Consider the following 433,351-nt stretch of genomic DNA (forward strand, 5'->3'; position numbering starts at 1 on the left):
GTTGAGGGTGAGATCAGGCAAGCAAAGGCAGTTAGGGGCAATCAGGCCAGCAGGGGAGAGCAGTTAGCGGCGAGGTCAGGCTGGCAGGAGAGGGCAGTTGGGGGTGAGATCAGACCGGCAGGGGAGGGCAGTTAGAGGCGATCAGGCAGGCAGGCAGGTGAGTGGTTAGGAGCCAGCGGACCCAGATTGTGAGAGGGGTGTTTGACCACTGGTCGAACATCCCCCAAAGGGTCCTTGATTGGAGTGGGTGCAGGCTGGGCTGAGAGAACCCCCTCCCCTCCGTGCACGAATTTTGTGCACTGGGCCTCTAGTATGTTAATGAAATGCTAAGGTCGCTCAACCGCTCTCTATGATGTGCACTGACTACCAGGGGGCAGACTCTTCAACCGGTAGGTTAGCTTGCTGCTGGGGTCCAGCTGATCAGGCCTGAGCGAGATGTGCCGGACATGCCCTGGAGCTCTCCTGTGGTCCCTCCCTGGCTGGTCAACCACCCGCATCCCTCCCCAGTCCCAGTCATGCACCAGTGGGGTCCTTCGACCTGGCCTGTGCCCTCTCCCAATCCAGGACCCCTCAGGAGATGTTGGAGAACCGCTTTCAGCCTGATCCCGAAGGCCAGGCCAAGGGATCCCACTGGTGCACAAATTCGTGCACCTGGCCTCTCATTGGTATATAAAAGAGCCGTAGATGTCCGGGTGTTAATTTTATATCCTGCTACATTGCCGAATTCATTTATTAAATCTAGTAGTTTTTTTGTTGTTGTTTTTTAAATATATTTTTATTGATTTCAGAAAGGAAGGGATAGAGAGATAGAAACATCAATGCTGAGATAGAATCCTTGACTGGCTGCCTCCTGCAAGCCCCCACTGGGGGATCGAGCCCGCAACCCTGGCATGTGCCTTTGGCCATAATTGAACCTGGGACCCTTTAGTCTGCGGGCTGATGCTCCATCCAGTAAGCCAAACCAGGGAGGGCATCTAGTAGTTTTTTTATGGAGTCTTTAGGGTTTTCTATGTACAATATCATGTCATCTGCCAATAGTGACAGTTTTACTTCTTTTCCAATTTAGATGCCTTTTATTTCTTTTTGTCTGATGGCTATGGAAACTAAGGAGATAATAAATGGGACTACATCAAAATAAAAAGCTCTGCACAGCAAAAGAAACCATCAACAAAACAACAAGAAAGCCCACTGCATGCTAGAACATATTTGCCAATGTTATATCCAATAAGGGCCTAATCTCCAAAACTTACATGGAACTCATACAATTTAACAAAAGGAAGATAATCTAATAAAAAAATGGGTAAAGGACTTAAATAGACACTTTTCAAAAGTGGGCATACAATAAGATAAGAAAATAAAAATAAAACAAAACAAAAAAAAGTGGGCATACAGAAGGCCAAGAGACATATGAAAACATGCACAATGGAAACAAATCTACACAATGGAATACTGTGCTGCTATAAAAAAGAAGGAACTCTTACCATTAGCAACAGCATGGATGGGCCTGGAGAGCATTATGCTAAGCTAAATAAGCCAGTCGGAGAAAGATAAATATCACATGATCTTACTCATTTGTGGAATTTAATGAACAACATAAACTGATGAACAATAATAGAGCCAGAGTCATAGATGCACTCAACAGACCATGAAACTTCAGAGGGAAGGCAGGGGAGGGTGGGGTAGGAGGTAAGAGATCAACTAAAGGACTTATATGCAAGTACATAAGCACAACCAGTGGACATAGACACTAGGGGGGTGAGGGCATGTGCTGGGGTGTGAGGGTGACCGGGGAGATGTCGGGTGACGGAGGGGGGAGGAAACATATGTAATACTTTGAACAATAAAGAATTTAAAAAAGAAAAGTCAATGGAAAAAAATATCCTTGGGTGGGGATTAAACCCTCTACCCCCAAAAAAAGGAAATTTGGAAATTCTGATACATGCTGCAATATGGATGACTCTTGAAGACAGATTATGTGAAATAAGCCAAGGTGAAAGGAAATAGGTAGTTATTGTCAACTAATTACAGATTTTCTATTTTAGATGATGAAAAGGTTCTGGAAATAGATAATGGTAATTATTGTACAACATTGTGAACTATTAAAAGATACATTTTTTGTGTTTTTACCAATTTTTTTAAAAAAAGCTAAAAATGGGGAAAGGCAAATAAAGGATACTGCAAGACTGGATTATAAAATGAATATTCATGCTGTCAATATGGAGTGGACATTATTGAAACTTTCTTATTTATTCAGTATGGTTGCTAGGTAATCTAAAAATTCATCTTGTCTCAAATATATCAGTTCCTTAAAATTTTCCTTCCTTAGTTTAGATTTCAGATGTGCTCTTAAAAAGGGAATTTAGCCCTCACTGGTTTGGCTCAGTGGATAGAGTGTCGGCCTGCGGACTCAAGTGTCCCAGGTTTGATTCTGGTCAAGGGCATGTACCTTGGTTGTGGGCACATCCCCAGTAGGGGGTGTGCAGGAGGCAGCTGATTGATGTTTCTAACTCTCTACCCCTCTCCCTTTCTCTCTGTTAAAAATCAATAAAATAAAAAAAATTTTTTTTAAAGGGAATTTATACAATACTAGAAATCTTACCTAAGGAAAGAAATTTCTCAGGAACTATTTTTAGGGGAAATAAAGAACAGTAAGTTAGTGGGCATACTATTAGGTTGAATTGTGGGTGTGACGTGATCAGTCTAGAGAACCTCTATTTCTCTCCAGGAAGAATAATCACACCTAAAATCCCTGCAAAAGATGAATAGAAAATTAGATTTCGAAAGCACATGAGGAAACACCACTGTGAACAATAGTTGGTACACGTGATAGACAAAAAAGAAATATATTTAGCATTATCAAATATAAGAAGGGATTGTAAAGTTAAGGGGGAAATAATCTTGATGAAAATATAGGCAGATTCAAAGGAAACAAATAGAACTCTTACAAATGTAAAATATGATTATTGGAATAATAACTCAATAACTAGGTTAAACAGTTTAGGTACACATCAATATGAATCAGCAGACTGGGGGATGGGAACAGCTGAGGAGAGGTCAGTGAGGAGAAAGGAGATATGTAATACTTTAAACAATAAAGAATTTAAATTATTTTTAAAAAGAAGAAGAAGAAGAAGGAGAATCAGCAAGCTGGAATATGTCATTAGATGAACTCCAGCACTTAGTGTTCAGTCATGAAAACTATATATGAATCTTTGTTTAAATAGAATCTATACTAATAATAGGAATATGCAAATTGGTTGGGATGCCATCACGCAATGACCAAACAGCAGGCTGTGTGAGGCAACCAATCTGGCACGGGGGGGGGGGGGGGGGGGGGACTGGACCGGCAGTGGGGGGTCAGTTGGGGACAATCAGGCAGGCAGGGGGGGCAGTTACAGCTGATCAGCCTGGCAGGCAGAGGCAGTTAGGGGTGATCAGGCAGGCAGGCTGGCAGGCGAGCGGTTAGGAGCCAGCGGTCCCGCATTGGAGAGGGTGCAGGCTCTGCTGAGGGGACCCCATACCCACCCCCGTGCACTTATTTCATGTACCAGGCCTCTAGTTATAGAATAAAAATGTTAAAAGAGAGTTCTGAGTTGGCACCCCTAAAGCAATGAAAATAAAGGGAAGATCCTGAGAAAGAACAAAGTAGGTGGGATCTCAATACCAGATATCAAGCTGTATTACAAAGCCACTGTTCTCAGAACTGCCTGGTACTGGCACAAGAACAGACATATAGATCAATGGAATAGAATAGAGAGCCCAGAACTCAGCCCCAACCAATATGCTCAATTAATATTTGACAAAGGAGGCAAGAACATACAATGGAGTCAAGATAGTCTCTTCAATAAATGGTGTTGGGAAAATTGGACAGATACATGCAAGAAAATGAAACTAGACCACCAACTTACACCATACACAAAAATAAACTCAAAATGGATAAAGGACTTAAATATACGACGGGAAACCATACAAATACTAGAAGAATCCAAAGGCAACAAAATCTCAGACATATGCCGAAGCAATTTCTTCACCGATACAGCTCCTAGGGCATTGCAAACTAAAGAGAAAATAAACAAATGGGACTACATCAAAATAAAAAGCTTCTGCACAGCAAAAGAAACCATCAACAAAACAACAAGAAAACCCGCTGCGTGGGAAAACATATTTGCCAATGTCATATCTGATAAGGGCCTAATCTCCAAAATTTATAGGGAACTCATACAACTTAACAAAAGGAAGATAAACAATCCAATCAAAAAATGGGCAAAGGACCTAAATAGACACTTTCAAAAGAGGACATTCAGAAAGCCAAGAGACATATGAAAACATGCTCAAAGTCACTAATCATCCAAGAGATGCAAATCAAAACAACAATGAGGTTCCATCTCACACCTGTCAGACTGGCTATCATCAACGAATCAACAAACGACAAGTGCTGGAGAGGATGTGGAGAAAAGGGAACACTTGTGCACTGCTGGTGGGAATGCAGACTGGTGCAGCCACTATGGAAGACAATATGGAGTTTCCTCAAAAAACTGAAAATGGAACTCCCATTTGACCCTGTGATCCCACTTCTAGGAATATATCCCAGGAAACCAGAAACACCAATCAGAAAGGATATGTGCACCCCTATGTTCATAGCAGCACAATTCTCCATAGCTAAGATCTGGAAACAGCCTAAGTGCCCATCAGTAGATGAATGGATTAGAAAACTGTGGTACATCTACATGATGGAATACTATGCTGCTGTAAAAAAAAAAAAAAAGGAACTCTTAACCATTTGCAACAGCATGGTTGGAACTGGAGAGCATTATGCTAAGTGAAATAAGCCAGTCATTGAAGGAAAAATACCACATGATGTCACTCATTTCTGGATAATAAAGACCATTATAAACTTAGGAACAAAAATAGATACAGAGGCAGAGCTGCCTCGAACAGACTGTCAAACTACAGCAGGAAGGCCGGGGAGGGTGGGAGGGCAGGAGGGGGGCGGGTAAGAGATCAACCAAAGGACTTGTATGCATGCATATAAGCATAACCAATGGACATAAGACACTGGGGGTTAGGGGAGGCCAGGGGATTGTCAAGGGCGGGGGAAAACAAAGGAGACATATGTAATACTCTTTGTAATACTTTAAGCAATAAAAAAAAAAAAGAATGCTTGTAGAAAGATACTGCTGCTTCGATATTCAGCTTACTCTTGTCCAAATTATGAATCATTCCTTTATTAATATAATTTTAATAGCTATTTAGAATGTACAATGACACTGAATATTTTGTCATTACCTACCCAATTTTTCTTCCTATTTAAAGTTTCAGCTTGGGGCTGGGTATCTATACATATAGCTAGACAGAAAAATATTGTTTTTTCTCTTCAAATATGCTGAGGTTCTGCCTTTGATTATGTATTAAAATGGACTGTGGTTTTTTGTTTAAAAAAAAGGGGGGGGGGGAAGAGGTTGAGATTATGAGAACCTAGAAGTTGAGGAGGGTTCTGCAAAGTTGGCCCTCAGACATCAGAAGATGGGTGCTGCTGGTACCTCTGAAAGCAGGCAGCAAGCTGATTAACCAAAGAGCCTGGTTATCAGAGCCAATTGTATCTCCCTAAATAAAGATACTGCTATTGGCCCTGGCTGGTGTCGCTCAGTTGAGTGTCATCCCACTGAGAGGTTGCCAGTTCGATTTCGGGTCAGGGCACATGTCCAGGTTACGGGCTCAATCCCCAGTAAGGAGCCTGCAGGAGGCAGCTGATCAATGTTTCTCCATCTTCCTTCCTCTCTAGAATCAATAAAAAGGTATTGTTTTAAAAAAGATAATGCTGCCCTAGCTGGTTTGGCTCAGTGAATAGAGCGTCGGCCTGTGGACTGAAAGGTCCCGGGTTTGATTCCAGTCAAGGGCACATGCCCGGGTTGCGGGCTCTATCCCCAATGTGGAGCGTGAAGGAGGCAGCCAATCAATGATTCTCTCTCATCACTGATGTTTCTATCTCTCTCCCTCTTCCTCTCTGAAATCAATAAAAATACGTTTAAAAAAAAAAAGATAATGCTTTTGCAGGCATGGTGTTGAACAGCAAGAGCAAGCAAACAAGAAGACATAAATCCCTTCTCCCTCATCCTGTCTCCCACTCTTCCTCTAATACCCCCCTCCTCACAAAATATATAAAGCCAGCAGAGAATGGAGAAATGATGGATTCGGGGCTGACAGAAATAACAGATTCAGGTGGTATATAGCATGAAAGATCCAATATGTGTCTCATGTAAGTTCTAAAATGAAAGAATCAAGGAAATGAGGCAGAGAAATTAATCAGATATAATGGTTGAGGTTTTTCTTGATTACATGAAAAACAAATCCTCAGCCGAAACCGGTTTGGCTCAGTGGATAGAGCGTCGGCCTGTGGACTGAAGGGTCCCAGGTTTGATTCCGGTCAAGGGCATGTACCTGGGTTGCAGGCACATCCCCAGTGGGGAGTGTGCAGGAGGCAGCTGATCGATGTTTCTCTCTCATCGATGTTTCTAACTCTCTATCTCTCTCCCTTCCTCTCTGTAAAAAATCAATAAAATGTATTTAAAAAAAAAAAAAAAAAACAAATCCTCAGATTTAGAAAGCAAGTAAACTGGATATAAATAACTGAATTATAGGACATATGGCCACAGAGAGATTTAGGAAAGACATTCCTAGAGTATGTACTATAACAGTGATCGCAGACTTTACAGAAGCAACAATAGGATTCGGAAGAAAATGGAATTGGGTGCTGTATTAAGTTTCCTAGGGCTAGAATAACAAATGATCATAACTAGGTGATTTTTAACAGCAGAAATTTATGTACTCTGAGTTCTGGAGATTAGAAACCTAAAATCTAGGTGTTGTTATAAAGTCAGGAAAAAAGCAAAGATTTCCTCTATCATTGCTTCTCTTTCACATTGTATTGTTTTATAAGGGTTAGAGGAACACAATGACGCCACAACAAGGATGCCACCAGCTAAATCCATAATGTGGGAAATTCTACAAGGACAAAATGACCAAGTTTCTCCAACAAATAAATTGGAGTGGACACTTAGAAATGCAGCTAGATTTAAGAGACATATCAACCACATGCAGTATAAGGACCTTTGGGATTTGATTCAAACAAACCAACTTCTTAAAAAATTATTGAACATGTGGGAAATTTTGACCCTTGCTCAATATTTGGTAATAAATAAATCATATTATAGTCTTAAAATTCATACAGAAGAGCAGAGGGCTAAGGATAGCTGAGAAAATTTCCAAAAACAATATGGTAGGAACACTCATTCTACCAAATAGCAACAGTGACAGTGAGTGATATCATGGTATTGTATAGAGATGGATGATAAGAGCAGTGAAATAGAATGCCCAAGATAGGCCTGGAGGGAACATGTGAAATCTTTGATAAATGGCACCAGTACAGTTGCTTATTGGTAGGGGACAGGTGGGGAGATGATATATCTCACTTATATAAGAATAAGTTCAAGATAGACTAAAGGCTAAAACATTTTTGAAGAAAACGTAGGCAAATATTTTCAAGATGTTGAGATTAAAAAGACTTTTTAAGTACAAAGAGTTCAACTATAGGGGGATAGAGATTGATATATTAATTGTATAAAACTTACATATGGCAGAAATACCATAAGCAAAGTGAAAAGACAAACCATGGAGTAGAAAAAGATAACTTTCATACATAATCAAAAAGATTATTTAAAGCACTTACACAAATCAGTACGAATTCCAAAGTCCACCCTAGCCAGTTTGGCTCAGTGGATAGAACATCAGCATGTGAACTGAAGGATCCAGAGTTTAATTCTGGTCAAGGGCATGTGCCCGGGTTGTGGGCTCGATCCCCAGTGAGGGGTTTGTAAGAGGCAGCCGATCAGTGATTCTCTCTCATCATTGATGTTTCTATCTCTCTCCCTCTCCCTTCCTCTCTGAAATCAATAAAAATATGTTTTTAAAAAATTCCAAAATCCACAGGGAAAAAAGGTCAAAGTATGCAAGCAGGAAATTCACAGGAGAGGGTTGCTTAGTGGCCAATAAACTGAAAATTTGTTCATTATCATTTGAATCAGAAAAATGAAAATGAGCCCTAGCCAGTTTAGAAAAAAGCAAAGATTTGGTGTGAACATCAGTAGATAGAATGATAGCCTACAGACTGTAGGGTCCCAGGTTCGATTCTGGTCAAGGGCATGGATCTCAGTTACAGGCTCAATCCCAGTGCAAGAGGTGGCCAATCGACATCTCTCTCACTTCGCTATTTTTCTGTCTCTCCCCATCTCTTCCACTTTCTAAAAATCAATGGAAAAATATCCTCAGTGAGGATTCACCAAAAAAAAAATGAAACCATCAAAATTCCATGTCATACTCGTTAGTTTGGCAAAATGCTAACTTTTATCATATCAACTGAGGGTGAGGTAACTAAAATCACTATTGAAAAAATAGCTATAACCCTTAATAGCTATAGCACTTTGACAATGCCTAATAAAGTTAACCTCTATACAGTGGGGCCTTGACTTAGGAGATTAATTCGTTCCATGATGGAGCTCGTAACTCAAATTACTCGTATGTCAAATCTTAAAGTGAACGAGTGAGACACGTGATGCTGGGCTGATGTTGTGGCGTTCACTGTGATGTTCGCTGTGCCAACTAGCAGTGGGGTATCTGAAGCTGGCTCGTAACCCGAATTTTAGCTCGCAACTCAAAGCAAAAAATTGGCTGAGAGACGGCTCGTATCTCAAAAAACTCATTAGTTGGGACACTTGTAAGTCAAGGCCCCACTTTACTTCTCTATCTGGCAATTGCACTTCTGGATTTATATCATAGAGGGCTTTCATGCATATGCATAAGAGGGCTTTTTAAAAGAATGGTCATCATTATAACCTATAATAATAATAGCGTAATATGCTAATTAGACCGAATGTCTTTCTGGACAAAGCTAAGGGGGCCGAGGCAGAAGCAGCTGCCGCAGCGGCAGAAGCCATGGCAGTGGGGGCCAAGCCCCTTGCACGAATTTCAAGCATTGGGCCTCTAGTCCTATATAATAAAAGCCTAATATGCTAAGTGTCCAGTTATCCATTCAACCAATCAAAGCATAGTATGCTAATGATATGCTAAGGCTGCTCAACCGCTCACTAGGACGTGCACTGACCAATAGGGGGAAGACACTCAGACCAGTAGGTTAGCTTGCTGCTGGGGTCAGGCCTATTGGGACTGAGCAAGACAGGCCAGACACGGTCCCTCCCCGGCTGGCCAACCTCCCGTGTCCCTCCCCTGCCCTGATCATGCACCTACAGGGTCCTTCGGGCTGGCCTGCACCCTCTTGCAGTCCGGGCTGAGGGACACACACACACACATACACACACACACACACACATACACACACCCGAGTGCACAAATTTCATGCACTGGGCCTCTACTATTGTTATAAATTGCAAAAAAAAAAAAATTGCAGTCAACTAGAAAAGGATTATTAAGTTGAGAAATACTTTATTAAAGTTAAGGTGGAAATGTTAAGCTTTGACAGCTTGGTAGATGCATGGGTAATTCATTAGTGTAGTTATATTTTTCTTTAAGCTTGAAGCCATTCTCTTTTTAAAAACAAACCAAAACAATTTTTAAAGTTGACAACAAAATGCCATTGATTAATTAAAGCAAATACTCTTAAGTTTATAAATAAAAGTAATGTAGGAACAGAAACACAAGTCAAACGGAACTTAATAAGGAAAACACTGTTTGCAGAATCATGTCACACTGGTAGCAATGGAAGACATGGGGCCTATCCCTTAGGGAAGAAAACAAGATCTATCCTGGCTTCTCCCTTCCGTTTTTGTGTCTGAAATTTTTCTTCATCCCTTTGCTTTTCTCTTTCTCGTGACCTTCCGATTCCCTACTGGCATCGAGTGCCCCATGGACACGGCTATGAGCCAAAAAAAAAATCATACCTGCCTTCCAGTTCTATGCCATTTCTAGCTGGCATTTTTTCCATGTTCCCAGCCAGACTTGGTAGAGGTCAGCTGCCAGTGTGGGGATTGGTTGAAGAGCAAAGACAATGGATGTGCATGGATGCCTTTGTAAACCTTGAGAACTTGTAGATGCATATAAAATCCTGTATGTGTTTGATTTGAGGGTCTGGCCCTGAAAATATATGTTATTTTTTGTTTCTTAATATGTTTTTATAGATTTTTAAAAAGAGAAAGGGACAGGGGAGAGAAACATCAATGAGAGAGAACCATCAATTGGCTGCCTCATATACACCTCCTACTGGGCATATGCCCTGACTGGGAATTGAACTGGCAACCTCTCAGTGCATGGGACAGCGCTCAACCAACTGAGCCACACCAAGCCAGCACTGTATGTTGCTTTTTAGAAAGAAAAAGAAAAGACCTCTGGTAGTGACAAGGATAATCCCTCATTTGGTCTTCTATTTTTTTTCTTTTTCTTCTGATTTCATTATTCTTCAGCCTTGCTCTTTTCCCTTTCCACATTCAAGTGCTTGCCTTATCACCCTCATCACTCAACTTGAACTCAGTATGACTAAGATGAAACAGTCTCACTTGTTTTTATTATTCATAAAGTATTCCATGTATAGAATCATCCTAATTACCAAAAAGAAACTGGCAAAGGAAGCACAGGTGACTTCATGATACTACTTTGTGATCTTTATTTCTTCCTTCTCTCACAATGATAAGGATAGTTAGTCAACATCTTAAGTAGAGAGTACTTACTTAACTCACTTGTACCATGATGCTTTGTGTCCATTGTAGACCGAGCTAAGAGGAGAAAGCTCAGGGAAGAAAGGGCATGGCTGCTGGCTCAAGGCAAGGAGCTCCCCCCAGAGCTTTCCCACCTGGACCCTAATTCCCCCATGAGGGAAGAAAAAAAGACTAAAGACCTGTGAGTATTTAATGGTACTAACAGTAGCAACCTGTAACATTTATTAAGCACTTGGGCATTGTGCTAAGTACTCTCTTATTTAATCCTTAAAACAAGACTCTGTGTTAGGTAATAATCCATCTTCATGAGCTTCTCATTCTATTTTATGCTTTTTGGGTTATTCTTTATATCATAAATATTCATTAGAGTAAAATAAGACCTGGGAAATAATGTGCTATTAAATAACTAACATAATGATAATAAAGTTTTGTGTCATCTATGCTAACCCTCATCTTCATAATTATTTTCTGGAGTGTTACCACTGTTACAAACATCATTAATAAAAATTATTGGGTCTATTCCAAAACTTGGTGCAACCAACTATGTCTGTGTTTGAATTAAGAGAGTTAAAGAGAGATCAAAGTTACTATTAATTTTTTATTTATGATTTACAGCTTTGAGTTGGATGATGATTTCACTGCTATGTATAAAGGTCAGTTCCATTCTTAACTATTGTGTTTTTTATAAAAGTACTCCTATGTGAGTGTATTAAGCTCTCTTCTTTGGCTCTCAGTTCTAGATGTGGTAAAGGCTCACAAGGATTCCTGGCCCTTTTTAGAACCTGTGGATGAATCTTATGCCCCAAACTATTATCAGATTATTAAGGTAGCTAAACCTACTATACAGTTACACCTATCGTGATGTTTGTTTTGCTCTTGCTCTTTGTTGTTGTGTTTTGCTTGAGTTTATTTATTGTTCCTTGAGGGTCCGGGTTGCTGATTGTATACCAGGCTGTTGAGCAACTCAGAACAGCATGATTCCTTTGCCTCATATGGGTTATGAGATGTTTTCTCCAGCATATTGTAATTAAATGTGTCCTGTTTTAGGTACCAATGGATATTTCAAGCATGGAGAAGAAACTAAATGGAGGTTTATACTGTACCAAGGAGGAATTTGTAAATGACATGAAGACAATGTTCAGGAATTGTCGAAAATATAATGGGGAAAGTAGTGGTAAGTGGGGCAGGGGTTTGCTCTGGATGCACATTAGCTGAACTATTGTAACCAAGAATAAAATGCCTTTTAGAAATATACATCTGGCCCTACCTGGTTTGGCTCAGTGGATAGAGCGTCAGCCTGCGGACTGAAGGGTCCCAGGTTTAATTCCAGTCAAGGGCACATTCCTGGGTTGCAGGCTCAATCCCCAGCAGGGGGTGTGCGGGAGTCAACCGATCAATGATTTTCTCTCATCATTGATATTTCTATCTCCTTTCCTCTCTGAAATCAATAAAAATATATTTTAGAAAAAGAGAGAGAGAGAATAAACCTCATCTACACACACACACACATACTGGTGATTTAGACCTTTCCTTAGGACTATTAAAAGAATGTGTATTAAAAGCCTTGGGATTGGCCATTCTAACCACTTAAACAATATGTGTCAAGGAATTCTCTCCTATCTCACACAATAGGAGAGTGTAGCTGGTGGCAACTAGGCTCAGGTTACTTCTCATTCTTCTACAGGCCAGTTTAGGTCCAGTTTGTACTGTGCCTCCTTAACACAGTGTACCACTGATGATAACTCTACCTAGATAGAGCTGATTCTTTATTTAAAAAAAAATTTTTTTTTAATATATTTTATTGATTTTCTACAAAGAAGGGAGAGGGATAGTTAGAAACATCGATGAGAGAGAAACATCGATCAGCCGCCTCCTGCACACCCCCCACTGGGGATGTGCCCGCAACCAAGGTACATGCCCTCAACCGGAATCGAACCCGGGACCCTCTAGTCCGCAGGCCGACGCTCTGTCCACTGAGCCAAACCGGTCAGGGCAAGAGCTGATTCTTAAATCATCTTGAGAAGCATACTTGATTAGCTGTCTATGGGTATATATGAGTTAGGTATGGGAACTTGGAGTAATTTGTGCAGTGGCTTGGAGAGCCTTAGTTTAAAACCTAAACAGATTCAGTGATTACATTTAATATTTTTACTGGCTTAGTGTAATGGTTCTAGAGTCACTGTCAGCCATGCAGCCTAGAGCCTCGTAGGACAGAAACTCAGTTTGCCCCAATAGCATCTTTTGTTTATCGTAGGACAGTTGTCTTTGATGCCTATAAAAACTGTAGCTGGAGGGCAATTCTTGTGTCTTCCTGTAGAGTATACCAAGATGTCGGATAATTTAGAGAGGTGTTTCCATCGGGCAATGATGAAGCATTTTCCCGGCGAAGATGGAGACACAGATGAAGAATTTTGGATCAGAGAGGATGAAAAGCGGGAGAAGAGACGGAGTCGGGCTGGGCGAAGTGGTGGAAGCCACATTTGCACCCGCTCCAGGGACTCCGAAGGGCCCAGCAGGAAACAGCAGCCTGTGGAGAATGGAGGAAAATCATTGCCACCTGCACACAGAGCTCCCTCCTCTGAGGCTGGTCAGAGCGGCAGCTCTACACGGCTCCCTCAGGAGGTGGGCACACCAAGTAACCAAGGCCTTCCTCGTCCCCTGCATTATGGTGGGATGCCCAACCAGGCACCCCTTTTAAACCAGCTGGTAAGAAATAGAAATTCTGCTGAGGTTTCTCCTAGTTGGTGAATTCAGAGGAAAGTAAAGCCTTTTCAGTTGGCTCCTCTTCCGTGATAATTTTGCTGTATATGGATGCTTTTTTCTCCCCTCATCTGTCCTTCCTTTATTCTTCCTTTGTTTTAAATCCTGTCTCTTAATCATTTGAACCACACATTATATCAACATGGGGGGAAAATTGAATAAAAATATCTCAAGTCTTATTATGTATAAAGCACAGAGGTACAGCCCCAGCCCTGTACACCAAATAAAGGTCTTGGGTTCAATCCCCAGTCAGGGCACATACCTGGTAGGTTGTGAGTTTGATCCTTAGGGTATATACAGGAGGCAACCAATCAATGTTTCTCCCCGTCCCTCTCCTTCTCTGAAATCAACAAATATATCTTCAGGTGAGGATTTACTAAAAAAAAAAAGCACAGCACAAAATACAATACATAAGGTATACAGCCTATCTTTGACATTAAAATTTCATTATGGGGGACAATTTGGGGGGGATATTAGCTTAAAAGGCTGTTGGCAGTGAGGGGGCAATAATGAAAAAGATAAACACAAGTTTGTCTCTCCTAGAGAGGGAAAGTGCTATGAGCTCTGGAGCTAGTCCTGCTCTGGGTGAGCCCATGTGCCACAATTCTTCCCTTCCTTCGTACTCTGTGCTGGGTCTATTATGTTCATCTTCAGGAAAGTCCTTATTTTCTTTCTAATGTTTATGCTTTCTTTCCCCACCCCCACTCCTTGCCTTACTCAATACCCTCCAGAGGCCAGCAGTACCTGGAACATTTGGCCATCTTCGAGGGTCAGATCCTGCTAATGTATATGTCTCCTCGAGAGTCCCAGAACCACACCCTGGGGAGCCTGTGCAGCAGCATCCACCTTTTGCCTTGCAGGTAAGCAACCTGCTCATGACCTGGAGGTATAGAGTCTCCAAGGTAACTTTTAGAAATGCAGTGTCTAACCAGGTTAAATTTATTATCATCTCCTATTCTATAGAGTCTATAGATGAAGCACATTACAAGGGATACCTGATTCTATGGGTCTGGTGAATGCCGCTATCTTCTCTTTTCTTGTTGCCAGCCTCCAGTTGGAATTAACAAGCATCGAGGACCCAGGCTGGGCATGCCCGAAGAGAAGCAAATGTGTGGGGGGTTGAGGCACCTTTCTAACATGGGATCACATCCTGGTTCCTTGCCTCTTGGGCAGATGAGTGGCCCCAGTCAGGATAGAAATATGTATACCCCAACTCAATTCCAGCCAGGATTTATTCCTCCCAGGCCTGGAGGGATTCCAGCCCGACCCCCAGACTTTCCTGAAAGCTCAGAAATTCCTCCCAGCCACATGTACCGATCATACAAATACCTGAATCGAGTACACCCTGCTGTCTGGAATGGGAACCACAGTACTGCAAACCCAAGACCCTTAGGGCCAGATGAAAAGCCCCTCATGGGGCCAGGACCGTCCCACCTGCCTCACACTCTTGGTCACATGATGGATTCCCGAGTGATGAGACCACCTCTTCCTCCAAACCAGTGGACTGAACAATCAAGCTTTCTACCTCATGGCATTCCTTCTTCAGGGTACATGCGACCGCACTGTAAATCCGGTGGGCATCGGTTACAGCCACCTCTAGCACCCAGTCCCCTGTTTGGAGCACCCTCCCAGGTTCTGAGAGGGGTGCAAGGAGGTGACTCCATGATGGACAGCCCAGAGATGATCGCCATGCAGCAGCTTTCCTCACGTGTTTGCCTGCCCGGTGTGCCTTACCACCCCCGACAGCCTGCTCCCCCACATTTACCTGGCCCTTTTCCACAGGGAGCTCACTCAGCATCAGTTAGTGTGTCAGCCCCCAAGCCTGCCTTGGGGAACCCTGGGAGGACACAGGATAACAGTGAAATAGAAGAGCCTGAAAATGACCGAGGTAATTTAGTCACTTTTATCTGACTTCTGGCCCTATAAGCGGTTCATTCATGAATAATCCTTTTACACAATATCAAGCCAAATATAAACTGATTTTCATCCTCTTTTTCTTGAACTACTCATGGTTGGGCCAATCGTGGTATTGTTTTTGATCCAAAGATCCAAAAAGATTACTGGCAATAGTGATCACTACACAGATGAGTGCCAGGCACTCTTTTTGAGGCTTTTAGATATATTAACTCATTTCATTCTCAGAACAAGCCTTCCAGATAGCTAGTATTATTAGTCTTGTTTTTACAGATGGAAAATCCAAGACACAAAGATAGTAGATGATTTGCTCTGATCTACTTAGTAAGTGGTGGAACTGAGACTCGAACCCAGACAGACTGGATCCAGCATCCACAGTTTTTTGTTGTTGTTGTTGTTTAATGTATTTTCATTGATTTCAGAGAGGAAGGGAGAGGAAGAGATAGAAACATCAGTGATGAAAGAAAATCATTGATTGGCTGCCCCTACTGGGGATCAAGCCCACAACCCGGGCATGTGCCCTGATCAGAATCGAACCCTGGACCCTTCGGTCCACAGGCTGACTCTCTATCCACTGAGCCAAACAAGCTAGGGCTGCATCCGCATTTTTAATCATGACATCAAACTGCCTTTAAAATTTCTTGTCCGGAAAGTTTATCATTATGAAATAAGTTTTCAATATTTTACTTAAAGTCTAATTATTTCTATCCTTTTATTCCCTGAACACATACCAATATCTACTGAGAATGAAGACTAGTGAGATTTCCCCTGGCCAGAGTGGCTTAGCTGGTTGAGTATGTCTCGTTCACCGAAAGGCCTTGTGGGGTTTGATACCCAGTCGGGGTATGTGGAGGAGGCAAACGATCAATGTTTCTCTCTCACATTGATGTTTCTCTCTCTGCCTCTCCCTTCCTCTCTCTTTAAAATAATTTTTTAAAGTGTTTTTTTAATAAGGTATTTTCATTCATTCAATAACTATTGATTCCCGTTTTGTGCAAATACTGAGGGGTATGGTGGGGAACAAAATAAAGTCACTATGGAGCTTATGCTCTAATAGGCCCAAGTTGGGGACTGGCCTCCTGTGAGCCATCATTCCCTGGTCTTTTCATTGTGTCAAGTTTTAGAGCTTCCCAGCCTGGTCTACAATTCTAGTAACAACCATACCCTCCTGCCGTATTCCGCATGCATCTAGTTGGAATCCATGAGCCATGAATCATCTCACACCGGTCCACTAATCTGTCGGTGACAACACAGGAAGAGGAAGGCAAGAACATCTCCATTATTTGGCAAACCTTTTGAGTAGCTGTAGAGTTGCTAGATCTTGCCTCCTGGTCTACGAAAGGGTCTTGCCTCCTGTGCAAGGGTCTCAACATTGTGACTCCTTTCAGGGATTCTCAAATTTTCTAGCTGAGGCTAAAATGACCACACATCCACCTCAACCCTGACTCCCCTTATCTGGCTGCTTATCATGTTCTTTTCATTATTACCTCCATTGGTATTGTCATTTCAGCTATTGAATTGTTCTTTTGTTCTCCATTTTCTTACAGCAGATCCCTTACCTGAGCTTGAGAAGCCACCAAGCGTTGGTGCCTCAGAGGGGGTATACCTCAAACAACTACCTCACACTACACCGCCCTTACCGACCAACTGTACCAGGCAGAGTTCGCCACAAGAAAGGGAAGCAGAGGGCCCAGAGCTCAAAAATGACTCCTCAGCATCTGAAAACAACTGTCAGGCAACAAAGGGCAAAAATACCTGGCCCTCGGAGAGTGGCTACATCAGCCCAGCAGCCCAGGGATGTATGAGGGACCTCTCCACTCTGGCAAATAGAGGAGCTCTGCCTGAAAATGGAGTGGTGATTGAAGTACCCACTTGTGGATCAGAAGGGAAGGGCCTTGGTGGTAGTGGTACAGAAAAGCCACTCTGCCCCAGAGGTAAAACATTGCAGGAAACCACTTCGTGTTCAGGACAGAACCCAGCTACACCTCCCAATGCAGACCCCGATTTGATGGAAAGCACTGTTAGTCAGTTTTCTCCCTTGTACATGCCTGGCCTGGAATACCCAAATTCAGCTACACATTATCACATCAGTTCAGGCCTACAAGGTCTTGGCCCTGTGATGGAAGGTAAACCTTCAGTATCACATCTTCAGCATTTTTCCCCGAGGGGCTTTCATTCTAACAGCCCTCATTCTGGAGTCTTTCCCCGTTATCGCCCCCACCAAGGAATGAGATATTCCTACCAGCCACCACCTCAGCCTTCCTACCATCACTATCAGCGAACTCCTTATTACACATGTCCACAGGGCTTTTCTGATTGGCAGAGACACCTTCATCCCCCGGGAAGCCCAAGTGGGCTCCCACCTAGCCAGCCTCCCCCTCCAAGACCCCTCTTCTCAGATAAGAATGCCATGGTTAATCTACAAGGCTGTGAGACACTAAATGCTGCCTTAACTTCCCCAACCTGCATGGATGCAGTGGCTGCTAAGGTCGGTGCAACTGATGGGCAGAATCCTGGTCCAGAGGAAGAGAAGCCAGATGAATCTATAGAGAGGCCAGAGAGTCCCAAAGAATTTTTAGACCTGGACAACCATAATGCAGCTACCAAGCAACAGAGTTCGTTGTCAGCCAGCGAGTATCTTTATGGGACTCCTCCTTCACCTCTGAGTTCAGGGATGGGGTTTGGTTCATCTGCTTTCCCACCTCAGGGTGTGATGCTACAAACAAGGCCTTCCTATACACCTCACCAGCCGGCCAGTCATCTCCAGCCCAGGGCATATTCTTCCCCTGTGGCTGCTCACCCACCTCACCATCCAGTGGCTGCCCAGCCCAACGGCCTCTCTCAGGAGGGCCCCATCTACCACTGTCAGGAAGAGGGCCTGGGCCACTTTCAGACTATAATGATGGAACAAATAGACACTGGAAGTGGAATAAGGGGACCTTTTCAAGAAACATACAGACCATCAGGGTAAGACTGCATTTGATTTATTTTTTCCCTGAAAAAAAGGAGTAGATGATAGTTTTTAAAAGAAAAATGGCCTTAGGAATAAAGATAAACTTTAGTGGTCTTCTGGGACCAAGAGGAGCATGTGAATCGTTGATATGGACACTTAATGGAAATGTATTAGCCATGAAGTTTGATTTTTATCTTTGACATTTTTTCCCCCTCATGAAAATGAATTGGCATTTAAGTGACTGTTTAGTTACATTTTGATACTGGAAACATGATGGCCACATTTGTGAGCTGTAGGCAAGGGCTTTAGCGTTGTTTCTGAGTTCATATACTCTGACCAAGGCAAAATAGGTCCCTCAAACCCAGCAGGGCAACAGGACATCATATTCAGGTTTTAATCCTCCTATCAGTTAAAGTTATGAGGCCTAATCATAAAACAAATGTTATCCAACTTAAAAGCCTACAGTCTCCTCCCCAACGCCAACCTAAGGAAGCCTTACCTCCAAACCCTCTCCTGCACTTACGTTTTGTCATATTTGTTTTCTACCTCTCTAAATATGTTCATTTTATTTTTTATTTTTTGCCTTTTTTCCTAAACCATCCTAAAGTAAATTTTAGACATCATGACCCTTTATCCCTAAATACTTCCACATGTGTATCCTAAAAATAAGGATCATTGTCCTGGACCACAATATCAAACTATTAATCACACCCAAGGAAAAGGATATTAATAGTATCTAACATAGAGTCCTAATTGCTCCAGTTGTTCCCAAAATGTCTTTTATAGCTATGTTTCTTTGTTTTGATTTTTTTACATTCAAGATCTAATCAATGTTTATGTATTTACACTTGATTATAATGTCTGTTTAGTCTCTTACAGCATTCACCCTATCATTGTGTTGTTTTCTTTTGTGTTCAAAGAGCCGTGGCCAGTTCTCATGTAGTGTCCCAAATTCTGAATTCTTACTGTTTGATTGTGTTTACAGTCCAGTTAAACACTAAATAAGTGGTCATGTACTTACTACATCATACCCTAGACTAGAGGCACATAATGCTAGTTTTGTCCCAGTATTGGTGATTTCCAGTTTAATTACCTGGATAATTAAGGCAGTAGCTGCCCAAGATTTTCATGATTAAAGAATCTTTTTTCCTTCAATTCTTAACTGTTCCTCTCTCATGGCTATAGAATGCAAATGCATCCAGTCCAGGCACAGTCCTCTTTCCCAAAGACCCCAGCACCAGCAACATTGCAGGAAGAGCTGCCACCACATAAGCCCCCAACACTCTCTCTTGATCAGGTAAGAGGCACCAAAAATTAGAGCTTTCTTTATTCCTGCAGGTGGTAGGAGAGAAGTACATAGTCCCAATCCACATTGGGAATCCACTGATGTGGAGAGCTGACTTAAGTTATACGTGGATTGGGTCGGCACCTCTAACCCCACATTTTTCATGACTTTCATTGCTGTTCTGAAAAAATATATATTTTAATGTGTCCTATTGATACAGGCACTTTTCCCAGAAAGTGCTGCAGGCTCTGTGCTCGAGGTTGACTCAGCAGTGGAAAGATCAAGAGAAGGCCTCTGGAAGTAGCTTCTCTACTTTTGCCACATGTTCCTTTTTCCTTTACTTAGGTAACCAGCTATTTGGAGATTATTTAAACTTTATTTTTCCAAACTGGCCACCGGCATGTATTTTGATATATCCCTTGCCTATTTTATCCTTTCTACCTATTTGATTTTTGAGGGTCTAGGCCAGCCGTGGGCAAACTACGGCCCGCGGGCCGAATCCGGCCCATTTGAAATGAATAAAACTATAAAAAAAAAAAAAAAGACCGTACCCTTTTATGTAATGATGTTTACTTTGAATTTATATTAGTTCACACAAACACTCCATCCATGCTTTTGTTCCGGCCCTCCGGTCCAGTTTAAGAACCCATTGTGGCCCTTGAGTCAAAAAGTTTGCCCACCCCTGGTCTAGACAATCAGGTTTTAAAATAATAGTAGCTACTTTTGAGTGCTGCTTCGGTACCTGGCACTGTGCTAAGAGCTTCTGCATGCAGTCTTCTCTCAATAAGTCTCTCCCTCGGCCTCCACAAAGTAGGTGTCAGTCACAGCAGCATTGTCATTCCTGCTGTACACGACGTCTATAGATACTGGTAGGGTTTGAGTGGGAGGTCCAGCACTTCCGAGCCGCCTCTGGAAGTAAAATGGATGGGGAAACAAAATCCAGCCATTTTCCCAGATTAGAGGAACAGGTCTTTGGCTTATTTAATTTTTTTTTTTTAACAATTAACACAAATGTGAATTTTGTTTAAAACATCCTTGTTTTGCTTTTCCCAGAGCTAGTCCAAGGAGGAAATAACCCCTAAGAAAACAGAAAGCTGCACATGAATACTGGAACATGGAGAATTTCGGGGAACAATCCTCGCCCATCTTTATTCCTGTCACCCTGCCGTGTCCCCTCACAGTGTACCACCTCATGCCATCCAGGAGCTGGAGCCATGCCCACAGCCCTAGAATCACTCTGCTCAAATAACTTAACACAGCTTGCAAGAGTCCTGGTCAGATATCTCTTGCATGGCTGGTAGTCAAGAACAAATGAATTGTAGTTAGTGATGGCTTCCAGGTCCTGAGACTTGTTCAGGGAAAATCATCTAAAAGTTGGTAGGGGCATACATAAGCATGGAATGGAATGGTGCTTGTAAACTTTCATGAGCAGCTAAACTCAGGTATATATTTGGGGAAGGAGCTACTCATGGTATTGTCTTTGGAGCTGGGTCCAGTTTACAGAATTTTCACGTTGCCTTTTAAAATAATTTTTGTTGGTGATGGTGAATGTATGTACATAAACTGGGAAGGTGGGTAGGAATCTGGAAAAAATGGAAGTCCTAACTGTAGTGGGCACACCACAGTGGAGTGATCCTTATCTGTTTACAATCACATCACACTGAATATTTGGGGAACTAGAGAAGAAGGTAGAAAAGAAACTCTTATAAGTCACTGTGTATTCGTCAGTGGCCAGCTGTCCTTTAAGAGTAAAGAGGCTTTCTTTCCAATCAGCCCAAGAGAGTTTTAGTCCACTGCCCCCTAACTGTTCAGTTTCTCAGTTCAGAGGCAGTCTCTCACGGCCTTCTAGAAGTTTCCGCCCAGAAGACAGCCTGCCCTCTTGTCTGGTGGCTCAGGTCTTAGACTGGGAGATCAGTGCCCTTCCTGGTTTGCCACCAGCTCTACCAGAGCTGTAAACCAATTTCTGGAATTGGGATCACTGGAGTATTTTCTTAGAAGAGAAAATGATTTATCCCCTTCACAGGCCTGCTGGGACTGTGATCTGGAAGGCATCACACAAAGCTTTCTGGCACAAATCACATTTTGTGGAAGTGACTACTCAGGTTTGTATATGTTAGTATCAGTAAAGAAATTGCACAGTTTTGAATAGGGAAAATGTATTCTATAGGTTTACAGTTGGAATTTAGGAATATTTCACTATATATAGTCCTTATTTTAAATGTAAAATAAGTCATGGTGGTTTAAAATAGCTATCAAGAACAAGTTTCGGGGAATCGTTTGTCGTATATGTGATAGGAAACAATTCTACAGTATTAAATTACTTTATTACAGTTTTAGAAGTGAATTACACTGGATTCTCCCTGTTTAGCATTCTGTATTTGATTTTAGTTGAGATGCCACCAAAGTTAGGGCTTATATAAATATCCCACAAAGAAAGAACTAAGGAAAATGCCCTGAAATTAATAGATTTTTTTAAAGAATAGCATATTTTTAAGCATGCCTTTGGAATAGTGGAAAAGCTACCAAGGTATATTAATCTGTCCTGTTTACTTATAAATTCATCTGTGTGAAGTGCCAATAGAACCTTTCACTCCAATATCCTGATGAAATGTGAAACTGTCATTTAAAGTTTTCTAAACATATGCTATCCTTAGGAAAAGAAACAGATTGGAACCATTTATGTTATACAAATGGGCCCCAAGACACAGCTCCAGTATAAGGGAAATTCATACACATAAAGGCATTCTTGTTGACCTGGCAGTGTGGCTCATGGCTCAGGCATGATTGAATTGAGTAGAGAACACAGGTGTCTGCCTCTAAGATACAATGGACAACAATATGAATTTTTCTCTAACAGGCTTTAATTTTAAATTTGGTATGCTTTTAAGTGGAATGAGTTTGGAGGCTATGTTCTCATTCTATCTTAATTTTTGTTAGAAACATATTGTGGGCATAATCTGGTTTAGAGAAATGCAGAGGTCATCATTCTCTGCAAGAAGAGCAGATTAGAAGGTTTGTGGGCAGGTCTCCGCCAGCCCTTAAGCTAGTTAGTGTGGAAGGTAGCATGGTGGAAGTATTATTACTTCTGTTTCTGTGTATGTGCAAAAGCAGGAAGGAGAGGGAAAGACCAATTGGTCTTTAGAGCTAGCATAGGTCTGGCTAGACCTGGTCTTAGCCCAGAGCATTCTGTCACTGACAGCCTTTCTCTTTTTACATGAAAGCAGATTTGAGTGAGAGGCCTTTTCTCCTTCCTGAACTAGGAACACACTAACCGTAGGTACTCTTCCTTGATGCTAATGCTGTAGGGATTGTTTTGTGCTGAAATCCCTGGAGCATGGATAAGAGAAGAGTGGAAGCAATAGTTGGCTGATATGTACCCTTTCCTTCCGCCCTGGTTGCATTTGAGCAGCTGTGTACACACTGCTTAAGGTAATTGTAATCCTTTCTTCTCACTCCCAGCCCTTTATCTATCCCCTATTGTTAGAAGCTGTGAAGAGTATAGGGGAAAAAATCAGTAAATTCTTTTATCCTTAATCTTCCTTCTTGCTAATGTAGAGAGGTGAGGAAATAATTAAGGCAAATGATAGGAAATTGAACTACTGTATTATCACACTGTGAAAAGGGGCAACAGAAACATGTCAGCCTTGCTGCATCCTGTGTGGAAATTTGGTTGTGCGTTACAGGTACTTCATCCCTGTCTGGTATATCCTGAGCTTTAACTGGCCTTTGAAGTGCAGATATTCTAGAAGCCATCAAGAGCTGTAGGATTATAGGAGTACCTATGATAAACTACTATAGGCTGCTCATCCACACATTCCTCTAGCAGGCTCTTTTTTTCTGACCTTTTCTTTCTCCTCTGCCACTCTTTCCAAGTGTCTTAAGCAGATGCATTTGCCATCTTCTCCATTAGGGAATGAATGGTGATCATGTAACATGCTATACTAGACAGTGGAGTGTAAGGAGATCCTAAGAAGTTCTGCTCTTGGGCTAGAAGGACTTACACACTGGATCACTGCAGCCTTATCGCGGTGCTGGCGCTCAGTAGTCCCTAAGGAGGTCAGCTGCACTCTAAAGGATGAGTCTCTCACCTATTTGATTTCATATTAATGGCTAACCTTTATTGGAGTTGGTAATATTTCCCCAAGACCCAAGAGAAATAAAACATCCAGAACGAAAAGGAGAGCCTTTTGAAAGATTTCTGGTTTGGATGTTTTTTTCCCCCCTCAGAGCCTGTTCATTTAAAAAATTAGCTATTGGCTAAAATTTATTATGGTATGCATTTGGAGAATAAGGAAGGACAAAATATGCAGATTCTTGTTCATAGAATTTTTCCATCCCAATTTTTAAAAATAAAATGTGAAGTCATCCATCTCTCCTTAGGTTGGTTAGTTCTTCTGATCGTTTATATGAGCTTATTAACAGTGAGCCCAACAGCTGCTCTCAAAAGGCAAACTTTTCCATGCTCATCTTCATTTTTTGTGGTAGTTTGTACCCTTTAGTCCAGTCAAACCTCAGCATGTGAGTGTCAACTTGCCCTAGCCTAGTCCTCAGACCTTGGAAGTGCTTGTCCTGACTAACCATTTGGTGTCTGTGGCACTTATCTGCTGTATCGTTATTTATACTAACTGTTACTGTCCAAAACACAAAATTTGTTGGTTGAACTTTTTTTTTTGCTTTTTTTTTTTTTATAGACTTTCAAATCTAGAAATAATATACTGCTCTTAAGACCTGCTTTGAAACTTCACAGGAAGTCTTAATCCAGCAGTCCCAAAGCAAGGACAGTTACATAGCGTCAGAATCCTGACATTCTTTCAGAGAAACTATTGTTAAGGAAATGAAAGGCTTAAAGTTTTCTAGCATTATTGCCCCCCTTTGTGTCTGTCAGTCCATTTGCTCTCCCCTCCCCCCCCACCGGATTCTGCATGGAGTCCAGTTTGTAAGAATGAGTGAAGGACTGTTCAACCCTGGGGCTTTCTGGGGTGCAGTATTCCTGCAGACAGCACTGTTCAACACTACAGTGAGAAGATAGTTGGAATTTTGGTTGAGCATGCAGGGGCTCACATCACTGTCTAGGAAGCAAGACTGTGTCTTAGGAGGCTTTCTGTGTGAGAAGAACAGACCCCCTTTTTCTTTTTGGGTGGGTTGGAATCTACCATGCATCCTTAGGACACTGAGCCATGTCATCTCTCCTATGAATCTGTGCACAAGCTTTGTCTGCAGGCTGAGTGTTTATCCCTCTCTGCTTTGTAGGACCTTTGCTAAACAGACTTTTGGAGAAGCTGTCTCCTGGCTAGTCTCTTTAATTCTGCACCAGGGATTTACTGAACCTTTATGTAGAGATGCCTGATAACCAACTAATTTTCCTGTGCATTGGGGTTGGAAACGGGTATGGATATTTAATAAGTTACTGAAAATGCTGAGCCCTGTTCAGACACTGTGGGACCCCCTTTCCATAGCTGGGATCAGGCACCTCACCCTCCTGCCTTGCACACAGCTCCTGGGAGCCCAGGCCAGTGTCCACTAGCCTGTGGCATACAGGGTCAGGGATTCTTTGTGCCTGCTGCAAAGGCTCTGAACTTTGCTGGCCAATACTGGAAAGGGGAATGGTATTTATTTTTATATTGTGTATATTTTGTCGTGCTCTGCTGATTCCCTGTTTAAGAGCGACACTTACCTCAATAGTTAGTTCAATATTGTGTGTTGGATAATTTTTGGAAAGAACTTTTTAAAAAGCTTTTTGATCTTTGGAGGTCTGTAGATTTATTTCCATATGAACTGGTTATTTTGTATAAAGTACATTCTTAAAATAGCAAGTCTCTGATGTGTGTGAGTTGTGTGTGTCTATGTGTCACTTTTATTATCAGGGCAAACTCCCATCAAAACAGGTTTATTCTAGGTCCCAAATGCCATTACCTCAAAAATGCCATCCCAGCCCTGCCCGGTGTGGTTCAGTGGTTAGAGTGTCAGCCCTCGCACCAAGGGATCACGGGTTCAATTTCCAGTCAAGGACACATACCTGGGTTGCAGGTTTGATCCACAGCCTGCAGTCAGGGCATGTGTGGGAGGCAACCAATCAATGTCTATATCTCCATCTCCCCCCTTCCTGTCTCCCACTCTTTCTAAAAAATCAGTGGAAAAAATATCCTCCAGTGAAGATTAATAAAAAAGAAAATGTCATCCCAGCCCTGGCTGGTGTAGCTCATTTGGTTGGAGCATAATCCTGTGCAGCAAAGGGTCGCAGATTCGTTTCCTGGTCAGGGCACATACCCTGGTTGTGGATTTGATTCTCAGAGTGTGTATGGAAGGCAATTGGTTGATGTTTCTCACATCAGTCTTTCTCCCTCTCCCTTTCTCTCTCTGAAATCATTAAGAAATATCCTCAGGCCCAGCCAGCGTGGCTCAGTGGTTAAGAGTCAACCTATGAACCAGGAGGTCCCGGTTCAAGTCCTGGTCAGGGTACATGCCCAGGCTGTGGGTTCGATCCCCAGTGTAGGGCATGCAGGAAGCAGCTGATCAATGATTCTCTCTCATCATTGATCTCTCTCTCTCTCTCTCTCCTTCCCTTCTGCTCTGAAATCAATAAAAATAGTTTTTTAAAAAAGAAGAAGAAGAACATATCCTCAGGTAAGAATTTTTTTAAAAAGTCAGGCCAAGATGGCGGCGTAGGTAAATGCCAGTACTCCATCACCTCCCACAACCACGTCAGAATTACAACTGAAATACAGAAGAACCATCTTTCAGAACCACCTGAAATCTGATTGAATGGAAGTCCCACAGCTAGAGTAGTAAAGGAGAAAGCATATTGAAACTGATAGGAGAGATGGGATGGGCTGGTCCAACACCCACATGTGGTTTCTCCCTTCCCCCTCATCAGGAGGGATATCTCGGCTGCAGAGGCCTCCCATGAGGAGTAAAGGGTTCCAGTCCCACATCAGACCCCCAGCCCAAGTTTCCAGAGCTCGGAAGAGAAGTCTTTGTAAATTGGGGCTGTAAAAACCAATAGGAATTGTGGCTGTGTAACAAGGAGACTGCTGGAGACCCAGACAGTTCCTTTTAAAGGGCCAACATACAAACTTAGATGGACCCACTGCAGCAACTTGGGGAAATACAGGGAAGAATTGGATTGTCTGGCATCAGGGCATGAATTTAGGGACAGCTTTCTCCCAGACAGGTGCTTTCAGGAGTCATTGTTCCTGTGCTGGCCACTTCCCCTCACAGAGCTGTCTGGCAACCATATCTGAGTTTCCATCAGCCTAGCTCACACATTCGCTTGCCCTGGGGATTCCATGAGATCATCTCCCCATCTAACTTGAGTCCAAACTGCAGCTGCTTTTCCATATGAATGGCCTGTCCTGGATTGGACTTAAGACTTTCCTAAAATCTCTCAAGCAGTAGCTAGTGTCAGTAAGATCTGACACTAGCAGCAGCCTGACTTCATAGCTTGTCCTCGCCTGGGAACTTCCAAGCCCAACACAGGTAGCAGCAATTTGCAGATCATTGTAGCTCTGGCCCGGTGGCCCCAGGCAGTGACTGACTGCACATCCCAGGATGCCCCAAAGCCAGTGCACCTGGTGGACAGCTTCACACCATACCAGCTTACAACTCTACACATCCACAAGCAACACACCAAAGGGGCAGACTCTGAGCACCAATGCCCCACTGAAGCAAGTCCTGCTCCATAGGGGTATTCCCTGCACAGCAACTCTTCCATTGTGGTTGCAGCAGGTCCTCACAGCCAAATGGCCTGGAGGTCAAATTCTCCCAGTGATGCCAACAGAAATCAAGGCTCAACTACAAGACTGTGCTACATAACCCACATAGAGGTGCATCTAGAATGCCATCTGAGGTGATTGGGGAGATCCACTGGGCCCTAAAGGACACCTACTAAACAAGGCCATTCTACCAATTCCAGGAGACATAGCAGGTCTACCTAATACATAGAAACAAACACAGGGAAGCAATCAAAGTGCAGAGACAAACATTTCACAAATGAAAGAACAGCCTGGCCAGCCCAGTTGAGCATCCACCTGTGAACCTGGAGGTCATGGTTTGATTCCTGGTCAGGGCACATGCCCAGGTTGCGGGCTCAATCCCCAGTGGGGGACATGCAGGAGGCAGCCAACCAATGATTTTCATTATTCATGTTTCTGCTTCTCCCTCTCTCAAATCAAAATGTGTGTGTGTGTGTGTGTGTGTGTGTGTGTGTGTGTATGTGCATGTGCATGTGCATATACATATACACACACACACTAGAGGCCTGGTGCACAAAATTTGTGCATGAGACGGGGTCTCTCAGCCCAGCATGCACCCTCTCCAATCTGGGACCCCTTGGGGGATGTCCGACTGCCAGTTTAGGCCCGATCCTGCTGGCAGTCGAGCATCCCTCTCACAACCTGGGACTACTGGCTCCTAACTGCTCACCTGCCTACCGAATGATTACCCCTAACTGCTCTCCTGCCTGCCTGATGACCCCTAACCACCTCTGCCTTCCTGCCTGAGCGCCCCTAACCGCCTCTGCCTTCCTGCCTGGTCACCCCTAATTGCCCTCCCCTGCCAGCCTGGTCACCCCTAACCACCTCTGCCTCAGCCCCTGCCACCGTGGCTTTATCCAGAAAATGTCTGGTCTAATTAGCATATTACTCTTGTGTGTGTGTGTGTGTGTATGTGTGTGAATTTTAAGAAGAGAAGAAATCTCCAGTGGGAAAACTAAAAGAAATGGAAGAAAACTACTAGACACAAGAGTTCAAAACAATTATTATAAGGATGCTCAAGGATCTTACTGAGAGAGAACTTTAAGGGACTTAGTGAGACTTTCAAGGATCTTAGAATTTCAAATACATGAAAAAGGACCTGTCAGAAAATAAGCATACATTAACTGCAATAATAATTTACAGGGATTCAACAATAGAGGAGAGGATTCTGAGAAATCAATGATTTGGAATAAGAAGCAAAAAAACATGCAAGCAAAAAAGCAAAAAGAATCCAAAAATATTAAGATAGTGGGACAACTTCAAGCCTACCAACATTCACATTATGGGGGTGCCAGAAGGAGAAGAGAGAACAAGATATTGAAAACCTATTTGAAGAAATAATGATGGAAAGCTTCCCCTAACTCATAAAGAAGTACATTTACCAGTCCAGGAACCACAGAGAGTCCCAAACAAGAGCAACCCAAAGTGGCCCACACCAAGACACATCATAATTAAAATGCCAAAGCTTAAAGACAGAACTGAAAAGCAGCAAGAGAAAGGCAATTAGTTACCTACAAGGGAGCACCCATATGAATGTCAGCTGATTTCTCAACAAAAATGTAGGCAAGAAATACTCAAAAGTAATGAAGGACATACAACCAAGATTATTCTACCCAGCAAAGTTCTCATTTAGAATTGAAGGCCAGCGTGGCTCAGTAGTTCAGCATTGACCTATGAACCAGGAGGTCAACAGTTCAGGACATATACCTGGGTTTCTGGCTCGGTCCCCATTGGGGAGTGTGCAGGAGGCAGCCAATCAATGATTCTGTCTCATCATTGATGTTTCTACCTACCCTTTCCCTTCCTTTGAAATCAATAAAAAAATTTTTTTAATTGAAGGTCAGATAACGATCTTCACATACAAGAAAAAGCTAAAGGAGTTCACCACCAAACCAGTATTACTTGAAATGTTGAAAGGTATTCTTTAAGAAAAAGGGGGTGGAGGGAGGGGAGGAAGAAGAAAGATAACAAATATGAACAATAAAATGTTGAATACATATCAACAACTCAATCAAAAAATCAAAATAAATGAACAAGGAATCTAATGAACAAAATAAATGAATAAAATAGAACCAGAGATAAGGGAACATGGAATAGACCTGAATCTCAGAGGGAAGGGGAGAGGGAGAAGAGATCAACCAAAAAACTTATATGCATATGTGCATCAACTATGGTCACATTAGGGTGATGAAGGCCTGGGATGGGCAGGAACCAGGGGGAGGTGGGGGAAGAGGGGACATTTATAATACTCTCAGCCATAAAGATTTTCTTTTTAAGTCATCCCATCCTAGCCTCATTCAAGGTAGATGGTATCAGTTGGCATGGGAGCTGTGGACCCTGTGCAGTTAATAGTTCTGTGTGCTCCAGAGAACTTAAGAACAATAGTAAAACACTGGCAGTTCTACACAATATCATACATTAACCACCACCCCTCGCCCCCATACCACCCACACATTCCCAGCCCTTGATACATCATTTTAAACACACCTTAATGCACTAATTTTGATCTCCTTCCAAAATCCAGGGCCTGGTAAGTAAAGTTGATAATGGGGTATCAGTGGGCAGCTCTAGCCTGGAGCCATCTGAATTACACATGGCCAGAGTGGGAGCTACAAGTTAAGTAAGCAGGCACTTTTCTACCTACCCATTTTATTTATTTATTTTTATTTCCATGGGAGGGGTTTTAATTGGGGGAGGAAGAGAATAGCTATAGCCTTGAGACACCAAAATTCCTGGCCTTGTTTAGCCTTAAATAATTCACCTTGCACAATAGTTGCATTCAGTAAAAAGTCTATCATAGGCAATACCAATTTCTTAATCTATTGTTCGCTCCTAGGGCAATGGTAGATCTTTCCATCTTGACTGCCAGTTGTTTGGTATCAAATTATTTCACATTATTTTTCAGATTTTCCTCCTGTTGTTATCTTTAAAACCGTGTTCCCATTTCATTCTCCCCTGAAAAACAGCCTATCTAATAAAAGACAGAGATGCAAATTGACCGTACCTTCACTACACCCACCAGCCAATTGGCAATATGCAAATTAACTGCCAACAAAGATGGCAGCTAATTTGCATACTGCAGGCTGGGCGGGACAGCAGGAGCCGCCATCCAGGCCCCCATGTGTGTGGCCCTGGGTGGCAGGGCTCAGGCAGGCGCGGTGATTGCGGGGGCCCTGCCCCGTGTGCAGCCCCGGCCGGCAGGGCGACACGATCAGCGAAGCAGGACTGGGGCTTGGTGAATGGGTGCGAGCCAGACCTCCTGGCCCTTCCCCCCAGCCAGCAGGCTCCTATCAATCTTCAGTTTCTACTGAAAGGAATGTGGCGCCTCCACTGCGCAGCCTCCCAGGACTCGGACTCCCAGGCTCTGGAGTGGAGACTTCAACAAGGACTTCAGCGCCTGCTCGGGAAAAACCGCCACCTCCCTACTCCACAGCTGCTTCTGTGTCTGCAAGAAACTGCACATGCTCCTCTCTGTGAGATGGGCGGGGCCAGAGCCTGAGTTGAGCAGTTCCATGATAGTGATAGCTGGACCAGTGCAGGGATGGAGGGTAGGAGGGCGGGGAAGGAGCAAGGGGGAAGCTCTGGTTCCCTGCTCCTCCTCCCACAGGCATGGCCCTTGCTGCTGTTATGATAAAAGGAGTTGTGCTTTTCTAACTGTCTGGGTAAAGGAAACAAGTGTCTGTTAACTTCTGATCTTACTCTCCGAGCTGCCAGTTAATCCCTCTGGATGCATCATATCCAACCTCCAAAGGATCCGAGGGGCAGGATCAACCTTCGTTCCATAGTTGAGGAAACTGACCAATAAACACATGTGTCTCATGCCTCAGTGTCAACTCCCTCAGAAATCTCCAGGTAATGACTCAGATTCTATATCTAAGGGTATATTTTCTTCTGTTTTCATGTTTAATTCAGCCCCAGGAATCAAATAATACAATAAAGAATAAAATGAGTTCAGAGGGCTCAGCATTGTATTCCCAGGGCCGTTGGTCCCACACAAACTGCAGAGCTCAGTTATCCTGAGATGAAAGGAAAGGAAAGAGAAACGTGAAAGGTTTCCCAGCTCAGTCACAGAGACATCTCATAACCACATATTAAGGACATGACATTAACTTAGGGGTGGAAAGGACACAAATGGAATAGAAGATGGAGCCATTTGGAGTGAGCAGGCCAGCAGGGCGGCAGGGGCGAGCAGGCCAGCAGGGGGGGCAGTTAGGGCCGAACAGGCCGGCACGGGGGGTAGTTGGGGTGAGCACACTGGTACGGAGGACAGTTGGGGGTGATCAGGCTGGCAGGGGGCATTTGGGGGCAAGTAGGCTGGCGCTGGGGGGTAGTTGGGGGCAAGCAGGCTGACAGGCAGGTGAGTGGTTAGGAGCCAGCAGTCCCAGATTGTGAGAGGGATGTCCGACTGCCAGTTTAGGCCCAATCCCTGTAAACCGGCAGTAGGACATCCTTCCAGGGGTCCCAGATTGGAAAGGGTGCAGGCCGGGTTGAGGGACACCCCCCCCCCCGAGTGCACAAATTTTTGTGCACCGGGCCACTAGTCCTATATAATAGCACTAATATGCAAATTGACCATCACTCCAACACACAAGATGGCCACCCCCATGTGGACACAAGATGGCCAGCAGGGGAGGGCAGTGTGGGTGATCAGGGCAGTTGGGAAGAACCAGGCCTGCAGGGGAGGACAGTTTGCGGGGACAAGGCAGTTAGGGGTGACCAGGCTGACAGGGGAGGGCGGTTAGGGGTGACCAGACCAGCAGAGGAGGGCAGTTAGGGGCAACCAGGCTGGCAAGGGAGGGCAGTTAGGGGTGACTGGTCCAGTAGGGGAGGATAGTTGGAGGTGACCAGCCTGGCAGGGGAGGGCAGTTAGGGGCAATCGGGCTGGCAGGGGAGTGATTAGGTGGTGATCAGGCTGGCAGGCAGAAGCAATTAGGGGCAATCAGGTAGGCAGGCAGATGAGTGGTTGGGAGCCAGCAGTCCTGGATTGTGAGAGGGATGTCTGACTGCACGTTTAGGCCCAATCCCACTGGGCCTAAACGGGAAGTCGGACATCCCTCGAGGGGTCCCAGATTGGAGAGGGTGCAGGCTGGGCTGAGGGACACACACACACACTCCACCCTGTGCACGAATTTCATGCACCGGGCCTCTAGTGTTTCCTATAAAATATTATGTCTATCTCATTTCCTAGTTTTATAGTTGTACTGCCATATAATTTTCAAAGCAAGAGAAAATTTAAAGTAAAAAATCATTAGTAAACCCCAGATTTGAAATGGTAATGGTCAGATTGTTTATCTCACTTGACTCTGTCCCTCTTTTCTCCCAATGGGGCAAGGTAGGTGGGGCACTGCTTTAGCCTGGCTTTCTTTGTTATGTTGACACTGGCATGATCAGCATCAATTCCTCTCTCTGCATAATAGTATCACACCCTTAAAATTTATGTAAAGTTGATTTCTAACTTGGGTTCCCAACTGAAACCTCTTCTGCAACATGAATTCCTTATCAAAAGCTAAATTTTGACAGTTTTAGCTAATAGTAGGGTTTGACTTTACTTTTAATAGGAATTTAGCTCTTAGCAGAGTGCCTGGGTATTGCCAGAAATATCTGCTCAGGACCAAAACAAAGTATTTTCCACTAGTCAACTGTTTCAAAACTTGGTACCACTTGGAAGCCAACCTTCATCCTGAAATCTTCCTAGATGGTGAATGACCTATCTCATTAAACTGTTAGGCAAGAGTTGCCTTGGGAAGGAATGCCATTGGACCTTTCCTCCTGAGTGTCCAGTCTATTAATTGCCTTCACTGTCCCCTCCCTCACTGAGTTCTCTATAAATGGGTCATCAGATGTTTTCCTGGCATCATGATTTTCCCGTGGGTGTTTTCAAAGGAGAACATCTGTGCATATATTGTAGTCCCCTCTCTGTTACCAAGGCTCAGTCTAAATTTAGCTAAAACCTTTAGTGTATAATGGACTCTGAAATGCTAGCCAAGAAGGCAGTTGGAAAATCCCCAGATTGAGTGGAATCATAAAATATTTATCCTTCTGTGACTGGCTTATTTCACTTAGCATAATGTTGTCAAGGTTTCTCCATGTTGTAGTGTGTATCAGAATATCCTTTTTTTAAAATATATTTTTTATTGATTTCAGAAAGGAAGGGAGAGAGAGATAGAAACATCAATTATGAGAATCATTGAGTGGCTGCCTCCCACCCCCACAACCCCCACTAGCGATCAAGCCCACAACCCAGGCATGTGTCCTGACCGGGAATCAAGCTGTGACTTCCTGGTTTATGGGTCGATGAATATCCTTAATCCTTGAGGCTGAATATACCTTTTTTTAATCTTTTGATCAATCAATGAACATGTGGGTTGTTTCCCTCTTTGGGCTATCTTCAATAATGTTAATAAATATGGTGTACAAATGTCTGTGTAAGACCCTGATTTCAGTTCTGGGTATATGCCCTAAAGTGGAGTTGCTGGATTGTAATGTAATCCTATTTTTAATTTTTTTTTTTTTTTTTTTTTTAGGAACTGCCATGCCACTGTACCATTCATTCCAAAGTAGTACGTTCCCATCAACAATGCACAGAGTTCCAGTTTTTCCAAATCCTCAGCAGCATGTTTTCTGGTTTTTTTTAATTATGCCTCCCTCGCTGGTGTGAGGTGATAGCATTCTAGTGCCCTTTCTTGTACACATTGCTATTCCCTCTTTCGCAGCTGCCGCTTTAAAATCATGTCAACAGCCAAACTTGTCTTCCCTCCCCTCTCCTCATCCAATACCAATATCAGTGCTCCTGCTGATCCATGTCTCATCCCTGGTAATTGTCCTTGCATGTTCAACCAGCTGCCAGGCCCTATTGATTCTTCACAGAAATCATATCTCTTCCCTCCTGCACGCAGGTTCTCAGTTTTATGTCTTGCTTAGATTATTGTAATAACCCTGGCCTGTCCAAACCACTTTGCTGCCATAAACCTGAACTGTGCCCTCTAAGTCCCTTCTCGCCATCCCAGAGTAGCTTCCCATTGCCCACAGGAAAGGGAGGGGGGAAATTAGTGAACACCATTTATGTGCCAGGTACTGTACTAAGTGCTCTGCATCTAAGTGTAAGTCTCATTTCACATATAAGGAAGCAGGCACAGAGAAGTAACTTGTTTAACATTACAGATTGTAAGTGGTAAACGAATTCAAATCAGCTCAAAAGCAGTCTTACCCCAAAGCCTATGAGCCACTCTGCTCTCCAGCCTTGTCAATCTTCTTGTGATGTAGAAAAACACTAAATTAAGTAGCTTGCCTAAAGTAAGATCATTATTATTAACTTGGGAGCTGGAATTTGAACCTGGGTCTCTGACACCAAAGTTTCTCTCCCAAATCCTTGGCCAGGCAACAAGGTCCTGTACTATACAACATGGCTTGCCAGTTTTATTCTCCCTGTACTGCCTTATCCTTTGCCCTAAATTAGACAATTTGCCTCTAAAGAGAAGCTGGGTTTCAATTTCACCTCTCTAGCTTAGAGCTGAAATGCAGAGCTGTGCTCACAGCTCAGATGTAACATTCTACTTGCAGCACTCCCACTGCTGAGCACAGGGCCTGAGAAATCCATGCCAAACAAACAAAAATTGTGTTCCTGAAGAGAGGGCGCCTTGAAGCTACTGGAACTAGATGCCTCTATTGCGGGAGTCAGACAAAAGTGCGTGAGTCTGAGAAGCAGAGATTAGCCTCTGGCACTAAATATCTGGCAGAGTGTTTGCATTGCATTGATTTTCCCATGTTTGTTCTCCTCCCTGACCTCCAGGTCTCTGAGTGGGTGGTGAGTCTCCCATCACCACCACCACCCCCTCAGGCTACACACACACACTGCCTTGAGCAATTCTCAGCCAGAATTTCTGTCCCAGTCATACCAGCAACCAAGTCAGCAGCCACCTGGGAAGGTAGGGCTGGCTAGACCTCTTTGGGGTTTCATTCAAACCCAACCTATTTGAAGGTGAAGGGCTGCTGTGGGTGTGAAGAGGCAGGGCCACAAATAAAACAAGGATTGTAAAGCAACCCTTCCCAGAACTCAGCAGTAACCTGGCCTATATCTTGGCATCCAGAAAAGTCAGAAGGTTCTTACTGAAAACAGGTAAGTTTTTGTGTTGTCTGACTGTATCAAGCTTAGCATTGGTAGGAAATTATCTTTTAGCAAATAAACAGTTGAGGAATAAGTCAGAGCAATCAGTGGGAAAGGGTCTTATCTCTCCTCTGCTGCTTTGAGTAGGAAGGTGGTAGGCAAGAGGAAGTGGCTCTCTAACTCGGGCATCTCAGCCAACATCTAAGTCGGGAAGAAGGTATTTCCTGGCACTGCTCCTGTAAGGGACTCATCCCTGGAGAGCTCTCCTTGTTCTGCTTATTAGAGGAAGGGAGAGATGATGGTCATTGGCCTTGCGTGCCTCCTCACAATGTGGAGAAATTATGACCGCTGAAGAGCAAGTCTGCCTCAGGATAAGACTGACTGCAAAGTTGGATGCAGTGTCACCCTCCAGTTCGCTGATTCAAGCATTTGTATTGAATGCCTCTGTACTGGACTCCAGGATACAGTCCTGAGACTCTCCTCTCACGTGACTTATCATTTTGATGGGGTACAGCCAGTTAGACAACGTGGGAAGAGCTAAATCTAAGTACTAAATGAGGGTCACAGGAAAGGGCTCCTAGACAACATCTGAGGGACTTGAGAGGAAGCTAAAGTCCAAATAACAATTTGTAATTCATCAGGTAGAGATGGGGAAAGAGTCAAGAGCACAGTATGTGCAAAGCTCAGATTCAAGAGACTGCCCTGTTCCCGGGAGTGAAAGTTCAGAGTGCCTGGCAGGGAGAGGAGGTGGAGGAGTGATTTGGGAGATGCAGCCAGCAGGAATGTAGGGGCCAGGCCAGGGTGAGGATTTGGGAAACTATCCTAACTAAGGTTGGGGGGCGAGGGGGAGGGACGGGGGGGTGGGGGGTGTGGAGAAGGGGGCGGGCGGCGGGAGGTAGGGAAGGGATTGCAAACACTTTAGACAGGGAAGTGCTTAAGTAGCAGGCTGAAAATGGAGCCCAGAGGTGCCCTTTTGCTCACTTGGCCTTGCTATAGAGAACAGATTTGAGGGGAGCCAGGCTGAAGGCAGAGAGCACACCATGAGGCAGTGGGTGATACCCATGGGACCTAGCATGGCTAGTGGCTATGAGAGGCTTAGGACAGTGTTTTTCTACTCATGATAAAGGACCTGCTTTTCCATAATGGACTGGGAGATTTTGTTTTCAGTTTTTTAAAATATATTTTTATGGATTTCAAGAGAGGAAGGGAGAGGAAGAGAGAGCGATAGAATCATTGATTAGCTGCCTCCTGCACACTCCCTACTGGGGATTAAGCCCACAACCCAGGCATGACACTCAACCATTGAGCCATGCTAGACAGACTGGACCAATATTGTTTTGTAAAAGAAAATAAAAATAGATTACAAATAAATAGAATTTAAGAACCAAATAAAAACCTACATTTTTATTAATAGGTTCTAAAATATTATAATACTCATGTTGCCATAAAATTTCCTAAACATTTACCTCAGTTCGGTTTCTGTACTTTTTACAGTCCAGCAATGAACCATATGCCCTTGAGAAGTACTGAGTTTAGGAAGGATGAACTAGATGACTGACTAGTGGGGCAGCGGGGAGTAGAAAGGAGAAAGGGTAAGTCAATGATGATATACAGATTTGACCTGGATAACTGAATGGCTACTGTGCTGTTCTCAGAGCCAAGGAACCAGGAGGAGGAGCAGCAGGTCTGAAAGGGCAGATGTGAGTTGGAAGAGGGGAGGGTTGGATGTACTGTGCATGGCTGAACCAGTGGGTGGGAATGACCAGAGGCAGTTAAAATGAAGGTGTGGGGCTAGCAGGCAAACTGAACTGAACAGCCTTGGTAATCATGAGCAAGTAGATAATAACCAAAGCCCAGAAGAAGACAGGCTTGCTCTGCATGGGTGTGTGGAGGGGAAGGAATCGGGAACCTTGGCCAGGATTCTGTGGGCACCAGTGACCAAGTGACATCAGTCACAGGAGGCTGAGGAGCCACAGGACTCAAGGGGATAGAGTGCTTTATGGGGAGGGTGAAAAGTGGTGCTATCTGAGGAGCTCACAAACCTTGGCCTGCTCTGGTCCCTGTAGCTCACCACCTAGAACCATTTCTCTAAATAAATTTGTCTCTGAACAGCCTTGTTCAAAATATGGGCCTGGGAAGCAATGTGTTAAAAATTGCTTAACAGTTTTCTCTGCTTTCCGAATTTTCTAATTTTTTTCTATTACTCTAAATACTTTAAGAAATAAAACAATGTTAATTATTAAGAAAAAAGAATGGACCATCACCTAAGCGTCTGTTAACTAGCTATCTCCTAAGGAAGTGGACAGGGTGGGTCACAGAATAGTTTTGGTGTTGGTGGTATGGGCCCCTGGAAATCTGCTGTCTGTGAGGAGTTTGAGGGTAAGATGGCTGCGTAGTCACCATGTACAGGCTCTTTTTTCCTTTAAAAAGTTGTCATCCCTTCCACCCCCCTGGGGAAAAAAAACAAACAAACAAAAAAAACACCCTTCTGTCCCACCCAATCGGTGTGGCTCAATTGGTTGATCATCAACCCATGCACCAAGAGGTCATTGGATCCATTCCCGATCAGGGCACATGCTTGGCTTGCAGTCTCAATCCCCACTAGGGGATGTGCAGGAGGTAGCCAATCAATGTTTCTCTCTCATTGATGTTTCTATCTCTCCCTCTCTCATCCTCTCTCTCTAAAATCAATAAAAACATTTTTTTAAAGTTATGTTCCAGCTAACCCTTGACTTTGCACCCACTCTACCACCCTAGTCCTTCTCTCTTCACTTCATTGGCCTTTCACCCAAAATTTACTTTTCTTAACCCATTCTTTCAGAATTATTGTCCTTATACTACATTCAACATGGCAGTATTCCTCTTAAAAGCATTCAGTGTGTTTTCTTTTTTTTCATATTAGAATGTTTATAAAACAAGGTCAACCTTTGAAGTTACCCTTTTTTTTTTTCCAAATCTTCTCTGGAAAAGAATGTGTTCTTCAGCTTAGACTTAGAACTTTATTTTTTTTTTAATCTTTATTATTGAAAGTATTACATATGACCCCTTCTAACCCACCCGTATCCCCCACTCCAGGCTTTCACCACCCTATTGTCTGTGTCCATGGGTTATGCATATATGCATACAAGTTCTTTAGTTGATCTCTTCCCAACTATACATGCTCCTCCCCTTTCCCTCTGCAATTCTACAGTCTGTTCCATGCTTCTATGTCTCTGGATCTATTTTGCTCATCAGTTTATTTTGATCATTAGATTCCACATATGAGTGAGATCATGTGATACTTATCTTTCTCTGACCAGCTTATTTTGCTTAGCATAATACTCTTCAGACCCATCTGTGCTGGTGCAAATGTAAGAGTTCTTTCTTTTTTAGAGCTGTGTAGTATTCCATTGTGTAAATGTACTACACCTTTTTTATCCACTCATCTGCTGATGGGCCCTTGGGCTGTTTCTAAATCTTAGCTATGATAAATTGCACTGCTATGAACACAGGGGTGCATATATTCTTTCTGATTGGTGTTTCAGGATTCTTAGGACATATTCTTAGAAGTGGGGTCACAGGGTCAAATGGAAGTTCCAGTTTTTATTTTTTGAGGAAACTCCATACTGTTTTCCACAATGGCTGCACCAGTTTGCATTCCCACCAGCAGTGTACTAGGGTTCCCTTCTCTTCACATCCTCACCAACACCTGGCTATTTGTTAATTTGTGGAGGATAGCCATTCTGACAGGTATGTATGAAGTGATATCTCATACTTGTTTTAATTTGCATCTCTTGACTTTGAGCATTTTTTCATATGTCTCTTAGCTTTCTGTAATACTTCAAAGTGGACATACACAATCAATTTAGTACCTTTGCCCATTTTTTAATTGGATTGTTTATCTTCCTATGTTAAGTTGCATGAGTTCCATATATATTTTGGAAATTAACCCCATATAGAATGGATCATTGGCAAATATGTTCTCCCATGCAGTAGGCTGTCTTTTCATTTTTTTTTATGGTTTCTTTTGCTGTGCAGAAGCTCTTTATTTTGATGTAGTCCCACTTTCATATTTTCTTCTTAGTTTCCTTTGCCCTAGAGATGTATTGAAAACATATCACTATGAGAGATGTCTGAGATTTTGGTGTCTATGGTTTCTTGTAGGATTTTTATTGTTAAACAACTTACATCTAAGTATTTTATACATTTTGAGGTTTTGTGTGTGTGTGTTGTAAGTTGGTGGTCTAGTTTCATTTTTTTGCACGTATCAGTCCAATTTTCCCAACACCATTTATTGAAGTCTTTCTTTATTCCATTGAATGCTCTTGCCTCCTTTGTCAAATATTAATTGAGTATAATGGCTTGGGTCAATTTCTGGGTTCTCTATTCTGTTCCATTGATTTAGATGCCTGTTCTTGTGCCAGTACTGGGCTTTTAAAAATATATATATTTATTGATTTCATAGAGGAAGAGAGAGGGAGAGAGAGATTCAATGATGAGAGAGATGATTGACTGCCTCCTGCAAGCGCCACACTGGGGATTGAGCTCACAACCCAGGTGTGTGCCCTGACCGGGAATCGAATCGTGACCTGGTTCAACAACTGAGCAACACTGGCCAGGCAGTACTAGGCTGTTTTGAGTACATTGCTTTGTAGTATAACTTGATATCTCGTATTGTGATTCGTACAACTTTGTTCTTCTTTCTCAAGATTGCTGTGGCTATTTGGGGTCTTTTGGTTTCATATAAATTTTTGGAGTGTTTGTTCTAAATCTGTGAAATATGCTGTTGGTATTTTAATAGGGATTGCATTGAATCTATGGATTGTTTTGGGTAGTATATACATTTTAATGATGTTGATTCTTTTTAAAAAAATATATATTTTATTGATTTTTTACAGAGAGGAAGGGAGAGGGATAGAGAGCCAGAAACATCGATGAGAGAGAAACATCGATCAGCTGCCTCCTGCACATTCCCCACTGGGTATGTGCCCCGCAACCAAGGTACATGCCCCTGACCGAATCGAACCTGGGATCCCTGAGTCCGCAGGCCGACGCTTCATCCACTGAGCCAAACCAGCTAGGGCAATGTTGATTCTAACACACTATTTCCTTCCACTTGTTTATATCTTCCTCTATCTCTTTTTTCAACATCCTGTAGTTTTCCAAGTACAGATCTTTTACTTCCTTGGATAGGTTTATTCCTAAGTATCTTTTTTGTTGTTGTTGCAATGATAAAAAGGATTGTTTTTTATTTTCTCTGAGAGTTCATTATTGGTGTATAAAAATGCCATAGATTTCTGGGTGTTAATTTTGTATCCTGCTACATTGCCAAATTCATTTATTAAATCAAGTAGGTTTTTGGTGGAGTCTTTAGGATTTTCTATGTACAATATCATGTCACCTGTGAATAATAAGAATTTTACTTTCTCCTTTCCAATCTTGATGCCTTGTATTTTTTCTCCTTGTCTGATCACTATGGCTAGGACTCCCAGTACTATGTTCAACAAGAGTGGTGATAGTGGGCATCTCTGTCTTGTTCCTGCTCTTAGGGGAAATGGTTTTAGTTTTTGCCCATTTAGTATGATGTTGGCTGTAGGTTTGTCATGTATGGCTTTTATTATGTTGAGGTATAATCTCTCTATTCCCACTTTGCTGAGAGTTTTTATAAAAATTGGGTGTTGGGCCCTAACCAGTTTGGCTCAGTGGATAGAGTGTCGGCCTGCAGAATCAAGGGTCCCAGGTTCAATTCCGGTCAAAGGCATATACCTTGGTTGCGGGCACATACCCAGTAGGGACTGTGCAGGAGGCAGCTGATCTGTTTCTCTCTCATCGATGTTTCTAACTCTCTATCCCTCTCCCTTCCCATCTGTAAAAAATTCAATAAAAAATGTATTTATAAAAAAGGGAGTTGGATTTTTGTTATGGGTTGGCCCAACGAGATAGACCACCGACTCAGAATTTAAATTTAAGAGCCTTTATTAAGCTGGCCAGCTGACCACAGCCCACACCTTCCCCCTCTGGGAAGGTTTGCAGCATGTGGCAGAGACCAAGGGTGCAGTATGATCTTTTATAGCAAAACAGTGTTAAAAAAATCAACTACAAAGCATTCCATTAAAAGTTCATAAAGAGTTCACAAGCACAAAAGGGGGGTAAACAGAGTCACACCTGGCTGGAGCATATCAGAACACATTGTTTTTCTAAGACAATCTAACAATTTTTCTTCTATGGTTCCTAACCCTGACACAATCTTCCATACGTCAGTCCCCCCACCCAGCACATTCAATTTCTCATGTCCCATTTCCTCCCCTTAGCACATTCTGTAACATTCTGTAACCCTTCCATGCTGCAGTCCCTCACCCTAGCACATTCCCTACTGGTCTTATGCCCGAATCAAATCTTTGCTTCAGTGCCCTCCTCTATGATATGAAATTGAGGAGGCATTTGGCAATGTAGGGTTGAGCCACCGGGGAAGAGTCCGGCATTTGATGGTGAAGAATTGGCTCGGCCGCTGACATAGAGTCTTAGTTCCCATGTCTTTCTCCTTCCCATTGGTCAGTTCACTAGGAGAGAGGCATGAGGAGGACGGGGTTACAATTTCCAGTGCCTCTTTCCTGTGACTTTGATGGCGGTTGGAGTGTTCAGCACCACCTGGTAGGGTCCATCCCATCTAGGTTCCAGGCTGCTAGGGTCGTGGCGCTGCACCCAGACAAGATCACCCAGAGAGAAGGCAGGCTGTGTTGGACTGGATCTCAGCACGTCCTCCTCCCGTATGGCTTTCATCACCCGTTGTGCTGACGTGGCGCTGCTCTGCAAAGCCTGTAAGGACTTAAGCAAATTTCGGGTAGACAGCCAGGCAATTTTTTTCCTCCCTTAGGCAGGGAAGAAGAGGTGGCGGCCTGCCAAACATAATTTCAAAAGGGGTGAGTCCTTTTATATACGGAGTACATCTAGCTCTGAGGAGGGCAAAAGGAAGGAGACTTACCCAGTTTTTGCCAGTTTTTAATTTTAACTTAGTTAATGTTTCCTTTAAGGTCCGATTCATCCTCTCTACCTGTCCAGAACTCTGTGGTCTATAAACACAATGTAATTTCTAAGTTACTCTCAGGGCCTTAACTATGGATTGTAACTTTGGCGATAAACGCCAGGCCATCGTCGGACCCCATATATAGTGGTAGGCTAAACCGGGGGACAATTTTAGTGAGGAGTTTTCTAACTACTACCTGTGCTGTCTCTGCCTTGGTTGGTTATGCCTCAGGCCAGCCAGAGAAGGTATTAATGAAAACCAGCAAGTATTTATACCCTCCTTGTCCTCCTGGTATCTCGGTGAAGTCCACTTCCCAGTGTTCTCCGGGGTTCTGACCTCGGAATCGCTGTCCCGGTGCGGTGACAACAGGGAGCCCTTGATTCACCCAGGCACACACTTGGCACCTACTAGCCAACTCTTGAGATAGTTCTGGGATGTAAAATTTTCTTCCCAGTAGTTCTGACAGCTTCGTTCTCCCCAGGTGGGTCCTCTGGTGGGTCTGGGAAGCGATGGTCCGCCCCAGGGCTTCTGGCACTATAGGCCTTCCATCTGGCAGAATTAGCCATCCAGCCTCTCCTTCCCGGGCCCTTAGTTTCTCAGCTAGCCACTGCTCCTCTGGCAGATGAGTAGGCTTCTCTGGGAGACTTCGTGCTGGCAGGGCTATGAGAACTTCTAGGGGCCCTACTGGTCTTTTAGCCACTTCCTCGGCCTCCTGTAAGGGCAGTGTGAGGAGATATATCCTTGCAGTCCCTGGGTAGGTCTGGCAGGACGAGTGCCAGGGCGCACACCAGGGCTTCTTAGATCTCCCCTGGCTCCTCCTCATGTCACTACTGCCGCCCCCGCATACCGGGTACCTTCCTCTACGAAGCTGCTCCCGTCGGTGTAGAGGGTCTCATCCGGATTCTGCAGGGGCTGGTCCACAAGGTTCTCGCGGAGGGAAGTGGAAGTGAGGGTAGTCAGTGTCTCCTCGCAGTCATGCAAAGGGGCCTCTGCCTTCTTGTCAGGGAGGAGTGTGGCTGGGTTCAAGGCAGCCGTTTTCAGGAAGCTGACTTGCGGTGGGTCTAGCAGCAGCACCTGGTACTGGGTAATGCGGGCGTTGGACATCCATCTCTCTGGGGGGCTCCTTAATAAGGTCTCAACTGCATGCGGGGCAACTACTTGGAGATTTTGGCCAAAAGTTAGCTTTAAGGCTTCCTTTACCAGGAGGGCGGTGGCTGCAATGGCTCTCAAGCAGTTGGGCCATCCCGATGCCACTGGGTCAAGTCTCTTAGAGAGATAAGCTACGGGGCATTTCCATGGTCCCAAGGGTTGCGTGAGGACCCCTTTTGCCACCCCTTTGTTCTCAGCTACATATAGCTGAAAGGGTTTGGTTAAGTCTGGCAGGGCGAGTGCTGGGGCGCTTACCAGGGCTTCTTTCAGCTTCTTATAAGCCTCTTCTTCCTTTTCTGCCCAGACTAGGGCGGTCTCCTTTCCCCCCGTTGCAGAGTATAATGGCCGTGCAATTTATGCAAAACCTAGTATCCATAGCCTGCAATAACCCACTGCCCCGAGGAACTCCCGGACTTGCCTTTTGGTGGTAGGCCTTGGGATTGACAAGATGGCCTTTATTCTGCTACAAGATAAAGTTCGCCTACCCGCTTCTATGTTGTAACCCAAATATGTCACTCGGGTAGTGCATAGCTGAGCTTTCTTAGCTAAGACCCAATACCCCAAATAATCTAGGGTGGTCAGCAATTCTCGAGTGGCCTGCCTACAGTCCTGTTCCTCCTCTGTGGCCAGTAGGAGGTCGTCTACATATTGGAGCAGAGTTACCCGTGGATGGTCCTGACGGAACTCCCAGAGGTCTTGGTTTAGGGCCTCATCGAACAGTGAGTTCTTAAATCCTTGCAGCAACCTAGTCCAAGTTAACTGTCCAGATCTCCCTCTGTCGGGTCCACCCCCTCAAAGGCGAAGATAGGTTGACTCTGCTTTGCCAGGGGTAGGGAGAAAAAGGCATCCTTTAAGTCTAAAACAGTATAGAACCGGTGTTCTGGCTTGGGGAGGCTGAGAAGAGTGTAAGGGTTCGAAACTGTGGGATGGATAGTCTCAACTCTCTTGTTTACTTCCCTTAAGTCCTGCACCGGCCTGAAATCCTCAGTCCCTGGTTTTTGTACTGGCAACAGGGGAGTGTTCCAAGCAGATTGGCAAGGAATCAAGATTCCAGCCTCTTTCAGCCTCCTAATGTGCTTGGCGATTCCTACTCTCGCCTTCTGGCTCATTGGATATTGCCGGACTCTGACTAGGGTGGCACTGCTGGTCAGCTGGACTACAATTGGAGGCCGGTGTTTAGCTAGCCCTGGCGGATTGTCCTCCGCCCAAACTCCTGGGATAGCCTGTCTTAATTGTTGGAGATAGGCATTTGCTGAGACTTCCTCAGGCTCCTCCTCATGTGGTAAATATTCCTCCTGTAAGGGCAATGTCAGGAGATACATCCCCGCAGTCCCTGGGTTTTGCAACTTGACCTCTGGCCCTGGCCCTTCAAAAGAGATTGTGGCCCATAATTTATTCAGCAAGTCCTGGCCTAGCAAAGGGTAAGGGCACTCTGGCATTACTAAAAATGAGTGAGTCACTGAGCCATTTCCTAGGTCACTGATCCGACCTTTAGTCCATGGGTAGGTTTTTACTTTTCCAGTTGCCCCTTTTATGGGGATTTTGGTCTTAGAGACTGGACCCACTGGCTGTTGTAGGACAGAGTAGGTGGCTCCCGTGTCCACAAAGAAGTCCACCTTTTGGCCCCCCACTGTCAGAGTTATCCTGGGCTCTTGGGGGCCAGCTGAGCCCTGACAACCCTAATCCACCTCCTCTACCAGCACGGGATTCGGCTCCCCCGCACGTTCAGGGCACTCCCTTTTCCAGTGTCCTTCCTTTTTGCAAAGTGCACACTGGTTTTTCCCAAGCCGGGGTCAGAATTCTTTTTTCCCCGGGAGGCTTTCCTTTGCCCTTATTGTCTTTCCGGCCCCTTGGGCCTTTTTCCTCGTTTAGGGCCTGGAGGACCTTGGCCATCCGGGTGTTTAAACCTGCCTTCGGGTCCTCCCGATTGTTGAAAACCTTCTGGGCCACCTCAGCCAACTCAGAGATTGATTTCCCCTCAAAGCCTTCTAACTTCTGTAATTTTTTCCTAATATCTGGGGCCGACTGGGAAACAAATGCAACAATGACAGCCCTCCGACTTTCCGGGGCATCAGGGTCAATGGGGGTATACACCCGATAGGCCTCGCACAGCCTCTCAAGGAAAGCTGCCGGGCTCTCATTAGGCCCCTGGACTGTCTCTGTCACCTTAGAGAGGTTTGTGCGTCTCCGAGCAGCAGCTCGGATGGCCCCCAATAGAGTCTGGCGATACCGATCGAGAGCCTCCTTTCCCCTCTCAGTATTGGGATTCCAGGTAGGTTGCCTGGAGGGAAACACAGCCTCTAATCTGTCTTGTTCAGAGGTAGGCTGCCCATCCAGAACCAGCACAAATCTCCTCCCCTCCGCCTTGACTCTCTCTCTCTCCTCTGAAGTGAAAAGAGTTTGCATCAACTGTTTGACAATCATCCCAGGTAGGTTGATGGGTAAAAAACACAGACTCTAAAAGAGAGATCAACCCCTGTGGGTTCTGGGAGAAAGAAGGATTCTGGTTCTTCCAATTGTACAGGTCACTGGTAGAAAAGGGGACATAAACCATGAAAGGCTGCCCGTCTGGACCTAAATCTAAAGGGCCTGCTTGCCTTAATGGCAATATGGGAGCTGCAGGACTGGTGGATGCTGCAGGGTCCCGCAGCTTCTTCCCCCCTCCTTCTCTCTCTCCATACGCTGTCCCCTGCCTTGTGAGAGAAGGGGAGAACGGAGCCGGGCCCTGGACTGGGGTTTCCGGAGGAACGGAAACCGGCTGTGGAGGAGGCCGGGGCTCCTGACCGGGGTCATTTGCCACCATGGGACCGGTGGAGGGAGGAGCATACAGGGGAGGCCTGACCTTGGAGAGTGCCTCCTCACCTGTATCTTGCAGAACAGGGGGAGTTTTGCCCTTCTTGGCTGAGGCCAAGAGGACTGTCTGTCTCTGTCCCAATTTCTTTTCTTTATTCTGACAACTCTGTATCCACCTTGGTTTTTCAGTCAAAATATCGACCCATACTTGAATATAGGGAATTTGGTCGGGGTGACCCGGCCGGCCGTAGACAACATGGTGAACCCGATAAGCAGTGGTTAAGTCATAAGTCCCTACGTCCGGCCATCCCACCTGGAAAGTGGGCCACTCCCTTTCACAGAATTTCTGCAAATCAAAAGGATTAACATCATGACCATATCCTTCAGCTCGCTTCTTGAAGTCCTGAAAATTGTTCAAAAAACATTGCAGCGGGGTGCACACAGAAGCAGATGACGACGACCCTTGACCCATTTTGACAAACACCAAGACAACAAATATCAGACAGACAAACCCAGTGCAGCCTACAGCCGCACAAACCAGGGACCCTGTCCACCGTTGTGGCCGCGGGTCAGGACCAGGAGTACCGCTGTGTCCAGCCCTCCGTATAGGTCCTTCTGTGGGACATCCCAATTCCAGTTTAACAACTGATTCTTACCTCTCTCGAGAGTCCAGGTGGCTCAGTTTCCAAACTGAAAGTTTTGGGTGGACTGGAGGCCTCCTTGGTAGTCGTTCTCCACAGGTGTGGGGTATCTCGCTGAGTGCCCGGCAACAAGTGGGGGAGAGCCTCCTGCCTTGAATAGGGGGTCCCTCTCACCCCTGCCGGGGGAGAGCCTCCTGCCCTAAACAAGGGGTCCCACTCACCCCTGCCGGGGGAGAGCCTCCAGCTCTAAACAAGGGGTCCCTCTCCTCCCTGCCGGGTATCTCGCTGCGGGCCTCCAAATGTTATGGGTTGGCTCAACGAGATAGACCACCGACTCAGAATTTAAATTTAAGAGCCTTTATTAAGCTGGCCAGCTGACCACAGCCCGCACCTTCCCCCTCTGGGAAGGTTTGCAGCATGTGGCAGAGACCAAGGGTGCAGTATGATCTTTTATAGCAAAACAGTGTTAAAAAAATCAACTACAAAGCATTCCATTAAAAGTTCATAAAGAGTTCACAAGCACAAAAGGGGGGTAAACAGAGTCACACCTGGCTGGAGCATATCAGAACACATTGTTTTTCTAAGACAATCTAACAATTTTTCTTCTATGGTTCCTAACCCTGACACAATCTTCCATACGTCAGTCCCCCCTCCCAGCACATTCAATTTCTCATGTCCCATTTCCTCCCCTTAGCACATTCTGTAACATTCTGTAACCCTTCCATGCTGCAGTCCCTCACCCTAGCACATTTTGTGGAATTATTTTTCTGCATCAATTGATATGATCATGTGATTTTTGTCTCTCAATTTGTTTATGTGATGTATCACATTTATTGATTTGCAAAAATTGTACCAGCCTTGCATCCCTGGAATAAATCCCACCTGGTCATGGTATATGATCTTTTTAATTTATTGCTTGATCTAATTTGCTAATATTTTGTTGAGGATTTTAGCATCTATGTTCATCAGGGATATTGGCCTGTAATTCTCTTTCTTTGTAGCATCATTATCTGGTTTGGGGATTAGGATAATGCTGGCCTCATAAAAAGAGCTTGGAAGTGTTCCATCCTCTTGAATTTTTTGGAATAGTTTGAGGAGGTCAAGTGTTAATTTTTCTTTGAATGCTTTGTAAAACTCCCCTATGAAGCCTTCTGGACCAGGGCTTTTGTTTGCTGGAAGTTTTTTTTTTAAATTACTGCTTCAATTTCATCAGTAGTTATTGGCCTATTCAGGTTTTTGAGTCTTCCTGATTGAGTTTGGGAAGATTGTATATTTCTAGGAATATGTCCATTTCATCCAGGTTGTCCAGTTTGTTGGAATAAAGTCATTGCTAATATTTTTTTTACGATCCTTTGTATTTCTATGGGGTCAGTTGTTACTTCACCTCTTTCATTTCTGATTTTATTGATTTGGGTCCTCTCTCTTTATTTCTTGATGAGTTTGCCCACTATCACCACTCTTGTTCAACATAGTACTAGGAGTCCTAGCCATAGTGATCAGACAAGAAGAAAAAATAAAAGACTTCCAAATTGAAAAGAAGGAAGTAAAACTCTCATTATTTGCAGATGACATGATATTGTACATAAAAAAAAACCTAAAGACTCCATCAAAAAACTACTTGATTTAATAAATGAATTTGGCAATGTAGCAGGATACAAAATTAACACCCAGAAATCTATGGCATTTTTATACACCAATAATGAACTCTCAGAGAAAATAAAAAACAATCCTTTTTATCATTGCAACAACAACAAAAAAGATACTTAGGAATAAACTTAACCAAGGAAGTAAATCAATCTTGTTTATCTTTTCAAAGAACCAGCTCTTGGTTTTATTGATATATATATATATATATATATATATATATATATATATATATATATATATATATATTCTCTATGTTATTTATTTCTGCTCTGATCTATATTATTTCTTTCCTTCTACTTACTCTGGGATTTTCTTATTGCTCCCTTTCTAGTTCTTTAAGTTGTAGGATTAGATAACTTATTAAAAGTTTTTCTTGGTTTTTCTTTTTTGAGGTAAGCCTGTAATGCAGTGAACTTCCCTCTCAGGACTGCTTTTCCTGTGCCCCATAGATTTTGGGTTGTTCAGTTTTGTTTTCATTTGCTTCTAGGGTGTTGTTTTTTTTTAATATATTTTATTGATTTTTTACAGAGAGGAAGGGAGAGAGATAGAGAGTTAGAAACATCGATGGGAGAGAAACATCGATCAGCCGCCTCCTGCACATCTCCTACTGGGGATGTGCCCGCAACCCAGGTACATGCCCTTGACCGGAATCGAACCTGGGACCTTTCAGTCCACAGGCAGATGCTCTATCCACTGAGCCAAACCGGTTTCGGCTCTAGGGTGTTTTTTATTTCTTCTTTGATCTCATTGGTAACCCATTCATTGTTTAATAACATGCTATTTAGCCTACATGTGTTTGAATGTTTTTGAGTGTTTTTATTATAGTTGATTTCTAATTTTATGCCATTACAATCTGAGAAGATGCTTGATATGATTTCAGTCTTCTTGAACTTGTAGAGACTTAGTTTGTGTCCTATCATGTGGTCTATCTTTGAAAATGTCCCATGTGGACTTGAGAAGAATGTATATTCTGAACTTTGAGGTGAAATGCTCTGAAAATATCAATTAATTCCATCTGATGTAGTGTGTCATTTAGGATGGCTGTTTCCTTGTTGAATTTATGTCCAGAAGATTTATCCAGTGATGTCAGTGGGGTATTAAACTCCCCTACTATGATTGTATTTCTGTTGATCTCTTCATTAAAATCCTCCAGAAGTTTTTTAAAAATATATATTTATATGCTCCTATATTGGATGCATATATGTTTACCAGAGTTATATCCTCTTGTTTTATCGATTCCTTTAGTATTGTGACATGGCCTTCACTATCTCTTGTTATAGACTTCTCTTGAAAGTCTATTTTGTCAGATATGAGTATTGCTACACTAGCTTTTTTTTTTTTTTCATTTCCATTTGCCTGGAAAATTTTTTCCATCTCTTAACTTTCATTCTGTGTGAGTTCTTTGTGCTAAGGTGATTCCCTTGTAAGCAGCATATATATATATGGGTCATGTTTTTAAATCCATTCATTTACCCTGTGTCTTTTGATTGGAGCATTTAAGCCATTTACTTTTTTCAAGACTTTTAAAATATATTTTTGTTGATTGCAGAGAGGAGGAGAGAGGGAGAGAGAGATAGAAACATCAATGATGAGAGAGAACCATTGATAGGCTCCCTCCTGCACACCCCCTAATGGGAATTGAGCCCCAACCCAGGCATGTGCCATTTATATTTACATTTACACTTATGGTTATTATTGATGGGTACTTTTTTATTGCCATTTTTATTCTTGATGCCTGTGTTCTCTTTCTCCCTATTTCTTCTTCTCATTACAGCAGTCCCTTTAGTATTTCTTGCAGTGATTGTTTGTAGTAATAAATTCTTTTAGCCTTTTTATGTCTGCAAAACTCCTAATTTCATCTTCTATTTTGAATGATAGCCTTGCTGGATAGAGTAGTCTTGGGTTCAGTTTCTTGGTTTTCATTACCTTGTATACTTCATGCTATTCCTTTCTGGCCTATTGAGAAGTCAGGTGACAGTGTAATGGCAACTCCCTTGCAAGGTAACTGTCTGACTTTCTCTTGCAGCCTGTAAGATTCTTTCTTTGTCTTTAATGTTTGCCATTTTAATTATGATGTGCCTAGGTTTGGGTCTTTTGGGGTTCATATTTATTGGGACTCTCTGTGTTTCCTGAACTTGAGTGACTTTTTCCTTCAGGTTAGGAAAATTTCTATAATTTCTGCCATTATTTTTTCAAACAGATTCTCTATTCCTTTCTCAGATTCTGCTCCGTCTAGTATTCCTAAAATGTGAATGTTGTTATGTTTCACGTTGTCCCAAAGCTCCCTTAGACTCTCCTCCAGCTTTTTAACTTTTTTTTCCCATTTGCTGCTCTGAATGGGTGTTGGTTTTTTTTTCTATCTTGTCTTCTAATTCACTGATTCAATCCTCAGCTTCTTCTAGTTTACCTTTGACTCCTTCAGGGGTGTTCTTTATTTTAGCTGTCATTCCTCATTTCCAATGGATTCATATTTATTGTTTCAATGTCTTTTTTATTTTCCTAAGTGGTTACATTTGCTTCTTTTTGTTTCTTTCTTTATTGATTAAGGTATTACATATGTGTCCTTATCCCACTATTGCCCCCAACTCCCCCCTCACTCATGCCCTTGCCCCCTGGTGTCTGTGTCCATTGGTTATACTTATATGCATGCATACAAGTCCTTTGGTTGATCTCTCCCCCTTACCCCACCCTCCCCTACCTTCCCTCTGAAGTTTGAGCATCTGATTGATGCTTCTCTGTCTCTTGATCTGTTTTCATTCATCAATTTATGTTGTTCATTATATTCCACAAATGAGTGAGATCATGTGATATTTATTTTTCTCTAACTGGCTTATTTTGCTTAGCATAATGCTCTCCAGGTCCATCCATGCTGTTGCAAATGGTAGGAGTTCCTTCCTTTTTACAGCAGCACATAGTATTTCATTGTGTAGATGTACCACAGTTTTTTAATCCACTCATCTGCTGATGGGCACTTATGCTGTTTCCAAATCTTAGCTATGGTGAAATGTGCTGCTATGAATATAGGAATGCATATATCCTTTCTGATTGGTGTTTCTAGTTTCTTGGGATATATTCCTAGAAGTGGGATCACTGGGTCAAATGGGAGTTCCATTTTTAGTTTTTTGAGGAAACTCCAAACTGTTCTCCACAGTGGCTGCACTACTCTGCATTCCCACCAGCAGTGCACGAGGGTTCCTTTTTCTCCACATCCTTGCCAGCACTTGTAATTTGTTGATGATAGCCATTCTGACAGGGTGAGATGGTACCTCGTTGTTTTGATTTGCATCTCTTGGATGATTAGTGACTTTGAGCATGTTTTCATATGTCTCTTGGCCTTTCTTATGTCTTCTTTCAAAAAGTATCTATTTAGGTCCATTGCCCATTTTTTGATTGGGTTGTTTATCTTCCTTTTGTTAATATGTATGTCAAGCTGATTTTTTCATGTTGGTGTAGCTATCCTTAAAACCCGTATAATTCTCATTGTTTGTAGTTGTCACTGAAGTGCTTGAGCACCCTTATTACCATTACTCTGAATTCTTTATCTGACAAAGTGTTTACCTCCATTTCACTTAGTTCATTTTTGGTGATTCCTCCTTTTCTTTCATTTGGTTTTTTTCCCTCATCTCCCCATTTTTGCTGTCCCTTTGTTTTTGTTTCCATGTATTAGATCAAACTCCTTTGCCTCCCAGATTTTGTGGGGTGGTTTTATGTAGTAGGTGTTTTGAGAGACCCAGTCATGCAGTCTCTTAGATTTCCTGAGCTTGGTGTTCTAGAAAAGTCTCTTAATTGAGTTATTTGGGTTCTCTTGTTGTAGTTGGGTCTTTTTTTTTTCTTTTTACATTTTTATTGATTTCAGAGAGGAAGGAAGAAGGAGAGAGAGATAGAAACATCCATGATGAGAGAGAATCATGGATCAGCTGCCTCCTGCAAATCCCCCACTGAGGATCAAGCCCACAACCCGGGCATGTGCCCTTGACCAGAATCGAATCTGGGACCTTTCAGTTCACAGGCCAACGCTCTATCCACTGAGCCAAACCGGCTAGGGCTGTAGTTGGATCTTGAATGTTATTGTCCCGTTCATGGATAGAGTCTCCTCTCAGGCTGGCTGCCTATGTGGCTCACTCACAACCACATCATGCAAGCTGTTGTGAAAGTGCTGACTGAACAGAACAAAATACAATACAACAAAACACAAAACAGATGAAACAAAACCAAACCTATACAAGACCACTACAGCACCAACAAAAGCAACCACCAGAGAAGAGAAAATCAGGAAAGAGGAAAGAGAATAAGAATAGTAGAAAAAGAGAAAGAAAGAAAAATATGAAGAGAAAACAAAGCAAACAACAAACAAAAAAAGGAGGAGACAGAATATATAAATGCAGAGCTAAAAGAAAGAAAATAAGAATAGCTGAATGGCGTGGCTCAGTGGTTGAGCGTCAACCTGTGAACCAGATGTCAACTGTTTGATTTCTTGTCAAGGCACATGCCTGGGTTGCGGGCTCGATCCCCATTGGGGGGCATGCAGGAGGCAGCTGATCAATGATTCTCTCTCACTGATATTTCTATCTATCTCTCCCTCTCTCTTCCTCTCTGAAATTTATATATATATATATATATATATATATATATATATATATATATATAGCGTTTAGATCTTTAAAAAAAAAGAAAATAAGAATAAAGAATTAAAGGAATAGGGGAAGGAAAATGGTTTAAAATGAAAGAGGGAAAAAAGAAATGAAAAGACAAGAAAAGAAAAACTTGAAAGGCAAAATAGAGGAGAAGTAGACCTAAAATAAGAAAAAGAAAAAAATGAGAAAGCAGGAGAAAAAGAAAAAAGAAAGAGAGGGAAAAAATGAGTAGTGAAAAAAATGAGTAGGAAAAAGGAAGAGGAAAATTAGGTATATGAACGAAACAACAAAGACTAGAATAATAACAAATCATAAAGCAGATAGATAAAGATGATAAATTTTAAAAGGGAAAAAATAAAGGAAAGAGAAATTTTTTTTAAAAAAAGAAAGGGAAAGGTAATAAAAAAAAGTGAAGTGGCATTTGTTTCAGCCAAGTTTAGTGCCCTCTGAGTGCTTGCTTTGGATCTCACTCTTCTGTTCTGTCTACCAATTCTGGGCTTCCTGTTAGGTACTTAGGAGCTAACCACATCAGGCACTGTCTTTTGGCTTTCAGCAACCTGCTTGAAGCTCTAAGCGATCCACCCGTCCATGGCTTGTGTCTGTCTCCACAGGCCTTGGCTGCAAACAGGAGGGGCCAGTCTGACCTCTAACATAGGTTTATTAGCAGCTAAGGACCAGGGCTGGGTCATAAAACTTTGCCTGGCTCCCCGGGCTCTGCCTTTATCCTAGCCAGGTGTCAATCTTAATCACTCAAAGGTCTGTTCTGAAAGGTCTTTAGGCAGGGCAGGTGCTGTTTGGCTTTCAGGGAATATGGTGGATGTGTTTCCCTGTCCCAGAGCTACTTCTCCACAAGTGGCCTAAGATATTACTCTGCCCTTGGCTGGACAGAGATCGTTGTGTGGAGACCAACGGAGTTGGCTGGCAACCTGGAGTTTTTATCAGTTTGCCCATGAGGGAAAATTACTGACCTGGTTTCCAGGATAGTGGGGTGGACAGCCCCTCCCCGAAACCAGTCACCGAAGCTCCTGAGACTGTTCAAACCCGTAGGATTGGCCTCTGTTTTTGTTTCTTCTGAAAAGCTCAAAATGCAGGGTGTGGCATGCATGGCACCTGAGAGTAGAGTGGACTGTATCATATAAGGCGGGGTTTTTCCCTTTCCCTGCCCTGGGGCTGCAGTAGCGGCTAGCTCCTCTCAGGAAAAATGGTCCTTTCTGTTTGGGGGCCCACGACCAAATGCTCCTGTTGTTTTTCCAAGTCTCCCCGCCCCCCCAACTCCCCCCCCTCTTCCACGTGCGCGCGCACACACAATGCTTCCCACCCCAGCCTCTCCTTAGGCGCCTCCTCCACATCTCCCTCCCTGCACCAAAACCTGGGGTGAGTAGCTGCAAATGAAAAGTCACTGTGCTCTGGGTAAAACAAACAAATAAAACACACTGCGCCTTTCCCTCCTATGGGCTCCGGCTCCTCCGGCCTACCAGCTCCAGACCCTGCTGTGGCCAGCAGCCCTGCCACCTTTCACCACTGGATGTTATTGGCCTTGGGTCTTGGCTCTGGTGCTTGGGGCTGTGGAGCCCAGCCTGGGTTCCGGGCCTCTATCTTCTAAGGGAACAGACCCTCCTGCAGCCCAGTGCTCCCTCCTCACCCTTGGCCTGCAGCCCCTGGGAGCTGGGTCAGCTCCTCTCATGACCTCGCCCTTCCTACCTATCTCTGGGTGTTTTCTGTGCTTCCTTGATATAAGTCTCCTCCTCAGCTGGACATCAGTTGATAATTCCAGGTGAATGTTCTCCAATTTAGTTGTATTTCCAGTATCGCTCTGGGACAAGGTGCACAACAGGTCTGCCTATTGGGCCGCCCTTTTTTTCCCATCGCATTTAGTGTTTTCTTACTGCCTTCAGGATCAAATTTGCCAAAAATTACCTCTTGCTGGGGGGTGAGGGTTGCACAGACTGTATGCGAGAATCCCTGGACTAACCTACCTGTGCTGCTCTGCTGAGCCAAGAAGGTAGTGTACTGTGCCCTCAGCCCTTTCTTAACACAGGACTCACATTGCTCTTCTACTTGTAAATTTCCCTTTATTCTTTAAGGCCACTGTAGCTCCTCCAAGCCAACCCATAATGACCTCACATCTGTGAAACCTTACAGCACTCATTGTCTAAGCAGCTCAATTACTATTAACTGGAAGATGAGGGGCTTTTAAAATTTTTTGTTTATTACTTAAAGACTCTGGTTACCATGTTACAAAACTAACTTGCTTAAGACAATATGTCAATTCATTGTAAAGAGAGTGGAATATCCCTTTGATACCTAAGATCAGGAATGAAGGGGGTAACTTTCATCAGGTTTCAAATATCACCAGTATACTTTCTTACCTCTCCTTATCTCTGTGGCACTGCTTTATTTACCTCTCTTTTTCCCAAACCATATGACAGTAAACACAACTGCTTACTAGGTACCAAGTTTTTCTACAGAAAAAAAGGCTCCTTGAAAGAGGCTACACCAGTGGTCAGCAAATTGCGGCTCGTGAGCCACATGCGGCTCTTTGGCCCCTTGAGTGTGGCTCTTCCTAAGCCTTAGGAGTACCCTAATTAAGTTAATAACAATGTACCTACCTATATAGTTTAAGTTTAAAAAACTTGGCTCTCAAAAGAAATTTCAATCGTTGTGCTGTTGATATTTGGCTCTGTTGACTAATGAGTTTGCCAACGACTGGGCTACACAATCTCTCTATTAAAATTCCTATGGAAGAGACTGAGTAACCTAGCTTAAGTTATGCACCCATACTCAGACAGTCAACATTATTACCCAGGGGATCGCATCAGGTTTTAGGAATATGGCAGTTCCCACTGCAGCCAGGTGGAATGTTGAGAGGGAAAAAGGGGATTCCTGGAAATGGGGTAATGAAGAGATATGTTATCCTCTACATGCTACCCTTTCGTACCTTGGGACATGCAAACCCATACTATTTCCCATACATCCAAATTTATTCCTTCTAATATGGTTCAATTATCACCTGTAAAATTGTAAGTACAGTTGTCTTTCCAATGTGAGATACCTCAGTGTCATGATCAGAGACTGCATCCAGAATCAATGATATGGAGCCTCTGATATCCAGTCCTTGTCTCCTTTGGTCCCAAAGAGTTTTAGATGTAGCTCCTTATCATTCTGCATTCCAGAGCTTAAATAATTAGTTTTACTACCCCAGTACTACCAAAATACTGTTTTTCCTAAATTCCATTAGGTAAGAAAGTAGGGTAAATATTAAATACTAGGGGCCCGGTGCACAAAATTCGTGTACTGGGGAGGGGGGGGGTCCCTCAGCCCAGCCTGCCCCCTCTCACATACTGGGAGCCGGATGTCCTAGTGACGGCTTAGGCCTGCTCCCTGCTCCCCTTGGGGAGCGGGCCTAAGCCACAGTCCAGCCTCCCTTTGTGGGAGGTGACCGGGCTGATCAGGGGAAGGCATCAGCCCCATCACCTCGCTGCTGCAGCCACTGCCAGTCACTGCAGCCAGCAAGGTTTTTTCATCAACACGGACTCCAGTCCCATCACCATGAAAAAATGACAACTTTCTCTAGGCATTTTCAAGATGTGTCTTTCATATAATAATAATTTCTTTATTATTTTTTTTATCCTCACCTGAGTATATGTTTCCATTGATTTTTAGAGACTGTGGAAGAGAAAGGGAAAGCCAGAGAGAAACATCAAAGTGAGAGGAACACTTTGATTGGTTGCCTCCTGCATGAGCCCTGACCTGGGCCCTGGCCAGGGAGGAGCCTGCAACCTAGGTACATGCACTTGGTCAGAATTGAACCCAGACCCTGCCATAGGCAGGCCAAGGCATTATCCACTGAGCCAAACTGGCTAGGGCAGGATATGACATTTCTTAGCCCTCCAGCAGCGGACCTTCGTTTTTTTCGCCAGGAGTGTGGTGAAAAACCCTAGATCACCTTTTTGGATTCTTATTACCCAAGTTACTAAGAATATTACCAATAGCATACAGGGAGCTTAGCCAATGAGTGGTCAGAAAAGGTGTTTCCTCTGTAGTTCACACCAATCACCAGCTTGGACCCCCCGCCCAGGCCTGATGCCTCTGGCCCAGGCATCAGACCTGGGCAGGGGGCCCCCATCTCCCCCCCGATCACCAGCTCCACCCTCGCCCAGGCCTGTTGTCTCGGCCAGAGGCATGACCCCCATCACCCTCCCATCGCTGGATTGGCCCCTTGACCAGGCCTGACGCCTCCGTCAGAGGTATCAGGCCTGGGGAGGGGACCCCCATCTCCCCTGATTACTGGCTTCTGGGTGGCTTCTGGGGTCTCACATGGGGGCCTGGATGGCAGCTCTGCGCTGGCGGCTGTGCTGTCCCGCCCTGCCTGCAGTATGAAAATTAGCCACCATCTTTGTTGCCGGTTAATTTGCATATCTTGCTGATTAGCCAATGGGAGGCGTAGCGAAGGTCCGGTAAATTACCATGTTTGTCTATTATTAGATAGGATTGTCCCTAAAACATGGATCACACCTTTGTAAAACAGTACCAAGTTTTGCTCTGCTGACATGGCTCAGCTGATTGTAGGCTCAATCCCTAGTGGGGGATGTGCAGGACGCAGCCAATCAATGATTCTCTCTCATCATTGATGTTTCTAGCTCTCTCTCCCTTCCTCTCTGAAATCAATACAAATATGTATTTTTTTTTTAAATGCCAAGACTTGCCCTGGCTGATGTTGCTCAGTAGTTGGAACGCTGGCCCGCACACCAAGGAGTCACAGGTTCAATTCCTGGTCGAGGACATGTACCTGGGTTGCAGGTTTGATCCCTGGCCCCAGTTAAGGTGTGTGCACAAGGCAACCATTGATGTGTCCCTCTCACATTAATGTTTCTCTCTCTTCCCTCTCTCCCACTCTCTCTAAAGAGGGAAAAATATCCTCAGATGAGGATTTTTTAAAAAGTGCTGGCTAGATAATTTAATGAGTGTCCATTTGTTTACTAAATTTTTGGCAATGAGCTTGGTCAGGCAATATGGCTGCCTCAGGGCCTACTTGCTGGAAGAATTTTCCTTGCCCTGGATCTTTCAGAATATATATATATAGAAAAATCAATGATGAGAGAGAATCATTAATTGGCTGCCTCCTGCACATCCCCTACTGGGGACTGAGCCCGCAACCCAGGCATGCGCCCTTGACAGGAATCAAACTTGGGACCCTTCAGTCTGCAGGCTGACACTCTAACCACTGAGCCAAACCGGCTAGGGCTCAGAACTTATAATGAGAGAACAGTAGAGGAGTGCCTGGTGGGAGGATGGGCTGTGTACTTTAGAAGTCAATTCCTATTAGTGATGGAACCAGTAGAATTTAAACTCTGTGAAGGCAAAGACCTTGTTCTCAGCTATATCGCTGTTGCCTAGAATGGCTGGCAACAATAGGCATTCAAAAAATATTTGTAGAATGACTAACACTAGGGCCTGTAGATTGCCTCAGGGATTGAGCAATTACAGGCCCTGTTGTTAAGTTTGGGATTTTTATGGTTGATATGATTCCTTTAAAATCTTGGCTGGCTGCCCTGGCCAGGTAGCTCAGTTGGTTGGAGCATCATCCCAATACACCATGTTTGCAGGTTCAATCTCCAGTCAGGACACATACAACAAGCAACCAATGAATGCATAAATAAGTAGAATAACAAATCTATCTATCATCTATCTATCTATCTACCTACCTATCTATCATCTATCTATTATGTATGTATGTATGTATGTATGTATGTATGTATGTATCTATCTATCTATCTATCTATCATCTATCTCCCTCTCTCTAAAATCAATCAATCAATCAATCAATCAATCAATCAACGTCTTGGCTGGCTGGCAGTTTCCTCTTTGTTGACTGTATTTCCTTATTACCAGTTCAAGAAATCTTGTCAAGTCATAATCTTTGAGTACTAAATCTGCTAAAGGGAACTGCAAGGCCTGGGCCTAAGCACAGTCTCAGGATGGCAAGGCTGGTGCCCTGGGATGCATACCCGCCACCAGCCATTGCTCACCTACCTCGTGGAGGACCTAGGGAGTGACCCAGGGGTTGAGGTGTCCCTAATTTTTCTGGTTTCTCTTAAATACCCCTATTCCAACAGCCAGCGAACCACAATTTAGAAAACAGTAATTTAGTTGTAGAAATAGGAAATATGGCTGCAAGATTTTCAATTATTTGAATCTTTGACTTCAGACAGAAAGGGTTTCTTACATGTTGTGTTGTTTCCTATCAATTTTTGAGGCAACTACCTTGAATTACAGTGTGTCTAACATAACAATTTATTAAATGTCTCAAAGAACAGCCAACACACTTTAATTTCCTGACATTTTGCCACTAAGTCCCCTAAATCTCCAGCTTTTGTAGGCAATTGCTTGGAGCCTGAAGAGGTGACAGATGATACGGTACAAGACCTGCCAGCTTAATTAACACAACATGGGGGTTCTTCAAGCCTATGCCCCACTTTCTCTCAGCCCATTCCATCCGTTTTGGTCTATAGTGTGCAAATTCTCACTTCCTTTGCTAATTTAATTAAGGATAATTAAGACTTCTTTGATTGGGAAACCAAATTCTAGCAAGTTAAGCAATAATGACCTAATTTATTGACAGGACTGAATTCAAGGACAGGAATACAACTGGCATTCAGGAACGAGCTGGAAGCAGGGATTTAAACATTAGGAATATCTCCATCTTTTGTTTCTCCTGCATATGTGCTTGCTTCACTTTTTGCTTCTTTCTCCAACAGATCCAAGCTTTACATGTTCTAGTGCCAGACACCATGTTATAAGCCCATTCTTCAAGTTCTCACTCAAAACTTTGGTGGCCCCTTAACTACTCATTTTCTCTCACAGCTGAACCATCAACCTTCAACATATATCCATAATTAAACCACTTCTCATCACCACCCCCTACCACACCCCCAACAGACAACCAAGCACCTCTTGCCTAGATTACTACAATAATTTAATTGTTTTTTCTGCCTTTATCTTTGATCCTCTGTTGTCTATTCTCAGCATAGCAGCCAAATGGTCCTGTCTAGAGCTTGTTACTTCTATACTGACAATTCTCCCACTGTTTCTCTTTTTATTCAAAATAAAAGCTAAAGATCTTATGAGGCCTTGCCTTCACTCCATTATCTCTATGACTATCTCCATATTCATCCATGTTTACTCTTCACTGGCCACTGTTGTTCCTCCAGTTCACTTGTCTCACTGCTCTCTGGGCCTTTGCTTTGCCTTGAATGCTCTTCTCCCAGACTCTCACTCCCTTACTCCCTTTGGATTCTCAAGTTACCTCAGTGAATCCTTTCTTGGTTAATCCACCATCATCCCCACTCCACTGACATTTTCTATCTTCCTTTCCTTGTGAATTTTTTTTTCTTGAGTATTTATCACTATCTGGCATCCTTAGGATTTATTTCATTTATTGTCTATCTTCTCTTTTAAAATTTAAGTGCCTGCCCTGGTCGGTGTTACTCAGTGGTTAGAATGTCTGCCCGCACACTAAAGGGTCATGGGTTCAATTCCCTGGCAAGGACATGCATATACCTGGGTTGTGGGTTCACACCCCACACCCTGGTTGGGGCACATTTGGGAGGCAACCAATTGATGTGTTTCTCACATCAATGTTTCTCTCTTTCTCTCCCTTCCTTCCAGTCTCTGAAAAGCAATGAAAAAAATATCCTGTGGTGAGGATTAACAACAAAAATTTAAGCCCCTAAAAACAACGAATTTAGTCTTTTGTTCACTTCTGGAAGGCAGCTATGCTCACCACTATACCACCAATGCCAACATGTTCACTTCTGTATACCCAGACCTGGAATAGCCAGTGCCTGGCACTCAAATTTTTTTCTGAGTAGATCAATATACAATAGGGGAAGACTGATCTGTCTTTTCTCCCTCAAAACAAAATACCTGGAGAGGGCAGATAATTTCTGATAGCCTAGGGAACAATGAGGAGCATGAAAGAGGAAGGAGTGCTTACACAGTTTGAAGGGAGCCTGGAGAGGAGAGATTGTGCGGAACACAAGCCAGCCTCCGCCAGAGCATCAGGACCCAGGGATCCCCTGTCTCTCTGGTTTGAACCAGGACCTCTCCTCAGGAGCTATAACAACTATTATAACTGCAGTTTTGACTTCCTGGCACAGTCCCTGGTGCTTTCCATGTATGTCAAGTACAAATCCATAGTCTTAATGCAGCTCAGTCTTTCAATAGGATCACAGGAAGTTCAGAAAACACATTTTAAGAGCCAAAGTGTAACGTCACACTATCTCAAGTGTTTTTGGTGTTTGTTTTTTCATCTCAAGTGTTTTATTGTAGTCTTGGACACTATGAGAGGGATTCCAAAACCACAGCAAATCTCCTTAAAATGCCTGTTTCAGATCCCATCAACTTCCCTCACCATTGCTCCATGCCTCTCTCCTAAATGCCCTCAGAACTCCACTCCCCAGCCTTGATTTGGGCCCATTATTCTTCTATCTCATCCTCTTCTTGCCTCAATCCCCAAAGTTCAAAGGATGTAGGAAGGGATTAACTTGGCAGTATTAACACATGAATAATGTTCCTCCTACCACAGATGTGGCTCTCAAACATGAGGTGAGTGTCAGTCTGATCACTTTATAGAGGAGGCAGCTGCAGTCCGAGGAGCTTGTGACTTGCTGGAAAGGTGGCTCCAGCTCTCTCCACCAACACCCTCTCTGCCAACGCGAGTTAGAGTCAAGGATACGGACACCACTTCTTCCACATCAGCCAACCATCTGCCCTGAGGAGTGAATAAGCAGCCTCTGTTCCAGGACCACCAGAGTCCTCAGCACCCTGAAGAATGTCCAAGCAGGATTTGAGGTAAACTCTGGCTAATATAGCCATCATCTCTGGGCTGGGACTAGGGAAAGAGCTGCTGTGGGGATAACACATCACTAAGCTTCCCTTCCATATTCCTAAAGTATTAGCTGAGTCCTGGGGAACAGCAAAAGGGACCCATTTCCTATATACAAAATTTTTTTTATAGATACGTATATTTAAATATAATTTGTAATTCTTTGAACTGCATCTCTTCAGCCTGCAAAAATTTTTTTTTAAATATATTTTATTGATTTTTTTACAGAGAGGAAGGGAGAGAGATAGAGAGTTAGAAACATCGATGAGAGAGAAACATCGATCAGCTGCCTCCTGCACATCCCCCACTGGGGATGTGCCTGCAACCCAGGTACACGCCCTTGACCGGAATCGAACCTGGGACCTTTCAGTCCGCAGGCCGACGCTCTATCCACTGAGCCAAACCAGTTTTGGCAAAATTTAAACCTATTATCTGCTCTTACCACTTCCAGGTAATCTACCGCTAAATATTTTGCTCACATCTGCCTCTGGCCAGAAAGATAAGAAAATGTTACTAGGCTCCATTTTCTATTTTCAGACTTAAAAAATGATGAGAGGGACTTTTCTTTTTTTTTTTTTTTAATGTATTTTATTGATTTTTTACAGAGAGGAAGGGAGAGGGATAGAGGGTTAGAAACATCGATGAGAGAGAAACATCGATCAGCTGTCTCCCGCACACCTCCCACTGGGGATGTGCCCGCAACCATGGTACATGCCCTTGACCGGAATCGAACCCGGGACCTTTCAGTCCACAGGCCAACGCTCTATCCACTGAGCCAAACCGGTTTGGCGAGAGGGACTTTTCTTTACTTTTGACTAGATAATATCAATTAACCTGGGTTATTTCATGCTGACTAGAAATAACATGTCAGAAAAGTGTGTTCTCTTATTAATAGTAGCTATCAGTTACCAAATGCATGAGCCAGTTGTACAGAGGGGAAAACAAAGGATCAGAGAAGTGAGATAATTTGCTAAACTAACAGAATAGCCAGGATTCAAAATCAGTTCTGATGACCTTAAGTCTGAAATAAAAGTTCAGTGTGTTTGAAAATGTGTCCACACGTGGCCCTGCAGATGGGGATAAGCCAGAGAACAGGCCTTGGGTGGAGGCTCTGCAGGGGATACTCTGAGGCCCAGCTAAGAACCTCCTGCACACTAGTGGAGCCCCAGGGGCAGAGTTGGCACTCTGGCATCCTTCCCAGAAGCCCTGGCAGTCTCCTAGCTTTATGAACATCTCCCTGTGGGGTTAGGGCAAGAGGCTTCAGCCCTGGTGAGGGTAGTACCCCTGAAGGAAGTGGGTGCTAGGCCCTCTGGGTCCTGGCCCCTAACCTATCTCTGGAACTGGACCAAGTGAGGGAGGCATGACAAGTCAAGCAGAAGGGTTGCTGGGGTAGGGGCAAGAAGCTGAGGAGAGGGGTCTCTGGATGCCTGTGGGGCTGAAGTCAATGGAGCTGCCATTCCTATGCTTGCTCTGCTCTGTTCCTGCTTTCCTGCTGGCCTCCCTCCATTTCCCCATCCAGTCCTGGCTATGGGTAGCTCTCTGCAGCCAGCCTCCTTCCATGCTCCTATGCCTGTGCCTCCCTCACTCACTCTGTGCCTCCCTCCTTCCCATGGCCTAGTGTCACAGCAAAACTCATCAATGGAGGCGTGGCCGGGCTCCTGGGGGTGACCTGTGTGTTCCCCATTGACTTGGCCAAGACTCGACTTCAGAACCAACATGGAAAAGATATCTACAAAGGAATGTAGGTATTGGTGAAGAAGGGGGTAAGAAGAGGGGGCTCCCAGAAGAGGGATGTGGGGCCTCACTCTCCATAGTCTTTATAGGGAGTAAGATTAGGGTGTGGGGGAGGGAGGTGGAGGTGGTCAACTGGGGTGAGCCCAACAGGATTAGAGCATTGGATGAAGGCAAGGGGGTTGTGGTACAGCCTCCTGTTCACTACTAATTTCCCGTTCTGGCTTCTGCTTCTAGGATAGATTGCCTGATGAAGACAGCAAGGGTAGAGGGCTTTCTGGGCATGTACCGAGGTATGCTCACTAGGCATCCTGGGGGAGGCCTGGCTTGTGAGGCCAAGTGAGGACAGAGGGTATGGCACAGGGGAGTCAGATTTTTGTGAATTTATAGGACATTGGAAAGCAGCATTCTTTCTGCCCAGGGCACTCCTAGGATGGGCCTGGGCTACCAAGTGCTTTTGGACCACATTGCTTTTCATAAGCCCTCTTTGTGCCTTGGTAGACACAGTAGTTATGGTGAGGTTTGGGGGATGCCAGTGAATACACTGAGGAGCCCAGGAGCCCTAGGTTCCATCCTGGCACAACCACTGCCTCACTGTGTGATGTTGGAGGCAAGTGAACCCCTAAACCCTCTTCTCCGCCCCACCCCTCTCTCAGGCTGTCAAGGCATCCAACCACCAATAGCAGAAGAGGTAGAGGCTGACAAGGAAGGAATGGAAAGGGTTTTGAGTTCCTGGAAAGGAGTTACTGAGTGGCTCTTTCTTGAAATGGCCAGTGCTGTCCCTGTTTCCTGCAGTGTCCCTATCCAAGGTGGCACAACCATGATTATGCCTTGGAAAATGGATACAAAGCTGGGGTTGAGAAGGAACTGATATGATAGTTCCCCTTAGGAACAAAGTAAAAAAGCCTCTATGACCCACAGAGCTGTCAGTGGGCCTGGCAAACACAGCACAGAAATTGAAACCAATCCCTGTCCCCCAGGGCCTTTTTTTGGGGGATTAATTTGGGGAACTGCTTATTTAGCATCAGAGACAGGCAGCATTAGCAAGGACAGATTTCCTAATAACTACACCAATGAGTCCATTTAAAAAGGAAAATGTGGTGGGAGGATAGTGGAAGTAGGGAGATGAAAAGAAATTTATTTCAATAAGATAAGCAGATGAACCCTCCTTGACCCCAGAGACCCTGTTTACTCCAGAAACAACTTCTGAGAGAATGAGCTGGTGTAATTTGGAAGTTCCAGATAGACCATCTGCATGGCATGTTCCGGGCACTGTACATCGGAGATGGCCTTACCTCCTCATCTTCGTTGTTCACTTCTAGGAGCTGCAGTGAACCTCACCTTGGTCACGCCGGAGAAGGCCATTAAGCTGGCAGCCAATGACTTTTTCCGACAGTTGCTCATGGAAGATGGGTACGGCCAGGTGGGGGCTGGAGATGGAAATCCTTCACTGCATGTCTACTTTGTTTGGAAGATAGCAGGCAGAGGATTGCAACTCTGCCTCAGTTTACTTGTGTGCATTTTTATAAATATGTATATACAAATGGCTAAGGGTTAGTGTGTTTTAGCATATGGTAAGTAAAGGGAGAGAATGAGCTGGTGTAATTTGAAAGTTCCAGGTAGATAGATAAGAGATAGACCATATAGAATATATATACATCAACTAGCTGATGAATATTTTTTCAGTTTTGAGATATAATTGGCATCCAACACTGTATAAGTTTAAAGTGTACAGCATAATGACTTGACACACATATATTATGAAATGATTACTATAATGTTAACATCTATCCCCTCATAAAGTTACAAATTTTTTTCCCCCTTGTGATGAGAACTTGTAGGATTTCCTTTCTTTTTTTTTTTAAGGGTGAGAATTTTTATTATTATTATTAATTAAAACTTTATTGTTCAGATTATTACATTTGTTCCTCTTTTTTCCCCCATAACTCCCCTCCACCCAGTTCCCACCCCACCCTCCTCCTTCACTCCCCATCCACTGTCCTCATCCATAGGTGCACGATTTTTGTCCAGTCTCTTCCTGCATCCCCTCACCCCTTTTCCCCCCAAGAATACCCAGTCCACTCCCTTTCTATGCCCCTGATTCTATTATAATCACCAGTTCATTCTGTTCATCAGATTATTCACTTGATTTTCAGGTTCACTTGTTGATAGATGTGTATTTGTTGTTCATAATTTGTATCTTTACCTTTTTCTTCTTCTTCCTCTTCTTAAAGGATACCTTTCAGCATTTCATATAATCCTGCTTTGGTGGTGATGAACTCCTTTAGCTTTTTCTTATCTGTGAAGCTCTTTATCTGACCTTCAATTCTGAATGATAGCTTTGCTGGATAAAGTAATCTTGGTTGTAGGTTCTTGGTATTCATCACTTTGAATATTTCTTGCCACTCCCTTCTGGCCTGCAAAGTTTCTGTTGAGAAATCAGCTGACAGTCATATGGGTACTCCCTTGTAGGTAATTGACTTTCTTTCTCTTGCTGCTTTTAAGATTCTCTCTTTGTCTTTTGCTCTTGGCATTTTAATTATGATGTGTCTTGGTGTGGTCCTCTTTGGATTCCTTTTGTTTGGGGTTCTCTGCGCTTCCTGGACTTGTAAGTCTATTTCTTTCACCAGGTGGGGGAAGTTTTCTGTCATTATTTCTTCAAATAGGTTTTCAATATCTTGCTCTCTCTCTTCTTCTGGCACCCCTATAATTCAGATGTTGGTACGCTTGAAGCTGTCCCAGAGGCTCCTTACACTATCTTCGTATTTTCAGATTCTTTTTTCATTTTGCTTTTCTGGCTGGGTGTTTTTTGCTTCTTCGTATTTCAAATCGTTGACTTGATTCTTGCAATCCGCTAGTCTGCTGTTGAGAGTCTGTATAATATACTTTATTTCAGTCAGTGTATGCTTAATTTCTAGTTGGTCCTTTATCACAACATCGAGGGTCTCATTAGATTTCTTGTAGATCTCATTAAGTTTATCAGCAGTTTCTAGAAAATTCTTGAAAAACCTTAAAAGTGTGGTTTTGAACTCTGTATCCAGTAGTTTGCTTTCCTCCATTTCTGTCATTTCTGTCCTTTTTCTTTGTGTCCGCATTTTTTATGCTTCCCTGTGTTGATAAAGTGGTTTTCTGTGCTAAGTGTCCTCTAGGGCCCAGTGGTTCAGCCTCCCCAATTACCTGAGAAGGACACTCTTGGTGCACCCCCTTGTGGTCTTTGTGCACAGTCTTGTTGTAGTGAAGCCTTGATTGTTGTAGATATCACTGAGAGGAATTGACCTCCAGTCCAATTGGCTGTGAGAATCAGCTGTGTCTGCAGTGGGAGTACTTCTGTGTTGGAGACACCCCTCTGGGGCAAGACTTGCTTCAATGGGGCTTTGGTGCTCACTGAGTCTGCTCCCTGAGTGTGTCCTTTATGGTTCCACGGAGCTGCAAACTGGATGGTCCCACTCTGACCTCTGGGTTTCCTGGCTCCTGGATCTCCAGGGAGGTGCTAATCTAGCCTTTGCCTGAGGCTATCCAGCAAAAGCCTCCCTGCAGGGCTTGGGCGGGGCGGGTCTCACGGGATCATAAGGGCGGGGCTAGCAGTTATGGCATCTCCGCTTCTCAGTATCCTGGAAATCCCTGCCAGCCCCTCCGAGAGAAAGCTGCCCTCGAGTTCCGACTGATGCCAGACAGTCCCGCTTCTCCCGTATGAGTCTGGGTCCCTAGAGACTCGCCCGGAACTGGAGCTCAGAGCCTGAGACTCCCTCCCGATTGAAAATGACAACCATGCCCTCAGCCTCCAGCCCTCTCCGCATGCACCTCTGCACTTTAGTATTTTACTTCCGTACTGCGCCTCCTCTGACTCTCGGTATGCTTTTCTCTTTCCTTCTAGTTGTAGAATTTTTACTCAGTCAGCCTTCCTGTGGTTCTGGATGATGTCCGTTCCATCTTTTGGTTGTACTTTTGAAGTGGTTGTTTGAGGCAGCAAACTCCGGTGTTTACCTATGCTGCCATCTTGGTTTCTCCAAGAGAGAATCTCCGGATTTGCTTTTTTAGCAACCATACAGCAGTGTTTAACTATAGTCATCATGTTGTACATTACATCCCCAATACTTATTATAAATGAAAGTTTGTGCCTTTTGATCACCTTCATCTAATTCCTTTCCCCTCACTGTCATAACCAAAAATTTGATCTCTTTTGCTATGAGTTTGTTTATTATATATATTCTATATAATAAATAGCTAATATGCAAATGGTTGTCATGCCCTCACACTGTCATGCCATAACGGCTCAGACACTCAACACTGAGGAGAGAGGAATGGGGACTAGCCACGCACAAATGAGCTCACGAGAGAGGAATGGGGACCAGCTAGGCACAAATGAGCTCGCGAGAGAGGAATGGGGACCAGCCAGGCTGTGGGCTGAGAGAGGGACAAGCCGCCTGTCCTGTGGTCCCAGGCGCCAGCAGCCAAGGCTGTGGCATGGGAGGACAAGCTGCCTGCACTGCGGTCCTGAGTGCCAGCACCTGCACCTGCCGTCCAGGAGAGGGACAAGCTGCCCACCCTATGGTCCTGGGCACCAGCGCCTGTGTCTGTGGCCTGTGTGAAACTGCCTGTACATGGTCTTCTGTGGCTGCGGCTGGCCCGGGAAAAGCCAGCCCAGGTCCTGGGTGACTGTGGCTGGCCAGAGGGAGGGAAGCCCGGGTCCCAGGTGCCTGCGACTGGCCAGAGGAGGGAATCCTGGGTCTCGGGTGCAGGGTGAGGCAGAGGCAGTTAGGGGCGATCTGGCCAGCAGAGGAGCAGTTAGGGGAGATCAGGCTGGTAGGGCAGCAGTTAGGGGTGATCAGGCAGGCAGACAGAGGTGGTTAGGGGCAATCAGGCAGGCAGGCAGGTGAACGGTTAGGAGCCAGCGGTTCCAGATTGCGAGAGGTAGTCGGACATCCCCGAGGGGTTCTGGATTGGAGAGGGTACAGGCTGGGATGAGGGAACATCCCCATCCCCCCACGCCGTGCATGAATTTCATGCACCGGGCCTCTAGTTGTAAATAATGCTGCAATGAACATGGGGGAACAGAGGTCTCAACAGTGATATTTTCCCCTTTGGATATATACCTAGAAGTGGGATTGCTGGGTCATATGGTAGTTCTATTTTTAATTTTTTGAGGAAACTCCATATTGTTTTCCATAGTGGCTTCACCAGGCAATCCCACCAACAGTGAGTGCACAAGGGTTCCCTTTTCTCCACATCTCACCAACATTTATCATCTCATCTTTGTTATGACATTCTAATAGGTGTGAAGTGATCTCATTATGGCTTTAATTTACATTTTTCTGATGATTAGTGATGTTGAACATCTTTTCATGTACCTGCTGGCCACTTAAATATATTCTTTTTTTTTTAATTAAATCTTTATTGTTCAGATTATTACATTTGTTCCTCTTTTTTTCCCCCCATAACTCCCCTCCTCCCAGTTCCCGCCCCACCCTCCGCCCTCACTCCCCACCCACTGTCCTCATCCATAGGTGCACGATTTTTTGTCCAGTCTCTTCCCGCATCTCCCACACCCCTTCCCCCACCCCCCAAGAATAGTCAGTCCATTCCCTTTCTATGTCCCTGATTCTATTATGATAACCAGATTATTTATTCACTTGATTCTTAGATTTACTTGTTGATAGATGCATGTTTGTTGTTCATAATTTGTATCTTTACCTTTTTCTTCTTCTTCCTCTTTTTAAAGGATACCTTTCAGCATTTCATATAATACTGGTTTGGTGGTGATGAACTCCTTTAGCTTTTCCTTGTCTGTGAAGCTCTTTATCTGACCTTCAGTTCTGAATGATAGCTTTGCTGGATAAAGTAATCTTGGTTGTAGGTTCTTGGTATTCATCACTTTGAATATTTCTTGCCACTCCCTTCTGGCCTGCAAAGTTTCTGTTGAGAAATCAGCTGACAGTCATATGGGTATTCCCTTGTAGGTAACTGAGTTTCTTTCTCTTGCTGCTTTTATTTATTTATTTTTTTATATTTTATTGATTTTTTTTTACAGAGAGGAAGGGAGAGAGATAGAGAGTTAGAAACATCGATGAGAGAGAAACATCGATCAGCTGCCTCCTGCACACTCCCCACTGGGGATGTGCCCGCAACCCAGGTACATGCCCTTGACCGGAATCGAACCTGGGACCTTTCAGTCCGCAGGCCGACGCTCTATCCACTGAGCCAAACCGGTTTCGGCTCTTGCTGCTTTTAAGATTCTCTTTGTCTTTTGCTCTTGGCATTTTAATTATGATGTGTCTTGGTGTGGTCCTCTTTGGATTCTTTTTGTTTGGGGTTCTCTGCGCTTCCTGGACCTGTAAGTCTATTTCTTTCACCAGGTGGGGGAAGTTTTCTGTCATTATTTCTTCAAATAGGTTTTCAATATCTTGCTCTCTCTCATCTTCTGGCACCCCTATAATTCTGATGTTGGTACGCTTGAAGCTGTCCCAGAGGCTCCTTACACTATCTTCGTATTTTCAGATTCTTTTTTCATTTTGCTTTTCTGGCTGGGTGTTTTTTGCTTCTTCGCATTTCAAATCTTTGCCTTGATTCTTGCGCTCCTCTGGTCTGCTGTTGGGAGTCTGTATAGTATTCGTTATTTCAGTCCGTGTATGCTTAATTTCTAGTTGGTTCTTTATCATAACATCGAGGGTCTCATTAGTTTTCTTGAGGATCTCACTACATTTATCGGTGGCTTCTAGACAGTTCTTAAGAGACCTTAAAAGTGTGGTTCTGAACTCAATATCCTCCATTGACAGTTTTGTCCTGTTTCTTTGTCTCTGCTTTTTTTTATGCTTTTTTGGTACACCCCCTAGTGGTCTTTGTGCGAAGTCTTGTTGTAGTTAAGCCTTGATTGTTGACTGCAATACCGGGGGTGATTTGACCTCCAGGCTAACTGGCTATGAGAGTCCGCTGTGTCTGCAGTGGGAGAGCTTCTGTGCTGGCGGTGCTAATCTAGCGTTTGCCTGAGGCTATCTGACAAATCACTCTGTGCAGGGCTTGGGTGGGGCGAATCCCAGGGGATCTACAGGGCGGGCCGGAGCGAGCAGTTATGGCTGCTCTCAGTTCTGTCCCTAGGGGCTCTGCCTCACAGAGTCCCAGCAACCGCTGCAAACCTCGGAGAGAAAGCTGCCTTTGAGTTCCAACCAAAGCCAGACAGTCCTGCTTCTTCCGTTTGAGTCTGGGTCCCTAGAGACTCTCCCGGATCTGGAGCTCAGAGTCTGAAACTCCCTCCCGATGGAAAACAACAACCGCGCACTCCGCACCTGATATCTCACTTCAGCACTGCGCCTCCTCTGAGTCTGGGTATGATATTCTCTTTCCTCCTAGTTGTAGAATTTCCACTCAGCCAGCCTTCCTGTGGTTCTGGATGATGTCCGTTCTGTCTTTAGTTGTTTTTTGAAGTGGTTGTTCGAGGCAGCAATCTCCGGCGTTAACCTATGCCGCCATCTTGGTTTCTCTCCTTAAATATATTCTTTGGAAAAATGTCTATCCAGGTCCTTTGCTCATTTCTAATTGGATTTGTGTGTGTTTTTGTTATTGAGTTTTTTTTGTTATTGAGTTTGTCAATTTATTAGATGTTTAACTCATTGTATTATGAGCTCTGAATTATTCAACCACCCTCTTTAAATATTTTGAATATTAACCCCTTATCAGATATATGATTAGCAAATATTGCCTGCCATTCCATAGATTGGTTTTTCATGTTGTTGCTATTTCCTTTGCTATGCAGCTTTTTAGTTTGATATAATCCCATTTATTAATTTTTGCTTTTGTTTCTTGTGCATTACGTTGACCTATGTCAAGGAGCTTTTTCCCTCTTTCCTTCAGGTCTTACATTTAAGTCTTTAATCCATTTCAAATTAAATTTTGTGTTTTGTAAGATAGGGCTCTTGTTTCATTCTTTTACATGTGAATATCCAGCTCTCCCAGCACCATTCATTGAAGAGACTGTCTTTTCTCCATTGAATGTTCTTGGCTCCCTTGCCAGATATTAGTTGAGTGTATATGCAGGGGCTCTTGATTCTGGGCTCTCTATTCTGTCTTTCTTATGCTTATGAATTTCTTTAAAAAATTACTTTTAGAGATGGGGGAGAGGAAGAGAAAAAAAAAACAACATTGATTTGTTGTTCCACTTATTTATGCATTCATTGGTTGCTTCTTATATGTGCCCTGACTGGGGTTCAAACCCACAACCTGGTGTATGGGGAAAACACTCTAACCATCTGAGCTATCTGGCCAGGGCTATGCTAATGATTTTTAAGTTCTCCTTGTGCCTCCCATCACCTTAGTAATATTGCTTAAGGGATCAGGAACAATCAAGTTCCTGCAATAGGCATTTCCACTGTACTAGTTTCAACTTCTTATGCAGGTGCTACCTCCCTGGCAGTCTGTTTTAAAATTAGTGTCATATCTTTAAGGAGACTGAGCCTGAGTGCCAGGTAATTATTTACTCAGCTGGGTGAGTGGCAGTCAGTGGGAACAAGGCTAAATATCATGCATGGAGAGTCCCAACCACCAAGGGATAGTAGATGGCCAGGGTGGGATATGAGGGCTGGCCTGTGACTGAAGGATGCCAACTCCTGGTCCCATAGGATGCAGCGGAATCTGAAGATGGAGATGCTAGCTGGATGTGGAGCTGGAATGTGCCAGGTGGTGGTTACCTGTCCCATGGAAATGCTCAAGATTCAGTTGCAGGATGCTGGGCGCTTTGGTGAGGCCTATCCCAACTTCACATGGAATCAATAAAGGCTATAATCAGAATAGATTTTTACACATCTGCACTCATTTGCTAGTCTGTGTGACCCAATCAGATTTCTAGGTTAGTAGAAGTTTTTTTTTTTTTTTAATTTTTTTAATATGTATTTTATTGAGTTTTTACAGAGAGGAAGGGAGATAGAGAGTTAGAAACATCGATGAGAGAGAAACATCGATCAGCTGCCTCCTGCACATCTCCCACTGGGGATATGCCCGCAACCCAGGTACATGCCCTTGACCGGAATCGAACCTGGGACCTTCCAGTCCGCAGGCCGACGCTCTATCCACTGAGCCAAACCGGTTTCGGCAAAGTTTTTATTTTATGGTTACCATTCTAGATTTTAACACTTCCAGCTCTAGAACAAAGAGCAGAAATGAGAATATTGATTTGGGAAGGACAGAGGTCTCACCCTAATACCTCTATCTTATTGCCTTAACGTTTAGTCTTGTTTTCCTAAGTATCTTAAGAAATTTGTCAATGGCTTGCTCATGAACACTTCAGTAAATAGAAGTTCTATTATATTATGCTATAGAAGTGGGGCTTTAGTGGGAATGCATAAAAAGAACCATCTCTATCCTTTTGGTTTTCTCTGGAAGAGAAGTTTGGTCTTTTGCTAAATCCTGGTCCTCTCAAAAAGTTAGAGTGGAATAGGTACCAAAGCATATATTAAAAGCAATGATTGGCCGTCTAATAGGAGGCTAACCCTGGTGGGGTGGGACAGAGGGTTTCTCCTCAGAGCTAAACCACAATGTCTGAATTTAATAAGCCAACATGTCATGTGCCAGGTCTTCAATAAATGTGTATTCCCTTTCCCTTCTCAATCCAACTGTGTACACGTGCTGTGCTTTTCAGGTGGATCAGTCCAGTCTAAAGCAAATAAAACTGCAGAAAGAATACAGTTCAGGCACTGGAAAGCCCTCACTGTTTTGCTTTGCAGAGTAAAAAGCTTTGTAATGGTTTGTTTTTCAACTTGGATAAGAAGTTTTAGTATTCCTAAAACATTTTAAAAGAAGAGAAAGCTAGGATATGGGTGAAATAATTATGTGCACCTAAAGGAGACATGGGGAAAATAATGTTCATTGATTAGAACTGTCTGAGGCCTGCAGCCCTAGATTATTAGCATAAGACAATATGCTGTCATTAGCTTCTTAGTATGAAATGCTGCCCTGATGGATATCAAACAAAACTGGGACATTAAATTGTTTTCTTTCAGCAAGAACTTATAATCTATGCAAAGCGTCTCACACACTGAGAATCAATATTCACACAATTTCAGTGCATTGAATCTTGTGGTCATTAATGGGACTCAACCACATTTGAAATGCCTGTATTTAATATGCTCAGGAAAAAAAGAATTCCATTCTATTATTAGACGTTTAACTCATTGTATTATGAGCTCTGAATTATTCAACGAAAATGGGTTGACATCTCAAAAATAAAATTCTACAAAATGATGCAGGGAATAAAAAGGACATGATCACCTAATCTTAGAATGGTAGAGAGAGGAGGCTCTGTTGAAGTCTGATTTTTTTTTTCCTGTTGTATTTTTGAGAGGGAGCGGAAGAGAGAAACATCAATGGGTTGCCTCCTGCATGCACCCCAACTGGGGATTGAACCCACAACCTGAGTGTTTTCTGACCAGGAAAATAATCTGTGATGCGATCTTTCGGTGCATGGGATCACACTCCAACCAACTGAAGGAGATAGTGTTTCTTTAAATCCTCATCCAAGGAGTGAGGATATTTTTTACCATTGATTTTTAGAGAGTGGGGGGCGGGAGGGATGGGAGAGAAAAAGAGAGAAATATCACATTGATTGGTTGCCTCCTACATGCTCCCTCACTGTGGGCAGGTACATGGCCTTGACCAGTAATCAAATCCTCGACCCTCTGGTGTGCAGGCCGAGGCTCTAACCACAGAGCACATGGGCTGGGATTGAAGGAGAACTTTTAAACAAACAAAAAGAATTTGCCGCTTTACATCAGGCAGAAGACATATGGGATTCCTACATCCCAAAGACCCAACAGGATGAAACTATGTAAATAGGTTCAGAGATGATTTAGAAATGAAAGACAAATTAAAAACACAGGAGAATGAAGAACTGCAGAATTGGGAGCCATACTCTTGCAAGTGTTTTGCAGCGCCTGTTGGGGCCTAGTTTGTGATGGGAAGTCTGTCCTTTCCCTTTCGGCAGTCCATCACCATGGTTCGGCCTCAGCACCTGCCTCTAGGTCCTACACCATTGGATCAGCTTCCACACACAAGTGTCCATCTGCCACTGTCATTGCCTGGGAGCTGCTTCGAACCCAGGGCCTGGCTGGTCTCTATAAGGGTTTGGGTGCCACTCTTCTCAGGTAAGACTTTCTTCCCAAACTTGGGACAGAGGGCCCCAAGTGAATAGGGAGAGGGAAGAGGACCAGAGGGATTGCTATCCCAACCTGCCTGTTTTCAAATATCTCTATGCTTCATATTTTGTCCACAATTGGGCAGGATTACAGACTGGGTATCTGAAAGACTACTTTTAGGACCTTTCTTCAGTGGCCAGGCCCACATGACTATAGGGTGTTCTGTGGCCCAAAGGCACCTAGAATGTATGTATACACAGGAGTGTGGGTCATCTATAAGTAAATGAGTGTATATATCCCATTTTACTGTGCTATTGGGGGCAGGGGGCAACATTTTTTTTTAAAGAGGGAGTTCAATTTTAAAAAAATTTTTTTTATTGATTTTAGAGAGGCAGGGAGAAACATCAATTTGTTATTTTTGCATTCATTGGTTGCTTCTTATATGTGCCCTGCAGCCTTGCCTGGCCAATGTGGCTCAATAGTTGAGCATTAACCGATGAACCAGGTGACGGTTTCGATTCCTAGTCAGGACCCATGCCTGGGTTGCAGGCTCAATCCCCAGTACGGGATGTGCAGGAGGCAATCAATGATTCTCTCTCTCATTATTGATGTTTCCCTTTCCCTCTCTGAAATCAATAAAAACATTTTAAAAAAACAACACCCGCAGTCTTGGCATATTGGGATGATGGTCTATCCAACTGAGCTACCTGGTCAGTGTAGGGGTTAATTTTCTAGTCTCTGGGCAACAAATGAACTTCACCTTCCTGCCCATCCCCTCAACACTTACCTTATAGCTCTTCACCAGCCACTTGCTCAGCTTAGTAACTCTTCCCTTAGCCTGCCTACCCACTTTTATGGTACACACCACCAGTCTTTGAATCTGCATCTGGCTCCTCATTAAGCTGCAGGTGCTGGGAGGGCAGAGGAAAGAACTGGGATGGTTGGGAAAGGCAAATCAAGCTGATCTCTTATGCTATCACCCCACATTATCATGGGTGCCAAAGCAGGAATACGGAATTGTAGGCTTGTCTCTGACCTATCTTGAGGTCACAGGCTCACTGTATGATAGGAGCCCCAGGAGGGCAAGAAGCTCAGTGTTTTTCTTCCTCTCCTGCAGAGATATTCCCTTCTCCATCATCTACTTCCCTCTGTTTGCCAACCTCAACAACCTTGGTTTCAACGAACTTACTGGGAAGGCTTCCTTTGTTCATTCCTTTATGTCAGGCTGTGTTGCAGGTTCCATAGCGGCTGTCATAGTAACACCTCTGGATGGTAAGTGCCTCTAGTGTTGACTTGCTTTACAAATTAGTTACCTGTAGAGTCATTTATAGGATAAGTAGTAATACTGCACTTTTAGGATAGAGACAAAACAGCTCCAACCTAAAAACTCTTGGGTCATAACCTGTGGCCACTGTCAGGTCCACCCACAGAACGTGGGGTCTAGTTCTTATCACTGACAAATCCCCTTACTTTCTAGGTACTGATTTCACTAGCTTTTTGTCCCCCAATAGAGTTGTGAGCATCAGCTATAAATGTTGCTGATACTTTAAAATTGAAGGCTAAAGGCAGAAGCTACACACTATGAGACAATGCTTCCTCTATCTTTAGACAACAGTCAGCTCCTCTAACACAGGTGGATCTTCCCATAGCATGAGTGAACTAAGGGATCGTGTAGTTTCTAATTCCTTCAATCACATATCCCACAATGGGAGAGATAGCCTCAGGATTCAGTTTTATGTATGCTGGCTATAAAAGGAAATCTGACCATTTAATGTTAAGAAGAGAACACCAAAAGCAAAATGTTCTCTCCTAATTTTAACGTTTGTTTTAGTTTTGAAAACTCGAATCCAAACGCTCAAGAAAGGTCTGGTTGAGGACAACTACAGTGGGATCACTGACTGTGCCAGGTGAGGGCCCTGTATCCCTTTACAGATGTGGCTGGGACAGTTCCCTCTATGTTGGTGTGCACCTAGACTCAAACTACAGAACAATTTTATCACTATACTACACTGAGGTCTGTATTTCTTTGAATTCTGTTGCTTTCCCTTACTTCTCAACGAAAGCAGGTTGTACTTGGAGCTTTCTTCTTTGCATCCCTACAGCATCTTTCTCCCAAAGTCTAGCAAATTGAGCCAATTTTCCATGGCCTGGACCCAACTGCTTAGTAACCAAACTGCATACACATAATGGGGGAGGCATGGCTCCCACATTCCTGTAGAAAGTGACACGTGCTTTCAAAGAAAAGATGTACAAACGTTGGAGAGGATGTCACTGAGCGCTGCTTGGTGTGCTTCTGCTCATTCAGCTCACAGGACTCTTCTTTCTCCCTAGGAAACTCTGGATTCAGGAGGGACCATCTGCCTTCATGAAAGGAGCAGGCTGCCGGGCCCTTGTCATAGCCCCTCTCTTTGGGATTGCCCAAGGTGTCTACTTCATTGGTATTGGAGAACATATCTTAAAGTGTTTTGAATAAATATAGCTGGAATTCAGGTCCCTTCACTGGCTTCCATCTCTCTACCCACCATGTATTTTGTCCTGTAACTTGTAGTACTACCTAAGTCTCAGAAGAAACAACCTTATTCTAATAAGCAAGGTGGCTACAGCTCTAGTCTGCCTCAGAAGCCCCTAACCAACTACCTTTCAACAGAAGTAGTACATGCTTTGGTTGTATTAACTGTAGGACCTTAACAGACAGTAAAGATAGGGTTGTTTCTACATTTTACATTTCTATTTCACACCTCAAGCTCAGTATACTTGAGTCATTTGGAGGATTTAGTTTTGTTATTCTGAGCTAAATAACTTACGGTTAATCCTAGCATTCATTTTGGGCAAAAAGAGAATCAAAAGTTCAAGGGGACCATATTAAGACCTCAAAGTCAGCACCTAATTTAAGACCAACCAAGTCCTTTCAAATTATGGATGGCTGAGGAATAAGGCCAACTAAAACCAAGCAGCCAGGCCAAAGTCAGGGCAGCCATCCTGCCCCATTTCCTCCTTCTGAAAAACAGGCTCTTAAAGACCAACTAGAGGCTCGGGGCATAAATTCGTGCACCAGTAGGGGTCCCTCCGTCTGGCCTGCGGGATCAGGCTGAAACCAGCTCTCCGACATCCCTCAAGAGGTCCCGGATTGTGAGAGGGCACAGGCCAGGCCAAGGGACCCCACCGGTGGATGATCTGGGCCGGAGAGGGACGCGGGATGTTGACCAGCCTGGGAGGGACTGCGAGAGGGCTCCAGGGTGTGTCTGGTCCATCTCACTCAGTCCCGATCAGCCAGACCCCAGCAGCAAGCTAACCTACTGGTCTGAGTGTCTGCCCCTGGTGGTCAGTGCACGTCATAGTGAGCGACTGAGCAGCCTTAGCATATCATTAGCATATTATGCTTGATTGGTTGAATGGATGACCGGACAACTGGACACTTAGCACATTAGGCTTTTATTATATAGGATGTCCATGGAACACTGTCTGAAATACAGTTGAACTAGTTATAATCTCGTCTTATAACTAGCAAAGGAAGCAGACAGGCTGTGATGAATAGTCTGTCTTCTACCTTTCTGTGTCCATTTCAAAACTGGCATGAAAATGAGTGGGAGGAAGAAAAGTGTTTAGGCTTAACACACAGTTAAACACCCCTCTTCCCCTTGCAAAAAAACCCCCACACACCTTAGTTTCTTTTCTGACACTGCCAAAGCTAGTAAAACTATTTCCTCAATAAAGCTGTCAAGCCCTCTAGAGGACAGATAATACTGAACACCTTATGTGTAAGTGTGGAAGACTATAAGGGGCTGAAAGGAACATAAAAGGAACATTTCTGAGTGAGGATCTGGTAAAAATGAGCAGAAAGTGCCATAGGACCCAGGGAGGCTTAATGGTTTCAAGTACCAACAGATATCAACCAGCAAATGCTACCGAAATTTGGATAATGGTGTCTTTTTTAGATAACCACACTAAGAATTTTACTCTCTCAAACCACACACTTAGAGTGTCTTGCATAATAAACTACAATTAAATTCACTTAAACGTTTTGTTTTAATAAATAAAGCATCATGGCTTAGATTTTAAATCACATGTATAGATAAGGAACATTTCTAAGCCCAAACAGGTGACAGTGAAGCTACTACTGCTGGAAGGAATGCATGCCCCACATGTATGTTAAACCTAAAGAGCAGAGACTTACCAGCAGAGCATACCATACTCATAACCTCTAGACTAGATAACTAGAAGCAGAGGAAGATCACAAGTTTGGATAAAGTCCATGCAACAACTACCTGATTTCTTCACCTTCATGCTGCAGAACCAACTGAAAGTTGTGTTACTTTTAGATAAGCTAGAAGTAGGTTTCCTGATCATATTAAAGGAAACTTTCTCCCATTGTTAACAATTAGGCTAAGAGCATTAGTATAGAAAGATATCCACGAGTAAATACAGAGTATTAGAACAGCAAAGAGGAAGCTACATAGATCATCTTGTTTCTTCAAATATCAGAAACTTCTACATCATAGCAGTGCATGAATTCCACCTCCCAAAGGCTTAGTCCAAAAACTTCCTGTTGGCATTTGCACCAAACAAGGCTCCTCGTACTTCTGGCATCATCTGTAAAGAAATGAGATCTTTAATCAATAAGTGTTTTGTCAACTGGAGAACTTGGGAAGAACTGCACATCTTTTTAAATTTTTAATGAACTTACTGAGGTGCCATTGGTTAATAAAATTATATAGGTTTTAGGTACACAATTCTATGATATATTATCTGTATATTGTACTGTGTGTTCACCACCCAAAGTCAAGTCTCCTACCATCATCATTTATGAAGAACTGTAGATCTTAACAGAGATGTCAAGTCATGAACCCCTAAATGGCTGGGAAGGAAATCACAAAGCTAAAAGCATCAAATCTGTCCTTTACTTATCCAAAGCACTATCACAGAATCCTCGATGAGAAACGTAACCAATAAAAAATTTTGGGTTAAGACTAACTGCTTTAAAGGAGACAAAGAAGAAAAAAACTAAGAAACTAAATGTGGCCTGGCTAGTGTCACTAGATTGGTTGAGCATCATCCTGTGCACCAAAGGTAGCAAGTTCATTCCCGGTCACAGCACATACCCAGGTTGTAGGTTCAATCCTTGGTTAGGGTGAGTGCAGGAGGCGGCTACTGATCTCTCCCCCCCCCCCCCCCCCACTTTCTTTCTCTCTAAAATCAATAAAAACATTAAAAACAAAACAAAAAACTCAAGGCATTACTGTCTAAGGCTTCTGTTATGTTGTGATGGAAGAAGAGCCTGTTAACAGTTGTATCTCATCATAATATTCTGTATCATCTACATTCTTTATTTCAAAAAATATTTATTGAATGTCTATGTATCAAGCAGAAAACATACAATGCAAGCTGTGCTGAGGTACTTGTTATTGCAAGTGAAAAATCCTTAGGATTTAACCTCAAACTTCTAAGGCTGTGTGTTCAACAGAGTAGCCACTAGCCACATGTGGTTGCTGTGCATTTGAAATGTGGCTAGTGCATATAAGGAACTGAATTTTTAATTTTACTTAATTTAAATATCCATTTGTAGTGAGTGGCTACTCTATTGGGTAACAAAGCTGTATGGTTTAAGTTACAAGAAGATGATACACTCAACATCAAAGTGCTTAGCTATAAGACAAGTTAGCAGTAGACCACCACTACCGGGAGATGCCCAGCACGTTGAAATAATTGAAATTTCCTGCCTTGTTTCCAAATAATTTATTTGTGCAAACATGGGAATATTTGAAGAGCCAACAGCCCACGGTAATTTTTTTAAACAAGTATTTACTTTAGTTGCCGAAACCGGTTTGGCTCAGTGGATAGAGCGTCGGCCTGCGGACTCAAGGGTCCCGGGTTCGATTCCGGTCAAGGGCATGTACCTGGGTTGCGGGCACATCCCCAGTGGGAGATGTGCAGGAGGCAGCTGATCGATGTTTCTCTCTCATCTATGTTTCTATCTCTCTATCTCTCTCCCTTCCTCTCTGTAAAAAATCAATAAAATATATTTAAAAAAAAAAGTATTTACTTTAGTTGCCATAATTTTTGCTGGAGAAAGAACTTTGGTCAGCATTTCCACTTGCAGTAAATGTATACATTATTACTGTAAATGTAAACAAAACCCCTTTTTCTGACTTCAAATCCCCCTCATATAAATGGTACTGACTCAGTCAATGCCACTAAGTGCTTAATCCCATACCTTTTAAGAAAATGTCAAAAAATATGGATACCGCAACAAATCCCAAACACCAGTGAATGGATGTGTTCTCTGTATCACTTCAAAGTAACAGACCAACTAACAAAAGTATTCCCACACTCACCTGCTGAGCTATGAGATCCAGTCGGCTTTCTAGGGTATTGGAAACTTTTATTTTACGATCCCCATTATAGATCTCAACTCCACCAGCTCTACAAAGAACAGGGGAAATAATTTTTATAGATTTCAGGAAGATAGGAAAGTTTTGGGGTATGGGATGTCTAAATACTACAAGGGGCCAGGCCGGTATGGCTCAGTGGTTGACAATTATGAACCAGTAGGTCAGGGTTTGATTTCTGGTTGGAGCACATGCTCAGGTTGTGGGCTTGATCTCCAGTGTGGGGCATGCAGGAGGCAGCCGATCATGATTTTTTCTTATCACTGAAGTTTCTATCTCTTTCCCTCTCTGAAATCAATAAAAATCTATACTGATAAAAGGGTAACATGCTAATTAGACCAGGAGACCTTCTGGGAGACTTTCCAGACAAAGCCATGGTGGCGGGGTCGAGGCAGAGGAGGTTATGGGCGATCAGATCAGGAGGGGAGGGCAGTTGGGGGTAATCAGGCCAGCAGCGGGGGAGGGGTGTGAGCAGGCTGGCTGGGGAGGGGGGAGCAGTTGGGGGTGATCAGGCTGGCGGCGGGGACAGTTGGGGGAGAGCAGGCTGGCAGGGAGGGCAGTTGAGGGAGAGCAGGCCGGCAGGCAGAGTGGTTAGGGGTGATCAGGCAGGCAGGCAGGTGAGCGGTTAGGAGTCAGCGTTCCTGGATTGTGAGAAGGATGTCCACAGGGATCGGGCCTAAACCAGCAGTCGGACATCCCCTGAGGGGTCCAAGATTGGAGAGGGTGCAGGCCAGGCTGAGGGACATCCCCCTCATAGACAAATTTAATGCACCAGGCCACTAGTATGTATTTATGTATGTATGTATGTATGTATCTATTTATCTATCTATCTATAAAAGCCCAAGCAACTGAATGACCGGTTGACCAGTCGCTATGACAAGCACTGACCACCAGGGGACAGACGCTCAATGCACGGGATAGGGCTCCCCCCTGGCTGGATCGGGCCTGCAGGGACTGGGCTCCCTCCTATCTGGATCGGGCCTGTGGGGATCGGGCCAAAACCGGCTATCTGACATCCCCCAAGGGGTCCCAGATACTGAGAGGGTGCAGGCCAGGCCGATGGACCCCACTGGTGCACGAATCCATGCACCTGGCCTCTAGTCTTTTAAATAAATAAATACTGCAAGGGGCCAATAAACATAAGCAGTAAGCTTGAATAAATTTAAAAAGCTTCTTAGGATTTAAGGTATGGGTGTTAATAAATGTCATTTACCAAGTGACTGCTACATGCCAATTTGATTTTCTGAAATAGCACCAACTTTAATTCTAACAATCAGCAAATCAGAAGGGGGAGGATTTAGTCCTAGTTTACAAATTAACAGATAAAGAATCCTCATCTGAATGTTTCCTCGAGGCCCTATTCTGCTAATTACCAGGGGTACTGATAAGGCAAAGCTGTGTGTCAGATAAAAGATACCATTGTTAACCTTGTACCAAACTCCCTCTTAGAAAGTCCTGCCTCTAGCCTTTTATCATTCCATTCCTGTTTCTCAGCACTTAATAGGCATAAGGCAAAAGGTGTGGTTCTATTACATGGAGCCTCAGGGAATGAAATTCTTTTGCTATACCAAAATTTTACTTTTATCAAATATTTCTTAAATAAGCAGGCTATGACACAAAGTCTGGGTAAGGTTTTGCAAAATTTCTTTGGGAAATTTTAATGGACTGTGACCTTATTATTATTTTCTTACTTCATCCTCCCTCCCAGTCATTGTCTACCTGGCTAATAAGGAAGAACCACAACAGAGTACTAATAGAAAAAAAAAGCCACGCTTCTATCCTTAAGGCAAAGAATGCCTTGGAGAAAACTCCCTTTACAACAGGCCTAGTATAAAGGCCATTCTCCCAGTGAAAGAAAGCCAGATGTTAAAAGCAGAAATACTCCTTACATCTCCTCAGGTAGGTAGACCTCCTGATCAATTTGGACATCAACATCTTTATTGGTGGCGATTTTGTACATAGGGATTGCTTTTTGCACTGCAGCCTGGAAAAGCAGAAAATGACAGGTTTTAGCAGAAACTTTTCCCCCCCCCAAAAAATAAAAATAAAAATCCACAAACAATACAAGCAGCTATATATTTCAGGTAAGAGAATAGATGATTTACTAATGGAATGTAAAATAGTACAGCTGCTATAGAAAACAGTGTGGTAATTCCTTAAAAAATTTAACATAGAGTTACTATATGATCCAATAATTTTACATCTGGGTACATCAAATAAGTAAAAGCAGAGATTCAAACAGATATTTGTACACCAATGTGCATAGCAGCACTATTCACAATAGCCAACAGCGAGAAACAACCCAAGTGCCTATTGACAGATGACCAGATAAACAAAATGTGGTGTGCACATACAATTCAGCCTTAAAAAGGAAGGGAATTCTGACTCATGCTACAATATCAGATGAACCTTGTCAAAGGGAACTAAGACACAGCAGGAAAAATACTATGATTCTACTTATATGAGGTACATACAATAGTTAAATTCACAGAGACAGAAAGCAGAATGGTGGTTGCTAGGGGCTGAGGATGAGGGGAATGGAGAGGTAGTGTTTAATAAGGACAGAGTTTCAGTTCGGGAAGATGAAAATGTTGTAAAGATGGATGGTGGTTACTATATGATCCAACAATTCTACATCTGGGTACATCCAAATAAGTAAAAGATGGTTGCACAACAATTCATGTACTTACTGTAATTAAAACAACTGTACATTTAAAATGGTTAGCTTTTTGTTATGTACTTTTTACCAATTTTATAAAGAAAGCTCACTGGGGAAAAAAACAGATGAAAATGAATTTTTAACTACTATACTGCAATTAGTGTGATAACACATAACTAGTGGAAAGTCCTTTGAGCAATACTGTACACACTCTACAAATGTAAATGACATTTCTTTGAAGTAACTTTAATATTTTAATATTTTTCTCTGACAATATTACCAGTTGAGCAAATTTATGCATATATTCTACTCTTCCCTGCTTCTCAAATCTAATGTAGCACCACTTTGGAGAAATACTCATGACACTGGATGTTAACACTTTATTTAGTTTCAAGAAGAAATTTGCTTAACACCTAGCATTATCATTGTGTCATCCAGAAATGGCCAGTTGGCAGTTGGACCTGCTTCCATAGCAAGATTATCACCCTGGTGAATTCTGATGAGTTTTCCTCTCTGTTGTAGAAGTTCATAAACAAGGCTGTTAGCACAAAATGGATCCAAGTTACTGACATGGTTTATAAACTAGAACCACAATTTATTAATTTATCATGGAGACTAAGGGGAATGAACAGTACGTAATCTGGCTGGTACATTTTCTTCCCTAGGAGAAAAGTTATTTGGAGAGAAAAATTATAGTAAGAATGAAAATATGTCATGTATTATTAATATGATCGCTAAGGGACTAAGTGAAATCAAGCTATATTGAAAAATTTTAATCTGAAGAGCAATTTGATAGCACAAGGTCATAGCTAGGGGAGTACATTCTATGACTTGTGGTTTACCAGCCACAGGCTCCTTCAGCACAGAGTGTCAACCTACTACTACAACCTAGGTACATGTCATGGGGCCAGCAGGTCATACCCTTCAGACCAGGGAACCTTCTCACTTGGAAAGGGCATGGAAGAGCACCTTAATATCTGCCCCTGGGACTACAGCTATGTTTACACTGCTGATCAACCTCTTTTCTGGTAGCCACCTTCTTTCTCTAGGTACAGGATTGTATTAGGTTAGAGCCAAACCTTGCTGGTCTGAGAGCAGTTTGCCACTTTAAGATAGTGTTAACTATGTTTGCTCAGTTCTACTAGGTGCTGCCTCTATTGTTGCATTTTCAGAAGATTATGGTATTCTGAAGTCTCCAGAAAGGGGGGAGGGTACTAATTCAAATGGCAACGTGACCTCTTTAAGAAATGAGAAACTGAGGTCACTTAAATGAATATTTACAATGTGTTAAAACTCTAATCTCCATGGTTGAGCTGTCATCTAAAGGTCAGGCACACAGAAACTTAGGGGTGCATTTCATCCCTAAGTTTCTTATCTTTAAAAAAAAAGAGGTCTCTTTCTCTAATCTTTACCTTTACCAGAGGGAAATCCTGTTTCCGGCAACAAACAATCATCCGGGGCTCCAACAACTGGTACAAACCCTATGACACAATCAGATGCAATTATTAAGGAATAAATAGAATGTTTTTATGATTCTTCCATCTAGTTTTGAAAAAAAGTTCCCTTGTAAATTTCCTAAAAAGACAGCGCATACTACAAGAACAAGGAAACACGATCTTGATATCACAAACCAAATAAATATACCCACTGCTCAGGTGGTAGAAACAAAATTTATATGGGAGTCTTATCTTACATCAGCTAAGTTGAGGACAAATATTATTGTAATTAGCATAAGTAAAATAAGGATTCACAGCCAAGGAGTATAGAGTTAAAATGTATACAGCCTTTGGTCTGAACCTCAATATCAAAAGCAAGTATTAGTGGCAAAATCAAATTAGGAAAACTAATTTAAGTTTTAAAAGATAAAGCTGAAACCCAGCCAGCGGGGCTCAATGGCTGAGCGTCGAACTATGAACCAAGAGGTCACAGTTTGATTCCTGCTCAGGTACATGCCCCCATTGCGGGCTGGATCCCAATGTAGGGCATGCAGGAGGCAACCAATCAATAATACTCTCTCATTATTGATGTTTCTCTCCCTCTCCCTTCCTCTCTGAAATCAACAAAAATATGTTTTCAAAAAAAGAAGTTAAAGCTGAAGATTGCAAGCAAATCTGACCCTTGAGTTATGTAAAAAATTAATAATATAAAAGAATGGTAAACCCGGAAGTCTTACTCAACCTGACAGACATTACTGTCTTCTCATGCAGTATACATTTCTCTATTAGAAAAGGAAAAGAGCAAAAGGAAAGAAGCTAAGATGAGAAAAAAAGAAAAAGAGAGCTGGCCTATAATATATTTTGTCAATTTTTTAAGAACTATGGCTATCAACTGTAATAGACCTGGTCTATAAGGGTACCTGGAGGACCAGTCCATCCAGCAGCACTTGGTATCTAGTTGTATCTTTCACCACCTTGCCGAGTCTCTGTTTTGCTTCATGTAGTAGGTCCTACAATGAGTGGAAAAGAAAAAAAAAGTTATCTACATATCGTGAGGCTGATACTAGCTCATGTGCGTGCTTCAGTTTATTGCTGTGCTTCCGTTCAACACATTCTCTGAGATATACGATAAACCAGATGCTGTCCTAAGTACACTGATACAAAGAAGCACGAAGCAACATCATGGCTCCCTGGGAGGTCACACTCTAGCTAACCTAGAATAGCTCAGATTATTCCTCAGTTCAGAAACCAACACAACTGACTAACATGGAAAGAGTTATATGATACAGATTTGAAAAGGAAGCTATTAAGAGTTATACAAGATGATTCTATTTTTTATTTAAAGAAAAAAACAGGTAACATCTGGATGGAGATGTTACCAATAATGAGTTATCTGCAATAATTCCCTGCTTACCTCTAAGAGGCTAGATTATCAACGATTTTAATATTCTTTATGCTAGTTTGAAAGGTAAGTTACGATCAATAATCTTACAAACCACTAATATCCTAGTGACACTCTTTGATTCTAAATTTAAACAACTTCCTTATTAGACTCTGGTTCTCCATGCAGCTTTTCCAAAGAGATATATGTAAATTATTACAGTTGGCGAGTTGGCATGTCAGCTTACACATCAGTATTTTATGAATGTGCCAGGGCAAACTGTCCACTTGAACCTAGCTGCCATTATGGAGTCTGAAAATAACAGAATTCTGGACTTGGAAAGCAGGAAACCAAAAGTTATGATGTCAACCTCATAGTCATGTCTACTTGGGTGTGCCTAGTTTGAAGAGTTAGCAGACATCCCTCAAAGACATTTCTATCTCATCACTCTTTAAACCACACCACTAGAAATTTCTACTTCAAGATCAATGGAACAGAATTTAAATGTGTTTTTCTTCTTCCTAAACACACACACACACACACACACACACACACACACACACACATTGTGAAATCTAGGGACGTGATAAAGAGCCATCATTCATCCAATACATATTTTGTGTTAGGCATTATTCTTGTCATTTTAACTTAGGTTACCTAATTTAATTCTAAATAAGCTTCAGGTATGTTTTTTCCATTGTACAGAAAACTAGAGGCCCGGGGGTGTCCCTCAGCCCAGCCTGCGCCCTCTGGCAGTCCAGGAGCCCTTAGGGGATGTCCAACTGACCCATGGGGAGTGGGCCTAAGTCAGCAGACATCCTTAGCACTGCCGGGGAGGCGGGAGAGGCTCCTGCCACCACCGCTGCACTCGACAGCTGTAAGTCTGGCTCAGGGCTTCTGGCTGAGCGGTGCTCCCCCTGGGGGAGCTCACTGACCACCAGGGGGCAGTTCCTGCATTGAGTGTCTGCCCCCTGGTGGTCAGTGTGCATCACAGCAACCAGCAGTTCCACCATTCAGTTGATTTGCATATTAGCCTTTCATTATATGGGATGGAGTGAAACAGACATTCAAACCTCAAAGGGATTCCAAAGCTCTTAAACCTTGAAAGCATCTGGGCAGGGAAGGAAAACCGATAAACAGCAGAGAAAAATAACTAAAAGACTGCAACAGAGACCAAACTTGGTAGCAAAACACCTCGTTTCCTTTTCATTTTCACCCTGGTTCTCTATTTTTCACTTTCCTTTTATCTTTTGTCAATATCTTTGTTCTAACGAACTGCTTGACAACTTCCTTTCATAATTTCTTATTCTATGGATAAAGCTAGAAATAAAATGTTTTAAAATAGCAAAATCATACCCTAGTCGGTTTGGTTCAATGAATAGAGCATCATTCTGTGGAATGAAGGGCCCTGGGTTTGATTTGGGGTCAAGGGCACATGCCCGGGTTGTGGGTTCACTCCCCAGCAGGGGGCGTGCAGGAGGCAGCCGATCAATGTTTCTCTCTCATCATTGATGTTTCTATCTTTCTCCCTCTCCCTTCTTCTCTGAAATCATAAAAACATATATATAAAAAAATAAAATAGCAAAATCCATTTAAAGCATGTGTGTGCTTTTATGTACGTGTGACCTTATTTGTTCTATCATTACAGAGAGTGTTTCTACACCCTGCCATGTCTTTTGTTTACTGTAGTTTGCTAAACTGTAAATAACTAGATGGCAACAAGTTAGACTGCAAAGGGTTACAAAATGTCTTTAGAACTAAAATTATATAAATGTTTATTTTCACAAACTCCTCAATATAAATTAGAAAAATTAAAGCTCCAACTGTATACTGAATTCAAGTTCATGCTACAGAATACTTGGACTATACATCTGTTCTAACGGGACCAAAACACTGACAGTTCACATATATCAACCTCTTCAGTTCCTCAACTGCACACTCCTCAAGCCAATACAATTTAGCTTTCTACCCTCATCCAAATGAAACCACTCTGGTAAAAGTCAGAAATGACATCCTGAATTACCAAATCAAAAGATCACTGTGCTTTTTCCTACTTTGATTCCTTGAAGCATAAGATACTATATTAAATTACCATTGTGTTCAAGTTTTTTTTGTTATTTTTAAATCCTCACCTGAGGATATGTTTATCCTATATATAATAAAAGGGTAAAATGCAAATTGTCCCCTCAACCAGGAGTTCGACCAGGGGGCGGGGCTGGCCCGCCAACGGCCCAGGGCCCCTACCCCCGGCTGTGCATGAATTCGTGCACCGGGCCTCTAATGTACACACACACACACACACACACACACACACACACACACACACACACACACATTCAGAGAGGAAGGTAAATGGAGAGGAGAGACAGAAACATTAATGATGAGAAAGAATCACTGATTGGCTGCCTCCTGCACACCCACTACTGGGGATTGAGCCGGTAACTGGGGCATGTGCCTTGACCGGGAACTGAACCATGACCTCCTGGGTCATAGGTCAATGTTCAACCACTGAGCCATGCAGGCTGAGCCTGTTTTTTCATTTTTTGTGGAACTTCCATGTTTTCTATAGTGGCTGTACCAATCTGCATTTCCACCAACAATGCATGAGAGTTCCCTTTTCTCCATATCCTCAACACTTGTTTGTTGATTTATTAATGATAGCTGTGAAGTGTAATTATGGTTTTAATTTGCATTTCTCTGCTATTAGTGACATCGGGCATCTTGTCCTATCTGTCTTCTTCTTTTTTTTTTAAAATATATTTTATTGATTTTTTACAGAGAGGAAGGGAGAGAGATATCTAGAAACATCGATGAGAGAGAAACATCGATCAGCGGCCTCCTGCACATCCCCCACTGGGGAAGTGCCTGCAACTCAGGTACATACCCTTGACCAGAATCGAACCTGGGACCTTGCAGTCCGCGGGCCGACGCTCTATCCGCTGAGCCAAACCGGCTTTGGCCTATCTGTCTTCTTTGGAGAACTGTCTATTCAGGTCCTTGCGCCTCCTGCCACACCCCCCCCCCCCGCCCCCGCTTTTGGCGGGTAAATATAAAATATTTGTTTTCTTTACAACTGTCTGACTAATGTCTATGAGTCCGTCTCTATTTTGCATGGTAGTTGAGTGTGTTCATTAAATTCCACATGAGTGAAATCTTATGGTACTTGTCTTTCTTTGACTGCTCTATTCATTTTTCAATTGGACACTTTCCTTCTGTATTTCTAACCTTCATCCATCTATTCAGTTGCCTAACTCAGTAACCCTTAAGTCATTCTTTTTTTTTTTTTAACTAAATCTTTATTGTTCAGATTATTACATTTGTTCCTCTTTTCCCCCCCATAACTCCCCTCCTCCCAGTTCCCGCCCCACCCTATGTCCTCACTCCCCACCCACTGTCCTCTTCCATAGGTGCACGATTTTTGTCGTCTCTTTCCACATCTCCCACACCCCTTTCCCCCCCAAGAATAGTCAGTCCATTCCCTTTCTATGTCCCTGATTCTACTATGATCACCAGATTATTTATTCACTTGATTCTTAGATTCACTTGTTGATAGATGCATATTTGTTGTTCATAATTTGTATCTTTACCTTTTTCTTCCTCTTCCTCTTCTTAAAGGATACCTTTCAGCATTTCATATAATACTGGTTTGGTGGTGATGAACTCCTTTAGCTTTTCCTTATCTGTGAAGCTCTTTATCTGACCTTCAATTCTGAATGATAGCTTTGCTGGATAAAGTAATCTTGGTTGTAGGTTCTTGGTATTCATCACTTTGAATATTTCTTGCCATTCCTTTCTGGCCTGCAAAGTTTCTGTTGAGAAATCAGCTGACAGTTGTATGGGTATTCCCTTGTAGGTAACTCGGTTTCTTTCTCTTGCTGCTTTTAAGATTCTCTCTTTGTCTTTTGCTCTTGGCATTTTAATTATGATGTGTCTTGGTGTGGTCTCTTTGGATTCCTTTTGTTTGGGGTTCTCTGCGCTTCCTGGACCTGCAAGTCTATTTCTTTCACCAGGTGGGGGAAGTTTTCTGTCATTATTTCTTCAAATAGGTTTTCAATATCTTGCTCTCTCTCATCTTCTGGCACCCCTATAATTCTGATGTTGGTACGCTTGAAGCTGTCCCAGAGGCTCCTTACACTATCTTCGTATTTTCGGATTCATTTTTCATTTTGCTTTTCCAGTTGGGTATTTTTTACTTCTTCGCATTTCGAATCTTTGACTTGATTCTTGCGCTCCTCTGGTCTGCTGTTGGGTGTCTGTATAATATTCTTTATTTCAGTCAGTGTATGCTTAATTTCTAGTTGGTTCTTTATCACAACATCAAGGGTCTCATTAGATTTCTTGAGGCTCTCACTACATTTATCGGCGGTCTCACCAGTCTTTTCGAGGGCCTTACTAAGTTTATCGGCAGCTTCTAGACAGTTCTTGAGAGACCTTAAAAGTGTGGTTTTGAGCTCTATAGCTTCCATTTCTGACATTTGCGTCCTGTTTATTTGTCTCCGCATTTTTTTATCTTTTCTTGGTGCACCCCCTAGTGGTCTTTGTGTGCAGTCTTGTAGTTAAGCCTTGATTGTTGTCGGTAATACCAGGGGTGATTTGACCTCCAGGCTAACTGGCTATGAGAGTCAGCTGTGTCTGCAGTGGGAGAGCTTCTGTGCTGGATCTCTAGGGCGGTGCTAATCTAGCCTTTGCCTGAGGCTATCCGGCAAATGGTTCTGCGCCGGGCTTGGGCGGAGCGGGTCCCCGGGGATCTACAGGACGGGCGGAGCGAGCAGTTATGGCTGCTCTCAGTTCCGTCCCTAGGGGCTCTGCCTCTCAGAGTCCCAGCAACTGCTGCAAACCTCGGAGAGAAAGCTGCCTTCAAGTTCTGACCGAAGCCAGACAGTCCCGTTTCTCCCGTTTGAGTCAGGGTCCCCAGAGACTCTCCTGGATCTGGAGCTCAGAGTCTGAAACTCCCTCCCGATTGAAAACAACAACCGCCCCTCCGCCGCCAGCCCGCTCTGCGCATGCACTCCACACCTGAGTATTTTGCTTCAGCACTGTGCCTCCTCTGAGTCTGGGTATGATATTCTCTTTCCTCCTAGTTGTAGAATTTCCACTCAGCCAGCCTTCCTGTGGTTCTGGATGATGTCTGTTCTGTCCTTTAGTTATATCTCTGAAGTGGTTGTTCGACGCAGCAATCTTTGGCGTTAACCTATGCCGCCATCTTGGTTTCTCCCCTTAAGTCATTCTTAATTCCTTTCCAATCACACATCACAACCTGTAAGTCACCAAATCCTGTGTATGCTATCTTTTTAGTATCTCTGCAATGAGGTTCTTGTCTTTTTTGTTGTGGCCTTTCTACTTCTGACTTGAAAGTTAAGCCATAACCTTCTGGCTTCCACTCCGCAGTGTTGCCAGGTCTCTCTAACACAAATCTCAGACTACAACAGTAGTTTTTAACGAGGTTCCCAGACCAACATCAAAATTACTCTGAGCTGCTTATTTAAATACTGATTCCTGACAATAATATAAAAATCTCTGAGATATAAATATTAAGATCCTCCAAGGGATTTTTATGCCTATTAAAGTTTGAGAACTAGCCAAAGGATAAAGTCCATAATCTTCAACAGGCATTCGAGGCTCTGTTAATTGAACCCAAATGTCTGTCTTACCTCATCTCATACCACTACCCACTCTACTACACTATATCTATTTCCTGCATGTGTTGTCAAATTAAGGGCTGTGTTTTTTGTTCAACTTGCTCCATCCCATCTCCTAGCCACTGACTAATTTTTTAACGTTATGTTCAAAAGGCTGTATAGGCACATCTTGTTTTCTTGTGCTTTACTTTATTGTATTTCATGTTGTAGTTTTTGTAAATTGAAGACGAAACCTTCCACCAGCAAAAAGATTATGATTCACTTTATTGCGATCTCGCATTAAGGCAGTCTGGAATCAAACGCAAAATACCAGAGATTTGCCTGCATGTAAATATTTTCTCCTGTCTAGATCCAGATAGGCAGCAGACACTTATAGGGCCTAGCAAATACAAGACAAGCCTAAGTATATTCTGAAATTCAAATAGCTTACTGTCTCAAGGGAACCCAGGACAATTATGAAATGAAAATATAGGAGAGAAACTAAAAGATCAAGTTAGTACTGAAAAGAGAGAGAATTTTATTTGTGATGATTTCAGTGGTAAGCAGACAAATTCTCTGGTTACTTAGGGAAGATATGTGGTATGAACTAGAATTGCTGATCTGTGTTTCAAAATTATGAAATGTAATCCTCTTCCTCTAGCCCATCTCTTGAAGAAAATGATGGTTAACAATATTTTGAAAAACTATCGGAAGTTGAATCTTTTCCATTTATAAAAAAATGTTCATTCCACAAAACTCCCCTCCCTCAAAATTTGAAAATCACTGTGTATGATGGGAGATGTTAGTAAAATGTACTAATATAACAATTGTGTAAATATTCTGGAGAGAAGAAAAAAAGTTGAGAAGCACTGGTATTGAAAAAGTAAAAAATTTATAAAAAAAGAAGAAAAACCCAGATTTTTCTTATATGTATTTTTATTTATTTTAAAAAATATATTTTATTGATTTTTCACAGAGAGGAAAGGAGAGGGATAGAAAGTAAGAAACAATGATGAGAGAGAAACATTGATCAGCTGCCTCCTGCACACCCCCTAATGGGGATGTGCCTGAAACCAAGGTACATGTCCTTGACGGGAATCGAATCTGGGATCCTTCAGTTTGCAGGCCTACGCTAAAATACAGTTAGGGCTATATGTATTTTTAAAAACACGACTTATATTCAACCTACTAGGATGTTAAATTCCACAAAAGCAAGGACTTACTTTTATTATATCTCTAATACTTAGAGATTATCACTTATTATCACTTAGTAAGCATTCACACATCCTATAACAGTGGTTCTCAACTTTCCTAATGCCGTGACCCTTTAATACAGTTCCTCATGTTGTGGTGACCTCCAACCATAAAATTATTTTCGTTGCTACTTCATAACTACTTTTGCTACTGTTATGAATTATAATGTAAATATCTGATATGCAGGATGTATTTTCTTTTCCTTTTTTTTATTGTATTTTTGCTTAAAGTATTACAAAGAGTATTACATATGTCTCCTATTTTTCCCGCCGTTGACAATCTCCTGTCCTCCCTACCCCCCAGTGTCTTATGTCCATTGAGTATGCTTATATGCATGCATACAAGTCCTTCGGTTGATCTCTTACCCTCCCCTCCTGCCCCCCAACATTCCCGCTGTAGTTTGACAGTCTGTTCGAGGCTGCTCTGCCTCTGTATCTATTTTTGTTCACAAGTTTATAATGGTCTTTATTATCCATAAATGAATGAGATCATGTGGTATTTTTCCTTCATTGACTGGCTTATTTCACTTAGCATAATGCTCTCCAGTTCCATCCATGCTGTTGCAAAAGGTAAGAATTCCTTCTTTTTTACAGCAGCATAGTATTCCATCCTGTAGATGTACCACAGTTTTCTAATCCATTCATCTACTGATGGGCACTTAGGCTGTTTCCAGATCTTAGCTATGGTGAATTGTGCTGTTATGAACATAGGGGTGCATATATCCTTTCTCATTGGTGTTTCTGGTTTCTTGGGATATATTCCTAGAAGTGGGATCACGGGATCAAATGGGAGTTCCATTTTTAGTTTTTTGGGGAAACTCCATACTGTCTTCCACAGTGTCTACACCAGTCTGCATACCCACCAGCAGTGCATGAGTGTTCCTTTTTCTCCACATCCTCTCCAGCAATTGTTGTTTGTTGATTTGTTGATGATAGCCAGTCTGACAGGTGTGAGATGGAACCTCATTGTTGTTTTGATTTGCATTTCTAAGATGATTAGTGATTTTGAGCTAGTTTTCATAAGTCTTTTGGCTTTCTGAATGTCCTCTTTTGAAAAGTGGCTAATTAGGTCCTTTGCCCATTTTTTGATTGGATTGTTTATCTTCCTTTTGTCAAGTTGTATGAGTTCCCTATAGATTTTGGAGATTAGGCCCTTATCAGATATGACATTGGCAAATATGTTTTCCCACACAGTGGGTTTTCTCATTGTTTTGTTGATGGTTTCTTTTGTTGTGCAGAAGCTTTTTATTTTGATGTAGTCCCATTTGTTCATTTTCTCTTTAGTTTCAAGTGCCCTAGGAGCTGTATCAGTGAAGAAATTGCTTTGGCATATGTCTGAGATTTTGTTGCCTTTGGATTCTTCTAGAATTTTTACGGTTTCCTGTCGTACATTTAAGTCCTTTATCCATTTTGAGTTTATTTTTGTGTATGGTGTAAGTTGGTGGTCTAGTTTCATTTTCTTGCATATATCTGTCCAATTTTCCCAACACCATTTATTGAAGAGACTATCTTGGCTCCATTGTATGTTCTTGCCTCCTTTGTCAAATATTAATTGAGCATATTGGTTTGGGCCGATTTCTGGGCTCTCTATTCTATTCCATTGATCTATATGCCTGTTCTCGTGCCAGTACCAGGCAGTTTTGAGAACAGTGGCTTTGTAATACAACTTGATATCTGGTATTGAGATCCCACCTACTTTGTTCTTTTTCAGGATTGCTGCAGCTATTCGGGGTCTTTTTTTATTCCAGATGAATTTTTGGAGAGTTCGTTCTAGATCTACGAAGTATGCCATTGGTATTTTAATGGGAAGTGCATTGAATTTATAGATTGCTTTGGGTAGTATGGACATTATGATGATGTTGATTCTACGAATCCATGAACACGGTATGTTCTTCCATCTGTTTATGTCTTCCTCTATATCTTTTTTCAACGTCCTGTAGTTTTCTGAGTAGAGGTCTTTTACCTCTTTAGTTAAGTTTATTCCTAGGTAGCTTAATTGTTTTGGTGCGATGGTAAACGGGATTGTTTTTATAATCTCTCTTTCTGTAAGTTCACTATTGGTGTATAGAAATGCTATAGATTTCTTGGCGTTAATTTTGTATCCTGCTACATTGCCAAATTCATTTATTAAGTCTAGTAGTTTTTTGATGGAGTCTTTAGGGTTTTTTATGTGTAATATCATGCCACCTGCAAATAAGGACAGTTTTACTTCTTCTTTTCCAATTTGGCTGCCTTTTATTTCTACTTCTTGTCTAATTGCAATGGCTAATACTTCCAGTACTGTGTAGAACAGGAGTGGTGAGAGGGGGCATCCCTGTCTTGTTCCTGTTCTTAGGGGAAATGGTGTTAGTTTTTGTCCATTGAGTATGATCTTGTCTGTGGGCTTGTCATATATGGCTTTTATTATGTTGAGGTATGATCCTTCTATTCCCACCTTGCTGAGAGATTTTTTTTTTTTTTTTTATCAAAAATGGGTGTTGGATTTTGTCAAATGCTTTTTCTGCATCAATTGATATGACTATGTGGTTTTTTTCTTTCAATTTGTTCATGTGATGTATTACGTTTATTGATTTGCGGATATTGTATCATCCTTGCATCCCTGGGATAAATCCTACTTGGTTGTGGTCTATGATCTTTCTGATGTACTGCTGGATCCGATTTGCTAAGATTTTGTTGAGGATTTTGGCATCTATGTTCATGAGGGATATTGGCCTGTAATTCTCTTTGATTGTGTTGTCTTTACCTGTTTTTGGTGCTAGGGTGATGCTGGCTTCATAGAATGAGCTTGGAAGTGTTCCTTCCTCTTGAATTTTTTGTAGTAGTCTGAGGAGGATAGGTTTTAGTTCTTCCTTGAATGTTTGGTAAAACTTCCCTGTGAAGTCATCTGGCCCTGGGCATTTGTTTGCTGGGAGCTTTTTGATGACTACTTCAATTTCCTCCATAGTTATTGGCCTATTGAGATTTTTAGATTCTTCCTGATTGAGTTTGGGAAGGTTGTATTTTTCTAGGAATATGTCCATTTCCTCCAGGTTGTCTAGTTTGTTGGAGTAGAGTTGTTCATAGTATTTTTTAACAATCATTTGTATTTCTGTGGGGTCTGTTGTTATTTCGCCTCTATCATTCCTGATTTTGTTTATTTGGGTTCTCTCTCACTTTGTTTCTTGGTGAGCCTGGCTAGAGGTTTGCCAATCTTGCTTATCCTTTCAAAGAACCAGCTCTTGGTTTCATTGATTTTATGTATTATTTTTTTGGTCTCTATGTCATTTATGTCTGCTCTAATCTTCATTATCTCCTTCCTTCTGCTCACTCTGGGCTTTTCTTGTTGCTCTCTTTCTAGTTCTTTGAGATGTAGAGTTAGATGATTTACTACCATTTTTTCTTGTTTTTTGAGATAGGCCTGTAGAAATATAAACTTCCCTCTCAGGACTGCATTCATTGTGTCCCATAGATTTTGGATTGTTGTGTTTTCATTGTCATTAGGTTCCAAGATGTTTTTAATTTCTTCTTTGATGTCATTGGTAACCCAATCAATCTACACTAATAAAAGAGAAAAATGGTAATTGGCGTACGACGATACCCTTTTCATTGGCTAATCAGGGCTATATGCAAATTAACTGCCAACTATGATTGGCAGTTAACTGCCAACTATGATTGGCAGTTAACTGCCAACTATGATTGGCAGTTAACAGCCAACTATGATTGGCAGTTAACTGCCAACAAGATGGCGGTTAATTTGCATATGTAGGCACAATGCAGGGAGGCGAAAGGGAAAGCAGGAAGAAGCCCCCTGCCACTGACAGTGATTGGAAACCCAGGGGGGAGCTAAGAGCTGGGGGGCAGGGCAAAGGCGGCCCTGGGGCCACCTTTGCCCTGCCCCCCAGCCATGATCGGAGAATCAGGCGCCTTTGCCGCCCTGGCCAGTGATAGCAGGAAGTAGGGGTGGAGCCAGCGATGGGAGCTGGGCACGGTCGAAGCTGGCAGTCCCGGGAGCTAGGGGTCCCTTGCCTGGGCCTAAAGCGGAGCCCACGATCACAGGGCCGCTGCCGCTGCAGGTCCCCGCTGCCTGAGCCGGAAGCCTCAGCCAGTGGCGTTAGGCGTGGGCAGGGGCGGAGCCTGCAACCGCGGGGAGCTGGGGGTCCCCTGCCCAGGCCTGACACCTCTGCCGGAGGCCTCAGGCCTGGTCAAGGGGCCGATCCGGTGATTGGTGATCGGAGGGTAATGAGGGTCAACTCCTCTGGCCGAGGCATCAGGCCTGGGTGGGGGGCTGAGCCGGGGATTGGGGGGATATGATGGTCCCCTTGCCCAGGCCTGAAGCCTGGGTCAGGGGCGTCAGGCTTGGGCGGGGGGTGGAGCAAGCGATCAGAGGGAGATGGGGGTCCCCTGCAGAGGCATGATTCCTGGGCCAGAGGCCTCAGGCCTGGGCGGGGGCCAGAGCCAGTGATCGGGGGGAGATGGGGGTCCCCTGTCCAAGCCTGACACCTCTGGCGGAGGCGTCAGGCCTGGGCAAGGGGCCGATCAGGCAATCGGAGTGTGATGTGGGTCGACGCCTCTGGCCGAGGCGTCAGGCCTGGGCAAGGGGCAGAGCCAGCAATCGGAGGGGTCTGGGGGTCAATGCCTGAGGGCTCCCAGTATGTGAGAGGGGGCAGGCTGGGCTGAGGGACATTCCCCCCCCCTCCCCCCACACCTAGTGCACGAATTTCGTGCACCGGGCCCCTAGTATTTAATAACATGCTATTCAGCTTCCAAGTGTTTGAGTATTTTGTGTTGTTTTTATTGTAGTTTATTTCTAATATTATGCCATTGTGGTCTGAGAAGATGCTTGGTATGATTTCAATCTTCTTGAATTTGGGAAGACTTTGTTTGTGACCCAATATGTAGTCTATTTTTGAAAATGTCCCATGAGCACTTGAGAAGAACGTATATTCCGTGGCTTTGGGGTGAAATGTTCTGAAGATGTCAATTAAGTCCATCTGATCTAGTGAGTCATTTAGGATTGCTGTTTCTTTGCTGATTTTTTGTCTAGAGGATGTATCCAGTGATGTCAGTGGTGTTTTAAAGTCCCCTACTATGATTGTATTGTTGTTGATCTCTCCCTTGATACCTTCCAGGAGTTTTTTTTATGTATTGGGTGCTCCTGCACTGGGTGCATATATGTTTATCAGGGTTATATCTTCTTGTTGTATTGATCCCTTTAGTATTATGAAGTGGCCTTCCTTATCTCTTGTATGGCCTTCACTTTGAGGTCTATTTTGTCTGATATAAGTATTGCTACCCCACTTTTTTTTCATTTCCATTTGCCTGAAAGATATTTTTCCATCCCTTCACTTTCAGTCTGTGCGAGTCCCTTATTCTGAGGTGGGTCCCTTGTAGACAGCAAATATATGGGTCATGGTTTTTTATCCATTCAGCCACTCGATGTCTTTTGATTGGAGCATTTAGTCCATTTACGTTCAAAGTTATTATTGAAAGGTACCTGTTTGTAGCCATTTCTGTTTTTTGTGCCTGTTTTCTTTCTTAGCTTTCTATTTCTTCTTTTTACACCAGTCCCTTTAGCATTTCTTGCATTGCTGGGTTGGCAGTGATAAACTCCCTTAGCCTTTTTTTGTCTGTGAAGCTTCTCATTTCCCCTTCAAGTTTGAATGAAAGCCTTGCTGGATAGAGTATTCTTGGATTCAGTCCTTTGCTTTGCATCACTTTGTAAATTTCCATCCATTCTTTTCTGGCCTGATGTGTTTCTGTTGAGAAATCATTTGATAATCTAATGGGAGATCCCTTGTATGTAACTTTCCGTCTCTCTCTTGCAGCCTGTAAGATTCTCTCTTTGTCCTGAATATTTGCCATGGTAATTATGATGTGTCTTGGTGTGGGTCTTTTCGGGTTCACCTTGTTTGGGACTCTCTGTGCTTGTGTGACTTTTTTCTTCCCCACCTCAGGGAAGTTTTCTGATATTATTTCTTCAAAAGGTTTTCTAACCCTTGTTCCTCTTTCTGTTGTTCTGGCACCCCTATTATTCGTATGTTTCGTTTCATGTTGTCTCATAGCTCCCTTAGGCTCTCCTCCTGTCTTTTAATTTTTTTCTCCAATTGAAGTTGAGTTTGGGTGTGTTTTGCTTCCTTGTCTTCTAATTTGCTAATTCGGTCCTCCGCTTCTCCTACTCTACTGTTAAAACTTTGAATGGTGTTTTTTATTGCAGCTATATCACTCTTCATTTCTTCTTGGTTCTTACATAATTTTTTGATTTTTTCATCCGTTTCTTTTTGATTCTTACATAAGTTGTTGATTTTTTCATCTGTTTCTTCTTGCTTCTTGCATAAGTTGTTGATTTTTTCCTCCATCCGGTTTATGCATTCTAGGACCCTTAATCTGAATTCTTTTTCTGTCATGCTGAATGCCTCTGTTTCACTTAGCCACTTTTCTGACGAGTCCTCCTTTTCTTTCCTTTGGGGGTTTCTTTGTCTACCCATGTTTGATCTCACCGACATATCTAGATATTGAGTCGTTCAGGGGCTGATCCTTGGGTGGCAGCGGCTTCTCGGGCTGTGGTTGCTCCTCGGGCGGTTGTGGTAGCAGCTGCTCCTCAGTTGTCAGCAGCTCCTCTTGTGGGTGCTGTTCACAGCTATCGTGGCTCCTCTGGCTGCTGTTCCTTGGATGGGGGTAGGCTACACATGCAGCTGCTACTCCTTGAACTGGGGCAGACTGCTCACGTGGCTGCTGATCCTTGAATGGGGGCTGGCTGCACGCTGCTGTTGTTCCTCTGGTGGTGGGCTGCTTGTGGGGCTACTGCTTGTGGACTTGGACAGGTTGACTGCAAGTCTGTTGCTCCTCGGACAGGGGTGGGCTGCTTGCAAGGCTGCTGCTCTTTGGATGAGAGTGAGCTGCAGGCATGGCTGCTCCTCCTCGGACGAGGGCGTGACACTCACCTGGCTGCTGCTCGTTGGACAGGTGCAGGCTGTTGTGGCTCTGCTCCTCGGACCGGTGCGTGCTGCGCAGGGCTGCCACTCCTTGGACGTGGGCAGTCTGCTCGTGTGGCTGCTGCTCCTCGGACTGAGGTGGGCTGCTGCTGCTCCTCGAATGGGGCCGGGCCGCAAGCAGAACTGTTGCTCCTCAGATTGGGCAGGCTCCTCGTGCGGCTGCTGCTGCTTGGACGAGGGCAAGATGCTTGTGCAGCTGCTGCTCCTCGGACTAGTGCAGGGTGCGTGCAGCTGCTTCTCCTCGGATGGGGGCAGGCTGCACATGGCTGCCGCTCCTCAGACGTAGGAAGACTGCTTGTGCGGCTGCTGCTCCTCGGACAGGTTGGACTGCTCGCATGGTTGCTCCTCCTTGGATGGGGAATCGGGTTGCTCACACAGCTGCTGCTCCTTGGACAGGGGCAGGCCACGTGAGGCTGTTGCTCTTAGGCTCAAGGCAGGCTGCTCACGGGGCTGATGCTCCCTGGACAAGAGTGTGCCTCTCACGTGTCTGCTTCTCATGTGGTTAACGACATAATGTGAAAAGAAGTAGGAAATAAAGGAACAAACAAAAATAAGGAGAACAAACCAAAAAGCAAAAAAAAAAAAAAAAGCTAACAAAATAATAATAAAAAAATAAAAATGAAAAATTGAAATGTCATTCCTTTGGCTGGCTTAAGATCCCAGTTCTCTGGAGTGTCTGTGATTTTTTGTTGTTGTTGTTTGCAGGATGTATTTTCATTGTTACAAATTGAACATAATTAAAGCATAGTGATTAATCACAAAAACAATATGTAATTATGTTTTCCAATGGTCTTAGGTGGCCCCTGTGAAAGGGTCGTTCGACCCCCAAAGGGGTCGCAACCCACAGGTTGAGAACTGCTGTCCTATAAAATAAAAGCCTAATATGCTAAGTGTCCGGTTGTCCAGTCGTCTGTTCAACCAATCAAAGCATAATAAGCTAATGATATGCTAAGACCGCTCAACTGCTTGCTATGACATGCACTGACCACGAGAGGGCAGATGCTCCAACTGGCAGGTTACCTTGCTGCTGGGGTCTGGCCCATCGGGACTGAGCGAGACGGGCTGGACATGCCCTGGAGCCCTCCTGTGGTCCTGCCCTGGCTGGCCAACCTCCCACGTCCCTCCCCAGCCCTGATTGTGCACCGGTGGGGTCCCTTACCTTGGCCTGCACTCTCACAATCCGGGACCCCTCAGGGGATGTCAGAGAGCTGGTTTCCACCCAATCCCACAGGCCAGGCGAAGGGACCCCACTGGTGCACGATTTGTGCACTGGACCTCTAGTTTGATAAATAAATGACTGATCTGAACTTTAGGTATCATGCTATATCCATGACAACTAAAATTTCCTTATAAAGCCAAACTAGTAGTTATTTATGTATTTTAAAGGATTTAAAGGAGTTTCCAATAAAAACTTAAATTAGTATTTTAAAATTAGAAAAAAAACAAACAAAATATTATTAAAATATAATTGTATTGATTTTAGAGGAAGGGAGAGGGAGAGGGAATTAGAAACATCAATGTGAGGGAACATTATCAATCAGCTGCCTTCTGCACACCCCCTTCTGGGGATCAAGTTCAAAATCAGGCATGTCCCCTGACTGGGAATGGAACCACAATCTCTTGGTTCCTGAGTTGACATCAACCACTGAACCAAACTAGCCAGGTGAGCTGATTATTTTTCTTAAAACAGCTTGTCCTTCTAACTTCCCATTTTTGTTAGTGAAACGATTATTCTCCTAGTTAGTGAGGCCTGAAATTCAGTATTTGGTGTTGAACGTGGAAGAGGAGGAATCAATCAGTAATCAACATCTGGAATGTCTTCCAATAAAACGTGTCAACACTGACACCGTGCCAGATTAATCTAATATAAACCACATCTTATGAAATCAGTTTGTTTCTTTAATTATTCAAAAAAATGGTATGTTTTCCATTTACTCAAGTTTTATAGCTTTTTCATATAGGTCTTATTCACTTAAATTTATTCCCAAAAATTAAATAATTTTTGTAGCTATTACTCGCTAATTGGTTATTGTTTGCATAGAGAAAAACTCAATTCCTGTAAGTCATCTTTTGAAAGAATTACCAGTTCTTACTGTTTTTTTTCTGTATAGATTATATGTGCAAAAATAATTTTCTTCCTTTCCAATATTTATATAACTTATTTCTCCACTTTATAAGGAATCTAGGTCCTCTAAAATAACAATGAATAACAGTGGAATATCAGCAGGCATCCTTGTTTAGTTCCTGAATACAATTCTAATACCTCTAGGCTTTCCCAACTAAATTGCATGTATCTGGAGGTTTTCTGTCCTCTTCCCAGGACAACAATACTTCCCAAATGGTTTTCTTTTTCTTTTTTAAATATATTTTATTGATTTTTTACAGAGAAGGGAGAGGGATAATGAGTAAGAAACATCGATGAGAGAAACATCGATCAGCTGCCTCCTGCACACCCCCTACTGGGGATGTGCCTGCAACCAAGGTACATGCCCTTGACCAGAATCTAACCTGGCACCCTTCAGTCCGCAGGCCGATGCTCTATCCACTGAGCCAAACAGGTTAGGGCCCCAATAGTTTTCTTGTGTTTAACCTTTTCCCTGTTAAACTTAGCCTATACACTCATACATGGACCTTATTTATGATAGTCCCCATAAAATAAAATAAAAACTTCAATGAAGCTTTCAATTGAAAGTAGGTGAACCTCTTTAACCTGTACTTATGCCTTATATTAACTCTAGCCTACATTTCTAAACTCCATAGTGCCTATCACCCTCATATATGTTGTCAATCCATGACATGCTGTATGATCCAGAAGGGTCTATGAGTTCTGTTAGATCAGAGGGTCCTTTAAGACAGGAATATATCTTATTCATTTTTATACTTATGTTCTCTCACTCTCAAAATCATCCTATATAATAAAAGCCTAATATGCAAATTGTCCCCTCTGGTGGTCATTTGACCAGGAGTTGGACCGCTCGCTATGACGTGCGCTGACTACAGGGAGCGATGTGGAACATGGCAGGCGTCAGCGACGCAGCACTGGTAGGGGGCGGCAGTGGAGGCACTGCCTTCCCCAATGGGCCCCAACAAGAGTGGGACCACAGCGGGATGGTGGAGCAGATGGGCGGGCAGTGCCAGGCAAAGGTGGGTGTGAGCGGGGGCCCTGATAGCCCCGCAGATGGCAACCAGTGATGGAGGCAAGGGGTGGGGCCACTGCCTGGCTCCCAGGCACTGAGGGAGCCAGGTGGGAGCCCTACCGCCCCACCAATTGCCCCGCAGACAGCGACCAGTGGCAGTGGCGGGTGACGGGGCCGCCACCTGGCTCCAAGGGGCTGATAGAGAAAGGGCAAATAGCAGTATTAAAATATTTTTTCTAATTATTTTCCTTTCAATGTACACAAATCTGTGCATGGGGCCACTAGTTCAACTCTTTATTTAGCTAATGTTAACTAGTGAGTTCTCTATTAATAGGCAAATAAATACTATAATTTCACTAGAGGCCCGGTGCACAAAAATTTGTGCACTCGGGGGTGGGGGGGGCGGTGCCTCAGACTGGCCTGTGCCCTCTTGCAGTCTTGCCGGGAGCCGGTCCATCCTTGCTGTTTCAAAGGACCTGGCATATATGGCATACTGTTCTTAAGATGTTTGCTCACCTTCTTGGCACTATGTGTTTTAACCAAGGTCTCCTCTCTGAGAAAGGTTGCTTCCCCAGGTAGGGATTTTCCCCTGAAGTTAGGGAGGGAATAAAACCCTTCAACTAAGTGCCAGGCGGGTAATTAATCACTTTAACTATGAACAATCATGCTTAAGCTACATAATCTTTACTCCCTGGAATGGAGATAAGAAACGCCCTAACCTTTGGAATAGAGATTGATAGGACTGAATCAACTGGTATAAATACAGATGTAACAAGACAGAAAGAGACAGAACTTAGAACAGAACTGAGAAGGCAGAACCTACACAGAAGAACTTCACTGGAGAGAACATGGCAAAAGATCCTGGACAGAAACTGGCAACAGAACCTAGAGACAGAACCTAGCGAGAGAACATGGCAAAAGATCCTGGACTGAACCTGACTACAGAAATTGGCAAGAGAACCTGACTAGAACCTGGTGACTGAACCTGGCTGGAGAACCTGGATAGAACCTGGCTGGAGATCCTAAGCAGAACCTCTCTGGATATCAAGACCAGAACTTGGCTGGAGATCCTGGCTAGGTTGCTGATCAACTGAACGCTGTCTCCGTGTCATTCCTTCTTCGCCGACTCCGTCTTCGCCTTTGGAGACCCCTGGACCTGCTGGGGCTGGACCCCGGCACAGTCTGGGACCCCTCGGGAGATAACGACCTGCTGGCTTAGGCCTGCTCCCGGGTGGCAGAGGGCAGGCCCAATCCCTAGGTGCAGCCCCTGATTGGGCTCAGAGCAGGGCCAATTGGGGAGTTGGGGCGCCTTCCCCTGTCATGCACAGAGCAGGGCAGATTGGGAGGTTGCGATGCCACCCTCAGTCACGCTCAGGGTAGGGCCGATTGGGGGGTTGGGGCGCCGCCCTCTATCACCCACAGAGCAGGGCCGATCAGGGGGTTGGGGCGCCGCCACTGTCACACTCAGGGCAGGGCCAATGGGGAGGTTATGGCTCTACCCAGTCACACACAGAGCAGGGCCCGTGGGGGGCGGGGGGTTGGTGCCCCTCCCCCTGTCACACACAGAGCTGCAGGGCGATCAGGGGGTTTGGGCGCTGCCCCCTGTCATGCTGATCCCGGTGCCGGGAGGCCTCGCGGCTCCACTGATCCTGGTGCTGGGAGGCATATTACCCTTTTACTATATAGAATAGAGGCCAGGTGCATGGGTGGGGCTGGCTGGTTTGCCCTGAAGGGTGTCCTGGATCAGGGTGGGGGTCCCCACTGGGGTGCCTGGCCAGTCTAACTGAGGGGCTGAGGGCTGTTTTCAGGCTGGGACTGAAGCTCCCAACTGCTCCGTTTTTTCTTTTTCTTTTTTAATTCTGGGCCAGCTTTAGCTCTGAGGCCTCAGCTGCTGAAAACAGGTTTCTGGCCTTTGTTTATCGTCTGTATTTGATACAATGTTGCGGTCCGGCTGGCTGAAGCTCCGCTGAGTAAAGCAGGTTTCTGGGGTTTTTTTAGCTTCTTTATTCGCAACATAGTTGCTGAGAGTTGCAGCTGAGAGGCCGGCAAGTCAGGCGGGGAACGTTGGAGTTCTCTGTCACTGAAGCAAGCAAGCCTCCCTTTTCGCATCAGCTGCCTGGCTGCCGGCCGCCATCTTGGCTGCCAGTTAATTTGCATATCTCGGCCCTACTCTGTGAGTGACAGGGGGATTAGCCAATGGGAAGGGTAGCAGAGTGACACTAATTACCATGTTTCTCTTTTATTAGTGTGGATAACTAATAGAGGCTAATTACTCACTGTAACAAGATCATCTCTCGCTCTGAGGACTTTGAGTCTTGCTTGATTCATCATATTGGACATCTGACTGCAAAAGATAGAAAAAAATAGTATCAGTACAGTATAAAAAACAAAAACCATTGAGAAGTCCACTAAAATTCACTTAATTATTTCTACCAACTTATTTTTTTCTTTTAAATCTTCATTGTTGAGAATATTACAGAGGTCACCCTTTTTACTCCCATTCGTCCCCTCCACCCAGTTCCTGGTCCACCCCAGGCCTAAACCACCCTACTGTCTGTGTCGATAGGTAATACATTTGGTTAATCTCTTCTCCCCGCTCCCACCCACTTCCATCTGAGATTTGTCAATTTATTCCATGTTTCTATGCCGACTCAATTTTATTCACCAGTTTATTTTGTTCATTAGGTTTATGGTTGGTTATTTTGATTGTTATATTCAATTGTTGATAGATATGTGTCTGTTGCCTTTTACTGTTGATATATTTTATCTCTTTCTCCTTCTTCTTCTTCCTATTCTTACAGAATACCCTTCCACATTTCATGTAATAATGGTTTGGTGGTGGTGAACTACTTTACTTTTTTTCTGGTTTGTGAAGTTCTTTATCTGACCCTCAATTCTAAATGAGAGTTTGCTGAGTAATCTTGGTTGTAGGTACTTACTATTCATCACTTTCAGTATTTCTTGCCACTCCCTTCTGGCCTGCAAAGTTTCTGTTGAGAAGTCAGCTAACAGTACTATGGGTGCTCCCTTGCAGGTAACTAACTGCTTATCTTGTGCTGCTTTTAAGATTCTATCTGTCCTTAAGACTTGGCATTTTAATTACGATGTATTTTGGTGTGGGCCTCGTTGGGTTCCTCTTGTTTGGGACTCTCTGAGGTTCCTAAACTTGTAAGTCTATTTCTTTTACCAGGTAGGGGAAGTGTTCTGTATCTTGCTCTCTCTCATCTCCTTCTGGCACCCCCATAACGCAAATGTTGGTAGGCTTGAAGTTGTTTCAGAAGCTCCTTACACTATATTCATGTTTTTGGACTTTTTTCTTTTTGCTCTTCTAATTGGATGTTTTTTGCTTCCTCATATTCCAAATCCTTGATTTGATTCTCAGAATCCTCTACTCTACTGTTGAAACCTTGTAAATTATTCTTTATTTCAGTTAGTGTATGCTTAACTTCTGACTGGTCCTTTTTCATGTCTTTGACATTCTCACTAAGATGCTTGAAAGTTTCATGAAGATCCTTGAATAAGCTTATAACATGGTTTTGATTTCTGTATTCAGCAGTTTTCTCACTTCCATTTCTTTCAATTGTGACATGCTTCTTTGTCTCCCCATTTTGGCTGCTTCCCTGTGTTTCTTTTTATGTATTAGGTAGAGCTGCTGTGTCTCCTAGAATTGGTAAAGTGGCCTTGTATAGTAGGTGTCCTGTAGGACCCAATGGCTCAGTCTCCCCAGTCACCTGATATGGCACTCTAGGGACCCTGTGTGGGCTGTGTGCAGTCTTATTGGAGTTGAGCTCTGATTGCAGTTGGTGTCACTGGGAGGAGTTGACCTCCAGGCCAATTGGCTATAAGGACCAGCTTTACTACAGTGGGAGAGCTGCTATGCAGGAGACACCCCTATGGAGCAGGACTTACTTAAGGGAGGTTTTGGTGCTCACTGAGTCTGCTTCTTGAGTGTGTTACTTGTGGATGTGTAGAATTGTAATATGGTATGGTCTGAGGCTGTCAAATGGGTGCATTGGCTCTGGGGCTTCCAGGGAGGTGCAAAGTCAGCCACTGGAGTCACCCAGCAGGAACTACAGAGAGGTCTGCAGATGACTGCTACTTGTATTGGGCCTGTGAAGAAAGGCAGGCTGAAGCTAGTGCCGGGTCTTGGGCCTTTTACTGATAGGTTTGGGGGCATGCTGTTACCACCTTCAGCTTGTTTGAGAGATTTTTAACAAGATTTGAAGCCTGAGCCAGGACAGGCCATTCATATGGAAAAGCAACTGCAAACAGCTTGGGTGGGGCTACAAACTTGATGGGGCAGAGTCTCAGGGAATCTTCAGGGTGGAACAAAGTTTACTCCAGGCTGAGGGGAGACTCAGATATGGCTGCTAGTCAGCCCTGAGATAGGGGAGGTCCCAGCACTGGAACAATGTCCCTTGTAAGTATCTCAACTGGGAGAAAACCGACCCCAAGTTCCTGCCCCCATGCCAGACAATCCAGTTCCTCCCCATATGTGCCTGGGTTCCCCAGGACTGGAGCTTGGAGGAAGTGGCACTGTGTAAGATTGTGCCTGGGCAATTTTTTCTATCTTTAATTTCTTTATTGGTTAAGGTATTACAAATGTGTCCTTACCCCCCCATTAACCCCCAACCACCCCGCCCCCTCATGTTCTCATCCCCCTGTTGTCCATGTCCATTGGTTTGGCTTATATGCATGCATACAAGTCCTTTGGTTGATCTCTTCCCCTTACCCCCACCCTCCCCTACTTTCCCTCTGGGGATTGATAGTCTGCTGTTTCTCTGTCTTTGGATCTGTCCCTGTTCATCGGTCTATGTTGTTCTCTATATTCCACAAATGAGTGAGATCATGTGGTGTCTATCTTTCTCTGACTGGCTAATTTCACTTAGCATAATGCTCTCGAGTTCTATCCATGCTGTTGCAAATGGCAAGAGTTTCTTCTTTTTTACCTAAGCGTAGTATTCCATTGTGTAGATGTACCACAGTTTTTTAATCCACTCATCTGCTGATGGGCACTTAGGCTGTTTCCAAATCTTAGCTATGGTGAATTGTGCTGCTATGAACATAGGGGTGCATATATCCTTTCTGATTGGCGTTTCTGGTTTCTTGGGATATTGGAGTTCCATTTTTAGTTTTTTGAGGAAACTCCATACTGTTCTTCACAGTGGCTGCATGAGTCTGCATTCCCACCAGCAGTGAAGAAGGGTTCCTTTTTCTCCACATCCTCTCCAACACTTGTTTGTTGATTTGTTGATGACAGCCATTCTGGCAGGTGTGATATGATACTGCATTGTTGTTTTGATTTGCATCTCTCGTATAATTAGTGACTTTGAGCATGTTTTCATATGTCTTTCGGCCTTCTGTATGTCCTCTTTCGAAAAGTGTCTATCTAGGTCCATGGCCCATTTTTTGATTGGATTGTTTATCTTCCTATTGTTAAGTTGCATGAGTTCCCTGTAGATGTTGGAGATTAAACCCTTATTGGTGATATCATTGGCAAATATGTTCTCCCATGCAGTGGGCCTTCTTGTTGTTTTGTTGATGGTTTCCTTTGCTGTACAAAAGCTTTTATTTTGATGTAGTCCCATTTGTTTATTTTTTTAAATAAATCTTTATTGTTCAGACTATTACAGTTGTTCCCCCTTTTCCCCCCGGAGCTCCCTTCCACCCAGTTCCCACCCCACCCTCTGCCCTTACCCCCCACTGCCCTCATCCATAGGTGTATGTTTTTCTTGCTGGGTCATACACATGGAAAATGTAGCTATTTCCATCCATGACGTGTCCCTGTGTTCAGTCTCACAGGGACTGTCTCAGCCTCCCAGGGGTCGTCTCGGCCTCCCAGGGGTCGTCTCGGCCTCCCAGGGGTCGTCTCGGCCTCCCAGAGACGGTCTCGGCCTACCAGGGGCCGTCTCGGCCTCCCAGGGGCCGTCTCAGCCTCACAGGGACCATCTCAGCCTCACAGGGGTGGTCCCCATTTGTTTAGTTTCTCTTTAGTTTCCATTGCCTTAGGAGCAGTATCAGAGAAGGAATTTCTTCGGCATATGTTTGCGATTTCGCTACCTGTGGATTCCTCTAGTATTTTTATGGTTTTCCATCTTACGTTTAAGTCTTTTATCCATTTTGAATTTATTTATGTGTATGGTGTGAATTGGTGGTCTGGTTTCATCTTTTTGCATGTATCTGTCCAATTTTCCCAACACCATTTATTGAACAGACTGTCTTGACTCCATTGTATGCTCTTGCCTCCTTTGTCAAATATTAATTGGGCATAGTGGTTTGGGTCGATTTCTGGGTTCTCTATTCTATTCCATTGATCTATATGTTTGTTCTTGTGCCAGTACCACGCTGTTTGAAGAACAGCAGCTTTGTAATACAGCTTGATATCTGGTATTGAGATCCCATCTACTTTGTTCTTCTCTCTCAGGATTGCTGCAGCTATTCGAGATCTTTTTTTTATTCCAGATGAATTTTTGGACCGTTTGTTCTAGATCTGTGAAATATGTGGTTTTTATCTCTCAATTTGTTTATGTGATGTATTATGTTTATTGATTTGCGGATATTGTACCATCCTTGCATCCCTGGGATAAATCCTACTTGGTCTATGGTCTATGATCATGGTCTATGATCTTTCTGATGTACTGCTGGATCCGATTTGCTAGAATTTTGTTGAGGATTTTGGCATCTATGTTCATGAGGGATATTGGCCTGTAATTCTCTTTCATTGTGTTGTCTTTATCTGGTTTTGGTATTAGGGTGATTCTGGCTTCATAGAATGAGCTTGGAAGTGTTCCTTCCTCTTGAATTTTTTTGGAATAGTCTGAGGAGGATAGGTTTTAGTTCTTTCTTGAATGTTTGGTAAAACTCCTCCGTGAAACTGTCTGGCCCTGGGCTTTTGTTTGCTGGAAGCTTTTAGATGACTGCTTCAATTTCTTCCATAGTTATTGGCCTACTGAGATTTTTAGATTCTTCCTGATTGAGTTTTGGAAGGTTGTATTTTTCTAGGAATATGTCCGTTTCCTCCAGGTTGTCTAGTTTGTTGGAGTAGAGTTGTTCATAGTATTTTTTAACAATCCTTTGTATTTCTGTGGGGTCTGTTATTTCTCCTCTTTCATTTCTGATTTTATTTGGGTCCTCTCTCTTTGTTTCTTGGTGAGCCTGGTTAGAGGTCCATCAACCTTGTTTATCCTTTCAAAGAACCAGCTCTTGGTTTTGTTGAGTGCCTGGGCAATTTAAAAGGAAAATTTGGGTCTCCAGCAGCCTCCTTCTTATTCAGCCACAACCCCCACTGGTTTTTACAGCCCGCAGTTGTGGGGGCTTCTCTTCCCACCTCTGGAAACCTGGGCTAGGGGACTCTGTGGGGCTGGAACCCCTTGCTCCTGACAGGCGGTCTCCACAGAGACAATCTGCCTCCTGATTAAAATTATGGCACACGTGGGTGTCGGATCAGCCTGTTCTGGACCTCTGCCCCTCCTACCAGTCTCAATGTGCTTTCTTTTTTACTTTTCTAGTTATAGGACTTGCGATCAGCCCGATTTTAGGCAGTTCTGAATGATGGTTGCTCTGTAATTGTAATACTTTTTTAAATTGATTTCAGAATGGAAGGGAGAGGGAGAGAGAGATAGAAACGTCAATGATGAGAGAGAATCATTGATCAGCTGCCTCCTACACAGCCCTTACTGGGATTGAGCCCGCAATGCAGGCATGTGCCTTTGACTGGACTTGAACCCGGGAACCTTCAGTCCGCAGGGTGATGCTCTTTCCACTCAGCCAAAGCAGGTACAGCTTAGTTGTAATTTTGATGTGGTTATGGGAGGCTGCAAGCACAGGTGTTTACCTACGCTGCCATCTTGTTTCTCCTCTATAAACATATTTTCAAAGATAAATAAATATTTATTAAGTACTTACCAAGTGGCAAGCAATTTCGTATCTGTTATTCCAGTTTAATCTTTCAGTAATTCTAGGAGAATTCCCATTATCACAAATGAGCAAAGAAAAGTTAAGCAACTTGCCCAAGGTCAGATATGTAGTAAGTAATCCATTTAAGGCATGAACCCATACTTGCCTGACTTTGAAGCATCTGCTCTGTCCTCTTGTCCCACTACCTTTGAAAAACTTCTTTAGTTTTATACTGAGACCAGGATGTACTTACATTTTTTTCTGCTGCTCTATCTGCTTTTCTTTCTTCTCATAGTATTCCATGATCTTCAGTCTTTGGGTTTGCACAAGACGACCTTTCTCAATGTTGAACTCTTCTTCTGCCTACAAGGGAATTAGTTCGTGAGCAAAACCAGCTAGGGCATAACACTGACAGTTTTGAGGCTATCCCTTTGTTTATATATTAACTAGCGGCCCGTTGCATGAAATTCATGCACGGGGGTTGGGGGGGGGGGGTTCCCTCAGCCCAGCCGGCACCTTCTCCAATCCAGAACCCCTCAGGGGATGTCCGGCTGCCGGTTTAGGCCTGAACCGGCAGTCGGACATCCCTCTCACAATCCGGGACCACTGGCTCCTAACTGCTCACATGCCCGCTTGCCTGATCACCCCTACTGGTCCCCCTGCCAGCCTGATCACCCCTAACAGCCTCTGCCTGCCAGCCTGGTTGCCCCCAACTGCATCCCCCACCAGCCTGGTAGCCCCTAACTGCCCCCCCCCCCCGCCAGCATGGTCGCCCCTTACTGCCCCACCTGCTGGCCTGGTTGCCTCCAACAGCCCCCATCTGCTGACCTAGTCACCCCCAACTGTCCCTCCCCCACCGGCCTGGTCACCCCCAACTACCCCCTTGCCAGCCTGGTTGCTCCTCACTAACCCCCCTGCTGGCCTGGTCGCCCCATGCAGCCTGCTGCTCAGTCATTTGGTCGTCCCTCACTTAACTCCCATGCCAGCCTGGTCGCCCCAATCAGCCTGTTCAGTCGTCCATTTGGTTGCGATGGCCTTTGGCTTTTTATATATATACTATAGGCCCGGTGCACAAAAATTTGTGCACTCGGGGAAAGGGGAGGTCCCTCAGACCGGCCGGTGCCCTCTTGCAGTCTGGGACCCCTCGGGAGATAACGACCTGCTGGCTTAGGCCTGCTCCCGGATGGCAGAGGGCAGGCCCAATCCCTAGGTGCAGCCCCTGGTCGGGCTCAGAGCAGGGCCGATTGGGGAGTTGGGGCGCCTTCCCCTGTCATGCACAGAGCAGGGCAGATTGGGAGGTTGCGATGCCACCCTCAGTCATGCTCAGGGTAGGGCTGATTAGGGGGTTGGGGCACCGCCCCGTCACACTCAAGGCAGGGTCGATGGGGAGGTTGCGGCGCCACCTCCTGTCACGCACAGAGCAGGGCCCATCAGGGGGGGTTGGGGCTCCATACCCTGTCATGCACAGAGCAGGGTCAATCAGGGGGTTGGGGAGCTCCCCCCTGTCATGCACAGAGCAGGGCCGATCAGGGGGTTGACGAGCTCCCCCCTATCACTCACAGAGTAGGGCCGATAGGGGAGTTGGGGCACCGCCCCCTGTCACACTCAGGGCAGGGCAGATCAGGGGGTTGGGGCGCCGCCCTCTATCACCTACAGAGCAGGGCCGATCAGGGGGTTGGGGCACCGCCACTGTCACACTCAGGGCAGGGCAGATGGGGAGGTTATGACTGTACCCCATCACACACAGAGCAGGGCACGTGGGGGGGGGGGATTGGGGGGGTGGGGCGCCGCCCTCTATCACCCACAGAGCAGGGCCTATCAGGGGGTTGGGGTGCCGCCACTCTCATACTCAGGGCAGGGCCAATGGGGAGGTTATGGCTCTACCCCGTCACACACAGAGCAGGGCCCGTGGGGGGCGGGGGGGTTGGGGCCCCGCCCCCTGTCACACACAGAGCTGCAGGGCGATCAGGGGTTTTGGGTGCTGCCCCCTGTCACGCTGATCCTGGTGATGGGAGGCATATTACACTTTTACTATATAGAATAGAGGCCTGGTGCATGGGTGGGGCTGGCTGGTTTGCCCTGAAGGGTGTCCTGGATCAGGGTGGCAGTCCCCTCTGGGGTGCCTGGCCAGTCTGGCTGAGGGGATGATGGCTGTTTGCAGCTGGTCACACACCCTTCAGGGTGGGGGTCCCCACTGGGGTGCCTGGCCAGTCTGGCTGAGGGGCTGAGGGCTGTTTTCAGGCTGGGACTGAAGCTCCCAACCGCTCCGTTTTTTCTTTTTTTCTTTTTTTATTCTGGGCCAGCTTTAGCTCTGAGGCCTCAGCTACTGAAAACAGCCATCATCTGTATTTGATACAATGTTGTGGTCCGGCTGGCTGAAGCTCCGCTGAGTAAAGCAGGTTTCTGGGGTTTTTTTTAGCTCCTTTATTCGCAACATAGTTGCTGAGAGTTGCAGCTGAGAGGCCAGCAAGTCAGGCGGGGAACGTTGGAGTTCTCCGTCACTGAAGCAAGCAAGCCTCCCTTTTCGCATCAGCTGCCTGGCTGCCGGACGCCATCTTGGCTGCCAGTTAATTTGCATATCTCGGCCTTACTCTGTGAGTAACAGGGGGATTAGCCAATGGGAAGGGTAGCGGAGTGACACTAATTACCATGTTTCTCTTTTATTAGTGTAGATAGATTAGGCTGGTGTTAAAGGTTCTAGGGAAAATACCACATAGATGAAGTATTCTCTTCCTATCATATAAACTGGTAACCTGATGAATTCTTCACATCCCTTATGATGTTAACTGTGAGAAAATTGGTTAAGTCATATTTCTCCACCATAAAATTAATATTTTTGCCTTTTCCATATTCTATTCTTTGGAAGTTGGTTCCTAAGTTCAGCCCACACTCTGATGAGGATGGTAGTTGGGGAAAAGATTTAATCTCCAATTTCCTGCAGAGGGAAGTTAGCTATATAAATCAGTTGGAATTCTCCTCTAAGGTATATGTGTTTTTTATCTCCCACCATTACTTTTCAAATCCCTATCGTAAAATTTCAGGATACTTACTGGCAATCAGAATGTTTTGAAAGGAATATTTATTTATTTAATCCTCACCTGAGGATATTTTTGCATTGATTTTTAGAGATCGAGAGTGGGAGGAGAGAGGGATAGAGAGAGAGAGAGAGAAAGAGAAAAAAAACAACACATCAATGTGCCCTTCTCACATTGATGGGTTGCCTCCTGCACACATCCAGACCGGGGCTGAGGACTGAACCTGGAACTCAGGTACTGCAACCCAAGAACTTGTCCCTGACCAGGAATCAAACCTGCAACCCTTCTGTATGTGGGCCGACACTGTAAGTACTGACACACCGGCCAGGGCAGGAAATTTACTTTTAATGTTAAATATAAGAGATATTCTTTTTTTTTTTTTTTTTTTAAAGCAAACAAGATTTCTTGACCGCAGCACAAACATATTTCTGACAGTTAAACAAGGAAGGGCATAGAAAAAGCAACAGGAGAGCCTAGGCTGAGCTGCTTTGACTCACTGGGAAGTCAGAGAAAAGGGAGTCTTGGAGACAGGTTCAAGTGGTTAGCCCAGGACGAGCTGTAGCTGCCCATTGCTCACCTTGTTGCAAGTCTGATTGGGTCCCTTAGAGATTAGGATATATGTGCGGGGTGTGTGTATGTGTGTGCGCATGCATGCACAATGGCATGGGTGAGCTCCCTGGAGGGAGAGTGCGCCTATAAGAGATATTCTTATTAGTCCCATGCAATGCAGTTAAACAATTTCACTACTTACTATTTAACAAAACAAAACAACATAAAACTTCATAACTTCTTAAACCTAGAAACATGAATTCTTACTTTTGCATCTATTTCTTCTGCTTTTTCATTGGCTTCTTGTTCAATAAAAGCCATCATATGCTTAATCTATAAGAAAAAAAGAAAGATTATTTTACTTTTTAATATAAAGAGAGAAGAAAATATATCTTTTTGATTCATTCAACTATTTATTTATGACATATTATGTGTCAGGTTCTGTGTATAAGAAAAATTAGATAGTTTCTGTCCTCAGATAACTTACAATCTGGAATTTGCTCTAGCAAATGGACAAGCTGAAATATGAAATAACACAGTTAATAGGACATTATCCTACTCTCAAAGTACTTAGAGTCCATGGAAGAAGTGTACTTCATACCCTCCTTAGCACCTCTGTCTTCACCATCTCTAATAAACTATATCAAAGAGCTATCTCTTTTTACAATTTCAACTTTCTTACCTCCTACTCTGTACACACTTCATTTTGATTTCTGCCCTTTCCAATTCATTGAAATAACACTCATGAAATTACAACTCCTTGCTCTTAAATCTTGGCCTTATCTTACTTGATATGTCAATATCTCTTGATATGCTGGCCTCCCTCCCTCACAGTTACCAGCATGAGAGGAGATCCAACCCACAAGAGGGACAACAATCAAGACCCAGTTACAATGGAAGAGCCCAAATAACCCACAAAACAGACACTCTTGAAGTGGTTCTCAACCTTCCTAATGCCGCGACCCTTTAATACAGTTCCTCATGTTGTGGTGACCCCCAACCGTAAAATTATTTTCGGCCAAAACCAGTTTGGCTCAGTGGATAGAGCGTCGGTTTGTGGACTGAAATGTCCCAGGTTCGATTCTGGTCAAGGGCATGTGCCTTGGTTGCAGGCACTTCCCCAGTGGGGAGTGTGCAGGAGGCGGCTGATCGATGCTTCTCTCTCATCGATGTTTCTAACTCTCTATCCCTCTCCCTTCCTCTCTGTAAAAAATCAATAAAATATATTTTTTTAAAAATTATTTTCGTTGCTACTTCATAACTGTTTTTAAAAAAATATATTTTATTGATTTTTTTACAGAGAGGAAGGGAGAGGGATAGAGTCAGAAACATCGATGAGAAAGAAACATCGATCAGCCGCCTCCTGCACACCTCCTACTGGGGATGTGGCCGCAACCAAGGTACATGCCCTTGACCGGAATCGAACCTGGGACCTTTCAGTCCGCAGGCCGACGCTCCATCCACTGAGCCAAGCCGGTCAGGGCCATAACTGTAATTTTGCTACTGTTATGAATTGTAATGTAAATATCTGATATGCTATATGTGTTTTCCGATGGTCGCAACCCACAGGTTGAGAACTGCTGCTAGAGCATCCAGCTCTGGAGTTCAAGGAGAATGCACCACTAGGCCAAGCAGGACATTTACAACAAAAGACCACCCACAAGACCAGGAGTCATAGCACTTCTATTAAACAAAAACAAAGAAACAACCCCCAAACGAAAGGAAGAATCTCCGCAAAAAGAACTAAATGAGATGGAGTTAAGCAATTTACCAGAAATAGAGTTTAGAGTAATGGCTATACAGATGCTCAAGGAACTTAGGAAGAACTATAAGGAACTTAGTGGGAACAACATCAGCATGGAAAAGGACATAGAAACCATGAATAAGAACAAGTCAGAAATGAAAAATACTATTTCTGACATCAAGAATACATTGGAAAGGATTATAAGAAGGTTGATGAAGCAGAGGATCGAAATCAGCTATTAGGATGACAACATAGAAAAAAAACCACTCAATTAGAGCAGCAAAAAGAAAAACACTAAGCCCTAGCGGGTTTGGTTCAATGGATATAGAGCGTCAACCTATGGACTGAAGGGTCCTGGGTTCGATTCTGGTCAAGGACACATACCTCAGTTGCAGGATCCTCCCCAGCCAGGGTTCTGCTCAGGGCTTGTGCAGGAGGCAACCAATTGATGTGTTTTTCTCACAATGATATTTCTCTCTGTCTTTCCCTCTCTTCTACTCTGTCTAAAATTCAACGGAAAAAATATGCTCAGGGAGGATAAAAAAACACACACAAAACACTTAAAAAGCATAGGACAGTTTAAAGGGCACTTTGGGAAAACATGAAATGGCTCAACATCCACATAATAGGGGTAGAAAATTAGTAGTGGACAGAGAACTTCTTTGAAGAAATGACAGAACTAACCGGGCAAAGGAAAAAGTCACACGAGTTCAGGAAGCATAGAGTCCCAATCAAGATGAATATCCAAAAAGACCCACACCAAGACACATCATAATTAAAATAGGAAATGCTAAAGACAAAGAGAGAATCTTAAAAGTAGAAAGGGAGAAAGTTAGTTACCTACAAGGGAGCTCCCATAAGGCTGTCAGCTGATTTCTCAAAAACAAACAAAACAAAGAAACAACCCTGCACTACAGGTCAAAAGGAAGTGGCATGAAATACTTAAAGTAGTAAAAACCAAGTAGACCCACCTCAGAATAAAAGACTCACACCAGATGAAAATGAAGGGATGGAATAAAATTTTACAAGCAAAGTGGAACAAAAAAGAAGTGGGCAAATTAAAGTTACAATGACATACAGCCCCATACGAGGCACAATGGCTACCATTAATAAATCAACAAACAATTGCTGGTGAGGATGTGGTAAAAAGGGAAACCTTGTACACTGTTGGTGGAAATGTAGACTGATGCAGCCACTGTGGAAAAAGTATGGTTCCTTCAAAAGTTTAAAAGAGAAACTGCTTTTTGACCCAGCGATCCCATTTATGGAAATGTATCCGAAGAATCCTGAAGTACCAATCAGAAAGAAGGTATGTACCTCTATGTTATAGTAGCATTACTTACAAAAGCTAAGATGTGGAAATAGCCAATCTGCCCATCAGTAGTTGAGTGGATAAAAAAGCTGTGGTATATTTACACAATGGAATACAATGCAGCCGTAAAAAATGAGGAAATTTTGCCCTTTAAGACAGCATAGATGTACCTGGAGAATATTATACAAATAAGCCAGTCAGAGAAAGACAAAGATTGCATGATCTCATTTATATGTGGAATCCAATAAACAAAATAAACTGACGATCAAAATTGGTCCAGAGACATGTAAGCATGGAACAAACTGACAGATCTCAGAGGGAAGGAGGTAGGGAAGTGGGAACAGATTAACTAAAGAACTTATAGTGCAGCAAAGGACTCTGGTGGGTTGGGAGCCAGGTGAAGGGGGCACGAGGGAAAATGGGGACACCTGTAATACTTTCAACAATAAAAATAAATTTAAAAAAAATAATGAGCCCTAGCTGGTTTGGTTCAGTGGACAGAGTGTTAGCCTGTGGACTGAAGGGTCCTGGGTTCAATTCCAATCAAGGGCAAATGCCCGGATTGTGGGCTCGATCCCCAGTGGGGCAGTGGGGGGTGGGGGGCATGCAGGAGGCAGCCAATCAATAATGATTCTCTCTCATCATTAATATTTCTAGCCCTCCCTTCCTCACCCTTCTCTGAAATCAATAAAAATATACTTCAATTAACAAAAAATTAAATGTTGCTTGGCCAGCATTGCTCAGTGGTTGAGCATCGACCTATAAAACAGGAAGTCGTAGGTCGATTCCAAGTCAGGGCACAAGCCCAGGTTGCAGGCTCGATCCCCAGTAGAGGGCATGCAGGAGGCAACTAATCAATGACTCTCATCATTGATGTTTCTATCTCACCTTCCTTCCTCTCTGAAATCAATAAAAATATTTTTTTAAAATAATAATGAACCCAGATTCTCCTTTTCTCTCCACCCCCCGCCTCACTGAAAAAAAATAATAATGAGCCTGGCCAGCATGATTGAGTGTCAGTTGACCAATGAACTAAGAGGTCACGGTTCAACTCCCAGTGGGGGGCATGCATGAGGCAGCCAATCAACGAATCTCTCTTATCATTGATGTTTGTATCTCCCTCTCCCTTCCTCTCTGAAATCAATCCTATCTAATAAAAGAGAAAAATGGTAATTGGCGTACGACAATACCCTTTTCATTGGCTAATCAGGCCTATATGCAAATTAACTGCCAACTAAGATTGGCAGTTAACTGCCAACTAAGATTAGCAGTTAACTGCCAACAAGATGGCGGTTAATTTGCATATGTAGGCACAATGCAGCGAGGCGAAAGGGAAAGCAGGAAGAAGCCCCCTGCCACTGACAGTGATCAGAAACCCAGGGGGGAGCTAAGAGCTGGGGGGCAGGGCAAAGGCGGCCCTGTGGCCGCCTTTGCCCTGCCCCCCAGCCATGATCAGAGAATCAGGTGCCTTTGCCGCCCTGGCCAGTGATAGCAGGAAGTAGGGGTGGAGCCAGCGATGGGAGCTGGGCACCGTCGAAGCTGGCAGTCCCGGGAGCTAGGGGTCCCTTGCCTGGGCCTAAAGAGAAGCCCACGATCGCGGGGCCGCTGCAGCTGCGGGTCCCCGCTGCCCGGGCCGGATGCCTAGGCCAGAGGCATTAAGCCTGGGCAGGGGCGGAGCCTGCAACCACGGGGAGCTGGGGGTCCCCTGCCCAGGCCTGACACCTCTGCCAGAGGCCTCAGGCCTGGTCAAGGGGCCGATCCGGTGATTGGTGATCGGAGGGTGATGAGGGTCAACTCCTCTGGCTGAGGCATCAGGCCTGGGTGGGGGGCGGAGCCGGGGATTGGGGGGATATGATGGTCCCCTTGCCCAGGCCTGAAGCCTGGGTCAGAGGCGTCAGGCTTGGGCGGGGGGTGGAGCAAGCCATCAGAGGGAGATGGGGGTCCCCTGCCCAGGCATGATTCCTGGGCCAGAGGCCTCAGGCCTGGGCGGGGGCCAGAGCCAGTGATCAGGGGGAGATGGGGGTCCCCTGTCCAATCCTGACACCTCTGACAGAGGCGTCAGGCCTGGGCAAGGGGCCGATCAGGCGATCGGAGGGTGATGGGGGTCTACGCCTCTGGCCGAGGCATCAGGCCTGGGCTGGGGGCAGAACCAGTAATGGGGGGAAATGAGGGTCCCCTGCCCAGGCCTGATGCCTCTGTCAGAGGCGTCAGGCCTGGGCAAGGGGCCGATCCTGCGATTTGAGGGTGATGGGGGTCAACGCCTGAGGGCTCCCAGTATGTGAGAGGGGGCAGGCTGGGCTGAGGGTGACTCCCCCCCCCACACACACCCAGTGCACGAATTTCGTGCACCGGGCCCCTAGTGATAATAATAATGAAATATTCATCATTCTACCCACATCCCATTTTGATCTCTGTCTTAGTGGTTAGCAACCAACACCCAATTTTATTAATTCTTTAATTTGTGTATTTTTCAATCACAGCCTTGCTGTCTACTACTCTAAACCTTGCTATCACCTTCTCTCAGCTGAATCAATAAAAATTGTGGGTTTTTCTTTATTTTTAAAGTACGAATAACAGAAAACTTCCCTAACTTGGTAAGGGAAATTGACATGCAAGACCAGGAAGTGCATAGAGTCCCCAAAAAGATGAATCCAAAGAATCCCACAGCAAGACTCGTAATAATTAAAATGCTAAAGGTTAAAGAGAAATAGAGAATTTTAAAACCAGTAAGAGGAAAGCAGTTAGTTACAAGGGAGCTCCCATAAGACTGTTAATTGATTTCTCAGCAGAAACTTTGCAGGCCAGAAGAGAGTGGCAAGAAATATTCAAGAGGAGAACCAAGATGGCGGCATAGGTTAACGCCGGAGTTTGCTGTGTGAACAACTACTTCAAAAGTAAAACTAAAAGACGGAAGGGACATCACCCAGAACCACAGGAACACTGGCTGAGTGGAAGTCCTACAACTAGGAGGAAAGAGAAACGCATACGGACACTCAGAGGAGGCGCAGTGCTGAAGTCAAATTCTGAGGTGCGGAGTGCGCGGAGCGGGCTGGTGGCGGAGGGCGCGGTTGGCGTTTTCAATCGGGAGGGAGTCGCAGACTCTGAGCTCCAGATACAGGCGAGTCTTTAGGGACCCAGACTCAAACGGGAGAAGCGGGACAGTCTGGGTTCGGTCAGAGCAAGTGCAGCTTTCTCTCTGAGCTTTGCAGCGGGTGCTGGGACTCAGAGAGGCAGAGCCCCTGGGGACAGGACTGAGAGCCGCCATAACTGCTCTCTCCGGCCCACCCAGTTGATCCTGTGCGACCCGCCCTACCCAAGCCCTGCACAGAGGCATTTGCCGGATAGCCTCAGGCAAAGGCTAGATTAGCACCTCCCTAGAGGACAGAAGTTCTCTCACTGCTGACACAGCTGATTCTCATAGCCACTTGGCCTGGAGGTCAAGCCCTCCCTGGGATTAGCTACAACAATCAAGGTTTAACTATAAGACTGCGAACAAAGACCACTAGGGGGTGCACCAAGGAAGCATAACAAAATGCGGAGACAAAGAAACAGGACAAAATTGTCAAAGGAAGATATAGAGTTCAGAACCACACTTTTAAGGTCTCTCAAGAACTGTTTAGAAGCCGCCGATAAACTTAATGAGATCTACAAGAAAACTAATGAGACCCTCGATGTTATATTGGGGAACCAACTAGAAATTAAGCATACACGGACTGAAATAACGAATATTATACAGACTCCCGACAGCAGACCAGAGGAGCGCAAGAATCAAGTCAATGATTTGAAATGCGAAGAAGCAAAAAACACCCAACCAGAAAAGCAAAATGAAAAAAGAATCCAAAAATGCGAGGATAGTGTAAGGAGCCTCTGGGACAGCTTCAAGCGTACCAACATCAGAATTATAGGGGTGCCAGATGATGAGAGAGACCAAGATATTGAAAACCTATTTGAAGAAATCATGACAGAAAACTTCCCCTACCTGATGGAAGAAATAGACTTACAAGTCCAGGAAGCTCAGAGAACCCCAAACAAAAGGAATCCAAAGAGGACCACACCAAGACACATCATAATTAAAATGCCAAGAGCAAAAGACAAAGAGAGAATCTTAAAAGCAGCAAGAGAAAGAAACCCAGTTACCTACAAGGGAATACCCATACGACTGTCAGCTGATTTCTCAACAGAAACTTTGCAGGCCAGAAGGGAGTGGCAAGAAATATTCAAAGTGATGAATACCAAGAACCTACAACCAAGATTACTTTATCCAGCAAAACTATCATTCAGAATTGAAGGTCAGATAAAGAGCTTCATAGATAAGGAAAAGCTAAAGGAGTTCATCACCACCAAACCAGTATTATATGAAATGCTGAAAGGTATCCTTTAAGAAGAGGAAGAGGAAGAAAAAGGTAAAGATACAAATTATGAACAACAAATATGCATCTATCAACAAGTGAATCTAAGAATCAAGTGAATAAATAATCTGGTTATGCCGAACCAGTTTGGCTCAGTGGATAGAGCGTCGGCCTGCGGACTCAAGGGTCCCGGGTTCGATTCCGGTCAAGGGCATGTACCCTGGTTGCGGGCACATCCCTAGTGGGGGGGCGTGCAGGAGGCAGCTGATCGATCTCTCTCATCGATGTTTCTAACTCTCTATCCCGCTCCCTTCTTCTCTGTGGAAAATCAATAAAATATATTAAAAAAAATAATAACCTGGTTATCATAATAGAATCAGGGACATAGAAAGGGAATAGACTGACTATTCTTGGGGGGGAAAGGGGTGTGGGAGATGCAGGAAGAGACTGGACAAAAATCGTCCACCTATGGATGAGGACAGTGGGTGGGGAGTGAGGGCGGAGGGTGGGGCAGGAACTGGGAGGAGGGGAGTTATGGGGGGGAAAAAGAGGAACAAATGTAATAATCTGAACAATAAAGATTTAATTAAAAAAAATAAAAATAAATAAAATTCAATATTCTTCAACACCCAAAAAAATAAAATAAAAAAATAAATTTGATTTTATTTGTTTAACCTGGTTCAACATTCAAAATGATATTAAAAATGTATATTTAGAAAAAAAAAAACAAAAAAAAACTTCCTGGAAACAAACTAAAATAAACACACAACACAAAATCCATGGGACAAAGGGAAAGCAGTCCTGAGTGGGAAGTTCATAGCACTAGAGACCTACCAGAAAAAACATGAAAAATTAAAAATAAACTATTTAACCCTACAACTTAAAGAATTAGAAAGAGAACAACAAGAAAATCCCAGAGTCATTAGAATGAAGGACACAATAAAGATTAAAGCAGAAATAAGTGATAGACTAAAAAACAAACAAACAAACAAACAGTCAATGAAACCAAGAGCTGGGTCTTTGAAAAGATAAACAAGATTGATGCACCTCTAGCCAGACTCATCAAGAAACAGAGAGAGGACCCAAATAAACAAAATCAGAAATGAAAGCAGTGAAGTAAAACTAACTCCACAGAAATACAAAGGATCACAAAACAAAAAAACAAACAAAATACTATGAACGACTATATTCCAACAAACTGGACAACCTGGACGAAATGAAATTTTCCTAAAAAAATACACTCTTCCAAAACTCAATCAGGAAGAATCAGAAAACCAGAATAGGATAACTACTGATGAAATTGAAGCAGTAGTAAAAAAAACTTCCAGCACGCAAAAGCCCTGGTCTGGATAGCTTCACAAGGGAGTTTTACCAAACATTCAAAGAAGAACCAACCCCTATCCTCCTCAAACTATTCTAAAAAATTCAAGAGGAAGGAACATTTCCAAGCTCTTTATGTGAGGTCATCAGTATCATAATTCCAAAACCAGATAAACACACTACAAAGAGAATTATAGGCCAATATCACTGATGAACGTAGATGCTAAAATCCTCAACAAAATATTAGGAAACTAGAGGCTAGGTACATGGATTTGTGCACATTGAAAGGAAATTAATTAAAAGTTGGCCAGTGGAATAGGACTGGGTGAAACGGGCCAAACACACTCAGGAGTCAACCTCCCGCAGTTCCTCCCTGGTTGTCCACACCTGGGGTGGCACTGGGGCTCAAAGGGCATCTGTGGAGTGAGCAGAGTCCCTCCGGCAAGTGGGATTCCTTGACCTGGCCTGCGGGGATTGGGCCAAAACCGGCAGTCCAACATCCCCCAAGGGGTCCCAGAGTGTGAGAGGGCACTCTGCAAAGTTGCTGTCGCTTCTCAGCTCCTGCGCTGAGCGTCTTCCCCCTAGTGGTCAGTGCACATCATACCTACCCACTGGTTAGCTGGTCACTTAGTCATATACACACACACACACACACACACACACACACACACACACACTAGTGGCCCGGTGCATGAAATTCATGCACATTAAAAGCGAATTAACTAGAGGAAATATTTTAATACTAGAGGCCCAGTGCACGAAATTCATGCACGGGGGGGGGTCCCCTCAGCCCAGCCTGCACCCTCTCCAATCGGGGACCCCTCATGGATGTCCGACTGCCAGTTTAGGCCCGATCCTGGATCCCAGTGATCGGACCTAAACTGGCAGTCGGACATCCCTCTCACAATCCTGGAATGCTGGCTCCTAATCACTCAACTGTCTGCCTGCCTGGTCGCCTCTAACTGCCCCTCCTGCCAGCCTGGTTGCTCCTAACTGCCCCCCGCCCCGCCCCGCTGGCCTGGTCACCCCTTACTGCCCCCCATGTTGGCCTGGTCGCCCCACGCAGCCTGCTTCTTCTTTTTTTAAAATTCTTTATTAGTTAAGGTATTACAAATGTGTCCTCACCCCCCCCCCATTAAACCCCCATCCTCCCCCCCCCCCCCGACTCATGCTCTCAACCCCCTGTTGTCCATGTCCATTGGTTTGGCTTATATGCATGCACACAAGTCCTTTGGTTGATCTCTTCCCCTTGCCCCCTCCCTCCCTTACATTCCCTCTGGGGATTAATAGTCTGATCGTTTTTTCTCTGTCTTTGGATCTGTCCCTGTTCATCAGTCTATGTTGTTCTCTATATTCCACAAATGAGTGAGATCATGAGGTATTTATCTTTCTCTGACTGGCTTATTTCACTTAGCATAATGCTCTCCAGTTCCATCCATGCTGTTGCAAAAGGCAAGAGTTCCTTCTTTTTTACCGCAGCGTAGTATTCCATTGTGTAGATGTACCACAGTTTTCTAATCCACTCATCTGCTGATGGGCACTTAGGCTGTTTCCAAATCTTAGCTATGGTAAATTGTGCTGCTATGAACATAGGAGTGCATATATCCTTTCTGATTGGTGTTTCTGGCTTCTTGGGATATATTCCTAGAAGTGGGATCATTGGGTCAAATGGGAGTTCCATGTTTAGTTTTTTGAGGAAGCTCCATACTGTTCTCCACAGTCAGCCTGCTTCTTTAGTCATTTGGTCGTCCCTCACTAACCCTCCTGCCGGCCTGGTTGTAGGAAGCCACCTTGTGAGGGTGTGATGGCCAATTTGCCTATTACCTCTTTATTATATAGGATTTCTATTTGCCCTTTCTCTATAATAAAAGTGTCAGAGATGAAAGAAAATTACTAAAATGTATATGAAAATCTGCCGTCAGTCTGGAGCACACCTAGGGACCCAGAGTCAAGTCCCCGCCCACCCGCTTGTGCTTCGAAATCGCACAAGACCCAGACCCGGCCAGCCCCACCTCCATCAAGCCCCACCAGGTAGGGGGCATGGCCTGAGGTCCCCTGTCAAGCCCCACCAGGTGGGGGGTCGTGGCCTGAGGTCCCCTGCCCCGACCAGGCACCATGCAGCCTCGGGCCCTGTTGATCGGTCGTTACACATCACAGCATGACAACCATTTGCATATTAGCATTTTATTATTATGATAGCTCAAATCCAGCAATACATTAAAAAGACCGCATATAATGACCAAGTGGTTTTCTGCCATCATTTCTCCAAATACCTTCTCTATGCCTGTCTCCCTTTCTGCCTCTTCTGGCACACCTATTCTAATACTGTTACATTTCACAATATCTCACAGCTCCCTTAAGCTGTCCTCCTGTTTTTTCTTTTTATTTTCTTTTTGGTTCTCTGATTGACATTTTCAACTCTGTCTTCTAATTCACTGATTCGATCCTCAGCTTCCCCTAATCTGCTGTAATTCCTTCCAATGTGTTCTTTGTGTTATGTCATTCTTTCTCTCAGATTTTTCTTTTTTCATAGTTACTATATCCTTTTTCATGCTATGGAGCATTTTTACCATCATTACTCTGAACTCTGATTCAGATAAATTTCTTATCTCTGCTTCATTTATCTCTTCTGGAGAATTCTCAAGTTCTTTCATTTGGAGATTGTTTCTTTGTCTCCTCATTTTGGCTGTTTAGGTTTTTGACTATATATTAGGGCAATGGTCGCCAACTGGTGGTCCGCGGACCAATGGTGGTCCGTGAAGTCTGAAAGGTTGGCAGCCGCTGGTTTAAGAAAATCTTTGGAGCAGCAGTCACCAACTGGTGGTCCATGGACCACTGGTGATCCGTGAGGTTTGAAAGGTTGGCTACCGCTTTATTAGGTAGCTCCTCTACATCTCTCAATCTCTAGTTTAGGACAGTATTAAAGGCTGTTTCTGACTAATTAGATCAGGCAAAGATTCAAAGCCTCCAGAGACCACCTTTACCTACAGACTGACAGGATTCCAGCTTGAATTGCCTCTCAGGTAATCATCCTCAGGTGTGGTGAGAGTTTTTTTTTTTGACAGGGTGGGGCAGTTGCTTCTTCCTAGAGCAGTGATGATGAACCTTTTGAGCTCGGCATGTCAGCATTTTGAAAAACCCTAACTTAACTCTGGTGCCATGTCACATATAGAAACATTTTTGATACTTGCAACCATAGTAAAACAAAGATTTATATTTTTGATATTTATTTTATATATTTAAATGCCATTTAACAAAGAAAAATCAACCAAAAAACTGAGTTCGCGTGTCACCTCTGACATGCGTGTCATAGGTTCGCCATCACTGTCCTAGAGGCTAATTGTTATTTTTAATCTCTTAAGTGGCCTTAGGGCAAGGTGTTTTCCAATAGGGTGTATCAACTATCTTCCCCCTAGGCAAGGCAAATGTCTATGTGGGAAAGATATCCTCCTGAATGAGAGAATGACTCAGCCTAGCAAACTTGGGTTGTCTGCCTTCTGAGCTCTATCCCCCAAGTCCCCGGTCCTGGCTTCTGCTCTCACAGCTCCAGTCCACTTCACCCTCCCTCTGCTGGAGCACAAGTTGGGTTGCTCCACAGAGAATTTAGTGCACTGGCCCTTTAAGAGGGTGCCTGAGTTTTCAGCTGTTACTCCCTGGCAGACAGCACCCTGTTGCTTTTCAAGGCCAGATGTTATATGGGTACCCTCAGTTTTGGTGCTCTCTGCTGGGGGGCCCAGACTGGGGACTGGATCCCAGAATTCTCAGTGGCAACCCCCCACAGCTGAGATATTTCTGGGACTTCAGTTGTTGTCTGTGGGTGCCCAGCCAGCACTTTCGTGCCTCCGCCCCTCCTACCAGTCTCCACGCAGTCGCAGCACTTTCAGTCCTCGGGTATCAGGGTTCTCTCCTGCAAGTTTTCCGTTGATTATTCAGGAAGTTTTTCTGTATTTTAGTTGTAATACCAGTCTGTTCCTGGGAGCATGTCTGTGCAGCATCCACTTACTCTGCAACATTTTTAATCTCCCCTCCCAAATGGGATTTATTCCAGGGATGCAAGGCTGGTACAGTAGGTCCTTGGGTTATGTCGGAGATCTGTTCCTATGGTGTGAGGTAACGCGATTTTCGCTGTAAGACAACTACATAACCCACCTACATAAGCACTTACGTCACTCACATGGAGCACATACACAGCAGTAATAAAGTGAAACAGTAAAAAAGAAAATTTAAAAGAAAGGTAATTCCTGACCTGTGGTAAATAAATAATAAACATAAAGCACATATGTACATACATCGAAATGACGGAACTTTTTTTATAAATAAATGGGAGATGGCGATGTAACCACATAACGATGTACGTCAAGTCCAACGTAACCCGAGGGCTGCCTACAATACTCACAAATCAAGAAATATGATACATCACATAATCAGATTTCAAGACAAAAATCACATGATCATTATCAATTGATGCAGAAAAATAATTCCACAAAATCCAACAGTACTTTTTGACAAAAACTCTCTGCAAAGTGGGAATACAGAGATCATCATCATACCTCAATACAATAAAAGCCATACATGACAAACCTACAGCGAGCATCATACTCAATGGACAAAAACTAAAACCATTTCCCCTAAGAACAGGAACAAGACAGGGATACCCACTTTCAACACTCTTGTCCAACATAATACCGGAAGTCCTAGCCACAGGGATCAGACAAGAAGAGATAAAAGGCATCCAAATTGGAAAGGATGAAGTAAAGCTGTCATTATTTGCATATGACATGATCGTGTACATAGAAAATCCTAAAGATTCCATCAAAAATCTACTAAATTCAGCAATGTAACAGTATACAAAATTAACACCCAGAGTTCTACAGCATTTTTAAACAGCAATAATGAACTTTCAGAAAGAGGAAATAAACAAAAATCCCATTTACCAGGGCAACAACAAAAATAAGATACTTAGAAATAAACTTAACCAAGGAGGTAAAAGAGCTGTATTCGGAAAACCACAGGACATTGAAAAAAGATTGAGGAAGATGTAAAGAAATGGAAGAAAGTACTGTGTCATGGACTAGTAGAATCAATATCATTAAAATGTCCATACTACCCAAAGCAATCCACAGACTCAATGCAATTCCTTTTAAAATACCAAAACAAATGGGACCACATCAAAATAAAAAGCTTCTGCTCTGCAAAAGAAACCAGCAACAAAGTAACAATGGAGCACTTGTAATGGGAGAATATATTTGTCAATGATACATCTGATAAGGGGTTAATCTCCAAAATATGTAAGGAACTCATACAACTTAACAAAAGGAAGACAAACAATCCTACCTAATAAAAGAGAAACATGGTAATTTGTCGTACCTCCTCTACCCTTCCCATTGGCTAATCAGGGCGATATGCAAATTAACTGCAGGCCAAGATGGCGGCCGGCAGCCAGGCAGCTTGAAGCGAACATGAGGCTTGCTTGCTTCAGTGTCGGAGGACTCCAACGTTCCCTGCCTGCCGCTGCAAGCCTCTGATCTTGCAGATTGAAACATTGTTACAAATATAGAAGCTAAACAAAACCCCAGAAACCTGCTTTCAGCCAGCCGGGATCTCAGAGCTGGAGTTGAACCAGTGTTTCGATTATAGAACCCAAACAAACCAGATACCTGCTTTCAGCAACTGAGGCCTAAGAGCTGGAGCCAAGCCTCAGAGCTAAAGCTGGCCCAGTATAAAAAAAAGAAAAAGAAAAAAAGGAGCGGTTGGGAGCTTCAGTCACCCGCCAGCCTGAAAACAGCCCTCAGCCCCTCACCCAGACTGGCCAGGAACCCCGGTGGGGACCCCCACCATGAAAGGTGTGTGACCACCTGCAAACAGCAAGCAAGGCACCCCAGTGGGGACCCCCACCCTGAAGGGTGTGTGACCAGCTGCAAAAAGTCATCATCCCCTTACCCAGGCTGGCCAGGCACCAAAGCGGGACCCCCACCCTGATCCAGGACACCCTTCAGGGCAAACCAGCCAGCCCCATCCATGCACCAGGACTCTATCCTATATAGTAAAAGGGTAATATACCTCCCAGCACCAGGATCAGCGGAGCTGTGAGGCCTACCGGCACTGGGATCAGCGTGACAGGGGGCAGTGTCCAAACCCCCTGATCGCCCTGCAGCTCTGTGTGTGACAGGGGGCGGAGCCACAACCTCCCTATCGGCCCTGCTCTGTTCCTGCCAGGGGAAGGCACCCAACCCCCTGATCAGCCCTGCTCTGTGCCTGATACGGGGGAGCTCCCCAAACCCCTGATCGCCCTGCAGCTCTGTGTGTGACAGGGTGCAGCGCCCCAACCCCCTGATCGGCCCTGCTCTGTGTGTGACAGGGTGCGGCGCCCCAAACCCCCCCCCCCCCACCCCTCACCGGCCCTGCTCTGTGTGTGACGGGGTAGAGCCATAACCTCACCATCGGCCCTGTCCTGAGTGTGACAGTGGTGGTGCCCCAACCCCCTGATCGGCCCTGCTCTGTGGGTGATAGAGGGCGGCATCCCAACCGCCCCTCACGGGCCCTGCTCTGTGTGTGACGGGGTAGAGCCATAACCTCCCCATCGGCCCTGCCCTGAGTGTGACAGGGTGTGGCGCCCCAACCCCCTGATCCGCCCCGCTTTGTGTGTGACAGGGGGCGGTGCCCCAACTCCCCTATCAACCCTACTCTGTGAGTGACAGGGGGGAGATCCTCAACCCCCTGATCGGCCCTGCTCTGTGAGTGACAGGGGGGAGCTCCCCAACCCCCTGATGGGCCCTGCTCTGTGAGTGACAGGGGGGAGCTCCCCAACCCCCTGATGGGCCCTGCTCTGTGCGTGACAGGGTACGGAGCTCCAACCCCTCTGATGGGCCCTGCTCTGTGAGTGACAGGGGGCAGCGCCCCAACCCCCTGATTGGCCCTGCTCTTTGCATGACAGGGGGTGGTGCCGCAACCTCCCCATCGACCCTGCCTTGAGTGTGACAGGGGGCGGTGCCCTAACCCCCTAATCGGCCCTACCCTGAGCGTAACTGAGGGTGGCATTGCAACCTCCCGATCGGCCCTGCTCTGTGCGTGACAGGGGAAGGCGCCCCAACTCTCCAATCAGCCCTGCTCTGAGCCCGACCAGGAGCTGCACCTATGGATTGGGCCTGCCCTCTGCCACCTGGGAGCAGGCCTAAGCCAGCAGGTCGTTATCTCCCGAGGGGTCCCAGACTGCGAGAGGGCACAGGCCGGGCTGAGGGACCCCTCCCGCCCCCCCTCCAAGTGCACAAATTTTTGTGCACCGGGCCTCTAGTTCTATATAATGAAGAGCTAATATGCAAATGATCATCATGCCCTCAAGCCATCACGGCTCAGACACTCAACACAGGGGAGAGAGGAACGGGGAACAACCAGGCACAAATGAGCTCGTGAGAGAGGAATGGGGACCAGCCAGGCTGCGGCCCAGGAGAGGGACAAGCCGCCTGCCCCACAGTCCTGGGTGCCTGCAGCCGGCCAGAGTGAGGGAAGGCCGGGTCCTGGGTGCCAGGCGAGGCAGAGGCGGTTAGGGGCGATCAGGCTGACAGGGGAGCAATTGGGGCGATCAGGCAGGCAGGCACAGGGGTTGGGGCAATCAGGCAGGTGAGCAGTTAGGAGCCAGTGGTACCAAATTGCGAGGCCATCGGACATCTCCCAAGGGACCCCCCCCCCCTCAAATTTCATGCACAGGGTCTTTAGTCCAATTTAAAAACAGCAAAGGACTTTCTCCAAAGTGGATATACAGAAGGCCTAGAGGCATATGAAAAAAATGCTCAAAGTCACTAATCATCAAAGTCATTAAAACAACTATGAAGGCCGAAACCGGTTTGGCTCAGTGGATAGAGCGTCGGCCTGCGGACTGAGGGGTCCCGGGTTCGATTCCGGTCAAGGGCATGTACCTGGGTTGCGGGCACTTCCCCAGTGGGGGATGTGCAGGAGGCAGCTGATCGATGTTTCTAACTCTCTATCTCTCTCCCTTCCTCTCTGTAAAAAATCAATAAAATATATTTAAAAAAACAACAAAAACAACTATGAAGTATCACCTCACACCTGTCAGAATGGCTAATGTAACAAATCAACAAACGACCAACTGTTGGCGATGATGTGGAGAGAACTCCAGTACACTGCTGGTGAAAATGCAGACTGGTGCAGACACTATCAAAAACAGTATGAAATTACCTCAAAAAATTAAACATGGAATTGCCATTTGACCCAATGATCCCACTTCTAGGAATATCCTAAGAAACCCAAAACACCAATCAGAAGGAATATATGTTCATAGCAGGGCAATTTACAATAGCTAAGATTTGGAAACAGCCCAAGTACCCATCAGGAGATGAGTGGATATAAAATGTCTGGTACATTTACACAATGGAATACTATGCAGCTGTAAAAAAAGAAAGAACTCTTACCATTTACAACAGCATGGATGGACCTGAAGAATATTATGCTAACTGAAATAAGCCAGTCAGAGAAAGACAAGTATCACATGATCTAACTCATATGTGGAATCTAATGAACAAAATAGATCCAGAGACATAGAAGCATGAACAGACTGTTGAACCTCAGAGAGAAGGCAGGGAAAAGTGGGTGGGAAGAGATCAACCAATGAAATTGTATGCATATTTGCATAACCCATGGTCACAGACAATAGTGTGGTGAAAGCCTGGGGTAGTGGGCAGGAATGTGCTAGAAGAGGCCAATGGGGAAAAAGGGAACATATGTAATACTTTCAACAATAAAGACTTTTTTTAATATTTAAAAAGATGTACAAATTGGTTGTTACAGAATAACCATGAGGATGTAAAGTACAGCATAAGGAACAGAGTCAACAATATTGTAATATCTATGTATGGTGTCAGAAGGGTGGGAGATTTATCAGGATGATCACTTAGTAAGTAATGTAATGCTTAATCACTGGGGTGTACACCTGAAACTAATATAATAATGTATGTCAACTGTAATTGAAAAATAAAAGATTTTAACATGAAAAAAAATTTAAGAATAAAATGAGGGGAATTAAAGAATATACAAGCAACACAGCTAATCAAATTCACTGGTGGTTTCATTTCATAGGGGTCCACCTGAAAAAACAAAGAAAAGGGAATTTTTTTAAAAAGCAGTTGCCCTGGTCACTAATTGCTTGGTGGTTAGAGTGTCAGAATGCACAGCAAAAGATGAAGGGTTTGAGTAACCATTAAGGGCATGTAACATTTTCCAGCTTCTCCACGTAACACAAAGATACCATAAATCTAAGGTACACATAGGTGTACAAAAGTGAGTTAAGATTTGTTTCACAAGAATGTAAACATTCTTAACACTAGAGTTGTACATTTAAAAATGGTAAAGAGGGCCCTAGCTGGTTTGGCTCAGTGGATAGAGCGTTGGCCTGCAGACTGAGGAGTCCCGGGTTTGATTCTGGTCAAGGGCATGTATCTTGGTTGAGGGCTCGATCCCCAGTGGGGGGCATGCAGGAGGCAACTGATCGATGATTCTCTCTCATCATTGATGTTCCTATCTCTCTCCCTCTCCTTTCCTCTCTAAAATCAATAAAAGTATTTAAAAAAAATGGTTAAGCCCTAACCAGTTTGGCTCAGTGGATAGAGCGTCGGCCTACGGACTCAAGGGTCCCAGGTTCGATTCTGGTCAAGGGCATGTACCTTGGTTGCGAGCACATACACAGTAGGGACTGTGCAGGAGACAGTTGATTGATGTTTCTCTCTCATCGATGTTTCTAACTCTCTATCCCTCTCCATTCCTCTCTGTAAAAAATCAATAAAGTATATTAAAAAATAAAATAAAATAAAATAAAAAAATAAAAAAATGGTTAAGAGGGCCCTAGCCAGTTTGATTCAGTGGTTAGAGCATCAGCCCACAGACTAAAGGGTCTCGGGTTTTATTCTGGTCAAGGGCACGTACCTAGGTTGGAGGCTTGATCCCCAGCCCTGGTGGGAACCCTGTGGGAGGCAAACAATCAATGTGTCTCTCTCACACTGAAGTTTTTTGTCTCGACCCCTCCCACTCTCTCTAAAAATCAATGGGAAAAAATTGTCCTTGGGTGAGGATTAACAATAACAAAAAAAAGGTTAAGATGGTAAATTTCATGTGATGTGTTGTATAAAACTTTTAAACAGTGACTTAAGAAAACAACCCTGTGGAATAAATGTCTTAAAGAAAATATACAGATGGAAAAAACCAAGATGGTGGCATAGGTTAAAGCTGGAGATTGCTGCCTCGAACAACCACTTCAGAGATATGACTAAAGGACAGAACGGACATCATCCAGAACCACAGGAAGACTGGCTGAGTGGAAATTCTACAACTAGGAGGAAAGAGAATATCATACCCAGACTCAGAGGAGGCGCAGTGCTGAAGTGAAATACTCAGGTGCGGAGTGCACGCGCGGAGCAGGCTGGCGGCAAGGGCGCGGTTGTTGTTTTCAATCGGGAGGGAGTTTCAGACTCTGAGCTCCAGATCCGGGCGAGTCTCTAGGGACCCAGACTCAAACGGGAGAAGCGGGACTGTCTGGCTTCAGTCGGAACGAAGGCAGCTTTCTCTCCGAGGTTTGCAGTGGTTGCTGGGACTCTGAGAGGCAGAGCCCCTAGGGATGGAACTGAGAGTAGCCATAACTGCTTGCTCCGCCCGCCCTGTAGATCCCCAGGGACCCGCCCCACCCAAGCCCTGCGCAGAGCCATTTGCCAGATAGCCTCAGGCAAACGCTAGATTAGCACTGCCCTAGAGATCCAGCACAGAAGCTCTCCCACTACAGACACAGCTGACTCTCATAGCCAGTTAGCCTGGAGGTCAAATCACCCCTGCTATTGCCGACAATCAAGGCTTAACTACAACAAGACTGCGCACAAAGACCACTAGGGGGTGCACCAAGAAAAGATAAAAAAAATGTGGAGACAAAGAAACAGGACGCAAATGTCAGAAATGGAAGCTATAGAGCTCAAAACCACACTTTTAAGGTCTCTCAAGAACTGTCTAGAAGCTGCCGATAAACTTAGTAAGGCCCTCGAAAAGACTGGTGAGACCGCCGATAAATGTAGTGAGAGCCTCAAGAAATCTAATGAGACCCTCGACGTTGTGATAAAGAACCAACTAGAAATTAAGCATACACTGACTGAAATAAAGAATATTATACAGACACCCAACAGCAGACCAGAGGAGCGCAAGAATCAAGTCAAAGATTTGAAATGCGAAGAAGCAAAAAACACCCAACCGGAAAAGCAAAATGAAAAAAGAATCAGAAAATACGAAGATAGTGTAAGGAGCCTCTGGGACAGCTTCAAGCATACCAACATCAGAATTATAGGGGTGCCAGAAGATGAGAGAGACCAAGATATTGAAAACCTATTTGAAGAAATAATGACAGAAAACTTCCCCCACCTGGTGAAAGAAATAGACTTACAGGTCCAGGAAGCGCAGAGAACCCCAAACAAAAGGAATCCAAAGAGGACCACACCAAGACACATCATAATTAAAATGCCAAGAGCAAAAGACAAAGAGAGAATCTTAAAAGCAGCAAGAGAAAGAAACCCAGTTACCTACAAGGGAATACCCATACGACTGTCAGCTGATTTCTCAACAGAAACTTTGCAGGCCAGAAGGGAGTGACAAGAAATATTCAAAGTGATGAATGCCAAGATCCTACAACCAAAATTACTTTATCCAGCAAAGCTATCATTCAGAATTGAAGGTCAGATAAAGAGCTTCACAGATAAGAAAAAGCTAAAGGAGTTCATCACCACCAAACCAGTATTATATGAAATGCTGAAAGGTATCCTTTAAGAAGACGAAGAAGAAAAAGGTAAAGATACAAATTATGAACAACAAATATGCATCTATCAACAAGTGAATCTAAGAATCAAGTGAATAAATAATCTGATGAACAGAATGAACTATTGATTGTAATAGAATCAGGGACATAGAAAGGGAATGGACTCACTATTCTTGGGGGGGAAAGGGGTGTGGGAGATGCGGGAAGAGACTGGACAAAAATAGTGCACCTATGGATGAGGACAGTGGGAGGGTAAGGGCAGAGGGTGGGGTGGGAACTGGGTGGAGGGTAGCAATGGGGGGAAAAAAGAGGAACAAATGTAATAATCTGAACAAGAAAGATTTAATAAAAGAAAAAAAAAGAATTCAAAAGTAATAAAAATGTGCCCTACACTGTTTGGCTCAGTGGACAGACCATCGGCCTGTGGACTGAAGGTTCCCAGGTTCAATTCTGGTTAAGGGCACATGCCCGGGTTGCGGGATTGATCCCCGGTTGGGGGCATGCAGGAGGCAGCCAATCAATAATGATTCTCTCTCATCACTGATGTTTCTATCTCTCTCCTTCCCTCTTTCCTCTCTGAAATTAATAAAGATATATTAAAAATAATAATAATAAAAATGAAGCTTCTCCTAAGAAAATAAAAGAGCTAATAAATGACAGGTTCCAGTGTGGAGTTGTTATTCAGAACATCCATTATACAAGGTATTCACACAAATCACAGTACTCTGAAATTGGTCCCTAGGAAATACCTTTTATAGAAAATGTGCCATTGAATTTTTAAGGATAAAATCAAGTTTTTGTAATTTTTTATTTAAAAATACATAACTGCAACAAAATCCTGGAAATGCAGATATTTCCCCTGAACTGGCATGTTGAAAATGAGTGAATTATAGTTTTATAATTAAACCAGAGGCCCGGTGCACAAAAATTTGTGCACTCGGGGGGGAGGGGGGGTTCCCTCAGCCTGGCCTGTGCCCTCTTGCAATCTGGGACCCCTCGGGAGATAACGACCTGCTGGCTTAGGCCTGCTCCCGGATGGCAGAGGGCAGGCCCAATCCCTAGGTGCAGCCCCTGGTCGGGCTCAGAGCAGGGCCGATTGGGGAGTTGGGGCACCGCCCCCTGTCATGCACAGAGCAGGGCGGATCGGGAGGTTGCGATGCCACCCTCAGTCACGCTCAGGGTAGGGCCGATTGGGGGGTTGGGGCACCGCCCCCTGTCACACTCAAGGCAGGGTCGATGGGGAGGTTGCGGCACCACCCCGTCACGCACAGAGCAGGGCCCATTAGGGGGTTGGGGCGCCGCCACTGTCACACTCAGGGCAGGGCCGATGGGGAGGTTATGGCTCTACCCCATCACACACAGACCAGGGCCCGTGGGGGGGGGGGTGTTGGGGCGCCGCCCTCTATCACCCACAGAGCAGGGCCTATCAGGGGGTTGGGGCGCCGCCACTCTCACACTCAGGGCAGGGCCAATGGGGAGGTTATGGCCTACCCTGTCACACACAGAGCAGGGCCGGTGGGGGGAGGGGTGGTTGGGGCGCCGCACCCTGTCACACACAGAGCCGCAGGGCGATCAGGGGGTTGGGGCGCCTTCCCCTGTCAGGAACAGATCAAGGCCGATAGGGAGGTAGTGGCCCCGCCCCCTGTCACACACAGAGCCACAGGGCGATCAGGGAGTTTGGGCGCTGCCCCCTGTCACGCTGATCCCGGTGATGGGAGGCATATTACCCTTTTACTATATAGAATAGAGGCCTGGTGCATGGGTGGGGGCTGGCTGGTTTGCCCAGAAGGGTGTCCTGGATCAGGGTGGCAGTCCCTACTGGGGTGCCTGGCCAGCCTGGGTGAGGGGATGATGGCTGTTTGCAGCTGGTCACACACCCTTCAGGGTGGGGGTCCCCACTGGGGTGCCTTGCCAGCCTGGATGAGGGGATGATGGCTGTTTGTAGCTGGTCACACACCCTTCAGGGTGGGGGTCCCCACTGGGGTGCCTGGCCAGTCTGGGTGAGGGGCTGAGGGCTGTTTTCAGGCTGGGACTGAAGCTCCCAACTGCTCCTTTTTTTCTTTTTCTTTTTTCTTTTGGGCCAGCTTTAGCTCTGGCTCCAGCTCTGAGGCCTCTGCTGCTGAAAGAAGGTATCTGGTTTGTTTAGGTTCTATAATCGAAGTAATGTATAACTCCAGCTCTGAGATCCCAGCTCCCTGAAAGCTGGTTTCTGGGGTTTTGTTTAGCTTCTATATTCGTTACAATGTTTCTTAAACTGCCCGCTCAGAGGCCTGCAGCCGCAGGCGGGGAACGTTGGTTTCCTCTGTCACTAAAGCAAGCAAGCCTCATGTTAGTTTCAAGCTGCCTGGCTGCCGGCCGCCATCTTGGCTGGCAGTGAATTTTCATATCTTGCTGATTATCCAATGGGAAGGGTAGTGGTCGTACGCCAATTACCATGTTTCTCTTTTATTAGATAGGATGTAACATTAAAAGGACACTGCTGAAAACTATAGGCCATAGCTAAGTATTTCGAAAGAGAACATTAGATATTTCATTGAAAATCAAAGTGATATAAATGCTTACGAAGTGATATAAATGCTTAGGGAAATATATTATACTAGGGGCCCGGTGCACGAAATTCGTGCAATGGGTGTGTGTGTGGGGCGGGGGGGGAGTGTCCCTCAGCCCAGCCTGCCCCCTCTCACATACTGGGAGCCCTCAGGCGTTGACCCCCATCACCCTCCAATCGCAGGATCGGCCGCTTGCCCAGGCCTGACGCCTCTGACAGAGGTGTAGACCCCCATCACCCTCCGATCGCCTGATCGGCCCCTTGCCTAGGCCTGATGCCTCCGCCAGAGGTGTCAGGCTTGGACAGGGGACCCCCATCTCCCCCTGATCACTGGCTCTGACCCCCGCCCAGGCCTGAGGCCTCTGGCCCAGGAATCATGCCTGGGCAGGGGACCCCCATCTCCCTCTGATCGCTTGCTCCACCCCCCGCCCAAGCCTGACGCCTCTGACCCAGGCTTCAGGCCTGGGCAAGGGGACCATCATATCCCCCCAATCCCCGGCTCAGGCCCCCGCCCAGGCCTGATGCCTCGGCCAGAGGAGTTGACCCTCATCACCCTCCGATCACCAATCACCGGATCGGCCCCTTGACCAGGCCTGAGGCCTCCGGCAGAGGTGTCAGGCCTGGGCAGGGGACCCCCAGCTCCCCGCGGTTGCAGGCTCCACCCCTGCCCAGGCCTAACGCCTCTGGTTAGGCGTCCGGCCCGGGCAGCGGGGACCCCTAGCTCCTGGGACTGCCAGCTTCGACCGTGCCCAGCTCCCATGGCTGGCTCCACCCCTACTTCCTGCTATCACTGGCCAGGGCGGAAAAGGCACCTGATTCTCCGATCATGGCTGGGGGGCAGGGTAAAGGCGGCCCCAGGGCCGCCTTTGCCCTGCCCCCCAGCTCTTAGCTCCCCCCTGGGTTTCTGATCACTGTCAGTGGCAGGGGGCTTCTTCCTGCTTTCCCTTTCGCTTCCCTGCATTGTGCCTACATATGCAAATTAGCCGCCATCTTTGTTGGCAGTTAACTGCCAATCTTAGTTGGCAGTTAATTTGCATATAGCCCTGATTAGCCAATGAAAAGGGTAGCGCTGTATGCCAATTACCATTTTTCTCTTTTATTAGTGTAGACTAGAGGCCTGATGCACGAAATTAGTGCGGGGGGTGGGGGGGGGGGGAGGTTGTCCCTCAGCCTGGCCTGCACCCTCTCTCAATCCGGGACCTCTCAGGGGATGTCTTTCTGCCGCAGTCGCACATCTCTTGCAATCAGGGACCGGTGGCTCCTAACCACTCGCCTGCCTGATCGCCCCTAACCGCTCACCTGCCTGCCTGATCTCCCCTAAGTGCTCGCCTGTCTGCCTGGTCACCCCTTACCACTCGCCTGCCTGCCTGATTGCCCCTAAACGCCTCTGCCTGCCTGCCTGATCACCCCTAACTGCCTCTGCCTTCCTGCCTCATCACCCCTTACTGCTCGCCTGCCTGCCTGATCGCCCCCAACTTCTCTCCTGCCTGCCTGAGCACCCCTAACCACCTCTGTGTCAGCCCCTGCCATGGCGGCTTTGTCCAGAAGGTTGTTCGGCTGTCCGGTCTAATTAGCATATTACACTTTATTATTATTGATTTTACTTCTCTTTGACCTTGATGAACATTTTGGTCGTACCATAACTATTTGAGAATGCCATATTTTGACAAGTTGATGGGTTTTCCTCCTATGTGAAATGAAACTATTAAATTAGAATTATTCGCCCTAACCGGTTTGGCTCAGTGGAATTCGATTAAATTGATGTTTAGTCCCCAAAACATATAAATTGGTCAAAAGATTACAGTGTGTGGCCCTGGCCAGGTAGCTCAGTTGGTTAGAGCATCTTCCAGATATGCCAAAGTCGGAGGTTCAATCCCTGTTCAGGCCACATACAAGAATCAACCAATGAATGCATATATAACAACAAATTGATGTCTCTCTCCCCCCACCCCCTCCTTTTCTCTCTCTAAAATCAATGAAAAAAAATTTTTTTAAGTAACACAATACTTGTAAAATCTTGAGGTTTGAAATATTCAGGGCACCTAATCCAGAGTTAAATGTACAGAAAATCTCTGTGACTTTGCAAAAAGGATTAGCCCCCTATAAATCTGTGTGTGTGGTTGTGGTGAGAATGGTAGTTCCCCTAGTTCAGTTTGAAGCCTCAAGTGAACTCAGTCTGTAATTTTAAAAATAGTTTAACTAAATATGGTAATCAAATCAGATGTTTATAAATACTACAAGGCATATTTGGCCTCTGTGGGTGAAAACCCTGATTCAAACCTGCATTATCTGCCTATACCACTCAAGCTGAACTATTTGCTACCAGATCTGACAGCCTAGAGCAAAACACTATTTTAACCCAGGTCAGAGAAGCCTGTTTACAGTCAACATGATCATATTTTCTCCTTAAGAGTTCCAACAAGAGAAACAGTCAATCCCTTAAGGACATTTAACTCCACCCCAAAGCCAGAAAAACCTGACCTTTAAAAAATACTTTCTTCTTCCAGCCAACCCAGTAATTTAATTTTTTGGAGTCAAATAGATTCCTTTGAAAATCTGATGAAATAAAGGCCCATACTCCCCAGACAAGAAAGCAAATATGTACAAGTACTTTTTAAAGATTTTTAATTGATTCTGAGAGAGAGGAAGGGAAAGGGAGAGAAATACCACCGGAGATCAAGCATGCAACCTGGGCATGTGCCCAGATCAGGAATGGAACTGGCAACCTTTCAGTACATGGGGTGACGCCCAACCAATGAGCCATACTGGCCAGGGCAATATACAAGTATTTTATACAATGGGAGAGTAGTAAGGGAATCTAGAGTTTATTAAGCACTACTATGCGCTTAGTGTTTGGCCTATTCACAGCTGGAAAAACAGGAAACAAAACACACTGCCCTTCAGGAGGTTATATGTGCCAGGGATACAGGCAGATTTCTTCATTCTTTCAATTTTACAGAAAGAAAAAATGGTTTTGACCTAGATGCCAAGAAAATAAACTGCTTTACCTTTATATTTTTCCTGTGAAAGCCTTAGTCTTCAGTATAACAAGGTGGGGGGAGGAAAATAAAGGAACCAGGGTAAGAAGAGAATCAGTACTAATGACTGGACTTACTAGAGTATCTGGAGGGCATTGTACTTTTCCACTATATCAAGTTTTCCTACAGTAAAAATTAAAGCAGCAGTGATAAATGTTCAAAAAGCTCACTGTTCTGTAAGAATATTGAAAGATTTCTTGAAATTCTCCACAGATGCTATTTTTGTCCCCCCTTTTATTTTGTGATTAGCACAAGAACCACTGAAATGAAAAAACAATCCACTCTTCTTAGTGCATATTAGGTTAAGAATAAAATGCAAAGGTATTTTCAAGGAAATGGAAAAATCAAAGGAAAAAAAGCATCATATTGCTCATCTAAGACTATTCATAAGCCAGTGAGCTTTAGTCAGGGAATTTTCCTACTATGTACTTCAAAAAGAAGTAGACTTAGTTCTCTAAATTATGCAGAGATTAAATTGCAGCCTCAAGCTTCCTTTTCTGAAAAACCTATTGGCAATATGATTCTTAAATGCAAGGACCCTAATTTCAGAGTATCTATTTATTGGCAGGACAATCGGAAACCATTTTTTTCTCTCATGTTATAAGCCTTTAGATGCCACAATATTCTCCTGAGAGACTTTTGCACTCCTTACTGCCTACAAACTTGAAGGTATGGCTCGACAAACATTAATGTGCAGACTGATGGGAGATCAACCACACAATTCATTGTGACAGGAGACTCCTCCAAAATGAAAATTAACAGTTCATGAAAACGAACGACCTCAAAAAAGTGGAAGCAGCTCACTCCACTCAGCACCCTTTTCTTTCGCGTATTGTAAACCCTTCCATCAGAGTTAAAAACCAAGTGAAAAAGGTATTTTCAACCCTTGCATTCAATTTGCATTTCAATCCTTGTTTTCAACTCTCTGCTCTACCAAGAACAGCAAATACCATGGTTAAATAGGGAGAGACAAAGCAAGACGCAAAGAACGTTCGAGGAGGCGCCCGCAAAACTCAAGCAGAAGTCACGAGTTCCGAGGTTATTCCCGGATTAGCCAGACTCCCTCCCGCAGACAAACCACCAGGACATCGGACCTTGGGGCAAAGGACGCTCCTTCGGCATCTGGGCTGACAAGGCCGCGCCTTCCCTGAGCCGAGCTCCAGACCATCACCCCGGGACCGGTTCCGCAACTTCGCGAGGCCCAACCCCAGCCCCTCACCTGCTTTTGCACGTCAGCATCGCTGAGGGCCATAGTGAAAGCGATGCTAGGCCGGTGGGCAACTAGCTCGAGCTTAGGCCTGAAGAGGATGGTGGAGAAGAGGGAAGGAAACCCTGCGCAGGTTCCTCTTCCCTTTGCTTTGTAATCCCAGGTTCCGGTTCCTGTCAAGTGACCGCGCAGCTGAGACACGTGAGCCTTCTCAGCCAGTAGGAAAAGAGCAGGCCTCCGAAAGTCCCGCCCCTGCCCCCTCCATAGCTAAGCACTTGACAAGGGCGCGGCCTGTGCTCTTAACATTTGCGGGTAATTTCTCCGTGCTGTTTTCCTCAACAGGTGTCATATCAATGAAAGAGAGGGAAGATCAGGATCTGGCATCTGAAGTTAGTGAAGCTGTGTGAATTTCCCCAGCCTTACCTCCCTTGCAGTTTTTTATAAACATTTTAAATATTTTGCCCGTTTGGCTCAGTTCATAGAGCATCCTCCTGCGGACTGAAGGGTCCCCTGGTTGATTCTGGTCAAGGGCCCATGCCTGGGTTGCCGGCTCCATCCCCAGTGGGGGGCATGCAGGAGGCAGCCGATCAAGGATTCTCTCTCTTCATTGATGTTTCTATCTCTCTATCCCTCTCCCTTCCTCTCTGAAATCAATAAAAAAATACTTTTAAAAAGTTTAAATATTTTATTTATACAAAAACATAATTTAGTATTTTACTTTCTTGGTCTTAATGAAAGGAAACTCGATAATACTTATTAATAATTTTTTTTTGTTAATCCTCACCCAAGGATATTTTTCCATTGATTTTTAGAGAGAGTGGAAGGGAGGGGGAGAGACACAGGAGAGAAGCCTCAATTGGTTGCCTTTGCATGCTCCCCACCAGGGCCAGGGATCATGACTGCAACTGAGCTACAGGTCCCAGGGCCAACTGCTCCATCCATTGAGCCAAACAGGCTAGGCTATTAATAGATTTTATTTAAAGTTATAGAAAAATTAAGCAGAGCAGAGAGTTATCAGGTAGATACCTTTGTCACCCTCAAACAGTTTCCCCTATTGTTTTTTGGCCACAAATATGAGAGTTTGTTTTCCAGTTTCCCCAGTTATTAACATCTTACATTAGTGTAATGTATTTGGCATAGTTAATTAACCAATATTGGTGTATTAACTAATGTCAATAATTTATTTGGATTTTCTTACTTTTAATCCAATGCCCTTTTCTGTTCCAAGATACTACATTTTGTTTAGTTATGTCTCCTAAGTTTACTCTTGACTGGGACAATTTCTCAACCTTTCCTTGTATTTGAAGACCTCAGAAGTTTTGAGGGTACTAATTAGGTATATTGTGGGATGCACCTCTATTGGAAATTTTCTCACGATTGATTGTGAGTTATGGGTTTTTGGTAGGAAGATCACAGATATAAAAGTGCCATTTTTATCATGTCATATCAAGTATTCATGCTGTCAACATTTTCTATGACTTCCTTTTCTTTTTTGTTAATCCTCGCCCAAGGATATTTTTTTCCATTGATTTTCTAGAGAGTGGAAGGGATGGAGAGAGAGAGAGAGAAAAAAAAAGAGAGACACATAGATTGGTTGCCTCCCACATGGCTGGGACCCTTGGCAGTGGCCGGGGATTGAATTGCAACCCAGGTAATTGCCCTTGACTGGGAATCAAACCCAAGACCCAAGATGAAACTTAAGATAATTGCCCAACTATAGGCTAATGTAAATGTTCGTGGGCCGATGACACCAACCACTGAACTACACCAGCCAGGGCTCAACATCATTTTTTACTATTGATGTTGACTGTGATGGCCTGGTTGATGTAGTTTTTGTCAGGTTTCTCCACTGTAAAGTTACACACACACCCTTTACTGTACTCTTTAGAAGGAAGTACTAAGGAGTGAGGAGTCATGCTCCTCATCCTTTAGGGTGGAGTATCAACATAGGTTATTTAGAATTCTTCTGAATGGCTCTATGCATTTTTTAACATCATTCCCAAAACCCACTTAGAGGGACTTATTCAGAAAATTAGGGCAGAAATTCCTCCAGTCTTGTTTGCTTCAAACTCCCATTTTTTTCCCCCAGCTACAGAAGCAAAGACTTGAAAAAGTTATTTTTAGGATAGACTCCTAGTAGTAGACTTAAAGGATTCAAACATTCTTTTTTTTCAAAATCCTCATTGCTGACATGTCTTTTTATTGATTTTAGAGAGAGGAAGAGAGAGAGAGAGAGAGAGAGAGAGAGAGAGAGAGAGAGAGAGAAACATTGATCTGTTTTCTCCTGCACCCATGCTCCAACTGGCAAGCAAACCTGCAACCTGGGTATGTGTATGTGCCCTGTCTGGGAGTAGAATCCAACACCTTTTGGTGTACAGACAACACTCCAACCAACTGAGTCACACCTGCCAGGGCATACACACATTTTTTAAAATATGTTATTGATTTTTTTTTAGAGAGAGAGAAAGGGAGAGGGAGACGGAGATAGAAACATTGATGATAGAGAAACATTAACATCAATTGTCTGCCTCCTGCTGGGGATCTAGCCCAAAACCCCAGCATGTGTACTGACTGGGAATCAAACCAGTGACCTCTTAGTGCATGGGCTAATGCTCAACCACTGAGCCAAACAGACCAGGTGCTCACACATAATACTAGCTTTTTATTTTGAAGAAATTTCAAATACAGTAAGTTGTAAGAATAGTACAATTTTCTTCACCTAGATCCACCAATTGTAAACATTTTGCTATATTTGCTTCATCACCTTTCATACACTGACAGTTCTCAACTTATAATAGCTAGACTTAAGTTTTTTTTTTTTTTTTACTTTATGATAATGGGAAAGCAATATGCTTTCAGTAGAAACTGTTCTTCAGATTTTAAATTTTAATCTTTTCCCAGGCTAGTGATATGCAATACGAGGTGTGATACTCTCTCATGATACTGGGCACTGGCAGTGAGCCACAGCTCCCAGTCAGTGCTAAGATCAGCAGGATAAACAATGCAGGGGTGGAGAGTGTCCAGTATGAGACCTGAGAAATCATTTGGTCTGGCCCTGCCGAGTCATTAGGGGTGAGTTAATTAAATGTTTGACCAAATGTAACAGGCTAATTTTTAAGTTGATAATTTTATATGGCCCATGAATCCTATATAGTAAAACCCCAGTGACTGAATGGCAGAATGACCAGAACTACTGGTCCACCAGTCACTATGATGCGCACTGACCACCAAGGGGCAGATGCTCAACACAGGAGCTTCCCCCTGGTGGTTAGTGCACTCCCACAGTGGGAACACTACTTAGCTGAGTAGGATGAGCGGCGCTTCCACAGCGGGCGATCCCTGCTGGCCATGCCCCCCACCAGTGCACAGAACTCATGCACTGGTCCTCTAGGGATGTTATAAATATTCAAATGGCCCTTGGAAAAAAATTTCCCACCCCTGGATAGGGACAACCCTTTAACCAACCAAACTATCTAGCCAAGTCCTGATAATGACATTTTTGAAGAGTACAAAACATTTGAAGAGGCCAGTTCTAGAAAATCCCTCAAGCCCTGGCTGGTTTGGCTCAGAGGATAGAGCCTCTGCCGGAGGACTGAAGGGTCCGGGTTCGATTCTTGGTCAGGGCACAAGACCAGGTTGTGGGCTCGATCCCCAGCAGGGGGCAGCCATAATTCTCTCTCATCATTGATGTTTCTAACTCTTCCTCTCTGAAATCCTATATAATAAAGAGGTGATAGGTTTCATCACTCCAACACACAAGATAGCTGCTCCCATGTGGTCAAAGATGGCCGCCTCAAGATGGCCAGCAGGGGAGGGCAGTTGGAGGCAACCAGGCCAGCAGGGGAGGGCAGTTGGGAGGGACAAGGACTGCAGGGGAGGGCAGTTGGGGTGACAGGGCTGGCAGGGGAGGGAAGTTAGGGGCAATTGGGCCAGCAGGGGAGCAGTTAGGTGTCAATCAGGCTGGCAGGGAGTGGTTAGGGGGTGATCAGCTGGCAGGCAGAAGTGGTTAGGGCAATCAGGCGGGCAGGCAGGCAAGCAGTTGGGAGTCAGCAGTCCTGGATTGTGAGAGGGATCCAAGATTGAAGAGGGTGCAGGCTGGGCTGAGGGACCTCCCCCCCCCCCCCAGTTCACAAATTTCATGCACTGGGCCTCTAGTCAATAAAAATATTTTTTAAAAGAAGAAAATCCCTCAAGTTGTTTTTTTTTTCTGACCATTTCCTCATAAGTTGATTCAAATTATGCATTACAGAAAAACTACATGTGTATTGTGTCCTCAGTGAACCACCTGTTGGTTTGTGCTTTTGATAGCAATGGTACACATTTTAAAAAATATTTTTATTGTTTTCAGAGAGGAAGTAAGAGGGGGAGAGATAGAAACATCAATGATGAGAGAGAATCATTGATTGGCTGCCTCCTGCATGCCCCCCACTAAAGATTGAGGCTGCAACCAGGGCATGTTGGAATTGAACCATGACCTCCTGGTTCATGCCGGAAGCCGGTCCATCCTTGCTGTTTCAAGGGACCTGGCATATATAGCATACGGTTCTTAATATGTTCGCTCCCCTTAGCGCTGTGTGTTTTAACCAAGGTCACCTCTCCGAGAAAGGTTGTTTCCCCAGGTAGGAACTTTTCCCTGAAGTCAGGGAGGGGATGCCTCTCCTAGAAAGGTTGTTTCCCCAGGTAGGAATTTTTCCCTGAAGTCAGGGAGGGGATGAAACTCCTTAACTAAGTGCCAGGCGGGTAGTTAATCACTACAAACAATCATGCTTAAGCTACATAATCTTTACTCCCTGGAATGGAGATAAGAAACGCCCTAACCTTTGTAATAGAGATTGATAGGATTGAATCAACTGGTATAAATACAGATGTAACAAGACAGACAGAGACAGAACTTACAAGAGAGCCAAGAAGACAGAACCTACACAGAACCTACAGACAGAAGAACTTCACTGGAGAGAACATGGGAAAAGATCCTGGACTGAACCTGACTGCGGAGATTGGCAGGAGAGCCTGACTAGAACCTGGTGACTGAACCTGACTGGAGAACCTGAGCAGAACCTCTCTGGAGATCCAGACCAGAACTTGGCTGGAGATCCTGGCTGAAGATCCTGGCTAGGCTGCTGATCAACTGAACACTGTCTCTGTGTCGTTCCTTCTTCGACGACTCCGTCCACACCTTTGGGGACCCCTGGACCTGCTGGGGTTGGACCCCAGCATATGGTGCCCGAACATTCCTTCTTCGCCGACTCCGTCTACGCCTTTGGGAACCCCTGGACCTGCTGGGGTTGGACCCCGGCATCTGGCGCCCGAACAGGGACCCCTAGGTAAGCGCCCCTCACTCGGGACGGATCGGACTCCACCGTAGGAAGAAGGTGGATAGTCTTCGCCGACTCCGTCCACACCTTTGGGAACCCCTGGAAAAGGATTCCCCTAGGTAAGCCCCCCCCATTGAGAACCCCCACACTCGGGACGGATAGGACTCCACCAGGGTGCTACAGACCCCCCTATAGAGGATAAGTAGGGTAAGAAGGTGGATAGTACAGAACTTAGATTGAGAAGATGTGCCATACTGAGTCCAAAGAAAGAAGACTTTGTATTGATTCTTAGATTGAGAAGATGTGCCATACTGAGTCCAAAGAAAGAAGACTCTGTATTGATCTTTAGATTAAGAAGATGTGCCATACTGAGTCTAAAGAAATAAGACTCTGTATTGATCTTTTAACACATATGCTTGCTAGCAGAGGAATTAAGGTTACTCCCAGTCAGACAGAACATTTTATACAAGAAGTATGTCCATGCTTTTCTGAGGAAGGAAAGGTAAATGTAATGGCATGGGAGAAGGTAGGCCCAAGGAGCCTTATCCTTAACCCCACTGCAGCCTTTCCACCCCGGGAAAGTGCAGGATTGGCAAGCTCTCCCTGGGGTGATAGATCAGGACTCAGGTAATAGCGGAAAGCGCCAATCCTACTCTTAAAATGGATACAAGAGAGCATTTCAGGTTTTTCTTTTTAATGCCTGCTTTTAAAAAATAAAAAAGGGGGAATTTGCCGGGAGCCGGTCCATGCTTGCTGTTTCAAGGGACCTGGCATATATGGCATACTTTTCTTAATATGTTTGCTCACCTTCTTGGCACTATGTGAGAAAGGTTGTTTCCCCAGGTAGGGATTTTCCCCTGAAGTTAGGGAGGGAATAAAACCCCTTAACTAAGTGCCAGGTGGGTAATTAATCACTTTAACTACGAACAATCATGCTTAAGCTACATAATCTTTACTCCCTGGAATGGAGATAAGAAATGCCCTAACCTTTGGAATAGAGATTGATGGGATTGAATCAACTGGTATAAATACAGATGTAACAAGACAGAAAGAGACAGAGCTTAGAAGAGAATTCAGAAGACAGAACCTACACGGAGCCTGGAGACAGAAGAACTTCGCTGGAGAGAACATGGCAAAAGATCCTGGACTGAACCTGACTATAGAACATGGCAAGAGAACCTGATTAGAACCTGGTGACTGAGCCTGGCTGGAGAGCCTAGCGAGGGAACATGGCCACAGAACTTCCCTGGAGATCCAAAGCAGAACCTCTCTGGAGATCCAGACCAGAACTTGGCTGGAGATCCTGGCTGGAGATCCTGGCTAGGCTGCTGATCAACTGAACGTTGTCTCCATGTCATTCCTTCTTTGCCGATTCCGTCCACACCTTTGGGGACCCCTGGACCTGCTGGGGTTGGACCCCGGCATCTGGCGCCCGAACAGGGACCCCTAGGTAAGCGCCCCGCACTCGGGACGGATAGGACTCCACCATAGGAAAAGGGTGGATAGTCTTCGCCAACTCCGTCTACGCCTTTGGGAACCCCTGGACCTGCTGGGGTTGGACCCCGGCAGGTTCATAGGTCGATGCTCAACCATTGAGCAACACTGGCTGGGCAATGGTCCACATTTTTAAGGCTAACACATTGTTTTCCAGCTCTATTAAAATGTAATGTTCTTTTTTCTTTTAATATATTTTTTATTGATTTCAGAGAGGAAGGGAAAGATAGAAACATCAATGATGAGAGAGAATCATTGATTGGCTGCCTCCTGTACATCCCCTACTGGGGATCGAGCCCACAACCTGGGCATGTGCCCTTGACCAGAATCGAACCTTGGATCCTTCAGTCCACAGGTTGATGCTCTATGCAGTGAGCCAAACCAGCTAAGGCTGTAATGTTCTTTGTAGTGTATGACAGATTGGAACACATATTTGATAAAACTGTTAGTATTTCATGAGAGAATGATTAGGACACAGGATGGTAAAACTGTAGGGCAACAGAAATCCATGAAATTGACCTTCTTTTGTTCAGTATTCTAATGAGCTGAGCTAAACCAGATGATAGGTTTCTCTCATCTTGCTAGTTTTTGTATTAATGACTTCATTCTTCACAATCCCAGAGACAGATTTCCTTCTTCTATCATTTCTAGGTCAGGATGAGGTGATACATATTCACTCTTTTGGATTACAATCCCTCTTCCCATTGAATTTTACAATGTCCTACAAATGACGGGTAGAGGAGTGAAAGCAGAAATCTAATGACATGTGTATAATAACTAATGAAATTCATGTTTGAAACAGATAAAGCATTGTTCAGATCAATGTGCTCTTTTTTTAATACCATGTGCTGATATCTATCATAATTTTGAGACATTAAAAATACAGAAAAATGCTCAACTGGTGCTGCTCAATGGTTGAACACCCATCCATGAACCAGGTCACTGGTTCCATTCCTGGTCAGGGCACATGCCCAAATTGCAGGCTCAATCCCCAGTGTGGGTGTGCAGTAGGCAGCCAATCGATGATTCTCTCTCATCATTGATGTTTCTGTTTCTCTCTCCCTCTCCCTTTCTCTCAGAAATCAATAAAAATATATTTAAAAAGACACAGAAAAGTACTGTGGTTGGAAAAAAAGGGGCTATACGTAAAGTAACCTCAGGAGGTGATCTGATCATAAATTCCTAACTGGGTAGAAAACAATGTGTAGTCACATCCCAGGCATATACCTTCTTTTTTTAAAATATATTTTTATTGTTGACAGTATTACAAATATCTCCCATTCTCCCCCTCCGCCCAGCCCCAACCCTTCCCTGAAGGGGTGTATACCTTCTTGCTCATTATTTCTGTGCATCCAGGTTAACACACCTTTAAAATAAATTCTACCTTCAGAGAACAAATAATGTTGTTGACCATCATGTAATCCAACCCTTACCTTTCTTTCTTCCATTATCATGTAATCTTCCTTTTATTCCCTCCTTAATTACAGATACATAAAAGAAGCTGCAAAACTTTTACTCTCTGGAGCATGCGATTTTGCTCCCTGGCATATGTCATCAGTTTGGCTCAAATAAACTCATAAAAATTCTCTACAGGTTTGTATGTTTCTTACATCAACCGTACAAAGAATAATTCAAATACATATAATCATGTACCAACACCCAGAATTGACAATTAGTATTTGTCACATTTGTCCTAAGTCTTCATTTTTAAAAAATATATTTTATTGATTTTTTTACAGAGAGGAGGGGAGAGGGACAGAGAGCTAGAAACATCGATGAGAGAGAAACATCGATCAGCTGCCTACTGCACACTCCCCACTGGGGATGTGCTTGCAACTAAGGTACATGCCCTTGACTGGAATCGAACCTGGGACCCTTGAGTCCGCAGGCCAAGGCTCCATCCACTGAGCCAAACTGGCTAGGGCATAAGACTTCATTTTTAAAATAAAAGTGTTACAGATATAGTTAACATCCCCTCCCCCATGTTAATGCTCTTTATAACTAGTGTCTGCAGTGTTTTGCTGTTTACAACTAGTTTCAGCCGTATTTTGCTGTCTGATAAGAATGTGGTAAGCTTCACAGAGACAGTCTCTGGAGTGAAAAAGTTATTATTAGTAGGTGCAAAAATTAACTATTGGTAGTTTCCTAAATCCAGTTTTCTCCTGCACTAGCTTAGGTCTTGTGGAGAAACTTTATTACAACAGCTTTAAATTCAAAAATCCCACTCCTAGATAAGCCTATTTACCTATGGGTTCTCTAAAATCACTGATGTAAATTCCTGTCAGGTTCATCACAGAGATGGTTTGCTAGCTCATTGTCTTACCCAAAATGAGGCTTCAGTCTGTGGTTTAATTAGAAATTGAGTTAGCAGAATAAACTTTTTTTTTCATTGTTTACTAGTATGTGCCTTTATTATTTTTTTTCTGATGACATATTCTTTCTTTTATTTTGATAAACTCTCTTCTCTCTCTCTCTCTCTCTCTCTCTCTCTCTCTCTCTCTCTCTCTCTCCCGGGGCTGACAGAGTGTGTTAACCACAGATCAGTTTGAGAAGTGACAGTTCCGTAACAATTACTTTCCTTTGGATTTCTAAAAATCAAGGTCGCGAGGGCCCAGGGCCATGGCAGTCCCCACAAGGCAAGGGTTTCCAGGGTAAGAAGGGTCCTGCTCTGGGATCAGGATGGCTCAGGGGACAAGTGACCTCACACATTCAGAGGGTGTGGGCGGAGGGTCAGGTCCATGTGATCCGGGCCACCGCTGAGCCAGCAGGGATGACAAGACCTAAGAGGGGCTAAGAGGGTGGGGGAGTGCTGAGGGGTCAGAATGAAGGTTCCAGGCCAGAAGTGGGGGGGGGGCACAGGCCCAGGGACTCCCTGGGGTTCAACACCCCACGGGGGTGGGCTCCTGAAAGGACCTGCTGGCCACCACCTGGTCCGGCCAAGGACTGGCTGAAGAGCTGGTCCTGTGTGTTGTGGGTCCAGCATCTCCCGCCAACCCCTCCGCACTCCCAGGCAGGCAGGCAGAAGCTTATGAGACTGGGAGGGGGAGGGGCCGGAGACCCAAGGGCTAGGAGTGGCCTTGGACCTGAGCTTGCCAGTGGCAGCAGCAGGAGGTGGCCCACCCACCGCCCTTCACCTGCCCAGCAGCAGGTGGGGATTCTGGATTCGAATGCCCTGGGAAGCAGAGGCCTGCTGAGGGGACAGGGCTGAGGCTGCCTGTGTATCCACGAGGGGGTTCCAGCAGCGGGTGCACGTTCCCTGCCAGAAGGGGCGGAGCCAGTGATTAGTGGGTGGTGCCAAGCCCACCTGGGTGGGGCTAGAGGGGAGGGGCTTACCGGGGCGCTAGAGGCTGAGGCGCCCCAAGTTGTCCCGGAGTGCGGGATCTCTGCTGCCATCTAGAGCTGCGTGTCCTGGCAGCTCGGGGCACGCTTTCCTGTGCACCTGCTGCCCACTGTGTCCCCAGCCCACTGTCCACTGAGAACATAGCATCAAGCTCTAAAAATATATTTTTATTGATTTCATAGACGAAGCAAGAGGGAGAGAGAGATAGAAACATCAATGATGAGACAGAATCATTGATTGGCTGCCTCCTGCACGCTCAGTTTTGGGGATTTGAGCATGTGCCCTGACCTGGAATCGAACCATGACCTCCTGGTTCATACCTTGACCCTCACCCACTGACCACACTTGACAAACCAACTCTTGAGTTTGTTTGCTGGGGAGGAAACAGAGAGAGACTCAAGGTAAATGCAAATCATCTCTATCTTTGAATGGTGAGGAATGAATTTTACAAAGAAAGAACAAATGGTAGCAAAAAGTAGTGAAACTCTAACTTAGGCACTTGCACTTTTTGCTCCTTTCCAACCAATTTTCCTCACAGCAGAAAGAGAGGTTGAAAACCTAAATGGCATCTAGCCCCAATTTATAATCTTCTAGTGGCTTCCATTTGCTCGTGTGGATTGTGTAAGTGCTGCCTGACCTGGTCCTACTTGTCTGATCTCATTACTCCTCTTCCCTTGTTCTCCACCTCAAAGTTTTACTGGTTTCTTTTCAGTTCCTGGAAAACACCAACATTTAACTTGAGAAGTTCTTTTTCTCTACTTACCCTTAGCTTTCTTTAGGTCTCAACTTAAAATATCCCATCCTGAGAGAGATCTTCCTCTCTCTCTCTCTCTCTCTCTCTCTCTCTCTCTCTCTCTCTCTCTCTTTCTTTTTATAAACACCCTTTCATCTTATTTTCTATTCCAGTCCCTTTTTTGTTAACTTCAGGACATGCCACAAATAAACAATTTTTTCTCTTATTGTTTTTTGGTTTTCATCTTTTTTTTTCAATAAAAATATCAGTTTTACAACAAGAATGATATCTGCCCTACTCATTGTTTTTGTCAGCATCCAGCACATTGCTTGGTACATAGTGGGAGTTTAATAAATAATTGATGAAATGAGAATGAATAAAATGCATCTCATGTTTAGAATTTATAATCACATTTGTCTGAGGCTAGCACTCTGCATCACTCATAAGATCTGTAAAAAGAAAAGAAAACAACCCCACACACTGATAAAATAATTTCTGTAAAAGACTATATTATTTCACACCATCTGCTGAAAAATCTGTCCCTTTCCCCACTGAATTTCCTTGACACCTCTGTCCTGACCAGTGTTGCTCAGCTGTTAGAGACTCAGCCTGCACACTGAAGGGTCTCAGGTTCAATTCCCCATCAATGGCACGTAACTGGGTTTCAGGTTTGATCTCCAGCCCCAGTCTCAGGCCTGTGTAGGAGGCAACCAATCAATATCATTCTCTCACATCAATGTTTTTCTCTCTCTCCCTCTCCCCTCCTCTCCCTCCTCCCTTCCACTCTCTCCAAAAATCAATGGAAAAAAATACCCTCATGTGAGGATTAAAACAACAACAACAACAACAACAACAAAACACAAATCAATTGACCATTCTGGACTTTCTATTTTGTTCCATTGACCTATATGCTATCCTTATGGTATTCAAAAAGCAAAAGAAAAAAAAAAAAGAGGGAGGTAAGCAAACTCTAAAACTGAAAGCAACCTGAAAGAAATGAATCTAATCTTTTAACATAACTACCCAGAATTATTTCATGTTACTTTTGGGGGAGAAATTTACATACAATAAACTGCATAGACCTAAAAAGTACAAGTAGATGAGTTTTGATATCTGTGTGATCACCACCCCAAACAAGATACTGAATATTTCCATCACCCAGAAAGAAAGTTCCTTTCCTGTCAATCCCACACCTCCAACCCCCAGGCAACAGTGTGCTGATTTCTATAACTTGCCGGAAGCCAGTCCACCCTTGCTGCTTGACACAGTCACTGCAGGGAAGAAACATCTGCACAGCTTATGTTTCAAGGGACCTGGCATATATGGCATATGTTTGCTCCCCCTCTTAGCACTATGTGTTTTAACCAGAACCACCTCCCTGAGAAAGGTTGTTTCCCCAGGTGGGGATTTTCCCCTGGAGTTAGGGATTAACAGGACTAAGGAAGGGAATAAATCAGTAAAACCCCTTAACTAAGTACCAGGCGGGTAGTTAATCACCTTAACTATGAACAATCACACTTACGTTACATAATCTTTACTTAGGATAATCTCCTTCAGTTACTTCCTTGTAGCTTAACAGAACAGTAGTGACCTTGGAATGGAGATAACAAACACCCTAACCTTTGGAATAGAATGGATAGGATTAAAATCAAATGGTATAAATACAGATGTAACAGGAGAATAAAGAGAGAACCTGGCTGGAGAACCTGGCTATGCTGATCAACTGAATGCTCTCTCCGTGTCCTTCCTTCTTTGCTGACTCCGTCCACACCTTTGGGAACCCCTAGACCTGCTGGGGCTGGACCCTAACAATAACTATTGATTAATTTAGCTTGTTCCTGAAATTTATATAAACAGGATCACACAGCATGTACATTTTTGAGTCTGACTTCTTTCATTCAATACAATGTGTTTCTTTTCAATATATTTCTTTTTTTTATATTTTTATTGATTTCAGAGAGGAATAGAGAGGGATAGAGAGATAGAAACATCAATGATGAGAGAGAATCATTGATTGGCTGCCTCCTGTATGCCCCCTACTAGGGATCAAGCCCACAACCCAGGCATGTGCCCTTGGCCAGAATCGAACCTGGGACCCTTCAGTCCACAGGCCAAAGCTCTATCTACTGAGCTAAACCGTCTAGGGCTTCAATATATTTCTTTATTGATTTCAGAGAGGAAGGGAGGAGAAAGAGATAGAAACATCAATGATGAGTGAGAATCATTGATCAGCTGCCTCCTGCACACCTACTGGGGATCAAGCCCTAAACCCAGGCATGTGCCCTTGGCCGGAATCGAACCTGGGAACCTTCAGTTTGCAGGCTGACACTCTATCCACTGAGCCAAGCAGGCTAGGGCAGTGGTCAGCAAACCGTGGCTCGTGAGCCACATGCGGCTCTTTGGCCCCTTGAGTGTGGCTCTTCCACAAAATACCACTTGCGGGCGCGCATGTACAGTGCAATTGAAACTTCGTGGCCCATGCGCATAAGTAGGTTTTCGGCCTGGGCGAGTCTATTTTGAAGAAGTGGCATTAGAAGAAGTGGGGGGTGTCGGTAGGTCGGGCCAGTGACCTCTTTGTGCATGGGTCAATGCCACATGGGCTGGACCACTACAGTGTTTTTGAGTTTAATTTGTATTTCCTCATATAACTGATTTATTTTGTCTATGCTGTGTAATTTCCATTGTATGAATAGACTTCAAAAAGTTAATGTTATGAAAAGACTAGGAGACAGCCTGCTTGTTTCACTCAGTGGTTGAGTATCGACCTATGAACCAGGAGGTCAGGGTTTGATTTCCAGTCAGGGCACATGCCGGGGTTGCAGGGTCGATCCCCAGTAGAGGGTGTATTGGAGGCGGATCAATGATTTTCTGTCATCATTGATGTTTCTATCTCTCTCTATCTCCCTGCCTCTCTGAAATCAGTAAAAAAATATTGTAGCACTTGCTGGTTTGGCTCAGTGGATAGAGCATTGGCCTGCAGATGGAAGAGTCCTGGGTTCGATTCTGGTCAAGGGCACATGCCCAGGTTTCAGGCTTGATCACCGCTAGCTCAATGATTCTCTCTTATCATTGCTGTTTCTGTCTCTCTCTCCCTCTCCCTTCCTCTCTGAAATCAATAAAAATATATTAAAAATATTTTAAAAATGAGACTAGGACAAATAAAAGATGTAATAACCAAAGGCAATTCATGATCTTGGTATTAAAAAACACACACAAAAACCATAAATCCATTACTTTGACAATTGTGAAAATTTAAACATGTACTGGTTAGTAGGTACTATTAGGGAATTTTGATAGTTTTCTTAGCTCACTAAAACTTTTCTGTCCAATTTCTCTATTAATGGCACCACTGTTTTTGATAGATCCTGACTTCCCCCAACTGGTGGGTGGAGTATGACATAACCTGCAGCCCAGAAATACTTGAGTGCCTAACCATGTCCACTATATGGACTATATATTGAACCACCCATCAGCACCTGCCAAATACCCTAAGCCCTTGTCCCTAAGTACCTGAGTGCCTAACTATGTACCTTATATGGGCCATACATTAAGCCACCAATCAGTGTGCGCCGAGTACCCTAAGCCCCCATTCCTTCCCATTCCTCCCCTGAAAAGGAGTGTTCACCTCTGCACGGGTTGCTCTTCTCCCCTTGCGAGACAGCCCAGCAGGTCTTTCTCCCAATAAAGTCTGTAATCCTGGTTTTTGGCTCCCGACTTGTCTTTCATTCTTCTCAGTCACTCATGCTTAATTCTTTAAAAAAAAAAATTTTTTTATTGATTTGAGAGAGAGAGAGAACTTTGATTTGTTGTTCCACTTATTTATGCATTCATTGGTTGCTTCTTGTAGTACCCTGACTGGAGATTGAACTCACAAACTTGGCATATGCAGACAAAACTCTAACCGAGTTACCTGGCGCAGGGCCTCAGGTTTAATTCTTTTTTTTTTAAATTCCCATGCATTCTCATGATGTTAACGGAGAATGAAGAGTTAGACCTTGGTCCTTGAGTTTGGCTAAGAAAGAATTCTGAGTCAAGGACTCTAATGCAAGAAGTTTATTTAGAAAGTCACAGAGGTAGAAGAAGTGAGCCACTTGGCCTACATGTACTCAGGAAACATGTTACAGATGTTTCTATCTCTCCCTTCTTCGCTCTCTAAAATCAATAAAGACATTTTTAAAAAAAGTTACAGCACTGGCCGTTTGGCTCAGTGGTTGGTTAGAGTGTCAGCTGGCGGACTGAAGGGTCTTAGGTTTGATTCCTGACCCAGGATACCTACCTCAGTTCCAGGTTCAATCCCTGGCCCCTGGTCAGAGTGTGAGTGGGAGGCAACCAAATCGATGTATTTCTCTCACATCAATGTCTCTCTCTCTACCCCTCCTCTCCCTCTCTTCCACTCTCTAAAAAAAAAATCAATGGAAAAATAACCTTGGGTGAGTAAAAAAAAAAAAGTTTCAGAGGCAAAATAGGGCCCTTGTGGCTTAGGAGAAAGGAAAAAATACATGCCTAAGGAAAGGAAGGGGAGCGGGGAGGAGAGGGAGGCACAGGAGAGAGAGAGAGAGAGAGAGAGAGAGAGAGAGAGAGAGAGAGAGAGAGAGAGAGAGGCACTGGGTCCTTTGTCTTAGGGTTTTTATCAGTTCTCTAAAGGTGGGGATTTTAGAGGAGGTTTCAACGGAGGATCTCAACAGAAATATTCATCAGCTTTCCAGGTGTCTCTACTTTCAGGGTCTCTACTGATTGGTCAGCTGCACTAGAGGAGGGGGTCATTAGTCTTTGTATCTGGTCCTGATGTGGGCCATGGCATTGCTTCATCTGGTTTTGTTGCTTTTCTGGGCCTGGAGCTGAAACAAAACTGAGGCCTAGATGTTATCTCTAGTTGGACCAAAACTCTGTTGTCATCACAAGACCGACAGACCCTTCTTGTCCTGAGGGCTTAATGCTTAAGGGAGTGGTAGAGCAAAGCCTTGTTCCTCCTCTAAGGGGGTAAAAAACCAGATGATTAGCGATATGAAAGGTCAGGGGGTCTAAACCACATGACTAGGGAGGAAATATCACGTAGTGGTTCTCAACCTGTGGGTTGCGACCATCAGAAAACACATATAGCATATCAGATATTTACATTACGATTCATAACAGTAGCAAAATTACAGTTATGAAGTAGCAACGAAAATAATTTTATGGTTGGGGGTCACTACAACATGAGGAACTGTATTAAAGGGTCGCGGCATTAGGAAGGTTGATAGTTGTTTTCTCTAGTTTTGCCTGTTGCTAGGCACCTGGGACTTTCAGCTCTGGTGACATTCTGTACCTGGCCTTTGGTTCCTGCACTGCTCATGCATGTTTAACTGCCTACTCTATCAATATCAATTCAGGTTCTTACCACTTTTTCCCCCATAGCTTAATTGAGCTATGTATGCCACACAATTCACCTATTTTAAATATTTTCAAGTATATTCACAGAATTGTGAAACCATCACCCCAAAAAGAAATTGGTACCCATTAGCAATTAGGCTTTTATTGGTACCCATTAGCATTATTGGTACCCATTAGCAATTAGCAATCATTCATCAGGCTTTTATTGCTCCTGATCTGGCTCCTGGCAACAGCCTTCTAACTCATTTTTAACACTTTCCTTCTTCCAATTTATCTCATGTACACCACAAGCCATTTGATTTCCCTAAAGCAGCGATGGCGAACCTATGACACGCGTGTCAGAGGTGACACGTGAACTCATTTTTTTGGTTGATTTTTCTTTGTTAAATGGCATTTAAATATATAAAATAAATATCAAAAATATAAGTCTTTGTTTTACTATGGTTGCAAATATCAAAAAATTTCTATATGTGACATGGCACCAGAGTTAAGTTAGGGTTTTTCAAAATGCTGACACGCCGAGCTCAACAAAAGGTTCGCCACCACTGCCCTAAAGCATGGTTTACATATTCTGTCCTCTCCACTAGATACCTTCAGTGACTCCCGCAAAACATGCTGAGTTCAAGTACACATCCATTAACACACATTCTATTCCAGGTCCAGTGCTACGTGCTGTGAACAAAATGGATTATCACTGAAGATTCCCTTTATCTCCACAGTGCCTCTACTCATGCCTCTTTACCTCCACCCGCCCCCCAGAAATCTTTCCCAACTTTCAAAGTCCATCTTCCCCCAAACTGGCTGCGAACTTCGCAGCTCTCCTGGAAGTTCTCTATCACGCCTGCGTGCACATACTAAAAGCTCAATATTGGCTTGTGGATACAGAACATGTTCTGTGGAGGCGGCAATGCTCCTTGACCCAGGGAATCGCCAGCCTCTCTCACAGTACATCGTAGACCACCGCCCTGCCTCCAGTTATCAACGTGTCCACCAAGCCCGGGAATCACAGATTGGAGCCGCTCCTGGGGAGAGAGGGCTAGGGAAGGTCGGCTCTTTCGGGTGACATCTGCGCGGAGAGACCTCCAGGCTTCTATGGCTCGTCCTTGCGCTGGAGCAGAGAGCCGCCCCTTTCGGCGTCCCTGGGCGCCCCCAGCCGCCGCGCCGCCGGCGGTGACGGAAGCACGCCGCGGTGACCCAACCTCCCAACATGGCGGTGCGGTAGGCTAGGGCAGCGGGTCGAAGCCACCATCCCCCCTGGAGGACCCTGTTGGAAACAACTGCCGCCGCCGCCTCTTCTTTCTTTTCTTCTGGGTCAGGCACCGTGTCAGGTGAGGGCCTGGGGTTCCGGGCAGGCGGAGCTAGTCCTCACCCAGTTTCTCACGGTTTCACTGTGTAGGAAGGTGTCCGGAGACGGTGCCGAACCACCGGCTCCTCAGTAGTTCCGACGCCGCCGGAGTGTCAGTGATGGTGTGACCGTGACTGTGCAAGTGCGCGTCCCGGCCCCTTCTCCCGGGCGTCCTCGGAGCGGAAAGGGCCCGTTTCCTGGTAACTGCACCTACCTGTCCGCCGCGAGCGCTCGTGGAGCGGGCTGAGTGCTGCGGGAGGCGAAGGAGGTCGGCTCCTGCCCTGCACCTTCACACAGAAATCCGGCTCCATTTTTAGAACAAGGCTGGGGAATGTGGACATCTTTTGGGTGAGGAAGAGGTATTTTTCTTGTGATTTGTTTAGAATGATTATAGATTAGCTCTGCCAATCCTGGTAATTTCTGGTGTTAGAATTTTTTAAATCCTTTCTATATTGATGTCCTGACACCATTATTATTATTATTATTATCATTATATTTTTTCAGAAAACCTTCCTTATCCTTGGAGTCAATGCATCTCACAGTGTGTCGTTTCTACCTATGATTTGTATCCTTTCACCATTTCCAGGAGACCCCAAGTTTTTTTCCTTCGTAACCAACTATGAAGGAAAGCTGCTAGACTTTTTGAATTGAGGCTTTACCCTAATTGGACGGATTTGGACAGTTGTTCACAGGCTCATTTATCCAAAATAGATCTCACTGTGTTTATTTAGAAGTTTTAGCTGAACTGATAACATCCCCTTTTATATTATATAAAGTAAAACAGACAGAAAGTCTTTTTGCCAAATTGTCAGTAAGATTTCCCCTGGAGGTTTGTGGTAAACCAGAATGTTGATCTCTGCCCTGACTTGTGTGACCTTGGATGAGTTGCCATACCCTTATAATACCTTCTTTTTTTTTTCTTTTTTAGCTCCCAGAAAATTAAGCAAATGTTTGTATAGGTAGTGAACTGTTTCTACTTCATATACAGTTGGATACATATACATTGCACATTGATACCTGCAAATTGAAAATATTCATACCATTATGAAAAATGTTTTGTTTTGTCTTGTTAATCCTCATCTGAGGATATTTTTTACATTGATTTTTAGAGAGAGTGGAAGGGAGGAAAGGAGAGAGAGAGAGAGAGAGAGAGAGAGAGATTGGTTGCCTCCGGCACAGGCTCTAACTGGGGCCAGGAATCGGACCTGCAACCCAGGTACGTGCCCTTGACAGGGAATCAAACCTGAGACCCTTCAGTGCTTGGGCCAATGCTCTAACCATTGGGCAACATCAGCCCAGGCATGACATTTTTTTTTTTGTTTTTTGCTACTAAGGATTTTGAAAATGCTTTAACTCTTGATTAGTCAGGTACTATTCTCAGTCGCCCCTCCCCCCAAAGACTTCTTTTCTTTTTTAATATATATATTTTATTGATTTTTTACAGAGAGGAAGGGAGAGGGATAGAGAGTTAGAAACATCGATGAGAGAGAAACATCGATCAGCTGCCTCCTGCACACTCCCCACTGGGGATGTGCCCGCAACCAAGGTAATGCCCTTGACCGGAATCGAACCTGGGACCCTTGAGTCCGAAGGCTGATGCTCTATCCTCTGAGCCAAACCAGTTAGGGCAAGACTTACTTTCTTATGGATGATTGTACCCCAATAGTTGAGTTCAGTGGAAGCATATGTAAGGTTGAGTCCCACCAGATTAGTAAAGAAAAGATGTACTCACAAGCACATTAGTTAATCAAGATTTACTCAATATCGTATACTAAGCTTTGAGGAGAAGTGATTTACAATAATAATAATCACTGTTTTATTTATTTATTTAAATTTTAAATATTTATTGTTGAGAGTATTACAGATGTCCCCCTTTCCCACCCATTGCCCTCCTCCACTTGGTTTCCAACCTATTCCAGTTCTTCAACACCCTACTGTCTGGATCCATAGGTAAAATCTTTGGTTACTCTCTTCCTGCTTCCCACTCACCTTTCCTCTGAGATTTTTCAGTCTGTTCTATGCTTCCATGCCACTGATTCTACTTTATTCACCAGTTTATTTTCATTAGATTTCTTGTTCGTTTATTTTGATTCACTTGTTGATAGATATGTATATGTTGCCATTTTATTCATATTTTTTATTTCTTCTTCCTCCTCCTCTTAAAGAACTAGAAGCCCGGTGCATGAAATTTGTGCACAGGGGAGGGGGGTTGTCCCTCAGCCTGGCCTGCACCCTCTCCAATCTGGGACCCCTTGGGGGATGTCTGACTGCCGGTTTAGGCCTGATCCAGGGATCGGGCCTAAACCGGCGGTTGGACATCCCTCTCACAATTGGGACTGCTGGCTCCTAACTGCTTGCCTGCCTGCCTGCCTGCCATATTGCAGGGGTGGGCAAACTAAACTGGACCGGAGGGCCGGAACAAAAGCATGGATGGAGTGTTTGTGTGAACTAATATAAATTCAAAGTAAACATCATTACATAAAAGGGTACGGTCTTTTTTTTTTTTTTAGTTTTATTCATTTCAAACGGGCCGGATCTGGCCCGCGGGCCGTAGTTTGCCCACAGCTGCTCTAACTACTTCTGCCTGCCAGCCTGATCACCCCCTAACCACTGCTCTGCCAGCACGATCGCCCCTAAATGCCCTCCCCTGCTGGCCTGATAACTCCCAACTGCCCTCCCCTGCTGGCCATCTTGTGACGGCCATCTTGTGACAATGTCACACGAGGGTGTCGCGCAAGGGCATTACACCACCTAGGCCAGGGGTGGGCAAACTTTTTGACTCGAGGGCCACAATGGGTTCTTAAACTGGACTGGAGGGCCGGAACAAAAGCATGGATGGAGTGTTTGTGTGAACTAATATAAATTCAAAGTAAACATCATTACATAAAAGGGTACGGTCTTTTTTTTATTTAGTTTTATTCATTTCAAATGGGCTGGATCCGGCCTGCGGGCTGTAGTTTGCCCACGGCTGACCTAGGCTTTTATTATATAGGATACCCTTTAACTTTTCATGTAATATTGGATTGGTTGTGATGAACTCCTTTACCTTTTTCTTGTTTGAGAAGCTCTTTATCTGACCCTCAATTCTAAATGAGAGCTTTGCTGGGTAGAGTAATCTTGGTTGTAGGTCCTTACTGTTCATCACTTTCCTTTCCTTTCCTTTCCTTTCCTTTCCTTTCCTTTCCTTTCCTTTCCTTTCCTTTCCTTTCCTTTCCTTTTCTTTTCTTTTCTTTCTTTCAAATATATTTATCACTTTGAATATTTCTTGCCACCCAATTCTGAATTGCAAAGTGTTTATTGAGAAATCAGCTGACATTCCCACGGGAGCTTCCTTGTAGGTAACTAATTGCTTTTCTCTTGCTGCTTTTAAGATTCTCTCTGTCTTTAGCCCTTGGCATTTTAATTATGATGTGTCTTGGTGTGGGCCTCTTGTTTGGGACTCTCTGTGCTTCCTGGACTTGTAGTTTTTTCAGCCCAGGAACATGACTTGCTTTATAGCCAGGTGCAAACATTTTACACTGTAACCAAATGTCTGTGAACCATTTTCCTGTGCCTCATCTCATTTGATCCTCACAGAAGTCTTGGAGTAGGTAGAAAGGCGCCTCAGTAGAATCCTATTTTCATTAGTTAGAAAATGGAGATTTAGAAAGCTTAAAAACTTGACCCAACTGAAAAAAAGAAAGAAATGGTGGACTTTGAAAATGACTTCAGGTTTTCTCACTGTGCAGAATATAGTCAAACACTGCTGCAGTTAAATATTTTACCCTTTTTTCTCCCTGTGTGATCTACAATAATAACTTCGTGTTAATATTTACTGCTGTGTTGCTGACAATTACCTGAAAGAGAAGTTACCTGCAGATGCTCAATGCAGGAGCTGCTGTGACAAGCACGGAGAAACGACATTGTGGACCTGGCGTCTACAAAGCAATACTTGGCTTCCCCCAAGTGGGACACAGGCCCTGCCACCACCCCGGATTGGCAGCCCACCAAATCACAGCTGATGCTGCTGAGACCCCATGGCACAAAATGCAGCCCACAGCTCAGCCCCTCCCAGAAACAGCAACTGTGGGTGCCAGGTAATGACTTCATGTAGCAACGCTGTGCTTCCTCTCCCTAGTGAGGTGAGGCACAGGAAAATGGTTCACAGATATTTGGTTACAGTGTAAAATGTTTGCACCTGGCTATAAAGCAAGTCATGTTCCTGGGCTGAAGAAACTGCAAGCAGGGCTGAAGGACCGCCCCCCTCCCCCCCATGCACGAATTTTGTGTACTGGGCCTCTAGTTTCATATAAATGGAATTATATAATACTAGAGGCCCGATGCATGAAATTCATGCAAGAGTAGGCCTTCCTTCCCCCGGCTGCCAGAACCGGCTTCCCTCCAGCTGCTGGGACTTGGGCTTCCCTCCGGCTGCTGGCAGGCACCCGGGACCCGGGCTTCCCTTGCAGCCCTGGCTTCATCTGGAAGGTTGTCTGGAAGGATGACTGGTCTAATTAGCATATTATGCTTTTATTATTATAGACTAGAGGCTCGGTGCATGAAATTCGTGCACTGGGGGTGGGGGGAACCTCAGCCCGGCCTGTGTCCTCTCGCAGTCCAGGACCCCTCGCTCCTTACCGCCTGCCTGCTTGCTGCTCCCTACCACTTAGCTCACTGCTCCTTAGTGCTGCCACGAAGGCTCCCGCCACCGCTGCTGCACTCACCAGCCGTGAACCCGGTTTCTGGCTGAGTGGTGCTCCCCCTGTGGGAGTGCACTGACCACCAGGGGCAGCTCCTATGTTGAGCGTCTGCCCCCTGGTGGTCAGTTCATGGCGACCAGTCATTCCACCATTTGGTCGATTTGCATATTAGGGTTTTATTATATTGGAATAGGATATTGAATATGAACTGTAAATGAAAAATAAAATTTAAAAAAGAACCAAATAAAATTTGAGCTAAAAAATTTTAATACATATATATATATTTTAAATTTTATTTTATTGCTTAAATAATTTTGTTTTATTATAAAGAGTATTACATATGTCTCCTTCCCCCCCCGCCCCTTGACATTCCCCCAGCCTCCCCTACCCCCGAGTGTCTTGTGTCCATTGGTTATTCTTATATGCATGCATACAAGTCCTTTGGTTGATCTCTTACGTGCCCCCCGCCCCCCCCCCCCCCCCCCCCGCCAACCCTTCCGGCCTTCCCTCTGTAGTTTGACAGTCTGTTTGATGCTGCTCTGCCTCTGTATCTATTTTTGTTCATCAGTTTATAATGGTCTTTATAGTCCAGAAATGAGTGAGATCATGTGGTATTTTTCTTTCACTGACTGGCTTATTTCACTTAGCATAATGCTCTCCAGTTCCATCCATGCCGTTGCAAATGGTAAGAATTCCTTCTTTTTTACAGCAGCATAGTATTCCATTGTGTAGATGTACCACAGTTTTCTAATCCATTCATCTACTGATGGGCACTTAGGCTGTTTCCAAATCTTAGCTATGGTAAATTGTGCTGCTATGAACATCGGGATGCATATATCCTTTCTGATTGGTGTTTCTTGGGATATATTCCTAGAAGTGGGATCACTGGGTCAAATGGAAGCTCCATTTTTAATCCCTAGAGTGCTGGGGAGCGCAATCGCGCTCCTCCTGTCTTTCACCAAAAGTGCCAGGAGTGCTATCAAAGCTTTGAAATGACATCCAGTTCTAAGTCTGCTTTTATTAATGATGATGATATTGCTAAATATGTCAATGTAGTAAAGGTTTCCTTAAGTTTTTGAATATGTAACTTCATTTACTTGCGATTCATAATTTTTTTCCTAAACTGCTGTAAAATCAGCAAAAATTCCTTGGCAATTTTAGCATAGTTCCTAGGATATTGGTTGGCACTCAAAGGGTTAACTTTTTGAGGAAACTCCATACTGTCTTCCATAGTGGCTGCACCAGTCTGCATTCCCACCAGCAGTGCATGAATGTTCCCTTTTCACCGCATCCTCTTCAGCACTTGTCGTTTGTTGATTTGTTGATGATAGCCATTCTGACAGGTGTGAGATGATACCTCATTGTTGTTTTAATTTGCATCTCTCAGATGATTAGTGACTTTGTGCATGTTTTCATATGTCTCTTGGCTTTCTGAATGTCCTCTTTTGAAAAGTGTCTATTTAGGTAATACACACACACATTAACACACACACACATACACACACACACACACACACACACACTAGAGGCCCAATGCATGAAATTCATGTGGGAGGGGGGCGGTGGTCCCCCTGACTGCTCCCCGGCTGGCCTGATCACCCCTAACTGCCCCCCTGCCGACCTGGCCACCCCCTAACTGCTCCCCTGCTGGCCTGCCTGATTGCCCCTAACCACTCTACCTGCCTGCCTGATCGCCCCTAATTGCCTCTGCTTGCCATCCTGGTCACCCTCTAACTGCCCCCCCTGCCGGTCTGGTCACCCCCTAACTGCCCCCCTGCTGGCCTGGTTCCCCCCTAACTGTCCGGAAGGAAGTCGGACATACAGAAGATGTTGGTTGACCCGGTCTAATTAGCATATTACCCTTTTATTAGTATAGATATATAGATATATATTTTTAATTCTCACCTGAGGATGTTTTAAAATTGATTTTTAGAGAGAGAAACATCCATATGACAGAGAAATACCAGTAGGCTGCCTCTGCACCTGCTGACCCACCTGGATCTAACCTAAACCTAAGTATGTGCCCTAATCTAGAATCCAACAGGAAACCCTTTGGTGTACAGGTTGAGACTCCAACCAATTGAGCCACCTGGCTATGGCAGATCTGAAAAAAATTTTTGAATGTACCTCCGGACCCTGGTCAGTGTGGATCAGTAGTTAGTGTGTCCTCCCACGCACCAGAGGATCATGGGTTCGATTCCTGGTGAGGGCACATACACAGGTTGTGGGTTCCATCCCTGTCGGATTGCTTGGGCAACTGATTGATATTTCTCTTTCTCTTTCCCTCTCCCTTCCTGTCCCTCTAGAATAGGTAAAAAGAATATATCCTTACAGGAGGACTTAAAAAGAAAAAAAATGCTGGTTTGGTTCAGTGGATAGTGCTTCTGCAGGTGGACTGAAGGGTACCGGGTTGGATTCCAATCAAGGGCACATACTGGGTTGCAGGCTTAATCTCGGGCCCTGGTCAGGGATTCAGCAAGAGGCAACCAATTGATGTCTCTCACATTAGTTTCTGTCTTTCTCCCTTTCTTCCACACTCTGTAAAAAAAAAAAAAAAAAAAAAAAATCAATGCAAAAATGTCCTCAGGTGAGGATTAACCAAAACAAACAAACAAACACCCATTCTCAGTGTGATTTTTGAAGGAGCATATGAAGAATTTGTTGAATGAATGAGAAGAAATGGGACTTTGCTTTCTAAATGTTTTAGCAACTCTGCAAGCCAGAGGGTTTATTTATTTATTTATTTTTTAAATATATTTTATTTATTTTTTACAGAGAGGAAGGGAGAGAGATAGAGAGTTAGAAACATCGATGAGAGAGAAACATCGATCAGCTGCCTCCTGCACACCTCCTACTGGAGATGTGCCCACACAAGATACATGCCCTTGATCGGAATCGAACCTGGGATCTTTCAGTCCGCAGGCCGACGCTCTATCCACTGAGCCAAACTGGTTAGGGCTATTTTTTATTTTAATTTTTATTGATTGATTATTTTAGAGAGAGGAAGGGAGTGAGAGAAACACCAGTGTGTTGTTCCACTTATTATGCTCTCTTTGGTTGCTTCTTGTCTGTGCCCTGACCAGGGATCCAACCCGCAACCTTGCTGTATCAGGAGGAGGTTCTAACCCACTGCGCTGTGGGCTGCCTGTCAGGGCCCCTCAACAAAACCCCTCTGGTGTGCCCTGGCCCCTGCTGTGGGTCGGAGCTCCTCTGCCACAGCAACGGTTTGGGTTCCATTCTGTCAGGGCACTCACAGATAATATACCTATACAGGAATGCCTTAGTCGCACTCTCTCCCCAGACATACAATTAGGCTGTGTGTGTGTGTGTGTGTCTGTCTGCTGCTCGTAAGTAACTGAGGACTGTTGAGGTCCCTGTGCTCTAGTCATTAGGCGGGGAGCTGGGGTTTCATTGCCAACATGGCCAACCCTGATCCCCACTACCCCCGCTCCTCCATGGAGCACGACTTCAACTATGGCAGCTGCGTGGCCTCCACCAGCGTACACATCCGCATGGGTAGGTCGCCCTCCTGCGGCTCGCCAGACCCTGCTGCTGCGCACTGGGTTCCCAGGGAGAGCGCCTTCTGCGACGGACTCCCAGGGAGTGCGGGGTTCCCGAGGGAAAGCACTTCGCTCCGTCTCCCTTCAGGGCTCCCGGGCCTGTCCTGTGCAGGGCTCGGAGGGGAGAGCCACCCCAGGGAAGCCTCGTAGCTGGGTGCTGAGAAAACGAAACTGGAACCCTTCCTCCTTGAACTCTGTCGTCTTCGGTGTAGAAAGGGACAGATGAAAGCCTCAGCAGCCTTACTGGAGCATCTTTAAGTGAAGATGTTATTTTTTTTCGGTGAAAATAAGTTTATTGTGTAATCATTGTGATTACACAATAACCTGCATTGAGTTATCTGCTGGGATGTTTGTGCTTTAGGGCATGTGAATGCATTTTACTTTATTTGATGCAGCCTCATGTCCCCGGCCTGGCCTCGTGGGGCTTGCAGGCACACCCACCTGCTCCAGCTGGTCGTTATGCTCCAGCCTTTACCAGGAGGGCAAATTTGCATATTCCTTCATTATATATATAGATGTGGACTTTGTTACTGGCTTCTTTGATTTAGCATAATGTTTTCTGGTTGTTGTAGCCTGTGTTAGTACTTCATTCCTTTTTATGGCCACATAATATTCCATTGTATGAATATACTTTTTTAAATCAGCTGATGGGCAATTATTTGGCTTTTCTATGTAATGCTGCTATTATCATTCATGTGCAGGATTTTGTGTAGAAATGTGTTTTCATTTCTCTCTGACGAATGTAACAGAGTAACTGAATTTTGCCTCCTTTTTATACAAGTTTTATACACGCACACACACACAGCCTAATTAATTGTATGTCTGGGGAGAGAGTGCAACTAAGGCAGGGGTCCTCAAACTACGGCCCGCAGGCCACATGCAAATACAAATATTGTATTTGTTCCCATTTTGTTTTTTTACTTCAAAATAAGATATGTGCAGTGTGCATAGGAATTTGTTCATAGTTTTTTTTTAAACTATAGTCTGGCCCTCTAATGGTCTGAGGGACAGTGAACTGGCCCCCTGTTTAAAAAGTTTGAGTACCCCTGTACTAAGGCATTCCTGTATAGGTATATTATCTGTGAGTGCCAATTGATGAGTGAGAACATTGTGGGGCACTTTTTTTTTTTTATGACTTTACTTGAGTCAAACTGACAATAATTGCTAGGAAGGAAAATCTCAGTTTATTGAGAAAATGCTCTCGGGCAATTCTTAACACAAGATTGAACTAGAGAACTTCAGTTAGGCGTGTTTCAGTTGGAAAGGGATAGCCTACATTAGAATACTTAGAGTCTGCTGATTTTTTAAATGACACCTTGCTTAGTTGTATTTCTCAACTGGATGGGGTAAATTATTGCAATTTCATAATTTTTATTAGGATTATGTAAAGGTTTGATTATTTTTATTGATTTTTAAAATAAATTTTTATTGATTTCAGAGAAGAAGGGAGAGGAAGAGAGAGATAGAAACATCAATGATGAGAGGGAATCATTGATCGGCTGTGTCCTGCACCTTGGACCGAGCCTGCAACCCAGGCATGTGCCCTTGACTGGAATCGAACCTGGGACCCTTCGGTCAGCAGGCCAACGCTCTATCCACTGAGCCAAACCGGCTAGGGCTTTTATTGATTTTTTTTTTTAAGAGAGGGAGGGAGGGAGGAATATTGATGTGTGTGTGGAAGAGAGAGAGAGAGAGAGAGAGAGAGAGAGAGAGAGAGAGAGAGAGAGATGTGAGCAACATTGATTGGTTGCCTCCTGCATGCACTCTGATTCAGACTGAAACCTGGATATGTGTCCTGACTGGGAATTGAACCTGCAACCACTTTGGTATATGGAAAAACACTCCAACCAACTGAGCCACATCAGCCAGGGCTTAGGATTATTTAATTTTCCTCTTTCTTTTTTTTTGGAGAAAGTCTTAGAATGCCATAGGAGCTAATAAAGCATGGATTAAAAAAAATAGAGTTATTGGATTCATGTTAATTTGTGGAACTTCAAAAAAAATTTTTTCCTACTCAGACCACTAGTGAGTCTTGGGACTAGATAGAGATGTGGTAATCAAAAACCTTTGTTAACATGTTAAGCTCCCAGCCTGTTTTGTCTTCTGGAAGGAAAGTATAGTGTCAGTCACTAGTGACTGACATGGAGCTTAACATGTTAATGCTTACAATTTTAAGTTTTGACCTAGTTGGTGTGGCTCAGTTGGTTGAGCATCATGCCATGCACCAGGAGGTCGCCTGTATGATTTCAGGTTGCGGCACATGCATAGGTTCGGGCTCCATCCCCGGTAGGGGGTGTGCAGGAGGTAGCCAATCCATGTTGCTCTCTCATCAATGTTTCTATCTCTCTCTGCCTTTCCCTTCCTCTTTCTGATATCAATAAACATTAAAAACATAAAATTATAAGTTTTGATTTGTGACATAGTTATCTGTGGATATTTATTTTTCTGTTTACAAACTGGTATTATAGATCTGTTCAACTCCATATTACTTGAGTATTTAACAATCTTGTTACATTATAATTTTATTTTAGTAGAAAGAAATGTTCTAGAGAAACCAAGATGGCGGCATAGGTAAACACCGGAGTTTGCTGCCTCAAACAACCACTTCAAAAATACAACTAAAAGACGGAACGGACATCATCCAGAACCACAGGAAGGCTGGCTGAGTGTAAATTCTACAACTAGAAGGAAAGAGAAAAGCATACCGAGACTCAGAGGAGGTGCAGTACGGAAGTAAAATACTAAGGTGCAGAGGGGCATGCGGAGTGGGCTGGCGGCCATTGTCCTTTTCAATCGGGGGGGAGTCTCAGGCTCTGAGCTCCAGTTCCGGGCAAGTCTCTAGGGACCCAGACTCATATGGGAGAAGTGGGACCGTCTGGCATCGGTCAGATCTCGAGGGCAGCTTTCTCTCCGAGGGACTTGCAGTGATTACCGGGACACTGAGAAGCAGAGCCTCTGAGGGCTGGCCTGAGAGCAGCCATAACTGCTAGCCCTGCCCTGTTGATCCCGTGGGACCTGCCCAGCCCAAGCCCTGCAGGGAGGCTTTTGCTGGATAGCCTCAGGCAAAGGCTAGTTTAGCACCTTCCTAGAGATCCAGGAGCCAGGAAACCCAGAGGTCAGAGTGGGACCATCCAGTTTGCAGCTCCGTGGAACCATAAAGGCCACACTCAGGGGGCAGACTCAGTGAGCACCAAAGCTCCAATGAAGCAAGTCTTGCCCAAGAGGGGTGTCTCCAGCACAGAAGTTCTCCCACTGCAGACACAGCTGATTCTCACAGCCAATTGGCCTGGAGGTCAATTCCTCCCAGTGATAACTACAACAATCAAGGCTTAACTACAACAAGACTGTGCACAAAGACCACAAGGGGGTGCACCAAGAGTGTCCTTCTCAGGTAACTGGGGAGGCTGAGCCACTGGGCCCTAGAGGACACTCAGCACAGAAAACCACTTTATCAACACAGGGAAGCATAAAAAATGCGGAGACAAAGAAAAAGGACAGAAATGACAGAAATGGAGGAAAGCAAACTACTGGATATAGAGTTCAAAACCACACTTTTCAGGTTTTTCAAGAATTTTCTAGAAACTACCGATAAACTTAATGAGATCTACAAGAAATCTAATAAGACCCTTGATGTTGTGATAAAGGACCAACTAGCAATTAGGCATACACTGACTGAAATAAAGAATATTATACAGACTCCCAATAGCAGACTAGAGGATTGTAAGAATCAAGTCAACTATTTGAAATATGAAGATGCAAAAAACACCCAACTGGAAAAGCAAAATGAAAAAAGAATCCAAAAATATGAAGATAGTGTAAGGAGCCTCTGGGACAGCTTCAAGCGTACCAACATCAGAATTATAGGGGTGCCAGAAGAAGAGAGAGAGCAAGATATTGAAAACCTATTTGAAGAAATCATGACAGAAAACTTCCCCTACCTGATGGAAGAAATAGACTTACAAGTCCAGGAAGCTCAGAGAACCCCAAACAAAAGGAATCCAAAGAGGACCACACCAAGACACATCATAATTAAAATGCCAAGAGCAAAAGACAAAGAGAGAATCTTAAAAGCAGCAAGAGAAAGAAACTCAGTTACCGACGAGGAGTACTCATACTAATGTCAGCTGATTTTTCAACAGAAACTTTGCAGGCCAGAAGGGAGTGGCAAGAAATATTCAAAGTGATGAATGACAAGAACCTACAACCAAGATTACTTTATCCAGCAAAACTATCATTCAGAATTGAAGGCCAGATAAAGAGCTTCACAGATAAGAAAAAGCTAAAGGAGTTCATCACCACTAAACCAGGATTATATGAAATGCTGAAAGGTATCCTTTAAGAAGAGGAAGAAGAAGAAAAAGGTAAAGATACAAATTATGAACAGCAAATACACATCTATCAACAAGTGAATCTGAAAATCAAGTGAATAACCTGATGAACAGAATGAACTGGTGATTATAATAGAATCAGGGGCATAGAAAGGGAGTGGACTGGCTATTCTTGCAGGGTAAAGGGGTGAGGGGAATGCGGGAAGAGACTGGACAAAAATCGTGCACCTATGGATGAGGAGGAGGGTGGGGTGGGAACTGGGTGGAGGGGAGTTATGGGGGGAAAAAAGAGGAACAAATGTAATAATCTGAACAATAAAGACTTAATTAATAAAAAAATGGTCTAAAAACAAAGAGCTTCCTGAAATAATTTAATTAAAACATGTTAAATTGTCCTGGCTGATATGGCTCAGTTGGTTGAGCATTGCACTAAGAGGTTGCTGGTTGGATTCCCAGTCCGGGAACATCCCCAGGTTGCTGGCTTGATACTCAGCAGGTGGCATGCAGGAGGTGGCCAATCAACATTTCTCTTTCATTGGTGTTTCTCTCCCTTTCTCCCTCTTTAAAAATAAACTAGAGGCCCAGTGCACGAAATTGTGTGGGTAGGGTCCCTAGGCCTAGCCTGCGATCAGGGCCATCTTCTGCCTGTTTGCCAGTTCCCAGGCCGAACGTCGCCTCTGCCACTGGGGTGGGTAGGTTGCAGGCATGCCCCACAGCTTCTGTCAGCACCACAAGCTCCAGCAGCGGCCGTGGCAGCGGCACCCGTTTGAGTGGCGTCCATGTGAGTGGCCCCGAGTGGGCATCACGTTCCATCAGCGGCCAGCTCGGCGCACGTGCATGGAGGTGAAGTCGCTGGCGCCTGCTTACCCACCGGCCTGAGCCCCCGAGCAGCTGGAGATGAGCTAGGGATTTCAATAGCCTGACAGCAAGCCCAGTCCTCCTGCACCCAACCTGGTGCCCCTGTTCACTATCGCTGATCCATCGGAACCTGCAGGTTGGGGGGAGGGACCAAGAGGTCAGCCGTTCCATCCGCTTGCCAGTCCCCAGGCCTGCCCTGCCACCACCCACCCACTTCCCCGTGGTTCCCTGTTTGCCTGCGGGTGGGGTTTGGAGTGTGGGGGAGTTGGAGGAGGGGAGGGACCGAGAGGTGGTCAATGCACCTCATGACGACTGGTCGAGCGGTCGTTCCGGTCGTTACGCTTATGGTCCCTGGCCTTTTATTATATAGGATAAGCCCTGGCCAGTTTGGCTCAGTGGACAGAGCATTGGCCTGCAGATTGAAGGATCCTGGGTTTGATTCCAGTCAGGGCACATGCCCAGGTTGCGGGTTTGATCCCCAGTAGGGGCATGCAGAAAGCAGCCGATCAATGACTCTCTCTCATCATTGATACTTCTATCTCTTGCTCCCTCTCCCTTCCTCTCTGAAATCAATAAATATATATTAAAATAAATAAATAAATATTTTAGAAAAACATGGTAAATTATGAGTTTCTGTTACAGTTCTAAGGGGTTAAGGACTACAATATAGGTAAGATATTCTAAATTAGTATGTTTGAGGTAGGTGCTATAAATTTTTATTTCTTTTTTTAAAATATATTTTATTGATTTTTTTACAGAGAGGAAGGGAGAGGGATAGAGAGTTAGAAACATTGATGAGAGAGAAACATCAATTCAGCTGCCTCCTGCACACCCCCTACTGGGGATGTGCCCGCAACCAAAGTACATGCCCTTGACCAGAATCGAACCTGGGACCCTTGAGTCCACAGGCCGACACTCTATCCACTGAGCCCAACCGGTTACGTCAATTTTTATTTCTTAAAATATTTTTATGTATTGATTGATTTTATAGAGAAAGGGATTAAGAGATAGAAAATAACAATTTTGTTGTTCCACTTATTTGTGCATTCATTGGTTGATTTTTAAAAAATAGATATTTTATTGATTTTTTACAGAGAGGAAGGGAGAGGGATAGAAAGTTAGAAACATCGATGAGAGAGAAACATCAATCAGCTGCCTCCTGCACACCCCTTATTGGGGATGTGCCCGCAACCAAGGTACATGCCCTTGACCGGAATCGAACCTTGGGACTCTTGAGTCCGCAGGCTGACGCTCTATCCACTGAGCCAAACCAGTTAGGGCTATTGGTTGATTTTTTTAAAAAATATATTTTTATTTCAGAGAGGAAGGGAAGGAGAGGAAGAGAGAGATAGAAACATCAATGATAAGAGAGAATCATTGATAGGCTGCCTCCTGCATGCCCCACACTGGGGATCGCACGCCCCACTCTAGGGATCGAACCTGCATGTACCCTGACCAGGAATCAAACGTGACCTCCTGGTTCATAGGTTGATGCTCAACCACTGAGACACACTGCCTGGGAATTCTTTTTTTTTCTTTTAATTATTGATTTTTTTTTTAGAGAAGAAGGGAGAGGGAGATAGAGAAACATGGATGTGAGAGAGAAACATTGATGGCTTGCTTCCTGTACACACCCCAACTGGGAATGAACTCCCAATTTGGATATGTACCCTGACTAGGAATCAACCTGAAACCCTTTGGTGCATAGGACTACACCAGTGATGGCGAACCTATGACACGCATGTCAGAGGTGACACGCGAAGTCATTTTTTGTTGATTTTTTTTTGTGTTAAATGGCATTTAAATATATAAAATAAATATCAAAAATATGTCTTTGTTTTACTATGGTTGCAAATATCAAAAAATTTATGCATGTGACATAGCACCAGAGTTAAGTTAGGGTTTTTCAAAATGCTGACACGCCGAGCTCAAAAGGTTCGTCATCACTGGACTATACAGACAGTCCTCGGGTTACATCGGACTCGACATACGTCGTTTTGTGGTTATGTCACCATCTTCCATTTATTTATAAAAAAAAGAGTTCCGTCATTTTGACATATGTACATAGGTGCTTTGTGTTTTTTATTATTTATTTACCACAAGTAAAGGTCAGGAATTGTTACCTTTCTTTAAAATTTTTTTTACTGTTTCACTTCATTACTGCTGTGTACGTGCTCAATGTGAGTGACGTAGGTGCTTATGTAGGTGGGTTCCAACTTACGGCGAAAATCACGTTATGTCGCGCCGTAGGTACGGATCTCTGATGTAACCCAAGGACCTACTGTACTCCAACCAACTGAGCCACACCAGCGGGGCCATTGGTTGATTCTTGTATGTGCCCTGACCAGGGATCAAACCTTCAACCTTGGCTGTGTATGGGGACAACACTCTAACCAACTGTGTTACTTGGCTAGGGCTTATAAATTTCTTCCTTTCTTTTATTTATTTTTTTATTTTTTATTGATTTCAGAGAGGAAGGGAGAGGGAGAGAGAGCTAGAAACATCAGTGATGAGAGAGAATCATTGATCAGCTGCCTCCTGCATGCCCCCTACTGGGGATCGAACCCACAACCTGGGCATGTGCCCTTGACTGGAATTGACGCCGGGACCCTTCAGACTGGAGGCCGATGCTCTACCCACTGAGCCAAAAACGGCTAGGGCTATAATTTCTATTTTTAACAAGTATCCAACTTAATTATGAACAGAAAAGTTTGGGAAACAGGTGCAAAACACTCACGGTGAAGATTTGCTTTTCAAGCTTCTGCACAGCAAAAGAAACCATCAACAAAACAACGAGAAAACCCACTGTGTGGGAAAACATATTTGCCAATGTCATATCTGATAAGGGCCTAATCTCCAAAATTTATAGGGAACTCATACAACTTAACAAAAGGAAGATAAACAATCCAATCAAAAAATGGGCAAAGGACCTAAATAGACGCCTTTCAAAAGAGGACATTCAGAAAGCCAAGAGACATATGAAAACATGCTCAAAGTCACTAATCATCCGAGAGATGCAAATCAAAACAACAATGAGGTACGATCTCACACCTGTCAGACTGGCTATCATCAACAAATCAACAAACGACAAGTGCTGGAGAGGATGTGGAGAAAAAGGAACACTTGTGCACTGCTGGTGGGAATGCAGACTGGTGCAGCCACTATGGAAGACAGTATGGAGTTTCCTCAAAAAACTGAAAATGGAACTCCCATTTGACCCTGTGATCCCACTTCTAGGAATATATCCCAAGAAACCAGAAACACCAATCAGAAAGGATATATGCACCCCTATGTTCATAGCAGCACAATTCACCATAGCTAAGATCTGGACACAGCGTAAGTGCCCATCAGTAGATGAATGGATTAGAAAACTGTGGTACATCTACACGATGGAATACTATGCTGCTCTAAAAAGGAAGGAACTCTTACCATTTGCAATGTCATGGATGGAACTGGAGAGCATTATGCTAAGTGAAATAAGCCAGTCAATGAAGGAAAAATACCACATGATCTCACTCATTCATGGATAATAGAGACCATTATAAACTTTTGAACAATAATAGATACAGAGGCAAAGCTGCCTCAAACAGATTGTCAAACTGCAGCGGGAAGGCCGGGGAGGGTGGGGGTGCAGGAGGTAGGGGGGTAAGAGATCAACCAAAGTACTTGTATGCATGCATATAAGCGTAACCAATGGACATAAGACACTGGGGGATAGGGGAGGCTAGGGGACTGACTGTCTAGGGCGGGGGGGAAAAAATGGACACATATGTAATACCCTTTGTAATACTTTAAGCACAAAAAGAAAAAAAAAGATTTGCTTTTCATAAGAATTTAAAGTAGAATTTAATAGTTGTTGCATACCTTCTGGTTAGAGTTTATAAAATATGCTTAATTCACCCTGGCCAGTGTGGTTCAGTTGGAGCATGGTCTATGCAATGGAAGGTAGCAGGTTAAATTCCAGGTCAGGGAATATACTGAGGTTGCAGGTTTTTAAAAAATATATTTTTATTGATTTCAGAGAGGAAGGGAGAGGGAGAGATAGAAATATCAATGAGAGAGAATCATTGGTCAACTGCCTTCTGCAGCTCCCTACTGGGGATCGAGCCCACAACCTGGGCAAGTGCCCTTGACTGGAATCAAACCCGGGACCCTTCAGTCCGCAGGCTGACGCTCTACCCACTGAGCCAAACCAGCTAGGGTTAGGTTGCAGGATTGATTCCTGGTCGGGGCACGCTGATCCATGTGTGTCTCTCTTACATTGATGTTTCTCTCTCCCTACCCCTTCTTCTCTCTCTGAAATGAAATGAAATAAATAAATAAAATAAAATAAATAAAATACTATCATCAACAAATCAACAAATGACAAGTGCTGGAGAGGATGTGGAGAAAAGGGAACACTTGTGCACTGCTGGTGGGAATGCAGACTGGTGCAGCCACTATGGAAGACAATATGGAGTTTCCTCAAAAAACTGAAAATGGAACTCCCATTTGACCCTGTGATCCCACTTCTAGGAATATATCCCAAGAAACCAGAACACCAATCAGAAAGGATATATGCACCCCTATGTTCATAGCAGCACAATTCACCATAGCTAAGATCTGGAAACAGCCTAAGTGCCCATCAGGAGATGAATGGATTAGAAAACTGTGGTACATCTACACGATGGAATACTATGCTGCTCTAAAAAGGAAGGAACTCTTACCATTTGCAACGGCATGGATGGAACTGGAGAGCATTATGCTAAGTGAAATAAGCCAGTCAATGAAGGAAAAATACCACATGATCTCACTCATTCATGGATAATAGAGACCATTATAAACTTTTGAATAATAATAGATACAGAGGCAGAGCAGTCTCAAACAGATTGTCAAACTGCAGCGGGAAGGCCGGGGAGGGTTGGGGGGCAGGAGGGAGAGGGGGTAAGAGATCAACCAAAGGACTTGTATGCATGCATATAAACATAACCAATGGACATAAGACACTGGGGGATAGTGGAGGCTAGGGGACTGTCAAGGGCAGGAGGAAAAAAGGGACACATATGTAATACCCTTTGTAATACTTTAAGCAATAAAAATAAATAAATAAATAAATAAATAAATTAAAATCAATAAAATAAAACAAAATAAATAAAATAAATAAGTAAAGTAAAATAAAATAATAAAATAAATAAATAAAATAAAATAAAATATAAAGTTAAATAAAGCTTAATTCCTGCAGTCTTATCCATCGTAGTATCCTGGGATTTGCAGATACTCATAATAGAAATCTGGTTAAAAAAGCAAACCATTTATTGTCTGATTGGGATATTATGTTTGTTACTGAAGGATCATGGGTATTTTATATGTCACTGGTTTTAAAGATGCCACCAAGTCCTCCTATATAATAAAGAGTTAATATGCAAATTGACCCTCACTCCATCACACCATCACAAGATGACTGCGCCCACAGCAGAGGTGGGGTTCCCATAACAAGCCATAATGAGCGATCATCAGGGATCTGAGGCTGCATGCGGCACCGGGCTAGGGCAGGGGACCTGAGGCTGTGGCCCCTGCCTGGTCAGGGCTTGATGGGGCACCTCAGGCCTCATTCCCTGCCCGACAGGGCTTGATGGGGGACCTCAGGCCATGCCCCCTACCTGGCGGGGCTTGATGGAGGACCTCAAGGCGGGCCCCCCGCTCTGGCCTGGACCAGGGGACCTCAGTCCATGACCCCTGCCCTGGTGCTGGGCAGGGGGACCTCAGGTCGTGTCCCCCGCCTGGTGGGGCTTGACAGGGGACCTCACAGCATGTCCCCCACCCCGGCCCAGGCCAGGGTACCTCAGGCTGTGACCCCCGCTCCGGCACCAGGCCAGGGGACCTCAGGTTATGCCCCCCACCCTGGCCCGGACCAGGGGACTTCAGGTCACACCCCCTGCTCTGGCGCTGGGCTGGGGGACCTGAGGGTGCGCCGGGGGACCAGAGGCTGTGCACCCTGCCCAGCATGTGCCGGGGGACCTGAGGCTACGCTCCCTGCCCAGCGGGGCTTGATGGGGACCCTGAGGCTGCACCCCCCACCTGTCGGTGCTTGACAAGGGACCTGATGCTGCACCCCCCGCCTGGTGGGGCTTGACGGGGGTGGGGCCGGTTGGGTCTGGGTCTCGCCCAATGGGGGTGGGGCTTGCCAGGTCTGTGTCTTTTGCGATTTCGAGGAGCGGGCGGGGTCTTGGCTCTGGGCCCCGCGGCGTGCCCCAGACTCTGACAGGAGGATTTTTATATACATGTTACTAATTTTCTTTGATCTCTGACACTTCTATTATAGAGAAAGGGCTAATAGCAATATTAAAATATTTCCTCTAATTAACTCCCTTTTAATGTGCATTAATTTCATGCACTGGGCCACTAGTGATTGAGATAAGTCAAATTCCTTAATTTTTGTATTATTCCATGCTGTTTCAAAGTGCTTCTGTGCCCTTTTCTGACCTACTTTACATCTAAAATTCACCCCTTTCCCATTGCCCAGCTGATTCAATTAGTGAATACCTATTCATGTTCCAAGCCTGGCTCAGTTTTTAGTTTATAAAGACATAATTAATTTCCTCTTCCTTTCCCCCTTACCCAGAGAGACTTGTCTGTTTCTTCTTTTGGGTTGTTCTCTCCCACTCTATGGATACTGTCTTGTATTATAGAACTTTATTGTTCTTGTTTATATATTTTTGTTTACTTCTACTTGGTTGAAAACTTCTGAGGGCAGTAATTTATCTTAGTTGTCTTTGTGTCTAATGCGTATAGAGTACCTTGTATATTTTTTTCTTTAATATATTTTATTGATTTCAGAGAGGAAGGAAGAGGGGGAAAGAGAAACATCAATGATGAGAGAGAATCATTGTTTGGCCGCCTCCTGCATGCCCCGTAGTGGGGATCAAGCTCGCATCTCAGGCATGTGCCCTGACCGGGAATCGAACCGTGACCTTCTGGTTCCTAGGTCGATGCTCAGCTACTGAGCCACAGTGGTCGGGCGAGTACCTTGTATCTTAAGATGGTGTGGAATGAATACAAAAAATTGTCAGAAGGCACAGTTGTCTATTTTAATAGATGTAATTATTAGTCTGTATGTGGACTTTGTAGAATTAGAAGATTTTCTAAACTATAAATAGTCTAGTAATCTTTTAGAATGTAGTGTGTTATATTCATTGGGAAACTGCCTTAGAAATTTTAAGAAAAGTAGATTCCAGTTAAGTCTTGGTTACAAACAACACAAAGTAATTTAGCTTATTTGAGCAGAAAGGAACTTACTGCAAGGGTATTGGATATCTTACAGAATGGACAGGAAAGGTGGAAAATTAGGTTTGGGAAATAGGCAAGAACTAAGGGAGACTGCTGCACACTCAGCCAAGGTCTGGCCACGGGAATAGAATAGTATACTGTTACTGGATTTGCACCACTGCCTCTGCTGAACCCACACCACCACTATTCCATAAATTACCTTTTAATGTCTTTTTAGATTCCAAATCTAGAACCTCTGACTTGGCTGAACCTAGATTACATATCTGTAGCCTGAGATCCACGGACCAGAACAGGAGAGAAAATATCTAGTCAGTTTTAGCTTTTTAGGATTTGTTTTCTACTGTGATTGCCTCTGTGGGATGCTCCTTAGATAGGAAATTGAGGTCAGATGGCTGGTAGGCAAAAAAGTAAAAAAACAAACAAACGGTGAAATTAGCTCTGGTTGGGTGCCTAAGTTAGTTGAAGCCCCAACTCATAGACCAAAAAGTTGTGCTTCATTTCCTGGTCAGGGCACATACTTAGGTTGTGGATTGATCTTTGGTCGGGGAGTGTGTGGGAGGCATTTGATTGATGTTTTTCACATCGATGTTTCTCCCTTTCTCTCTAAAATCAATAAAAGCAAGTCCTAGGGCAGTGGTCGGCAAACCGCGGCTCGCGAGCCACATGTGGCTCTTTGGCCCCTTGAGTGTGGCTCTTCCACAAAATACCACGTGCGGGCGCGCACGTACAGTGTGATTGAAACTTTGTGGCCCATGCACAGAAGTCGGTTTTTGGCCTGGGCGAGTCTATTTTGAAGAAGTGGCGTTAGAAGAAGTGGGGGGTGTCGAAGAAGTGGGGGGTGTTAGTCCGGTGACTCGCAGGCATACCGTGGGATACGCAGTGTGGGGGAGGTACATTGTTTTGAGGTACTTTCGCTGAGGTCGACCCCTTCCAACTCTCGCATCCACACTGGTGTATCTGAAACAAGTATACAAGACGAGTGTGGATGGGAGAGTTGGAAGGGGTCAACCTCAGCGAACATACCTCAATCAGATTGAGGACGTTTTTAGCAAAGGCCAGTTTAGGAGTACCTAATTAAGTTAATAACAATGTACCTACCTATATAGTTTAAAAAATTTGGCTCTCAAAAGAAATTTAAATCATTGTGCTGTTGATATTTGGCTCTGTTGACTAATGAGTTTGCTGACCACTGTCCTAGGGTGAGGATTTAAAAAAAAAGGTGAAAATGCATTATAGCACTACTGCTAGTTAATATCTGATTCATAGATCTCAGAAAATTTATTTCACTTTTATGGGTCTCTTTTTTATTATTTGTAAATTTGAAACACTGTCTTTTCATTATTAAATGGTAATAACAATGTAAAAGTGTAATCAAATATATTTTTTTCTTTCTCTTTGTCTTCTTTTGTCATCAAATATTTTGAATATCCTGTAAGAACACAAGGGATGTTGCTTTTATTCCTGTGATGTAAGCTACAATACCTTTTCCCTTTCTTTGGCGTATGTATTAATAATTTTTAAATATACCTTTCTGAAGTTTATGGGAACTTAAAGTTGAGCAGGGCAGTCCAAGGCATATTGTTGATTTATTGGGTATTTTGATATAATTTTTGTAGCATTGCCCTCAGAAGATAGAAACAATAATTATTCTAGGACATTTCTCTTAGTTTGCTTTTAACAGATCTTACATTTTGCCAACCTTGCCTGTCTCTTTTTCCTATTGTTAGCTATCTGAACCTTTTTCTTTTTTTAAAATATGTTTTTATTGATTTTTTTTTTTAAGATAGAGGGAGAGAAACATTGATTGGCTGCCTCTTGCATGCCCCCTACTGGGGATCAAGTCCACACCTGGGCATGTGCCCTGACCTGGTAGTGAACCAGCAACCTCTTGGTGTACTGGACAATGCTCAAACAACTGAGTCACACTGGCCAGGGCTACTGGATATTTCTTGAGATCTTAAAGAAGTCTGTAGTGTTGTTTTAAGTAGAAAACAGTTATTTGGAAACCTCTTGATGAGATATTATGGTTGGAAACAGCTAGTAAGGTACATAGTAGGGGTCAACAGGTATAGATTTTCAGTTATAAAAGAAATCATTCTTTTTTTAAAAAAAATATATTTTATTGATTCTTTACAGAGAGGAAGGGAGAGGGATAGAGAGTTAGAAACATCGATGAGAGGGAAACATAGACCAGCTGCCTCCTGCACGCCCCCTACTGGGGATGTGCCCGTAACCGAGGTACATGCTCTTGACCAGAATCGAACCTAGGACCCTTGAGTCCGCAGACCGACACTCTATCCACTGAGCCAAACCAGTTAGGGCAAGAAATCATTCTTGAGGATATAATGTACATCATGGTGACTATAGTTAATAATACTGTATTGCATATTTGAAAGTTGCTAAGAGCATAAATATTTTTTAATTAAAATTTTTTTCAGACTGTCTAGGGCGGGGGATAAAATGGACACATATGTAATACCCTTTGTAATACTTTAAGCAATAAAAAAAATACAAAAAAAATAAAAATTTTTTCAATTTCATTCAATATTTGTATTACTTTCAGCTGTACAGCATGTGAGAATAAATTTATTTATTTATTTATTTCAAGTTATAAGAGAAAGTGTATTTAGAAAGTCACAGAGGTAGAAGAAGTGAGCTGTAGAAGAAATGCACTCAGGAAACAAGTTACAGAAGCAAAAGAAGGGCCTCTGGAGCTTAGGAGAAAGAGAGAGAGAGAGAGAGAGAGAGATAAGTGCCTTGAGGGACAAAAGAGGGAAGAAGGGCATGGGTGGGCTCCAGAAAAGAGAGAACATGCTGAGAATAAATCTTAAAAAGGTAGACTGGCCAGTGTGGTTCAGTAATTGAGCATCGACCCATGAACCAGGAGGTCACAGTTTGATTCTGGGTTAGGGTACATGCCTGGGTTGCGGTCTCGATTCCCAGTGTGGAGTATGCAGGAGGCAGCCAATTAATTATGTTTCTCTCTCAAAGATGTTTCTATCTCTCTAAAGATGAATAAAAACATTTAAAAATATTTTTTTATTGATATCAGAGAGGAACGAAGAGGTAGAGAGAGAGAGAAACATCAGTGATGAGAGAGAACCATTGATAGGCTGCTTCTTGCATGCTCCACACCGGGATTGAGCCCACAACCCGGGCATGTTGAACCATGATCTCCTAGTTCATAGGTGGACGCTCAACCACTTAGTCAGCTGGGCAATATAAACATATTTTTAAAAATATAAATAAAAAGGTACATGGTAGGTAAAACTGCTACTAAGTCCAGGTGAAAAAGGGAGAGTTGTAGTTGTGTTGACTAGGGGACAAGTTAGGAAGCCTAATGAAGAGATTTAGAATGTAGGCGCTTAAATAACAGTCCAGAAGCTAGTGGTCAGGTTGGCAAGGTCACTCTGTTCTACATGGTCATTCTGGGACACAGGTTCCTTCTGTCTTGTTGCTTCACCATCCCCTAAAATGGTGTTCTTGTTTGCATGTTTGCTGTATTCGCATTTCAAACCATAGAAAGGAGGGAAGAGGAATTCCTTGAGGAAAGACCCACAAATTGCAGATATAACTTCCACTCATATTCCTGTGGCTAAGACTGATCATATGGTACATTCAGTTGCAAAGGAGACTAGGAAATATAATTGGCAACTGTGTGGCCACAATTTAGGAGGCTTTATTAGTAAAGGAAATAAGAGAACATACTGGATGGAGGCGCAGTGGGGGCATGACTAGTGTTTTTGCCATATAGGTGAAAATAGAGAAACTAGGGAGAGAGGGAAGTGTGAAATTTGAATAAATTACCACTTGTAAGTAAATATATTTTTAAAACATTACTCAGAAGAAAAGTCTTAGAAATACTTATTTTGGTATTTAGTTGACTAATTGAAGTCAAGAAGAAAATCTACTAGCATGTACAGACAGTCCTCGGGTTACATCGGACTTGACATACATCGTTTTGTGGTTATGTTGCCATCCCCCATTTATTTATAAAAAAAAAAGATCTGTCGTTTTGACATATGTACATACGTGCTTTATGGTTTTTATTATTTACCACAAGTAAAGGTCAAGAATTGTTATCTTTCTTTTAAATTTTTTTTTACTGTTTCACTTCATTACTGCTGTTTATGTGCTCCATGTGAGTGACGTAGGTGCTTATGTAGGTGGGTTCTGACTTAAGGCAAAAATTGCTTTACGTTGCGCTATAGGAATGGATCTCAGACATAACCTGCGCACCTACTGTAATAAACTTTATTTTTTAATATATATTTTTATCAATGATGAGAGAGAATCACTGATTGGCTGCCTCCCGCACCTCTCCCCACCACCAGGGGTTGAGCCCACCATCTGGGCATGTGCCTTGACCTGGAATCAAACCATGACACCTGGGTCATAGGTCTACGCTCAACCACTGGCAACAACAGCTGGGCAGCATGTAATAAACTTTAAACTGAAAAAATACTTTCATGTTTTTAGGTTTTACGCATCTGTTAATAGACCTTTTTGGAGCTCTGCCACCCAACTCAATGGCGTCTTCTACTTCTGTGCCTCTGGGATTTCACTATGAAACAAAGTATGTTGTTCTCAGCTATTTGAGACACATCTCTCAGGAGAAGCTGCAAGAGCATCATCTTTCCTCACTACAAGGTATTATCTTTGGCTTATGGTGGTTATATTTAGTAGCAATAATAACATCATATGTAAAAGCATATATACCTAAATAATTTATATTTATGGTTTTATGATCAAATAATACCAATAAGCTTTTAAAAAGCTTTATTGTTGAGAGTATTACAGATGTCCCTCCATTTTCCCCCTATTACCCTCCCTCCTGTCGGTTCCTACCCTGCTATAAGCCTTCAACACCTTATTGTCTGCCTCCATAGGTAATGCATATAAGTTCTCCAGTTAATCTCTCCCCCTTCCTGCCTTTCCCTTTAAGATTCGTCAGTCTGTTGCATGTTTCCTTGCCTTTGGTTCTATTTTATTCATCAGTTTATTTTGTTCATTAGACGCCTTGTTCATTTATTTTAATTTTTAGATTAGTTGTTGATAGATATGCATTTATTGCCATTTTATTGTTCATATTTTTTATTTTTACTTTTTAAAGAATACCTATACATTTCATGTAATACTGGTTTGGTGGTGATGGACTCCTTTAGCATTTTCTTGTCTATGAAGCTCTTTATCTGTCCTTCAATTCTAAATGATAGCTTTGCTGGGTAGAGTGATCTTGGTTGCAAGTCCTTTTCATCACTGAATATTTCTTGCCAGTCTCTTCTGGCCTGCAAAGTTTCTGTTGAGAAACCAGCTGACAGTCTTATGGGAGCTCCCTTGTAGATAACTAACTGCTTTCCTCTTGTTGGTTTTAAGATTCTGTTTCTCTTTAACCTTTGGCATTTTAATTATGATGTGTCTTGGTGTGGGACTCTGGATTCATCTTGTTGGGGACTCTCTGTACTTCCTGGACTTGTATATCTATTTCCTTCACCAAGTTAGGGAAGTTTTCTGTCATTATTTTAAAAATTAAAAACACACACGTTTTTATTGATTTCAGAGAGGAAGGGAGAGGGAGAGATAGAAACATCAATGTTGAGAGAGAATCACCAATTGGCCTCCCCCTGTAAACCCCCCCTCCCCCCCACACACATTGGAGATTGAGCCCGCAACCTTGCATTAACAGGGAATCCAACCGTGACCTCCTGGTTCAGAAGTCCAGTGCTCAAGCACTGAGCTACACTGGCTGGGCTCTGTCATTTTTTCAAATAGGTTTTCAACTTCTTGATCTCTCTCTTCTCCTTCTGGCACCCCAATGATGCAATTGTTGATATGCTTCAAGTTGTCCCAGAGGCTCCTTGCACTTTCCTCATTCTTTTAGACTCATTTTTCTTTTTTCTGTTCTCATTGGGTGTTTTTTGCTTCCTTATATTCCAACTTGCTGATTTGATTCTCAGGTTCATCTACTCTACTGTTGATTCTCTATACAATAGTCTTCACTGAAGTTAGTGTATCATTCATTTCTGACCGGTTCTTTTTTTATGCTTTTGTAGTTTGCACTAAGTTCATTGAGCATCCTTATAATCAGTGTTTTGAACTCTGCATTTAGTAGATTGCTTCTCTCCATTTTCTTTAGTTCCTTTTCTGGAGTTTTGTCCTGTTCTTTCATTTGGGATGTGTGTTTTTTTGAGTCCTCATTTTAGCAGCCTCCCTGTGTTTGTTTCTGTGTTTTAGGTAGAGTTGTTCCATTTCCTAGGCTTGGTTGAGTTGCCTTATGTAGTAGGTGTTTTGTAGAGTCCAGGGGCACAGCCTTCTTGATCATGAAGCTGAGCACTCAAGGTGTGTGTGCTTCCTCCCCGCCCCCACCGCCCCCCCACAAACACACACTTGGATGGGCTGTGTACATCCTCTGTTGTAGTTCAGTTTGATTGCTGTTGGCATGTCAATAGGAAGGGATTTATTCCCAGGCCAGTCAGCTGGAAGGACTGGCTGTGACCAACGAGGATCAGATGTGCAGGGGCCCACCCCACAGAGTAGGACTTACTTCAGCAGGTCTCTGATACCTGCTGAGTCTGCCCCTTGTCTGTTGTTTGTGGGGGTGGTGATGCTACAGGGTGATCTGATACAGTCTACCAGGTGTGCTGGCTCTGTGGCTTTCCAGGAGGTGCAGGCCAAGATCACCACTGCCAGTATTCTGCCCAAGGCCACTGGCATGAACTACAGATCAATGTTTAGATGACTGCTACTTGTGTTGGGCTTGGAGATGCCAAGAAGAGGCCAAACTGTGAACCAAGGTAGCATGCTGCTAGTGCTGGGCCTAGGACCACTTAGCAAGAGGTATGGGATATACTGAGGCCAGCTGTTGGAGAGATTTTAGGAATGTCTGAAGCGTGAGTTAGGACACGCTATTCATATAGAAAAGCCACTGCAAACAGCTTTGGTGGGGTCCCAGGGAATCACCAGGGCTGGGCAAACAGTGTGGGCCAGGTTGATGGAGATTCAGATATGGCATCTGCCAGTGGCCCTGTGGCTGGGAGGTCTCAGCAAAGGAACAATGACCTCTGCCAGCACTTTTCTCTGGGAGGCCCCCCAGTTCTTGCCCTAAAGCCATACACTTTATTTCCTCTGTATGTCCCTGGATCCTTTCAAGCTGCTGCCCGAGTGCTGGAGATCAGCGGGAGCGTATCTGAGTAAGTCCATGCATGGGGCCTTTAAGTGGAACTGCCTGGGACTCTAGCAGCCTCTGTGTCACCCAGCAATAATCCTCATTGGTTTGTTTTTTTTAAAAAATATATTTTATTTATTTATTTTTTTTTATTGCTTACAGTATTACAAAGGGTATTACATATGTGTCCCTCTTTTTTCCCCCATCCTTGACAATCCCCTGGCCTCCCCTACCCTCCAGTGTCTTATGTCCATTGGCTATGCTTATATGCATGCATACAAGTCCTTTGGTTGATCTCTTACCCCCCTACCTCCAGCCCCCCACCCCTCCACGGCCTTCCCGCTGCAGTTTGACAATCTGTTTGAGGCAGCTCTGCCTCTGTATCTATTATTGTTCAAAAGTTTATAATGGTCTCTATTATCCATGAATGAGTGAGATCATGTGGCATTTTTCCTTCATTGACTGGCTTATTTCACTTAGCATAATGCTCTCCAGTTCCATCCATGCCGTTGCAAATGGTAAGAGCTCCTTTTTTACAGCAGCATAGTATTCCATCGTGTAGATGTACCACAGTTTTCTAATCCATTCATCTCCTGATGGGCACTTAGGCTGTTTCCAGATTCTAGCTATGGTGAATTCTGCTGCTATGAACATATGGGTGCATATATCCTTTCTTTCTTTTTTTTTTTTAATTAAATCTTTATTGTTCAGATTATTACATTTGTTCCTCTTTTTTCCCCCATAACTCCCCTCCTCCCAGTTCCCGCCCCACCCTCCGCCCTCACTCCCCACCCACTGTCCTCATCCATAGGTGCACGATTTTTGTCCAGTCTCTTCCCGAATCTCCCACACCCCTTTCCCCCCCAAGAATAGTCAGTCCATTCCCTTTCTATGTCCCTGATTCTATTATGATAACCAGATTATTTATTCACTTGATTCTTAGATTCACTTGTTGATAGATGCATGTTTGTTGTGCATAATTTGTATCTTTACCCTTTTCTTCTTCTTCCTCTTCTTAAAGGATACCTTTCAGCATTTCATATAATACTGGTTTGGTGGTGATGAACTCCTTTAGCTTTTCCTTGTCTGTGAAGCTCTTTATCTGACCTTCAGTTCTGAATGATAGCTTTGCTGGATAAAGTAATCTTGGTTGTAGGTTCTTGTCATTCATCACTTTGAATATTTCTTGCCATTCCCTTCTGGCCTGCAAAGTTTCTGTTGAGAAATCAGCTGACAGTCATATGGGTATTCCCTTGTAGGTAACTGGGTTTCTTTCTCTTGCTGCTTTTAAGATTCTCTCTTTGTCTTTTGCTCTTGGCATTTTAATTATGATGTGTCTTGGTGTGGTCCTCTTTGGATTCCGTTTGTTTGGGGTTCTCTGCGCTTCCTGGACCTGTAAGTCTATTTCTTTCACCAGGTAGGGGAAGTTTTCTGTCATTATTTCTTCAAATAGGTTTTCAATATCTTGGTCTCTCTCATCTTCTGGCACCCCTATAATTCTGATGTTGGTACGCTTGAAGCTGTCCCAGAGGCTCCTTACACTATCTTCGTATTTTCTGATTCTTTTTTCATTTTGCTTTTCCGGTTGGGTGTTTTTTGCTTCTTCGCATTTCAAATCTTTGCCTTGATCCTTGCAATCCTCTGGTCTGCTGTTGGGAGTCTGTATAATATTCGTTATTTCAGTCCGTGTATGCTTAATTTCTAGTTTCTTCTTCATCATAACATTGAGGGTCTCATTAGATTTCTTGTAGATCTCAATAACTTTATCGGCGGCTTCTAGGCAGTTCTTGAGAGACCTTAAAAGTGTGGTTCTGAACTCAATATCCTCCATTGACAGTTTTGTCCTGTTTCTTTGTCTCCGCATTTTTTATGCTTTCTTGGTGTACCCCTAGTGGTCTTTGTGCGCAGTCTTGTTGTAGTTAAGCCTTGACTGTTGTCGGCAATACCGGGGGTGATTTTACCTCCATGCTAAATGGCTACGAGACTCCGCTGTGTCTGCAGTGGGAGAGCTTCTGTGCTGGATCTCTAGGGCGGTGCTAATCTAGCGTTTGCCTGAGGCTATCCGGCAAATGGCTCTGTGCAGGGCTTGGGCAGGGCGGGTCCCTGGGGATCTACAGGGCGGGCTGGAGCGAGCAGTTATGGCTGCTCTCAGTCCCATCCCTAGGGGCTCTGCCTCACAGAGTCCCAGCAACCGCTGCAAACCTTGGAGAGAAAGCTGCCTTCGAGTTCCGACCGAAGCCAGACAGTCCCGCTTCTCCCGTTTGAGTCTGGGTCCCTAGAGACTCGCTGGATCTGGAGCTCAGAGTCTGAAACTCCCTCCCGATTGAAAACAACAACTGCGCCCTCCGCCACCAGCCGTCTCCACGTGCACTCCGCACCTTAGTATTTCACTTCAGCACTGCGTCTCCTCTGATTCTGGGTATGATATTCTCTTTCCTCCTAGTTGTAGAATTTCCGCTCAGCCAGCCTTCCTGTGGTTCTGGATGATGTCCGTTCTGTCTTTTAGTTGTTTTTTGAAGTGGTTGTTCGAGACAGCAATCTCCGGCGTTAACCTATGCCACCATCTTGGTTTCCTGCATATATCCTTTCTGATTGGTGTTTCTGGTTGTTGGGATATATTCCTAGAAGTGGGATCACAGGGTCAAATGGGAGTTCCATTTTTAGTTTTTTGAGGAAACTCCATACTGTCTTCCATAGTGGCTGCACCAGTGTGCATTCCCACCAGCAGTGCACGAGTGTTCCTTTTTCTCCACATCCTCTCCAGCACTTGTCGTTTGTTGATTTGTTGATGATAGCCAGTCTGACAGGTGTGAGATGGTACCTCATTGTTGTTTTGATTTGCATCTCTCGGATGATTAGTGACTTTGAGCATGTTTTCATATGTCTCTTGGCTTTCTGAATGTCCTCTTTTGAAAGGTGTCTATTTAGGTTCTTTGCCCATTTTTTGATTGGATTGTTTATCTTCCTTTTGTTAAGTTGTATGAGTTCCCTATAAATTTTGGAGATTAGGCCCTTTTCAGATATGACATTGGCAAATATGTTTTCCCACGCAGTGGGTTTTCTCATCGTTTTGTTGATGGTTTCTTTTGCTGTGCAGAAGCTTTTTATTTTGATGTAGTCCCATTTGTTCATTTTCTCTTTAGTTTCAAGTGCCCTAGGAGCTGTATCAGTGAAGAAATTGCTTCGGCATATGTCTGAGATTTTGTTGCCTTTGGATTCTTCTAGAATTTTTATGGTTTCCTGTCGTACATTTAAGTCCTTTATCCATTTTGAGTTTATTTTTGTGTATGGTGTAAGTTGGTGGTCTAGTTTCATTTTCTTGCATATATCTGTCCAATTTTCCCAACACCATTTATAAAAGAGACTATCTTGGCTCCATTGTATGTTCTTGCCTCCTTTGTCAAATATTAATTGAGCATATTGGTTCGGGCCGATTTCTGGGCTCTCTATTCTATTCCATTGATCTATATGCCTGTTCTCGTGCCAGTACCAGGCAGTTTTGAGAACAGTGGCTTTGTAATACATCTTGATATCTGGTATTGAGATCCTACCTACTTTGTTCTTTCTCAGTATTACTGCAGGTATTCGAGGTCTTTTTTTTTTTTTTTTTTATTGCTTAAAGTATTACAAAGGGTATTACATATGTATCCATTTTATCCCCCCACCCTAGACAGTCCCCTAGCCTCCCCTATCACCCAGTGTCTTATGTCCCTTGGTTATGCTTATATGCATGCATACAAGTCCTTTAGTTGATCTCTTACCCCACTACCTCCTGCCCCCCAACCCTCCCCGGCCTTCCCGCTGCAGTTTGACAATCTGTTTGAGGCAGCTCTGCCTCTGTATCTATTATTGTTCAAAAGTTTATAATGGTCTCTATTGTCCATGAATGAGTGAGATCATGTGGTATTTTTCCTTTATTGACTGGCTTATTTCACTTAGCATAATGCTCTCCAGTTCCATCCATGAAGTTGCAAATGGTAAGAGTTCCTTCCTTTTTACAGCAGCATAGTATTCCATCGTGTAGATGTACCACAGTTTTCTAATCCATTCATCTACTGATGGGCACTTAGGCTGTTTCCAGATCTTAGCTATGGTGAATTGTGCTGCTATGAACATAGGGGTGCATATATCCTTTCTGATTGGTGTTTCTGGTTTCTTGGGATATATTCCTAGAAGTGGGATCACAGGGTCAAATGGGAGTTCCATTTTCAGTTTTTTAAGGAAACTCCATACTGTCTTCCATAGTGGCTGCACCAGTCTGCATTCCCACCAGCAGTGCACAAGTGTTCCTTTTTCTCCACAACCTCTCCAGCACTTGTCGTTTGTTGATTTGTTGATGATAGCCAGTCTGACAGGTGTGAGATGGTACCTCATTGCTGTTTTGATTTGCATCTCTCGGATGATTAGTGACTTTGAGCATGTTTTCATATGTCTCTTGGCTTTCTGAATGTCCTCTTTTGAAAGGTGTCTATTTAGGTCCTTTGCCCATTTTTTGATTGGATTGTTTATCTTTCTTTTGTTAAGTTGTATGAGTTCCCTATAAATTTTGGAGATTAGGCCCTTATCAGATATGTCATTGGCAAATATGTTTTCCCACACAGTGGGTTTTCTCGTTGTTTTGTTGATGGTTTCTTTTGCTGTGCAGAAGCTTTTTATTTTGATGTAGTCCCATTTGTTCATTTTTTCTTTAGTTTCAAGTGCCCTAGGAGCTGTATCAGTGAAGAAATTGCTTCGGCATATGTCTGAAATTTTCTTGCCTTTGGATTCTTCTAGAATTTTTATGGTATCCTGTCGTACATTTAAGTCCTTTATCCATTTTGAGTTTATTTTTGTATATGGTGTAAGTTGGTGGTCTAGTTTCATTTTCTTGCATATATCTGTCCAATTTTCCCAACAGCATTTATTGAAGAGACTATCTTGGCTCCATTGTATGTTCTTGCCTCCTTTGTCAAATATTAATTGAGCATATTGGTTCGGGCCGATTTCTGGGCTCTCTATTCTATTCCATTGATCTATATGCCTATTCTTGTGCCAGTACCAGGCAGTTTTGAGAACAGTGGCTTTGTAATACAACTTGATATCTGGTATTGAGATCCCACCTACTTTGTTCTTTTTCAGGATTGCTGCAGCTATTCGGGGTCTTCTTTTATTCCAGATGAATTTTTGGAAAGTTCGTTCTAGATCTCTGAAGTATGCTGTTGGTATTTTAATGGGAAGTGCGTTGAATTTATAGATTGCTTTGGGTAGTATGGACATTTTAATGATGTTGATTCTACCAATCCATGAACACGGTATGTTCTTCCATCTGTTTATGTCTTCCTCTATGTCTTTTTTCAACGTCCTGTAGTTTTCTGAGTAGAGGTCTTTTACCTCTTTAGTTAAGTTTATTCCTAGGTAGCTTAATTTTTTTGGTGCAATGGTAAACGGGATTGTTTTTATAATCTCTCTTTCTGAAAGTTCACTATTGGTGTATAGAAATGCCTCAGATTTCTTGGGGTTAATTTTGTATCCTGCTACATTGCCAAATTCATGTATTAAGTCTAGTAGCTTTTTGATGGAATCTCTAGGGTTTTGTATGTATAATATCATGTCATCTGCAAATAAGGACAGTTTTACTTCCTCTTTTCCAATTTGGATGCCTTTTATTTCTTCTTCTTGCCGAATTGCAATGGCTAACACTTCCAGTACTATGTTGAACAGGAGTGGTGAGAGGGGGCATCCCTGTCTTGTTCCTGTTCTTAGGGGAAATGGTGTTAGTTTTTGTCCGTTGAGTATGATGTTGGCTGTGGGCCTGTCATATATGGCTTTTATTATGTTGAGGTATGATCCTTCTACTCCCACCTTGCTGAGAGTTTTTATCAAAAATGGGTGTTGAATTTTGTCAAATGCTTTTTCTGCATCAATTGATATGACCATGTGGTTTTTTTCTTTCAATTTGTTTATGTGATGTATCACGTTTATTGATTTGCGGATATTGTACCATCCTTGCATCCCTGGGATAAATCCTACTTGGTCATGGTGTATGATCTTTCTGATGTACTGCTGGATCCGATTTGCTAAGATTTTGTTGAGGATTTTGGCATCTATGTTCATGAGGGATATTGGCCTGTAATTCTCTTTCATTGTGTTGTCTTTACCTGGTTTTGGTATTAGGGTGATGCTGGCTTCATAGAATGAGCTTGGAAGTGTTCCTTCCTCTTGAATTTTTTGTAGTAGTCTGAGGAGGATAGGTTTTAGTTCTTCCTTGAATGTTTGGTAAAACTCCCCTGTGAAGCCGTCTGGTCCTGGGCTTTTGTTTGATGGAAGCTTTTTGATGACTGCTTCAATTTCTTCCATAGTTATTGGCCTGTTGAGGTTTTTAGATTCTTCCTGATTGAGTTTTGGAATGCTGTATTTTTCTAGGAATTTGTCCATTTCCTCCAGGTTGTCTAGTTTGTTGGAGTAGAGCTGTCCATAGTATTTTTTAACAATCATTTGTATTTCTGTGGGGTCTGTTGTTATTTCGCCTCTATCGTTTCTGATTTTATTTATTTGGGTCCTCTCTCTCTGCTTCTTGGTGAGTCTGCCTAGAGGTTTATCAATCTTGTTTATCGAGGTCTTTTTTTTATTCCAGATGAATTTTTGGAGTGTTCGTTCTAGATCTGTGAAGTATGCCGTTGGTATTTTTAAATATATTTCTTTATTGATTTCAGAGAGAAAGGGAGGAGAGAGAGATAGAAACATCAATGATGAGAGAGAATCATTGATCGGCTGCCTTCTGCTTGTCCCCCACTGGGAATTGAGCCCGCAACCCAGGCATGTATGTGCCCTTGGCCGGAATCGAACCCGGGACCCTTCCGTCCACAGGCTGACGCTTTATCCACTGAGCCAAGCCGGCTAGGGCTCCTCATTGGTTTTTACAGCCTGAAGTTATAGGGACTTCTCTTCCCAGCACTAGAACCCTAGACTGAGGGGTCTGCTGTTGGGCTGGGACCCCTTGCTCCTCACAGGGGAATTCTGCAGCCAAGATATCCCTCCCTGTTAAAAATCAGCATACTTTCAACTGGTGTGGCTTAGTGGTTGATTATCGATTTACGAACCTGGAGGTCATGGTTCAATTCCCTATCTGGGACATGCCTGGGTTTTGGACTCTGTCCTCAGTAGGGGGCATGAAGGAAGTTGATCAATAATTCTCTCTCATCATTGATTTTTTTTCTAATTTAAATTCTTTATTATTGAAAGTATTACATATGTATCCTTTCCCCCCCATTAACCTCTCCCTGGCTGCTCCCACCCTCCAGCACATGCACTTGCCCCCCTACTGTCTGTGTCCATTTTTTATGCTTATATGCATGCATACAAGTCCTTTGGTTGATCTCTAATCCTCTTCCCCCCCATGATGTTGCAAATGGTAGGAGTTCTTTCATTTTTACAGCAGCGTAGTATTCTACTGTGTAGATATACCAAAGTTTTTTAATCCACTCATCTGCTGGTGGGCACTTAAGCTGTTTACAAATCTTAGCTATTGTAAATTGTGCTGCTCTGAGCATAGGGATGCATATATCCTTTCTGATTGGTGTTTCTGGTTTCTTGGGAGATAGTCCTAGAAGTGGGATTACTGGGTCTAATGGGAGTTCCATTTTTAATTTTTTGAGGACACTCCATACTGTTTTCTCATCATTGATGTGTTTTGTTTTTTTTTATCATCGATGTTTTTAATCTCTCCCTTCCTCTCTCAAATAAATAAAAAATATATTTAAAAAAAAGCAAACAGAGTTCATTTCAAATTACACGGATTCAGGGAGAACCAAGATGGCGGCATAGGTTAACGCCGGAGTTTGCTGCTTTGAACAACTACTTCAAAAGTGAAACTAAAAGACGGAACGGACATCACCCAGAACCACAGGAACGCTGGCTGAGTGGAAGTCCTACAACTAGGAGGAAAGAGAAACGCATGTGGACACTCAGAGGAGGCGCAGTGCTGAAGTCAAATTCTGAGGTGCGGAGTGCGCGGAGCGGGCTGGCGGCGGAGGGCGCGGCTGGCGTTTTCAATCGGGAGGGAGTCCCAGACTCTGAGCTCCAGATACAGGCGAGTCTTTAGGGACCCAGACTCAAACGGGACTGTCTGGCTTCGGTCAGAGCGAGTGCAGCTTTCTCTCCGAGCTTTGCAGTGGGTGCTGGGACTCAGAGAAGCAGAGCCCCTGGGGACAGGACTGAGAGCCGCCATAACTGCTCTCTCCGGCCCACCCAGTTGATCCGGTGCGACCCGCCCTACCCAAGCCCTGCACAGAGGCATTTGCCGGATAGCCTCAGGCAAAGGCTAGATTAGCACCTCCCTAGAGGACAGAAGTTCTCTCACTGCTGACACAGCTGATTCTCATAGCCACTTGGCCTGGAGGTCAAACCCTCCCTGGGATTAGCTACATCAATCAAGGTTTAACTATAAGACTGCGCACAAAGACCACTAGGGGGTGCACCAAGGAAGCATAACAAAATGCAGAGACAAAGAAACAGGACAAAATTGTCAAAGGAAGATATAGAGTTCAGAACCACACTTTTAAGGTCTCTCAAGAACTGTTTAGAAGCCGCCGATAAACTTAATGAGATCTACAAGAAAACTAATGAGACCCTCGATGTTATATTGGGGTACAAACTAGAAATTAAGCATACACGGACTGAAATAACGAATATTATACAGACTCCCGACAGCAGACTAGAGGAGCACAAGAATCAAGTCAATGATTTGAAATGCGAGGAAGCAAAAAACACCCAACCAGAAAAGCAAAATGAAAAAAGAATCCAAAAATGCGAGGATAGTGTAAGGAGCCTCTGGGACAGCTTCAAGCGTACCAACATCTGAATTATAGGGGTGCCAGAAGATGAGAGAGAGCAAGACATTGAAAACCTATTTGAAGAAATAATGACAGAAAACTTCCCCTACCTGGTGAAAGAAATGGACTTACAGGTCCAAGAAGCGCGGAGAACCCCAAACAAAAGGAATCCAAAGAGGACCACACCAAGACACATCATAATTAAAATGCCAAGAGCAAAAGATAAAGAGAGAATCTTAAAAGCAGCAAGAGAAAGAAACCCAGTTACCTACAAGGGAATACCCATACGACTGTCAGCTGATTTTTCAACAGAAACTTTGCAGGCCAGAAGGGAATGGCAAGAAATACTCAAAGTGATGAATACCAAGAACCTACAACCAAGATTACTTTATCCAGAAAAGCTATCATTCAGAATTGAAGGTCAGATAAAGAGCTTCACAGATAAGGAAAAGCTAAAGGAGTTCATCACCACCAAATCAGGATTATATGAAATGCTGAAAGGTATCCTTTAAGAAGAGGAAGAGGAAGAAAAAGGTAAAGATACAAATTATGAACAACAAATATGCATCTATCAACAAGTGAATCTAAGAATCAAGTGAATAAATAATCTGATGAACAGAATGAACTGGTGATTATAATAGAATCAGGGACATAGAAAGGGAATGGACTGACTATTCTTGGGAGGGAAAGGGATGTGGGAGATGCGGGAAGAGACTGGACAAAAATCGTGCACCTATGGATGAGGACAGTGGGTGGGGAGTGAGGGCGGAGGGTGGGGCGGGAACTGGGAGGAGGGGAGTTATGGGGGGGGGAAAAAGAGGAACAAATGTAATAATCTGAACAATAAAGATTTAATTAAAAAATAAATAAATAAAAACAAGCAAACAAACAAAATGCCACACATTCTGCATCTCCAGCCCTCCTATCAATTTCAATGTGGTTTCTTCTTTAATTCTCTAGTTGTAGGATTTCCAGTCTGCCAGATATCAGGTGGTTCTGAATGATCGTCATTCTGTATTTTAGTTGTAATTTTGATGTGATTATGGGAAGAGGTGGGTCCTGGAGTTTACCTATGCCACCATCTTGACCCTCTCCTCATTTTTTAAATACCAATAAGCTTTTAAGGAATAACCTCTCCTCTCTTTCCATTCCCTGATCCATTCCCAGAAGCAACTACTTTGAATGCTTTTTAAAAGCTTGATATTTTTCCCAGCCAGCATGGCACAGTGGTTGAACATCCACCTATGAACCAGGAGGTCACAGTTCGATTCCCAGTCAGGGCACATGCCTAAGTTGCGGACTCCATCCCCAGTGAGGCAGCCAATCAATGATTCTCTCTCATCATTGATGTTTCTATCTCTCTCCCCTTCTCCCTTCCTCCCTTAAATCAATAAAAAAATATTTTTTAAAAAAAGTTTGATATTTTATTTTTAAAAGTTTTTTACTTTTGTTGTTAATCCTCACCCCAGGATATTTTCCATTGGTTTTTGAGAGAGAGTGGAAAGGAGGGGGAGAGACAGAGAGAAAGAAAACATCAATGGGAGAGAGACACATTGATTGTTTGCCTCCTGCACTCGCCCTGATCAGGGCTGGGGATCGAGCTTGTAACCAAGGTACATGCCCTTGACCAAAATCCAATCTAGGACCCTTCAGTCCACAGGCTTACGCTCTATCCACTGAGCCAAACTGGCTAGGGCAAGAGCTTGGTATTTTAAATGATTGCCTTTGGTACAGGTACAGATCTGCTAAGTACATGTAAATAAAAAGAAATACATGTGTCTTTAGATATTTTATATTTAATAAGACATAGATTAGAATTATATTATTATTATTAATTTTTTAAGTATACTTTTATTGATTTCAGAGAGGAAGGGAGTGGGAGAGAGAGATAGAAACATCAATGATGAGAGAGAATCATTGATTGGTTGCCTCAACCCGGGCATGTGCCCTTGACTGGAATTGAACCCGGGACCCTGCAGTCCACGGGCCTATGCTGTATCCACTGAGCCAAATTGGCTAGGGCTACATAATTATTTTTAAATTTATAATACAGTTTAGTTGCTTGGATTGCCTTTTTTCAATGCTATTAGATTTAAACATTGAATTCTTATATTTGATAGTTTTTAGTACAATTCTTTGTATTGGAAAGTTGTATATATACTTCTTTATTTTTAAGTCTTTATTGTTGAGACTATTACAGGTATCTCCCTTATTTCCCCCATTGCCCGCCTCCACCTAGTTCCCACCCTGCCCCAGGCCTTCACCACCCTACTGTCTGTGACCATAGATAAGATCCTTGGTTAATATCTTCCCTCCCCCACCCCCTCCTTCCCGCATCCCTCTGAGATTTGTCACTCTGTTCCATGCTTCCATGCCACTGATTCTATTTTATTCACCAGTTTATTTTGTTCATTAGATTTCTTTTAAATATATATTTTTTGATTATAGAGAGGAAGGGAGAAGGAGTGAGAGATAGAAACATCAATGATGAGAGAGAATCATTGAATAGCTGCCTCCTGCAAGCATCACACTGGGGATAAGAGCCCGCAACCTGGGCATGTGCCCTTGACTAGAATTGAACCCGGGACCCTTTAGTCCACAGGCCGAAGCCCTGAGCCAAAACGGCTAGGGCTCACTAAGTTTTAAAATGTTTCTATGTTCACGTTCTTTATTGTATGTCTAAATGTCTTCAGGTTTTTTTTTAAATTGAATAAGGTATTACATATGTGTCCTTATCCCCGCATTGTGTCTTCAGGTTTTTAAAAAATATGTCTGTATTGATTTTGAGAGAGAGAGAGAAGGAGGGAGAGGGAGAGAAACATTGATGTGAGAGTGAATCTTCGATCAGCTGCCTTTTGCATGCCCCCTCCTGGGAATCAAGACGGCAACTTGGGCATATGTCCTGAAAGGGAATCGAACCAGCAACCCTTTAAGTGCATAGGTTGATGTCCAACCAACTGAGACACACATGCCAGGGCCCTTTTTTTTTTTTTTTTTTTAAAGTCATTAGTACTCATAAAATTTTTGGTATAACATAAAAGCTTAGTTCACTTTTACTGGTAGTGGAGCTTAAATTGAAATGGTCAATTAAAGAGGGAATCAGACACAAGGAGGATATTATAAGAAATTTTATTTAAAGTGTTAATAGACCTAACTGGTTTGGCTCAGTGGATAGAGCGTTGGCCTGCAGACTGAAAGGTCCCAGGTTCGATTCCGGTCAAAGGCATGTACCTTGGTTGCGGGCACATCCCCAGTGGGGAGTGTGCAGGAGGCAGCTCAATCGATGTTTCTCTCTCATCGATGTTTCTAACTCTCTATCCCTCTCCCTTCCTCTCTGTGAAAAATCAATAAAATATATTAAAAAAAATAAAGTGTTAATAAATATACGTTTATTTAGCAATTTTGATGTAGGGCCAAGGCTTTTTTAAAATATGGGTCTGTTGTTTATAGTTTCCAATTTATGTTTATTTAAAGTACACTAAGCACATAAACACACTTATAAAATCATCTGATTAAAGAGTCATTATAGATTTTCATGATCCCCCCCCCCCCATTTTTCTACAGTTGTTTCTCTCATATCCAATTTGAAATGTTTTTTGTGTGTGTGTGTGAGTTTTTTTTTGTTAATTCTCACTTGAGGGTGTTTTTTTAATTTATTTATTTTAAGTATATTTTTATTGATTTCAGAGAGGAAGGGAGAGGGATAGAATGATAGAAACATCAATGATGAGAGAGAATCATCTATTGGCTGCCTCCTGCATGCCCCCTACTGGAGATTGAGCCCACAACTCGGGCATATGCCCTCAACTGGAATTGAACCTGGGACCCTTCAGAACACAAGCCGACACTCTGTCTACTGAGAAAACCAGCTAGGGCTTAATTAATTTTTAATTTTTAGAGAAGATGGAAGGGAGGGAGGGGAGGAGAGAGAGACAGAGACAGAGACAGAAACAGAGACATTGATGTGAGAGAGACACATTGGTTAGTTGCCTCCTGCATGCACCCCTATCCAGGTACATGCCCTTGACCAGGATTTGAACCTACAATCCTTCAGTGTGTGGGCCAATGCCCTGACCACTGAGCAACACCAGCCAGAGCTGAAAGGGTTGATTTTGATTTTTGATTCTTGTAATCCTCACCAGAGGATACTTTCTTCATTGGTTTCTAGAGAGAGTAGAAGGGAGGGAGGAGGGGTTGGGGAGAAAGAGGGAGAGTAACATTGATACCAGAGAGACACATCAACTGGCTCTCTCCCGCATGTGCTCTCACCGGTTAGGGAAACTGCAACCAAAGTTTGTGCTCTTGACTGGGAATGAACCTGTGACCCCTTGGTCCACAGGCCGACGCTCTAACCATTGAGAAAATGAGCCAGGATGAAATGGTATTTGAAGAAGTAACTTCCCAAAATGTTGAATTTAGTTTTCATAGAAATATCAACTTTTTTTGTACAATCATGTTTCAATGATACCTATGATTTTATTTTATTTAATTAAAATTTTTTTTACTTATTGATTTTAGAGAGAGAGAAATATCGATTTATTGTTTCACTTATTTGTGTATTCATTGGTGTATTCTTGTATGTGCCCTATTTGAGATTGACCCTATAACCTTGGTATATTGGGATGATGCTCTGACTACTGGACTACCCAACCATGGCTGATGTCTGTCTGTCTGACCGTTAGCTATGTTGCACACTGACCACCAGGGGGCAGATGCTCAATGTAGGAGCTGCCATGACGTGCACTGGCCATTTAAAAAGAAACGGCATCGTGGATCTACTGCCAACAAACCAACACTTGGCTTCCCCCAAGTGGGACACAGGCCCCGCCACCACCTCGGAGCAATAGCCCACCAAATTGCAGCCAATGCTGCCAAGACCCCATGGCACAAAATGTGGCCCATAGCTCAACCCAGCCCAGAAAAGGTCACTGTGGGCGCTGGGTAATGACATCACGTAGCAACGGCCGGCTTCCTCTCCCTAGCGACTAGTCTCCTTGGAGTTTCTTCAGCCCAGGAACATGACTTGCTTTATAGCCAGGTGCAAACATTTTACACTTTAACCAAATGTCTGCAAAGCATTTTCCCATGCCTCATCTCATTTGATCCTCACAGAAGTCCTGGAGTAGGTAGATAGGAGACTCGGTAGAATCCTATTTTCTTTTCATTAGCTGGAAAACGGAGATTTAGAAAGTTTAGAAACTTGACCTGACTGAAAAGAAGTAAAAAATGGTGGACCTTGAAAATGACTTCAGGTTTTCTCACTCTGCAGAATATAGTCAAACACTGCTGCAGCTAAATATTTTACCCTTTGTTCTCCTTGCATGATCTACAATAATAACCTGCTTCGTGTTGATATTTACTACTGTGTTGCTGACAGTTATCTGAAAGAGAAGTTGAGGTACTTCACTGGGCTGGGAAAAGTTTAGCTAAATCAGAAAACAGGTCTGTAAGTTTATATTTATATATATAAGGAGCCAGGGTCTGTAACAACTGAAGACTCGACCTAGCACTGAAAGTCAGTGCTGGGTTGCTATGGCAACTCAGAGTGGCAATCAACGAACCAGAGTGCTTGGGCAGCGACCCAGCACTGACTACCAACGGGGCTGCAGATTAGGCCCGGAGAGAGGCCTGCAGAGAGAGAGGCAGGGTCTGATCTGCAGCCTCAGTGGCAGCTGTTTATCAGCCATTGCCTCTCCCTTTCTCTCTGTGCTTCACCAGCAGCTGTGCCTATTTCTGGGCCTCCACCGGGCTGCTGATCAGTCCTGCCTCTTTGATCAGGCCCAGAGATAGGCCTGGAGATGCTGACTGGCATAGAAACCGACCAATCAGAACCAAATCTGGGTGAAGTGCCAGGAGCCAATGGCTGCCTAGGAGGCGGAGATTTGGATACTGACTGGCATACTGGCATAGAAACCGACCAATCAGAACCTAATCTGGATGAACTATGAAGGCAGAACCTAAGGTGGGGGCTGATGAGGGATTTTAAGGGCAACAGCTGTTTGGTGTAAGGTGTAAGAAAGCGGTTCAGTATTTTAATAACCACTTTGGCTGTATAGTGCATATGGCTGACTATCAATCCAGATATGGGGATTATGTGTTTTTGTCTGCCAAGAGCATCTCCTCCTGCTGAAAAAGGCTCCCCCCATTTAAGCAATCCTATCCTATATAATCTATCTATACTAATAAAAGGGTAATATGCTAATTAGACCGGGTCAACCGGCCATTTTCCGGGCGTCTGACTTCCTCCCGGACAAAACCATGGTGGTGGGGGCTGAGACAGAGGCAGGTAGGGATGATCAGGCCTGCAGGGGAGGGCAGTTGGGGCAAGATCAGGCCGGTAAGGTGTTAGGGGCAATCAGGCTGGCAGGGGAGGGCCATTGGGGGCAACCAGTCTGGTAGGGGAGGGCAGTTAGGGGCGATCAGGCAGGCAGAGGCAGTTAGGGGCAAGATCAGGCTGGCAGGGGAGGGCTGTTGGGGGCAAGACCAGGCCGGCAGGTGAGGGCAGTTGGGGGTGAGATCAGGCCGGCAGGGGAGGGCTGTTGGGGGCAACCAGGCCTGCAAGGGAGGGCAGTTGGGAGCGAGATCAGGCCGGCAGGGGAGGGCAGTTAGGGGCAATCAGGCAGGCAGAGGCAGTTAGGGGCAATCAGGCAGGCAGGCAGAGAGGTTAGGGGCGATCAGGTAGGCAGGCAGAGAGTTTGGGGGTGATCAGGCAGGCAGGCAGAGGTAGTTAGGGGTGATCAGGCAGGCAGGCAGGCAGGTGTGCTGTTAGGAGCCAGTGGTCCCAGATTGTGAGAATGATGTCCAACTGCCGGTTTAGGCCTGATCCCAGTCGGACATTTCCCAAGAGGTCCCCGATTAGAGAGGGTGCAGGCTGGGCTGAGGAATCCCTCCCCCCCGTGCACGAATGTTGTGCACCAGGCCATTAGTGTGTGTGTGTGTGTGTGTGTGTGTGTGTGTGTGTGTGTGTGTGTGTATGTATGTATATATATATATATATATATACTAGAGGCCCGGTGCACAAAAATTTGTGCACTCGGGGTTGGGAGAGGAGGTCCCTCAGCCTGGCCTGTGCCCTCTCACAGTCTGGGACCCATCAGGAGATAAGGACCTGCTGGTTTAGGCCTGCTCCCTGGTGGCAGAGGGCAGGCCTAATCCTAGGTGTAACCCCTGGTCGGGCTCAGAGCAGGGCCCATTGGGGAGTTGGGGCCCCGCCTCCTGTCATGCACAGAGCAGGGCGGATTGGGAGGTTGCCATGCCACCCTCAGTCATGCTCAGGGTAGGGCCGATTGGGGGGTTGGGGCACCACCCCCTGTCACACTCAAGGCAGGGTCCATAGGGAGGTTGCAGCGCCACTCCTGTCATGCACAGAGCAGGGCCGATCAGAGGGTTGGGGCTCCGCACCCTGTCACACTGATCCCGGTGCTGGGAAGCCTCGCTGCTCCGCTGATCCCAGGGCCAGGACGCCTCTCGGCTCCCCTGATCCCTGGCCCGGAGGCCTCTCGGCTCCGCTGATCACCGGGGCGGGAGGCCTCTCTGCTCCGCTGATCGCGGGGCCTCCGACTCTGCTGATCACGGGGCCGGGAGGCCTCTGGACTCCGCTGATCACCGGGGCTGGGAGGCCTATGGACTCCGCTGATCACCGGGCCGGGAGGCCTATGGACTCCGCTGATCACCGGGCCGGGAGGCCTCTGGACTCCGCTGATCACAGGGGCCGGGAGGCCTCTCGGCTCCGCTGATCACCGGGGCCGGGAGGCCTCTCGGCTCCGCTGATCACCGGGGCCGGGAGGCCTCTCGGCTCCGCTGATCACCGGGGCCGGGAGGCCTCTCGGCTCCGCTGATCACCGGGCCCGGGAGGCCTCTCGGCTGATCACCGGGCCCGGGAGGCCTCTCGGCTCCGCTGATCGCGGGGCCTCCGACTCCGCTGATCACTGGGGCCGGGAGGCCTCTCGGCTGATCACCGGGCCGGGAGTCCTCTCGGATCCGCTGATCACCGGGGCTGGGAGGCCTCTCGGCTGATCACCGGGCCGGGAGTCCTCTCGGATCCGCTGATCACCGGGGCTGGGAGGCCTCTCGGATCCGCTGATCACCGGGGCCGGGAGGCCTCTCGACTCCACTGAGCACCGGGGCTGGGAGGCCTCTCGACTCCGCTGATCACCGGGGCTGGGAGGCCTCTCGGCTCCGCTGATCACTGGGGCCGGGAGGCCTCTCGGCTCCGCTGATCCCAGGCCCTGAGGCCTCTCTGCCCTGCTGCTTCAGGGCTGTTTGGCTTCGCTCTGCTTGGAGCCTGAGTATGCAAATTAACCGCCATCTTTTAGCTTCTATAATTAAAACATTGTATCTTTTGGAGTTGTTGCTTCAGGAGCTCAGAGCCCTGCAGCTGCGGGGATCCTTGACTTTCTCCATCGCTGGGGCAACCAAGCCTCCTATTCTCAGCTGCCTGGCTGCCAGCTGCCATCTTGGCTGACAGTTAATTTGCATATCTCGCTGATTAGCCAATGAAAAAGGTATCGGTTGTACGCCAATTACCATTTTTCTCTTTTATTAGTATAGGATAAAGCTCTCGCTGGCGCCAATCGCACGCGCGTGTTTCTGTCATTGTGGATTGTGAATTTGGTTGACACTTCTATTATAGAGAAAGGGTGAATAGTGATATTAAAACATTCTAATTAATTTGTTTTCAATGTGCAAAAATCCATGCACTGGTCCTCTAGTTGCATAATAAATGTAATACTTTGCCATCTAATTTGATAACAAAATAATCTATACTCCATTGTGCCTTAAAAACAGCATATTTTAGACATAGCTGGTTTGCCTCAGTGGATAGGGAATCGTCCTGCAGACTAAAGAGTCCCAGGTTTGATTCCTGGTCAGGGCACATACCCAGGTTGTGGGCTTGATCCCCAGTAGGGGGTGTGCTGGAGGCAGCCAATCAATGATTCTCTCTCATCATTGATGTTTCTATCTCCCTCTCCCTCTCCCTCTCCTTTCCTCTATGAAATCAATAACAATATATTTAAAAAACAAACAAGCAAAAACAGGATATTTTAAAGTTCACTTTTCTCTTTTAAAAAAGAAAGGGAGAGAGAGAGATAGAAACATAAGTGATCAAAGAGAATCATTGATTGGCTGCCTCCTATATGCCCCACACTGGGTGTTGAACTCACAACTTGGGCATATTCCGTGACCAGGAATCAAACTGTGACCTCCTGGATTATATGTTGATGCTCAACCATTGGGTCATGCTGGCCGGACCACTTTTCTCTTTTATTTGACACATGGGCATGCACAGATAAGATAAAAGTTGTGGTATGGCAGCACACATGGCAGTTGAAAAGCTGTGTAGTTATAATTGTGTCACTACTATATATAGTGTTGATCAGCCATGAGATCATCTGGTTATCCCTGCCAATGTATCACAAAACAAGCATAAATAATACATGAATCAATGAGTATGACTATACTCCAATTAAATTTTATTTATGGGTACTAAATTTCCTAAAAGTTTAATATGTCATGAAATACTAATCTTTTTATTTTTTTCAACCACTTAAAAATGTAAAAATCATTCTTAGCTTGTAGGCTGTATAAGAAGATGCAAAGTTTGCTGAGACCTGACATATTAGGTGCAAGAAACACTATTTTTCTTATTATCATTAAGAAGGTCATTACATTTATGAATAAAACTAAATGCTTTTTTACAACATAAAACCAAATCTGTCACTTACATTCTTTAATCAAATTCCTTTTTTCCCTTAAATATGTTTTTACTGATTTTAGAGAGATAAAGGCAGAGGGAAAGAGAGAAACATTGATTAGAAATGTTGCTTGGTTGCCTCCTACACGCCCCCTACTGGGGATTGAGCCTGCAACCCAGGCATGTGCCCTGACCAGGAATTGAACTAGACATCCTGGTGCAGGAGATGATGCTCAATTAACTGAGCCACATTGGCCAGGCTCATATTTCTTTCTTTCTTTTTTTTTAATTAAATCTTTATGGTTCAGATTATTACATTTGTTCCTCTTTTCCCCCCCCCATAACTCCCCTCTTCCCAGTTCCCACCCCACCCTCCACCCTCACTCCCCACCCACTGTCCTCATCCATAGGTGCATGAGTTTTGTCCAGTCTCTTCCCGCATCTCCCACACCCCTTTCCCCCCCAAGAATAGTCAGTCCATTCCCTATCTATGTCCCTGATTCTATTATAATCACCAGTTCATTCTGTTCATCAGATTATTTATTCACTTGATTCTTAGATTCACTTGTTGTTAGATGCATATTTGTTGTTCATAATTTGTATCTTTACCTTTCTCTTCTTCTTCCTCTTCTTAAAGGATACCTTTCAGCATTTCATATAATACTGGTTTGGTGGTGATGAACTCCTTTAGCTTTTCCTTATCTGTGAAGCTCTTTATCTGACCTTCAGTTCTGAATGATAGCTTTGCTGGATAAAGTAATCTTGGTTGTAGGTTCTTGGTATTCATCACTTTGAATATTTCTTGCCACTCCCTTCTGGCCTGCAAAGCTTCTGTTGAGAAATCAGCTGACAGTCGTATGGGTATTCCCTTGTAGGTAACTGGGTTTCTTTCTCTTGCTGCTTTTAAGATTCTCTCTTTGTCTTTTGCTCTTGGCATTTTAATTATGATGTGTCTTGGTGTGGTCCTCTTTGGATTCCGTTTGTTTGGGGTTCTCTGCGCTTTCTGGATTTGTAAGTCTATTTCTTTCACCAGGTAGGGGAAGTTTTCTGTCATTATTTCTTCAAATAGGTTTTCAATGTCTTGCTCTCTCTCATCTTCTGGCACCCCTATAATTCTGATGTTGGTATGCTTGAAGCTGTCCCAGAGGCTCCTTACACTATCTTTGTATTTTCTGATTCTTTTTTCATTTTGCTTTTCCGGTTGGGTGTTTTTTGCTTCTTCGCATTTCACATCTTTGACTTGATTCTTGTGCTCCTCTGGTCTGCTGTTGGGAGTCTGTATAATATTCTTTATTTCAGTCAGTGTATGCTTAATTTCTAGTTGGTTCTTTATCACAACATCGAGGGTCTCATTAGATTTCTTGAGGATCTCACTACATTTATCGGCAGTTTTTAGAAAATTATTGAAAGACCTTAAAAGTGTGGTTTTGAGCTCTATATCTTCCATTTCTGACATTTTTGTCCTGTTTCTTTGTCTCCGCATTTTTTTATATTTTCTTGGTGCACCCCCTAGTGGTCTTTGTGCGCAGTCTTGTAGTAGTTAAGCCTTGATTGTTGTAGGTAATACTAGAGGGGATTTGACCTCCAGGCCAAGTGGTTATGAGAATCAGCTGTGTCTGCAGTGAGAGAACTTCTGTCCTCTAGGGAGGTGCTAATCTAGCCTTTGCCTAAGGCTATCCGGCAAATGGCTCTGTGCAGGGCTTGGGCAGGGCGTGTCCCAGGGGATCAACAGGGCAGGCTGAGTGAGCAGTTATGGCTGCTCTCAGTCCCGTCCCCATGGGCTCTGCCTCTCAGAGTCCCAGCAACCACTGCAAACCTTGGAGAGAAAGCTGCCTTCGAGTTCCGACCGAAGCCAGACAGTCCCGCTTCTCCCGTTTGAGTCTGGGTCCCTAGAGACTCGCCCAGATCTGGAGCTCAGAGTCTGAAACTCCCTCCCGATTGAAACAGACAACCGCGCCCTTAGCTGCCAGCCCGCTCAGCATGCACTCCGCACCTTAGTATTTTACTTCTGCACTGCGCCTCCTCTGAGTCTTGGTATGGTATTCTCTTTCCTCCTAGTTGTAGAACTTCCACTCAGCCAGCCTTCCTATGGTTCTGGATGATGTCCGTTCCGTCTTTCAGTTGTATTTTTGAAGTGGTTGTTCGAGGCAGCAAACTCCGGCGTTAACCTATGCCGCCATCTAGTTTTTTTTCGACTTTTCTTTCCATATTTCTTTTTTATTAAAATATTTATTTGTTATCTTCCACCTTTTAATGAATTAACTAATTAAAATAATCTCTTATTTTTCAATTACAGTTGGCATACAATATTATATTAGTTTCAGGTATACACCCCAGTGATTAGACATATAACTTACTAAGTGATCATCCCATTAAAACTCATACTCAGCTGACACCATACATAGTTATTAGAATGTTATTGACTAGATTCCCTATGCTGTACTTTACATCTGGGTAACTGTTTTGTTACTGCTGATTTGTACTTCTTAATCCCTTTATCTTTTTCACCCAACCCCCTAACTCCCCTCCTACCTGGTAACCATCAAAATGTTCTCTGTATCTATGAGTCTGTTTCTGTTCTGTTTATTTTGTTTTTTAAATTCAATTGTTGATAGATATGTATTTATTGCCATGCTATTGTCCATATTTTTTTTACCATTTTTTTCTTCTTAAAGAAGACCCTTTACCATTTCACGTAAATTTTCTGTTTTGGGAAATTTTTTTATTTCTCTTTCAGTTTTAAATGATAGCTTTGTTGGGTAAAGTAGTCTTGGTTGTAGGTCTTTGCTTTACATCACTGAATATTTCATGCCAATCCCTTCTGACCTGAAATCAGCTGACAGTTTTATGAGAAGGAGAAGATAGAGAGCATGGTATTGAAAACCTATTTGAAGAAATAATGACTGAAAACTTTGCTAACTTGGTGAAGGAAAAAGACACATAAGTCCAGGAGGCGGAGATTCCCAAACAAGATGGAGCCAAAGAAGCCCACACCAAGGCACATCATAATTAAAATGGCAAAGATTAAAGGCAAAGAAACAATTTTAAAAGGTGGAAGAGAAAGGCAGGTTAATTACCTACAAGGGAGTGCCCATACGACTGCCCGCTGATTTAACAGAAACTGTAGACAAGAAGGATATGACATAAAATATTCAAAGTGATGAAAAGCAAGGACCAACAACCAAGACTACTTAACCCAGCAAGGTTTTTCATTTAAAATTGAAGGAGAAATAAAGAGGTTCCCAGCACAAATTAAAGGAGTTTGTTACCACCAAGCCAGTATTACAAGAAACGTTGAAGGGCCTCCTTTAAGAAGAAGGAGGAGCCCTAGCTGGTTTGGCTCAGTGGATAGAACGTCGGCCTGGAGATCGAAGGGTCCCAGGTTCGATTCCGGTCAAGGGCACACACCTCTGTTGCAGGCTCCTCCTCTGTCCAGGCCCTGGTTGGGCCACATGCAGTAGGCAACCAATCGATGTGTTGTTCTCACATTGATATTTATCTCTGTCTTTCCCTCTCCTACTCTTTCTAAAAATCAATGGAATATCTTCGAGTGAGGATTAAGAAAAGAAAAAAGAAGAAGGAGGTGAGCCCTGCTTGGTATGGCTCTGTACACTGGTTCAATTCCTTGTCAGGGCATATGCCTGGGTTTCGGGTTCATCCCCACACAGGGTGTGGAGGGAGACAAGCGATTGATGATGTTACTTTCTCACATTGATGTTTCTCTCTCTCCCTCGCCTTTCCTCTCTAAAGTCAATAAAAATATAACGCAAAATAAGTGGAAGTGGGCAGAGGGGAAGAAGGGTTACAACACAGGAACATAGTGAAAGGAATAAAATGGCAGTGAATATGTATGTGCCTATCAGTAATCATGTTAACTGTAAATGACTTATATGCTGCTATCAAAAGACAACAAAAGCTAAAGGAGTTTGTTACCAACAAATCAACATAACTAGAAATGTTGAAGGGCCTGCTTGAAGAAGGAGGAAGAGGTGTAAGGGGAGGGAGCAGGGAGGAGGAGGGGGAGTGGAAGGAAGAGGAGAGAGGAGGGGAGGAGGACAACTGCAACACAGAGGCATTGTGAAAAGAATAAAATGGCAATAATTACCTATCAATAATCATTTTAAATGTAAATGCCTCAAATGCTGTAATCAAGAGACATAGGATAGCTGAATAAATAGGAAGACAAGATCCATGTATATGCTGTCTATTAGAGACCCATCTCAGAATGAAAGATACACGCAGACTTAAAGTAAAGGGATGGAAAAATATATTTCATGCAAATGAAAAGGAAAAAAAAAAGCTGCTCTGGCTGTTTTGGCTAAGTGTTTGATTCTGGTCAAGGGCATGTGCCTTGGTGGCATTGTGAGAGGCAACCAGTTGATATGTCTCTCTCACATTGATGTTTCTTTCTCTCTGTCTCTCCCCCTCCACTCTCTAAAAATCAATGGTAGAATATCCTCAGGTGAGGATTAACAACAACAAAAATGCTGGTGTAGCAACACTTACAGCTAATAAAATATATTTTAAAGCCAATGTTATAGTAAGAAATGAAGGACACTAATGATCAAGGGAACAATCCAACAAGAGTTTATAGTACAACAGATGAGCAACTATATATGTAAAGCAAATCTTGATGGACATAAAGGGAGAGATTGACAATGATGAAGTTATAGTAGGGGATTTTAACACCCCATTGACATCATTTGATAGATCTTTCAGACAGAAAATCAACAAGGAGATGCAGCCTTAAATGATACACTAGATCCAACCCAAAGCAGCAAAACATACTTGGAACATTTTCTAGGGTAGATCACAATACAAGTTAAAGTAAATTTAAAAAGATTGAAATCTCAAGCATCTTATCTGACCATAATGGTATGAAACCAGAAATCAATCAGAAGAAGTAAACTAAACACACAGTGACATAAAGGCTGCAGAACATGTCACTAAACAATGAATGAGTTAACAATGATGTTAATGAAGAGATCAAAGGATATTTTGTTTTTTTTTGTTTGTTTGTTTGTTTTTTGTTTTTTTTTTTCACATTTTTTTTATTTTTTTTTTTTATTGCTTAAAGTATTACAAAGGGTATTACATATGTATCCATTTTATCCCCCCGCCCTAGACAGTCCCCTAGCCTCCCCTATCACCCAGTGTCTTATGTCCATTGGTTATGCTTATATGCATGCATACAAGTCCTTTAGTTGATCTCTTACCCCCCTACCTCCTGCCCCCCAACCCTCCCCGACCTTCCCGCTGCAGTTTGACAATCTGTTTGAGGCAGCTCTGCCTCTGTATCTATTATTGTTCAAAAGTTTATAATGGTCTCTATTGTCCATGAATGAGTGAGATCATGTGGTATTTTTCCTTTATTGACTGGCTTATTTCACTTAGCATAATGCTCTCCAATTCCATCCATGACGTTGCAAATGGTAAGAGTTCCTTCCTTTTTACAGCAGCATAGTATTCCATCGTGTAGATGTACCACAGTTTTCTAATCCATTCATCTACTGATGGGCACTTAGGCTGTTTCCAGATCTTAGCTATGGTGAATTGTGCTGCTATGAACATAGGGGTGCATATATCCTTTCTGATTGGTGTTTCTGGTTTCTTGGGATATATTCCTAGAAGTGGGATCACAGGGTCAAATGGGAGTTCCATTTTCAGTTTTTTAAGGAAACTCCATACTGTCTTCCATAGTGGCTGCACCAGTCTGCATTCCCACCAGCAGTGCACAAGTGTTCCTTTTTCTCCACAACCTCTCCAGCACTTGTCGTTTGTTGATTTGTTGATGATAGCCAGTCTGACAGGTGTGAGATGGTACCTCATTGCTGTTTTGATTTGCATCTCTCGGATGATTAGTGACTTTGAGCATGTTTTCATATGTCTCTTGGCTTTCTGAATGTCCTCTTTTGAAAGGTGTCTATTTAGGTCCTTTGCCCATTTTTTGATTGGATTGTTTATCTTCCTTTTGTTAAGTTGTATGAGTTCCCTATAAATTTTGGAGATTAGGCCCTTATCAGATATGTCATTGGCAAATATGTTTTCCCACACAGTGGGTTTTCTCGTTGTTTTGTTGATGGTTTCTTTTGCTGTGCAGAAGCTTTTTATTTTGATGTAGTCCCATTTGTTCATTTTTTCTTTAGTTTCAAGTGCCCTAGGAGCTGTATCAGTGAAGAAATTGCTTGGCATATGTCTGAAATTTTCTTGCCTTTGGATTCTTCTAGAATTTTTATGGTATCCTCTCGTACATTTAAGTCCTTTATCCATTTTGAGTTTATTTTTGTATATGGTGTAAGTTGGTGGTCTAGTTTCATTTTCTTGCATATATCTGTCCAATTTTCCCAACACCATTTATTGAAGAGACTATCTTGGCTCCATTGTATGTTCTTGCCTCCTTTGTCAAATATTAATTGAGCATATTGGTTCGGGCCGATTTCTGGGCTCTCTATTCTATTCCATTGATCTATATGCCTATTCTTGTGCCAGTACCAGGCAGTTTTGAGAACAGTGGCTTTGTAATACAACTTGATATCTGGTATTGAGATCCCACCTACTTTGTTCTTTTTCAGGATTGCTGCAGCTATTCGGGGTCTTCTTTTATTCCAGATGAATTTTTGGAAAGTTCGTTCTAGATCTCTGAAGTATGCTGTTGGTATTTTAATGGGAAGTGCGTTGAATTTATAGATTGCTTTGGGTAGTATGGACATTTTAATGATGTTGATTCTACCAATCCATGAACACGGTATATTCTTCCATCTGTTTATGTCTTCCTCTATGTCTTTTTTCAACGTCCTGTAGTTTTCTGAGTAGAGGTCTTTTACCTCTTTAGTTAAGTTTATTTCTAGGTAGCTTAATTTTTTTGGTGTAATGGTAAACGGGATTGTTTTTATAATCTCTCTTTCTGAAAGTTCACTATTGGTGTATAGAAATGCCTCAGATTTCTTGGGGTTAATTTTGTATCCTGCTACATTGCCAAATTCATGTATTAAGTCTAGTAGCTTTTTGATGGAATCTCTAGGGTTTTGTATGTATAATATCATGTCGTCTGCAAATAAGGACAGTTTTACTTCCTCTTTTCCAATTTGGATGCCTTTTATTTCTTCTTCTTGCCGAATTGCAGTGGCTAACACTTCCAGTACTATGTTGAACAGGAGTGGTGAGAGGGGGCATCCCTGTCTTGTTCCTGTTCTTAGGGGAAATGGTGTTAGTTTTTGTCCGTTGAGTATGATGTTGGCTGTGGGCCTGTCATATATGGCTTTTATTATGTTGAGGTATGATCCTTCTACTCCCACCTTGCTGAGAGTTTTTATCAAAAATGGGTGTTGAATTTTGTCAAATGCTTTTTCTGCATCAATTGATATGACCATGTGGTTTTTTTCTTTCAATTTGTTTATGTGATGTATCACGTTTATTGATTTGCGGATATTGTACCATCCTTGCATCCCTGGGATAAATCCTACTTGGTCATGGTGTATGGTCTTTCTGATGTACTGCTGGATCCGATTTGCTAAGATTTTGTTGAGGATTTTGGCATCTATGTTCATGAGGGATATTGGCCTGTAATTCTCTTTCATTGTGTTGTCTTTACCTGGTTTTGGTATTAGGGTGATGCTGGCTTCATAGAATGAGCTTGGAAGTGTTCCTTCCTCTTGAATTTTTTGTAGTAGTCTGAGGAGGATAGGTTTTAGTTCTTCCTTGAATGTTTGGTAAAACTCCCCTGTGAAGCCATCTGGTCCTGGGCTTTTGTTTGATGGAAGCTTTTTGATGACTGCTTCAATTTCTTCCATAGTTATTGGCCTGTTGAGATTTTTAGATTCTTCCTGATTGAGTTTTGGAATGTTGTATTTTTCTAGGAATTTGTCCATTTCCTCCAGGTTGTCTAGTTTGTTGGAGTAAAGCTGTCCATAGTATTTTTTAACAATCATTTGTATTTCTGTGGGGTCTGTTGTTATTTCGCCTCTATCGTTTCTGATTTTATTTATTTGGGTCCTCTCTCTCTGCTTCTTGGTGAGTCTGGCTAGAGGTTTATCAATCTTGTTTATCCTTTCAAAGAACCAGCTCTTGGTTTCATTGATTTTCTGTATTGTTTTTTTGGTCTCTATGTCATTTATTTCTGCTCTAATCTTTATTATCTCCTTCCTTCTGCTCACTCTGGGGTTTTCTTGTTGCTCTCTTTCTAATTCTTTGAGTTGTAGAGTTAAATGATTTACTACCATTTTTTCTTGTTTTTTGAGATAGGCCTGTAGAGCTATAAACTTCCCTCTCAGGACTGCTTTCAATGTGTCCCATAGGTTTTGGATTGTTGTGTTTTCATTGTCATTAGTTTCCAGGATGTTTTTAATTTCTTCTTTGATCTCATTGGTAACCCAATCAATATTTAATAGCATGCTATTCAGCTTCCAGGTGTTTGAGTATTTTGGGTTGTTTTTATTGTAGTTTATTTCTAATATTATGCCATCGTGGTCTGCGAAGACGCTTTTTATGATTTCAATCTTCTTGAATTTGGGGATACTTTGCTTGTGACCCAGTATGTGGTCTATTTTTGAATATGTCCCATGAGCACCTGAGAAGAACGTATATTCTCTGGCTTTGGGGTGAAGTGTTCTGAAGATGTCTATTAAGTCCATCTGATCTAGTGAATCATTTAGGATTGCTATATCTTTGCTGGTTGTTTGTCTATAGGACTTAACCAGTGCTGTCAATGGTGTATTAAAGTCCCCTACTATGATTGTATTGTTGTCGATCTCTCCTTTGATATTTTCCAGGAATTTTTTTTATGAATTTGGGTGCTCCTACATTGGGTGCATATATGTTTACCAGGGTTATATCTTCTTGTTGTATTGATCCCTTTAGTATTATGAAGTGGCCTTCCTTATCTCTTGTTAAGGCCTTCACTTTGAGGTCTATTTTGTCCGATATAAGTATTGCTACCCCAGCTTTCTTTTCCTTTCCATTTGCCTGAAAGATATTTTTCCATCCTTTCACTTTCAGTCTGTGTGAGTCCCTTCTAATGAGGTGGGTTTCTTGTAGACAGCAGATGTATGGGTCATGTTTTTTTATCCATTCAGCCACTCGATGTCTTTTGGTTGGAGCATTTAGTCCGTTTACGTTTAAAGTTATTATTGAAAGGTACTTGTTTGTAGCCATTTTTCTTTTTTTGTGTGGCTGTTTTCTTTCTGAGCTTTTTATTTCTTATTTTTATATCAGTCCCTTTAGCATTCCTTGCAATGCTGGCTTGGTGGTGACAAACTCCCTTAGCCTTTTTTTGTCTGTGAAGCTTCTTATTTCCCCTTCAAGTTTGAATGATAGCCTTGCTGGATAGAGTATTCTTGGATTCAGTCCTTTGCTTTGCATCACTTTGTAAATTTCAGTCCATTCTTTTCTTGCCTGATGTGTTTCTGTTGAGAAGTCATTTGACAATCTAATGGGAGATCCCTTGTATGTAACTTTCCGTCTCTCTCTTGCAGCCTGTAAGATTCTCTCTTTGTCCTGAACATTTGCCATGGTGATTATGATGTGTCTTGGTGTGGGTCTTTTCGGGTTCACCTTGTTTGGGACTCTCTGGGCTTGTGTGACTTTTTTCTTCCCCACCTCAGGAAAGTTTTCTGATATTATTTCTTCGAGTAGGTTTTCTAATCCTTGTTCATCCTTCTGTTGTTCTGGTACTCCTATTATTCGTATGTTGTTTCGTTTCATGTTGTCCCAAAGCTCCCTTAGGCTCTCCTCCTGTCTTTTAATTTTTTTCTCCAATTGCAGTACATTTTGGGTGTGTTTTGCTTCCTTGTCTTCTAATTCACTTATTCGGTCCTCCGCTTCTCCTAGCCTACTGTTGATACTTTCAATGGAGTTTTTCATTGCAGCTATATCACTCTTCATTTCCTCTTGGGTCTTACTTAGGTTGTTGATTTTTTCATCTGTTTCTTCTAGCTTCTTCCATATGTTATCGATTTTTTCATCTGTTTCTTCTAGCTTCTTCCATATGTTATCGATTTTTTCATCTGTTTCTTCTTGCTTCTTGAAGAGGTTGTCGATTTTTTCCTCCATCCGGTTTATGCACTCTAGGATCCTTATTCTGAATTCTTTATCTGTCATGTTGCATGCCTCTGTATTACTTAGCTGCTTTTCTGGAGAGTCCTCCTTCTCTTTCCTTTGGGGGTTTCTTTGTCTACCCATGTTTGATCTCAATGACATATCTAGACGTTGAGTTGTTCAGTGGTTGCTCCCTTGGTGGCAGTGACTCCTTGGTCTGTGGTTGCTCTTCGGGCGGTTGCGGTAGCAGCTGCTCTTCAGTTGTCAGCAGCTCCTCTGGTGGGTGCTGTTCACAGCTGTGGTGGCTCTTCTGGCTGGTGGGGCGAGGTTTCACGTACAGCTGCTGTTCCTCAGCAGAGGATGTGGTGCTCAGGAGGTTGCTGTTGCTTGGATCTGCTGCGTTGATTTAAAGGCACAAAATACAACACAACAAGGCACCACGTACCAGGCACTATACACAAATATATTTACGATATTAATAACCCCAAGTAAAGGTGACCACCTGAATTAAGAGAATTAGGGGATAAGGAAGAAGGAAGAGAAAAAGATAAAAGAGAGAAAGGAAAAGAAAAGTAGGGACCAAAAAAAGGGAGTGCAAAAATGAAATTGGGAAAAAGGAAGGGGGAAAATAAAAGCGAGAAAAGAAAAGAAAAAAAAAGAGCGAAAAGAGAGAATGAAGTGGAAGAGGGGAAGAGACTTTTTATATGAGGAGAATACTCCTATAGAACAGCCATTAATCCCAACAAATTCCAGCAACAGCTCCCTGGATATGAATGCAAACTAGAAACAACCAATAATATAACGATGAAAATAGAATGGTGAACACTAATCCCAAAATAAAATAAAGAAAAAATAAAATGGCACTTTAAAAAATGGTAAAATGGTAGCAGTAATAATACTGGTTAAAAATAAGAAGGTAGTAATTAAAAGGGTAAAATCAGGTGATGGAAAAAAAAAAAAGAAAGAACAGAAAAAAAAAATAAAAAAAAATTGGTTTCTTAGTTAAAAAGTGAAAAAAGAAAAAAAAATTGCAGTAGTGAATGTCCTTCGTTTCTTCTATTCTTCAGTGTGGCTCGCCTTAGACCTTCCAGGTATTCAGGAGAGTGTTGTGATTCCCTGCGATATACTGTTCCTCTGTGTTGTAAACCACAGTCCTTATTTTAAAGCATGCCGCTTTTATTTCCCAGACTGCCTTATTTTGTGTTTAGCAAAGAGTCAGTTTGTGGGTCAGCCTCTGGGTGGCAGTGTTCTGGGGTTGGCCTCTGAGGCTATAGGGCCTCTCTGTCCAGTGGAAGTTCACTGCCCAGAGCTGACTGCGTAGTAGTTAGTTACCGGCGCTATGTTGTTGCTGGGATTGAAAATCCCCCTATAGGCCAGACCCTGTTAACTCCCAGGGACTGATCAGGTTATCTTAATCCTTGATCTCGTTCAGGGTGGAATCTGGGTGTGGCTGTGCTCCTTGCCTGGGGGCTGGGGGGAGGAGACTCACTCTCAGGAGCCGGTGGCTGCCCCAGTCCTGGCCTCAGGGGTGTCTCAGCACTCAATTCACTACCACCTCTCCCGGCTCCCCCTCTTTCCCCAGTCTCTCCCCAGATTCCACTCCTCAGCACACTCTCCCTCTCTTCAGCACAGGTGAGTGTCTGTATCCGAAATGTCCCATGAACAGGATTCAGTGAAAACAAACAAACAAATGCCGGCCGCGGAAACGGGGAAGGCTTGGTTTCTGTAAGCTTCTTCTCTTACCGGGACTGCATGGTCAGGTCAGCTCTTCAGGCTGCCCCCTTTAGGCTCAGTCCTCCGTGATCACAGAACCCGGCTCTCAATTTCCCTGGCGGCGCCAGGAATCCCGCAGTTCTCCTTTCCCCCGTCAGGGGCTGTGCCTGTCCCAAAGGACGCGGCTGTCTGCCACAGCGGTCTCCCTCCGACTCTCTGGGCTCAGAGGTCAGGCAAACTTTCCTGCCCAAATCCCTGGTTTTTTTTTACCTTTCCAGGGGAGTTCTGCTCTTCCCGGCTGCAAACCCTCTCACCAGCTGAGCAATTTCGCCAATTCGGTGTGAGTGTTACTAGCTTCAGCTTCCATTTGCTCCGGGACACGACATGGGACACGTCTGCCTATATCGCCGCCATCTCCAAAGGATATTTTGAAAGAAATGAAAGCGAACACAAAAACCCAAAATCTATGGGACAAGGGAAAGCAATCCTAAAATGGAAATTATTTCTAGGATCACAGTGGCATGAAACTAGAAATCAACTACAATAAAAAAAAAAAAAAAGTCGCCAGAACCAGTTTGGCTCAGTGAATAGAGCATCGGCCTGCGGACTCAAGGGTCCTGGGTTCGATTCTGGTCAAGGGCATGTACCTTGGTTGCGGGCACATCCCCAGTGGGGGGCGTGCAGGAGGCAGCTGATTGATGTTTCTCTCTCATCAATGTTTCTGGCTCTCTATCCCTCTCCTTTCCTCTCTGTAAAAAATCAATAAAATATATTAAAAAAAAAAAAAAGTCAAGCCCTAACTGGTTTGGCTCAGTGGGTAGAGCGTTGGACTGTGGACTGAAGGGTCCCAGGTTCGATTCCAGTCAAGGGCATGTACTTTGGTTGTGGGCACATCCCCAGTGGGTGGTGTGCAGGAGGCAGCTGATTGATGTTTCTAACTCTCTATCCCTTTCCCTTCCTCTCTGTAAAAAATCTATAAAATATATTTTTTAAAAAAGTCAAAAACAGTCAAACACATGGAGGCTTAATAGCATGATATCTATATTTATATCTATATCTACATAACCTATATAAATATAGATATAGATATATAGATATATAGATATAGATAGATATCCTATATAATAAAAGCCTAATATGCAAATAGACTGAACGGGTAAACGACTGGTTGCTATGATACGCACTGACAACCAGAGGGCAGAGGCTCAATGCAGGAGCTGGCCCCTGGTGGTCAGTGCTCCAAAAGTCAGGCTCACAGCTGGCGAGTGCAGTGGTGGTGGCGGGAGCCTCTCCCACCTCCGAGGCAGCGCTAAAGATGTCCGACTGCCGGCTTAGGCTAAAGCCATCAGTTGACATCCCCTGAGGGCTCCCGAACTGCAAGAGGGAGCAAGCCAGGCTGAGGGATCCCGAGTTCATGAATTTCGAGCACCAGCCTCTAGTGTGTGTGTGTGTGTGTGTGTGTGTGTGTGTGTGTGTGTGTATCCTATCTAATAAAAGAGAAACATGGTAATTAGCTGTACATCCACTACCCCTTCACATTGGCTAATCAGGGTGATATGCAAATTAACTGCCAGCCAAGATGGCGGCCAGCAGCCAGGCTACTGACACAAACAGGAGGCTTGCTTGCTCCAGTGACAGAGGTCTCCAATGTTCCCCGCCTGCCGCTGCTGGGCTCTGAGCTGCTAAGAAACATTGTTACAAATATAGAAGCTAAACAAAACTGCAGAAACCTGTTTTCAGTCAGCTAGGATCTCAGAGCTGGAGTTGCAACAAAGTTCCAAATACAGAAAGTAAACAAAGCCAGAAACCTGCTTTCAGCAGCGAGGTCTCAGAGCTAAAGCTGGCTCTCAGCTCCAGTGACAGCCATAAATCCAAGAATAAAAAAAAGGAAAAAAGGAGCGGTTGGGAGCTTCAGTCACCCACCAGCCTGAAAACGGCCCTCAGCCCCTCACCCAGAGTTGCCAGGCACCCCAGTGGGGACCCCCACCCTGGGTGTGACCAGATGCAAACAGCCATCATCGCCTCATCCAGGCTGGCCAGGCACCCAAGCAGGATGCCCACCCTGATCCAGGACACCCTTCAGGGCAAACCAGCTGGCCCCACCCATGCACCAGGCATCTATCCTATATAGTAAAAGGGTAATATGCCTCCCAGCACCGGGATCAGTGGAGCCGTGAGGCCTCCTGGCCCCTGGAGCAGCGTGACAGGGGGCAGTGTCCAAACCCCCTGATCGCCCTGCGACTCTGTGTGTGACAGGGGGTGGGGCCACAACCTCCCTATCCTCCCTGCTCTGTTCGTGACAGGGGAAGGCCCCCCAACCCCCTGATCAGCCCTGCTCTGTGCCTGATAGCAAGGAGCTCCCCAACCCCCTGATCGGCCCTGCTCTGTGTGTGACAGTGTACGGCCCCCCAACCCCACCATGGGCCCTGCTCTGTGTGTGACAGGGTGGAGCTGCAACCTCCCCATCAGCCCTGCCCTGAGTGTGACGGGGGGAGTGCCCCAACCCCCCAATTGGCCGTACCCTGAGTGTGACTGAGGGTGGCATCACAACCCCCTGATCGGCCCTGCTCTGTTTGTGACAGGGGGGAGCTCCCCAACCCCTTGATCGGCCCTGCTGTGTGTGACAGGGTGCGGAGCCCCAACCCCCCTGATGGGCCCTGCTCTGCGCGTGACAGGGGGCAGCGCCCCAACCCCCTGATCAGCCGGCTCTGTATGTGACAAAGGTGGCACCACAACCCTCTGATTCGCCCTGCTCTGTGCGTAACGGGTTGGCTCCGCAACCTCCCCATCGACCCTGCCTTGAGTGTGACAGGGGGCGGCGCCCCAACCCCCCAATCAGGCCGATCCTGAGCATGACTGAGGGTGGCTTCGCAACCTCCTGATCCGCCCCAACCCCCCAGTCGTCCCTACCCTGAGCATGACTGAGGGTGGCATTGCAACCTCCTGATCCGCCCTGCTCTGTGCATGACAGGGGGCGGCACCCCAACTCCCCAATCGGCCCTGCTTTGAGCCCGACCAGGGGCTGCGGGGCAGTCAACTAGGGATTGGGCTTGCCCTCTGACACCTGGGAGTGGGCCTAAGCCAGCAGGTCATTATCCCCCCTGGGGTCCCAGACTGTGAGAGGGCACAAATGGGGCTGAGAGACACCCCCCCCCCCCGCCAGTGCACAAATTTTTGTGTACCGGGCCTCTAATATATATATATTAGAGGCCCAGTGCATGAAATTCATGCACGGGTCTAGGCCTAGCTGGCGATCGAAGCATGAGCGTCTGGCGTGGAAGGGCAGGTCCCAGCTGTCCTCTGGGCCCTGGGCCGCACCTGGGCCCCTGGGCCTCCACACGCCCCCCTCTACCTGAGTCATGGCACCCAAGTTCCCACACAGAGATGCAGTGAGTGTGGCTGGATGCTGCAGGCTGGGGTGCAGTGTGGGTCTCTGGGCCGCCCAACGGTGCTGCAAGGAAGCCAGGTGGGCAGCTCACTCTCTCCCGGATGGCCTCGCAGAATGGCTCCTGCGTGAACCCACGGGGAGTCCGACTGGCACCTGCAGTCCTGGCAGCTGTGGCCCGGGTCACTTGGAAGAGTCTTCAGAGGGAGTGAGAGTGAGCTTGGAAGATACCCCACATCCTTACCACACTTCCATCCCCGTCAACCCCGCCCCCAGGTAGCCGATGAGAGGTTGCAGTCCACCTGCCCGGCACTGCAGGAGGTTGGTCACTGCCACCCACCCCCAGTTCTCCATCCTAGCCCTGGTCCTGGCCCTGATCAGGCGATCAGGGCCTGTTGGCTGCTGGTCACCGTCTGTGGGGCAATTGGTTGGGGAGGCCCCTGCCCAGCTCCCTTAGTGCCTGGGAGCCAGGTGGCGGCCCTGCCCCTGCTGTCGCCTCTGGTCACCATCTGCCGGGCAGTTGGCAGGGAGATCAGGCCTCTGCTCTCACCCACCTTGGCCTGGTGCTGCCTGCTTACCTGCTCCACCATCCTGCCATGGTCCCGCTTTTGTTGCGGCCCATTGGGGCTGGCAGTGCCTCCACTGCTGCCAGAACCACATGGTTGATGCCCGCCATGTTCTGCACCACCCCCTGGTGGTCAGCGCACGTCATAGCGAGCGGTCGAACTTCCGGTTGAGGGGGAAATTTGCATATTAGGCTTTTATTATATAGGAGGATTTTTTTTTCTTTTAGTAAGGAAAGGTTTATTGATTGAGAAGGTGCCAATAAAGAGAATGGGAGACCTAATGGTGTCTCAAATCCCTCTTGCTCACTGGACCAGGCCAAGTATTTATAAGGATTTATAAGAATTTAGGGGAAGCACTGGCAGGCAAGTTCTAAGTGGAGGACATTGGAACTTGCCCACTTATGGTAAAGGGGCATCAGCAATGGATCTTTCTGGACAACGGGCCATGACTTCTGCAAGGGTTCTGGCATTCAGGTTCCTGTCATATCTTGGTCCTTTGGTTCATTGGGGGTTAGGGGGAGGTTGAGATTTTGGTTCTGGGTACAGCTGGAGGTCAAAGTTCTCTCCAGTGCACATTTTTCTGCTGCATGACTTGTGGTTTGGTCTGTTGTCTCTTTAAGTCTTCTACAGCATAATGATTCATAGCTCTGCAGTATTCCACTTTGTGAATATAGCACTGCTATGGGATTGCCTGAGCTCAGACAGCGTTCACATAATAAAATGAATGGGTTGCCAATGAGATCATAGTAAATTACCTGGCAGTAGTAAATTACCTGGAAACAAATGAAAATAAACACAAAACAACCCAAAACCTATGGGACACAGTGGAAGAGTCCCGAGAAGAAAGTCCATAGTATTACATGAAGAAAAAAAAGAAAAGTTCTGATAAACTGTTTAACACTACAACATAAAAGAATCAGAAAGAGAATAGTAAGAAAAGACCAAAGGCACTAGAAAGAAGGACATCATAAAGATCAGTGCAGAAATAGATGTAATAGATGTAATATTAGAGACTAAATAAATAATAAAAATGATCAATGAAACCACAAGGCAGTTCTTTGAAAAGATAAACAAGATTGGTAAACCTTTAACCTGACTAATTACGAAACAGAGGGATAATCCAGATAAAATCAGAAATGAAAGAGAAGTAACAGTTGACATCACAGAAATACAAAGACTTGTAATAAAATACTATGAACAATTATATGCCAACAAAGTGGGCAAAATGGACAAATTCCTAGAAACATGTTTTTCCAAAACAGGAGGAATCAGAAAACCTGAAAAGAGCAATAACAGTTAATGAAATTGAAGCAGTAAACAAAAAACTCCCAGCAAACAAAATCCTGGACCAGGTGGCTTCACAGTCGAATTTTACCAAATATTCAAAGAAGAACTAAAACCTATCCTCAGATTATTCCAAAATTTCATGAGGAGGGAAGCCTTCCAAACACTTTTTACAAGGCCAGCATTATTTCAGTTCTTAAACCAGATAAACATAATACAAAGAAAGAAAATTATCTTTGATGAACATAGATGCTAAAATCCTCAACAAAATATTAGCAAATAGGATCCAGCAATACATTAAAAAGATCACACAACATATTCAAGTGACGTTCTACAGTATTCGCAAATCTGTATGTGTAATACATCACATAAATAAAATGAAAGATGTAAATGACATGATCACACTCTCCAGTGTGGTGCAGTTGTTTGCAGCATTGTACTATACAAGAAAGGGTCAACGAAGTTTCAATTATAGAAGGTAAATAAATCCCAGAATAAAAAAAAGGAGAGGCTGGGGGCTTACGTCGCCAGGGTGCTTGGCCAGCCTGAAAACGGCCCTCAGCCCCTCACCCAGACTGGCCAGGCACCCCAGTGGGGACCCCCCACCCTAAAGGGGGTGTGGCCAGCCTGAAAACAGCCATCAGCCCCTCGCCCAGGCTGGCCAAACCTCCATGGGGTGAGGGTCCCCACTGGGGTGGACATCCTATGAGGGATCCCACACTGCAAGAGGCATAGGCCGGGCTGAGGGACCCCCCGAGTGCACACATTTTTGTGCACCGGGCCTCTAGTGAGCTATAAGAAAGAAATTAAGAGAATAATTCCATGTACCTTTGCAGCAACAAAAAAATAAGGTACCTAAGAATAAATGTAACCTAGGAGGTAAAAGACATGCTTGGAAAACTATAGGACATTGAAGAAAGAAATGGCGGAAGATACAAATAATTGGAAGCATATATACTGTGTTTATGGATTAAAATGTCCATACTGCCCTAGGTGGTTTGGCTCAGTGGATAAAGTGTTGGCCTGTGGACTGAAAGGTCCCGTGTTCGATTTCTGTCAAGGGCACATGCCTGGGTTGCAGGCTCTATCCCCAGTAGGGGGTATGCAGGAGGCAGCGGATTAATGATTCTCTCTCATCATTGATCTTTTTTTAAATTTCTTTTTTAAAAAAATACTTTATTGTTGAAAGTATTACTGTATTTTTCCATGTATAAGATGCTATTTTTTTCTAAAATTGTTAGACTGAAAATTGAGGGGTGTCTTATACATGAAAGTCAGCCTAAGAGGGAGCCGTGTGGGTTAGTAGCTGCTCATACCTTGTCAAACAGGGTTCCTCCAATCACGAGCCTTATTGTTACTGACGTCACTGATGCCACAATTGGAGGTGGAGGTGGAGAGTGTGCAGATGCAACAGGTACCTGAGCGTTCTGAGCCCATAAAGATGCCAAAAAATAAAAAGATAAATACCAGTAAGCGATTGTCTTACTCTGCAAAATTCAAACTGAATGTAATCAGCTATGCAAAAGAGCATGGAAATAGAGCTGTAGAGAGACAGTTTGGACCCCCTCCCACTGAGTGTATGATTAGAGAGTAGAAAAAAAAGGAAGAACAACTCCTTAAGATGCCAAAAAAGAAGAAGGCCTTAAGAGGAAAACCAGCACAATGTTTAAAATATTGTTTTATTAATTTTGGGTTGGAAAAGTGGGAGGCGTCTTATACATGGGGGCATCTTATAAACGGAAAAATACAGTATTGTCTCCTTTTCTCCCCATTGACCTCTCCTAACCCCCGCTCCCCAACATCATTGATGTTTTTATCTTTCTCTCCCTCTCCCTTCCTCTCTGAAATCAATAAAAAAACAAAACAACCCCAAAACATTCTGTACAGTGAAAGAAACCATTACAATAAGGGAACCCATTTCATTTGCCAATGACACACCTGATAATGGGTTAATTTCCAAAATAGAGACACTTCTCCAAGAGTACATACACATAGCCAATAGATTGGACACTCAGCATCACTAATCATGTGAGAAATGCAAATTAAAACCACAATGAAATATCAGTCCACAACTGCTGGACTGGCCACCATTGATAAACAACATTGTTGTTGGCAAGGATGTGGTAAAAAGGGAATCTTCATGCACTGTTGGTGGGAATGCAGTGTTGCAGTCACTGGAAAGCAGTGTGGAGTTACCTCAAAAACTTAAAAATGGCACTGACTTATGACCTAGTGATTCCACTTCTGGGAATTTGTCTGAAGAAATTAGAAACACTAGTTCAGAAGAATGTATGCACCCCTATGTTCATTGCAGGGTTATTTACAATAGCCCAAGATTTGGAAGCAGCTCAAGTGTTCATCAGTAGATGAGTGGATAAAACAGCTGTGGCACATTTACACTGCTCAGTTGTAAAAAAGAAGGAAATTTTACCCTTTGCAACAGCATGGATGGACCAGGAGAGCATTATGCTAAGAGGAATAAGCCTGTCAGAGAAAGAGTACTATATGATGGTACTTATGGAATCTAATGAACTAACATGAAAATAGAGACAGACTCATAGGGAGCATTTTGAGAGCTGTTGGAAGGGGAGACGGGGATATGTGGTGATATTGAGCAAAAAAGAAAAAACGAAAGCATTAATGGACACAGATAACAGTGTGGTTATTACCAGGGGAAAGCAGGGTGGGGAGAAATGAAGGAGGGCATAAGGGGGATAAGTGGTGATGGACATAGACTTGACTTGGGGTGGTGAACAATACAGTGTACAGGTGATATGTTATAGAATTGTGTACTTGAAACCTATATAATTTTATTAGCTAATGTTACCCCAATATCCTATATAATAAAAGGACAATCTAGGTTGTCTAGGTCGTCCAGGTTGTCCAGTTTGTTGGAGTAGAGTTGTTCAAAGTATTTTTTTCATAATGCAAATTGACCCTAATGGTGGAATGGCCAGAATGACCATTCAACCAGTCACTATGAGGTGCACTGACCACTTCTTGGTCCCTTTCGCAGCTGGCAGGCTCCAATCGCCTGATGGAGAATGGGGAACCAAGGGTGGGTGGCAGGGGATGCGGACTGCGCTAGGCCAAGGCACCTGACCCGCCAGTTGCCCCAGACACAGAGGACTACCATCGGCAGGGGAGGGGCAGGCAAGCAGGTGGGATGGCCGGCCTCTCGGTCCCTCCCCCTGGCCAGTGAATGGGGAAACAGGGGTGGGTGGTGGGGGACATGGGCAGTGCCAGGCCAAGGCCCCTGACCCGTGGCAGGGGCAGGGCTGGTGAGCGGGTGGGAACGGCCCACCTCTTGGTTCCTCCCCTCAGCTGGCAGGCTCCAATTGCCCGATGGAGTACGGCGAAATGGGGATGTGTGGGGGGACACGGGCGGTGCCAGACCAAGGCCCCTGACCTGCTGGTCGCCCCCCACACACAGGGCGACCAGCAGCAGGTACGGGGCTGGCCAGCAGGCAGGAACGGCTGACCTCTCAGACCCTTCTTCTGGCCAGCAGGCTCTTACCACCTGATGGCAAACTGGGAACCGGGTGGGTGGTGATGGGGGACGGGACCAGCTGTGGGGAAGATGGAGGGGAAGATGGCCCTGATCGCAGACCAGGCCTAGGGACCGTACCTGTGCACAAGTTTCATGTACTGGGCCTCTAGTATTTAATAAAAATAAAGAAGGAAATATAATGGAGGCTTATCCCAGACTTAATGAGAACATGTCCATTTCGTCTAGGTTGTCCAGTTTGTTGGAATAGAGTTGTTCAAAGTATTGGGATTGGTTGTTACTTCACCTCTCTCATTTCTGATTTTGTTTATTTGGGTCCTCTCTCTTTGCTTCTTGGTAAGACTGGCTAGAGTAGCGGTTCTCAACCTGTGGGTTGCAACCCCTTTGGTGGTCGAATGACCCATTCACAGGGGTCGCCTAAGACCATTGGAAAACACACATATAATTACATATTGTTTTTGTGATTAATCACTATGCTTTAATTATGTTCAATTTGTAACAATGAAAGTACATTCTGCATATCAGATATTTACATTATGATGCATAACAGTAGCAAAATTACAGTTCTGAAGTAGTAACGAAAATAATTTTATGGTTGCGGGTCACCACAACATGAGTAACTGTATTAAAGGGTTGTGGGATTAGGAAGGTTGAGAACCATTGGGCTAGAGGTTCATCAGTCTTGTTTATCCTTTCAGAGAACCAGCTCTTGGTTTTGTTGATCTTTTGTATTGTATTTTTTTTTTTTGTCTCTATATAGTTCATTACCACTCTTATCTTTATTATTTCCTTCCTTCTGCTTATGCTGGGCTTTTCTTATTGCTCTCTTTCTAACTCTTTGAGTTGTTGGGTTAGATAATTTATTACCATTTTTTCTTGTGTTTTTTCTTTCTTTGACGTAGGCCTGTAGAGCTATGAATTTCTCTCTCAACACTGCTTTCACTGTGTCCCATAGATTTTGGATTGTTGTGTTTTCATTATTGTTTGTTGCCAGGATGTTTTTTATTTCTTCTTAGATCTCTTTGGTAACCCAATCATTGTTTAATACCATGCTGTTTAGCCTCCAAGTGTTTGTCTTTATTGTAGTTGATTTCTAATTTTATGCCGTGATCTGAGAATATGCTTGATATAATTTTCTATCTCTTTGAATTTGAGTAGACTTTGCCTGTGTCCTAATATGTGGTCTATCTTTGAAAATGACCCGTGTGCACTTGAGGAGAATGTATATTCTGTGGCTTTGGGTGAAATGTTCTGAAGATGTCAATTCCATCTGATCATTTAGGATAGATGTTTCTTTGCAGATTTTTTGTTTAGAGGATTTATCCAGTGGTTTGGGTAGGGTATTAAAGTACCCTACTATGATGTATTGCTGTCAATCTCTCCCTTGATATCTTCCAGAAGTTTTTTTATGTATTTGGGTGCTCCTGTATTGGGTGCATATATGTTTATCAGAGTTATATCTTCTTGTTGAGTTGCTCCCTTATCTCTTGTTATTAGGCCTTCACTTTGAGGTCTAATTTTCAGATGTAAGTATTGCTATCCCAGCTTTTTTTTTTTTCATTTCCATTCACCTGAAAGATTTTTTTCCATCCATTCACTATCAGTCTGTGTGAGTCCTTTGTTCTGAGGTGGGTCTCTTGTAGACAGCAGATACATGGGTCATGTATTCTTATCCATTCAGAAACCCTATGTCTTTTGATTAGAGCATTTACTCCACTTATATTTAAAGTTATTGATAGGTACTTGTTTGTCTCCATTTTTATTCTTTATGCCTGTGTTCCTTCTTTCTTTCCTATTTCTTCTTTTTATAACAGACCCTTTAGCATTTCTTGCATTGCTGGTTTGGTGGTAATAAACTCCCTTTGTCCTTTTTTGTCTGTGTAGCTCCTGATTTCCCCTTTAATTTTGAATGATAGCCTTGCTGGGCATAGTACTCTTGGATTCAGACCCTTCCTTTGCATGACTTTGTATATTTCATTCCATTCCATTCTGCCCTGACGTATTTCTGTTGAGAAATCAGTTGATAGCCTGATGGGAGAACCCTTGTAGGTAACTTTCTGTCTCTCCCTCGCAGCCTTTAAGATCCTTACTTGTCGTTGGTGTTTGCCAATCTACACTAATAAAAGAGAAACATGGTAATTGGTGTACGACCGCTACCCTTTTCATTGGCTAATCAGCAAGATATGCAAATTAACTGTCAGCCAAGATGGCGGCTGGCAGCCAGGCAGCTTGAAACTAACATGAGGCTTGCTTGCTTCAGTGACGGAGGAAACCAACGTTCCCCGCCTGCCGCTGCAGGCCTCTGAGCCTGCAGTTTAAGAAACTCTGTAACAAATACCACCGGACTTCAGCCAGCAGGATTGCAACATTGTAAGCAAAGGCCAGAAACCTACTTTCAGCTGTGGAGGCCTAAGAGCTGGAGCCAAGCCTCAAAGCTAAAGCTGAACCAGAATAAAAAAAAGAAAAAAAAAAGAAAAAAAGGAGCAGTTGGGAGCTTCAGTCACCCCCAGCCTGAAAACAGCCTTCAGCCCCTCACCCAGACTGGCCAGGCACCCCAGTGGGGACCCCTACCCTGAAGGGTGTGTGACCAGCTGCAAACAGCCATCATCCCCTCACCCAGGCTGGCCAGGCACCCCAGTGGGGACCCCCACCCTGATCCAGGACATCCTTCAGGGCAAACCAGCCGGCCCCACCCGTGCACCAGGCCTCTACCCTATATAGTAAAAGGGTAATATGCCTCCCAGCATCAGGATCAGTGGAGCCATGAGGCCTCCCGGCACCAGGATCAGCGTGACAGGGGCAGCGCCCAAACCCCCTGATCGCCCTGTGGCTGTGTGTGACAGGGGGCGGGGCCACAACCTCCATATCGGCCCTGCTCTGTTCATGACAGGGGAAGGTGCCCCAACCCCCTGATCAGCCCTGCTCTGTGCCTGATAAGGGGGAGCTCCCCAACCCCCCCACCCATGGGCCCTGCTCTGTGTGTGACAGGGTAGAGCCATAACCTCCCCATCGGCCCTGCCCTGAGTGTGAGAGTGGCAGCGCCCCAACCCCCTGATTGGCCCTGCTCTGTGCATGACAGGGGGTGGCGTCGCAACCTCCCCAACGACCCTGCCTTGAGTTGTGACAGGGGGCAGTGCCCTAACCCCCCAATCGGCCCTACCCTGATCGTGACTGAGGGTGGCATCACAAACTCCCAATCTTCCTGCTCTGTGCATGACAGGGGGTGGCGCCCCAACTCCCCAATCGGCCCTGCTCTGAGCCCAACCAGGGGCTGCACCTAGGGATTGGGCCTGCCCTCTGCCACCCGGGAGCAGGCCTAAGCCAGCAGGTCGTTATCTCCCAAGGGGTCCCAGACTGCGAGAGGGCACAGGCCGTTTTGAGGGACCCCCCTCCCCCCCCCCGAGTGCACAAATTTTTGTGCACCGGGCCTCTAGTTTAATTATAATGTGCCTTGGTATTGGTCTTTTTGGGTTCATCTTGGTTGGGACTCTGTGTTTCTTGGACTTGTGAGTTTTTTCTTCCCAATATCAGGGAAGTTTTCTGTCATTATTTCTTCAAACGGGTTTTCTATTCCTTGCTTAGTTTCCTCTCCTCCTGGCACCCCTATTATCTGGATGTTGTTTCGTTTCCTGTTGTCCCAAAGTTCTTTGAGGCTTTCCCCCTCTGTTTTAATGTTTTTTTCCAGTTGCTGCTCTGCTTGGGTTTTTTCCCTACCTTGTCTTCTAGCTCACTGATGCGGTCTTCCGCTTCTTCTAGTCTACTGTTGATGCTTTCTGTTGTGTTCTTTATTGCAGTTATGTCGTCTTGGTTCTTCTTCATTTCCTCTTGGTTCTTTCACATGTTGTTGAATTTGTCTTTGATCCTTTTCAGCGTCCTTATGACCATTTCTCTGAATTCTTTCTCTGACAAATTGCTTTCCTCCATTTCATTTACTTTATTTTCCAGTGATTCTTCTTTTTCATTTGTATGGGGCTGTTTCTTTGTCTCCCCATTTTGGCTCCTCTTAGTGTATCTGGTATGTGACTCATTCTCTACTGCATTAACCAAAAGGCACAAAATACAACTTAACAAGACATGACATAGAGAGAACAATACATGAATGTATTTACAATACCAATAACCCCAAATAAAAGTTACCACCAGATAAAAGAGAATTAGGGGAGAGAAAATAGCACAAAATTGATATTGATAAAAGGAAAAAAGGTAAGAGAGAAAAGAATAAAAGGAAAGCAGAACGGGAAAGAAATATGCATATATGGGGAGAAAACTCCACAAAACCAACCACTTATCCAAAAAACGCAAATAACAAACACCCAGAAAAAAAGGAGGGGAGCTGAATCTGAAGAGGCAGAGCTTATTTCCAGATGGTAAGGTAAAGGAATTGAATGAATGGGGGAATGGCCACGATTCAGTATAGAAGAGGTAGAAAGAGAATGAGTGTATCGGAAGAAAAGTAAAAATCAATATGCTAAAACCAAAACAAAACACACACACACACACACAGAGAAAATAATAATTAAAAAAATAATTGAAAATATATATATTAAAATAAATATGTAAAAGAAAATTTATATATATAAAATTTCCCTTTAATATATCTATGTATTTTTGGAAAAGGAGAATAGAGAGCAGATAGGCCTGAGTTGGTGATTGAAACTAATTAAGCTATAGTAGAAGAAGAGAACAAGTGAGGAGAGGAAAACGAGAAGCATAAAATAAAACCAACAAAACAGATAAAAACTAACAAACAATCGAACAAACAACAAGAAAAAAGACAGAAAAGAAGAAAATGAATCAAAATTTGGCTAGTGAAGGAAGAGAAAAGAGAAGTGTGTATGGATTTGGATCAGGGGAGAGGAAATTAGATATATGAGTAAGATCAATTTTTAACTGAGAGTAAAAAGAAGAGATAGAGAAAAACTAAAGCAGGAACAGTGGAAGAGGAAGAGGATAAAACAGAAAAGGGAGAAAGAAAGTTGGAATAAAGAAAAAGTTGAGATAGAGTAAAATAATGATAAAAAAATAAAAATAGACTGTTGAATAGGTAAACACCGGAAATTGCTGCCTCCCACAACAAATTCAAAAATACAACTAAAAGACAAAACGGACATCATCCAGAACCTCAGGAAGGCTGGCTGAGTGGAAATTCTACAACTTGAGGGAAAGAGAAAAGCACACTGAGACTCAGAGGAGGTGCGGAAGTGCAGAGGTACGGAGGCGCACGCGGCAAGGGCTAGCAACTGAGGATGCAGCTGTCCCTTTGAATCTGGAGGGAGTCACAAGCCCCCGACTGCTCTGAATTCCAGTTCTGGGTGAATCTCTGGGGACCCAGACTCATACAGTGAGAAACTGGACTGTCTGGCAGCGGGCAGAACTCGGAACTCGTGGGCAGCTTTCTCTGAAAGGTGCTTGCAGCAATTACCGGGACACTGAGACGCGAGGCCCCTCAGGGCAGGGCTGAGGATCAGTCATAGCTGCTAGCACCACCCTGTTGATTCCCTGAGACCCCGCCCCACCCAAGCTGCGGCAAAGGCTTTTGCATATGAAAGGCCTGGCCCTTTGCAATCTGAAAATTACCTAACAAACTGCAGCAGGGCCAGAGAGACCCAGAACTTCCAGGAGAAGGGCCAAGGCCAAACAGCAACTTGCATTGCTTCAAAGCTGAGCCTCATTTGGGCAACTCCAAACCCCAAACAAGGAAGGGGAATCTGTAGATCTCTTCGTAGCTCCTGCTGGGTAGCCTCAGGAAGAGGCTAAATTAGCACCTCCTTAGATCCAAGAACCATTGTACCCAGTGGTCAGAGTGGGACCATCCAATTACAACTCCTCAGATCCATAAGGGACACACTCAGGAGGCAGACTCAGTGAGCACCAAAGCCCCACTGAAGCAAGTCTTGCCTCATAAGAGTGTCTTCAGCACAGAAGTTCTCCCACCGTAGACACAGCTGACTCTCACAGCCAGTTGGCCTGGAGGTCAATTCCTCCCAGTGATACCTACAACAATCAAGGCTTAACTACAACAAGACTGTGCACAAAGCCCAACAAAGGGGTACACCAAGAGTGTCCACCTCAGGTAATTGGGGAGGCTGAGCCACTGGGCCCTATAGGATACCTAGCACACAAAGCCACTCTACCAACACAGGGAAGCATAAAAAATGCAGAGATAAAGAAACAGGTCACAAATGACAGAAATGGAGGAAAGCAAACGACTGGATATAGAGTTCTAAACCACACTTTTAAGGTTTTTCAAGAACTTTCTAGAAACCACTGATAAATTTAGTAAGACCTTCAAAAAGACTGGTGAGACCGCCGATAAATTTAGTGAGACCCTCAAGACATCTAGTGAGACCCTCGAGGTTATGAAAAAGGACCAACTAGAAATTAAGCATACACTGATTGAAATAAAGGATATTATGCAGAGTTCCAACAGCAGACTAAAGGATCGCAAGAATCAAGTCAAAGATTTGCAATACGAAGAAGCAAAAAAACACCCAACCAGAAAAGGAAAATGAGAAAAGAATACAAAAATACAAAGATAGTGTAAGGAGCCTCTGGGACAGCTTCAAGTGTACCAACATCTGAATTATGGGGGTGCCAGAAGAAGAGAGAGAGTAAGATATTGAAAACCTATTTGAAGAAATAATGACAGAAAACTTCCCCTACCTGGTGAAAGAAATAGACTTACAAGTCCAGGAAGCATAGAGAACCCCAAACAAATGGCATCCAAAGAGGACCACACCAAGACACATCATAATTAAAATGCCAAGAGCAAAAGACAAAGAGAGAATCTTAAAAGCAGCAAGAGAAAAACACTCAGTTACCTCCAAGGGAGTACCTGTACGACTGTCAGCTGATTTTTCAACAGAAACTTTGCAGGCCAGAAGGGAGTGGCAAGAAATATTCAAAGTGATGAATACCAAGAACCTACAACCAAGATTACTTTATCCAGCAAAGCTATCATTCAGAACTGAAAGTCATATAAAGAGCTTCACAGATAAGGAAAAGCTAAAGGAGTTCATCACCACCAAACCAGTATTATATGAAATCCTGAAATGTATCCTTTAAGAAGAGGAAGAAGAAAAAGGTAAAGATACAAATTATGAACAACAAATACACATCTATCAACAAGGGAATCTGAAAATCAAGTGAATAAATAATCTGATGAACAGAATAAACTGGTGATTATAATAGAATCAGGGGCATAGAAAGGGAGTGGACTGACTATTCTTGGGGGGGAAAGGGGTGTGGCTGATGTCAGAAGAGACTGGAGAAAAATTGTGCACCTATGGATGAGGACAGTGTTTTCTGATGGTCTTAGGCGACCCCTGTGAAAGGGTCGTTTGACCTCCAAAGGGGTCGCGACCCACAGGTTGAGAACCGCTGAACTATATGATTAAAAATGATAGCAGAGTAAGTGGATGCTGCATGGACATGCTTTCAGGACCAAACTGGAATTACAACCAAAATACAGAAAAACGTCCTGTATAATCAACAGAAGATTCTTTGGAGACAACCCTGATAACCAAGGACCGAAAATGGAGACTACATAAAGACTGGTAGGAGGGGTGGAGGCGTGAAAGGGCTGGCCAGGCCCTCACAGACAGCAACTGAAGTTCCAGAGAGAAATCTCTCAGCTGCAAGGTGTTGCCACTGAGAACTCTGGGGTCTAATCCCCAAGCTGTGCCCCCCAGCGAAGAGCACCAGAACTGAGAAGGGTATCCACATAACATCATGCTGTAAAATGCAGCAGGGTTGCTGTCTGCCAGGGAGAGATGGCTGGAAACTCAGGCACCCTCTTAAATGGACAACAGACAAAAATCTCTGTCAAGCCACCCACCTTGTGCTTCTGCAGAGGGAGGGCAGAGTAGAATGGAGCTATGTGAGCAGAGCCAGGATTAGGGGCTCTGGGTTAGAGACCAGAAGACAGACACCCTGGTCTCTTGTACTGAGTCATTCTCTCATGCTGTGGAGGTCATGTTTCTCATGCAGACATTTCCTATACAGATGACTTTGCCTGGAGGCAAGATAGTTGATCCACCCTTTTGGAAAATACCTTGCCCACTATGTGGATTTGCTTAGGCCTATTCAGAGACTAATAGTTCGCCTCTAGGGAGAAGCAATTGCCCCACTCTGTTGAAAAATACCTTGCCACACCTGCGGACGATTTCCTGAGGGTAGTTTAAAACAAAATCCTATTAACCTGTAGACAGAGGTGGTCTCTGAAATCTTTGAGTGTTTTCCTGATCAAAATAATCAGAAAATGAGTCTGACACTGTCCTGCACTAGAGATTGAGAGGCATAGCAGATCTACCTAATACATAGTCATAAACCCAAGCAGGCAGCCAAAGTGAGGAGACAAAGAAACAACCCCCAAATTAAAGAACAAGAGAATTCTCCAGAAGAACAGATAAATGAAACGGAGTTAAAAAATTTATATGGTCTTAGCCTTTTGGCTCAGTGGATAGAGCATCAGCCTGCATACTGACGGGTCCCAGGTTCGATTCTGGCCAAGGGTACATGCCCAGGTTGTGGGCTTGATCCCCAGTATGGGGTGTGCAGGAAGCAGCTAATCAATGATACTCTCTCATCATTGATGTTTCTATCTCTCCCTCTCCATTCCTCTCTGAAATCAATAAAAATATATTTTAAAAAATTTATCTGATATAGAGTTCAGAATAATAACGGTAAAGATGCTGAACAGCATGAGGAAAGATATAGTAACTTTGAAAACAGAAATAAAGAATGATATAGCACAAACAAATACCACATTGGAAAGAATCCACAGCAGATTAGGGGATGTTGAGGATCGAATCAGTGAACGAGAAGACAGGGTAGAAAAAAATAACCAAATCTGAGAACTAAAAAGAAGAAACAATCCTATCTAATAAAAGAGAAACATGGTAATTAGCCGTACATCCTCTACCCTTCCCATTGGCTAATCAGGGTGATATGCAAATTAACTGCAAGCCAAGATGGCGGCCGGCAGCCAGGCAGCTTGAAGCGAACATGAGGCTTGCTTGCTTCAGTGACGGAGGACTCCAACATTCCCCGCCTGCCGCTGCCGGCCTCTGAGCTTGCAGTTTGAAACATTGTTACAAATATAGAAGCTAAACAAAACCCCAGAAACCTGCTTTCAGCCAGCCAGGATCTCAGAGCTGAAGTTGAACCAGTGTTTCGATTATAGAACCCAAACAAACCAGATACCTGCTTTCAGCAGCGGAGGCCTAAGAGCTGGAGCCAAGCCTCAGAGCTAAAGCTGGCCCAGAATAAAAAAAAAAAAGAAAAAAAGGAGCGGTTGGGAGCTTCAGTCACCCGCCAGCCTGAAAACAGCCCTCAGCCTCTCACCCAGACTGGCCAGGCACCCCAGTGGGGACCCCCACCCTGATCCAGGACACCCTTCAGGGCAAACCAGCCAGCCCCCACCCGTGCACCAGGCCTCTATCCTATATAGTAAAAGGGTAATATGCCTCCCAGCACCGGGATCAACGTAATGGGGTGGGGCCACAACCTCCCTATCTACCCTGCTCTGTTTGTGACAGGGGAAGGTGCCCCAACCCCCAATCGGCCCTGCTCTGTGCCTGATAGGGGGGAGCTCCCCAACCCCCTGATCGCCCTGCAGCTGTGTGTGTGACAGGGTGTAGCACCCCAACCCCCCACCACGGGCCCTGCTCTCTGCTTGACAGGGGGCAGCACCCCATCCCCCTTATCGGCCCTGCTCTGTGCATGACACGGGGGAGCTCCTCAACCCCCTGATCTGCCCTGCTCTGTGTGTGACAAGGTACGGAGCCCCAACCCCCCTGATGGGCCCTGCTCTGTGAGTGACAGGGGGCAGTGCCCCAACCCCCTCATCGGCCCTGCTCTGTGCATGACAGGGGGTGGCGCCACAACCTCCCCATCGACCCTGCCTTGAGTGTGACAGGGGGCGGGGTCCCAAGCCCCCAATCGGCCCTACCCTGAACGTGACTGAGGGTGGCATCGCAACCTCCCAATCCGCCCTGCTCTGTGCATGAGAGGGGCGGTGCCCCAACTCCCCAATCGGCCCTGCTCTGAGCCCAACCAGGGGCTGCACCTATGGATTGGGCCTGCCCTCTGCCACCCGGGAGCAGGCCTAAGCCAGCAGGTCATTATCTCCCGAGGTGTCCCAGTCTGCGAGAGGGCACAGGCCAGGCTGAAGGCCCCTCCTCCCCCCCCCCTGTGTGCACAAATTTTTGTGCACCGGGCCTCTAGTCCATTATAATAAAAACCTAATATGCAAATTGTCCCTTGGGCAGTAGTTCGATCGGGAGGTTAACTGCTCACTATTACGTGTGCTTACCAGCAGGGGGCGGCGCAGAACATGGCAGGTGGTGATGCAGTGCTGGCAGCAGGTGGCAGTGGAAACGCTGCCAGCTCTGATTGGCCCTGATGAAGCAGGACTGCTATGGGATGGTGCAGCAGGTTAGCGGGCAGCGCCAGGCCACGGCGGGTGTGAACAGGGGCTTGATTGCCCTGCTGATCACTCCACAGATGGCGACCAGCGGCGGTGGTGAGGGGCAGGGCTGCCGCCCGCCTCCCAGGACCTGAGGGAGCTGGGCTGGACTCCTGGACTTAATAGATATCCCCACAGATGGCAAAAAGCAGCGGCGGTGGGGGGTGGGTTCACCGCCCGCCTCCCAGGTGCTGAGGGTGCTGGGCTGGGTCCCAACCCCAATAAATTGCCCTGAAGGTGGGATGGTGAGCAGGTTAGGGGGCAGCACCGGGCCAAGATGGGGTGCCAGGCGGGGTTGCGGGTCTGTGGGGTGTGGGCATGAGCTGGGGCCATGAGGCTGGAGGTGTGAGGTGTGGCCCAATCTCCACAGGCCACCCCGAGGGACCCCACCCATGCATGAAATTGTTCATTGGGCCCCTAGTCTCTATATATCCTACCTAATAATAGAGAAACATGGTAATTAGCCATACCTTTGCTACCCTTCCCATTGTCTAATCAGCAGGATATGCAAATTAATTGCCAAGCAAGATGGCAGCCGGCAGCCAGGCAGTTTGAAGTGAACAGGAGTCTTGCTTGCTTCAGTGATGGAGGAAGCTAACGTTCCCCGCCTGCCTTGCCGGCCTCTGAGCTTGCAGTTTAAGAAACATTGTTACAAATATAGAAGCTAAACAAAACCCCAGAAACCTGCTTTCAGCGAGCTGGGCTTCAGCCAGCAGGACCACAACATTGTTTCAGTTATAGAACAAATACAGATCCCTGCTTTCAGAGCTGGAGTGAGCAGGACCACAACAGTGTTTCGATTATAAAACCCAAACAAACCAGATACCTGCTTTCAGCAGCCGAGGCCTCAGAGCTGGAGCCAAGCCTCAGAGCTAAAGCTGGCCCAGAATAAAAAAAAAAAAAAAAGGAGCGGTTGGGAGCTTCAGTCACCCGCCAGCCTGAAAACGGCCCTCAGCCTCTCACCCAGACTGGCCAGGCACCCCAGTGGGGACCCCCACCCTGGAGGGGGTGTGACCAGCTGTAAACAGCCATCATCCTCTCATCCAGTCTGGCCAGGCACCCCAGTGGGAACCCCCACCCTGATCCAGGACACCCTTCAGGGCAAACCAGCCGGCCCCCACCCGTGCAACAGGCCTCTATCCTATATAGTAAAAGGGTAATATGCCACCCAGCACCGGGATCAGTGGAGCTGCGAGGCCTCCTGGCCCTTGGAGCAGTGTGACAGGGGGCAGTGTCCAAACGCCCTGATCGCCCTGCAGCTCTGTGTGTGACAGGGGGCGGGGCCACAACCTCCCTATCCTCCATGCTCTGTTCGTGACAGCGGAAGGCGCCCCAACCCCTGATCAGCCCTGCTCTGTGCCTGATAGGGGGGAGCTCCCCAACCCCGATCGGGGGATCGGCCCTGCTCTATGTGTGACAGGGTGCGGCGCCCCAACACCCCCCCCCCCCCATGGGCCCTGCTCTGTGTGTGACGGGGGGCAGTGCCCCAACTCCCCTATCGACCCTACTCTGTGAGTGACAGGGGGGAGCTCCCCAATCCCCTGATGGGCCCTGCTCTGTGTGTGACAGGGGGTGGCGCTGCAACCTCCCTATTGACCCTGCCTTGTGTGTGACGAGGCGGTGCCCCAACCCCCCATCGGCCCTACCCTGAGCGTGACTAGGAGTGGCATCGCAACCTCCCTATCTGCCCTGCTCTGTGCCTGACAGGGGGCGGCGCCCCAACTCCCCAATCGGCCCAGCTCTTAGTCCAACCAGGGGCTGCACCTAGGGATTGGGCCTGCCCTTTGCCACCTGGGAGCAGGCCTAAGCCAGCAGTTTCGTTATCTCCCGAGGGGTCCCAGACTGCGAGAGGGCACAGGCCGGGCTGAGGGACCCCCCTGTCCCCCTGAGTGCACAAATTTTTGTGCACCAGGCCTCTAGTATATATATAAAAGTCTAATATGCTAAGTGTCCATCCGGGTAATGATGTCACGTAGAATCGCCCGGCTTCCTCTCCCTAGCGACTAGCTTCCTTGGAGTTTCTTCAGCCCAGGAACAGTACTTCTTTATAGCCTGGTGCAAACATTTTACACTGCAATCAAATGTCTGTGAAGCATTTTCCCATACCTCATCTCATTTGATCCTCACAGAAGTCCTGGAGTAGGTAGATAGGAGATTTTCTTTTCATTAGCTGGAATACAGAGATTTAGAAAGCTAAGAAACTTCACCCTACTGAAAAGAAGGAAGAAATGGTGGACCTTTGAAAATGAGTTAAGGTTTTCTCATTTCTCAGAATATAGTCAAACACTGCTGTAGTTAAATATTTTACCCTTGTTTTCCCTGTGTGATCTACAATAATAACCTGCTTTGTGTTGATATTTACTTCTGTGTTGCTGACAATTACCTGAAAGAGAAGTTGGGATGCTTCACTTGGCTGGAAAAAGTTTAGCTAACTCAGAAAACAGGTCGAATTAAGCAAGTATATTCTATTTTTATAAAAGGCTATGTTGACTTGCGCATGCATGATATATAATATAAAGCTCTCGCTGGCACCAATTGCACGGGTATGTTTCCATCTGTCATTGTTGATCGTAAATTTGGTTGATACTTCTATTATAGAGAAAGGGTGAATTAAAATATTTCTTCTAATTAATTTCCTTTTAATGTGCATGAATTCATGCAGTGGGCCACTAGTTAAAAAACAATAAGACAGCTTAAGGGAGTTGTGGGATAATGTGAAACATAACAATATTTGATTAGCAGGTGTGCGAGAAGTGGGAGAATAGGATAAAGGGATGGAGAACATGTTCGTAGAAATAATGGTAGAAATCTTCCCTAACATATTAAAGAAAAACGTCACACAATTCTGGGAGGCACAGAGAACCCCAAGCAAGAAAAACCCAAACAGGCCCACACTCAGCCACATCATCATTAAAATGCCAAAAATTAAAGAGAGAGAGAATATCTGAAATGTAGCAAGAGAAAAGCAAGTTGTTACCGACAAAGGAGCTCCCATAAGGCTGACACCTGATTTCTCATCAAAAATTCTACTGGCCATAAGGAATGGCGTGAAGTACTCAAGGTAATGTAAAGCAAGGATCTGAAACCAAGATTACTATGTCCAGCAAGGCTATCATTCAAAATAGATGGTCAAATAAAGTTTCCCAGACAAAATAGGCTAATGGAATACATCACCACCAAACCTGCACTACAAGAAATGTTAAAGGGACTGCTGTAATGAGAATTAGAAACAGAGAAGGAAACCTAGGCATACAGAATTAAAATGGCAGTAAATAAGTACCTATCAATAGTAACCTTAAGTATAAGAGGATTAGAGGCTACAATCAAAAGACATAGGGTAGCTGAATGGATAGAAAAACATGACCCAGCTATATGCTGTCTATAAGAGATCCACTTTTGAACAAAAGATACACACAGGATGAGAGTGAAGGGATGGGAACAAATTTTCCATGCAAATGGAAAAGAAAAGCTGGGATATCAATACTCACATCTGACAAAACAGACTTCAAAATGAAATCCATGCAAGTGACAACACATATAGGAACACATAAATATGTAAAAAAATTTCTAGAGGACTTTAAGGAAGAGAGAGACAACAATACAGTCACAGTAGGGAACTTTAATACCCTGCTGACTTCACTGGATAGTTCTTCCAGAAAAGAACTTAAAAAAGAAACAGTGACTCTAAAGGACATACTGGATCAGATGGATTTAATTGACATTGTAAACATTTCATCCCCAAACTGAAGAATATACCAGTACATTCTTCTCAAGTGCACATGGATTATTCACAAAGTTAGACTACATATTAGGACACAAAACAAGTCTCTACAAGTTCAAGAAGATAGAAAACATATCCAGCATCTTCTCACATCACAGTGGAATGAAATTAGAATCAACTACAGTAAACACACCGAAAAACATTCCAATACATGGAGACTAAATAGCATGTTATTAAATAATGAATGGGTTACCAATGAGATAAAGAAATAAAAAATTTACTGAAAAAAAGTTAACATGAACACATAACAACCCCAAATCTCTGAGACACAGCAAAATCATTCTGGCAAGGTAAGTTCAGAGCAGTACAGGCCTACATAATAAAACAAGAAAAAACAACAATAAACTATTTAACCCTACAACTTAAAGTAGTAGAAAGAGAACAACAAGCAAACCCCAGAGTAACTAGAACGAAGGAATAAAACAGAGCTGAAATAAATGACATAGAGACCAAAAAAAAAAAACCAACAAAAAAAACACTATAAAAAAATTAATGAAACCAATAGCTGGTTCTTTGAAAGGATGAACAAAATTGGTGAACCATTAGCCAGGCTCATCAAGAAACAGGGAGAACCCAAATAAATAAAATCAGAAACGAAAGCAAAGTAACCACTGACATAACAGAAATACAAAGAATTGTAAGGACATACTATGAACAACTATATGCCAGGAAGCTGGACAATGTGGATAAAATGGACATATTCCTAGAAAAATACCATCTCCCAAAACTGAATGTGGAATAATCAGAAAACTTGAATAGGCCAATAACAACTGATGAAATAAAAGCAGTAATCAAGAAACTCCCAGCCAAGAAAAGTCTGGGTCCTGTTGGTTCACAAGGGAGTTTTACCAAACATTTAAAGAAGAACTAACACCTATCCTCAAACTATTCCAAGCAATCCAAGAAGAAGGAACACTTCCAAGTTCTTTTTAGGAGGCCAGCATTATCCTAATTCCAAAACCAGATAAAGACACTACAAAGAAAGAAAATTACATGCCAATATCCCTAATGAACATACATGCTAAAATCCTCAACAAAATTTTAGCAAATTGGATATACATGACCAAGTGGGATTTATTCCAGGGATGCAAGGATGGTACAATATCCAGAAATCAATAAATGTGATACATCACATAAACAAATTGAGACAAAAATCAAAGTGTCATATCAATTGATGCAGAAAAAGCATTTGAAAAAATCCAACACCCAATTAAAATTTTTTTTTACAGCCAATCAATGATCCTCTCTCATTATTGATGTTTCTATCTCTCTCTCCTTCTCCCTTCCTCTAAGAAATCAGAAAATACTGACTTCTGTGCATGGGCCATGAAGTTTTAATTTCACTGTACGTGTGCACCCACACGTGGTATTTTGTGGAAGAGCTACACTCAAGGGACCAAAGAGCCGCATGTGGCTCGTGAGCCACAGTTTGCCGACCACTGTCCTAGGGTAAAGAAATCTAAGGAGAAGATAAACAAATGGGACCTCATCAAAATAAAAAGCTTCTGCACAGCAAAAGAAACCATCAACAAAATGAAAAGGGAGCCCACTGTATGGGAGAACATATTTGCCAATGATACATCTGATAAAGGGTTAATATCCAAAATATATAAGCAACTCATACAACTTAACAACAGGAAGACAAACAATCCAATTCAAAAATGGACAAAGGACCTAAATAGACACTTTTTCAAAGTGGACATACAGATACCTAAGAGACCTATGACAAAATGCTCAATGGCACTGAGCATCAAAGAGATGCAAATTAAAACGACAATGAGGCATCTCCTCACACCTGTCAGAATGGCTACCATCAACAAATCAACAAATGACAAGTGCTGGCGAAGATTTGTTGAAAAGGGAACCTTAGTACACTGCTGGTGGGAATGCAGATTGATGCAGCCATTATGGAAAACAGTATGGAGTTTCCTCAAAAATTAAATATGGAACTGCCATTTGATCCAGCATCCCACTTCTAGGAATATATCCCAGGAAACCTGAAATACAAATCAGGAAGAATGTATGTACCTCTGTACTCATAGCAGCACAATTTACAATCTTCAAACAGCCCAAGTGCCCATTTTTTTTTATCCAAGATAAGCAGATAAAAAAACCTGTGGTACATTTATGCCATGGAATACTGTGCATCAGTAAAAAAAGAAAAGTCCCTTACCTTTTGAGACAGCATGAAGGGACCTGGAAAGTATCGTACTAATTCAGATAAAGACAAGTATCACATGATTGCACTCATTTTTGGAATCTATGTAATCAAATAAACTGGTGAATTCAGTGAATCCAGAGACATGGAAGCATGGAACAGTGTATGGAATCTTATCTGGATGGTGGGGGAGGGTGGCTGGCTGGGAGGCAATAAACCAAAGACCTTGTATGCATATATACATAATCCATGGACACAGACATTAGAGTGCTGAAGGCCTCAGGTGGTGGTGGGTGTGGACTGGGGCAGGTTTATTGGGGGGGGGAAGGGACATATATAATACTTGCAACAATAAAGAATCCTATCCCATATAATAAAAGGTAATATGCAAATTGTCCCCTCGACTGAGAGTTCGACCAGGGGGTGGGGCCTGCTGGCCAACTGCCTGTAGCCCCTCCCTGAAGCCATCCCCAACCCTGATTGCCCCCCCCATTGGGGGCGGGGCCAGCCAGCCAATGCCCAGAGCCCCTCTGCCTGGCCGGACCCAATCCCTGATTGGCCCTCTCTCCCTGGTCGGGGGCAGCGCTGGCCCGCCCACCACCTGTGGCCCCTTCCCCCAGCCAGTCCTGCCCCGGTCGGCCCCCTCCCTCTGATTTAGGGCCGGCTGGCCAACCACCCACAGTGCCTGCCCCCAGCTGTCCCTGCCCCTGGTCGGTCGGTCCCTCACACCTTGATCAGGGGAGGGGCTGGCCAACCAAGCTCCCGTATTCCCTCCCCTGCACCGGACCCCACCCTTGCACCACGCCTCTAGTAAAAAAATAAAATTAAAGGCAAACCTACTATAATTACAAACAGTACTTGGTTTCTATTAAAAGTGTATCTGTAGTGAAATAAGTCTCTAAAAGACAAATATTGTGTAATTCCACTTACACAAAAAGTTATTAGAGTACTCCAAATCATAGAGACAGAAAGTAGAGTAATGGTTGTCAGGGGCTGAGGGCTGGGAAGGAGGGAATGAATGGTTCATATTTCATGGTTGTAAAGTTTGAGTTTACAAGATAAAGTTCTGGAGATGGATAGTGGTTCTTGTCAAAAGTAGTTAATATTATTGAATTATACAATAAAAAATAAAGATGGTAAATTTCATGGTATATGTATTTTACCACAATAAAAAAATTGGGGGATAAAAGCCTATTTATACTTAGGAGAATTTATAAAGATTACCTTCTTTCTAGAATACATTGTATTCAAGTTTTGCACAGTAGATTATATATGTTTTTTATGTAATGTTTTGTTTTATAATTTTTTTTGGAGAATTTTTATTACTTTTATGTTCAGAAAGCTCAACAGTGAACACTTAACCCAATTTGGTGGCTTTGAGCCTTGGCCTTTTCCAGCTTGGCAATGCGAACCACCATCTTTGGATCCACAATGTTGCCTCCTCAGTGGCAGCAGCTCTCATCGTATCTGCTGTTGTAATTGGTTTGGATAGCTTCTACCAGGTTAGCCAGAGCTCCTTTGTCTTCCAAGATGACTGTGGTGCTTCCTGTGGACTAGATGCTTGAGCCTGGCCTTCTCCTTGGTAATGCAGTAGGGATCCTTTATCTTACAGCAAGCACAGGCAGAAAGACTACCAACTGGCCTTTTTGTTCTCCACTAAGGTGATGACAGGTTAACCCCTGCTTGAAGGACAGATGGCCTCTTGGCAGGGACATCACTTTGCCGGGAGCTTTTGTCTCAGCCTGGACCAACAATCTCCACTTCTTCTCTTGCTTTGTCTCTGCTCTGTACTTGTGGGCCAGCTTAATCAGTTGAATAGCCGTTTGACCTGGGTTAATTGGTTAATGGTGGGAGGCCCTTTTAGACACTTACAGGAAATAGCCCTTTGCCCCTGTAGCTGAATGTAATGGTGCCATTTGACAAAACGGGTGAAGTCCCTTTTGGTTTGGATTTCCTGTCCAATGCCAAAATTCTTGGGCCTTATCCCAAATGGGATATACCACCTTCTTTGGTCTTCTGGGTCTTTACTACAGCAGGGACTTTCTTTTTGGTATCTTGGGTGGCAAGAGGAGAGCTTATGTAATGTGTTAAAGTTTGTATGTATGTAGGTTCATCTAAGGCAGTGGTTCTCAACCTGTGGGTCGCAACCCCTTTGGGGGTCGAATGACTCTTTCACAGGGGTCGCTTAAGACCATCGGAAAACACATATTTTCAATGGTCTTAGGAACCGAGACACCACTCCTCTATCCGTCTCCAGGCGGGTCCGCCCACATGCAGATACACTCACATACAAGTACCCGGCGTGATGACATCATCGCGCCAACCCCATCACATACACTCCATACAAATACAGGTGTATGTGATAGGGTTGGCACCATAATGTACTTATGCGGACCAGTCACACATGTGTAGAGAGCAGCTACTGTGTAGAAAGCAGCTGCTGTGTTGAAAGCAGCTACTGTGTTGAAAGCAGCAGTATTGGAGGTAAAACGACACTTCATGAATTATAATTACTGGGTAAATGTAAAATCATGTACTGTAAAATCATCAACTACTGCAAAAAAAATATCTGTACCATGGGAACTTAATCTGGATGCTGATCGGTCTTTTTATATTCAGCTGTGGTTGATGTGAATAGTGCCCCCTTGTGATAGTAACAGGTATGTAAAAAAAACAACACAGAGAATGGTAAATCATAGGAGACTTTAATGAACTGTATTGACTGAACTACGCCATGTATCATCTTTTGTATTATTAAAGCTATTGTTACATATTATTTTCATTAGCAAACCATCCCATGACAATGCATTGTGTAGAGAAGAATGTTAAGAAAAGAAAATATAGTGAGGATTTTTTACAGTGTGGTTTTACCTCAATAATTATAGCAGGAATTGAGAAACCACAATGTGTTATTTGTTGTGAAGTTCTATCAGCCGAATCTATGAAGCCGAACAAACTAAAACGCCATTTTGATAGCAAGCATCGAGCTTTGCCTGCAAGGATACCAACTATTTTAGAAGCAAAGATGATGGACTCAAGAAAGCCAGACTTGACACTGGTGGCAAGTACCACGAACAAAACGTAGCAGCCATTGAAGCTTCATATTTGGTGGCACTCAGAATTGCCAGAGCTATGAAACCTCACACCATTGCTGAGGATTTACTGTTGCCAGCAGCCAAAGACATTGTTCGAGTTATGATTGGAGACGAATTTGTTACAAAATTGAGTGCAATTTCCTTATCTAAGGACACTGTCCGCAGAAGAATAGATGACATGTCTGCTGATATTCTTGATCAGGTAATCCAGGAAATTAAATCTGCTACACTTCCAATATTTAGTATCCAGCTTGATGAATCTACAGACGGTGCAAACTGTTCACAGTTTCTGGTTTACTTGAGGTATATTAATGATGGCGACTTTAAAGATGAGTTTCTTTTTTGCAAACCTCTTGATGTTTCTACTACTGCACGTGATGTATTTGACACAGTTGGTTCATTTCTGAAAGAGCATAAGATCTCTTGGGAAAAGGTTTGTGGTGTTTGCACAGATGGTGCTCCAGCTATGCTAGTATGTCGATCTGGATTTCAATGTTTGGTACTGAATGAGTCACCAAAAGTCATCGGAACTCACTTTATGATTCATCGGCAAATATTAGCAATGAAGACACTGCCACAAGAGTTACAAGAAGTAATGAAAAGCATCATAAGTTGTGTCAATTTTGTAAAGGTGAGCACTTTAAACAGTCGACTGTTTTCGCAACTGTGCAATGAGTTGGATGCGCCGAACAATGCTCTGCTATTTCACACTGAAGTGAGATGGTTGTTGAGAGGAAAAATTTTAAAACGTGTTTTTGAGCTTCGTGATGAACTCAAAATGTTTTTTAATCAGAAAGCAAGACCGCAGTTCAAAGTACTTTTCGGCGATAAAGGTGAACTGCAGAAAATAGCTTACTTGGTTGACATCTTTGCCATCTTGAATGAGTTAAATTTATCACTGCAAGGACCAAATGCAACATGCCTCGATTTGTCTGAAAAGATCCAATCATTCCAAATGAAACTTCAGCTTTGGAAAAAAAAATTGGATGAAAATAAAATTTACATGTTGCCTACCTTATCTGCTTTCTTTGAGGAACATGACATTGAACCAGACAAAAGGATTACGATGATAATTTCTGTGAAAGAACACTTGCACATGCTTGCAGACGAAATTTCATCGTACTTTCCAAATCTACCTGACATCCCATTTGCACTTGCCAGAAGCCCATTCACAGTCCAAGTTGAAGATGTTCCTGAGACAGCACAAGAGGAGTTCATTGAACTTATTAACAACGACGCAGCGAGAACTGATTTCTCTACAATGCCAGTTACAAAATTCTGGATCAAGTGTTTACAGTCATATCCTGTTCTGTCTGAGACTGTGTTGTGCCTTCTTCTTCCATTTCCAACAACATATCTTTGTGAAACAGGGTTTTCAAGCTTGGTGGTTATCAAGTCTAAATACAGAAGTAGACTTGTTGTGGAAGATGATCTTCGCTGTGCTCTTGCAAAGACTGCCCTGAGAATTTCTGATCTGCTGAGAAAGAAGCAATCTCAACCTTCACACTGACATTAGCTTTTTATGCATACTATCGCAAAATGTAGCAATGTAGTTTACTGTTGTTATATTAAGGCTGTTACCCATGCTACACCATGCTTCAAGACAAAATTTCACTTATTTGTAATTAGAAATAAATATTTCACAATGTATAATTACATATTGTTTTTGTGATTAATCACTATGCTTTAATTACGTTCAATTTGTAACAATGAAAATACATCCTGCATATCAGATATTTACATTACAATTCATAACAGTAGCAAAATTACAGTTATGAAGTAGCAACGAAAATAATTTTATGGTTGTGGGTCACCACAACATGAGGAACTGTATGAAAGTGTCGCGGCAATAGGAAGGTTGAGAACCACTGATCTAAGGTATTTATATAGGCAGAAGTTAAGTGAAATGTCTATCTAGGTAAGCAAAGTATATGTCAGTCATTACATTGAGGGGATCCTTTGTATTGCAGTTCAACTAGAAATTTTCCACAAAATTTTTTTTAAGGATCTAAGTTTTATTTTGGATAGTCTCAACTCAGAAGGAAAAGGTTTACTTGACCAGCGTAGCTCAGTGATTGAGTGTCGACCTACGAATCAGGAGATCACAGTTCTATTCACGGCAGGGGCACATACCTGGGTTGTGGCCTCGATCTCCAGTGTGGGCATGCAGAAGGCAGCAGATCAATGATTCTCTCTCATCATTGATGTTTCTTATCTCTCTCTTCCTCTCCCTTCCTCTCTGATATCAATAAAATAAAAACAGAAAAGAAGGAAAGTGTCTTATGTGCCTTAAAGGACAATTACTTTTGTCAACTTTAAAATCTAAGTTACAGAAATGTTTAACCTTTTGTTTTTCAGTGGTATTTTAAAGATTCATAGATGCTATAATAATCAAGTTTCTTGGTCTAAATTAATAAACTTATCTTTGAATTCAGAATATTTTGCTTGCAAAAATGAAAACATAAACAGCTAATCCCTCTCTTTATAAAACTTGTCAGTGGTAGAAAACAAATGATATGGAAAAATAATATAAGTATATTCTGAATAGGTGGGGTAGAGGGTATCTTATTTGCATTTAATGTTTTTGAAGAAATGATGAAGTTCTGCAAATATCTGAGGCAGGAGAAATTAGTAAGTAGTTAAGTATCTGGTATTTTTTTTTCCTTCAGATTCTTTCCCTTAGTTCTCCATTCTGTACTAGAGACCAAGACCTTTTTTTTTTCTTTTTACAGCATGAGAATATAGTTTTCTTAAGTTGGAGAATATAAATCTTTTGATGATTATAGGCTTTCTCTTGGGCTGCAGTTTATGTAAAGATAAGGAACCATAAAGATCACTATCAAAATATATTATCACTGATCTAAACAACCTTTCAGGTTTCCTTTTCTTTAATGTCAAAAATGTTTCTGAGATACCTCCTTTCTTTTTTTAATTTTTTTTAAAATTTTCTTTATTGCTTAAAGTATTACAAAGAGTATTACATATGTCTCCTTCCCCCCCCCCCCCGCCCTTGACAATCCCCTGGCCTCTCCTACCCCCCAGTGTCTTATGTCCATTGGTTATGCTTGTATGCATGCATAGACGTCCTTCGGTTGATCTCTTACCCACCTCCCTCCTGCCCTCCCACCCTCCCTGGCCTTCCTGCTGAAGTTTGACAGTCTGTTCGAGGCAGCTTTGCCTCTGTATCTATTTTTGTTCATAAGTTTATAATGGTCTTTATAGTCCAGAAATGAGTGAGATCATGTGATATTTTTTCCTTCATTGACTGGCTTATTTCACTTAGCATAATGCTCTCCAGTTCCATCCATGCTGTTGCAAATGGTAAGAGTTCCTTCTTTTTTACAGCAGCATAGTATTCCATCGTGTAGATGTACCACAGTTTTCTAATCCATTCATCTACAGATGGGCACTTAGGCTGTTTCCAGGTCTTAGCTATGGTGAATTGTGCTGCTATGAACATAGGGGTGCATATATCCTTTCTGACTGGTGTTTCTGGTTTCTTGGGATATATTCCTAGAAGTGATAGGAATAGCAGAGGGTCAAATGGGAGTTCCATTTTTAGTTTTTTGAGGAAACTCCATACTGTCTTCCATAGTGGCTGCACCAGTCTGCATTCCCACCAGCAGTGCACAAGTGTTCCTTTTTCTCCACATCCTCTCCAGCACTTGTCGTTTGTTGATTTGTTGATGATAGCCATTCTGACAGGTGTGAGATGGTACCTCATTGTTGTTTTGATTTGCATCTCTCGGATGATTAGTGACTTTGAGCATGTTTTCATATGTCTTTTGGCTTTCTGAATGTCCTCTTTTAAAAGGTGTCTATTTAGGTCCTTTGCCCATTTTTTGATTGGATTGTTTATCTTCCTTTTGTTGAGTTGTATGAGTTCCCTATAAATGTTGGAGGTTAAACCTTATCAGTGATAGCATTGGCAAATATGTTCTCCCATGTAGTGGGCTTTCTAGAGATACCTCCTTTCTAATTACCCAACCAGAAGATGAGGACAGCCTGCATTAATAGTTTTGTATTCAGATTGACCTGAGTTCCAATCATAGCTTCTCCATACTGGTGATATTACCTACCCAAGCTTCACCTTTATCATTTTTAAATATCTCCCAGCCCCCTAGCTTTGATAATTTTAATTTTATATTTTTTACTTAGTTAAAATACTACCCATATACTAATGGCTTCTCTCTGCCTCTGTCAATAATAACCTTTCTATTGGTTTCAGGAGTTCAACAAGATGTAGCTTCACAATCTCTGGATCAAGAAGTTTTATTAAAAGTTAAAACTGAAATTGAAGAAGAGCTAAGATTTCTGGACAAAGAAATTTCTGAAGGTCTCTTTATTCTTACTTTCCTAGTTAATTAGAAGATTCTGTTTTTGTGGTTTACAGTTGGTTTAATTTGATTCTTTACAATAGAGTGTTCTCAACATTACACGGCTTTATTGGTACAGGATTATAAGAGTGAAACTAGTGGTTACTCATTTTTTTTTCCTAGGGGATATGTTCCTAAATTTTTTCCTAACTGTCCACAACAGTTTAAATGTAGCCTTTTCTGATGTTAAGTGATGGGTTCAACAATCATGTTAAGGTACTTTCCATTCAATGTAACATTAAGGGGAAAAATGTGAGTAAACTGCCCTAACTGGTTTGGCTCAGTGGACAGAGCATCAGCCTGTGGACTGAAAGGTCCCAGGTTCGATTCCAGTCAAGGGCATGTACCTTGGTTGCGGGCACATCCCCAGTGGGAGGTGTGCAGGAGGCAGCTGGTCTATGTTTCTCTCTCATCGATGTTTCTGACTCTCTCTCTTCCTCCCTTCCTCTCTGTAAAAGATCAAATAAATTTTTAAAAAAATGTGAGTAAACTGCTTTCAGTTTTGCATTATATATGCTATAGATCAGCTGTTGCCAACCTTTCGGACCTCTGTGGGCCACTGGTTGGCGACCACTGCTATAGATAGTTGTAATAGTAATATAGATGAAATTTTATAGCCATATGTTTTGTACTTAAATTATGTCATAAACTTTAAAAATTGTTATCATTGTAGTAACTAAATGAAATTCGATGCATTGAGTGACTGTTCAATCATTCCCTTATTATTGAGGAGAGCATTTGGATTATTTTGAACCCACAATATGGGCATGTGCCCTGACCAGGAATCGAACCAGTGACCTTTCAGTGCAGTGACTTTTCAGTGCATGGGATAATGCTCAACCAGCTGAGCCACACTGGCCAGTGCCTAGTACAAGTTTTTGTGTGGATATATATTGCCCAATAATTGTTTTAAAAAATATATTTTTATTGATTTCAGAGAGAAAGGGAGAGGGAGAGAGAGAGAGATAGAAGCATCAATGATGAGAGAGAATCATTGACCGGCTGCCTCTTGCACACCTCACACGGGATTGGGCCTGCAACCCAGGCATGTGCCCTGACTGGGAATTGAACCATGACCTCCTGGTATGTAGGTCGATGCTCAACCACCAAGCCACTCCATTTGGGCTATTGACCAATAATTTTTAACAAGAAAAATTACAAAACATGTTTATAAAATCAGTTCCCTGTTGGTAAAGAATATGAATAGAGATTTACAAATCATCCAGAAACCTAATTTTAGACTTTTATTTTCCTTTGCTGACATTAAAATTTTTTTTTAAATCCTCACCCACGGATATGTTTACAGAGAGAGAGAGAGCGGGCGCATGTGAGCACAAGAGCATGTGATCGCGTGCTTGTTCATCATGGCTCAGTGGTTGAGCGTAGACCTGTGAACCAGGAGGTCACGGTTCTATTCCTGGTCAAGGCACATGCCTTGGTTGCAGGCTCAATCCCCAGTGTGGGGCGTGCAGGAGGCAGCCTTTTAAGGATTCCCTTTCATCATTGATGTTTTTATCTCTCTCCCTCTCCCTTCCTCTCTGAAATCAATAAAAATATACTTAACAAAGAGAGAGAGAGAGAGAGAGAGAGAGAAAGAGAGAGAGAGAGAGAGAGATTGAGAGAGAAAAACACACACACATCGATGTGAGATTGAAACATCGCTCCGTTGCCTTCTGTATGCACCCTGACCAGAAATCAAACCTGCAACCGTTTGGTGTACAGGACGATGCTCCAACCAACTGAGCCACCTGGCCAGGGTCTTTACCAACATTTTTGTTTTCAGAGTAGTTTATTGATTTTTAGAGAGAGGAAGGGAGAAGAGAGAAACATCGATATGGGAGTGTAACATCCATCGGCTACTTCCGACACACCCCAACCACTATTTTTAACTGACTAAAGTTCCAATTCTATTTTAAGTCTTTGTCCACTTCTGGTGGCAGTACTTATACATAGTAAAATGGGCAAAAGGTCAAAAGAAGAGAAACAACAACAAAGGTTTAATTGCACTCACCTCATTGAACCTCTTATTAACCAAGACTGATCATTATAATGGGCATCCTCAAGCTTGCTCAGACAACAAAATACTTGTGTACTTTGCAGCCATTTGCATCTTTCATACACTTAATAAAGAAGTAGTATACTTAACAGCCTTCTAGGAGCAAGCCTTAGATTAATTCAATAAATACTTCATGGAGATTATTGATAACTCCTGTGAGTGGGTGTAAGCTGCTTACTTTACTGGGATTCTGTGCCCTGAATCCTGTTTGTACCTTGGAACAACAATGATTCTGCCTGTTTTCCTGCATTTTGAGAATGGCTAAGTCAGTATAACATGGAGTAAAGAAGCAAATGAGAAGCTGACGGTTTGAGCTGAGGAGAACAGGCTATGACTCTTTATCCATGTGCAATTTGTCTACTTATATAATCTTCAGAGTTTTAACATTTATTCATGGAGTTAAAAACTTCAATTTAAAAAAGGAATGGAAGTAATTGACTCATTTTCTGAGGTGGAATAAACTGATTTGAGTCTGGTTTAAGAAGTGCCACATTGCCCTAGTCAGTTTGGCTCAGTGGATAGAGCATCGACCTGTGGACTGAAGGGTCCTGGGTTCGATTCTGGTCAAGGTTTCAGGCTCAATCCCCAGTAAGGGGTGTACAGGAGGCAGCCAATCAATGATTCTCTCTCATCATTGATGTTTCTATCTCTCTCCCTCTCCTTTCTTCTCTGAAATCAATAAAGATATATTAAAAAACAGTGCTACATTTATAAAGGTAAAAAACAAAAGTTTAAAAGGAAAATATTAAGAGAGGGATGATAGATCTAGCAGTTGCCTCTCATATATCATTCTTATATCACATTGGTCTGTAATAATGCACTAAATTGGTTTGTATATTTTAACATTTCAGTTTAGTCTTTTTCTTATGGAACCTAAGATGTTCCATAAACATATTTTCTTAAAAAAAAAATCTCTAAATGTAGGACCTATCCAGGAAAGATTGATATCTTGTAGTGATTTTTCTGACCTCTATAGGTGACTTATAACTTAGCTCATTCTCAGTAGCAGTTGTCTTAATCCCCTGAGCTTTTATAGCACAACTTTTGATAATATATATTAAATTAGATTTTTTTTTGCCCTGTCTTAGCCTCCACCAACATAGGCTTTGACCAGCACACGTCTCCAGTGTTCAGCCCTGCTACCCCAGTAGAAGACTGCTTGGCTCATCTTGGGGAAAGAGTGTCCCAGGAACTGAAAGAGCCTCTACATCAGGCATTGCAAGTGCTCCTCAGCCAGTGAGTTACCATTGCTTCTCTAAGTAGTCTTCTGCAGTGGGTTGGTTAAGACTTTGTTTTACATAAACGATAACTTCTTTTATCACTTACTTTTTTTTCACTCTTTCTTCTCTTGCTTTTCCAAAGCATCTCTGTGTTTTGAGTGACAATATTTGCATCAACATGGATTTGACTATTTGTATTTTCTTATTGAGCTATCAGGTTTCAGCAAATACTTTCACTGAGTAAATACAAGCTATATTATTTGTCCTGACCACTTTTACTACCATTCTCTAGTGGCCAACACAAATATAATGGCTCGGGTTTTATGTCTTGTACTTTGGGATTAACATTACATCTGTATTTTAGGTATCCCAGATGTTGCTGTACTTTGGGGTTGCACCATCTGCCCATGGAACTACTGCTATATTCTTATAGTGTGAACTCAGCTCCTAGCTATGGTTCTGATTTTCTCTCTCTCTTTCCCCCTCCCTCCCTTACAGCTAAAGGCAAGAGGTTTATAGTGAAAGTATATTAAAATAGAACCACATCATTTTTTATACATCTTAAAAATTCATTTTTCCTAATTTTTTGCTGAGAATCATTAAGGAATTGATATGAATTAGAAAGAACATTTGTTTTAATGAATGTTGATAACTGTCTAAAACAGGATGACATCGCCTCTTTTTCTAAAAGGGCCAAAATTCAGCCCTAACCGGTTTGGCTTAGTGGATAGAGCATCAGCCCACGGACTGAAGGGTCCCAGGTTGGATTCTGGTCAAGGGCATTTACCTTGGTTGCAGGCTCAATCTCCAGTAGGGGGCATGCAGGAGGCAGCTAATTGATGTTTCTAACTCTTTATCCCTCTCCCTTTTTCTCAGTTAAAATCAATAAAATATAAAATAAATAAATCCTATATAATAAAAGGGTAATATGCGAATAGACCAAATGGCAGAATGACCAGTTGCTATGATGTGCACTAACCTCCGGGGGCAGACGCTCAATGCAGCAGCTACCCCATGGTGGTCAGTGTGCTTCCACATGGGGAGTGCCACTCAGCCACAAGCTGGGCTGACGGCTGGCAAGTGCAGCAGCAGTGACGGGAGCCTCTCCCACCTCCGTGGCAGCGCTAAGGATGTCTAACTGTGGCTTAGGCCCGCTCCCCACCTAAGCCATCAGTTGGGCATCCCCCGAGGGCTCCCGGATTGCAAAAGGGCACACGCTGGGCTGAGGGATCCTCACCCCCTGAGTGCACAAATATCGTGCACCAGGCCTCTAGTAAATAATAAAAGGGCCAAAATTCAGATGCTACAGTGTTGTTGTAGTAAGGTAATTCCTTACTTTCATGTAGGCAGAGTTTATATGTTACATGTAGTAGAAGGAAGCAATATGGGTTTAAGGAGAATTCACTTTGTTAAGGTGACATGAGCAAATGTAAAAATGCAATTATATATAGGAAACAGTGAAATGAAAATTACATTTGGATCTTCTTAACCTTATATATAGGAAAGTTTAAAAACAAATATGGAGCCCTGACTGGTTTGCTCAGTAGTTAGAGTGTCAGCCCCATGCAGGTTTGATTCCCCATTAAGGGCACATACCTGGGTTGTTGGTTTGATCCCTGACCCCATATGGGGCATGTGCGGGAGGCAACTAATCATTGTGTCTCTCTCGCATCGAAGTTTCTCTTTGTCTCTCTCTTTCCCCCTCCCTCCTTTCCAGTCTCTCTAAAAATCAATGGAAAAAATATCTTCAGGTGAAGATTTACAAAAAATAAAAATAAATAAATATGGAGAGGAGATAACATTATAGATGTTGGGAAATAAGACAATAGGAAATTTGGAGATGGCTGTGGATTTCAAAGTATTCTATGGAGCCTTCTGGGCCCTTGCAGAGGTGAAGACAGGGTGAGTGGGTGGGGTTTATTAGTGCCTCTCCACTGCTCTTAAACCAGAATAGCTATACTTTCACATATGTTATATATTGATGTTTCATGTAAGATTTGAAGAAATTTTGTTTGCAGAAACAAACAAAACTTGTACAAGCTATTGGGACTGGGAGTAGAATAACTGAGATATATAAGACAAAAAAATTCTGTTTCTGCCCTGACCAGTTTGGCTAAGTGGCTAGAGCGTCGGCCTGTGGACTGAAGAGTTCCAGGTTCGATTCTGGTCAAGGGCATGTACCTTGGTTGTGGGCACATCCCCAGTAGGGGGTGTGCAGGAGGCAGCTGATTGATGTTTCTCTCTCATGGATGTTTCTAACTCTCTATCCTTCTCCCTTCCTCTCTGTAAAAAACCAATAAAATATATTTTAAAAAAAATTCTGTTTCCAATTTTTTAAAATAATTTTTAGGGAGGGAGGGAGGAAGGGAGAGAAAGAGAAGGAAGCATTGATGGTTCTATTTACTTATGCATTTATTAGTTGCTTCTTGTATGTGCCCTGACCAGATATCTAACCTGAAGCCTAGTGTATTGGAATGATGCTCTAATCAACTAAGTTACCTTGCCAGAGCCCTGTTTCCAATTTATTTTTAAAAAATATATTTTTATTGATTTCAGAGAGGAAGGGAGAGGGGAAGAGAGATAGAAACATTAATGATGAGAGATAATCATTGATTGGCTGCCTCCTGCATCCTCCTACTGGAATTCGAACCTGAAACCTGGCCATGTGTCCTCCTGATTGGAAATTGAACTGTGTGACCTCCTGATTCAGAGTTCGACACTCAACCACTGAGCCACATCAGCCCAGCCCTGTTTCTGGTTTTGATACAAACTATTTGTATCAAACCATTTCACTCTATATCTCAATTTATCCATCTGTCAATTTTAACTTAACTTGGATATTATGAGCACTCTAAAGAACAGTATTATATAGGTTTTTGAAAAAGTATTGTTTTTGGAGTCCTTTTCATAGTGTATAAGAAAAATTGATATTTTCTCACTGCAATGTAAGTGATATTTTTTAAAAATCTTATTTTTGATGAATATTATTTATTTATTTTTCTCTATACTCTGAATACTAATATAATTATTTTTGAAATTGGTATCTCTGGTGGTTAGGCACCTGAATAAAATTTTTTTTCAGAAATCTCATTTTTCCTTTAGTGTGTTTATTTTCAGTATTTTTCTTCTACTCAAAGATAAATATTTTTACTTTTGAGACATGTTAAGATGTTTCCTTTATAGAATCTAAAGGATATCTGATGTAATTTTCAAATGGCAAATACTAAAGTAGAGGTCTTTTATTTTTTAAGGAATTGAACTCAACATATATCCTGTTTTAGCAGTCAAGAAGAAATGTTCTAGTAGATTTTAGCCAATTTTGAAAAAAATATGTGTGATTATCAGAAATACTTTTGAAAGTTGTTAAGTGCTATTACTAATACCTTAAAAATAACTATCTGATGATGAACTAGAATTATTTTTTGTTGTTGATCCTCATCTGAGGATATTTCTCCATTGATTTTTGGAGAGAGTAGAAGGGAGGAAGAGAGACAGAGAGAGAAACATTGATGTGAGAGAGACACATTGATGATTGCTTCCCACACGCACTCCGCAGGGCTGGGATGGCATCTGCAACTGAGGTACGTGCCCTTGACCAGAATCGAACCTGGGACCCTTTAGTCCATGGGCCAATGCTCTGTTCCCTGAGCAAGACTGGCTAGAGCTAGAATTACTTAAAACATTTTAAAAAATATGTTTTTATTCATTTTTAGAGAGAGAAGAAGGAGAGGGATAGATAGAAACATTGATGAGAGAGAAACATCGTTGATGGGCTGCCTCCTGTACACCCTTCACTGGGTTTCAAGCTCACACTCAGTGCATGTGCCCTGACTGGGAATCATATTGGTGATCTTTTGGTTCATGGGTCAACCAACCACTGAGCCACACCTGCCGAGCATGAACTAGAATTATTATATAGGTTCATGGCAGTATTTTTTAAGGTGGAAGATACCACCCACCCTCCGTTTTCTTTCTTGTTCTGTTTTCAAGTAGCTCATCAGAAAGGGCTGGTTTTTCTGCTACACTTTTCTATGTATTAGATGTCCTTTGATTGTTTTAATCTGCTGGATTGTTAATGTGCATATATGTGTGTACATATGTTTCAAATTATTTCATTCTGAAGGATGCTATTTTAGCCTGATAGACAAACTACCAATAAGATCTACTGTGACCCACAGTAGCATCAAACAGTTCAGGAAAGGAAGTGAAGGGGCTGATATACACAAGTAAAGCTTCAGGGAGAATATAGGTAGGTAGACTGTATAGTATCTGCTGAAGGTTAGGATTTACAAACACATAGTATTTAGTACAAGTTTTCTAAAAAAAAAATACTAAGCTCATTTGGATGGGAATATACCAGGAAGGTAGTATATAACATATATATTTTTTAAATTAAATTTATTGGGGTGAAATTGGTTATATAAAATCTTATTAAAAAGGTCACCCCTGGTATCTCAGCATCACTGTAGTATTGATTTTATTTTGACTTGTATAAAAGAATGATACCCATGTCATCATAACCATTATTCTGAAATACCTAGACCAGCACTTTCCAATAGAGATAATGAAAGTCACATGTATGTAATTACAATTTTTTTGCAGCCATTTAAAAATTTAATTATGATTTTAAATAACATTTTATTTAATGTAATATATTAACATGTAGTTTTAATATATACTCCATATAATGACTTATTAATGAGATACTTTACATTCTTTTTTTTTTGAAATCTGGTGTGTATTTACACTTTCAGCACATCACTAGCCACATGTCAAGTGCTTGTTAGCTACATGTGGTATCTAGACTTTATCATGTCATGTGTCAAAATCCTAAGTTAAAATAGTGTGGCCTTTAGGGCCATATCTAATTGAGTATAAATTCCTACATTGCTCTTGCCAGCTATGTGGATTTGGGATAGTCTCTTAGCTTTTCTGAGCTTCAGTTTCCTAATATATAAAATGATAATATGAAATATGTGAAAAATAAAACCTAACAGTAGGCTGCCATTAAGTGGTAGCTGTTAGCAGTCGTTTGTATTCACAGGCTGAAGAAATCACAGAGTTGAGTGGTCAGATCAGAAAATACCTTTGAGATGGATTTTAAAATAAGACTCCTCTCTTTTTTTACATATCCTATATAATAGAGAGCTAATATGCAAATGGTTGTCATGCTATAATAGCTCAGACACTCAACACAGGGGAGAGAGGAATGCAGAACAGCCAGGCACAAATGAGCTCGCAAGAGAGGAATGGGGACCAGCCAGGCTGTGGCCAGGAGAGGGACAAGCTGCCCGCCCTGAGATTCCGGGAGCCAGCAGCTGCGCCTGTGGCCTGGGTGAGGGACAAGCTGCATGATCTGCAGTCCCTGGTGCTAGTGGCTGGGGCTGTGGCCTGGGAGAGAGACAAGCTGCCCGCCCCATGGTCCCAGGTGCCAGCGGCTGCGCCTACTCCTGCGGCCCGGGAGAGGGACAAGCTGCATGCCTTGCGGTCCTTGACGATCAGGCAGGCAGAGGTGGTTAGGGGCGATCAGGCAGGCAGGCAGAGGGGTTAAGGGGCGATCAGGCAGGCAGTTAGGCGTCAGTGGTTCCAGATTGCGAGAGGCAGTCAGACATCCCCTGAGGGGTCCTGGATTGGAGAGGGTGCAGGCCAGGCTGAGGGCTCCCCCCCACACATGCATGAATTTCATGCACTGGGCCTCTAATCTATATATATTAAAGCCTAAGTGACCATCCAACCGTTCAACCGGTAGCTAAGACACGCCCTGATCACCAGGGGACAGGCGCTCAATGCAGTAGTGGAAACCACAGGCATGGAAACATGGAACAAACTGATGAATCTCAGAGGAGAGGGGGAAAGGGGAAGGGTGAAAAGAGATTAATCAAAGATCTTAGATGCATATTAGAGGTCCGGTGCATGAATTCACACCCTCTCACAATTCTGGACCCCTTGGGGGATGTCAGAGAGCCAGTTTTGGCCCAATCCCCACAGGCCAGACTGAGGAACCCCACCAGTGCACGAATCCTTGCACTGGGCCTCTAGTATGTTAATAATTTGCCCACAAAAGGAGGCTTACATTTTACTAAATCTATTATCTAAGCTGTTCTTGCTTACATATGTTACTTGGTTATCAAGTATTTTGTTGTTGTTATTGTTAATTTGCACATGAAACCAAGACTTAAAATATAGTACTCAAAGTCCCTCAATAAATTATTGATTGAGCCCAGCTGGTGTAGCTTAGCAGTTGAGCGTCAACCCAGGAAAAAAGAGGTCGCCGGTTCAATTCTTGGTCAGGGCACATGCTCAGGTTGCAGGCTTGATCCCCAGTAGGGGTGTGTGCGGGAGGCAGCCAATGGATGATGTTCCTCTCTCATCGATGTTTCTCTCTCTCTATCCCTCTCCCTCTCTCTCTAAAAATCAATAAAAACATTAAAAAATTATTGATTGAGCATTGTCGTCGTCCAGTGATTTGAATTTTGGCATAACTAAAACATTCATGGAAACAATCAGAAAAGCTTCTCTCTGCCCTCTAGGATTTTATGTTATAAGACACCAAGTTAAAAATAGAGCTCCATTTATTGGCCTTGTTTATTACAACTTCTTATATCCTCAATTTGAAAAATGTTCCAGTGACAAGTCTCTTTAATTTTTAAATATTTTAGATTTTTTGCCTTAAAAAAATAAAATTATGCTTTTAATTTTATTAATAAGATAATACTTATTATTTGATCCCATATTAATAATCCAAGTGTTTATGTTTATCTACAATATAGAAATTCTGTTGGGTAACTAATGCAATTATAAAAATTTATTATTTTTATTATTACTTGTTATGTTAACTGATTTTCGAAACTGGTAGCATGCATCTCAGCCTATTGAGGATGCTTGAAGAAAAGTGTATACCAAATGTTAATAGCCATATCTCAAAACAAAACAATATGTTGAATTATCTGTCTTAGTTTTACAAAAAGTTCCTACAACATTAGAGTAATGACTGTATATTTATTCACCTGGAAATTTAGAATTTTTCTACTTAGTGACACAGACTTTTAAAAAAAATTTCTACAGGCCAGTGACATATCAGACATATCGGGAATGTACACTGGAGACCACAGTTCATGCCAGCGGCTGGAATAAGGTATTAACCAAATTATCTCTTCTCTTGTAAGATTTTAGTGTGTTAATGGTAAAGCAGAGGAGGAATTGCCTGCATCCTATAAGAGAAAACTGTTAGAGCTCATTATTTAATGCATAAGTCCAACTGTATAAAGTGGATATTTTTTTTTTGAGAACATGATCCACATTTTATTTACATTTTAAGACTAACTTTAATCTCAAAAATCACATATCCATTCACCTATTTCCTTTTTGCTGATTTCACTTAAAATTAAATGCGTGGATTGTCAAAGACTGTAAACAAATATTTACCATGTCTGTTACATGTAACACACAGAAACAGCTTTTAACAGAAATTCATTGACCTTCCCCATGACATTTTTTTATTGTAAACACAGGTATCGAAACAATCCTGAACATATTTTTGATACTGTTGGTAGTCAGCACCCACACCACTTAAAAAATTAAAACAATTTGAGAAAATATTCATTGTACCTTCTACTTTAGACAATTTAAATTGAAGCTCTATCACTAAGCAAGATGGATAAAGCATGCCATTTCTCTTTTTTCCTTCTTGAGATTTTTACTTTTTAAAATCACCGTACTTTCATCTTGTAAACCTGAATTCTATTTTGAATACTCCAGGTTTATGTTTAAATGACAGAGCCTTAAAAAAATTGTGCTGCAATTTTTCTCCTGTTACCTGAAAACATAATGTGTGTACATATATGAAATATATTCTTACACATGCCCAGTTCATGTTTACCAGTTGGCATTCTTTTACTTAATGTGTGGGTATTTTGCATTGTGATATTTAATCAAGACATTAACATGAGTAGGAGATTGTTGATTTAAGTTTGAGATCCATTAAAATTAATTATTGTATGTTTGTCCTTCTGGTGGCTGTGGAAGCTTCATATTTTCTTTGGACATCAATAGATGTCTTAGTTCTTGCAGTACAACTTTAATGCTATATGAATTTTGCCGTTTTGCTAATACTGGCATGCACTGTGCCTCTGCCATTCTACTGGAATTATTTGTTCCGTTCATATTAATTTTGGTTACAAATCTAACTGATGGAGGAGCTTCTGGGTATTTAGGTCCACATTCGACTTTCAGCCTACATATATATTCTGTTTTCATAAGTTGCCCTTGGTGGCCCAGTAATCATGCCTGTCCACCTTGTAAGTGTCATCATCATCTTCAAGGCCCCAGCTAACCATACCATCGCCTACTCCTTTTTGTCCTTCTTCAAGTTCTTCCAACAAGCAAAAATTACGAGGAACTTTAACTCCTGTGGAGACTGCCATCTTTTTCTGCACACTAAAGTGGATATTTTTATTAAAGCGGCTTTAGATTAATGCTACATGGTCTGCTTGGCCCCAAAATATATATGTCCTATAGTATAGCGGTCGCCAACCTTTCGGACCTCACGGACCACCAGTGGTCCGTGGACCACAGTTGGCGACTGCTGCTCCAAAGGTTTCCTATAGTATCCCACTCTTCTTTTCCAGTTATCCTTAATTTCCCATCATTTTTTCCCCCAGTTTTAACTTTAGTGTTTAAATATCATGAAATACAAGTACAATACATTGTACACGTATACTTTTTTACTACATGGATATGGAATAATACATTTGTGTTTTTACCAGAATCTGTATCACCCACTACTATGGTTTTAACATGAATAAAATAAAAAACACACAAGTCTTCTCAACCGTTGTTTTTAATCTTAATATTCTTGTTCAGCTGCTTTGGAGAACAGCTAAGAAATGCAAAATCACCTTAGCCAAGAGTTTTGACTGGGTAATTTTGTTATTTCATGTTGGCTGAAATCTCCCTTATGGTGGCATTGTAAAGACACTGCACTTACTTACAGGGGGCAGGAAAAAGTGTTGTCTTAACAACCCTCTTAAACCTTAAGAGGGCAAATGACCATTTCCTATAATGTACAGAATCTACACTAATAAAAGAGAAAAATGGTAATTGGCGTATGACCAATACCCTTTTCATTGGCTAATCAGCGAGATATGCAAATTAACTGCCAACTAAGATGGCAGTTAACTGCCAACAAAGGTGGTGGCTAATTTGCATATTACAGGCAGTTGGGGGCGAGTGCCGGCGGTCGCCCGGGACCCGATCCCGCTGGCAAACCTGGACGCGGGCCGCGGGGCGACTCGCCCCCAACCCGCTCTCCCGCCCAACAGGCTCTCCTGCCGGGGAATCGGGGCTGGTGTGGCAACCACAGTGGTGGCCAGAAGTCACGCCCCCAACTGGCCCTCTTGGGGGAGATCCCGGCTGGTTGCAATTCACCACCAGTCACGGCCCCAACCGGCCCTCCAGTATTTGACCCAGGCTTCCAGGGACAGTGTGACCTGTCACCCCAGCTTCCTCATCACAGTTGAGGAAAGTGACAGCAGGGAGGAGGAAGTCCCACCCCCACAGACTCAGCCAGAATCAGCCGTTAGTCACATAGCTCTCAGTGGCCTGACCAGCAGGACTCTCATTCTCCTGCATCTCAGACGGTGTCCGTAGACAGGTAGGACAATGTCCAAAGATAAACAGTTGATACAAGGTAGCTCTGTAGCCGAAAAGTGCCGGCGTTATTGACAGAAAATGTCTGCAGAGCAACGTGCATCTGATCTTGAAAGAAGGCGACGTCTGCAACAGAATGTATCTGAAGAACAGCTACTGGAAAAACGTCATTCTGAGGCCGAAAGACTGAGGTGTCATCGACAGAAAATGTCTAAAGATCAACGTGCCTTTCAAAGGGAAAGACAGCGGTGGCAACGACAAAATATGTCTAGAGAACAGTCATCAACAAGTACTAGGAATACCAGTAGGAACTGCCTTCTCAGCCAAAATGGAGTGCATGAGGATGCCATCCTCGAACATAGTTGTGGTGGAATGACAGTTCGATGTGAATTTTGCCTATCCCTAAATTTCTCCGATGAAAAACCATCCGATGGGAAATTTACTCGATGTTGTAGCAAAGGGAAAGTCTGTCCAAGTGATATACATTTTCCAGATTACACGGCATATTTAAAAAGATTAATGAAAAACGAATATTCTGACAGTAAAAATTTCATGGAAAATATTCGATCCATAAATAGTTCTTTTGCTTTTGCTTCCATGGGTGCAAATACTGCATCACCATCAGGATATGGGCCATACTGTTTTAGAATACACGGACAATTTTATCACCGAACTGGAACTTTACACCCTTCAGATGGTGTTTCTCGGAAGTTTGCTCAACTCTATATTTTGGATACCGCTGAAGCTACAAGTAAAAGACTAGCAATGCCAGAAAACCAAGGCTGCTCAGAAAGACTCATGATCAACATCAACAACCTCATGCATGAAATAAATGAATTAACAAAATCATACAAGATGCTACATGAGGTAGAAAAGGAAGCCCAGTCTGAAGCAGCAGCAAAAGGTATTGCTCCCACAGAGGTAACAATGGCGATTAAATACGATCGTAACAGTGACCCAGGTAGATAATTCTCCCTGTGTAACTGAGGTTGCTGTCATATTCAGAAACGAAGATGGAGAACCTCCTTTTGAAAGGGACTTGCTCATTCATTGTAAACCAGATCCTAATAATCCAAGTGCCACTAAAATGAAACAAATCAGTATCCTGTTTCCTACATTAGATGCAATGACATATCCTATTCTTTTCCCACATGGTGAAAAAGGCTGGGGAACAGATATTGCATTAAGACTCAGAGACAACAGTGTAGTTGACAATAATACAAGACAAAATATAAGGACACGAGTCACCCAAATGCAGTATTATGGATTTCATCTCTCTGTGAGGGACACATTCAATCCTATTTTAAATGCAGGAAAATTAAATCAACAGTTTATTGTGGATTCGTATTCAAAAATGGAGGCCAATCGGATAAACTTCATCAAAGCAAACCAATCTAAGTTGAGAGTTGAAAAATATAGTGGTTTGATGGATTATCTCAAATCTAGATCTGAAAATGACAATGTGCCAATTGGTAAAATGATAATACTTCTGTCATCTTTTGAGGGTAGTCCCAGAAATATGCAGCAGCGATATCAGGATGCTATGGCAATTGTAACGAAGTATGGTAAGCCCGATTTATTTATAACCATGACATGCAACCCCAAATGGGCAGATATTACAAACAATTTACAACGCTGGCAAAAAGTTGAAAACAGACCTGACTTGGTAGCCAGAGTTTTTAATATTAAGCTGACCGCTCTTTTAAATGATATATGTAAATTCCATTTATTTGGCAAAGTAATAGCTAAGATTCATGTCATTGAATTTCAGAAACGCGGACTGCCTCACGCTCACATATTATTGATATTAGATAATGAGTCCAAATTACGTTCAGAAGATGACATTGACCGTATAGTTAAGGCAGAAATTCCAGATGAGAACCAGTGTCCTCGACTTTTTCAAATTGTAAAAACAAATATGGTACATGGACCATGTGGAATGCAAAATCCAAGTAGTCCATGTATGGAAAATGGAAAATGTTCAAAGGGATATCCAAAAGAATTTCAAAATGCGACCATTGGAAATATTGATGGATATCCCAAATACAAACGAAGATCTGGTAGCACTATTTCTATTGGAAATAAAATTGTCGATAATACTTGGATTGTCCCTTATAACCCGTATTTGTGCCTCAAGTATAACTGTCATATAAATGTTGAGGTCTGTGCATCAATTAGAAGTGTCAAGTATCTATTTAAATACATCTATAAAGGGCACAACTGTGCAAATATTCAAATTTCTGAGAAAAATATTATCAATCATGACAAAGTACAGGACTTCACTGACTCCAGGTATGTGACCGCTCCTGAGGCTGTTTGGAGACTTTTTGGAATGTGAATGCATGACCAATCTCATGCAATCACAAGATTAGCTATTCATTTGCCAAATGATCAGAATTTATATTTTCATGCAGATGATTTTGCTGAAGTTTTAGATAGGGCTAAAAGGCATAACTCGACTTTGATGGCTTGGTTCTTATTGAATAGAGAAGACTGATGCACGTAATTATTATTATTGGGAGATCCCACAGCATTATGTGTTTACTAATTCTTTGTGGACAAAACGCCGAAAGGGTGGGAATAAAGTATTAGGTAGACTGTTCACTGTGAGCTTTAGAGAACCAGAACGATATTACCTTAGACTTTTGCTTCTGCATGTAAAAGGTGCGGTAAGTTTTGAGGATCTGCGAACTGTAGGAGGTGTAACTTATGATACATTTCGTGAAGCTGCTAAACACCGGGGATTATTACTTGATGACACTATCTGAAAGATACGATTGACGATGCAATCATCCTTAATATGCCCAAACAACTACGGCAACTTTTTGCATATATATGTGTGTTTGGATATCCTTCTGCTGCAGACAAATTATGAGAAGAGAATAAATCTCATTTTATTGAAGATTTCTGTTGGAAATTACACCGAAGAGAAGGTGCCTGTGTAAACTGTGAAACGCACGCCCTTAACGAAGTTCAAGAGGTATTCACATTGCATGGAATGAAATGTTCACATTTCAAACTTCCGGACTATCCTTTATTAACGAATGCAAATACATGTGCTCAATTGTACAAGCAACAAAGGGCAGAGGTTTTGATAAATTCTCTGAATGATGAACAGTTGGCAGCCTTTCAGACTATAACTTCAGCCATTGAAGATCAAACTGTACACCCCAAATGCTTTTTCTTGGATGGTCCAGGTGGTAGTGGAAAAACATATCTGTATAAAGTTTTAACACATTATATTAGAGGTCGTGGTGGTACTGTTTTACCCACAGCATCTACAGGAATTGCTGCAAATTTACTTCTTGGTGGAAGAACCTTTCATTCCCAATATAAATTACCAGTTCCATTAAATGAAACTTCAATTTCAAGACTCGATATAAAGAGTGAAGTTGCTAAAATCATTAAAAAGGCCCAACTTCTTATTATTGATGAATGCACCATGGCATCCAGTCATGCTATAAATGCCATAGATAGATTACTAAGATAAATTATGAATTTGGATGTAGCATTTGGTGGGAAAGTTCTTCTCGGAGGGGATTTTCGACAATGTCTCAGTATTGTACCACATGCTATGCGGTCAGCCATAGTACAAACGAGTTTAAAGTACTGCAATGTTTGGGGATGTTTCAGAAAGTTGTCTCTTACAACAAATATGAGAGCAGAGGATTCTGCTTATAGTGAATGCTTAGTAAAACTTGGGGATGGCAAACTTGACAGCAGTTTTCATTTAGGAACGGATATTATTGAAATCCCCCATGAAATGATTTGTAACGGATCTATTATTGAAGCCACCTTTGGAAATAGTATATCTATAGATAATATTAAAAATATATCTAAACGTGCAATACTTTGTCCAAAAAATGAGCACGTTCAAAAATTAAATGAAGAAATTTTGGATATACTCGATGGAGATTTTCACACATATTTGAGTGATGATTCCATTGACTCCACAGATGATGCTGAAAAGGAAAATTTTCCCATCGAATTTCTTAATAGTGTTACTCCTTCGGGAATGCCATGTCATAAATTAAAATTGAAAGTGGGTGCAATCATCATGCTATTGAGAAATCTCAATAGTAAGTGGGGTCTTTGTAATGGTACCAGATTTATTATCAAAAGATTACTACCTAACATTATTGAAGCTGAAGTATTAACAGGATCTGCAGAGGGTGAGGTTTTTCTGATTCCAAGAATTGATTTGTCCCCATCTGACACTGGTCTCCAATTTAAATTAATTCGACGACAGTTTCCCGTGATGCCAGCATTTGCTATGACTATTAATAAATCACAAGGACAAACTCTAGACAGAGTAGGAATATTCCTACCTGAACCTGTTTTCGCACATGGTCAATTATATGTTGCTTTCTCTCGAGTTCGAAGAGTGTGTGATGTTAAAGTTAAAGTTGTAAATACTTTAACCCAAGGGAAATTAGTCAAGCACTCTGAAAGTGTTTTTACTCTTAATGTGGTATACAGGGAGATATTAGAATAAGTTTAATCACTTTATCAGTCATTATTTGCATCAGTGTTGTTTTTACATCATGAGTTTGTTATATCATTTTATTACTGTTTATTTATTAATAAAATTATGTGTTATTTTCATATACATTGTACTCATTTCCTTTTATCTCTCACACTTTTATTATAGAGAAAGGGCAAATAGCAATATTAAAATATTTCCTCTAATTAATTCCCTTTCAATGTGCATGAATTTTGTGCACCGGGCCACTAGTATTATAATAAGTAACAACAACAGAGGACCATAAAGCTCCACATGTATTGAATAAAAGCAAGTTTGCAAATATTTAAGTGAGAGTAACATCATATAATAAAGAAGTAAACTGTGCTAAAATGTCTAGAATTCAGCCTCTTCAGCATACATCAGTTTTCAGCCATTTCAACTAGGACTTTTCTTATGACAAACAAAAAATAATGAAAGTAGCATTTACTATGTTGGAAATGCAAAAAACAAAAAATAAAAATACTGCTAATCCCATAAAATATTTGGAACTAATTCTGTTTTCATAAATAAATAAAATGGTGTTGGTGTTTATCTCTTCTTAAAGTTTTAATTATCATCCTTACTGTTTTAAAAAAACATTCAAACTAGTGCCAACCTTTAAGAATAAACTTTGGAATATTTAAAAGAACAAGTTTGGAAAAATGAACCACAGTTTTCATTGCCAGAATTATGCTTTGTTCTTGGTAGAATCATCTTTGTTTCTTCTTTTTATATCCCAGTGATAAACCCTGGCCATACTGACTTCAGTGGTAGTCAATTGACCTTGAAGAAAGTCAAGGTCTTCCTCACGAGAATCCAGATTCTTTGTGGCAGTGGTTACATTTTTTTTCAACAATACCTGAGCTTCATCGATATCATATTCAAGCATTACATTAGCCCCCAACCACAGACACACTTTATCGTTAGGAGGAACTAAAGCTTTGCAGTACAGGTTATCTGCCAGTAAGAATCTGGTCTCCATTGAATTGGTGTACTCTTTCTTCTTCTGCACGCATTTCAAAATTTCTAAAATCTGCTTAATTTCAGGAATCTGACTCTTTATTTTATGTTTTTTTGCTTTTAAGTCTTTTTTTAAATTTTTTTTCTTGATTGATTAAGGTATTACATATGTGTCCTTATTGCCCCATTACCTCTCCTATCAGCCCCCCCCCCTCACCCTCCTGTTGTCTGTGTCCATTGGTTAGGCTTATATATATGCATACAAGTCCTTTGGTTGATCTCTTCCCTTTACCCTCACCCTCCCCTACCTTCTCTCTGAAGTTTGACGGTCTGGTCGATGCTTCTCTGTCTCTGGATCTGTTTTTGTTCATCAGTTTATATTGTTCATTATATTCCATAAATGAGTAAGATCATGTAATATTTATCTTTCTCTGACTGGCTTATTTCACTTAGCATAATGCTCTCCAGTTCCATACATGCTGTTGCAAATGGTAAGAAAGGAATCTGACCCTTCAGCCTCCTTTTCTTTTGAACAAGGTTGAGTTCCATAAACTTACACTTCTGGTACTGTTCATCCAACTTCTTTAGCTCTGTACCCGCAGTCTCATTCCCAGGCTGTTTCATGTAGGAATCCACATGTTCCACAAACAGCTTCAGGAATCCCTAGGTGAAGCTGCCCCGTGTTCCCTGAAGCCAGTTCTCCTAAGTCACAGCCATCTCTAGCCACCACCATCTTCAGGAAGCGAGCATGTGTGACTAACTCTTCCCATCATTTCTTCATTTCTCTGTTATATATGGCATTTACCTCCAGATTTTTACTAGTATATGTTAACATGTAAGTGTGTCTTGGGGTGGGGAAAAGAATAAGGGCTTCCTTTTGGGAGACAATTTCTGAGTCTCTTAAATGAATAATAGTACCATTTGTGTTTTAGATTTTACAAAGTCTCTCATGTCATATCTCATTTGATCTTCACAACCATCCTTTGCAGAAGGCGGAATAGATTTTATTAGTTGTTATTTTTTTCTTTAGGTCAGGTGAGTAATCAAAGAAAAATGTTAGACTTGTCTAGGACCCCTACACTAACTAGTAAATATTTCTGAATTAACATTAGAGCTAAAATCTAATTCCAGCTCCAGTGTACCATACTGCTTATCCATTATGTTAGACTGTATTATCTATATATCACTTTGAAAAGGCAGTCTAAAGGAATGCAATATAGAATGGCTAAGCTCAATATGAAGTTTGGCCTTCAGTGATAAAGTGCTAGGGATGAGAAAATTTGTGGAATTATTTTTCAGATAATCACCTTTATTGAGAATTGTTAGTAATAGGACTCTGACAATGTGACCTCACATACCTAACTGATTTATATTATTGTTACTCACCTTAATACAGGCTTTGGGAGCATTATGGCATAATTAACATCATAGGCTTTATTATTGGCCTTTGTTTCAAATATCAGCTTTGCCAAGGACTAGATGCATGCCTTTGGACAGGTTAAATAAGCTTTCTAAATCTTAATTTTCACATATGTGAAATGGAATGATAATACTAACCTCATGCATTTTATGAGAATTAATGACATAATGTATGTTAAATGATTATTTAGCACATTGTCTGGCACCAGAGTAAACACGCAGTAAACCATGGCTACTAAACACATGAGACCTTGTTCTGAAATAGTCACAATTGTGGAGTTTTACTATGTTACTTGGCTGTAAATAATTAGTTAAAATATCTGACTGTAGGCCTGGTCAGTTTGGCTCAGTGGATAGAGAGATGGCTTGGAGACTGAAGAGTCCCGGGTTTGATTCTGGTCAAGGGCACATGTGGTTACAGGCTCTATCCCTAGCAGGGGGCATGCAGGAGGCAGCCGAACAATGATTTTCATCATTGATGTTTCAGTCTCTCTCTCCCTTTCCTTTCCTCTCTGAAATCAATAAAAATATATATATTTTTAAAATGTATTTGCTTTCTTGGAATGAAAAAAATTCTCATATGGACATTTGAAATAGATTTTTATAAATAAAAATCAGCTCGGTCATATTTCTTAGTATATCAAAGAACAAATATTTAGGTACCTAATATTACTAGCCTTCTTTTCCTATTATATATTCTCTTTCTGTCATCCCTGTCTAGTGAATGTTATTACTAACTCTTATATGTCCTCCTCTCCTTGATCCTGGGGTTATCTTAAAAAACTTGAGTAAACTCCAGTCTTCACTGACTCTCTTCATGTGTTCTTTTCCCCCATGCTTTGTTTTAGTTCCACATCTGGACCTAGGGCTAACGGTTCATTTTAAAGTCTGTGGCTTGAATACCTCATATAAATGAGGCATAACAATTAGAATATTTATCTACTGTATAATATACATAATATATATAAAATCCTACCTAATAGTAGAGAAACATGGTAATTAGCTGTACCTCTGCTACACATCCCATTGGCTAATCAGGGTGATATGCAAATTAACTGCCAACCAAGATGGCAGCCGGCAGCCAGGCAGCTTGAAGTGAACAGGAGGCTTGCTTGCTTCAGTGACGGAAGAAGCCAACGTTCCCCGCCTGCCTTGCCGGCCTTTGAGCTTGCAGTTTAAGAAACATTGTTACAAATATAGAAGCTAAACAAAACCCCAGAAACCTGCTTTCAGCGAGCCGGGCTTCAGCCAGCAGGACCGCAACATTGTTTCAATTATAGAACAAATGCAGATCCCTGCTTTCAGCCAGCCGGGATCTCAGAGCTGGAGTGAGCAGGACCGCAACAGTGTTACAATTATAGAACCCAAACAAACCAGATACCTCCTTTTAGCAGCTGAGGCCTCAGAGCTGGAGCCAAGCCTCAGAGCTAAAGCTGGCCCAGAATAAAAAAAAAGAAAAAAAGGAGCGGTTGGGAGCTTCAGTCACCCGCCAGCCTGAAAACGGCCCTCAGCTCCTCACCCAGACTGGCCAGGCACCCCAGTGGGGACCCCCACCCTGAAGGGGGTGTGACCAGCTGCAAACAGCCATCATCCTCTCATCCAGTCTGGCCAGGCACCCCAGTGGGGACCCCCATCCCTGATCCAGGACACCCTTCAGGGCAAACCAGCCGGAGCCCACCCGTGCACCAGGCCTCTATCCTATATAGCAAAAGGGTAATATGCTTCCCAGCACCAGAATCAGCGGAGCAGCGAGGCCTCCCAGCACCGGGATCAGCAGAGCCGCGAGGCCTTCCGGCACCAGGATCAGCGTGACAGGGGGCAGCGACCAAACCCCCTGATTGCCCTGTGGCTCTGTGTGTGACAGGGGGCAGGGCCACAACCTCCCTATCCGCCCTGCTATGTTCGTGATAGGGGAAGGCGCCCCAACCCCCTGATCAGTCCTGCTCTGTGCCTGATAGGGGGAGCTCCCCAACCCTCTGATCTCCTTGCGGCTCTGTGTGTGATGGTGTGGCGCCTCAACCCCCTGATCGGCCCTGCTCTGTGTGTGACAGGTGTGGCGCCCCAACCGTCCCCCACGGGCCCTGCTCTGTGTGTGACGGGGTAGAGCCATAAACTCCCCATTGGCCCTGCCCTGAGTGTGACAGTGGCGGTGCCCCTACCCCCTGAATGACCCTGCTCTGTAGGTGAAAGAGTGCGGCACCCCAACCCTCTGATCCGCCCTACTCTGTGAGTGACAGGGGGGAGCTCCTCAACCCCCTGATGGGCCCTGCTCTGTGCGTGACAGGGGGAGCTCCTCAACTACCTGATGGGCCCTGCTCTGTGCGTGACAGGGGGGAGCTCCCCAACCCCCTGATGGGCCCTGCTCTGTGCGTGACAGGGGGGAGCTCCCCAACCCCCTGATGGGCCCTGCTCTGTGCGTGACAGGGTACAGAGCCCCAACCCCCCTGATGGGCCCTGCTCTGTGCGTGACAGGGGGCAGCGCCCCAACCCCCTGATCAGCCCTGCTTTGTGCGTGACAGGGGGTGGCTCCGCAACCTCCCTATCGACCCTGCCTTGAGTGTGACAGGGGACGGTGCCCCAACCCCCCAATCGGCCCTACCCTGAGCGTGACTGAGGGTGGCATCACAACCTTCCAATCTGCCCTGCTCTGTTCATGACAGGGGGTGGCGCCCCAACTCCCCAATCAGCCCTGCTCTGAGCCCAACCAGGGGCTGCACCTAGGGATTGGGCCTACCCTCTGCCACCCAGGAGCAGGCCTAAGCCAGCAGGTCGTTATCTCCCGAGGGGTCCCAGACTGCGAGAGGGCACAGGCCGGGCTGAGGGACCTCCTCTTCCCCCCGACTTCACAAATTTTTGTGCATGGGGCCTCTAGTCTACACTAATAAAAGAGAAACATGGTAATTGGGATACGACGCTACCCTTTTCATTGGCTAATCAGCGAGATATGTAAATTAACTGTCAGCCAAGATGACGGCCGGCAGCCAGGCAGCTTGAAACTAACATGAGGCTTGCTTGCTTCAGTGACGGAGGACTCCAACGTTCCGCCTGCGACTGCAGGCCTCTGAGCCTGCAGTTTAAGAAACTCTGTAACAAATACCACCGGACTTCAGCCAGCAGATTCGCAACATTGTAAGCAAAGGCCAGAAACCTACTTTCAGCCTCGCAGGCCTAAGAGCTGGAGCCAAGCCTCAAAGCTAAAGCTGGCCCAGAATTTAAAAAAAAGAAAGAAAAAAAGGAGCAGTTGGGAGCTTCAGTCACCCCCAGCCTGAAAACAGCCCTCAGCCCCTCACCCAGACTGGCCAGGCACCCCAGTGGGGACCCCCACTCTGATCTGGGACACCATTCAGGGCAAACCAGCCGGCTCCACCCGTATACCAGGCCTCTACCCTATATAGTCAAAGGGTAATATGCCTCCCAGGACCGGGATCAGCGGAGCCATGAGGCCTCCTGGCACCGGGATCAGCGTGACAGGGGGCAGCGCCCAAACCCCCTGATCGCCCTTCAGCTCTGTGTGTGACAGGGGGCGGGGCCACAAGTTCCCTATCCACCCTACTCTGTTCGTGACAGGGGAAGGCACCCCAACCCCCTGATCAGCCCTGCTCTGTGCCTGATGGGGGGAGCTCCCCAACACTCTCCCCCATGGGCCCTGCTCTGTGTGTGATGGGGTAGAGCCATAACCTCCCCATTGGCCCTGCCCTGAGTGTAACAGTGGCGGCGCCCCAACCCCCTGATCGCCCCTGCTCTGTGGGTGACAGGGTACAGAGCCCCAACCCCCCTGATTGGCCCTGCTCTGTGCATGACGGGGTGGCGCCGCAAACTCCCCATCGACCCTGCCTTGAGTGTGACAGGGGACGTTGCCCCAACCCCCCAATCGGCCCTACCCTGATCGTGACTGAGGGTGGCATCACAACCTCCCAATCTCCCTGCTCTGTGCATGACAGGGGTGGCGCCCCAACTCCCCAATCGGCCCTGCTCTGAGCCCGACCAGGGCTGCACCTATGGATTGGGCCTGCCCTCTGCCACCTGGGAGCAGGCCTAAACCAGCAGGTCGTTATCTCCCGAGGGGTCCCAGACTGCGAGAGGGCACATCCAGGCTGAGGGACCCCCCCTACCCCCCCGAGTGCACAAATTTTTGTGCACCGGGCCTCTAGTCCTACATAATAAAAGAGAAACATGTAAATTGACCATCCCTCCGCTATGCTCACCAGCCAATCAGGAGTGAGTATGCAAATCAACCTGAGAAAGCTGGCTGGTTAATTTGCATACACAGGTTCCGGGTGGATAGCAGAGCAGGAGAGCCAGTGGCTTGGAGGGATGTGGCTTCCTCGGTCGCTCCCCCCAAGTTGCCGGGTGGAGAGCAGAGCAGGAGAGCCAGAAACTTGGGGGGACATGGCTCCCTCGGTCACTCCCAGTGACCGAGGGAACCACGTCCCCCCTAGCCGCCAGGTGGAGAGCAGAGCGGAAGAGCTGGCAGAGAGTGGAATGACGTGGGGAACTTGGCTCCCCAAGTCGCCAGACGGAGAGCAGAGAGGGAGAGCTGGCAGCCTGGAGGACTTGGCAGAGTGGGAGGCCGTGGGATGGGAAAACCAAGAGCGTGGGCAACACCAGGAATTCTGGGAATAGTAGTTCTGGTGGCTGCCCCAGGACCGGAAGCAGAAGCCCAGAGCGCGGGGAGCACCAGGAGTGCTGGGAATTGTAGTTCTAGTGGCAGACGGATCTCCTAGACCAGTGTTTCTCAACCTGTGGGTCGAGACCCCTTTGGAGGTCGAACGACCCTTTCACAGGGGTCGCCTAAGACCATCGGAGAACACATATATAATTACATATTGTTTTTGTGATTATCACATTGTATGCGGGAAACGTATTTATACGTTTTACGTATTTATACGTTCTACCAGTGTAGTAGAGCGTGGGGCACATATTAATGTTTTTTATAGACTAGCGGTAGAATGCGGGTAACGTATAATTACGTAAACTAAAGTTATCGTAATTTTACTGAACATTGCCATTTGCGCAAAAAATTAGCAAAAATGGCCCGCGCCACCTGTTAGCTCACGATAAAAACTACCCGCAAACAATGTGTTAATCACTATGCTTTAATTATGTTCAATTTGTAACAATGAAAATACATCCTGCATATCAGATATTTACATTACGATTCATAACAGTAGCAAAATTACAGTTATGAAGTAGCGACGAAAATAATTTTATGGTTGGGGGTCACCACAACATGAGGAACTGTATTAAAGTGTCGCGGCATTAGGAAGGTTGAGAACCACCTAGAGGAATCTAAGTCCTCCAGGGCGGAAAAGAATCTGGCTTATGCTAGGCAACAGGAGTGCCCTTCCCAATCAAAATCATGTTAGCTAATTTGAAGCAATTAGCTAATATTTTACATTTTGCGTAAATATTTGCAAAATTTTCATATAACATTGTTATATATGACTTTGGCTGTCTGGCAGGTAAATGAGTCTCATCAGAGAGAAGAAACACCCGTCAGGGAGAAGAAAAAATTGTCCACAAAGCATGTCAGGTTATGGGGCAAACAATATCAGTGGTATAAGGATTGTAAAAGCATCTTGGTCATACTCTTTAAATATATCAGAAGAAGGGGAGGAAGAAAGCTGGTCACAAACCTGTATTAATAGTATGATTTTTTTTAAGTACACGTATTAATGTTGACTATTAATGTCGTATATATATATATATATATGCCTAGAAATGTAATGAAATGTGTGCCAAAATATTGGATAATACATAGTAGCTATCTCAGAATCGTAGGTAATTTTCTTTTTTCCCTGATTAATATTGTTTTTTTTTCCCCTATATACTTATCTGTTTATAGAAAAACTGAAGAAAATGACCATCAAAAAGAAAAAGGCACTCTGGCTGGCATAGCTCAGTGGTTGAGCATCAGCCTATGAACCAGGAGGTCATTGTTTGATGGATTTCTGCTCAGGGCACATGCCTGGGTTGCAGGCTTGATCCCTAGTGTGGTGCGTGCAGGAGGCAGACAATGATTCTCTCATCATTGATATTTCTATCTCTTTCTCTCTCTTCTCTCTGAAATCAATAAAAAACATTCTTTGAAAAGAAAAAAAGAAAAGAAAAAGGCAACTAGAGTGTTCCAGTATGATGTTCATAGTATAATAAATAGACTTTGGAAAAAATAATAGCAAAGATAAATGAATTATTTGCCTTTAATTTTAGTGGAATATTAAATCACTAATCTTTTAAATTTTTTATTAAAATTTTAAGCATATACAGAAGTAGAGACATTTTTATAATCTCATGTATCCATTACTCAGCTTCAACAATTATTAATATACTAGAGGCCCGATGCATGAAATTTGTGCACGGGGGAAGGGGGGGTGTCCCTCATCCTGGCCTGCGCCTTCTCACAATCCGGGACCCCTTGGGGGATATCGGACTGCCTGCTCCTGCCACCGCCACTGCGCTTGCCAACCATGAGCCCCGCTTCTGCCTGAGCAGCACTCCTCCTGTGGGAGCACACTGACCACCAGGGGGCAGCTCCTGCGTTGAGCATCTTCCCCCAGGTGGTCAGTGTGCATCATAGCTACCAGTCGTTCTGGTTGTTCCGCCGTTACGGTCGCTGGGCTTTTATATATATACTAGAGGCCCGGTGCACAAAAATTTGTGCACTCGGGGGGGAAGGAGGGTCCCTCAGCCCGGATGTGCCCTCTCGCAGTCTGGGACCCCTCGGAAGATAACGACCTGCTGGCTTAGGCCTGCTCCTGGGTGGCAGAGGGCATGCCCAATCCCTAGGTGCAGCCCTGGTCGGGCTCAGAGCAGGGCTGATTGGGGAGTTGGGGTGCCCCCCCCGTCATGCACAGAGCAGGGCAGATTGGGAGGTTGTGATGCCACCCTCAGTCACGCTCAGGGTAGGGCCGATTGGGGGGTTGGGGCACCGCCCCCTATCACACTCAAGGCAGGGTCGATGGGGAGGTTGCAGCGCCACCCCCTGTCACGCACAGAGCAGGGCCAATCAGGGGGTTGGGGCGCTGCCCCCTGTCACGCACAGAGCAGGGCCCATCAGGGGGGTTGGGGCTCTGTACCCTGTCACGCACAGAGCAGGGCCCATCAGGGGGTTGAGGAGCTCCCCCCTGTCACTCACAGAGTAGGGCCGATTGGGGAATTGGGGCACCGTCCCCTGTCACACACAGAGCAGGGCAGATCAGCGGGTTGGGGCGCCGCCCTCTATCACCCACAGAGCAGGGCCAATCAGGTGGTTGGGGCGCCGCCACTGTCACACTCAGGGCAGGGCTGATGGGGAGGTTATGGCTCTACCCCGTCACACACAGAGCAGCGCCCGTGGGGGTGGCGAGGGGGTAGGTACTGCCCTCTGTCACCCACAGAGCAGGGCCCGTGGGGGGGTTGGGGGGGTGGGGTGCCGCCACTCTATCACCCACAGAGCAGGGGCAATCAGGGGGTTGGGACGCTCCCACTCTCACACTCAGGGCAGGGCGGATGGGGAGGTTATGGCTCTACCCCATCACACACAGAGCAGGGCCCGTGGGGGGGGGGGTTTGGGGAACTCCCCCCTATCAGGTACAGAGCAGGGCTGATCAGGGGGTTGGGGCGCCTTCCCCTGTCACGAACAGAGCAGGGTGGATAGGGAGGTTGTGGCCCCGCCCCCTGTCACACACAGAGCCGCAGGGCGATCAGGGGGTTTGGGCGCTGCCCCCTGTCACACTGATCCCAGTGCTGGGAGGCCTCATGGCTCCGCTGATCCCGGTGCTGGGAGGCATATTGCCCTTTTACTATATAGGGTAGAGGCCTGGTGCAAGGGTGGGGCCGGCTGGTTTGCCCTGAAGGGTGTCCTGGATCAGGGTGGGGGTCCCCACTGGGGTGCCTAGCCAGTCTGGGTGAGGGGCTGAGGTCCGTTTTCAGGCTGGGAGTGACTGAAGTTCCCAACCGCTCCTTCTTTTCTTTTCTTTTTTTTTTTATTCTGGGCCAGCTTTACCTTGAGGCTTGGCTCCAGCTCTTAGGCCTCTCCGGCTAAAGTAGGTTTCTGGCCTTTGCTTACAATGTTGCGAATCTGCTGGCTGAAGTCTGGCGGTATTTGTTACAATGTTTCTTAAACTGCCCGCTCAGAGGCCTGCAGCCGCAGGCGGGGAACGTTGGTTTGCTCCAACGATCCTCTGTCACTGAGGCAAGCAAGCCTCATGTTAGTTTCAAGCTGCCTGGCTGCCGGCCGCCATCTTGGCTGACAGTTAATTTGCATATCTCGCTGATTAGCCAATGAAAAGGGTAGCGGTCGTATACCAATTACCATGTTTCTCTTTTATTAGTGTAGACTAGAGGCCCGGTGCATAAACATTTGTGCAGTCGGGGGGTGGGGGGGGGGGTTCCCTCAGCCCGGCCTGTGCCCTCTCGCAGTCTGGGACCCCTCAGGAGATAACGCCCTGCTGGCTTAGGCCTGCTCCCGGGTGGCAGAGGGCAGGCCCAATCCCTAGGTGCAGCCCCTGGTCGGGCTCAGAGCAGGGCCGATTGGGGAGTTGGGGCGCCGCCACATCATGCACAGAGCAGGGCAGATTGGGAGGTTGTGATGCCACCCTCAGTCACACTCAGGGTAGGGCCAATCAGGGGGTTGGGGCGCTGCCCCTGTCACACACAATGCAGGGCCCATCAGGGGGTTGGGGCACCACCCTCTATCACCCACAGAGCAGGGGCAATCAGGGGGTTGGGGCGCCACCACTCTCACACTCAGGGTAGGGCCAATGAGGAGGTTATGGCTCTACCCCATCACACACAGAGCAGGGCCCGTGGGTGGGGGTTGTTGGGGAGCTCCCCCCATCAGGCACAGAGCAGGGCTGCTCAGGGGGTTGGGGCCCCACCCGATGTCACACACAAAGCCGCAGGGGATTCGGGGCTCTGCCCCCTGTCATGCTGATTCCGGTGCCGGGAGGCCTCGTGTCTCCGCTGATCTGGGTGCTGGGAGGCATATTACCCTTTTACTATGTAGGATAGAGGCCTGGTGTATGGGTGGGGCTGGCTGGTTTGCCCTGAAGGGTGTCCTGGATCAGGGTGGGGGTCCCCACTTGGGTGCCTGGCCAGTCTGGGTGAGAGGCTGAGGGCTGTTTGCAGCTGGTCACACACCCTTCAGGGTCGGTGTCCCCACTGGGGTGCCTGGCCAGTCTGGGTGAGGGGCTGAGGGCTTTTTTTAGGTTGGCGGGTGACTGAAGCTCCCAACCGCTCCTTTTTTTCTTTTTTCTTTTTTCTTTTGGGCCAGCTTTAGCTCTGAGGCTTGGCTCCAGCTCTTAGGCCTCCGCTGCTGAAAGCAGGTATCTGGTTTCTTTGGGTTCTATAATCGAAACACTGTTTCAACTCCAGCTCTGAGATCCTGGCTGGCTGAAAGCAGGTTTCTGGGGTTTTGTTTAGCTTCTATATTTGTAACAATATTTCAAACTGCAAACTCAGATGCCGGCAGCGGCAGGCGGGGAACATTGGAGTCCTCCGTCACTGAAGCAAGCAAGCTTCATGTTCATTTCAAGCTGCCTGGCTGCCGGCCGCCATCCTGGCTGGCAGTTAATTTGCATATTGCCCTGATTTGCCAATGGGAAGGGTAGCGGAGGTACGGCTAATTACCATGTTTCTCTTTTATTAGAAAGGATTGTGTGCTCACTACTCAAAGTATAGTTTCCTGTCATTATCATATATATATTCTATATAATAAAAGAGAAGCATGTAAATTGACCGTCCCTCCGCTACACTCACCAGCCAATCAGGAGTGAGTATGCAGATTAACCTGAGAAAGATGGCAGGTTAATTTGCATACACAGGCACCAAAGTGTCCTTGGTCCTGGGAACATCCTCTGAGTGGCCTATGGCCCAGAACGCCTCCAACCACTCCAGGCCTATGGGCACAGGTGCCAAGCAGATGTTCCCACCCTGTGGCTCCTTGTGCGTCCACCGGCGGCCTGGGTCCACGCCCTCCAGCCCAATGCCCACGATGCGGGGCTGCTGGCCTGGGGTCATGCCCCTGGTGGAGGCGGCCGCTGTGCATGGACCGGAGTCTTCACACTCCCACAAGCCCAATGCGCACAACGCAGGGCTGGCTGCCGGCCTCGGGGTTGTTCCCCCCGGTGGCAGGGGCACGCCCTTAGCCCAGTGGACACAACTCAGGGTGTCTTCTGCGTATGAGCTACAGAGATAACACCTTCTCTTTTTAAAAATATATATTTCATTGATTTTTTACAAAGAAGAGGGGAGAGGGATAGACAGTCGGAAACATTGATGAGAGAGAAACATTGATCAGCTGCCTCCTGCACACTCCCCATTGGGGATGTGCCCCCAACCAAGGTACATGCCCTTAACAGGAATCAAACGTGGGACCCTTCAGTCTGCAGGCCAACGCTCTATCCACTGAGCCAAAGCAGTTCGAGCTTAAACACCTTTTCTGACCGCTCATTGGCTAAGCTCCCTGTATTCCACCACTTGCAGTGTTCTTGGTAACTTAGGTTATATGAATCTAAGAAGGTGATCTAGGGTTTTTCCACCTCACTCTTGGAGGAAAAAACCAAGGTCCACTGCTGGAGGGGCTACAAAATGTCATACCCTAACCAGTTTGGCTCAGTAGATAGAGCCTCGGGCTGCCGACCGCAGGGTCTGGGTTCGATTATGATCAAGGGCATGTACCTAAGTTGCAGGCTCCTCCCTGGCTGGGGCCCAGGTCAGAGCTCATGCAGGAGGCAACCAATCAAAGTGTCCCTCCCATTGATGTTTCTCTCTGTCTCTCCCTCTCTCTTCCACACTTGTAGTAGAGCTCAGGAAGTATGTCTCAGCGCTGTGGCTGTTGCAATGGTATGAGCACACTCCACCATGACATGCTTCCTCGGCACACCAGGAAGTAGCAATGCCCGCCTGAACTAACTCCTAGAGCCACATGCATAGTACCCCAGCCTTTCAGCCATTGGTCGCCTATAGCAACGTGTCTCCCTCTGATTGGTCGTCTATAGCAACGTGTCTCCCTCTAATTGGTCCCCTCATGCTATATATACCCCTGTAGTTCCTCAATAAAACGGATCTGCGTCAATGCACCTTGTCCCCGGAGTCGTGCATGCAGACGCCCTAGCGCGTTGGGGCTCCGTCGTCCTCACCCCCGAGGGACTCCCTGCTTCACACACTCACTAAAAAATCAATGGAAACATATCCTCAGGTGAGGATAAAAAAAGAAAGAAAAAAAGAAATGTTATATCCTATGAAAGACACATCTTGAAAATGCCTAAAGAAAGTTGTCATTTTTTCATGGTGAAGGTACTGGAGTCTGTGTTGATGAAAACATCTTGGCGGCTGCGGTGGCTGGCAGGGCCCTGATCAGCTCGGTCATCTCCCCCAGAAGGAGGCCAGACTGTGGCTTAGACCTGCTCCCCATGGGGAGCGGGCCTAAACAGTCAGTAGGGCATCCCCTGAGGGCTCCCAGTCTGTGAGAGGGGGCAGGCTGGGCTGAGGGAAACCCCTTCCCACAGTGCACTAATTTTGTGCACCGGGCCCCTAGTATATATATTGTTTTTTAGAATTTTATTTATTGACTAGAGCAGTGATGGTGAACCTTTTGAGCTTGGCGTGTCAGCATTTTGAAAAACCCTAACTTAACTCTGGTGCCGTGTCACATACAGAAATTTTTTGATATTTGCAACTATAGTAAAACAAAGATTTATATTTTTGATATTTATTTTATATATTTAAATGCCATTTAACAAAGAAAAATCAACCCCAAAAATGAGTTCGCATGTCACCTCTAACACGTGTGTCATAGGTTGGCCATCACTGGACTAGAGGCCCGGTGCATGAAATTCATGCACTGCGTGGGGGGGGGGGGGGTCAGGGGGGCGGGGAGGTGTCCCTCAGCCCAACCTGTACCCTCTCCAATCTGGGATCCCTCAGGGGATGTCCAACTGCCAGTTTAGGCCCGATCCCACAGAGGTCGTCAGTTGGACATCCTTCTTACAATCTGGGACTGCTGACTCCCAACCGCTTGCATGCCTGGTTGCCTCATTGCTCCGAACTGCTTCTGCCTGCCAGCCTGATCACTCCCTAACCACTCCCCTGCCAGCCAGATTGACAACTAACTGCTCCCTGCCATCCTGATCACCCCCAACTGCCGTCCCCTGCTGGCCCTATCGCCCCCAACTGCCCTCCCCTGCTGGACTGGTTGCCCCTAAGTGCCCTGCCCTGCTGGCCCATTTGCCCCTAACTGCCCTCCTCTGCCGGCCTGGTCCCCCCCAACTGCCCTCTTCTGCCAGTCTGATCACCCCTAACTGCCCTCCACTGCAGGCCTGTTTCCCCCCAACTGCCCTCCCTTGCAGGCCCAGTCACCCCCATCTGCCCTCTCCTGCCAGCCCAATTGCCCCCAGCTGCCTTCCCCTGCAGGCCTGGTTGCCCCCAACTGCTCTCTCCTGCTTGCCTGGTCACCCCCAACTGCCCTCCCCTGCTGGCCTGGTGGCCCCTAACTGCCCTACCCTGCCAGTCATCTTTGTGCAAGGGTGTGATGGTCAATTTGCATATTAGCTCTTTATTATATAGGATTTTTAGAGAGAGGAAGGGAAAGAGAGAGAAACATCAATTTGAATTTGTTGTTTCACTTATTCATGGATTTTTTGGTTGTTTCTTTTATTTAATTGAGTTGTTTTAGAGATAGGGGAAGGGAGAGAGATAGAGACATTGATTTGTTCCACTTATTTGTGCATTCATTGGTTGATTAGTGTATGTGTCCTGACCAGGGATCGAACCCCCAACCTTGATATATGGGACGACCCCGTAAACAACTGAGCTACCCAGCTAGGGCCCCATTATATAGTTGATGCTCCTTATCCTCTTTATTCTCCCTACATTCCCCTTTTTCTTTGGTAACCACCATACTGTCTATGAATTCGTTTTGTTTGTTTGTGTATAGGTTTCTGCTTTATATCCCACACTAGTGGCCTGGTGCATGAAATTCATGCATGGGGGGAGGGGTTCCCTTAGCCCAGCCTGCACCCTCTCCCATCAGGGACCCCTTGGTGGGATCGGGTCTAAAATGGCGGTCAGACATACATCTCACATTCTGGGACCACTGGCTCCTAACCGCTCACCTGCCTGCCTGCCTGACCACCCCAACCTCTCTGCCTACCTGCCTGATTGCCCCTAACTGCCCTCCCTTGCCAGTCTGATCTTGCCCCCAACTGCCCTCCCCTGCCGGCCTGATCTCGCCCCTTAACTGCTCTCCCCTGCTGGCCAGGTTGCCCACAACTTCCCTCCCCTGCCGGCCTGATCTCACCCCCAACTGCCCACCCCTGCTGGCCTGATCTCGTCTCCAACTGCCCTCCCCTGCCAGCCTGATCTTGCCCCCAAATTGCTCTCCCCTGCCAGCCTGCTTGCCCCAACTGCCCTCCCCTGTCAGCCTGGTTGCCCCCAACTGCCCTCCCCTGCCAGCCTGATCACCCCTAACAGCCTCTGCCTCAGCTCCCACCACCATGGCTTTGTCCAGAAGGAAGTCAGATGTCCAGAAGATGGCTGGTCGACCTGGTCTAATTAGCATATTACCCTTATAATAGAATAGATTGATTATATAGGATAGAATTTCTTAAATGGCAGGGGTGGCGGGGGGGGGGGGTGAGCCTTTTTCATCAGTAGGAGATGGTCTTGGCAGACAAAAACACATAATCCATCTATCTGGACTGATAGCCAGCCATATGCACTATACTGCCAAACCTGTCATTAAAAAGTTGAACCGCTTTCTTACACCTTACACCAAACAGCTGTTTCCCTTAAAAGCCCTCCTCAGCCCCCACCTTAGGTTCTGCCTTTGCAGTTCACCCAGATTAGGTTCTGATTGGTTGGTTTCTATGCCAGTCAGTGTCAAAAGCTCCACCTCCTAGGCAGCCATTGGCTCCTCACACTTCACCCATATTTGGTTCTGATTGGTCGGTTTCTATGCCAGTTGGCTCAAAAGCTCTGCCTCCTAGGCAGCCATTAGCTACTTACACTTCTCCTAGACTTGGTTCTGATTGGTCAGTTTCTATGGCAGTCAGCATCTCTGGGCCTATCTCTGGGCCTGATCAGAGAGGCAGTGCTTATCAGCAGTCCCAGCGGAGGCCCAAGAGAAAGAGAGAGGCAAGTGCTGATCAACAGCTGCCATGGAGGCTACAGATCAGACTCTGCTTCTCTCGCCAGGCCTCTCTCTGGGCCTGATCCGCAGCCCCCTCCACAGTCAGTGCTGGGTCGGGGCACCTGCAGCGGCGGCAGTCAGTGCTAGGTTACCGCAACCCAGTACTGACTTCTGGTCGGTCGAGTCTTCGGTCGTTTTGTATGTTACGGACCCTGGGTTTTTATGTATTAGGATATGAGTGAAATTATATGATTCTTATTCTTTTCTATCTGAATTATTTCGCTTAACATGATACTCTTTCACACGTTGTTGCAAACAGCAGCATTTCATCCTTTTGTATGGCTGAGTAGTATTTAATTGTCCCAATAGTTATTCAGTAGCATATTGTTTAATCTCCACATATTTGTGGTTTTTACAGGTTTTTTTTCTTGTAGTTAACTTGCAATTTATTATTGTTGTGGTTGAAGAATATGCTTGGTATTATTTCAGTCTTAGATGTTTTGAGACTAGTTTTGGTTCCAAGTGCACTTGAGAAGAATATATATTCTGTTATCTTGGGATGGAAAGCTCTATAAATATCAACTATGTCTATTTGGTCTAATGCAGTGGTTCTCAACCTGTGGGTCGCGACCCCTTTGGGGGTCGAACGACCCTTTCACAGGGGTCACCTAAGACCATCGGAAAACATATATATAATTACATACTGTTTTTGTGATTAATCACTATGCATTAATTATGTTCAATTTGTGACAATGAAATTGGGGGTCACTACAACATGAGGAACTGTATTAAAGGATTGAGGCATTAGGAAGGTTGAGAACCACTAGTCTAATGTGTCATTAAGTCCAATATTTTCTTACTGATTTTCTATGTCAATTATTTATTCACTAGTAGCCCTGCGCATGAATCTGTGCACCAGTAGCTCGCCAGTAGCTCGCTGCCTCCCTTCAGTAGCTCTCCACCTGCGGCCCCGCTCTCCTGTGGCTCCCCCTATCCTCCCTCCCCCCCCCACCCTGCCCCCTCTCATAGCTCGTTGCCGCCCTCCTGCCTGTAACTCTCTGCCACCCGCTTGTAGCTTGCTGCCCCACCCTCCTGCTGATCCGTGATCCAGTTGTTACGTGGTCGGTTGTTATGTTTCACGGCATAATGACCATTTGCATATTACATCTTTATTATACAGGATTGCTGTCAGTGGGGTATTCAGGTCCCCTAATATAATTGTTGTTGTTGTTGTTGTTTTAGCTTCTCCCTTTAGGTCTATTAGTAATTACATATATATTTTGGTGCTCACAAGTTGGGGGCATTTATTAAGTGCTATGTATTCTTGATGAATTGGCCCCTTTATGTACATTTTTGTCTCTTGAAATCTGTTTTTTCTGATATAAGTATGGCTATACCAACTTTTCTCTGGATTCCATTTGTTTAGAGTATTGTCTTCCACTCCTTTGCTTTGAGCCTGTTTGTTTTTATAGCTGAGGTGAGTCTCTTGAAGGCAACATATAGCTGGGTGATATTTTGTAACCCATCCTGCTAATCTTTGCCTTTTGATTGGTTAATTCAGTCCATTTATATTTAGGATTTACATCTATTTTACCTTTAGTTTTCAGGTTGATCTGTGTTTCCACTGTTTATTTTTCCTTCCCCCCCCCCCCCCCGCTCTTTTAGTTTGGTTGTTCCTATGATTTTTTTCTCCATTTCCTTATTCTTTGTGCTACATGCCTCAATTCTGGATTTTTATTTTGTGGTGACCATTAGATTTATGTAAAAGGAGATTCATGCATACAATAGTCTTGTTTCTTCTAATTGTGTCTTATCTTTATTCACCAGTGTATGTTCATTACCTTTTCCACTCCCATTTGTTTTTGTCACATACCTTTTTTATGTTCATTTCCAAATTTCAGAAGTTACTGTCTTTTGAAATATATATTTTTAATTTTTAAATTGCAGTTGACATTTAATATTTTATAGTTACAGGTGGAGAGCACAGAGGGTTAGACATTTATGTAACTTATGAAGTGATCCCCCTGATAACTCTAGTAGTAGCTACCTGAATCATACATAGGTATTATAATACTATTGACTATATTCTCTATTCTGTACTTTCAATCTTTATGAAAATTTGTAACTGTCAGTTTGTACTTGATCCCTTCCCCCTTTTTACCCAGCTTCCTAACCCCACTCCTATCTGGCAACCTTAGTTTGTTCTCTGTGTCTATGAGATTGTTTTTGTTTTTGTTGTTTCATGTGTTCTCCCCTCCCACCTGTATTGATGTGGGTTCTTCTTTCTATCCTTAGTTATAGGAGTTCTTTTTATCTATTTTTCAGATGCTTCTCAGGGATGGTTGTTTATTATAATCTAGTTGGGTTTTTTTGGATGTGGTCATGGAAGGAGGCAAGTACAACAAGGATATTTTCCCATTCGTTTTTAGAGAATGGAAGGGAGGGGGAGAGGCAGAGAGAGAGAGAAACATGTTTCTTTGTTTCCTCTTTTTACTTGCTTTCCTGTGTTTGTTTCTTTATATGAGATAGATCTGCTACATCTTTCAGTCTTATTATTACATAGTAGGTATCCTGTGGGGCCCAGTACTAGAGACTCCTTTGAGGACTGTCCATGACTACAGAGGATGGGCTCTTATCCAGGTGCTGACCTTACAGAGGGAGATTAGCTTTAGCAGGGCTCTGATGCCTGTTGATTCCACCCTTTGGGTGTGCCATTTGTGGAGCTAATTGGGTGGTGCTCTGGTGTGCTCTGAATCCAGCCAGTGGGTGTATTGGCTCTGGGGCCTCCTGGGTGGGGCTCTGGTGGAGGACCATCTGAGCTACTGCCTGTGCCTGGCTCCAGGCCACCTGATAGGAGCTACCAAGTGAGCTGCAGTTGATAGCTGCCTGTGCTGGCCTTGGAGGCACCTGGGAGAGGCTATACTGAAAACCTAGGCCAGCTGCCACTAGTGTTGGGCTTGGGACCACTTAGCAAGAGGTACAGGGCATGCTGAGGCCATCCTCTATTTTTTTAAGGATTGTGGACTTTTGAGAGATTTTTGGAAAGTTCACATGTAGCATGGGTTGAGGCAGGCTCCTTGTGAAGAACAGCTATTGAAAGAGATTCAGCCTTGTGTGTGAGTTGGGTGGAGAGCGGGCCTCAAGGAGTCAGCAGGATGGAGGAGTGGTGTTAGACAGTTTCATGGAGTGTCAGATTTGGCACTGGATTGCACCGGCTGTATAGGGGGAAGAAGGTTCAACAAAGGAACAATGGTGCCTGGCTGCCCACTGGGTGGGAGGAGAGCTCAACAATGAAACAATGGCCCTTGCCAGCACTTCTCTCCTTCCAGGCCTCACCCAGAAGTCAGACAATTTAGTTCATCCCCATATGTCCTCGGAGATTTGAGCTCCCGTCCTTTCTCTGGAGCTTAGTGCAAGTATTTGTGAACAAGTGAGTGTGTGCGTAGAATCTTTTAGAGTAATGCCTGAATCTCCAGCAGTCCTCCTTCTTCGGCCACAATCTGTGTTGGTTTATACAGCCAGATATGTGAGGATGCCAAGATATCCTGTCCATTTTTTTTTTTTTTTTTTTTTTTTTTTTTTTTTTTTTTTTTTTACGAATGAGGCAATTTATTAACCCAGCATTTGTTCTAATACTTCTTGTTGGCAGCTGCCACCTGCCCTGCGATTCTGTTCAGATCTCTGTCTCTCAGGTGTCAATTTGTGGCCCCGTCCTGATCCCCTTTCACCATTTTCAGCCCCTCCAGGACTTGGAGGACCCTGCGGGCCACACACTTAGAGACTCTGCTAAAGTGGCTGGGCATGACACCATTTCTCTGTCATCCTCCATAGATCTTGGTCATGGAGTCAACCCAGCTCCTTCCCGAAGGTACAGGTGCTGCGCTATGGAAGCAGCTCGTGTATAGAACCAGTTGTTGTAGGGAGCAAGGTCTTTATGCTTGGCCAGTTTGACAGTGTCCACCCATTCAGGGACTTTCCGCTTCCTGGACTTTTTGAGGAAGGCTGCCAGAGCTCTTAACGAACTCCTGCTGGTTCACGTCTTTTACAGTAACTCTGGGCATTGTGCAGCCTCGGTGCTGCCAGCCAGGGGAACAGTCTTCCCAATTCTTGACTGCCACACATGATTATGGAACCAATCCATTTCATGTGTTCTCCCCTCCCACCTGTATTGATGTGGGTTCTTCTTTATATCCTTAGTTATAGGAGTTCTTTTTATCTATTTTTCAGATGCTTCTCAGGGATGGTTGTTTATTATAATCTAGTTGGGTTTTTTTGGATGTGGTCATGGAAGGAGGCAAGTACAACACTTACCTACCCCACCAATTAAAACATTCTTTAGCTGAAACCGGTTTGGCTCAGTGGATAGAGCATCAGCCTGCGGACTGAAAGGTCCCAGGTTCGATTCCGGTCAAGGGCATGTACCTTGGTTGTGGGCACATCCCCAGTAGGAGATGTGCAGGAGGCAGCTGATCGATGTTTTTCTCTCATCGATGTTTCTAACTCTCTATCTCTTTCCCTTCCTCTCTGTAAAAAAAGAATCAATAAAATATATTTTTTAAAAACCCAAAACATTCTTTAAAAATATGTTTTTATTGATTTCAGGAGAGGAAGGGAGCGGGGGGATAGAAACATCAATGATGAGACTCATTGATTGGCTGACTCCTGCACACCCCCTACTGGGGATCAAAACTACAACCTGGGCATATGCTATAACCAGGAATCAAACCATGACCTCCTGGGTAATGGGTTGACCCTCCACAAACCATTGAGCCACACCAGCAGGCCCACCAGTTCTTTTTAAATACTTTCCTCCCTTAACCTGTATGTTATAATTAAGAATTTTGTATCCTCTTCTGAAATAGAGTTGCAAATTCCTGCTTCTGTCCATTTGTTTATCTTACAGTTTTGTGTTCTTTTTTGTTTTTGTTTTAGGTAGAAGAGCTCCTTTCAACATTTCTTGTAATGCAGGTCTTGTGTGGATAAATTTCCTCAGCTTCTGTATGTCTGGAAAAGCCTTTATTTCTCCTTAACATCTAAAGGTTAAATTTTCTGGATATATTATCCTTGGCTGATGATTTATCTCTTTCAATAATTTGAATATTTGATTCCCCTCTCTCATTGCTTATAGGGTTTCTGCTGAAAAATCTGATGATAATCTAATGGGGTTCTCTTTGTTTAAAGTATGTTTTTGTTTTTTAGAGAGAGGGAGAGGGACAGGGAAAAAGAGAGAGAAACATAATGGGCATCATCAATCGGCTGCCTTATGCACGCCCCCCCCCCCCCACTGGGGATCAAGCCCACAATCTGTCCATGTGCCCTGACCAGGATTCGAACCAGGGACCTCTTGGTTCCTGAACTGATGCTCAACTGCTGAGCCACACTGGCCGGGCAAATGGGTTTTTCTTTATAGGTTACTATGTTCTTTATCCTGGCTGCCTTAAGGATTCTTTCTTTATCATTAATTTTTGACATCTTTAATATCCTGTGCCTTGGAGAAGGCTTTTTTTGGATTGAGATAATTAGGTATTCTGTTAGTTTCTCAGATTTGAGGTTCCAGCTTTTTCCAGTTTGGGAAGTTCTCATCGATTATTTGGTTGATTTTGGCTCTCTTTTGCATTCTCCTTCTCATACGCATTATTGTTATATTGCTCTTTCTAATGGAGTCAGGAGTTCTCAGCGAGTTATTTCATTTTCTTAAACCTATCAGTTCTCTCCTTTCACCTGAGTAATTTCTAGATTCCTATCTTTAAGATCATTAAATCTGTCTTCCATCTGTCCTGCTCTGTTTCTCAAGCTCTCTGATTCATTTAGAAATGAAGGTACTATTATTTTACACAATCTCCTGTATCTTGCTTATTTCTCTGAAAGTAAATCTTGGTGATTGGACAGTAAACAATCTAATATATTTAACCAGTCCCAAGGCTTTTGCTATTTATAAATAATGCTTCAATGATTTTTCTGTCCATATGTTGCCACACACACACACACACACACAGGCCCACTTATTTTCATATAATTACTTCTAAAACCCCAAGCCAGTAATTTTCAACCTTTTTAATCTCATGCCCACATAAATTAATTACTAAAATTCTGTGGCACACCAACAATACATTTTTTTGCTGATCTGACAAAAAGAACAGGTATAATTTTGATTCATTCACCCCAGACGAATATTGTTGTGTTGGCTATTGTCATTTTTTCATTTGACAATCTAAGGGAAAAGAGGTGAGTGCCTCTGACTAAATAGTCAGATATTTCATGTTTTAAAAATTCTGCTTTATACCACTGTGCATACTGTTGAAAATCCCTGCTACAAGGTATAAAACCTATATGCATTATTCACAAAAATTCTAGTAGGGATCAATGATTTATTTCCCTTATTGTAATAAGAATGAAATTTCATAATGATGCATCTGAGTATGATTTTCTAGTACTTGAACTAATAAAATAAATTGTAAGTATTTAACTTTGTGTTTTTATTCTCTCATCTTTACATTGAAGATTTTGGTGCCGCTGGTTTTGCTACAACAAATGCTTTTGGAGTTGACAAGGCGTGGTCAAGAGCCTTTGAATACATTGCTGCAGTTTGGTGTGACATATCTGGAAGACTATGCAGCAGAGTACATCATCCAGCAAGGTGGCTGGGTATGAGCTCTACTTTTTTTTTTTTTTTTTTAAATCATTATTGAAAGTGTTACATATGTCCCGTTTTTCCCTCGTTCACCCCTACTAGCATGCCCCCGCCTCCCGCCCCAGACCTTCACCACCCTATTGTCTGTGTACATGAGTTATGCATATATGCATATAAGTTCTTTGGTTGATTACTTCCCACCTACCCACCCTCCCCTACCTTCCTTCTGAGATTCTACAATCTGTTCCATGCTTCCATGTCTCTGGATCCACTCAGTTCATCAGTTTATTTTGTTGATTAGATTCCACATATGAGTGAGTTATGTGATACTTACCTTTCTCTGACTGGCTTATTTCACTAAGTACAATACTCTTCAGGTCCCTCCATGTTGTCTCAAAGGGTAAGAGATCCTGAGTGTGTCCCTTATGGATCTGAGGAGTTGTAATCTGGATGGTCCCACTCTGACCACTGGGTACACTGGCTCTTGGATCTAAGGAGGTGCTAATTTAGCCTCTGCCTGAGGCTACCCAGCAGGAGCTACAAAGAGATCTGCAGATTCCTCTTCTTTGTTTGGGATTTGGAGGTGCCCAGATGAGGCCCAGCTGTGAAGCAGTGCAAGCTGCTGTGGGGCCTTGGGCCTCCTTTTGGAAGTTCTGGGTCTCTCTGACCCAGCTGCAGTCTGTTAGGTAATTTTCAGAATGCAAAGGGTCAGGCCTTTCATTTGCAGAAGACTCTGCATACAGCTTGGGTGGGGTAGGGTCTCAGGGAATCAACAGGGTGGAACAAACAGCTATGGCTAATCCTCAGTCCTACCCTAAGAGGCCCCGTGTCTCAGTGTCCCAGTAATCACTGCAAGCACCTCTGAGAGAAAACCACCCTCGAGTTCTGTCCACTGCCAGACAGTCCAGTTTCTCCCCGTATGAGTCTGGGTCCCCAGAGACTCGCCCGGAACTGGAGTTCAGAGCAGTCGGGAGCTGGAGACTCCCTCCCAATTGAAAAAGACAACCGTGTCCTCAGTTGCCAGCCCTTTCCATGTGCGCCTCTGTACCTCTGCACTTTACTTCCACACCTCCTCTGAGTCTCAGTGTGCTTTTCTCTTTTCTTCTAGTTGTAGAATTTCCACTCAGCCAGCCTTCCTGTGGTTCTGGATGATGTCCGTTTTGTCTTTTAGTTGTATTTTTGAAATGGTTGTGCGAGGCAGCAATTTCAGGTGTTTACCTATGCCACTATCTTGGTTTCTCCTCTCTGGAACTTTTTTATATATTTAGTTGTACCTGTATTGGGTGCATATGTTTACTAGGGTTATATCCTCTTGTTGAATTGATCCCTTTAGTATTATGTAATTACTTTTGTTGTCTCTTTTGATGGCCTTCCTTTTGAAATCTATTTTGTCGGATGTGAGTACTGCTACTCCAGCTTTTTTCCTTTTCTTTTCCATTTGCATGGAAAGTTTATTTCCATTACTTCACAGTCATCCTTTGTGATTGTTTTGTTATGATGTGGGTCTCTTTTAGACAGCTTATAGATGGATCATGTTTTTGTATCCATTCAGCTACCCTATGCCTTTTGATTGAAGCATTTAATCCATTTACATTTAAGGTTATTGTTGATAGGTACTTGTTTATAGCCATTTTATTTTTGTCTGCCTAGGTTTCTCTCTCTATTTCTTTTTCTCATTACAGTAGTCTCTTTAGTATTTCTTGTAATACTGGCTTGGTTTTGGTGTACTCCTTTAGCCTTTTTATGTCCAGAAAGCTCTTTATTTGACCATCTATTTTGAATGATACCCTTGCTGGATATAGTAATCTTGGTTTCAGATCCTTGCTTTCCATTACCTTGATTACTTCATGCCATTCCCTTCTGGCCTATAGAATTTCTGATGAGAAATTAGGTGTCAGCCTCATGGGAGATCCTTTGTAGGTAACAGTTTGCTTTTCTCTTGTTGCCTTTTAGATTCTATCTTTGTCTTTAATTTTTGGCATTTTAATGATGATGTGTCTGGGCATGGGCCTGTTTGGGTTCTTCTTGCTTGGGGTTCTCTGTGCCTCCTGAACTTGTGTGACTTTTTCCTTTACCAGATTAGGGAAGTTTTCTGCATTATTTCTTTAAGCATGTTCTCTATTCCTTTATCCTTTCCTGCCTCTTATGGTACACCTGCTATTCAAATATTGTCATAAAAGGATCTTGTAAGTGTTCCTCTTGGATTTTTTGGAATAGTTAGAGGAGGATAGGTGGTAGTTCTTCTTTGAATGTTTAGTAAACCTCCCTTTTGAAGCAATCCGGACCCAGGGTTTTGTTTGCTGGGAGTTTCTTAATTACTGCTTCTATTTCAGCAGTTGTTATCATGTTGTCCCACAGCTCCCTAAAGCTCTCCTCCTGTTTTTTTAATTGTTTTTTTTTCTTTTTGTTTCTCTGATTGAGTGATTTTTTTCAACCTTGTCTTGTAATTCACTGATTTTATCCTGAGCTCCTCTAATCTGCTGTGTATTCCTTCCAGTGTGTTCTTTATTTGTGCTATGTCATTCTTTATTTCTGTTTTCCTAATTTTGATATCTTTTCTCATGCTGTTCTGCAACTTTAACATCATTATTATGAATTCTGTATCAGATCAATTTCTTATCTTATTTCATTTATTACTTCTGGAGAATGCTCTTGTTCTTTCATTTGGGGGTTGTTTCTTTGTCTCCTCATTTTGGCTGTCAGTTTGGGTTTGTGACCATGTATTAGGTAGCTCTGCAACACCTCTCAATCTCTAGTGCAGCACAGTGTCAAACATTGTTTCTGACTAATTAGATAAGGCAAATATTCAAAGCCTCCAGAGACCACCTCTGATGACAGATGATTAGGATTTTGTCTTGAATTGTCCTCAGGCAATCCTCCCCAAGTATAGAAACAGTTTTTTTCAACGGGGTGGGCCAATTGCTTCTTCTTGGAGGCTAATTCTTATTCTCAGTTTTGTAATGGGCCTGAGCAACTCTGCACAGTGGGCAAAGTGTTTTTCCAATAGGGTGGATCAGGTATCTTTCCCCCAGGCAAGGTCGCTTGTATAGCAAATTTCTACTTTGGAAAGATGACCTCCATAGCATGAGGTAATGATTCAATACAGGAAACCGGGGTGTCTGCCTTCTGAGTTGTAACCCCAGAGCCCCTGATCCTGGCTTCTGCTCACACTGCTCCATTCCACTCTGCCCTCCCGCTGTTGGAGCACAAGATGAGTGGCTCTACAGGGAATTGTGTGCATTGGCCCTTTAAGAAGGTACGTGAGTTTCCAGCCGTCTCTCCCTAGCAGACAGCAACCCCACTGCTTTTCACAGCATACTGTTATGTGGGTACTCTTCTGGGTTTTGATGCTCTCTGCTGGGGGCACCAGCTTGGGGATTAGACCCCAAAAATTCTCATTGGCAACCCCCAGAGTTGAGATATTTCTCCAGAGCTTCAGTTGCTATCTGTGTGATCCCAGCCAGCCCTTTCACACCTCAGCCCTTCCTACCAGTCTTTATGCAGTCTCTATTTTCTGTCCTTGGTGTTCAGAGTTCTCTCCACTGAGTCTTCCATTGATTATTCATGAAGTTTTTCTATATTTTAGTTGTGATTCCAGTTTGGTCCTCGGAGTGTGTCCATGTAGCATCCACTTACTCCACCACCATTTTTAATCTCCAGGACTTTTGTTTGCTGGAAGTTTTATGATTATTGCTTAAATTTCATTAATTTTTATTCGTCTATTCAGGTTTTCTGATTCTTCCTGATTGAGTTTTGGATGATTGTGTGCTTTAGGAATTTTTCCATTTAACCCAGGTTATCCAATTTGTTGTCATATAGCTGTTCATAGTATTTTCTTACAATGCTTTTTATTTCTGTGGTGTCAATTGTTACTTCTCGTCTTTTCTTTTTTAATATATTTTTTTTATTGATTTCAGAGAGGAAGGGAGAGGGAGAGATAGATAGAAACATCAATGATGAGAGAGAATCATTGATCGGCTGCCTCCTGCACCCCCCCTTATTGGGGATTGAGCCTGCAACCCAGGCATGTGCCCTGACCGGGAATCGAACCTAGGACCCTGCAGTCTGCAGGCCAACGCTCTATCCACTGAGCCAAACCGGCCATGGTGTTGTGTTTCATTTTGATTTTATTTATTTGGGTCTGTTTTTTGTTATTTTGTTTTTTATTAGTTAAGGTATTACAAATGTGTCCTCATCCCCCCCCCCCCTATTTTTTTTCTTGATGAGTTTGGATAAAGGTTCATCAGCCTTGTTTATCTTCTCAAAGAACCAGCTCTTTGTTTCATTTATCTTTTGTATTTTTTTTTAGTCTCTGTGTCATTTATTTCTGTGGTCTTCATTATTTTCTCCTTTCTACTTTCTCTGTGCTTTTCTTGATGTTCTCTTTCTAATTCTTTTAGTTTTATCCTTGAGAATGTCCCATGTGTACTTCAGAAGAATATATATTGTGCTGCTTTGGGATGAGATGTTTTGTAAATATCAATTAAATCCATCTGGTGTAGTGTGTCATTTAAGGTCTCTGTTTCTTTATTAACTTTTTGTCTGGAAAATCTATCGATGTCGGGGGGGGGGGGCGTTAAAATCCCCTACAATGACTATATTTCTGTCAGCCTCTCCCTTAATGTCCTCCAAAATTTTTTTATATGTATAGGTGCTCCTGTATTGGGAGCATATAGGTTTACGATGGTTATATCCTTTTGTTGAATCCATTGATCCATTGAGTATTTTTTAGTGACCTTCTTATTATGGCCTTTGTTTTGAAGTCTATTTTATCAGATACTAGAGGCCTGGTGCATGACATTTGTGCACTTGGGTGGGGGCGTCCCTTCAGCCCAGCCTGTGCCCTTTCGCAGTTTGGGAGCCCTTGGGAGATGTCCGACTAATGGCTTAGGCCTGCTCCCCCTGGGACATTCTCAGCACTGCCGCGGAGGTGGGCCGCTGTGCTCACCAGCTGTCAGCCAGGCTTGTGGCTGAGCGGCGCTTCTCCTGTGGGAGCACATTGACCACCAGGGGTAGCTCCTGTGTTGAGTGTCTGCCCCTGGTGGTCAGTGCACATCATAGCAACCAGTTGTTCCGCCATTCGGTCGATTGGTCTTTTATTATATAGGATAAGTACTGCTACCCCTACAATTTTTATTTGTTGCCATTTGCATGGAAAATGTTTCCCATCCCTTCACTTTCATCCTGTGTGAGTCTTTTGTTCTAATGTGGTTCTCTTGTAGACAGCATATATATGGGCCATTGCCGGGGTCCAACCCCAGCAGGTCCAGCGGTTCCCAAAGGCGTAGACGGAGTCGGCGAAGAAGGAATGACACGGAGACAGTGTTCAGTTGATCAGCAGCCTAGCCAGGATCTCCAGCCAGGATCTCCAGCCAAGTTCTGGTCTGGATCTCCAGAGAGGTTCTGCTTAGGATCTCCAGCCAGGTTCTGTAGCCATGTTCTCTTGCTAGGTTCTCCAGCCAGGTTCTGTCTGAGATCTCCAGCCAGTTTCGGTAGCCATGTTCTCTTGCTAGGTTCTCCAGCCAGGTTCTGTCTGAGATCTCCAGCCAGGTTCGGTCACCAGGTTCTAGTCAGGTTCTCTTGCCATGTTCTATAGTCAGGTTCAGTCCAGGATCTTTTGCCATGTTCTCTCCAGCGAAGTTCTTCTGTCTCCAGGCTCCGTGTAGGTTCTGTCTTCTGAATTCTGTGTTCTAAGTTCTGTGTCCTCCTAAGTTCTGTCTCTTGCTGTCTTGTTACATCTGTATTTATACCAGTTGATTCAATCCTATCAATCTCTATTACAAAGGTTAGGGCGTTTCTTATCTCCTTTCCAGGGAGTAAAGATTATGTAGCTTAAGCATGACTGTTCGTAGTTAAAGTGATTAATTACCTGCCTGGCACTTAGTTGAGGGGTTTTATTCCCTCCCTAACTTCAGGGGAAAATCCCTACCTGGGGATTCAACCTTTCTCGGAGAGGTGACCTTGGTTAAAACACAGCGCCAAGAAGGTGAGCAAACATATTAAGAACCGTATGCCATATATGCCAGGTCCCTTGAAACAGCAAGGATGGACCGGCTCCCGGCAGGCCATATTTTCTTATCCATTCCATTACCCTATGTGTTTTGATTGGAATGTTTAATTCACTTACATTTAAGTTTATTATTCATACTTATTTATCACTGCTTTTATTGTTTTTAATATTTTTATTGATTTCAGAGAGGAAGGGAGGGGGGCGAGAGAGAGAGAAGAGAGAAAAACATCAGTATTGAGAGAGAAATCATTGATTGGCTTCCTCCTCCACTTTCTGCACCTGGGATCGAGCACACAGCCCAGGCATGCTCCCTGACTGGGAATCGAACTGCGACTTTCTGGTTCATAGGTCACTACTCAACCACTGAGCCATGCCACCCAGGCACCACTTTTATTCTTTAAGCTTGTGTCTCTCTCCCTCCATTTCTTCCTCTTACAGCAGCCCCTTTAACTTTTCTTCCAGTGCTGGTTTGGTGGTAATAAACTCCTTTAGCTTTTTGTTTGTTTGTTTTTTGCTTTCCTTTCCTTTCAATATTAAATGACTAGAGGCCCAGTACACGAAATTTGTGTACAGGTAGGGTCCTTAGGCCTGGCTGGTGATCAGGGCCAATCAGGTTCCCCGCCTCCTGGCCTCCCTGCCACTTTCTGTGCACCGCCACCATGTGGTTCCCCCCACTCCCGGCCTCCCTACCTCCTCCTCCCCTCACTCCCTCAGTGCCCCGCTGCCGCTGCTGGTTGCCCAACATGTTCCACGCTGCCCCTGGTGGTCAGCACATGTCATAGCAAGTGATAGAACCCCCAGTCTCCCAGTCGAACTCCCGAGGGGACAATTTGCATATTAGCCTTTTATTATATAGGACTAGAGGCCCGGTGCACAAAAATTTGTGCACTCGGGGGGGGGGCCCTCAGCCCGGCCTGTGCCCTCTCGCAGTCTGGGACCCCTCGGGAGATAACGACCTGCTGGCTTAGGCCTGCTCCCAGGTGGCAGAGGTCAGGCCCAATCCCTAGGTGCAGCCCCTGGTCGGGCTCAGAGCAGGGCCAATTGGGGAGTTGGGGCACCTTCCCCTGTAATGCACAGAGCAGGGCAGATTGGGAGGTTGTGATGCCACCCTCAGTCACGCTCAGGGTAGGGCCGATTGGGGGGTTGGGGCACCGCCCTCTGTCACACTCAAGGCAGGGTCGATGGGGAGGTTGCCGCGCCACCCCCTGTCACACACAGAGCAGGGCCCATCAGGGGGGTTGGGGCTCCATACCCTGTCATGCACAGAGCAGGGCCAATCAGGGGGTTGGGGTGCTGCCCCCAGTCACACACAGAGCCGCAGGGCGATCAGGGAGTTTGGGTGCTGCCCCTTTGCCGGGGTCCAACCCCAGCAGGTCCAGGGGTTCCCAAAGGCGTAGACAGAGTCGGCGAAGAAGGAAGGACACGGAGACAGTGTTCAGTTGATCAGCAGCCTAGCCAGGATCTCTAGCCCTGATCTCCAGTCAAGTTCTGGTCTGGATCTCCAGAGAGGTTCTGCTTAGGATCTCCAGCCAGGTTCTGTGTCCATGTTGTCTCGCTAGGTTCTTCAGCCAGGTTCTGTCCGGGTTCTCCAGCCAGGTCCAGTCACCAGGTTCTAGTCAGGTTCTCTTGCCATGTTCTATAGTCAGGTTCAGTCCAGGATCTTTTGCCATGTTCTCTCCAGTGAAGTTCTTCTGTCTCCAGGCTCCGTGTAGGTTCTGTCTTCTGAATTCTCTTCTAAGCTCTGTCTCTTTCTGTCTTGTTACATCTGTATTTATACCAGTTGATTCAATCCCATCAATCTCTATTCCAAAGGTTAGGGCGTTTCTTATCTCCATTCCAGGGAGTAAAGATTATGTAGCTTAAGCATGATTGTTCATAGTTAAAGTGATTAATTACCCGCCTGGCACTTAATTGAGGGGTTTTATTCCCTCCCTAACTTCAGGGGAAAATCCCTACCTGGGGAAACAACCTTTCTCAGAGAGGAGACCTTGGTTAAAACACATAGTGCCAAGAAGGTGAGCAAACATATTAAGAACAGTATGCCATATATGCCAGGTCCTTTGAAACAGCAAGGATAGACCGGCTCCCGGCACCCCCTGTCACTCTGATTCCGGTGCCGGGAGGCCTCTCAGCTCCGCTGATCCCGGTGCTAGGAGACATATTACCCTTTTACTATATAGGATAGAGGCCTGGTGCATGGGTGGGGCTGGCTGGTTTGCCCTGAAGGGTGTCCTGGATCAGGGTGGGGTTCCCCACTGGGGTGCCTGGCCAGCCTGGGTGAGGAGATGATGGCTGTTTGCAGCTGATCACACACCCTTCAGGGTGGGGGTCCCCACTGGGGTGCCTGGCCAGCCTGGATGAGGGGATGATGGCTGTTTGCAGCTGGTCACACACCCTTCAGGGTGGGGGTCCCCACTGGGGTGCCTGGCCAGTCTGGGTGAGGGGCTGAGGGCTGTTTTCAGGCTGATTGAAGCTCCAACTGCTCCTTTTTTTTCTTTTTTTTTCTTTTTTAATTCTGGGCCAGCTTTAGCTCTGGCTCCAGGTCTGAGGCTTCTGCTGCTGAAAGAAAGGTATCTGGTTTGTTTCGGTTCTATAATCAAAACACTGTATAACTCCAGCTCTAAGATCCCGGCCTCCCTGAAAGCAGGTTTCTGGGGTTTTGTTTAGCTTCTATATTCCTTAAATGTTTCTTAAACTGCAGGCTCAGAGGCCGGCAAAGCAGGCGGGGAGCGTTGGTTTCCTCTGTCACTGAAGCAAGCAAACCTCATGTTAGTTTCAAGCTGCCTGGCTGCCGGCCGCCATCTTGGCTGGCAGTTAATTTGCATATCTCACTGATTAGCCAATGGGAAGTGTAGCGGTCGTACGCCAATTACCATGTTTCTCTTTTATTAGATAGGATAGCCTTGCTGGATAAAGTAGTCTTAGTTTCCAATCCTTGTTTTTCATTACTTTGAATACATCAAGCCATTGCCTTCTGGCTTGTAGTGTTTCTTTTGAGAAAACAACTGACAGTCTTATGGGAGCTCCTTTGTAGGTAGTAAATTGCTTTTCTCTTCCTGCCTTTAAGGTTCTGTTTTATTTTTTGGCATTTTAATTATGATGTGTCTTGGTGTGGGCCTCTTTGGGTTCATGGTGATGGGGACTCTGTTTGCTTACTGAACTTGTGTGACTTTTTCCTTCACCAGGTTAGGGAAGTTTTCTGTTATCCTTTCTTTAAACAGGTTCTCTATCCCTTTCTTACGTTTTTTTCCCTCTGGTATCCTTATGATGCATATGTTGTTTCATTTCATGTTGTCCTACACTTTCCTTAAAGTGGCCTAATGCTTTTTAAGTATTTTTTTTTTTTTTTTTTTTTTGCTGCTCTGATTGATTTTTTCTATCTTGTTTTCTAATTCACTGATTTGATCATCTGCTTCTTCTAACCTACTGTTAATTCCTTATAATGTATTTTCGCTCTGCCACTCTTCCTTTCCAACTGGTTGATTTTCATGGTTTCTATGTCCCTTTTTCATGCCGTTGAGTGTTCCAAAAATTATTGCTTCATACTCTGTTTCTTATAAACTGCTTGCCTACATTTAATTTAGCTCTCTTTCTGGAGCAAGCATGTCAAACTCGCAGCCCACAATGAATGTTTTTGCAGCCCAGCCCATATAATGGTATGTAAGAAATGTTTTAATAAAAATTTTGTCATTTAATTTTTACAATATCCTGTTATACATAATTATTAATAACAAACTATAGCATTCGCTAATGACTGATTACTATAATCGTGTTGCATTCATTGCCCTTACGCGCCTATGTGCAGGTGCATCATTTCTCTCCACTAATACTAGTAGCAAATATTTTAGCAGCCAATTGCCACATCATAGACATGCCCTGGGGCCCTCCCACAGTCCCTCCCCGGCCCCCAATCATGCACTGGTGGAGTCCCTCAGCCTGGCCTGTGCCTTCAGGAGATGTCAGAAAGCCAGTTTTGGCCTGATCCCTGCAGGCCAGGCCGAGAGGCCCCATTGGTGCATGAACCCGTGCACCAGGCCTCTAGTAGGAATATAAAAGGAAGGGGTGGGGGGGAACCAAATGAAATAATAATGTATTTTAAAAATTAATAATGGTAAATTAAAAATAGATGGAAGAGAAAAAAATTGAATAAAAAGAGAGAAATAAGAGATATGAAAGAATGAACACAAAAAAAATACCTTTGGATTTCCTATTTTTGGAGCTTGCTGGATTTTGCTCTGATGTTGTTCAATCTGGCCCCTTGGTGTGTTGATCCTGGGCCTTCCAGGTAGTTCTCTGGTGCTAGCCCATGTGACTTGCTGTCCCTGCCTGGCCATGGTCCCAAGGAGTCTGGTGGGACATGCCTGTGTAACCTAGAGACTGGGTTAGCCTCCGGTATGGCACCTTGAATGTCTCCTGTTCTGAGATGCTCTCCCTTCCCCCATGGAACTGGGTTCTGTCTAGATATTTGGGTTGTGGCTAGGATGGTTTGAACAGACTTGTATTGCCCGTGGTTTGTAGAAATTACAGGCGGACACTTCCTCTTCTTCCAGTGCCTCAGTTCTACCTGCTTGCTGGTACCCCCTCACTGCTACAAGCAGGAGGGGATAAAATAAATCTTGGCACACCAATCTTTCAGTGTGGCTAGCCCCTGTTGGGTGGATACTCTGCCCACACTCCACCAGGCCAAATGTCACCTGATCTAGCTCAGCCATAGAGGTGCAGATTTCCAGCACAGAGCTGTTCCTCCTTGTCTCTGCTCACTGCAGGGTGAGTCAAAACCAGCCATTGTACAGGTTGGGGAAATGGCACCTTCCCTGTGCTGGAGATGGGCAGGTCCAGTCCTCTTTCCTGGGCTCCACTATTTCATGTATACAGAATACTGGCTAGACAATCATATGCTTCCCCCCGCCCCCCCCCCCCGATATTTCCACTACCCAACTGGCACCATACATAGTTATTAAAATATTATTGACTATATTTTCAAAACATGCTGTACTTTACATCCTCATGACTATTTGTAACTACCAATCTGTACTTCTCAGTCTCTTCACCCTTTTCACCCAGTCCCCCAACCTGTCTCCCCTCTGACAACCATCAATCTGTTCTCTGTATTTATGAGTCTGTTTCTGTTTTCATATATATTATATTATACAATATATTATATATATATATATATAATTTCAGAGAGGAAGGGAGAGGGAGAGAGAGATAAAAACATCAATGATGAGAGGGAATCACTGATTGACTGCCTCCTGCATGACCCACACTGGGGATTAAGCCTGAAACCTGGGCATGTGCCCTGACTGGGAATTAAACCGTGATCTCCTGGTTCATAGGTTGATGCTTAACCACTGAGCCACGCCAGCTGTGCTGTTTCTGTTTTCTTTGTTCATTTGTATTTTCTTTAGAGTCCACATATAAGTGAAATCATATGGTATTTGCCTTTCTCTAACTGACTTATTTAACTTAGCATAATACCCTCTAGGTCAGTGATGGCGAACCTATGACAAGCGTGTCAGAGGTGACACGTGAACTCATTTTTTTGGTTGATTTTTCTTTGTTAAGTGGCATTTAAATATATAAAATAAATACCAAAATATGTCTTTGTTTTACTATGGTTGCAGATATCAAAAAATTTCTATATGTGACACGGCACCAGAGTTAAATTAGGGTTTTTCAAAATGCTGACACGCCGAGCTCAAAAGGTTTGCCATCACTGATCTAGGTCAATCCATGTTGTCACAAATGCTAAGACTTCATTCTTTTTTATTACTGGGTAATCTATGTTATATATACATATATATGTACACATATCCATATGTGTGTGTGTGTGTGTGTGTGTATAAATTCATTTTTAAAATATTTATTGATTTTTCAAAAGGGAGGATGTGAGAGGGAAAGAGAAACATTGATGTGAGAGAGAAACATCGATTGGCTGCCTCATGCATGACCCCTATCGGGGATCAAGCCTGCAACTCGGGTCTGTACTCTGACCAAGAATTGATCCAGCAACCTTTTATATACCACATCATTTTTTATTTAATTATCCATTGATGGGCACTTAAGTTGCTTTCATATCTTTTTTTAAAAATATATTTTATTGATTTTTTTACAGAGAGGAAGGGAGAGGGATAGAGAGTTAGAAACATCGATGAGAGAAAAACATCGATCAGCTGCCTCCTGCACACCTTCTACTGGGGATGTGCCTGCAACCTAGGTACATGCCCTTGACTGGAATCGAACCTGGGACCTTTCAGTCCGCAGGCCGATGCTCTATCCACTGAGCCAAACCGGTTAGGGCCATATCTTGATTATCATAAATAATGCTGGTTCCATGTACACTCGAAAAAAAATGTATATTCTGCTTTGGGGGCAAAATGCTCTAAAAATATCAATTAAATTTATCTGGTCTAACATGTTTTTTAGGGCCTCTGTTTTCTTGTAGATTTTTCTGTGGAAGATCTATCCATTAATGACAACGGTGTGTTGAATTTTTGTACTATGGCTTTTATGCCAATCTCTCCCTTTATGACTGTCAATATTTGCTTTATATATTTAGGTGCTTCTATGTTGGATGGATAAATGTTTACAGGGTCATATCCTCTTATTTTTTTAATTTCTTTGTCATTATGAAATGTGCCCTGGCCAGTTTTGCTCAGTGGATAGAGCGTTGGCCTGTGAACTGCTGGATCCTGGGTTCAATTCTAGTCAAGGGCACATGCCTGGGTTGTGGGTTCGATCCCCAGTAGGGGGCGTACAGAAGGCAGCTGATCAATGATTCTCTCTCATCATTGATGTTTCTATCTCTCTGTCCCTCTCCCTTCCTCTCTGAAATCAGTAAGAATATGTTTTAAGGAAAATGTCCTTTGTCTCTTATTATTGTCTTTGTTTTAAAGTCTTTTTTTCTCTGGCATAATTATTGCTACCCCGGCTTGCTTTTCATTTTCATTTTCATGAAATATCTTTTCCATCCCTTTACTTTAAGTCTGTGAATGTCTATCTGAAGTGGGTCTTTTTAGATAGTACATATATATGTCTTGTTTTCTTATCCATTCAGCCACCCTATGTGTTTTGATTGGAGCATTTAATACACTTACATTTAAAGTGATTACTGGTAGCTACTGTCAACTGATGGTCATTTGCACCAATTCAACACCAACAGTAGCCCCCAGTTTGGGGTGCCATGAAGAAGAAACTTTATTCGGTGCAAAACATCTCAATTGCGATATAGCACAACTGTGGAACAACTCAATTGTGATACTGAATGACTGTGAAAACACCATGGCTGTGAGGCAGCCTTGGGTTCAGGCAACCCTATTTATTGCCAGGTCCTACTTCAGCTCTGCTCTGTTCCTTGATAGTCTGCTCTGCTCCGTTGTGTGCCAGCCTGCTCGGCCTGCACTAGTCTGGTCTGCTTTGGCAAGACATCTTGGTGTTTCAGTTCAGCTAGGTTGAGGCAGTCTTCAGTGGAAATGTGAAAGTGTGCTCCCTGAGCCAGAGGGGCGCTGGCTTATATAGGCAGAAGTCCCCACTTCTGGTCCCTCATTGGTCTGTTTTCATGCACACGAGGACCCCAAATCCTCATAGTTTGATTAGTCCAAAAGTGCTATCTTGATTGATCAGATTAGAGCTACTCAGATTGGTTAGATCCTTGCATTTCTGATTGGATAAGGATAGCCTCAGTCGTACTGGTTGAATACAGGCAGGCATTTTGGTGTAGAAGCAGGCAGTTCAGTGCAGGCTTCGCCCTGAAGAACAGCTGGCATGAGAGGCCCCGGTATAGAAATGGCTGTTAGGCTCTATTTTCAAATTTTAGCCCAGTTAGCCCTAGGAGCCCTTCTTAGGTGTCTTCTTTCTCAGGGTTCACAGTACTTAGTTACTGCCACTTTATTATTCATATTTAAGGTATTTTATTTTTCTTTTTAAAAGTCTCATTAGCATCAACACTAATAAAAGAGAAAAATGGTAATTAGCGTACGAGCTACCCTTTTCATTGGCTAATCAGGGCTATATGCAAATTAACTTCCAACTAAGATTGCAGGGAGGCGAAAGGGAAAGCAGGAAGAAGCCCCCTGCCACTGACAGTGATTGGAAACCCAGGGGGGAGCTAAGAGCTGGGGGGCAGGGCAAAGGCGGCCCTGGGGCCGCCTTTGCCCTGCCCACCAGCCATGATCGGAGAATCAGGTGCCTTTTCCACCCTGGCCAGTGATAGCAGGAAGTAGGGGTGGAGCCAGCGATGGGAGCTGGGCAAGGTCGAAGCTGGCAGTCCCGGGAGCTAGGGGTCCCTTGCCTGGGCCTAAAGCGAAGCCCACGATCGTGGGGCCGCTGCAGCTGCAGGTCCCCGCTGCCCGGACCGGATGCCTAGGCCAGAGGCGTCAGGCCTGGGCAAGGGGCCGATCCTGCGATTGGAGGGTGATGGGGGTCAACGCCTGAGGGCTCCCAGTATGTGAGAGGGGGCAGGCTGGGCTGAGGGACACTCCCCCCCACACACACCCAGTGCACAAATTTCGTGCACCGGGCCCCTAGTTTCTTATAATAAGAATTTGGTGGTGATGAACTCCTGTAACTTTTTCTTGTCTGGAAGCTCTTTATCTCTCCAATTTTATTTTGTTTTTTAAAATGTTTTTATTGAGTTTAGGGAGAGAGGATGGGAGAGGGAGAGAGATAGAAACATCAGTATGAGAGAAAAATATTGATCAGCTTCCTCCCACACCCACCCTGACTGGGGATCAAGCCCTCAACTTGGGCATGTCCCCTGACTAGGAATTGAACTGGCCCCCATTTCGGTGCACAGGATGACGCTCAACCAACTGAGCCACATGGACCAGGGCTCTCCTTCAATTTTAAATGATAACCTTGCTGGATAGAATAGTCTTTGTTGTGGGTCCTTGCTTTTCATCACTTTGAATATTTTGTGCCAATCCTTCTGGCTAGCAAAGTTTCTATTGAGAAATTTTCTGACAGTCTTATGGGAGCTCCCTTAGAGGTAACTAACTGCTTTTCTCTTCTTGCATTTATTTATCTATTTGTTTATTTATGTATGTATGTATGTATGTATGTATGTATGTATTCAATCATTCATTTATTTTAATCCTCACTTGAGGATATGTTTATTGATTTTAGAGAGAAAAAGAGAGCAAGAGAAACATCGATGTGACAAGCATTGATTGGTTGCCTCCCGTACATGTTCCCACCAGGGAATGAACTCACAACCTAGGTATGTGTGCTGACCGAGAATTGAGCTTGCAGCCTCTTGGTGTATGGGATGTCGCTCCAACAAACTGAGATAATCAGCTAGGGCTCTTCCTGCTTTTAAGATTTTCTGTTTGTTTTTAACCTTTGGCATTTTAATTATGACGTGTCATGGTGGTGTCCTTTTGGGGTTCATCTTGTTTGGAACTCTCTGCACTTCCTGGACTTGTATATCTGTTTCCTTTGCCAGGTTAGGGAAGTTTTTAGTCTTTATTTCTTCAAATAGGTTTTCAGTCCCTTGCTCTATCTCTTTTTCTGATACTTCTATGATGCAAATTGTGTTATGGTTGTGTTGTTTCAGGGGTCCTTAAACTATTTTCATTAAAAAGTTTTTCCTCCTGGCCAGGTAGCTCAGTTGGATAGAGCATTGTCCCAATATGCTAATGTTGTGGGTTTGATTCCCGGTCAGGGCACATAATCAATGAATGCATAAATAAGTGGAATAACAAATCACTGTTTTTTCCCCACCCCTCCATCTCTTCCCACTTTCTCTCAGAAAAGCAATTAATAAAAATGTTTAAGAAATATTTTCTTTCCTTTTTGCTCTTTGATTGGGTGTTTTCCGCTATCTTGTCTTTCAAATTGCTGATTAAATCCTCTGCTTCAGCCTGTTGATTCTTCTAGTGTTCAGTTTTTCATTGAACTTACTGTATTCTTTATTTCTGATACTTTCTTTAATGGTTTCTATGCCCTTTTTTAGGCTTACGATCTCTATTTTAATTCTCACTTGAGGATATGTTCATTTATTTTTAGAGGGAGAGGAAGGGAGAGAGAGGAGAGAAACATTGATCGGTTGCCTCATTATATGCCCTGACAGGGGATCAAACCTGCAACCTAGGTATGTGCTCTGACCACGAATCAAACCTGCAACTCTTTGGTGCACAGTTGTTGTTTTTTTGTTAATCCTCACCTGAGGATATTTTTCCATTGATTTTTAGAGAAAGTGGAAGGAAGGGGGTGAGACAGGGAGAGAGAAACATCGATGTGAGAGAGACACATTGATTGGTTGCCTCCTGCACATGCTCCGACCAGGGCTGGGGATCTAGCCTGCAAGCGAGTTATGTGCCCTTGATGGGAATCGGACCTGAGACCCTTCAATCCACGGGTCAATGCTCTATCCACGGAGCCAAACTGGCTAGGGCCCTTTGGTGCACAGTTTTATGCTCCAACCAACTGAGCCACTGGATCAGGGCTCTGCTTACTGTATCTTTGTTGCAGTTCTCACTGAGTTCTTTGAATATTTTTATGACTGGTGTTTTTAACTCTGTATCTGGTAGAATGCTTGCCTCTATTTTTTTAAAAAATTTTATTTTAATCTTGCCTGAAGTTTAGTTCTTTCCTTAGAGTTTTGTTCTGTTATTTATTGAGATATATTTCTTTGTTTCCTAATTTTATCTGCCCCCCTGTGTTTGTTTCTATGTATTAGGTAGATCTATTATGTCTCCTAATCTTGGCAGGGTGGCCTTATGTAGTAGGTGTCCTGTGGGGCCCAGGGGTGCAGATTCCCTGATCTCCAGAGCCTGGTCTTCAGAGGTGTCCCTTGTTTGAGTTATGTCTGCTCTCCTGTTGTAGTTGAGCCTTGATAGCTGTTGGCATGTGAGTGGATTGTGCTGACCCTCAGGCTTGCTGACTATGAGGATTAGCTACAACCACAGTGTAGTACCTGCTATGTAGGGGCTGACCCCATGAAGTACTACTTGGCCCAGTGGGCAGTGGTACTTGCTGAGACCTCCCTTTGGGTGTGACACTTGCAGAGCTAATTGGGTGGTGCACTGTTGTGATTTGAAGCCTACCACCAGGTATGTTGTTTCTGAGGCCTCTTGGGAGTCAGCAGCTGACTCCAACCTTGTGCTACCTGGTAGGTGCTACAGAGCAATCCGCAGTTGGTAGCTGCCTGTGCTAGACCTGGGGACACATGGGAGAGGCCACACTGGGAACTGAGACCAGCTAACACCAGTACCAGGCCTGGGACCACTCAGCAAAAGGGTTCTCTGAGGCATGCTACCACCTGCTAGCTGCCTACAAGGCTCAGATACTGAAAGAGGGCTCTGGGGATACATGAGTTGGGTGAGGCAGGGTGTCAGGGAGTCTGGTGTTCACCAGGCTAATGCAGATTACTGGTGTTCATCGGGCTAATTTGTACAGGAAAAATGGCACTTACCCACCAGTTATGTGGGAGGAGCATTTAACACAGGAACAATGGGGCCTGTTCCTCCTCTGAAGCCACACAACTCAACTTCCTCCTTGTTTGTCTCTGGCATTCCTGGAGCTGCTGTCCTTCCACTAGAGTCCAGGGTGAGTGCATGTAATGAAATTTTGTGTGTTGTTTCTCTAAGAGGACACCTGGCTTTCCAGCAGCCTCCTGTCACATCTGGCCAGACCAAATCCTTGTTGATTTTCATAGATCTTCCTGACACTGGTACTCCAGGCTGGGAAACCAGGTATGGAGTTGGGACTTCTTGCTCTTCAGGCAGACCTTTGCAGCTGACATATCCCTACTAATTCTAAACCACCACACATGTAACTGGGACTGTTCCTCCGCACTACTAATCTTGACATGTCTTTTTCTTTATATCCTTAGTTATAGGACTTCTGTTTAGCTTGTCTTTAGATGGTTCTCCAGGTTAATTGTTCTACAATGTACTGATTTTGATGTGGTTATGGGAGCAGGTTAGCACAGTATTTACCTACTCTGCCATCTTGACCAGAACTCTCTGAGACTTGTTTTATTTAAAACAAGGGTTTATATCAATTTGTTCTTAGTTACTTCAACCGTGGGCATTATTTCTCAAACTTGGACATAAGTCATATAGTTACAAGTTCTATGCCTTAGATATGAAAGGTTCTCAATCTACTTCTGAACATTCTTAATTATTAATAATCCCTGTCATGTGAGGGTTAGACATATTTCTATAAAACCTTTGAAATACATACTCAGAATATTGAAGCTGAGGCTCCTGTTCTGTTGAGCAGTAATCACAGGCTGCACCAACTCTAGTTCTTTATCTTGGTTTTCCTAGAAGAGTGACTTAGTAGTGTTTACTATGATCTGATTGCTTAGCCTTAGATGAATCATTTACCTGCATATTCTTCAGATTATTTACAAACTCTATTAATAGTATCTGCCAATTTTATAAGGAGTTTGTAAAAATTAATGAATGTCTATAATGCTGTTTAAGTCCTTCAGAGATTAATTTTCAATATACAGTAAATCTTAATTGATCACATGTGTTATGCTAGGCACCATGCTACATGCTAGTATGCAGAAGTTGAATAAAGTATAGATTGTACTTTTTAGCTTACATCTGGTTGAGGAGACATGTGTAAGTCAGCACGTGTAGCATGTGACATGCTGTGAGGTAGGTTGTTCAAAGTGTAGTAGGAAGACAAAAGTAAGGAATGATTCATTTGAGTGCAATCAGAAATATAAATTCAGTTAGGATCATGCATCTTTTATTGTTGTTGTTGTTGTTAATCCTCTCCTGTGGATATTTTTCCATTCATTTTTCAGAGAGAGTGGAAGGGAGAGGAAGAGACAGAGAGAAACATTTATGTGAGAGAGATACATCGACTGGTTGTCTTCTGCACATGCCCTGACCAAGGCTGGGGATCGAGCCTGCAACCTAGATATGTGCCCTTGACCAGGAATTGATCCCACAACCCTTTAGTCCACGAGCCAGTGCTCTAACCACTGAGCAAACAGCTAGAGCTAGAATCATACACATCTTAACTATAATTAGCAATTAGCTTTTCAGAGCTAGAATTGAAATGTAACTTTTTTTTTGGTGATTAACATGGAAAATTGTGCACATCAAATTTTTAAAAAATAAAATGTAGATTCAGGAGCACATCCAATTGTAAGTGACTGTTAGGAAAATCATATTATGCAATGGAATACATAAAAGGAGTTACACAAGAGTAATTGTCAGTGTCCAAATGCCCATGGCAAATAGACATTCTCCTGGGAGCATTGGAACTGGACAACCAGTGGGTCTGGGCTGCCTGCTACTTCTTGAGCCAAGTAAGCAGAGACAGGGTTGAATCATATATGAGCATTTATTCCAATAATGTCGGCAGTTTGGAGAGAGCAGCAGGTCATCCACAAAAAATTTGCTCTATCCCTTTAAGCCAGCTACTTAAGTTGGGTAGAAGGAAAAAGATTACATGGGAAAGTAAGAATTACAGGCATGGAAAAGTAGGCAAGGTATAATGGTTACAGCTTACAGGCAATGAGGGCTAGCGGAGTTCTCAAGGGGCAGGCTTCTCCGAGCACCTCCAGAATTAAATTACATGCAACAAAGTTGTTAATCTAGGCAGTTCTTGGAAAAGCAGGATGGACTGCATTCCGATGTTAGCTCCCATGTTCCAAGTGTACAGTCCTCAGCCAGGTTAGAATGTGCTTTCTCTAATCAGAACCGAACAGTCACGGTTAACAGAGCATGATTAATATTTCTTATAATTATAGCTAGTTCCAATATTCTATTTCTGCCCCTAACAGCATCACTAACAGGTTGATGTCCACAGAAGATTCTTCAGGGGTGCAAGCAGTATGGGTAGGTGGAGGATTTGAGTTTCATACCCAGATTCATAGTTTTTATAATTCCATGTGCTGTTTCAGAAAGATTCATCATTTACTGCATTAAAGGGGAGGAGCCCTTGTCTGTACTCTCCAACCCTGATCTGCCGTGGTTCTGCTTTTCTGACCCTGCAGTGGAGGTCACTGTGGATTAGGATGTTAAGGAGGAGCAAGTCTTTTCTTTAAAGTCTGTGGTAAGATGGTGATGTTGCCCACAGTTACTGCCAACTGCTGTGCAGTGCTCCTGTCCACGTGCTTTAGTTGGGGCCTTGTGGTGTGATTCAATTTACCATGTCTTTGTTTGTAGCATTTTCAGATCGCAGACTGTTTGCTTCACTAGGAGAATCTTTCAAAACGGTGGACTTTGGTTTTGTTTTATTGTTGTTATTTTTCTTGGTAATACTGTTAAGGGCAGAAATAGAATATTGGGAACTGTAGCTATAATTACAAGAAATATTAATCATGCTCTGTTAACTGTGATTGTTCTATTCTGATTAGAAAAAGCACATTCTAACCTGGCTGAGAGTTACACGCCCTAGGACATGGAGCTAACATCGGAATGCAGTCCAACCTGCTTTTCCAAGATCTGCCTAGATTAGCAACCTTGTTGCATGTAACCTGGTCCCAGAGGCAACTGGAGAAGCCTGCCTTCTGCGACCTCCACTCCCAGCCTGCATTACCTGTAAGCTGTAACCATTATACCTTGCCTACTTTCCCATGCCTTTAATTCTTTCTTTCCCATGTAATCTTTGTACTTCTACCCAATTTAAGCAGCTGGCTTATGGGGAGGGGTAGAGCAGATTTTTTGTGGATGACCTGCTATTCTCCCCATGCTTCCAACATTATTGGAATAAATGCTCCTATATGATTCAACCCTCTCTGCTTAATTGGCTCAAGTAGTGACAGGCATCCAGACCCATTGGTTGTCCAGTTTCAACACTAGGACTACTTTTCTTATCTTTTTCAGGTTTCTCTTTGTCTTGCTTTTCAACTTTCTCCTCCTTTTTCGGGGGTAGTGGATGGCATACTACTATGCCACTTGTGCCACCAGCTGAGAATTGATTGGAGGTTTTTCTGATGGCAGTGCCTTTTCTCACATCACAGATGCTCCATTTATAAAGGCTTCTACACTGTTTCTGAAGGTGCAGATGCTACAATCCCAAAAGCCTTCCTCTATGGCAGTGGTTCTCAACCTTCTGGCCCTTTAAATACAGTTCCTCATGTTGTGACCCAACCATAAAATTATTTTCATTGCTACTTCATAACTGTAATGTTGCTACTGTTATGAATCGTAATGTAAATATCTGATATGCAGGATGGTCTTAGGCGACCCCTGTGAAAGGGTTGTTCGACCGCCAAAGGGGTCGCAACCGACAGGGTGAGAACCACTGCTCTACGGCAGGTTTCACTTGCCTTTTTGGCCTGGTTAAATCTCTCTTTATCTGGGAGGAGTGTAGGCGGTGGTGTTGGCAGTGGTGGTGGCAGCAATGGCAGTGGCAGGCCACTGAGGAGCTACCATGGAGCTGGAGTGACAGCCTACCCTCGCCCAGATCTCCATTTTTGGAGTGTAATTTTGTTTTATTGTTTATACTGAGATTGGAATTACAGATAAAGGTATTTGTTTTTTCACTTTATTTTTTTCACTCTATTAGAGAGAGTGACTTGAGAACAGGATTAGAAGTTACAAGATTTTTTTAGTGGCCCCAGCTCTACCAAATACTGTATTAGCCCTGTGTTAGGGGCAAATTTATTTAACTTCCTTGAGCCTCAGTTTCATCAACTACAAATGGGAATGTTATAGGAGAGGAGAGGGCATCATCGCCCCTGTTCCTGTACCCCCTGGTTGTTGCTGGGGGTGGACTTTTTGCCATATCCTGAGAAAAGGAATTTTCAGAGACTCACAGAGGAGATGTGATAGAGTAGAAAGCTTTATTTCCATGGAATTACATCTTGGGTTTCCAAAGTGCCATTTTTCTTAGTCCAGTCATAGAAGTATAGCTGGGGTTTTAGTGGAGCTAAAACCAGAGCCAGTGTCCAAAGTTTCCTTTCCATGTTGGAGCCGGGTCCATCCAGCTTCAGGCTATCTTATTTTGTACTAGGGGCCCGGTGCACGAAATTCGTGCACTGGGTGTGTGTGTGGGGGGGAGTGTCCCTCAGCCCAGCCTGCCCCCTCTCACATACTGGGAGCCCTCAGGCGTTGACCCCCATCACCCTCCAATCGCAGGATCGGCCCCTTGCCCAGGCCTGATGCCTCGGCCAGAGGCGTAGACCCCCATCACCCTCCGGTCGCCTGATCGGCCCCTTGCCCAGGCCTGATGCCTCCGCCAGAGGTGTCAGGCTTGGACAGGGGACCCCCATCTCCCCCCGATCACTGGCTCTGACCCCCACCCAGGCCTGAGGCCTCTGGCCCAGGAATCATGCCTGGGCAGGGGACCCCCATCTCCCTCTGATCGCTTGCTCCACCCCCCGCCCAAGCCTGACGCCTCTGACCCAGTCTTCAGGCCTGGACAAGGGGACCATCATATCCCCCCAATTCCCGGCTCCGCCCCCCATCCAGGCCTGATACCTGGGCCAGAGGAGTTGATCCTCATCACCCTCCGATCACCAATCACCGGATCGGACCCTTGACCAGGCTGAGGCCTCCGGTAGAGGTGTCAGGCCTGGGCAGGGGACCCCCAGCTCCCCGCGGTTGCTGGCTCCGCCCCTGCCCAGGCCTAACGCCTCTGGCCTAGGCGTCCGGCCCGGGCAACGGGGACCTGCAGTAGCAGCGGGGGTGCCGCGATCGCGCGGGCTCCGCCCCTGCCCCTGCAGGACGCCTCTGGCTGAGGCATCCGGCCTGGGCAGCGGGGACCCGCAGCTGCAGCAGCCCCGCGATCGTGGGCTTTGCTTTAGGCCCAGGCAAGGGACCCCTAGCTCCTGGGACTGCCAGCTTCGACCGTGCCCAGCTCCCATCGCTGGCTCCACCCCTACTTCCTGCTATCACTGGCCAGGGCGGCAAAGGCACCTGATTCTCCGATCATGGCTGCTCTTAGCTCCCCCCTGGGTTTCTGATCACTGTCAGTGGCAGGGGGCTTCTTCCTGCTTTCCCTTTCGCCTCCCTGCATTGTGCCTACATCTGCAAATTAACCGCCATCTTGTTGGCAGTTAACTGCCAATCTTAGTTGGCAGTTAATTTGCATATAGCCCTGATTAGCCAATGAAAAGGGTAGCGTCATACGCCAATTACCATTTTTCTCTTTTATTAGTGTAGATTTTCCCGCTGCAGTTCATTAATCCATTGTGTGTGGGGTCCATCCACATGTCTGTGGGCCATACAGGCCAATGCAAGAGAACCAAGAGTGTGAACGGAGCAACAAGAGAGTGAACTTTGTTTAGGGGATTATATAGTCCCAAATGTTTGTGTGCTTGCAATGGTCATGCCCATCCTGACCAACCATCTCTGTCCCCAGGTGTGATTGATAGAAAAATACCTTTCCTATGTCACCCCAATTTTACTGGGCATGAGTCTGTGTTCCCTTTGTTGGATCCCGAGGGAGTGTGAAATGGCAGCTTCTGGTAAATCTGCCCAAATGACATGGCTATAATGTCTGGCCTTTCCTTTGCCTTTTTTTCTAATATTATTAACTAGCTAATTACAGCAGTATAAGAATAACTTCTCCGTCTCACAAAAATTATGATATAACAGTATTTTTTAAAAATAATACATTTCACATATGCCTGTAACAATTTTTTCCCCTCTCTTAAGTCTAATTGAAATTTCCTTTGAGTTTTAATTGTGACTTATTTGCCTTGCAGCACAGTTAGGGCACAGACTAGTTGGAATACTATGATTCTCCCTTAGTTCCTGTGAATTTATAGTTAGTAGGGGATATAAGACAGTGTCAACCAATGGTTGTTGGCACCAATTCAGCACCAACAGCAATCTCCAGTTTGGAGTGCAGTGAAGAAGAAAACTTTACTCAGTGCAAAACACCTCAATTGTGATTACAGCACAGCTGTGAACATAGCATGGCTATGAGACAACCCTGTGGCCATGCCCCTCTCCAACTAAACAGTTCTGCTCTGCTCCATTCTGTGCCAGTCTGCTGTAACCTGTTCTGGTCTGCTTTCCTCTGCTCCAGTGAGACATCTTTGGTATTTTAGTTTAGCCAGGGAAATGCAATCTTCAGGCTTCAGTGGAAAGGGAAAGTGTACTCTCCAGTAGGGGAGTTGGCTTATATAGACAGAAATTCCCACCCCTGTTCCCAGATTGAAATATAGTCCATATGTGTAGAGGTATAGAAATGAAAAATAGCTGTAACTGTCACAGCCTGAGAAAATAAAAACAGTGGGTGTTTTATACCCAGAGCTGCTTTTATATCCAGAACTTCTTTTTGTCACTCAAGCATTTGTTGAACACTCCTATTTGCTTGCCGTATATTGGGCATTACAAGGGGGATAACAAAAAAGAGTAAATCATTTCTTCTTCCCTTGAGCTATTTATAATGTAGTTGGGGGGAGATTACTAATACTTATGGAAAAATTACTGAGAGTATGGTACAAATGTATAGTTATAATACTTTATGTGGCCTGGACTCATAGCTGTAAGTTCAGGACAAATAAGAGTGGTTGGATTTATTCCACAGGAGATGGAATTTAAGCCAGATCCTGATAGATCCAGATGGGGAGTCTTAACTATGATCCTTGGATATGTCTCAGGGAGTCTGAAATTTCACCTAAAATGGTATGCTGCTTTGTATGCATACACAGTTTTAAGGAAGAAGTTTATATCTTTTGTTATATTTGAAGGACATTTTTTGTCTCCCAAAATTTTAACACCAGTGTCTACATGAATACAAGAAATATAATATAGCACTTATTGGGGACAATGAGCAACCTCACCAAGATAAGCCTTCCCTCTTATGTGGGGAACCTAATACAAGGTCAAGACAAATTTGGGCTAAATGATAGCTGTAGGGAGTAGAAAGGAAATATTGGCTTTACCTCTTCTAATACTGTTCACTGTAGTGCAGCCTTTTAAAAATGTTTGTATTTGGTTTCTTAGGAAAATATTCAATGTGCTCAAGAAGAAATAATATAAAGAGTAGGGCAAAAGTAGTTTTATAGTTGCCTGGCTTGTGTGGCTTAGTGGTTGAGCATCGACCTATGAACTAGGCGGTCAGGGTTTGATTCCAGATCCTTGGGTTGTGGGCTTGATCCCCAGTAGGGGGGAGTGCCGGGGGCAACCAATCTATGATTCTCTCTCATCATTGATCTCTCCCTCTCCCTTCCTCTCTGGCATCAATAAAAAAAAAATATTTTTAAAAAGTAGGTTTACAGTTGTTCATATGGAAAATAATACAAGAATAAACTTTCACATACTCACAACTGTAAACCTACTTCTGCCGTACCCTTTATTATTTTAAGTATTGTATGACTTTACCCTCTTGCCTTTTTTTTTCTTTTTTAAAAAAATGATTTTAGAGAAGGAGAAAGAGAGAGAAATATCCAATGTGAGAGACATATATTGATCGGTTGCCTCCCATATGTGCCTGATCAGGGATAGAACCTGCAACCTAGGTATGTGCCTTGATGGAGAATCGAACCTGCGACCTACTGGTGCACGGGATGACTCTCCAACCAACTGAACCACACTAGCCAGGGCTATCTCCTTCTTTTTTAACTGAAGGAGTGAGGTAATCAGAGATAGATTTCAAATGTAGTACTGCTCTTTTATAAAATTCAAACTTAGTCTTTTTCTAATGGCTGGGTGCTACTGCCTTAGATTCATCTCTTCTGCCCTAAGGGTTATTGATAATCTAAGGGTTGCCATATTTGGGGGTCTGGGGAAGTTGAGTTTAAGAACAAAGATCTTTGTCAGATGCAGCAAGACTAGAGGGAAACACACACCATCTATGAGATAGAGGTATATCCTTGTTTATATCCAGACTGGAGGCCCGATGCAAGAGATTTGTGCAAGAGTAGGCCTTCCTTCCCCTGGCTGCCGGCACCGGCTTCCCTCTGGCACCTGGGACCCGGGCTTCCCTCTGGCCCCCTCCAGCCATCGGCAGGCACCCAAGGACCTGGGCTTCCCTTGTAGCCCCAGCTTCGTCCAGAAGGACGTCTGGTCTAACTAGCATATTACGCTTTTATTATTATAGATAAGGTCTTTTGCTTTCCATGCATTGGCATCATACTTGACCTTTCCTATTTCTCCACCTTTATCTTTCTTTATTCCTCATCTTATGCTTTGGAATACTGAAGAACTTGTAGTTGCCTGTATATACTATGATATTGCTTGGCATTGTGATTTTATTTACACTTTCTGCTGCCTCTTTCTCATTTCTTTGGTCCATCAATTCTTATTCTTTGAGATCCAGCTCTGATGTTCTCTCTTCTAAGAAGCCTTCCATGTTTCCCGAAATAAGTTTTTCTCCTTCATGCTCCTAGAGTACTCTGTGTTTATCTTCTTTACTAGGTTTTAAACTATATTTGAAACTCTTTAAGGGCAGAGATGATAGTGTTTTATCACTCACATGCACATAGCATAATTCCCAGCAGTAAGAAACAACTATAAGGAATAAAAGAAATCAGTATGACTCCCAGGTTTTTTGCTTAGCTGGCTGGGAAGTGGTGCTTTTCATCTCCAGATCAGATTACAGGGTCAAGAAGACAGGAGTTGCCCTTGCTGGTTTGGCTCAGTGGATAGAGCGTCAGCCTGCAGACTAAAGGGTCCTGGGTTTGATTCCGATAAAGGGCAAATGCCCAGGTTCCAGGCTTGATCCCCAGTAAAGGACATGCAAGAGGCAGCCAATCAATGATTCTCTCTCATCGATGTTTCCAACTCTCCTTCTCCCTTCCTCTCTGAAATCAATAAAAAAATGTTTTTGAAAAAAGGAAGCCACAAGATTTTGCTTGGCTTATGAGTGGCAAGGACTGCAAGGGCTAGAATTACTGTCCTAAGAAGCAACCTCCAACCAATTAGGGACAGGATTCAGTGGATACACAACCCAGCCTTTTCTCCTCCTGGTGAAAAATTCCAAGGGTTACTTTTCATGCCTCACCTGATGCTCTATACAGCAATCAGCAGTCAGGTGCCTGTTTTTTCACAGTTACTGTCATAACTATAGTTCTTGACACAGTGCCTGGCCCACAGTAAGTGCTGATTAAATTGTGGCAGTTTGCCCCTGTCTGAAGGGCAGCAGCCACACACAGCCCATCCCCTCCGAGGAGCAGCAGCCGCATAAGCAGCCCACCCACTGCTGCGAGCAGCCGTGTGAAGAGCGCCCACCCAAGGAGCCACTGCCAACTGAGGAGCAGCCGCTGCGATGACTGCCCAAGGAGCAGCCACCATCCAAGTGGCCGCTGCTGCCTGAGGAGCAGCCCCTGCACGACTCGACACCTACATCCTTTGGTGAGAGCAAAAATGGGGAGACAAAGAAACGCCCAAAGTAAAGAAAAGGAGGAATCACCAGAAAAGGAGCTAAGTGAAATGGAGGCATGCAATGTGTCAAAAAAACACAATTCAAAATAAGAATCATACAGTTCATAAACTGGATGGATGAGAAAATCAACAACTTATATAAGAATCGAGAGGAAGTAAAGAGTGATATAGCTACAATAAAAAACACTATGGAAGTTTCAACAGTAGACTAGAAGAAATGGAGGACTGAATTAGCAAATTATAAGAAAGGGAAGCAAAACACCCAAACTGAACTGCAATTGAAGAAGAAAATTAAGAGACAGGAGAAGAGCCTAAGGGAGCTTTGGGATAATATGAAACGAAGCAACATACAAATAATAAGGGTACCAGAATGACCCCTATTATTAAGAAGAGGAACGAGGTTTAGGAAACCTACTTGAAGAAACGATGTCAGAAAACTTCCCTGATGTGGGTAAGAAAAACATCACATAAGCCTAGAGAGTCACAAACAAGATGAACCCCAAAAGGCCCATACCAAGACATGTCATAATTACGAGGCAAATGTTCAGGACAAAGAGAGAATCTTAAAGGCTGCAAGAGAGAGACAGAAAGTTGCGTACAAGGGATCTCCCATTAGATTATCAAATGATTTCTCAACAGAAACACATCAGGCCAGAAAGGAATGGAAAGAAGTATACAAAGTGATGTAAAGCAAGGGACTGAATCCAAGAATACTCTATCCAGCAAGGCTATCATTCATAATTGAAGGGGAAATCTAATTTCAGAACAAGGGACTCACCTCAGAACAAGGGACTCACACGAACTGAAAGTGAAGGGATGGAAAAAATATCTTCCAGGCAAATGGAAAAGAAAAAAAAAAGTTGGAGTAGCAATACTTATATTTGACAAAATAGACTTCAAAGTGAAGGCCATAATAAGAGATAAGAAAGGTCACCTCATAATACTAAAGAGATCGATATAACAAGAGGATATAACTCTGATAGACATATATGCACCCAATACAGGAGCACCCAAATACATTTAAAAACTCCTGGGAGATATCAAGGGAGAGATTGACAACAATAAAATCATAGCAGGGGACTTTAATACCCCACTGACATCACTGGATAAATCCTCTAGACCAGTGATGGTGAACCTATGACACGTGTGTCAGAGGTGACATGCGAACTCATTTTTTTGGTTGATTTTTCCTTTGTTAAATGGCATTTAAATATATAAAATAAATATCAAAAATATAAGTCTTTGTTTTACTACGGTTGCAGATATCAAAAAATTTCTATATGTGACACGGCACCAGAGTTAAGTTAGGGTTTTATAAAATGCTGACACGCCAAGCTCAAAAGGTTCGCCATCACTGCTCTAGACAAAAAATCATTGAGGAAACAGCAATCCTAAATGACTCATTAAATCAGAAGGACTTAATTGACATCTTCAGAACATTTCACCCCAAAGCCATGAAATACACATTCTTCTCAAGTGCACATGCGACATTTTCAAAGATAGGCCACATATGTGGTCACAGGCAAAGTCTCTCCAAATTCAAGAAGATTGAAATCATATCAAGCATCTTCTCAGACAAATGGCATAATATTAGAAATAAACTATAATAAAAACAATCAAAAAATTCAAACACTTGGAAGCTGAATAGCATGCTATTAAGCAATGATTGGCTTACAAAAGAGATCAAAGAAGAAATTGAAAACATCCTGAAAACAACTGACAATGAAAACACAATAAACATCCTGAAAACGAATGACAATGAAAACACAACAATCCAAAATATATGGGACACAGTGAAAGCAGTCCTGAGAGGGAAGTTTATAGCTCTAAAGGTGTACCTCAAAAAACAAGAAAAACTGGTAATAAATTATCAAACTCTACAACCTAAAAGAATTAGAGAGCAACAAGAAAAGCCCAGAGTGAGCAGAACCAAAGAGATGATAAAGATCAGAGCAGAAATAAATAACACAGAGACCAAAAAAGCATTACAAAAGATCAATGAATCCAAGAGTTGGTTCTTTGAAAAGATAACAAGATTGATGAACCTCTAGCCAGCCTCACCAAGAAGCAAAGAGAGAGGACGCAAATAAACAAAATCAGAAATGAAAGAGGTGAAATGACAACAGGCCCCATGGAAATACAAAGGATTGTAAAAAAAAAAAAAAAATACTATGAACAACTCTATTCCAACAAACTAGACAACCTAGAGGAAATGGACATATTCTTAGAAAAATACAACTTTCCAAAACTCTATCAGGAAGAATCTAAAAATCTCAATAGGCCGAATACTCTGGAGGAAATTGAAGCAGTCACGAAAAAGCTTCCAGCACCCTAACCAGTTTCACTCAGTGGATAGAGCATCGGCCTGCTGACTGAAAGGTCCCAGGTTCAGTTCCGGTCATGGGCATGTACCTTGGTTGTGGGCATATCCCCAGTAGGAGGTGTGCAGGAGGCAGCTGATTGATGTTTCTCTGTCATTGATGTTTCTACCTCTGTATCCCTCTCCCTTCCTCTCTGTAAAAAATCAATAAAAAAAAAAAATAAAAGCTTCCAGCAAACAATAGCCTGGGGCCAGATGGCTTCACAGGGGAGTTTTACCAAACATTCAAAGAAGAACTAAAACCTATCCTCCTCAGAATATTCCAAAAAATTCAAGAGGAAGGAGCACTTCCAAGCTCACTCTATGAAGCCCGCATTACCCTAATACCAAAACCAGGTAAAGACAACACAAAGAAAGAGAATTACAGGCCAATATCCCTCATGAACATAGATGCCAAAATCCTCAACAAAATTCTAGCAAATCGGATCCAGCATTATATCAGGAAGATCATACACCATGAGCAAGTAGGATTTATCCCAGGGATGCAAGGATGATACAATATCCACAGATCAATAAACGTGATACATCACATAAACATCATACTCAATGGGCAAAAACTAAAACCATTTCACCTAAGAACAGGAACAAGACAGGGATGCCCACTTTCACCACTCATGTTCGACGTAGTACTGGAAGTGCTAGCCATAGCAATTAGACAAGAAGAAGAAATAAAAGGTATCCAAATTGGAAAAGATAGAACTGTCATTTGCAGATGATGTGATACTGTATGTAGAAAACCCTAAAGACTCCATCAAAAAATATTAGGCTTAATAAACGAATTCAGGAATGTAGCAGGATACAAAATTAATGCCCAAAAATCTATGGCATTTCTATACACCAATAGTGAACTTACAGAAAGATAGACTTAAAAAAAAACAAATCCCATTTACCATTGCACCAAAAAGATTAAGATACCTAGGAATAAACTTAACTAAGGAAGTAAAAGACTTGTACTCAGAAAACTACAGGACACTGAAAAAAGAGATAGAGGAAGACATAAACAGATGGAAGAACATACCTTGTTCATGGATTGGTAGGATCAACATCTTTAAAATGTCCATACTACCCAAAGCAATCTATAGATTCAATGCACTCCCCATTAAAATACCAACAGTGTATTTCACAGTCCTAGAATGAACACTCCAAAAATTCATCTGGAATTTAAAACAACAACAACAACAACAACAAACCGAATAGCTGCAGCAATCCTGAGAAATAAGAACAAAGTAGGTGGGATCTCAATGCCAGATATCAAGCCACTGTTCTCAAAACTGCCTGGTACAGGCACAGGAGCAGACATAGAACAATGGAATAGATTAGAGAACCCAGAAATCAACCAAAACCACTATGCTCAATTCATATTTGACAAAGGAGGCAAGAGCAATGGAATCAAGACAGTCTCTTCAATAAATGGTGTTGGGAAATTGGACAGATACATGCAGAAAAATGAAACTAGACCAGAAACTTACACCATGCATAAAAATAAACTCAAAATGGATAAAGGACTTATACATAAGATAGGAAACAATAAAAATCTTAGAGGAATCCACAGACAGCAAAATCTCAGACATATGCCGAAGCAATATATTCACTGATACAGCTCCCAGGGGAAATGGAAACTAAAGAGAAAATAAACAAATGAGACTACATCAAAATAAAAATCTGCACCGCAAAAGAAACCATCAACAAAACAACAAGAAAGCCCACTGCATGGGAGAACATATTTGCTAATGTTATCTCCGATAAGGGTTTAATCTCCAACATTTACAGGGAACTCATACAACTTAACAAAAGAAAGATAACCCAATCAAAAAATGTGTAACAGACCTAAGTAGATACCTTTCAAAAGAAGACATACGGAAGGCCAAGTGACATGAAAACATGCTCAAAGTCACTAATCATCTGAGAAATGCAAATCAAAACAACGAGGAACCATCCCACACCTGTCAGAATGGCTATCATCAACAAATCAGCAAATGTCAAGTGCTGGCGAGGATGCAGAGAAAAAGGAACCCTCATGCACTGCTGATGGGAATGCAGACTGGTGCAGCCACTGTGGAGAACATTATGGAGTTTCCTCAAAAAACTAAAAATGGAACTCTCATTTGACCCAGTGATCCCACATCTAGGAATATGTCCTACAAAACTAGAAACACCAATCAGAAAGGATATATGCTCCCCTATGTTCATAGCAGCACAATTTACAATAACTAAGATTTGGAAACAGCCTAAATGCCCATCAGCAGATGAGTAGATTAAAAAACTGTGGTACATCAACACAATAGAATACTACGCTGCTGTAAAAAGGAAGGAACTCCATTTGCAACATCATGGATGGACCTGGAGAGCATTATGCTAAGCGAAATAAGTCAGTTGGAGAAAGATAAATATCACATGATCTCACTCATTTGTGGTAATGAACAACATAAACTGATTAACAAAAGAGATTAAAAAGACAGAGAATCATTGATCAGACCATCAAATCTCAGAGGGGAGGCAGGAGAGGGTGAGGGGAACCAAAGGACTTTATGCATGTATATAAGCATAACCAATGGACACAAACACTAGGGGGTTGAGAGCATGAGCAGGGGTGGGGGTAGGGGGCAATGGGGATAAGGACACATATATAATACCTTAATAAAGAAAAAAATATAAAAAATAAAAAGAGCAGTTTTTTTGCATTAGTCCTGATGAAAGATAGTGATTGCTTATGTATATTTGTAAAAGCCCAGCGGCCTAATGGCATAACAACCAGAACCACTGGTCGACCAGTTGCTATGATGCACACTGACCACCAGGGGGCAGATGCTTTATGCAGGAGCTGCCCCCTTTTGGTCAGGGCACTCCCACAGTGAGAATGCCACTTGGTTTGCTGGGATTAGCGGCTGCTCAAGCAGCGGGAGCAGCCGCTAGCAGGCCCAAGGTGAGGCTGAGCCTCTGCACCTATCAAATACCTGAGACAGTCCAGACTCTGGCCTGACCCCACCAGCCCTGTAAGGTGTGTTCTCGAAAGACTGCGGGGAGTTGGCATAGGCAGATGGCAAGAGTGCACGTGACTGTGGACCCCCTGTGGAAGCTGTCCTAATGTCTGAGGGTCTTGGAGCACTGTTGCCCTGAATATCCCTGATGGTGTCACCGACCTGGAATCACACATCAAGGACATTCACCAAGTTGCTTTGGGGTGCAAAGTTCTCCACCAGGTTCCTCCAGGACACCGAACATGCCTTACTGAAGATATTACCTCAGACTAATTTTCTCATTCAGCAGCCATTCAGATGGCAGGTTCACAGCTGCTTGGCTAATCAGGATGAGCAGTGCTCCCACAGCGAGCAGATCCCCTCAGGCCACACCCCCCACCAGTGCACAAATCCATGCACTGGGCCTCTAGTATTAGAATAATAGCAGAAAATGTTGATAGAAGAGAAAAATATATTTAGATACATTAAGATATATTTAAGAATATGTATTTTGAGATACGTATTCAGTAATTAATGATTAAATAAAAAGAAAGGCATGTGATGAGATAGATGCTAGCTAAAATAAATTATTAAATATATGAAAACAAATTATGTAGAAGTGGTATTTGTATTTTATATTCTTCTTCTGGCTGTCTGTAATTAGTGATCTGCTGCTTATGGGTATATGGTCTTTATGTACTGCATTTGTTCGTTAAGAAACTCTTTGCTGTCGGTCATTAGTGATATTCTCAGAACTGTTGGGTAGTTTTACATTACAGCCAGTGGGGTCCCTTGGCCTGGCCTGTGGGATTGGGCCGAAACCAGCTCTCCGACATCCCCTGAGGGGTCCCGGATTGTGAGAAGGTACAGGCCTGATCAAGGAACCCTACTGGTGCACGATCATGGCTGGGGAGGGACGCAGGAAATTGGTCAGCTGGGGACGGACCACAGGAGGGCTCTAGGGCATGTCTGGCCCTTCTTGCTCTATCCCGATTGGCTGGACCCAGCAGCAAGCTAACCTACCGGTAGGAACGTCTACCCTGTGGTGGTCAGTGCACATTATACCAACTGGTCAACCGGTCGACTGTCTGCCCCCTGGTGGTCAGTGCATGTCATAGCGACTGGTCGACCAGTCGAATGTCTACTCCTTTGTGGTCAGTGCACATCATAGCGAGTAGTTGAGCGTCTTTAGTATATCATTAGCATATTACGCTTTGATTGATTGAACGGATGACTGGATGACTGGACACTTAGCATATTAGGCTTTTACTATATAGGAATATACTGATGAAAATATAATGAGAGTTTTAAAAAGATAGAATCCTCTAAGGTTAGAGTTGTATCTCTTTTCCTCCTGTGGAATTTGAAGCTTGGGAAAGTCATTTATATGAGGAATGGCACTAATGGCAGATATCTTCCTTCTTTTTTTAATGGTAGAGATTTAAAAAAAAAAAAATAACTACAAGGGGCCAGAAGCACAAAGATTCATGCACTGGGGGTGGGTCCCTCAGCCCAACCTGCACCCTCTCCAATCTGGGAGCCCTCTCCAATCCGGGAGTTTCTGTCTTTGCAATCACTTGAGCGAATTGTCTGAGACCCCCAACCCATTTTTTTTTCCTTTGCCTTGTTGCTGGAGATTTCCTGCAAGTTTTAGGATATCTTCCTTTTAATTTTTCCTAGACACTCTGATTTTACTTATGTCTCTCACCTTTGCTTTCCCTCCATCCCCCACCATAATAGTAACTTGCTCCAGGCTCATTTTGCTCTAGTGTCTAAGACAGGGGTGGGCAACCTTTTTGTGAGTGCGTGCCAAAACCAGCAAAATCTCTGACTCAAAATTCTTCTGCATGCCACCCCTAATTTTTTGAGAACATGTTACACCTACTTGATATCTCTTAAGGTGTACGTATGTGAAGAACCTTGAAGAAATAATAAAATTCATTCGAGCAACAAAAAAACAGTATATGATGATGAAAAATACATTTACTTTTAATGTATACATGTACACTGATAGTCCGACAGAAAACTTTATGACTCCGTTTGATATTATCAGTGGGACTTTTGCTGCTGCATCACTGATGAAAGAGATTTTACATCAGGTTTATATTTCGTGACCTTCAGAGATATGCACGAGCTACTACTTTCATCCGTCAGGCTACTCCTATTACGAGACTTAACAAAATTCATCACTGAGAACAAAGATTCACAAGCGTATGTGGATGAAACCAAAACACTGATCAGATCTAGGAAGGCAGGGAGAGTTAAGGCAGAGGCATAGAAATTGCTCTTCCCCTCTCTCGTCAATCCATGTCTCTGGTCTTTAAGATAGCTTGTTATGTAAAATTATTTATCTAAGATGTACCTACACTGAATTTATCTGAAAAATAAAAAAGTCGATATTGAAAAAAAAATTGTAAATGGAAGATTATAAGAGAGAGTTTTGCGTGCCAGCAAAAGTTACTGGCGTGCCAGAGGAGAAAATGGCGGAGGTATAAACAGACGTGTCCTGTGCCTTGTCCTGGAGCAGATAAGGGTGAGCAGCTGAAACGGGTAACATACAGCCCGAATAGGCAGAGGATTTTCAGCTGAGAGACTGTCTGAAGCTGGGAAAGACCGAGAACTCCCAGGAAAAAAAGGACGGTTGGAGACTGCGGCTGAAACCTCTCTCGGTGCGCCAGCTCAGCAGCGGAGACTGCGCCATCTTGGGTAGCTGTTGCCGGCATCCAGAGATCAGCTTCTAACCTGGAAACAGGGGATCTCAAGCAGCGTGACTGCGTGAACTCAGACGAGCACTGCTTCTTCTCACAGAAAGGTTAGACTTCCCCTAAAGGTGCAGTTTGCAGTTCGGGTTGGAGAGAGGACCAAGCTCGCGCATGGACACAGGGTGAAATCTGCGCCCCACAGAGTCCGCGGCCGTTGGGACCAGCGTGACCCGCGAGTGGGAAAGGGGCCCCACAGGGCTGCTGGCAGAAGGGAACACTAAACATAAGCCCATAGCTGGACTGGATATAAAGGAGCAGCCTTGGACTTTGCCAGTGTCCCGGCCGCTTGGTGCCAGGGGCGAGTGGGCGCGCGGAGACTGTGTGCAGGCCTGGAAGGTGGAGGCTTGCGAATTCACACAGAGCATCAGGCTCTTGTTACAGTTCCCCTTAGATCCGTGCATTTGATTATTAAACCCAGTGCATGGGATTCCCCAGTTGGGGTCATTCGCAGAGCCTGTAGGGGAAAGTTCTTTTTGGGGAGCCTGGGAAACAGAGCAGGCAGTAACCATTAAAGAACCAGCTCTGGGCAGTGGACTTTCCCAAGTCAGTTTCAAGTACCATAGAGAAAAAAAACCCCTACTGATAGAGAGGACTTATAACCTCGGAGGTCAATCCAGACACACTGCCACCCAGAGGCAGAGCCACGAACTGTCTCTTCTGTGATCACAAATAAAGGTAGTCTGGTAAACAAATACAACCTGCCTTAAAATCAGGACTGTGGTTTATGGCACGGAGGGACAGTGTATCGCAGGGAAATTCAACACTCTCCTGAATGCCTGGCAGGACTAAGGCGTGCCAAAAAGAAGAGTAGAAGATCTGAAGCACCTTCACTACTGCATATTTTTATATTTTTTTAAATTCTTTTTTCACCATTTCATTAAGAACCTATTTTATTATTTTTTTATTTTTTTCATCACTTGATTTTACCTTTTTAATTACCACATTTTTTAACCAGTATTATTGCTATCATTTTACCATTTCTTCAAGTGTCATTTTATTCTTTATTTTTTTTATTTTTATTTTATTTTGGGATTAGTGTTCTACACTCTATTTTCATCGTTCTTTTAGCATCATTTCTCTCTATGTCACATTTACCCTTAAGCCAAAACTCTCTTCCTCTTTTTTCCCCTTTTGCTGTCCTGTTTCTCTTACCCTATTCCTGCTTTAGATTTTCCCTATACCTTCTTTTTACCCACTGTCTAAATTTCACCCTACTTATATATCTAATTTCCAATCCCTTGCTCTAAATCCATATACACCTCTCTCTTATCTTTCTTCACTATCCATTTTTTTTTCTCTCTCTCTCTGTCGTTTTGCTAGTGTTTGCTTAATTTTGAGTATATTAGGTTTTTTTATGCTTGTTTGGGAGATTGTTTTGTTTTTCATTTTCATTTTTCTGTTTTGCTTATTTTTTCTTTCTCTGGTTATTTTTGTGTTTCTGTTTTCCCTTGCCTTGCTTGATATTAGTGGTTGTTTGTAGTTTGCATTAATCTCCAGGGATTTGCTGCTGGAATTCATTGAGATTAGTTGCGGTTCTCTTAGAGTTTTCTCCCCATACAAATAGCCTCTTCCCCACCTCTATTTCATTCTCCCTCTTACTTTTTTTTTTGTCTGTTTGTTTTTTTCTTCTCTCCCTTTTCCCAATCTCATTTCGGCACTCCTTTTTGTTTTTTCTTTTTCTCTTTAATCTTTTTCTCTTTTTTCTTCTTTATCCCCTAATTCTCTTTGCTCAGGTGGTCACCTTTATTTGGGGTTATTAATATCATGAATACATTTTGTTCAGTGCCTTGTACGTTGTGCCTTGTTGTGTTGTATTTGTGCCTTTAAATCAACGCAGCAGAGAGAGAACTACATAACCAAACACCTGGAGAAGAGAGATCATGGTGAAACAAAGAACCAACCCACATATGAAAGAAAAACAGGCATCATCAGAAAAGGAAGTAAACGAAATGGAGGCAATGGAGGCAAGCAACCTGTCAGAGAAAGAATTCAGAGAAATGGCCATGAGGTGGATGAAAAAAATGGAAGACAAATTCAACAATATATGTAGGAACCAAGAGGAAATGAAGAAGAACCAAGAGGAAATTAAGAGCAACCAAAAAGAAATGAAAAATGACATCACTGCTATAAAGAACTCAATAGAAAGCATCAACAGTAGACTAGAAGAAGCAGAGGACCGCATCAGCGAGCTAGAAGACAAGGTAGGAAAAAATACCCAAGCAAAGCAGCTTCTAGAAAAAAAAATTAAAAAGCAGGAGGCTTAAGAGAACGCTGGGACAACGCTAAACGAAACAACATCCGAATAATAGGGGTGCCAGAAGGAGAGGAAACTGAGCAAGGAATAGAAAACCTGTTTGAAAAAATAGGAGCAGAAAATTTCCCTGATGTAGGGAAGAAAAAACTCACACAAATCCAAGAAGCTCACAGAGTCCCAAACAAAATGAACCCCAAAAGACTGACGCCAAGGCACATAATAATTAAATTGGCAAACACCAACGACAAAGCAAGAATCTTAAAAGCAGCCAGAGAGAGACAGAAAGTTACCTACAAAGGATCCCCCATCAGACTAGCGACCGATTTCTCAACAGAAACACATCAGGCAAGAAGGGAATGGAATGAAATATACAAAGTCATGCAAAGGAAGGGTCTGAATCCAAGAATACTGTACCCAGCGAGGCTATCAATCAAAATTGAGGGTCAAATCAAGAGCTTCACAGACAAAAACAGTCTACGGGAGTTTATTACAACCAAGCCAGCAACGCAAGAAATGCTAAAGGGTCTGCTGTAAATAGAAAAAATAGGAAACAAAGAAGGAATGCAGTGGTAAAGAACAAAAATGGCGACTAACAAGTTTCTATCAATAATAACTTTAAATGTAAATGGATTAAATTCCCCAGTCAAAAGGCATAGGGTAAATGAGTGGATAAGAAAACATGACCCATATATCTGCTGTCTACAGAAAACCCACCTCAGAAAAAAAGATGCACACAGACTGATGGTGAAGGGATGGAAAAAGGTTTTTCAGGCCAATGGAAGTGAAAAAAAAGCCGGGGTAGCAATACTTATATCTGACAAATTAGATCTCAAAGTGAAGGACATAAAAAGAGATAAAGAAGGCCACTTCATAATACTAAAGGGAGCAGTCCAACAAGAAGAAATAACTCTGGTAAATATATATGCACCCAATATAGGAGCACCCAAATACGTAAGAAATCTTCTGGAGGAGATCAAGGGAGAGATTGATAGCAATACAATCATAGTAGGGGACCTTAACACCCCATTATCACCACTGGACAAATCCTCTAAACAGAAACTCAGCAAAGAAACATCAATCCTAAATGACTCACTAGATCAGATGGAATTAATTGACATCTTCAGAACATTTCACCCCAAAGCCACAGAATATACATTCTCCTCAAGTGCACATTTGTCATCTTTAAAGATAGACCATATATTGGGTCACAGACAAAGTCTCTTCAAATTCAAGAAAATTGAAATCATATCAAGCATCTTCTCAGACCACAAAGGCATAAAACTGGAAATCAACTACAACAAAAACAATCCAGAAAAATCAAACACATGGAGACTAAATAGCATGCTATTAAACAACGACTGGGTTACCAGTGAGATCAAAGAAGAAATAAAAAGCATCATGGCAACAAATGACAATGAAAACACAACAATCCAAAACCTATGGGACACAGCAAAAGCAGTCTTGAGAGGGAAGTTCATAGCTCTACAAGCCTACTGAAAGAAACAAGAAATAATGAGAATAAATGACCTAACTCTACAACTCGAAGAGTTAGAAAGAGAGCAACAAAAAAAGCCCACTATAAGCAGAAGGAAGGAAATAACAAAGATCAGAGCGGAGATAAATGACATAGAGACCAAAAAAACAATACAAAAGATCAACAAAACCAAGAGCTGGTTCTTTGAAAGGATAAACAAGATTGATACACCTCTAGCCAGGCTCACCAAGAAACAAAGAGAGAGGGCCCAAATAAACAAAATCAGAAATGAAAGAGGAGAAATAACAACAGACCCCATAGAAATACAAAGGATTGTTAGAAAATACTATGAACAACTCTACTCCAACACACTAGACAACCTGGAGGAAATGGACATATTCCTAGAAAAATACAACCTTCCAAAACTTAACCAGGAAGAATCTAAAAATCTCAATAGGCCAATAACTATGGAGGAAATCAAAGCAGTAATCAAAAAGCTTCCAGCAAACAAAAGCCGAGGGCCAGATGGCTTCACAGGGGAGTTTTACCAAACATTCAAGGAAGACCTAAAACCTATCCCCCTCAGACTATGTCAATAGATCCAAGAGGAAGGAACACTTCCCAGCTCATTCTATGAAGCCAGCATCACCCTAATCCCAAAACCAGATAAAGACAATACAATGAAAGAGAATTATAGGCCAATATCCCTCATGAACATAGATGCCAAAATCCATAACAAAATCCTAGCAAATCAGATCCAGAAGTACATCAAAAAGATCATACACCATGACCAAGTAGGATTTATCCCAGGGATGCAAGGATTGTACAATATCCGCAAATCAATAAATGTGATACATCACATAAACAAATTGAGAGAAAAAAACCCCACATAGTCATATCAATTGATGTGGAGAAAGCATTTGACAAAATCCAACACCCTTTCTTGATAAAAACTCTCAGCAAGATAGGAATTGAGGGATCATACCTCAACATAATAAAAGCCATATATGACAAACCCACAGACAACATCATACTCAGTGGGCAAAAACTAAAACCATTCCCCCTAAAAACAGGAACATGACAGGGATGCCCCCTCTCACCACTCCTGTTCAACATAGTACTGGAAGTACTAGCTGTTGCGATCAGACAAGAAGAAGAAATAAAAGGCATCCAGATTGGAAAAAAAGAAGTAAAACTGTCCTTATTTGCAGATGACATGATACTGTACATACAGAACCCTAAAGACTCCATCAAAAAATTATTAGACTTAATAAATGAATTTGGCAATGTAGCAGGATACAAAATTAATGCTAAGAAATCCACGGCATTTCTTTACACCAATAGTGAACTTACAGAAAGTGAAACTACAGAAGCAATCCCATTTACCATTGCACCAAAAAAATCAAAATACCTAGGAATAATCTTAACTAAGGAGGTAAAAGACTTATATGCCAAAAACTACAGGACACTGAAAAAAGAGATAGAGGAAGACATAAACAGATGGAAGAATATACCGTGTTCATGGATTGGTAGAATCAACATCATCAAAATGTCCATACTACCCAAAGCAATTTATAGATTCAATGCAATCCCCATTAAATTACCAATGGCATATTTCACAAATCCAGAACGAACGTTCCAAAAATTCATCTGGAATAAAAAAAGACCCTGAGTAGCTGCAGCAATCCTGAGAAAGAACAAAGTAGGTGGGATCTCAATACCAGATATCAAACTGTATTACAAAGCCACTGTTCTTAAAACAGCTTGGTACTGGCACAAGAACAGACATATAGATCAATGGAATAGAATAGAGACCCCAGAAATCGACCCAAACCACTATGCCCAATTAATATTTGACAAAGGAGGCAAGAGCATACAATGGAGTCAAGACAGTCTCTTCAATAAATGGTGTTGGGAAAATTGGACAGATACATGCAAAAAGATGAAACTAGACTACCAACTCACACCATACACAAAAATAAACTCAAAATGGATAAAAGACTTAAACGTAAGATGGGAACCATAAAAATACTAGAGGAATCCACAGGCAGCGAAATCGCAAACATATGCCGAAGGAATTTCTTCTCTGATAATGCTCCTAGGGCAATGGAAACTAAAGAGAAAATAAACAAATGGGACTACATCAAAATAAAAAGCTTTTGCACGGCAAAGGAAACCATCAACAAAACAACAAGAAGACCCACTACATGGGAGAACATATTTGCCAGTGATACCACCGATAAGGGTTTAATTTCCAACATTTACAGGGATCTCATGAAACTTAACAAAAGGAAGATAAACAATCCAATAAAAAAAATGGGCAACGGACCTAGATAGACACTTTTTGAAAGAGGACATACAGAAGGCCGAAAGACATATGAAAACATGCTCAAAGTCACTAATTATACGAGAGATGCAAATCAAAATGACAATGCGTTATCATCTCACACCTGTCAGAATGGCTATCATCAACAAATCAACAAACAACAAGTGTTGGAGAGGATGTGGAGAAAAAGGAACTCTTCTGCAATGCTGGTGGGAATGCAGACTGGTGCAGCCACTGTGGAGAACAGTATGGAGCTACCTCAAAAAACTAAAAATGGAACTCCCATTTGACCCAGTGATCCCACTACTAGGAATATATCCCAAGAAACCAGAAACGCCAATCAGAAAGGATATATGCACCCCTATGTTCATAGCAGCACAATTCACCATAGCTAAGATTTGCAAACAGCCTAAGTGCCCATCAGCAGATGAATGGATTAGAAAACTGTGGCACATATACACAATGGAATACTATCCTGCGGTAAAAAAAAAAAAACACGGAACTCTTGCCTTTTGCAACAGCATGGATGGAACTGGAGAGCATTATGCTAAGTGAAATAAGCCAGTCAGAGAAAGATAAATACCACGTGATCTCACTCATTTGTGGATTATAGAGAACAACATAGACTGATGAAAAGGGACAGACCCAAAGACTGAGTAACAGCGATCAGGCTATCAATCCCCAGAAGGAAAGTAGGAGAGGGCGGGGGTAAGGGGAAGAGATCAACCGAAGGACTTGTATACATGTATATAAGCCAAACCAATGGACATGGACAACAGGGGGATGGGAGCATGAGTGTGTGGGGCGGGGGGCAGGGAGGGGGAGGTTGGGAGTTAATGGGGGGGATGAGGACACATTTGTAATACCTTAACTAATAATAAAAAAAAATCCAAAAAAACAAGTTACTGGCATGCCATGTCTGGCACGCGTGCCAGGGGTTGCCCACCCCTGGTCTAGGAGATCCATCTGCCACCAGAACTATAATTCCCAGCATTCATGGTGCTCCCCGTGCTCTGGGCTTCTGCTTCTGGTCCTGGGGCTGACAGCAGAACGACTATTCCCAGAATTCCTGGTGCTTCCCACGCTCTTGGTTTTCCCTTCCTGCTCTGTCTCTGTCCCACAGCCTCCCACTCTGCCAAGTCCTCCAAGCTGCCAGCTCTCCCTCTCTGCTCTCTGCCTGGCAGCTTGGGGAGCCAACTCCCCCAAGCCACTCCACTCTCTGCCGGCTCTTCCGCTGTGCTCTCCACCTGGCGGCTTGGAGGGTGTGGCTCCCTCGGTCACTCCCAGTGTCCGAGGGAGCCATGTCCCCCTAAGCCTCTGGCTCTCCTGCTCTGCTCTATGCCGGGCACCTGTGTATGCAAATTAACCCGCCATCTTTGCCTGGTTAATTTGCATACTCACTCCTGATTGGCTGGTGAGCATAGTGGAGGGACGGTCAATTTACATGTTTCTCTTTTATTATATAAGATTCCTGGTCAGTGTAGCTCAGTTGGTTGAGCACCATCCTGTGCACCAAATGGTCGCTGGTTCAATTCTCAAGTCAGGGCACACACCCAAGTTGCAGGTCCAATCCCCAGCGTGAGGAAGGCACCCAATTGATGATCAGTGTTTCTCTCTTTTCTTTCTCTCTCTCTCCTCCTCCCTCACCCTTCCGGTCTCTCTTTTAAAAAATCAATAAAAATATGTTTAAAATACAAATAAAATAAAGAAAGCTTTTAAAAAATAAACTAGTATAGTTACTGGTTACTTTGGTACTTTACCTGTACCAGTATGCTTTCTTTAGGTTCACCCCCAAACAATTGGTTACTTTAATGTCCACCTGTGTATCAGTCTCGTTCAAGAATAAAAGGTAAGTCTTTTTTTAAAAAATATATTTTTATTGATTTTAGAGAGGAAGCGAGAGGGAGAGAGAGAGAGAAACATCAGTGATGAGAGAGAATCATCGATCAGCTGCCTCATGCATGTCCCCTACAGGGGATTGAGTCCACAACCCAGGCATGTGCCCTTGACCAGAATCAAACCTGGGACCCTTCAGTCCACAGGCCGAGGCTCTATCCACTGAGCCAAACCAGCCAGGGCAAAAGTTAAGTATTTTAACAATCTATACTAATAAAAGCCTAGGTGGCCCTTGTGCCCTAGTGTCATCACAAGATGGCCACCCCCACGTCATCACAAGATGGCCACCCCATGTTGTCACAAGATGGCTGGCAGGGGAGGTCAGTTGTGGCCATTCTGGCTGGCAGGGGAGGGCAGTTGGGGTGACCAGGCCTGCAGGGGAGGATAGTTGGGGGCCATCAGGCTACGGGGAGGGCAGTTGGGGGTGAGATCAGGCTAGCAGAGGGCAGCTGGGGGCAACCGGGCCTGCAGTGGAGGGCAGTTGGGGGTGATTGGGCCAGCAGGGGAGGGCAGTTGGGGTCCATTGGGCCGGTAGGGGAGGGCAGTTGAGGGTGATTGGCCCAGCAGGGGATCAGTTAGGCGTCAATCAGGCTGGCAGGGGAGCGGTTTGAGGTCGATCAGACTGGCAGGCAGAAGTGGTTAGGGGCAATCAGGCAGGCAGGCAGGTGAGTGGTTAGGAGCCAGCGGTCCTGGATTGTGACAAGGATGTCTGACTACCGATTTAGGCCCGATCCTGCTAAACCTGCACCCGAGGGGTTCCAGATTGGGGAGGGTGCAGGCTGGGCTGAGGGACACCCCTCCAGTGCACAAATTTCGTTCACTGGGCCTCTAGTTCAATAATCAAAAATAAGCCAAGTTAACAATGGGCAGCAGATTTGAATAGATGTTGTTCCAGAGATATACAAATAACCAGAAAGCACATGAAAAGATGTTCAGCATCATTAGTCATTAAGGAAATGCAAATCAAAACCACAGTGAGTACCACTTCATATACCCTAATTTGTCCTCTTTCGAAAAGTGTCGATTGAGGTCCTTTGCTCATTTTTTTTATTGGATTGTTTATCTTCCTTTTGTTAAGTTGTATGAATTCCCTGTAAATGTTGGAGATTAAATCCTTATCAGAGATAACATTGGCAAATATGTTCTCCCATGCAGTGGGCTTTCTTGTTTTGTTGATGGTTTCTTTTGCTGTGCAGAAGCTTTTTATTTTGATATAGTCCCATTTGTTTATTTTCTCCTTAGTTTCCATTGCTCTAGGATCCATATCGGTAAAGATATAACTACAACAAATGTCTGCTATTTTGCTGCCTATGGATTTTTCTAAGCGTTCTAAGATTTTTATGATTTCTTGTCTTACATTTAAGGCCTTTATCTATTTTGAGTTCATTTTTGTGTATGGTGTAAGTATGTGGTCTAGTTTCATTTTTTTGCATGTACCTGTCCAATTTTCCCAACACCATTTATTGAAGAGACTGTCTTAATTCCATTGTATGCTCTTGCCTCTTTTGTCAAATATTAATTGAGTATAATGGCTTGGGTTGATTTCTGGGTTCTATGTTCTGTCCCATTGGTCTATATGTCTGTTCTTGTGCCAGTACCAGGCAGTTTTGAGAACAGTGGCTTTGTAGTATTGCTTGACATCTGGTATTGGGATCCCTCCAATTTTGTTCTTCTTTCTCAAGATTGCTGCCTCTATTCAGGGTCTTTTTTTAATTCCAGATGCATTTTTGGAGAGATTGTTCTAGGTCTTTGAAGTATGCTGTTTGTATTTTAATGGGGAGTGCATTTAATCTATAGATTGCTTTGGGTAGTATGGACATTTTAAAGATGTTGATTCTACCAATCCATGAAGACAGTATATTCTACCATTTGTTTATTTCTTCCTCTACCTCTTTTTCCAATGTCCTAGAGTTTTCCAAGTACAGGTCTTGTACCTCCTTAGTTAACCAGTTAACTGCCACAGGTCCAAAATGGAAACCATCCCCACACGCCATGATATTTTGAATTTAATTTTAAAAATCAATTTGCAATGAATATTATAAAAATAAATATATTACTCACAATTCAGGTGTTCTTGAATATTTTCAGTTGAAAATTCTCATGGAAAATGGCTTTTTAAAGTGTCTATAGACACTTATGCCATACAAAGGGTTTGCTCCTAGGTATCTTCCTTTTTTTTTGGTTGCAATGGTAAATGGGATTGTTTTTTTAATTTCTCTTTCCATAAGTTCACTATTGGTGTATAAAAAAGCCATAGATTTCTGGTGTTAACATAAAATAATAGAAGATTTTAATAAAAATTAATACTCTTTCTTGAACATTAACTTACCAGACATTGAATAACTGCACAAATTATTAAGCATAACACAAATAAAGCTATTTTTCTTGTTCTCCGAAAGCTAAATATTTCCTGTTGTATACACCAAACAAGTTGGTACAAGACTAATGACGTGGCAATCGGCTGCTAAAATATTCGCTGCTAGTATTAGTGTAGAAAAATGGTGCACCTGAGCATGAGGCTCATAAGAGAAATGATTGCAACATGATTATAGTAATTAGAGATTAGTGAATGTTGTAGTTCACTACTAATAATTATGTAAATAATAGACCAAGCCCTAGCCGGTTTGGCTCAGTGGATAGAGCATCAGCCTGCAGACTCAAGAATAGACCAAGATGGCGGCATAAGTAAACACCGGAAATTGCTGCCTTGCACAACCACTTCAAAAATACATCTAAAAGACAAAACAGACATCATCCAGAACCACAGGAAGGCTGGCTGAGTGGAAATTCTACAACTAGAAGGAAAGAGAAAAGCACACTGAGACTCAGAGGAAGTGCGGAAGTAAAGTGCAGAGGTATGGAGGTGCACGGGGAAAGGGCTGGCAACTGAGGACATGGTTGTCCTTTTCAATCGGGAGGGAGTCTCAAGCTCTTGACTGCTCTGAACTCCAGTTCTGGGCGAGTCTTTGGGGGCCCAGACTCATACGGGGAGAAACTGGACTGTCTGTCATGGGGCGGAAATCAAGGGCAGCTTTCTCTCAGAGGTACTTGCAGCAATTACCGTGGGACACTGAGACACGGAGCCTCTTAGGGCAGGGCTGAGGATCAGCCATAGCTGTTTGTTCTGCCCTGTTGATTCCCTGAGACCCTGCCCCACCCAAGCTGTGCACAGAGGATTTTGCATATGAATGGTCTGGTCCTTTGCAATCTAAAATTACCTAACAAACTGCAGCTGGGTCAGAGAGACCCAGAACATCCAAAATAAGGCCTAAGGCCCAAGGCCCCACAGCAACTTGCATTGCTCCACAGCTGGGCCTCATCTGAGGACCTCCAAACCCCAAACAAGGAAGAGGAATCTGCAGATCTCTTTGTAGCTCCTGCTGGGTAGCCTCAGGCAGAGGCTAAATTAGCACCTCCTTAGAGATCCAAGAGCCAGTGTACCCAGTGGTCAGAGTGGGACCATCCAGATTACAACTCCTCAGATCCATAAGGGACACACTCAGGGGGCAGACTCAGTGAGCACCAAAGCCCCACTGAAGCAAGTCTTGCCCCAGAAGGGTTTCTCCAGCACAGAAGTTCTCCCACTGTAGACACAGCTGATTCTCACAGCCAATTGGCCTGGAAGTCAATTCCTCCCAGTGATACCAACAACAATCAAGTCTTAACTACAAGACTGTACACAAAGCCCACAAAAGGGTGCACTAAGAGTGTCCACCTCAGGTAATTGGGGAGGCTGAGCCACTGGGCCCAATAGGAAATCTAACACAGAAATCCACTCTATCAACACAGGGAAGCAGCCAAAATGTGGAGACAAAGAAACAGGTCACAAATGACAGAAATGGAGGAAAGCAAACTACTGGATATAGAGTTCAAAACCACGGTTATAAGGTTTTTCAAGAATTTTCTAGGAACTGCCAATAAATTTAGTGAGACCCTCAAGGATATGAAAAAGGACCAACTAGAAATTAAGCATACACTGACTGAAATAAAGAATATTATACAGACTCCCATCAGCAGACTAGAGGATTGCAAGAATCAAGTCAAAGATTTTAAATATGATGAAGCAAAAAACACACAACCAGAAAAGCAAAAAGAAAAAAGAATCCAAAAATATGAAGATGGTGTAAGGAGCCTCTGGGAGTACTTCAAGTGTACCAACATCCGAATTATGGGGGTGCCAGAAGAAGAGAGAGAGCAAGATATTGAAAACGTATTTGAAGAAATAATGACAGAAAACTTCCCCTACCTGGTGAAAGAAATAGACTTACAAGTCCAGGAAGCACAGAGAACCCCAAACAAAAAGAATCCAAAGCGGAACACACCAAGACACATCATAATTAAAATGCCAAGAGCAAAAGACAAAGAGAGAATCTTAAAAGCAGCAAGAGAAAAACAGTTAGTTACCCACAAGGGAGTACCCATACAACTGTCAACTGATTTCTCAATAGAAACTATGCAGGCCTGAAGGGAGTGGCAAGAAATATTCAAAGTGATGAATGGCAAGTACCTACAACCAAGGTTACTCTACCCAGCAAAGCTATCATTCTGAATTGAAGGTCAGATAAAGAGCTTCACAGATAAGAAAAAGCTAAAGGAGTTCATCACCACCAAACCAGTATTATATGAAATGCTGAAAGGTATTCTTTAAGAAGAGGAAGAAGAAGAAAAAGGTAAAGATAAAAATTATGAACAACAAATACATATCTATCAACAAGTGAATCTAAAAATCAAGTGAATAAATAATCTGATGAACAGAATAAACTGTGAATATAATAGAATCAGGGGCATAGGAAGGGAGTGGACTGACAATTCTTGGGGGAAAAGAGGTGCGGGAAGAGACTGGACAAAAACGTACACCTATGGATGACGATATTGGGTGGGGGGGTAAGGGCAGAGGGTGGGGTGGGAACCAGGTGGAGTGGAGCTATGGGGGGGGATGAGGGACAACTGTAATAATCTGAACAATATTTAATAATAATAAAAATAATAATTATGTATAACAGGATATTGTAAAAATTAAGTGATGAAATTTTTATTAAACCATTTCTTACATACTGTTATATTGGGTAGGCCACCAAAATATTCGTTGTGGGCCATGTGTTTGACATGCTTGCTTTAGGGTTTTCTATGTACAATATCATGTCATCTGCAAATAATGACAGTTTTACTCCTTCTTTTCCAATTGGGATACCTTTTATTTCTTCTTCTTGTCTTATCACTACGGCTAGCACTTTCAGTACTATGTCAAATAGTAGTGGTGAGAATGGGCATCCCTGTCTTGTTCCCGTTCTTAAGGGAAATAGTTTTGGCTTTTGCCCATTGCGTATGATGTTGGCTGTAGGTTTTTCATATAAGGTTTTTATTATGTTGAGGTATGAGCCCTCTATTCCCACTTTGCTGAGGGTTTTTATTAAGAAAGAGTGTTGGATTTTGTCAAATGCGTTTTCTGCATCAATTGATGTGACCATGTGATTTTTATCTCTCAATTTGTTTATGTGATATATCACTGAAAGGTTCAGAATGGGTGGGGGTCGCACACCTATGACATGAAGCCATAATGTATCAAAAGAACTTTTATTCCAGACACCTGGGTGCAGGTGGGCTGAGTCCAAAAAAGGAATCAGTGGAGACTGAAGGGAGAGGCAGATTTTTATTAACTTCTGCTGGCTGCAAGCTGTTTCTGCTGATCTAAGGGTCTGGTCCAGGGGTGGGCAAACTTTTTGACTCAAGGGCCACAATGGGTTCTTAAACTGGATCAGAGGGCTGGAACAAAAGCATGGATGGAGTGTTTGTGTGAACTAATATAAATTCAAAATAAACATCATTACATAAAAGGGTATGGTCTTTTTTTTCAATAGTTTTATTCATTTCAAACGGGCCGGATCCGGCCCGCGGGCCATAGTTTGCCCATGGCTGGTTTGGTCTGTCCTTGGTTCCTCCTATCGCCAGATGTCTAGTGGTTATCTAGGCTATGCGAAGCTCAAGGCTGCAAGCTTTCTGCAAGATATCCATTAAGCACAATAAGTTTCCTCTGCCCCATTTATCTTTAACCCTTTCAATCATGTATATTGATTTGCGGATATTGTACCATCTTTGCATACTTTGAATAAATCCCACTTGGTCATGGTGTATGATCTTTCTAATGTAATGCTGGATCCGATTTGCTAGAATTTTGTTGAGGATTTTAGCATCTGTGTTCATGAGGGATATTGGCCTATAATTTTCTTTCTTTGTGTTGTCTTTATCTGATTTTGGGATTAGGTTATTGCTGGCTTCATAGAAAGAGCTTGGAAGTGTTTCTTCCTCTTGAATTTTTTGAAATAGTCTGAAGAGGATAGGTGTTAGTTCATCTTTGAATGTTTGGTAAAACTCCCCTGTGAAACCGTCTGCCCAGGACTTTTGTTTGCAGGAAGTTTGTTTTATTACTGCTTCAATTTCCTCCATAGTTACCGGCCTATTCAAGATTTTTTTATTCTTCCTGATTGAGTTTTGGAAGATTGTATTTTTCTAGGAATATGTGCATTCCTTCTAGATTGTCCAGTTTGTTGGAATAGAGTTTTTTGGTTTTTTTTTATAATCCTTTGTATTTCTGTGGGGTCTGTTATTTGCCTCTTTCATTTCTGATTTTGTTAATTTGGGTCTTCTCTCTTTGCTTCTTGGTGAGCCTCGCTAGAGGTTCATTAATCTTGTTTTGTTTTGTTTTTTGTTTTTTCAAAGAAACAGCTCTTGGTCTCATTGATCTTTTGTATTGTTTGTTTTTATTTTTATCTCTATGTCATTTATTTCTGCTCTGATCTTTATTATCTCCTTCCTTCTGCTCACTCTGGGCTTTTCTTGTTGCACTCTTTCTAATTCTTTAAGTTGTAGTGTTAGATAAGTTACTAGAGGCCCAGTACACAAATTCGTGCACGGGTGGGTTCCCTCGGGGTGGCCTGTGGGGATCAGACCCCAGCTTGCACCCCCAGGCTCACAGCCCCAATTCATGCACCCAGCTTCGCAGCCCCGCATCCCCACCTGTCATCTTGCTATTCCCTGACACTGCCCCTCACCTGCTCCACCATTCCTCCTGCGGGGTGATACATTGGGGCCAGGCCCACCCCAGTGCCTGTGCAAGAGGCAGCAGCCCCGCCCCCTGCTGCCGCCATTGGTTACTGTCTGCGGGGCAATTAGTCTGGGCTGGGCCCCCCACAGCTGCTGCTGGTCGCTGTCTGCAGGGTGATCAGTAGGGCGATTGGGTGCCTGCTCACTCTTGTTGGGGCCTATCAGGCCAACAGTGCCTCCACTGCTGCTGGCTGTCAGTGTCACCATGTTCCACGCCACCCCCTAGTGGTGAACGCACATCATAGTGAGCAGTCAAACTCCCGGTTGAACTCCCTGTGGAACAATTTGCATATTAGGCTTTTATTATGTAGGATTACCAGTGTTTCTTGTTTTTTTTTAAATTGTTTTATTGCTTAAAGTATTACAAAGGTATTACATATGTGTCCTTTTTTTCCCCCCCGCCCTTGACAATCCCCTGGCCTCCCCTACCCCCCAGTGTCTTATGTCCATTGATTATGCATATATGCATGCATACAAGTCCTTTGTTTGATCTCTTACCCCCCTCCTTCCTGCCCCCCAACCCTGCACGGCCTTCCCGCTGCAGTTTGACAATCTGTTTGAGGCAGCTCTGCCTCTGTATCTATTATTGTTCAAAAGTTTATAATGGTCTCTATTATCCATGAATGAGTGAGATCATGTGGTATTTTTCCTTCATTGACTGGCTTATTTCACTAAGCATAATGCTCTCCAGTTCCATCCATGCCATTGTGTTTCTTGTTTTTTGAGGTAGACCAGTAATGCTATGAACTTCGCTCTCAGGACTACTTTCATTGTGTCCCATAGATTTTGGATTGTTGCGTTTTCATTGTCATTTGTTTCCAGGATGGTTTTATTTCTTCTTTGATCTCTTTGGTAACCCACTCATTGTTTAATAGCATACTATTAAGCTTCCAAGTGTTTGAATTTTTTTGATTGTTATTGTAGTTGATTTCTAATATGCCATTGTGGTCTGAGAAGATGCTTGATATGATTTCAATCTTCTTGAATTTGGATGGGCTTTGCCTGTGACCCAGTATGTGGCCTATCTTTGAAAATGTCCCATGTGCACTTGAGAAGAATGTGTATTTCATGGCTTTGGGGTGAAATGTTCTGAAGATGTCAATTAAGTCCTTCTGATCTGGCAAGTCAGTTAGGATTGCTATTTATTTGTTGATTTTTTGTCTAGAGGATTTATCCAGTGATATCAGTGGGATATTAAAGTCCCCTATTATGATTGTACTGTTGTCCGTCTCTCCCTTGATATCTTCCAGAAGTTTGTTTTTGTTTTTTTAATGTATTTGGGTGCTCCTGCATTGGGTGCATATATGGTTACCAAAGTTATATCCTGTTGTATCGATCCCTTTAGAATTGTGAACTGGACTTCCTTATTCTTGTTATGGCCTTCACTTTGAGGTCTATTTTGTCAGATATAAGTATTGCTACCCAACCTTTTTTTTTTTTCATTTCCATGAAAGATAATTTCCATCCCTTAACTTTCAGTCTGTGTGAGTCCCTTGTTTTGAGGTGGGTCTCTTGTAGACAGCATAGATATGGGTCATGTTTTCTTATCCCATTCAGCCACTCTGTGTCTTTTGATTGGAGCATTTAGTCCATTTACATTTAAGGTTATTATTGATAGGTACTTGTTTGTTGCCATTTTTATTTTTTGTGCCTGTGTTTCTTCTTCTCTTTCTATTTCTTCTTTTTACACCAGTCCCTTTAGCATTTCTTGCATTGCTGGCTTGATAGTGATATACTCCTTTAGCCTTTTTTGTGTGTGTCCGTGAAGCTCCTGATTTCCCCTTCAATTTTGAATGATAGCCTTATTGGATAGAGTATTCTTGGATTCAGTCCCTTGCTTTGCATCACTTTTTATACTGCCTTCCATTCCTTTCTGGCCTGATGTGTTTCTGTTGAGAAATCCTTTGATAATCTAATGGGAGGTCCCTTGTAGGTAACTCTCTGTCTCTCTCGCTTGCAGCCTTTAAGATTCCCTCTTTGTCATTAATGTTTGCCATTGTAATTACGACATGTCTTGGTGTGGGTCTTTTGGGTTCATCTTGTTTGTGACTCTCTGTGCTTGTGTGACGTTTTTCTTCCCAAAATCAGGGAAGTTTTCTGACATTATTTCTTTAAATAGGTTTTCTAATCCTTCCTGCTCTTCTTGTCATTCTGGCATCCCTAATATACATATGTTGCTTCATTTCATGTTGTCCCAAAGCTCCCTTAGGCTCTCCTCATGCTTTCTAATTTTTTTTCCAATTGCTATTCAGATTGTGTGTGTTTTCTGACCTGTCTTCTAATTTGCTAATTCGGTCCTCCACTTCTTCTAGTCTACTGTTGAAACATTCCATAGTGGGGTTTTTTTAAATATATTGTATTGATTTTTTACAGAGAGGAAAGGAGAAGAATAGTTAGAAACATTGATGAGAGAGAAACATTGATCAGCTGCCTCCTGCACACTCCCTATCGGGTATGTGCCCACAAGCAGGGTATAGGCCCTTGACTGGGATTGAACCTGGGACCCTTGAGTCTGCAGGCCGACACTCTATTCACTGAGCCAAACTGGCTAGGGCTCCATAGTGTTTTTTATTGTAGCTATATCACTCTTTATTTCCTCTTGATGATTCTACTTAAGTTGTTTTTCTTATCCAGACAATTTAGAAACTGTATGACCCTTACTCTGAATTCTTTTTCTGACATGTTGCATGCCTCTGTTTCCTTTAGTACCTTTCCTGGTGACTTCTTTTCTTAACTTTGGGGTTTTTTAGTTTGTCTCCCCATTTTTGCTCTTACCAAAGGATCTAGACCCAGTGGTTCTCAACCTTCCTAATGTTGCGACCCTTTAATACAGTTCCTCATGTTGTGGTGACCCCCAACTTCATTGTTACAAATTGAACATAATTAAAGCATAGTGATTAATCACAAAAACAATATGTAATTATATATGTGTTTTCCGATGGTCTTAGGCGACCTCTGTGAAAGGGTCATTCGACCCCAAAAGGGTCGACCCACAGGTTGAGAACCGCTGATCTAGACCTTGAGTCACATGGGGCCTGTGGCTGCTGTGGCCGGCTTGGTGACAGGTTGTGTGGTTGCAGGGTCCTGGTTTGAAGTGGTGGGCCCGGCAGTGGCTCCCGCAGTTGCGGCGCCCAGGTTTTCAGGACTTCTTAAGGACATTGAAGCAGGGATTGAGGTAGAATGTGGGACAGTTATAATGTTGACATTATGATCATGAGATTTGCTTAGTTGTATATCTGTTTTTCTCTTTTTTTGTGAGGTGGTTAGAGGGACTACTGATTTATATTAGACCCTTAGTAAACACTGAAAGTTTTTGGTCTTGATTGAAGAATAAATTTAGTCTACATCAGCCATAATCACAGAATGAAATAGGAATTACATATCCTATTTAAATTCTCTGTAGCATTCATGAGTGCCACCCAAACTTTTTATAAAATTTCCTGTTGATCTCTTGATATTACACTCAATTGGTTTCTCTTCCTGTGTTTTTCATTATTTCTTAACCTCTGGGTTCCCCTGACACTCTGTGCATACACCTATCTGAAAATGTATATCATATTGAAATTCGTTACTCATATGCCAGTTTTGCATCTAGACAGTGAATTTTTTAAGAACAAAAATTGGTTCTCATTCTTCTTATAACTCTAGTGCCTAACACTGCAAGAGAGTCCTGTTAAACTAAACTGTTAAATGTGGAAAAGAAAAGTGATACTATTTGCTTTTGTGTAGACTCTTGTTAAAAGAGGAAAGCAAGAATCCCACATTTCTGGTGTCCCACCATTCTGCTACTGCTGTCAAAGTAATTGTAAAGTGGAGCTTTATTGTTTTGTAGCTCAAAGACTTAGTTCACTAACCATTTCCTATTGAATAAACTTCATATTTCTTAGCTCTCTGTCAAATTCCTCCCGGTGCATCTTAACTGAACTTTCTGTTCTTCTTTATGTATACTTTATGCTAATTAAACTGAGCTACTTCCTATTCCCCCTTTTCATATTTATATGCTTTTACTGGTATTGTATCTTCTTTGTGGCTTCCACCCAATCTTGAGATGTTCATATAGATGCTGCTTCCTTCATGAAGCTTTCAGTCATCTCCCTGCCCTCTCCAGCCTCTACCAAAAAAATCATTTCCCCATCTGAACTCTTAATTATACTTTGACTGTAGTATAGCATTATTTTTGTACCCTGTGAAGTCATAAGTTCCTTGAGAGCAAGGTTCTTACCTTTGTTTTCTCTGCTGTCTTGCATTAATAATTGAATTGAGTATAAATTAACTTTTTAAAATTTTTTAGCCTTAAAGAAACTATTCAGAGGACTATCTTGTTAAAAATTCTTCCTCTGCATTGATCTACAAGTAAATGCACTTAATCGAGAGAGTGTATAGGTTTAAATAATGTATTTATTCCTGCAACCTCAGTTTAGGAAATAACTTTTGTTCCAGATTTACATTTACTTAAAATATATTTACCATTCTTTGTATTGACTCTCCTTCTCCTTTTCTAGGGCACTGTCTTTAATCTTGAGTCCGAGGAGGAGGAATACCCTGAAGTTGTTGCAGAAGATAGCAATGATATTTATATTCTGCCCAGTGACAACTCTGGACAAGTCAGTCCTCCAGAGTCTCCAATTGTGACTACTTCTTGGCAGTCAGAGAGCTTACCTATTTCCCTGTCAGCCAGCCAGAGTTGGCATACAGAAAGCCTACCAGTGTCCCTGGGTCCCGAGTCCTGGCAGCAGATCACAATGGATCCTGAAGTAAAAAGCTTAGATAGCAATGGGGCTGGAGAGAAGAGTGAGAACAATTCCTCTAATTCTGACATTGTGCATGTTGAGAAAGAAGAAATACCTGAGGGTGCGGAAGAGGCTGCTGTGGCATCTGTAGTCTTGTCAACTAGGGAAGTGCAAGAGGCATTCCCTAAAGCCCCAGGTCCCTTGCTTCCACATATCACTGCCACTTCCTTGCTGGGCATGAGAGAATCTGACACAGAAATGACTGCAGTTGAGAAAGTCAGCCCAGCTACATCATTGTTTGTAGAACTTGATGAAGAAGAGATGAAAACAGCTATAATTGAACCTGTTGAACGAGAGGAGATGATCCCTATACTGGAACCCACAAAAACACTGTTGAGTGAAGAGATGACTAGAAGGAAAAAGAGTCTTATGGAAGGGTCCTACCCTGCTGGAGAAGAGAAGTCTATGGCATTGTCTGAGGGCAAGTCTATACTGTTGTTTGGAGGAGCTGCTGCTTTTGCCATCCTGGCAGTGGCAATTGGAGTAGCATTGGCTCTGAGAAAGAAATAGCATTTTTTAGAAAAGAAATAAGACAAAAAGGATATTAGGTTTTAGTTGTATTGACTGAATTTGAACTGCCAGCAGCTGATTGGACATTTGTGGAACACTCTTGGATAACTGAAGATTTCTGGCTTGAGGTAGAGGGTGTTCATATTTGTCTGACTGTAAGTTCCAAAAGCCTTGGCTCATGGTAGATTCTGAAGAATCTTAAGAGAAGCTTAAGAGTAAAGTACTCCCTCTGGTACAGGTTTCTCAATCTCTGCATTAATTATATCTTGAAAATTCTTTGTTGTTGGAAGTTGTCCTACACATTGTGTTTAGCAACATCCCTGGCCTGTACCCACTAAATACCAGTAGCGCCCCTTCCCCAGTTGTTACAACCAAAAATATCTCCTGACATTGCCAAATGTTCCTGGGAGTAAAATTATTCCCCTTTACGGGCCACAGCTTTAGAGGGAGAGGGTTAATTTAGGAGCATCTGTGATACAAGTTCCCAGGCAAGAGGGCTTAGCTGTGTGCTCCTCAGCTACTGACTCGGTCCTGCCCTTGAAATTTCATCTTTTCTGGTGAACATACTGTGTTTGCAGTCATTCCTTTTTGGCTTTTCTTTTCTTCCCCACCTTTGTAGTCCTATAGTGTGAGGGTATTCTCCTCTTATGTCACAGCTGCTTCTCAGGTACCCCACTCCTCCTCTTCACCCCCAGGTTTCTCCTAAGATCGATGGAGCGTGCTTGCTCTGTACCTATCAAGTCTCTGATGCTTCTTATAGCTTCACCTTGTAAAGATACTGCCTTTAGTAGTCTTTAAAAAAGGCGGGGGCTCCCTACCTATAAGTGCTATGACAACCAACTGACAAGAGAGAGATCTGTCTCATTTAGAAGCAGGAAAATGGCTTAAATGACCTCTGGAGCTCTTTTGGCTCTTTTGTGTATGGCCACCCTACTGAATTTATGGCTACTTGCGAGCAGCATCTCCCTTGCGGGATGGTCACTGTCATAACCTGGGCTTGTGCGTTTTTCCCTATACTATCTGGCCTCAGTGTTACTGGTCAGTCATCTAGCTCCTTTGCAGTCCTTCGCTGCGTTTTTATACTCGGCTTACAGACCAACTGAATTATAACTCTTATGAAATACAGAAAGTCTCCTAAATATCATTGAAATAAAAAGTATGAAAAGAGAAGCTTGACTTTCTTGGTTACCCTCCAGTTCTAGTTTGGCTTTCAGGCTTCTTCACTGAAATCTTCACAGTCCAATGCCAGTGTGATAAACCAGAATGATCCTATTAGTATGTACTAGTTGAGAATCAGCATAATTTTCTTTCATCTGGCTGATCCCACCTCTAGCAGGATGGGAAGTGTCATTTTATGCCTGAGGATCACAGTGTCGCTATGCAGGACATACTTGCTTGATACAGGTCATTTCAGATTTATCTTAGTAAATGTAACAAATTATTTTTTAGATCCTAAAATTTGTAGTAAAATTACTTTACCTTATCACGATCACCAAAATGTGAAGTTTTAAATGTGCTTTCTTTTTGAAATATATTTTAAAAAATTAAATCTTCTCCCTAAAGCAATACTATTTAAAAGTTGATCAAGAAAAGTTCTGAAGTGTGTTTGTGTGCCACTTCAGCTTTATCATGGGGTGTATCTTTATGTTCTGAGTTTTAGTGTCCCATTTAGGGGGTGATGTTTTTGAGGGTTTTGATGCACCTTGATTAAAATAGCTAGGGGTGAAGGGGAAAAATGGGATTAGTGTAGTAAAGAATTATTTCCTTCTTGGGCTCTGACTGTTGCAGTGGATTACTCTATGTGCTAATTGCTACATTTGTGTTTGCATAGGGTAAGAGCAAACTGGTGTGTTATCTTGATTCCCTACCCCCCTTCCTATATAATAAAAGAATATTATGGAAATTGACCGGACGACTGAACGACCAGAATGCCCACAGCCCCTCGCCCCGACCAGCCCCACCCCAATTGGCCCCCACCCCAGCTGGACCACCTCCCATGGCCCCCATGGGGGTGGGCCAGCTGGACCCCACCAATGCACAAATTTGTGCACTGGGCCTCTAGTTCATAATAAAATATTTTCCTTCCAGTGTTCACACTTTTAAACTCTGTATCCTCAAACCCATTGGCTAAACACATTTAAGCACTAATATAAACCAGGTTCATTTCTGAGCTGCTAGAGAGATATGTGGCTTAGGATATTTGGGTCTATGTTCTCCATTAAAGAAAAGAATAAGACATGTGATACGATGCTACCATTACTGCTTTATTTTCCCGTTTCTTGAACATTAACCCAAAGTTATTTGGCCAATTGCATTTTGCTGTGTAATGGTAAATAGCTATTCTTTTCCATTGGCTTTCTCTAGATTGAATTGTTGAAAATTCCCGAGTTAATAATAGGATGGTCAGTGTCCATGTTTTTTCTTCATTTCCTTATCCTCTGCCTCTGGCAGTGGAAGGGAACACACTAATAAGGACTGCTTCTTACAGCAGCTCCTGTTTTTGCTGTTACATTTCAAAGGAAATCATTTGTTACCCACCCTTTTTTTATGGGGGCTTGTAGTAGGAGGCTATTCCTTTCTGTCCCGACTTATAGAGCATCTAAATCTAAGAAAAAGGGACAATTCACAATAAATCCAACTCAAATGCAGAATTAAGAATATCACCCTGTTTATCATTCTTTGAACTATTGAGGAAAAGTTCTTGTTAGTAAGTCGTCTAGAACTCTTCTTAACTGTTCTATTAAATATAATGATTTCTGATCACTTGGCAAAAAGCTAGTGAATGTTTCTTGTGAAAAATACTAGAATAAAGGATGCTTATCTTCTCCGTAATAAAATGATCATTCTGAGCCCAAAGAAATCCATTTCTACAGTGTGCCTTAGGGGGACTCTCATGATCATCCTTGCCCTCTAGAAAGAAAGCTTTCTAGATGAAGAAAAACAACCGTTGACCATCTGGTTCACACATTCACCACCCAAAGTCATCCTTGAGACCTCGTCTGCCGGTGTCCCATCTCTTGTATTAAATGCAGCTACTACTGCCCAGGTTTGTACTGGGGGAATAAACAGCAAACACAGAGACATGGTTTTTTGAACCACAGCTACCATTAATTTCCTCAGCCTCTGTACTGATTCTCTCTAGTAATATAAAAGTGATGCCTGCTCTCTTGCTTTTTTTCTTAAAGTATGGCATGTGGACAAATGTCATACCCATAGAATTTTTAAATTATTTTGAGATGTTTTATAGAAATAAAAATGTATTACAGTTAAGAAATATTTTCCTGCCGAAACTGGTTTGGCTCAGTGGATAGAGTGTCGGCCTGCGGACTAAAGGGTCCCAGGTTCGATTCCGGTCAAGAGCATGTACCTTGGTTGCGGGCACATCCCCGGTGGGAGGTGTGCAGGAGGAAGCTGGTCGATGTTTCTCTCTCATCGATGTTTCTAACTCTCTATCTCCTTTCTTCTCTGTAAAAAATCAATAAAATATATTTTTTAAAAAAAGAAAGAAATATTTTCCCTTTTCTCTTAATTTTTTATGTCTTTTTACACAAATTTATCTTTCAAAAAATTTGAGGTGATATTTATATGAGGAGGGCTGGTCCTCCTGATGAAATATCAGTCTGCTCACTTTATAGAAACAGCTTCTAGCCTCTGAACCAATACCCTCACAAGCATTAGTTCATTTAAAATCTCAGCAACACACTTGATGCCCGAAAGTTGCCTCTTTCGTGGAGGACAAAGATGTGCCATTAGTGATAATCTCCTATTATAACTGAGAGGGTTCAACCGTGACATGGGTTTGAACTCAGGGTGCATATTTTTCCATATTAGAATATCCTTTTTCTAAAAAGAAGTGTTGGTAATTATAATTTCAGCAAATATTAGTTGAGCATTTACTAACTTTTCTAATGTTCTAGCATATGAGAGGCAATGATTGGAATTTTTCTGACTCCAAGTCTAGTGCTTTTTCCAGTTTTTACCATTTTTTTGTGACCCTGCAAAACAGTATTGGCAGGCTCTCTTCTCTGCACACCGCTGCGCCAATTGTCTGCTGCACAAGAGCAGCCTATGCTCACCATATTGTGTGCCCTAATTAGTAAATATCGAGCATGTTGTCCCAGACAAATGAGATGCCCAGGATTATTCCCAATTTCTAATTATACCGAATGTTTTGCCTCTAAATGTTGAAAGAGATGCCTTATAAAGAATTAGCAGTTATCATTAGCTTTCTTATTTATTTTTTAAAAATATATTTTATTGATTTTTTACAGAGAGGAAGGGAGAGTGATAGAGAGTTAGAAACATCGATGAGAGAGAAACATCGACCAGCTGCCTCCTGCACACCCCCCACTGGGGATGTGCCCGCAACCAAGGTACATGCCCTTGACCGGAATCGAACCTGGGACCTTTCAGTCCACAGGCCGATGCTCTATCCACTGGGCCAAACCGGTTACGGCAGCTTTTTTATTTAATGTGTTAGATAAACATTTCTTGTAAACAAGGGTAAGGCAATTTGACACAGGAATCATCACTGAATGATTTGAAGGTAGCACCATGACTCTTTCTCTTCCCTTTTTCCTAGTTTGTTCCTTTTTGTTCTGTTTCCCCTGCCTGTGCTATGGGTGATGGAGGGAAGTGGAGGCAGACTCTAGGCATTGCTAGACTTTTCAACACTCATTCAAGAGGGTTAAGCAGACACAGCTAGAGGCCTATCTTGCTCAGAAGCTGGCAGTAGGTGACTCCCAGTGCAAACCTTCCATTCATTCCACAGTACACTGGGGAATGTAACGTTAATCATAGCCTTGCCTATATAATACCGATTTAAATTCAGTCACTATTTAGTTACTTCAACTATAGCCCTCCATGAAGAGTTAGAAACTGTCGTTACTATAATATTAATATATCCTGTCTTTTTTCTTTACACAAAACTAACCTCTACCTAGCTTGTCACCAGGGTCCTCCACCTGTGAACTATGTTTACAATACAAGAGCCCTAGCCAAGAAGCTTATGCTCAGGTTGGAATTGTTCTCAGGTATATTTGCAAGGCCTTTAATCAGTTAGCTCCTGGCTCAAGGTGATTCTTGCCCTATTCTCACCTCTCCTGAGGGGACATTTTATAGTGGTATTGCCCATTTCTTTGCACCCATTAGAAGAAACTGGTTTACTAATGTACTATTGACTAGTAGAACAACATTTTGATATTTTAAGATTAGCTTGTTGCCTCCTTTCCCAGGAAAAAAGGAAGCTCAAGTACAATCTTTTCTTTTAAAGAGTCTGGAATAACTTGGTTATTCCTGATGATTCTAGTATTATAATATAGATGGGCCCTTACAGAAAAGAATTTATTTTTTTCCTATCAGTCTTCCATTTCTTTCTTCCTTTAGATTAAAAGTGCCACTTTCTACATACTTCATTCTTTGACTGGAGTTATTGGTTCTAATGCTCTCATCTGTTATCTGCATTTGGCCAATCAGGGGACAGGACAAAATCCAAATCATATTTGCTGTTGTAAGTGCTGCATTGGGTAGAACACATTGGAGGTTGTAATAAAATGAGATCTGAAGATAATTGATGGACTCAACTTTCTATTCATATAACCTAAATTATTGTCCTTTACTTAGGAGGAATCATTTCAGATAATGTCTTGTAGCCTTCCTAAGTACATAATTGGTTTGACTCAGGTTCTGAAAACATGATCATAACAAAGGACACTCCATATTCAAGTTACCAGTAAACACAGTTAATGAAATTGTTGGAAAATAAGAGTGTGGCTCAGTGGTTGAGCGTTGACCTACGAACCAGGAGATTGTGGTTTGATTCCCAGTCAGTGCATGCTAGGTTGTGGGCTTGATCCCTAGTGTGGGGCATGCAGGAGGCAATCAATGATTCTCTCTCATCATTGATGTTTCTAGCTCGCTCTATCTCTCTGAAATCAATAAATACATTTTTAAAAAATAAGGGTATGCACTGCCCTTAAGGCAGCCCTGCACATCTCAGCAGTTAATGTTGGATCCTGAGGGGTGAGATCATCAGGGATGATTTGACCTGAATACACCAAACATTCCACCTGACTTTCAGATATGCCAAGTATATTTTGGAGAAGAAAGCCTTTTATCTTTAACCAAGGAATATACTTCACTTAATTCAATTATATATATAAAACAGGATGAAATACATTCCTTGAAACAAAGTCACTTCTCAGTTCTATCCACAAGAATTATGTTACCAGTGTACAATCCACCAACTTCCAGTGTGCCCCTGAGTCATGACTGGGATGTGTTCAAGATGGAACACATGATACAGTAGAATCTTTTCAGGAGGAGACAAGGTGATAATCTTGCTTTATAAGTAAGAAGGTATATCTGACTTGGTCTGGAAAAATTTACACCAAATAGTGAATGTATTAATTTAAGCAAAACAGAAAGAAGCTGTGAAAGATTAATTTGCTATTTTGGAGCTCTTTTCCATTTGTTTAGTCAACTACTTGTATTTAAATTGCTCTTTCTGGAATCTCTCCCCAGTGAGAATCTGATTGTATGGATGAGAGTGTATGTATGTATACGTGTGATTCAACATGTTTCTACTGGGATATGTATCCTTTGGGGGAAAAAGTCCATTCCAAAACATACATAATGATAGCGTTACTAGAAAATGTTTTCCAAATGATGGCATTCATCCTGCATGACACATCTATTTGCTTTTAATATTTGCAACATATTGCAGATATCAGATTGAGCCCCAACTCTAGTGTGTTAAGTATTTAATGCTAAGTGATAGTCATTTTTTTCTTTTCTGATTTAAATACTCAAGGAACAGAAAAATGGTAACAGGAAATATATATTAGTACTTAATTATTCTTATTCAAATGCTTCTCCAGAGTGTCATGTTCACAGTAACAAGAGTATTAGTATAGAGTAAAAGTAGTGTGTGTGACATGGACCCAACATCCACCATCATACGTGCAAATGGAGCCTTAGGAAACAATCATTGCTTGGAACCAGACACCTCAGCACCATTTCTAAATGTATGCGCTCCCTGGTTTATTTGGGCATGACCTAAGAAATTTGGTTTTGTTATTACTTGTATTCTAACTGTATCACTAGAAAAGACAACTACTCAAATGTTGAATTTTTAAGTCTGGTTTTTCATTTCTTAAAAAATATATTTTTATTGATTTCAGAGAGAAAGTGAGAGGGAGAGAGAGATAGAAACATCAATGATGAGAGAGAATCATCGATTGGCTGCCTTCTTGCACACCTTACACTTGGGATTGAGCTTTCAACATGGGCATGTGTCCTGACCAGGAATCGAATTATGACCTCCTGGTTCATGGGTTGATGCTCAACCACTGAGCCATGCTGACCAGGCTGTTTTTTATGCCTAGAAAAACCTGTTCTCTCCTGACACAACCTCTTTGGCTTGAACTGAGGGCTATGGCGGGAAAGTGAAAATACAAGATTATTAGCAGACAGTCCTCACAGAATGTATGCTGTAGTTTCTGGTACTCCACCTTGACTTCTTGGAAAAAGAAAACGTGCCTTTAGTTACCCGGTTTTGGAAACTTGGTGACACTGGCCCTTAAATCACCTCCACACCTTTTACTTGCTTATGGTTTTTCTTGACTCTTAATAAAAGGATTTCAAGTTGAAAAAAGTCCAACATGCCCTGAATCCAGAATCTCCTGTGCTGTCTGGTTTTTAAACCAGAAGACTATTCTTTAGTAGTATTAAGATGTCCCTGTTCTGGGAGGAATTTTTCTTTGTAGGGGATACGTGCATTCCTCCTCTGGTCCTTGTTTCCTTCACACAACACTGCTATAAGACTATGCTCTGAGGTTGCACTTTAATAAACAGTATATGGTTTTTTAACAAAAGACATTGTGTTTTTTTTCTTCTGCCTTATAATGTTTTTAACTTTAATGTTCAAGTGAAATAAGTCTATAATGTGTAGACTTAAAAGATGAGATCAAGCTTGTTCAAATATGTCCAACTTGACATTTTTATTCAAGTATGTTACTGTAGAGATTTCTAATGGGTCACGGGCCTAAAACATCACCTTTAAAAATAGTGAGAAATAAATAACTGTTATCTTGTGCCTGTCTTCTCTAAGAACTCTAAGTGGTCACGACTCCATCTCCACCAGAGGCAGCTAACTGCTGTCCTGTATCAAGTTTTAACCCAGCGGTTCTCAACCTGTGGGTCGTAACCCCTTTGGCAGTTGAACGACCCTTTCACAGGGGTCACCTAAGACCATCGGAAAACACATATATAATTACATTACGACTCATAACAGTAGCAAAATTACAGTTATGAAGTAGCAACAAAAATAATTTTATGGTTGGGTCACAACATGAGGAACTGTATTAAAGGGTCGCGGCATTAGGAAGGTTGAGAACCACTGTAACCAGACACGCTTTGCAGTCATCCATTCAGTCCATCTCCTAGAGCAAGAAAGGAAAAACCAGAATTAGCCAGTATAATTTTTCCCCCACCAATATATTTAGTCATATTTCTAACTTTTTATTTTAAACTAGAGGCTTTTGTGCACAGAGCCTCTAGTATGCATATAAGATCTTTGGTTAATCTCTTCCCACCTTCCTTCCTTCCCCCTCCCCTCTGAGATTCATCAGTCTGTTCCATGTTTCCATGCCTGTGGTTTCCGTTCCTGCATTGAGCGTCTGCCCTCTGGTGATCAGCGCACGTCATAGTGACTGGTTAGGCTTTTATATATACATATACATATACATATACATATACATATACATATACATATATACTAGAGGCCCGGTGCACAAAAATTTGTGCACTCGGGGGGAAGGGGGGTCCCTCAGCCCGGCTTGTGCCCTCTCGCAGTCTGGGACCCCTCGGGAGATAACGACCTGCTGGCTTAGGCCTGCTCCCAGGTGGCAGAGGGCAGGCCCAATCCCTAGGTGCAGCCCCTGATCGGGCTCAGAGCAGGGCCAACTGGGGAGTGGGGGCGCCTTCCCTGTCATGCACAGAGCAGGGCGGATCAGGAGGTTGCGATGCCACCCTCAGTCAAGCTCAGGGTAGGGCCGATTGGGGGGTTGGGGCACCGCCCCGTCACATGCAAGGCAGGGTCGATGGGGAGGTTGCGGCGCCACCCCGTCACGCACAGAGCAGGGCCAATCAGGGGGTTGGGGCGCTGCCCCATCACTCACAGAGCGGGGCCCATCAGGGGGGTTGGGGCTCCATACCCTGTCACGCACAGAGCAGGGTCGATCAGGGGGTTGGGGAGTTCCCCCCTTTCACGCACAGAGCAGGGCCCATCAGGGGGTTGGGGAGGTCCCCCCTGTCACTCACAGAGCAGGGCCGATCAGGGGGTTAATGAGCTCCCCCCTGTCACTCACAGAGTAAGGCCAATAGGGGAGTTGGGGCACCGCCCCCTGTCACACACACAGCAGGGTGGATCAGGGGGGTGGGGCGCCGCCACTCTCACACTCAGGGTAGGGCCGATGGGGAGGTTATGGCTGTACCCCATCACACACAGAGCAGGGCCGATCAGGGGGTTGGGGCGCCACACCCTGTCACACACAGAGCCACAGGGCGATCAGGGGGTTGGGGAGCTCCCCCCTATCAGGCACAGAGCAGGGCCGATCAGGGGGTTGGGGCGCCTTCCCCTGTCATGAACAGAGCAGGGTGGATAGGGAGGTTGTGGCCCCACCCCCTGTCACACACAGAGCCACAGGGTGATCAGGGGGTTTGGGCGCTGCCCCGTCACGCTGATCCTGGTGCCAGGAGGCCTCTCGGCTCCGCTGATCCCGATGCTGGGAGGCCTATTACCCTTTTACTATATAGGATAGAGGCATGGTGCACGGGTGGGGGCCGGCTGGTTTGCCCTGAAGGGTGTCCTGGATCAGGGTGAGGTCCCCACTGGGCTGCCTGGCCAGCATGGATAAGGTTATGATGGCTGTTTGCAGCTGGTCACACACTCTTCAGTGTGGGGGCCCTCACTGGGGTGCCTGGCCAGTCTGGGTGAGGGGCTAGGGCTCTTTTCAGGCTGGCGGGTGACTGAAGCTCCCAACCGCTCCTTTTTTCTTTTTTTTTTATTCTGGGCCAGCTTTAGCTCTGAGGCTTGGCTCCAGCTCTTAGACCTCGGCTGCTGAAAGCTGGTATCTGGTTTGTTTGGGTTCTATAATCGAAACACTGTTTCAACTCCAGCTCTGAGATCCCGGCGGGCTGAAAGCAGGTTTCTGGGGTTTTGTTTAGCTTCTATATTTGTAACAATGTTTCAAACTGCAAGCTCAGAGGCCGGAAAGGCAAGCGGGGAACGTTGGCTTCCTCCGTCACTGGAACAAGCAAGCCTCATGTTCGCTTTAAGATGCCTGGCTGCCGGCTGTCATCTTGGCTGGCACTTAATTTGCATATCGCCCTGATTAGCCAATGGGAAGGGTAGTGGATGTACGCTAATTACCATGTTTCTCTTTTATTAGATAGGATATAATATATATATTATATATATTTTATATATATATATAAAATATATATATAATTCTTTTTTATGACTTCCTATTTACTGTTTCTCCTTCTTTTCTAACTTGTAATGAATGACCAGGCTTCTTTTTCTTTCCTTCTAACAGCAGGGACACTTTTTCTGTTATGGCCCAGATAATATTTTAGGCTCTGTAGGCCACTCAGTCTTGGCCATATGGTCACAATGGCTCCATTATGATGTTACAGTGTGGAAGCAGCCAGAGAAAATACACAAATGAATGAGCATGGCTATCTACACTAATAAAAGAGAAACATGCAAACTGACAGTTCCTCTGCTATGCCCACCAGCCCATCAGAGTGATATGCAAATTAACCCAACAAAGATGGCAGTTAATTTGCATACACAGGCATGGAGCAAAGACTGAAGACAGCATTGAAGGAAGACAAGCGCTACAGAAGGGAGTGAAGTGGTGGAGAAGGGAACAGATCTGAGGCAGCGGAGACGGGAGTAGAGATGAGGCAGCAGACTCGGAAGGGAGCGAAGCAGTGGACACGGGAGGAAGCGAGGCAGCAGAGATGGGAGGGAGCGAGGCAGCAGAGACAGGAGGGAGCGAGGCAGTGGAGACTGGATGGAGCGAAGTGGCGGACATGGGAGGAAGCAAGGCAGCGGAGACGGGAGGGAGCGAGGGGGCAAACATGGGAGGAAGCGAGGCAGCAGAGACGGGAGGGAGCGAGGGGGCAAACATGGGAGGAAGCGAGGCAGCAGAGACGGGAGGGAGCAAGGCAGCGGAGATGTGATGGAGTGAAGCGGCGGACACAGGAGGAAGCGAGGCAGCGGAGACTGAAGGGAGTGAGGCAGTGGACATGGGAGGAAGTGAGGCAGCGGAGATGGGAGGGAGCGAGGGGGCAGAGACGGGATGGAGTGAGGCAGCAGAGACGGGAGGGAGCAAGGCAGCGGAGATGTGATGGAGTGAAGCGGCGGACACAGGAGGAAGCAAGGCAGCGGAGACTGAAGGGAGTGAGGCAGTGGACATGGGAGGAAGTGAGGCAGCGGAGATGGGAGGGAGCTGAGGCAGCAGAGAAGGGAAGGAGATGGGAGGGAGCGAGGCGGCAGAGATGGGATGGAGCGAGGCAGCAGAGACGGGAGGGAGCGAGGGGGCAAACATGGGAGGAAGCAAGACAGCAGAGACGGGAGGGAGCGAGGGGGCAAACATGGGAGGAAGCGAGGCAGCAGAGATGGGAGGGAGCGAGGGGGCAGAGATGGGAGGGAGCGAGGCAGCAGAGACGGGAGGGAGCAAGGCAGCGGAGATGTGATGGAGTGAAGCAGCGGACACAGGAGGAAGTGAGGCAGCGGAGATGGGAGGGAGCTGAGGCAGCAGAGAAGGGAAGGAGATGGGAGGAAGCGAAGCAGCAGAGATGGGAGGGAGCTGAGGCAGCAGAGAAGGGAAGGAGCTGAGGCAGCAGAGAAGGGAAGGAGATGGGAGGAAGCGAGGCAGCGGAGATGGGAGGGAGCTGAGGCAGCAGAGATGGGAGGGAGCTGAGGCAGCAGAGAAGGGAAGGAGATGGGAGGGAGCGAGGCGGCGGAGATGGGAGGGACAAGGCGGTGGGCTTCGCTCCCTTCTCTGCTTCACTCCAGCCTCAGGAAGCCCTATTCTTGCAGGAATCTTCCTGCAACAGGCCTCTAGTGTTACAATAAAACTTTGTTTACAAAAACAAGCAGCAGGCCAGATTTGGCCTATGGCCATAATTTACCAATCTCTGTAAATGATTAGAAGTTCTACATCCTTCATTTTTACCAAATGTACATTGCATTTATTGAATGTACATTCAACTTCTATGACAGGTAATCTAAATATGACTTAAACAAGATTTGTTTATTTCTCTAATTATATGTCAGCAGTCAGCACTGCAGTCTTGGGACCCAGGAGCCTATCTTACTGGTCCTTGTCAATAAGATAAAGCCCTCACCTGTACCCAATCCTCATGCACACTTCAACCCGTGGCAGGGGGAGGGGGAAGTAGAGGGCAGACCCCTTCTCTTCAGGGACACAGTACAGAAATGTATATATCACTTCCAACAATTCAGCATGGTTTAATGCCTGATTTGAGATTTATATTCATTCTCCTGTTTCAAAATGCCAGTATAACTAAAGTCCAAAGCAGATAGAGAAAACTTTCAAGGTTTATCACTAATTTGAAGAGGGTCTGGATGCCTGAGTAATGCTTCTGACACATAAAATCCCAAATATTCACTAATATTTTCAAATTCAGAGAAAAGATATATCCATTGAACATCCAGTTGGCTCCATGAAACGGAAGCAGCAGACATTAAGGACTGTTTAGCCTTCTTGGGCAACCTCCTGAAGAACTGTGACTTAATATCCTGGTTATGGACAGATGTTTTCTGGGACAGGTTTAGCCACTTTCTTTCATGCTCTAAGTGTCTATACCACCTATATCACACTATTACAATTCTATGGACAGTATGAAATAAGCCTTCACCCACTTACAGTAGCAATCTTAAAAAAAAATGAAGCTGCCCAGCCGGCATGGTTCAATGGTTGAGTGTCAACCTATGAACCAGGAGATCACAGTTCGATTCCTGGTCAGGGCACATGCCCAGGTTGCACGCTTGATCTCAAGTGGGGGGCATTCAGGAGGCAGCGGATCAATGATTCTCTCTCCTCATTGATGTTTCCCTCCCTCTCCCTTTCTCTCTGAAATAAATTTAAAAATATATATTTTTTAGAAAATGAAGCTGATAAAGCGCAAAAGGTTATTTTCATTGCCACCTCCTACTACATAACGTTCTTTTTCATGAAAGCAAAACCAAGCCTTTTTGCCTGAACAGGAAGGTTTATAACAGCCTTCTTTGTGGTTTGGTCATCAGAAGCAGAAGAAAGGGAGGAAAGTAGCAGAGGTCTCTGCTGGGTTTCCTGACCTTAAAGGGGAATGGATGTAGGGAGTAGACAGACACCAAGAGGATTTAGTGAAATGCCAAGGAGCTGACATCACTGGTTCTTACATTTCTGACTAAGTTTCTCACATAGGTGAGTAGGTTCTGATTAATAAGATTCACTGTTGTGCGAAAGACATCATGGAGCAAGGATGGTGTGTGATCGGCCACCTTTTTGGCCAACAGCATGGTCAACATCAGCATGGTCTTCTCCTTCTCCATATCTTTAGGATAAGTGTGCATGACCTGCTCCAGGGCAGCAGCAAGGCACTCCCTTCTTTCCTGTATAGAGGTGAAAACAGAAGGCTACGTCACTAATATTCTTCCCTCTTAAATGAAAAGTAGTCCTCCAGTGGAAAGCATGAAGAAACATGCTCTCATTTTACAAGGAAGTATTTACTAAATAGCTAAGGTGGTTGGAAGAGAGAATGAGAAACAATTTAGTTTTGAGAGGAGATGGAAAGGGAAGAATGAGATTACTCCCTGGAGTGGGACACTCATTAACCAAACACGTGGTCACTGAGCATCTTGTGTGCACATTCAACACTGATGGAACTAAAGAAGCCAAGTTATTCCCTACCTCTGAAGCACTTCAAATCAAGAATTAGTTAACTACCCAAGATATTGCATGTCCAGTTACTGGTGCAGACCTCGCTAGAGGGAGGGAGGAGGGGCTGCATGTGATATTCCCACCTGGAACAGACACACATAGAGCATTAGACTTGAGAGAGCCTGCAGGCTCATTACTTTCATGGAGAATTAACATTGTGGGAGAGGTCCCAGGCAGAACATCACTGGATGCTTACAGATTCTGGCGAGACCATCATATGGGAAGAGACCACTAAAGAGGGGATAAGCCTTCTTGGAGGCAGGAGACCTGGCCTGGTTGAATCTTGGAGGATTAATACATTTCTATGTAGTGAAAGGTACTTGCATTTTTAGCTGATAGTCAAAAAAATACCTTGGGGTGTTTCTCTCACTAAGTTTCCTTGTGTCTTAGACCTATATTTGTATCCCCCACAGTGCTTGGCAAATGATAGAAGCTCTGTAAGTATTAGTATGTGGATTACAACCATGAAGCCAAGAGTAGTAGGCTAACATGTTGCTTTTCTTGTCACACCTGGGTGACTTAAAGTTCTCTATTGGCATTTTTATTCAGCTCCCTAAAACTGAAGAAAATTATTTCTGGAAGTCATATACATTTTGTTCATCTTTTTAGAGGCTTTTATCCTGAAACTCTTTGACTCATTCCTAAATGTCAAATAACTTAACTCTTCTAAAAGACAATTAACCATGCTATAATTTCTATTTCCAATGCTTTTGTGGACAGTCATGAATTGAATTACCTCCCTGAACCCTGGTTTGTCTGATAGCAGACAGAGGGCAGACCTTGTTGTTAAACTGACAGTGCAAAAAGCCCTCACACTTCTCAATTAATCCAGAAAAGGCACCAAAGGGTTTCTCACTTACTTCCTCTGACAGGTCCCCATTCATAAACTGTATTGCCAGGTGATTCACCAGTCTTGGGGGGATGCTGCGGTCCATCCTGTCCCCGATATGGGCAAGTTGCCTGGCGATATTCTGGATGATTTCATCCTGACTCTCAGAATCTGAATGTTCAGGAAGGAGCAGGAAAGACAAAGCAGACTCAGACATTGGTCCCATTCTAAACCCTCATCCCACTGCACCCGCCTTGGAGAAAGGAAGGGATTCTGCTTTAAAACAAAGCCAGCTCCCACTTCCACAGCACACCACGGCGGGTTGGGAGAGAAGGGGGGGGTCCCCAGGGAATGGGCCTGACGGAGCAGAAGTCTGGCTGAAGAAGCAGACTTCGCCCTGAATACAGATTCAACATCTGCCCACAAAAAGGATCAGTGATGCTGTGGCACCCATGACTATGGGCACCTGAGGCATGAACCTGGCAACAGCCTTACGGCTGCTAGTTCAGTGTCCCATCATTTAACAGGTTTTAGATTCAGAAGTTGTTAGGACAGAGGCTCTGCAGTCAGACCGAGTTAGAGCCCCACCTCTGCCAATCCCTGGTCACGAGACCTTGACACATCCTCTCCTACCTTCCTCACGGGGCAGCTATGGGGATCACTGCTTTCCCCAGTCTTGTCTCACTCAGTAAAACCTCCGTCTTCACTCAGACCTAGAAGGCTTTGTACAATCTGCCCAGCCTCTCTAACAGGAACTCTTCCCACTTCTCCAGCTACACTGGCCTCAGTAGAGAGCAGGCTTCTTCTTTAACTTCCTTGGGTCTACACAAATGCCACTCTGTCCAAGATCAAACACCACTTTCACTGCCACGTGCCCTCTTCTACTCCCACCTTTACCTTCCTTGACACTCTCGACTGTTTCATACAGTTTATCTGTCTGTAGTCTTTGACTCACTTTCAGAATGTAAACTTCACAATGGCTCTGATTTTTTTCTACATTTTTTTTCTTTAAATCTTTATTGTTGAGAGTATTACAGATTTCCTCCCCCACTCCCCCACCCCCAACCCCAGCCCCGCCCCATGGCCTCCCTCCACATGGTTCCCAACCTGCCCCAGGCCTTCACTCTGCTACTCTCTGTGTCCATGGGTAAGATCTTTGGTTAATCTCTTCCTGCCTCTCCCCTCCCCTTCCCTCTGAGATTCATCAGTCTGTTCCATGCTTCCATGCTTCTGGTTCTATTTTAGTCACCAATTTATTTCATTCATAAGATTTCTTGCTTGTTTATTTTGATTTTTAGATTCAATTGTTGATATATATGTATTTGTTGCCATTTTATTGTTCATATTTTTTATCTCTTCTTCATAAACAATACCCTTCAACATTTCATGTAATGCTAGTTTGGTGGTGATGAACTCCTTTAGATTTTTCTTGTTTGTGATGCTCTTTATCTGACCTTTGCTGGGTAGACTATTCTTGGTTCTAGTCCCTTATTATTCATCACTTTGAATATTTCTTGCCACTCCCTTCTGGCCTGCAAAGTTTCTGTTGAGAAATCAGCTGACAGTCATATGAGCACTCCCTTGTAAGTAACTAACTGCTTTTCTCTTGCTGCTTTTAAGATTCTCTCTTTATATTTTGCCCTTGGCATTTTAATTTGATGTGTCTTGGTGTGTCTTGACTTCCTCTTGTTTGAGACTCTCTGTGCCTCCTGGACTTGTAAGTCCATTTCTTTCACCAGGTAGGGGAAGTTCTCTATCATTACTTCTTCAAATAGGTTTTAAATATCTTGCTCTCTCTGTTCCTTCTGGCACCACCATGATGAGAATGTTGGTACAGCCCTACCTGGTTTAGCTCAGTGGGTAGAGCGTTGGCCTGCGGACTGAAGGGTCCCAGGTTCGATTCCGGTCAAGGGAACATACTTGGGTTGCGGGCTCGATCCCCAGTAGGGGGGCGTGCAGGAGGCAGCCAATCAGTGATTCCCTCTCATCATTGAAGCTCAGATATAGCTGCCAGTCAGCTCTGTGATGTGGGAGGTCCCAGCACAGAGACAATGACCGCTGCAAGCACCTCTGTATGGGAAAAAGCTGCTCTTTGAACTCAATAAAATATATTTAAAAAAAAAAAAAAAAAAAAAAGAATGTTGGTACACTTGAAGTTGTCCCAGAGGCTCCTTACACTAGCTTCATATTTTTGGATTCTTTTTTCTTTTTGCTCTTCTGATTGGATGTTTTATGCTTCCTCATATTCCATATCGTTGATTTGATCCTCAGACTCCTCTACTGTTGAATCCCTGTATATTATTCTTTATTTCAGTTAATGTATACTTAATTTCTGACTGGTCCTTTTTCATGTCTTTGACTTTCTCACTAAGATCCTTGAAAGTCTCATGAAGATCCTTGAGTAACCTTATAACCATGGATTTGAACCCGTATCCAAAATTTTGCTTTCTTCCATTTGTTTCATTGTGACATGTTTCTTTGTCTCCTCATTTTGGCTGTTTCTCTGTGTTTGTTTCTATGTGTTACAGACAGCTGCTATGTCTCCTGGAGTTGGTAGAGTGGCTTGTGTAGCAGGTGTCCTATAGGGCCCAGTGGCTCTGCCTCCCCAGTCACCTGAGCTGGGCACTCTGGGTGTCCCCCTGTGTGGGCTCTGTGCACAATCTTGTTGTAGTTGATTCTTGATTTCTGTTGGTGTCACTGGGAGGAATTGACCTCCAGGCCAGTTGGCTGTGAGGACCAGCTGTGACTACAGTGGGAAAGCTGCTGTGCAGGAAATACTCCTATGGAGCAGGACTTGCTTCAGTGGGGCTTTGGTGCTCACTGAATCTGCCCCTTGAGTGTGTTGCTTGTGGGCGTGTAGAGTTGAGGTCTGCTATGGTCTGAAGCTGTCCACTAGGTGGAGGCCCTAGAACCAGTGCAAAGTCAGCCAATGCCTGAGGCCACCCCGCAGGAGCTATTTGTTTTGGGCTTGGAGGTGCCCAGGGGAGACCCAGCTGTGAAGCAAGGCAGGCTTATGTTAGTGTAGGGTCTTACACCCTTTATTGATAGGTTTGGGGCATGCTGCTCCAGCTGTAGCATGTTTGAGAGATTTTAGCAAAGTCTAAAGCCTGACAGGCCATTCATACACAAAAGCCACTGCAAACAGCTTGGGTAGGGCTGCAAATTGGATAGGGTGGGGTCTCAAGGAATCACCAGTGCAGAGGGGACAGTGTGGGACATGCTGATGGAAGCTCAGATATAGCTGCCAGTCAGCTCTGTGATGTGGGAGGTCCCAGCACAGAGACAATGACTGCTGCAAGCACCTCTGTCTGGGAAAAAGCTGCTCCTGAGTTCCTGCCCTGACGCCAGACAATCCAGTTCCTCCTCCTATGTGTTTGGGTCCCCCAGAGCCTCATCCTGGCACTGGAGCTCAGAGGAAGCAGGACCTTGTAAGTTCAGTTCATGCACCAGCCCTTTAAAAGGAACATCTGGGTTTCCAGCAGCCTCGGTGTCACTGAGCCCCAGTCCCCGCTTGTTTATACAGCTGTAGTTATGGGGACTTCTAGTCCCAGCTCTGGAACCCTGGGGGTCTAGTGTGGGGCTGGGACCCCTTGCTTCTCCACAGGGATGATCTCTCTCTCTCTTTTTTTTTTAAAATATATTTTATTGATTTTTTACAGAGAGTAAGGGAGAGGGATAGAGAGTTAGAAACATCGATGGGAGAGAAACATCGACCAGCTGCCTCCTGCACACCTCCCACCGGGGATGTGCCCGGAACCAAGGCACATGCCCCCGACCAGAATCGAACCTGGGACCTTTCAGTCCGCAGGCTGACGCTCTATCCACTGAGCCAAACCGGTTTGGCAATGACCTCTAATCTGACAGACAAAAACAAAAACGGCCCACATGGGTACTGTTCCAGCCCGTTCTGCACCTCTGCCCCTCCTACCAGTCTCAGTGTGCTTTCTTCTTTACTTTTCTAGCTAGAGGACTTCCATTCAGCCAGCTTTCAGGTGGTTTTGAATGATGGTTGCTCTGTATTTTAGTTGTAATTTTGATGTGGTTGTAGGAGGCAGCGAGTACTGACATTTACCTATGCCGCCATTTTGGTTCTCTCAGGGCTCTGATTTTTTAATGTTTTGTTTATTGCCAAATATGCAGTACTGAGAACAATGCAAGGCACACAGAAGATGCTAAGTAAACAATTTTATGAATGAATGAATGAATGAATGAATGAACCCTGTACCTAGCTCCTAGTAAATTTTCAATAAATGCCAACTATTATTATTTCTCCAATTAAATCTTATACAGTGAAACTTCACTTCTTGAACTTAATTCATTCCAGAAGGCTGTTCAAAAAGCAATTTGTTCAAAAACATCATTTTTCCCCATTAGAAATAATGTAAATTGAATTAATCCATTCCAAATCCCCAAATCATTCCCTTTTTTAACCTACTCAATTGCCTGTGATCGATGTTTCCTTAGCATTTTCACACCCTTAGCAACATCAGCACTCTTGATGGCCTCTTTATGTTTTAAAATTGTGCTAATCATCGATTACAGTCTCTCCTCACTCCATTTTCACTGTCCTCCAGTCCACTCTCCACAGTGTACTTGGGCCAGCAAGGCACCTAGAGGTGAAGATGAGAGGGCGTTAAGAGGAGTGAGTGCCTCCTTACATTTTGTGCCCTGGGTGTTTCCTTTGCCTCACTGTGGCATTGACTGTGACACATGTAGTATCAATACGACGTCACTCTCTTACTCAGAACTTGCCACATGCTCAACTCTGCTTAAGTGACAAGTTACCATCCAGCCTTAAATCATCCTGAACTTCAATTATTCCCTTCAAATGCTCTAGCTCAGTGGTCAGCAAACTGTGGCTCGAGAGCCACATGCGGCTCTTTGGCCCCTTGAGTGTGGCTCTTCCACAAAATACCACGTGCGGGTGCACACATACAGTGCTATTGAAACTTCGTGGCCCATGTGCAGAAGTCGGTATTTTGTGGAAGAGCCACACTCAAGGGGCCAAAGAGCCGCATGTGGCTCGCGAGCTGCAGTTTGCCGACCACTGCTCTAGCTAAACTCAACTATTCACAGGACCTTTCCCAGGCTCTGGCCTTTTGATCTTCAAGGTTTTGCTTAAGCTATTGCCATTCCCTCTTCCCAATCTCCAGAGCAAAGCTACACAGCTTCACAGCTCAGCTCAATTCCATTGCAGCCATGAAATTTCTCCTGATTTTCCACAGAGAACAGAGTACTCACCACCTTCTCCCTAGCTCCCACAGCACTGACTCTGCCTCACTAATTTCCCTAGGTGCTCAAACAGATTGTCAAACTGCAGCGGGAAGGCCGGGGAGGGTTGGGGGGCAGGAGGTAGGGGGGTAAGAGATCAACTAAAGGACTTGTATGCATGCATATAAGCATAACCAATGGACATAAGACACTGGGTGATAGGGGAGGCTAGGGGACTGTCTAGGGCGGGGGGATAAAATGGATACATATGTAATACCCTTTGTAATACTTTAAGCAATAAAAAAAAAAAAAAATTTCCCTAGGTGTTCCCCGTTTCAGCAACTTCAGGAGTCATGGCTGATTCATCTGTTGGAAGCTGAGTGAATAAATTCACCATGAAATTTCTAGTGGCCAGAGCCTCTATTCTGCCCTTTTCTTCCAAATCTTGTCAGGTTCTTAATCTACATGCAGAGAGTTTTCTACCAGAGGGAGAGGTTAAGTGTACAGCCCCATAATCAGTTTTGAAAATGCCATTTGAGTCAAGCCAGGCTTTCCAGTCTACAAGTAAGGGATGGTACAGAAGAGCAAAGGAGAGCCCAGGGGACAGCCTCTAGCAGTAGTTACTCCTACTAGCAGTTTCTGCCAGCAAAGCCATTCCTGCCCCTCCCTTCCTAAACCTTCCCCAAAGGGTCCAGGTGCTCTTATTCCAGTTTAGGGCCAGAAGACATGCTAGCTGGATTCTAAGGCAGCTAACGTCTGGCACACCTTGGCTAGTGGGGAACTCTTACTACACACCCCTATCCACCAGCTTTGAGACAGAGCTAGGGATCCCAAGGCTGGATGGGCTGCTGGTCTCCCTCAAGGCCACCAGAGGGCAGTGCAAAAACCCAGAGATGTAAGGATAGCAGGATTTCAGTCCTGCTCCTAAGTAGGGAGGCTTGGGGTCTAGGTCCTTAGAGTCACCTTAGGCTTTTAAGGCAGTAAATCTAACCAGGGACTACACCAGAGTCTCCCACCCTAGAACACACTGGTTTAGGCAGCTGGAGTAGGGGCCAGGGACCAGGCATTTGGAAAAACTTTCTCTTGGAATTCCAATGTGCGCACTACTGAGGGCCACTGTTCCCTAATCTGGGAATGGTTAAGCGCTCAACATGCTCCCCAGCCTTGCTCCCTCAGCCATCAGCTTGGGATAGTCTCCATCAGTGGAGGCAGCATCAGCAGTTAGCAAGAGTAAAAACTGAAGTTGGAAGACAGCACAAGGATGTGGGTGAGGAAAGGTGAAGGAAGTCTGGAAACTGTAATGTACTCAGAGGCAGGAGCAACCATGGGAGGATGGGGCTCAGCTCAAGGAAAGAGGCCTGGCCCGTCATTTGGGGCTTGTATTTACGCTTTTCTGGGCCTCAGTTTCTCATTTGGAAATGAGATTCAGAATACTTCAATGCCCCATAATATATATAAAAATGTAAGGTGCTATACAGATATAGTCATTATAAAGAAACTGAGCGGGTTTTCAACTAATTGGAAACTCAGCTAGGCTTGCTCCACCGGAGAAACCAAGTACAGACCGAACAATCACGTGACACAAACATCAATGGTAGACTAGCACCACACAGGTGGAGCTGAACCCAAAGGTCTAGTATCTTGGTTCCCTAAATGCCACTGGTGACAGAAAGGCAGAGAAGACTGGGCCAGATGCTTACCTGTCTCCCGGCTCTCCAGGACAAAGTGGCTGTACTGGCTGCCATCAGTCTGCAGTTCATCATCATGGTTTTCCCATAGACAAGCTGGCACAGATAGGTCATGGCCCAACACCTGCAGCTCTTTGTGGAAATTGTAGTTGGAGCAGTTTTGAAGGAAGCCAAACACCAGCAAGTCTGTAATACGTTCATCCTGGAGGCCTGAACCATTGCTGCCCTAAGATGAAAGGGGGTCAGGAAGGCTGAGCTGGCAGAAGGGCTCTAGGTACAGTGGGGCCCCAATAGCCTCACTAGCCCAAGAGACATGAATAACCCTGTGGGCACAATAGTCCCACAAGAGATCTCAGTGGGCAGAGACCAAGTCTGCAACACCTGTGTGTAGATGCCAAAGAGAAAGCTCCAATTCTGCACAAGTTGGTTATCTACCATTTAGCTGACATCCTGACAATATCTAGCTGGGGCAAGTTTGCTTTTGGGGTAGGAAGCCCAAAGGCTGTTTTAGGAAGTCAAGTAAATATCATCATGTAGAAAACATCCTTGCTTTTGCCAAGCCCCATGTGTCTTTTACCAAACTGAGCCCAGCCTTAATGGCATGCATCCAGCAGTTAGAAGCTCATTCTTCTCCATAATGTCCTTTATGGGCCCAGTATGGTATTGTGCAAACAGCAGATTTTCAATAAATACTGGTAGTAGTAACCAGATACCCTCTCCCCTTGAGCAGGCTTGGAGGGATGTGCCTCTTAACCAAAAACCACAGAGAACACAGCTCCTGCTCCAACCCAGAGGGGCTGGTGATGGTGGCCCAGCAGCTCTCCATCCGTGAACAGTACTACAGCAGTAGCTCAGTTCAGCCTCTGTGCTATGGGAGACAGCGTGGATATTTCTGGTGTGCTGACTGCATTTGGGGCAGTGCTCTTGACAAACACAGGTGAGCACTTGTGGGATCAGCAGTCAGGTGTGCTCAGAAAAATCAAAGATCTAGGATGAAAGAGGGAATAATCTGGAAGGCCAGGGATCCAAAGATCTGCCCAGATAAATGCAAAACTAACATGTTGGATGGTATGAGGTCAATAGAAAATGAAGGTGCAGGTAAAATTTATTTCTATCTTCTAAGTCCTTAGTAGTTTTCTTTTTTTAAAAATATGTTCTTATTGATTTTTAGAGAGAAAAGGAGGAGAGAGAGAGAGAGAAAAAATAAATGTAAGAGAAACATTGATCAGCTGCCTCCTGAACGCGCCCTACTGGGGATCAAGCCCTCAACCTGAGCATATGCTCTGACCAGGAATGGAACCTGCGACCTTTTGGTGCATGGGACAATGCTCAACCAACTGAGCCACACCAACCAGGGAAGTCCTTAATATTTTTCATTAGAAAATTCAGAAAACATTTAAAGGACAGTTTTTAGGAGGCAAATAGTTTTCAATAAAATGCATAAAATAAAATGCTTATATATTGTTATTCAGCCTTTAGTTCTCCAAAATTATTCTAAAAAAATGGGGAGCCCAGCTGGCATGGCTCAATGGTTGAATGTTGACCTATGAACCAGGAGGTCACGGTTTGATTCAGGTCAGGGCACATGATCCGGATTGTGAGCTCGATCCCCAGTAGGGGACATGCAGGAGGCAGCTGCCCAATGATTCTTTCTCACCATTGATGTTTCTATCTCTCTCTCCCTCTCCCTTCCTCTCTGAAATCAATAAAGATATCTTTAAAAAGGGGGGTGATTATGTTACACAAAAGCTCTACTGTCAAGCCCTGGCCAGTTTGGCTCAGTGGTCAAAGTGTCAGCCCACGGTTTGATTATCATGGTTGCAGGTTAGATTGCAGGTTTGATTCCCAGCTGTGTGGAAGGCAGCCAGACCATGTGTCTCTCATGTCAGTGTTTCTCTCTCTCTCTCTCTCTCTCTGCCCTCCCTCCCTCCCTTCCACTCTGTCTGAAAATCAATGGAAAAAATATCCTCAGGTCAGGATTAACAAAAAAAAAACCTTGCCCTGGCTGGTTTGGCTCAATGGATAGAACATCGGCCTGTGGGCTGAAGGGTACTGGGTTCAATTCCAGTCACGGGCACATGCGGTCGCAGCTTGGTCCCCAGTGGGGGGCATGCAGGAGGCAGCCGATCAGTGATTCTCTCTCATCATTAATGTTTCTATCTCTCTTTCCCTCTCCTTTCCTCTCTAAAATCAATAAAAATATATTTTAAAAAAAGCTCTACTGTCAATGATTGTAGTGAGGCCAGGAGGAGCTTAGAAAGTCAAGGACAGGCTTCATTCCCACCTCATGGTGATGTCTTGGTTACAGAGAAGACTGGGGCAGTGTTGTGGGGTGAACTGTGCTCCCCAAAAGGAAACGTTTAAGTGCTAAGCACAAGTACCTGTGAATGTGACCTTATTTGGAAATCAAGTTAACATCAGATCATCCTGGATTAGGACAGGCCCTAATCCAATGACTGATGTCTTTATGAGAGAAGGAGACAGAGTTTTGTATAGAGACACATAGGGACAATGGCATGTGAAGACAGACTGAAAGTGGAGTGATGTGCTTAACAACCAAGGAGCATCAAGCACTGCTGGTAGTCACCAGAAGCAGGGAAAGAGGCATGGGACAGATTCTGCATCAGAGCCCCACAAGAAACCAACGTTGCTGACACCTTGATTTCAGACTTCTAGCCTCCTGAACTGTGAGAGAAAACACTCAGCTTGTGGTATTTTGTTTCAAAAGCCCCAGAAAACTAATACAGGCAGTTTTTGCCCGAGGACTTCCTTTCGATCTAGAGGTTGATAAATAGGTGTCCAAAGTCTGGATGCAGAGCAGTTGTTGCTACCCACTATGCCAGATCAGCTTATCAAATATAACTTCAGTAATCTTGGCCTTTGCCATGGAAAATTAAAAGAATAGAATTGACAGGGAGGGGAAGGAAATGATGTCCAGAAGCCAAGAGTGACCCATGCAGCCAAATGTTGAGCACCAGGCTGGCTGGGAAGCAGCATGAACAGATTCCATTCTAATAAATAGGCTGGACTGTTCCACAGAATAGGCAGTAGGCTCAGAAGACTGACAGTATTGAACTCTAAGAACAAATAAGAGCTGGTGATAGTATGACCTTTTTTGATCCTTCCAGTAATGAAAGTTAAAATGGGTATCTCAAAAAGATAAAAGATTTGATAATAGTTAATCATTTAGGTCATAGGAAAAAAAATTTTAAGAGAAATGGTCAAAACTTAGAAGTCTTGCTGGAAATACTACAAACTTCATCTAAAGGAGGCATGCTATAAAATCAGTTATGTGCAGAGAAAAAGATGGAAAGCTATCCAACGTGTTTGATAAATTTGCATAATCCTGGTTCCCAAACCTGGTGAAAAGAGCAGCAAATAAACAGAAAAAAAGAAAAAATCCCACAAAACCAATCTTACTTACTTCCTATAAAAATCAAAGAAGAATGCTACAAGATGGATGAACCATACAAGTAGTAAAAAAATAAAAATACAAACCCAAGATATTATGGTAACTGAAATAATCCAGACACCAAAGGACAAATACTATGTGACTTTACTTCTATGAGGTACTGGAATTCATCTAATTCAGAGAAACAGAAAGGAGAGTGGGGCTGGGGTGATGGGAAGTGAATGTTTAATGGGGACAGAGTTTCAAATGGAGAAGATGAAACTTCTGTGAATGGTGGTGGTAATGGTGGCACAGCAATGTGAATGTACTTAATGCCACTAAACAGACACTTAAAATGGTTAAAATGATAAATTTTATAGTATGTATGTTTTACCACAATCTTTAACATTTTACCACACTTTAAAAACACTGAGACTGCCGAAACTGGTTTGGCTCAGTGGATAGAGCGTCGGCCTGCGGACTGAAAGGTCCCAGGTTCGATTCCGGTCAAGGGCATGTACCTGGGTTGCGGGCACATCCCCAGTGGGAGATGTGCAGGAGGCGGCTGGTCGATGTTTCTCTCTCATCAATGTTTCTGACTCTCTATCTCTCTCCCTTTCTCTCTGTAAAAAATCAATAAAATATATTAAAAAAAAAACTGAGACAAAATAATTGAAGAAAAAAGTAAGAAAAATCTATGACAGGAATAAAATTCTGATGGTGGGGGAAGAGGCCAAACCCTGACATATCAGCAGAAATTGATCTCTGTTTCACTGTGAACCCTGATTCTGTGGGACACTGGGCACTTGTGTCTGTTTCTCACCTTGCAGGGAAAAAAAAGAACATGAGAAATAATTTGAGAGTAATTATATCTACCTTCCTAAACTGAAGGGATGTCAGGAGAAATAGGATGCTGTGGGAGACAGCACTCCTAAAGTTGACGAGCTACTCAAGCATAAGGAGGCAGTGTGGTTCTAACCCAAAGACAGCTCAAAAATACAGAAGAGAGGACAGAGTTGCAAGCTGTAAGAGGCAACAATGGGTAGGTTTAAAGGACCAGAATAGAAGTGTTTTGGTCTTTGAATAGGCCTTTTTCTGCACAGAGAGCTCTCTTCTGTTCAAACAACTAATGTCTCTGCTAAGCTTGGGATGTCTCTGGCCCTCCAGCTACCAAGCAGTTCCCATGCTTTAGAAGGCTGTTCAACAGTACTTACTGCAAACCTGGGTGCCAGGTGCTGCTCGGGTTCAGAACCTGTGGGCCACTGACTTCATTAACCACAAACCTTTTTACAAATCCCTTCCTCAGTGGGCAGTGGGAGCAGCAGAAGGCTGGGGTGTACACACCGGCCAGCCCTGGTGCTGGTGGCCTTGAAAACATTATAGAATTTGGCAAAGAAAGGAAATAGAAAGACTTATAGTAAGTATATGAATAAAGAACAATTGATTGGATATGCCATGATTTTCTCTTCTAAGCTCATTCAAAAGTATAGACAAGGCACAGTTTAAGTACCATCCTATTGAAGGCAGGGGGAATAGCCTATATGACCTCTGGTCTCTTCCAAGAACTCTATAGCTTTTATTCTGTGTGTGTGTGTGTATTTTTTATATGATTTATTTTTTTAAATTTATATTTAATGTTCAAAGTATTACATATGTCCCCAAAACTCTATACCATATATATATATATATATATATATATATATATATATATATATATATATATGTTTTCTTATTGATTTCAGAGAGGAAAGGAGAAGGAGAGAGATAGAAACATCAATGATGAGAGAGAATCATTAGTTGGCTGCCTCCTGCACTCCCCACACTGAGGATTGAGCCTGAAACCCAGGTATGTGCCCTGACCGGGAATTGCACCTATAAATCTGGTTCATAGGTCGATGCTCAACCAGTGAGCCACATTGGTCAGGCACTCTATAGCTTTTAAATGGTCTCAAATCAGAAAGCCTCCTTGACCCTGGACAAGTAGCTCAGTTGGTTAAGCGTCATCCTGATTCACCATGGTTGTGGGTTCAATCCCCAGTTAGGGCACATACAATAAGCAACCAAGAATGCATAAATAAGTGGAACAAAAAATCGATGTTTGTCTCTCTCTTTTCCCCCTTCATCTCTCTCCCTCTCTCTAAAGTCAATCAATCAATCAATCAAAATTTAAAAAGTAAAGAAAAAGAAAAAGGAAAGCTTCCTTGAAGCCAGACAGAAGGTATAGGAGGAGGGCTGAAGGGGCCATATGCTAAGCTGACTAGTTCAGGGAAGGCCTGCAAACTCAAAGACCTAAAATAACTACAAAAGATGGTCTGAAAATTAAATATTTAACTACAAACAGGTTATGGTGGGTAGTCATGTCCTAGGCCAGTATTTTCCCTGACAAAGATCAACTTAGATCTTTACTGAGCCCATTGTCTTTTTGCCTCTAAGATAACATACCTGTGAAATGTCTGGGTAACTTGTAACTTCCCTTTTTTCTGGACCCCTCAGGGCACAACAAATGGCACCAGGACATTCCCTCATTGTTATTGTTATCAAGTTAATTGTCAACTGTTAATTATGTAAAACTATCCTGTACCCATGTGTGTAAAAGAAGCACATGTCCATCATTTCACTTTTTACCCTATCCCAGAGGTTCCCCCCCCCTTTGGTTTATCCCACCTCCTTAATCTATCACCAATGAATTTCATGTAACCCATCTACGTCCCTTTCCTTTGATTGCAATGTATAAATACAGATGTAACCTGCCATTCTCTGAAGCATTATCAAAATTCGTTGAGGTTCTGCTTTCTGGTATATGTCAACAGTTTGGCTCAAATAAACTCACAAAAATTCTTCTCAGGTTTCAGTGGTTTTTGACTTTAACACACCCGAGTCGGCTGGAAATGCGAGGCCCCTTCTACGGGGCTGTCACATAGGTCGGGCTGGTCTTAAGCATAAAGAACAAGCTGGTTTCAGCTGCCCTTGCTCCCCAAATCCCTCCTCCAGAAGCATCTGACCTTGGGATCCATGGCACAGGCAGCTGGAGGCTTGACTGGATTCCGGCTCATAGGTGTCCAAGGCAGCAGACTGGAAGGGGACACACAGACATACAGGGTGGGTGCTGGGTCCCTGTAGGGATACCCCTCTGGGATCCTCCTGAAGGAATCAAGAATGCTGTCCTGAGCCCTGGCTATGAGGCACTTCAGCCCCACAATGGGCTCCCCTCGCCATCCCACCAGCTGGCCTTGGATGGCCACTTACCTCCTTGCACAGAAATTAAGCAGCAGCCCAGTGAGTGGACTCTGGAGCTCTCCTCAGTAGAAGCTTGCCAAGATGCTGAGGGCATCCCAGGCTCCACCCTCCAGCCTCAGGGCCCACTCTTCCACCCAGCTCATGATCCTAAAACCTCACTGAGCAAGCAAGGAGGGCAGTCTGATTATGAATACTATTTAAGTAAATACTTATATTAGTGAGTTTCCTACAAGAATAAACTTAGCTAATAAAGCATCATACCTAGAAGTTTTCAGGAAATCCATTTTATTATTACACTAATAGGGCAACTACAACAACTATTCCTTCTAACAACAAAAGTGAAAGGAGTTTTAGGGATAAAAATAGGCAGGTTTAGGGAGTTTAGGAAAAAAGAGGGTCCATGGGGGAGGAATGCATATGAGGGCTTGAAGCTGCCAGAAGGCACACATTCACAGAGAGAGAGGGGGAAAAAAGCATAAGGGGAGAGGAAGACATCCATTCACAGAAGATAAGGAAAAGCCACAGGGTATGAGAGAAAGAGGAAGACATCCCTTCACAGGAGATAGAGAAATGTTACAAGATAAGGGGGAGAGAAAGGGGGGGCACTACGTGGGGTTTGGGCTTTGAAGCTACAAAAAGAGTGACCAATTGGAAGGCAGCATCAAGAGACAAAGAACTGCAGCCTTTATAAACCTTAGCAAAAAAGAGCTTAGTGGGTTACCCCCTTGGAACCCCCATCCTACATGGGAGTCTGTATTTGCTTCCAATAAATTTCCACCCTTTCATCTACCACCTTTTGTCCATGGCTTAATTCTTCAAATCCATCTAGACAAGGACCTGGGAAAGAAATCACCCTTACATCCTGCTCAGGAAAACAACCCAAATCAAAAGCACAAACCCATCCCCTCAGCATACTAGTATAACAGCTCTTGGCGCTCCACATTATCATCACTTTGTTCCACACAGCATGCTGAGAAGCAGGCAGTGTACAGTGCTGATGTTGACTTAGTAGATGAGGAGATAAGGTAATTTGTTCATATAGAAAGAGTTCCTGTAAAATGTTTATAACAAAAGAGAGAGAATGCATAGTTGATAATTACACACAAGATTAAAGTTCCATATGGCATATATTCCAACTAAATAAACCATCACAAACAACTGACCAGACAAAAGTCAACTGAAGATTGAATTTAAAAGATTATATCCATAAAATGGGATATATATATATATAACCATGAAAAAGAACAAGAGATCTGTGAGTGCATCCATATAGAGATGTCCAAACAAACTGAACAAAGTGAGTAGACTCTGGTGCTCTCCTCAGCACAGAGACTGCCCAGGTGCTGAGAGCATCCCAGGCTCCACCCTCCAGCCTCAGGGTCCACTCATTTTAATCCTATTTTAAAATGCATTTGCCTGTGTGTGTGTATTCACACAAAATATTAGGTGGCACCAAATGAAAAGATCATTGTGTAGGGCAAAACCTGTCAACTCTGGCAAATTCTTGTGGCTCCTAAACACTCAGGCCGTAAAAAACAAAGACAACCACTTGTCTTCAGTAAAAGAGAGCAAGACTCTATTGCCTACCACACGCACCTAACCAAGCACCATGCAAACCTCAAGGTCACTCAACATTACACCCCATCCATCCCCAGCCCACCACTTAATCACCTATCTGACTTTGAGTGTGGCACTCATTTTGAGCTTGTTTAATGCAGGCATTGTGTTTGGGGCTAGAAGAACAATGGTATAAATGACCCACAGGTCCCTGCCCCATTGAAGCTTACTTACCAACAACAACAACAACAAAGAATTATAAATACAAACACTATTTTTAAAAGTGTGTGCTGTTATAAGAACCCAATCATTAATGTAGCCATCAAAATTCATAGTGCCTATGAGAGTGGGGAAGGACATGTAATGAGAATAGAGCCACAGTTGTCTAATAATTATTCACCTCACTAACTATGGATAAAACGTTTTCTTATAGACCCTGGGAAACTGGAGGATGAAACAAGACTGTAAAAAGATAAGATGCCTCAATGGGTCCATTACTCAGAAAAGAAATACGTTTTTTTAAAAATACTAGTATATCTTTATTGATTTCAGAGAGGAAGGGAGAGGGAAAGAGAGATAGAAACATCAATGATGAGAGAAAATCATTGATTGGCTGCCTCCTGCACATCCCCTACTGAGGATCAAGCTCACAACCGAGACATGTGCCCTTGACCAGAATCAAACCTGGGGCCCTTTAGTCTGCAGGCCGACACTCTATCCACTGAGCCAAACCAGCTAAGTAAAGAAATACATTTTGAGAACAGACCAAGGACAGGGAATGCTTTGATTTGGTTGCTGCACCTGGACCCTGACCCTCTCTGGGAGTTTTTCTCAGGAACACTGACCATGCTCCAGTCCCAGGAATGGCCTGACCTGTTTGTAACATCATAGAAGATTAGCCACCTGGTTATCAGACTTTGAGCTCCCGAAGGCCGGGCTGCAGACTCTACCCTCCCCTTTTTATGTTACACTTGTAGCTCGCAGCTGCATGTAACTATCTTCTCCCTCTTGTGTATATAACCAGACAACTGGCAAGGGGAGTCAGAGCAGATTTTTGTGGATGACCTGCTTCTCTCCCATACTGCCCGCATTATTGGAATAAACGCTCATATATGATTCAACTCTGTCTCTGCTTAATTGGCTCAAGTGGTGACAGGCAGCACGGACATCTTGGTTGTCTGGTTACTGGTTACACCTACTGCATGCCAGGAAAAGTTATCCTATCTAATAATAGAGAAACATGGTAATTAACCATAACTTCGCTACCCTCCCCATTGGCTAATCAGCGAGATATGCAAATTAAATGCCAATCAAGATGGTGGCCGGCAGCCAGGCAGCTGAAGCAAACAGGAGGCTTGCTTGCTCCAGTGACGGAGGAAGCCAAGGTTCCCCACCTGCCGCTGCCGGCCTCTGAGCTTGCACTCTAAGAAACAATGTTGCAATTATAGAAGGTAAATAAACCCCAGAAACCTGCTTTCAGCTGGCTGGCCTCAGAGCTGGAGCTGAAACAGTGTTTCAATTACAGAATCCAAACAAACTCAGATACCTGCTTTCAGCAGCTGAGGTCTCAGAGCTGGAGCCGAGCCTCAGAGCTAAAGCCAGCTCTCAGTTCCAGTGACAGCCATAGAAGGTAAATAAATCCCAGAAAAAAAAAAAAAGAAAAAATGGAGAGGTTGGGAGCTTCAGTCGCCCACCAGCCTGAAAGCAGCCCTCAGCCCCTCACCCAGACTGGCCAGGCACCCCAGTGGGAACCCCCACCCTGAAGGGGGTGTATCCAGCTGCAAACAGTCATCATCCCCTCATCCAGGCTGGCCAGGCACCCCAGTGGGGACCCCCACCCTGAAGGGTGTGTGAACAGCTGCAAACAGCCATCATTGCCTCATCCAGGCTGGCCAGGCACCCAAGCGGGACCCCCACCCTGATCCAGGACACCCTTCAGGGCAAACCAGCAGGCCCCCACCCGTACACCAGGCCTCTATCTTACATAGTAAAAGGGTAATATGCCTCCCAGCACCGGGATCAGCAGAGCCACGAGGCCTCATGCCCCGGGATCAGCAGAGCCGTGAGACCTCCCGGCCTGGGATCAGCGGAGCCTCCCAGCACTGGGATCAGCGGAGCCTCGAGGCCTCCTGGCCCCTGGAGCAGCGTAACAGGGGGCAGCGCTCAAACCCCCTGATCACCCTGCGGCTCTGTGTGTGACAGGGTGCGGGTCCACAACCCCCTAATCCGCCCTGCTCTGTGTGTGACAGGGGGTGGTGCCCAAACTCCCCTATTGGCCCTACTCTGTGCCTGATAGGGGGGAGCTCCCCAACCCCCTGATCGGCCCTGCTCTGTGCATGACAGGGGGCAGCACCCCAACTCCCCTATCGGCCCTACTCTGTGTGTGACAGGGGGGAGCTCCCCAACCCCCTTATTGGCCCTGCTCTATGCTGACAGGGGGGAGGTCCCCAACCCTCTGATCAGCTCTACTCTGTGCATGACAGGGGAGAGCGCCCCAACCCCCTGATTGGCCCTGCTCTGTGCGTGATGGGGGTGGCGCCGCAACCTCCCTATTGACCCTGCCTTGAGTGTGACAGGGGGCGGTGCCCCAACCCCCCAATCGGCCCTATTCTGAGCATGACTGGGGGTGGCATCGCAACCTCCCGATCCACCCTGCTCTGTGCATGACAGGGGGTGGTGTCACAACTCCCCAATCGGCCCTGCTCTGAGCCCGATCAGGGGCTGCACCTAGGGATTGGGCCTGCCCTCTGCCACCTGGGAGCGGGCCTAAGCCAGCAGGTCGTTATCTCCCGAGGGGTCCCAGACTGTGAGAGGGCACAAGTGGGCCTGAGGGACACCCGCCCCCGCCAGTGCACAAATTTTGTGCATCGGGCTCTAGTCCTATATAATAAAGAGGAAAGTATGCAAATTAACCTTCACGCCCTCAAAAGATGGCTGCCTACAACCAGGCTGGCAGGGGAGTTAGTGAGGGACAACCAAAAGACTGAATAGCAGGCTGCATGGGACGACCAGGCCAGCAGGAGGGTTAGTAAGGGACGATCAAATGACTGAACAGCAGGCTGTGTGGGGCAACCAGGTCGGCAGGGGAGTTAGTGAGGGGTGACCAGGCCAGCTGGGGGGGGGCAGTTGGGGGCAACCAGGCTGGCGGGGGGTGGGCAGTAAGACGTGACCAGGTCGACGGGGTGAGAGGGTGCAGTTGGGGGTGACCAAACTAGCGGGGGGCGGGGGGGCAGTTGGGGATGATTAGGTTGGCGGGGTGGGAGTGAGGGGCGACTAGGCCGGCAGGGGCGGCGGTGGGCAGTTGGGGGTGGCCAGGCTGGCAGGTGGGGCAGTAAGGGGTGACCAGGCCGGCGGGGTGGGGGGCAGTTAGGGGCGATCAGGCAGACATGCAAAGGCAGTGAGGGGCGATCAGGCACGCAGGCAGGTGAGCAATTAGGAGCCAGCGGTCCAGGATTGTGAGGGATGTCCGACTGCCCTCACAGGGATCGGGCCTAAACTGGCAGTCAGACATCCCCCGAGGGGTCCCAGATTGGAGAGGGTGCAAGCTGGGCTGAGAGGACCCCCCCCTTGTGCATGAATTTCATGCACTGGGCCTCTAGTATATAATATATAGATATTTATATCTATTTTTATAGATATCTACACTAATAAAAAAGAAACATGCAAATTAACCATCACTCTGCCACTCCGCTACACCCACCAGCCAATCAGGAGCAAGTATGCAAATTAACCCAACTAAGATGATGGTGTCCACGGAGCTGGAGGAGCAGGAGGCTTGGGTTGCCCCTGGCAATGGAGGAAGCCAAGCTTCCTGCCTGCCCTGGCCAACCCTGGGCCCTGCTTAAGGCTATAAAGTTTCAATTATAGAAGATAAATAAATCCCAGAAACCTGCTTCCACCTGCCCTGGCCTCCGCTCAAGGAGGTGCTGGAAAAAAAAAGATAAAAAGGAGAGGCTGGGAGCTTGGGTTGCCGGGGGGCATGGCCAGCCTGAAAACAGCCCTCAGCCCCTCACCCAGGCTGGCCAGGCACCCCAGCAGGACCCCCCACCCTGAAGGGACTGTGGGCAGCTTGAAAACAGCCCTCAGCCCCTCACCCAGGCTGGCCAGGCACCCCAGTGGGACCCCCACCCTGATCTGGGACACCCTTCAGGGCAAACCAGCCGGCCCCCACCCATGTACCAGGCCTCTATCTATACTAATAAAAGGGTAATATGCTAATTAGACTGGGAGACCTTCCAGGAGACCTTCCAGATGTTCTTCTGGACAAAGCCATGGTGGCGGGGCTGAGGAAGAGGCGGTTAGAGGCCAAGAGGGGGGGGCAGTTGTGAGTGATAAGGCTGATGAGGGGCGGGGCCGTTGGGGATAAGCAGACCAGACGGGGGCCCAGTTGGGGGCGAGCAGGCCAGTGGGGAGGCAAAGTGGGGGCGAGCAGGCCAGCAAGGGGGGGCAGTTGGGGGCAAGCAGGCTGGCAGGCAGAGTGGTTAGGGGCAATCAGGCAGGCAGGCAGGTTAGTGGTTAGGAGCCAGCAGTCCCGGATTGTGAGAAGGATGTCCAATTGCCGGCTTAGGCCCGACCCCTGTAAACCGGCAGTAGGACATCCTTCGAGGGTCCTAGATTGGAGAGGGTGCAGGCTGGGCTGAGGGACGCCACACACCCCGTGCACCGGGCCACTAGTATCTTTATAAAGATACTAGAGGCCCGGAACATGAATTCGTGCACAGGGTGGAGGTGTCCCTCGGCCTGGCCAGTGATCGAGGCCTATTGGGGGACCGGTTGGCCAGGAGGAGGGACCCCGGGAGGTTGGCCAGCTGGTCCCCAATCGGGGCCTATCGGAGGGCCGGTCAGCAGGGGATAGGGATCATGGGAGGTTGGCTGGACAGCCCCCCAATTGGGGCCTAGGGGGAGGGACTGTGGGAAATTGGGTGGCCGGCTGGGGGGAGGGGCCACAGGAGGTTGGCTGGCCAGCCCCCGCATCAGGGCCAATCAGGGGGGCCAGGCAAGACCGTGGGAGGTTGGCTTTTGGAGCGCATTGCCCACCAGGGGGCAGTTCATGCATTGAGCATCTGCCCCCTGGTGGTCAGTGCGACTGGTTGACCAGTCATTCCAGTCGTTTGGTTGTAACAGTTGCTTAGGCTTTTATTTATAGACTAGAGGCCGGGTGAACAAAAATTTGTGCACTCGGGGGGGAGGGAGGATCCCTCAGCCCGGCCTGTACCCTCTCGCAGTCTGAGACCCCTCGGGAGATAATGACCTGCTGGCTTAGGCCTGCTCCCGGGTGGCAGAGGGCAGGCCCAATCCCTAGGTTCAGCCCCTGGTTGGGCTCAGAGCAGGGCTGATCGGGGAGTTGGGGCGCCACCCCCTGTCATGCACAGAGCAGGGCGGATCGGGAGGTTGCAATGCCACCCTCACTCACTCTCAGGGTAGGGCCGATTGGGGGGTTGGGGCACCACCACGTCACACTCAAGGCAGGGTCGATGGGGAGGTTGCGACACCACCCCCGTCACACACAGAGCAGGGCCAATCAGGGGGTTGGGGCGCTGCCCCCTGTCACTCACAGAGCAGGGCCCATCAGGGGAGTTGGGGCTCCGTACCATGTCACGCACAGAGCAGGGTCGATCAGGGGGTTGGGGAGCTCCCCCCTGTAACACACAGAGCAGGGCCCATCAGGGGGTTGGGGAGCTCCACCCTGTCGCGCACAGAGCAGGGCCGATCAGGGGGTTGAGGAGCTCCCCCCTGTCACTCACAGAGTAGGGCCGATAGGGGAGTTTGGGCACCGCCCCGTCACACACAGAGCAGGGCCGATCAGGGGGTTGGGGCGCCTTCCCCTGTCACAAACAGAGCAGGGCGGATAGGGAGGTTGTGGCCCCACCCCCTGTCACACACAGAGCCGCAGGGAGATCAGGGGGTTTGGGCGCTGCCCCCTGTCATGCTGATCCCGGGTCCGGGAGGCCTCGCGGCTCTGCTGATGCCGGTGCTGGAAGGCATATTACCCTTTTATTATATAGGATAGAGGCCTGGTGCACGGGTGCGGGCCGGCTGGTTTGCCCTGAAGGGTGTCCTGAATCAGGGTGGGGGTCCCGCCTGGGTGCCTGGCCAGCCTGGGTGAAGGGCTGATGGCTGTTTGCAGCTGGTCACATCCCCTTCAGGGTGGGGGTCCCCACTGGGGTGCCTGGCCAGCCTGGGTGAGGGGATGATGGCTGTTCGCAGCTGGTCACATCCCCTTCAGGGTGGGGGTCGCCACTGGGGTGCCTGGCCAGTCTGGGTGAGGGGCTGAGGGCTGTTTTCAGGCTGGCGGTTGACTGAAGCTCCCAATTGCTCCTTTTTTTTCTATTTTTTTTTATTCTGGGCCAGCTTTAGCTCTGAGGCTTGGCTCCAGCTCTGAGGCCTCGGCTGCTGAAAGCAGGTATCTGGTTTCTTTCGGTTCTATAATCGAAACACTGTTTCAACTCCAGCTCTGAGATCCCAGCTGGCTGAAAGCAGGTTTCTGGGGTTTTGTTTAGTTTCTATATTTGTAACAATGTTTCAAACTGCAAGCTTAGAGGCCCGCAAGGCAGGAAGGGAACGTTGGCTTCCTCCGTCACTGAAGCAAGCAAGCTTCATGATCGCTTTAAGATGCCTGGCTGCCAGCCGCCATCGTGGTTGGCAGTTAATTTGCATATCGCCCTGATTAGCCAAGGGGTAGGGTAGTGGAGGTATGGCTAATTACAATGTTTCTCTTTTATTAGATAGGATATTTTTATATACAGGTTGGGGCAAAAGTAGGTTTACAGTTGTTCGTATGGAAAATAATACAATTTAGGAAAACCAAGATGGCGGCATAGGTTAACGCCGGAGATTGCTGCCTCAAACAACCACTTCAGAGATATAACTAAAGGACAGAACAGACATCATCCAGAAACACAGGAAGGCAGGCTGAGAGGAAATTCTACAACTAGGAGGAAAGAGAATATCATACCCAGACTCAGAGGAGGTGCAGTGTTGAAGTGAAATACTCAGGTGCGGAGTGCACGCGCGGAGCGGGCTGGCGGCGGAGGGCGCGGTTGTTGTTTTCAATCGGGAGGGAGTTTCAGACTCTGAGCTCCAGATCAGGGCGAGTTTCTGGGGACCCAGACTCAAACGGGAGAAGCGGGACTGTCTGGCTTCGGTTGGAACTCGAAGGCAGCTTTCTCTCTGAGGTTTGCAGCAGTTGCTGGGACTCTGAGAGGCAGAGCCTCTAGGGACGGAACTGAGAGCAGCCATAACTGCTCGCTCCACCCGCCCTGTAGACACCCGGGGACCCGCCCCGCCCAAGCCCTGCGCAGAACCATTTGCCGGATAGCCTCAGGCAAAGGCTAGATTAGCACCGCCCTAGAGATCCAGCACACAAGCTCTCCCACTGCAGACACAGCTGACTCTCATAGCCAGTTAGCCTGGAGGTCAAATCACCCCTGGTATTACCGACAACAATCAAGGCTTAACTACAAGATTGCACACAAAGACCACTAGGGGGTGCACCAAGAAAAGATAAAAAAATGCGGAGACAAAGAAACAGGACGCAAATGTCAGAAATGGGTGATATAGAGCTCAAAACCACACTTTTTTTAAAAAATATATTTTATTGATTTTTTATAGAGAGGAAGGGAGAGAGATAGAGAGTTAGAAACATCGATGAGAGAGAAACATCGATCAGCTGCCTCCTGCACATCTCCTACTGGGGATGTGCCCGCAACCCAGGTACATGCCCTTGACCGGAATCGAACCTGGGACCTTTCAGTCCGCAGGCCGACGTTCTATCCACTGAGCCAAACCGGTTCCGGCCAAAACCACACTTTTAAGGTCTCTCAAGAACTGTCTAGAAGCTGCCGATAAACTTAGTAAGGCCCTCAAAAAGACTGGTGAGACCGCCGATAAATGTAGTGAGATCCTCAAGAAATCTAATGAGACCCTCAATGTTGTGATAAAGAACCAACTAGAAATTAAGCATACACTGACTAAAATTAAGAATATTATACAGACACCCAACAGCAGACCAGAGGAGCGCAAGAATCAAGTCAAAGATTCAAAACGCGAAGAAGCAAAAAACACCCAACTGGAAAAGCAAAATGAAAAAAGAATCCGAAAATACGAAGATAGTGTAAGGAGCCTCTGGGACAGCTTCAACCATACCAACATCAGAATTATAGGGGTGCCAGAAGATGAGAGAGACCAAGATATTGAAAACCTATTTGAAGAAATAATGACAGAAAACTTCCCCCACCTGGTGAAAGAAATGGACTTACAGGTCCAAGAAGCGCGGAGAACCCCAAACAAAAGGAATCCAAAGAGGACCACACCAAGACACATCATAATTAAAATGCCAAGAGCAAAAGACAAAGAGAGAATCTTAAAAGCAGCAAGAGAAAGAAACCCAGTTACCTACAAGGGAATACCCATACGACTGTCAGCTGATTTCTCAACAGAAACTTTTCAGGCCAGAAGGGAGTGGCAAGAAATATTCAAAGTGATGAATACCAAGAACCTACAACCAAGATTACTTTATCCAGCAAAGCTATCATTCAGAACGGAAGGTCAGATAAAGAGCTTCACAGATAAGAAAAAGCTAAAGGAGTTCATCACCACCAAACCAGTATTATATGAGATGCTGAAAGGTATCCTTTAAGAAGAGGAAGAAGAAGAAAAAGGTAAAGATACAAATTATGAACAACAAATATGCATCTATCAACAAGTGAATCTAAGAATCAAGTGAATAAATAATCTGGTGATCATAATAGAATCAGGGACATAGAAAGGGAATGGACTGACTATTCTTGGGGGGGATAGGGGTGTGGGAGATGCGGAAAGAGACTGGACAAAAATCGTGCACCTATGGAAGAGGACAGTGGGTGGGGATTGAGGGCGGAGGGTGGGGCAGGAACTGGGAGGAGGGGAGTTATGGGGGGGAAAAAGAGGAACAAATGTAATAATCTGAACAATAAAGATTTAATTTAAAAAAAAGAAAATAATACAATTTAACAGTTAACTGCCACGATATTTTTTTTTAATACATTTTATTGATTTTTTACAGAGAGGAAGGGAGAGAGATAGTTAGAAACATCGATGAGAGAGAAACATCGATCAGCTGCCTCCTGCACATCTCCTACTGGGGATGTGCCCGCAACCCAGGTACATGCCCTTGACCGGAATCGAACCTGGGACCTTTCAGTCCGCAAGCCGATGCTCTATCCACTGAGCCAAACCGGTTTTGGCTTTTTTTCTTTTTTTTTTTAACTGCCACGATATTTTGAGTTTAAAATAGGTCCGCCGCTTGCGTCTATAGACACTTATGGCGTACAAATGGTTAATAATAATACAAGAATAAACTCTGTTTCACGTATTGACAACTGTAAACTTACTTTTGCCCCAACTTGTACATAAGGTTAAAAATAAAGACGTAGATATAGAGTAGAATGTAGAATCCAACCCAGACTGGGGATCCAGAAAAGAAAGTGCCACCTGAAAAGAGAGAAGCAGGACAGAGAGCTAGTCCACTTTTCTGGGCCTTGGTGTTGAGTAAAGAATGAAGGAACAAAAGGGAGCCACCACAACTAAGCAAACAAAATTACTTAAACCAACATGGGCTGAAACATGGGGAATAGGTTTTTTGTTTTGTTTCTGAGAACAAGTCCCTTTCCTTCCCTTCCCTTCCCTTCCCCTTCCCGCCTCTCCTCCCCTCCCTTCCCCTCCCCTCCCTTCACCTCTCTTCCCTTCCCTTCCTTCCTCACCCGAGGATATTTTTCCATTGATTGTTAGAGAGAGCGGGAGTGAAGGGGAGAGACAGAGAGAGAGAGAAACATCAGTGTGAGAGAGACACATCAATCGTTTGCCTCCTGCACATGCCGGCTAGGACCCTTCGGTCTTCGGGCTGACACTCTATCCACTGAGTCAAAAGAGCCAGGGCTGAAAACAAGTTTTTATTTTAAAAAATACATTTTCGGAAGAACCAAGATGGCAGCATAGGTAAACACCTATACTTGCTGCCTGTCACAACCACATCAAAATTACAACTAAAAGGCAGAACAACTACCAACCAGACCATGGGAAAGCAGGCTGAGTGGAAGTTCCACAACTAGAGAGGTGAAGAAAGCGCATTGAGACTGGTAGGAGGTGCGGAGGCGCGGAAAGTGCTGGCACCTGGATGTGCTGCTCTTTTAATCGGGAGGGAGATACAAGCTCCTGCTTGCTCTGAACTCCAGTTCCGGGCGAGACTCTGGGGGACCCAGACACACACGGGGAGAAACTGTCTGGCATCAGGACAGGAATGCGAGGGCGGCTTTCTCTCAGAGGTGCTCGCAGCGATCATTGTTCCTGCACAGGGGTGCAGGATGCAGAGACCCAGGAACCTCTCTGGTGCAGGGCTGACACAGCCATTGCTGTTTGCTCCGCCCTGGTGATTCCCAGAGACCCCGCCCCACCCAATGTACAACCCCACCCAAGCTGTACACTTCGGCTTTTGCATATAAATGGCCCATCCTTTCTCCGCCTAAAACCTGTCAAACTGCAGCTGGGTCATAGAGCCCCAGAGCTTCCAAAAGAAGGCCCAAGTCCGGCAGCAACAGCCTGCCTTCTTTCACAGCTGGGCCTTGTCTGGGCACTTCCAAACCCCATACAAAGAGGAGGAATCTGCAGATGTCTCTGTAGCTCCTGCTGGGCGGCCCCAGACAGTGGCTGACCTTGCACCTCCTTAGAGATGCAAGAGCCAGTGTACCCAGTGGTCAGTGTGAGACCATACCAGATTACAACTCTTCACATCTGTAAGAGACACACTCAAGGGGCAGACTCAGTGAGCACCAAAGCCCCACTGAAGCAAGTCCTACCCCATAAGGGTGTCTCCTGCGCAACAGATCTTCCAGTGTAGACACAGCTGGTCATCACAGCCAATTGGCCTGGAGATCAATTCCTCCCAGTGATACCAACAGCAATCAAGGCTTAACTACAACAAGACTGTGCACACAGCTCACAAAGGGGTGCACCAAGAGCGTCCACCTCAGGTGATTGGGGAGGCTGAGCCATTGGGCCCTATAGGACACCTACCACACAAGGCCACTCTATCAACTCAAGGAGACTTAGCAGCTACCCAATACATAGAAACAGACACAGGGAGACAAAGAAACAAGTCACAAATGAAAGAAATGGATGAAAGCAAAATACTGGATATAGAGTTCAAAACCACGGTTATAAGGTTACTCAAGAATCTTCTAGAAACCTCCGAGAAATGTAGTGAGACCTTCAAGGATATGGAAAAGGACCAATTAGAAATGAAGCATACACTGACTGAAATAAACAATATTATACAGAGATTCAACAGCAGACTAGAGGATCCTAAGAGTCAAGTCAAGGATTTGAAATATGAAGAAGCAAAAAATACCCAACCAGAAAAACAAAAAGAAAAAAGAATCCAAAAGTATGAAGATAGTGTAAGGAGCCTCTGGGACAACTTCAAGTCTACCAACATTCTCATTGTGGGGGTGCCAGAAAAAGAGAGAGAGCAAGATATTGAAAACCTATTTGAAGAAATAATGACAGAAAACTTCCCCTACCTGGTGAAAGAAATAAACTTACAAGTCCAGGAAGCGCAGAGAACCCCAAACAAAAGGAATCCAAAGAGGACCACACCAAGACACATCATAATTACTATGCCAAGAGCAAAAGACAAAGAGAGAATCTTAAAAGCAGCAAGAGAAAAACAGTTACCCACAAGGGAGTACCCATACAACTGTCAACTGATTTCTCAATAGAAACTATGCAGGCCAGAAGGGAGTGGCAAGAAATATACAAATTGATGAATAGCAAGAACCTACAACCAAGGTTACTCTACCCAGCAAAGCTATCATTACAATTGAAGGTCAGATAAAGAGCTTCACAGATAAGAAAAAGCTATAGGAGTTCATCACCACCAAACCAGTATTATATAAAATGCTGAAGAGTATTCTCTAAGAAGAGGAAGAAGAAAAAGGCAAAGATAAAAAAATTATGAACAACAAAGTGACAACAAATACATATGTATCAACAAGTGAACCTAAAAATCCAATGAATAATAAACCTGATGAACAAAACAAACTGGTGAATGTAATAGAATCAGGGGCATGGAAAGGGAGCAGACTAACAATTCTCGGGGGGAAGGGGTTGTGGGGGGTGCAGGAAGAGACTGGACAATGAACTTACACCCATGAACAAGGTGAGTGGGGTGGGCAAGGCCTAGAGTGGGAACCAGGTAGAGGAGAGCTATGGGGGGAGAAAAGAGGAACATCTGTAATAATCTGAACAATAAAGATTTTTTTTAAAAGTACATTTTCATTGTTGTTTTTTAGAGAGAAAGAGTGTTTCAGTAACATATAGAAACTAGGGGCCCGGTGCACGAAATTCGTGCACTGGGTGTGTGTGTGGGGGGAGTGTCCCTCAGCCCAGCCTGCCCCCTCTCACATACTGGGAGCCCTCAGGCGTTGACCCCCATCACCCTCCAATCACAGGATTGGCCCCTTGCCCAGGCCTGAGGCCTCCGGCAGAGGTGTCAGGCCTGCGCAGGGGACCCCCAGCTCCCCGCGGTTGCAGGCTCCGCCCCGGCCCAGGCCTAACGCCTCTGGCCTAGGCGTCCAGCCCGGGCAGCGGGGACCCACAGCTGCAGCGGCCCCGCGATCATGGGCCTCGCTTTAGGCCCAGGCAAGGGGCCCCTAGCTGCCGGGACTGCCAGCTTCGACCGTGTCCAGCTCCCATCGCTGGCTCCACTCCTACTTCCTGCTATCACTGGCCAGGGTGGAAAAGGCACCTGATTCTCCGATCATGGCTGGGAGATGCCCCCCAGCTCTTAGCTCCCCCCTGGGTTTCCGATCACTGTCAGTGGCAGGGGGCCTCTTCCTGCTTTCCCTTTCGCCTCCCTGCATTGTGCCTACATATGCAAATTAACCGCCATCTTGTTGGCAGTTAACTGCCAATCTTAGTTGGCAGTTAATTTGCATATAGCCCTGATTAGCCAATGAAAAGGGTATCGTCGTACGCCAATTACCATTTTTCTCTTTTATTAGTGTTGATGTTTAAAAACGCTTTGGAAATGTCCAAAAAATGTTTTAAAATGTTTGAGTTAACTTTCCTTGAAACTTAAAGCGTGATATTAAGGACACATTCCCCACTGCCCTGAAGCATGTATCCCTCATAAATAAGGATTTGAACTTCAGTAACTGACTCAGAGTGACTTGTCAAGATAACCATTTGAGTGAGTGATGTACTCTCCCTAGATAACCACATGTAGCCCCTCACCCTGTTTGAGATTAACCTATGTGAATTGACGTTAATTCATTGATAGCCTCTTGAACTGCTACAGGTGCGATACAGGCTTTAAAAATGGGGATCCTAATCAGCCAACTGCTCGCCTGTCGAGACAGCCACAAAGGCACGTCCTCTTGTCAGCCCGGCAAGCGACACTGCTCCACGCTCCTCTTCCTGCCAGACGACAGAAGAACGGCCAGTACCTCCTGATTGAGACGCAACTGAGCTCTTGGGTGAGGAATGCTGGCCCCCTGCAACTGGACTGGACCAGCCCAGCTGCCGGACCCCAGAGGATAGCACCACCGGGATCCCCCTTTAAGCCTGCATCTGCAGCATCAGGAACTTGTGTGAGTAATAAAGTGCTGTGTGATTTGGAACTGCGTATGTTTCATGTGGTGTAATTCCTCCAGCAGTTAAGTGAATTATTTTGTGTACGCTTAAAATTAAAATAAAAGCTTCTGGTCTTTTTGGTCCTAGGCCTGCCCTTGTTCCTGCTTGCATAGAGTAACCTCTTTGCGAGCAACTACTTGAATGTCCCACACCTGCACAGTTAAAGTTTATCCCAAGGGACGCCTTAGATAAACACCCCAGATCCTTTCCCAGGATCTACTTGGGACAGAGACGAAGGGAGAGGAAGAGAAAGTAAGTAAAACACTGATGTGAGAGAGAAAAATGGATCGGTTGCCTCCTGCATGCACCCCAGAGATAAAACCCAAAATCTGGGCACGTGCCCTGACTGGTAATCAAACTGACAACCTCTGATGAACCAGATGATGCTCAACCAACTGAGCCGCACTAGCCAGGGCTGAAAACAAGTTTTATTTAAATAAGGACTTAAATACATCACATAACATTAAAACTGAAGGGCAAAATAACCCCAAACCAGCTTGTTACTCAATGGCATTGGGCAGCTGTTGCTAGTAAGTTGTAAGCTCTATAGGTAGCTGCATGACTGACACATCAGTTTAAAATTTGTTCCCCTGTCAAAAAGCTTGTCTGAAAGAAGTTTGGTCTCACATTCTGGTGTTTGGATATTAATTAGCTAGAACATGTCTGGTCAAAAAGACATTGTTGGCAAGCCAGATGTCCGATTACCTCACTAGAGAAAAGGTAGCTACCCTCAGCTCCACCCACCTGGTCAGGATGGAGACACCACGGGGTCTTTCTTTGACCACCGAAGGCCCCCTCTAGTGGTACAAATGCTGTTGCTGCCTTACCTGGTCCTCTCCTCTTAGCTTCACAGAAAGCTGTTCAAGTGATGACCCTCTCTTAGGGTAGGAAACTGTAGAGGGAGAGCCAAGGAGCTTTTGGACAGTAATAGCTGTGATTTGGGGGCCGTGGCCTTGGCTGAAACATCATGTTATTAATCTGTTTCAGGCTGGACACTGCTAGGTGCCTACTACTTGACCTCTGTTTAAAGGAGGTACTTCAAGACTAGACAGCATGGCTCTTTTCAGTTTATTGCATGGAGGAGTTACACTAGTCCAAGTTAAAAGCAGAACCCAAATGGTTACATTCTGCAAGCTGTAAGGTTTATAAACTTGTGGCAAGCGACAGAAAGAAAACTGTACTCATAGCAAGGAAATTCTCACTTAAGCTTCAGTGAGCTAAACCCACCCTCCTAGCCCGCCTGGCTCCGCTCTGGCCTGGCCCCACCTGGCTTCAGGAGATTGGAGCTCCGCCTTGAGCAGGTACACCTGTGAAACAGCCACGTACAATTTAAAGAATGGCGCCAAGCGGGAAGGTTTGACAGTTACTCCCCCTTCGGCCTCGCCACCCCCGTAGCACCCCCCTAACTCCCTTCCCCCTGTCAGCGCCTCCAGGGATGACCACCGTTACAGGGCTGCTGGCCAGAGCCCGCCCCTCCGAGGCCTGCAAAACCCTCTGCAAAGTTTCCATAGCTACAGTCCCAGGAAACAATCATGGCCTCCTCCCCTGATCAGCACCTGCTACCTGTGAGGGTACCCGTTCTTTTCAGGATCATGCGATCTGGGAAAATATTTGGTATTAAAGCGGGTTTGAGTTTGGTTTGGTTAAAACAGACATGCCTTTAGAATGATCAAAATTAAATATAAAACTTTAATTTTACCTGGGTTAAAAAAAGTAAGTTCATGTTATCTCTGTTACAATTTTTTTCAGCATGATAAATAACTTGGTATAATATAATTTTCATAAGTAAGCCTATCTAATAAAAGAGAAACATCGTAATTAGCGTACGTCCGCTACCCTTCCCATTGGCTAATCAGCGAGATATGCAAATTAACAGCCAGCCAAGATGGCGGCCGGCAGCCAGGCAGCTTGAAGCTAACATGAGGTTTGCTTGCTTCGGTGATGGAGGAAACCAACGTTCCCTGCCTGCCTTGCCGGACTCTGAGCTTGCAGTTTGAAACAATGTTACAAATATAGAAGCTAAACAAAACCCCAGAAACCTGCTTTCAGCCAGCCGGGATCTCAGAGCTGGAGTTGAAACAGTGTTTCGATTATAGAACCAAAACAAAACAGATACCTGCTTTCAGTAGCAGAGGCGTCAGAGCTGGAGCCAGAGCTAAAGCTGGTCCAGAATAAAAAAGAAAAAAAGGAGCAGTTGGGAGCTTCAGTCACCCGACAGCCTGAAAACAGCCCTCAGCCCCTCACCCAGACTGGCCAGGAACCCCAGTGGGGAACCCCACCCTGAAGGGGGTGTGACCAGCTGCAAACAGCCATCATCCCCTCACCCAGGCTGGCCAGGCACCCCAGTGGGGACCCCCACCCTGATCCAGGACACCCTTCAGGGGAAACCAGCCGGCCCCCACCCGTGCACCAGGCCTCTATCCTATATAGTAAAAGGGTAATATGCCTCCCAGCACCGGGATCATCGGAGCTGACAGGCCTCCGGGCACCGGGATCAGCGTGACAGGGGACAGCGCCCAAACCCCCTGATCACCCTGCGGCTCTGTGTGTGACAGGGGGTGGGGCCACAACCTCCCTATCCACCCTGCTCTGTTCGTGACAGGGGAAGGCGCCCCAACCCCCTGATCAGCCCTGCTCTGTGCCTGACAGGGGGGAGCTCCCCAACCCCGTGATCGCCCTGCGGCTCTGTGCATGACAGGGGGCAGTGCCCCAACCCCGATTGGCCCTGCTCTGTGCGTGACAGGGGGCAGCGGCCCAACCCCAATTGGCCCTGCTCTGTGCATGACAGGGGGTGGCGCCGCAACCTCCCCATCGACCCTGCCTTGAGTGTGACAGGGGGTGGTGCCCCAACCCCCCAATCGGCCCTACCCTGAGCATGACTGAGGGTGGCATAGCAACCTCCCGATCCGCCCTGCTCTGTGCATCACAGGGGGCAGCGCCCCAATTCCCTGATAGGCCCTGCTCTGAGCCCAACCAGGGGCTGCACCTAGGGATTGGGCCTGCCCTCTGCCACCCGGGAGCAGGCCTAAGCCAGCAGGTCTTTATCTCCCGAGGGGTCCCAGACTGCGAGAGGGCACAGGCCGGGCTGAGGGACCCCTCCCTTCCCCCCCAAATGCACAAATTTTTGTGCACCGGCCCTCTAGTCTATAATAATAAAAGCATAATATGCTAATTAGACCAGACGACCTTCCGGACAAAGCTGGGGCTGCTGGGGCTGCAGTGGCGGGATCAAGGCAGCCGTCGCAGCTGTGAAAGCCTACTCTTGCAGGAATTTCATTTCATGCATCGAGCCTCTAGTCTAAACATAATTAAGAGCAAGTAAATTAAATAATGTAATAGAATAAATAGGTTTTTATTAGGTGACCTCTTTGGCAATAATTATATTTTATATGTACTTAGAAATAATTTTATTGTTGTTGTTAATCCTCACTCAAGAATATTTTTCCATTGATTTTTAGAGAATAAAAGAGAGAGGGAAAGGCAGAGAGAAACACCAGTGTGAGAGAAACACATCGACTAGTTGTCTCCTGCATGAGCCCAAGGCCTGGGCCCGGGGAGGAGCCTGCAATCGAGGTACACGCCCTAGACTAGAATGGAATTTGGGACCCTTCGGTTCATAGGCCGACACTCTATCCACTGAGCAAAACCGGCTAGGGCTAGAAATGGTTTCCTAAATCTCTTGGTAACCTGAAACTTTAGAGTTCTACTAGCTAAATTAAATGATGGATCGTTACTGAATATCTATATCATTTCCAGATTTAAAAAATAATGAAACATTAGTTACTGAACATAAGTTTATCTGCCTTTGGCTTCTTATTGCAGATAAACTAAAAAAATTAATTTGTATTTGAGGAATATGTGTTGTGTGACACATTAAAAGACAAGACTATGAAAAAGCATGTACTAGTATTTCCAGAAATTATGGAATGTGTTCATAAAGTTATCAATCTAAAAAATACTGGTGTAACAATTCACAATTGCTTATTTTTTAGTTTTCACCAGAAATTAAAGTTTCTAAAGTTTAAAAATTCTAATATATATAATTAAAGCTGAAAAAAAACTATAATAGGGAAAACAACTGTATATATAAGAAAAATAAGTTATATTTTGGCTTTAAAAAAAGGTTATTAGGCATGGAGATATGTTTCCGTTAAGGAACATAGTAAAAGTAATTTTGCCCTGGTTATTTCTGAATTGGTAAGAGAACATGATACAAATTAAAAGGGACCAAAAAGTTGCGAATAAACTTATGAAAAAGAAATCTTGAGAAAGAAACTTTATGTATGATCAGGATAGGTAAGATTAAATAAATTTTGCTGGAAACCAAGATCAACAGTAATTAATATAAATGTGAGGAGTCTGGCAGAAGGCTGGCCTGGACTCCTTTTGATATTCACAGGGTGAATATTTACATGTTATTACCTACTGCTGATTCAATGGCCTAAAGCAAACTCTCCCAAAACCTGACAATCTTACTGTTTACTAAACATTACCATTGATATTCCTAAAAGGCAATTGTGTATTCTAGTAAATAAAAGCAGCTGGGAACAGAGACTCAGCAGGAACTTAACTTCTCTAGTTGAGTTTTCTTCTGGTTTCTTCCCATAATTCTAAAAATTAATATTCCTATGTCTTGCATGTCAATTTGTGCGTCAGCTCTTTCTCCAAGCCTTTGAACCGGAAAGCCACGCTGGCCATGGCCTTTCACAAAATTTGTTAGGATTTTTTTTTTTAATTTTAATATCAATTGCGTGCTAAAACTTAATATTCTTTCAGCTGCTAAAAGGACAGTTTTCCTGGACTACTGGTCTGCTTCAGAGAAGATACTGTAATAAAAACTACCTGCCTAGACAGAAAGATTTTGTGTTTTACCCAAATAAATTCTGGTATTTTATGTTGTCTTAATCAGGTATTTGGTTATTTAAGAAAACTGAATCTTTTTAATAGTAAAAGCTAACCTTCTGTATTGAAATGCTGAAGCTTTCATGCAAAGGCAACAGCAACAAAATCTGATTATGGTTCCTAAGGGTGAAGTCTATTATACTTTTTTAAAACTGACCCCTCGTTGCAGACCCTTGTAACTGGCAACAGTCTGCTCCACAACCAGAGAAATTAAGATGGGTAAAAAATGACTGTAAGTTACAGAATAGTCATTCAACTGCCACTTAGTATGTGTTATCAATGTGTTCTTATTGTGTGTAGTTTTCTGAATGTATTGAAGACTTCAGCTGCCAAAGGCTGATGCCCTCACAGTGGCCAAGGAAACTATTAGAAAATGTATTCCCACTTGGGGTATACCTTCCACAACCTCCAGTGATCAATGCACCCACTTCACTGAGCAATTCATAAGAATCTTGATGGAAAGCTTTACAAATTCCTTGGAATTATCATTGATCCTATCACCCTCAATTGTCAGGCAAGGTTGACAGAACTAATGGAAAAACTGGATTCAAGCAGAACAAGTTTTAATTACACAGGACTGAATGAACTAATGAGAATGATGACAATTTTTATGTGTTGTTGTTGTTTTTTTTATCTAAGACATTGATAGTTCCTTAATTTTTTTGTTTTCCTGGAATAAGAAAGTTTTTGGGGTTTTTCTCTCTTATGCTACCTCTGATTTAGAGCAGCAATTTTCAACCTTTTTCATCTCATGGCACACATAAACTAATTTAATTATTAAAATTCTGTGGCATACCAAAAAAATATATTTTTTGGCAATCTGACAAAACAATCAAACAAACATAAACTATGTATAATTTTGATTCATTCAGACCAGACAGCTATTGTTGTGTTGGCTGTTGTCACTATTTTATCTGACAATACAAGGGAAAGGATGTCAGTACCTCTGATTAAAATAGTCAGGTAATGCAAGTTTTAAAAATTCTGTAGCACACGGATTGAAAATTGCTGATTTAAAGCAATTTGGTAAGTTACACCTTTTAAAGCAGAATTTAAACATTTTTCTTTTTCTCCCGACTTGATCCCACCAAAATTCAGAAACTCTCAGCGAGTATTCTTATTTACATGGCAATATGGTTATTTGCATGTTCAATAAAAGTCTGTTATCCTTCTAATGACACAATTGGAAACTGGTAATATTATCAAAGCTTTGACTAGAATGTCATGTTTGAAAAAAGCATGCAGAGTCTCAGACATGACCAAGCAGTTTTAAGGAATTAAGATTGACATATGGAAGCCAATAAAAACCTTGGAAAAACATCCTGATACCTTGGTTCCAAGGTTCCCAGAAGTCTTACCAGGTGAGTAAAGAAGGTCAGGTCCTAGAAGGTTCAGGACCCTCAGGGTATTTGGGGACCTAGAGAAGAGAGAAACTCACTCAAATCTATAGGTATGGCAAGTCACTGGCTTCACTTTTGTGGCCTCAAAAAGCCTTTTAAAGTTCAGTCTGGAGATTTCTTATGAAAATATCCAGTAAAATAGATTTAGAAGATCCCATGTGGACTTCCGGTCAAGATGGCAGAGTAGTGAACACTGTGCTCGCCTCATCCCATGACTATCAAAATTATAACTAAGTTATAGAACAACCCCATTAAGAACCAGAAGATTAGCTGAACGGAACTCCTAACACTAAGGATATATAGAAGAAGCCACATCGACAGTAGTAGGTGGGGCTGGTCCACGTATGGTAATTAAGAACTAGGGGAGAAATATCTTGGCTGCAAAGGTCCCCCTTGAGGAACAAGGGGTCCCTATCCCACACCAGGTTCCCCAGCCTAGAACACCAGTGCTAGGAAGAGGACTCCAAGAAACAGCTAGATGTGAAAATCAGCAGGGACTCCATCCAAGTGAGATGGAAGGTTCTAAAGATTCAGGTGTACTCTTACAGGGCTCAACCACAGACTCACTCACTCACACACACTTGCGCTAAGCTTCAGCAAAGGGACAGCACCTCAAAAAGCACCAGAGACAATCAGCGAGGAACTGAATTATCTGGCTTCATGGTGACTGACTATTCCTTTGTTGAGACCTACCTACACACAGCCTGCAGGTGCCCCAAATCTGAGTTTCTATCAACCTGGCTAACACCTCTCTAACCCAATCTAAGTGATTCTGAGTCATAGCCTGACCCAATTCACAGCCCAGCTAAATTACTCTCAGAAGCTAGTCCACATAATTGGCCAGCTTAGGCCTACACTGAGGTCTTTCCTAAAATCTAACAAAGGTCCACAAACCCCAAATAAGCAGCAAATGGCTTCAGCATGCCCAGTACCTTTTGCTAAGTAGCCCCAAACTTGGCACTAATGGTGGCCATCCTCGGTTCACAGTATAACCACTCCCAGGTACCTCCCAGCCCAGCATAAACAGCTACCAACTGCAGATCACTGTGTAGCTCCTATCAAGCGGTCCTGGGCTGTACACAGGCAGCTGCTGACCTTGGCCTGCACTGAGCACCTCCCAAGAGGCCCCAGAACCAACACACCTGATGGCCAGCTTCAGATCACACCCAATTAGTGCCACAAATGACACACCCTAAAGATGAACTTGCTGGGACCTGAACTCTGCTAAAGTGAACCCCACTCTATGGAATCAAGCCTTGCACAATAGCTTGTACACTGTAGTCATGGTCAGTATTTACAGCCAGTCAAACTGAGGGTCAATCCTCCCACTGATGTCACAACAGCAATCAAGGCTCAACTACAACAAAAGGGCACACACAACCTACACCGGGGACACACCTGGAGCAACTGGCTCAAGTGAACAGGAAGACTGTGCCATTGGGTCTCACAGGATACTTACTATCCAAGGTCACCCTGCCAAGACCAGGAAACACAGCAGATCAACCTAATACATTAAAAAAAAAAAAAAAAAAAGACCCACACAGGGAGATAGCCAAAATGAGAAGACAAAGAAACATTTCCCAAATGAAAAAATAGGACAAAACTCCAGAAAAAGAATTAAAAGAAATGGAGGCAAGCAATCTACCAGATGCAGAATTGAAAACACTGGTTATAAGGCTGTTCAATGAACTTAGGGGAAGAATAGATAATCTCAGTAAAAACTTCAACAAAGAGATAAAAAACAAAAAGAACAAGAAATGAAGACTACAATAACTAAAATGAAAAACACATTTGATGGGTTAGACCAGTGGTCGGCAAACTGAGGCTCACGATCCACATGCAGCTCTTTGGCCCCTTGAGTGTGGCTCTTCCACAAAATACCGGCTTCTGCGCATGGGCCACAAAATTTCAATCACACTGTACACGCTCGCCTGCACGTGGTATTTTGTGGAAGAGCCACACTCAAGGGGCCAAAGAGCCGCATGTGGCTCTCGAACCACAGTTTGCCAACCACTGGTTAGACTAAACAGATTATATGACTCAGAGGATCAAATTAGTGATTTGAAGGACAAGGTAGCAAAAACACCAATCAGAACAGCAAAAAGAAAAAAAATTTTTTAAATGAGGACAGTTTAAAGGAACTCTGGGACAACATCAAGCATAACATTTGAATCACAGGGATACCAGAAAAAGAAAAGAGAGAACAAGATATTGAGAACCTATTTGAAGAAACAGTGACTAGAAACTTCCCCAGCCTGTGACGGAAATAGACACCCAAGTCCAGGAAGCATAGAGTCCTGAACAAGATGAACCCAATGAGGCCCACACCAACACACATCATAATTAAAATACCAAAGGATAAAAGAAAAGAGAGAATCTTAAAAGCACCAAGAGAAAAGCAGTTACCTAACAAGGGAGCTCCCATAAGACTGTCAGTTGATTTCTCAACAGAACTTTGCAGGCCAGAAGAGATTGGCACAAAATATTCAAAGTGATGGAAAGCAAGGAACATAACCAAGACTACTCTACCTAGCAAAGCTATCATTTAGAACAGGGGTGGGCAAACTTTTTGACTCGAGGGCCACAATGGGTTCTTAAACTGGACTGGAGGGCCGGAACAAAAGCATGGATGGAGTATTTGTGTGAACTAATATAAATTCAAAGTAAACATCATTACATAAAAGGGTACGGTATTTTTTTTCAATAGTTTTCTTCATTTCATATGGGCCGGATCTGGCCCGCGGGCTGTAGTTTGCCCACGGCTGATTTAGAATCAAAGGACAAATAAAGAATTTCCCAGACAAGGAAAAGCTGAAGGATTTCATCACTACCAAAAAAGTATTACAAGAAATGTTAAAGGGACTTCTTTAAGAAGTAAAAAATTAAAAATGTGAATAAGAAAATATCACAAAGAAAAACTCACTAACAAAGGCAAACACAGTAAAGTGGATCAACAAACACAAAAGCTAGTACAAAGATTAAAAAGCAAAAGTGGGGAGAAACCAAGATGGCGGCATAGGTAAACACCGGAGTTTGCTGCCTCTAACAACCACTTCAAAAATACAACTAAAAGACAAAACGGACATCATCCAGAACCACAGGAAGGCTGGCTGAGTGGAAATTCTACAACTAGAAGGAAAGAGAAAAGCATACCGAGACTCAGAGGAGGTGCAGTGTGGAAGTAAAATACTAAGGTACAGAGGCGCACGCGGAGCAGGCTGGTGGCTGAGGGCGCAGTTGTCGTTTTCAATTGGGAGGGAGTCTCAGGCTCTGAGCTGCAGTTCCGGGCGAGTCTCTGGGGACCTAGACTCATTCGGGAGAAGCGGGACTGTCTGGCATCGGTCGGAACTCGAGGGCAGCTTTCTCTCAGAGGGGCTTGCAGCGATTACTGGGACACTGAGAAGTGGAGCGTCTGAGAGCAGCCATAACTGCTAGCCCTGCCCTGTTGATCCCATGGGACCCGCCCCACCCAAGCCCTGCAGGGAGGCTTTTGCTGGACAGCCTAAGGCAGAGGCTAGATTAGCACCTCCCTAGAGTTCCAGGAGCCAGTGTACCCAGAGGTCAGAGTGGGACCATCCAGTTTGCAGCTCCATGGAACCATAAAGGACACACTCAGGGGGCAGACTCAGTGAGCACCAAAGCCCCATTGAAGCAAGTCTTGCCCCGGAGAGGTGTCTCCAGCACAGAAGTTCTCCCACTGCAGACACAGCTGATTCTCACAGCCAATTGGCCTGGAGGTCAATTCCTCCTAGTGATACCTACAACAATCAAGGCTTAACTACAACAAGACTGTGCACAAAGCCCACAAGGGGGTGCACCAAGAGTGTCCTCCTCAGGTAATTGGGGAGGCTGAACCACTGGGCCCTAGAGGACACTTAGCACTTAACCACTTTATCAACACAGGGAAGCATAAAAAATGCGGCGACAAAGAAAAAGGACACAAATGACAGAAATGGAGGAAAGCAAACTACTGGATATAGAGTTCAAAACCACACTTTTAAGGTTTTTCAAGAATTTTCTAGAAACTGCCGATAAACTTAATGAGACCTACAAGAAATCTAATGAGACCCTCGAGGTTGTGATAAAGGACCAACTAGAAATTAATCATACACTGACAGAAATAAAGAATATTATACAGAATCCCAACAGCAGACTAGAGGATCGCAAGAATCAAGTCAACGATTTGAAATATGAAGAAGCAAAAAACACCCAACCGGAAAAGCAAAATGAAAAAAGAATCCAAAAATACGAAGATAGTGTAAGGAGTCTCTGGGACAGCTTCAAGCGTACCAACATCAGAATTATAGGGGTGCCAGAAGATGAGAGAGACCAAGATATTGAAAACCTATTTGAAGAAATAATGACAGAAAACTTCCCCCACCTGGTGAAAGAAATAGACTTACAAGTCCAGGAAGCGCAGAGAACCCCAAACAAAAGGAATCCAAAGAGGACCACACCAAGACACATCATAATTAAAATGCCAAGAGCAAAAGACAAAGAGAGAATCTTTTTTTTTTTTTAAATATATTTTATTGATTTTTTACAGAGAGGAAGGGAGAGAGATAGAGAGTTAGAAACATCGATGAGAGAGAAACATCGATCAGCTGCCTCCTGCACATCTCCTACTGGGGATGTGCCCGCAACCCAGGTACATGCCCTTGACCGGAATCGAACCTGGGACCTTTCAGTCCGCAGGCCGACGCTCTATCCACTGAGCCAAACCGGTTTTGGCAAAGAGAGAATCTTAAAAGCAGCGAGAAAGAAACTCAGTTACCTACAAGGGAGTGTCAGCTGATTTCTCAACAGAAACTATGCAGGCCAGAAGGGAGTGGCAAGAAATATTCAAAGTGATGAATGTCAAGAACCTACAAGAACCTACAACCAAGATTACTTTATCCAGCAAAGCTATCATTCAGAACTGAAGGTCAGATAAAGAGCTTCACAGATAAGGAAAAGCTAAAGGAGTTCATCACCACCAAACCAGGATTATATGAAATGCTGAAAGGTATCCTTTAAGAAGAGGAAGAAGAAGAAAAAGGTAAAGATACAAATTATGAACAACAAATACACATCTATCAACAAGTGAATCTGAAAATCAAGTGAATATTCTGATGAACAGAATGAACTGGTGATTATAATAGAATCAGGGGCATAGAAAGGGAGTGGACTGACTATTCTTGGGGGGAAAAGGGTGAGGGGGATGCAGGAAGAGACTGGACAAAAATCGTGCACCTATGGATGAGGACAGTGGGTGGGGAGTGAGGGAGGAGGGTGGGGTGGGAACTGGGTGGAGGGGAGTTATGGGGGGAAAAAAGAGGAACAACTGTAATAATCTGAACAATAAAGATTTAATTAATAATAAAAAAAAAGCAAAAGTGGGAAGAGCATGTGTAACTATAACAGTAAATAAAGGAATGCACACAAAACAATTAAAAAATAATGACAAAAACAAATGTGGAAGGGCTGGGTAAAAATGGTAGTGATTTTAGAATGTGCCTGAACTCAAGCGACTATCAACTTAAAATAGACTGCTATAAACATAGCTTAGTATATCCGAAGCTCATGATAATCACAAAACAAAAATCTGCAAGAGATAAAAAAAAAAAAAAAAAAGAGTGAGGAATCCAAACACAACACTACAGTTAGTCATCAATATATAAGAGAAGAGAGTAGGAGAATAGGAAAGGAACAAAGAAGAACTACAAAAATAAATAGGTATGTAGTTATTGCCATTTTATTAATTGTTTCCTATCAATCATTATTTTAAATGTAAATGGATTAAATGCTTCAAATAAAGATGAATGGCTAAAGATGTGTATATTTATTCAATGAATATTTCTTGGCCATAAACAAAAATGATATCTTACCATTTGCAACAGCATTGATGAACTTAGAGGGCATTATTCTAAGTGAAATAAGTCAGAGAAAGACAAATACCATATGGTTTCACTTCCATGTGGAATCTAAAGAATAATATAAATGAACAAAACAGAAACAAACTCATAGATACAGAGAACAAACTGATTGTTGTCAGATGAAAGGGGGTGTTGGGGGCTGGGTGAAAAAGGGGAAGGGATTAAGAAGTACGAACTGCCCAGCTGTTGTGACTCAGTGGTTGAGCCCCAGTGTGGGGCATACAGGAGGCAGCCAATCAATGATTCTCTCTCATCATTGATGTTTCTATTTCTCTCTCCCTCTCCTTTCCTCTCTGAAATCAATAAAAATAGATCTATTTATTTATTTATTGGGGATCAAAACCACAACCCAGGCATATGCCCTGACCGGGAATCAAACCATGACCTCCTGGTTCATAGGTCGATGCTCAACCACTGAGCCATGTGGGCTGGGCAAAAATATATATATTTTTTTTTTAAAGTAGAATTAACCCAGATGTTCAACTAATGAATCAATAAACAAAATGTGGTATATCCATCCCTACAATGAAATTTACTTGGCCATATGCTACAACATAGATGAAAACATACTTAATGAAAAAGCCTGTCACAAAAGGCCACATATGATTCCATTTATACGAACTTCCCACAACAGGCAAATCCACAGAAAGTAGATTATGGCTGCCTAGGCCCTAGGGCAGTGATGGCGAACCTTTTGAGCTCTGCGTGTCAGCATTTTGAAAAACCCTAACTTAACTCTGGTGCCATGGCACATAAAGAAATTTTTTGATATTTGCAACCATAGTAAAACAAAGACTCATATTTTTGATATTTATTTTATATATTTAAATGCCATTTAACAAAAAAAAATCAACCAAAAAAATGAGTTCACGTGTCACCTCTGACACGCATGTCATAGGTTCGCCATCACTGCCCTAGGGCTACAGGGAGATGGGGACTGGAAGTACCTGATAATGTATTTAGAGTTTCTTTTGGGGGTGTTGAAATGTTCTAAAATTAGAATGTGGTAATGGTTGCACAACTCTGAATATATTAATAACCACTTTAAATGGGTGAATTTTATGATATGGGGAATATCTCAATAAAAAAGAAAAGGGCAACCTCAGAGAAGGTGGTATAAAAGCACAGGGGTCTCTTTACCAGATAACTCAGGCCATCCCCTCACACAGCTCTGCTGCTCCAGACACGTCCTCAGAGTCCATCATCCTGGGGTCTAAAGGCCTCCATGATCTAGATCAGCGGTTCTCAACCTGTGGGTCGCGACCCCTTTTCACAGGGGTCGCCTAAGACCATTCTGCATATCAGATATTTACATTACGATTCATAACAGTAGCAACATTACAGTTATGAAGTAGCAACAAAAATAATTTTATGGCTGGGTCACAACATGAAGAACTATTTAAAGGGCCAGAAGGTTGAGAACCACTGATCTAGATTCTCCTGCTTCCCCTCACATGCTCAAGCCCTGGGCTTCTACAAGAACTGTGCACAATGTGTAGGGCAAGATGGGCTAGAGGGAAGGAGACAGGTGTCCCAGGGACTACTGCAAAAAGTCTAGGTTGGTCCTTGACAGTCTCACTGTCTCGCCTGTCAACACTGCACAACTATCCCCCTCTTAGAGTGTAGTCAGGGAGAAAGAAGGGCGTTACCAAGGCCAAGTCAGAATCTGGCTGCCCTGGGGCTGCTTTCATACCACCCTTCTGGGCCAGAGCTGGCAGGTGGGCCACCAAGCGTGGACAGGACCTTTCATGGGTAACAACATTCCTCCCATCTCCCAAGTCCTAGCAGGAAATGGTTTCATAATTTACAAAAGGGAGTACGGTGTATTCCGTTGGAGTGTAAAAAGACAATCAATGCAATCACTTCACACACTGGTCAGCATCAACCCGATGAGATGCTGTGACCAACAAAGGCCCTGGATCCAGCTCCCTGGTCAGCCAGATAAAAGTTTGGGAGGTTGCCAAAACCGGTTTGGCTCAGTGGATAGAGCGTCAGCCTGCGGACTGAAGGGTCCCAGGTTCGATTCCGGTCAAGGGCATGTACCTGGGTTGCGGGCACATCCCCAGTAGGAGATGTGCAGGAGGCAGCTGATCGATGTTTCTCTCTCATCGATGTTTCTAACTCTCTATCTCTCTCCCTTCCTCTCTGTAAAAAATCAATAAAATATATTAAAAAAAAAAAAGTTTGGGAGGTTAGATATCGCCAAGGTTTCTAAGAGATTCCCCAGAAAGAAAACAAGGCTTTTTAAGAAGTGGTGGATGCCTAGGAAGCCAGTCTTGCTTTGCTGTCTGGAACTCGGGGTGTAACAAAAGAATGGAGATATCTGCAAGGCTGTGGACTAAAGACAGGAATATTCCTGAAGGCTGTGCTATCACCCAGTCCCAGGAGCCCACCAGCCTGGGCCTGCTCACCAGCTCACAGGAACCCTCTTTAGGGCAAGGTGAGGAAATTCCCAGAGAGGTTCCAGTCAAGGACAGTCTAATCTCCTCAATCAGAGCAGAGCCTGCCTTCATTCCAGGTCTCCTGGCAGTGCTGAGCCTGGCTGTGGTCCCTATACCTCTCCCCACCCCCAACCTCCTTTCTACCACAGATACAGAAGCACCTGGGCCCAGAAATGGAGCAGTCCCCAAAGCAGTGACATCCCCCACCAGAAGCCAGCGACCAAAGCTCAGGTTCCCAACTGAACTCTACAGGCAGCCTCCTCATTCCTGGTTCCAAAGAGATTCCTGCTGGTGCCAGGAGCCTTTCCCAGCCCCTTCTGACACATATCTGCCTTCCCAGGCGGCTAGTCCCTTATTAAGAATGAACTCGCTGATGCTGGAGGGGCTTCTGGTACGTATGATCATTTGCCAAGTTGGCCTGCTCCAAAACAGAGGCACACATATGCTGAGGCCTTGGGCCTGGTTTTATTGTCACAGAACCAGAGTTACTCAGCTGCTCCAGGTCCCTCTAGTGCACTCACTTCCCTGGAAGGACACAAGGGCGCTGCTTCCCAGATGCCTTCATGCCTCAGCCTCCATTCTACTCCCACCTCCTATACCCCTCCCTGGCACTGAGTCCCTACGATGTCATGTTCTCCTGCTGCCCTAGCTCCTAACTAGACTCCAGTTCTCCCAGCTCTGATTTCAGCTGGCTCTCCCTAGAGAAACAGATCTAAACTCCAGAGAAAGAAAAAGAAAAAAAAAAAAGAAAAAGAAAAGCTCAACTCCTTAAGACTCCAGGGCAGGGCAAAGCAGTATGTTAAAAGGCCCATGTACTCTCAAGCTCATAGAGCAGTGGTTCTCAACCTTCTGACCCTTTAAATACAGTTCCTCATGTTGTGACCCAACCATAAAATTATTTTTGTTGCTACTATATAACTGTAATGTTGCTACTGTTATGAATCGTAATGTAAATATCTGATATGCAGGATGGTCTTAGGCGAGGTCGCGACCCACAGGTTGAGAACCGCTGCTAGAGGGATCCTCTGAAGGTGGACAGGTGGAGGGTTCACAGCTGGCTCTGCACCTGCCACATGACCTCACTTTCTCCATCTGTGAAAAAAGGCACCACATGCCTCATGGTATCAAACAAGATAACAGAGAAAGTGTCCAACATATAATGGCCATTCAAAAGTCTCTCCCTTCATTTGTGGGGGGCAAGAGGGGGAACGGGGAGGTTGAGGGAGGGAGGTATTCCAAGCAGTACTCTTCGGACATGGCCAGTCCTGGACACAGGCTGCAGTCCCCTGAACACTTGTTCAAATATGAGCATATATATGAGAAACACCCCCACCATGGATGTTTCATATCTGCAGAACTTCACAGAATTAGCATGAGAATTAAAATGAGACACATGGTTATGCAAATTAAATCAAGTACAGATGCAGATGCTCAGTGACAGAAATACATTATCGTTGGCATCAGATAAAGTTCAGGGCCAAGGGTCTACATAGGACAAGCATGGGAATATTCAGTAAGTTGGACTCCCTACATAGACACAACTGCATTTGGAATTCCAATCATGGACCCCCCACCCCCACCCTGCAGCTGCACTCACTTCCCTTTCTCTGAAGAAAGGGGGTTTGTTAAGTACGAGCATATAAGGTAAACATTGATCTGTCCACTGGTCAGTACAGCCATCAGCAGGGCAGGAGCTTTTTTAAAAAAAATCTTTATTGTTGAGATTACAGATGTCTCCCTTTTTCCCCCGCATTGGCCCCTTCCACCCCATTCCCACCCTGCCCCAGGCCTTCAGCACTTCTGTGTCCATAGGTTATGCATATATGCATATAAGGTATTTGGTTAATCTCTTCCCACCCTCCCCCCAAACCCCCCTTTTCCCTCTGAGGTTTGTCAGTCTGTTCCATGTTTCCATGCCTCTGGTTCTATTTTATTCATCAGTTTATTTTGTTCATTAGCTTCTTTGTTTATTGTTTATTTTTAGACTCAATTGTGATAGATAAGCATTTATTATCATTTATGTTCATATTTATCCTCCTCCTACTACTACTTCTTCCTTCTCTTCTTAAAAAATACCCTTCAAGCTTTCTCGGCTTATTCAGCCATGACCAAATTAAGGCTGGGGACCCTCTTGGCAAGAAGGAGGAGCTGCTAAAACACCTGAAGGTGGAGCTATCTCAGCTGCGGCATGTAGCCAAAGTGACAGGCAGCACAACTTTCAAGCTTTCGAAGATCCGAGTTGTTGGCAAGTCTATCACCCATGTTCTTACCATCATTAACCAGACTCAGAAAGAAAGCCTCAGGAAATTCTACAAGGGAAAGAAGTACAAGCCCCTGGATCTACGGCCCAAGAAAACATGTGCCATGCGCCTCCATCTCAACAAGCATGAAGAGAATCTGAAGACCAAGAAGCAGCAGCAGAAGGAGCAGCTATACCCCCTGCAGAAGTACACAGTCAAGGCCTGAGCATCTTCGAGTCAATAAAGCACAAACTGGCTGACAATGAAAAAAATACCCTTCAACATTTCATGTGATACTGGTCTGGTGGTGATGAACTCCTTTAGATTTTTTTGGTCTGTGAAGCTTTTTATCTAACCTTCAATTCTAAATGACAGCTTTGCCAGGTAGAGTAATCTTGGTTGTAGGTCTTGCTATTCATCACTTTGAATATTTCTTGCCACTCCCTTCTGGCCTACAAAGTTTCTGTTGAGAAATCAGCTGACAGTCGTATGGGTGCTTCCTTGTAGGTAACTAACTGCTTTTCTCTTCCTGCTTTTAAGATTCTCTCTTTGTCTTTAACCCTTGGTGTTTTAATTATGAAGTGTCTTGATGTGGGTCTCTTTGAGTTCCTCTTGTTTGGGACTCTCTGCACTTCCTGGACTTATAAGTCTATTTCTTTCACCAGGTAGGGGAAAGTTTTCTGTCATTATGTCTTCAAATAGGTTTTCAATATCTTGCTCTCTCTCTGTTCCTTCTGGCACCCCCATAATGAGAATGTTGGTACACTTGAAGTTGTCCCAGAGGCTCCTTACACTAGCTTCATTATTTTTGGATTCTTTTTTCTTTTTGCTCATCTGATTGGGTGTTTTATGCTTCCTCATATTCCAAATCCTTGACTTGATCTTCGAAATCCTCTCCAGAACTGTTGAATCCCTGTAAATTATTCTTTATTTCAGTTAGTGCATGCTTAATTTCTGAATGGTCCTTTTTCATGTCTTTGATATTCTTACTAAAATCCTTGAAAGTCTCACCAAGTCCTTTGCAGTTCTCATTAAAATCCTTGAGTAACTTTATAAATGTTGTTTTGAACTCTGTATCTAGTAGTTTGCTTCCATTTTATTGACTTCTTTTTCCAGAGTTTCTTCTGTTCTTTCATTTGTGACATGTTTCTTTGTCTTTATATTTTGGCTGCTTCCCTGCATTTATTTCTATGTATTAGGTAGAGCTGCTATGTCTCCTGGAATTGGTAGAGTGGCCTTGTATAGTAGGTATTCTGTGGGGCCCAGTAGCTCAGCCTCCCCCATCACCTCAGCTGGGCACTCTAGGTGTGCCCCTGTGTGGGCTGTGTAGCACAGTCTTGTAGCTGAGCCTCAATTGCTGTTGGCATCACTGGGAGGAGTTGACCTCCAGGCCAGTTGGCTGTGAGGACCAGCTGTGATTATAGTAGAAGAGCTGCTATGCAGGAGACACCCTATGGAGCAGGACTTGCTTCAGTGGGGCTTTGGTGCTCATTGAGTCTGCCCCTTGAGTGTGTTGCTTGTGGATGTGTAGAGTTGTAATCTGCTATGGTCTGAAATTGTCCACCAGGTGTACTGACTCTGGGGCCTCCAGGGAAGTGCAAAGTTAGCCATTGCCTGGGGCCATTAGGAGCTACAGAGCCATCTGCAGATGGCTGCACTTGCATTGGGCTTGGGAGTACACAGGCGAGGCCAAGCTATGAAGCAGGCAGGCTGCTGCTAGTGCGGGTTCTTGGGCCTCTTATTAGTAATTATGGAGCATGCTGATGCCAGCTGATGCTTGTTTAAGAAATTTCAGCAAAATCTGAAGCCTGAGCAAGGACAGGCCATTCATACAGAAAAGCTCCTGCAAACAGCTTGGGTAGGGCTGCAAATTGGAACAGACTGAGTCTCAGGGAATCAACTTGGTGAAGCTAAACTCAGATATGGCTGCCAGTCATCTCTGGGATGGGGGAGGTTCCAGCACAGGAACAATGACTCTTGTGAGCCCTCTGGTCTGGGAGAAAGCCACCCAACTGGAGTTCCTGCCCCAATGCCAGACAATCCCTGTATGTCTCTGGATTTCCCCCAAAGCTGCTGCCCCAGTACTAGAGCCCAGAGGGAGCAATTCCAAGTAAGTTTGTGCACTGGCCCTTTAAGAGGAACTGCCTGGGTCTCCAGCAGCCTCCTTGTCACTCAGTCACAATCCCAGCTGGTTTTTACAACCTGAAGTTACGGGGCTTCTCTTCCCAGCTGTGGAACCCTGGGCTGGGGATCTGGTGTGGGAATGGGACCCCTTGCTCCTCATGGGAGGCTTCCACAGAGGAGATATCCCTCCCAATAAAAATAAAAATTAAAAACACCATACATGGGTGTTGGACCAGCCATTCCGAGCCTCTGCCCCTCCTACCAGTCTCAATGTACTTTCTTTTTTTACTTCTCTAGTTGTAGGACTTCCATTCAGCCAGATTACAGGCAGATCTGAATGATGGTTGTTCTGTATTTTGGTTATAACTTTGATGTGGTTATGGGAGACAGTGAGTACCAGTGTTACCTACATTGCCATCTTGGTTCCCCTTATGGCAGAAGCTTACTAACTGCCAGCTGGGGGTTCCCATCGAGACCAGGCAGAAGTCCTGGCATAAAGCTTTGCAAAAAGCTCCATGGGACCCTGGCATCCTAGCCCCAGTAGACAGGCCTCTCTTGGCATGGTGGCAGCTCCACTTCTGTGCAGCCCTCTCCTGGGCATTCACATTCTTCCACCAGAGCAGACTGCCTACTCTATGGGCCTGAGGTAAGTGGTCTTTTAAATCTGGTTTGACTTCAAAGGTACTCTTTTCCCCTTTGAAACTCCACCTCCAGCACCAGTTCTACCATCCAGAAACTGATAGGAATACTGAGGGGAGGGGGTAACTTAAAACAAACCACTTCTTGTTTTCTAAGTTGGTAGCTTCTAGGACCCTTGACACAAATACCAAAAAAGCCCACAACAACCTAGAATTTGATTTGCAAGGCTGGAGAACTTCCTAAAGTAGTTGTTTTGTGTTTCATCCAGATGATCATGTTTGCCTTTACATTCCTATCTTCCCCATTTTGACCAATGCAGGCAGGAAGAGGAGAGGGAAGGACTGAGTTAGGAGTAGGAGGCTGCAGGGCCTGAGGGATGGTTCTTGAGGAGACATCCCATGGAGAGGGTCCAAAACAGTGCCCTGTAAAGCATCACCCTCTCCCATGCACATCATTATTGTCTTGTCACCTGGGCTACCTTCAAGGGAGGAGAATCACAGAAAGATCATGATTCTTCTCTCAGTCCCTCACCCTCAAAGTCTAACAGGTATGAGATGCAAAGGTGGATGGGCCCTATTTGGGGAATGGAGCAGTGAGAAGCTGGGAATCCAGGCAGAGCAGCGTAATGGTTGGAGCTAGAACTCCAGAGTCTGACTCCATCAGTTGTGACCCAGGGCAAGTTATTTAACCTTTCCATGCCTCAGTTTTCCCAACTAAAGAACAGGGATAACCTAGTTTCTGATTACCGTGATTTCCAAATGAGCTAATTAATGCACATAAAATTCTCTGTGAGTGCATCTGACTTACAGTGAGCTCTGTATGTCATGGTCACCATTCTCAATTAGCTGTCCTTTTCAGACCTGTCAGTGGCTTTGGGCAAGAATACATGTAGTAGCCTCTAGAGGTGGCCAATCAGGTGTGGCAACCAAGGAGCTTCTAATCAGATCCTGTGTGTGGGAGGCCCAATGGGGTGGGCAGCTGGTATAAAGGGGGCATTCCAGGCCTGTGCTGCCCTCCACAGCCCCAGCCTGGCAAATGGGCACCTGAGGTGCAATCACAGGAAGCACTTCCCAAGGCCACAAATCTAGAGTGAGGGTTCTCGTGAGCTGAAAGTCCAGAGCCAGAATCCTGAGTACCACCACCAGGACACACATAGTGCTTGATTAGGATGGCTGCTTGGCCATGAACACTGATAGTTACAGCTTCTCGTCCCAGTCCCCAATCCCTCTACCATGCACTAAACAGAAAGATAACATCATTCACTACCTTCAAGACTCCTGCCCTGGAAGGCTCCATCATCAAATATCCTTCTTCCCCTGTATGCCCTCATCCTTCCTGAGTCCAGGTGCCTGGGGCTCCTGAACAAGCCATTCTCATTAACAAATAAGTGGAACCTCCAGATCCTCCAATTAGTCTCCCAGGCTGGCTAAGGCTGTGAGCTGCCCTGGGCAAGGCCTCGGAGTAGGGTATGCAATGCCCTTTCCCATCTAGAGACACCCCTTTTCCATCTAGACAACTCTCCCCCAGAATTCTTTGCACTGCCCTGAGTGCATTTTTCCTTCTTCTGCAGCTGGCAAGCTCCCATTCATCCTTCAGAGTCCATCTCAGATAGCCTAACCTCCTCAAATGAAACTAACAGCAACCTGGGAGGGGAGTTGGGAGACTGAGTGAAAAAAAAAGTGAAGTGATTGAGAAGTACAGATTGGTAACCATTCAGATGTAAAGTACAGCATAGGAAATATCTATAATAATAAAAGCATAATATGCTAATTAGATCGGATGTCCTCCCGGATGACCTTCTGGATAAAGGGTCCTGGGTGCGAGAGGGAAGCTGGTGCCAGCAGCTGCGGGAAGGAAGGCCTACTCTTGCATGAATTTCGTGCATCGGGCCTCTAGTAGTCAATAAATTTATATATATAAAAGCCTACTATGCAAAGTGTCCCCTTGGGAGTTCGATCGACCAGGATTTCGATTGCTCGCTATGATGTGCACTGACCACCAGGGGGCAGTGTGGAACAAAGGAAGGCCCCAGCTGGCAGCTGCCAGGGACCCTACCCGTGCACAAATGTTGTGCACTGGGCCTCTAGTATTGTAATAACTATGTATGGTACCGGATGGAAATATAAGGGGAACACTCTGTTAAGTATGTGATTGTCTAACCCAGGGGTGGGCAAACTTTTTGACTCAAGGGCCACAATGGGTTCTTAAACTGGACCGGAGGGCTGGAACAAAAGCATGGATGGAGTGTTTGTGTGAACTAATATAAATTCAAAGTAAACATCATTACATAAAAGGGTACGGTCTTTTTTTTTTTTTTTAGTTTTATTCATTTCAAACGGGCCGGATCCAGCCCGCGAGCTGTAGTTTGCCCACGGCTGGTTATGCTGGATACCTGAAGCTAATACAAAATAATACTGACTATAAACTGTAATTGAAAAAAAACCCAAAACTAACAGCAACTCACCCCATGTTCCCACAGTTCTTTACACCAACACCCCCAAGGCCTGCATCCCAACAATATATTAGCCACCAGTCTGTGTCTCCATTCCCATGAGACAGCACCCTGTCCCTCATGAACCTGTGCGCAGCACAGCACAGGCATCCAGAGTGCTCAAGGGAGCCTGTGAGATGTTGCCTTTAAGTGCCCCTCCTGTGGTGCTGCCCTGCACCTCTCCTTGCGTTCCTCCCACCCCAGGAGGGACAAAACAGCTCACACTCTGGGCAGCAGATGTCCTTTCCCCAATGATGCCTCACTAGAGGTCTGTCCACCTCATCTTTAAAATCACAGGACTCCCCTCCCTCTTCCCTCCTAGCTCTGAGACCTCTCTTCCAGAACAGTTACTCCCAGTGGAGTCCCAGGCCCCAAGATAGCATAGCCTCAGGCCCAGGAGTGTCCTCCCCAAGTCAGACCTTGCCATAAGCTTCAGATGGGTGGAGATGGAATGTGGAAAAACCACTCCTTCTGCAGCTCCCTTCTAGAAAAAGGCCAGCTGAGATGCCACTGAGTGAGGCTTGAGTTAGCAGATATGGCTTGGCAGGAAAGTCAGGCAGGATGGTGGTGGAATGAGGCAGTTGCCTGAAAAGGTGGGGGCAATCATGCGGGGTTCCCATCCTACTCCTCAACCCCTTCCAGGCCCATCAGATGAAGGCCAATCCAATCCCAGAAGGCCCAGGCCCAAACCCAAAGCCAACTCTACAGAGGTCTTAACTGTGCTCCTCAAGCTGGTCCCCCTCTGTCCTATCACTAGCCCAGCACTGACTGCACATTACTGCTGGTGGGTGAATGAATAAATAAACCCCTGCCACCGCAGCCTCTTGGTTACTTGATTTCAGAGCTCTCCCAGTCTCCTGAGTCACTCAAACTGTTTTCTACCACCAGCCAGTATTTGCACATAATTTCACTCTGGCCTCACTGAGGCAGGTGTTGGGGAAAGTGCTATCGACCAGAGTCCAAGGTCTGCGTCTCTGTTTGGGTTCGGATCTGGGGCGGACCCATCCATTCTTGTTGCCTTTCTCTTCTCTGGGGTGGGACCCCGCGGCCCTCAGTCTAACCCACACCGGGCGGGGTGTCTGGAAGTCCTCACCCGATCTCCACTCTGCTCCCCCTGCATTGTGGCGGGCTGAGGCCCCACAGACGGCTGCCAAACCCGAGGTTCACGTGGGGCGGAAAGGACAAAACCTCTCCCAACCCCCAGAAGGCCAGGGCCTCGCGGCAAAGGGAGTGAACCATGGAGCCGCGCGGGTCCCCACTCTCCCGCCTCGGCTCCGTGCGCACCGGGCGGCTGCGAGCCGGAAGCCTCCCGGCGACGTCTGGGCCACGGGACCGAGTGGGGGCCGACGAGAAAGGGCCGCCCCGACGCCGGTGCGGAAGGACCGTGGTGCGCCCGGGGCCCCTGTCTTCCGTTCCCACCCCAGGGCGCTGGCGGTCGGGGGCCACACCTGGAGGGCTGGGCTGGCGGCGCACACCTCGCCCCCACGCAGGGGCCCCGTGAGCTCGGAGTTCCTCGCAGATTCCTAGGAGGGCACAGGAGCCGAAAGACGGGCCCTGGCGGCTACTCACCCCCACCAGCCGAGGGAGGCCGAGAGAGGCAGCCGGCCGGGCGCGGGAACCCGAAGAGGAGGACTTCCTCTCTCTGCGGCGGGCGGCCGCTGCGTCCCTCCGCCCCCCGGCCGGCCCCGCCTCCCGCCTGCCGGTCCTTCGCGCGCGCCAGCGGCGCGGGTCCCGAAACTGGGGCGCCTGGAGCCCGGACAGGCCTGGCCGATCGGCTGATATTCAGAGGAGGCGGTGCTTGTCCAGGGAGCCCTCTGGGAAGGTTGGCCACTTACTCCGGCGACGCGGGGATATTTCGCAGTGTTCCTCGCGTGGAACTGCTTTCAGAAGCCTCAGGGATGCCTAGCCCTCCGGACGCCAAGATGGAATGAAAGCCCCTCGCCAGGCCCCGTGCTCAGATGCCCCCAGGATGACCTAAGCCAGAATCACTTGTGGCGCCAAGAAACAGAAACAGAAACAGGAACGGAAACAGGAACGTGAGTTTCTAGAAAGGGTGAGGAAGCAAATAGGACCAAGGAAGTTGCTCTACCTGAACATAAGAATTGAAACTGAACTTTAAAAAAAAAAAAGACTGAAGGGACATATAACCAAAAATCATCACATAGTTACATTAAAATAATAGAAATAGCAATGATTTTTTAATTTCTTCTTCTTTTGTATTTTCCCATTGTGAGAGTGAACCAGCGATCTTTTCTGTCGAAGAAAGGAGTTCCCCGCTGTCGTGGGTTCCGCCATTTTGATTTGACCTTCAGATTCTCAGGGGGTCGCCATCTTAGGCTCGCCGCACCGCCCCTTCCTCTTCCCGGAGGGACTTCCCGGGTGGGGTGCCTTGCCCATGATTTTCAGCCTGTGACTGAGCCCTTCTGAAGAAGTAAATCTGCCCTGCCAATCCACTTTTGGGTGTTTGTCTCATTCCTGTGAAGCTGTTGACCAGCGTTTCTAACACAATTTTTCTTTTTAAATTACAGTTGAAATGCAATATTATATTAGTTTCATGTGTACAACCCTGTGATTAGGCATTTATGTAACTTATGAAGTGATCACCCCAATAAATCTGGTACCCATCTGACACCATACATAGTTATTACAATACTAGAGGCCCGGTGCACAAAAATTTGTGCACTGGGTGGGGGGAGGGGGTCCCTCAGCCCGGCCTGTGCCCTCTCGCAGTCTGGGACCCCTCGGGAGATAACGACCTGCTGGCTTAGGCCTGCTCCCAGGTGGCAGAGGGCAGGCCCAATCCCTAGGTGCAGCCCCTGGTTGGGCTCAGAGCAGGGCCAATTGGGGAGTTAGGGTGCCGCCCCGTCATGCACAGAGCAGGGCAGATTGGGAGGTTGCGATGCCACCCTCAGTCACGCTCAGGGTAGGGCCAATTGGGGGGTTGGGGCACCATCCCCTGTCACACTCAAGGCAGGGTCGATGGGGAGGTTGTGGCGCCACCCCCTGGCACAGAGCAGGGCCAATCAGGGGGTTGGGGCGCTGCCCCCTGTCACGCACAGAGCAGGGCCCATCAGGGGGTTGGGGCACCTCCCTCTATCACCCACAGAGCAGGGCCGATCAGGGGGTTGGAGCACCGCCACTCTTACACTCAGGGCAGGGCCGATGGGGAGGTTATGGCTCTACCCCATCACACACAGAGCAGGGCCCGTGGCGGGGGGGGATTGGGGAGCTCCCCCCTATCAGGCACAGAGCAGGACTGCTCAGGGGGTTGGGGCCCTGCCCCCTGTCACACACAGAGCCGCAGGGCGATCAGGGGGTTTGGGCGCTGCCCCCTGTCACGCTGATCCCGGTGCCGGGAGGCATATTACCCTTTTACTATATAGGGTAGAGGCCTGGTGCAAGGGTGGAGCTGGCTGGTTTGCCCTGAAGTGTGTCCTGGATCAGGGTGGGGGTCCCCACTGGGGTGCCTGGCCAGTCTGGGTGAGGGGCTGAGGGCTGTTTTCAGGCTGGGAGTGACGGACGTTCCCAACCGCTCCTTTTTTTCTTTTTTTTCTTTTTTTTATTTATTCTGGGCCAGCTTTACCTTGAGGCTTGGCTCCAGCTCTTAGGCCTCCGCTCCTGAAAGTAGGTTTCTGGCCTTTGCTTACAATGTTGAGAATCTGCTGGCTGAAGTCTGGCGGTATTTGTTACAATGTTTCTTAAACTGCCCGCTCAGAGGCCTGCAGCCACAGGCGGGGAACGTTGGTTTCCTCTGTCACTAAAGCAAGCAAGCCTCATGTTAGTTTCAAGCTGCCTGGCTGCCGGCCGCCATCTTGGCTGACAGTTAATTTGCATATCTCACTGATTAGCCAACAAAAAGGGTAGCGGTCGTACGCCAATTACCATGTTTCTCTTTTATTAGTGTAGATTATTGACTATATTCCTTATGCTGTACTAATTTGTACTTCTAAATTCCTTCACTTTTTTCACCCATCCCATCAACCCACCCTCCCCCATCTGGCAACCTTCAAAATGTTTGATATATCTATGATTCTTTTTCTGTCCTGCTTGTTTGTTTTGTTTTTAGTTTCCACATATAAGTTAAATCATCTGACATTTGTCATTTTCTGTCTGATTTATTGCACTCATTACAATACCCTCTAGTTAGGTCCATCCATGCTGCTACAGATGGCAAAATTTCATTTCTTTTTATGGCTGCATCATATTCCATTGTATATATGCCCCACTTCTTTATCCACTCATCTATTGATGGACACTTAAGTTGCTTCCATATCTTGGCTATCCTAATATATAAAAACCCAGGGTCCATAATGACTGACTGAAGGCTCCACCGAACACCAGAAGTCAGTCCTGCAGTCAGTGCTGGGTTTCCGTGGCGACCCAGCACTGACTACCAAGGGGACTGCGGATCAGGCCCAGAGAGAGGCCCGCAGAGAGAGGCAGGGTCTGATCCGCAGCTGTTGATTAGCCATTGTCTCTCTCTTTCTCTCTGGGCTTCGCCAGCAGCCAAGCCTCTGTTTCTCTCCAGGCCTCCACAGTGGGGGTGTGGAGGCGGGTGCTGCTGATCAGCCCTGCCTCTCTGATCAGGCCCAGAGATAGGCCTGGAGATGCTGACTGGCATAGAAACCAACCAATCAGAACCAAATCTGGGTGAACTGTGAGGATCCAATGGCTGCTTAGGAGGCGAAGCTTTTGACACTGACTGGCATAGAACCCAACCAATTGGAACCAAATTGGCTGGCAGAAGAGGGCAGTTGGTGAGATCAGGCTGGCAGGAAAGAGCAGTTAGGGGCAATCAGGCAGGCAGGCAGGTGAGTGGTTAGGAGCCAGCGGTCCCAGATTGCGAGAAGGATGTCCAACTGCCAGTTTAACTGTGTCCAGATTGCGAGAAGGATGTCCAACTGCCAAGGGGTCCCCAATAGGAGAGGGTGCAGGCTGGGCTGAGGGAACCCCCGCTCCAAGCATGAATTTCGTGCACCGGGCCACTAGTTGTAAATAATGCTGCAATGAACATATGAATGCATATGTCTTTTCAATTTAGTGTTTTATTTTATTATTTATTTAGTCTCAAAATATTTAATTTTGTTTTGAAAAGATTACATTCCTGGCTTCCCTCCCTGCCACATCACTCCAGCTCACCAGCAGTGACACACTCACACCCACACACGTACCTAAGGCCAACAGGCTGTGTCTGCTTCTGCCATTGCCAGTTGGGAAGAGGGAATTTTGATTTAGTGTTTTAGATTTCTTAGGATTAATACTCAGAAGTAGAATTGCTGGGTCCTTCATTGACTCTTGTTATAGCCTTTGTTGTAAAGTCTATATTATGTCTGGATCTGTAATACTTTAAAAAATAAAGATAAATTTGTTTTTAAAAGTCTGTTGTGTCTGGTATGAGTACTGCTAATGCAGCTTTTTTTTGGTTCATTTCCATTTTCTTGAAAAATCCTTTTCCATCCCTTAACTTTCAGTCTGTGCTGAAGTGAGTTTTTTGTATACAGCTTATGTAAGAGTCTTGTTTTGTTATGTAGTCAGCCACTGTATGTCTTTGACTGAAGCATTTAATCCATTTGCCTTTAAAATAATTGTTGATTGATGTGTATTTATTGCCATTTTATTATTCATTTTTTTTATTTTTTTATTATTCATTTTTAAAATTTTTCTTCTTCTTCTCCTCCTCCTCCTCTTCCTCCTCCTCCTCCTCCTCCTCCTCCTCCTCCTCCTCCTCCTCCTCCTCCTCCAACATTTGTTGTAATATGGTTTGGAGGTGATACATTCCTTTGGCTTTTGTTTTTGTTTTTGGTCTGGGAAATTCTTTATCTGTTCTTTAGTTATAAGTGATAGTCTTGCTGGCCTGCAAAGATTCTGTTGAAAAATTAGCTGATAGTTTTATGGGAGCTCCCTTGTAAGTAACTGCTTTTCTCTTGCTACTTTTAAGATTCTCTTTTTGTCTTTAACCTTGGCTTTTTTATTTTTAATTCTCACCTGAGGATATGTTTCCACTGGTTTTTAGAGAGAGAGTAAGGGAGAGAGAAAGAGAAAAGGGGAGAGAGAGAGAGAAACAAAGATATGAGAGAAACAGCTGTCAGTTGCCTCATATATGTGGCTCCAATCAACTGAGGCTAAGGCTAACCTTTGGTATTTTAGTTATGATGTGCCTTGGTGTGGATCTCTTTGGGTTCATCTTGTTTGGGACTCTCTGCACTAACTGGACTTGTATGTTTGTCTCTTTCACCAAGTTAGAGAAATTTTCCATCATTATATTTTTTCACATAGGTTTTCAATTTCTTACTTTCTCTCTTCTCCTCTGGCACTCCCATGATGGGAATGTTGGTTCACGTGAAGTTGTCCCAGAGGCTTATTACACTATCCTCATTTCTTAAAATTCTTTTCCTTTTTTTTTTTCCTGATTGGATGTCTTTTGCTTCCTTATCTTCCAAATCACTTTTTTGACCCTCTCCTTCATCTACTCTACTATTGATTCCCTGTAATGTATTCTTCATTTCAGTTAATGTATTCTTTACTTCGGACTGATTCATCTTTGTGTTTCCTATCTTTGTTGAAGTTCTCACTCAGGTCCTCTATTCTTCCCCTAAATTCATTATGCATCCTTTTAACCAACAGTTTAAACTCTGAATCTAATAGATTACTTGCCTCCTTTTTGTTTAATTCTTTTTCTGGAGTTTTGTTCTGTTCTTTCATTTGAGATATGTTTCTTTATCTTCTTATTTTATCTGCCTCCCTGTGTTTGGTCCTATGTATTAGATAGAGCTGCTATATGTCCCAGACTTGGTAGAATCGCCTTATATAGTAGGTTTCCTGTAGGGCCCAGTGGCACAGCCTTCCCAGTTACCCAAGTTGGGTGCTCAAAATATGCCCCCATGTGGGCTGTGTGCACCCTCCTATTGTAGTCAAGCCTTGATTGCTTTTGGCACCTCAATGGGAGGAATTTATCCAAGCTGATTGGCTGCAAGGACTGGCCATGACCACCATGAAGCATTTGCTGACCCCAAGAAGCATAACTCCCTTAAGAGGGACTCAGGTAGCCCTGACCAGTTTGGCTCAGTGGATAGAGTGTTGGCCTGTGGACTGAAGGGTCCCAGGTTTGATTCCAGTCAAGGACATGTACCTTGGTTGCGGGCACATCTCCAATAGGGGGTGTGCAGGAGGCAGCTGATCGATGTTTCTCTCTCATCGAAGTTTCTAACTCTCTAGCCCTCTCCCTTCCTCTCTGTAAAAAAAAATCAATAAAATATACTTTAAAAAAAAAAGAGGGGCTCAGGTACCTGCTAAGTCCACCTCTGAGTGTGTCACTCATGGAGGTGGTGGGTGATGCTTTGGCATGGTCTGAAGCCGTCTACCAGGTGTGCTGGCATTGGGGCTTTCTGGGAGGTGCAGGCCAAGGTCAGCTGCCACTTGTGGCCTGCCTGGGGCCACCAAGCATGAGCTACAAAGCGATCTGCAGATGCCTGCTGATGCCTGCTACTTGTGCCAGGCTTGGGGCTACTTAGCAAGAAGTACGCTGTATGCAGAAGCTAGATGCCAGTTGATTGAGAGGTTTTAGGAAAGTTGGCAGCTTGAGCCAAGACAGGCTGTTTGTATGGAAAAACCACTGTAAACAGGTTGGATAGAACTGTAAGCTGGGTGGGTGGAAGTCTCAGGGTGGGGCAAAGTGTGTTAGCCAGGTTGATAAAGACATATTGGTCAGATTGGTGTCTACCTGCTAACTCCAGGGATAGGGGAGGGCTTAGGAAGGGAACAATGACCTCTGCTAGCACACTTGGGAGAAAGCTGCCCCTCCAGCTCTCATTCTGATGTCAAGCAATTTAATTCTTCCCTGTATGTCCCTGGCACCTCTCAAGCTGCTGCCCAAGCACTGGAGGTCAGAGTGAGTGATTTCAAGTAAGTTCATGTGTGGACACTTTAAGAGGAACACCTGGGACTCCAGCAGCCCTTTGTTTCACTCAGCCACAATCCCCACTGGTTTTCACAGTCAGAAGTTATGGGGACTTCTCTTCCCAGCACTGGAACCCTGGTCTAGGGGGTAAGGTATGGGGCTGGGACCAATCACTCCTCACAGGGAACCTCCACTGCCAAGATATTCCTCCCAATTTTTAACTATTACATGTGGGTGAGGGACCAGCCTGTTCCATGTCTCTGACAATCCTACCAGGCTCAACATGGCTTCTTATTTATATCCTTATTTATAGGAATTCTGTTCAGTTAGATTTCAGGTGGTTCTCAATAATGGTTGTTCTATAGTTTAGTTATAATTTTGATGTGGTTGTGGGAGGTTCCAAGTATTGTGTTTACCTACAATTTTTCTTTTTTTTGTTAATCTTCACCCAAAGATATTTTTCCCATTGATTTTTAAATATATGTGTGTGTGTGTATAAATATATATATACATATGTATATATATATATATATATATATATATATATATATATATATATATATTGTTGATTTTTTACAAAGAGGAAGGGAGAGGGATAGAGAGTTAGAAACATCAATGAGAGAGAAACATTCATCAGTTGCCTCCTGCACACCCCTTACTGGAGATGTGACCGCAACCAAGGTACATGTCCTTGACTGGAATCGAACCTGGGACCCTTCAGTCCGCAGGCCGATGCTCTATCCACTGAGCAAAACCGGTTAGGGCTTAAAATATATTTTTTATTGCATTCAGAGAGGAAGGGAAAGGGGGAGAGAGGTAGAAACATCAATGATGAAAGAGAATCATCTATTGGGAGCCTCATGCACACCCCCTACTGGGGATTAAGTTCACAACCCAGGCACGTGCCCTTGACCAGAATCAAACCTTCACTTGGCAGGGTGATGCTCTATCCACTGAGCAATTGAATTTTTTTTATATATTTTATTTAATATTTTTTTAAAATTAAATCTTTATTGTTCAGATTATTACAGTTGTTCCTCTTTTTTCCCCCCATAGATAGCTCCCCTCCACCTGGTTCCCACTCCACCCTCTGCCCTTACCGCCACCCCACCCCACCACTGTCCTCATCCATAGCTGTACGATTTTTGTCCAGTCTCTTCCCGCACCCCCTACACCCCGTTCCCCATGAGAATTGTCAGTCCACTCCCGTTCTATGCTCCTGATTCTATTATATTCACCAGTTTATTCTGTTCATCAGATTTTTTATTCACTTGATTTTTAGATTCACTTGTTGATAGATAGGTATTTGTTGTTCATAATTTTTATCTTTACCTTTTTCTTCTTCTTCCTCTTCTTTTTTTTTTTTTTTTTTTTTTTTTTTTTTTTTTTTTTTTTTTTTTTTTTCTTTTTTTTTTTTTTTTTTTTCTTTTTTTTAATTAAATCTTTATTGTTCAGATTATTACATTTGTTCCTTTTTTTTTTCCCCCCCATAACTCCCCTCCTCCCAGTTCCCGCCCCACCCTCCGCCCTCACTCCCCACCCACTGTCCTCATCCATAGGTGCACGATTTTTGTCCAGTCTCTTCCCACATCTCCCACACCCCTTTCCCCCCCAAGAATAGTCAGTCCATTCCCTTTCTATGTCCCTGATTCTATTATAATCAACAGTTCATTCTGTTCATCAGATTATTTATTCACTTGATTCTTAGATTCACTTGTTGATAGATGCATATTTGTTGTTCATAATTTGTATCTTTACCTTTTTCTTCCTCTTCCTCTTCTTAAAGGATACCTTTCAGCATTTCATATAATCCTGGTTTGGTGGTGATGAACTCCTTTAGCTTTTCCTTATCTGTGAAGCTCTTTATCTGACCTTCAATTCTGAATGATAGCTTTGCTGGATAAAGTAATCTTGGTTGTAGTTTCTTGGTATTCATCACTTTGAATATTTCTTGCCACTCCCTTCTGGCCTGCAAAGTTTCTGTTGAGAAATCAGCTGACAGTCGTATGGGTATTCCCTTGTAGGTAACTGAGTTACTTTCTCTTGCTGTTTTTAAGATTCTCTCTTTATCTTTTGCTCTTGGCATTTTAATGATGATGTGTCTTGGTGTGGTCCTCTTTGGATTCCTTTTGTTTGGGGTTCTCCGCGCTTCTTGGACCTGTAAGTCCATTTCTTTCACCAGGTGGGGGAAGTTTTCTGTCATTATTTCTTCAAATAGGTTTTCAATATCTTGCTCTCTCTCATCTTCTGGCACCCCTATAATTCTGATGTTGGTACGCTTGAAGCTGTCCCAGAGGCTCCTTACACTATCCTCGCATTTTTGGATTCTTTTTTCATTTTGCTTTTCCCGTTGGATGTTTTTTGCTTCCTCGCAATTCAAATCATTGACTTGATTCTTGCGCTCCTCTGGTCTGCTGTCGGGCGTCTGTTTAATATTTGTTATTTCAGACCGTGTGTGCTTAATTTCTAGTTGGTTCCCCAATATAAGATCGAGGGTCTTATTAGTTTTCGTGTAGATCTCATTAAGTCTATCGGCAGCTTCTAAACAGTTCTTGAGAGACCTTAAAAGTGTGGTTCTGAACTCTATTTCTTCCATTGACAATTTTGTCCTGTTTCTTTGTCTCCGCATTTTGTTATGCTTCCTTGGTGCACCCCCTAGTGGTCTTTGTTCGCAGTCTTATAGATAAATCTTGATTGTTGTAGCTAATTCCAGGGAGGGTTTGACCTCCAGGCCAAGTGGCTATGAGAATCAGCTGTGTCAGCAGTGAGAGAACTTCTGTCCTCTAGGGAGGTGCTAATCTAGCCTTTGCCTGAGGCTATCCGGTAAATGCCTCTGTGCAGGGCTTGGGCGGGGCGGGTCGCACAGGATCAACAGGGTGGGCCGGAGAGAGCAGTTATGGCGGCTCTCAGTCCTGTCCCCAGGGGCTCTGCCTCTCTGAGTCCCAGCACCCGCTGGAAGGCTCTGAGAGAAAGCTGCACTCGCTCTGACCGAAGCCAGACAGTCCGCTTCTCCCGTTTGAGCCTGGGTCCCTAAAGACTCGCCTGTATCTGGAGCTCAGAGTCTGCGACTCCCTCCCGATTGAAAACAACAACCGCGCCCTCCGCCGCCAGCCCGCTCCGCACCTCAGAATTTGACTTCAGCACTGCGCCTCCTCTGAGTGTCGGTATGCGTTTCTCTTTCCTCCTAGTTGTAGGACTTCCACTCAGCCAGCGTTCCTGTGGTTCTGGGTGATGTCCGTTCCGTGTTTTAGTTTCACTTTTGAAGTAGTTGTTCAAAGCAGCAAACTCCAGCGTTAACCTATGCCGCCATCTTGGTTCTCCCTTCTTCCTCTTCTTAAAGGATACCTTTCAGCATCTCATATAATACTGGTTTGGTGGTGATGAACTCCTTTAGCTTTTTCTTATCTGTGAAGCTCTTGTCTGACCTTCAATTCTGAATGATAGCTTTGCCAGGTAAAGTAATCTTGGTTGTAGGTTCTTGGCATTCATCACTTTGAATATTTCTTGCCACTCCCTTCAGGCCTGCATAGTTTCTGTTGAGAAATCAGCTGACAGTCGTATGGGTACTCCCTTGTGGGTAACTGTCTTTCTCTTCCTGCTTTTAAGATTCTCTCTTCATCTTTTGCTCTTGGCTTTTTAATTATGATGTGTCGTGGTGTGGTCCTCTTTGGGTTCCTTTTGTTTGGGGTTCTCTGCACTTCCTGGACTTGAAAGTCTATTTCTTTCACCAGGTAGGGGAAGTTTTGTTATTATTTCTTCAAATAGGTTCTCGATATCTTGCTCTCTCTCTTCTTCAGGCACCCCCATAATTCGGATGTTGGTACACTTGAAGTACTCCCAGAGGCTCCTTACACCATCTTCATATTTTTGGATTCTTTTTTCTTTTTGCTTTTCCAGTTGCATGTTTTTTGCTTCTTAGTATTTCAAACCTTTGACTTGATGCTTGCGATCCTCTAGTCTGCTGTTAGATCTCTGTATATTATTCTTTATTTCAGTCAGTGTATGCTTAATTTCTAGTTGGTCCTTTTTCATATCCTTGAGGGTCTCACTAAATTTATTGGCAGTTTCTAGAAAATTCTTGAAAAACCTTATAACCGTGGTTTTGAACTCTATATCCAGTCATTTGCTTTCATCCATTTCTGTCATTTGTGACCTGGTTCTTTGTCTCCACATTTTGGCTGCTTCCCTGTGTTGATAGAGTGGCTTTCTGTGTTAGATGTCCTATAGGGCCCAGTGGCTCAGCCTCCCTAATTACCTGAGGTGGACACTCTTGGTGCACCCCTTTGTGGGCTTTGTGCAGTCTTGTTGTAGTTAAGCCTTGATTGTTGTTGGTATCACTGGGAGGAATTGACCTCTAGGCCAATTGGCTATGAGAATCAGCTATGAGAATATGGTGGGAGAACTTCTGGGCTGGAGACACCCTTATGGGGCAAGACTTGCTTCAGTGGGGCTTTGGTGCTCACTGAGTCTGTCCCCTGAGTGTGTCCCTTATGGATCTGAGGAGTTGTAATCTGGATGGTCCCACTCTGAACACTGGGTACACCGTCTCTTGGATCTAAGGAGGTGCTAATTTAGCCTCTTCCTGAGGCTACCCAGCAGGAGCTACAAAGAGATCTTCAGATTCCTCTTCCTTGTTTGGGATTTGGAGGTGCCCAGATGAGGCCCAGCTGTGAAGCAATGCAAGCTGCTGTGGGGTCTTGGGCCTTCTTTTGGATGTCCTGGGTCTCTCTGACCCAGCTGCAGTTTGTTAGGTAATTTTAGATTGCAAAGGGCCAGGCCATTCATATGCAAAAGCCTCTGCACACAGCTTGGGTGGGGTGGGGTCTCAGGGAATCAACAGGGTGGAGAAAACAGCTATGGCTGATCCTCAGCCCTGCCCTAAGAGGCCCCGGATTTCAGTGTCCCGCAGTAATTGCTGCAAGCACCTCTGAGAGAAAGCCGCCCTCGAGTTCCACCCCATGCCAGACAGTCCAGTTTCTCCCCGTATGAGTCTGGGTCCCCAGAGACTCGCCCAGAACTGGAGTTCAGAGCCCTCGGGAGCTTGTGTTTCCCTCCCGATTGAAAAAGACAACCGCGTCCTCAGTTGCCAGCCCTTTCTGCGCACCTCTGTACCTCTGCACTTCACTTCTGCACCTCCTCTGAGTCTCAGTGTGCTTTTCTCTTCCCTTCTAGTTGTAGAATTTCCACTCAGCCAGTCTTCCTGTGGTTCTGGATGATGTCCGTTTTGTCTTTTAGTTGTAGTTTTGAAGTGGTTGTGCGAGGTAGCAATTTCAGGTGTTTATCTATGCTGCCATCTTGGTTTCTCCCTTCCATTGAATTTTTAAAGAGAGTGGAAGGGAGGAGGAGAGACAGAAAGAGAAACATTGATGTGAAAGAGACACACCATTTGATTGCCTCCCTCCTGGGTCCCTAATGGGGCTGGGGATTGAGCCTGCAATCAAGGTATGTGCCTTTGACTGGAATCAAACCTGGGACCCTCAGTCCACAGGCCGATGCTCTAACCACTGATCAAAATTGACTAGGGCTCCAATTTTTCTTAAATGACTGACTGGGGCATTAATTTTATAATGACTAAAAACTATTATAATAAAAATCACAGCCCAGCTGGTGTTGCTCAGTGGTTGAGCATTGACCCATGAACACTGGTCAGGGCACATACTGGGTTGCAGGCTTTATCCCCAGTGTGGGCTGTGTAAGAGGTAGCCAATCAATTTTCTCTCATCGTTAATGTTTCTATCTCTCTCTCCCTCTCCCTTCCTTTCTGTGAAATCAATAAAAATAAATTTTTTTTAAAAATTACATAATGGAATTGTTAAATTCAGGCAGTGTTATCTATATTTCAAGTTGATTTCTTTATCAATTACATATTCAAAGGGTTAATGTATAAATAGCAAATAACATTTTAAAATAAATAAATGTCTCTGAGCCCTGTCCAGTTGCTCAGTGGTTAGAGCATCAGCCCACACACCAAAGGGTCACATGTTTGATTCCCACTCAAGGGCATGTAACTGGATTGCAGGTTCAATCCCTGGCCCAGTTGGGGTGCATATGGGAGGCAACCAATCCATGTGTCTCTCCCACATCAATATTTCTTTCTCTTTCTCCCTCTCTTCCCTCTCCCCCTCCCTTCTTCCCTTCCTCCCATCCTCCCTTCCTCCCTTCCACTCTCTCCAAAAATCAATGGAAAAATATCCTCATGTGAGGATTAATTAAAAAAGAAACAAAAAATAAAATAAAATAAATGTCTTTAAAGTATTTGGTAGCCAAAGCAAAAGAGCAGGGAAGGGAGAGAGAGATTAGTTTCATAATTATAAAAAGAAAGAATGGAGCATACCAATTTCCACTTCAATAGAGTCCACCTTTATCCCCAAACCTAATTTTAAATGATATTTCTGGGTTTTTATGTGCAGATTGTTAATGTAAAAAACATTCACAACTATAAAGAATTTTGTGAGTTTATTTGAGCCAAACTGTCGACACATGCTGGGAATCAGAACCTCAATGAATTAAGATAATGCTCCAGAGAATGGGAAGTTCATACCTTGCTTTTATAAATTTACCATCAAAAGGAAAATATGTAAGTGGGTTACATGAGATTCATTGGTGATAGATTAGGGAGGTGGGATAAACCAAAGCGGGGAAACTTCTGGGATAGGATAAAAAGTGAAATGATGGACATGTGCTTCTTTTACATAGATGGGTACAGGATAGTTTTACATAATTAACAGTTGACAATTAACTTGATAACAATAACAATGAGGGAATGTCCTGGTGCCATTTGTTGTGCCCTGAGGGGTCCAGAAAAAAAGGAAGTTATAAGTTACCCAGACATTTCACAGGTATGTTATCTTAGAGGCAAAAAGACAATGGGCTCAGTAAAGATCTAAGTTGATCTTTGTCTGGGAAAATACTGGCCTAGGACATGACTACCCACCATAACCTGTTTGTAGTTAAATATTTAATTTTCAGACCATCTTTTGTGGTTATTTTAGGTCTTTGAGTTTGTACAACCACCATGCAGGCCTTCCCTGAACTAGTCAGGTTAGCAAATGGCCCCTTTCGTCCACAAGCTTAAATTGGCTCCAAAGGAACTGTCAAAGGAGACAGTCTAGAAATTTTGAGCAAAAGCAGGTTCACTCCAATAAATATATTTACTTCCATGATGATTGGTGTTGTCAACCAATAGTCATTGGCACCAATTCAACAACAGGAATCCCCAATTTGGGGTGTGGTGAAGAAGGAAACGTTAGTACAAAACATCTGAATTGTGATACAGCATGCTGTGATAACAGCACAGTGTGGCCCTGGCTGGGTAGCTCAGTTGGTTAAAGCATTGCCCTGATACACCAAAGTTGGGAGTTTGGTCTCTGGTCAGGGCACATACAAGAAGCAACAAATGAATGCATAAATAAGTCCAACATCAACCCTAGACGGTTTTGTTCAGTGGTAAGCCTATGGACTGAAGGGCCCTGGGTTCGATTCCCGGTCAAGGGCTTATGCCCAGGTTACGGGCTCAATCCCCATTGGTGGTGGTGGTGGTGGGGTGGGGGGTGTGTGTGCAGGAGGCAGATGATCAATAATTCTTTCTCATAATTGATCTTTCTATCTCTCTCTCCCTATCACTTCTTCTCTGAAGTAAATAAATTTTTTTTTAAAGTGGAACATCAAAGCAATGTTTCTCTCTCTCTCAAATAAATTGATCAATAAATAAATAAAAAGAAAAGAAAACAGCACAGTTAGCATTTTAATCTCACAAAGTCTGCACGTGAGCATGCCCACCCAGCATTTCCTGTTTGCTTAGTTTTCTGTAGTTTATATACAATAATTCTGTTCTAGGAAAGTCTGTGCTGGGAGACTTATTCTGGTGTTCGTGTAGGAACTAATAAATATATTTTTGCAGCCAGTCCTCTTTGGAATTATTTTTTTGGAATCAGCAAGCAATATGCTGAGGCCTTCTTGGACCTTGGCTGTCTGTTTTCAAAGTTGAGCAGAGGGTTTTATTCTAAGCAGAGGAATTTAGCCTCAGATCAGGAAATTTATTTTGTAGTGCCTAGATACGTTCCACAGCTAGGCTGGTGGGCACCCCCATTTTGGTTTACAAATTTACTAAAGTAAGCAAAGTGTTTCCTTCCAAGTGCCAAGAATTAGGGCAATATTTTTTGTGTGCATAGATTGCTCAGAGTAATGTTAACGTAAGAAACATTTAAACCTGTAAAGAATTTTTGTGAGTTTATTTGGGCCAAACTGTCCACAACTGCTGGAAAGCAGAATCTCAATGAACTGAGATAATGCTCAGAAGAATGTGTCTTGTTTTATAAATTACCATCAAAGGCGGAGATGTAAGTGGGTTACATGAAATCCATTGGTGATAGATTAAGGAGGTGGGAGAAAGTAAAGTGGGGGGAGGGGGCTCTAGGATTAGATAAAAAGTAAAATGATAGACATTTCTTTCACTTAGGTGCATGCAGGATAGTTAACAGTCAATAGCTAACAGGATAACAATAACAATGAAGAAATTTGTGGTCTTTGCCCTGATGCATTGGTTGTGCCCTGAGGGGTCCAGAAAAAGGGAGGTTACAAGTTACCCTGACATTCCAAAGGTACCTTATCATAGATGCAAAAAGACAATAGGCTCAGTTAAGATCAAAGTTGATCTTTGTCTGGGAACATACCAGCCCGAGGACATGACTCCCAACCATAGACTGCTTTTAAATTTGAAGAGTTTCATTTCAGACCATAGTTTGTGGTTACTTTAGGTCTCTGAGTTTGCAAGGCTTCCATGCAGACATTCCCTGAGCTTGTTAGGCTAGCATGTGGCCCCTTTCTGTCCATGTGGGTGAGGGACGGAGGGTGCAGAGTGATAGCAGGGAGGCTTGGGGAGCCTGGGTGAGGTGTTTGGGATTTTAACCTAAACAGGTTGGAGCTGAAACTACACAATGGACAATGAATGGGGCCTGGCTGCATGTCACTACTTGAGCCAATTAAGCAGAGAGGGTTGAATCATATATGAGTGTTTCTTCTAATAATGGGTTAGCAGCATGGGAGAGCAGCAGGTCATCCAAGAAAGTCTGCTCTGCACACCACCACCACCACCCCTCCCCCATAACCCAGCTGCTTATATTGGGTAGAAGGACAAAGACTACATGGGGAAATAGGTGTTAGGTCTGATCAAGTAATTGAATGGATAATCCCTCCACTGGGAACTGACCTTTAGGTCACTTCACAATGGACATTCCCTTTCGCTTAGACCAGTGGCCGGCAAACTGCAGCTCTCGAGCCACATGTGGCTCTTTGGCCCCTTGAGTGTGGCTCTCAAAATACCGACTTCTGCGCATGGGCCACGAAGTTTCAATTGCACTGTACATGCGCGCCCGCACGTGGTATTTTGTGGAAGAGCCACACTCAAGGGGCCAAAGAGCCGCATGTGGCTCGCGAGCTGCAGTTTGCCGACCATTGGCTTCCATATTCTACTTGCTAAGATCACATTCCATTTGCTAAGACCATTATCTCTCCCCTTTGGACCTTCCTAGGATCCGGACCTGCACAGAATATTCTCCATCCAGAAAAGGCCCACCTAAAGTCCTTTAAAACCTCCAACTCCCATCTTTGGGGGCTGGCGCCATTTTGGGGCTCTGCCCATCTGATATCTTGATGACCTAATAAATGTATAATCCCTTACCACTATGGCCTTGTGCCTTCCTCCTTTGGCAACCCTGACATTTGGTGCTGAAACCTAGGACGGTTCCACGGGGAAGGGGAGCCATCTTCAGCCCACTTTGGCCACCCTGAGTTTCTTACTTGGAGAGCGGTAGGCAGCGGCAGCTCAACCTGGGCTTAACTTCGAATCCTATTCAGGTGACTCAATTGCCAGCCTTGATTAGACCTCCCTCCCTCCCTATAGACCCTCCTGAACCAGCAAGGAGAATGCTGGATCAGGAACCTCTCCTTTTCCACTGCTGACCCTCCATCTCACACGGGCCAATCTTCTCTAGGTGAGTGACGTCCCACAATTCCCCTCGTCTTCTGCCCACTCTCTCTCACTGACTTCTCCAAAGTCCTCTTATCTCAAAAGTCCTAGCGCTAGGCCAGAAGACTCCTCAGCCATTTGGCTTTGGGTCCTTCTGGATTGGGGACGCCCAGTCCAGAGGGTCATCTGTCATTTCTCATGGTGATTTGTTTAGCAGTGGGGATGCCTGCCCTAAACAGTCACCTTTGGATTTGTGGTCTGTCACTTACCTTTCCTCTCTCATGGGCCACACTATACTCCCTCTGCACACTCATGGGAGAGATCATGCCCAAGCACCTCATTTTCTTTTGCAACACTGTTTGGCCACAATATAAACTAAATAATAAGTCTTAATGGCTCTCTAAACAACAGTCTAACAGAGGGCAGAAGAGCACGGTCCTCAGGACCCTGCGACACCCACGTGAATAAGCACTCAGAGCTCCTTCTCTCTGCCCCACATGGACTCTGCCCTAGGATCCAAGAGAAGAGTCAGGCCAGTGGCTTCCATCTCTGGGGGATGCTGAGCTGACACACAAGAACAAACAGTGGGATTAAGGGGCCACAGTCAGAGAGTCCAGTCTGGTAGGCCCAGGGAGGGCTGATGGAAAGTGTTTGGAGGCAGAGGAAAATGGCCCATATGGAGGGAGGATTCCACTGCACCCAGAAATGTGTGTACAGGAGCTAGGAGTCACAGACGAGATGCCTGGAAAGGAAAGGGTCCAGGCTTAAGTGGGTGGTAGACCAGCCCCCCGACCTCCAAAGTACTCCAAGACAGAATCTAGGCTCTGGACCTTGAAGGGCAGATGGATTTGGGAGGCAGAAGAGTCTAGACAGAGGAAAAGAGAGCAAGTCCTGCTGAAGGAGAGGGGAAGATGGATACGTCCAGGGCCAGGGCCTGTGGGGCTAAGCTGCATTAACATCCTCCACCCCATGTCCACCCCCATTAGAGTTGCCCTAGGTGAGCCATCAGAGCTGAAGCCTATCTGGAGCTCGCCCAACCCTGTCCGGTGCCGGGGTCCAACCCCAGCAGGTCCAGGGGTTCCCAAAGGCGTAGACGGAGTCGGCGAAGAAGGAATGACACGGAGACAGCGTTCAGTTGATCAGCAGCCTAGCCAGGATCTCCAGCCAAGTTCTGGTCTCGATCTCCAGAGAGATTCTGCTTAGGATCTCCAGCCAGGTTCTGTAGCCATGTTCCCTCGCTAGGTTCTCCAGCCAGGTTCTGTCTGAGATCTCCAGCCAGGTTCGGTCACCAGGTTCTAGTCAGGCTCTCTTGCCAACCTCTGCAGTCAGGTTCAGTCCAGGATCCCTTGCCATGTTCTCTCCATCGAAGCTCCTCCATCTCCAGGTTCCGCGTAGGTTCTGTCTTCTGAATTCTGTCTCTCTCTGTCTGGTTACATCTGTATTTATACCAGTTGATTCAATCCTATCAATCTCTATTACAAAGGTTAGGGCGTTTCTTATCTCCATTCCAGGGAGTAAAGATTATGTAGCTTAAGCATGATTGTTCATAGTTAAAGTGATTAATTACCCGCCTGGCACTTAGTTGAGGGGTTTTATTCCCTCCCTAACTTCAGGGAAAAATCCCTACCTGGGGAAACAACCTTTCTCGGAGAGGTGACCTTGGTTAAAACACAGCGCCAAGAAGGTGAGCAAACATATTAAGAACTGTATGCCATATATGCCAGGTCCCTTGAAACAGCAAGGATGGACCGGCTCCCGGCAGTCCGGTGCATGCTGGTGGGTGTTGCCCTGGGGGCAGCTGTGAGAGGCAGACCCAGCTATGACTCAGTGCCTGTGCCAGCTAAACCACCAATCCGAAGTTTCCAATGTTACCTTAAGTAATCTTTCCCTTTGGACCTTTCTATGAGGCCAACAAACAAAAGCTGCTAGTGAGGCTTTGCCCAGGGAATCAAAACAGTGACTCCAGGCTGGCTCCCAAGGCTTGAGGACTAGAGAACTCCAGAAATGTTCCTCCCAGAGTCTGACTGTGGTCAGAATGAGAAAAAAAAAAAAAAAAAAGAGGAAGATGAGAATTTCCTGGGGGAGGTAGGTGGACTCTGCCAAAGAGCTGGGTCCCCTGCCCTGGCCGGTTTGACTCAGTGGATAGAACACCAGCCAGTGGACTGAAGGGTCACAGGTTTGATTCCAGTCGAAGACATGTACCTTGGTTGCAGGCTCAATTCCCAGCCCTGGTCAGGGTGCGTGCAGGAGGCAACCAATTGATGTGTCTTGCTCACATCCATGTTTCTCTCTCTCTCTGTCTCTCTCCCTCCTTTCCACTCTCTCTGAAAGTCAATGGAAAAATATCTTCCGGTGAGGATTAACAACAATAACAAAGAGCTGGGTCCCCCAGCCTTTGCTTGTCCTCCAGGGCTGGCTAGGTTGTAGG

General features: G+C 44.2%; 6 protein-coding genes and 2 pseudogenes across 40 annotated transcripts in view; 4 read left to right on the forward strand and 4 right to left on the reverse strand.

Moving 5' to 3' along the window:
• The window catches only part of LOC132228215 (chromatin remodeling regulator CECR2), a 240,285-nt gene extending 214,839 nt beyond the window's left edge, over window positions 1–25,446 (forward strand). The window contains exons 9-19 of one of the 4 annotated variants that reach the window (XM_059684237.1): window positions 10,773–10,902; window positions 11,337–11,374; window positions 11,456–11,547; window positions 11,769–11,895; window positions 13,039–13,427; window positions 14,213–14,341; window positions 14,529–15,369; window positions 16,943–17,329; window positions 17,873–18,362; window positions 19,534–19,645; window positions 20,687–25,446. In XM_059684237.1, the coding sequence (XP_059540220.1) occupies window positions 10,773–10,902; window positions 11,337–11,374; window positions 11,456–11,547; window positions 11,769–11,895; window positions 13,039–13,427; window positions 14,213–14,341; window positions 14,529–15,369; window positions 16,943–17,329; window positions 17,873–18,362; window positions 19,534–19,645; window positions 20,687–20,692 (2,741 nt within the window). In that variant the 3' untranslated portion in view covers window positions 20,693–25,446. Of the gene's footprint in view, window positions 1–10,772; window positions 10,903–11,336; window positions 11,375–11,455; window positions 11,548–11,768; window positions 11,896–13,038; window positions 13,428–14,212; window positions 14,342–14,528; window positions 15,370–16,942; window positions 18,363–19,533; window positions 19,646–20,686 lie in introns of all 4 variants that reach the window. The other 3 variants (XM_059684234.1, XM_059684235.1, XM_059684236.1) reach the window with 3 other exon arrangements.
• A 9,919-nt stretch (window positions 25,447–35,365) lies between these two features.
• On the forward strand, window positions 35,366–79,614 carry SLC25A18 (solute carrier family 25 member 18). 5 transcript variants are annotated; one of them, XM_059684303.1, is made up of 11 exons: window positions 35,411–35,500; window positions 39,013–39,217; window positions 61,943–62,208; window positions 63,861–63,983; window positions 64,211–64,266; window positions 65,296–65,386; window positions 72,583–72,701; window positions 74,940–75,099; window positions 76,208–76,362; window positions 76,922–76,997; window positions 77,422–79,614. In XM_059684303.1, exons 3-11 carry the CDS (start codon window positions 62,189–62,191, stop codon window positions 77,561–77,563), a joined length of 942 nt encoding a protein of 313 aa, XP_059540286.1. In that variant the 5' UTR covers window positions 35,411–35,500; window positions 39,013–39,217; window positions 61,943–62,188; the 3' UTR covers window positions 77,564–79,614. The 5 variants fall into 5 exon arrangements, with proteins under 5 accessions (XP_059540285.1, XP_059540283.1, XP_059540287.1 ...); XM_059684301.1 differs by having other exon boundaries at window positions 61,990–62,208; XM_059684302.1 differs by lacking the exon at window positions 39,013–39,217 and having other exon boundaries at window positions 35,366–35,500.
• On the reverse strand, window positions 78,504–142,899 carry ATP6V1E1 (ATPase H+ transporting V1 subunit E1). 3 transcript variants are annotated; one of them, XM_059684305.1, is made up of 9 exons: window positions 142,739–142,897; window positions 115,679–115,744; window positions 112,081–112,190; window positions 106,209–106,275; window positions 86,492–86,581; window positions 85,548–85,616; window positions 83,366–83,460; window positions 81,423–81,510; window positions 78,504–79,680 (listed from the first exon to the last, which is right to left on the reverse strand). In XM_059684305.1, exons 1-9 carry the CDS (start codon window positions 142,769–142,771, stop codon window positions 79,618–79,620), a joined length of 681 nt encoding a protein of 226 aa, XP_059540288.1. In that variant the 5' UTR covers window positions 142,772–142,897; the 3' UTR covers window positions 78,504–79,617. The 3 variants fall into 3 exon arrangements, with proteins under 3 accessions (XP_059540288.1, XP_059540290.1, XP_059540289.1); XM_059684307.1 differs by lacking the exon at window positions 85,548–85,616 and having other exon boundaries at window positions 142,739–142,899; XM_059684306.1 differs by lacking the exon at window positions 115,679–115,744 and having other exon boundaries at window positions 142,739–142,898.
• A 17,235-nt stretch (window positions 142,900–160,134) lies between these two features.
• Window positions 160,135–375,074, forward strand: BCL2L13 (BCL2 like 13). 11 transcript variants are annotated; one of them, XM_059684242.1, is made up of 7 exons: window positions 160,136–160,306; window positions 185,494–185,664; window positions 250,902–251,009; window positions 254,194–254,341; window positions 261,391–261,460; window positions 291,468–291,611; window positions 374,939–375,074. In XM_059684242.1, exons 2-7 carry the CDS (start codon window positions 185,544–185,546, stop codon window positions 375,011–375,013), a joined length of 666 nt encoding a protein of 221 aa, XP_059540225.1. In that variant the 5' UTR covers window positions 160,136–160,306; window positions 185,494–185,543; the 3' UTR covers window positions 375,014–375,074. The 11 variants fall into 11 exon arrangements, 9 of the variants coding, with proteins under 9 accessions (XP_059540226.1, XP_059540225.1, XP_059540223.1 ...); XM_059684238.1 differs by lacking the exon at window positions 374,939–375,074 and adding an exon at window positions 346,511–349,968 and having other exon boundaries at window positions 160,137–160,306; XM_059684239.1 differs by lacking the exons at window positions 160,136–160,306; window positions 374,939–375,074 and adding exons at window positions 160,323–160,671; window positions 346,511–349,968.
• Window positions 268,726–270,299, reverse strand: LOC132226297 (prefoldin subunit 3-like; annotated as a pseudogene).
• Window positions 288,596–289,027, reverse strand: LOC132226299 (small ribosomal subunit protein eS19-like; annotated as a pseudogene).
• Window positions 355,294–415,022, reverse strand: BID (BH3 interacting domain death agonist). Of its 16 annotated transcripts, none has more exons than XM_059684254.1 (7): window positions 414,629–414,667; window positions 397,168–397,226; window positions 375,448–375,517; window positions 369,067–369,280; window positions 362,187–362,326; window positions 360,702–360,998; window positions 355,294–355,749 (listed from the first exon to the last, which is right to left on the reverse strand). In XM_059684254.1, the coding sequence occupies exons 3-6, from the start codon at window positions 375,496–375,498 to the stop codon at window positions 360,747–360,749; spliced, it is 657 nt and encodes a 218-aa protein (XP_059540237.1). In that variant the 5' UTR covers window positions 375,499–375,517; window positions 397,168–397,226; window positions 414,629–414,667; the 3' UTR covers window positions 355,294–355,749; window positions 360,702–360,746. The 16 variants fall into 16 exon arrangements, with proteins under 16 accessions (XP_059540237.1, XP_059540236.1, XP_059540238.1 ...); XM_059684253.1 differs by lacking the exon at window positions 414,629–414,667 and adding an exon at window positions 414,508–414,620; XM_059684255.1 differs by lacking the exons at window positions 397,168–397,226; window positions 414,629–414,667 and adding an exon at window positions 414,895–415,022.
• LOC132225869 (large ribosomal subunit protein uL29-like) lies at window positions 407,127–408,061 on the forward strand. Its single transcript, XM_059680851.1, has 2 exons — window positions 407,127–407,209; window positions 407,668–408,061. Exons 1-2 carry the CDS (start codon window positions 407,127–407,129, stop codon window positions 408,029–408,031), a joined length of 447 nt encoding a protein of 148 aa, XP_059536834.1. The 3' UTR covers window positions 408,032–408,061.
• Window positions 415,023–433,351: the final 18,329 nt, after the last annotated feature.

This window comes from Myotis daubentonii, chromosome 2, assembly GCF_963259705.1.
Source record: "Myotis daubentonii chromosome 2, mMyoDau2.1, whole genome shotgun sequence".
In the NCBI taxonomy this organism is placed as follows: Eukaryota; Metazoa; Chordata; class Mammalia; order Chiroptera; family Vespertilionidae; genus Myotis; species Myotis daubentonii.

Coding starts and splice junctions, on each gene's coding strand:
- SLC25A18 (XM_059684302.1), top strand. CDS start 62,189: ATGTCCAAGCAGGATTTGAG. Junction 75,100..76,207: donor TTGGGTGCCACTCTTCTCAG/GTAAGACTTTCT, acceptor CCTCTCCTGCAG/AGATATTCCCTTCTCCATCA. Junction 76,998..77,421: donor GGGATCACTGACTGTGCCAG/GTGAGGGCCCTG, acceptor CTTTCTCCCTAG/GAAACTCTGGATTCAGGAGG.
- ATP6V1E1 (XM_059684305.1), bottom strand. CDS start 142,771: ATGGCCCTCAGCGATGCTGACGTGCAAAAGCAG. Junction 86,582..106,208: donor CGAGAGATGATCTTGTTACA/GTGAGTAATTAG, acceptor CACTCATTGTAG/GACCTACTACATGAAGCAAA. Junction 83,461..85,547: donor AGGATTTCCCTCTGGTAAAG/GTAAAGATTAGA, acceptor CTGCTTTTCCAG/GCTGCAGTGCAAAAAGCAAT.
- BCL2L13 (XM_059684238.1), top strand. CDS start 185,544: ATGGCGTCTTCTACTTCTGTGCCTCTGGGATTTCACTATGAAACAAAG. Junction 185,665..250,901: donor TCATCTTTCCTCACTACAAG/GTATTATCTTTG, acceptor TATTGGTTTCAG/GAGTTCAACAAGATGTAGCT. Junction 291,612..346,510: donor TCATCCAGCAAGGTGGCTGG/GTATGAGCTCTA, acceptor CTCCTTTTCTAG/GGCACTGTCTTTAATCTTGA.
- BID (XM_059684247.1), bottom strand. CDS start 414,298: ATGGTTCACTCCCTTTGCCGCGAGGCCCTGGCCTTCTGGGGGTTGGGA. Junction 369,281..375,447: donor CCTGTGCCATGGATCCCAAG/GTCAGATGCTTC, acceptor CTTTCATCTTAG/GGCAGCAATGGTTCAGGCCT. Junction 360,999..362,186: donor ATGGGGACCTGTCAGAGGAA/GTAAGTGAGAAA, acceptor ACCTCTATACAG/GAAAGAAGGGAGTGCCTTGC.
- LOC132225869 (XM_059680851.1), top strand. CDS start 407,127: ATGGACCCCCCACCCCCACCCTGCAGCTGCACTCACTTCCCTTTCTCT. Junction 407,210..407,667: donor GTTAAGTACGAGCATATAAG/GTAAACATTGAT, acceptor CGGCTTATTCAG/CCATGACCAAATTAAGGCTG.